The 576,716-nt window shown below is 38.1% G+C and overlaps 30 protein-coding genes and 1 non-coding gene across 76 annotated transcripts in view; 13 read left to right on the plus strand and 18 right to left on the minus strand.

Moving 5' to 3' along the window:
- Positions 1–2,126: 2,126 nt before the first annotated feature.
- On the plus strand, positions 2,127–58,185 carry LOC132147934 (trinucleotide repeat-containing gene 6A protein-like). Of its 9 annotated transcripts, none has more exons than XM_059557120.1 (24): positions 2,127–2,319; positions 25,154–25,201; positions 28,654–28,743; positions 37,803–38,120; positions 38,758–38,805; positions 41,138–43,684; positions 44,562–44,771; positions 44,914–45,062; positions 45,243–45,320; positions 45,449–45,500; positions 45,614–45,741; positions 46,729–46,881; positions 46,979–47,110; positions 48,053–48,190; positions 48,666–48,737; positions 48,828–49,266; positions 49,684–49,821; positions 49,959–50,120; positions 50,240–50,380; positions 50,901–51,008; positions 51,095–51,304; positions 51,409–51,476; positions 52,942–53,081; positions 53,719–58,185. In XM_059557120.1, the coding sequence occupies exons 5-24, from the start codon at positions 38,760–38,762 to the stop codon at positions 54,071–54,073; spliced, it is 5,466 nt and encodes a 1,821-aa protein (XP_059413103.1). In that variant the 5' UTR covers positions 2,127–2,319; positions 25,154–25,201; positions 28,654–28,743; positions 37,803–38,120; positions 38,758–38,759; the 3' UTR covers positions 54,074–58,185. The 9 variants fall into 9 exon arrangements, with proteins under 9 accessions (XP_059413103.1, XP_059413105.1, XP_059413102.1 ...); XM_059557119.1 differs by lacking the exon at positions 2,127–2,319 and adding an exon at positions 23,347–23,578 and having other exon boundaries at positions 25,154–25,205; XM_059557118.1 differs by lacking the exon at positions 2,127–2,319 and adding an exon at positions 23,347–23,578.
- Positions 58,186–58,887: 702 nt separating this feature from the next.
- Positions 58,888–61,363, minus strand: LOC132148185 (acyl carrier protein, mitochondrial-like). The gene is made up of 5 exons (XM_059557142.1): positions 61,157–61,363; positions 60,340–60,462; positions 59,340–59,427; positions 59,127–59,232; positions 58,888–59,030 (listed from the first exon to the last, which is right to left on the minus strand). The coding sequence occupies exons 1-4, from the start codon at positions 61,325–61,327 to the stop codon at positions 59,141–59,143; spliced, it is 474 nt and encodes a 157-aa protein (XP_059413125.1). The 5' UTR covers positions 61,328–61,363; the 3' UTR covers positions 58,888–59,030; positions 59,127–59,140.
- Positions 61,364–64,911: 3,548 nt separating this feature from the next.
- LOC132120169 (dynactin subunit 5-like) lies at positions 64,912–66,597 on the minus strand. The gene is made up of 6 exons (XM_059530043.1): positions 66,480–66,597; positions 66,159–66,227; positions 65,960–66,078; positions 65,752–65,863; positions 65,555–65,657; positions 64,912–65,415 (listed from the first exon to the last, which is right to left on the minus strand). Exons 1-6 carry the CDS (start codon positions 66,525–66,527, stop codon positions 65,318–65,320), a joined length of 549 nt encoding a protein of 182 aa, XP_059386026.1. The 5' UTR covers positions 66,528–66,597; the 3' UTR covers positions 64,912–65,317.
- Positions 66,598–80,485: 13,888 nt separating this feature from the next.
- LOC132147918 (guanine nucleotide-binding protein G(I)/G(S)/G(O) subunit gamma-13-like) lies at positions 80,486–86,889 on the minus strand. The gene is made up of 3 exons (XM_059557117.1): positions 86,271–86,889; positions 83,581–83,713; positions 80,486–81,711 (listed from the first exon to the last, which is right to left on the minus strand). Exons 2-3 carry the CDS (start codon positions 83,676–83,678, stop codon positions 81,606–81,608), a joined length of 204 nt encoding a protein of 67 aa, XP_059413100.1. The 5' UTR covers positions 83,679–83,713; positions 86,271–86,889; the 3' UTR covers positions 80,486–81,605.
- A 5,975-nt stretch (positions 86,890–92,864) lies between these two features.
- Positions 92,865–104,173, plus strand: LOC132148127 (E3 ubiquitin-protein ligase TRAF7-like). Its single transcript, XM_059557137.1, is given in 21 exon segments — positions 92,865–93,017; positions 94,655–94,780; positions 94,782–94,840; positions 95,169–95,254; positions 96,400–96,516; positions 96,641–96,733; positions 97,008–97,041; positions 97,816–97,999; positions 98,112–98,246; positions 98,343–98,560; positions 98,654–98,727; positions 98,823–98,871; positions 98,965–99,092; positions 99,186–99,268; positions 99,501–99,540; positions 99,634–99,750; positions 100,147–100,269; positions 101,518–101,637; positions 101,749–101,880; positions 101,964–102,083; positions 102,530–104,173. Coding segments are annotated over 21 exon segments (2,157 nt in total). The 5' UTR covers positions 92,865–92,913; the 3' UTR covers positions 102,545–104,173.
- Positions 104,174–106,837: 2,664 nt separating this feature from the next.
- LOC132148031 (caskin-1-like) lies at positions 106,838–222,411 on the minus strand. Of its 9 annotated transcripts, none has more exons than XM_059557129.1 (23): positions 222,300–222,411; positions 142,165–142,216; positions 131,845–131,942; positions 131,478–131,623; positions 130,302–130,397; positions 130,071–130,201; positions 122,774–122,882; positions 122,191–122,299; positions 121,977–122,071; positions 120,731–120,857; positions 119,095–119,325; positions 118,802–118,828; positions 116,682–116,774; positions 116,073–116,188; positions 114,134–114,233; positions 113,775–113,878; positions 112,460–112,570; positions 111,378–111,479; positions 111,160–111,298; positions 109,881–111,073; positions 108,983–109,778; positions 108,358–108,877; positions 106,838–107,487 (listed from the first exon to the last, which is right to left on the minus strand). In XM_059557129.1, exons 1-23 carry the CDS (start codon positions 222,397–222,399, stop codon positions 107,391–107,393), a joined length of 4,692 nt encoding a protein of 1,563 aa, XP_059413112.1. In that variant the 5' UTR covers positions 222,400–222,411; the 3' UTR covers positions 106,838–107,390. The 9 variants fall into 9 exon arrangements, with proteins under 9 accessions (XP_059413112.1, XP_059413117.1, XP_059413110.1 ...); XM_059557134.1 differs by having other exon boundaries at positions 109,031–109,778; positions 122,179–122,299; XM_059557127.1 differs by having other exon boundaries at positions 122,179–122,299.
- On the plus strand, positions 205,752–223,037 carry LOC132148169 (cytokine receptor-like factor 3). Its single transcript, XM_059557140.1, has 9 exons — positions 205,752–205,870; positions 208,866–208,994; positions 213,756–213,963; positions 217,443–217,530; positions 219,826–220,003; positions 220,089–220,311; positions 220,628–220,766; positions 221,011–221,123; positions 222,351–223,037. The coding sequence occupies exons 2-9, from the start codon at positions 208,878–208,880 to the stop codon at positions 222,617–222,619; spliced, it is 1,335 nt and encodes a 444-aa protein (XP_059413123.1). The 5' UTR covers positions 205,752–205,870; positions 208,866–208,877; the 3' UTR covers positions 222,620–223,037.
- A 1,804-nt stretch (positions 223,038–224,841) lies between these two features.
- On the minus strand, positions 224,842–236,413 carry suz12a (SUZ12 polycomb repressive complex 2 subunit a). 2 transcript variants are annotated; one of them, XM_059557138.1, is made up of 16 exons: positions 235,686–236,412; positions 234,873–234,919; positions 234,661–234,725; positions 234,380–234,448; positions 234,244–234,293; positions 234,062–234,147; positions 229,969–230,188; positions 229,761–229,863; positions 229,556–229,661; positions 229,267–229,447; positions 229,053–229,141; positions 228,601–228,744; positions 228,183–228,340; positions 227,605–227,803; positions 225,761–225,840; positions 224,842–225,550 (listed from the first exon to the last, which is right to left on the minus strand). In XM_059557138.1, the coding sequence occupies exons 1-16, from the start codon at positions 235,858–235,860 to the stop codon at positions 225,274–225,276; spliced, it is 2,049 nt and encodes a 682-aa protein (XP_059413121.1). In that variant the 5' UTR covers positions 235,861–236,412; the 3' UTR covers positions 224,842–225,273. The 2 variants fall into 2 exon arrangements, with proteins under 2 accessions (XP_059413121.1, XP_059413122.1); XM_059557139.1 differs by having other exon boundaries at positions 225,397–225,653; positions 235,686–236,413.
- Positions 236,414–238,366: 1,953 nt separating this feature from the next.
- On the plus strand, positions 238,367–238,438 carry trnat-cgu (transfer RNA threonine (anticodon CGU)). Its single transcript has one exon. It is a non-coding gene; the product is annotated as a tRNA-Thr (tRNA).
- A 23,368-nt stretch (positions 238,439–261,806) lies between these two features.
- Positions 261,807–300,399, minus strand: rab11fip4a (RAB11 family interacting protein 4 (class II) a). Of its 3 annotated transcripts, none has more exons than XM_059557143.1 (15): positions 300,151–300,399; positions 293,375–293,462; positions 290,697–290,782; positions 272,468–272,706; positions 271,789–271,956; positions 270,914–271,048; positions 269,282–269,317; positions 268,659–268,758; positions 268,364–268,467; positions 267,704–267,844; positions 267,506–267,587; positions 265,812–265,949; positions 265,574–265,729; positions 264,906–265,049; positions 261,807–264,475 (listed from the first exon to the last, which is right to left on the minus strand). In XM_059557143.1, the coding sequence occupies exons 1-15, from the start codon at positions 300,301–300,303 to the stop codon at positions 264,359–264,361; spliced, it is 1,887 nt and encodes a 628-aa protein (XP_059413126.1). In that variant the 5' UTR covers positions 300,304–300,399; the 3' UTR covers positions 261,807–264,358. The 3 variants fall into 3 exon arrangements, with proteins under 3 accessions (XP_059413126.1, XP_059413127.1, XP_059413128.1); XM_059557144.1 differs by having other exon boundaries at positions 272,489–272,706; positions 300,151–300,396; XM_059557145.1 differs by lacking the exons at positions 290,697–290,782; positions 293,375–293,462; positions 300,151–300,399 and adding an exon at positions 278,845–279,147.
- Positions 300,400–301,400: 1,001 nt separating this feature from the next.
- On the minus strand, positions 301,401–306,961 carry LOC132148238 (coilin-like). 7 transcript variants are annotated; one of them, XR_009434915.1, is made up of 8 exons: positions 306,640–306,961; positions 305,541–306,552; positions 305,077–305,166; positions 304,894–304,941; positions 304,748–304,817; positions 304,517–304,605; positions 301,723–301,843; positions 301,401–301,649 (listed from the first exon to the last, which is right to left on the minus strand). XR_009434915.1 is itself a non-coding variant. In XM_059557147.1 (7 exons), the coding sequence occupies exons 1-7, from the start codon at positions 306,903–306,905 to the stop codon at positions 301,784–301,786; spliced, it is 1,626 nt and encodes a 541-aa protein (XP_059413130.1). In that variant the 5' UTR covers positions 306,906–306,960; the 3' UTR covers positions 301,642–301,783. The 7 variants fall into 7 exon arrangements, 6 of the variants coding, with proteins under 6 accessions (XP_059413130.1, XP_059413129.1, XP_059413131.1 ...); XM_059557147.1 differs by having other exon boundaries at positions 301,642–301,843; positions 304,894–304,943; positions 305,088–305,166; positions 306,640–306,960; XM_059557146.1 differs by having other exon boundaries at positions 301,642–301,843; positions 306,640–306,960.
- A 46-nt stretch (positions 306,962–307,007) lies between these two features.
- Positions 307,008–311,825, plus strand: LOC132148309 (retinoid-inducible serine carboxypeptidase-like). The gene is made up of 13 exons (XM_059557153.1): positions 307,008–307,189; positions 307,828–307,967; positions 308,163–308,252; positions 308,464–308,619; positions 308,703–308,777; positions 309,227–309,299; positions 309,495–309,532; positions 310,020–310,148; positions 310,259–310,349; positions 310,435–310,548; positions 310,626–310,763; positions 311,199–311,362; positions 311,549–311,825. The coding sequence occupies exons 1-13, from the start codon at positions 307,123–307,125 to the stop codon at positions 311,609–311,611; spliced, it is 1,338 nt and encodes a 445-aa protein (XP_059413136.1). The 5' UTR covers positions 307,008–307,122; the 3' UTR covers positions 311,612–311,825.
- A 1,963-nt stretch (positions 311,826–313,788) lies between these two features.
- On the minus strand, positions 313,789–323,237 carry engase (endo-beta-N-acetylglucosaminidase). Of its 2 annotated transcripts, XM_059557154.1 has the most exons (14): positions 322,967–323,237; positions 322,359–322,435; positions 322,063–322,264; positions 321,831–321,979; positions 319,328–319,482; positions 319,101–319,249; positions 318,821–318,992; positions 318,462–318,565; positions 318,229–318,340; positions 317,482–317,666; positions 317,270–317,412; positions 317,073–317,172; positions 316,371–316,482; positions 313,789–314,247 (listed from the first exon to the last, which is right to left on the minus strand). In XM_059557154.1, exons 1-14 carry the CDS (start codon positions 323,074–323,076, stop codon positions 313,837–313,839), a joined length of 2,181 nt encoding a protein of 726 aa, XP_059413137.1. In that variant the 5' UTR covers positions 323,077–323,237; the 3' UTR covers positions 313,789–313,836. The 2 variants fall into 2 exon arrangements, with proteins under 2 accessions (XP_059413137.1, XP_059413138.1); XM_059557155.1 differs by lacking the exons at positions 322,359–322,435; positions 322,967–323,237 and having other exon boundaries at positions 321,831–321,968; positions 322,063–322,188.
- A 2,785-nt stretch (positions 323,238–326,022) lies between these two features.
- slc16a3a (solute carrier family 16 member 3a) lies at positions 326,023–330,189 on the plus strand. Its single transcript, XM_059530055.1, has 5 exons — positions 326,023–326,197; positions 327,247–327,483; positions 327,900–328,043; positions 328,127–328,915; positions 329,743–330,189. Exons 2-5 carry the CDS (start codon positions 327,261–327,263, stop codon positions 330,072–330,074), a joined length of 1,488 nt encoding a protein of 495 aa, XP_059386038.1. The 5' UTR covers positions 326,023–326,197; positions 327,247–327,260; the 3' UTR covers positions 330,075–330,189.
- A 2,511-nt stretch (positions 330,190–332,700) lies between these two features.
- LOC132148424 (casein kinase I-like) lies at positions 332,701–364,080 on the minus strand. 2 transcript variants are annotated; one of them, XM_059557164.1, is made up of 10 exons: positions 363,592–364,080; positions 347,618–347,728; positions 343,565–343,713; positions 343,009–343,237; positions 342,694–342,864; positions 342,175–342,323; positions 341,888–342,059; positions 341,141–341,253; positions 340,046–340,114; positions 332,701–334,748 (listed from the first exon to the last, which is right to left on the minus strand). In XM_059557164.1, the coding sequence occupies exons 1-9, from the start codon at positions 363,665–363,667 to the stop codon at positions 340,082–340,084; spliced, it is 1,203 nt and encodes a 400-aa protein (XP_059413147.1). In that variant the 5' UTR covers positions 363,668–364,080; the 3' UTR covers positions 332,701–334,748; positions 340,046–340,081. The 2 variants fall into 2 exon arrangements, with proteins under 2 accessions (XP_059413147.1, XP_059413145.1); XM_059557162.1 differs by lacking the exon at positions 340,046–340,114.
- A 140-nt stretch (positions 364,081–364,220) lies between these two features.
- Positions 364,221–374,946, plus strand: dus1l (dihydrouridine synthase 1-like (S. cerevisiae)). Of its 3 annotated transcripts, none has more exons than XM_059557161.1 (14): positions 364,221–364,238; positions 370,183–370,420; positions 370,498–370,606; positions 371,394–371,444; positions 371,526–371,638; positions 371,867–371,949; positions 372,033–372,136; positions 372,236–372,383; positions 372,506–372,602; positions 372,714–372,799; positions 373,001–373,167; positions 373,664–373,701; positions 373,860–373,935; positions 374,246–374,946. In XM_059557161.1, exons 2-14 carry the CDS (start codon positions 370,184–370,186, stop codon positions 374,365–374,367), a joined length of 1,431 nt encoding a protein of 476 aa, XP_059413144.1. In that variant the 5' UTR covers positions 364,221–364,238; position 370,183; the 3' UTR covers positions 374,368–374,946. The 3 variants fall into 3 exon arrangements, with proteins under 3 accessions (XP_059413144.1, XP_059413142.1, XP_059413143.1); XM_059557159.1 differs by lacking the exon at positions 364,221–364,238 and adding an exon at positions 369,402–369,553; XM_059557160.1 differs by lacking the exon at positions 364,221–364,238 and adding an exon at positions 369,476–369,553 and having other exon boundaries at positions 370,146–370,420.
- Positions 374,947–375,775: 829 nt separating this feature from the next.
- Positions 375,776–383,289, minus strand: LOC132148351 (COP9 signalosome complex subunit 1-like). 3 transcript variants are annotated; one of them, XM_059557156.1, is made up of 15 exons: positions 383,212–383,232; positions 381,957–382,217; positions 381,665–381,757; positions 380,594–380,775; positions 380,332–380,496; positions 380,098–380,233; positions 379,812–379,889; positions 379,660–379,720; positions 379,273–379,358; positions 379,069–379,163; positions 378,842–378,947; positions 378,643–378,723; positions 378,099–378,236; positions 377,696–377,830; positions 375,776–376,202 (listed from the first exon to the last, which is right to left on the minus strand). In XM_059557156.1, the coding sequence occupies exons 2-15, from the start codon at positions 382,014–382,016 to the stop codon at positions 376,128–376,130; spliced, it is 1,491 nt and encodes a 496-aa protein (XP_059413139.1). In that variant the 5' UTR covers positions 382,017–382,217; positions 383,212–383,232; the 3' UTR covers positions 375,776–376,127. The 3 variants fall into 3 exon arrangements, with proteins under 3 accessions (XP_059413139.1, XP_059413140.1, XP_059413141.1); XM_059557157.1 differs by lacking the exon at positions 381,957–382,217 and having other exon boundaries at positions 383,212–383,289; XM_059557158.1 differs by lacking the exon at positions 383,212–383,232 and having other exon boundaries at positions 381,847–381,978.
- Positions 383,290–384,632: 1,343 nt separating this feature from the next.
- rac3a (Rac family small GTPase 3a) lies at positions 384,633–389,761 on the minus strand. The gene is made up of 6 exons (XM_059557165.1): positions 389,602–389,761; positions 387,973–388,044; positions 387,773–387,890; positions 386,412–386,474; positions 386,146–386,305; positions 384,633–385,839 (listed from the first exon to the last, which is right to left on the minus strand). The coding sequence occupies exons 1-6, from the start codon at positions 389,634–389,636 to the stop codon at positions 385,709–385,711; spliced, it is 579 nt and encodes a 192-aa protein (XP_059413148.1). The 5' UTR covers positions 389,637–389,761; the 3' UTR covers positions 384,633–385,708.
- Positions 389,762–390,050: 289 nt separating this feature from the next.
- On the minus strand, positions 390,051–397,502 carry prkar1aa (protein kinase, cAMP-dependent, regulatory, type I, alpha (tissue specific extinguisher 1) a). Of its 2 annotated transcripts, none has more exons than XM_059557166.1 (11): positions 397,351–397,502; positions 395,570–395,749; positions 395,303–395,470; positions 394,878–394,969; positions 394,735–394,796; positions 394,607–394,653; positions 394,351–394,509; positions 394,212–394,272; positions 393,594–393,715; positions 393,324–393,405; positions 390,051–393,137 (listed from the first exon to the last, which is right to left on the minus strand). In XM_059557166.1, exons 2-11 carry the CDS (start codon positions 395,741–395,743, stop codon positions 392,965–392,967), a joined length of 1,140 nt encoding a protein of 379 aa, XP_059413149.1. In that variant the 5' UTR covers positions 395,744–395,749; positions 397,351–397,502; the 3' UTR covers positions 390,051–392,964. The 2 variants fall into 2 exon arrangements, with proteins under 2 accessions (XP_059413149.1, XP_059413154.1); XM_059557171.1 differs by having other exon boundaries at positions 395,570–395,752; positions 397,351–397,500.
- A 1,010-nt stretch (positions 397,503–398,512) lies between these two features.
- Positions 398,513–402,949, plus strand: LOC132148520 (actin-related protein 2/3 complex subunit 1A-like). The gene is made up of 10 exons (XM_059557213.1): positions 398,513–398,661; positions 399,089–399,169; positions 399,472–399,576; positions 400,466–400,688; positions 400,797–400,904; positions 400,986–401,192; positions 401,414–401,489; positions 402,013–402,206; positions 402,319–402,409; positions 402,530–402,949. Exons 2-10 carry the CDS (start codon positions 399,106–399,108, stop codon positions 402,533–402,535), a joined length of 1,074 nt encoding a protein of 357 aa, XP_059413196.1. The 5' UTR covers positions 398,513–398,661; positions 399,089–399,105; the 3' UTR covers positions 402,536–402,949.
- A 967-nt stretch (positions 402,950–403,916) lies between these two features.
- wipi1 (WD repeat domain, phosphoinositide interacting 1) lies at positions 403,917–414,776 on the plus strand. Of its 5 annotated transcripts, none has more exons than XM_059557187.1 (13): positions 403,917–404,271; positions 406,127–406,209; positions 407,571–407,737; positions 407,885–407,981; positions 408,083–408,180; positions 408,339–408,431; positions 409,212–409,282; positions 409,444–409,551; positions 409,647–409,835; positions 409,926–410,033; positions 411,228–411,358; positions 411,436–411,536; positions 414,180–414,776. In XM_059557187.1, the coding sequence occupies exons 1-13, from the start codon at positions 404,213–404,215 to the stop codon at positions 414,228–414,230; spliced, it is 1,356 nt and encodes a 451-aa protein (XP_059413170.1). In that variant the 5' UTR covers positions 403,917–404,212; the 3' UTR covers positions 414,231–414,776. The 5 variants fall into 5 exon arrangements, with proteins under 5 accessions (XP_059413170.1, XP_059413188.1, XP_059413181.1 ...); XM_059557205.1 differs by having other exon boundaries at positions 403,919–404,271; positions 407,568–407,737; positions 411,436–411,587; XM_059557198.1 differs by having other exon boundaries at positions 403,919–404,271; positions 409,671–409,835.
- Positions 414,777–419,613: 4,837 nt separating this feature from the next.
- On the plus strand, positions 419,614–429,908 carry slc16a6b (solute carrier family 16 member 6b). The gene is made up of 6 exons (XM_059557221.1): positions 419,614–419,929; positions 423,497–423,751; positions 424,926–425,069; positions 426,520–426,648; positions 427,097–427,969; positions 428,630–429,908. The coding sequence occupies exons 2-6, from the start codon at positions 423,514–423,516 to the stop codon at positions 428,884–428,886; spliced, it is 1,641 nt and encodes a 546-aa protein (XP_059413204.1). The 5' UTR covers positions 419,614–419,929; positions 423,497–423,513; the 3' UTR covers positions 428,887–429,908.
- Positions 429,909–432,703: 2,795 nt separating this feature from the next.
- On the minus strand, positions 432,704–470,019 carry LOC132148538 (guanine nucleotide-binding protein subunit alpha-13). Its single transcript, XM_059557233.1, has 4 exons — positions 469,620–470,019; positions 453,409–453,635; positions 440,387–440,437; positions 432,704–435,704 (listed from the first exon to the last, which is right to left on the minus strand). The coding sequence occupies exons 1-4, from the start codon at positions 469,900–469,902 to the stop codon at positions 435,132–435,134; spliced, it is 1,134 nt and encodes a 377-aa protein (XP_059413216.1). The 5' UTR covers positions 469,903–470,019; the 3' UTR covers positions 432,704–435,131.
- A 2,122-nt stretch (positions 470,020–472,141) lies between these two features.
- LOC132148573 (regulator of G-protein signaling 9-like) lies at positions 472,142–476,659 on the plus strand. Its single transcript, XM_059557268.1, has 8 exons — positions 472,142–472,582; positions 472,696–472,802; positions 472,886–472,937; positions 473,056–473,114; positions 473,403–473,479; positions 473,635–473,716; positions 473,805–473,874; positions 476,448–476,659. Exons 1-8 carry the CDS (start codon positions 472,507–472,509, stop codon positions 476,471–476,473), a joined length of 549 nt encoding a protein of 182 aa, XP_059413251.1. The 5' UTR covers positions 472,142–472,506; the 3' UTR covers positions 476,474–476,659.
- Positions 476,660–477,518: 859 nt separating this feature from the next.
- On the minus strand, positions 477,519–487,461 carry LOC132148550 (conserved oligomeric Golgi complex subunit 1-like). Of its 2 annotated transcripts, XM_059557250.1 has the most exons (15): positions 487,143–487,461; positions 486,105–486,349; positions 485,543–485,724; positions 485,238–485,405; positions 484,353–484,509; positions 484,070–484,280; positions 482,941–483,726; positions 482,613–482,759; positions 479,618–479,779; positions 479,361–479,485; positions 479,061–479,169; positions 478,771–478,880; positions 478,312–478,393; positions 478,091–478,117; positions 477,519–477,670 (listed from the first exon to the last, which is right to left on the minus strand). In XM_059557250.1, the coding sequence occupies exons 1-14, from the start codon at positions 487,449–487,451 to the stop codon at positions 478,091–478,093; spliced, it is 2,820 nt and encodes a 939-aa protein (XP_059413233.1). In that variant the 5' UTR covers positions 487,452–487,461; the 3' UTR covers positions 477,519–477,670. The 2 variants fall into 2 exon arrangements, with proteins under 2 accessions (XP_059413233.1, XP_059413225.1); XM_059557242.1 differs by lacking the exon at positions 478,091–478,117.
- On the plus strand, positions 487,447–489,947 carry LOC132148583 (small integral membrane protein 22-like). The gene is made up of 5 exons (XM_059557280.1): positions 487,447–487,589; positions 488,204–488,325; positions 488,768–488,913; positions 488,993–489,060; positions 489,172–489,947. Exons 3-5 carry the CDS (start codon positions 488,787–488,789, stop codon positions 489,217–489,219), a joined length of 243 nt encoding a protein of 80 aa, XP_059413263.1. The 5' UTR covers positions 487,447–487,589; positions 488,204–488,325; positions 488,768–488,786; the 3' UTR covers positions 489,220–489,947.
- A 105-nt stretch (positions 489,948–490,052) lies between these two features.
- rogdi (rogdi atypical leucine zipper) lies at positions 490,053–496,586 on the minus strand. The gene is made up of 11 exons (XM_059557258.1): positions 496,394–496,586; positions 495,754–495,825; positions 495,581–495,666; positions 495,368–495,422; positions 494,846–494,926; positions 494,578–494,673; positions 493,801–493,899; positions 493,610–493,723; positions 493,457–493,506; positions 493,228–493,354; positions 490,053–491,071 (listed from the first exon to the last, which is right to left on the minus strand). Exons 1-11 carry the CDS (start codon positions 496,469–496,471, stop codon positions 491,030–491,032), a joined length of 900 nt encoding a protein of 299 aa, XP_059413241.1. The 5' UTR covers positions 496,472–496,586; the 3' UTR covers positions 490,053–491,029.
- Positions 496,587–498,284: 1,698 nt separating this feature from the next.
- Positions 498,285–506,157, minus strand: glyr1 (glyoxylate reductase 1 homolog (Arabidopsis)). 7 transcript variants are annotated; one of them, XM_059557311.1, is made up of 16 exons: positions 506,048–506,157; positions 505,566–505,602; positions 505,189–505,268; positions 504,940–505,078; positions 504,364–504,474; positions 503,956–504,039; positions 503,624–503,677; positions 502,341–502,391; positions 502,158–502,231; positions 500,199–500,298; positions 499,994–500,104; positions 499,802–499,903; positions 499,561–499,723; positions 499,301–499,480; positions 498,837–498,961; positions 498,285–498,588 (listed from the first exon to the last, which is right to left on the minus strand). In XM_059557311.1, the coding sequence occupies exons 1-16, from the start codon at positions 506,083–506,085 to the stop codon at positions 498,514–498,516; spliced, it is 1,524 nt and encodes a 507-aa protein (XP_059413294.1). In that variant the 5' UTR covers positions 506,086–506,157; the 3' UTR covers positions 498,285–498,513. The 7 variants fall into 7 exon arrangements, with proteins under 7 accessions (XP_059413294.1, XP_059413281.1, XP_059413288.1 ...); XM_059557298.1 differs by having other exon boundaries at positions 500,187–500,298; XM_059557305.1 differs by having other exon boundaries at positions 499,301–499,483; positions 506,048–506,156.
- Positions 506,158–507,455: 1,298 nt separating this feature from the next.
- On the minus strand, positions 507,456–521,194 carry ppl (periplakin). The gene is made up of 22 exons (XM_059557339.1): positions 520,949–521,194; positions 518,504–518,603; positions 516,413–516,567; positions 516,139–516,259; positions 515,931–516,050; positions 515,775–515,816; positions 515,517–515,678; positions 515,200–515,307; positions 514,356–514,451; positions 514,144–514,266; positions 513,903–514,049; positions 513,441–513,592; positions 513,257–513,360; positions 513,012–513,169; positions 512,411–512,589; positions 512,180–512,318; positions 511,887–512,080; positions 511,303–511,453; positions 511,123–511,206; positions 510,914–511,030; positions 510,716–510,808; positions 507,456–510,614 (listed from the first exon to the last, which is right to left on the minus strand). The coding sequence occupies exons 1-22, from the start codon at positions 520,996–520,998 to the stop codon at positions 507,945–507,947; spliced, it is 5,265 nt and encodes a 1,754-aa protein (XP_059413322.1). The 5' UTR covers positions 520,999–521,194; the 3' UTR covers positions 507,456–507,944.
- An 8,498-nt stretch (positions 521,195–529,692) lies between these two features.
- si:dkeyp-72e1.9 (syntaxin-binding protein 4) lies at positions 529,693–572,670 on the plus strand. Of its 3 annotated transcripts, none has more exons than XM_059557354.1 (22): positions 529,693–529,932; positions 541,359–541,432; positions 544,748–544,843; positions 546,695–546,764; positions 546,896–546,970; positions 549,944–550,023; positions 552,199–552,319; positions 552,913–553,054; positions 556,090–556,196; positions 556,310–556,451; positions 556,591–556,663; positions 560,847–560,935; positions 564,984–565,080; positions 566,354–566,481; positions 566,831–566,923; positions 567,655–567,720; positions 568,299–568,487; positions 569,285–569,401; positions 569,742–569,791; positions 569,871–570,001; positions 570,174–570,231; positions 571,368–572,670. In XM_059557354.1, the coding sequence occupies exons 1-22, from the start codon at positions 529,868–529,870 to the stop codon at positions 571,429–571,431; spliced, it is 2,127 nt and encodes a 708-aa protein (XP_059413337.1). In that variant the 5' UTR covers positions 529,693–529,867; the 3' UTR covers positions 571,432–572,670. The 3 variants fall into 3 exon arrangements, with proteins under 3 accessions (XP_059413337.1, XP_059413331.1, XP_059413343.1); XM_059557348.1 differs by lacking the exon at positions 529,693–529,932 and adding an exon at positions 539,440–539,596; XM_059557360.1 differs by lacking the exon at positions 529,693–529,932 and adding an exon at positions 539,440–539,596 and having other exon boundaries at positions 552,202–552,319.
- A 596-nt stretch (positions 572,671–573,266) lies between these two features.
- rrn3 (RRN3 homolog, RNA polymerase I transcription factor) overlaps positions 573,267–576,716 on the minus strand; it is a 7,126-nt gene continuing 3,676 nt past the window's right edge. The window contains exons 12-18 of the mRNA XM_059557369.1: positions 576,682–576,716; positions 576,478–576,608; positions 576,060–576,244; positions 574,886–574,994; positions 574,644–574,796; positions 574,457–574,544; positions 573,267–574,241 (exon numbers count right to left, since the gene is read on the minus strand). The exon at positions 576,682–576,716 is cut by the window's right edge and continues 96 nt beyond it. Coding sequence (XP_059413352.1) covers positions 574,089–574,241; positions 574,457–574,544; positions 574,644–574,796; positions 574,886–574,994; positions 576,060–576,244; positions 576,478–576,608; positions 576,682–576,716 — 854 coding nt within the window. The 3' untranslated portion in view covers positions 573,267–574,088. The remainder of the gene's footprint in view (positions 574,242–574,456; positions 574,545–574,643; positions 574,797–574,885; positions 574,995–576,059; positions 576,245–576,477; positions 576,609–576,681) is intronic.

Consider the following 576,716-nt stretch of genomic DNA (forward strand, 5'->3'; position numbering starts at 1 on the left):
ACACTGTAGAATAGCATAGAATAGCATTGCTTTGACTGGCCATGTGGTACTAAATGAGTGCTGGATGGCAGTATTATCTTTTGCGCGTAGGTCAATACCAGGCCACAAAGCACTAATATGTATGCGGTTGTTTTAGTGTTATTGGAGCTGCTGCTGCTGCCTGCTTCTCTGTCTGTATCTGTGTCTGCAGTGGTGAGAGGCGCTGATTGCATCTCTCGTACGCCAGCACTGCTGCCTGGCCCCGCCTTTGACCAGAGCTGTGCACAGAATTTCAATGAGCTTTGTGAAGGAACGAGACGTTGTCTGCCTCACCATGTGTGTCTGCTTGGTTTCATAGCTGGTTCTGATGTTGAGCAAGCTTAACGTTCCACTGGTTTACTTTATTTCGCAAGGCAAACATCGACAGGATCTGTGATTGAAGGGACAGGCTTCCATTAGAGGGATTTAATGATACCTGATGAGAATAAATCACCTTTGATGCAAAATAAACTTTTATATTATAAGAAGTTTTAAATGTTTTAAAAATAACATTGTATTTTCCACCCCAGACTCTTTACCGTAATGCATAAGAATCTCATTCTAAAATAAATAAATGCATTCATACATATATATGTTGGTTATATGTTAGTGTAGTATCTAAGAAAAGTGAATATTTTGTAAGAAACTTTAGCTGATTTTACAATTCACCTCAAAAGGATATATTGCAAAAGGTACGGTTTGACATGATGTTTTTGTTGTTGTTTTTGGATGGGGAAATACAAATATTTCATGTAGTAGTATTTAAAATTGTAGAATTTAAATTTTAATACGATTTTGTAAATGTTTTGAAAAGAGTCTTATATTAACTCTAAACAAAAATGCAGTAAAATATTAATATTGTTAAATATTATTACAGTTTTAAAAGTTAATATATATTCTAATTCTAATATTCCAATTGGTAATATAATTTAAGATGTAATTTATTACTGTGATGTCAAAGCTGTATTTTCAGCATCATTACTCCAGTCTTCAGTGTCACATGGTTCCTTCAGAAATCATTATAATATGCTGATTTACTGCTCAATAAACATTTTGTATTATGATCAATGATGAAAACACTTCTTCTGCATAAAATTTTTTCGAATTCTTTTTAATCTTTGTTGAATAGAAACATGAACAGCATTTATTTGACAAAAATCTTTTGCAACATTATAAATGTATTTACTGTCACTTTTGATCCATTTAAATCATTCTTACTGAATATTATTCCTAACTTTTTTAATTAGGGAGTAGTTTAAGCCATTTTGAGCATGACATTTGCAAAAAAAATAAATAAAATAAAATAAATTATATATATATATAGTTTTACATTTAAATGTCAAAATTTTTCCTTTTCCTTTAACATAATTTATCATATGATATAATAATTGTTTACTATTTTACCAGTGAAATGTTCCTCTTTTGGCTGTTGATTTCCAGTGTCAGGCACATGGCACATCTTTCGACTGCAGATTGATGCCCATCAGTGAGTGCTGGGGAAGAGCAGAGGGTCAGAGCTGTTAGTTGGGTGCATAACAGTGTGGAAAAGTGCCTATGTGCGTTTACACAATAGAGGTTTTGAATAGCAGAGCAAGCTAGTACAGGGACAAGCGTGTCTGTTCGCAAGGTATCCAGTGCCTGTGTGACGCAGTGTAGAGTGCGTCTTGCAGCAGCTCAGGAGTGGCAAAAGGCCCTGCTGACTTAGCTGTTAACAAAGGCAAGCATTCAAATGAATTCGGCTCCATTCCAAGAAGAGGTTGGGTGTTGTGGTGGGGGGAGTTTGGCACAGCTGATAAATATTCATTGAAACTCAGAGGCATTTCTGCAGCATTCTTACTCTCTCACGCCAGGGTTCTTTTTCTGTCCGCAGCTCCTTTCATTCGCCCTCTTTCATTTTGATTTGCATGCGTGATGCCACCTGCACAGAGAGGCTGAAAGAATCGAATAGGAACCAGAAAACGGTGCCCCCTGGTGTTCCCCTATTTTCCCTCCCTCTCACGGTCTCCCTATATTCCCCAGGTACTCCTAGCCCGGGGAATCTAGGTTTGTCATGTGACCCTTTCCTTCACGTGACTGCGAGGATTTGCTGCTCGGCACCACATGTGATGTGTGAATCAAAAAGAGGAGAGAAAGACAAGGTTTAAAATAATAAAAGGAGCAAACCTGCTATTTCCCTGCCTGTCCCCCATTACCTGTCATCAGGCAGGTTGTTTAAGTGTAAGTGTCAGCTTGTGCATGCATTTGTCGCTGGAGCGGCGTCTGTGAACAGCCTGACTCTGATTATGTGCTGCAGACACTTGGGTAAGTTGCCTTACACTCGCATCTATTCATTTGTGCTTGTCCACAGTGAAGTCATTGTCATGCGTGGTGTGTATGCAGAGCCCCCATGTAAATATTGTTATGCTGTCATTGAAATCGAAAGCGTGGCACAGTAACAGCGGGTTTGCTGTTAGGCTCTGATGGCACGCTCTATCGCAGCCTCTTTTGAAATGGACAAAAAGCCCTTTTGTTTAACCTCGCAGGATTGTTCCTCTACTGTTTGGGGTTATTACATGTCTTGTTCATTGCGACTAATATTATAAAGATAATTTGCTTAGTTATGTTACTCATGATGTATTTTACTGTGTGTGGTTTAAACAGTCAGCTGAGGATCCACAGAAACAATAGACTGGGGTCGAGAATGTCCCGTTGTTTGGAGGCTGTAATGCAGTAAGTGGAGGGTTTGAGAGTTATTAGACCTAGTGGTTATTATCTCTGATGGGAGGTGGGTGGAGAACCATGTGCTTATTGGGTGATCATCCTCAGATTAAATTATACTGAGCTGTGTGAGTATGGCATGCATTCATTCTTGTGGATGCATTGTTATGAATGGTATTTATTTTTCTGGGAATTTTATCATCTGAGTTCATTTTACATTTGACAGTGAAAGTATATATAAAACATATTTATTTATTTTTATTTTTTTTAAGTCTCCTCTTATACTAACCAATGCTGCATTTATTTGACGGAAAATATATTAAAAAGGGTAAAATTGTGAAATATTATTACAACTAAAATAATAATTGTGTATTTGAATATATTTTAGAATGTAAGGTTTTTCTGTGATGCAAAACAGAGTTTTCAGCATCATTACTCCAGTGTCTCTCGATTTGTTCAGAAATCATTCTAATTTCTCAGTTCTGCTGTTTATATCAGCAGGGGATTATTATCATTATTATCATTATTGTCAATACTAAAAACAGTTGTGCTGCTTAATATTTTTTTGGGAACCATGATGCATTTTTTCAAGATTTGTTGATGAATAGAAAGTTTAAAAGAACAGCGTTTATTTGAAATAGAACTCTTTCCATTACTTTTAATGGAATGATACTTCCTTAAAAAAAATCTTACTGGCCTTAAACTTTTGAACTTTAGTGTGGTTTTAAATACCCAATTTTTTGTCGAAATAATGTAAATCAGTTTTTTAAAAGCAAAATACAAAACCACAGTAGTTAAAATTAATTACTTGCTGGCATGAACCCCGCATCTCAAACATATCTCTAGGCAATATTATTGTGTGAATAACAAGTAAACACATACACAGATGTGAACTCATTCATTCATCAAAATACATAAAAATAATAATAATTTGTCAGCTGAATTGACAAACAAGTTATAATTGGACTGCCGAATACAGGCGTCTGTTTCAAGTAAAGCATTAGGACGGCGAGTTTAATCCCCTGCTGATAAAACCAGCAGAACTGAGAGGCCAAAACGTCTCTTGCGATGTAGCTGTGCTTTGGCCTTCGTTCTTTGCTCTGATTGTTGTTGACAGTCAGTCAAACTGTTTCGTCTGTTTCAGCAAAAGCCCAAGCTAAGGAGCAGCCGCTTCCCTGTTGGCCATTACTGACTCAGGGAGGGAAAAAAATAGCTCTTTTATGCGTCATCCCAAGTGTTGAATTACTGTTGTTTAATTGCTTCAGTGTGGACAATCATGCAGAGGATTTTTTTGGAAGGTATCAAACAAACCGGGTCATCACTTTCTGTGTGTGTATGGGGTATTGAGGTGAGACTCCTTGTCAGTAACAAAGACTGAGGTCAGTAACAAAGAAGTAAATCACAGCACAGTGTCAGCACAGTTTTGTACCTGTGATGTGTTGCCAATTTATTATAAAGAAAATGTAATACTGAATTATTGAATCGCCAAACAAAACTTGCACTGAAGCTCCTTATCTAGGAATGAGAATAGACAAATGAATGGGCAATTTTGACTTGCCAGTAAGCAACCACTGAGAACAGAACTTGCGACCCTCTGATTGGTGGAATGTTCTGTACAGCATCATGGGTAATGTAGTTTTTTCACCACTACCTCCACTATTAAACGTGACTATTTTAACAATAAGTTGAATTAATGTGAACAGATTGGTTTAAAAGCCTCGTAGCTCGCAACAGGTCTGTCTTTAAAGGTTTATCAATTATCGTTATGAATTTCCCTCTGGGTTTTTACTTCCGGAACATTTCTGTTGTGCTCTATAAAATAAGACGACGCATTAGCTAACACTACATTAAAAAAGTAACCATACTTTAAAACTCTGTAATATTAAGTTAATACATAGCTATAAAACACAAACCAACACATCCCTACCTCTGGAAGGTAAGGTTTTTACAACCAGAGGCTGTGCAATGTTGTGGGATTTTGGAAAACTCATTGATTTTTACTGTTAGTGTCAAAATGTTGACCATTTCAAGATGGTGAGCACATCAACGTATATATATATATATATATATATATATATATATATATATATATATATATATATATATAAATAAATTATCAACAAATATTACATTTGACATGCTAATACATAGCATTTTATTCAAACCAGTGAAAGGAAATTTCCCAATCCTTTCTTTTTCTTGAGGGGGAAATCTTACCCTCAACCTGGGAACATTCAGTCATCAGTGAAACATTTTAATGAAATTCATTCATCCAGAGCACAGTCCTGTTTTCTATCTAATTTCTTTTGCAGTGATTGTTATGAATGTGCAGAATCCCCACTTGGACACATTGTGTATACAGTGCCGCCAAGACCTCAATATTCAAGCTATTTCCAGCGAAGCGATGATAGATTGTTTTTTTTTTTAAGTGCTGTCTTTGCTAGTGAGGATACCAACAGTGCAGTACTGTTCACACGGGTGCATATCTTGCCAAACCCAGTGTGTGAAGTCTGTTTTTAAAAGCTTGTATGGCACAGTTGTACTTAAACCACCTCGACTGATCCTCAGGTTTTCGAGACCAGGGTTCATCTAAACTCTGTGTACAGTAGGGCTTGGTACACCAGCACTTCACAGCATGCATCCTAAATGGACGCTTCTCTCAGAGACCTGTGTTTTTGTTTGGTGCCATAAAGGCAGCACTGAGCTTTTGTTCCATACAGAACATGAGCCGATCGCAGCTTGGCACACTCCCAGCTGCCTCCAACTCTAAATACAGAGAGGCCTTTCATCCCTGCTCCGAATCCTCCTTACAGCAGCCAAACGTTGCACAGAGCCACAGCCAAGTGCCATCACTCAGTCCACACTGTGATTAATGCACTCGGCAGACACAACAGCACCGCATCTGGAAACATCAGAAAGCCTGTTTTATTGTTCATGACTTACTCCGGACCCTATTTTTAAAACATTGCTATTAAGTGGCTGGTCGGGGCTGTTTTTAGATGAATGATCACTGCTGTGTTGGGTGGGTATTGCTTTTTCGGTCCATCTAACGGGTGGCATGTTTGGGGAAAATTTGGTCAAGTTTCCTGTGTGCCACCATTCTCAGCTAAACAAAAAGTGGCTAGTGTTTGTCCGCACACAAAAGCAGGAACAGACTCACTTTGGCCATTGTGCAGCGAGCTTGGTTCTTGAGAACACGGCCCTCACTTTCCCACAGAGAGGTTTGTGTTGTAACTTGAGAAAGAGGGAGAGCTCCTTCCATGACAACCATGACATCATCACAAACCAAACACTGTCTCAGTGCTGCACACATTCAGTTGGTGCCCGGCCTCAAGGAAATGAAGATTAAAGAAAATGACGCCAGGTCCTAAGTGCTGTTTAATTTGGACTGCAAACCTGGCCGACACCATTACTTGAGATTAAATGTGTAGGAGTTTGGCGCGGCCCTAAAAAGTGTTTGGTTGTCAATGCTTCACTTTAAAAACTGGATTAACATCTATTAAACAATTATTGAACCAACTGCAATTATTATTATTTATTATATCACAAACACACTTCAAAATAAGCTTGTTAGGTTTCTAAGGGTGGAACATTAGATGCATTAAAGTTTGAATGTTTTAGGGTCAGTGTAATGTTTAAAAATATTTAAATCATCAATTAAATTTCATACAATAGTCATTTATAATTTTACAAAATATTTCTATTTCATTTTATATATCAAAATGCTTTTCTCTTGAAATTCTGTTCATCAAATATTCCTGTAAAACATGTGTCATGGTATCACAACTGTTTTCAACATTGGTGATTCAACATTGATGATAATAAGAAATGTGACTTGAGCAGCAAATCAGCATATTAGCACTATTTCTGTAGGATCATGAAGACTGGAGTAATGATGCTGAAAAATTCAGCTTTATTATGACAGCAATAAAATTACACAGTTCAAGGAAACAAGTTTTTTGAAATTGTAATAATATTTCACAATGTTACTGTTTTTCTTTATTAAATAAATTCAGATTTGGAAAGCATAAGAGCCTTTAAAAAAAAAAAAAACTTGAAATAATCTTAACCGAAAACTTTTAAAAGGGAGATTGTCCCTTTTCTGGACATTGTCTTATCAATCATCTGCTCATCAGATAAATCAAAATCGATGATGCAATGTAAAAATAAAGAGCTACTGATTTATATGCATAACAAACATCAAAGTTGATTGTTAAAAAGTAACAATTTTATTTTTCAAATTTAAGTTATATCTAATAATGTTTCTTTGCATTGCATTTGATGCTACTTTATTTCTATATAAGTTTTTAATTGTCATTTGAGTGTCCAAATACTTTTCGGTTGTTTCACACATCCAGTGTTTATATTAGACTGTTTAGATGTTTCCCTCTGTGTATAATGTAACCATTAGAAATGGTCTGTGTGATTGTGTTGGCTCGTGTCTGAGTCATTAGTGAGAGGAAAACTGTTCGGTCATTGTTTACATTTTAGAGAGGCCACTTTTAGTATTGTAAAGAGGTTAGTATTAGAAAATCTGAATTAATGTGTGTACATTTTTTATGTCTACTTTATCCTGTCACAGTCCATTTTAATACTGTAGATTTTAAATACTGTACAAATTGTAGCTCTATTATGCTTTTAAATCATTAATAGCAGAGCCTCAACCAATGGTGAGAGTTTGGGGCCAGAACTATGTGTTTGTTTGACCGCCAGCAGGAGATGGGGAGTGTTTAGGGAAAACTGTTTTGTAGAACTTTTTACACTTCACCTGTAACCGCCCTTAACAGTTTGAATGTAACTTATTTGGCACATTGTTTAGGCATACAGTAATACTGTACTTCTGCTTCAACAAGATGAGTTATTAACTATGAATGTGTATGTTTTTGTTCATGTGCATTTGTCAGGTCAGGAGTGCTTAGGCAAAGGTTCGGTCAAGGTTAAAGGCCACTTTGTGCTCAGACAACAGAGCAGACTGGCAAGTGTGATGGGGTCAAAGGTGAGCTCATTAGCCTCAGATTAGTTGCGGTTTAGCAGAGCAGAGTTACAGGCAAGACATCAAAAAGCATCAAATTTAAAATATCACTCTTCTTTGCCTGATGTATTTTGGCCATGACTGTTTACAAGACAAGTATGATTAGTAGCAGCCATAAAAATAACAGTTTCTCTGTAGTTAATGTAAAATAATGATTTAATGATTTTTTTATTCAGCCATACTTTTTCCACCATATACAGAGTTATAAGCCATAAGCCAAAACAGCCAGATCTGAGATGAATCGCTTATTTAACTGAAGCAAAATAAAAGGCTTGAAAAATTCAGAAAAAGACAGAGTTACAAGACTGTAATAAAATTATTTTGTAAGGCAGTAACTAGGCCTACTCGTCCAATTATGGATTGTGTAAAGACTGAATTAACATACCATTATTTAACAACTTTAGAGCTCACTGTGTGTCTAGAAAGGTAAATATCTTATTGCTTAAAATCTGTTTCCGTGTAGAGAAAATGAATAAGAATAGGAGCCAATATTTTTTGCTGCACTAACAAAAGCATTAAAATGTTTGTTTTTGGAAATGGTAACAATTTTTTTTTAACATGTATTATCAAGATATTATTTTAAATACCTCGAAGTGGAGATGAATATGGTAATTAGTCAGTACTATGATATATATCAAATTTCATTCATATGGGTCAGTGACATTTGAAGTGTGCACTTTCTAAACTAAAGGTGTATGCATCCTTCCACGGCTATTTATGTTCTTTCAAGGGGAATTGGCTTTGGTGTCATTTCTGTGATTGAACTTTTTATGTATTGTAGCCCAAGTAAATGTTAATCTCAATATTCATGGGCAAACTCATGGTAAAATGGAAGCAGATACTCAATATTGTCAATTAGACCCTTTAAAGCACCTTCACCGGAAAATAACATGCATGAAATTGAATGTAATCAGACTTGGCATTTGTTATGGGATCCTTCTGTGTGCTTTTTATGAGGGCACAGTCCTCATGGGTCTCGTGCATGATATGGGTGTTATAATTTACTCATCTAGGGTTGAGGATGAGGTGAAGAAAGTGGAGAAGGGAGCGCATGCAGTGTGTGAGCGGATGAGGAGATGATGTATACGCCTGCGGCTGAGAAGAGAGAAAATGAAACTGGCATACAGATTTTTCCTCTACCTACAGCTGTGCACAACTAATTTAACCCAGTTACAATAATGAAATGAAGTAGCTAGCACTTCATAAAACCCAGAGCGGGACCTCAGCTGTAAACTGGCAAGAGAGCAGGGGCTTATTTTAATCAATGGTGATAATGCAGAACAACACTCACCACGGTTCTGGTTTACTTTGTGTGTGTGTGTGTGTGTGTGTGTGTGTGTGTGTGTGTGCGCGTGTGTGTGTGTGTGTGTGTTAGGTGGGGAGGTTTGGGGGTATGTCTAGACTGAATTATTCTCTAGAGAGTGAAGGAAGACTTGAAATAGGAGTGATATTTGACTTTGTGAATGTTAGCATCACCCACCAATTATTGGTTAAATGATGCTAATGCTAATGCTGCTGCTTCTGCTAGTGCAATGAATGCTTCTGTTTACTATAAAATTACACTTAAGGAGTCACAGCACACTATATACACTTTTCAGAAACTTCTGCATTTTATTGACCTTAGTTAGGTACAAGAAAGTCAGTTTTCTATATACTAATTTGCTAAATGCAGCGAGAGCACTTTGTTTTCTGGCTCTTCTAACCCACTTTCCTCAAAAGCATATTGACTGGCTTTAAACTCTAAGAGCTGTAATTTACATGTCAGACGATTGCTATGCAAAACTGTGTTATTTTTTGAAGATGATGTTGAGCGCGTGAAATCCTATGGTTGGTGCTAATTTAATTATCTCAGGAGTGTGGACAGTTGAGACAGTGGATCACAGCCCTTAAGTGCTTTTTGATTAATAGTCACTTATGGGGTTCTGGGCGTCAAACACGGCTCAGCATGTGAATTAGCATCTCAAAGGGAAGAGAGGCTGATGACATCCTATTGTGAGGGAAATTACTGAATTTCTGCAGACCTGTCCTTTTAAGTTTGACTCTTCACCGGGGTCCATTACAATAGAGAAATGCGGCACTGAGTGTCTCCTGTGTACTACGTTTGCATTAGATTTCACTGTACTCTGCTGGATGTATTGTTATATAAAAGGCTCCCACAGAATTGAAAGGTGTTGGTTTGTGAAGGTGTTTGCCGCTGGCTTGCTGTTGGGTGAATGACCTGGGCTTGTCTGCATCACTAGAATCACTGTAGACATTTATTTAAACTACACTTAAAAAAAATGTTTTTACAAAATTATTTTGGCAGCTGTGGTTGAAGAAAAAAAAAAGGAAAATACAGAAACACTGTACATTTACAGTGTAAAACTGTAATTTACCAACATGAAAATTTGAACGTAAACCAGTAAATTCTACAAGTGACTCTGCTACTAAAATCTGATATGTACCTTTAACATATACAACCACTATAATAATCCAGGTGGTAAAAACGAAAGCCACATGAAGAATCAATGTAGCTTTTCCACAAGCTGAAGTTTATACTAATACACAAAAGGTGTATAGATAGAGTCATTCACACAAACACAAAACACCATGGTAACATACATGACACTTAAATAATACAATAATCATTCATTAAACAATGGAAGATGTAACATAGAATGTGCATAACTTATAAAAAAAATTCTTAAGAAACTTTTTTTTTTAATTCTCAAAATACTTTCAGATGTGGAGTGTCACACAGGGAATTCTTGGAATATCGGTTCACATTTTTTGAATGTAAACTATACGTTGATTTGTTTTTGTTTTTTACTTCGAAAACTGTACAGTTAACATACTGTAAAAATTTCATACCATCACTTTTTAATAGTTTTTTTTTTCTGTAAAAATATTTGAAGCATAAAATTCAGCCTAAGCCAAAAATGTATATTTATTTATATACTATGATAGTATTTATTGATATTTTGAAGTATCTTTTGTGTTTTATATTTTTAATTAAAATTTTAATGTAGGTAGTTTTTTTTTTTTTTTTTTCAATTATGGCTTTAATGATTTTTTTTGTTTTTTAAAGCTTCAGCTTATTGGATTTCAGTTAGTTGCCAAGGCAACAAAGTTTTTCATAAGATGTTTACATTTTATATTATGTTGGCTTTGTATCAATTACAGAAAATCATTTAAGGGGATCGTTTACCCAAAAATGCTGTCATCATTTACTCTCACATTGTTCCAAACCTGTATGACTGACTTTCTTCTGCTGAACACAAAAGAACATATGTTGAGGAATGTGTTATTTGGACACCAGTGTCTTTAAAACATCTCGTTTGAATAAAGAAAGGACTCTAATGGAACTAAATAACAGAGAATAAATGACACAGTTTTCATTGTTGGGCGAATGATCCCTTTTAAATGGGCTTTGGGACGGTGACCGTTAATTTACTAGACCAATGCAGAATAAACCTCTTTTAACCTTTCTTTTGTTTGGACTCATGCATGCTTTAGCTGGGTGGTGCGGCTTTGCCATTGTCTTTCTGTTCAACCAGACCTCACATCAATCATAAGCAATTCAGGCCACATCATGGTCAGCTGCAGGGCACTGAGAGTGATTCAGCACACTGATGTGTCCAGGTTCGCTTTTCCCTTTAATCAGGAGAAAAGTCCTAGTTAAACAAGTTCAACTGGAAATGTGTCATCAACAACATATCATCCAGTACCACAGCTGTAGCCAAAAAAACAGCACTAGAGTTCAGAGTCTGACAGCACTAGAGTTCAAATGACTGCTAAATGGCTGCTTAGTTGGTCCATACTAGTGAAAGGATATGAGTGAGCCCCTTACCCAATGACTGACACCTGATGGAGATCCCATGTGGGGGGTAAAGGTTTTAAGGTAAATTATAAGGCTAATACTTAAATTAGACTCAGATTTAAAGCTGTGCCGTTTTCCATGTAATTGAAAAGTTATACACATGCCCTACCCATATATTTATTTACTAAATATATTTCTACATTTAATAATGTAGATTTTTAAAGACTTTTTTTGCTGTGTATTTTTACATGCACGCTATCATTTCTGTTACTGCTGCACTCCTTGTTCTTTTTAACTCAATGACTTTTCCCCATGGAGAAAAAGAATGTCCATATCCTTCTTTCGAAATCATTCGTCTGGCTTCTTTTTCCTGTTCAGTGTGATTAAATCAAACACTTCGTGCCAGAGCTCATATCAAGGGCTCCATCTAACAACACATAATTAGCCCTAGCTGTGGCCTCTCCATTGTCCAGGCAGCACGTGCGCACCCCACAGTGAGGATGGATTAGGGGAATATGTGCCAAATTAAAATCCCACTGAGGGGTCAGTCCTATTTGTTTTCCTTTTTTAAATCCAACCTAAGCCTTCTGAACACAATGCTTACAGCTCTGGCCAGGACAGATCACATGCAGCAATGGGGAGGTGTTTGGTTATAGCCTAATGTCCACTCAGACCTGTATACAGGTTCATATTACAGGTTGCACATACTGCAATATATGTTGATATGTATTATAACTTTTTCATCTTGTGTGTGTAACAGTTGAAAAAAAAACAGAAATATACACAATTGTTCAAATGTTTGGGTCGGTGAGTTTTTAAATGTTTTTGAAAGAAGTCTCTTATTGCTCACTGAGGCTGCATTTATATGATTTAAAAAAATACAGTAAAGCCGTGATATTGTGAAATATTACTTCATTTAAAAAAAAATGTTTTTTATTTGAAAATATAGGTTTTAAAGTGTAGTTTATTCCTGTTATGCAAAGCTGAATTTTCAGCATCATTACTCCAGTCTTCAGTGTCACATGATCTTTCAGAAATCATTATAATATACTGATTTACTGCCGAAGGAACATTTATTATTATTATCAATGATGAAAACAGTTGTGCTACTTAAACTTTCGTGTAAATATAAAGATAAAATAAATATCTTTATTTAAATGTAAATATCCGTACTATCACTTTTGATCAATTTAATGCATGTTTGCTTAGTATTAATTCATTTCTGAAAAAAATCTTACTTACCCCAAACATTAGAAACAGTGTCTATGTACAATAAATAATTAAGATAATAATGCATACAAAAGTAAATTGTTGTGATAAACTTTTTACTCAAACTGCTTCTTTTTTTTGGACAATATAATTTATTAATTTAAATAATAATAAAAAATATATATATATTAAAAGCTTTTTTGAGCCTCACTGTATGTGTTTGAAAAAATCAAATAGTTTCATTTAGTTTTGCCGTACGGTTGTGAGACATCCTGCAGTCCTTGTCATACAAGACAAATGAGCTCCATCCCACTGGTGTAAAATATGTTCCAGTGAGAGCTTTTTACACTGCATTGTAGCGTAGGCTCTGTAACTCCGTGTGTGTGTGTAGGAAAGTGTTATCCTCATCTATCACACATATTGTGTACTGTCACTCATAGTGCCTTCCTCCGTCAGTGAGGATTGCCCCAGCAGACGGCCAGAATCCTGAACATGATCAATCAGGCCAATCAAAACAAAATGAGTAACAGATAACCGAGAGGAAAAACAAACAAATGGAGAACAGACGGAAGAGGCTCCTTAAAGCGGTTTCATTATCACAGGCTTATTTACAGCCAAGTGGAGCAACACATTATGAATTACCATTTGCCTCTCTAATGTGCCGTATATTTTACTCTTTGTGGGCTATTATGACCCCCCCCCCCCATTCCTGAAAGAGGAGACCGTATTTGTCGAGGGGTAATTATGTAACGATTTGCTTTCATTTATTCAATCGCAATACATTCTCACTCATTTAAAATTAACCACAATGCATTGCTTCTGTAATTGCTTCAGTAGTTAAGTACACAGCAATTGCCTATTAAACAGAGTGAAGCTCCAAACAATCACACTTCAGGCCTCCGTTTCAGTGGTCTGCGTGTTAATACCAGGCGTAAATTAAATCTGTGTCGTCTGATGGCTTGTGATTCACCTGAGACAGATGTGACCGATGTAAACAGGCTAGACTTTTCCACCCGGGACAACGGCCCACCAAAGTCTATGGGGCCTCACTGATATTCACAAAATTACTGTTTTAATGTGTTTTTGATCAAACAAATGTAGCTCTGGTGAGCAAAAGAGCATAACATTTCTTTCAAAAACATTGTAAAATATGACCCAACCCCAGACATTTAAACAGTAGTGTGTTTATTACGTATAAATCTATTTGCAAATATGTATAAATAAATGCCTTTTTTTCCCAACAAACTGTAGACACAGGATTATGATATGTGACAGACAGCAAAGGGTACATGTGTTTTGACTGAAAAAGTAATCTCTTTTTAAACAATATTTAATATACTTTGAATTTAGATGTGTCGTGTTGTCTTTAAACTCTTAGCTGAGAATGGAGCATTTTCTAGATTTTAGACACAGGCCTTAATTCCTAATTGGCTGCTGATATACTGAAGGGACTTGACGGTTGACAGCCGTACTGCAGGCAGTGTCTGATTTTGTTTGGCTAGCTGGTTGAGAAAGTAAGCAGACAGAAAACAGTTTGTGATGCCCAGCAGGCTTCTTATCTGATTGTCTGCCTCCTGAGTCTTTGCTTGTACGTAAGCTTCAAATCTACAGCTGTGCCATTAATGACAAGCATTTCACTTGCACTTTAAAGCAGAAGTCTGTATAAACAGATATTTGATGTCTACTGCTTGACAGTTTGTTAGATGTCAGGTATTCCTGTTCCTGTGTGATCATTTGTAGGACATTAGATACATTAGTGCCCCTGCAAGTCGATTTAGTGACTTTGCATTATTGAAAACCTGATAGGGCCAGGAAATTAACTGGGAATCATTTTGATTGTGTACCCATGGTCAGGACAGGGAGGTGTGCAACCTTATCCCTCACATGAATAAATAATCTTCTTCTGTACGGCCTTATCTCTGCTCACTATGCCAATGCCCTGGAGAAAACACAGAGTGGAAATATCCCTGTTCTTTTTAGAGGTCTGGAGAGGAATCCAATGCTGTTTTTCCACTATGGGTTAAAACCTTTGTGTCTGAGGTTCATCTTGTTTTCCATTCTAGATGTTTCCAAGCCGCAGTCCTGTGCAGGCCCACACAGCTAATTCAAGTGGCCTTTAAAGTCGGCCTGAGCCAAAACGTACAATAAAACATCAATTTGCACAATTAAAACTAGGATGGTGGATAAATCATGATGTCCTAAAATCATATGAGACAGGATATTTAACTATATGCACTAAAATAATGCTTTGATTATTAATCATACTGTTTTTCTAGATAATAAAAGTATATATCATCACCAACTGATGTGCTGAAGAGGTTTCACAGACAAAAGGGATGAATGTCTTATAACCAGGGCATCTGCCAGCATCTTACCTGCAGGGTAATACATGGGATCTACTCATTATTAAGCTTGAGAGGTGAAGATGCTCATTACAGGACATTCACAGCCACCAAATCTCCCTGTGATCTGCTGTAAGTGAAGTATATTAGCATTTGGCATGTAATGAGTGAAGTTGTGCTACTGTTATTAGGAAACATCTGCTCTGGTGTGAGACTATTGTGTGCCTGTCTGGCCTCCTAATGCCACTACTGTACCCAGAGACTGAAGTCTCGGTGGGAGATCTACAAAAGGGTCAGATCTCTCCAAGCTGTTGATGTTAGTAGGCTCCCATTTCAGATACCTGACCTTAAGGATACCTGAGATACAAAATAAATGTCAAGTGGCAAGTTCTTAGATATCTGAATCAATAAATATATACATATATTTACATTTTTTAAATTTTTAAGTCTCTTGTATTCATTAAGGCTTCACTTATGTGCTCAAAAATACAGTAAAAAGTTAAACACTAAGATTAGATTCAACTTTATTGTCACTGCACATGTAAGGTACAAGGCAACAAAATGCAGTTAGCATCTAACCAGAAGTGCAATAAGCAGTAAGTACAGAATATACAAGGTCTATAATATGTACAATAACTATACAGATAAGTATTATGGACATAATTTACAGATTTTAAATACTATAAGCATGATATAACATGAACATACTATACAGATGGATTATGTAAAAGTGTATGTACACTATAGGCAGAACTATGAACATATGAACATAATTTACACTAGTGCAATGTACAGTAGAGTGCATAGAATAGTGGTACAATTTAAATTGTGGTACAATTTAAGCCATAATTCCAGTCTTCAGTGTCATGTGATCCTTCTTTTTTTAAATGAAATAAATGCCTTTATTCAGCAAATATGCATTAAATTGATCAATAATACTAAAAACATTTATAATGTTACAAAGGATTCTATTTCAAATAAATGCAGTTTTTTTACTTTCTGTTCATAGAATTGTGAAAAAAAGATCATGTTAATCTAATAAGACCAGTGTTTTTATTTTGAGAATTTCAGCCTCTCCTCTGACCAATTACATCACAACATTTTTTTTTAGTTTTAGCAAAGATGAATTCTTATTAAAAAATGTTAATTTGTACATAATAGCAAAGTTGTATACAATATATTAGCTATGTGGCTTGTACAGTATAGCTTGGATATGTTTTTGTTATAACAGCTGAATAAGGAAAAATGGGCAAACATCGTTACCCATGTGTTCCAGCTATTGTCACCTCGCTCCATGGCAAGCAGTTGCATCCAGATTTGAATAAAACCAATTTGTGCAGGACAATGAATATTTCAGTTCCTAACAGACAGCGTTAAAAGGAAATCTGCATGGAAAGATGATGGTCTCATGGCAATTTATTTCTGTAATACCAGCTTCCCCCTGCCTGCTATCACCCCCCACTTACTACCCATAGATTGGATCTGTGTGAATTGAATCGAGTTGGTCCGCTGAAATATGATGCATTACATCTCCTGTCTGCTCTGCTGTTGCCACGGCAACGGGCGTCACATTGGCTGGCCCAACTGCACACACGTTCTGCGGTAATGAGCACTTGGCAAGATGCCAGGGCAACATCCAACCAACCTCGGTTCCGGTTGTTTCATTTTCCAGCATTTACAGCTCATAATTCACAGATTCGCTCTGCATTTTTCACCGTGAAAGCATGCTCACATCAGGGTCCAGTGATGCACTCTCAAACATTCATTTTGTCTGTGCTAATTACCGTCATCACGTGCCACCCATGGCTCACTTTAGGATCAGTCAGCAGGGAAACATACCTGTCTTTATTTATTATTCCTGCAGTCAAACCCATTTTTGTACCCTTCATGATTGTAGGACCTCGAATCAGTTTAGACCTTTTCCCCAAAAATTACATTTCTGTCATCATCTCACTTTTTTTGGCCATAATAAAAGTCAGATGTAGTGCAGTGTTGTTTTGGACCCCACTGACTTTCACAGTAAAAAAATAAATAAATAAAACACAATCTGCAAATTATTTCCTTTTGTCATTTCAAACTCATTCTGCTTTGGAATTATCCCTTAAAGTATATGCATAGCATATGGTTTTATGTCTCTTTTTTTGACAGAGAAAACATACATATCCACATTTCTCAAATGAAAATCATGTTTACTTTTTACAGCCTGATGGTTTGAATCAAACTGCATCCAAATCAATAGTTAACTGTAGAGCTTGTTGGCTCCTCCTGGAATCCCAGTAATGTTAATGCTAATCAATTCAATTAACATGTCAAGAGGATCCTGTGCTGCTCCTCTCTACATGCCGGACAGTGTTTCTCATGGAAGCCTGCCCTGTGGTGAAGAGTCTTTTGTTATACTAAATAAAAACACATGGATGGCATTCAGGACCTGGGGCTGTGAGGAGACCCGTTTGGTACCTGACACCCTGCCAAGCTCCTGGCTCCGAATAATACACACACTCTACTGCACCGTTATGCAATAAAAGATTAAAAGAAGATACCGCCAAACACATTACTGAACATTTATCAGTGTTTAAAGTTGTTCTCCTGTAGAACTAAAGTAACCCCCTGCAACAATGGATGTATTTTATCTATAGAAACTTTTGAGACCGCAAACCTGTGCAGTAAAAATTATTGTAATATTTACAGAAAAAACCTGTATAAATGCTATAATAAATACCTTTGGTAAATTACCTGTACAGTAAAAATCTGTAAATGGTTTAAAATCAATTATTTGTAATTTTACTGTAAAATACAGACACATTTATAGTTTTTGAAAGTTAAAACTATGAGTTGCTAATTTACAGTGAAAAAAAAAACTGTAACAGACCATATAATTAGAATTGATGTAAATTATTTAGTTTCTTCTCATTGTTTCTTCATGTGTGTTGACCATCTGTATGTGAGTATAGGCCATATTTTACAGACAGGCCACATATAATTAACTCTGATAAATCATGTGGCTTTATATTTATACTGCTTTTATGGTGGTTATCAGTACATTTTAAAGTAGAAAGCAGATTGAGACTGAGATATGAACATTAAATCATGCAATAAAATATACACTGTACAATGTTTTTTTTCGAAAGGTGTGAATAAAACAAAGATTACTGAAGGATGTTTTACGAGAAAATACTATTTGTTACTATTTGCCTGCCTCAAAATTTCATGATTAAATCAGTGTTATTTAATGTTTCTTTGTCATTGTGAAATTTACCAGCAATTTAAAAAAAATAAAAATTATTACACCTTTTTTTCAGTTTACAGTTGTTGTAAAATGCACATGCACTAATATGCCATTTCCTGTTACCTTAAAAATTTCCGTCATATTTTTATGTCAAATTTCTGGTAACCACAGATGCTGTATTACTGCTATTTTTACATTTACCTTTTGGCTGCTATTTGTGTTCACTGTTCAGAGTCAAAAGAATTCAGGTGAAAGCGGCCGTTTTCTCTCTGTGTGTGAAGTGGCAAGATAAAGAAATGCTTTTAAAGTGGCCAGGTATCCTTCATGTGTGGTTGGTGATGAGAGCAGGCAGTTTTTTTCCCCGCCGGAAAGTATGATAGATGGCAATGGAAGATGAGCAGTCTGCTCATTAGAGCTGGCGTGAGGGCTGCAGACCTCTATCTGAAGAGCCCTGGGAGAGCAAGGCATCATTAGGGCACCCAATGAGCTCCACTCATCTCTCCAGTCATTGGCCAGGTATATTTCCTTCTTGTCAGTTCTTATCTTTGAATTGGAGCTGACATAGTAGATCTAGTAAGTCTCAAACTGATGTTTGGCAATAAGTCGTGAAAATCAGGTAAGCAGATTTTTTTCAAATAGTTTGTGGTTTATTTCAGTAAACATATGCAGTTTTGACAGTTAAAACAGTTCAACTAATGCTTTTGGTTAACATGCACTCGTCAGAAACATTCCAGCTAGTTGCTCTTGCAGTAAATGTTTACTCATTTTGGACTGGCATGAATTTTAAAGCTGTTTCCGGATGGTTTGTGGTGGTCTCTGCTGGTTTGGAGCTGGTCTGAAGACCTTCTCTGGGATACGAGGATCCAAAACACAAATACATGCAGGTGACCAGCTTTGCTGCTGGACAAAACATCTTTTATTTTGAAATGTTGTCACTTCTGGGTAGTCATATCACATGGGGAGGAGCAGGTATTTACCTGGCTCAACTTCCTTTGTAGTGGGATGGAGAAATGGAGTGAGTAGTTGGAATGTTCCCCTTCTATTGGCAGTTTTGTTTCTTGTTTTTTAGGCTGTACAATACCTTGTTCTTTCTGCATATTGTAGTCCATTCATCACTGACTACTGACTGCTGCTATAGGGGATAAAAACTATTCATGGACAGGGGAGTGGGGCTGTAACTTATAAGGGACCAGGTCAAAGTTTCTATTTACTGTAGTGGATTTGGTCATGGTGTGTGTTCATTTTAAGGCCTATTTTGTATCATTGGGAGAGGCCTTCTTTACCCCTGCTTACAGAAACACCCCCCAGTGAGACGGAACAATGTCGGCCACAATGGTGTCCATCTATGTTATGGATATGATTTGACCCAAGTCAGATCAGATTAGCAAATCTACAAAAGCAAAAAAGTCACCTTTAGGCATGGAAATTGTTTCCATGAAAGATGCTTCCTTGAATTTGAGGATTTTATTATTATGCTTCAGGGTTCCAGGCTTTACTTTTAGTTGAAGTGACGTGATCTTTGAAGTACATGTGACATTTATTTTTAAAATTCATACACTTCTGTACTTTTCTCCATACAGAAGAGTGAAAGCATAGTGTGTCTCGTCTAGAGGGCTTCACAAGTCTAAACTCACATTACACAGATAGGTGTGGATTATTGAGATGAGGGTGGGATGAGCACATGCAAATGAGTCTCATTTGGACCAGAGCAAAGTTTTTGACTGGAGCTGTAGCAGCTCTAGGTGAAAAAGCTTCCATCTAAAATATATACTACATGCATACATGAATGACAATAAGATCGCTCTTCCGAGCGTCATTTGCATCTTTATATTGCTTTTACGTGACTGGCTCTGAAACAAGTCAAGCTGTGAAGAAAGAGATCACCAGAAATAAATATGTGAAGGTTAAAGCGTGCAGCTCCAAAAATATATTTTGCAGTGTTAATCAAATCGGCAAGGTTTTTTATTTTTTATTATTTTAACATAGTCTTAGATGTTACTATATATGAGTTACCTTTCTCTGATAAAACATTTTAAAGTGAAATTCTAAGTTTTACCATGATATTGAAATCGGATTCCATTGCTGTCTGAATACTTGTATATGAATATAGTGCTATTTTATGCAATTTTTATACAAAATAGATAAAAATATTGTCTTTCAAAAGTTTGGGGTCAGTAAGATTTTTCTGAAAGAAATTAATCAGCAAGGATTCATTAAATTGAAAAATTACTTGGGGTAAAGGTAACGTTTTCTCATTTCTATTCATCAAAGAATCCTGAAAAAAAGAAGAAAGATTTCCACAGAAATATTAAGCAGCACAATTGTTTTCAATGTGGATAATAATAATAATAAGAATTGTTTCTTGAGCAGCAAATCAGCATATGAGAATAATTTCTGAAGGATCAAGTGACACTGAAGACTGGAGTAATGATGCTGAAAATATATTTGCCATTACACAAAAAAAAAACATTAACATACAGAACAGTTGTACATTTTTTTAAATAATATTTCATAATATTGCTATTTTTACTGCATTTTTTGTTCAGCAAATGCAGCCTTGGTGAGCATAAGAGACTTATTTTAAAAACATATGTAAACCAAGCTACATGAACGATCTACGTACATGACGCAGACTGTTTCCATAAACTAGCACAACACAGCAAAAAATGGACTCTTACTCTCAAGGTTGAACAGTGGATGAGGCAGTGGTGTATATTAACATTTATAAATGACAGGGCTCATGGCTGTGTGAAAATGATAAATGCCTTGCAGAATAGTGGTCTGATAGATAAATCGAGCCTGGAAGCAGCAGTGCAGGCTGACCTGCGAACGGTCGGACAGGTAATTGGTTGGATGCGGAGTGTAATTCAGCTCCGCCAAATCCCTTTCACAGCTGGCACCCTGTCTGAGAGAGTGACTCTTGGGGGATGGGTGAGAGACAGATAGAGATTGAATATAATGATGGGGTAGTGGAGGAATTGGGCGAGAGCAAATGAAAAATAGCGCCCTTGTTGTTGAGACTCTTGGTACATCTGGGGACCAGAGAATAATGAGGATTAGGGGGACAGAGGTAAAGATGAAAGAGGGGAAGGCAAATAACGCAAGTGACATGTCACGTCTGCATGAGCATATTTTTTTTAGCAAATTTTGCCAACTTGCAAGTTTTATTGATTGAAATGTAGTGTATATTTAGACCATTTTGAAATATAACACCAGCGCAACAGACCTCACTATAAAGTGAGTTTGAAAGCGAGTCTCTGAGAGCCAAAGCCAGCCGTGTATTTGTCATGCAAAGCTGTTCCCCTCCTCCTGCCCTGTCTGCCCGAGCACAATGCATCTGCCCGCGTTCCCAGGCTCCCCTTGCTCTCATCGGTCCGGGAGGGGGGAGAGCAGCCCACTGGCCTGACCAAACTGACCCCTGTCCTACTGCAGCTAGCTCACTCACAAGCAGCTGGCCCCGGACCTCCACTGATCATCAATATTCATGCCTCATACAAAATTCATTCTCTGTACCGCAGTTGCCGAGGCCTGAGCTGTTCCGAGCACCATACAAAGTTACTTTCTTATTTTAAGACATCTGTAATGATACGGACGAAATATGACTCACATAATAATTTGGAAAGACAATAAAAAGTTATCCTCGGTTTCAAAAGACATATAACCCTATTAAAGAGCTTTATATTTAGACAATGTAAAAGTGAATGATTTAATATTGTTTGAGATTGCAAAGGGCCTATTCTCCTGTGGTTTCATACAAGTGATTGTTGACATTGTTTTGTAACAACATCTTACTAAAATCTGTGCTGAACTCAATGGAATGTGGCTCTACCTGCTCGTGTATTTTTAGTATCCTACTTTTGTGCAATGATACTCAAATTAAAATGTTATGTAAAATCTCAGATCAAGTTTGGGTTGTTTTCTGTTTGAAAGTGGCTCAATCGGTGTGGTTCCTGCCTAGCGAGGCAGAATGAGCGCTTCGAACGGACAGCACAGCCGAGCCGTTTTCAACTGTGTGCCGCTGCTTTGTCTTCAAAGTGAAAACGCAGGCAAATTCCAGACTAAAAGCTGGTCTGTGTCTATATTGTTGTAGATTTATTTAGGTTTTGCACTTGGTTGGTGTTTTTGCCTTGTGCTGAAAGAGAATTTCGTAATGGTGAAGGTATTCACTGTAAACAAACAACTGAACAATGAGGAATCTGTTTTGTCTTGGTAGTTTCAGCTCAGTTTATTCACAGAAAAGTTCCTCAATACAACATATTCAGACAATAAGAACATCAAACTACTCATGTACAATGTATAATTTATGAAATGTTTTTTTTTTATATATGCCATCCATTAAAAACTTAATTGAAAGATGCATTCTGATAAACACATTTCATGAGTACATTAGATTTAATAGAGTGAAACTTTTTTTTTCTAAAAAGCTAATTCAGTATTTGACTTTTTGTTTGTGACACAACCAATTGCTTAAACATGGCCTGAATATTTACTTTTATTATATATTGTGATTATTTTTACCCCATTGTCCTTAAAATTTATGCTGGTTTCAGCATGACAATCTTATTTTCTTAAACTGTCTGTAAATGTTAAAATTCCCATCCGTTTGGATGAAATATTAATTGATGGCACTATTCCGGATTATTTGTCCATTCCTATTCGCTTGGTCTGTTTTTTTTCCATGTAATATAATAATTTTCACATTATAACCCAATTATTTTTTCCTCCAAACTTTTAATTGATATCGTTGGCAAAACACATCGAATATTAGTGAAACGGCAAAGCCACCAAGACGAGGCTCGGTTAACCGTCAGCTCTGGCTGCGTTTCAAAGCCGAGTTAGCTGCCTACCTAGACATCATTTTGGGTCTTTTAAATGAGTTAATCTCACGCGTCACTCATCATACCTGTTTTAGAACTTTACTTGTCAGTTCCTTTAGAATTCCCTACATGTCCAAAAATACCTCACGTGTCCGCGAAGCCCAAAAGTGCAGTCTAGCTAGACGGCTCACTTGTTTTTGAAACACGGCCTCGCTGTGGCCACCATTTTGGAGGCGAGTGTGTAGCTTTGGAGGAAGTGCTCTGAGAGCGGCGCTTGAGCTCTTCCTGCAGTTAGGGATGAATGCATCAACGCGAGAGAAGAAAATGGCGATCGAGCAGGACAAATGTTTCCCCTCTTAGACTCTGCAATTGTGTTGAATTTCTATAGCCTTATCATTTGCTTTCATTTCATCTCTGCTGCACTTTAAACTACAAGAGGTGAGTTTAGCGGTTTGTTCGTGTGAATGTTGGTGATCCATATAAAATATCTAGCAGCGTATCTGCGATATCTAAGCTAAACTCCGCACTGGATGAATGTTTTACTATGTTTGCATGATAGTCAAACAATGTGATTGTTTTATAAATAGTGTCTGCTCTCTGCATTATGTCTAGAAATCTAAATGCATCTTTGTGTAGTAACGTTACATTTCTTGAACACTGATCTCCTGCTTTCACATAATGGCATCGAAGTGACATTGCAGTCTAAGTGTGTCGTTACTAACACGTTTACAAATATAAAAGTAGACTTTATGAATGCACCGCTTTTAAACGCGAGGCTAAATTCTTTTTGGGACCGTTTCCTCTCGTGTATTTTGAAAATATGTTGATTTAATTTTAATTTTAATTGACTTTTCTCGACGTCGACACGCTTTCTGATTGCTACCAGCAGCATTTGATCCATAATAACTCAACCAAAATACAATTTGTGTCGCTGTCTGCTAAAGTGAGCGTTAATAAAATCGTGTTCGATTCGTTAAGCTGTTAAAAGACGCAGGCTTTAGTAGCCAGTTGGTTTGTTAGCACACTTAGCACGGCTCCTGAATTGCGCACATTCACGAACATTAGATTTAATAATTTGATAACCAGTTTCTTTCGTTATAAACGCTTTATCCGTTTTAATAACTTCGCGGAGTGCGGAGCGTTAAACGCTGTGTATTTATAATGTTCATTTCGTGTGTAACGTCGCGGTAACGTTAGCTTACACCGATGAAAAACGCCACAGAAAAAGCAGTTTCCTTCCCCCAGACCAGAGTAAAGAAAATAGCCGTCACGTAGTCGCTCTCTGAGAGAGTAGAAACATGTTTTGAGTGCGTTACGTTGTAATGTTTTGTAAGGGCAGGTCAAGGTTGCTGGTTTGCCCCGTTAGCAGCAGCTGAAGCCAGCGGTGGGGGGAGGAGGAGGGGTCGCTGCTCTCCGCCTTTAACCGACTAAATAAACTATATACCTCATGTTAAAGCGAGTCACAGGTTATATTTTTAAGAAGTATTTTTCTATATTAACCACTTTTTGCAAAGAATGAAGTCTGGTTGAAAATTATAGTCTGCTGCTTTGCTGTTCATGCCTGATTACTCTGTGATTTACAATTAGAAGTGTGTCCGTCCATCACTGTGTAAATATGGGCGAGAGTTGATTTTGGTTTCATGTTAGTGGTGTGAGATGTGATAGGATGTTTGTGGTTGCCATTGGGCATATCACACAAGTATGTGGCACTTGCATTAGCCTACTTGTGTAGTTGCTGTTTCACCAGTAATGAAACTGAGCATTTTAGAAAGGATATTAATTATTTTCCTAGACTGTAAGGTGCAAAAATTCTTGCCTTGTCATTGCACACTTCTGTGTTGTTCACACAATATGTAGCCATCTGTCCAAGAATTAAACTTTTAACCAGATCCATTTTGATTCTCTTAAATGTTTTTTTTGTAATAGCTATTGGTTTTGTCAACTCTTGTGTACTAGAGATGGAAAAGTCAATGTCAAATTCTTAATTTAAGATCTGTGTTTATTTCCTTGCAGAGAATTGGATGCTATTGCCACCAAAGACATTGAAGAGAAGCAACACAGGTGAGTAAGTGCGCTCTTCTCTCTGTAGTCATTTTCAGTTGTGTGGATGGAGCGCTTGCTTTTTCCGAAGCTTGCGTCCTTCTGGGCTTTTCCTATTCATGGCTACTCTGGGCAGCAACTAACAAAGCCGGGTCAAAGCAGCGGCTGCTGGTGTAAGCAAATGCAGTTCCGTTTGAATTAAAGGGGTTCCCAGTGCTGAGTAAGCTTTGCTGTTTTAAAATCTTCAACAAAAACAGTGTTTGTGTAGCGCTTTGTGACGCTACTGTATTGCAGTCATGAGTCACAAACCTTTGCCTCCACTGTTTATAGCTGCAGGAGATTGTTGTCATTTTAATATGTACCAGATAAAAACGTCTGATCTACATCTAGAATACTTTCAGTTTGATTTGTTTTTGTCTTGTTGTGATGCAGAGAAGCATCTGTATGTATATTGCTTAACCGGCATGCTTTTAACTCCAAGTTAATCATAGACAGCTTTTGAGTTTTTCTTATCAGGGAAATGAACATTGCCCCTGTATGGTCATAATCACGTCCGCACCTAACAGTGCCAGGGACTAGATCATAACACATTTGCTCTCACAGTTTGATCTCGTATTGTGTTGAATTTCTAGCATTTAAACCATTTTTTCTTATTCTTGTTTCTTGAAATATGATCACAGTGCTTTTCCTCTGTTGACGCATAATGAGAAAAGCCAAGTTTCGTCTGATCATATTAGTGACTCAGATCTAGGGTTGCACAATTTGGGGGGGAAAATCGAATCGCGATTTTTCTGATAAAGACTGCGTTAAAGTTACAGGTTTGCTGTATCTTATATCGACTATAATAAGTACCAGTAAATAGAATAATTACAAGATACAAAATAGGAAATTACTATTGTGAGATTTCACTGTAAAATAAGAAACCAAGTATTTTAGAATTATAGTTTACAGTACAACTGTAAAATTGTATTTCTTATGTTTATGGCTGTCTTAATTCAGTTTCAGGTGTTAGACCAATCAAGCTTTTGGTTTGGCGGAAAACTGCAAGGAGCTCCTAAAACTTCTCTTCTGTTGACAACTGCTGGTTTATGAATGTTTGTCATTTAGAGTTTGGAAAGATGCATTTATATCAAAGATGGTTTGCATGTTGTTCACAAATGCACGTTAGAAACGACCCAAAAGAGCACATTGCAGAGACAAGTGGAGCAGCAATTACTTTGAATCGAGCTGCTCTGAAACTCTGAAACCGCTGGATCATGAGCTGCTTGTGTGTAAATGAACACAGTGCCTCGCTTCACTCTGAAACCGTTCAGTTGCAGCCTGTGCTATGATTTGACAATCGCATTAAGCCGTATCATGTTTTCGGTTTAACTTTGATTAATTGTGCAGCCCTGGCCAGAGCAGTTATGTAGAATTATTTTTATGTAGATTTTTTTTTTTTTTTATAAATTTGTTTAAAATCTTGTAGTGAAATTTTGACTGGTCATCTTTCAGCTGTGCTTATGTTGGCGCTTCATAAACAGATGCCCCTGTCTTTGTGTTTGTGTATGGGAGGCTTCTGTTGTTGACATGGCCATCTGGTTAAACACTTTAAGGAGAAGAGGTTGTTCCTGGGGGAGGGGCAGGCCTGTGAGGCCCCAAGCTCAATCTTGATAGGCTGACTTTAGCCCCTGGAATTGGCTATATTCTATCTTCACGTCAGATTTTTGTTTAGCCCTCTCAGGTATTTGTGATGCTATGGGCTTTTATTTTATGAGCTTGAAGGAACCCCCAGTTGTTGAAACAGGAGTCAGTGTACTTCTCTCCCCCTACTGTTGGTAACTGCCCTTCTCACCAAGCTGCTCTATCAGTACGAGGGAAGTCTCCATTATTATTGCTCTCTCTTTGAGTCAGTTGTTTTAGCTGTCATGTTTGGTCAAGACTTTTGTGTGTGTGTGTGTGTGTGCCAGTAAACCCATGGCAATGTGAAATCAAAGTGCAGTTTATTTTCATAATGTGTATTTCTGATCTTATTGTGAATGATTCATTGGTGCCCATTATTCCAAATAGGGCTGTCGTGATATAAAATTTCCAATACATTAATATTGTGACCCAAATAATTCACAGTGACGATATTATCACTATAGAATTTTTTTAAATTAAATAATAATGCTATCAGTTAAATTCATCCATGACATTCGTTATTTTTTGGCCAATGAATCACACTCAAAATACATGTGTAGAGACGAGGATAGTGTTTGTAACCATAACTGTAAAAAAATAACTGATGATCGACTCTTCCTACAGACTGTGGTGTCTGAAACCCTGTATTTATGTACAAAGACTATTTTATCAGTCGTAACTTCAGAAGTAAGTGCCCACACTGGACAAAGATGAAACTGAGTTCATGTCACCCACCTGTGTTCCTGCAAATGGTCAAATGTAGTACCCTTTGAAAGGCTACATTTTGACTGTACACTTAAGCCCAAAGTATACTCCATTTTGTACTCGTATGTTAGTGTATACTCCATTTGATGTTGTGCACAAACTCAGTTGTCACGTGCTCTAGAAAGCTTCATCCATTTCCAGTGTCTGGTCTGTTTTTCCCTGTATGTTATGGCCGATAATATTGTGTTTACTGTTTTAAACCAAAGCTGAGCTATCTCAACCTCTCGCTCACAAGCACTTGTCAGTGTGAGCTTTTGTTGTTGCTACAGTCTCCACTATTTTATTGAATTTGTCACTTTAAATCCATTTTCTACTGTGAAACAACGGCCTGGGACAGTGTTGCCACCTTGTGGCTGATTACCGCAAAACAAATTCATTGCGTATGTGCAACCTGCACATACATGTAAAAAGAGAAATATACTTTACCCTAGTGTGTGCACAAAAAAAAGTATAACGTGAGGTAAACTGCGACGATAAAACAAAGTAAAACTAAACTTGCTGTCGGTGACAGTGCTTGCATACAGATTCGTGTTCGTGCTGATGCGGCGGGTATAAACTAGGCTCTACACTCCAAGTGCGGCGCAGTTTAAACAAGTAGCGCATTTTCGTTATGCTTTTAGTTTGCCGTTTGATGTTTCTCATATGCAACAAAAATGGCAGCGCTTGTGAGTTGAACAACGCCAGTGCAACCGTTCACAAAATTAAGTCACACAGGCAGAAAAATTTACTGTTGCTGAACTCATTAAGCTCACTTACTACATAAACATTGTGGATCTTACATAAATTAGCAAATCATTGTGCAGAACTAGTGTTGGTAGCCAGGGAAAAAGCTATTGCCGGTTTGACCCACAGAGATAGTTGTCTGTTTATAGAAGAGTAATTTCCCAGTGTAATCCGTTAAGGAGATTACCAGAAGCTTTCTCCCTTTAACTAAATGCGTTGCTGCATCATTTATTTGGAGATGTAGCTGTGGGTAACTGTTAGAGTCGCTAAAGATTAAGCCAAGTTATCAAATCTTATCTCCCATTTGATCCTTTCGTTTTCAGGGAAATCATTCGAAACACGGATGGAGAGTGGATGGAGGAAAGTTTAGAGCTCATTGGAATGACGATAAGGAAGAAGGGGCTGGTATAAAGGTAGGAATTATTGTCTGTTTGTGGGACTGAAAATGGCCAATAGCATTTTTAGTAGTTATTTCGGCCTCCGTGTATTGTCACTGCATGAACTACCGTGGCATGTTCATAAATGAAATTGCATTATCTGTGTTTACTTCTGATTAGGAAAGAATAGCAAAGCCATCTTATCTTAAGTGACCATACTTTGCCATTTATGCAGACCAAGGCAGATGGTAGAAACTTGTCAGTGGGTGTAGCATTTTTCCACCGAGTGATGTGGAAAGGCTGATAGCTCAGGTCTTTATCTCTTGACCTTGTCTTCGCACTCACAGTAGCTTAAGGCTAAACCCAGCGGTGTGACTGGCATTCGGTTCAGTGACTAAACTCTGTCCTTGGAAAAGAGTTTGAAGGGGTGTCTGTTAAATTTGATAAAACATATTGTCAAATTAAAATAATTTGTGGACAAAATGGAATTTAATCAAATAGGTTGCATTAAACCCTTTTTAAAAAGTTTCTTTGATAAGGGAAAAGACCTCAAAAGTATTGTGACGTAAATACTGCATTGGCTTCATTTGGTATCTGCTGCTCAGATATTCGCAAAGCGAATATCCAAGAATCATGTTTCCAGTACCCACCCCTCCCTGGTTACCCTGGGTGACTTTTTACTTATCTGTTTGCCCAGATGTCCTTATGTCGTCTTCATGATACTGAGGCATACTTAAGCAATAAATATGACTCTATCCTATTGGATGCTGTGTGCATAAAAATGTTTTGCTTCTTTTTATTTTGGCTAGATAATGAACATGCACTTACACTTGCATTTGTTCCTTAATCACTTCAGTTCATACAAATAAAATCAGCTGGAAACCAATTAGTCCTCATGTAAAATTTTGAAACACGTCCCAGTCTACCTTTAAGTTGTTCCTTTCACCTTTTTATTTCTAACAGCTTGGTCTATGAAAAGGGAAAAGTTTGTCATGGTCTTTTTTTATTTTTATTTTTTAATAATGAGTAAAACCTTAGGGTCATACAATGGAAAACCCTTGAAGAAATGATTTGTTGCATCTGTGTTTTGCGACAGGTTTAGTTTGTTGACTAAACCACCTAGCTGTTTTTTAGCAATGACCATACAGAATACAGACAAAATTCACTTGTGAGGAAGAGCCACTGGCAAAGGTGTTCTGCATTTTCTCAGAGGCTATAAAAACCACTTAAAAATACTATAGGGCCTTAGTGAGATAGTGCCTTGTCCTGTCGGCTTTAATAGTTATGACACATTAATATAGTATAGTATATTTAATAGTCTGACATATGACGCCAAATACGGACAGCCATTTCAAGTCGAGACCTGTTCGTGCATACTTGTAATTTTAAGACAAATTGCAGACCATATCACGTCTGCAAGTTCTTTCGGGAGTGTTGAAGAAAGTGTTTTTTATTGTTCCTTTTTTTTTTTTTTTTTTAATAACTTGACTCCACTTGCTTTACCTTGATGTTTGAACAAGCACAAACTACTAGGGGTGGGAATCTTTAGGCACTTCATGATCTGATTCAGATTCTGGGAGTCACGATCCAATTCCAAAACTAATCTTGAGCTACATTTTTTCCTAATTCTTCTTCTGTGAAAAAAACATCTTTATAACTTTACATTTTAACCAAATATGCCGTTTCTATGATTTTTGTTTATAGTTGGAATCACTGTATGTCACTGTAATCACTGTATCACTGTAAGTACTGCAGTCTTAAAAATAGGGGTGTGAATCTTCACTGGTTTCACGATTCATTTCAATTACCATTATCAACTATGTGCCACATTCTCAGTTTTCAGTATTACTGCACATGGCTACATTTTCATATAAATTGTCACATTTAATTTGTGCAAAAATAACAATCTTTTTTTTATTAAGCATACGGCGGGTGGAAGCACACACTGTCAAGCAATGCACACGTGTCTCTCAGCACAATTCTGTGCAATGAAGCCCGTCACATCTCTAGCGCGCACTTGTGCCATTTGCGGGGGAAAAAAAGAAGCTCATAATCTATTCCAATTTTAATAATAATAGTTGAAAAGACAATCGCAGAATATAATCGGATAATTTTTGTTCTCCCACTCCCTACGAACTACAGTACGTTTTATTTTTTTTTATTTTTTTCCTCTCTCATTTTTGTCATTTTTGCATTTCAGCTGTAAAGAAATTAATTAGTATATTTGGTTTTCCTGGAAAGATGCATTCAGATTAGGGGGGTGTGATATTGTCAAGAAAAATCGGGCCCCACGATTCAGCATGCATATGATTCGTGGATTAACTTAAGTATAACCATCATAGAGTGAAAGTTTAACATTTGCACGTTTTTTCTTGCCAATTTACACATCAAGAAATTTTAACTTGTGCACTGTTTTCTGTGTGCTCAACATAGAGAGACTGCGCATGAACACCGAATTCATTCTTCTTTCACATGCACACAAAGTTATGTTAAAATACCAGTTTTGGCAAGTATTCTAGTAAAAATAGTTGGTTAAGTGAAAGTGAACTGAGAAAGAAACCAGATGCGTGTCAGTATTAGGTCCGTGCATTTTTGCATGCATTCTGTGGAAGAACATTCTAACCGGAGCTACTTCTCCAAGTTTGTCTATGGCAATTCACGCAGGCATGTCTTACTCCGCAGCGCTTATGACCCGAACAGGCTACAACAGTCATAAAAAAATACACTTATTATAAATGTACCGTAGTGATTTGGGATAAGACAAGAGGCGGTCTGGAAGATGAATTTATGATGTACTCCCTCATTATATAAATTTTGCAAATTTTGAACACAGAAAAAGTTACATAGTGTTGCTTTAAAGAGACAGCAGCCAATAAATACCTGCTTCTGTCTGCTAGTCAAATAACACCACAGCTTCAACAAAGATTAAACTTTAACTTGTGCAGTGCGCACTATTGTTATTTTACACTTAATTATTATATTTCTGTACCGTAATACTTAGAGTGACTATAACTGTATTATGTTGTATTCTTCTTTGCTTGTAATTTGTGTAATTGTGGTTTGTTTTATTACTATATTAGTTAAGATAGAAGTTTTTGATGTGGTATAGAAGCACTAAAAGTAAGCTTTTAGTAAAGTTATTCATTTTTTTGCTGATCCAATCCATGACACAAAATCCATAATATGATCCGAACCGAGAGTTTTGTGATCAGTTGCACCACTAGTGTTCATATTTTTCTAATTTTGTAGTCACGCAGGCTTGCCATTTGAATGCACCACTGGTTATTGCAGTGCAACAGATCTGCAGGGTTGTCTTGCTTGTTGCAACGTGACCACCTGACTTCCTGACGGTTGTCATTCCACAACAAGCGCGTTAAAGTTGTCTGAACAGGAAGTTGCCCCTAAGAGAAAACAGACCTGTTGCATGGTTAAGTATTATTTCACACTTTTGTTTCCTTTTGAACTCCTTTGCCAAAATATTTAGGTAGAAAAAGTAGATTTTATAAAAGAGAGCCCCCAAAAAGCTCCCCCCTCACAGAGCCCCAGCTAAAGGCAGCAGGAGGAGCTGCCAGGAGTTTCAGCTCGAGCAGTAAAATGACACCATGCCGCTCCATTTTTTTTTTTCTCATGAAATGCGAAGGGAAGGAACAAAGCTGGATGTCTTTGAAGGCTTCTGGTAAACCTGGAGAGGAGGGGAAAAGAAAGCTGTGATCTAATCCTGTATTACTTGAAGGTAGAGGTTCAGCTTTTGTAATACACTACAAATGTTTTACTTGGTATCTTGAGTCCTTCTAGTCTCTTTCCTTTGTAAAAATTGTTGAATTTGTCAAATCTTCACAGCTGCTGTGATGTGGGATGAATAATTATCATACTCGTCATTTTGATAGCTGTGTTCTAGTCCTGATCGGGATTGTCTCTGTTCATGCACCTTGTGGTCTGTCCATTGAAATGTTTATTTCTTTTCTTTATCTTTTTTTTTACGTGAATCCGAATTGCTGCACTGTGAGGTCATTCCTAAAGAGGAAATTCCACAGTCAAAAAACAATGTCCATGAACCGAACTGCTGGATATTGCAAACAGTTGTGCTGAGGGTGCAGTGCATTAACGGTGTTATGAAGCTGAATGTGCAGTGGTGGACTGTAAAACTACTTGGTGACTTTCTGCTGTTTTTCAACCTGTATGCATGGAAAGACTTAATATAGAGAAACTGAAATCAGATGTGTTGCTTTTTTTTTTAATATGTATCTGCAAACTAGATTAATAATTTCAGTGAAGAACCAGAATGTGTCATGATAATATTGTGTTTCTGGGGGACATGTAACATTTTTGAAATAACTTGCAACACCATTTAAATATGAAGGCAGTCATCATTTGATATTACCATCTGATACTGTACCACTGCATCAAGTGGATGTAACAGTCCCATAATAAAATTTCAGTTTCAAAAGAGATTGTATTACATAGTCTTGACTGTAATGTAGTTGTGCAAATTTACTGTTAAAGAGAAAGTTCACCCAAAAATGGAAAAAGTTTGGTTACCCACATTCTCAATTGATACAGGTTTGGAACAAATTTGGGGCAAGTAAATGACACAATTAAAAAATGTATTTGTTGAAATACTTTTTACAGGTAATGTGTGTTGTTTGCCTGTACTTGGCAGTCCCCATTTTACTTCTGTAATATGAATAATTATAAAAGTTAAACAGATGTTAATTGTATTGCTCCTCAGGGAATTAATTGGATTGCGAAAGGTGGTCTCTTAACAGGTTGTTAGAGGGAAGGGGTTAAAATAGATGAAGGTTGGTGGTATCCACTATAAAGGTATATTGTTAAAAATGAATTAAAAATTGTAATGTAATTTTTTTTTCTGTAGTAATAACACCAACCTTTTTTGAACCTTTTTCATTATAAGGCCACATATATATATATATATATATATATAATGTGGCTTTTATAGACAATTACATGACATTTATGCAAAGAGTCAGTATTTGCAGTGGTGGCCCTTCTTTTTCAGGACCTCTGCAATAGGGATGGGACGATAACCGGTTTTATTGATAACCGTGATAAAATGTGCTGAAGGTTAGTAATATCGTTTAAAAATGAATTATCATTAAAACCGTGTTTGATTATCGCGTTTTAATAACTCACTATTAAATCATGTCCAGCCAGCAACAGTCTGACGCAAGCGCAGCGCACAATGTTTTTTTTGTTTTTTTTCGAGAAGGAATGGCGAAAGTCAGTGACTTTTCTATGCTTTTCTATGCTTCTACACTTTTCATTGTAAGGAAGGAAATGCCACAGAATTTAATCTTTCTTTAAATTAAGTGCATAGAGTTGCTTGTTTTATTAGTTGTTTGTTGATTATTAAATATAAAACTTGCTGAAATGTTTTCAGTGTGAGCATCAACTATTTTTGAACCCTTTCATCTCGTTTCAACAAAACCGTGATAATATTGATAATCGTGATAATTTTAGTCACTATAATCGTGATATTAAATTTTCATACCGTCCCATCCCTACTCTGCAATTCGACTGGGCATGCTCTCAATCAACTTCTGGGCCAAATCCTGACTGATAGCAACCCATTCTTTCATAATAACTTCTTGAAGTTTGTCAGAATTAGTGGGTTTTTGTATTTCCACCCGCCTCTTGAGGATTGACCACAAGTTCTCAATGGGATTAAGATCTGGGGAGTTTCCAGGCCATGGACCCAAAATTTCAACATTTTGGTCCCTGAGCCACCTAGTTATCACTTTTGCCTTATGGCACGGTGCTCCATCGTGCTGGAAAATGCATTGTTCTTCACCAAACTGTTGTTGGATTGTTGGAAGAAGTTGCTGTTGGAGGGTGTTTTGGTACCGTTCTTTATTCATGGCTGTGTTTTTGGGCAGAATTGTGAGTGAGCCCCATGCCTTGGATGAGAAGCAACCCCACACATGAATGGTGTCAGGATGCTTTACTGTTGGCATGACACAGGACTGATGGTAGCGCTCCCCTTTTCTTCTCCGGACAAGCCTTTTTCCAGATGCCCCAAACAATCGGAAAGGGGCTTCATCGGAGAAAATGACTTTGCCCCAGTCCTCAGCAGTCCATTCACTATAATTTCTGCAGAAGATCAATCTGTCCCTGATGTTTTTTTTGGAGAGAAGTGGCTTCTTTGCTGCCCTTCTTGACACCAGGCCATCTTCCAAAAGTCTTCGCCTCACTGTGCGTGCAGATGCGCTCACACCTGCCTGCTGCCATTCCTGAGCAAGCTCTGCACTGGTGGCACTCTGATCCCGCAGCTGAATCCTCTTTAGGAGACGATCCTGGCGCTTGCTGGACTTTCTTGGATGCCCTGAAGCCTTCTTTACAAGAATTGAACCTCTTTCCCTGAAGTTCTTGATGATCCTATAAATTGTTGATTTAGGTGCAATCTTAGTAGCCACAATATCCTTGCCTGTGAAGCCATTTTTATGCAACGCAATGATGGCTGCACGAGTTTCTTTGCAGGTCACCATGGTTAACAATGGAAGAACAATGATTTCAAGCATCACCCTCCTTTTAACATGTCAAGTCTGCCATTCTAACCCAATCAGCCTGACATAATGATCTCCAGCCTTGTGCTCGTCAACATTTTCACCTGAGTTAACAAGACGATTACTGAAATGATCTCAGCAGGTCCTTTAATGACAGCAATGAAATGCAGTGGAAAGGTTTTTTTGGGATTAAGTTAATTTCCATGGCAAAGAAGGACTATGCAATTCATCTGATCACTCTTCATAATATTCTGGAGTATATGCAAATTGCTATTATAAAAACTTAAGCAGCAACTTTTCCAATTTCCAATATTTATGTAATTCTCAAAACTTTTGGCCACGACTGTGTGTGTGTGTGTGTGTGTGTATATATATATATATATATATAAGTGTGGAAATTCCTCACTGAGTATATTGTTTTAGTGAGGCCAGAAGTTTTGACGCGTATCAACAATAGTTTACATGGACTATGACTCTCTTGAGATTAAGACTTGAGTTTTCACTGTTTTACAACCTACTATCTTAAGCAGGTTCTGATAATTGTGCAAGATTATATTAATAAACTGCTAGACTGTGACAACAACTGCCCTATTTGTGTGATGGCAGTCAAAAGTCTGTACTATGTTAGCAACATATGCTTCGAGTTTGCTTGAATAACTGAGGCAAATTTTTTACACTGTTCGTTTCATTTCATTCACGATCTAATTAATCTAATGATTATTAGAATGATTAATCAACTAATCATCGATTATTTTGCTGGTTAATCAGTAGACATTTACTCATCATTCAGCTTTTGGAATTAGTTAATAGTGAGTCTTATGTAATTACAAATGAAAGTCATATTATGTAATTACAATTAAACAATTTATAAAAATTTTAATTTGCCACACAAAATTAGATGGCAGAGAGACTCTTATTCACCATTTAATTAGCTATATGAATAAGTAGCTAAATGATACATAATTCTGCCTAGAATCTCCTTTGTCATATGGATAAGAAACAAAGGTTAAGTGATAAAACGTGTTATTTTTGGATAAACTATTTCATTCACAACAATCTCTCTTAAAACACCTTATAGGGTTATGGTAATCAAAACGGTCTTAACCATACTTTACTGGAGTAAGTTACTGAACTGCAGAGCTCGTGCAGATGCATTTTTAACTGCTGTCAGTTTTTAATGTTTATTTAGTTATTGAGAGGAAAGCGTGCAGTATATATTTACATATTCATCCATACGCTGCTCAGCAGCTTCAAGTTTGACTGCGTTTGCTCTGAGCTGAAGCGCTGTCTTTTCTTGAATTGCATCAGGAGAGCTGAATTACTTGCACTACAGTGCCACACTGGTCAAACCACATTATTACAGGCCACTTACATTAGGTCATATGAGATCAAATAACTACTCGACAACAAAAAGTCTACGTTGTCGATAATGTCAACGAATTGTTTCAACCCTACTATAGAAGGTCAATACCTTGTTCTTTTTTTAAACAAAATAACCTTATATTATTTATAGGAGTGGGTCATTTCAAAAAAATCTAACAGTTCGGTTCTCCACACACGGTTCAGCATGCGCTGGTGCCAAGGTTCAACTTAAATCTGACAAAGCATATTTAATATGGTTTGCTATAAATAACACATAAAACAAACGATACTATTTATGGATATGCATTCTGGCTTCCTAAACATTACAACAACAGCGATGAGGAAAAAATAAATAAATAAAAAAAGTGGACAAACAATTAATTCAATGCGAATGCTGTATGCTGGTATCTCTTTAAACTAAACTCATTTAAGCTTTGCCAGTTTAAACATTTAAGATCCAGAGTAGGGCTGGGCGATATATCTAACAATATGATCATGCCAGTCAGTAAATCCGGTTCCGAGATTACTGCTAAATCGCCATCACCTGCTTTTAAATGGAGAGGCATTTAATAGACAGAGTCGTAGATTTTAACTCCAATTTGCATATTGTGTACTGTGCATTTTACTGAGGACAGCTTCCACAACATAGAGTACAGTGCTAGTTTCACCAAAAAGCTTTTGTTGAAAGAGAGATCAAGGGGCGTGGCAGTACTAAAACACTGTCTAAACTGTTCGCCAATCACGCATTGGGACAGCTAACCAATCACAGCACATTTGGTGTTTCGGAAGGCGGGCCTTCATCTAACCCAGAACTAATTGGGCCGTTTGTGTCAGGCTAGGGAGAAAGGTACCTTAATAATGTAAATTATGTGGAAAAAAATTTTTAACCACCAAGCATGAGAGCATGTTCTAGTACACCCCCAAAACAAAATCAAGATTTTGTAAAGGAGCATAATAGGACCCGTTTAAAATTAGGTCAGGTTCTAATATGATTGAGCTTAATTGTTTTTCTTTTCTTTTCTTTTTTTTTCTTTTTTTTTAATTTTGGGATTTTTTTTTTTTTTTTTTTTCATATCCAGGTGTGGAAAAATTCCACAAAGAAAACTGACATGCACGGATTTTCGCATGTAGGGTACCAAATGTTATTATAGTAAGTGGTAATCCAGTAATGGGGAAAAATGTTTTGAATGCCTGTTTTTATTTTGATTTCAGTGCCAGAACATATCAAGTCCAGTTTCAGCCAGCCTCAGTCTGCCAATTAGAACAGCAGAACCCCCACTGTAACCTGCGCCATCAGCAATGCCAAGAGGGCCCCAGCCAGCGGCCAGCCCCAAGCCCTGCCTCGGTACCCGCTCTGTGAAGTTTCGCCGCGTCTCTGTCAGCACAAACAGAAACAGCTGTTGAAGTGTGGGCAATCTCTTACGTTCCTCGCTGCCACCCTGGGAACTCAAGTGCAGCTCAACTCTAGCCAGCCAGGAGAGCTTACGACTGAGAGGTCTGTCCTACACTGCGCCCAAAGCCACCTCTCAGGTACTGGTGCTCTGAGTAATGACCTTGTGGGTTACGGATCAGCCAGGTTTGCTGAGATCCATGATATGTATGGTTAAAGTTAGCCATTGCTGATAGGCAGAGGTGTTTCAGGCCTGTTAGGTAAACATACAAGCACAGATATGTGTGTTCGTGGAGTACTTATTTTTCCCCCCAAACTAAAAACCAAAATGTATCATCATTTTCTTTTTTAGTATTCAGGTCAATAAATTAACCATCATTTTTAGATTGTAAGCTTTGTCTGATTGACTGTTAGTTCTCCCATACATTTCCAATATACCGAAAATCATATTTTATGTCCCCAGTTGCTTTTTTAGTATACAATTCTGAAGTAATGTAATGAAAGTCTATATTTTTTTGCCAGTGTTTGCCATTTCAATATGGTCAAGCTAACGGAGTCAGTCATGTAAAAAGTAGCATGTCTTCTAATGATAGATCTTTATTTTGTTAACATTCGTTTTCATTTTGAGTTGAATTGAAATTCTTAGGTCATAGCTGTAGAAATAAGTGATTATGTTTGCTGCATGGTCTTAACATGTGGTGGTTTTATTGGTGTCGAGGCCTATTTTGTGGCTTCATGTAACTGTTTTTCCTCATTGTGTTGCTCTCTGTTTTGTAGGCATGGCTCCCATTCGGGATTCCGTCAGCCACTCCCCTAACCAAACAGGTGACTCATATTTTTTTTTCTTTTTTTTACCATGTGCTGTTTACCATTTTTGTTTAGTGTGTGTGTGTTAAGTTCAAAAGTTACATAAAGACCTGTAGCCTGTAAAACAAAGCCAGTGTTGGTTTTTACCCAGGTAAGTTAGCATTGAGTTTGAGCAATCTCTGAGTTTTTGGGCTCAAGAAGGTGGTTTGGTTTTGAGCGGTTTTTGTCACCATGGTAACTTGTGCTACACAGCTACCCTGCTCTGGAGCAGGTTTTATTCTGGGTTTGAGATCGCAAACCCAAACTGGACCAATCAATCTGATGCAATGAAGCCACTTCCCTGTATCTCTAGCTCCAAATTAAAGCGGTTAGAAGATTAGAGACTACTTATCTATTAATTATAATTGTTTATATAACATATTATATGAAGTGGCAATTTATTTTAAGCTTTGCATTTAAATTAAATAAAGATACATATAGATAAGCTTTAATATATCCAACCTTAAAAGTGGCTAAACTGTGTGAACTGTGTAAAAGTGATTTACCTTTTGAGCTCTGTGTGAAACTATATAAATTAAATTCAGTTGATTCCTTTGCGTGGTCATACATTTTCTTTCTGCTGCCTTCTCACGCACTCTCTAGAGTTAATCACAAACTCTGGTTCAAACTCTGAGTTGACAAAATGTTCATATCGAGCTTTGTGAGCCCGCTGTTCTGATCTAAACCAGGTTTGATTTGTTTGGTTTTGTCAACTCTAAACCTACTTCTGAATCTGAGTTTGTTCATCTTGCTTCATGCTACAAGCCACTGTTCAGCTGTTCATATTTAGGCAGATTGCAAGTTGTTGTCTATCTTTGTGGTGCATGCTTAATGGTGTCATTAAGTAATTTTGATTATCTAAATTTAACCAGTTGCTCTACAATGTCTTGCAAGAAATTTATCATAATGTCTTGGCATAGGTAGACTGACTTCTCCAGATTTTTTCAAATCCAGAGCAGAAGTGAAGCCAACTGGTAGAAAGTTCTCACTTTTCTGAATTAGTTTTACAATGGAAGTCAGCGGTTGTACACTTTGCCCATAACACGGTACAAGTCTACCTTTAGGGGTATTTCATCAAAGAATGAAAAGTCTGTAATCATTTACTGACATTCGTCATTCCAAACTTGTATGACTGACTTTCTTTACTGGAATGCAAAGAAAAAATATACTTTTTTTTCTGTCCATATAAAGGGAGACATAGGTATCCATGGTTGTTTTGGACACCATTGGTTTAAATTATATGGACAAAATATCTTTTGTGTTGAACAGAAGAAAGGGAGTTAATTTTGGAATGACGTGTTGACAGAATTTCCATTGTTCTATCCCCTTGGAGTCTACAAGTCTCTTCTTGGTTGACAACTGTTTTTATCTCCCCTGGACAGATGAAATACTAGATCGAAATGTAATGTAACTGTAATTTTCCTTTACCTCGGTGACCTTCAACAGAATCTCCCATTTTATTGAGTCACTCTTAAACAAACAGTGTACTTGAGACCAGCAGTGAGACTGTCTGTTTCTTTGTCTTCCCATTTCTCTTGGTAACACAGCCAAGGAGAAAGTCTCAGACTTGGCAAGAGAACAGTGCTCAAGGAAGCTTGGCAGCCATCTTGCAGAAAAACTAACATGAGCAGAAAATTTATTTCAAGGAACATTTCAGTTGCGTTATTGTATTGAGTTTTGTGCCGCCACACTTGCCACATCTACGTAAAATCAGTGAACTTGCAGAGACGCTTCAGACTTAGTGTTGCTGTAAGCAGTCGTCTGTATTTCCCTCCTCTATCCTGGCATGCAGCATGATCATGCTGCTGCTACAAAATGGTGGCAGATCTACTACTGTTTCAGTCTGGCTTAAGTGAGGCACCTCTCAGCAGGACAGAGACCGGGCCTATGGGCAGTTAGCCATTGTTGCATAATCCATGAATGGTCAAGTTATTACAAATTCTGGCCAAAGTCTGCCAAATGTTAATATTTCCAGGATATTTATGTACATTTGGCTTGTTTTAAAATGTTTTATTTGCACTGGGTGTTTTATATTTAATAATTGTTAAAGTACAAGGATACGGTGTAACCAAATCAGGATTGGGTAAGGGATTGTAATTTATATTTTTGTTTTATAAGTTCATATGTTTCAGTTCCTTAGTGTCTTATGTTACTGTTCAATCAAACTGACACACACATCCAAATTTAATTGTCATGATTTTTGTCTACGTTTCTGAATTTAGTCCAAAACAGACGCATTTTCAGTTTGTTTTTATTTATTTTCTCAACGTTTACCATCTGAACTGATTAGGCCTTTTATTTGTTTTCACAGGTTTGGAACATGCTGGTCTGGAGCCTCAGTATGAAAATTCACCATGGAGCTCTGGCTCACCTTGCAGCGACTCAAACAGCAACTGGGGAAAAGTTATTGTAGATAAGGGAACCTGGCCCTCCATCACTGGTAGTGACCCAGAATTAGCCTCAGAATGTATGGATGCTGACTCTGCCTCCAGCTCTGGGTCAGAAAAAAATCTTAGTATGATGGCCTCTGGGAGCACTGGTGGTGACAACAATGGCAACCGACAAGGTTCTCATTTCATGGTTGCAAATGGCAGCAATAATGTGGGTAATGGGAGTGTTAAGGGGCCTTGGAGTGTATCCAATGGCTCGATGCTAAGCACATGTCAAGGCTCTGGCGAGGGCCCCAGCAGCAAGCTGGCAGAAAGCAGCCATGGCAAAATAAATGCCTGGGGTACCCAAGGTTCCTCAACCAATTTAGGTATAAATCCAAGCACTTTGAACCCAAATGCCAACCATGGTGCCTGGCCCGTTCTTCAGAACACTGGGCCCAATCCCCATGGGCCTGTGGGGAACGGAAATGGTGGCACCAACACTCAACAAAGCACCATAGGTCAAACACCCAGCATGCAGAGTATCAACTCTAAGATGTCCTGGGGATGCCTGCAGGAAAATATGTCTGAAGCTGAAGTCAATGGTACAAACAAGGTTTCAAGTGGGCAGCCTCAAAATCTTAACACTGAATTTAATGGACCAAATAACACTACTAACATGATGACCTCTAGTTTACCAAACTCTACAGGTTCAATGCAGATGAATGAACAGCCCCCAGGGCACCGAGCTTGGCCTATGAGTACAGGGGGCTCCCCTCAGCTCCCTATATCTCCAGTCTCTAATGGCACTTCCATTTCTCAACAAGGCAACAGTGAGGGAATTAACAGCGGGTCTTATGGTACAGCATGGGGCATTCCGCCCAGCACTAATTACTCTGGAGACAAATGTCCCAACCCTAAAGGCCAAGCTGTGGGCGACACTGTGAATGCAACTCTAATGCAGTCTGGAGCCAATGGCTCCTCTGTGAGTGCTGCTTCTTTAAAGAATAATAATAATAACGGGATGGGCAGTTGTGGAGGAGGTTGGGACTCAGCGCCCGCTACCTCACAAAGTATTTCTTGGGGAGCAGGCAATGGTGTAGGCCCAGCTGGGATCCCTCGCCCCTGGGGGAGTGCCTCCTCCTCATCTTCTTCTTCCTCATCCTCTTCAAACACTGGCACTAAGGTCTCAAACGGGGAGTGGAACACTTTGCCCAGTAACAGTCAGCATTCCAATGATAGCACGAATGGGAGTAGGAAGGGAACAAATGGATGGAAGTCCTTGGAGGATGATGCTCTTGGTATAGGGAGCTCTGGTCAAGCATCACAAGGCAGCACATGGAACAAATCTACAGGCAGTGAAGGAAGTGGAGAGAGCTCAGGAGGTCGCAGTGAGAGGGATGGGCAATGTGGTGGTCACAGAAGGCGAGGTAATCAGCAGGGCATGATCAATGCAGCTCTCTCTAGAATTGACGTGGACCCCAGAGTGCTGTCCAACACGGGATGGGGACAAACTCCAGTCCAACAGAACACTGGGTGGGATGTTTCAAGCTCTGATAAAAAGACTGGAAATGGACAGACAGGATGGGGTAGCGCTCCCCCTCAGGCGTCTATCTCAGGTGGTTGGGGAAATGGACCCAGCACCAACAAAAGTAGCAATTCTTCAGTGTCTGGGTGGATGGAACCGAAACCTTCAGCTGGCTGGGAAGAAACCAAAGGCTCAGTTGGGCAAAGTGGATGGGAGGATGCCCCTTCTGTTACAATGAACAAGGGTGGTTCCTGGAATGGCACCAAGGATGAAAAGTCCTCCTCTTGGAATAATCCACCGAAGACAAAGCAAGGATGGGGTGGAGAAGGCCTGAAGGGCAACCATTGGGGAGAGCCCCATAAGTCTGGTTCAGGTGGCTGGGACAGTGACAGCGACCGCTCTGGATCGGGCTGGAGTGAGCCTGGGCGGTGTGGGACAAGCAACACCTGGGGAGGCAGCGGAGGCACCAACACTCATGACCAGAGTGGTCCAACCACAGGATGGGGAGAGCCACGCAAGACCAACAATCAAAACCAAACCTGGGGTGAGCCAATCAAATCAAGCCACTCCAACCCCACCTGGGGCGACAATACAAAACCGAACAACTCTTCAGAGTGGGGCAAGTCCCAAGATTCCAGCATGGGAACATTCAGGAGTGGGAGCAACTCTCAGACTGGAGCCCCTGGTCAAAACAAGCCTACAGGATGGCTGGGAGGCCCAATGCCTACTGCCTCCAAAGAAGAAGAATCCACTGGATGGGAAGATCCATCACCTGAATCCATCAGGCGTAGAATGGAAATTGATGATGGTACTTCAGCATGGGGAGATCCCAACAAATATAACTGCAGCAACGTAAATATGTGGAAGAAGAACAATGATGGAGAGCATGATGGCATGGCTGTTTCTCAGCCCCCTCAAGCCCAAAGCGCCATGGCTCCAAAAGAAAATAACTGCAGCTCAGGTGGGTGTCTTTCATTTTGGCAGTGCCTTGGCAATTATTACTCACCCATTATATTCATCTTTAGACATGCAGTCATCCCTTTGGAATTTCTCTGGATGTGCTTTTTCTTCCCACTTCTTTCCTCTAATACTAACAGCACTGACAAGCTCTGAATTTACGAGCAAGTGTTTGTGTCTATATATAAATGTGTTTATGCATTCCAGAGGAATGTATATACTTTGTAAAAGTGCAGCTTTTTCCATAAATTTTTAACTATTTACCAAACAGAAAATGTAAAGGTGCCTGTGCATATAGTGTTCCTACTTAATTTGGAATTGGCTGTGGATAAGCTGTGCTCAGGGAAAAATAGGCTTGGGTTACATTGTGGCCGATGGTGCAGTCATATGGCAGCAACTTGAGCAGCAGGGCACACATGAACAGGGCTATTTTTGAAGGAAGTATCCAGGGCATATGCTGGATGGTGAAAGTGCAAAAAGCTCAGTGGTTAAATGTAAGCTGATCCATCAGAAGGACTTCAGAGTAAACAAAGCTTACGTAAGCATGTTTATGCAAGGGTCGGATTTGGGTCATTGGAAAATTTGCAAGTACAGTCCAATACCATTTTGAAATTTATTTGTAAATATTAATTGCATTGTCTTTGTTAATAGATTTCAGATAAGTATGTTAAATCATTTTTAGATGCAAATTAGTTGTTGCATAGTTATTTTCCATTGAGCTCATGCATTACACTTTGACTCTTGTTTGCTTTGACAGATTTCAGTTTGCTTAGAAAATAGTAATATTCCTTTTCAATATGCCATTCTCTCATTTTTTGCATTCACTAGTTTTTGTGCAGAACAATATTGCATTTTATATACTGGTCTTTTTTTCATCACAGGGTGGGGAGAGCCATATGTTGGGCCACAAAAAATGGAGTCCTCTACCTGGGGTGAGCAGGCTGCTCCACCTGTCACTGTGGACAATGGCACTTCTGCTTGGGGAAAGCCTGTTGATACAGGTTCCAGCTGGGAAGAGTCTAGGAGGGAAAATTCAGGAGGCAGTGGCTGGAGCAACGCTACTATTGGACAGCAGTCACAGCACAAGTCTGGTACGTCCCATCTTGGGCCAAAGAACTTTCTTTGTTTTTTCTTTCTTTGACTTAATTTCTTCTTGTTTTGTTTGGCTTTTCCAATGTAAATTGTGTTTGATTTTTTTTTTCCTCCATTTTTAATTTGATTATGGCTTTTTAGGATCCAAACCTATGCAAGATAACTGGGGTGGAGAAGAGATGTCCAACTGGGAGGAGGAAGGGGAAGTAGAGATAGGCATGTGGAACAATAATCCATCACAAGAAGTGAACCAAACTGGAAGCTGGCCCTACAAGAAGATGACTCCAAAGGTAATAATTAAGATAAATAATTAAGAATTAAGACCTAATTTAGCCTGGCAGAACTATTTAACGTGTCATTCACTAAATTTACTGTTAAATCTAATAGTGAAGCCAAAATGATGTATATATTTTGCTTGCTTATTTACATTTAATCATTTAATCATTATTTTCTACCCTTCTTTCCATTAGCTGAACAAAGGACCCAACAAGCAAGATGATTCTCCATGGATGAATCAGTTTGTGAAACAGTTCAACAACATGTACCCTGTAAGGATCAAGTCTTGATTGCTATGTTTATGGGAAACCTGTTATACTAAGTATTATGTGTCCCCAAACCTTTATGGAGCATAAAGTTATTAGATGGCACTTTGACGCTTTTTTTTGTCATTTTACAGAGGGATTCCGCTGAAGACTCCCTGAAGAGCAATAAGATGGATATGTCTGGAGGTAGGTCACATTCGCATGCTCCTCCAGTACTGATATCGAGTAATGTGTTTTTTGCAGTCCATGAGTAGTAGCATGATTTTTTAAAATCTATTAATACTTCTCATCTTCTGCAGCAATGACAGACAAGCGCATTGATGTTGACAAGCATGTTCTTAATTTCGGAGAGTACGTGAAAAATCCTGCTTCACGCCACCAGATCCACAAAGACACTACTGTAGACCGTAATCCCTATATGGATAAGGTCAGTTATTTCCTATCCTCCTATATCAGTAACGGAGCCTTCATTTTGTCCAGTCTTGTATTCCTGCTTGTTCAGTACTTTAGCACCCTCTATGGGACGAGAATGCAACTGAAAGACCTCATGATATCAAATTTGAAGGCTTGTGGCTTCAAAACCAGCTGATCTCAACTTTTTTTTTTTTTTTTTTTACTCTGTCCCCCTTTGACCATAATGAATATATTTCCTCTGGGAAAATCTGCTATAATTAATATAGTTTTAAAAACACATTTTCTAATTTACAGAAACTAAGAGTGTCCATGGATTACAATTAGTAAATAACCGAATAATTCTTATTAAAATCTAATTTAATTATTCTTGAAGTTAAGATCTTCGAATTAAGTGTTAAGGAGGTGAAATAAATTGTATTACCATATTTTTAAGCTTATTTTGTCATCTTTTAAAAACATTTCAGTCCTCCTAAAGGGGGAACCATTGTAAATTTGCTGAGCCACCTACTGGGCACCATATCTATAACAACTGCATAAGACCATGTCTGTTAGATCCAAGGTTATATGTATTTGATGCTGACTTGTATTTTCAGAAGAATAACCAATATTTTCAACAAATCATGGTTTATGGCTCTAATATAACATTGGTTGTTAAAGATACATAGGTACAAGATATGTCCCAGCCTGAACTTCCTGTTTTATTAGGAAATGCTACAATTGATTTCATGGGGTATTTAGAAGCAACTCTTTCAGTAGTCATAGTCTTTCTTCTGATCCCAATTTTCCCATAGCCTCCCTAACTTAAAATTATAGAAAGCTCTCCAGTTGCTAAAACATGCCAAAGAGGATGCTAACATAGCCTTTCTCTCTCCTTTTCTGTGGCTGTTGATGTGCCTTTCTCTGGTGGCCTGGTGTTCCTTCTGGTCTTTGTCCAATTCCTCACTGCTGTTGTGCTCTGCGTCCTGCTCCTCTCTCTGCTTGGCCTGTGGTTGTGCTTCAGCTTTCACTGCCTGTATATGATAGCTCTGTAGCAGAAGAGTCGCAAAACTCACAGATCACTTCCATGCAGAATATCAGCTTTTCCCCAACAAATAGTGCACTGCCAAACCATTGCAACTTGCCTCACCATCCAAACTCTGCCTCTGTTAGGCAGGTGAGTTAGTGCATGCTGCTCCCTGTGTGCTGAAGGTGTGAATGCACTGAATTGTCAGATGCTTAATTTCAATGTGGGGTGTTGTGTTTCTCTTCAGAATGTAAACATGTATGGTGTGGGTAATGCAGCAGCACAAGGCCGGAATGCCCAGCAGCCTCCAGCACAACCTCTAAACTCCGCTCAGCCCAGTCTACGCAACCAAGTGCCTCCTCCACTACTTCCCTCTCAGGTAATGCCACCTGGGTTTTTTTATTCCCTGTTACCTGTAAGATGACGGTGTGTGGTGTGCAGGGTTCCCAAGGCCTTGGAAATATCAGGGAATTTCCAAAGTGTAACTCCATGCCTTTTTTTTTTTTTTCTGAGAAAATGTTTTATGTATATTTTAGAATGCAGTTTACAAAACTCCAGTGGCCTTAGACTAGTCTAACAAGTGAGGCTAGTCATCTTATTGTTTTTCTTTGTTAGTTACAGGAAAAAGTAGATTGTCCTGATTTGAAACCAAAAATGCTGATTACCCATTGACTAACTGCTTGTTGGTCAGACTAGTTCTAACTAGATCTGCAACACGTCCCAGGTTTGCTGTGTGTTACGAACTGAGTTTCTCCTGAAATTCTAAAAACACCGGATCATGAGCAGCTCACATGTAAAAACCCGGTGCCATATTTTATATCTATCATATCACAACCATATCACAATTTTTGTTTGTTTTATATTAATTTTGCACTCCTACTAAAAAAAAAAATAAATATAATAATTATGCATTTAACAGACGCTTTTATCCAAAGCGACTTGGTGCATTCAGGCTATCAATTTTTACCTATCATGTGTTCCCGGGGAATCGAACCCCCAACCTTGCACAATGCTCTACTAATTGAGCTAAAGGAACACTACTTAAAAGTATTAATGGTCTCACTGTTGCAGCTCCACTATTTAGCCACTAAGAAATATATATTATATTAAATGGATATTATATGGAATGAATATATTCAATTTTTTTTTATTATTAGATCAATATAATACTTGTATTTGAATACACACACTATATATAATATGTATAATCAATAAATACTCAATTTTAATATCTTTTTTTAATTAATTGATAAATTTGATGTCCTTTTTTAGAACAAGGTTCATAACAGCTCTGTACCGTTTTTTTGTTCTTTGTTCTCAGGTCCAGTCACCCCTGTTGAAGTACTCTCCCAATAATGGAGGTCTGAACCCTCTGTTTGGCCCACAGCAGGTGGCTATGCTGAACCAGCTGTCCCAGCTCAACCAGCTGTCTCAGCTTTCTCAGATTAATCAGTTACAGGTATTGATCATGTTGCTAGTATCAGCCTAGAAGTGATAAGTTACCGTATTTTTCTGACTATGTCGCACCGGAGTATAAGTTGCATCAGTCCAAAAATACGTCATGACGAGGAAAAAAACATATATAAGTCGCACTGGACTATAAGTCGCATTTATTTAGACCCAAGCACCAAGAGAAAACATTACCGTCCACAGCTGCGAGAGGACGCTCTCTGTTTTCAGGGAGAGGCTACAGGAGCACTGAGCAGCATAGAGCGCCCTCTCGCGGCTGTAGACGGTAATGTTTTCTCTTGGTTAAATTCTCTCGGTTCATGTCAAATTAATTTTGATAAATTAGTCGCACCTTACTATAATTTGCAGGACCAGCCAAACTATGAAAAAAAGTGTGACTTATAGTCCGGAAAATACGGTAACTCGTTCCCTGTCATACTTAAAACGTACACTTTTTTTTTTTTTTTTTTTTCTCCCCGTCCCAGCGTCTCCTTTTGCAGCAAAAAGCGCAAAGCCAGAGGGCCATGCCTGTTAACAGCCGCCAGCTACAGGAACAGGTTTGTGATCTCTTAGACCTGTTTATGTGTTCAGTTTCCTTCTGTCTTGGCCCGTTTGATGTGACATTTTCAATTTGTGATGACGTGTAGGGTCGTGGTCTGGGTCCGTCCCAGCAGATGATCCAGCCTCCCCGCCATCTCGATCCCTCCCTGATGAAGCAGCAGACTTCCCCTCAGCCACCCTCGCTGCACCAGCCCAGCCTCAAGTCCTATATGGAGAACTTCATGCCCCCCAATGTCTCCGACCTGCAGAAAGAACAAAGTTCCTTGAGCTCGTTCAGTAATTTCCCTTTAGGTGGGTGTCCTCCCCATCTTAATGTAGGCCATACTGACTCTTTGTTGCACCAAGCTGCCAAGCCCAACTCGATGTTTGCCTCTGACATGTCAGGCTATCAGCCAGCTGGCATTAGTCAAAGTCATAGCCTCCTAGCCCCACCGCTGAGCAATGGCCACATGGTGCCAGGCTCTCCCATCAACCCTCGGGTAGGAAAGAACTTCTGTCCTGACAGCAGCTATCTGCCAGCAAGAGGTGAATACAGTCTATCTATTTTGTTGTCCCCAGCAAAAGTACCTCTTGCATTTTGTATTTGAGGGAAAAGAAAACCATGCTATGTTTCTAAACCTTTTGAGTTCAGACCCTTATTATTTGATTGGAAGTCCAATGTTTGGCTGGCATACGTATGGTGCTTCTACCCATAATTTCTGCCGCTTGACAATAATCAGGTTGTTTTTCTTTCTTTTGTGCTTGTCTCCCCTTCCATATGTATTCCCATGTTTTATTGTGCACTCAGTAATTTTCTGTTGGTTGCATTGTTGCGACTGCCATAGTGGCATGGACATGTGACGCTGTCTCCAAAATAAATGATGTAGAAGTACTCTTTATCAAGTCTTTAATGAGAGAAAATAGTGCACTGATTAAATTATTTGTTTTTTTGTATTCCTCTAGGTTTGAACTCAAACTTGAATGTAAGCAACCTCGACATTGGCAGTGTTGGTTTTAAGGAGCCACAGTCCCGTCTGAAGAAGTGGACTGCCATGGACATTTCCGTTAACTCGCCACTTGATCAAAACCCCAGCAAATCTGGTAGGTTTCCTCAAACGAAATAATCACCAATATTTTTTCCATAATTATGCAGCCCTAATCTTATCTCAACAAAAAAAAAATTAATATACAGTTTTGAAGGTGTGCAAAACAGTCTGATGGATATGATTTTACTGTAGGTGCTATAACATCTGGCCTGAGGCTTGAAGACTCACCCTTTGGTCCATATGACTTCATCAATGCCAGTAACGCTCCCATCAGTCCTCCTGGCTCTGTGGGAGATGGCTGGCCCAGTCGTGCCAAATCACCTCATGGTTCCACCAATGTCAACTGGCCTCCAGGTTGGTCCCATTCGCTTCATATATGCTTTACTTGTTCCAATCAAATCTTGCATTGAAACTAACTATTACAGAGGAACTCTAAATGACATAAATGACACCGTGTCTTGTTTGTTTGGCAGAGTTCCGTCCTGGTGAGCCCTGGAAAGGATATCCAAACATTGATCCTGAAACTGACCCATTTGTCACTCCTGGCAGTGTGATTAATAATCTCTCCATTAATACAGTCCGGGATGTTGATCACCTCAGGGACAGGAACAATGGTAAGCAATGTTAAACTAGCTATATCAGTATACACTGCTGTTCAAAAGTGTTTTGTGTTGTTGTTGTGTTTTTTTCAGCAAGGATGCATCAGATTGACAAAATGAAAAGGCTTTTAAATAAAAAAATAAATGCTGTTCTTTTGAACTTTGTATTCATCTAATATTCCTATAAAAATATTGCTGTTTCCACAAAAAAAAAAAAAAAGCTCTTTTCAAATTTTTATTATAATTTTTATTATTATTATTGCTGTTGTGGACATCATCAGCATAGGATTGTGTGACATTCAGCTTTGCCATCACAGGATTAAATTACATTTTAAAATATATAAAAATAGACAAGTTACATTAAATGAATACATTTTCACAATATTATTATTATTACTATATTTTGTATTAAATAAATGCAGATGTTTTTCAGAGAAATCACAACAAAAATCTTCTGACCCCGGATGTTTAAATTGTAGTGTGATTTGTATGTATTAGTGTTTGCGTCAGTGACATTTTATTTCGGTTCTTCCAGGGCCATCCTCATCACTTAACACCACGCTGCCTTCAAATAGTGCCTGGACATCCATTCGTGCCTCCAACCACAATAGTTCCCTCAGCAGTACAGCACAAAGCACTTCAGGTTGGTGGGCAGTTATTTCGGCATACCCAGTCAGGCTTGTGATCCTCATACACCTTTAACTTTAACTTTTTTTTTTTTCACTGCAGCCAGAAACAGTGACTCCAAATGGTCTCCTGGAACAGTCACCAACACCTCTTTGGCTCATGAGCTGTGGAAGGTTCCTCTCCCCTCAAAAGGTATCTCTGCTCCGTCCCGCCCCCCGCCTGGCCTGACTGGCCAGAAACAGCCCTCTTCTTGGGACAACAACTCTCTGAGACTGGCAGGCTGGGGTAGCTCTGAATCCAGATTCAACTCTGGTTAGTCAATTATATTCCCTTTGACCTTCATAAACTCTATTAGTATTGTAAATGATGTTGCATTTAAAGAAACTAGAGAGACTTGAAATTATCATTTTCCACAGGTTCCAGCTGGGGTGACAGCAGCTCAGGGAGAACTAATTGGCTTGTTCTCAAAAATCTCACACCTCAGGTAAGATGCTCAATGATTTGGAATGTACTGACTCGTTTTAGCAGGTTAAGCATTCACACTGCCTGATTTCTGCAGCATTTTTAGCAGAAAACACATTGAAAATGCACTGTAAAAACTATTTATCACCGCACTGTTTTGCAATTTAGGGATTTATGAATTACATTTAATTAGAAATATACAATTTACACTTTTTTTTTCAATATAAGTTGGAAAGAAAAACAAAACTTGTTTTAAAGGGATAGTTCACCCAAAAATGAAAATTTTGTAATTAATGATTCACCTTCATGTTGTGCCAAACCTGTAAGACCTTCGTTCGTCTTCAGAACACAAATTAAGATATTTTTGATAAGAGCTGAGAGCTCTTTGACCCTCCATAGACAGCAACACAACTGACACATTCAAGGTCCAGAAAGGTAGTAAGGACATCGTTAAAATAGTCCATGTGACATCAGAGCTTAAGTTTATGAAGCTGTGAGAGTTTTTAATTCTCAATGGCCAACTATCAATAACCATTTTGTAATTAATGGGTGTTATTAAAGGAAGTGCTCCATTTAGAAACCTACGTATTGTTTTCTATATAAAGCTACAGCAGAATCATTTCTTGGGTAACAAGTCATTTCTGTGTAGGGCTGAAACGATTCCTCGAGTAACTCGATTACAAAAAATGATCGAGGCAAATTCCTCTGCCTCGAAGCCTCTTTTAATTTATTTTAAATTTCACGTCAGGTTCTTTCGCAATGATTTTTTTAATGTGACACAACGCGTTTACGTCACCCACAAAGCAGAAGGAGACACAAGCGCTGCGTCCGAAATCACATACTGCAAGGAGTCAGCAGTGTTTTGATTTGAGTGCGCGGGCAAACGTAAAGAGAACGTCGTGGCGTGTGTCCATTGCAAGATAGAGCTGGCATACCACAACTATGGCCCTATGATTTCCGTGATGAAGAAAACGTGATGGGAATCGTGGAATCCAGTCATAAAAATGGAATTTACAGTTTAATGCGGAATGGCACAGAATTGGCCAAATTTTGAATGAATTAATCAAAAATAGGTCATTGCACTTACATCAAATCACGATATGGACTAATATTTGTAAATATTAAGCAAGAACAGTCTATTTAAATATGAATCCTGCATGTTCTGCGTGTCTCTGTTAATGAATGGAGCAGAAGTGCGTCCTCCTTTTATCACACACTGAAGCGCGCGTGATGCTCTGATGATTTCAGCGTCTGCTGTCTCACTAAATAAGGACGTGAACACATGAACAACATCTCCAGAACTGCAGAAGTTAATTGTTCATTTTAAGAGACCCAGGAGTCTTATTTTCTCTTGCATAATTAATATTGCACTTTAATTAAGCAAAAACACATTTTATCCGATTACTCGATTAATCGATGGAATTTTTGGTAGAATACTCGATTACTAAAATATCCGATAGCTACAGCCCTATTTCTGTGTTTTACAGATTGATGGCTCCACCTTGCGAACTCTGTGCATGCAGCACGGTCCACTGATCACATTCCATCTGAACCTTCCCCATGGCAACGCTGTCGTCTGCTACAGCTCTAAGGAGGAGGCGGCAAAAGCTCAGAAGTCACTGCACATGTAAGTCCACCTTTTTTGTTGTTACCCAATGTGTGTAAAGAACAGAAATGTTAATACTAAAGCTAATAATTACTAAGCCATTTAGGAGGAAATTAGTATTCAGTCAACTATAAATAACTTGATCACTTCTGGAATAACTATATTTATCATAAGCATGATTGGTTTTAATGACAGTAAATATAATTTCCGGTAAATGTTTAATGTCATTTAAAGGTCTAAAAAAAAAAGCCCCCTAGTGTGCCCCAGCCCCGTTTGAGAACCAGTGCATTATGATGATACACATAATACAGTTTAATCATGTACTCCGATTCTTAGAATTCAAATATTCTGGATGCAGATTTTTAAATTAGCAGTTCTGTTTGGAATAATTCAATGTTCTATTAATATAATAGCATCCTTAGTGATTACTTTCAGGGTCTTGACTGGATCATTTCACACAAACAACGCTTTTTTCCCATTATAAACATCTGATAATGCTTGTTAAGTGAATGGTTTATCAGCCTGCTTTCTCCTTCGATCGAAACCCTGAAATAATGTGCAAAGCTTTTTTCAAGATTTCCGGAACCCTATTCTGAAGTTGACAAAAACTTGTGAGTGAGACACCATACTGATTAAAGGTTCTGCTCTTCCTCCTCAGGTGTGTTTTAGGGAACACTACTATTCTTGCAGAGTTTGCCAGTGAAGAGGAAATTAATCGTTTCTTTGCACAAGGTCAGTCAATGACTGCCTCTCCCAGCTGGCAGACGCTGGGCTCTTCTCAGAACCGGATCGGATCCATCGAGGGTTCTCACCCCTTCCCAAACCGCACTGATCCAAGTCACTGGAACGGCAGCGGAGACCTGCACGGCTCGTCTCTCTGGGGCGTTCCCAATTACTCCACGAGCCTGTGGGGCAGCCCCAGTGGTGGTGAGGGGGGGAGAATCAACAGTCCCTCCCCCATCAGCTCCTTCCTTCCTGTTGACCACCTGACGGGAGGTGGGGAGTCCATGTAGTGCATCTTTCACCTTCTGACTTAAAAAGAAAATGACAAAAAAAAAACATACAAACCCGTGACCTCAATGTGGAAATAGTTAATCATAATCATATGACCATATATATATATTATATAAGAAAAAAAAATCAAATGGCACTAGTTAGACTTTCTTCACTTACAAAAAAAAAAAAAAAAAAAACAATGCGGGGTCACCCTGTGGAAACAAGTTACGTTTTTTTTTCTGCACATATGTCCACTTTGTTTTAGCCCAAAACATATCAGTTTGAATACTTGAATTATGCAGGCCAATTCTATAATGTGAAAGGATGTATTTACACTTCCAGGTAGTGCTCTTCATACAGAAAAAAAGCTTCGGTTGAGCTCATCTGTTTATTCATCATGTTTATTTGAATTCCAATTCTTTTTGTTTTGTTTTTATTATTTGCATTTTGTTTGCTGACAATGGAGTTTGAGCTTTTTTAACTTTGCACTGAATGTGGTTTTTCTCAGTATAATCTGCAATATGGAGGGAGCCGACAGTTCCAGTGTAGTTGTTTACTCAAGGATGTTCTTAACGTGTGCGCTCTACTATGCCTTGATGTATGCCTACCTTATTGTAGTATTGTGGAGTTCGAGATCAAGATATAGATGCTGATTTAGGATTATTTGATGATATTACAGAAATAAGTATTGCACCAATTTTGTTTTAAAACTAAAGAATTTAGCTCTGCAGTCTAAAAAACTGTAGCCACAGCTGTGACTTGCAAACCCGACCTGCAAGCCAGGGGGAACAGCACTTTCAAAATAGGCTTTCAATATTGTTTTGGAGGCATCACATTGTGCCCTCTTGTTTACAAAACTTTTTGAGGGGGGAAAGTATGGTCATTCTTCCTTTTATTTTAAATGGAGAAAAAAAAATGCATAAAGAATTAAAAAAAAAATCTTACAAAAATTATAAAATAAAAAAAATACAACAAAAAAAAAATACAAAAAATAAAAACCTTAAAAAAAAAAAAAAAAAAAAAATCTTGAGGATGAAGACGAAGCTTTTAAACTCTGGGAATACTGATCAGTGTTTGGCCATGCCATTGGTTATTTTATCTATTCCTCTTGTCTGCTAAATAACCAGCATGGTTCTCAGGAAATCTAGCCAGTTTTCCCCCATAGAAACTCCTTGTAGGAAAATCCAACTTTTAGCACTGAAACTACTTATAGCTCTGTAAGTTTTTCTCTGCCAAATAACTGCTTTAAGCTGGAGACATTCTACATACTGCTTTTCGAATATGCTGTCTTTTTATTAATGAGTGGATATGGTTTGCTGAATCACTATCTAGTCCACCTTCCCTTTTTCCCACTTGAGTGGCTCAATGTTTTTCGCTTTGTGACTGTCGAAGTAACTGTCAAATGTCATAAGAAAAAGCAGAAATCTGTAACTATGCATACTGTAGCCAATGACTCGGCCTACAGAATCGCTTTTTCTTTGTCTGAAGTAATGTTTTATATGTTTCAGTAATTTGCATATACATTGAGAGATATATACACACATACACACACACACATTTTTCTTTCTTTTCTTTCCTCATCGCCAGAGCTGGTGTTAAAGAAAATCTTGTTTGTTATTTTAACAGTGCAAAAGTCGTCCACATTTCATTGCCTTGATTCAAATTGTGTCCGAAGATGCAACAAATCAAGTGGCTTTTAACTGTTTACAAATAGAAAATGATTGTAATGTGTACAGTTTGGTTGTTAATCTGAAGTTACTTACAATATTAATAAATCAATGTTTTGGCTGCTCATTACCATTTTATTTAGATTTTTTTTTCTTTTCTTTTTTTTTCCTCTCTCCCCTCCCCCCCCCCCTTCCTCAAAGCTGGTTTGTCATTGAAAATGGCTTGCCTCTGTACTTGTGGCCAAGGAAGGCTGGATTAGAGGTGAATGTAATCTATTGCTGGTAGTTTAAATAATGTGCGTAGATTTACAGACTTTTATCGTACAATATTTTAGGTGCACAATATATGAGACGCTTCAAGAGCGAGAGGGAGAGAGAGAGATGTCAGCATTAGGCTAAGCCATGGACCTTAATATGTGTTTAAGCTGTTTGTTTTCTCCATTTTTGTTTTATTTGAGAAGTAGAACTTGCGTGCGTGGTGTGTTAACTTATCCATATTTAATGACTCTTCATACAAAACCCTGAGTATTACCCTCACTTTATGGTTGCGTGCCAGTATTGAACCATTTTAAGTGACTGCTTTACCAAATATACTTCAAAGGATTTGTTTACTTAATTCCAGACCTGACTTATCTTTGTTTGTTGGACAAATTTTAAGTGGAACATTGGAGAGAAAACTACACAACAAAGGCCGAAAATGAGTTTTTGGAATTGCACTTGGTGTACATAATGAACTAGAAAAGCTTGTACTGTATTTGTGTTCTGGAGGCAGAGTGTAGCTTTTGGAGACTGGATGGCATGGACAGAGGACTTTGCCTTTTGTTTGTCTTTTTATTCTTCATGCACATTGACTAGACTCTTAAAGCGTGCATTTGTGCCTACGTGCTTGAGTGGTCCGCTCCATTCCTGCTCATCAGGAGCCCAAGTATTCTCCTCTTGTTTAGGGGGCGTGTAACTGCAGGTATTGCCGATGGGTTTGCCGTGACTTTGTTTACTCCCTCAATGTGGATCGCTCAATCTTTTGTGCTTTAGTTACATGTTTGTATGCGTCCGGGGTAGCGTTAGTCCTTTCTGGCAGTGCTACGCTGAGCTTTACCAATGGTTCTGAATGGGTTCTTCCCTGCCATCTTGGCAAACGTGCTATTTTACCCGTTCTTCATGGCTTTTTATTTTCGGAAGCGTAGGGAAAAGCCATTGGCACCCAGTTTATTTCCACTTTTAAATTTTTTATTCTTTTTTTGTCCCCCTCCTCTCTTTTCCTCTTAATTTTTGTTTCATGTATGTGCAGCTTTTTGGTGTTGGACAGAACTGTCATGCTGAGACATTTTGATAATTCACTGTCATGCCAAATTATCAAGCAGGGGGAGGAAAGGGATTTGTTCTTTTGTAAAAGCTGGACAATGTATATGCTTCAAATGTCACTTGCAAATTGGATGTTTTGAGGATATTCATGAGCAATGTACAATCCCCATTTTTATAGCCAGGTTGAACGTAGAGGAAATGAAAAAGTGACTTGGCCTGACATTCTACTTTTGTACTGAAAATGTCATTCTTTTCTGATTTATCCTGTGATCAAATATACCCTTGTCTTTTAAATGGTTCCTACTGTTGAACAGTGTGCTAAGGCAATTGACTTAAACTGTGAGTATTGCTGTCACGTCATTCTAAACCCGAAAAGCTTTAGTAAAACCAGCACAAGAAACGGATGAACGAGAGTTTAAATCGTTAACTTCCACCATGGGGAAATTCTAAGAGAGTCTATGCAGTGTAGGGTGAGGCTTCCATGTCTGTGTCTTCGCTTACTAAAATCCTGACCGCGGTAGCGGCGGGATTTAAAAATACGATTCCTGTAATGTGCCATGATTGAAATTTTCTTTAACTTTGTCACAAAAAATTGGCTAGTTGTAGCAAATGGAGGGTTGCATTAACATTTCCTTTTTCACAGCGCTTCTCACAGAACGGGCTGTGGAATAGCAAATTCTCAACTCCAACATTTCTTCTAGTGGTCTTTGCTCACATGTAACCTATATGCACACTGCTTTGGTAGACTGTTTGAAAATTAAGAGAAATAAACATCAATAAGATAACTTAAATGAGCAGGAAGTTCTTTTCAGCGTCTTCCTGGGTTCATCTTAGAATTTTAACTTGGGGAACTGCACTTTTTGAAGGACAATCCTTATTTGTATTGGTAACAATTGACACAAGGTTTAGTCTAGTAATACATGGTAGATACTCAAATGTGTAGTGATGAATGTTTCCTGTAATGCTGTTTTTCTTTTCTTTGTTGCTTGGTTTTCAATTTTAGTACCCTTAAGTGCATATGTAACGAGGTAGAGTAGATTTTAGGTCTTTTGTTGGCTGTACTTGTAGACTGATAATAACTGTTTGTAAAGTCCTGATCTTGATATTGGAATACAAAGCTGTATAACTTGGGTACAACCCGCAATAAAGCCTAACAGTGATATGGTGTGCAATGGTGTGTTTATTTATTTAAAGTACTTTAACTGCAAGTGCGATTGGAAATATAGTTCTTAAATTACCAACAATCTCATCACAAAATATTTACATGGAGTACATCCAACTAAAATTTGCGTCATATATAGAAATGTTTAAGAGTCTCATTTTGGTTACCATGAATGTTTTACCTACTGGTTCTTCTACATACAAAAACACAAACAGTGCTTTTAAAAGAGGTTTGAAATGTTAGTTTAAATGACAAAGACTCCAATCATACGGTGGCTATAAAAAGTTTTATTCTACATGAATGCGGGATCATTCAAATTGCTTCAGTTCAGTAATCCTGCCATTATTGGTCATTGCAGAATAATTAATGGGTGACATACTTTCAAATGTATTTTTCTAATGTTATTATAAACAATCTTGTGAGATGCCACATGCTAATGCCATAATTTAAGAGCAGTGAAATATTAAATGACCCATTACACCTTAAAAGCCGCAGTGTCATTTCTGTGCCAAATGAATTTCCCAAAAACACTTTTCAAATAGGTCTGAGTGTTTTCAGTTATGGAAAACCTAACTTGTGAAAAGATGTAGTACTCTGATGAGATTATTTCACAGCAGTGTTTGCACTGACCTTGAACTTAAGTTGCAGTAACACTCCCCATACACTAGAGGCTTCACTTGGGGCATGACAAACCAAAGAATTATAATTTAGTCTTGGCTTTATTTTCAGCTCAAGTTCCCAAGAGTTTATAGTGGCATTTTCATTAAACAAGGCAGTTAACTCCATAAGCAAGAGACAAGAAAGTGGTATGACAGAAACTGAGTCAGAGTCAATCCTCCATACCTGCAAAAAAAAAAAAATATATATATATAATAATCAACAAGCATGCAAAGGTTACCTACAATCTAAGCATTAGCTCAAAAGACAAGATGCACATACCATATAACTTGGTTCTATTCATACACATCTTTTTTATCTGCAATGAACTGTACGATCTCCGCAGGAGTCATAAGCTTCTCGGCCTCTGCATCTGGGATCTCAAATCCTGTGGATAGAACAATGTGTTTGAGCACCACAATTCAAATGAAATGTTTGGAAGGTATATCACACTTGTCAAATGCTTTAATGGTACAGGAACAAACCCATACTAACCAAACTCATCTTCCATAGCCATTATAATCTCCACCTGGTCCAAGCTATCCAGCCCCAGATCTTTCATGAAATGAGACGATGTTTGCAGCTTGAGAAGGGAAAAAGTATCAGCGATTGATGCTAGGAGTATGTTTTATACAATATCTCAAGGTAAACAAAGAAAATTAGACAAATGTCTAACTACAAAAACTATATTGGCTAACACTAAAAATACTTCTAAAGCATTTATTAATCTTAATTCATTTCAATTTAGACACTATGTGTGACCCTGGAGCATAAAACCAGTCTTAAGTCGCTGGGGTCTATTTGTAGCAATAGCTAAAAAAAAATAAAGTATGGGTAAAAATTATACATTTTTCCTTATATGCCAAAAACCATTAGTATATTAAGTAAAGATCATGTTCCATGAAGATATTTTGTACATTTTTCCTACTGTAAATATCTAAAAAAAAAAATTTTGATTAGTAATATGCATTGCTAAGAATTCATCTGGACAACTTTAAAGGTGATTTTCGCAGTATTTCTGATTTTTTTTGCACCCTCAGATTCCAGTTGTATATACATTGAGAGATATATACACAATAGTTGTATCTCGGCCAAATATTGTCCGATCCAAATAAGCAATACATCAATGGAAAGCTTATTTATTCAGCTTTCAGATTTTGTATAAATCTCAATTTCGAGAAGTAAGTAAATAAGAGGTTGTATCTGTTCATTTAATGGACCGGAGCGAACGTGAGCTAACAATGAACAGTTGTTCATAAATACTGTAATGAATGTAATGCTCATTGTTAGAGTTAATGCATTAATAACTATTTGAAAATTGTTGTAAAGTGTTACACCAAAGAAATGTATTGAAATATGGTGGATAGGCATGCAGTTTCCAGTTAACCGAAATTTCATATCACTGTCCTTCAAATTTCAGTATTTGGAGATTATCATATTCAAAAGGACCTATGTAATGTTACAGTACAGAGGGTAAGTATGAGGAGTCTCTCACCTTCTCTGGACTGATCTTGTCATACAGTTTAAGGACGTACATGACACGCTCTTCGATGTTCTGTAAAGTGAGGGGTGGAAGATCCCCATAGTGTCGACACTGATCAACAGACGGGCCTGAAATCTAAAGGCATTCAAACATTTACATGTGTTCACTTAGCAGGTGATTTATCCAAAATGACTTTCAGATGAGGAACACAAGCAATTCATCCCAGAGCCAACAATATTCACTGCAGTGCGCACAATACCAGCTTTATTAGAAGAAAGATAATTAGGTTAAAACATAAGCTCCACCAAATGAAGAGATAATACACCCAAAATTGTCTATTATTATTATTTTTCCCTCAGTAACAAACCACAGATGTTTGACAGAATGTTAGAGGCTGATATATTCGGTCACCGTTTCCTTCAGTCGCATCTTTTTTCATTCTGCCCAACATCTTTTGTGTTCCACAGAAGAACAAACAGGTTTGGAACGTCACGATGACAGAATTATTATTAAAGAGAACTATCACTTTAATAATAGCTATTAGCTGCAATAAATACGCAAGGAGCAGCAACCGCGAAGATACACACAGTCATAGTATGTAATGTATAAACTATTAAGTTAACTGATCAGCTATTTAAAGTATTGCACCGTTAAAACAGTAATAACTGATGTGGATGGTGTATGTTGTGAATGCACACTAAGTTACTTTAACTCTGTGTGGCTCGCAGCTGTCACGCACGAATAGATTTGTCGGAAAGACACAGGTAGGTCACGGAGTTATCCAGCACTAGTAGGCCCTAGACAAACACCCCCTCTGCAGAAAGCTCACCTGCACTAGTTGAGTCCACCTCGTCCGCTGGCTGCATGACAGGACAGAGAGCGGGCGCTGCTTTGGGACGAGGGGCGCGCACGCGGATCTGGTGAGCACGCTGCCATGATTTAACCTTGCAGCGGCGCGGGTGATGGAGCGCACACAGTATGCAAGCGCACGAGACGCCATGTCTGTAAATTTCTATCCCACAATTCACTGCGACAAACTGGACATAAGTTTGACATGCGCGTGCGCACTTTGTCAGGGCAAGTCCGGCTGTTTTCGGCGAGAGATTTGAAACACCCACTTCTTCTTTGTACTTTTTTATGCTTAAAACAATACACAAGTAATAACAAATAACAACAGAATACAAAAAAAAAACGGGGTCGAGCGTACTTCGCAGACTCAAACTGAGCTTGATGACGTAGATGTGACGTGAGCAAACTGTTAGAGTTGTGACGTTCGCGAAAGAACCGATTCTTTTGAACGGCTCATAAACATGAACGATGGGAGCCGAGTCGCGGCTGGAGGGGAGCCGTTCTTTCTGTCGTTCTTTTTTCCTATGCGTGTTTCACACAGATGCACACAAATGGGCTCCTCCGCGAGACAGAACAGTTATAGGGGGAGGGGCGCACCCAGCGCAGGCCAACCCTTTATAGCGTGATGATATTAGTTATTAGTTGTGCACGCATCCTTCAAGTCCTTCACATCCTGCGTGCCTCTGTCATTGGGTAGGAGCGTTGAAAAAAAATGTTTTCAAAAAGCTGTTTTGCACAGACATTCATTGCAGCCCACTTTGTTATTGTTCAATGACTTGAAGGGGCTGATGTTTGCAAAGTTTACAGTAGTGATAGTATGTAGACATTTACATTTTATTTATTCTAACTTTAAATATTTTTTGTTTTCTATCAAAATGTTCTTGTGTGGTAACAATGTTCTTGTGTGGAAGTGTTTGTAGTAAAAGCTGTTTTGCACATAAATTCATTGCAGCCGGCTTTGTTTTTGATGTTTATTCGTGAGTAGGTATTGTATGAATAACATAAGTCAACGTAGCTTTACACACACACACACACACACACACACACACACACACACACACACACACACTTTGTACTAAATGTAAATCCAAAATAGTGATGTCACTGTCTAAGCAGAGGGATTTGTGCAACCCTATGGAATATAGTCCACACATGACAAATGAGGTAATAATCAATATTTCAGAATAATTCAAACTCAGATATTGGTGTGTGATATCTGAGTTTTAATTATTTGACTACAAATCTCACCTCATCATTCTTCCCAGTGATTATTTCCAGGATAAACTGAGATGCCTCCAAGCTGGCTTCTTAAAACTGACTAAATATTTAACAGAGCCAAAAGAGCCGTCTTTTGAACAGCTCTTTGAAAGGAACGTATCGCGAAGATCCGAATCCCCTCAAAGAGCCATAAATCCCATCACTACAAACTGTCTGACAATTGTAAGTCTTCTAATCGCTGTGCCAAGAGAAATCTGAATCACCCACCGAATCTTGCCAACGTTGTTGAACAATTTCGTCCCGTTGTTTTTATGGACTCCCTAGTCTATGGGCTTCTCCCTTGACATTATGCGTCCACATCCCCTCGATTGCCTCATAGACAGTAAAGTATTGCCAATGAGCTTCTCCTTCTGTCCATACGGTAATTTATCTACTGTGCGACTATTTTTACAAAAACTGCTTCTACGGGGCCATAATGTAAGATAAAAGGTAATGGAGCCTTATATACATTTTCGTGTTTCGTTAGAAATAATTAATAGAGAAATGGAGTCTTTATACGCCTCAGATGTAAAGTTATTCGCTGTCAAATTGACGCAAAAATGAATGGGAGTCAATGGAATGCTAACAGCCGGTGGGGGTCCGCTAATCAATGGCGGCGCCCGGGGAAGCTTCAATAAAATATGAAACCCTGCCCCCATGTCAAATCAAGTCTATTTAATCTACGCTGATAACCAGAAACGAAAAGCAGTCAGTGTAATAACTTTTTGCACGACTGTTGAATAAAATGAGTGCGATCTAATGCTTCCTAGGAAAAGGTTTGCTCTGAACAGAGGAAAGATAAACAGAAAACGACTGGATGTAAATAATCCACCACCAGCATGCTGCACAACAACAGAGGTCAATTACAATACAAGTTCAGCGGTAACAAGACAAACAGAATGTGCCAACTGTGCCTTTAGTGGTCTGTCTTTATTAGTCATTATATATTACTTCAATGTGTTTCAAATACTGTCACAAAACGTCTTGATGTGCCACACAGAATAACACTGGTCTTGCTTTGCCCGAGAAGGGGAGCAGCATGGAGCCTGCGAGCCTGGACAACTTGTGTGTTTTGTACCACAGCGCAAACTATATAGTTGTCAACAAACACTGGGATATTCGTATTGACAGCAAGATGTGGTTTGAGAAACAGACTGTCCAGAGTCAGCTGAAGCATCGCTTCCCAGAGCTGGAAGATCCTGGCACCTACTACGGCTTCAGGTCTTTTTCTCTGGTTTTCTGTTACTCTGCTATGTGCTGAGACAAACAATAATTTAGAGAAGCATGTGCATCTTATCAGTAATTAATTCGTATGTATTCTGATATCCTGCAGGTTTTTGCCATCAACTGGATTGCTCTACCAGTGGTGCTTTGTGTGTAGCACTGAATAAGGCAGCAGCAGGGCATGCATACCGCTGTTTTAAGGACAGACTTGTTACCAAAGCTTATCTCGCTCTGGTACTGTCGCATTCAGACATTCATTGGATGTATAAAAGTTTTTCATAATAATATAGGCCATTTATGTTTCCTGTGCAGGTCCGTGGAACTGTGGCTGAGGAGAAAATAACCCTGGACTTTGCGATCGGCAAGAATACAACAGAGAGAAAAATCCATATGATGTGTGCTGAAGGAACAGATGGTCAGAATCTCTTTCGCTGTAAATATGAAAAAAAAAATGAAAATTTGCTGACAGTTTACTCACCCTCAGGGCATTTGGAAAATATTTGCATTACATTACTTGCTCACCAATTGATTATCTGCAGTGAATGGGTGCCGTCAGAATGAGAGTCCAAACAACTGATGAAAATGCCACAATAATCCACAAATAATCCACACAACTCCAGCCCATCAATTAATGTCTTGTGAAATGAAAAGCTCTGTGAAAAGCTTTGTAAGCAACAAATCAATTATTAAGGCAGTTTAACTTTAAAGACATTTGTAAGACATTTACTGTTGTTCAGCAGTTGTTCATTTGAATAGGAATTCACGTGATCAAGATTTTCAGCAGAGGATGAAAAATGTCTTCATGCAGATTCACCGTTTTGACCAACAGAAAGCTGCTTGATTTGAATGTGATCTTTGTGTGAGCTGTGCTTCATACGTTGCTTCACTATTAACAATAGACAGTAATCCTTTTTTGCCCACCAAAATTTCACTAATGTGACTGCACCTTACAAAAGGAGCGTGCTGTTAGGTTAAAGCCCCCAAAAAACCATTCAATATAGACATTTTTCTTTTAAAATAAAAAAAGCATTTAATTACATTACCTTCTGTACTTCATTTATACAAAGAGAAAATGTTTAGTGTTGCAGAAATGTTAAAGTTTAATAAATAAAGACCCTTCAGTCTAACAGCTAATCACTATGTGTTGCTATTTTTCTCAGCCATGCCAATAGGACTGCAATATACACTGACATTATATGAAACATTAACAGAAATCTAAAAATACTGACAAAAAAAAAAACCTGTTCCGTGTACAAGTCACTTATTTTATAATTTGATTTTCTATATTAACATTTGATTTTTACTGCAAGGGGATACAACTTTGAACACACTGATAGTGGTATTTCTTTGTTGTTCGATATTTACTACTGTAGCTTAGAGCTAGGGGTACACGATAAATATTGGCCGATAATTAAGCTGTGCAGCTTGTCATTTAACAATGGCTCTGTGTAGTAACAGCTGCTCTATGTGAAATCATGCACCTGATGGAATTTACCGCTGATCACAGAACTGGCTTTACTGACGAGATGCACATTAATTATCGGCCGATATTTATTGTGTACCCCTATTTAAAGCTAAAGAGATGATTGGGAATATTAGTCCACATTGGTTCCTTTGGTCCCAGAATGAAAGTGAGCAAGACCCAAACTAAAGGTCAGTCCTAGATCTGGCTGAGAGGGAGGAATTTCTGGTAGTAGCTCTTGGTAACGTCTATCATCAGTTCCTGTGTACATTCAGGGAGCTCTCCTGAAAATAGACCTGAAATACAGAACAGGAAAAAAAGCTTGGGCTCTGTTTATATTCACAGAGTGACATTAACTCAAAAAACACTTTATGTGCTACAAAAAATACAACACTTACAGTAAATCAATAAAATAATATATCTGAAGGTGCCAACCTGGACAGCCAGAGAATACTGTAAACGGAGGAACCACTGTCTCTGGAGGAAGGACAGTATTATCCAGTATCTTACAGCAGTCCTTCAAAACACAGCGCCGACCCTAAAAATAAAATAAACATGCATTGCAATTAAGCTACACCTGGTAAAAATGTTGGATAATGGGAGGATAGAGATTACAGTAAGGAGCTACTTACAATAACACAGTTCTTGCCAATGTGGACATATGATCCTATCTGTGCAGCGTTGACCACACAGTCCTCCTCGATGAACACATGATCCCCAATGTGCAAGGGGAAGAAAGCCACGCTGATGTACACAGAACAAGAAGAGTTCGATCATGCACACAGTATCAGAGAGAAAACAGATGTTTTTCCTTGAAACCAGACCAGCAGCACTGCTCACCCTTTGCTGAATTTCTTGAACGGAGGTCTGATCACACTGCGACTTTTAATGACACAGTGGCGCCCGACTCTGACATTAGCGAGATCTCCTCTGATGATACAGTCATTCATCACGATGGTCTGACAAACAGAGGCCATTTCACAGAGTTAACACACAGCTGGGGAACAGAACAAGACCAAACAAAGAAGAGAAAACTCACTTTTCCATTGAGAACTATGTTTTGACTGCCACAAAGAACCGACTGTCTGCTGACTTTGTTCCCTGATGCCTAGAGAAATCAAACGTGAACGTTTAATAAACATTTACTGACTAGGAAGTTATGACAAACTAACACTTGTGCTGGAGAATGATCTTTGTTTATAATACATGTCCTCATTTGTAAGTCGCTTTGGATAAAAGCGTCTGCCAAATGGTTTGCAGAGACATAGTAGTCGGCTCAGATCATTCTCAATTTATTAACGTTAACGTTACTTGCAGCCGCAGCCGACGGATATTATGGATTTTATAAACACAACGTTACCGTCTCGATGTATTCAGCCTTGTTGTATAATATTTCACACAGCTCCATCTCTGCAAAATTGTTGTTTTGCTGGCGAACCACTTCATACGACCAGCAGCTGTCAACCGCTCCCTCGCTATTTCCGCTTCCGGTTATACCAAAACATCACTTGTAAGAACATAGTACAAAATAACAAGGGCATTTTTTATATTATTTATACAATTGTATTATTTATATGATATAACTTCATTGCATATACACAAATATTTTAACGACAAAGGTCTATATAAAATATGTTTTATGTAATATGTCTCCGTTCATTTACCATTTTAGTTCATTTATCTTTTTTTTGTAATTGAATGTGAATTCGTTTTATGCTTCGGATTTGAATGTATTACGAATCAAATTTGATTTATGCTTGAATCTCGTGTTATTTTCTTTTTTTTAAAATGCAAAGTTGTGTAACCTGCTAAACCCTCTGTAACCGCGTGATGACGCTGCTGTGTCGTGTCACAGTTTGGTTTTAACTCCCGATGTCCCGCAGCACGGAGGCGGTACTATTTCAAAACGTGCTTCATTACTGTCTATGATTAATCCACTGAAGCTCTGAGCTCGTGGGCTCATATCTCCCCCACAATGCTGATCATGAGCTTTTTGTTCGTCTGTAAAAACAAGTTTATGTAGAAATAATGTTAAAGTTTACTATGCAGAAGTTAGTGCAGTATGCAAATTCCATAAAAACGAAAAATATGCGCCATAAATTATTATAGTAAGATATGGACTGTAAAACAAAGACTATAGAATACCTTTAAAGTGACTTTGTTGTGAATTTAGACTGCACTATAAACTTGCATTTTATTTTTGTCTTTTCCATTTCTAATGGTTGTTTTAATTTTTAGCACATTCTGTCCAGTTCAAGCACCTCTGCAGTATTTCTGTCAGCTCTGGAACAATACACAGCCCCCTCACCTTGTGCTCAAGCAAACGCATTGTTGTGTAAGACGGTCCTGTAATCCCTCGCTGACCACATCTGCCAGCTTGAAATTCTCTATTAGTTATACAATCCCACAGATCAGTTATCACAATATGATAGCTGAGGTCACTTTGACATTAGTTATTCAGTTGTATCCACAGCTATAGGCTACACTGTGAGCCCCTGCAACCAACATCCCTCCTCATGGTGCGTTGCCCTTCATGCATCTTTAACAGAAACAGTTAACTGTAAAATCTATTTTTATTGGACCAGGCAGAGAAATGTGTTGATGACTGGCTGCTGGCGTCTGTGTGGGGGGATATGTCTTGCCCCACTGAGCCTTTATCAATAGATTTACATCAGGAACACATATCCAGCATCTGAACTCAAGAAAATGTTTATATGCCTCCAAGCACTGAGGAGGTGCCCTTATCTCCTCGTATATCTGCTAAAGGGACTGTTTTGATGTTCACACAAGCAAGACTTCACTGGTTTCATCACCAAATGTGGTATTTTATTCTGTCTTGTTCTGAGATTACTGCCTCTACAGTGTTTGTCAGGGGTCTTCAAATAACATAAACTATTTTCATACTTTTCTGAATCATGCTTCTCTTAGCAGTGAAGTTCTCACCACTAGCTGAGCTAAAAATAGCACAGGGGTCACCGTGTCTAGAGAATGTGCTTTTATGTACTTTGTGTGTGTCTGTGTGTGTGTGTGTGTGTGTGTGTGTGTGTGTGTGTGTTAATGCACAGTATAAGACTTGTGGAGTCTTGCCATCATCGTATAGTCATCACTGCAGCCGCCAGGGTTTCACGAGGACTTTATATAATACATACAGCCTCCATGTCTGTGGGCGATGGCCATGCTATATCTATCTGTTGAGAAGAGCCAGTGGAGCCTAAGTCAGGACTGTATTGAGTGTGTCGAGATGATTTGTTCAGGCTGTGCTTAAAGAGTAAAGAAAACTGGAGGCACTGTTACCTTGTCTCTTGTCTCTCTGTCCTTTAATTGTTATATCTTTCTCTCCTGATTCAGAGTGTGTAGGTTTTTGTCTCTGTTGACTGGTTATGTAATGCTTCCTGTTTTGGGAAAATGCTATCCTAATGCCATCCTCCCTGCAACTGGATGATATTGAGTCATATACTTACTTTGGTATAATGGCCATTTGAAATAGATGGTGGGCAAGACGCGCTGTGTGCAGTAAATATACAAACAACACTGTTCACAAGTCAATAAGAGTTTTTTTAGAGCAAGTCTCCTATCACCAAAGCTGCATTTTGTCAAAATACAGTAACAATTATATTATTCTTATAATATTGTGAAATATTACAATTTAAAATCCCTGTTTTCTATGTAAATATATTACAAATATAATGCATTCCACTGTTGCAAAGCTGAATTTTCAGTCTTCAATGTCACATGATTCTTCAGAAATCATTCTAATATGCTGATTTCCTGCTTAAGGAACATTTATCATTATTATCAATGTTGAAAATAGTTGTGCTCTCTCTCTCTCTCTCTATTGATTTGAAATAGAAATCTTTTGAAACATTAGTAACATAATTTCTGTCACTTTTGACTAAATAAATGCATCATTGCTGACCCCAAACTTTAGAATGGTAGTATATAAACACGTTTAGCATTTGTAGAGTATTTAAAATGCATGTTTAATTTGATAGGTGTGATGTTGTTGTGTTCTTAATTTACATTTTTAAATGTCAACTGGCCATGTTTGAACAAGATTACACATTCTATTAATAGAGCACTGAGAAAATGACCCTGACATAAAAAGCACAGTTCTTTAATGATCAGTTACTTGAAATGAAATGTAACAACAACATGATTACATTCATGTTCTTCATCCAAAGCAATTAACAGCATCCAAATTACAAAAATATTCCCTTTAATAGCCTTGTTCACACATAATAAAAAATCAAGTAGTTGCCTTTTAGACCTTTTTAGCGTCACTCTATAGAACATCTGTGTCTTGATTAGCCGAGTCTGTTTTAGCATTCCTCTAATCTTTATATCTGACAACAAATAAATAAATGAATGATTAATCAGATTCAATCATGAGAAGATAAAACAGAGGGGACAATTATGTGAAATATGCTTTTGTGTCTGAAAAACAATGGACACTTTGAGGTTTCAGCAGCGCTGTGTGTCCTGTCCTTGCTTTGGTGCTCCACAGTGAGGTGACCTGATTTTGCAGGCTCTGAGGGAGAGAACTTTCTATGCGGAGGTTAAGACAGCCTGTCTGAGTCAGAACACATGTATAAGTAACCATCACACTTACCTTCCTTTTCCTGCTTTTCACATCAGTCTAAATGAAGATGTGTCCTCCTTTGAACTGAAAATATGAGAATGTTTTTTTCGTCTTTAACTATTGTACATGTTGTACTTTTACAGTTAATCTAGAACTGGGTATCTAGAACCATGAGTTCCAGAGGGCCGAGAGAAGGGGAATAAAATGGGAGAGAAAAGGTTATTTCTTAAAAAGATATATTTTAGAGATGTCAAAGTTAATACGTTAACTTCTGACATTAATGACATTTTTATATTATTAGTATTATTATTAGATTAATACATTACAGTATACATAAAAAGGACAAGCCATTATTTTTCAAACTAAATCTTCTATTATGAAATTATTTCTATTAATAATTGTAAATATATAATTATTATTATTATTATCCACAACAATGAATATTTTGCAGTATTTATTATTATTTATTATATGTTGTTGTTGTTATTATTATTGTTGTTCTGTTCATCTGTCTTTCATTTTATATATATATATATATATATAAATGTAGATACAGTTGTCTTTATGTTTGAGGTAGGGTGTCTCTCACAAGGGTATCATATTTGGGGGCTTTATGACATTTAAAGTTTGAAAACCCACAGTTAGTCCCGTTCTATCTGAGAAGTGCAGGCAATTTAGTATAATTCATGAAATATGGTGTCATAAAACGTAACCAAGAATTACATAGTTGTGTTATGCAAGCACTATAATCCATATTTCAGATTTGAGAGGTTATTTGCAGTAATGATGAAGTGCTTGATGCAGGTATTAGTCGTAACATAGAGTGATGTGCCCAAACAACGTTGCATAACACTTCAAATCAGCTCTACGTCTAATTCCATGTTACCCATATGTCACCTTGAGAGTGGCTTAGGTCAACAATCATGCACAGGTAATACACTTATAATAGTTTAACGATCAAACATACTTTATGCTTATGTTTACTTATGATGCCGTCAGTTCTGCATGTCTTTGACATAGGTCACCGCTGTCAGTCTGGGGATGTCCCTTGTAGGGCAGGCCTGATTTGGTGACATCTGGCTGGAGTGTCACATTGACAGCTGTGTCTTGGTGCCAAGCAGAGCGGCTAGTGACAGGTGGGTCCTGCCAAAGGGACGCATACAGGCACACACATCCAAGCAGTCTCTGGACAGCGGACACTTTCCTCCGTCTCTCTCTGACGGCAACCGGCACAATGCAGGGCTCTTTCCTCCAGGCCCGCTGTGAACAGCCAATCATGACCACAGACTGGGGTCTTCCTCTGATCATCGCTCTTCTGCTACTGGGGCTCCTCTATGCATTCCTCTACCTGCCTGCAATCACGCAAAGAGCTCTGCTGGAACAGGCCCTCGCCAACCAGACAGCCACCGAGGACTTCCTTCCTAAAGAGGACTGAGCAGAAGTCTGCATTCATCCACCTAGGACTGACACGGCTGTTTTTATGATGTCCTTCTATACAAGTAACCTGAACCTTAAAATTAGTGAAGCAGCGCGTTTCTCTTCTCGGCCCCAGCGTTTCTTTTAAGTTTTTGCTTTATGCACAAGACTAAGACTCCAAGAATAGATCCAGCTCTGGAGATGTGAATGGTGAATCATATTTTACCACAGTTGGAGGAGGACTGTGCAGCACTGAGATTTCTCGTCTCATAGGACAACCTTGTGTTTCCAGTCCAGCCCGAGGGAGAGGAATTAGTCATACAGAAGTCATCATTGCAGCTTATCATGTCAGCCAGAAAGAATCACTATGATATTAGAACTTGTAAAAAAAAAAAACCCTGCTTAATCAAACCAGCGCATCTAATCTATTCAGCTCGAGGAAGGTGGGTGCCTTTGGATGTAAACCAGTGAAGAAAATAAAAGAAAAATAGTAATTGTTGTAAATGTAACTGTAAAAGGAATGATTGCGATTGGCTGATCTGTAATTCTTTTGTCAAAACATTAAGACTTTTAAGAGATTAATGCATAATTTATAAGACGTACGGTTCTTTTAAGAGATTTGTGTGTGATTTATGTGCACTTTTAACACAAAATGTAGTTAAATTTCATACATAATATTCAACAAATTGCATGTAATGTCTTTGAAGCCTATGAACTTTGTAAATGATTCATATTCATGACAAGATCTTATTTATACAATATTTAAGCCAATAAAGTTCTGTATTGCTGTATGTCGTCAAATGATGTGCATGTTTATATCATTGCTAGAATGAGTTGCTTCATCTTTCATCATTAAATTGAATGTGGCTGCTAACTGTGATCTGTGGATATGTTCAGAGAACAGGACGATGGAGGGCAGACTTCTACTCTGTTGAAATCCTGCAGCCTCCACTGTGATGTAACAAAGCCAGCATATGTATGCATGTGTGTGTGAGTGTGAGTGTGTGTTTGTGTGTGTGTGTGTGTGTGTGTGTGTAGGTGAGGGAAAGAGACAGAGAAAATTATATAGAGCTGATATCATGACATTGTCAAACAGGAATAAGAAAAATACGATATTAGTGATTTTAGGACCCCTATTGATTTCAGTTATGTGCCATTAAAAGAATTTTAAAAACTATATACAAAAGAGAATTTTTAACCTAACCTAAATCTAAAAAATATTTTTATTTAAAATTATTAAACCAACACACTATCAGCTTAATAAATGGACACGAATAGGCTACTTGAGTTTCTTAGTAAATGGCCTCCATTAATTTGGCTATTTGGCTAAAAGTCTAAAGTGCTTAAAACATTATAGGAGCAAGGATTCAGAAGATTTCTAGGATCGTGGTGCTTTTGTTTAGTGAGGTAAGCTGTTTTAATCAACAGCCTTCAATAAAAAGGAGATCTATTTTGCTTTATTGTACTTGACGGGAGTGCCCCATCATCAGATTAGAGCGTAATCTCTCACTGTTTTACTGTCACTGGCAGTGGATGTGGGGTGTCCACTAATCTCACTTGTTTGTGCACACGGACATATATGTTCAGCAAATGCATAATTGCATGCTATGCGTTCGTGTGAACGAGCCTAACTAAAGGAACAGTTTTATCTGATACTTGACTAAATTAGTAGTTAAAAAAATGCTATGTAACTTATTATACTTTGATAAATTTCCTCACAGTCATAGCTCTGAAATGGACTTTAACAGCTACATGTACTATAAAAATGCCGCCTAACACCATTCACCCTAAAGTCATTGGTTCCCAGGTGTCTTGTGACCAAACGTCTTTGACCTCAGCCGCCATATTTGATTTTGGAGATACAGAAGAGGGGAATATTGTCATTAAACCACGATTCTAAATAAGGGGTTTTGTTTATAAATCTCTTTCTATATAACAATAGAAAGAGGTTTCCAATAAAGAAAACTCTTAGAATATTCACCATGGAAGTCTGGGTTTTGAATGTCATGAGGTAACAAATTGTGAACTATTTACTAAATACAAAACTCTCATTTTAAATGAATAAATGAAGTAGACCACTGTACAGTATGTGTTTACTGTAGCTAAGAGCAACAACCTCATACAACGTGGATGATTTATACAGATAATTTTATAAGGGTTAATACACAGTCATCCACGGCACCATTTCAACAGATATAATGCTTTTTGATCTGGGCTGGGGAGCTCTATTTGCTAAATGACTGTTAAATCTTCTCTGGTGATTTTAGGGGTGGGGGTTTTCAACTGAGGCTTATGCAGAAAAGATGCCCTAAATGTGTGTTCATGTGGGTTAATGCTCGAAGACAGAGCCATTAAAGTTTTACCATGACAGCAATGTTTTATTGAGCAGCTTTCTCTGGACTGGGAGAAGCCAGAAGTTGAGGCATAAATCTTGCGGCAAATGCAGACCTCCTTATTTATTTGTGTGAAAAATATGTTTTCTTTGACATGAGCTATCAAAACTCAGTGTGTTTATATACAAATGATTGGGCTAATTTATATATTATTTTATATTTTAGGATATTTTGTATACTAAAATATATAATGTTATGTTAAAATGGGTTTGTATTTTTACAATTAACTAAAAGCGAAATATTTCCATTTAAAATGACCCCACCCATTCTCAAAAAACAAAACAAATAAAAATAAAAAACAAATAAATAAATTGCCCTCATTATCTTTGAGAACCTTATTCTAAGATCAAATATTATTTTACGATGATCAGTGAATTGGAGCAATTGGAATTGGACAGGTGTAGGAGCAATCACTTAGCACAGAAACATTTTATATGTAGCCTAGGGGTGTGAGATGTTGACAAAATCTCTATATTTTCTGGGATTTTAACGAAAACGATAATCAGACAATATTTTGCTGAGTGTGCACTTCAGGACTGCCGTGGACAGCTGACTCTGTGTGGTGGTCAGTTCACAACAGTGACAGAAATGTATCTTTTCTAACAAGTTTAAAATTATTTTTACCAATTTCTTGGTAATTTCTTACATTAAATCAAAAAAGTCAGTTACAATAATAACACAGTTACCAAACAAATATTGTCATTATCAACAAAATTCATGAAGTGCAGAGGAAACACAGAAGCTGCATCTGAAGAGGAACTTAGATGTATTTACACACTGTTTAATGCGGGACATTAATGTATTTGACCTGCAGTTACAAATGCATACATAATGTTTCGATATTTGATATCTGAAACAATAAAAAAATATGTACTTTAACGTGAAATTAAAACTGTAAGCAGGTGGCAGCAAGTCACTGTTAATAAGTGAATCATTGCGACTGAATCAATTCATTTATACAGTTGATTCATTCTGTAACGAAACACTGTCATGCTTTTCGGAGACGCAAAACAGTGCTGTGGCTTTATTTGGAACCATTTTTGTTGGGCAACAAACAATAGGCAAAATGATGTCTAAAACTTAAGTCTCTTAATGTTAACTTATTCTTTTTATTGAACTGTTGTAAAAAATCAATATCACATTGTGATTTTTGCAGGGGGAAAAATTGGCACTCTTTGTGTGATATTGATCACTTATATGAAATGATATAAATATATACATTTTATGCCCCCATATCTTGAATTTTGGAAGCTATCTAAATGCATTTTATTATACTGAATGAAAAATAATCTAAATGAGCATTCAGTCTAGTGTTTAAGCACTCAACTTTTCTTAGAATTAGTGAAGTCCATAAACTGTATGATAAATTAATCTCTAACTTACGTACATCGTGTGTACAAAACTCTGAGGTTTCAGTGATGACTAATCTGAAAGCCTCTGATTGGTTACTGCATTCATAAGCTCAACAGGATCGTGTGTGATTGGTTATAATGAGCATCACTGTAAAATCGCCTAAATGTATAAGCAGGCCTAAATTTAATGCAGCAATCAAAACTTCATTTTAAGTATTAAAGTTTTATTGAAAAACCAGGGGACTCCCTAAGTATATATTTTTGGGTGTTATGGGGTTCCCTCAATGCTTATAGGAGGTCCAGGACCCCCCCACCCCTCAATTCGAACACTGTATGTCAACATCAATGTCTTTCTGAACATTTATGACTTTCTTAGACATTCACAATAGGCTTGCAGCAACACAAGGGCGAGTAAATGATACAGAATTTTCATTTTTGAATGAACTACCACTTTAAAATGTATTTGGTATTATAGCAAAAGTAAATATGATCTCTAATGACTCATAAAGATGTTGTTGGGCCTTCTTTGATGGTGCTGAAGGAACTCTATCTTACTGTGCATCATTCAATCTCTATGGCAGGGTTCCAGTTTCATAAAAGTGCTCCAGCATGTGCAACCTCGTGGGATCAAGCAAAGGATGCTACAAGAGGAGAAAGCGAACCGATTACATGATGGACCTACACTGCTCTCTACCAGGGACCTCCCTGACCCACCCTCCCCCATCCAGAAGCAAATGGAAAGAAGGTCTGGTTATTTCTGTGATGTCTGTCCATGAATTGTTAATGCCTTTGAATTGGCTGACTGCGCTTTGCTGAGCCTGAGCTGGTTAATTAGACCTAAGGGATGGAGCAAGAGAGAACAAAACTGACAAAGAGAAGTGTCATTATCTACAGTATGCACAGTAGATCTCACCAGGCTAGATGGGGAAAGAAATCTATGTGTCTGATGTTATAACTCTCAAGCAGTGTCAGAATGTAATTCTTTATTATACAGTGTTATACAGCCTTGTTTAGAGCATAAGAAACATAAAATATTCTACAGTCCCCAAACATTTGAATTGCAGCACTACTTTATATACAAATTTTGCTCCCATATTTAGAATTATGGGGGCCCCAGCTTGTGCATTTCGGATCCTGCTCTAATCTGATGGTTTGCGTATTTCTGTGTTTTGTCGGTTTTTGCACTGTGGGTGGCATCTTCTTAAGCATGCATTTAAAACGTTCCCACTAAATATTTTATTTCAGCTGTGCATTCAGACTGCACGGTATTTCCTCTTAGATTTATTATTAATAATCAACAACCATTTGTATGCTCTACTTCACTATGTTTTAAACCCAACTGCAAATTAATATGAATGTTTTAAAAGAATATCTTGCAAGAGAATAACACAGAATCAAAGAATGCAGTCTTATTATCTTGCCATAAACATCAGTGCACTGGCAAAGTTCCCGCTGTTGGGAGCACACAGGAGAGCGCTATAAAAGGAAGACTGTGCTCTTAAAGCATGTACCCTGTATTTCTTCTTTTGGAATATTTCTAGAATCTCTCTAGTCTTCTCTCGGTCCCCTTACGAAAGGAAAATATATTTACCAATATATTTCTTAAAATATATTGTGATATATTGTAATATATTATTTTCCATTTTTATTTTCTAATATATTATATATTTGAATACATTGAATAATATATTGATGATACATATATTATATTATATATTGCAAAATATACAAATGATTGCCGCTTTCAGTACATTGCAATATATTGGAAAAAATAAATATATATAAGAATATATGCCTAATATATTACATGATATTTTCCAATATACTGCAATATATTTTTGTTCCATAAGGGATCATCGTGTTGCCATGGAATTCCCTGAGTGCCGCTCCCTCTCCTTAAGTCACACAGTCAGTTAGAGTGAGTCAGTATTTTTCCACAGTAAGACATTCAGCATACAGCTGCCGTCAGTTTTAGCGGCCACACGGATGATGTGCACGGTTTGGAATGTCCCGTGGACTGTGCAACATACTTAAAATGTTGACCTTGGCAAAAAATATTCAAGAAGATGCATATTTTAGGTCCCTGTGAGTTCAGCACTTAATATTTCTGTTAACATTTGACGATTTTACCACTATCACAGCTGCTGATGATGTGAAATGTTGTGGATGACTTCGTCCCAGACCTATTCCCCATAAGGCACTGCTGCTTCTACACCACATGGTCTGCTAACAAAGCACCAGAGATTAAAGGGCTGTCAGCTCGGGGCTTTAATCTCCTAAAGTGGGACCGCTGGGGCACACAGGCACGTCACAGCACATACTTCCTGTCACTGCCTGTTGTCTGAAGGAGGGATGGCAGTGACAGCATTCATGCCTGACTTGGAAGGATGATGCTTTTTGCTTATTAACAAAAGACTCACACTGTTTTGAGAGATAGTAGGAGTGGCCACGTAACACAGAGTGGAATAAGAGGCGTTCAGTCCCTCTTGGGCAGTTCAGTCAGTTCGTTGTGCAAACACAGCAGGCCCACTGGGGTTAACTCAGCCATGTAATGACACCACAGTGGAATAATGGGCAGCCGTGCTCGAGTTTGTTTTTGCTTGCTTTGTAAAATGGCTGATTCTGAACTGCGAGGACATGAACCTCTGGCTCAGGTTCAGTGTACGATCAAACTGCCGTTCATTAGCAGCATTAGAACCATACATCTTCCTCTTAGAGCATGTTTGCACATGTGCCAAAAGTGGGCCAAAGATCACAATCCCAACACTCATTCAATTTACACTCAGCCGATTCCAATTAGCCCAGGGCACGGAAACAGAAGAGTATAGAGGGGAGAGGGAAAAATGGTCTCCAGTATCTTTGCACTGTCCTCATTTGAGGAAATGAAGCATGGCCTCGGCTTGACCCGTCTCTCTGGGCGCTCAGGCAAATGGAGTGAAGCGTGCAGGTGTTCGGCAGCGCTTAAATATATGTGTAGGTTGGCTATATAAGAGTGCACTGACAGAACTGGAACAGTTGCCTTTGGCAGGGTACAAGATCCACGTTGCAGTGACAGAAATGGCTCATAAATGGCCACACACTGCATTCGTGCACTCTACTTTACATAGGTTAAGTCTCAGGAAGCCTACTTGCTCATTGCTGTTGTCAATCTCTCAACCCCAATACCAGAATGAATGTTTCTTAAGAAGAGTCTTAAACTGAGTCCTACTCTTAAATAATCTACTCATGGAGCCCTGGAAATCAGGTTAATGAGAGATCAGTTGGGGTTACCTATAAGGCATACAGCAGATCAGAGACATTAAAGTCAATTTTTTTCTTACATTTATTTATTATTATTATTTTTTTTATTATTATTTGTCCTCTCCAATAATTAAAAAAGAATGAATATTTATAAAATGATTTGATTAAACCACTTATCTATGATGAACATTTTTACATTTTTTATGAATTTATATGGACTTGACATAGTACATATTTGCCTAATTCAGTGATATTGACTTCATCATGTTCTTAAGACAAGGTCATGCATGAGCTGAAAGGTTGGATTAGCACTGCCTTGTGGTTAAAAATAAAATTATATTCATAAATTTGACACTAAGTCTGTTTAAATGATCACAAACCCTGGTGACCACTATCCTCATTTGAACCGAGCCTATGTGATGTTAAAATACTGTCTGGAGCACACTTTTACACTCTGAGATTGTTTTCTTCTCACAACACATCTTTTTTAGATTCTCAAAGGAGAACAGCAAGAGTGTTTAGAGCAGCAAGTTGTTTTACAAGCCAGAACCCATCATTTATTCTCTCCTGTGATATGTCCATTCACGGTCTATATGCCCTTCTTAGCATAAATCCACATTTCAGATCCAGATATAAGGTTCAAATTCATGCATTTGCCGAATTTAGATTAAAGATGCATTAAGCTTTGCCATAATGCAGATTCACTGTCATTGTGTCAGAGTAGCACTTTACCTCAGATGTGTACATTTAAGCAGAGGATTGGTCAGTGTGATCCCATATGTATTTAGAAATGGAGATTTGTGGCAGGGCTGAGAGAGTGGATTATTTTGGGCAGATTAGAGTGTCATCTGCTGCGGGTTCAACCAGCGTAGAGAGCAATCATGTGAATGTGTGGCTAGGCAATGGGCATCAGGATTACCAATCTTAATCTTAGAGAGTGAGCCATTATCCACTGCATTAGTCTCATGTTCCCCAGAACCACTCATGGCATTTGTTTGGTGAAAGGGTGACTGCTGTACGGTCCGATACGCACAGGTCTACTAAGTGCATAAAGATGCATTGGCTTCGATTATAATGCCTGGTGGGGTTTCACTTGCAATGCACATAGAGGTCTGGACAGAGTGAAGTCAAAGTATGTAAAAAGAAGAGCTACATTCTTTCCCTTAGTGGGGAAAAAATGCAGATTCCCTTAGTTGGGAGAAAAAGACCCTCATGCGTAACCATTGTTTAGCTAAAAATGAGCTTGTAATGCTTTTTGCAGTGATTTGGGAATGCATATCAAAAGATGACAGACTGTGCTCATTGTGCTAGTGGTCTTGGTGTACCACAGCTGTGTTATGACTTACTTTTACAAATAGATACCAGATCTGTTAAAAGACAGCCATCTCTTTCATTAGGATGAAAAAAAAAGATTGTTTAGGATGAATTGTTTGTATTCCTCATTTGTAAGTTTCCTTTAATAAAAGCATCTACAAAATGTATAAATGTTAATGTAATATTTGTTATGAAAAGCCCCCAAATGAAGATCTTTTGACGACATTAGATTACATGTGATGAAAGCACTGAATAAACATAAAAAGTGTTTTTAGAAGTCCGTCTATTGTTTTTTTGCAGTCAACAGCACTCGTTCAATCGAATCTGTCAAGCGGTTCGAAACATTCTTGTTTATTGTCTGATATTTTGAAATGGTTGGTCTGTGTAAACATGCATCTGTTGTGCAGTCCTGCTGTTTTTCAGCATTTCAAGCCATGAGTGTTTTGTTTCTAAGACAAACCATTCAGTCGTCTAAAGCTTTTTTGCTTCCCTTATTCTTTAGCTTGCAAAAACATAAAGGTATTCTTTGAAGCTTTTTTGGCTCTTACAGTAAGAAAAACCCTTACTGTGAACTTTAGGTACAGCGGTACAGAACCCTGCACATGGCTGCTTGCAGAAAAACAGATATTGTGGCCATAAATGAAGAATTTGTTCCCACAACTTATTCATTTGCGGCCATGTTTTATTAATTTGTTCCCTCATTTTGGTTAAACTGTGGCCATGTTGTAGTAATTTGTTACTGGTTTTAATCATGGCACGATTTAACTAAAATGAGGGAACAGATTAGCACAAACTGGTGATTTTTTTTATATATATATTTTTTTTTATTAATTAATGAGAACAAACTCTAAATTTATGGCAGCAATAATGTTTTTATTTTCCTTGCATGTCATGTGCAGGGCTCCATAATGGGGTGAAGGGACTTGATTAATTATTGTTTTCTTTTTTATCAGAATTTATTATTGTATAAGTACATTCTAAAACTAATGTGTTATATTGTTACTGTAATCAGTAACTGTTATTTTGCCAAACCCATGACACACACCCAATTGAAACACACAAATGACATAAAGCCTGTCTAAAAATCCTCTACTTTATTCAATAAGATGTTTTGTAAAACATTCAATAAAAAAATGTAATAGCTTATTGCTTTTTTATTAAACTAGTACTTGATCTTATGCATATTTTCTCAAAGCATTCTCATAAGTAACACACCTCTTGATAATTAGACAGGTTTCTACTGTTTGAATATATAAAAACATGAACAAATCAAAAGTCATAAATTAACCCCACATCCTTGCCATGAGTGCAGATTGAGCTATTAATCTAAGAAAAAAAGAAGCCTTGGCCAGTGCACAACCTCTCCGTTTGCATATCCATTCAATGTTTAAGGGTGCTGATGGTTTACTTGTCCCTCACAACACACATACATTCTTTTTAAGGAAATTGTGTACAAGGCAGTATTCGATGGTGACCTGGCAAGATGCAATTTTTTTTTTATCCTTTAGCTTTCAAGGAAGGAAGGGTGCAGTTGAACAACAGCAGGTCCATTGTAGATTCTAAAGCAGTCAGCGCCGACAGCTTCGGTAGTGAATCAAACCATAAATAAATAAATTAATGCTCATAAATAAGTTAATAAATTAAAATGATCTGTACATGTTTAAAAATGGTCTGTAAGTGAGAGTGCTGAGTGTGGTGTAAATAGTGCACGGGCCTGCAGGAGAACTGAACATGCTGCATAACAGAGGGAAACTCACAGATTTGCTGCCTTTGCCTTTTTGAGCCATTCTTTTGCCATTTCATTTCGCCTCTGTCATGCGGTATGTTGTCTAACAGGCCTTTTCTGGCATTTCCATGTCGACACTACATGCTTGAACTCAAGATCAAGCATGCAAGCAGCGGCGACAACACTAAAGCCGAATAGGCAAGAGAAATTCCACTAACTGCATATATTGATGGTTATAAATATCATAGTTACGCATGTCAAAGTGTCAAATTCTGCAAGTGACTATATAGAGCTAATGTGTGTGTTAGTGTGTTTTTTAGTTGTGCAGTGGATGCTAAACTGCTGTACATTCATGGTGAGGGAATGAAACAGAAAGAGCAAGCGCCGTGTGATCCTGTCAGGCTGGTGGAGGCTCAGACGGAGAGCTGGGGCGACCGCTGCTGCTGCTGCTGCTGCTGCTTCTCTTTTATAGAAGCACACACTTGCCCTTCTCCACCCATGGATTGTTCTTCATCAGCTCAGGATTCAGGAAAGGGTCCTCAGGCACACACTCCTCGATCCACTTCACCAGGCTGAGGAGAGGAAGAAAGACACAATGATAACTGCGTAATCTATTTAAAGTAACAAACATTGCATTTGAGTACTATTTAGAAGTGAATAGAGCAGAGATTTGCTCTGAATGTGTGTCACTTTGAACATGGATGCTGAGTGTTAAGGAATCAGGGCCATGCAAGATCGCACCCATGTTGAACAAATGATAAATGAGGGTGATAATCACATAACTTCTTTGCTGAAGCACCATCCATCACGGGCGATTAATAGAAATGGTGTGTCAAAGATGAGAGTGATATTCTTAGACTCCATCCAAACCCAGATGCAATTAAGTCATCATGACCCAACATTATGTCTCCACAAGTGCTTATTCAGCTAAACTGCACAATAACACTGAAAGAACCAGTATGCTGGAGTAAACTGGGCTGTGCACTACTGGCCGGTAAAAGGTCATTTCTAAAAGAGAAATTACTATTGTGAATATTTCAGGAAGAGAGCCCTGGGACGCAGGGAAATGAGATGTCACTGTAATGTGACAGTGGAGGGTGTGACTAAGAGCCATGCTTGTTCTCAAATTGAAGAGTAAAGCACCAGAGATCTTAGAGCATTAGCTTTGTCCTGAACAATCACCAAGAGGACCTGGCCTCTGGGCAGCCTAATTTGTGACACGAGGTGAACCTGAAAATTCAGAAATAACTGCAGTGAGTTCATGGTGGCATAAGGGTTATTCAATCAGGAAACAGATCCACTGACAAAACTGATTACACTCCACAACAGGATTTATGAGGTATGGTGAGTGGATAAGTTAGGCCAAAAGCAATTTTTGTATTTTTTTTTTTTTTGCATATTAGACAACTATTTACCAAATTAATAAACAGAGAGACAATAAATACTAATTCAAGCTATTTTATTATTATTATATTAATTATTTACCTGTATTACTTATATTCACCTCCAGTACTTACATTATCTTAAAGCTACAGCTAAAAATAGTCTGTTACAATAAAAAAAAAAAAGTGGCACAGACAACATAACAATATTAATATATATTGTTTAGGTTTTATGTTGACCATATACAGTACACTACCATTCAAATTTGACAGTAAAGACAATTCACATTACAAAAAGATCTCCAATAAATGCTGTTCTTTTTAATTGTTATTTTTTTAATCCATTGCGGTTTCCAAAACATATATCAAGCAACTGTTTCATATATCAAGCAGCCATTCAGCCATAATAAAATTATTTCTGAAGGATCGTGTGACACTGAAGACTGAAATAATGACGGCCGAATATTCAGATTTGCCATCGTAAGAATAAATTAAATTTTTAAATGTATAAAATAGAACATTTCAATTCTATTTTAAATTCTAATTCTGTTTCACAATTTTTTTACATTTTAAACAAATAAATGCAGCTTTGCACTGTAGTTTATACTGAAATATTACTGAAATATTGCACTTTTAAAGTGCAATTTTTTTTAAAAATCACAAAATTGCTCCGATTACCTATAGTCTTAATTAGCATTAGTATGCTAAAAGAGAGAGGTCACAGATCAATATGATAAATTAACATATAGAACTAATATATTGCCAAAACAACCACTGTATAGTTTAGAAGTCATCATTACAAAACATCGACTGGTCAATGCCATTTTGACCAATTACAATCAAGTATTTGTGTAATAAAAGGACAGAATACATGGGTGACGTTCTAATGACTTGCTGTTAGGTTTCTCTGTACGAGATTATGTGACGAAAAGCAACAAAAATAGAAGGAGGGTAGAAGAAGTCATTATCTTCTCTGTTGTGATGTGGGGCGACAGCGTAAAATATATGGGTTGGAACAGAGACTATCACAGTGTGAAGAACAAAAGAGCGCACACTCACTCTGTCACTGTCTTTGAGGATTTCTCCCGTTTGAAGGCCAGCTGGTACTTGAGGCTTTCTACCTCCTTCTTCATCTGGGGCAAGTCCATCTCATCCATGACTGTGGCTTGATGTGGAGCTGATCAAACTAAACCTAAACAAGAAAGAAGACTGTTTTTGCACATTGTGTCCTAAAACAGATGCTCGTACTTAAATTGCTTTAGTGGATCTTTTACATGACTCAGTGATTCTTTCAATAGCCACCCAAAGGAGTTTTTAGACAGGTGAATGTGCAGACTCAAAATGTAAATGTAACATACAAATGTAGCTGATTTTGCATTAATCGATGAGGATTGCAATTAATAATCTTGCTAAATCAGCACCTCACGCTATTTGTATGTATAAGGATTTTTGAATGTGATTTGTATGTAAAAGGATTTATGAATGTGATTGGTTTGTATAAGGATTTATGGATGTGATTTTTATGTATAAGGATTTATGGATGTGATTTGTATGTATAAGGACTTATGAATGTGATTTGTATGTAAAAGGATTTATGAATGTGATTGGTATGTATAAGGATTTATGAATGTGATTGGTATGTATAAGGATTTATGGATGTGATTTGTATGTATAAGGACTTATGAATGTGATTTGTATGTAAAAGGATTTATGAATGTGATTGGTATGTATAAGGATTTATGGATGTGATTTTTATGTATATGGATTCATGAATGTGACTTGTATGTATAAGGATTTATGAATGTGATTTGTATTCCCATGCTGAACTCTTTGCATATGTTCCATGATAGGAAAATAAACAACGAAACCACTTTTTGTAATGTTTATTCAGTTGCTACCATGATCATTTATTTTGGGCTTTTCCAGCAATTATTGGTATACTTGATGCATTTTTTATTTAGCATTTGATTCATTAATTACATTGTTCTTTTTTTATTTGACTGCTCTTGTTTTTTTTATTTCACAAAGGTGAAAGTGTATGGTTATTACTTTAAAGGGCTGTTTCCATCTATTCTATATATTAAAAATATGTTTTATTTAATGCAGTCTAATGTCATAAGGCTAATTCATGCTAATTTTTTGTTAAATAGATGTCACCACAGCTTAGATTACCGGACAAAACATTTCAACACTGAATATACTGCAACCGCAGATATTCTGTTTTCTCCCCTCCATATTTTGTTCTGGGATGTACTGTGCATGAATGTATGGCTTTCAAATAAATAAAGATTTCAGTAATTAGATGCTTGTCTAATGCTTCCTTCTCTCTTAGCAGCAGTTAAGGGGATATCAGAGTTTGAGTCTTGAGAGTTTTGGGTGTTGAGAGGAGTCCAGCTTTAGGGCATGTGTGAGCCAGAGAGCAGAGACAGTTCAGCATGCAGATGTTCTGCTGCCTCTCTACATCCGTCCCATAAAGGCTTTTAAGCGCTTCCCAGCAACACCAGCCAGACACTGGAGCCTTGCACTCTAAAAGCTCTGATTTCACTATCTGGGACTAAACACACTCAGAGCAGCTGGGAGATTGGGCTTTTTTTTTTTCAAATCAACGTGATGCTCAGAAATGGTTGGGGGACAAAGATGTTTCACAAACTGTAAAACTTCTCACTTCTTTCAAACCATCCATAAATACACCATTCATTCGGCGATAATCAAGAAATACTTTTTAAATGTGACATTGTGCACCAATACAATGGTAGCAGAAATCAGTTATTGCCAGGAGGTAAATACACTGATTTCAGTGCTTCACTGATGCCCTATACAAAAACACAATCAATAGTGTCCCAGAATATACACCAGTTTACCGCAAGCCATAAACCTCTTTTTTTCCACTCACCCATTAGTCACAAACCAAATATTATTGATGCATCAAATCTTAGATGAAATGAATGAATGATACTATTCATCAGGTTCATAATGTTCATAATATTATGTGTATTCATCAGTACAGTGTGACATTTTAGATGGAGGACCAGGATGAACTTCCCAAGCCAAGTTCTTCATGTAGGTCGATCAGTGATGTAGGTCATCACCACATTGCATCTAACTAGCAAGGATTCAATTTCAGCTTAATTTTTTACAAATTATTCAAAATGTAACAATTACTAAACTATAAAGCACTTATGATACATGTAGCCTATGTTGTGTCCTAACTGATAAACTGGTGTGGAAAGAACTAAAGAAGAAGAAAAATCATATCTGACAATAAATGTGATACCACAATTTCTGTAGCTACATGATCATCTGATGAAGACCAGCATGACTTGCTGTATCTCAGTTACCTCCAATGGGTTTATTTAGGTTTCCCAGAGCAGATAAAACTATTAGGAAGCTATATTGCAGACTGAGGCTGGATTGTAGGCTTCTTAATGTCCCCCTTCCTGTAAATATAGGCTACATTTAAATAACCCAATGATTTTATTTTATTTATCCAAACAGAGGGACGGATAAAAGCAGGACGCAGAAAATCGAAGTTTTACGTAACACCGGCAAAATCGCTGGCAGACACAGCGGTGATGGAGGGAGTGGAAAAACAATATGAAAATGCAAAAAAGAAAAAAAAAAAAAAGAATGCATGGAAATCGTTAACTAACATTTCACGCTAACATGTTAAGTTATGTCAACTGTCATCAAGAGTCAATCACGGAAAAGATGAGATCGATAGGCTATGAATTGACATTTGTGTCGCTTACCTCGGTGATGTATCTTTGGGTAAAACCCGAAGCCCGTCTTTGGTGCAGCCTGTTCTTATCTATGGGAAATGTCCTCAGCTTAATCAAAAACACATACGCTTGTGTCTAACTGACGAATAACGACGGACGACTGTGTATCCGATGCAGACAGCCGCAGGACTGGACGGGGAGACGGAAGCAGCGGCAGAGACGGCTGAAGCGATGCTGAAGAAGTTGCGCTGCTGGCAGTGCTTACAGCCGAGTTAAGTGTTCAGCCACTGCTGGGCCGATGTAGAGGAGGTGCTGGGGTAAATCTGCCTGGGAGGGGGGAATCAGAGGGCGGTTATATGCTGTTGATGTGTTGAAGTCTAAATGCCTCTTCTAATGTTAGAGACAAAGGGACGCCCGATATCCCGTTGCCTATTTGCTAGAATTCTCACTGCAGTGTTTAGATTTCCCCGACGCATTTGCTTCTACTGGTACGTTTAGTCCACTATCTGTGCCCAAATATGGACAGATTGGGCTCCAATTTGAGATTAAGCGTTTTTAAGTAAGCATTACATTTTTCCTCTGTGCAATTTATTTATGTCCTGGTAGCCTACTTAATTAAATAACAAAGCAAATATGCTTTTCGGAAAAGCTTATCGCACGAATCTCTTGCTTAAAAAACAGTTCTGTAAACAAGAAGAAAATCGTCCAGTTGTTTGTTTCTTTTCTCTCCGCCAGATAAAATAGTTCCAGTCAAAACATCAAGCTTTGCTTGTTGCCAAGCAACACCTAGTCTGAAAGGCGGACTAGAACGGTGTGTATTTTGACCATTGCTCTATATAATGATATATGATATAGATCGGTGAATTTGACGCGGATTCGCCCAGCTTTTCCTGCTCAAAGCGTTCTGTAATCCGCTCCGGGGTTTTAATGTCGCGCGAAACAGCGCTTGCTCCAAACCGTCCTGGAGCGATAAGAAATGCTGAAAATAATAGACTTTCAAAAGCTTCTGGCTGTGGTCAAGATCATTGAAGGAATACAAACAGTGAACTTACTAAATATGAACAATGTTGGAATGCCACTTATTAAACACATTTACATTTACACTACCAAGGCATTAGCTAGTGTCGGCCCAGATCCGGGCCACATTTGGCCCATGTGAAATCCATGTGGGCCAGATGATCTTGGTCAACATTTTTTGATAGCCTACACTTATATGAAATATATATATACAGTACAGACCAAAAGTTTGGACACACCTTCTCATTCAAAGAGTTTTCTTTATTTTCATGTATATGAAAATTGTAGAGTCACACTGAAGGCATCAATGGCTATTTGACCAAGAAGGAGAGTGATGGGGTGCTGCGCCAGATGACCTGGCCTCCACAGTCACCGGACCTGAACCCAATCGAGATGGTTTAGGGTGAGCTGGACCGCAGACAGAAGGCAAAAGGGCCAACAAGTGCTAAGCATCTCTCGGGGAACTCCTTCAAGACTGTTGGAAGTCCATTTCACCTCTTGAAGCTCATCAAGAGAATGCAAAGAGTGTGCAAAGCAGTAATCAAAGCAAAAGGTGGCTACTTTGAAGAACCTAGAATATGACATATTTTCAGTTGTTTCACACTTTTTTGTTATGTATATAATTCCACATGTGTTAATTCATAGTTTTGATGCCTTCAGTGTGAATCTACAATTTTCATAGTCATGAAAATAAAGAAAACTCTTTGAATGAGAAGGTGTGTCCAAACTTTTGGTCTGTACTGTATATATATATATATATATATATATATATATATATATATATATATATATATATATATATATATATATATATATATATATATATATTTATTTATTTATTTATATATTTATTTAGACTTGTGCCAGTATTCGGTAATGTGATTTATCATGGTAATCAATATGCACGATATTGTTATCGTGGGCACTTCTAATTACCGCAAATAATTATATTACAAATTAATCTGAATTTGCATTTTAAAAATACTATTCCCATCAACTGGTCAAAATGCACAACGCTGTTTGCTGCTTGAAAGGCTCTGTGTGCTCTGATGTAAACAAGCACATAAGAGAAGCACATGGAGGAACACGTGAGAGACGCGCTGAATGAAAGCACATTCACTCTCTGACAGCAGATGGCGCTAAACTGCAGAAAATGTCCTAATTCTGGAATCCCCTTAAATAAACCAGCTGGACTACTTTCTGAAACATATTTAAATAATTTTAAATAGCTATTCAGATTTGTGTATTTGCTATGATGTTCATCACAGTGCTAAATACTTAAGTATTAAAACTTAATAGGTTTTTTTAATCTGGACTAGAATGTGCCATAGGTATAGTTTGAAAATGTTTAGATTTTTTATTGTTAATTCACACTTTACATCAGGGCTTCATTTTTAACATTAGTTAATACATTTTACAAATGGCCACTCTACTTTAATGGCAAGAATAAGACTGATAGGATTGTTTTATTGGCTTTTGGATCTTTGGACAAGTGAACACAACTTTTATGAATTTTGAAGCTGAAATACAGTCGGCAGAAGTGAAAAAGTTAAATGCAGGCTTTAAAACTACACCACTGTCGCATGACCTCATCGTCAGCATTGCTTATAAACACAATGAGGCAGAGTTTTCATGTTTGGTCTGTTTAATGTCCCCAACAATGTATTCCCATTGTGCCACAGTGACCGCTTTTTTCAAGACAAGCAAAACAAATAAATAGGTGTATAAGTGATGTAGGTGTATAAGTGATGTATACAATATGTAGTAGAATAAAATGTGAAAATTACTTGATCTTGTGTAAACCAGAGATCTTATTTCAGGCATTTAACAAAAAACCCATTCACTTAAGTACAATGAAACCGGAATATTTGACCTACAAAAATATATCATCCCTACAGCTCTCTATGATTATTCATATTGGAGAGCTGGTGAACGGATTTTGAGGGAAATTGTATATATAGGCCTACATCATTTGCCCACATGTCTCACGTCATATCCGTACATGCAAGAAAAGTATGCCTCTGGCTCGTGAACAGTGTGAAGCTGAAGGTTTGTTGTCACAAGTTCAGCAAATGAGAAAAATTGGCCATGGAACATTACAAAATAAGGAATCACCAGTTTAAAAAACAGAACAAGAAAATGGTATTTATTTGACAATCCTCTCTGATAAGATGTCCTTGTCCTATATCCATTTGTACATTGGTGCATCCAACCTCATGTATCCAAGCGCAGCAGAGCCACAACTAAAATAATGTTCTTCTGTAAAACACTTGCAGTTTTATATTATATTTATATAACTGCTAGGGCCAAACATTACACTGTAAACGATTGAGACTATGTGTTGTTTAATACTGTTCATTTATGTGAAACAGAAACATAACATATTTGAGCTATAGTTTGTTTGAATAATGTTGCAAATGTTTTTGCACTCAATTTGACATAAACCTGAAATCACTTACAAACGGCTCACATGGAGATTTAAAAAGTTTGCCTGTTGGCTAATACAAGGGCATCTGTCATCTGCTCATCTCAAAGCAGCACTCATGTCAGTCTTGTGATATCACACCCAAGAGCAACATCAGGAGGTGTAAGAAGAGGAGAGCTGCCTGCGGGACAGCAGGAGCAGCAGATCAGTTGAGCCCCCCTTTGTTAGACCACTGTCACCATGCAATGCATTTTTGGCTAATGCTAAAAAAAAAAGGATTTCTTGGTGAAAGTCAGGCAAAAACATTGGCAACCAATGGCTGTTTCATAAAAACGCAGCAAGAAAAACAGGCTACAGAATCCATCTAAAATGAGAACTGCTTGTATCACTACAAAATCTTGTCAATAACGTGAAGATGGAGAACAAAGTGAAACCAAAGTAAACCACAACTAAAATACTATAGACAAAACATGTGATAAATATAATTTAAAGTAGTAATACCATATGCTAAATATAGGCTTGATAAGATTAATGGTGTACCAGATTGTACAAACGCACAATTCTGGAGGGATTAAATCATATTCTGAGAGTTGATTGCAAACCTCCAGTATAATCTGTATCAGATCACAGTACTAGAACACCAAACGTATTATCAAATGTCATGACCAAACCATGAGAAGAGGTATTTTTATCCAAACTGACTGCTTTTTAAGTGTATTCAATACATTTTATCAGTATTATTTAACATTGCTGCATTTAGACAATGCATTAACCAGTTTGAATTAGCTTTTTCCGATATTTGTCTTTCACAAACAGAAACAGACTAATAGCTACTGACCAGTTCTCCCTTCAGCCATTTACTTCCTAACTTTAGCACATCCTATTTTTATTCCATCCACCATTTATTACATGGCATACGGGCACAATGAAGCACTGCTCTGAATACACTTAATGGATCCAGAATGAAGAACATCCTGCAATGGTTTGCCAATGGGGTCAAGCTTTTGATGGGTCTGCTGGCTATTCTTTGGCTTAAAAGTACAAAGGGTAACCTAAGTGGCAGGTAGGACAACAGTTCATAGAGGCAGTGATGCTTCATTAAAGAGAATTTACACAGATACCCTTTAATAGCCTGGGACCACATTCTGAAGATAAAGACATGTTCCATGTGTCCTAAATTGATGGGTGTCCATGAGAAACTGCCATTAGTGCTTTAACACAAAGAGCAAATGCAAGGGGCCGTAAGCTACTCTAATGGAGGTTGCAGCTGAAAGGAATCAAGACCGTAGCAGTCCAATACATGTTATATTCACAACATTTCTGCATTTATTCTGGACCTTAAGTGGTTTACCTGTGGCTCTGAGAGCAGCATAATGCATCTCCAGCCAGGTGAATGCAGGTCAAATCACAAATCTCTGCTCAAATGTGCATGACAATAAAAGTGCCAAAATATCATTATCATTTTATACATTTCAATGGATACAATTATACATTACTAATTCCCACAATACTACAATACAATATGTAACAGAAACATTTAGAGAGTACTGCACATGAAGAAATATTTCACTGAAATATCTATAAATATATGTCAGAATTTAAAGTAAGAATTTGCTGGAAATTCAAGATTTAGATTAGTTTGTTTCTTCATTACATCATTTGCTCCCCAATGGATCCTCTGCAGTGAATGGGTGGCTTTAGAATGAGAGTCCAAAGCTGATAAATCCAGCATTAACTTTAAACCATCATTTCTGGCCACAACACAAGTATATAATCCATAATTAAGCTTCTTCCAGTAAAAAAAAAGTTCATCCCTTGTTGTTCTCTCACATCAAAAACCAAGGAACTGTTTTTGCTTCATACCTATTTCAGTTCAATTCAATTCAAGTTTATCTGTATAGCGCTTTCCACGATGCAAAAAAATAAAAAATAAAAGTTTCTACGTTATATTTAGTAATAGCTTATCAGTGGTGACCATATCAAGTTGATGTCCATTATGGCAGAAATGTACAGTAAGAATCAAGTTGTTAGTTAATGTCATGTAATGCAAAATTTGGTTGTTTATGTTGTTTCGGGGTTGGCATCCTCTGATGTCTTCTGGGGGGGTTGGCATGATCTCTTCTCAGGTGTTTGGTCTTTGTAAGGGCTGGATTCAAGGTAAAAGAGAAAAATTAGGGTAGCTGCTGTTCCAACTTAGCAAAAAATAATGCACTCAACCCAAGCAAAAGAATGAAAATGTGCATTTGATCAGATGTAACTGCATAAGGTTATGAGATACGTTATGTGAATGCTTGGCTGATGTGTCCTTAATCTAGATTTAAACAGACAGAGTGTGTTTGAACCCCGAACATTATCAGTAAGGCTATTCCAGAGTTTGGGATCCAAATGTAATGAAGCTCTAAGTAAGGGAAAGGAGGAAATGTGTGGCTAAGTATTGTGTCCCATACTTGGAATTTGTGCTCTGCATTTAACCCATCCAAGTGCACACACACAGCAGTGAGAAGTGAACAAACATGCACACACTGTGAACACACACTCAGAGCAGTGGGGAGCCAATGCTGTGGTGCCTGGGGAGCAGTTGGGGGATCGGTGTCTTGCTCAAGGGTTTCACCTCAGTTGTGGTTTGAGGGTGGAGAGAGCGCTGGTAACAGGAAGAGGGATGGATTGTAGCGTGACAGAAGATTAGATATGCAGGAGCTCAACTATTTAGGGCCATAAAAGTAAGTAGTAATATTTGATACTGATACATAACTTAATAAGTAGCCAGTGCAGACAATGTAAAATTGGGGTAATATTATCATATTTTCTTGACCTGGCAAGTACTCTGCAACAGCTGCATTTTGGACTACCTGTAGCTTGTTTATAGAAGATGCTGGACAACCACCTAGAAGTGCATTACAATAGTTCAGTCTAGAGGTCATGAATGTATGAACTAGCTTTTCTGCATCAGAAACAGGTAGCATATTTTGTAACTTGGCAATGTTTCTAAGATGGAAGAATGCTGTTTTTGTAACATGGGAAATTTGATTTTCAAAAGACATGTTGCTGTTTCATATAACACCCAGATTTTTGACTGTAGAGGAAGTAACAGTACATCCGTCTGACTTTTTCACTGGAGTAAGCAATATTATGGATAGAAGACTTGTACTTTAGCTGGAAGCAACAGTTTTAAGTAAATAGCGTCTTGATGGGTTTTTTTTCTTGCATACACACAGCTTTTTGCTAAACAAGATGTTAATTGATGGTCTGGAGTTGTGTGGATTATTTGTGGATTGTTTTATCAGCAGTTTGGACTCTCATTCTGATGGCTCCCACTCACCACGGAGGAGCCCCTGGTGAGCAAGTTATGGAATGAAAAACTAAACAACATCTTGGATAGGCTAAGTGGGGGGGAATTGGGGTTTTAATCAACATCTAGAGACAACAGCATAAATTAAAGGTGGCACTCAAGATATTATTGTCTAAATTATAGTGATACACCTATATTTGCTGTCAGACTTTACTGATCTGCTGAGTTAATGTGAATTACAGGGGAGTTTAATTCATGTCCAGACCATGTCCAGCATCTGAGCAAACAGCACCCTCTTCCGTTTAACTAATTAACTCAATATGGTGGAATTAGAAATGTAAATAGAAATGTAGGTACAGAATAGTCTGACAAACATTCAAGAATATGAATCAGTGTTTTGAACAAACCTTTCAAGGATTATGAATCATTCTCGTTCACTTCCATGCACTGGCTCATATTTTCCTTCTTGGAGCCTCTACTTTAAAGCTGGTGCTTGCTTTGGTGGTCTCACTCATTTAAAGGCATACAGAAAGAAGAGTGAACTTTTAATAAGACTTGCACGATTCAGCGAATCGAGTCCAATCACTCATTTATAACACAAAATATTCTTGCAGGCACATTTGTTACTGGCCCAACGGTGCAACCTGCACGATTCAAAAGATCCGACTGACAAAAATGAATCAAAATTCCCACCACTAATGTAAACATTTGACTCTCACACTGATCTGAAAAATTACCCAGTAAAAAAATGGTTCAACAATATTGGTCTCATCATCTTGAAAACTGAACAGTCCTCGACCGATTCCGGGAACTTGTTGTTTCAGTTCCCGACAGTGAGGCGTATTTGCTGTATCCGCACTTCATTACCCACAATCCTCTGGCATATGCGTCTGGGGTGTGTGAGAAAGAGACATCTGCAGACTTTGATTTAGCTCCAATGGTGAGAATCTACCTTGTTTGGCTAAATAGGCATGCGAGATGTATTTTATGTCTTTTGTAGCTAACCTAGAGGTCTATCTCGCTACATTTCGTTAAGCTAAATCTGGTGTTTTATTAAAGCTGTTCGACAAACCAACTTCGTCAGCTAGCCAACATAGCTAGCCAGCTCACTCCAGACACGCGAATCACTAGTACACGGTCAAACCGATCTGTGTGTTTGTCTTTTAGCATGTTATACCGTTTGAACATAATGCGCTAAACACGTTTTAATATCCGTTTTATCTACTGCTTTATATGACAATTTCCACATTTTAGCAATCATCCGCGAACAAAATCTTGGCTGTGGCTCAAAACGCTGCGTACTTTAACAGCATGTTTATTTGTAGAGTAGTGCTGCGTTTGAACACTTTGAATCTCACCAGTTGTGAGACATAAGGAAAGCTAAAGCATTAATCTTGTGTGAGTTGTGATTTTCTGTGTTGTCAGTGTTTATTCAGACACATGAAACGTTTTGATTTGTTTTGACGGTCATGGACTAATTTTTTTAAGATTTTAGGTTATAGGTTACATTTGATAAGAATGTCAAAATGATAGTGCATTGGGTTCTGTAGCAAGTCAGAATTTCTTACACCATTTTTCATTACATTGTTGTACTAGTTTATTTTAAACAGTCCTGTGGTTTGAAATCTTTCTATCTATCTATAAATGTCTGAGATGTGACTTTTTCCCCTCTTTTTTCTACAGGCTGCAGCAGGTATTTTCTACAGGGCTTGGCAGTATTTTGAGCTGTAGTAAAGAATTGCGCTTCAGTAGTTTCTCTGGAGCGTCTGTGTTAGGTGCCACTATCACCGAACCCTCACCCGTCATCAGCATCCAGAATGGAAGCTAGTTTTGCATCCACGTTTCCAGCAGTTCCTCAAGTAGCAAAAGGTCAGTATTATCTGTTGGGCTACTTCGAGTCAGATAAGAAGCTGGGAAATGGCCATTAAAAACTCAAATATGGCACAGAAATTACATTATAAATGGTCCTTATGAGCCCTTATGATACAGCAGTTTTAAAATTCCTACAAAATAAAGATTATCAAATATTTAACATGTACATTTTGAGTGTTGTACCTCTATGAAAACCACTATGAAAGAAATTGCTGGTGTTAAAAATGACCTGGATCAGCATTGATTGTACAGAAGTCCTTTTGACTGTTTGCCTAGCAACTGGGTTCAATCATTTGTTTGTAACTGCTCTTTCATTTCATTTCAGCAGAAACCAATTACAAACAGCACCGCAGAACCCCTTCCACCTCCAGCACTCTGACCTACTCCCCTCGAGACGACGACGATGGCATGGTAATCACGACACCGTCCCTTTTCAGAACAGCCAATCACATTTACATATAGAGGAATGGAAATCAAACGCCTCAGAGTTTTGTCGTTGAAGTACATAATAGCAATCTTTTGGAGTAGCTTATTTGCTCTTTGGGCAGTTCTTAGCTTTTTGATAAATTACTTTGCTGTTTTTGGTTTTCTGATTGTTTTTAGCACTGAGTGTTTATGAGAGTGTCAAACCATACTGTTTTTATTTTTTTATATGTATTTGCCACACAGCCACGGCATGAATATTTACAAAGACGTAGACTGTTCTTGTGGCTCTTAATGCCTGGCTAGGTGCAAAATTTTATCTTTATAATCAGATTTGATTTTCACCAAATTTATGTAAATCAGAAGACCGTTATCAGAAGGTGTTTTCCTCTAGTCGATTATTTTGGACATTCACAGGAAATCCCATATGTGAGATGAGCTGAGGTAGTTGAATCAGAATACTGTTGATTTTGGTTACTGAGATGACATGCTTTCCTGATTACAGCGAGCTCAAAGGTATTTTTATAGGATGGGGTTTGTCTAGGAGGGAGTGTGTCTGATTCAGTGTTTTTTTTGTGATGCTCAATGGGGTATTCCAGAAAGCACAATTACCTAATCATATAAACCAGCTTAATTACAGAAACCCAGAACTCTTGATCCAGACCTTTCTGAAATGTAGTTATAAGTTAAAAAGCGCAGCCGAGAGAAAGTTCAGACTTAGAGAATGTTCATGGTGAACACACACACAAAAAACACTTGTGGAAGTTTATTTTATTTATTAATAAAATAAATTATAGTACAATTAAATAAACATTGTTATATTAGTGCTCTAAAATGAAAAACAATATATAACTGTAATTTAATATTGTGTGGAATCTGTCACTGAAGACTCATCAGTGCACTGAATTCTTCTGAAGTAAACTAACCCTGAAACATAGACTGCTTTGGAGAAGCTTACAGCTTACAGAATAAGTTGCTATGTCTGCTTGCATATCCTGAAAGTTGAGGTTATCTGTTTACTTGTACTTAAACTTACCCGGTATGTCACCTAATTGCTTTCTGGAATACCCCCAGATGACATTTAAATGACCTTTTAAAAAGTGTTTCGATGCAAACTTTCTCTGTCCCTGCAGCCGCCCATTAGTACCCCTCGTCGCTCTGACTCTGCCATCTCGATTCGCTCTCTGCACTCCGAGTCCAACATGTCGCTGCGCTCCACCTTTTCCCTGCACGAGGAAGAGGAAGACACGGTGAGTGTCAGCAGTCTTCTGTTTCCTATTCAGGTGTTGATCTAGTGTAGTGACGCAAAAGACTGACAGACCTACACATGTGTCCAGCGCGAGATTGACTTTCTCTCTCTGGTTTACTTCCCAGGAGCCACAGGTGTTTGCGGAGCAGCCCTCCATTAAGCTTTGTTGCCAGCTGTGCTGCAGCGTGTTCAAGGACCCCGTCATCACCACCTGCGGAGTGAGTCAGCCAGCCGTCCCCTCACCTCTCCCTCAGGATAGGGCTGCCCGTCATGATCTGGTTTTAGTTCATGTATTGATTTCCTGTCAGCTTGGGCCGTGAACAGCACGCCTCATTGACCTGTTTCCTAAGGCACTGTCAGGCTGTTGGACACCACAGTACAAGTGTCTGTTGAGAGATGAATTACATTTAAAATAGCTGAGTAGATGAAAATGTAAATGCAGCTTTTATTCGCTCTGATTGTGCTCCCTTTTCTCTTCCTTTTTCACTTCAGCACACATTCTGCAGGCGATGTGCCTTGACCTCAGGTAAGGAGAGCATTTTTTTACTCTAAACATTTGTCTTGCTTTCACCTTTCCCATGATGACCAGTTCTGCCAGTAGTGAGGAAGAACTTTTTGGATGCACTGGCCAAAAAAAAAGAGAAAACACTAAAAAAAGAACATGAATTTGACTAACTGCATTATACTTTTGGTCAAAGATTCTTTCACGATGTTGTTGTGAATTCTTCTGGGATCATGGAGTGAAAATCTGATATGATCTGATATCCACTGCACAAGACATCTGTTGTCACTCATCTATCAAAAGTGGAAAACTTACCATCTAGAACTGCATGTGGCCACACATGTATAATAAAATTATATATATTAAATCATTCATATTAAATTTTTGGAGGTTAATCATTTTAAATTCACAGAGAAAAATACAATCGTTAATTAAAAAAATAATGTTCAAGAAATGCTTAAAAGGTTGTTTTAAATGTGTGGGTTTTTTTTTAATAAATTTGCGAAGTTATCAAATCTGTCTTTCGCTTTGCCTGCTGTTATAGTGTGTAGAGTATAGATTTTTGTAAAAAAAAAAAAAAAAATGTGAGCTTAAATGTGAATGAAAATGAGTTTTTTTTTTTTTTGCTCGGCATTGACATAAGAGGCTCAAAGTTAATTTTGGTCCAAGTGCAGGTCTCTAGCTCAGTTCCTCTTTCATTTCCTCTTCCTGCTGAATCTTTAATCTCATGCCCTTGGTCTGAGTGAGGTTTTCGACATACAGTAGTATTTGTTTTGCCAATAACCTGTGTTTCTACAGAGAAATGCCCCGTGGACAATTCCAAGCTCACAGTGGTCGTGAATAACATAGCGGTGGCTGAGCAAATCGGAGAGCTGTTCATCCACTGCAAGTACGGCTGTCGGCCAGCTGCCTCGGGCAAACCCGGTGCCTTTGAGGTTGACCCACTTGGCTGTCCTTTCACCATCAAGCTTAGCACCAGGAAGTGAGTACACCGGTTCACTGGAATTCACAATATCAGCGTTTAATTTCTATTGTTGCGACATAGTCATGAGTCATGCAGAGGGAGTGTAATGACTTAGGATTGTGTGTGACAGAGATCATGAAGTAAGCTGTGACTACAGACCTGTTCGCTGTCCCAACAACCCCAACTGCCCTCCATTGCTCACCATGAACCTGGAGGCCCATCTGAAAGAGTGTGAACACATTAAGTGCCCTCACTCTAAATATGGGTATGGACGTTTAAAAAAGCGAACAATCTTTTCTCTCAGTTCCATAGATAAGGAAATAAAACAGCCTTGAACTGATCTCTTCTGACTTTTCTCCAGTTGCACCTTCATTGGGAATCAGGACACGTATGAGACGCACCTGGAGGTGTGTAAGTTTGAGGGGCTGAAGGAGTTTCTCCAGCAGACGGATGACAGATTCCATGAGATGCAGCTGACACTGGCGCAGAAGGACCAGGACATCTCGTTCCTGCGCTCCATGCTGGGCAAACTCTCTGAGAAACTAGACCAGCTGGAGAAGAACTTGGAACTCAAGTTCGGTGAGGAAACTAACTCTTAATTACTTGCCGTTTTTAGGCCAAAACATGCACGGATGTTGATTTTGTTGGGCTTTTCTTGTGCTAATATGGCAGATGTGCTGGATGAGAACCAGAGTAAGCTCAGTGAAGATCTGATGGAGTTCAGACGAGATGCTTCCATGCTGAATGTTTGTCTATTTTCACTCTAGTTTTCACCAAATTAAGATGTACAACTGTGGTGATTTAGTATTAAGAGCCTTCTAACCCATCCCTCCTTTTGCAGGATGAACTGTCTCACATCAATGCCAGGCTCAATATGGGTATACTGGGCTGTGAGTGTCTCTTCCTTTCCTCTTCCTCTTCCAGCTTTCTGTGAGGATAATGAGATGCTATGTCATTGTCTGACTGTATGAAATGTTTTGCAGCCTACGACCCCCAGCAGATCTTCAAATGCAAGGGTACTTTTGTGGGTCACCAGGGTCCGGTGTGGTGTTTGTGTGTCTACTCTACTGGTGATCTCCTCTTCAGTGGGTCATCAGATAAGTCCATCAAGGTAATTTAACCTGCCATCAGCTTTCTGTCACTTTGGTTTATGTGTATCCCTCTTCATTTGTATAAAATGCCTGTACTTCTCTACTCCACATAGGTTTGGGACACATGCACCACATATAAGTGCCAGAAGACCCTTGAGGGCCATGATGGCATAGTGTTAGCTTTGTGCATTCAGGGGTAAGCATTTTGAGGGCTTTGAACTGACATAATAAAATATTGTTATAAATATGAGTAATGTCACAAATAAATGTTTAAGTGTTTATTAATTTTCCAGGTTTATCAAAAAATTACACAAACTGTAAACATAGAATAAAAAATACATAAATGGACGGATTGACAGTGGAAGGGATTGTGAACGTAAAATGGGTTGCAGATGTCGTTTCATGTTCTTTTCTCCTTTCTGTTGCAGGAACAAGCTTTACAGTGGCTCAGCTGACTGCACCATTATTGTGAGTGTTCCCGAAATGCATTTTTCAGAGGAATCAAACTGTTCATGACATGGCCAGTGTGGATCTAATGCGGACGTGCTTGTTCTCCTATAGGTCTGGGATATTCAGACCCTGCAGAAAGTGAACACCATCCGGGCACACGACAACCCCGTGTGCACTCTGGTGTCCTCACACAACATGCTATTCAGCGGCTCTCTCAAAGCCATTAAGGTCAGTGGCGTCTGTTGAAGAGACGATGTGCGTGTCTACAGACACAAGCGCAGTCAAGCAGCTAAGATTGAGCTTTATTCTGCCCCGTTTGCTGATGTGTATGTTAGCTGTGTAGGTGATGTGGAGGGTGCGATCCGTGCACCAGCAGAGAATAGAAAAGCACAGATTTAAGTTACTGAGGCACGAGTGGCGCAGAATTAGATCCACTTGGCTCTGAGAGTCCGTCTGACGAGCACATGATGAGCTCGTATCACCATGGCGATGTGTGGGAGGAATGAGGGAGTGGAGGCTTATAAGTAGAATGAGCTCATCTCTCAGGGACTTTCCAGTTTACCAATTCTGAGTGTTCTTCAAGTGATTGGACATGTTTCTCTGTTGTTCTCTCTCCCTCTGTAGGTGTGGGACATTGTGGGCACAGAGCTGAAGCTAAAGAAGGAACTAACTGGCTTGAATCACTGGGTTCGAGCTCTGGTGGCTTCTCAGAATCACCTGTACAGCGGGTCTTATCAAACCATAAAGGTTAGAAGTGCTAGACTTTGAACTGCTTCAGGAATGCCCAGATTTCATCATGAAGAACCATATACATATTGATGGTCAGCTTTGTCATCCAGTCATGCTCATAAGTTTACAAATCCCTTTTCTCACAAGTTTACATTCTCCTTGGAGCATCCTAAAATTAAGGTGTATAGCGTAAGGTATTCTGTGATTCTGTCCTAGTTTTTACAAGGCCATGTTTCAAGAGTTTCAGATTTGAAGCTGTTCTCATTCGTTCCTTTACTGTTCAGTCTCCCTTGTAATAAGAGAGCAGTTCTCGGAGTTGTTTGTAAAAGCAGATAAGACAGAACAAAGCTGCTTGCTTTCTCAAGTTGCCTAATTAAGACTCCAGAGATCTCTGACAGGAAGCTGACCTCAGACTGCCACAAACGCTCACAGAGAGAGCATAAATAAAACGAAACGCTCATCCATCACTATAGCATGCAACAGTGACCACTGCTTTATTAGAAAACTACAGTATGTGGACTAATTCTCATTCATTGCTTCCATAGTGATTAAAAAACAAATAATAGAGAGTTAAAGTAATGAACCAAACTAACTCTGATTAATCACATTACAACCTTTAATTTGAACATATTTTATTCAAAATTAAGGAAAAAAAGGTTAAAAAACAAAAGTGTTGACAGATGGAAATGAGCTACACAAAAGCCCACAAAAGCATTGGGAATGACATAATAAAAATAATGTGCAATATAAACTATTAACTTATAGTCATTGATCATGAATACAGAATACAAAATATATTGTTGAATATTGAATTCTATACAAATATTCAAGTTTTAAATTGAGAGTGTAGGGAGACTGACTTGATTACATCACGTTCCAGTTTTTTTTGACCTCTTCTCATTTCATTTTCATGGAATTGAAGACACTTCTCTAATTGGTTGATCCCAGTAGAATCTCTTTACAGGGTTGTGAATTGTGCTTCTCCACCAGTAATTTGACTATTGATTTTTCATAGATGGATACATTTATTTATATATATATATATATATATATATATATATATATATATATATAGTGTGCCAATGTGCACTTGCCAATGTGCATTTAATGCGGACATGTGCTAGTTCTCCTACAGGTTTGGGTTATTAATATCCTGTATATATTTATTTATTTATTTATTTTTTGTGGACACATTCTTTTAATGTCTCCTGTAGAACCTGTCTAGTGTCACTAAATGAAATGGATTTTTGTGGATTTTTCCCTCAGATCTGGGACATCCGTTCTCTGGAGTGTGTCCATGTGCTCCAGACCTCTGGAGGCAGTGTGTACTCTATTGCGGTCACCAATCATCATATAGTTTGTGGCACCTATGAGAACCTCATTCATGTAAGTAGTATTAATCTGCAGAGCTTTAAGTGCAAGGGTAATGACCATGGAAACCTGAAAAGGTCAGGACATTGTTAAAATTGTGATTTCTCCTCTTTCCCCGTGAATAAGGTTTGGGACATTGAGTCCAAAGAGCAGGTGCGGACACTGACGGGCCATGTGGGCACAGTGTATGCCCTGGCCGTCATCTCAACCCCCGATCAGACCAAAGTGTTTAGTGCCTCCTATGATCGCTCCCTCAGGGTAAGGACAAGGCTCGGGTTTGTGGTATGTAATCTGGGGATTTGTGCCAGCTCTTTTGGGCACTGATTGTTGTACCTGTGCAGGTGTGGAGCATGGACAACATGATCTGCACTCAGACTCTGCTGCGGCACCAGGGCAGCGTGACGGCGCTCGCTGTGTCCAGAGGAAGACTCTTCTCTGGAGCTGTAGACAGCACTGTAAAGGTCAGAGTTCGGGACACTGCTTTCAAACTGTAGCTTGCCAAGATATGGGCTACCTTTCTATACTTCAAATTATCTACGCAACCGTTCAAACGTTTCTGGTCGGTAAAACTGAGGTCGCATTTTCTTTTAACATGAGAAAAATTTCAGACGATAATTTTAGACTGTGTGTAGTCTTCAGCGTCACATGATCCTCCAGAAATCACTCTAATATGCTGATTGGCTGCTTAAGAAGCATTTCTTAACATCAATGTTGGAAACAGCTGCTTAATATTTTTGTAAAAAAATATAAATACAAATTATTTGAATAGAAAGTTCAAAAGAAGAGCATTCATTTAAAACAAGATCATGTACACCGTTCCTTGAACCCGTTTTCTACTGGAATCAGATCTTTCACGCTGTATGAGCTCTATCTATAAATTTATCAATTTATTGTTTTCTCTTCTCAGGTGTGGACGTGCTAAACATGACTGCTAATCATTATTAGTCGTCAACATGTTGACTAATGTGTCTCAATCTCCTGGAACTCAGAAACCACGTGGACTCTGACGCACACATTTATAGTATGAATATTATTCAAGAAAACATTACAACATGCATTGGACCGGAAATGTTTTTATTCTGTACGCTATGGACTTGGGCGTCTGTTCCATGTGAATTTTGCAGTAAACTGTTAGACGCCTTGCTTCATGCGCTGGATGGATGTTGCTCGTTTGCTTTCCTCTTACCAGACACCTCTTGACAACAAACAGAACCTCCCAGCGGACAGCCAACATTCGTCATAAACATGACAACTCTGTATTTTATACACCCACAATCGTTTCCTATGAAAGTATGATTTAGATTTGGTAAGACTTCCAGTCTAAGGTCAAGTTCCCTGCAGTCCATGGAAAAGTTGCTGCGTCAGTGGCCTCAGCGATGACTGTTGAACTTTGACCTTCATGAGTTGCAGTCTCACGACTGAGTGAGTGCCTAAGCTTCAGTCTGACACCAGTGGAGATGCATGGAGCAACCATCATCCCCGGGCTGAATGAAGACCTACACTACACCAACTTGGGCCTGAAACAGCAGAGCATTGTTTTGGACAACACAGTACCCATGTTTTTATCTCCGATTTGACAGTGCCAACTGAGCGTCCAGAATGGCTCAGATATTTTCTAACTGCCTGTTGATCCGATGTGAAATCTTTGTATGACTCTATCTATAATGACCGACTCATCCATCATGCTTTTGTGTAAATAATGCAGTGTTTCCATACCAAAGGTGCAACTGCTTCATGAGTGCTTCCATGTTTGCCGTGGAAGCCAGATTTTGACCATGCAAATCTAGTAAGTGTTTTATAATGTACTTCATGCTAGTTACTAAACAATTTTAGTAACAGTAATTAATTTGAATGGTGTAAAGCACTTAATTCATTATCACTGAGCATCCCAGCATCACTTTCAAGAAGTAATGAGTTTAATGGAGGGAAAGGGAACACTGTGTTGCATTAATGTCAAGTTGAGTTCCCCTCTCAGCTTAAACATGGAAAAAAATCATCAAAAATTAGTCATCTTGTACTCATTTTCATGTCGTCCCAAACCTGTATGACTTTTTTCTTCTGTGGAATGTATTATTTTTTTATGAATGTATTTTTCTCCATACAATGCAAGCTGTGGTAACCAAATTTGTTCCAAACTTTTGTGTTCATTGTGAGGGTGGATGAAATGACAGAACTTTTCGTTTTTGGGTGAACTGTAAATTTAACCGGAAGTTTTCTAGTTAATGGTCAATGCTAATCTAAGACAAAAGGCATAAAAACGGCTGCTGTTTTGTATATCAGAGTGGCATAGAGCTACTCAGTCCAGCTCTGCACATTTAGGACAAGATTTCAGCAGTGGTTTTTTCCCCTTAAGCTGAGAGAGGATATGAGCTTGAGATTCGTTTGCAACTCAAACAGTTACTTGTATAAAATACATAAACTTTTAATGCTTGTATTAAGTGAGCTTGATTAATCAACCTTCACATAATGTGTTGACTCCCTCTAGTGTCCTTAATGCATTTTGAGTTGAAAAAATAAATCTGTGAAGGGCTGTGTGGCCCTTTGGTACAAACTTATTTTTTGAGGAGTGCCTAGTATTTTATGTTAACTAATGAGACACTATGGTGTTGAGCAGTTTTCAGTAATTGGATTGCTGTGAGAGGGTTTGTATATAATGTTTATTTAGAGCAGGTGGCTGTTGATGCAGTCACTGCAAGCACGCCACTGTTCCCAATGCCAGTCACAGCAGGTCTCATACAAGTCAATGGCAGAACATCAACACAATATACAGCCTGCACACACGGAGCAGTGCAGATTTCATTTTTTCTTTTTTTTTCTTTCTCTCTTTTTTTAATGTCTGCAAATAGGATGGAATTGAAAACAGCTTTCATTATTAAATAACATCTTGCACCAACAATAAGTTTGACTTCAGTGTTTTCAGAATTTCCTTATTTGTCATTGTTTTTTTCTCCCTCTGGTATTAAAAAAGACGAAAGAAAACAAACAAACATGACAATAAGAAACTGATGGAATGAGAACTTTAAAGTGGAGAAAATAAGTTTTTAAAAAAGGATGAAAATTCACAGTGACAAACATCCAGCTATATATACAGAAGAAGGGGGACAGGGCTGTAACAACTCAATTAACACTGGATCGACACCCAGTCCTTTGAAGCGATAGGCACAATAAAGCTTTTATAAAAGCCGTTCCCATGCCAGACATCTGTGCTCTGTCCACAGAGCAGACCGCATCAAAAAGAGATATAATTCTGAACATCTGGTGGACAAAGACCAGCCAAAAATCCTCTACACATTGTTTAAACATGAAAAACAAAATGAAAAGAACTAAAGCAAGGCACGTACATGTTTTTAAAAAAACATAACATTTGCATAATATACAACACATTTCATCTGAAGACATGGCAGTCAAAAAACTTATCACAAAAAGCTACCTTAAAAAAGAAAACTGGAGTTCTAAAAAAAATGACCATTTGCAGTTCATTTAAAACATTTCGAGCCAAGAAGATACTTTGATCTCAAATATTTGCAGTTTCATCAACTAACCCCCTTGATGCTGCATCATTAAATACTTGCTGAAAACATCTATAATAATCTCTGTTCATAACTTAAATATTACAAATATTCTTCTGAGAACCAGGGAAGGGGTTAAGTATATATGGAGCTACAAGTGTGTAAAGCATTGTGGGATTACGCAACTACTTTTCTTGCTTGTGTCCCCTTCCTTTGGGCCTTTCTTTAATTACATTTAAGATCATTTGGATACTGTGACGATTCTAATAATGAGCAGGCGGATTGTCATGGCAACAAAGATGGTTTAAGATAATGACTGTGAGTTTGCTGGCAATGAGATAATTTCATTCAGAGGCTTGCAAGAGGTTCATTTGTTACCGGTGCGGTCATAACAGCTAACTGCGCTCTCACTGTAAATGAGAGAGCATGGCATCTGGATACATCTCATGTCCACAGACACCAAACTGTAAAAGCATCACTCAGTCTACCCTCAATGTGTCCATATAAAGTGAATATTCTTAACCTAGATACTGCTGTTTTTCAGAATAAGTTATGGACCAAGGCTTAACTGCATCTTGGACTGGTGCTCTTATTTTGGTCATTAAGGACATGTTTGTCTGGATGATATCGGGGGAATGCAAAACAAAGCAGGCACACCATGGTACATTCACACCCTTACACAGCCGCTGAGCGATGTGCTGAGATTAGACTGCATGCATGCTTCCAATAGAACTACACCTGTCCAAACTCATAGACCCTTCCTCGGGTAGGTGGACATACTGAGCATCAAGCCACATTAACATTTGCAAAATCCTTGTTAGTTCACTGTCAGTCTTTACATGCATGCTTCTTTTAGATTCCTGATTTATGCAAATCACACACACACACACACACACACTTGCAATGTCCTCACTTTGTGCTTCCTGACGTCCCACCTTTTGCAAGCCGTCGACCTTCAATGGAATCTTTTACTTTGTTCTCGCTTGTGTTTCTGAGGTCACTCATATAGTCAGTCAACCTAATCCTATTAGATGCATGATCCTGGTCTCATTTTGAACAATTCATCATTGCACTTTATTAATACTAACCAATAGCTATTCTGGTATCCAGTGCCTACCTTCATCACCCAGTCAACTGTAAAAAAAAAAAATTCCTTGCATATCCTGAAAATGCATCACATTATGGAATTAAACTGAGAATTCATGTCGACTTCAAGGCCTTAACTGTTTATCACCTTGCAGCAGATGACTGAAGCATGGAGATGTCCAAGGATGAGGTAACTCCTCACCAAATCAGAGCACACAGGGTAACGCCTCCCACTTGGACACCGGACCTTTCTCAGTTTGAACCAGTTTGCTTGTGTGTGTCAGAAGCACTGAGGTCACCTCTCATGTTAAGGCACACAGGACACTGCACATGATGAGGGCAGGAGGAGAAAGAGGGCAAGTGAAGGAGGGAGGCTGTGCAGGAATGTATGAGTTCACACAAGTAGAACGTGAGTGGAAACATAAATGGTCACAGCAGCACAGAGCGGGAGCCCAGAGCAAGCACAGAGCAGGGGGTGAAACAGACACTTCACTATATTTAACACAGCCCACAACACTCTTCAGCAGAGCACAGCCAAACATACAGGATGTTTAAGCCAGACTTATTATTATTAATCTTTTTTTTTTTTTTACTTCAATATAGTCGTAGAAAAATCCACATATCTTTCATCAAAGTTTATAGATTTCTTAATGTTTCAACACTTTATGTACCATTGAACAAATAAAAACATAAAATATTTATATTTATTTATATATATATATATATATATAACTGTACTAATGCATGACTCTCACTATGAGATTTTTTTCTTTATAGATACAAACTTTCCTCATGCTTACAATATACACATACCATACTATTATTTCATATACAGATATTATTGTTTTCGTATTATTTTACTACTCATTGCTCATGGCAGAGATATTTCATGGACAGAGAGTTGAGCTTCATGTATTAAAACCCAACTTCTGCTCTCTACCCTCTGCTCTGTCTTTGATGTTTAAAGCCCTGGATGGCCTTCTGCCCAGTCCTGAGGTACATCAGCTCGGGTTTGTGCAAACCAACTCGGAGGGAGAGAGGAGAGATGGACGAGGGGTGAGAGGAGCCAGGGATGAGGATCAGGAAGGGATAGGTGGGTTTGTTGTTGGTCATTGTGCCCTTGTGCTCTCCCGGGGCCCTGAGGTTGTGCCACAGAGACACAGGCTGTGCTCTTCACTCCAGCATGGCATCCAGCTGGTCGGCCAGGTCATCGAACATGCTGCCGATGTCGTCTAGGATGCTCACTGTGCTCTTGTTTTCCGCCAATGAGCTGTGAATCAAAACATACACACAAACAGTTACATATAATTTAGGAATTTTAAAAAATGGGTCTGCAAGTGACACCATCAGATTTCTTTGGTCAACACATCTCCAGTGGTGAATTTAAGAAAAAAAGTTTTGCTCTAAATTCTAAAATTTGGCCTGCTAACATGTTATAGCCAGTTTTGAAAATGAAAAATATTTAAATTACTATAGCATTGTAATATTATCACTCACTGTACACTAAAAGTGTTTCAAGTAGGTAAGTCCCAATCAGGTTTTTTGTGCCCCAGTACCGGGTCATTGAATGTTGAGTATCTGCTGATACAGAGTCCCAATCCAATACTAGTATTTTACTAGTGCTTTGGGCACATTTCAAGTGAATTAAAGTTATTAAAATCAATCCAATGTACACATGGATGTGCAAAGAGTTTGGAGCGTTTTGTTACTAAAGTGCACATCAAAATGCTAAACATGGAAGATCTTCGAATGTGTGTGATGCATTGGAACAGACCTCATTGTTTTCTCGCAAATCACACGCACATTTGGGCATCTTCTTTTTATTTTAATTGAGGTTGGCAAACCTACCACAAGGTGCACATCGCCACCTACTGCACAAAACCGGCATGACAGCTGACATAAAATAAGGATCGGCCTCAGCATAGCAGATAACGATCAGTTAAAAAATGCTTAATCGGCCCAATCATCTTTGAGATCAACTCGGGACATTCCTACTATGAAGTCTTTGCTTCTAAATAACCACAGATGCAGCCTCAAAATTGGCGACTTGATTTGAAGGACTTAAGACTGGAAAAAATGAAATTAAATGGTAACATTCCTACATCAATGTCACTGATTTTTTTTTGCATGTTTCACTCACTCTTTTTGCCCATCCTCCTTGATCTTCTCTTCAACTGCCTGCAGGGCTGCAGCCAGTGAGGCACTGGTCTCCTCTATCTTCTGGTGCACAGCATCTGCTGTCACTACCCCTGCGATAAACGCGGATCCAGCTGAACTGTCCATGGACACCCCACTGATTGAGGAGCGAGGGGGCTTCACAGGTGGTGGTGTAGGGATGGGGGTTGGGGGACCTGATGTCTGGGGAGTTTGGGGTGTCTGTGGGGTTTGGGGTGTTTGAGGTGTCTGGGGAGTGTGAGGAGATTGCGGTGTGTGTGGGGTCTTCGCACTCAAAGCTGGTGGGGTTGTAGCCTTGACAGGGTGGTTGTTCTGGGCAGAAGCTGTGCTGGCCATTCTGGTGACAGTCTGCTTGGCTGGAGAGGGTGTGGGAGTGGGATTAGGTGTCACATTTAAAGACTGTAGAACATTTTTGGATGGTTTGGGAGCTGTGGGAGGAGGTGTAGGTTTCGCTGAAATTGGAGGAGGTACTTTCTTTCCTTCAACTGTAAATAGAACAAAAAAGAGATAGGGAGAGAGATGGGAAAAGAGACTGAGCGGATTTTGATGCAACAAGGTTTAAATGCTACAGGGTTTTACTGAATACTCACATAATTGTGTAAAGACAGGGCAAGAGAAAGGGCCGCACTGTGTAGTACCTGGGCTGCCAGGTGCCCCAGTTGGTCCAGGAAATGGGGCTTTCTTGATGATGGCAGCCGGTGGTCCTTGCTTCTTCATGTGCTGGGCCAGAACAGGTTTGGGGGACACCGGAGGTTTGACGGACTTGCGCGGGGCACTCTCAGTAACATGGCCTTCCAGGTCTGCACTGTCCCGACGAGGCGAGTTCTCAGGATGCTCCTGTGGCCTGGGCTGCTCCGAAACAGTCACCTCTGACACAGGGCGCCTTTTGATGGTGCCGGTTCCATTCTCATATGGTAGAGGCATCTGCCCATCCTGGAGTTCTTCTGTATCTTTATCTTTGTTCTTGGGGCGGCGCTTAACTGTATTTGACTCTGTGAGTAGGAACTTGGTGCCATTTGGTTGTTGCCTGGTGCTCTGGACCGTCCTTTTCAGCGAGGCTGTGGCATTGACACGTGAAGGGTCCTCCTGGGGGAAAAAGTATGACATTTCTAGTCCCTCCTCAGTCTCATCTTTGCCCTGTCTAGGTCTTTGTTTGATAGTGAGGTTTCCATCCTCAGCAAATGGAAGGTTCTCTGCTGAGCTCCCACTAGAGCTTGGCTGGGTTTCATTGCGTTGTCTATCCTGGACTGGCTCTGGCTCTGGCTGTGGTCCTCGCTTAGCAGCTGCTACTAACTCAGTGACCGGCCCACTAATTGTCCTGCGACGGTTCACTACTTCTCCATCCAGACCAATGGCATCACGCTGCTTTCCTCCTGTAGTACCCACCTGAAGAGAAACAATCTTGTTTTACTGAACTAGATATTGCCAAAATACATTCTATGGTAAACACTAAGCATCATCTCAAAGACACAATGACAACCACCTTACCTGCAGATAGTGACCTACAGACTTCTGTAAAGCGAGACCCTTGGGACCCCCACCAATGGAGGACATTTCCAACATGGCTGCAATGCTCCTTACACTACCGGCACTGCCCGTGTCTACAGTGCCACCCAGGTCACTTGCACGTCTTTGTGGTTGGTAGGGGACCAGAAGAGGTCCACTACTTGTCTCCTTGGGCACTTCTGTCAGATTACTACTAGAGCTTGTGATGGCTGAACTACAGCGTTTGGGGGGAGGTGGAGGAGGACCCTTCTTTTTCTGTCTGAGTGCAAAGGACTGGCTTCTGTTGACATTTTTGTCTGCTTGCCCTTTCATTGAGTTACTGCGTCCCACCCGGTTCTGTACTGTGGCATACTTTCCTCCTGAATCTGGCACATTTAGCTCGTCTCGCTCCTGTTCACCATCAGACACAGCATAGCGATTCAGGCTGTGGGCACGTTTCTTAGGCAGACCATATTCATCGCAAGCTTCGTCGCCTTCTGGAGGCAGACACAGGAGTGGAACTGAGACAGCAGGTCCTTGAAGTGCAGCTTCCTTAGTTTCCACAGGCTGGGATGCTGGGTGTGGATGGGACCTTTGAGTGGGGGATTGGGGGTGAGCACGAGGTGTCATGGGCTTTTCGGTCTGCTGATGCAGCTGAGAGCTAGGTTTTTGTTTACTTGGTGGGTTGCTCTCCGTCTGTGAAGTGGGAGGCTTTGCTTTGGTGGGCGTTTGTGGTGGAGTATAGGGCGGTCCTTTACCTTGGGGATAAGACTGATTCGGTTTCGGCTGTGCCGATGAGACACTTCTCTGGCCCCCCTGGCTGCTCTGGCGCATAGTACGTGCCTCCTTTTTGGGTGGTCCACTAGGCTCTTCTGTGTCTCGGCTCTTGTTCATACTGTTCTCATGCAGACTGCGGGCTCTGTGTTGTGCTCCCAAGTTGCTGTTTGTTCTCATTTCTGCGCCATTCTGCACATCAGCAGGGTGTGTCAGAGCAGCCTGTAACTCCCCGCTCAGGTCACTGTCCTGGAACGTGGTCATTTTAGGGGACATACACTCTCCGCTGTCGTGGGGTGGGCTCTCAATAGCCATCACCTCCTGAGTAACTGGAGACTTTTTACGCAATGTGTTGCGACCGTCAGAGGCCTTCTGGATCTCTGCCAGCTTCTTCACTGCAAGCATAAGCTTCTTCTGGTGTCCTAGGTAAATTTGAATAGAGAAAGAGTAAACCACTATGGTCAAGCAGTGTGGAAAGAACAGAAGTTTGTGTGTGTGTCTATCTTACCAAGTTTTGTAATGCCAATCTCCTGAAGGTCCTCCCACGTGATGTCAGTGATAAAGTCAATGTTCTCGTATCCATTTTTGACTAAAACTTGGTGATACTGACTCAACCCAATCATAGCTAACCACTCTCCAAGACTCGCCTGTAGATTAAATTACAAATTATAAAAAATAAACATCTGGATGTTTGAATGTGTGTGTGTGGTTGTGTGTTAAACTCACTGGTTTTTGGTCAGGCAGCCACTCATTAACAGTGATCTTATTGATCTCTGAGGTTATCTTCTTTCGATGTCCTGGTTTGGTTACTCCAATAGCTGTTAAATCCTGAAAATATATATAGGAGCCCCTAAACAAGCCAATCACATTTCAGCACCCTAAAATTTACATACACACTAAACCAAGTGGCATATATTCTGTGCATATGAACATTTACACAAAAACATTATACGCAACATTACATATACACATATAAGATAAAACACTTAAAATCAGACACATCAAACACTCTTATTGCCAAAAGGTGCCAGAATGATAGAAGCAGATGCAAAATAAAATAAAAAAAGGAAATGGAAAATAAAAATTAAACAATACCAGGAACAAGTGAGGAAAAGAAGCCTTTTCAGAGTACCCCAAACATATTTATATAATTGATCATGTCCTCAGTGAACAGAACACCCCTGTTAATTTTGATTTCAGCAATGACACATAAATCTTGTGGAGTCAGTGGTTTAATGTAATTAAGTGAGGGTAGATGAGCTTGCTTTCAGGAATTCCAATTGCTCAAAGATTAATTTCAGGTTTTGTAATGATTTTGACTTAGTAACAGATTTACACTCCATAATATTAATGAAATGACCATTAATAATACTACTACAAAATATATGTTTATGAGATGTTTAAATTGCCTTTGATTTTAATCATATATACAAAAATACATACAGTAGCTCACAACGACATGTACATAAATCACAACATATGGTTAAATTATGTAATTCAACAAAATACCAGCCTAACATTGTAGGAAAAGACAAACATATTTCACAACCAATACTGGGTGGCACTGTCTGGGGGGATTTTCTGGGTGAGATTTTCCGACTTGCTATGGACAAAATTCGAACTCTCACAAAACCTGTGTGCTTCAGACACATTGTAAGCAATTTTATTTGGAAATTTGAGGATAATTTGTTGGTTGATTCGCTTCTTTTCTGTGCTTTGAGTGGGTCTGTTAGTGTTACATTTAGGGTAGAGGGGAGTGATGTGAACAGTTCAAGGTGGCTTAAGGGGGTGGGGGGGACAAATCTTACCTCTGGGGTCATTCGGCTAATGGTAGGAATGTCATAGCCAGCGCTGATGAAGTTTGTAGCGTAGACCTGCAGCTGAAATTCACTCAGCCATTCGATAACAGCCTCTGAGCTCTAGAAAAGAAGATAGGTGGCAGTCTATCACTGTTTGGGTCCTGTGGCGGAAAATGGACCAGACCCCAGGCCAACAAACTGAAAACATTAGTCCCACTGACCAATGTCTCAACTCCACTAAACTTTATTAGTTCATAAATAATTAAAACTTGCCCCGACTTCTGTTTGGTATTATACTGTAATTAAAATTATTGCCCTTGGTCCAGGTACCTGCTCTGGCATCAAAAGCCAAAGCTTTAGCAAATAAGGGCTCTTATGAACCAAATGGTTCATTTAAAAAATGAACTGCTTTGGAATGCCATTTCCCTGAAAGTAGGAGGATGTGCTGTAACTCTGTGTAGGAGAGGCAAAAACGGATGTGGGCAGCAAAGAAAATAGGGCTGTTTTGAACAGATGGCCCTCAGTCCTGTTGGTCCAGCATGGAGCAGCTCTACTCAGCAGCTCCAAAGTCCCACTGAGAAAGATATAACGGCCAAATTTCTCTGTTATATGACTCTAAACAGTGTAATTTCTGATTTCAGCTAATTATAAAAATGAAATCAAAAGTAGCGAGTGTCAAATATGCATTACCAGTTTGCAACATACAAGCTCATTCATGGGATAAAAGGATAATAACACCTAGACAGTGTGATATTAATATTGTGTTGATACACCTTTCTCGAAAATATCAGCGTTACAGTCTCATATCCTCTACACTCACAAGTCTCAGTGTGGACAGTCTAAATCTTGAATATGTGCCATTACCACATCACCTCTAAAATACACTCCACATTCAAATCAAAAGTCTACATTGTTGGGTAATCTCTGAAAAGAAATCAAAGGGTGAAAATTAATGAAAATAAGGCAAAAAATTGGAATGGACTTCAAAATGTAGCAAAAAAATTGAAATGAATGATCAGAAAAGATCAGAGTGAAAGGAATCGGTCAATATTAGACAGTAGTATCAGACAGAGCGGCTGACAGAAACCTGAAGCTGAGGACAGCATGCAAGGAAGCCTGTGGAGAAGCCAACTCACCGTGTCCTGACGACAACCGAGAGCACGTAATACCGATGATGCCAGCTGTGAGAGAAAGTGCTGGGAAAGCATCCTGGATGCGCAGATGCCAGTGCAAGCATGCGTATGTGTGCGTGAGCAAGTGTTTGCTTGTCTGAGGGAAAGGTAAGGGGACAGTGTGATTCAAGCGGGAGTAGGAGTCTCCTTACCTTCCCCTCGGGCAGCACCTCCCCTTTCCTCTGGGACACCGCCTCCCCATACGGCTGCTCGTGAAGTGGACAGCTTGACAAACTCTGACTGCGTGAGGAGGGTCCTAGAAGAAACATGAGATCATTCATACACATTGGAGCAGTGCTATGGCACAAACCAATCCCTTTTGTGTTTTCTGACCAACTACTCCTCTTAGCCAATCAGAATTTTGCGATGCTTACACCCACAGCTATCAGTGCAACCATCTGGCACAGAAAAAGCAGCCAATTTGTGAAAAAACTGATAAAACATTTTGGATGGAGAGACTTTGTGACAAGAGATTCTCGTGTGACTTCTTCTCAAAAGAGTTCCCACTAACCCTTGTTGCTGGCCATGTGAGAGGGGTGCTCCAAAGACTTGGTCTGCTCCAGCAGGTGTTCTTTAGCTTTGGCAGACTGGGACAAAACCGTTGCCAGAAGCTACAGAATAAACAAAGCTCATCAGATCAAGAAATAACATGAAAATATCAATGCATATCTATGCCAGTTGGACTTCAAGTTCACCTCCCTTGTGTTCAGCTTTGAAGAATAAAGGTTTGCAAGAACGAGTAAGTGTAAAATGTCCCTTTGGAAAATTTAAGGTCAAACCAGCTTCTCATGGTAGCAGGTTGAAGCTTATCACAATCAGGGTAAAGCTGGTTGGAGGTCAACCTGGCAGACCATCTTGATCAATCTGGTTGATAGTAACATTTGATATTGTTGGTTTTACATAGGTTATAGCTGGTTTAAGCTGGTCATTTATAGTGATTAGCTGGTCCAAGTGGGTTTAGTTAGACTGAGAACTTGTAGGGTCAAGGCTGACCTTGTAAACCATCTTGAGCCTCTTTATCATCATAACTGTGTTGTGGACTCTGCTATTTTTTAATATTGAGAACTATTTTTAAAGTCATATCTTTATAATTATCGTTCTTTGTGTGAACATACAGGGCTTAAGCATATAGGGAACAAAAATAACAACCTGCAGTAAACAGTAAAACTGCACTACAAACCAATTTGTTGATAATTACGATAATACATTGTAATACATTGATAATATATGCTGCTTTAATACAACAAGCAGCATATCGATGTATTATTTTGTACAGCTAAAAATAATTGGATGCAGATAAGACCGGAAGCCAGACCCATAAAATTAACAAATGGCCGAGTCTACTCTTAAAATAAAATGGATATTTCTAAACACGTACACAATGACCACTTTGCGTTTTCTTCTTTGCGCAAGAATGACGATGATCGCTACTTTCCGGCATACACCACTCTTATCAAGTAAGGGTACTGTTTGTGGTGGAAATGCAAGCCAGTTTAGAGTGTACCATCCCAAATTGTACTGTACCATACTGTTCTGCTCAGAGATTAGGGCTGGGAGACCAGCTTCTAATGTTTTCTAGCTTGTTGGAGCTCATTATTTATGATTATTTAGGACAGTGGTTCTCAACCCTTTCATCTGATGCACTCAGTTGAGTTCATAGAGCGCTCACCTAACAAGCTGATTATCTGAATTAGGGGTGTTAAATAAGGAAGACTAAATGTGCAAAGCAGTGTGTCCCCAAGACTGGAGTTGAGAACCATTGATCTAGGTCATTGGCTGAGTTGGTTCAATTGACCCTTCGCAAAACCCATCTTCCTTAGTCACTGTTGCTATGTCTGAGAAGCAAAGTTGCTCTTAAGCCACATACCATGTTTTTCAATCAGCAAAAAATACATAACAGAGCAAAGAGAAAACTGAAAACACGCCGACAGACAAGACAAAGCAGGTTACTTCTGGAATTAAACAAGGTCTCAGCTTTAAAAAATATATATATTTATTAAGAAATTCAAACAATAAATACCATTTTGTTGCTCTTAAATGTCTCATGATAGATCACTGTAGCACCTCAAGATGCCAAATTCAAGATAGTCAGATCGCCTGTCAGTCAAGGTCTTTGCTAAGGGTCAATTCCAAAACTCAATTGAACTGGGGTACGTTTCCCAAAAGCAACTATGGTCACAAGTTCCACCATTACCAATAGAGTTCAGTGGAACTTAAAACCATAGTTAGCTAACAATGCTTTTGGGAAACACACCCCTGGCTGATGTGTTTGTTCACATTAGCACAATCTGACCTGTTTTTCTCAGTTCTTGGAGATTGTTCTATTGCCAGTATTACTAGATATGAGGCACTATTTAAACCATTTAAACCAGCAATATATTAATAAGTTCTTTCAGGCATCTTCTCAAACAACATTGGAGTTGAGTCACTTTGCATGTCAAATAGCTTACCTTGACACCCTCTGCCTGTGCATGAAGGATACTGCTGCTGCCCGCGCTCTGTCCACTACCAGAGGATCGGGCACTGGCCACACTGCCTGAACTGCCCACACTGCTGCGGTCTCCACCTGGAACAACAAGCCCCCAGCAAACACACACACACACACACACACACACAAACACAGTCAGCCCAGTCGGACCACACCTCCCCGAATCCCTCCAATGGCACCATTATGAACTTCCCCTCTGCAATGCACTGATCTGACACACGGAATGACAGAGACTAACATGACAATGGTGACCAAAGACAAGGTGACTGACTGACAAATGACATGTTAACAAAGTCACTAATACAAACAAACTCAGGCCCATGCTGCCTTCACTGAAAATGCAGTTTGATGGATTATCTGTACGTGTGTTCTCAAAGGAAACGACTTAACGGATGCTGCTCTAACAGAACGAATGAGAGCCTTTCAATGCGCCTACACGCCTGCAGGTGAGGAGGTTTCTGAGGTCAGACATACAGCAGCTGCACCGGGAGCGTGGCAAGGCAGGGGGAATTATGAGAGAAGAAGAAGAGGAGGGAGGAGGAGGAGGAAGAGGGGGCAGCCCTACTGTTACCTGCCATAGGCTTGCGCAGAACCCAGATCTCCTCGCTGCTGCCGCCGGCTGGGGTGGGTGAGCCATGTGGACTGGACTCTGAGCCGCGAGAACCTTTAACACAGAAACCATCATTAACTGTGCCCTGGCTTGGCCACCTGCCTGGGATCAGAGGTTTTCTGGACAGGTCAGGCAAGAGGATGGCTAAACTATGTCTAAACTATGTCGCTTTAGCAGTCTGGTTGACTGCAAGCCTCTCTCTCCCTTTTTAAAAACACAAACATAAGGCAAGCACGCATATATATATACGAGCCTGTCCTCCAACAAAAAACGACCATATGGGTCGTTTGTGCAAGTATTTATTATGACCTATATTTACGTTTTAAAGTTAAGCGCCCTCTAGCGGGCGTAAAAATAATGACAGTATCGCGTTGCGTCTGTCGTCATTAATTAACGTATAACGTCATTACCAATCAAAACGCACGTTTATTTAAATGCAATGTGTGGGCGTTTTACACCGATCTCACAGTATTTCCTACATATTTTACTAGGTGGCTTATTCGTTCGAATGACCACACCTAACCCCACCCCTAAACCTAACCCTCACAGAAATCATGCTAAATTATGATTTATTGAGCATATACATTTTCGTGCACATCCGTTCCCTGGGATCGAACCCATGATAGCATGATTACATATCAAGGTATAATGCAATAATCTACTAACTGAGCTACACAAAACGCAAACCAGAGGGCAAATAAAAGAGTACAAAACAGAGCGATAGGGGCGCTCTTTTGCCGATAGGGGCGCAATTGTAGTATACGCTCTGATGGGTCGTATTTCAGGGATTTGGACAAATGACCTATACAAGCGTATTGGTTGGAGGACAGGTTGATATATACTGTATATCTAACACAAATATAAATGAACAGTTATATACAGAGGTACATGAAACATGTACTGTATATGTGTGTATATACATATATATATGCCTTGATTTACACATACACATAGGTATGACATATATAATATGTACATGATTATATATGGAAATAGGTATAAAAACAAAAGGTGTAGCAGTGCATTACAAGAGCATAGTTCATTAGGATTCTAAAGACATCAAACCACAAATGTACAATAATGTGTTCATATACAAATAAATACAATAACATCTTACAGTAGTTGTCTCTAATCAAAGGAAAGTCTCACCAGGCTTTTTAAAAAAATATTGTTAAAGGGAAAGTTCACCTAAAAATGTCAACTCTGCCATCGTTTATTCACCCTCATGTCTTTTTTGTGAACTCAAAATAAGACTTTTTTTATTTTATGTTTATTTTATGAAAATTTTATGTTTATGTCCATACAAAATGCACCATTTAACAGAATCTTCTTTTGTGTTTCGAAGAAAATAAAGTAATTTAGGTTTGAAACGACATGAGGGTGAATAATGATGCCGATCTTCATTTTGGGGTGAACTATCCCTTTAGGGTTTGTTTCAAAATTACCAGGCCCAGACAGAATGTGCAGATTTGTTTCACCATTTTAAAGGGAAGAATCAGTGTAATTTTTCATAATGGATTTAAACATGGTGTTAAAGGCAACTGAAAGTACAAAACTCATTGGTAGCTGAAAGTATATGCAGATTGGCTGCGGCCACCGTTCAGATTCTGAGGGCACTGATTCTACATGAGCCTGATGATTACTGATCACTTACAACTAAAACAGACACAAACATATTCCAATTTACAATGACCCAGAGTCCATAAGAATATCAACATGTTCCATACCATTATCAAAGTTTGGTTTGATACACAATCGCTAAAAGGATCAGAGTTAGTATATGAAGTGACAGATCAGTTCAGTTGAGACAAGGGAGAGATGAAACAGACAGATGTTGATTGACGGCACACACACAGACTGATGTTGTGCAGGTATGGAGAGGTGAGAGGACGGCTGTGCACGTGTCACGTGTAAAAGAGAGAACGAGTGAAGGGGGCAGTGGAGCATATCCCAGGTGTGGTCATCACAGAGAGGGAAAATGTAGCACCAAGTTCAGGGAGATTTAGGAGTAAAAGAGGAGAGATAACAGCTTCAACAAAGAGAGGCCGTGAACCTCTTTTGTGCTGGTTAAAAGAACTTACTAGGCAAATCTTGGTCATTCTTGGCCTCTAAAAAAAAAAAATCAACAACCAAAATAATGTCAGAAAATAAAATTCAAATCAAATGTAAATAAGGAAAAATTCAGAAAAATAATTTATTAATTCAGAAAACTTTAAGGAATTATTGGAGCTAATTGGTTATTGTTCGTGGTCAGACTATTCAAATGAGAACTACTGTAATTTAACACATTCCTTAAAGCTTTGTGAATAATAGTAATAATTATTATAAATAATATTAATAATAATACAGTGGAGACAGATTAGGGGATCTGTACCTTGTCCACTGTGCGGCTCTCCTGAGGTGTTTGGGGACCTGTTATAGCCAAAGGAAGTGAAAAGTGGCAGATGGGAATGTGGTGGCGGAGGTGGAGGCGGCGGCAGGATATGAATCTCATGATACGAGTCCCCATTCACCATGGCAACGGCGGGCGACACAGGGCCGCACACCGGCGCACAGAGCTGTATCTTTTGATACTGTTGGGTACAAGTGACTGTACTCCATGAACCTAGATACAACAACACAGCAACCACCACCACCACAACAAACAAAACAATTACACATAAGAGAGGGGAAGGAAATTAACTCAACGCAAAGATCACGAAATGCAAAACCATAAGAGACAAATCAAAAGGAAAAAAACTCTTGCTTTATATTTAGAGCTATTCAGTGTGAATGGAGTGAAATGCATGTAACTATATCATCTTCAAGGTGTCTATAGAAATTTTATGTGCGTACACTTAAAATATACATAAATATATATATTTGAAATAGAAGCGATGTGTGGAAATGCAAGGTAGGTGAATGAATTGGAAATGAGCTGGTGCTTTGAGTGAAATGAAAGTGCCTGAGGAGAAACAGAGTGATCTTCTCAAATGAGAGGTTTAGTATGCAGTATGCACTACTCCTTTTCAGTAAGTCTGTGTGTGGGTGGCCGTGCGAGTGTGCAATTTGGCCATTTATGTCCACTGTGAGCACAGCGGGACTTAGTAGAGGGCTTGTTGGAGATGAGATGCTCCTTTCACTAATTACATAAATATAACAGAAATTACATCAGTTGCAGCAATTTCAGTATTTCAGTAAATAAGGGACTATAAAAAAAAGGACCTGAAATATTCTAAAGCACAAAAAGCGGGGCCAAAAAACATGGAATGTGAGGAAGAGACCGAGCAGCAAATGTAGACACAGACATGGATACTTAATGAAGCATGAGACACAAAGAACACATAAGATTAGTCCCCTGCTCTCATTCCCAAACAAGGCCATGGACCGGACATAAACCCTCTGGATGGAAAGAGAAAAGTCTTCTGATGCCCAAAGATTATTTCTATAAGTGATAAGCGAAAACATCTTTAGGGTCAGGTTTAATGGGTCTTCTCTTCTCTTCTGTTCTCTTCTCTTCTCTGCTCTTCTCTTCTCTTCTTTTCTCTTCTCTAATACTATCAGCCTCAAAATCAGGTTCTCTAGCATGGATAAAGAGGTACTTATTGGCCAATGTGAACTAAGAAGATCTAGATGCCCACCATTACATACAATTGTTTATTAAATTCCAGTTGACCAGCAGAGGGAGCGCTCCAATGAGTTCTGCTGTTCTGTCTGTGTTTGGATGGAGACCTAGCTACTATTTGAGGCACTATTATCAGCAGATTCCTTTCAGACTGCATAAAATGCTGTATGAACTGAACAATAGGAGATCAGAAAAGAGCTAAAGCTGCTCCACATTTGCCCTGTTTTTTGTTGCCATAAAAGCAGATGGCCCTGTCTGGCTCTCAATCCAGTGCACATGAGCAGCATGAACAGCTGGCTGTAAACAGAATCAGGGACATGTGGGTTTATCAGCATTACTCGTGCATCTGTGAGTGCGTGAGGTCTCAGTAAGAGGCAGCACTGACCCGCCTGTTGTCCTCTCTTACCTGCAGTCCCAGGCCTCTTACTGATCACTTCCACCAAGCTGGAGGGGAAGTAGCCCACTCTGTCATTTCCTGTGCGGTTATCATGGATGCAGCCCTTCCACCTCCCATCTGAATGTTGCTCCAGAACCTATATAAGTAATGAATCGTCTTCATTCAATCTACATCACCTTGAATACTTTGTAATGCCAAAATAAAGTGCAAACTTAAAATCAGGATCTTGATCTTCAGAGTTAACTGCATTTCAAATCTTATGTTTGTGTGTATGTAGATGTAGAATGTAAAGTAGAAATTTCAAATGTCATTTTTATGTTTCTTTTTTATCGTAGACGATATGTTCAAAAGTTTAGGTTTGCAGAAATTTCAATGATACGGTGGTTTCCCTCAGATTTGGTCTGTCAAAAATAGTTAAAACAGAAGTATTGTGGAATTTTTTTTTCACAACTGAGATGAGATCCCCCTCTCCCCCCAATTTTTTTAAATGTCATTTTTTTCCTGTGATGCAAAGTTGAATTTTCAGCTTCATTACTCCAGTCTTCAGTGTCACACAAACCCTCAGAAATTATTCTAATATGCTGATTTGCTGCTCAAGAAACATCTCTTATTATTATCTTATCTATTATTTCTCATTATTATCTCATTAGTATTTATTATTTCCTGGAATTGACTTTCACTTTTTTTTGGCATTTGTTAGGCATTTTTCAAACCGTATGAAAAATAAACAGATACTTAACTAAACAGGCCTAGAATAAAATAAACAAATGAACATAAATGTCCATAAATAATAATCATTTTAAAAATGTCCATTTTAAATGTGTGTAAAACATTTTTCATAGGCATTTGGAGCAATTTTGTGACTTTTCTGACTTCTGACCTTTGTCCTGAGCCCTTGAAAACTTCTGAACTTGAAGTGAAGCTTTGAAATTAGACCAGTCTGAAATATCATATTACAGAGCAAGAAGAGATCATACAGTAAGGTGCTGAACGTACTTATCTAAATTATTTGTGAAAGTCTGGGGGAAACACAGTCAACAGCACCCTCTGTTGATAAGTTCAGAAAGTACACTGAACTATCTACGATTATTTCAAAGGATTCATTTGGATTTTTGGAGACATTCAATGTGAATTTTTAACATCTACATATTTAACACATTTTGAATTTCAATAATGCATGATAGTAAAACAAACTGACATCAAACTAGCTTCAGATATTCATAATTTGTTTTAGAGCATGTCTTATGAATATTACCGTGATAACATCTCCAGCCTTTATATTAAGGCTAGTCAGGTCGTAATTGTTACAGTAGTCCTTCAGTGCCCTGACCTGCAAGGCTGCTGAGGCATCTGCATTGAGATAAACAGATATAAATGCCATAAGCTACTACACATAACATATGAACATATATAAATATATAAACACCAACACGTATAAATAAGTGACATATATTTACCCCTTTTCTTACCTCGCAGCATCTGCTTGATCTCTCGGCTGGCCTGTGTGGCAGTGAACTGGTAGACGATGTCCAGCGCTGTCTGGCTGTATGTGTTTCTCACTGTTGCATTGATGCCACTCTGTATGGTGAAAGTTAAAGCAATATTTGATCATGTCTGGGATCATTATGACTTACCCGGGAGATATGAAACATAAAAGCTTGATCTTTTTATTTCTTATTTATATAACAGGTTGAATGAGAAAACAGACCAGACTAGTCTGCTCTGTCTGGCCACTTCCAACCAATTCACTAATTAAAATAATTCCACCTAACAGCCCAAATCTGAGGGAAACCACTATATCATTGAAACTGCTAGCCTGAACCTAAATGGGCAGACTGTTTGCTAGCAAAGTTGGTTTACGACATACATGCACACCTAAGTAGGCTATAACAGTAAGTTATGCTCTTAATACTGTCAATGCTATCACAAACAGTATGGGTTGATCAGTCTGTCAGCTAATGAAATGTTGGTGCTTTTTCTCACTTATAAATTATTGGTTTGATTGTATTTGTGGCGCCTCAGGGATCAATAATAGTTTCTCTGTCTACTTACATCCAGCAGGAGGCGCACCACATCGGTCTTCCCACACAGTGCCGCCTCATGCAGGGCAGTGCCCGCTTTGGTCTGCCTGTTGATGTCGATACCGGCCTGGATCAGCAATCTATTAAGAGAGGACACGATTACGAACTAGTTTACTCAACCACGGAAAAGCGCTGTGATCAAACTGACAGAATTCACGCCTATATCTTCATTTTCAATTAAACTTATTGTCCTCAAGTGATCATCATCCTGATTTTTTTTGCAATATTATCCAAATGGCTTTGCTATATATTATTCTGCTTATTATACAACTACTCACTAAATAAATAAACATACATTAATTTTTAAAGTTACTGAATTGCTTTTTTTATGTGTGGAAAAAAATAAATGTAAAAAGAGAGTGTATGAGACGAGTTTGGGGGCTAAGTAGAGCTTAGTGTCATTATATACCACATCTGAACAATAATAATCAAGTATTCAAGAGAGACATGTAATAAGATGTGTAGAGTAAGACGGGGTAAGATGCCAGTCTTATTTCCCATCATGATCATATGCTACCTTTCAAAAGTGTAGGATCAGTAAGATTTTAAATGTTTTTAAAGAAGTCTCTTATCAAGGGTGTGTTTATTTGATCAAAAATGCATATTTTAGATTAATAAAAAGTTAAAAAGAACAGCATTTAATAAAAATAAAAAGTTTTTATAACAATAGACCAGAGGTGGGTAGTAACGAGTTACATTTACTTCGTTACATTTACTTGAGTAATTTTTTGGGGTAACGAATACTTTTCGGAGTATATTTAAAGATGGGTACTTTATACTCTTACTTGAGTAAATTTTTTGGGGGAAATCTGTACTTTTACTTCGTTACTGTGGGCGACGCTCCTCTCGTTACTTTATCTTAATGCAATAAATGTTATAATGCTTCAGTTTGATCCAAACGCGCCGTCTACTTTTCTCTGGGCAATGAGCGATGCCCATTCGCGAATGATTCATTCTTTTGAGTCAATTCTGTTCAAAGGCTTCATCAAACCAATTGGTAAACGAGTGAATTGGTTCATGAATCAGTTTGAATGAGTCGTTCAGTTCCCTGCCGCACGCGTTGAGCGTCTGAAGTGGTTCACTCGGAGTTGTAACGTTTAAGAACAGAAAGAGCGTTGAAAACGTGGCTGGAACTGCACTGAATTGAAATCTGCAAAGGCTATTATTTGCTAGCGATGGAGATCCTTATGAGATGAACACCGCGTGTGCTGTCTACTGTTTAACAGGTAATAACTTGGGCTACATTCGATTACAGTACACGATACCACTGTGACATTAGTTTGTTGTACGTGTGTGGCTTATAACAGAGGGGAGTCAAGTTGAATGCAGCTTCCAAAAGACAAAAAATAGCCGATTAAGATTGTATTAATTTTAATACAATCACACTGGTGCAAGTACGTTCAGCGAGTCATATTATCAGCTGCTAAATTCAGATCTGTGATTGCTTGCTGGCGCTGAGCCAGAGATAGATGCGTTTATACAGCGCTGCGCATTATAACAAATCACACATGATTCTTTTGAGCTTATTAAAGCATTGGCCAATCAGAGGCGTTCAGATGAGTCATCGCTAAAATGCCGGTGCTTCCTTCACTCGCTCACTGACTGAATAGGCCTACCTCTTTCTGGCGAATTCTCTCGCAGGAACAACAAAGTGCAGATGTGTGTACGAATCTTTAATTAAGATATTGATTTCACAGTGTTAACAGTTTCAGTGATTTTAATGGGAGTTTCTGAGAGTGATTGAAATCTAGACTGTCAGTGAAAATTATCTTTAATAATGTAAATGTTATTTGCTCTCTTTCTGAACAATGAAAGATTAGTAGCAATATTTATATCACATTAACTTTCAATGTTAAATTCACATTTAAAATAAAGTCAGTCGTATTAAAAATATGTTATGGCATGACACCTATATCTGTTACTTAAGTAAACAGACAGGGTTTTATAATAAATTACATAAATTGGAGTAAAGGCTGATGAAATATATACATTTATACACGCACACATACATTACATACATTTTATCTATATATCTAAATAAAAATAGGCTCAGTATATATGACCCAAAGTAACTAGTAACTAACTACTTGAGTAGATTTTTTATCCGATACTCTTTTACTCTTACTCAAGTAACTATTCAAGACTAGTACTTTTACTTTTACTTGAGTAAATATTTCTAGAAGTACTTTTACTTGAGTACAGTTTTTGGGTACTCTACCCACCTCTGCAATAGACACAACCGTTCAAAAGTCAGAGGTGTGTACTTTTTTTTTAACTTTTGACTTTTTATTAAAATAGGGAAAAAAGTTTCCAAAAAATAGATAAAAATTATGCAGCACAAATGTTATTTTAAATTATAGTAATATTATATAATATTACTGGTTTTACTGTAATTTCAGTCAAATAAATGCATCCTTATTGAGCATAAGATACTACTTAAAAAACAAAAAAACATAACAAATCTTACTGATCCAAAACTTTGTGCATAAACATAATTTTATCTCAACACATTTAATAAATGGATACATGGTTCTTAATTGTGTATTTTCATCAGAATATCAACAGAATGGCCATAGTAGGGCCAGAAAATTGTGAAACAATTTAATTTGAATTCATAGTGTTGTTCTATTAAAAATACGAGCAATAAAATATGTACTTATTCAAATACCAGTATATAAGTCATAGTAAAATCTTCCTTTCAGCTGAATCTCTGTTACTGGGATTCAGCTTTTTCTATTATTCAGTTATTCAACAAAATTGTCAAAACACAATTTTAAATAGAATAGTTGATTTAGTGTTTTACATTAATGTATTATGAATTAACAATAATTACAACAAAAGTCATTTATTCTGTAAAAGTTTACCTGGGGTTGGGGGTGTTTCTGTTTCTATTTATTTCCTTTGATAACACACTGGCTGATGCATCATCATCCTGTACATGCTAGACTTTTTTAAAATTATGTTACATTACGTAAAAGTAAATAAGTCTTCCCCATCTTACCCTTCTATTGTATATTAAACTGCAAAATTGTCCCAAAATCCCCAATCAGCCTCCTGAAGATTGAACAGCCTCTATTAGATAGAGCACGACTTTCTGACACTAAAGTAAATTCAATCTACTGCAGCAGGACATCAGCAAACACAGGTGGACTGAGTCATGGCTACAGAGAAGAGGATGGGAAACAGGGTGAGAGAACTTGGCCCTGGCGCTGCATCAGACACCTCTCCTATAATTAGCTGCCAAAATGAGTCATTTTAGCTACACATAATGCCCTCTCATGCTCGACCTCCCTTGGAAAATGCAGCAGATTAAATAACATATTGACTGGTCAGGTGTGCACACACTGTGTGCTGAGCTGTCATTGAACATCAGCCCACAAAAATGGTTTCTGCTAGTGGCCAATTGGCCACATTAATCTGTGTTAATTAAAGGTTTGAGAGCAATAACACACGTACATGACACTGAGTTTAGAAGACAGCATTTTAATATGAAGGTAACAGCTTTGGTTAGAGGTGCCATGATCCATTTCTTTCACAGATACGAACAACAAATGAAGCCACCAAGGTTAAAAGCTCAAAAACAGATCACTGAGCAGTCCAATTCAGAATGCAAGATGATATAAAGAAAATTTTAATTCGTATTTATTTATATTAGTATAGTATATTCATAATACTATTTTTTTAGATGCTGCAGGAAAGATATACTCAGCAGTCAATGTTTTTGCATGTTATAGCATGTTTATTTTGAAGAGATAGAAGCTTTCTTTTAATTGTGCACAACATTCAGCACTCAAGTGAACAACATGTCCCTGGATAACTCATAACTCAGTTCATTGCTCGTCTTTTGAAGTTTGATTCCCTTATGGCAATTATGACTATCGTCATGAGTATTTGGGCTTAACTGTGGATTGCTCACATCTTCACACTGCATGGTTTTTAGATATAATACAGTTATACTGATTTGATGCTGAAGTTTGAGTTTCTTTTTTTAGATCAAACCTTGTGTTCAGGTTTGGCTACTGATGAAAAATAAAGCAATGCTAGTTAGTGGTTATTAATTGCATCTATAGGCCCTAAGACATATAAAGGCTCTTGTGAATGAAATGATTAAATTTTGATATTTTGATTTACCCTAGTAGTGTTTGGATATTATTAATGCAGCATTTAGCTGATTCTGGGTGTCATTGTGTGCAAGAAGTGTTATTTTAGTATCATTGAGACTCTATAATAGTTTTTATAATTTTATAATTTATAATTTTGAATTAGTTTTTATTTTATTATTTTGTTTTCATTTGAAATTGAATTGAAGTTTTGTAATTTTGTTGTGTGCTTTATTAGAATTATTTTTAATTATGGCAATACAGATTTTTTTATTTTATTTTTTTATTTCAGTTTCAGTTTTTTAGTACATAAAAGTTGAATTAAATAAAAACGAGAAATGTTTTCTTGGCAGCTAGTTGAAATATATATATTTTTTTGGTTCATTTAATTATTTTAAGCACATATCAAAAAGTTTTATGGTTTACGTTTTAATTAACTACAAGAACTCTCTATAGGTACGCCAAGGTTAAACAAAATAAATCCCAACCTAAAGTGACATTTACACCAAGCCAGCCCTTGACCTAAAAAGAGTTTGACACCCCTGCACTAGAATATACACTGACAAACAGTCACATGCTGACATCTGTATTGACACCTAGTATTGATCCTTATTGGCAACTGCACTGATAGTCCTGTTAACTACAGGGCTTGAGACTGAGCCTATACATGCATCATCATAATCATAACCAGAGGGTTTAAATAAAAAAAGCACACAATACATAATACAATTTGTTCTATACATATATCAATCAGATAAGGAACATTTGGGTGTACTGTATGATGCAGTGATTCATGTGTCAGCCTGATTGTTTTCCAATAAAATGTATGACATGCAGTGCAGCATTAGGATGGTACAAAGGCAGCACAGTGCAGAACACCTCTGATCTTCCTCTCATCTCTGTCTGATAATGAAGGAGGTCTGGCTCTGGCTGTCACAATGATGGATGGCAGTGTGTTGTATTAGGGAATGGATGGGGCCTGGCAAACCCAGAGGAATATATCTGAGGACGTGCACACTCAACCCTGCTCATGCTAGCAATGGAAAGATGGAAAGATGCCCTTCATCACAAGCAGGTGCAGCTGTCTGCACACAGATACAGCAGGTGATGCTGAGGACATGGCTTGTCCAGTGTTTCGCTTGAACTTTTACGTCGATGCACAAAATGCACGGCTGAGCTGAGATTTGGAGCGATAGATTTCTCATCCAATGTAAATAGTTGCATGAGGACCCCTGGGCATTCGTATAATAATGCAATGGGAAGTCACATGATAATTGACTTACAGTTCATCAAAGAGTTTCTTTAATAAGCTGATTTCTAAGCTCCAGGCCATTTCTGAGAATACTCAGATCTCATCACACACACACACACACACACACACACACACACACACACACACACACACAAAGATCAATGACTCAATCAAAATGGGCGAGTGTGGAAATGAAAAAAAAAAAAAATTCTAAAAAAATTATAATAATAAAATAAAATAAATCTGTATAAATCCCTGTAAATCCCACCTTCTGTGCACCATAATTGATTAATTATGAACAAAGTCTGCATGCTATTGATAAAACTACTTTTCAGTTATTACCTTAAGCAAGTATAAAAACAAAAACAAGAAAAAAAACAAGAAAAAGCCAAAATCCAGACATTTTAGGCAATTCAGAAATCCTGGCCAGGACATGACCTGGAAAAAGAGATCACCCTTCCAAACAACGGATAATTTTGTGCAATTATCTGAAAACAATTGGATTTGTGATTCTGTTTGGTGCCAGTAGAGCAGAAACGGCTTTGTTGAACATGACGTGACATATGGATATTTCAATACATGTTACGTGACTGACTGTTTCACCTTCTCTCTCATGAGTGGCAGTAAATCCAGCACTTCTGACCTGCACACGCCGCCTGCATCATCATCACATGCTCATTGGCTGCTCATTAACATCACGGAGAGCGCGTCTGTGTGCAGAGTCTCACTTCATCGAGCACATGGATCCATTAACACTCAAACACACACAGCGGGGCCCAGCGTCACTCACACCAATGGCTCATAAAGTCAGCTTGATTTAATACGATGTAGGCTTTTGCCTTCCCCCTGTACATTTCCATCCTAGAGCTCCAGTCCATGCTGCAATGTTTGATTATGTTTATGACCACGAATAGAACAACTTTCTTAGCTCGTAAAATAAAAAAGTGCTGGTTCAGTTAAAATGCAGAGCGATTCAAGGAACAACGTAAATTTTGTTAAATCAACATGAAGCATGGCAGCTGGTTTGAGCCGATTTAAGCTGGTCCAAGTAACCTCCTCCAGCTCAGGACCACCTTAAACCAGCTCAAACCAGCTGACAGGCTTCAAAACATACCTAACCAGCATATGCTGTTTTTTTCAACAGAATCCCTTGGTGTTGATGCCACGGAGAGACTATGGATTGTTTCTTATGCCGTGCTGCTGTGCACTCTGAATCAGGCTTAGATATGACAGGAAATATATTTCCTTTCGCACAAACAACAGGTTTACAGATGTGTTACGAGAGATTCCTACGTGTGATGCATCATAGCTGTAATATATGTGCTGCCAATCCTGCCAGCAGCTCATAAAAAGCATGCACTAATAAAAAACATGCCCTGTTTATGTTAAAATAATTTTAGTATGTACATGTACAGTAATTTATACATTCTACATTTAAATTTTTAACAATTCTAGTTAACCTTAGTAAATGTATTCTGAACAGACACGAATAAATGAAATGCTGAATATTTGTTATTATCATTATAAGTAGTAGTAGTAGTACTATTAATAAGCAATAAATTAAGTGAAAAATAATTTATTGAACTATGTTACTTAAAAATGAACCCAGATTCATAAGCAATGTGAAAATATTTTGCTTATTGTTTATTTATGACACATAAGTAATGAAAGTGAAACCTTATTGTAAAGTGTCCAACCTCATTGCAAAGTTTTCTTATCTCGAGAGGTTTTAGTGGCTTGAAAAAGTGGCCATTTTTTTATTTTCAGTGGCTGGTAAACAGAAGTGTAACATCGACCCAGCACAGGCAGTCTGAGATCTGAAAAAGCGCACTAGAGGAGTGACTTCTATTTTTAGCAAAGCATTGGAGCCATGCATCCTGTCTTTCCATCAGAGTCTCGGGGCTCTGAACGCTCACCTGATGATGTCAATGTGTCCGTTCTTGGCAGCGAGATGCAGCGGGCTGGTGCCGTTGGGATCAGTCGAGTCTCCGGGCTTGGGCTCCAACAGAGCTGCACACATGTTACTGCTCAGTAGCAGCTGGACCACCTGCAGAGCAAACATACACACACACAAAAGCCAATTAGTGACAGGAAAATGATGTAGTAGTAATTTGACAGTGACCAAAAAAAAGCAGTATGTGACTCACCCCAACCCGGCCGAATTCACAAGCCAGGTCCAGAGGGGTCTTCCCAGCATTGTCCACTATGCATGGGTTCGACTGGTGCTGCAGAAGCATCTCAGACTGTGAACAGGTAACCAGCAGTTAGTTCTTTTCTTAGGATTTTTGTTTTATTACTAAAATATCGGTTACAAGCTCAAATCATCTTATACTGCATACACATATTCCATTATAGTAGAATAGAACAAATATTTACATTTAATATTTTATATACATATATACAACTTATTTCAACTTAATTTATTTGTATCTCTCAACAGTGTATCTATTGGCCAATATTGAAAATATTCCTTTCGAAGCACATTTACGTGTTGTCACCTTTGCAAGAATTATTCAATCTCACAATGTTTTATTGTTACATTTATTCATTTATGAATTATTTTTCTTATTTAATGATTTTAGACATTATAGTATACAATTTTGGTCACACTTTTTTCACTACGTATTTTGCTTCACTAAACTCTTAATTACAGCTTATTAATAGTTAGGAAGGTAAATGTTAAGTTTATGTATTAATTAGAGATTTAGATTATGGTCATGCAGAATATGTGCTTTATAAGTACTAAAAAATAGAAAATATGTTAATAACATATGCTAATAAGCAAGTAGTTAATAGTGAGAATCGGTCCCTATATTAAAATATTACCACAATTTTAATATGTCATAACATAAAAAAATGAATGACAGCTTCTGGCATGTTGATCAAAATGTTATTTTTGTGCATCCCTATTATATACGCATAATTTCAGAGATGGATGATGGATTCACAAGACTATCAGGACTGTCTGTAAACAGTGCCACGCTTCCCAGCTCTTCAGTGCCACACAAAACAATGACAAATTTATATCTCATGTTTAAACATTTAAATAAAAACAAAAGTCTTTAAAAGAGAAAATAAGAACCATAGTATCTACTGAAGCTGCTTCTTCACTAGGAGCTAGAAACTCTGACAGAGAGGAGGAAAAGTGTCTGCCTTGTGCATTTCATCAAATGCATGTGTGTGGGATGATCTTGCTTCAAAGCATTTACTCGTCAGGTTCTGGTACCAAGTTGTTAGTATTCATAACCGCATGCCGAATCTTTTATAATACACCAGTGCTCATATGGAGTCTTTGAAGAACAGTGGGCATGGTGTGCACTCACTACGTCATAGTGTCCGTGCTGAGCAGCCAGGTGCAGGGGGATCTGACCCTCATCAGACTGACCGTTCACTGAGGAGCCGGACTTCAGTAGCAATTTCATGGGCTCCGACTTTCCCTGCCACGCTGCATAATGCAGAGGCCGCATCCCTGGAACACGAAAGGAAAGACTTTTAATATTACAGCAATGCAAAAATATAAAAAATACCCATTAGACAAAAAGATACATTTAGAGTTAAGCTTGTATCATGTTGTGTTGATGTGAGATTCAAAGCTATACTGTCAATTTTTTTTCTTTTTTTTATCTGTGAGCCAAAACAGGTCAAACATATAATTTAAGTTAACATTTTACACCGATGTGCATCTGGTACCTTTCTGGTCCCTGATGTCCACTATGGCCTGAGACTCCAGCAGAAGTGATATAACCTCCACATTTCCATTGAGAGCTGCATGGTGCAGTGGTGAAAATCTGTGAATAACACACATAAAAAATAACATAAACCGGATGTCAGAATGCCAATCCCTGTATTGGATGTGAATTGAGGTATCAAACAATGCACAACTTTAATTTAATTTGGATTTGAATGCAAGCAAGTAGAATTAAAATGGAATGAATATATATATATATATATATATAGCTTTTAGTAATAAATCTTATTTTTCAGTATGAGGTTAACAAAGCGTGTGTGTGTGTGTGTGTGTGTGTGTGTGTGTGTGTGTGTGTGTGTTCACAGCAATATGTACAATATACATATCAATATATAGATAGATAGACAGACCGATAGATAAAAGATGTTAATGTCTCTTGCTCTCCTGCCTCTCTTCAGCTAGACCACATCAACTGCTTTACAAAGGACTTGGCAGACAATACTGTCAACCACATACAATTGAACTCCAAGAACATTCATTAACTTAGAACTGCAAGTTTGACGTTAATACGAGGAGCCTGTGTTTGAGCTATAGCCTAATTCATCAGTGTGCATGTGCCAATGTGTGTATGTTTATGAAATTAATAAATTGAATCAGTATGATGTTATCAAACTTGATTTGTGTGTGTACACTTGTTTTTGTGACATATCAGGACACAACTCTGTATAATGACATGGGTATGACACGGGTATTACAAGGAAAGGGTGACTTATGAGGACATAACCCATGTCCCCTGAAGGAGTGGATGCCGAGTTGCCATATCCTTCATACTGATATTAATTATATTATTACAGGATTTCTTGTTTGACTGTTAATCAAGTTATGGCAAGAGGGAAATGTGTAACCTTATGTGCGTTTATGAGATATTAAAGAATCCTGTTCTACCCTGTATTTCTTTTCCTCAAGATTAATGTCCACATATTATGTGTGTGTATCCAACCGTAATGAGAAGACACTCGCCAGTGCTAGAAAGCCTTGAATTTTAGATAAGTTATCTGTGTATGTGTGTTAGTATCTGTCTTTACAGGGAGAAGCTCAGACAGTCCCTGGACAAACGATCAACTGCCAGTGTCCAGCGTATCAGATATACGTCTTTGGAGAATTTATCTAGGTTTTGGAACCAATCAGAATTTTGTTGACTTATGTATTATTAGTAATTAATTAGTATCCTCTGTCAGGGTATAACTGTGGTTGATTTTGAGTTGTATGGGGGCGGCCTACGAACTCCGTCGAGAGTATTGAAGCTGACTTCTGCTGATGAAACTGCAAACTATTTTCTTCAAGTAAAATTATCATTATTAATTGAACTCATCTCTGACTCCTGGTCTTCATTGCGACATATCTGGCCCTTGGGTTTTAACTGTAAATTCCCCTACACCCCATTTTTCAAAACGTTTATAAATCATACAGAATGAGTTTTTTTGAGAAAGTAAAATGCACAAAGTTTCCTGTGAGGGTTAGGTTTAGGTGTGGGGTTGGTGTAGGGCCATAGAATATACCGTTTCTACAGTATAAAAACCATTACGCCTATGGGATGTCCCCACTTTTCACAAAAACAAACATGTGTGTGTGTGTGTGTGTGTGTATTAATTGTATAAAAATGCACACACACATACATAAAAGCATATATTTAATATGTTTATTTTTTTGTATGAATCAGTATGAAAAAGTGGTATGTTTATTCCTGGCATTTATTCTGGTCTGATTCATGCACACAGCATGCACCTTAGGTGTTTGAAATCAAGTATAATCATTTAAACATACATTGCATTTTTTGGACTATATGAAAATGAGAAAATAAATAATTGTACAAACTTAATTTAATTTAATTATTTATTTAATTAATATATTGAGCATTTTTGTTAATGGTATTGGACAAATACTTATACAACACATACACTTAAATATAAATTTATAAATATTAAATATGTAAATATTATAAAACAAATACTCTAAACAACTGGGAGACATTTGTTTGGTTATTTTACATAGAAATATGTCAACTATAATAACACATCTCAGGTGTAAGTAAATAAATTAGTAAAATGAAAAAGGGAATTTCAGCAAAATTCAGACACAATGCTCTCAAATTCAAGTTTTCAGCAGTTTCATTCAAACAACCCACATACATACAATATAGACTAAACACTGACTGTTAAAATCTCAAAGATTTTTTTTATATACTGTATGTTTATCTGCATCATTAACGCCCTATAGTATTTTCCCACAATGCATTATGCTACAGCATGTCCAGAGTGCAGACGGTTCTTCAAAGTGGAGCAGACAAAAAGCCCTCATTGGCTTTTCTCTCTGTGATTGGTGTATGAAATATGCTGTAACCATGGCTAGGGTTGTGAGGCTGTCAGTGTAACCCTCGGAGTGTGGTGGCTCAGAGCAGAATACTAAACTCACAGGAGCTCTGTCTGACCCATCTCTCCCTCTCTCACTGGCACTATCATGCAGGTCTGCACTGTGCCTCTGCAGCAGAGCATGCTGGGGGATGGGCCAGAAAACCCCACTCTCCCCACATACATTCACCACAAGACATACAATATTCATTGTCCTCTTCACTCTGTGGCACTATCTCTATTAGTAGGCCAGAAACAGTGAGCCTTGTCTCTTCATATATGCATGTATGTCTTTCTTTCTCGTGAGGTGAACCCATATACACACGCTGTCTGACCTACTTTTCTTAATGAGGGTACTAAGCCCTAGTAAGCCCAAGGCGTTCCCTCCAAAAGAAGCAAATCGGGACTGCTCCATTCACTAGCAGCATGTCTGATGAGATTTTATTTACCACCAACGTCATCATTATCATTATCAGCATCATAATGAGAGACAGTAAATCATTTTTAAAAAATCATTACAAGTGAACTGGAACATAAAATGTAATTTTGTGTATGTTTTTGCTTTGGTGATTTATAAGAGAGATAGAAAATGTTAAAACATTACTGTGAAAAAATAAAAATAATAACATTTATTTTAAATACATTTATTTTGTACTAGGTATTACTACAAATACATTTGCACATTTTTGTGCTTAACAAAAATAGCCTGCAATTGACCCTTGGCAGGGAGTTTGATTGACAGGTGATCTGACCAATCATAATGCCAAACCTGTCATTTTTGTCTGGCCATCAAACCAGACTTGAACTTGAGAAATAGTGTGTACTAACATCCTTCCACATTTGAAACGAGATACTTTTCTTACATTTAAAGACTGATATTATTCAACGATCATACAATCCTCATCGATAATGACAATAAATCACATTTTAGACTTACTATTAAGAAATGTGCATTGTGCACAAGTACTACAAATAAAGTTTAATCATTTTTAAAAGTGTTGTGCGATATGTCAGTAAATATGTTCACAGATTTAAACTATAATTAGTATGAAATAAATGTATTTTTAAATATATACAGTATTACTTTTTTATTAGGGTATATATATTTTTTTCAATCAATATTTTTCAAATTTGGATCCCAATTTACATACTATTTGATTTTGACTCATAATAGAGACTTAAACATATTACTCATACAGTAAATGTAATCTGATATTAACAGAACAATTGTGTCCTCAAGGCACAAGTTAGCAAATATAACAACTAGTTTTGATTATTCGTAACCAGCAGATCTTTGAAACTACAAGCGCAGAAGACTGTATTATTGACCCCCGCATTTCACTGTTAATTTAAAAGGTGTTTGTTCACATGGAATAAACTGCTACTCATCCATCAGTGAGCTCACACACATCTCACTTCTGGCAGCCGCATCAGTTGGATCATGGCTAATAATCCTATAGCTCAACTGGCTCCTCTGCCTTTTAAACATTTATCTCCAACAAAATGCCATCAAACAAGACAATCCTCTGAGTCAGTGCTGGCAATATCCGTTTCTGAAATATCTCAGCTCTACTTTTTCTCAGTTGTTCTTTCTCCATAACATTTTTTTTTTTTTTTTGAAGGCCGGTTTCATATAGTTTTATTAAAGCCGGAGGCAGCAAAATGATAGGCTCTTCCTTGCGCATAAATCAAAATCCCACAAGTGCTCCCATTTAAGGGAATGATCTCCGATTAGAAAGAACATTAAGCCTCTTATGAGAACACTTTAGATTTATTATCACAAGATGTCTGTTATCTCTACTACCGAAGAGAGCAGGGGCGCTACATGGATGTCATAATGTGCGTATGACATACCTGCAAAATGTTATTTTCTCAATTTGGTGATGGGAAAATTGCTGTTACTGTGTGTTGCTTAGCGACATGCAAAGATTGATGCTTTGCCAACAAAGAATAGTTATAAAAGGAATCATATAAAAATAAAATAATAATAATATATATATATATATATATATATATATATATATATATATATATATATATATATATATATATATATATATATATATATATATATATATACATACAGTATATATATTGACAAATAAAGCAGGGTCCTGTGATCTTACTATACACTACCATTGAAACGTTTGGGTTGGTAAGATAAAAAAAAAAAAGTTTATGGTGAACAAGTTTTTTATGTTCACCAAGGATGCATTCATTTGATTAAATATATAGAAAAAATGGTTATATTGTAAAATACTATTTAAAAGGATTATTTTCTATTGTTATTCATTTAAAATGTAATTTATTCCTGTGATGGCACAGCTGTATTTTCAGCATCATTTCTCCAGTCTTCAGTGTCACATGATCCTCCAGAAATCATACTAATATGCTGATTTGCTGCTGAAGAAACATTTCTTATTTATACAGTTGCTTTCTATATTTTTTGGTAACAGTCATATATTTAATAGGATTCTTTGAGGAATAGAAAATAATAAATGTAATGTAATTCAACCAGTTTTATCATCCAAAAACAGTATGACTGCAGATATATAATGCATACCTGAAATTTAGTCAAATTATATACCAGAACTCTTGCTCATATATATATAAAAAAATCTTTAAATTAATGCCACTTTTAAAAAGTGACTTTTATGGTTTCAAAGCAAGTCACATTGTGGCTTTCACTTAATTTTTTTTTTCTGTTATATTGATTGGCAGCAATAACAGGAACCCTTAGTATATTAAAAGTCTAAAGATGACGAATTGCATGGAAGAAAGTGCAGGGTTGCAGTTCAAGAAATGAAAACTCCTAATTAGCTGATTGGGTTTAGACATAACAATTAAGGCTTTATTAATGCTCACTGAGCGTGGTAATGAATTCAGTAAAAGAACAGCTTCATTAATCCTGCCACTGAGTCGTAGCTGCCCAAGCTGTGTGTTTTGAAGACATCCGCAGGTTTATAGATTAGCTCGTTTTTGATCCTCAAAATAAAGTCATTATATTGATTCTCAGCATTACACACATTGAGCATTATCTGGTGAGCTAAAGCAGCATGTTAAATTAGAGAACTGCTGCTCATTTCATGTGGTAGAGACATCATAATGACATAATAATGAACTTGTTTTTTTTTTTTTAATCTTTTAAGTGAACAAACCATTCTCATTCACTTTTGTACAATGACTCTTATTTCTTTTTCACTGAAGTCTATCATTACAAATTTACATGTACATCAAAGCTAACATGTAGCGGCTGTGTCAGGATTTACTCAGTGTCTTCTTACTCAGCTTAGGACTCGGCTTCTTACCTGAAAATGAGATGTTGAGGCTGAGAGAATTATTGACTGCTTCAAGAGCAAGATTTGATTTTTTTAGGGGGCTGGCAGCTATATTAATCTTAGATTTTTATGTGGGCTGAATTGAAAAACAGAAGATGAAGCCTCTACAAACAGAGTCTATCAACCCTATGTTTATCCGGTCATGGAAGAACAGACTTTGAGTCCACCTGGAAGCAATGGACAAACAGGGTTGGTATGATCCACAGTCAGTTTGAAAGCTGTTATGGTATGTGATCGAGACAATCACACAGAGATGTAAGAGATGACAAAGTAAGATTATCCTGATGAACACAGCCTCACAGTAGATGGCAGTCATGTAGCAATGTTCCTCGAGCTCGTTTCAGATACAGCTTATCTCAGAATCCACTGATAGCCTCCTGTTTTGCTGTGGCTCTGCTGGGCCTCAACCCTGACCGCAGTGAGAGTGTGTGTTTGTGTGGCTGTCAGTGCCAGTGACCTTCACACTGAGACACATTGCCTTCACAAATCTGTCTAGAACATTGTCACAACAAGCCTTTAAATCAGAGCTTAGTGTGCGCCCCATCTAAAGCGTCTTTGTTTTTATTGTTCCCGCAGATGACTACCGGAACATTCTACCACACAATCCTCCTATCAGCATCAAGCACCTGACACTCCTCACGCCGTGCTCCTGCTGCTTCTTTCACGCACCTATGATCCTGAAGCATCACAAAAGCAGTATGAAGTGTTACTGTTCTACTATTCTTAAAACCTCTTCTTCTAAGAATGGTACCTCAAATCATGCAACTTATAGACAAGAGATGTGTGGTTTCTTTTGTTTAGTTTCTTTAATGCAATTATTTTTTTTAAGAGACTACCGTATTTTCCGGACTATAAGTCGCACTTTTTTTCATAGTTTGGCTGGTCCTGCGACTTATAGCCAGGTGCGACTTATTTCTCAAAATTAATTTGAGATGAACCAAGAGAAATGAACCAAGAGAAAATATTACCGTCTATAGCCGCCAGATGGCACTCTATACTGCGCATTGCTCCTGTAGGCTACCACTGAGCAGCATAGAGCGCCCTCTCGCGGCTGTAGAGGGTAATGTTTTCTCTTGGTTCTTGGTTCTAAATAAATGCGACTTATAGTCCAGTGCGACTTATATATGTTTTTTTCCTCATCATGACGTATTTTTGGACTGATGCGACTTATACTCAGGTATGACTTATAGTCCGAAAAATACGGTAATAACTTAGTTTCTTAGCAATGCTGGAACAGGTATTATGAACACTAAGCTATGGTTAACACTGTGTCCTGACCAGATGTGACACTACACTGTGACATGCAATGAAAGGTGTATTTTTTTTTCTTCTTCACGTTAATCAGCATTTTTGTCCTAACCAGCATCGAGTGACAGGAGATTCTATTTTGGAAACGGTTTCTATTTCTGCAATGTTGAGGTTTCAACAATATACATGCTATGACGATGATCTCAGGTACTTTAAGTGATTTAAGTAAGGGATAATGTACATCCAGCCGGTTGTTATCTCAGAATAAACCCGACCGTGTGATCAGGACCCCGACGCGAAGTGGAGGGGGGCTTGTATCAGCCTGAAGGGATTTATTCTGAGATTACAACCGGCTGGATGTACATTATCCTGCTTATTACATGGCTACTTGCTACATGTTTTCCTAATGAATATTGTTCAGTTGCTTTGACGCAATGTATTTTGTTTAAAGCGCTATATAAATAAAGGTGACATAAGTAAATATTTAGACGCAAAATATTGATTTGAGACAGCAGTTGCGAGCAAGCGGCAAATTCAAACTAGACAGACATTTAAGGGAAACGGTGCAGTCAAACCACTTATTACACAATATTTCACCACAGAAATAATTAAGTCAATAAAAGAATTATGTTTTAAAACCTTACCAGTTTGTTAGTTCTCTTATAATCCATTACAGTGTACAAAACAATCGTAGCAAAATTTCAGCAGCTGGGTTTGTATGAAACGAGAGCGAGTCCGCGATACCAGGATGACATAATTAAAATAATTGTACACTGACTGCTGTTACCTGGATGAGCCAGTGTTATTAGCTTTTACTGGATGCCATGTTGGTCAAGTCAAGTCAAGTCACCTTTATTATACAAAAATTGTAATTCAGCGATCCATTCATAAAGACAGTTGCTTGCTTCGTTTCTAAATGAATCAGCATTCTGAACATACCATTTAATAAACAAATGAATAAAATAATCACTAATGAAGACAGGGACTTCCCACCACCTACTGGTGGTTTAAGAGTCATATTTATTTATCCATGATAGGACTAAATCAGTCAAGGTACCACCACAAAAATACACCCAGACAATGTTTTTATTTATACAAAAAAATTGTCAGTATCGCACACTCCTAAAAGATAATGTTGGTCGTTCAGATCACCATCGTTCATGAAAGTCAACTATTCCCAAGCTTAGTATTTGTATGGCACTCTTACAAAATGAAATGACCGAGAATCAGTTTACATCTTTGGTTTGACTAGGTTCATTAATATTGCTGAATCCCTATTTTTTATTCCATTGTTTTTTTCTTTTTTTTTTAAGCAACATCAACAGAAATAGCTGACCATGCAGCACAAGAAACATTTATGCTTCAGTCCAGGTGTCTGTCTGCTCTGTGCCAAACCACAAACCACCGTTTGCATTATATCTCAACACAGAGTCTTCTTTTCAGCTCTTCTTTACTCAAGAAAAACTCCAGTAGAGTGCATGATTCACAACCAATATGTACAGTACGCACGTCCTGATTTTGCTGAGTTAGATGTGTTCCTAGGTCAACATATTTTGTTGACCCTGGAACAACATTTTACTCCAAAAATATATTCTTGACCATATCCTTACACCTAAACCTAACCTTAACCATGAGTAATCCCTAAAATCAGAGGAAATAATAGATGAATTACACTGATGTACAAGCACCAAACAGTGATCTTAAGCGTAAACTTCACAAAATCTATAAACTGGTTCTTCAAATCTGATTGGTTAATCACAATGTTGTTCCAGGGACAACAAAGATATTGTCCCAGGAACATGTCTCACTTGGTAAAATCAGGTTCTGTTGTACAGTACACCACTAGAACATCCGGATACAGGATATTTGGAACAAAGCAGCTCTATGACGCTAGTACAAATAACACACTGCCACAAATAACACAATCTCTGCCTCTGAAACACGCTGGATAGAGCTGAACAAACATCAAGGGGCAGCTGAAAGAGTTATTCAATGTGGCAGAAACAATTTAGATGAGAGCAAATATGTCATTATAATCTAGCTATGTCGAACAGCAATCGACATACAATTATACTGTGCAATGTACAATGTACAGTCCCAAAAAGCATTTGGACAGTCAAGACACATTTTAAAACGTATACTATAGATTTGTGTTATTTACCGCTTTTGCCATCTGTGGTTTAAACATAAAATAGTAATAGAGTTTTATTTTTCAATGCTTACAGACCTTTTCTGCCAAATTTCATCGAACAGCTCTGAATAAAAAACATTCTAGACTTAATATACAGCAAGAACCTGGCTTTGAATGCATTAGTATTTTGTTTATTACTAACTAAAATTATCATGCCAAAAAGCTGTTCTACTTCAAATGAAAAAAAGAGTGCTGTCAAACACGCAATTAATCGCATCCAAAATAAATGTTTTTGTGTACATAATATATGTATGTGTGCTGTTTATTTATTATGCATATATAAATACACACACATACAGTATATATTTTGACAATATTTACATATATATATATTTACACACACACACACACACACACACACACATACATACATACATATATATATATATATATATACACATTTATATTATTACACTTCATATTATAAATAAATATATTTAATATATAAACAACATATTTTTCTTAAATATATACATGCATGTGTTTGTTTTCATATACGGTATACATAATAAATATACACATTATAAATATACACATTACACACTCATATATTATATAAACAAAAAGTTTTATTTTGGATGTGATTAAATGCAGTTTGACAGCACTAAAACATAGTAGTATGTTTCTTTAACATTTGACAACCAAAAAAGGTTCAAATTCTTTTGTCTCAATTTTGAGCATGCTCCTTTTCAATTATAAATGTAATAAAACACTTTTTATGTTTTGCTTAAAAATGTGTCTGTGATACATTTATTTACAAAAATGCCACATTTTTAACCACTGTATAATAATTAAGCACTGATTAAGTTTAAATTAAAGAGCAGTTATGGATTGATATGGTTATTTAATGTGTATGGACTTGTGTATGGATTAACTGGTTCTCACCATGAATATAGCCCTAGATGCTGGATTGGAGTTAAGAAAGAAATTAACAAACAATAATGTATATGGAGGCTAGTTCGATAAACAAAAAAAGAGAGTGACTGGGAAAGAGACTTGGATAAAAGTTTTTCTAAACCAACAAGCACACATGAACTCTAGCAGATCCCGAGGATATTTGGCAGTCAAACAGGAACGATCATGTTTACAAGAGACTGCCACATGGAGCCATATAAAGTCCTTATATGTCCCACTCACCCATCAGTGTCCTGGAAATTGACGTTCACCTTCTTGGCAGAGCCCAGCAACTCTAAAGAAAGAAGAGAGGGAAAGAAGGATGAGTATGATTAAAAAGCAACAGTACACTGTGGGAGTAAGGACATTTCACAGCATGTTATATGATAGTTGGGTTTTATATACAGTTTATATAGCAAAAAGTACAATTTCAACAAATAAGTGTTGGAGGCCAGTGCATTTGATTTAGGGCTTGACTTTCCCATTTGCATTGGAAATTTCTCTATTTTAGGACTGTAACTTTTAGTATGCACTAGAATACTGAGTGTGTACAAGAGCTACATGACCAGCAGTGATAATTACACACTCTGAAACTGAAACTCTGCACTGCCCTCCAACTTCCAAATGGAGATTGAATAATGATCATTTCTGGTGCATAATCAATGATTGAAAATGTATTATTTTACATAAACATTGCATAATCTTCATAGTTTGGACATGCTAATTAGAAAGGAAGAACAACAGGATGATCATTCTTCTCAACTGTGTGGGCCAGAACTATTGTTCAGCAGTGACAGTTACACATGCATCCTTGTCACACGCAAAAAAAAGAAAAAAAAAAAGAAAAAAAACCTTAGCATTCATATGGAGCTGCATGGATGGCAAAGTGTCTTGTTTCCCAACAGACACAGGGGAGAACGCATTCTCTGTCTCTAGGGGCTGTTCAATGCATCACTTCCCCTAGCAGGAGCACAGCCATAAATGAGAGACTGGAGAACTGAATACTGGTGTTGCATTTTCTTCCACCCATAAATCACTCATGCTTCACTCACAGCACCACTAGGGGATGAAGATGCAGGTTTAAAGGAAGAGTTCGGCAACCTCGTTCCTTGGTGCACATAAGCAGTATCTATCTGACTGAATCAGACACAAATAAAAGCCCCATTTGTCTCATATTCTGATCTAGTTTGGGACACCTAATGATTATGTCTGTGTGACAAAAGAATTTAAACTATATATATATATATATATATATATATATATATATATATACTGTATATATATAGAAACCTAGTAGATAGAAGCAAGTGTTAGAGGTTCAAGTGTAATAGGAAGAGATGTGTCTTTAGTCATTTCTTGAAGATGCCTAAAAACTCAGCTGTCATCAGCACAGCAGTGATATAAAAAGCCATTTTTATGTATGGCAAAACATAGTAATGTCATGTAGATAGAAAAGAGAAGTGGTCCAGGAAATGAGCCCTGAGGCACCCCAGTAGTGAGACGCAGCAATTTAGACAACTGACCCCAAGAAGATACCTTGAAGGACCTATCTGAGAGGTAAAACTAGAACCACTGGAGAGTGGAATTGCCCTTTGCCAAAAGGGTTGACAGGAGGATCTGGTGGTTAACCGTGTCAAAAGCAGCAGACAGATCCTGCAAGAGAAGTACTTTATCTAATTACTTATTGATTAATTTCTAAATAATTGGTTAAATAAATAAAAATAAATACAATTAAATATCAAATTCTGGCCAATATAACACTTTTGGCAAAAGCACTCTGATCACAACTTTCACAGATTCCAGTATGAGGTTGATTTTCAAATAGTACTATTTTTCCAAAATACTCATCACACCAACTATGGATCAGCCAGTGGCATGCATCTAAGGCAGGATCTGTTTGATCAAACAAATAGACAGGAGGAATGTTCAAGAAACTTTTTTTGAACCATGAAAAAAAGAAATTATACGCTTCAGCTTTAAGTACCTCACTGGCCTGTTTTCATCCAACAGCCAGCAGAGCGTCTGTTTATCCAAACATAGAGCTTCTGGCTTTGGCATGTTTAAGATTTCACCAATTTAACTGGTCTGTAGGTGATAAAACCTTTAACACCTGGTAAACGGGCTTCTACGGGGCCTATAATATCAACGGTGGAATTTGGAAGCGAATCAGAATATGCCATATGAGGTCTGTATTCCAGCTGGAATGGAGCTGCTTGCAGCGATCTACATCAGTCAGCCTTAATACAGGGCTGTTTTGAGCAGCTGCTGCTCAATGTGACAGAGAACATCTGTGTGTCTTTTTCTGCTCTGTCGTTAACTCTTTCACCTCTCACCTCTCTGGCCTGATGTTTGCAAACAGAGCACAGTCAGAAATGATATTAAATAAAACATAGGCATGGAGAAAATGGCCGACTTGGTTTATAGGGAAACAAATGAGTGCTTCTATTTCAAGATGCAAAGGTTAAAGAGGAACATTTCAATCTATAGTGAGCTGCTGCTTTTGTGCTCTAACTCTCTGATGGTCTGTTTGTAATCCTTTTGGCCTTTGGAATCAGACCTGCATATGAAAGGTACTGTATATTAGAACTGACCCTAATGTGAAAAGTGCAGGGGTATAGATTCTATATAGAATAGAGACTATTTTCATATCTTTTATCAATTATTCAGTTGTTTACATCAATAGGACAGCCTATTATTGATGTCTAGTTCGGTTTTAAATTGTGGTAAATTGTGATTTACTTTACTTTGAGTGAATAATATACAGTATAAACAAAATGTTTTTTTAATGTTTTTGAAAGTAGCACAAGGCTGCATTTATTTGATCAACACTGCAGTTAAACAGTAATATTCTAAAATACTATTACAATTTAAAAGAAATATTTTCTATTTTAATATTCTTTAAACTATTTATTTTTTTCTGTGATGGCAAAGCTGCATTTTCAGCAGCCATTATTCCAGTCTTCAGTGTCACTTCATGATTCTTCAGAAATCATTATAATATGCTGATTTGCTGTTCAATAAACATTTATTATTATTATTAGTAAGGCTGAATAAGAAGCAGTTTATATTTGTCGATATGTGCAATTATTTGAAACAAATGTTATGTAAGATTATAAATCTCTACTGTCATTTTTGTAAATTGAATGTACCCTTGCTGAATACAAGTAGGCTATTTTTACTATCCCAAACTTTTAAATGTATAGTAATGTATAGTATCTAGAAACAGATCTGGATAAAATAGTTAACCTCACTAAATGACCAGTTTGTTATCTTATCTGATGTCTAGCCAATTAGTTGACCACTCATTAAGCAGCACATTTTGTGATTTTATGACACATCAAGAGGCTACTAGAACAGAATATTTGAGTATAGGACCATCCACCATCTATGGTACTCATCCCAGGTACAGCATCACCTGACAGCAACCCTACCACATATATTTACTGATATATGACGATAAGCAAGATTGAGACTGATGGGTTATTGACTCTTGATCATCCTCTATTAATAAAGAACTGAAAAGTAAAACAATTACTTTATACAATAAACATCAGTCTTAGCTTCGATGCACATAATAAATGAGTACATGTAAACTCTGCCCAACTTCTCCTAAAAATATTTTGTAGATGCATCACTCAGATCTTTTTATAGTGCCCACAGTTAACCCGCTGGATAGTGTGGAAAAATATGGGTCAGCAAAATCTGGTCTTCAAAACTGAAAAAAAAGACATCACACTGACACGCTCTGAGCACAGAACTGGGTTGCTTAGTTGTACGAAAATATTTAGAGGTACAAATATGAGCCTGGAGATGTTCGCTCTGGGGACAAGAGGAGGAGTTTAGTCTCTTGGTAAAAATTAATGAGACTGCAACAAATAAGGCCTGTATAACAAAAACAAAAGTAAATATAGCTGCAAGCAGCAATAACGGGGCCATGCACTTCAGAAGCAAGCTTCAGATGAACGGCAGGAATGAGTAATTAAAACCGTTTTAAGATTATTTTAGGCAAAATGGCTTGGAAACAATAAACACAACAACTAGTAATAGGATTTATTGGCTTATCACGTGTAACCAATAGGTGGCGCTGTTACCAAATTAGTGTGGAATGGTCAGTGTGAGGTGACAATGACACATACAATGTTTGGTGCAAAAATGTCAAAGCTTTGCTGAGATACAGCCTCAAATGCATTTTGGCATCCTTCCAGCATATTTGTTGATGCGCTAAATGAGAACCGTTTCGTATATCGACACAAAATCCATTTCCTTCAGTTGTCTCAGTCTGAAGATGATATGATTCGATTTTGGTGAAAATAGGACAAACGGTCTAGGAGTAGTTCGAAAAAGTAGGTTTTGTCTGAAAATCAAGATGGCGGACAGGAAGTTCAGCCAAATAAGGAAAACTTCATATCTATGTTCTCGGCTTGACCCAAGGAATCTATTAAGACCAGCAGCATTTCAATAGCCAGATTTATTCAAAAGTGATTAGCCTTTATGTAAATTGAGTTATAACTTTTGACCACTATGTGGCGCTGTTTCGAAATATTTTTTGTAACTTCAGGGGATGGTGTTGTTGGCACATTCTGAGTTTCGTAATATTACACCAATGCATTTGTTAAGTATAGCATTTTATTTCACAAAACTGTATTGAAGTCAATGGGAATTTCATGTTTTGTTCTATTATAGCGCCACCAAGAGGCTCAGTCCCACCATTTTTTTTATGTGTCATCAGAGTGAGCCCATACATATGTGTGTCAATTTTGGTGAAAATATCTCAATTCACTTCAGAGTTATAGACATTTATATGAAAAAAACACGTAAACAATGACTGACGCTTGACTTTGATTGAATTTTACTACCCCTTACTATCAATATTTTCGCATTTGGGCATTGGTGTATAGCTATCGACCTATGTTTCCGAACTTCTGACGGTGGTTTCGTCTCGATCAGACAAGCGGTTTCGAAGATATAACCAAATGGTTTTTAAGCGCTAAATCACAACGCTACACAAACCGTAAGGCGAAACCTAGCATGTTTGGTATCTTAGGACTCGGTAAGGATTCAGGAGTCTAATTTGATGAGTCTCGTGAAAATAAGTCGACCACAACCAAAGTTATAAGCATTTAAAAAAAGAAGATCACCACTAGGTGGCGCTGTTTTGAAACTTCTTACGCTCCTTCAGGACATTGTGCTGATGACCCATACCATGTTTCGTAACAATCCGTTGATGCGTTCTTAAAATACAGCATTTTAGCACAAAATTCTAAATGGCCGACAGTCAAAATGGCCGAAATGGTAAAATTGGATATCAGTCGACTTGGCATATTGCCCTGAATCTAACAAGACCAATTTTATGATTTCTGGACAAACTGTTTAGAAGTTATAAGCAAAAATAGCAATTTCGTATCCGAAATTGCTCCGGACCAGTAGGTGGCGCTGCGCTGAAACGCAGCATGTAGCCTCAGGTCATGCTTGTTATGACATGTACCAAGTTTGGTCTGAATACGATAAATCGTTGCAGAGATATAGCCTTACGACTGTTTTTGTAAGCGCTACGTAAAATTTGTTCGAGCCCTTATTGAAAACAGTTTGACGAATCAATATGAATTCCATAACTTTTGGTCAGCACTGACTGAAAATTATCTGGTTAAATTTTCCTGTAAATCGGACAAACCGTCTAGGACGAGTTCGAAAAAGTAGGTTTTTCAAAAACTTCAAAATGGCGGCCATATTTCTATGACAAAAAATGACTTCATAGGGTGCAATCGAATCGGCATGAGCTCAGAAATCAGAGGAAAAAAGAATTTTGTTGATTGGCCTTACGGTTACAAAATTGTGAAACTTTGGACAGTTGGTGGCGCTAGAGGGAATGTCTTAGACACACCAAAATTGGTGTAATCAATGTTGGCACTGTCCTCTATCAGAATGTCAAACCATTACAACTTTCCCGCAATTGGTTCTATGGGCTGCCATACACAAGCAAAATTTACTCCCTTTTGTCCGAGGAGAAATCTAACGTGCCTGAGATGTCTCCTTTTAGAAGACTATTGTTGCTTTGTGCTAAAACATTGGGGTGGATAAAAGAGACTGATGTTCTAATGGAAAATCAAAGACCTGACTGCAGGACTATAGAGACAGCAGCAAGGGGAGAAACAGTGAATGCTGCCCAGCCATGATTGATCCTGCATAGCCGTTCCCAGACAGAAGAATGTTATGAGAAGTAGTGGAAAAGGTTCTTTGTGACTCATCTCGCTCTCTGTCTGCAGGCTGTCCAAAGTGGGACAAGTGTTGAGCACTTGGTGATAAACAAAAAAAGACAGGGTGAGGGATCATTTTTGAAGGCTCTGGGCATTCATCTGTTGTTCACAGGCTTTGTAGAGACATGCAGTTGGAGTGGCAATGGGTCACAAGCATTGAGAGGTCTGGATGCCAGATGAAGCACAGCAAGGAAATGTGTTATAACAAGAAAGCATCTTCTAGATCTGCAGCTGTCTTGAATCTGCAATGGACAATGAAAATTGCTGAAAAACATCTTTAAATGGCTTAAGCTTCAAAAAAGTATTGTGTTTAAGTTGCCAAATATCTACTCAGCTTTCTCCATAGTACTGTATCATTTTCTTTCAGTAGTATTTGATGAATGGAAAGACCAGAAGAACATTTATTCTAATTACTGCATAAGTGTATTTACTGTCACTTTTGGTTAATTTAATGCATCCTTGCTGAATAGAAGTATGAAAAATACTAACCTCAATAGTTTAAACGATACTGTAAAAGCCAGAAGGGGATTCTGGGGTCTTTGGCTTCAAAAAGTTTTAAAACCCCTAGTATGTGCAGGGGGGCTAATTTTATTTCAAATTGAACCAATAGGATTAACTAAGGCTTAAATCTGACAGACCATGTTTACAAACAAAAGCTCAGTACGCACGACCCATACACTGTGACAGATTGTGTGTACGGTAGCCATGGGCATGAGGAAACTGTGAAACATCTTGAAGAACTTTAGCAAAGTGACTCACAGCTGGGTCTCATTAATAAATATTGTGTATGTAGAAAAATGGATTTCAAAGACTGCCATTTTTTAAGCACAATTCAGGACTTACAATAATGCTAGCTAGACTGAACCACATGAAAAATAATTTGATGTTACAATAAATTAAATTGTAAGGCAATATTTTACAACGCTTGGGACGCTTGCCTAAAAAAGGCAAACAAGTACCAAAAAGAAATTGCAATGGTCTTTGGACAAGGTATTACTGTACATCATGACCCCAATTTCCATATGATACCATCATTGAGTCACGGTACTTTCTGTAAAGTAAATCAGGTTAAAAAGGAATATGCTCAACCAAGAATAGCTTATATGCTAAGTGTTTAGGTGATACATTTTTCATGCGTTATTTTTCTACATTTTAAATGTATACCAATTATAGTTGCACAAGCAATCGAAATAAAACAGAAATCATGATAGTGTATTTCAGCCTTTAGTGTAATTATCAAATCACTAAGGCTATTTTTAAATGAATTCAAAATATTGGATAGCATTTTTCAGTAATTGTTATTATTATTTGCATTCAGTACATTCACACTTTAAACAAACAAACACACAAACACAATTTGATTTCTCCCAAAATCATACAGCCCTACCGACAAAATATAAAAATATACAAAATAAAATATACAAAAGTTCCATTATTGCTCTTTTGACAGCTTTATTTAGCATATTTACTAGCCACTAAACAGAAAACAGCCGTTGTTGTTGTTAACCAATGGTTTGGGCTCAGAATCCTCTCTCATATATGGATACAAAACAGCAGTCAATTTCTGAAATCCATTGGCTGGTTAGAAAGAGGCCTAATTTTATAAGTATAAACAAAACAAAAGCATTTAAAAAACCTAAGTGAGAATAAGTTGCCTAATGCCAAAGAGGCTGATTATAAAGCTGCATTTGAATTGGCTTGCCAGCATTGATTGATGTCTCTGTGGTTGAGGAAAAATGACCTACTGGGAAGGCAAACAATAGTAAAACTAAACTTCGCAACAACCCTCTTTCATATTCCATTTCACATCCAAATCATAGTTTTATCCACCATTTACATCATTGAGCATCGAAGTTCATTCCTCGGTGTCAAGCTCTCTGCTGATTGTAGTAGCAGCAGGAAAATGCCCACAACTCCAGAGCCGTTACTTTGGGGCTTTCCCAGAATGCACACAATGAGACCCCTTCATCCGCTCTGACTGCCGAGGTCTGTGCTTCACGCTACACCGCACACATAAGCACTCTAATAAAGACATTTCTGCTTCCAGCGTGAGCTACACGACACACATCTTTACATGCAGGGCACCACGGTGCGAACACAACACATTCCCCTGTTCATTCATAAGGAAGACAGAGTGATTGAGAAAGGCAGAAGGGAAAGTGTCCTGTGAGAGTCACTCTCCCTACAATCCAATCAACCAAATGCTGACAGCAGATCAAACATATCAGAAACAGGCCAGAGAAACACAGACTCCAGCCCAGGGAGGGAATGGCTCCAAGTACCTTGGGAGCAGTTCCTGTTTCATTCTCGTGAACTGGCCTGATTGTGATCACCCTTAACCGCCATTTCAAACAGAATTGGTGCGAAACCAAACCTCATATCAGAGCTTGGTGCCGGCAGGGCTGGCAGGTGGCTAATAGTAGCGTTTGAGCCTCCATGGCTTTGGCAGCGCTAATGGAAAGTGATTAGTTATAAGCTTGGCCCCGTTCCTTTGCTTTGCCTCTTCTCTTGGCTAGTGGTTGGTGGGGCGGCTCTTCCATGGACTGAATTGCTCCCCAACCAGCTGCTCCATCTTTGCTCCACTATTTCCCAGTGTCCCAATCACTCCATCTACAGGTTTGTTTAATCAAACTTTTACACCGCTTTTAGTCCAAAGAACCCCAAAAACAAAGTAAAAGGGGGACTTTAGAGTATGTATGGTGTGTTTTATCCAAGTACATGGGAGGTTTTGTAATTACATCCCAATCCAGTTTAACCAAGTGGTCAAAGTTTAGCAGGTCAACATGTCCTTGTAAGCCCTTGCTGTTAGTTGCTGTAACTAAACAATTTGACTTCAAAAGAGAATTCAAAGATTGTAGTTTATTCTCATAATACACAGTGACCCCAAAATGTATTTAGACACTTAATCCACAATAAAAAATACATATATACAGTACAGACCAAAAGTTTGGACACACCTTCTCATTCAAAGAGTTTTCTTTATTTTCATGACTATGAAAATTGTAGATTCACACTGAAGCCATCAAAACTATGAATTAACACATGTGGAATTATATATATAACCAAAAAGTGTGAAACAACTGAAAATATGTCATATTCTAGGTTCTTCAAAGTAGCCACCTTTTGCTTTGATTACTGCTTTGCACACTCTTGGCATTCTCTTGATGAGCTTCAAGAGGTAGTCACCTGAAATGGTCTTCCAACAGTCTTGAAGGAGTTCCCCGAGAGATGCTTAGCACTTGTTGGCCCTTTTGCCTTCACTCAGCGGTCCAGCTCACCCCTAAACCATCTCGATTGGGTTCAGGTCCGGTGACTGTGGAGGCCAGGTCATCTGGCGCAGCACCTCATCACTCTCCTTCTTGGTCAAATAGCCCTTGATGCCTTCAGTGTGACTCTACAATTTTCATAGTCATGAAAATAAAGAAAACTCTTTGAATGAGAAGGTGTGTCCAAACTTTTGGTCTGTACTGTATATAATAAATTGTATATATATATATTTACGAAAATATTGAGCAGCCCAAACTTTTTTCAACTTGGATAATAATAAGAAATACTTTTCAATCTAAATATTTTACAAACTTTAAGTATTTTGGAGTTGGATTTCTGCAATATGAATTTTTGTTTAGTTTAATTCTACATCCATATCAGCTACAAATACTTTATTGTATTGTAGTAGATGTGTTACAAGTGGACAATTTTTATGGAGGACTCTTAAAAGCATAAGATGAAGCTGAACTTTTTAATTGTCTCTAATCTATACTTCTGCTCTGTTTTTCTTTCTCAAATTTCTCTTTCTCTCTTTAAACTTGTGCTGTCACTGTATTATCGGGGGAGTTGAAGGGAGTTTTGTTTTGGGTTATTTTGATTCAGAAGTGCATAACCTCAAGACCTGTGCTGTGGTCCAAACAAAGAGCAAAACATTTTGTCTCAGATAGAGGACGTGAATGATAAAACATGAGCATGTCTACAGCGCTTTGCCTCTCAGTGGTGGAGCACAGCTTGCCTGCTCTGTAGCAGTAAGCAGCTTTTGATCCAGTTTGACCCCATTATTTCCTGCTTCCTGAACTTCCTGTGGAGCCATTTCCCTTCCAGGTAAAACAGAAGAGACCATCTGCTGCTCTTCCCATGGGGTTATTCCGGGATCTCCCCTTCCTGTAACCCACACACAAGTTTTGTATCAAGCTTCCATCAAATCCACAATCGTTTTGTTCTTGACTTAAAGCACAAAGAGAAGCCACTGGGTGTATAAAGGTTTCAAGACACAGTTTTATGTAAAAGTACAGCAATATTTTAGGCAAATCAGCTCTCTTCTCGTGTCTTTTGTAGAGCTGTAAAGGTGTTGCTAAGCAACAAGCATCATCTACCTCTTCCTACACATGTGCACAAAAATTAGTGCAGCGCACCCACACAATCCCTTCAACACTCTTACTTTCAACACACACAAACACACTCACAAAACAGGACAGATTAAAACACGTTCTGAAAAAAAAAAAAAACTTCTTACATACCCACCTATTTTTCTGTCCCTGTGGCACAAGTTAACACAAAACCAAACAAACCCTCCAAGCAGTCCTCTTAATGGCATGTTAGCATGCATGCAGGTTTATTTCTCAAGTACCATCGGCTGAGAACTGCGTCTCCTCAAGGGACCCACAGGTGAGTCTGCCTCTCCTCGTACACTGATAGCTAATCTATTTCCCACAGCACTGCTGCCACGGCTAGAAGGAGCCTCATTGATCATTCCCAAATTACAGAGGCTGCATACCCAGCATGCATCAGCTCTATCCTGCTGAGATCCAGTGCTCTATCTCTGCATAAGAATTGTGTGGGTTTGCCATAGAGGCAACAGACAGATTTCTGTGTAGGCTTGCACTACATGATGAATGTTTACTCCATTAAAGAAAAACTGTGGCGTGCGTAGTACATTTAGCAAAAAATTGCAACAATCTCGTTAAAGAAGGCCTCAGAGGAGCGTGTTCAACATAGCAGCCTCGGTTAACATACACATATCCCTGATGAAAGAAACAACGGGTTTTCTGATAGCTGGTTTAGCTCAGGGTTCCTCAAATCTTGCACTGGAGGTCCAATGCACTGCATAGTTTAGATCCAACCCTGATCAAAGTCACCTGCCTGTGATTTTCTAATGATCCCAAAGACATTGATTGGTATTAGTTAGCATGCTCAGGTGTGTTTGATTAGGGTAAAAACTAAACTTTGCAGGATAGTGGATCTAGAGGTCCAGATTTGAGGATCCCTGGTTTAACTGGTCTCCCAGCCTAGTCTAATTGGCTTAGCTTATCTCTGAGTCTGGCCTAACTGGTGCAGGCTAGTTTAACTGGTCTCCCAGCCTAGTTTAATTGGTTTAGCTATTAACTCTTTTTGCTGGGCCTAGTTGGTGTATGTAGATTTAAATGGTTTCCAATCTCAACCTATCTGGTGTAACTGGTATTCCAGCATAACCAAAATTTGGTTTCCTGGTTTAATTGGTCTACCAGTCTGGCCTAACTAAGGCTACGTTCACACTGCAGGGCTTAATGCTCAATTCCGATTTTTTGAAAAAATTAGATTTTTTTGCAAGGCCGTTCAGATTTCCAATTAAATGCGACCTTTTGTGAACTCCTGTGTGAACGTGAAATGACCCAGAAGTGATCCGCATGCGCACAAGAGTACTCAACGGCCAACGACGTCACTCGTTGTTTGCGGAAGTAGCTAAACATGGATGTCAACAACAGTGTAGTCAACAGCGGAGCTCGTTTAGCAATATTAAAGTTATTTAAGCAGCATCGTCCACCATGGTTGTTGTTTATCTTCTCATTCCCGCCTACTTCAATGCAGAATTATGACGTTTGTAGCGTATCAATGACATACGGGTCGGTTACATGTGACCTGGCCGTTCAGATGGAGGTCGCATTTCAAAAGATCGGATACGTATCGGATTTAGGACCACATACCCAAGTGGCCTGGGTCGCATTTGAAAAGATCGGATCTGTGTCGTTCAGACTGTCATGAAAAGATCAGATACAGGTCGCATAGGGGCAAAAAAATCGGAATTGGGTCGTTTCAGCCTGCAGTGTGAACGTAGCCTAATGTATGCTGATTTAACTTGTCTTTCATATTGTCCCAATATGCTGGTTTAGCTGGTCGGCCAACTGGTTTCCCACCTGATCATGAAGTTCCCAAAACTCCTCTAAAACTAGAATGTACCCAGTTTGGCCAGGCTGGGAGTCCAGCTTACCATATTAGGTTACTTAAAGCAGGTTTTTTTTTTCCAGCAGAAATAACAACCACTTGAGGCCTAAAATTGCAGAGTCCATCTGGGGATATTGTCCCAAAATGACTGCAATATCAAATGACTGGCAGAGACTTTAAAGCAAAGTTATTAAGCATTATATATCTAATTCTGACAGCATGTGGCACATATATTCATGGCAAACATACATGGACTCAACACATCATTGCATTGCATGCACAAGCACAAATCTTCTTAACAATCATACTACCCTTAAGACCAAAATGTTTTAAAGAACATCTTTTAGATGACAACTAGACACTTCACTTCTGTCATGCTGTTCCACATACTAGTCCCAGTGTTGTGTCAGAGGACATGAGATTCGCTCAGTGGATGGCAAACAACAGTGCCAGTATCTTAGGTTCACAGAGAAAATGATAAATAGTCAGAAGAGAGGAGTGAGGGTACATTTTAGATTGTGAGCTGCAGCCAGAGAGACGGTATTAAAGACTCACACAGAGACTGTATTGTTCTACGGCACAGCAGCGGAAGCCAGGAAGAGCTCAGTAACACTGCCAGTGTGAATTCATTTACTATAAATACAGCCTAGAGTACCAAAACGGACCCAGACCGTCTCTTCATTATTCTCAATTTAGAGGCAACAAAAACTTTTAATAAAGTAAAACAACTTGCATCAATCAGCAAGAGTTTCACTCTCTATGAATGCTCAAATAGAACTCAAAGAAACTTTCAGCCAGAGAGAATTCGTTTTTTCAGTAACAATGGGGAAACAAATTAAACTTTACTTGAGTCCCTGCTCAGACATCTGCAAAATGCACATCTTTTATTACATATATCTTCTGTTCTGTAGCCACGTACAAAATAACGATAATTAAAGATTAATGTATAATCTCATGCCACAATAATACTGGGCACACATCACACTGGACTTATTTCTTCAGTTGCATCAGCATATGAACTGCACTCACACACTCAAATCAAATGCCCTCTATGTTTTGTAAGCTAATCTCCCCAATAATAGCTGTAAAATTAGCATTTTATAATGCTGATCACCTGGTGGAACTAAGCTGAACTTCAGAAGGCAAACAAACTGTTGTCTCCTGCAGGTCACAGATAAAAACGAGGGCAGCTCTCAGACCGGAATGCGTGAAAACTGCCCAGAGTCTGACCAAACCTCCCCTGTCATTACATACATAGATGTTGACTGAACTTTAGGGCTCCATGGAGCGGGAATGAGTGTTGTTTACAGTAAAGGTTAGTGGTACTTTAAAGTGGTCTCCGGGATCTTTGCAGTTTGTCCCTGATTAAAATGCTCTAATTAAAGTGAGGATGGCACAGACGAGTCTGCACAGGCCTGTCTCCAGATTAATGAAAACAGTCTGTGACAGGCCCCAGGCCTAGCAAACAGCCGTTTTCCTCATTTAATTAACAACTTCCTCTATCACTTCCTCTCTATGATAGCCTCCAGAAACACATCTCAACATCCTAATCCACATCTGGGCATCCAACTGTTGTTCTTCACTAGCTTTAGCCTTATTTTTAATTTCTTTTGACACATTTGACCCTCTGCAGACCGCATGCACAGTAGGGGTGCGCCATATCATACCATTCACGATAACACTGGTATAACATTTTTACATGATAAAAAAAAAAAGTGTAATTTTGCAATATCAATGATATAGTGACACAATGGGCCCTATAATACATCCTGCACAATGCGACGCAAGGCGCAGGGCAAGTGTGTTTGCTAGTTTCCGTCTGGCGCTGTTCGCATATTCCCGTCCAGCTCCAAGTCATTTAATTAGCATATGCATTTGCGCCCATGGACGTGCTGATCTAAAAAAAAAATGTGTGTTCAGGCACATTGCTGGTGCAATGCTATTTTAAGGAGCTGAAAATAGACTGCACCATAGACCAACTCAAACCTGGTCTAATGACATCTGGCAACATCTGGCAATGTTTTTTCTTTGTTATTTAAAGAGCGTGTTAGTATAGGCGACTGAAGATCAACACCAAGTCGAGCCACATAACGAACGAAAAATTGACTCATTCTTGAGTCAAGAACCGTTTCTGTCAGACTCGTCCGATTCTAGAACGGAGGAGCTGATGATACGCGCATGTGTGATTCAGCGTGAAACAGACTGACACACAGCGCATCTGAACCGAACTGATTCTTTTGTTGATTGATTCTGAACTGATTCTGTGCTAATGTTATGAGCGCGGGTAAACCGAAGGCTTGTATCAAGGGCAATCATCGTCAATGACGCCATTACGTCGAGCCCAAAAGAAAAATTTGTGGATTAATGCTTATTGGAGACACGAACCATTTTAAATGATTCAGTTCGATTTGGTGAACTGGCTCAAGAAGATCCGGTTACATCGAGTGATTTGTTTGCGAACCGGATATCACTGCAGTGAACGCACTCACAACAGACACGGAAGAGAAGACAATGATGAATAAAGTCGTAGTTGTTGCTATTTTTGGACCAAAATGTATTTTCGATGCTTCAACAAATTCTAACTGACCCTCTGATGTCACATGGACTACTTTGAAGATGTTTTTATTACCTTTCTGGACATGGACAGTAGACCGTACACACACTTTCAATGGAGGGACAGAAAGTTCATCTCCTGCACCTGTTCACCTTCCAATCATCCAATCACCAGCACCTGTTCACCATCATCCCATCAATTGCCCAGCACTATAAAGACACACTCCTCAGTCACCTTCACTGTCAGATCTCATACCTGCATTGACTCCTCTAAAACTCATCCCTTGTGTTTACCTTCTCTCCAGTCATCCTCCTTCTCCAAGTGGCTCCAGCAATCCTCCTGTGCAAGGATCTTCCATCACTCACCATCACCGAGGTGTGTGCTCACTCCCAGCAACTCTGGTCACCCCATCTGGCAAGAATACATCCTGATCTCAATCCTCTCTCATCCTCCATCCACTTGCTACTCTCCCTCTTTCAATTGCTTACCGGTTTCAATAAATCCTGTATACCTCTCAACTCCTGCCTCCAGTCCGCATATGTTACAAACGGAGGTCTTACGGGTTTGGAACGACATGAGGGTGAACTAACCCTTTAAGCTTTCTACAATGAATGACTTTACACAGAAAAACTTAAAAATATGGAGGGAAAATGTGCAGATTTTGTTGGCATTTGATAACCGATACATTGGATTGGACTTCATTCCTCATTATCTTTTTTTCATGTAAAAGCAGAAATATTTTAAACATACGCTTCTGCCAGCAAAGAATTTGAAATGTAGTTTTTAGCATGAGTAGCTCACTGATCTTTATTCATATACAATAGGTAGACAAATGAAAGTGAACACTGCTGCATGCACAGTTATGATGTCAGCTTTTCACTAAAATTAATAGTGATAACTGCATTATTGTACACTCTGAGACAACAGTTTCTCAAAACTTTCTTAGCGTGACTATATCTTCTGCAGCTAAAGAAACGCCTCTATGGAGGTACTCTTGGTATTACCTGTCTTACTGTAAACTACAAACTGATTAATATTTACTCAGGCACACCAAAGACGCCATGCTTGGACCTCCATTACATAGGGTCCACTCATATCCCTGTATTATACTGTACCAACAGCATTATTGCTGCACTAGAGACAGGTTGATGTCTCTGGTAGAGACAATGTTAATGCAAAGTTCTTGCTCTAGCAGCTACAAAGATAATCGAGTAACACTGGCCTCCAGTATGTGGATAATGTTGGCAGTATACATGTCTTGTGTATGTCCCTGCAAATGGCCATATTGCAGTGTAAAGCAGGCATGTGGTTGAACATTACTCATAAATAAGAATACTATTCATTTCTGACTGCACAATGTTGTCTGTAATATTATACATACATATATAATTTTTTCGCATATACATTCATTTTCTGTGTCATCAGTGCTATTACAACCTTATTAAAACGAATCACCTTTGACTAAACATATCTTTTAAATCATGATATTATAGGAAAATAATGTATCTTTGGAATTGTTAATGTGATATGCTGCACAAAAGAATACTACATCTGATCAGGAAAGAAGTCTGAGCTTGATCTTCAAGTTTCTGAAATTAAACTCTCCTGGACTAACATCTGTTTTTAGTCAGCAAATGCAACTCAGCATTTTTTTTTCTAATTTAAGCTGGAAACAATGTCATTAAAAGGAACTTAATAACACAAACCAATAGTTTTCTTGGGAAATGACAACCTTCTGCCACATGTGGAAACGTTTCCTCACATAAAGACTGCAGATGACAGTAGACACAGCTGACAGGAAAGCTAGACAAAGCATGTAACAATGAAACACAACGTAGGGCCTTTTAGCGCCCAGGCTTGTAACCAGTTTCTCTCCATGTTTAATGCATTAGTTTACTAATTAATTAACACAACTTGTTAAAATGTTAATCAGACCCTTTATTAGAGATGGTAAAGAGGCTACTATTATTTAGATAGCAAACAAGCTGACATTGTATCCAGTTGTACAAAGACCATTTAAATACAGTGCAAGAGCCCATCATATTTGTACATGTCCGTATGCTCCAGATTAGGGATAAATAAATACATGTATGCATTTATCAGACACTTTTATCCAAAGCGATTTACAGTGCATTTCAAGCTATACATTTTTTTACCTAGGTTTTTTACCTAACATGTGTTCCCTGGGAATCGAACCCACAACCTTTTTGCACTGCTAACGCAATGGTCTACACTGAGCCATAGGAACAGGATGCAACGATACAATTTTTTCAGATCCGAAACAATACAATCCAGAAAATTCTGAGTATCGGCCGATTTGATCCAATCTGATACCCGTGTAGAATTTCTATACTTCTCTGTGTTGACCTTATCGTCACTCTTTTGTATGTTAAACACAACTTTATTTTTATTAAAAATTAACTAATGAAAAAATATCTAATCATAATATTTGTCAAAAATACTATTTTAAACTAGGTTAGTGGATAATTTAACAGCAAAAGTTATTCTAGGAAAAATCATGAGTGCACAATATTATCAAATCTAAACATTTAGTGAAATAAAATAACATTATTTAGTGGGGAACAGGTGTAGGAGTAAATCTGGTGAAAAATGCCCATTGATGTAAAATACATTATTGAAAACAAGTAAATGTATTTATATATAAATATAAACTATAAAATTAAAAGACATTTATTTTAAATGTATAGCACAGAAATGATGGCAGCAATGTATGAGACAGGGGAGTCCTACAGTATCTATCTGCTGCCTCCATTACTGTCCTATACATTAGATTATTTATAGCCTTGTAGGACAGAACAAGAAATGCTATAAATAATCTTTCATTGCGCAAAAGTATTATACAATACGAAATCTCCAATACAGAGCGGCACAAAGTGCTCATGCGCATCCAGTGCGCAGAACGATGCGCTTGAAGCAACACCGAGTCACAGCGTGCAGCTCCGCATAGAGAAGTTCAAAGCACTAGAGATATTGATGCGTAGTTTATTAAATCTGTGAGATCTGTGAGTTTTAAATTTCAGTTACTGTGCACTCTTGGAGAGAGTTTCATCGTCTTGACTGTCGTAACCAAACGTGACACGCAGTTTGAACGCTGAAAAGATGACAGACATCCGCAACAGAGAGAAGAGTTTATGTGAACTTAAATTTAACGACTTATTAATCTTTACGTCACATTAAACTATGGAACAGCTTCAGAACACTTGGACTTAGACTTTATGGTGCTTTATATTGTTTTTGTGCTTTCGTGAGGCTTAACAATAACACAGAACAATAACACAATAGTATATCGGATTTGGAACGGTCTCATCTGACCGATACCTGATCCGTCAGAAAATGTCAGTATCGGAGCCGATACTGACCTGAGTAGGCAGGTTAGCAGCAGGTGGATAATGTGCATGGCCTGATTGAACTCCAAAGGGTCCTATTCATTTTCCTTGCTGTGAGAAAATGATTAGCATGTGAATGAGAAAAGCCAAAAGCCTTACTCGACAGCTCCGAAGTCTAGGTGGGCCCTAGGCTTGTCTGTCAAGCTAACTTCTGCCATATTGTTTGTATTGTGGTTTGCCCCTCAGAGAAAACATCCCATAAGCATCTGCTGCCCCGCGCCCCCCAGAGAGTCAGGGTCTCTTTGGGTCAATGCCCCCACTACAAGACACATTTCAGTGATTCTAAAGCTCCTGACAACATGAATCTGCATTTAAATACATGTGTGCCACAAGTTTTGTCAAATCTATGGAGATCTACACTCTTTTAAATAAAGCTTCTTTATTGGCATCTATGGTTCCATGGAACCTTTCCAGTGGACAAAAGATTCTATTTAGTGGCAAAAAGGTTCTTTAGATTATTCAAAAGTTCTTCACACTAAAGATGCAGTCACATTAGTGACAAAAATTGTATAATAAAAAAATAATTTTGTCAAGTGTAGTGATGTATGAGGCACTGCTTACACAAAAGTCACCTTAAATCCTAATCATAGAGAAATTACTGGATTTCAGCCACAAATATTCACTGATTGAAGGTTAATGGGTTCACATCTTAAGAAAAAAGTTAATTTTAAGAAATGTTCACTGAAAGGTTCTTCAGTGAGAATAGCATGGTATTTCCATGGCACCACTGCAAAACTCCCATTTTGCAACCTTAAATTTTAAGTGTACAGTACACTCTTTATTAAACTACATTTGCTTTTATGTAATGATGGGAAAAAAATAAAACACAAATGTTACTGTTCAGTTGTGTGCAAGCCATGAAATCTGACCCCATCCTTGCAAAATGCCCAGTTCTGATCAAACCTCGTATAAATTATGCATGTTTTTTGGGAGTGCATGTGCAGTGTTTATGAACATACAGTAAGCCTGTACGAGGCTAGCTTGTTTGTGAATTAGCCACCAAATGTTATCTTTATGTTTGAACTCTTTATGTTACTGAGGGATGCAGTCTCCATGGTTACAAAACAGCTCTATGGATATGAATCTTAGAAATGAACCAATATGATGGTGTGATTTTACATCAATCATCCATATGTCAATCACACATCTCTCCTTCTTGTTTATCTAAAAGACTAACTTAACCTCTTCTGACCCTTCCTGAAATTTTTGGTAAAATGGTGCTGAAAAGGGTCATATGATTTTGCTAAAAAGAACATTATTTTGTCTATTTGATGTAATGAAATGTGTTTATGCGGTTTAGGGTTAAAAAAACACACGATTTTGCATCCAGTGGGGACATAAATACTGATTATAATGACTTACATTGTTTTTTTGTGTGTTGCGTTGTGTATCGCGCTGTGTAAACATAAAACCATGTCTGCATTTGTGATGGGAGAAATGACAAACAACAAACACTACTCTACACTGCTCAGTTTGAATTATCAGTAGAAATCTTTTAAATATGAAAACGTACTTACAGACTGCAAGTCAGAACCGTCGGGATTGTAGTCTATTCTCCTAGGTTTAGGAAACAGTCCTCCATAAAATAGGCTGCACAAATCTGAATACTTGGACCGCACTGTTCTGGAACGGTGTTGTAAATACAACTTAAACACTGATTTCTAGTCATGTCCTCTTTTGGAAGACCAAACAAAGTAGTTTTGCTTTCAAAACACACAGCGTCTATATGACATGACGCCTGCGGCAACAATAAAGTTAAGCCTTCTTTCTTTGGGTGAACATTTGGGCAGTGTTATGCAAATATTTCCACATAGTGACGTAGACATGTGGGGGCGTGTTTAAAAGAGGTGTTTTAGAAGGACATGGACCAATCTAAACTTTTATAAAGAGTATCTCTTTGGGTTTGAGACTTTAGTCTTTGCAAATTTAGGGATCTTATCTATTCACAAACTGCTTGTAACACTCCAAAGAGAAAGGAAAACTTGAAATCGCATCATATGACTCCTTTAACAAAATGAAAGATCTTATGCATGGATGTTAAATGGAAGAACATGGCTTCTCCTTGACCTTGTCATATTGCTTCGAGCTACTCTATGATAGCTCTAGGAGTATAGAGTTTCTCTTCTCCAGTGACAAGTCTTCTTAAAAGCCTACATGTCTTTCTCCATGATCTCTGTCACATGTAAACTTTACAAATCCTCTGCCGACAAGTAGAGGAAACTGGCAGGTTTAGTGAAGACATGAGTTTAATACCATCCCTGGTGACTCTGCCTGTATGAAACCTGAAATTCAAAATAGCTTTATCATAACAGGATAAGAAAAACTGTAAATGGAGTGCAGAAAATAACAGAGGCTTTCAGACAGCAGCGGGAGATAATGCCAATGTTTCCTCTCCTCTCAGACATCACTGAGCTAAAGAAACTAAAGAAAACAACCTGGCCTGATCTGAAGCGAGCCCTGCCTCAGCTAATGTACTGTAACTATCAGAGAGGAACTCAACTAGATATGTACAAATGACACGTGTACAATAATCACATTAGAAATCTTCACATGTCCTCAGCCAATAACAATGTTTTGCTGCTAGATTTTGCTGATCCTGCCAAGAGCCGTATAAATCTTGTCTCCTAGCAACTAGGTTTCAGTGTCGTGGTTATCATGTATAGGCTTGTTGTACTACTATGTTATTAGTAGTTCACCCAAAACATACTGCTTATATGCTTCCCTTTCAAATGAGCTACAACAAACTACAAGCAACAGATACCATTGGTTCTTGTGTCTCGTGACCAAATTTCCAACGTTTGAATTAATAGCTGCAGTGAAGAGGAATAAATAATTGCACATTAATCAGTGAATAACAGATAGGAGTCAATCAGTATTTAACAGATTAATTTTTGGTTTTTACTGATGAGGCAATGATTATTTTCATGGTATGGCAAAAAAAACAGGTAATCAGTACTTAGTATACTACAAAAATTGTATACCATTTTGCCTAGTTAATTAAAAATAAAACAAAACTAAAGTCAATCATTTTAAATGCTAAAGGTGAATTTAGGCATGACAACAATATAATGTACTGTGTGAAAAATGGATATTCATTTTGAGATTAGCAAAAGATTACATTTAACAGTGTTATTTTTTATGCGTCTGGTGCTGCTGATGCTGGAGCCAGCTTTCTGACGTAAAACATCCGTATCTCTCTTTGGTCACTGTCTGTATATTCTGGTTCTTCATATTTGAAGTCTTGGTTCAAATAAGACTTGAATGTGGTAATTACACTGCTGTCTATGCAAGGTCAGAAAGCTCTCAGATTTCATAAAAAATATCTTCATTTGTGTTTAGAAGATAAACGAAGGTCTAACGGGGAACAACATTTGGAACGACATGAGAGTGAGCAATTAAGGACAGAATTTTCATTTTAATTGTGAACTATCCCTTTGAGTTGGCATTAGACGATGGCAAATTAATATAATATAATATAATATAATATAATATAATATAATATAATATAATATAATATAATATAATATAATATAATATAATATAATATAATATAATATAATATAATATATAAATGTTCTAAATCTAAAAATGCAGGAAATGAGCACAATTAAAACAGCCAATATTCTACAATAATAATTAGCTAAAATATGTCTACTATTGGCTGAAAACGAATATAATACAGATATACTGTGCATCTAAATTCTCCATCTTTGTTTCAGGGGGAAAACAAAAAAACTAAATATGGGTTTGGATTCACATGAGAGTGAGTAAATAATGACAGAATTGAATTTTTCCATGTACAAACTATAGTCACATTGGTTCTGATAGCCTTGTGGACCAGAGGACCTTTACCAATCCTCTCTTTCTCCCACTTCACTTCCTGTCATCTCTGATCTGTCCTATCATAATAAAGGCAAAAATGCCACTAATAAATCTTCAATTCTTAAAAATGTTGTTCACAAAAGATATTTGGTCCATCTACAGTACTTCCAGATGAAAGGCTATATGAAACTTTGCACTGAAATGAAAATAGAATCAATATAATCTATCCATCAGTGACAATTACATCATTCTCCGTCCACAGCACAAAAATCCTCAGTTAAAAGATCTCAATCAGAACCTTGGACATTGGAACTCCCACAGAGAGAACAAGTGGAATGAAGAGGTTTAAAACAGTGAATCATCCAAAAAAACACTTCAGAAAGAATTGAGCATCATCTATTCATGCTCAATTCTTTCTGAAGGTTTTTTTTGTGGGGGGGGGGGGTGATTCACACTATTAAACCTATTCAAAATGCCATGAAAGAAGGAATGATGTAATACAACAAAGAAAAGCTACACTTTCAATATGTGTAGTCATACATACAGTGGTGTCACAAGCACTCTACTGAGGTCAGAAGGTCAATGTGTGGCCTCAAAAGAACTGGAATACTATTCGGCCTGTCTTTGCCCTCTTGTCACTCTCTCTAATAGGGTATGGGAGTCTTTTGTCATTTTTGATGCCCATGAAAGAAGTGGGGAGGTGAGAAGGGACAGCAGGACCACTGCCAGCACAAAATATCTTCAGTGTGCTCAGACTCACCCACCGCCTCATCCATCAGACAATCTTCTCACACCATAAAAAAAGAGACTTTCATATTACACAAAGTAATTCTCTAGGCAATCAGATTGTTTAGAGAGAGACAGTGACATGCTGCTGGAAATCACATATAAAACTCAACTGTTATGGTAAACATCAGGGGTTTTTAATCTGCAAGTGCATGCTAAAAAAAAAATGACAATAAAAAGGAATTGATTTTACAATATATGTTTTCAGGACTGTCAAGTTAATGTGTTGTATCCAATATTGTTTTAATATATTTGGAAAAATATATTCATAGTGAAGAGTGCTTCACCAATAAACCTGAATATTGGATGGAGAAAAATATGCACTGACAACTTCATACAAAGTAAATATTTCCCATGTATTTTAATAACTGGATTTAGTAGTAATATAAAAGTTCATAATATCACACTTAATATGTTGTTCACACAGTAAAAATAGCTGCCTTCACATATTCTGGTCATTATATCTGGGGGTTAATGGCACAAAAACAATTACACTTTTGTGTTGCCTTTGCAGTTTATAGACTCCTTTACATTTAGCTTGTCAGAAAAGTGCCTCACAAACCAACTAAAACAATGCAATAAATGTGAACAGGTAATATCTATAAACAGGTGAATTTCTCCACATATTTTAATTCCTATTTGTACTGTACTCTGTTCTTTTGATATTGAGAATATAATGCAATAAGAATTTTTGTGAATTTTAGAGTTGTTATTTTGCAATAAGAATTTCATGCTTATCCCGCAAGTGTTTTCAAATCACTGAAGCTGGAATCACTCAGAATAGAATTGGAATAGAGTGTATGACTCAGATGTTTATACATGCTCACAGACTTTCTCAGACTGAAGCAGAGGTTCCACGCTCTGGTGACAGATTTGATTAGAGCCACTTAAACAGGCCCAAATAACACACAGACCCATTAACACACACTCCAACACACACACATGCACAAAGACACATTATCGGTTGATAAGAGGCCATCAGTCTGAGAGGTTTTTATGTGCTACTTCATACACATGACATTCTTGGAAATATGCAAATACTGCCATTGTGAGTTTTAAAAATCTCAAGAAATGCAGAGTCATTCGTAGTAGCTTGTCAGTCACAGGCACTGCACGCAGCCCCCCAAATTACTACACCAGATCTTATTACTGCTGAATTAAGACTGGCTTAGAAACAGTGATCCAGCAGTTCTCCGGCTCCACTGAAGGTCTCTAAGACTTCAGATCAAGGAGTGAAGAACTGAAGCACAAACGATTGTTATGTCACATGGATCAGGGGCGATGGAGCTCCTGTCAATCAAACACAAGACGCCATGTGAGCACAAGCATCATTTGTGGTGAGAATATGCTTTTTGTCAGTGCTATTATTGTCTCGGGCACTTTATAAAACAGTTTGAGGCAGGGTTGTACAGTATCTAATACAGACAAATCCAATGTCCAGCTGTTATGCAATGTGTGCGTTATACTGAATGGTCATCCAGTGGTGGAATGTATGTGCATATTTAATACTTTGAGCAGTCATGAAGTTATCAATTGCAAAAAGCATCAACAGCAATATGTTCTCTTCAGAACACATGTCTCAGAAATGCAAATGTTATCCATTTAGGCCACCTGTCCACTAAAACGTTTTTCCCCGCTTCTGTTTTTGTTGTTCTCAATGGGAGCGACGCGTTTTTCAAAATGCCAGGTGCGTGCCGAGCGCTGAGCATTTTTTGCGCTGAGTGCTGAGTGTTCAACCATTTTTTCTCACGCCAAGAGTTGAAGAATGTAAAACTTTGGATAAAATGTTGCGCTCATCACTGTTACGTTCTAGTCAGCTAACCAATCAGAGTGCAGGAGGAGCGGGGCAAATTCCACATCGATCAACTGTCACAACTGACATTTTGTCAAAGCAAGGACCAGAGCAAGTACTCTACATTAGGGCTGAAACGATTCCTTGAATAACTCGAGTAACTCGATTACAAAAAATGATCGAGGCAAATTCTTGTGCCTTGAAGCTTCTTTTAATTTATTTTAATTGTAAAATTAATTTTAAAATTGTAATTTATAAATAATTTTTTTTATGTGACAACGCGCTTACGTCCGAAATCGCATACTGCAAGGAGTCAGCAGTGTTTTAATTTGAGTGCGCGGGCAAACGTAAAGAGAATGACGTGGTGTGTGTCCATTGCAAGATATAGCTGGCATACCACAAATAGGGCCCTATGATTTCCGCGATGCAGAAAACGTGGAGGGAATCGCGGGAATCCAGTCATAAAAATGGAATTTACAGTTTAATGCGGAATGGCACGGAATTTTCCAAATTTTGAATGAATTAATCAAATATAGGTCCTTGCACTTACATCAAATCACGATATGGACTAATATCTGTAAATATTAAGCTGGAACAGTCTGTTTAAATATGAATCCTGCATGTTCGGCGTGCCTCTGTTAATGAATGGCGCAGAAGCACGTCTCCGTTTATTAACACATACTGAAGTGCGCGTGATGCTCTGGTGATTTCTCACTAAATAAGGACGTGAACACATGAACAACATCTCCAGAACTGCTCTGACAGTCACTTCATGAGCATTTGACCGTTTGATTTGAGTAAAACTAGCGTCACATCACATACACAGAACTGTAAAGGTACGTCAACCCGTCAAAATAAAAGTCCTGTATTACTATTGTTCAGCAGAATGTACATAGCCAACTACTAAAAAAAAAATAATAATAAAACATTATTTTTTTAAAAGTTTAATCACACAACATTTCTTCCATGTTTTATTTTTAATAGTAAATCCCCTTTGTTTACCAAAAAGTTAAGTTTGCTTAATTTTCAATAATTAAAAGATAAATTAAATTAATGTTTTGTGTGTTTAATGTGCATCTCAGAAAATGCTGTATTTAAAACCCCAACTGAATGGCACTTAAATGCGCTTAATTCATTTGTCAACTTTATTGTCATTGTTCACAGTACAAGTACAGACAGAGAAATAATGGGGAATAATTAAATGTTTATTTTTGATGTATGCATTGCATTCTATGCATTTAAAAAGTAAAAATATTTTTTTTTTCTAAAAAAGGAAACTTAGTTGTTCATTTTAAGAGACCCAGGAGTCTTATTTTCTCTTGCATAATTAATATTGCACTTTAATTAAGCAAAAACACATTTTATCCGATTACTTGATTAATCGATGGAATTTTGGTAGAATACTCGATTACTAAAATATTCGATAGCTACAGCCCTACTCTACATTGTGTCAACATTTTGGTTAGAAACAAATTATCTACCAAATCAGATACAAGTAACAGTTTAGTGGATATTCCATATCATAGCAACCAAAGCGTGTCAACTGAAAAAACGTTGCGCCACAAAATGCGCTCTCAAGCGCTCGCAGCTGGCCGTTTTCAGCTGGCTTATAACACTTCGGTGGACACAGGGCACAGGACCTTAAGTGAAATCAAACAACCTTGTCTCAGATGACCACCAGGACAAGACCACAGGAAACAGATGATTCTTCTGCACAATCTGACTGCAGCTTGGAATTGAACTACTGGTTTCGTCTGGTGAGAGGAGTATTGGCCCCCCCAACTGAGCCTGGTTTCTCCCAAGGTTTTTTTTCTCCATTCTGTCACCGATGGAGTTTCGGTTTGCACATGATTGCAAATAAATGCACAGACACTATTTAACTGAACAGAGATGACATCACTGAATTCAATGATGAACTGCCTTTAACTATCATTTTTGCATTATTGACACACTGTTTTCCTAATGAATGTTGTTCAGTTGCTTTGACGCAATGTATTTTGTTTAAAGCGCTATATAAATAAAGGTGACTTGACTTGACAACAAAATGCTAATGGTTTCCCACTCCTGATATACATCCGCTGATACACTTTACTAAAACAAAGTTATATTAGGGCTAGGGCTTAGACTAGTCGGCGCTGTCGGAAACAATCGACTACTCAAGCATGCATTAAACATAATGCATGCAAAGATTTTGCAAGTACGACGTGAATTTTAGGATTACAATATTGCGTGTAGCTGTTACTTTCTATGACTTTATTTATGTTGCATGTAAAATTAAAACATATAATGTAATAATTAGGGTTGTGCCCAAAGCCGAATACCTTATTCAGAATGGCACGGATAATGGCTTTAAAAAAGAATAATGGACAAGGAATAATTGTATACATTGAATTAATTCAGTCGTGTTCAAATGATCACTAAATGTATGTCATGACATCTCTGCTTGCATGTTAAATATATTTTTAGAAATTAATAATTATTTTAGTTTAACATGTCATACTTGTTCAGTGATAACTATGAAAAAAAAGTCATAACGTTCTTATCAAGTGACTGTAACGACGTTCCACCTGGTTTTATCCAAATGCAGATACAAATAATTTTGTGACTGATACAGATACAAATACAGAATATAAATACTGGCTGTTACATGAACATTTTAATATGTAATGTCATAATTATTATTTTACATGTGTAATTTTTGCAATAGGCTATGAATTAATAAGCGTTTATTGATAAGAACTATTTAATGTCTTTTCATTTACAGTAGCATGAACCACGAGTAGTTGAGTAACTCGAGTATCTTTTAAACAAGAAATTGACTAATTAGACAGAAATCAGTAGTCGTACAACGCCTAATTAGGGAAGATTGGAATCCTATTTACTTTAGGTGAAAAATGCACAGCCAATGTGTTTATTAATTGAATAAAAAAACCGGCAGACCAACAGCTAGGAATGAAGTAAAAAAAAAATATTTGTATTATTTTTATAATTTACATTATTATTATCAAATACACTACCTTTCAGTTTGGTGTCAGTACGTTTTTTTGTTTTTTTTTGTTTTTTTATAAATTAATACTTCAAAATTTTACTTTTGGTAAAAAATACTAAATTGGTTAAAACAGACAGTAAATACATTTAAAATAAAATTATAATTGTTAAAATTTATAACAAATAATTGTGGAATTTTTTTATTTTCTATTCACAGTTTTCACTGCACTTGATGTCTTCTCGTTTGTGTTTCCACAGCATGAAGATAAGTTTCTACAAATTTATGAATGAACCACTCATTTTAAATACAGAGCTTTTTTCATAACACAAAATCCTAAAGATGCACACCTTTTTATACAGACTTCATCATCTGATCAATGCACTTCATATGCTATTTTTTATCAACACAATAAAAGAACATGCTAAATTATTTCAGCATGTCTTAATTAATATTCATGAGCTAATCCCCTCCCCCATTTCATGACGTCACAACCAGCATTCTTTAAAAAAAAGCGATGCTCTTGCTCATGTGTGAGAGATGCTGTGATCTCTAAACCTTAAAATACTTCATTTTATTTAACCAGTCAATAGGGATTTGAAGATCAGTTTTGGTAGCTACTATTTTTATGTACTTTTTTGTTATAGAAATGCATGATGAAAGATTTCAAAGCTCCTTTTTTCTCTATAATGAAGTCCACAATATAACCACAGACATTTATTAAGAAGGTATACGGTAAATTCTCTCCATGTTTACTTAAAACACGCCTCAACAACCCAATGCAACAGCTTATGAACATCTGCACGATCTTCACTTTGTCAATATTCATCTGAAGACACACAATGGTGCACGTTCTGAAAGAACAAACTTGCGCAAGGCCTCCTTTGAATTCATGCCGCTGTTTCAGGGCTGTCTTCAGCGTATCCCTATAAATAGCTGAGACGCTCTACGCACATCTGATGACTAACCGTAGCCTCCAGTCAAACACAGGCCAATGGATATGTCAACTGTGTCAACAATCAAGAGCGCAACTCCTTATATGCTTTAGTGAAGTATCACTATGTGCCAAAGCTTAACATCACTGTCTCAAATAACACAGTCTTGTATACAAGAGCCATGCTCGAATTCCAACAACAGACTGCTTTCCCATTCAAAGTAAACATCAACCTCATCTATCTCAATTTGTACCACAGGCGGAGGAGCTTTGCTATGTGTGGACCAAGAGCTTAGCAAAGAGATGTGATCGCATATTGCACAAACGTGCAGTGCCCCTGCTACTGCAGTAAACAGCAGACTGTGTGTGGCATAGTATTAGGAGGAAAACATTGCAAACATCACAAGATCAACTATTTAAGCAAAACACCACAGAAAGCTCTCCAAAGCCAAGGCATAACTGCCATTAAGCAATTTAGTGGCCACCCAATGGCTATAATAGCATGGAATAAAAGTATCTATTCTTCTTGATGTGTGTTGGGTTTCACCGTGGTTTTGTTATTGTTCTTCTTGGCTCGTGATAGACTAAAAGGCTTGCCAGCTCTCACAGACATATCACAAGCTTCAAAGAGTTTGCAGTCTTTGAAGGTAGAGAGGACACTGGTTGTGAAAGGCCACTGCAGGTGGGGTTCTATAGGGCTGAGGGTCTCCATTTCTCTGGGTCATTCATGGATTCAGCCATAGTGTAATGAGAATAAACACAGCAAACTTTGGATTATATTGCTATATTATTCGTCTGATTCTCCTCCAGGCAAAGCAAATAGAGAGGGTGAAAGGAATAGAGACAAAAGGAGGGCTCATGTCTTCTCACAGTAGAGGTCATCCTCCAAACAACAGAGGAATGTGGTTTGAACACACTGTCTGGGTAAATGTCAGGCCTGAAATACGGGACATAAATATTTACCGGAGCATTTCTGTGTCTTATATTTTATTCATTTGACAAGCGACTGAAGAAATACACCACTCGTGTTCTTCACATACAGCAAAAGTGCTCTGATTTAAAACCATTTAAAGTTTCACTAGGCGTTCAACTTCTTTCTGAAATCTTGTCCACTCACATGAGTTGAGTCGAGTCATTTCGGTAGGCTATTAAAAGCTGCACATGTAGCGAGTCGCCTCATGGTGGCCGATCACAATCATAATCACACGTGACAAGACACAAAATACATCATTCGCTAGTGGCATCAATAGCCAGGAAATTTATATTAGCATGATGCTACATTCACATCACAAGGTGTCAGTATAGGAGTAAACTGTAAACAAAAACACTGAAAGTTAAAAATCTTCAAACACCCAATTTAAAGTTCAAGAGTTTGTGTGCCCATATACTCTTAGGGTAAGTGGTAAACAGATTTGGCTTGCTGTCTGCTATAGAGGGGCTCAGATAGGATATTCTACTCGAAATTACGTTTAATAACTTCACTTACAGACAGTATCAGTATTTTTTCCCTTCGGGCCCACTATGGATGCATTTATGCATTTGTTATAAAACAATAATATTGTAAAATGTTTTTACAATTTAAACAACTTTTCTATTTGAATATATATTAAAATGTAATTAATTTCTGTGATGTCAAAGCTGAATTTTCAGCATCAACGGACAATTACTGTACTCTTCAGTGTACATATGGTCTTTTAGAAATTATTCTAGAATGCTGATTTGCTGCTCAAAAATATCATTGTTAAAAACCATCGTGCCGTTTAATATTTTTTAATAAATGTAAACATTTATGTCTTAAATGTCATAATGTCTTTATTTACTGTCACTTCTGATCAATTTAACATGCCCTTGCTGAAAACTTGCTGAAAATTATTTGTGCCCAAAAAAAAAAAACTAATAAAAATGTTTTACTGACTGCAAACTTTTGAATGATTGTGTATTAATATAGAATTTGAAATGACATTTTCAAAATGTGCAATATACAAAATAGTGACTCATTTATTATAAAAGAAGAAGCTAAATACTTAAAATGCTCAAAAATAAACAAGCAAATGATTGCCATCTAAAAAATCTTTAACAATATTGTAATTTTGCCCGAAATTGTATGGCAATTGTATGGAAATAATGAACCATGTGACTAACAATATATATTTTAAGGCAGTTTACTTCAGAAATATTATGTGTGGCACCCTGGGCATAGATAAACACACAAAATAAGAATTTTATCATACACAGTGTGGCCTTGTGTAACAAATGAAAAAAGTTAAGGTTCTTTGTTTAGCTGTGACCTCTGAGGGCACAAACAGCGTCCTAAACAAACTCACCCGATAAAGCAGCAAAAGCCAAAGGCTATCTTTTCAATAGTAAAGTATTTTTCTTAACCAATCACTATAAAAATAGGAAATTTTGTTGATGACTTGGTTTCTATTTCTGCTGTGTGTCACTGAAACTGCCAAATTCACATTACTGCATATGAAAGTCAATTATGTTGACTGACTGTTCTTGTTTCACGTTCAGTGTGGACAGACAAATTACTTCAAGCTGGATGCATCTCCCTGTCGCATCTCGCCTGGCTAAAACGCACTGTAATGAGGGCAGATAAAGTGCACATTAGCATAGTATGTGTCAACAGTGTTACTACTGGATAAGACGTGTGGGCAACCATCTTAAACACCCTTGGCCTTATTTATTTTTTATTATTTTTGTCGATTTTAAATAAAACCTTCATCTTTTCCTTTAGAGGATAATTTTCTCTTGGTCCAATTAAACATGGTGAGTCCTGCTGAGAGATAACCTGTAACTCTTACATACTGCATCTGCTTTCTGGATCCTGTGAGGTGATTCTGCTGTGCTTTGATGGAGATGATGCAATTAAATTAGCCCAAGTTTGCAGCACTGCCAGAGCCTGGCCATAAATACAGCTCTGCGTCTGTCCTGCAGGGTTCGTTATTGATGTGTAAGCAAGAGTCAGGACTATTCTGAAAAGAGAAAAACTGATGCTTCTACACAAAATGCAAAAACAGAGAAACCGCAAAGTTGATGCATGTAAGCACCTCCTGCCCTGGCAGTGGCGGCTGTCTTGCTATTTTTTCTCCCGATTTCAATATCTCTCTCTCAGCATGTGGGACATCCAGGTCACACAGAGCCTGTGGTTTTGAAGAAATTTCCTCATCATTGTAAAGGCCAGTTCTGACAGTAAAAGCCTGCACTCTGCTCTCTTACACTGAACACCCTGCAGTAATGAGCCAAGAGCCTGTGACACAGAGAACGATGAGACAGACAACACACTTCCATGAACTCCACAGTCTCTAAAGCTCTCGAAGCCTCATTCACCTGCTAATTGTGTACAAGTTGTGTACTTATGTAGGTTGAAACCCTCGTTTTAATGTTTATGAATCTGGGATATTAAATAAGTTTAATTAACAAAACATTTAATAAAATTTTTATAATACGTAAATAAAAGCAAGTACATATATTACATTTACTCTAACTACTTCCAATAAAATATTCACTACCATTCAAAAGATCAGGGTTGGTAAGGTCTTTTAAATGTTTGGAAAGAAGCATCTTATTCTCATTTATTCACATATACATGCATTCTACTGCAATTTTTTTTAAATAATAATAATAATAATAATAATATTATATATATATATATATAATATTATTATTATTATTATTAAAATATATATTATATTATATTATATTATATTATATTATATTATATTATATTATATTATATTATATTATTGCAGTTTAAAATAAGTTTTCAATTTGAATATATAATAACACACTATTTATTCCTGTGATAGTTAAACTGAATTTTCAGTAGTCATTACTCCAGATACAGTGTCACACGATCCTTCAGAAATGTTTTGGTACTCGATAGGGCTGCACGATATTGGGAAAAAATTACATTGTGATATTTTATTTTTCTGCAATATATATTGCGATATGAAATCTAATCTACTTTTTTTTCAAACAAAAATGGGGTGAGCACACTTAAATTCTCATTTTAAATGATTTAAACATCAGAGTATTATTTAAATTACAGTAAATTATTTGTTTTACTTTAGGATATGGTTTGAATTGTTAACATATTAACTAACATGAACTTACCATGAGCAATACTTTTGTTACTATATTTATTAATCTTTGTTTATCTTAGTTTATAAAAACACAGCTGTTCATTGTTTGGTAATGTTACTTCACAGTGCATTAACTATTTTAACAAATACTGTACAACTTTTGATTTCAACAATGAAGGCTATAGCCTAAATGTTGAAATTAACAATGTTGTAGAAGTGAAGTTTAGTAATAGTAAATGTTAAATATGTAGTTAAATAGTTTAATAAATAGAACATTATTGTAAAGTGTTACAGATTTTTTCTATACACCAATTCAGACGTCTCGTGAGTTCAGTGTTGGATAGGTCAGTTGTTAAAACCATTCATTAAATTGAATCAGTTCAAAGGAATCATTAGTTCGCGAATCAGACGTGTACAGCACGTATTGTGTAATTATCTCGGCAGTTTAGGATATCGCAAAAGATTTGACAACACAGAAAACATTTCATCACTGGATAGTTTTTTTTTTTCTTTTTTTTTTGACACCATCGTGTAAATTGATTTTGATTAATATGCACGAGGGAGAGAGAGCAAGACTGCGCTCGTGTTGCTTGAAGACGGTGAAGGTGAGCGTGCGGCCGGGGCTCTCTCTCTCTCTCTCTTTCTCTCATATATGTGACAATCGCGGATTCGTACATCGCGATATCGATGCATAAACGACACATCGTGCAGCCCTAGTACTCGAGAAAGATTCCTTTGAAAACAGTTGTGCTGCTTAATATTTTAGTGGAAACTGTGATTGTCACAGTGTCTGGGTTGTGTTCCCTGGGTTTCCACTAGATGTCTCCCTTTTCCACGGTGTCTGTCACTTTATGAACCTTCTGTTCCCTTATTTGGTCACCTTCCTCCTTGTTTGGGTTAATTGATTAGTCCCCACCTGTCTCCAGTTCCCTCATTACCTTCTGTGTATTTATACCCGGTCTGTCTGAGTATGTGTCACGGAGTCCTTGTCTAATGTCTTGTCATTCCGTAGTCTTGATCCTGCCTTGTGTTTTGTCTGTTCTTGTTTATTTGGATTTTCTGGTTTTGACCCTGCCTGGACTGTTTACCCTTTTGGATTGCCCCTTAATAAATATCTTACCTGCACTTGGATCTCTCCGTGTTTCTTGTATCACCGAACGTGACAGAAGGACTCCGTCAACACGAGATCCAGCGGTATGTCGAGTGATGTTTCTTCCCCAGCCACCGAGCGGGAGAGAAGCAATCGGTTTGAGGTAACCCGCCTGGTCGTGTTTCGCGGGACCAGGGGAGGTCGCCGAGGAGGGAGTGGGCGAGAGGAGACTCAGCATCGCTCTCCACCATGGCCCCCCTTCGACTCAGGGCTCATGTGGGAGGGACCAGAGCCGCCGTCTCACCATGGCGGATGGAAAAGGCCAGCACCACAGTACAAGATGGCCGCCAGCTCAGCGCCACAGCACAAGATGGCCACCAACCCCGCACCATGAGGCAAGAGGGAAGCCAGCCTCACACCACAGTACAAGATGGCCGCCAGCTCAGCGCCACAGCACAAGATGGCCGCCAACCCAGCGCCACGAGGCAATATGGACGCCAGCACAGCGCCTCAGCACAAAGTGGTCACCTATCCAGTGCCACGATGCAGGATGGCCGCCAGCTCCGCGCCAATGCCCAAGATGGCCGCTGACTCATTCTTGGAGTATTTCTCCATGCTGTCAAAGATCCAAGAAATGCCCAAGACCGTTCACGTCACGGCTGCTGAGCCAGCGCCAAGACCCAGGATGGCCGCCAATCCAGCGCCACAGCACAAGATGGCTGCCAGTCCAGTGCCACAGTGCAAGATGGCCACTCACCCAGCGCCAATGCCCAAGTTGGCCACCAGTCCAGAGTCATGGCCCAAGATGGCTGCTTGCCCAACACCGCTGCACAGGATGACAGTCACACCTGACCCTCCAGAGTCGAGTCAAGTTCCTGTTGACTCTCCAGAATCGAGTCAGGTTCCAGTGGACTCTCCAGAGTCCAGTCAGGTTCCGGTTGACCCTCCAGAGTCCAGTCAGATTCCGGTTGACCTTCCAGAGTCGAGACAGGTGCCCGTGGACTTTCCAGAGTCGAGTCAGGGGTTCGTGGACCCTCCAGAGTCAGGGCTAGTCACCGATGACCCTCCAGAGTCAGGGCTAGTCACCGATGACCCTCCAGAGTCAGGGCTAGTCACCGATGACCCTCCAGAGTCAGGGCTAGTCACCGATGACCCTCCAGAGTCAGGGCCAGTCACCGATGACCCTCCAGAGTCAGGGCCAGTCACCGCTGACCTTCCAGAGTCAGGGCCAGTCACAGATGACTTTCCAGAGTCAGGGCCAGTCACCGCTGACCTTCCAGAGTCAGGGCCAGTCACCGCTGACCTTCCAGAGTCAGGGCCAGTCACCGCTGACCTTCCAGAGTCAGGGCCAGTCACCGCTGACCTTCCAGAGTCAGGGCCAGTCACCGCTGACCTTCCAGAGTCAGGGCTAGTCATCGCTGACCTTCCAGAGTCAGGGCTAGTCACTGTGAACCCTCCAGAGTCAGGACTAGTTACCGTTGACCTTCCAGAGTCAAGTCAAGTCACCGGTGATCCTCAGGGACAGAGTCAAGTCACCGGTGATCCTCAGGGACAGAGTCAAGTCACCGGTGATCTTCAAGAACAAAGGCAAATCACCATTGATCTTCATGAAAAAGTGCAAGTCACCAATGATCTCCATGAACAAGTGCAAGTCACCAATGATCTCCATGAACAAGTGCAAGTCACCAATGATCTTAAGGAGCAGAGTCAGGCCACCAATGATCTTCAGGAGCAGAGTCAAGTCAGCATTGATCTTCTGGAGTCCAGTCCTAACACCATGGAACTACTGGAGCCTCTCCTCGTCTCAGCTGGATTACCAGAGTCTCTTCACGCCTCTGGGGAACTTCCAAAGCCTCGTCACATCTCGGCTGACCGACCAGAGTCTTTCCTCGCCTCTGCGGAACTCCCAGAAGGTCCGACTGATCCTGTTGTGGCCACGGAGGCTACTCTTAACTTGTTCAGATTCTTTGTTTCAGACTTGCCCAACCAGACTCGTCCTCCTGTTGACCCGACCACACGGTTATGGTGGTCTTCTGCTCCACCCTGGGGGACTCCGGCCTCCACCACACAGACGTGGTGGTCTTCTGCTCCACCCTGGGGTACTCCGGTCTCCACCACACGGACGTGGTGGTCTTCCGCTCCGCCCTGGAGGACTCTGGCCTCGACCACTAGGACGTGGTAGTCTTCTGCTCTGCCCTGGGGGGCTTCATGTTGTTTGTTGTTTTTTGTTTTTGTGTTCACTCCTGTCCCTGTTCCTCTCTGTTAGTCTGGCCCTCCGTCCCTCCCCCTGAGCCTCCACCTGTCCGCCTCCCTCCTGGTCTGTTTTATGTCTGTCTGGGAGCCGCTCCGTAGAGGGGGGGGTACTGTCACAGTGTCTGGGTTGTGTTCCCTGGGTTTCCACTAGATGTCTCCCTTTTCCTCGGTGTCTGTCACTTTATGAACCTTCTGTTCCCTTATTTGGTCACCTTCCTCCTTGTTTGGGTTAATTGATTAGTCCCCACCTGTCTCCAGTTCCGGTCTGTCTGAGTATGTGTCACGGAGTCCTTGTCTAATGTCTTGTCATTCCGTAGTCTTGATCCTGCCTTGTGTTTTGTCTGTTCTTGTTTATTTGGATTTTCTGGTTTTGACCCTGCCTGGACTGTTTACCCTTTTGGATTGCCCCTTAATAAATATCTTACCTGCACTTGGATCTCTCCGTGTTTCTTGTATCACCGAACGTGACAGTGATATATGTATATATATTTTTTTATTATTATTTGATCAATAGAAAGTTCAAAATACGGCACTGAAATAGAATATATCACAACACTATAAATGTCTGTCTTTGTCACTTTTAAGCAATTTAATGTGTCCCGGCTTAATATTAAGTATAACATATTTATACTATATAAAGAATTCATTGCATTACTTCACTATCGTATTACTTTTTTACGAAAATTATATGAATTCTACATTGTTAACTAAACATATCAACTGTGCCATTTGGTCAAGTTCTGAAAACATTTTCATAAATAATCTTTTGGAAATACTGTTGTTCCCATCATTTCACATATACTAGGTGGTTGGGCACATGAAATATTCCCAGGGATACCCTGCACCTCCTCTGTGTCCTGGTCATTCCAGTTCGGGCTAAAGTGGTTCTCCGTGCCTCTTTATCTCTCTAACATGGGGAATTCAGTGTTTAGTGTTAAGTGTGCCTTAAAATCATACCGTCCCCCACAAGCCAGACTACTTAAACATCCATTCTAAACAAACCACCACTCTCCAATCTCATCCACAATTACCACCACAGTGACAAGACAAATAAAGTGGGGTTTAAGAATGATGGACACAAACAAGCATGGGATGGTGGGCAATGTAAACAAAACTCTTCACACGAAACAGTCTGCCAGCTCTCACCAGCACACAAAAACAGCCGGGGCAAGGCCGAGGCAGGCTGCACATCTCCGCTAGTAAACAGCCTCCAGACTCAGTCTTTATTCACTGCAATTACCAATGACATCTTACTGCACAACATATCACAGAGCTGAAGATAAAAACAACATCGCCGCAGGAGCCCACCCTTTCATTCTGAGTCTCTATATAAACTGATTCAAAGCATGATACTGCCATTTTATAAACACACTACCCTACATGTAATTGCATCCATATGTTCAAAAGCTGGCATTTTCTTGAGAAAAACAAATGATTTCGCAGTAAACAATCCAGAATGTAGACCAAGAGGAAAGTTAAAGTAATGCATTTAATGGTTTAGGATTTCTGCCCAGGAATGTCATAGAGAACTAATGAAAGTATGCAGGATGTCACATTCAGAGCATCTACAGACAGAGGCTTAATACTACTATACTACACTGTCAAGTCAATAGTCTTACGACTCTTACAATTTCTGCCACGAGACTGCATCCACCATTCAAATGTTTTTAAAATAACTGCATGCATTTATTCAGCAAGGGTGCATTAAACTGATCAAAAGTGAGAGTAAAGACATTTATAATACATTACAACAAAATTTTACAGTTTCCACAAAATTTAAATTATTATACCAACTAAACCATTTCTTTTTAAATAAATGCTGTTCTTTTGAACTATATGTTTCTTGAGCATCAAATCAGCATATTAGAATGATTTCTGAAGGATCATGTGAGAATGAAGACTGAAGTAATGAAGTGATTTGTCAACACGGGAATAAATGACATTTGAAATTATATTAAAATAGAAAAAAACTATTTTTCAAAAAGACTAAATGGCAAAGCAGTGCTAGCCCGACAGCTGTTTTCAGGTATAAATGTAATAGATGCCAAAAGCTATTCCTTTCAGTTAAAATGTACTTCAAAGGACTTTCAAAACAACTTTCAAAGAACAAAAGGTTCAAAAGCAACTCCAACATGGCAGTCTGGATTAATATGTCTGGAAATGTATTAATACTACACACATGCATACTTAAAACATATCAACAAGCATAATTAATAATTAAACAGTAAGTTCTGCATTGTATACTATATAAAAGTATAAGAATTCAGAATTTGGCAAGAGAGGAGATGATACAAAAAAAAAAAACCAGACAGACACAGAAAGGTCAAAACAGATTGAGAGTAAACAAGACAAAGATATGCCAGTGACCTAGGATTTGCACATCCCATCATGGTCACTCCAAGATTTACGAAAGCACAGCCTTGATTTGTCCCACACACTCAGTAAGCTTTATCAACAGCTTTGTAGCCCTGAATCCTTAAGGCCTGTTTCCATGGAGCTATTGCCAAAATATCATCATATTTTAGTTTGTGTACAGGCACATTTAATTGTAACTTAGTTAAAAAATATTGTATCATAGTCCTATGTCTATTCTTTGCACAGTTCACACAACAACTATAAAAAATGCTGGGTCAAATGAGGCTGTATTGCTTATTTCATAGATCTATTACCCACCAGCAAATTACAGCCTCTCCTGTATCATTAATGCTATCCTAATTAAAATCACAACTTCAAATTACGGAGACCCGTGTGTGTGCGCGCATATGCAAGTGCACACAAGTACTCTGTTTTTGCAGCAAAAGATTTATCTAAGCTTATAATTCATAGTCAAGTTCTAGAGATAATTAACCATGCTTTATTATATGTATTGGGAATAAGCAATATTTCACTGCATTTTCTGAATAACAATGACTGACTTCTCATTGATTCAGCATCAGTCAGACAGAGTAACTACAAAAGATGTTACGTCTTTCATGACTTGGAGTGAGGGAACGGAGTCTTCATGTTGTATTACAACTTAAAATTAGTTTAAATTGATATTTCTTTACTTAAAGGGATAGGTAACCCAAAAATCTAAATTCTGTCATTTACTCACCCTCATGTTTTCAAAATATCTTCGTTTGTGTTCCACAGAATAAAGAAAGTCAAGTTTGGAATGACATGATGGTGAGTAATTAATGACAGAATAGTCATTTTTTGGGTGAACTATCCCTATAAAATCATTCTGAACTGCACGCAGGACTCTTTCTGAATCTAGTGCTACTTGTTGTGCTTCGCTGAAAAGCATGTCAGCAGGATTTGGCTTATTATGTGCAATCCCTTAGAATTATTTCAAAATACTGACACTCATTTTCCATTACAGAGCGTTTGACAAATGTCCGCGAGGAGCCAACACCACAGGGTCACCCCGAGCAGAACACATCCAGCAGAAATCATAAATTCCATTAGTTGACAAGATATATAGACATTCAAACCTTATCCAAGTTATTGTCATAATGAAAGCATCCTCTTTGTTTTGGAAACATTTTCTGAGAGTACACAGATCTAGGGACAGGACACTGTCAACCCATCCAGTTCCAAAAAGAAAGCATTTTTTGAATGCATACAATGAAAAAGTCCTCTCTGTAATGCCAGCTGTTCACTTTTTGAGATTAGTCATCTTAATTGCACTCAGACTTTATGGGCCAAATCTACAAGTCTTAAGTCTACAAATGTTAGGGACTGCCTGGGTAAAAATGAAATCATTGAACACAAAGTGCTTTTTCCATGTGCCAGAAACCAAACTACTTCCTGTCTATGATAGGGCTTCTTGCATTGTGCTACACAGGATAGGGGGTCAGGACTACTCAAGCCCACTCCCATTTTCCAAAAGTGTAGTTAGCCAGTGAAAATAAAATCGGGCCAATGTCTGTATTGGAGGAAATGGTATATTGGACTGAGATTAAGTCTGTGGTCTTGCAGGATGGATACTGAGAGAGGAGGCTGAGCCTGTGGAGTAGCAGTAATGAGGGCTCTGTGGTTTAAGGACTGGCAGGATAGATTAAGACCACTCATCCATGTAATGAAGTGCTTTAATGCTGCATCAGCAGACACTCAAACCCAGCTGATTAATCGTTGTCTGGAACGACTATAGAACATCTTATCCTCAGGACGTCAATGGTTAAAAATCTAGCAAACTGTGGGGAAATCTGTCGATCAGTCAATCATAGACAACCTACCGTTTTTTAAACTTAAAATCTAAATGTACAATATGATAATACAAATAATCACTTAACAAAAATGTATATAAATAAATAGAACAAAAAAAATGTCAATTTAATACTACTATTTACTAATACAAATTCTATATTATGAATAAATAGCTATATTTTTATTTGTGATTACTAATTAACTGATAAATATATATATATAATTTGTCTACTTTTTTCTGGTCCAAAAAACAAACAAACAAAAACAATGTAGAGTGTACATAACATATATATACATAATAATATTGTACATAATAATATATATATCAACATAAACTATAGTATATAAAAATAAAACAAAATGGATTTCACCAGTGGTGTTGTGACCAACTGTCCAGAGATAAACATTTGTGAGTCAAGTTAAAGGCTAGTAAAAGGACAGCCTTCTGTTATCTTCCATTCTCCAGTGGACTCTCTGCAGCACAGTCTCTCCCATCCACTGCATAGACCTTGTCAAACTCCTGAAGTGCCTCCACTTAAGCTTAACATTGCACTTTAGCTAGCAGCTGGAGCTGTGCTCTAAGATAGTGCACACTGATAGCTGGATGTTGATAAGGAGCTTGCAGTACATTGCTAATATATTCAGTAAATTTCTCATATATTCATGCAGCGCTATCAGTGTGGCTTCTCATCTATCCAAACAAGGGCACTGACAATGAAACTGACTCTTGGCTGAAACTGGAAGTGCAAGCTGCCACAATAGCCCATTTTTGTAAGTAATCACCATGGATATAGTTCTCAGGGTGGGGTGAACAGACATACAATGAGATAATCAGAGTCAAAAGACACAACAAAATATGAATGAGCTTGGGAATATAGTATTTCAATTGTTAGCTGTGAAGCTTCGTTAATAATTGCAATGCCAGCAGTCGGCTCAATTTTACATTCGGTTTCCCATGGATTTGTTTGTGTGTCTATCTAACACTTACTTGTTATATTCCTGATTTGTACTTTTAAAGGGACATTTCACCATAAAATGAAATTTGTGTCATTATCTACCCTAATCTCTGTCCGCATTTGATGACTTTCTGATAACCGTTTAATATTCGGACCAATTGTCACAATAGTTGCTTATTAGCATGCCTATTATAAACATATTCACTGTGTATTATTACTTAATAAAGCACATATTCTGCATGACCATATTCTACATCCCTAATCCTTAACAACTACCTTACTGATTATTAGGAGTTTTTTTTAGGTAAAGGTTGTAGTTAATGGTTTGCTAATGATGAGAATTGGACCTTAAAATAAAGTGCGACTGACTTTCTTATGTATGACAGATAAGTTGGGACATTTTGTAAAATGCAATAAAATCAAGAATCTGTGATTTGTTAATTCTCTTTAACTTTTATTTAAATGACAAAAGTACAAAGAAAAGATTTCCAAAGTTTTCACTGACCAGTGTAAATGTATTTTGTAAATATGAAGAAATTTTGTTTTTGATGGCTGCATCACTCTCCAAAAAAGTTGGGACAGAGGCAAAATAAAAGTGAAAAGGTTATAGAATATCCACGTTATACTGTTTTGAAACCGTTCACAGTAAACAGGTGAAATGGTATTAGGTCAAGGTATCATGTTTGGGTATAAAAGGAGCATCTCGGTCTTTGCATGCAAAGCTGGATCATGGCTCATCACTTTGTGCCAAATTACACGAGAGAAGTGACAAACAAATCAAAAATCACATTTGCAGTGCAAAATTGCAAAGAATTTAGGCATCTCACCAACTACCATACATAATATTGTGAAAAGATTCAGGGAATCCAGAGAAATCACAGTACATGTAGGGCAAGGCAGGAAAATTTTCTTGACCTTTGAGCCCTCAGATGGCACTGGCAAGAAACCCTCATGCTGCGGTGTTAAATATAGCCACATGGGCTCAGGAGTTCTTCAGCAAACTACTGTCACAGAACACAGTCTGCTGCTGCATCAAGAAATGCAACTTGAATATGTGTTACTCTAGGAGAAAGCCATACATCAATTATATGCTTGATGCTGCCTGGTTCTCTGGGCCAGAGCTCATCTCAGATAGTCAAAAAGTCAAGTGAAAATGTGTGCTGTGCTCAGATGAGTCCACATTTCAACTTGTTTCTGGGAAAAAATGGCTTTCAAGATCTCAGTCCCAAAGACCAAAGGGACCATCCAGATTTTCATTAGCAACAGAAGCAAAGCAAAGGTCTGTCATGATATAGGGTGTATACACAGCATGGGTGACTTCAATATGTGAGAAGGTACTATTGATATGGAGGCACATAGTGGGATTGTACAGAGACATACGCTGCCATCAAGAGGATGACTTTCATAAGAAGTCTATGGTTATTAGATCAAGACAATGCCCTCTCATTCTGCATGTGCAATAGCAGCGTGGTATCGTAGAGACAGAGTGAATGTGTTAGACCGGCCTACCTGCAGACCAGATCTGACTCGTATTGAAAATGTATGACCAGTAATGAAAAGGAGAATCAGACAATGACGATCACAGACTGTTTGAAGACTTGCGAGACTGGACAAACATTTTGCTTGCAAAACTAACGATTCTTATCTTCAGTTCCCAAACAATGAAACATTGTAATTAAAAGGAAGGTTGATGTGACACAGTGTTAAACGTGCCTCAGTCCCAACTTTTTTGGAGAGTGATGCAGCCATCAAAATCAAACTTTGTTCCTATTTACAAAATACATTTATACTGCTGAGTGAAAACTTTGGAAATCTTTTTTTGTGCATTGTTAATGAAATTAAAGTATAACATTAATATTTCAACTTGATTTATCAACAATGAACTTTATGCAAATGAGCAGTGGAAGTGTGTCACAATAAATACGGTGATTATAATAGCAGTGCAGATACAGTTAGATACTGTATCATGGTATGGAGCATGAATACCTACTACAAACCAATAGCACAATGACTAGATATTTAATTAGTGTAAACAGGCTTCAGTTGTCAAATAGCAAATGTAGACAGTCTCCATGATACTCTTTTTAACCTTCAACATCAGACAACACAAACAATTTCATCTTCATGCGAACATCCTGTTGATTGTTCTCATTAAAGCATCTACAAGCCCTTTATTTATTGTAGAAACAATGACAGCTGAATAACTCTACAATAAAGTTTCATTAGATCCATTTTTACAGTAAAGTTTTTACTAAGGTCTGTGCATAGCGAGTTAGGACAAAAAAGGTTGAATGAAAATAAAAAAGGAAAATTTGACTATTTTAATAACATTAATTGCCTTTTCAAGCCATGTGGACTCCTCAAATGGAAAAGCTTGGGAAAATGTGTTTTTATCCCATCTGCTTGAGTGATGTGATACATGACATCATCAGGAATCCATTAGAAAATTCATTATCACTAAAAGAGAATAGGCAAAGAAAACAGTTCAGAGTTGAAACCTTTGCCATGCGCGTGACTAATTTAACACAAAGTGCGAGTTATGATTTATTAAAAGCGGGGCTGAGTGGAGAGAATTAATTCACAGACTGGATTGGATTGAAATAACTTGGAGCTACACTGGGAGGAAGATTAATGTCACGAGGGGGAGAAACATCCATTTCCTCAACAGACTGAGTCCGTGCCTGAGACAAATGCCTGACTCCACTCGCCCCCTCTGGGAAAGTGTGATCTGATGAGCGGCAAGAGGTTTATTGAATAGGAAAAAAAATCATAAAAATGAAACAATCCTACAGTTGGGAGACAGGAAAGCACGGACGACACTAGGAAAATGTGTGGGAAGCTATTTTGACAGTATGTCTGAAATTCTGTCAGAAAAATATTTTGTTCCCTGAACAGGCCCACCTGTTCTGAACCTTCAAAGCAGCACAACCTAATATTCGGTGCATCTCCTATAATGCAATATGGCAAACCCATCTTCACTACTTTTTCTTTTGCAAAGCAGATGCACAAAGTCAATTTAGACATCACGTTATACTGTGAATATATATATGAAGAAGTCTCTTATGTATATAATAGTACTACAATTTAAAATAACTCTTCCATTTGACTACATATGACATGGTACCAATTGATCATGCATCACTATATTGTGCAAATTTCCTCCTCAATTATAATAGCTGCTACACGCCTGTGAACACATATCAAGCCAGATCGCCTCATGCACACTCCAGACAGAAACTTTAATCATGCCTTAGGCCGTAAGGATCAGATGGATTCAGGTTTCCTGGATATGTGATCTGCTCATCTGTTGTAGCCCAAGCAGACTCTAGTTCCAGCAGACAGAGACATCTGCACTCTTTCTCAGCAGGCGGCCACAATTCTCCTCACACCTGCCTGTCGGTCAGCTCACCCCAGTCCAACATCTGGATGTGAAGATCCGCAATATCAATCAGGATTCTTTATTAGCATTATGACAAATGACTGCTACAGTGCCTTCATTAGAAACGTATACAACTAAGAAGGTTTAGCAGAAATGTTGTTACTGAGGTAACTGAATGGAATATATTTCAGAGTGTATCAGGATATTTTATATGAAAAAATAAGAAGGTACTTGAAGGACTGGATTGTTAAAAAAAAGTGTTAAAATTGTCATTAAAAAAACCCTAAACATTACACCACTGCAAAGTATTCATAACCATGTGAGCTGTAGTGCATTTAAAGTTGCATTTATTTAATTTCTCAAAATTCAGTTTCAATGATCATTTCCGGTTTTCAGGTGATATTCTTTAGCACTGCGGCATATAAGAAATGACAAAACACACGGTCCACTTTCCAGCCTCTCTCTCTGTCAGCCCACCTCCACTATACCCACGACTTCACTGTGTGAGGTTACATAACAGCTGTAAGTCTTCATCTCCTGTTTCTTCTCACAACTCTCAAAACTGTACAAGGGCGTTTTTTTGACCATTTAGACTATCAATTAGTTGATTTTGTTATGTATGAATACTATGGGTTTATCATCAAAACAACATAATTATACACTTAAGGCTATTATAATGAAATGTAAACAGATTTAATGTGCACCGTGCTGGGGAGTCTGATCAAAGTGATAGTGATAAGCACATTTATACATACCAGACTAGTGCAGGAGCATGCTGGGAGGAATCAGCAACAGTTAATGTGTTTAAGAATTCTGTCGCCCCCTCTACCTTCAGGATTATGTGGGTCAGGTCCCCAGATTAAGGTCATGTGCTGTAAATGCTCCAGGGGACCAAGGCAAAAACAGGACAATGGGTGGCTGACATTCTCTCATTGAACTATTGCTGTATTACAAATACTGAGATAACTGATACCTGATCACTTTTCACAACAACTACAACTTTTTAAATCTGGTGTGGCAGAACTACATTTATAATGTATATATTTATAAGAGAACAGTGAAGATATATTAAAGCAATAATTAATGCACCATGAAATAGCAAATAAAAATTAAAAACAATTAACAATACATTTAAAGCATTTATTAATCCTGTTTAATGTTCATTTCAACATATACTAATGCATTTGAAATAATATCAATTAACACTGATGCATTATGAAGGAACATGAATTAAAGAACAACAGAAAGTTAACATTAACCTGGATAAATAAATGCTGAAAAAAGTTGTTTATTGTTAGTTTATGATATTTAATGCATATAAACTGTATGAAAACTGTAAGAATTGTATGAAAACTATACTCAATTAGGTAACACTGTAATTCAATGTTATTGAATTGAGCCTCACTGTAAAATGATAAAGAGAACATTTTACATGCTAATTAGCAGTTATTAATCAAATAAACTGTTAATGATTTGCTTTTGAAAACGTATTTTGAATATCATACTATATAAAATATTCAATTATACTATAAAAGAATTTAAAAAATAAGAAACTAAGAAACCGCTTTGTGGTTGTCAAATGTTGCTTCAACTCAAAGGCAACTAAATAAATATCAATTTTGGAAGTAAATTACCCGTTACTTAGACTAATATTTTATATCTAATATAAAATTCATAAACATATAGCTTGAATATGAACAAATTAGGAATATTTTTATAATAATGTTATAATAATATGTGATTGTCTTTCTGAACCAATACCAAAAACATTCACTACAAAAACAAAACTTTCACACTTAACCAGTTGTTTCACTACTCCTGAACTGACCCAAATGCCTTCATATTGTTTAATTTTAAAATTAGAATTTCATTTCATTATTAGTTTTCAAGAAAGAAAAGAGAAAACATCATGGAGGATCACTGCAAATTAATATTTTGATGCTTTGAGTGAATTCAGATTTTGTTATATAATCTTTGAATATGTAATAATCATGTTGTGTCATGTCAACCACCCACATTACATTTACACTTGTCCTGGACGGTCACACATACAGTATGTCAGATATCTCCATGGATATCCACTACAGCGGATTTCCAACCACCTGACAAACCCGTTGAGCTCTGCGCTTATAAATATGCAGAAAAAAAACATCCTCCAACCACATCCTACCAATTTCAACAGTATCATTACTTCGGTGAGCTGAGAGTCATCCATCAATCTAGCACTTCAACCCAACCGCATTCATTTTCTCACCAGATTTGTTTCACTCCAAAACGCCAGAATCAAGCCGGCTTAGGAAAGCAGAATGAGCGAGGCCTACAACCATCTGAGTTTTTTCTCCTTAGGGACCCCATATGTTTCGACTGCTAAAATAGCTCGGCTCTAATTGCTGCTGGGATATGTGAACAGGTTGTAGAGGTGGAGAAGAGATAACCCATCCCGTCATGCCTTCATCAGTATGTTGAGTCACGCTCTGCAATGTTTCACTCGCTTCATTCTAATGAAACTATCAGCAATTTACTGCAATGAGATATACTATATTCCAGATGCTCTTTCTGTAGGCTTCTGCAGCGAATGCTTGTGGAAAAGGTGGAGAATGTGCTGAATACATGGAAAAATGCTGTGCAGATATCGTCTGGAAACACTCTTTCAAATTCACGCTCCCTCTGGGCTCATATACACACTAACACCTCCGTATACAGACCACAATACTGCAGATTAATGGACAAAAAAAAAAACAAAAAAAAAACAGGTTCACCCCCATTGAGAAACAAATGCCTCGACGTGAGACATCTGCACGAGAGTCAGAGTAACTGATGGCTTTCTGCAGTCTTATTTCTGCTTCCCTTGCTTTCCCTCCCAGCACTCTTTCCTCTTTTCTTTCTCTCTCTCTGCGACTCACTTAAAGCCATCTGCACTGTAACTCAATCATCACACTAAGCAGTGGAAGTAATGATTACAGGGCTCCACGCCACCTTCTTAATATTGACGGGCAGTGACTGCAAATATGAGCTTGGGCAGCAGCTTCGTTTCAGTTTTTGGGGGATGTTTTATGATGTTTTCTGAACTCCCATCATCATACTGCCAATATTTTGCAAGATGCATGCATACTAACATACAATGTGGCAATAATGTACAAAAATATTGAGTACAGAAGTATGCACTACCAAATAACATTTGACAACAGCATACAAACCTCACAATTAAACAATTTCAGATTTAAACATTACTGAGCATTACAACCAAAAAAACAACAACAACAACAAATACAAAATAAACCTGCAAATGCAACTGCATTATTCATTAATGACACAATGCATGATGGGAACCTGAGCACCAGCACAGGAAACCAAACCATTAGAATTCATCTTTAAATGTGTTACTAGGAAATGAAAGATTACTTCCATACACAGATAATAACTGTAATTCTACAGCACAATGCTGCTACATTATTTTCTGCTTCTGTTCATCATGAGTTCATTTGTAATTTGTAATTAAATTAAATGCTGGCTTAATGTAAATGTACTAGCACCAGCCAGGAATACACTCTAAATGAATACTAAAATGTTTACAAATGTATAAAGGAACCACTATCTGCCATCTTCTGTAAATGTTTCAATGTTTAAGAATCATGTGCATCTCCAGATATATTTTGGTAAAACCAAAATGTTCTCAAAGCCAAAAGGTCCAGCTACCAGCCGCTTGGTTGTTCAAAGCTACATTCATTATTATCTTGAATGAAAAAGCTATGGTTTTTATCATCATTGGATTTTTTGTACAAAACAAAAGCAGGTACAGTATTTCAGTCAATTGACCAAAACTTTGATACAGAGCCCAGACAGCATCCAGCACAACCAATCACTGTCAAGCAGGAGACTGCAGTTACTGTGACTGGAACTAATTGGCTTCTGGGTAGCTTTGTGTTTCCAATACTGTGGTGGAGCTTTACCGAGCTTAAAGCCACCCGACACTTTTACAAAGACGTATTACTCTCGGTTTAAAGAAGCTGATTGTTTTTGTGTGAAATTTATAATACTTGTCTGTAAAACTCTACTTCATTTCATAAACATATGAACTCCACACAGATTTATTAAAGAGCAGCTCTCAAAACACCTGTATTCTTCATAATATAAGTGTAAGGACTTACAATAACAAATCATGACCTGAAACGACCGACTATAAAAGACATAGTACTCCAAGATTATATCACAGTCAGTGTTTTTCCCACAGAGCAGCCTCACACACATTCAGTGCCAAAAAGCTGTCATAGTTTACAGCATAAATCTGTGTGTTGCTTCAGTGGCATGAAGCCAAGTGATGGAGCTCACTGGCAGCTCGTTTCTCTTTCTGCTATTGTGAAAGTGCAGTGATGTGGATGCACCTCATGCTCGTTCACCCCATCATTACAGGGGGCAGTGTTTAGCCGAGCAGGAGTGTGCTGCTGCCACACTGGAGCACAGGCAAGGGGGGGAAAGGAGACGAGTGCCGAGACAGAGCCTGGTACTTAGAGGAGCGTCGTGACGGCCGTGGCTCTCTTCCTTGAGCCCCCAGGGTTCTTCTAATCCGAACACGCTCTGCGCAGACAGGCATGTAAGACAAAGAAATCTCAGTCGAGCTGTTGTGTGAGATGCTGTTGATAATGTCACAGATGCGGTGGAGGAGATAGAGAGCAGGCCAGCACAATGCATTCTGAGATGCAGCCACCTCAGTTTGTGGTGTTCAAAGCAGAACTTCAATGAGATACTCAATCCAGGTGGGCATATAAATGTTCACGCTCGCTTTTCAACTGAAAATATGAAACTTTCAAGCAAATCAGGGTCTCACTGGGGAATTCTTTTTTTCTCAACTACAAAAATATTTCATGTTTACCAGACAGCTGTGTCTAGGACTTTCTGCCTCCTGAAAGACATTAATTTCCAGAACATGCTCATTGATGTTCACATAAAGCTCATGCACAATGAGCACTGAAAACATCAGAATAATTTGCACATTGCAAATCAAGTGAATAACTGGGGGGGGGGGGGGGGGGGGGATTCAGAATTATTCAAAATTCACTGATAAACGTGAATTCAAGCAGATGTGATGCTCATCAGGATCGGATGTGTTCCATAATCACATTGGGAACCTCTCTCCTGCTGAAAAGACCAGCTCAGTCAAGTAATGAATTTCCTTACTGGTCTGGACCACCGAAACCAAGACGTGCACCAAAATGACTGACCTTGATGGTTAAGCTAGTTAAGAAACTTGATGAGGACATCAGCACCCAAAACACAACATATTTTGCTATCTCCAAACTGCTTGGGTGACATCTAAACAGCTCTTGCCATAATTAAAGGTAAGTGTTTGCCTTCTCATCTGAAAGTGATCCAACTACTCACGATCTCTCTTGCCACTATCAGCCATAACAACATGGCAAGCAATAACGTACATTTTTATTATTATTTTTTTTTTTTTAAATCAAGCAAAACCTACTTGCTTTCCCAGGTTTGGGCCTCTGCAGGATCTTCTGCACCGTCATCAGGTCCTCAGTCTTCACCGCTTGCAGTAATTCCTGATCTTTTCCCATCGTTATTTATTTTACACCCAAAGCATCCTCTGAATGTGTGTAGTGTTGCCCGGAGAGCTCCTCTGCGGATCCTCCCTCTTGCGATGGAGCTGCAGGGCGCGATGATGATGATGCACAGTGGCGGAAGGGAGCTGGAATACTATAGAGCTGGTGCAGCTGGATCCTGCGAATCACAGATGCTCGTGTTCCGGTGTCTAGAGGGGAATTTAAGCACCACGGTGACGGACTTGCGATTAATGTATCGATGATGGATCGGATTTTCAGTCGGTGTAGCGATGGCCAAAACTGAACAGTCTATTCTAGAAAGTCATCATCAGATAATTCAGCTCCAGTCACGTTTTGTTGGCGTGAGCGGATCTGATGCGATGCAGTCGAAAATGCAAAATCATTGATTATTTAAAATTCCCAAGAGCGGGTTTTCCTGGGATCCGTGAGGCGGTGCTGGAGGCGCATCAGTCGGCGGTGCCATCGCTCCGTAGGTCTCGCACCGTTTTTTTCTGTGCTGCCATGGGTCTTCGCAAGGAGCGTGCAATGTGCATTTCCCCAGCCTCGGATTGGGTGGACATTGCTGTGGTAAATGGCTCCGTTTCATCCAGAGGGCGGTCCCAAATTGTAGGAACTCCCCCCTATTCCACTGCTGACAACCACATGCGTGTATGCACTGCTGTACGTATCACAACACATGCTGATGAAATCTACCTTGTCCTCAAGCTCTGGGGCGTGTCTAGAGCATTTTCACTGGGGGGGGGGGGGCATGCTGGGGCACTGCCTCCATATGGGGTGGCCGCCAGTGACCAAAAAAAAAAAAAAAGCTAAATACTACAGTATATTAGCCTACGTAAATCCTATTGATTTTATTATTTTTTTAACTTGTTACTTGTAAACAAATTCAGTAATAAAGCACATTTTTGATTAATGTATTTTTTGTCATCCCTGTATATATCCATTAAGTTACATTTGAGAATAAATTATTGTTTTCTTTTTTTCTTTAAAAGAAACTCCCTATATCTTTACTTCTTTTCATGGCTTGGCACAGCTCTCTTCCCTGCCTTCAATCTCAATCTCAAAAAAAAAAAAAAAAAAATCTAATTGTGAATGAAATGCACAGAATGCATCCATGTCATTTCACGTGTAAATGACTAAGTTAGGAATGACAATTTGACTGAATTTGAATTTGATTATTTGATCTGACTTACTCTCATGCATTAACAAGTAACGTGTCACCAGACAATTATTATTATGGAACATTCTGTGCATATTGTCATTTGGTGCAATCTTGCTATGTGGTCACTGTCACAAAATAAACTTATACAAAATATGCAAATCACCATGACTGTTTATTGTTTGATAGCGCCCAGCGTATTTTACTTTAATTGTGTGTTATTAAGAGTTGACTGAATTCGATTGAAATCAACCAACGCGAGCAGAGCCTGACGGGGTAAAAACATTGATCTGAGGAAACCATACAAACATAAACCATACATAAAGGTTACCTACCATCTCTTTTTTTGGTGTCTTGTGATGTGTCGTTCTTGAACTAGGGAAGAACCAGTCGTCTCTCGACGGCGACATAACTTTGAATTTTTTTTTTTTTTACAGTGGATTCTAATCTTCAAAAATTACCTTGTTGTATGATTTATGTCTTTTGAGTTCACCCTTCAGATTATACTATAGAACTGTAGTGTTACTTGTTTAGGATTCAAAATGTTATTTGCTTTTAATTTATGTCACTATGTCCTTTTTTTAGCAAGCATCTTATACATATATTAGACCAATTTGTCAAGTCTGCCTAGGAAAAGCAATTATTATACCAGCAAACTCAAAATTGGATTAAAAATTAAACTAGGCTATAAATACTTGGATTATTATATTATTATATAGCCTATTGTTTATTTACTGATAGACATTTAAAAATACAAATTAATCAATATTTTATTTATAACAAGGTTTTATTTATTTATAAAATAATAACACACCACAGATTCTGAAGAAACAGTAACAAAAACAGTGACAGAAATGTGAGAAATAGCGTATGGGGCTGTCACGTGATTAAGGAATGATCTGAACCTCCTGAAGACTTGTCAGACAAGAGGTGAGTTAATCACAGACTGAAGACCCAGGTAAATAATTAATTAATCTTTTCTGTATCTTTATAGCATTTTAGTTTTGTGTTGTTTGTAGTGTGATCAACGTTTACGTAAGAACTGTGTTGGGGAAGTAACACGTAACATTTTAATTACATTTTGCTAAAATGAACGAAATGACTCGAAAAAGATTTGTTCATTTTGCTGAATGCGACTCAAAAGTCAGAGTCGGTAAAATGATCCGACTAGTGTCGACTTCCCACACTTGATAAAGTAAAAGTCCAAGTCCGCGACGAGCGTTGTTTGACGACGCTGCACTTCTTTGAATCGCGAACTTCAGTAGAGTCTATAAAATGATTGGCCATAAAATGAACCAATCACAAGACATCTTATAGGGGGGGCACCTAGGGTGGCCAATCGAATTTCAGGGGGGGGGGGCGGTGCCCCCCCTGACCACCACGTAGACCCGCCCCTGCTCTAGCTGGCACTAGAAACTTTGTAACGATCTTGTTTTGTAAATTACATGACGTGCCATAAGTGGATTACACCAGGGCAAAAACATAACTCTGAGCACTATATGGAACCCGTTTAACTTAGTCTTTGAGACGAACTAGTAAGATATAAGTAGTTTTATGCTACAAGTAATTATTTTGAATTTATAAATAATCCAGTAGTCACTAGTAGCCTGTAATGAAGATCTATAGAACTTACATTTAAATGAGAGAAAGCCAGAACTTGTTTAGTTTGGAGGTCCTAACGCTTCTGAACTGTAAAATTTAGGTGAGCTGACTCCTTTTTGTAAACCTGTGGTCAAAAATCTAGGGGTATTATTTGAAAATACCCTCATATTCGATAAACACATAAATGCAGTCATTAAATCTATTATTATTATTTTGTGACGCTAACAATGGAGGACAGGAGGCAGATGCAAGTAAAGGTAGTTTATTGACAGAAGTATGATGGATGAATGCTGGTGAGTGACGCAGGAACCACGATGGCAGCACAGACAGGTGGGTAGGTGGTTGGAGTGCGTTGGTAGCGATGGCGGTGATGGTAGATCGGTGATCGGCGGTGATAATCCGTGAATGACTGTGAATATCCGATGAAGACTGAAGCAGGACACAGAGCAAAGACAGGAACACAGGAGCACGAACAGACATCGACACGAGGACCTCAAACAACGATCTGACAAACAGGAGACGAAAGACAGGGCGTTAAATAGGCGGTGGAATGAGATGCACCTGCCGCTGATCAGGCGATCAGTGGCAACACCCACAAGAACCAATCAACATGACATAACATGACTACAGCTGGAGACGGTGCATTCGCGAACCGTGACAGTACCCCTCCTCCTAAGGACGCCTCCTGGCGTCCCCAGAATCTCTTACCTGTCGATTGTAATCATCGATAAGGGAGTGATCCAGGATGTCCCTAGCAGGTACCCAACTTCTCTCCTCCGGACCGTAACCCTCCCAGTCCACCAAGTACTGAAATCCGCGTCCCCTCCTTCTAGAGTCCAGAATACGATTTACCAAATAGGTGGTCTCCCCATCTACGAGACGCGGCGGGGGAGGGACCGGGGTAGGCGGATTAATGGGAGAATGAAATACGGGCTTGATTTTGGACACATGAAAAGCGGGATGAATTCTCCTGTACGTAGGAGGGAGTTTAAGGCAGACTGCCACCGGACTAATGATCTTGGTGACAGTAAACGGGCCAATAAATTTGGGAGCCAACTTATTAGATACGGACCGGAGAGGAATATTTTTGTTTGAAAGCCACACCTTTTGACCCACGACGTATACGGGAGGCCTAGACCGGTGGCGATCGGCCTTGGCCTTGGTGCGCGCCCCCACTTGGAGTAGAGTCTCACGGGCTCTGGTCCAAGTGCGGTGGCACCTCTGGACGAAGGCGTGAGCGGAGGGGACCGCAACTTCGGATTCCATACTAGGAAAAATAGGTGGCTGGTAACCTACACTACACTCAAAAGGAGATAGGCCCGTAGCTGATACTGGTAAGGTATTGTGGGCGTACTCCACCATAGACAATTGTTGGCTCCAGGAGGAAGGATTCTTGGAGACCAAACATCGCAACACCCTTTCCAAATCTTGGTTGGCTCTCTCGGTTTGACCATTGCTCTGGGGGTGAAACCCTGAGGACAGACTTACAGTCGCTCCCAGTAGTCTACAGAATTCTTGCCAAAATTTAGCCACAAATTGGGGTCCCCTGTCGGAAACCACATCTATCGGGAGGCCATGTAAACGAAAGATGTGGTCTACGACAGTCAACGCTGTCTCCTTGGCTGAAGGTAATTTGGGCAAGGGAATAAAGTGGGCTGCCTTCGAGAACCGGTCCACCACGGTTAAAACTACCGTGTTGCCCTGGGAGGGCGGGAGGGCGGTAATAAAATCTAGAGCGATGTGGGACCAAGGTCTCGAAGGAACCGGCAGCGGTTGGAGTAACCCATCAGGGGGCCGATTGGAAGTCTTACCAGTGGCACAAACCGAGCAAGCCAAAACAAAACTGTGAATGTCGCGAGCCATAAGTGGCCACCAGAATCGTTGCTTGACTAAAAATCTAGTACGGTTAACCCCTGGATGGCAAGCTACATTCGAGCAATGTCCCCACTGGATAACGTTGGACCTTAATCCCTCCGGCACAAATAAACGGTTCGGTGGACACCCGGGCGGAGGCGTTACCCCTTCTAAGGCCGTTCTGACCTTCGATTCGATCTCCCATGTGAGAGTGGAGACCACTAATGTCTCAGGAAAAATACACTCGGGAGTGGACGGGCGTTCGGAATGGTCAAAAATACGCGACAAAGAATCGGGTTTGATATTCTTGGAACCCGGGCGGTACGAGATAGTAAAGTCAAAACTTCCGAAAAAAAGTGCCCACCGAGCCTGCCTGGAGTTCAACCTCTTGGCGGTGCTAATGTACTCTAAATTCTTGTGGTCAGTCCATACTATAAAGGGAACCCCCGATCCCTCTAACCAGTGACGCCATTCCTCCAATGCCATCTTGACTGCCAACAATTCTCGGTTACCAATATCGGAATTTCGTTCTGCCAGAGATAAACGATATGAGAAATACGCGCAAGGGTGGACCTTGTCGTCTAAGGGAGAACGTTGCGATAACACCGCTCCTACCCCCACCTCTGATGCGTCGACCTCCACCACGAACTGACGTGTAGGGTCAGGGGTAATCAGAATAGGGGCTGAAATGAAACGGCTCTTCAGTTTAGCGAACACAGCCTGAGCTGTGTCCGACCACCTGAACGCAGTTCTGGCGGAGGTCAAGGCGGTCAGAGGTGCGGCTAGTTGGCTGAAGTTGAGAATAAAACGCCGGTAGAAGTTAGCGAACCCCAGAAACCTCTGTAGGGCCTTACGGGAATCTGGGCTTGGCCATTCTACCACAGCCTTAACCTTCTCGGGATCCATGCGTATTCCCTCAGTCGACACGATATACCCCAAAAATGGAATTGACTGTGCATGAAATTCGCATTTCTCCGCCTTGACAAAAAGCCCATTCTCTAGCAACCTCTGAAGCACTCGTTGGACGTGCTGCACATGTTCCTGGAGAGAAGAGGAAAAAATCAATATGTCGTCCAGGTAGACATAAATGAACTGATCGATCATATCTCGCAGCACGTCGTTGACGAGTGCCTGGAAGACCGCTGGGGAGTTGGAGAGCCCAAAGGGCATAACCAAGTATTCAAAGTGCCCTCTGGGGGTGTTAAAAGCGGTCTTCCATTCATCCCCCTCCCTGATCCGAACCAAATGATACGCATTGCGTAAGTCCAGTTTTGTGAAAATTGACGCTCCCTGCAACCTCTCGAAGGCCGAAGACATCAACGGCAAAGGATAAGTATTCTTTACCGTGATGTTGTTCAGTCCCCGGTAATCAATACAAGGTCGCAGAGATCCGTCCTTCTTTCCCACAAAAAAGAACCCCGCCCCCGCAGGAGAAGAGGAAGGGCGGATGAATTTGGAAGCTAGAGAATCAGAAATATATTTCTCCATAGCCTCCCTCTCTGGAACAGAAAGTGAATAGAGTTTGCCCTTAGGCGGAGACTTACCTGATAGTAAATCTATGGCACAGTCGTAAGGACGATGCGGAGGAAGAGAAGCAGCCCGAGACTTACTGAACACTTCCTTCAGATGGAGGTACTCAGCGGGCACGTTAGACAAATCCACCGCCTCCTCCTGCAACACAGACACAGACACAGACGGACAGGCAGACACTAGACAAGACTCATGACACCTTTTACACCAAGACAAAACGGAGTTAGAGAGCCAGTCAATGCTAGGGTTGTGGAGGAGGAGCCAAGGGTGTCCGAGGACAATGGGTGCCAGGGGAGAGTCAAGGATGTGAAAAGAGATGGTTTCGGAGTGATTGCCAGAGGTGATGAGTGTAATGTCTTCAGTGATGTATGATATGGTGGGAAGTTGCTGACCAGTGAGGGCGTGAACCGTGATGTGGTGCGGAAGAGGTCTGAGGGGGATGTGGAGCTTGTGGGCTAATGTGCTGTCCATGAAGTTACCTTCTGCCCCGGAATCCAGTAGTGCCTGACAGTGATGTGTCTGTGCTGACCACCGCAGCCATACCGGGAGGAGCGTGGAAGATGATGGTGATGATGATGATGATGATGAGGTCTTCTCGGCGGAGATCCCACCCGATAGTAGCCTCATACGTACTACTGGGCCTGGCCTTTTACCGGACAGGCGTGGGCTTGATGTCCGGCTCCCCCGCAGTAAAGGCAAAGGCCCAGGGACCTCCGCCTCTCCTTCTCCTCCCGGGAAAGCCGAGCTTGCCCTACCTGCATGGGCTCGTGATCGTAGACGGGGCTGGCCACGTCCCCGCCGCTGAACCGCACGTCTGCCGGTCCCCTGGATGGGGTGTTGAGTAGCCCCCTCCTCTCCATCCGTGCCAGACGTGCGTCGACCCGAAGGGCCAGCTCAATGAGTCCATTGAACGACGGGGGAAGGTCCAGGGCGTAGATCTCCCTCTGGACGCGGTCAGCCAGCCCATGCAGGAACATGTCCCACTGCGCCTCCTCGTTCCAATGGCACTCCGCCGCCAGGGTCCGGAACTCGATGGAGTAGTCCGAGACGGATCTCTCGTGCTGGCGCAACTCCGCCAGCCTCCTGGCCGCCTCCCGTCCTGCGGCGGCCCGATCAAAGACCCGTCTCATCTCGGCGGAGAGGGCCTGGAACGAGGCGCAGCATGGGTCCTGGTTCTCCCACACAGCTGTTCCCCACAATGCCGCCCTCCCAGAGAGCAGGGTCAGGACGAACGCCACCTTGGCCCTCTCAGTGGCGAACGTTCTAGGCTGGAGGGCAAAATGCATATCACAACGGTTAAGGAAAGCTCTACAATAATCGGGTTCACCTGAGTAAGCCTCCGGAATCGGGAGGCGTGGTTCCGGCTGGGAGGGGGCCTCCGATGGTGCTGGTGGAACAGGCGGTGTGAGTGGCGCAGTGGGAGCTCGTAATAGCTGGAACTGTTGGGTGAGCTCGGACACCTGCGTCACTAAAGCCTGAACCGCGCGACCAGTGTCGTTAAGAGTCCGCTCCTGGGAGTCCATCCTCCGAACACTGGCGCTGAGGAAAGCTTCGAGAGAGGAGGGTTGATTACTCGCTGCCTCCATGTTGGTCAGATCGTTCTGTGACGCTAACAATGGAGGACAGGAGGCAGATGCAAGTAAAGGTAGTTTATTGACAGAAGTATGATGGATGAATGCTGGTGAGTGACGCAGGAACCACGATGGCAGCACAGACAGGTGGGTAGGTGGTTGGAGTGCGTTGGTAGCGATGGCGGTGATGGTAGATCGGTGATCGGCGGTGATAATCCGTGAATGACTGTGAATATCCGATGAAGACTGAAGCAGGACACAGAGCAAAGACAGGAACACAGGAGCACGAACAGACATCGACACGAGGACCTCAAACAACGATCTGACAAACAGGAGACGAAAGACAGGGCGTTAAATAGGCGGTGGAATGAGATGCACCTGCCGCTGATCAGGCGATCAGTGGCAACACCCACAAGAACCAATCAACATGACATAACATGACTACAGCTGGAGACGGTGCATTCGCGAACCGTGACATATTTTGTATTATTATTGCAATTCATTACATGTGGGTGTTTGTCAAATAACTCTAAATTGTTTGCAATCACAACAGAATGCTGCTGTCTTTTGACAGGGACTCGCTAGTGGGATATTATTTCTCCTATTCTGTCCTCTCTAGACTGGTTACAGGATTGACCTTAAGCTCCTAGTTTTTATAGAAGTCTTTGAATGGGTTAGCCCCCTTTTACTTGTCCTAACTCCTACAAGTACACAAACCTGCTAGGTCTATCTTCTGACTAGTGGTGGGCATAGATTAATTTTTTTAGATTAATCTCACTGTGATCTTGAAATTAATCTAGATTAAAATGGTTTATTCGAATTCTGCCGAAGGCATTCAGAATATGTGTGTTACCCAAATAAAATTGACAGACAGTAAGTCTTTGAGAAGGGGTTTATCAAGCTAGGTGGTGCATCAGAGAAGGGGCTCATCTCCTGTTTCCAAAATGCATCACAAAGTGCTTGAAAAAGCTGTAAACTAATTCCACATTGCACAAGGTGCAAACAACCTTACGCCTGTTTCACACATACTCTGTCTGCAGTGCGTATGCATTGCATATTTTTTTACGCACCCATGTTAACAGATTCCAGTTGCATTCCAGGAGCGTTGCGTCTGCAGCAGTGCAGCGATCGTTTACGTACCGAGTAGCGAACTGCAAACGTGTCCTGTGTGAAAGCACATCGAGAAAGCACACGGACTGCATACGCACTGCAGACGGAGTATGTGTGAAACAGGCGTGAGCAGGGCCGTAGCTGGGGTCAGCGGGGACCTGGTGAAGGTTGTACCAGTGGGCCCTGAAATTGTTTAATTTGTATGTTCGTTTATTTTTATTTATTTGTGCTATTTACACAATGTTTAAGTTTTTTTCAAGTTTGTAGGTGTCAAGGTACAGAAACCAAATAATTAAATGTAAAATAGCACTGGATAGTCTTCAATGTAAAAATTAAATATACAATCAAACCTACATTTATTCAGACACCTTCAACATTTCTCACATTATTACAGTTTTGCTATATATATCCAAAATTATATCTGGTGCCTGAATAATTTTTGGTTTGACTGTTAAAACTACAAATGAATTCAGTCAAGAGCAGTGAGTGATTTTCATTAACATTACAGCAGCCATCAGCTATATTAGGCGCGGTCACTTTAAGAGACGATGAACGCATCTAATATAATACACATCCCATTTTTTTCCTCAACTGTTTACTTTCACTTAAGAAATAACTGACAGTTTTTTCGAGCATAATTTCCAAGGTGGATATTTTGACATATTTTGTATGTATTTGTCGGCACAAGAGCAAAAGTAAGCAAATTCGATTTTGAAGTGTTTTGAGATGCCTTTCTCTGCGTGAGCCCTGAACACCAGAACACCGCGAGTAGCCTACTGAATTGGGATCTTTCACATCTTTTTGTTTGTTCAAACTGCGATTTGTATTTGTTCGTTCAGGTGCAGGAGGGTCTTCGAGGAGAACTTTAATGTTTAAATCGACAAGCGGTAAGGCTTAAAACACGTGAAAAAGATAAGCTTTCGTGACTATGCGCAGCAGTGGCCCGTCAACTGTCCTGAGCATCTTTTTAGGCTGGCCTCAGTCAGTCGGTTATATAAAATATCAAGGTGAAAGTCATCATAGCTTGCTTAGTATAGACCCAGCTCCCAACCCAACTTTGAGAATAGATTAACGGCGTTATTTTTTATCGCCCGATGAGAGTCTCACGTTAACGCAGCACGTTAACGCCGATAACGGCCCACCACTACTTCTGACCAATATATTTAAATTGTTCAGAGGACAAGGTACAAGCGAAGGGGTGATGATCGGGCCTTTGCGATGGTGGCTCCAAAAAGATGGAACAGTCTTTCTTCCCACATTAGAGTTGCTCCTACTCTAAAGATTTTTAAAAAGACGTCTGAAGGCTCATTTTTTTATGTTTAGCTTTTGAGACTGCAGTGTGTTGAGGCAATGGTTTCCACTTGTATTGTCTTTGACGTTTTATCTGGTACAGCCTACTGCTGTTTTCTGTTTGTGGAATCATTTTTATTATTGTAAAGCTCTTTGGTCAACGTTTTGTTGCAAATTGTCACTAACAAATATTAACAAAATGTCACTATAAAATAGCCATTTACTAGTTGGCATAACGCACATAAATCACATAAGAAATGTTACTAACAACAACTGATAGTTGTTAGTGATTAGTTTATAGTCTCTTCTGGATTAAGTATCTGAGTTATGAGCAATTTAGTTAATAATAAAATATAAACATTTATTTGACATTATAGGATTAATCACTTGATTAATGTAATAAAACAAACAACAAAAAAATAGTACCATAAAATACATACTAGTTAGTCTAAATTAATTTAGCCAATTTATCTCCATGGATATTGGAAAGTAAATTTCCAAGAGTAAGATTAAGCATTTCAGACTTGCACTGTCTACTATGTTATGATTAATATATTTTTTTTGGGGGGGGGGGGGGGGGGGGGGGTCTGCTTTTCTTAGAAGTTAAAAAGATCATAATATAACACTTGCGGGTTTGTTTTTCTTACCTCTCAAATCCAGCAAATGCTGTCAGTTCTTCAGTGTGAAGGAGCCTGAATTCTTTGATTCTTTGAATACTTTGATTTGTAATCAAAGTAGTGTACAAAAATGGCTGCATGAAGCCTACAAAACAAAACTGTTCCCTGAATGCCTGCATAGTTATTGTCTTAACTACATGGGGTTTCTTTCAGAGTCTTATATCCAAGTCAAAGCACAGAGACCCTGTTTCAGAGCAGAATCCAGTCATGACTGTCGTGTTGTATTCACAGCTACCTAACACTAAATTTACCACCTCAGAAAAAAAAAAATTGAGATTTTTTTTTTAAATATCTTATTTTTTGTTTCACGAAATCAAAAGTCATATATGTGATGTGGGAGTAAATGTTGACAATTGAACTATCCCTTTGTCATTTTACAGTATAAAAACACTTTAAATTTCAAATGATGACATACTAATGACTAATTTGCCCTAATCATCACCATCATTAATACATGCACATCCTTCACCCAGACATTACTGACCCTGTGCAACATTTTTTTTTTTTTTTTTTTTTTTTTTTTTTTTTTTTTTTTTTTTTTTTTTGTTGTTGATTTTTTTTTTTTTTTTTTTTTTTTTTTTTTTTTTATTGAAATACAATAATAACAAAACATATTACATACAAGAGTACACATAACCATACATGTCCATATATGTCAGGGGTAGAGAATAAAAAAAAATAAAAAATAACAATAAAAATAAAATAAAAAAAAAAATAAAAAAATTAGAAAGGCTTTTTACAAAAAAAGCTTGTACTTGTCAAACAGCTGTGTAGTTTTCATAGCTTTCAGGTTTTTACTTTTGGATATAGTTTCTAAATATATCTTAACATCAATTTTAAAATGTTCAAAATTTGGTATCTTTCCACTCCATTTGACCTTATGAATATAGTAACGGGAAATTATAACAATTAAATCAAATATAAACAAAAGATTTTTATCACCCTCAAATGAAAAACATCTTAACATAACATCAATTTCTTCAAAGTTAACAAGAATCCTAACTTTACTTTGCAAGTAATTACTAAGTTCCTTCCAAAACATTTGGGTCTTGGGACACTCCCAAAATAAATGCTTAATAGTCTCAGGGGTAATTTTACAAAAAGCACAAATAAACCCTGTGCAACATATTGTACAACATCTGACTGTGATCCAGCGCCATCCAGTGTTACATAATAGAAAATCAGTTATAAGAAGCCATATGACATTTGCAGACCTCTAGTGTCTACTGCGCCCATTACATTATTATTATTTTTTTTCAGAGAAAGCAGTGAATGGGTGGAGACAGGCCTCTTGTTGCTACCACCCTTTCTAAAGACACCGTATTAAATTCAAATGAAACGTGACGATATCATATTTAATGTGATCTCACATTTCTGACAGTTCTGAAAGCCTTAAGGAGTCAAACGATTTTTGTTTTTTTGCAAATTCGATTTTTATTATATATTTATTATATTAAAAAAAGACTTTGAGCGATGAATGCCTATAATCTTGTGCAATAAATATTCCAATGCATAATAAATAGTTAAACTCTAAAATATGTTTTCTCACAGTCAGCTTTGCGAGAGGAAATATTTAGGAGCAATATCCCAGCATCATGCACTGTTAGTCATGTAGGCTTTAAGTGAAATGCACTGGAGTGGCATTTTACATTTGTCTAAAGAATAAATATGATGTTCATGTCACTTCATAACTGGTACAGGGTATTTGGCTTGCTGTATGCAGAGGAGACGCTCAAGGATGAGGCTCAACTCAAGCTCCAATTTACTCCATATGAGACTACTAAATGGATGAAGATATACTGTATATAGGGCAGAATATCTTAAAGGAGTGAGGATGGAGGAGACATGCCAGAAGGACTGTTGCTAAAGTGAGGCAAGCAGCAGCTTATATCTAAAGGTTGATTAGAATATTAGATAAGCAGCTTCTTATGAACCCTATAAGAATTTAATTTAGAAGCAAAAACACTGTAATAAAATGGCTTTGCATTTATACAAGTACTTTGGCATTGCAGAGTTATTTCAAGCTTTACCATGCATTTAATGAGTCATCACATAACATTGTATGGGTATGAATAATTAGCTTTCATTGCCCGCACAAAGCAGCCACCAAACCTCTGGTACTACAAAACTGTTCAACAATTAATATATTTAACACCAGCACAGTAAATGCATAACCTGATTGTAGCCAACCAACTTTACTCTAACATTAAACAGCCGCTGAAAACCCCACATGAATTAATAATAATTACATATTCACATAAACTACATGCAAACCATTTCGACTTACTCTCTTTTCACGTCAGCAAGATCATTTATCACAAGATTCCAAATATTATATATTATTAATTTAATAGGCTATATTAAATAAAGAAAATATAAAAGTCATATTTAAACATATTTTTAAAATGGTAGTTTTGCGTAATATAGCAGCCTATATTTTTCATGAGAAATAAATAACTGAGCACTATAATCTCTGTAGTCTCTCATATTCACAGTGAGTTTTGTATTCCGCATTGTGACAACGTTGGTTATAAATGTTCGTTCTGAAAGTCTTGGGATTTGATACTGTTCACGATCAATAAACACCTCTGTAAGTAAGTAACAGCTCTTATTTTGAGAGCAACTCAAAGTTACTTTCACTCGTTTGACGCCAAAGGACCTCTAGACTGATGCCCGCATTCACTTTGGGTTTTTAACAAAAGATAGGGCGGGGTTAAGTGAGGCTCAATCATCTGATTGGCTAGAACTGACAGAAGACAGGAGGAAAACAGAGCAATGCGGCATCTGATTGGATGACAGGTTTGTATCACAATGAAAATACGTGCCTCGATCTCTTTACTGTTGCCAGGGCGTCAATGGCGGAACTCCGCGGCAGAAGTTAATATGACACAAGACAGGATCGTATAAGGTAACACAGCAAAAGTCGCTCAATAATAGCTCAAGGTTTCGTTACAGTTTATTTTTCAGTGCTACGTGAAGAGATGCTGTCTTTCCGTGAGCAGGTTTATGGGTGAAGCGGTTTGAAGAGCTTACTGTAAAACTGTCTGAGTTAAAGTGATGAGTGTTGGTGTGGCAATCCTCACAGAAGAGCCCCACGAACTGCTGCTTTTTGAGTTGAAAATAATTGCAACACGCTTTAGATGTTGTTATATATATATATATATATATATATATATATATATATATATATATATATAAAACTGATATTGATATTTAATATTGAAATATTTGCACTGCTCTTCTCTCATTTCTACTGTTTTGGGCATGTATAAACATGTTGAGTGTGCAAAGATGCATCAGTATGGCCCACAGAGAATTACTGCACTTTACATAACTGTTCTGTAATGCTTTGATTGGACCAAAAGAGGTATACATGTTTTTTATGCTAGACCATAACTGTAAAGCTGATGGGCAGCAGAATGCAAAATACCTCTGATAGTTTATAAACACTTTTTTTTTTTAAATGCATCTTATGTATTTCATCTTGATAGAAGTGCCATTTAAACCATGGTCCTTTTCAGTGAACGGTCTCAGATTGTGAAGTAGGACACATGATCCTCAGATCAGAGACGTCTCACACTGGAATTCCCAGCATTGTCTTTTGACAACAGATTTTTTGTTTTGTTTTTTGCCTTTGGATCTAGGTCATTCGTGTCCCTCTGACTGTTAGTTAGCCAGTCCTCTGCTGTTCTCATTGATGAATTCACTTCTGGGAAAGGTTTCTGGAAGAGCAATAGATAATGTAATTGCTTGCCTTAATGCTCTTTGCCTAGATTACAAACCCCAGTCTGGATGATATCCCTGCTGTTAAATCAGAGGATTAGACTATGATTTTGGAGAACCCCTCCCTTTGTATAATTGTATAAATTGTATAAATATGTCCCTGTTGCAAGTTGCAACTCATAACATTTTTTAGGCATTGATCATAAGGTAGATGATTGTGGAAAACAACAGGCTTGTTGGTGCACGTCCCATTGTGATATTTAGGTTTCTCTCTCTCACACAGGTGAATAGATGAAAGGGTGTTTTTGAGAATTAAGCACAGGTTCGTTCTCTGCTCCGGTGCACTAAGGTCAGCATCTTTGTGTTAAACAAAAGTAAACTGAATAGCTTGCTGCCAATCCACCTGTTCTGTATTTGTGTTCACTTACACACACAAACAAATAGGCAGCTGTTCTCCTGCACAATAACACCAGTGTTACACAGGCACAGAACTGGAGTTGGAGTTTTAGTTCAGGGTAGTGTCTATGAGTAAGTTCAGTCATGCTTGTGAATTTAAGCCACATGGGCACATATAAGGAAAGTGCATTTGCTTTTACTTCATCTTCAGCGGAAGTGGTTTCATTGTTAGCATCTAGCCTTAAAACAGATCCACTGATCACTAAAGACATGACAGCTGTTTATTAACATAATACTTTTTAATGCAAATATGTTTTTGCTTAAAGACCCAGATTTTACATCAAGTGGTGACCCAATATAGCAGATTTATTTATTGTACAAGAGTAAACCAAAAAAAGTTAACTTATTAATATTGGCATGAGTTGCAAAATGATTAGCCGAGTTTGCTAAATCAGGAAATTAACCTCTTAAATGCAAAAACAACAGCAGAAATGAGATTTGCCAGCCTAAATGCCTATTCAGACCAAGAATAACAACTATAACAAATTATATATGTTAGCATCCACAACAAAGCGTGAAAAACACGTTGTGTTTTTTAAAAGCGTGTGCTGCAGTTATGACGTCTGCTCAAGCTTCTGATTCATTAGATGGAAAAATCATTCAAAATGTAAAAAAAGAAAAAAAAAGGTGGGTGGGGTGATACCTTTTCAAGTACCTTCTTTAAGTTGCCAGCATCAACCCTTTAGGTACAAATGTGTACCTTTTGAAAAGGTACTCCCCCAGTGACAGCTTTTGTACCTTTTCTGAAAACATATGTTTTATCATTATTCACAATATAATTATAATTGTGTTACAGTTGTGGCTAGTTATTGTCCTTGGTGTGACAGAGCAAAAACTAGGTACAATAATTTTAAATAATTATTAGCCATATTTGCAAGAAACAGTTGAATTTGCACCAAAATACCATAAAGTTTGTTTGGACACACAGCCTTTCGATTTTAACATGGAAAGGCTATGTTTTCAATATTATTTTATAATTATGTTTGCGTAGTTGCATTTTAATATTGACTTTTAGCATTAGTTTTGTTCCGTGTTGTTCTATAATCATAGATCTGTGTATTAGAATGGATGAGTGTATGATTTTTGTGTTGTTCGCACATTTGTTATCTAATCCTGAGCCGGCACAAAGACAGCAGGCACAGCAGTTTGTCGAGTGTCACACAGATTGATATCATCCTATCAAAAACCATGGCTCACAATGTTGTGCTGCTCTATGACTCACTGATTCAATTTAGTAGTGTGAGTTTATAGCACACGCATCTCATCGGATCTTGTGATTCATTTCCATGACTCCTGTGATTTTGCACTGCTGCTACAGTTGACATGGATGTGGTTTCTCAAGGTTATAGTTTCTGAGCCTTTTAGTCATAACAATACTCGACTGCATCATCCTCTTCAACAGATAAGGCTGTGAAGGTGCTGTTATGATTCAAAACACGCTTCCTCACATCCACATGACATGGAAAACGATGGCCTGATGGTTTCAGAAAGTGGCTGTTGAATTTTTTATGAGCATGAAGAACAGACAGCCTGTTTTTTGGCCTGTGTGGAATTTCATACTCTGGTTATTATTATTTTAGCTTTGTTAAGCGTGACATTTTCTGAAATGGGCGTGTTTTGGTTTCAGCCTTTTCTCTCGAATGTTTTCTAATCCCAAAGTCAAAGTTATCTCTATCAGTGGAAATGTTTTCCTGCACTTTACCTTGATATTTGTGCTTTTGCAGAGGTCAGCAAGGATGTCAATAGAGGCAGAGGCGTTGCTGCAGGAGGCGAAGGAGAGCATTGAAGCAGCCCAAAACTACAGGAGTGAGCTACAACAGAGACTGCACGGACTCAGTCAGGCACGCAAACAGGTACGGCCCTGACTCTCTGCACTGCTGCCAGAAGAATAAAAAAGTTTCCAACAACAAGCAATGGGTCAGTCCTCACCGAAACTGCTGTGCAACATGCGAAGAAAGCAGTCGAATTCACCACAGAATCAATAACATCTCTATGAAATCTTGTGAGAAGCATTCAAATTCAGCGAAGAATTGTTAAAGCTGATATCAGAACAAGGAAAAACATTGTTCAATAAACACAAATCTCCACCATTCACCATAGATTTAACAGTAAACTACAGGGACAACTTGTGGCACAAATGGTCTAATGTTTTCAAGTGATTTTAAATGCTTCACACATTATTTTATAATCACACAACTTTTCCCAGCACTTCAGTGCTTTAAGTATTACAGAATTTGAAAGTTATTTTTAATGTGACGATATTTGTTCATCTTTAATAGGTTTCCCACATGTAAAAAACTAAACGTTTTATAATGTAGGAAAGCAAACACTTATTTAAAAATAAAAAAAATATTAAATGACCACTAGTCGATGGCTGCAGAGCAGCACTTATAGGCCATTTCCACTCCCTAATATAGCCTATATATTTTTGTATTCATTAAATTATATTTAGACATTATGAATGACAGTAATAAAAGTAAATTGTATCAGATGTAATATATTTATTTATTACATGTGTAAGACGTCTGCTTAAGATCTGGGAATCATCTGCTGTGTACTCTGATAAACGTCTCAGAAGCAGTTTTACATGAATTCTAATAAATGTCTATTTGACATCTGACAGGAAACATCTTAGAGACGTACTGCAGATGAACAAGCACTCTTAAAAATACATCTTGCATATGTGAATGCAGACATAAGATGTCTCCGCGACCTACAGTGGTTTTCCAAGTCCGAAACGTCATAACAGTGTTAGAAGAATGTTGTCTGTGGTATATTTTCACTGCAAAACAATAAAAGATGTCGCAAATTTCATCGCAAATTTTGAAAGAAGCCACAGCAAAATCAGTCATTTTGATCGCAAAAATCACAAACAAATTGTGAAATCCTGGAGGGACTGATATATGCATAACAAATATACACAGCACACACATATATTATATTATATAAAAAAAAACTTTTATTTGGGATGCAATTAATCATTGCCCAGCACTAGTTTTAACAATAACAACACTAAAATAAAACAAAAATACATTGTGAAATGTATTAAATACAATAAAAGATGTCTATTTATATAAATGAAATATTACATCCATCCATCCATTCAGTTCTGAACGGCATGTAACCCTGACAGGAATAGAAATAGAAGTAGCTGAAAATAATCCCATCTTATCTCTTTTGCTTAACCCTTGTCTCAGTCCTGTCCGGCTACGATAAAAACAGATTTACTTGGAAGAGATTGCCGTTTTCTCTTTATCTCATCCCGTCTGGTTAGGACACATTGTTCCAGTCAAGCCAAACCCGTGGAGACAGTGATGAAAATGCTATTGATCTCACCCAGCATGCACTGTTGTCTAAAATAATACAGCAACATCATCAAACACTCTGTAAAAAATGGCAGAAACATTTCAGCTTCACAAAGGTAGTGGTTCCCTACACGGTAACTAAATAAAGTGACATGTGGGTGTTTTTGAGAGAGCGTGGGTAAATGATACTCCTGCTGTCTCGTCTGTGCCAGAAAGCCTGCTGGTCAGCACAGAAGGGCTGATTCATGCCACACGTCTCCCGGGGTGGCTGTAGGATGTAAAGCCGGCCTGCTGCTCGCTGTTATCTTCAGAATTGGCTTCTGGCATCTTACCCAACTTCCTCCTCCTCCCCCCAACTCCCAGAATGCCTCATTGAGAGCGTGAACAAGGCTGTAATTTCCTGTTCTTCATATGAGACAGTCAACTCAGAGAATGGTGAAGCTCTCGCTTCTCACATCCTGCTCAGGACACAGAATTAAACCAGACTTTTGGGATCATTGACTAGTGATTGTATGACAGGCCCGGGTACTGTGATTAACCTCACAGCGTGTGCAGCTGTCTGAGGGAGATCCCATATGTGCGTCCCATCTGATATGATCATATCGCATGCTCCGTTATTCACAGCAGGGACACAACATTTGTGGTCAAACTAGATTTTTCTTCTGCGTGCGTAGAACTACTACCAGCCTCCAGCTGAAGGGGCTCAAATGTGTTGAGTTTTTAAATCTATTAAAAGAACTGAAGCTTCCTGGTCAGTGGTTGAGTTTGATGGCGTTTCTTTCACATGAGCTGTTTCTAGTCTACTTCCCCTTTAAATGTGACTCTAGGTCTCAGCCACAGAGGCTTCCATAAAACCTACAATTGGCCACTGTCTCCCAAAGCCTGTCACCCATTTGCCAGAACATGGGAAATACATAATATGGTGTGTTTGATCTAAATAATTTAATATAATATAATTAACACACATACACACAAACATCTGAAGTGGATCAAAACCTTTCATCAAAGTTGTCCTAAAACCTAAAGCCAAAATGTATAGGACAACTTTGATTAACTTTTTTGATCGACTTCAAATGTTGACTACTATATATTTTTCTTTTGTCTTGTGTGCAGGTGAAAAAAAACACATTATAATATATAATTTGATATACTATATAAATATATTAGTATATATATTAGGTTTTGAATATTTTTTTGAATTTGCTATGCAGTAAACACGTATGATTTTGGGTTAGGTAAATGGCTGTTGACTTAATTTTCCAAACTCAGAACAGGCTTAAGAATATGATTTTGAACCATATTACACTAAACAAAGAATTACAAGAATATTATTCTACTTTGACCCAGGTATCAATATATATGGCCAAGTCATGTGTGTGAGTGTGCATCTGACATTCTACATTTGCTCTACAGAGTTCTGTAGGTCTGTACTGACTTCAGCTTTTCCCAGAGACCCAGGACTTTGGGGCTAAGTCTAAACATCCTGTGATGGGGAAGTCATGGCCTAGTGGTTAGAGAGGTTGACTACTAACCCTGGGGTTGTGGGTTCGAGTCTCGGGCTGGCAATAACATGACTTAGGTCCCATTGAGCAAGGCACCGAATCCCCAACTGCTCCCCGGGCGCCGCAGCATAAATGGCTGCCCACTGCTCCAGGTGTGTGTTCACGTGTGTGTGTGTTCACTGCTGTGTGTGTGCACTTCGGATGGGTTAAATGCAGAGCACGAATTCTGAGTATGGGTCACCATACTTGGCTGAATGTCACGTCACTTTCACACTTTTTTTTTCACTTTCATGGGGAGTCAGCACTTATATTCCTTCTCACAAAAACCCAAATCAACAGAGCCCTGAGATCATGCCTCCACCCTCCACATAAACCTGGCAGCACATTGTCACGAATGGCAATATTTAGGCAGAGGATTGTGTCCTGGCTCGAGATGTTCAGATTTATCTTGATAAGACTTCAGCCTATGAGGAATGATGCACATCTCTGGACAGAAGCATTTCCTGCATCAGTTGCAAACAAAGTGAAAGCCGGAACTTTCCACTAATGTTGATTAATAATACTGTCTCTTTTGGGTTTCATCCATTTATCCTGCACCACTTTATCTGTGTTATTTTAGACTCTCTTCCCACTTCCTGGACGACAGGGTTTTATCTCTACCTACACACACTGTGACGGCAGTCTGTCGAGTTCCATGGTGCAAATTGTCAACACGTTTGCACTGCGCTCTGTTGTGTGTGTTTCTGTCAACATGTTTTTGCCTGTGGCTGCATTGCGTTTCACTAATTATAAGGGAATGAGATCTTCCTTGTTCCAGAAATATGACTCACGAGCGTAATTTTGCCTTTAACATCTCCTTTTATGCCAGTGTGAAGAGTGCTTGTGTGTGATAGTTCACTAGGTTTTAAGCTATAGTGTACTGGGCAATAATTCAGCTGAAGCATGTATCAATGAACATACAAAAGTTTTTTGATAGATGGCTTGTAAGAGCCCAAGCTAACCTTATTTTGCAAGCGCAAGTTTCATGCTCACAAGAGGAACTCTTTTTTTTTTTTAACACTGAAAACCGCCAGACTTCCTGTCACTCTTGGCTCCATTTTGCTGAAGGTGAAGTAGTTATTCTGAAAGATGCATCAAGAAAATTGAAATGTGCCATTGACTTCACCACTTCCGCTTTCAGACCTACACTTCTTACACAATACAAGACAGTGGCACATTTGTGTGACTTACTTTTTCAGCTAACATGGGATCATGGGATCAGTTAGTACTTTCACTCTTCAAGAACGCATTTAATTGATCAAAATGAACAATAATGTTATAAAGTATTACTGTTTTAAATAAATGCTGTTCTTTTGAACTGTCTATTCATTTAGAAATCCTAATATTTTTACAAAAATATTAAGCGGCACATCTGTTTTTAACATTGATAATAATAAGAAATGTTTCTTGAGCAGCAAATCAGCATATTAGCATGATTTCTGAAGAATCATGTGACACTGAAGACTGCAGTAATGACTGCTGAAAATACACACTTTCATTTACTGTAATTTAACAACTATAGATCATTTTTTATGTGCTACAATGGTGCACCCTCATCAGCATGCCGAGTAAAATACCAGTTTTGAAATTACAGGCCATTACTGACCACATCTATCAATCAATGTAATTCAAACACATGTACTTTTAATTCAAACACATCCCACTTTACAAGGGAAACATTTTCCTGAACTGTCCTCAGAAGCTCAATGCATTGGAGACAATTGTACATAAATGTTGTGTGTGTGTGTGTGTGTGTGTGTGTTTTCAGGTGCGCGGCAGTGCCAGTCAGACGGGTGAGGCTCTGCAGCGGCACTTTCAGGAGCTACAGACGGCAGTGAGTCGACTGCTGACCGAGAGGCTGAGTGCTCTGCTGCAAGAGGTGGACAGCATCGAGCTGGACAGTGTCAGTCCCTTAGATGACTGTCAGAAGCTCATTGAGCATGGAGTCAGCACAGCTGATGAGCTGCTTCGAGAGGGTGAGTCTGTCAGATCAATGGAAGGGTGACTGGCCAGTCATTGCTAGGGCTACAGTTATACTTCAGCTACAGTCATACTAATCTGATTACATAGAAGTAAAAAAATGATGTAAAGCTATCATTTCTTATGAGAAGGTATTAATCAGATCAGAAAATTAGATTTAGCCTTGTGCAAGACAAGGATCCGCTATGTCAGCTTGTAGGACTATGTCAGTGGTACGATAAATAGTCGAATAGCAGCAATTTAATTATCTGAATGTATCTATCAAACTGTCTGAAACTGTGGCTATTCAAGGCTCAGCGATAAAGATAGCTTAAAGGGATAGTTCACCCAAAAATATTTAAAAAATTCATTAATTACTCACCCTCATGTCAGTACCATGACACATGCGTGAGAAGAGAAGAAATTGTTGAATAAAGTTTTCTTTGTGCACCAAAAGGATTCTCATATCTTCATAATATTATGGTTGAACCACTGATGTCACATGGATTATTTTAATGATGTTTTCACTTACTTTCTGGGCCTTGAACATGTTAATTACATTTCTGTCTATGCAGGGCCAGAAAGCTTTCTGATTTCATCAAAAATGTCTTAATTTGTGTTCTGAAGATGAACGAAGGTCTTATGAGTTTGGAACGACATGAGGGCGAGTAATTAATGACAGAAATTTCTTTTTTGGGTGAACTATCCCAATGCTCAGAGCCAGTGTAAAATAGTTTAAGTCAATATTTATTTTTTATTTGATTTAATTGGATTTAATACATTTATGTCTGTAAAAATTAATTCATACAAATATTTTATAAAAAATATACATACACACAGTGCCCTCCATAAGTATTGGAACAGTAAAGACAAAATGTTTCTGTTTGCTGTGGAGTCAAGAAATCTGTAAATATGATAAAAAGATGAATATGAGACAAAACTACAGAATGTCACATTTTATTACTGGGTGATTCAACACAAAGATGTTTTACCAGCTAAGAAGATGGGCACTTTTAGAGTTTCATCTCCCTGTCTGATGTGAGCAGAAGTATTGGAACAGTTGCCTCACAGGTCTTTCTAAGTGTTTCTTCAGATATTAAAAGCAGGGAATGTGTCTTTTCAGTTATATCCATTGCTTCTGCATTCAAATCTTAGATTTGATGATGACACACACACCCCAGAATGAAGCAGAGGAAGCCGACTCTGAAAGAAAAGCAAGCTATTTGGATGCTAAAGGAAAAGAGGAAGTCAATTAGAACTATAGGAAAAACAAAGGGCATGGAGAAAGCCAGAGTTTGGAAACTACTGGCGAGATCAGCAAACAACAACGACCTGACCGGCTGAGAAAAACAACAGTAGCTGATGACTGAAAAATCATTAAAGCTGTGAAAATGAACCCTAAAATACATGTCTGTAAAATCACCAAGAACCTCCAGAAAGTTGGGGTGATGCTCTTTTAATCTACAGTCCGCAGGAGAATTTGACACAGAATTACAGAAGCTACAGCAAGATGCAAACCTCTGATCGTCACCAAAAATAGAAAGGCAAGATTCTTCACAAATATGAGCCAGTAGAGTTTTGGAACTGAGTTGATGGCCGATGAGACAGAGATTAACCTTTATCTAAGTGACTTGAAAGCAAAAGCGTGGAGAAAAAAGGGAACTGCAAATGATTCTAAGCATACAAGCTCATCTGTGAAGCTTGGTGGAGGTGGAGTCATGGCATGGGCATGCATGGCTGTCTCTAGAACAGGACCTCTTCATTTTAATGATGACTTAATGTATGATGGCAGTAGCAGAATGAATTTTGAAGGGTAAAAAAAAATAATCTTGGCTACCAATATTCAAGAAAATGCCAACAAACTCATTAGAAAGCACTTCATCATTATTAATGGATCAGGACAATGACCCAAAACACCCTGCCAGTTCAGTCAAGGACTTTATCAGGGCAAAGAAATGTAAAGTCTTAGACTGCCCAAATCAATCTCCAGATTTTAAACCGATTGAACATTAATTTCATCATCTGAAGAGGAGACTAAGGGTGTACTCACACTATGCACGGTTGCCATGAACCCGGGCCCAAGTACGATTGTCCCCCCTCCCCACTCCCCCTCTGGCCTGCACTCACATAGGGTTTCAGCATTCGTGCCGGAGTACGCTTACGTCATTATGGTGCGACGGTTTCAGGATAAACAGGAAGAGCGGCGCTCTCTGAACACAATGGAGTCTATCGCTCTGTTTTCTTTGTGGATAATTTTGTGTCGTTTGGTCCACGGTGGTAAACAGCCCTCTCACAGCCTGTTGTTAAACAGATGTGTCGCCTTAGTGGCGCGAAAATTTTCACGTAATCGTGCTGCTCGTATGAGGAGGTTTGCAAGGTACCAGCTGAAGTGCAGCAAGGACTTTGCAACTTTGACGTCATGCGTCCTGTTCCGTGCTCCAGCACGGTTAGCGCCCACACTGCATGCGAACCGCGCCCGAGTCCAACTGAACCGTGCTCTGGCCCACCTCTTCCAAGCGGGCCAGGGCCGGCTAATCGAGCTGCGCCCTGGCACGGTTCGGAGCACTCACACTAGTCAAACGAACCGCGATTTGGTGGTCAAACGCACTCGGGCACGGTTCAAACTGGCTAGTGTGAGTACACCCTAAAGACAGAAACTCCCCAAAACAAGCAACAGTTGGAATTTGCTGCATTAAAGGCTGTTGAAAAGCATTTCAAAGCATAAGACCAAGAGTCTGCTGATGTCTACGGGTTGCAGACTCAGCTCTGATTGCATGGAAGGGGTCTGCAACTAAATATTAGCTTTTAACCTTTTACAGCTGCCTTAAATTCAACTGCTCCAATACTTATCCTCGCAACAAACAGTGGGATGAACTCAAAGTGCTGTCCTATTTATTTGGTAAAACATGTATGTAATGTGACATTCTGTAGTTTTGTCGCATATTCATCTTTTAATCATATTTGCAAATGTCTTGAGTCCACAGCAGAGAATGCAATTTTGCCTTAACTGTTCCAATACTTATGGAGGGCACTAGATCTATCTATCTATATCTATATATATATATATATATATATATATATCTATATCTATATCTATATATATATATCTATATATATATATATATATATATATATATCTATATATATATATATATCTATATATATATATATAGATATATATATATATATAATTAAGTTTTTGCTGTAATTTCATTGAAAGTATTAACAGGGCAAGTACAAATGTGAACCTACTGGCTCATATGGACCAGCAGGAAAAAAAAATCTTGTTGTTGAGACCTGGTATTTGGATAATTGTCAGCTATTAAATTGTTGTCTGATTAAATGTTTAAGTGTTTAACAGTTAAACACAAACATTGCTAAAACCATACAACAGCTGGAATTTCCTCTAGAGCTCGTTTGATTATATTTGCTACAGTTTGATTTTTACTGCCCCTAACATTCAGTTATAAATATAATAATATGACTGTCTCTTCAGGGGAGGCTGCCATCCGCTGTGGCATAAATGAGAAGGAGGACAAGCTGGGCAGCTTCACTAAGAAAGCCCTACAGATCCAGTTGGACAGGTGAGGAGCACACAGACTCATTCACTTAAACCTCGGCTGGGCCAGTGAACGGAGACTCTCAATTCATGTCTAGAAACACTGAATACATGGAGATTCAGAGCTTGAGAACACAGAAAGCAAAGCCTTCTTTTCCTGAAGTTCAGAAGACATTACTCACATAATTACTAAAGCACTCATTTAAAAAAATCATGTCACCTAACCTTTACTAATGCCTGTTTTTATGAATCACGTTTTGTGACACATCTGCTCAAAGTTTAACGGAGAGATGGCAGCCGTACCAGCAGGGGTGTGCTGAATCATTCAAGCTTAGCTTTATAAAACCATGCTGTCTTAGCTATGATTCATTTTACATGATTAAAATGTACCCCGGGATCAGGTTTTAACATGCCTACAATCATTACAGCAATAATTGTAGCATTGTGGATGCCATTTAAATAATAACTTGTGTGTTTTAGAATAAACACTTTTGAAATATAAAATTTGAAAGTGTTTTAGAATGATCCTTCTGATCTTTAATTCTCATTTTGTCAATTAAGCCTCATTATAAGAGACCAATTACAACAGAAAATAATAATGTCTCCTCCCTCAGTTTGTGAAAAAGACAGAAACGTGTTCACGGTAACATACTTAAAAAAACACTGCAGTTTTTTCATCTACTGTTTAAATGCTCAAGCTCTTTAAAGTCAGGTGGATTCTGATTAGCTGTCATTGCTTTTATAGTTTGTCGTATTCCCTCTTCACACAGAATTAGTATTGTCCTTGGTGTAAACAGGCCTTAGGCTGATGATACACGGGGCAACTTTTTGAGCAATGTTGCAGAGCAACTTTGGGTTTGTTACCCATTCTCAGTGGGAAAATGCCCACGCAACATTGCTCACAAAAAAAATAAGGCTCAAAAAGTTGCCCCGTGTATCATCAGCCTTAAACTCTCCTTTAAGTCTAAAGTAGGATCTTTGTGTTTGGATAGTTTTAAACCTTAATGTGTTATCATGAGACTAGTGTGATGCCTTGCATGCTGACTTTGTCTGCAAAAGAAAAAAATTATATTCAGATTTGTTTTAATAATTTTTACAATACCTTTTGCATATTATCCACATAAGAAGAGCACAAAGGAACTTGACAACTCTGTAAAGAACTATTAAATGGAGCAAATCATGAACAAGTTGGTTGAAATCAGTAAGTTGTTTAATTTGAATTCATAGCTTTGGGAAAATACACGCTACACATTTTTGGTTTTAAACTCCATGGCAATTATACATAAAATGGCCAATAATAAAATATTTTAAGAATAATAGAGCTTTGCGCTTGACATGCAGGAGAAAAAAAGTGAGATTTGAGTGAATTTTAAGTGAATAGATAATTTAATTGGGTTTTATTTTGAGTTGGGAATGAGTTTTACACACATTCTCCAAAGCTTGCAGCATTGCACGGAATCATTTTAACGCAGACAGGAAATAGTACAAATTATTATTTCGTGCACACAATTTACTCAAAATGAGAGAACAAATTAGTAAATTGAATAGATGTAGCAGTATTATCAATATCATGGTATCGCGATATGATATATGATATGATATATCGCAAAAAGTGTAGTTTTTAATATATATATATATATATATATATATATATATATATATATATAAACACACTTCTTATTCTAACATAAAAGGTCTTTAAAGTTGTGTTTTGGTACAGTATGCTTTGGCACAGAATCTTTCAAACGAGCTAAAACTGAAAACACAATATGGCTTAATCCCTTCATTAAGTATTCACTGCGTGTTTCAATGAGAAGCGCGCACTTTGTTCAGGCGATCAGTTTTCTTGATTCAATGTTTTCCGCACCTTATAATGGCTCCGTTCAAAGTGAATGCAGTGAAATCGTTTATTGCATGTGCTGTGAGTACAGGTTTGTGAACGCAGTGGCAAACAGTTGTTTTATTTTCATGGAAGATAATTACAGCATTTCACTTTAAAATTTACATTTTCTTAATTTGTCTCTTTTTTTATTATTTATATCACTATAAATATCATACCATGGACTTCATATCAAGATATTGTATCGTGAGATTATGATATCGTTACATTTCCTAGTACATTGTGTGCACGATTTACCTTTTTTTACCCCTGTATGTCATGTGCGGGGCGCCGTAAAAAAAATTTGTCAGCATGTTTTGTGCTACTTTATTCAAACTTAGTTACTTGATGTGCCTTGTTTTAACCTTACAGGAAAATTTGCCTAAGATTTATGTCTAATCATGAACAGATACAGTAGATGTATAAACATGTTGTCATCAGTCTGCCCGAGGTGCCTGCGCTGGTGGACGTGCCGTGTCTGTCTGCGCAGCTGGACGACTCTTTGCTGCATATGTTCCGTACACACGTGGCTCGGCACGGCAGCGTGGCCTCTCATCCGCCCGTCCAGATTGAGGAGCTGGTGGAAAGACCGGGTGGTGTGCTGGTGCGCTGGTGCAAGGTGAGTCTGGCCTCCCCTGTTCAAGGCCATCAGACTTTTTCAGCGCCACATGACCCTCTTGGTAATGCCTTCTGTTTGCGTGTAGGTGGATGATGACTTCTCCCCGCAGGATTACCGGTTGCAGTACCGTCGTGGTAACTCTTCTCAGTATGAGGACACGTACATTGGAAAAGACACCGAGTTCCTGGTGCTCCAGCTTGACCCGCACATTGACCACCTGTTTCGTGTGTGTGCCAGAGGAGAGGGCCGAACCGAATGGAGCCCGTGGAGCATCCCGCAGACCGGCTACACCACACTCGCACCCCACGGTACAGACACTACGAAACCTAGCTTTCTCTAACGTTATACTGGGTGTCTTAAAGGGATCGTTCACCCAAAAATGAAAATTCTGTCATTTACTCACCCTCAAGTAGTAGTTTTGGAAGTCAGTGGGGACCAGCTACTCTTTGGTTACCCACATTCTTCAAAGTATCTTCTTTTATGTTCAACAGAAGAATGAAATTCATACAGGTTTGGAACTACTTGAGGGTAAATGAGGTACAGATTTCTGTGGAAATCCCTCATAAAGCACCTCCACGGAATGGGAGAGTGTTTCATGAATGTTGTTTAATTGTGTGTTGACAGAATGGCTTCCAGGCGTGGATGGTTACATTTTAAGCAGTAGGAAGAACATCGCCATGCGCAATGACTCATCGCCTGGTCACGGGGGTGTTCTGTACTCCAACTCCCCCTCGTACTTCTGTGGCCAGACCCTCACCTTCAAGTACATCAGCGTTTGATTCTTCCACATGATCTCATAGCAAATCAAATGTGGGCTATATGAAAGTGGGATGCTATAAATAGGCTAAGATCATATCACACATATAGCAATTAATTATTTAAAAAAACAACAACGGAGAGATGCAGAATCATTGCAAATAAAATTGTTACAGTAACAAATATCAGCAGGCTTATCGTATGTCTTACTCATTGCGTGTCTGATTTTTGGCTCTCTCGTTTGTTTGCAGGATCACAGCTGCTGGACAGACAGATAAGCGTGACAGTTTGGGTGTGTGTGCGGACAGCAGAACTGCCACAGACTCACTGCAGAGGGATCAGGCGGTCTGCATTTCCACTAATGGTATGAACAGGACAATAAACTTCAACTTACATAATATTTATACACCTTTTCAAGATGTTCAGTGTATACATTATTCTTCAAAAGTTTGAGGTAGGTTAGCATTTTTTAATATTTTTGAAAAAGTCTTCTGCTCACCAAGGTTGCATTTATTGGACCAAAAATGTGTGCAGCGCACTGACATGTAACGCCATTGCGCTACGGGTGTCCCGAGTTCGAATCCCAGCTCAATCCCATCCCCCCTTTCTATCCCACTTCACTTCCTGTCATCTTTATACTGTCCTATAGTAATAAAAGGCAAAACACCAAAATAAAATCTTTTAAAATGTATACAGAATTTTTTTGGTGGAAAATTTCAGTAAATTTTTTAGGATTCTTTGGGGAAAAGAAATGCCAAAAGAACAGCATTTTTTTAATAGGAATCTTTTCTAACATTACAAATGATTTTGTCACATTTCACAAAATGTAGTTGCCAACATAAAAGTATTTATTTCTAGAAAAAAAACTTTGAACAGTTGATATTTGTGCCTAAATGGCTTGAAGTATTTTTCTTTGAGATGGGGGAGCATCATTTTGATTTAAAAAAATTTTAATTAAAGAAAAAAGTATAGTAAAATTCTTTAAATAATCAAGGATTAAATTCCACACTGTGTTCCTGTAGCTCAAGTGGTAGAGCATTGAGCTATGAAGCGCAAGGATGGGGGTTCGATTCCCCGGGAACACGATAGGTAAAAATTGATAGCCTGAATGCACTGTGAATGCACTGTAAGTCGCTTTGGATAAAAGTGTCTGCTAAATTCATTAATTTAATTTAATTTAACTTAATGAACACAAGCTAATATATATATATATATATATATATATATATATATATATATATATATATATATATATATGCATACAGTATGCATGTATGCTATGTTTAATCAGTTTAAAAAAAGCATAAAAAATATTATGTAGGGATTAGTGTTTATTGCTAAAACAATTAAATAAACATGAGCATTATGAGCATTCTCATTTATGAGATTTATGACTCAAATGAATCGTTTAAGTTATCATTTTAAAATGATTCACTGAAATGTATAGTTTAAGCTTATTAAAAGAAATGAACAGACTAACCCCTTTGGCCATTGTAGTTTAAATCATTAAAAGTGTGTTTTTGAGGCACTGCTTACTCACCGACTGCAGCAAACATTAGTGTCAATTCAACATGTGCTCTCCATTTTCCAGGTGCCGTGTTTGTGAATGGAAAGGAGATGACCAACCAGCTTCCAGCCATCACTGTTGGCTCTTCTGTGACCTTTGACATGGAAGTAGTCAACCTCTTTCCTGTGAGCAACAATAACAACCCCAGCGATGGTGGCAACTTCAAGCTGAGGGTGACGATTGGCTCAGGGAACAGGGAAGTGGTGTTTGATTGGCTGCTGGATCAGGTGGTGGACAGCCTTTTCTTTGGCTGCTCCTTCACGCACCCTGGATGGAAAGTGCTGGTGTTTTGATTGTTGCATGATGAAAGATGATCAGTCTGATGGAATCCAAGACCTCAAGTTTTATTTAAATGTTATCAAACATCCCAAGTGCTTACAGTGTTCAGAAGTCACTTTTACCCTTTTTCTTATTATCAGCACCACGTATCGCTGCATTAGACTTTGTTCTGAGGTATGATGCCAACCACTACTCTTTGACCTCATTACAGATGGACAGGTGTTGTGGTATTTGCATAACAGTAAATATTTGCAAAAGAGACTGTTACGTGTTGCAAAGCATGCTGGTCTGGTTTACCACAGAAAATAATCTACTGTGAAGTATTCAGAGATCAAAGGCACTCAAAAAATAAAAAAATTCCCGCTTTATAAATAACGACAAAGGTGAATTTTTTACGCTCAGACAATCTTTTCTGCTTTTGAGTTTTCTCAAGTCAGAAGTGGAGAATGTATCCTTAGAACTTGTAGTCTGTTTAAACAGCTGAATGTCGTTAGATTTGGGGGACAGTAACTTTTAGAGATGGCATATAACAACTAGTATTTCACTTGTTTGCCTGGTACTCAGTGTTCTCATTTAGAAAGTACTGTTTTTGATTTTCACATCACAGGGTGGTGTTTTCAGCAAAATAATACTGATCAGTAGACACCAATGTTTCCACAGAAATGTGATCATTCGCACTAAGCTTAAGTGTTTTGCCATTTTATGATGATTTTTCACATTTTTACATATATACCTGTCTTACTGAACCACTTCATGTTTTCATCAGTTGGCTTACCTTACAGTAATGTTTAGAATGCATTGGCTGGAGATTTCAGAGGAAAAACATAAAATGAGAGAACAAGCACCCAACTTGCATGTTCGGAAGATAAAACATCATTTACAAGGTACTATGTAATTCCTCACTGCAGAAGAGAATATTTCAACTCTATGCAGATAAACCCATTAAAGATCTGATCTATACTATATTTATAAAACTGTGACTGTTTAATGTATATTTACCTTATTTTGTCTGTGCCTTTGCAATAAAGCTGTAAGAATACAACTCAACATTTGCGATTTAATAAACTGTTTGGAACATAAAAAAAAAAATATCTCGATTTCTTTCTTTTTTATGTTTACTCAAAAGAAAAACATTAAAGATAATCATCAACTTGTGAGGTATCAATTGTAAAACAAAAATCTTTATTTTAAATAAAGAGCAACCTCAAGCACAATTCAGAAACTCAAGCAGGTTTCATAATGTTCTTATTCAAGATATAAGTATCTTTTTTGACATTACTTTACATCAGTAATCCACATCCTGTGTAATCATTGCTGTATTGAGTGTTACACAAAAAATTGCAATTACACAATGGCTTCAGCCAGTTAAGTAATTGATCTCCAATATTCACCAAAAACATTTTCCAACCCAGTGCACAGTTGTAGAGAAATAAAGCAGTAATGATTCACAAACAGATCCCTTTAAAATTTTAAAACCGATGCATACAACAACAACAACAAAAAACAACTATAAAGACTTACATTTCTGATTTGAAACCAACTAGACAAACATTATAGCCATTTCACTTTGGTCTAAAATAATATTCCTTCTGGAATGCAGTCCCCTTCAGCAAAAACATCATGTAATATCACTAAACCTATGTACAACGTTACAACAGGTTTCCTCAGAAACACCTGAAAAATCAAACAAATGGCCATCGAGAAGGACAAGTGGAATCGAGATAAATTGATGGACATCAGAGCAGATGCACTGTGATAAACTGGACACAGTTTGAAATTATTCAAACAAGAATAAATGAAACCTTTCCACACTGATTTAGACCAAAAGTTCAAACCCTGCTTAGAGTCCATGTATTTATGGAGAGTCCATGTATTTATGGAGAGTCCATGTATTTATGGGTAAGGCAAGTGTAAACATTTCTGCAATCCACCGGTTGTAGTACCCTGTACCTGTATGTTTGTGTAGCAAGGTCAGTAAAATTAAGGCTCTGAAAAACTTGATAAACTCTGCAGTGGACGCAGACGGCCTGCAGCACTGATGCTCGTTCTTCAATCCAAGATTCCAAAGAAAAAACAGGGTTTTTTTTTAATTGAAGACTTCAAGTGTGGTGCAACATTAAAGTGGATACTAAGCCACCATGAAGCAAGCAAGAAAGAAAGAAAAACTTGGGATGGCACAAACTGAAATGCTGACCCCCCCCAAAAAAGAGAAATGAAACCATACTCAAGCCAAATAAACGTTTTCAGAACGAGTTTATCAACCCCTGTGAAAAATATGCAGTAAAAGCTAGTTTTTGTAGGAGCCATATCCATCCACTGATTTTCAAAATATATTAAAAAGAAAATCTTCACAGTCCTTTTAAAAACAGGCACCTAAAACAAGTTTAACTAGAGCTACTGAGTTGTGCGGAAAGAGAAAAATCTGACCTGCTTGTACAGTCCATCATAAAGACTAATGGCATTTTCAAGTAATTTGAACCTAGTAAAGAGTTGCTTTGAACTCTGATGACATCAGGCCAAAATCATGATCTGCAGAGTATGTGGCCATCCAACCACATAACCCGCTTCTAATATCAACATCAACTTGAACCCTGTCAGCGAGCAGAATTTGGTGGCTCTCGGATGCCTGCTGACACTCCGTTCAACACAAGAGTGTGAGGAGGAGGTTTCAGTGATTCTGGGTGCCGACTAAACTTGATACACTGGCATCACCATCGCAGCTGGATCCACCATCAGCATCGTCTTTGGATTGCTCCTGGCCGTCTTTTTGCGGTTTCAGGTGAGCCATGGCCTTATCTATGGTCGCTGTATTTACTAAACCGAAGTCGTGCATGCTGACCAGATGGAGCAGAATATTCCGGCAAAGATTCTTCTTGATGATGGTGGTGCTGTGCTGCTCCACAAACAACAAGCAGGCCTGATTCATTTGGTTGTCAGCTATGAATCTGCATGGAAAGAAAGCAGCGAATTACTGGCAGAAATGTGATCAAGCTCTGAGAGATAAACTCACGTAAAATGTAAGTTGATACGAGGAGAGTATCCAGGCCACTGTAATATATAGAACAAGGATTGCGTTTAATAGGAGAGGTTTGATTCAAAACAACACACTTTTAACAGAAAGGACCGGGGTGAAGTGGAAGTGAAAAATAACATACCCATGTTTCATTACATGCAGGTTCCACAATTTCATGACCTCTTTCTCTCCCTCGTTGACATCCGTGAATTCATCGATTTGCTAAGGGATAGTGAAGATAAAGTCACTTAAAATAGTAAATGCTAAACAAAACGTGTTTGCAATTTCAGATTTAGAGGGTGCTATAAACTATGGATGCACCGAAATGAAGATTCTGGATGCACTTGGCCAAAAACAAACTGAAACCGAAAATGCTTTGTAATAATTATTTATTATTTTATTGAATAGTATAAAGTAATTTTGTAAGACTTTTTAATTTAACTTAAATTTTAATTATACTAACTTTTAAAAACAAGCCAATAAAATAACACTTTTACTGAAAATAACAAAATTGGACAGAAAATTTATTAAATATCAATATACTTGTATTTAGTTCTATGCAACAGAATGAGATTTAAGTTTTTTAACTAATTATCAAAATAATATATAGCTCTACAAAGCTGTTATTATCAGATCATGCGAGCAGAGCACAGTGGGATGCAGATCTGTGGATGAGAGGGTAGCCTCATTTTACCAGTGTTGCCCAGTACAGCATGTTACATCACAGTAGTGCTACTGCAAACAGCAACAAGAAACAGAATACATAGAAATTTCCTGTCTGCGCATTATTTGAGCCATCTTTGCTTTTCCGGTGAGTGGCAGATGAGCAGAATGCACAATTCATAGAACGTAATATTGAGTGGCGCTTCACACCATGCAGTGACTGCGGCTAGAGGAAAGTGAAACCTGTGCACGCCGCACCATATTTATATTTTTTTTTTCTGCTGATCATTTTTGGTGGCCAAAAAATCAGTGCATCCCTACTATAAACCTACAGTCACTGAACAACTAAGCAATTATGCAGATAAAAATCAACCCTTTATACTTTAACAATAATTTAATACAACTTAATGCCAGATTTGCAGTAACATCCCTCCTCAGAGGCGATTTAAACATGTAGTGTCAGTGGAAGCATATCATATTCAATCTCACACAGACTAAAACCCGGCTCACACTGTGCGATTCTGACCACAATTTGGTCGTCTGAGACCAATTTTGAAAATCCTAAAAGATTCCTATAATCCCAAGATAAAATCTGTAGTCTTTGATTGTTGGTTTAACGTTCACCGCCAGCCGATTAATGGCCGTTGCGATCCAATTTTACCTCTGACGTCAGAAGATTTGGCGCACATTCCTGCAGTGTGACTTCTCCTACGACGAACATTAAACGGTCTTAGTTTTTCCTAGACAAGCCATGATCAGAATTAGTGCTAGAGATTTCGTCTAACAGCATTAACTCCGCTTTCTTCCTCCGCTCACAGAATTCATGATATGTTGCCTTTGCCATGATAAACACCAGTTGCGCAGCGGTCTTCACTTAGGTATTTAGTGCTGCTTGCAATATTCTTCTTAAAAACACCAGTATTGCCGCCATTCATATACTTTTAATGATAGCCAACATTACAGCTCCACATGCCATGCAGCTCGCAGTCACTGAACGTGTATAAGTTGATAATGTAGAACTCTTGACAAGTTTTTACACGTCTTGACTGTCGTACAGTCTGACATTAATGACAACTGAGATTCCACAGTGTGACATGATCATCATGTTTGTACAGTCTGACAAGTACAATCCAAAAGGAATTAAAAAAACAACAACAAAAAACAACAACTCACAGTGTGAGCCCAGCTTGAGTCATAAATGGCACACCATCTGTCTTGAGTTTTGATGTGCCATCTAGAGTCAATCTGACCTAGTAAATGCTACTCTGAATCTTCAGTGTTAACAGAACCAAATGTTTTATGATCTTATGACTGCTTCCTCACCATAACGGTCTTCTCTCTGAGCCATGCTGGGTCCCTCTCGTCCTCACTGTCCACATCCATTTCCTGTGGTCTAAGTGGTGTGCAGCTGTCGCTGTGGAAGTACAGGCGGTTGTGGCCGCTGATGTATGTCCGCTGCTGCTCCTGTTCTCCATCCTCTGGCTCCAGGAACTCGGAGAGGCTGGGCTTTGAGCGCTTGGGCCTGAGAAAACCAAACATTGCGTTTTAACACCAGATGCAAAGAAATGCATTCAGGGTCTGTGATAGGCCCGGGTGGCATGATGGCATGTACTGTAGAAATGTTTATGGACTTTAAACTTTGAAAGGTAGTCAGTGTGGAATTCAACTGATATGGGGTAAAAGGAGCACATATTTATCAATTTACAACTCACCTCAAACACAGGCCATCCATTGATATTTATAATGCACTACTGTTTTGAGTTTTATTTTTAACTTCGAGAGAGAGAGAGAGAGACCCCCCCACCAAAAAAAAAAAACCACCGTTGACCTTTTTACTCAGATGAAACCATTTTTGAATTTAGATACTTTCAGTCTTTCTTTCACTTTCAACCCACACAGACCTGCAGACAAGAAAGTGTGTAACTGCAGTCCTCTTCACTGGGCCATTGCGGCTGAAGGCAAAGCCAGGCTGGCAGTGGATGTCTTGAGGGTTGCCCACATAAGAGCCATCATAGCAATCATTAATTGACACATCTATCCTGGCTCCTTTAGGATGAGGCTGTGTGAGATAAAAATGACTTCATCACTATAAATATTTCTACCAAACACGGACTGTATTTAAGCTGCTCTGCAAGTAGTCTGTCAGAACACTAATATTTAGTCATTTTTCCAAAGGTTATTAATTTATAACCTAGCTCAACTAAAAGGCATCCACAGATTGATTCCCACAAAAGTGTAAACACTGTTGCATTACACTTATTATGACTAGGTAATCCATGTGGTCTGGTGACAGTTTCATAACCTTGAAATATTTCTTACCACGTAGTTGAAGATGAAGCGGCTGTGGGAGAGCTTGAGGTGCTTGAGGAGGCTGTAGAGCTTACGGCAGTTCAATGTGCACCAGGGACAGTGCAGGTCATCTCTGGCCTCTGTCTGCTGCCGTGCGTTATTGTTATACAGGAACTACAAAACAAGGGGATGACACAAGAGACCATTACTACACAGCAGCCCACCATACGAGACCAACAATGGGTCAGAGCAAAATGTCAAGGCAGAACTTATGGACTCCAGTGCTCTCATTGCGATACGAGGATCTTCTAGTATTAAAAACTTGTGTGTCATCCTGGAATGACCAATTCTACAGCGGGTATAAACAATCGGTTCCCATCGGTTAGAAAATTGATAGAAAATTCCTTTTCCAACACTGGGACTAATTTCATGGAGTTTATTCATTGTATATAGATCCCACTCTGTCATTTGTTATTACTCACCTGATAATAAACACGTAGTTTCTGACGAGGTTCAACATGAGTTTGTTCTCTTCTTACTGGTAGATCAGAACCAATTGATTCATTTACAGCTGCAATCAATAAAAGTCATTGTTAAGGCCATTATCCTCAGTACTGCACACAAATTATTATGCTTTAAAGAACAAAAAGTTAGTGTTCTTCACTTGTAATCACTAACCAGCGCTTTTGTTCTTACCTACTGCCTGTAGCGGCTTCACATTGCATGGCTTGCTGCTGTCTACTGTGCTGGACTCAGAATTGCGTGTGGCAAGCGGTTTGGCCACTGGTGCCGTTCCCTTGTCAGCTGTGTCATTGGTCCATCGCAAAATGAACTTCAGCGTGGGTCCCTGAGAAAAGGTCTCGAAGGGTGGAAGCCACTGAAACACAGGGTAAAGATCCTAAATAAAAGTCCAAAAACTACTTAACGACACCCAAACATCTTGAATAGCCATATGCAGACTAAAATAACAATGCCTACAACTGACCTTTCCATCTAGTATGGTTTCCCACGTTGCCCTTTTCTTGCCTACAGGACTCTCCTCTATCTCCTGCATGGAGACTTCATACTCGCCATCTAAAAGCTGGAGGCGTCTGTTGAAAGAACACAAAAATTAATGGTCTTAAACCAGCCAAGCAAACAAAAAGCAACTAAACAATACAAGAACAAGCAATGTAACATAGAATATTTACCTATTTTTATCAAAAACTGTCATTTGCGCAACGAATGTAGTTTCTCCATCATCCTGATTAGAGCAGTATCTCTTCTTCCTGTTAGACAGCTCTTCCATAACATCTGAGAAGAAAATCAATTCTTGGTAAAAAGGCCTCATCAAAATGTGAAACTCGCTTTGAGGTGCAAGACTATCATAAGCTATTTTAAAATATCTGAAGCTCATACTGGTATCTCTGGTGGTCATGCCGTTGTGCTCTCTCCCTCCTGGACGAGACACTCTGAACAGAAGGGAGTAGGACTTCACCATGTGGCTGTTACTGGGTTCAAACTCTTGGCTGGGCACGATCAGTGTGGGGAAAGCTCCATGCTTGGTCTGGCTGCTGTCTGGGTTCAGAGGCACCTGCTTTTTACCTGTAGGCACTTGCTTCACTGGACAACTTACATCCTAGAAAAACAGAAAAAAAAACAGGAGTTCAAAGCACCTTAGAAGCCATATATACACAGGTTCATCTCAATTAATTACAGGTCCTTCTCAAAAAATTAGCATATTGTGATAAAGTTCATTATTTTCCATAATGTAATGATAAAAATTAAACTTTCATATATTTTAGATTCATTGCACACCAACTGAAATATTTCAGGTCATTTATTGTTTTAATACTGATGATTGTGGCATACAGCTCATGAAAACCCAAAATTCCTGTCTCAAAAAATTAGCATATTTCATCCGACCAATAAAAGAAAAGTGTTTTTAATACAAAAAAAAAAAGTCAACCTTCAAATAATTATGTTCAGTTATGCACTCAATACTTGGTCGGGAATCCTTTTGCAGAAATGACTGCTTCAATGCGGCGTGGCATGGAGGCAATCAGCCTGTGGCACTGCTGAGGTGTTATGGAGGCCCAGGATGCTTCGATAGCGGCCTTAAGCTCATCCAGAGTGTTGGGTCTTGCGTCTCTCAACTTTCTCTTCACAATATCCCACAGATTCTTTATGGGGTTCAGGTCAGGAGAGTTGGCAGGCCAATTGAGCACAGTAATACCATGGTCAGTAAACCATTTACCAGTGGTTTTGGCACTGTGAGCAGGTGCCAGGTCGTGCTGAAAAATGAAATCATCTCCATAAAGCTTTTCAGCAGATGGAAGCATGAAGTGCTCCAAAATCTCCTGATAACTAGCTGCATTGACCCTGCCCTTGATAAAACACAGTGGACAAACACCAGCAGCTGACATGCCACCCCAGACCATCACTGACTGTGGGTACTTGACACTGGACTTCAGGCATTTTGGCATTTCCTTCTCCCCAGTCTTCCTCCAGACTCTGGCACCTTGATTTCTGAATGACATGCAAAACTTGTCCAAAAGTCCAGTGCTGCTTCTCTGTAGCCCAGCTCAGGCGCTTCTGCCGCTGTTTCTGGTTCAAAAGTGGCTTGACCTGGGGAATGCGGCACCTGTAGCCGATTTCCTGCACACGCCTGTGCACGGTGGCTCTGGATGTTTCTACTCCAGACTCAGTCCACTGCTTCCGCAGGTCCCCCAAGGTCTGGAATCGGTCCTTCTCCACAATCTTCCTCAGGGTCCGGTAAACTCTTCTCGTTGTGCAGTGTTTTTTGCCACACTTTTTCCTTCCCACAGACTTCCCACTGAGGTGCCTTGATACAGCACTCTGGGAACAGCCTGTTCGGTCAGAAATTTCTTTCTGTGTCTTACCCTCTCGCTTGAGGGTGTCAATGATGGCCTTCTGGTCAGCAGTCTTACCCATGATTGCGGTTTTGAGTAATGAACCAGGCTGGGAATTTTTAAAAGCCTCAGGAATCTTTTGCAGGTGTTTAGGGTTAATTAGTTGATTCAGATGATTAGGTTAATAGCTCGTTTAGAGAACCTTTTCATGATATGCTAATTTTTTGAGATAGGAATTTTGGGTTTTCATGAGCTGTATGCCAAAATCATCAGTATTAAAACAATAAAAGACCCGAAATATTTCAGTTGGTGTGCAATGAATCTAAAATATATGAAAGTTTCATTTTTATCATTACATTATGGAAGATAATGAACTATCACAATATGCTAATTTTTTGAGAAGGACCTGTAGAATGTCTTGGAAAAGTTAATTTCAGTCATTTGTATTTCAGTAATTCAATTCAAATTGTGAAACTCGTGTATTAAATAAATTCAATGCACACAGACTGAAGTAGTTAAAGTCTTTGGTTCTTTTAATTGTTAAGATTTTAGCTCACATTTAACAAAAACCCACCAATTCATCTCAACCAATTAATATACTCAATAAGACCAATAATAAAAAAAGAAGCATTTTTAGTTAATTGTTGGCCTTCTGGAAAGTATGTTCATTTACTGTACATGTACTCAATACTTGGTAGGGGCTCCTTTTGCTTTAATTACTGCCTCAATTTGGCGTGGCATGGAGTTGATCAGTCTGTGGTACTAATGAAGTGGTATAGAAGCCCAGGTTTCTTTGACAGTGGCCTTCAGCTCATCTAAATTTTTTGGTCTCTTGTTTCTCATTTTCCTCTCGACAATAGCCCATAGATTCTCTCTGGGGTTCAGGTCTGTTGTGTTTGCTGGCCAGTCAAGCACACAAACACCATGATCATCTTTTGGCAGTGTGGACAGGTGCCAAATCCTGCTGGAAAATGAAATCTGCAACTTCAAAAAGCTGGTCAGCAGAAGGAAACATGAAGTGCTCCAAAATTTCTTGGTAAATGGGTGCAAAAAACACAATGGACCAACACCGGCAGATGACATGGCACCCCAAATCATCACAGACTGTGGAAACTTAACACTGGACTGAGCTATAAGCTATGAGCTTCTCCACCCTTCATCCAAACTCTAGGACCTTGGTTTCCAAATGAAATACAAAACTTGCTCTCATCTGAAAAGAGGACTTTGGACCAATGAGCAACAGTCCAGTTCTTCTTCTCCTTAGCCCAAGTAAGACGCCTCTGACGTTGTCTGTGTTTCAGCAAATTCCTCAACATGTCTGTGTGTGGTGGCTCTTGATGCCTTGACCCCAGCCTCAGTCCATTCCTTGTGAAGTTCACTCAAATTCTTGAATCGATTTTGCTTGACTATCCTCATAAGGCTGTGGTTCTCTCAATTGGTTGTACATCTTTTTCTTCCACACTTTTTCCTTCCACTCAACTTTCTGTTAACATGCTTTGATACAGCACTCTGTGAACAGCCAGCTCCTTTGGCAATGAATGTTTGTTGCTTACCCTCCTTGTGAAGGGAGTCAATGATTGTCTTCTGGACAACTGTCAGATCAGCAGTCTTCCCCATGATTGTGTAGCCCAGTGAACCAAACTGGGAAACCATTTTGAAGGCTCAGGAAAGCTTTGCAGGTGTTTTGATCTGATTAGCTGATTGGCATGTCACCATATTATAATTTATTGAGACAGTAAATAGGTGGGTTTTTGTTAAATGTGAGCCAAAATCGTCACAATTAAAAGAACCAAAGACTTAAACTACTTCAGTCTGTGTGCAATGAATTTAATACGATTTCACAATTTGAGCTGTATTACTGAAATAAATGAACTTTTCCACGACATTCTAATTTGAGATGCACCTGTATATTGTAGTGTACTACTAAAAGTTGACTGATGTTTACAAATTGAACATTTTAATCCCTTAAATTAGTGAAATTTCAGTAAATTTGGGGGCAAAACAGGTCAACTGTCAACAGCGCAGAGCTTCAAACCAAGCAGCGTCAGTGTGGTGAATGTGTGTGATCAACTTAAATCCACTGCAAAATCTATGTGGGGAAATCTCTCACCCTCACACAAAATTCCAGTTTGCATGGCTTCCTATTGACATGAGTGGATTTTGCCCATGAACAGTATATGTGACTGCACCTTTTCTATTCTGGGACCAAATTGGTGGCTGAATTGGTGAAATCAAATGCTCTTAACACGGACATGTCAACACACGACTCAAAACTGTTCTTGTCAAGCGATTTCATTGAGTTTTTAGATGTGCAAGTTGGCAAGCATAAACACCAATTAAAAATTAACCTACAGTACAGACAGATATTGCCACATGTACTGTATCAAGAAAAGGACAAGGTTTTTTGATTGAGGAAGCTTGTTTTGTGTAGTGAGAAAGGTCAATGTAAGGCTGATGATACACAGGGCAACTTTTTTAGCAATGTTGCTGTCAACGGGCAACCAGGTTAGACACAGGACCGATCTAAAACATCCAGATAGAAATGTATAATATATTCTCAATAGTAAAGTGCTCAAGCAAAATTGCTCAAAACATTGCCTGAGATATTTTCGCTATAAATTTTTAGGACAAAGTTTTACCTTTCTCTTCTTGTGGCAGACCTTGACAAGTAGCACTTCCACAGACACTGAGTTTTCTTCATTCTCTGAGTTCTGCAGTGGCTTCTCTGATTAATTGAACAATAAATCAGAATCACCAATTGATCACAGCACATTAATTGTCTACGCTAATAAGAGTGTACATAAACCTAATGTTAGCTTACCAGTTTTATGAAAGAATCCAGTAAAAGTGAGCTGCAGGTTTGATGCCATGCTGCAAGACAAAACTGGAGTTAAAACTTCTGCAATCATGTTCAAAAAATGAGCGAGCGAAATAAATCTAGATCAAGAACATCTTACTTGTGAGATTCCTGATCCACTTTCGACTTCTCTACTTTGAATAGCAGGTCATTCACGCTGAAGCATTTTCTAAAATAACGATGCCAACAAACATTCTGGTAAATCACTGAGATCTGAAACTCATTAAATTTATCTAACTACAACTGAGGTACATAAGTCAGTTGCAGTGCATTTGTCAACATGCAAGTTTTCTCACTATGAGGCCTGCACAAGGAAATGGAAGGTGTGGCTTTTTGACAAACAAAAGAAATTAACACATTAGGTGCATGCAATCGTTTTACCTTTTTGAATTTATTCTTGAGTTTCTGTGGGACATATATGTAAGAGATCGGTGCAGGAAGATTGGCTAAAAGAACAGGGGAAAAAAATAAAAGATCAACCAGTCAAGTCTATTGTTATGACAGCCATGTACAGTTAGCTCGACAGGTTTCCAGAAAAGTTTAAGTCTAAATGAAAATGGCATGTCATTTCGTCATGACCATGGACTACTCACTGCCATAAGATTCCTTGTGCGAAGAAATCGGTATATTTGAGTTGGTTCTGTGAACAGAAATGCAGAGGTATCATGTAAGTTACACAGATGTTAAATAAAATTAAATTTATGCATTTAGCAGACGCTTTTATCCAAAGCGACTTACAGTGCATTCAGGCTATCAATTTTTACCTATCATGTGTTCCCAGGGAATCAAACCCCCAACCTATCATGTGTTCCCAGGGAATCGAACCCCCAACCTTACGCTTGGTAGCGCATTGAGCTACAGGAACACTGATGTTGCCAGACTTAAGACTCATGCCACGTAAATAACCACAGAAACTACCAGCCAGCATCTACAAAATTAACCCTATTTTTGGACAAATGTCACTCTTACACAAGAATCAAGGTGGTAGTTTGGTGAGTCTTAGCTAGTGTAGAGAAACGGCAAGTGTGGTTTTTTAAGGGTTTTGTGTTCATGACTGTTGCCCATTGCTCTTTTACTACAATAAGTACCCAATGTCATTTTAAAATGCATAAAAGCACCGTAAAGCACGTGCCATCTCCTGATGCACGTGTCTAATTTTCATATAGGATGTGGCCTAGACAACTAAACCGTGTCTCAATCCCTCTATTGTGAACAAACCATGACATAAACAACTTTTAACGTGAATTATCTGGCTTATTAAAGCATTTAGCGAACTAACGTTACTGGACACAATTTCCCGTTGTTTAGTCCTCAAGCTGAGACTATGGGTGGTAAAGCAATCGGATACTTTTAAGTATGTCCTAAAAATATATGTATTTATACAGCTGGATTTACAAGCGACTTACTCTCGAAGGCTTGCAGGAAGAGTTCGTGGTCGGCTTGGACCTGCTCCATCTTGGGTCGCTTGACTGAAGTCATCACAACACCAGACGATACGTGCGCTCCTCCATTAGCCGCTTTGCTAGAGCCGCTGTTGGCATAAAAACCGTTGCCACCAGATCCGTGCTTTTGTGGAGCCATCCTAAAATAGTGTTAGCGGTCGAATGAGTCGTTTGAGACGGAGCTCCAGTGGATTCAGCCGAGTCCTGGGCCCAAACAAAGGGAGAACAGCCGAGACCGGTTCGCCCCCTCAACAAAGTAACAGTTAACATAAACGCGCCGGCACTTCAGTTTGTTTCACAGACCGGATAGAATTCGCGAATACACAGATTTAACGTTAAGTGAAGACGTGGAAAGAACGCAACGTCGTCTCATTTGCGTCGCGAACTCTTATCGGATCATGTGTAATGTGGATTCCTGAGCGCTTGACTACAAGAAGAAAAAAAACACCGCGGCAGAAAGTATGCGTGAAGATTAGCGGTCCGTTTACGAGAATATCGCCGCTGTTTATTTATTAAGATTAAATAAACAGAAGCGTTGTGCCCTATGAGAATCACTCCCAGGTCGAAAGTGCTGTAAAAATTACCCGCCCTCCGTCTTGAATGTATTCCACACAGCCAAGGTCTCTAGAAGGCAAGCCCGCAACCATTAGCCGAAAAAGCGTAACGGCTAAAGCTAACACTTCCGGTCTGGCAGTACGTGGGAAAGGAGACCAGAGCCCGTTTTTTTTTTTCAATGATGTCAGTGGAGGAGAGGCTTCACTACACTGAATAAACAGCTTATTTTAAGAGGAAACGGCTTATTATTTTATGAATCCATTAGCCCAGACGTTATTGTTTGAGTAACTTGTCGAAAGTTGCAAAAGTAGCCAAATAAAATGTACAAATAGCTAAATTAGTTGCTAGGTGCTTTTGGAAGAAAAAGTTGCTAGGGTGACGTTAGTCTGAAAAGTTGCTAAATTTAGCAACAAAATTGTTAAGTTGGCAATACTGCCTGGAGCATACAGACCCTATCATCTCCGTATGGTAAAACAAGCTCTGACAGATGATGAAACCTCGAGTTTGGACATTGCAGTCAAATATGGTAGAGAGTCACTTATTATTTTTTCTTGGGAAATGTTTTTTTTTTTTCTTTTTTAATAGACATTGTGGCGAGAGAAAAAAAACTCAGGGTGTGGTAAATAAATGCTGAGCCCCTAGCTGTATTACATATTTATCTGTAGACATATGCCTACTATTTAAGTTGTTTTTGAAAATGTTATCAGAAGCTTTGTTTGTTGATTGTCATTATTTTAAATCAGATAGTTGTAGTTTGTTTTGGGCCTATCGTTATATTATTATTGTTTATTTATTTTAATATTACCTAAATGTTTTTTTTTTAAATTCAGTTCACTTTGATAAACGTCCATATCTTTTCATTCGTGGCTGAATCAAATAAGTGGAACAATCATGCATTGCTTTAAAAAATTATATTGAAACGCTTTCCTTTTTAATCTGATCAAACGTTTAACTCAGTTGTGTGGCCTGACATAGACTATCTTTTGAAATTTCAAGATTCAAGAGATTCAAGATTTTTAGTAGTCAGCATGTGACCAGAAGTGAAATGTGAGTCAGGTATGCTCCATGCACAGTGCAATTAAAGAATAGCCTACTAACACAAGAAAAAAATTATATAGGCTAAATATGGTATGGAAAAAGTAAGATAAAAAAAAAATAAGAATTCAATAAAATGCTTATATAAAGTAAAATGTGCAGGACAGTATACTGTAGACTTAATGAATATTAAGATGAGCAGGGACTTGCAAGAGAATAATGTGCAAACAGGTTGTACAGGGTATTTACAACAAAAAAAAGTAAATAAATAAAAATGACAAACTGCTGTGTGCAAGTGACAACGTCAGTATATTAAGTATCTTATCTACTGTTAATGACTTACATTTCACATTTTACATTTACATTACACCCGACTTATATTTCACTGCTGCTCTCCATATAACCATGAATGTGTCAAATAAAAATCTTGAATTAAGTGAAGTCATCTAGAAATTTGACAATAGGCTTGTCAAACCAAATCCATTATCGAAACCAAACATATTACCATTATAATAAATAATATCATGATATTTTCTTCACCGTGAAAGGTCAAGAACATTTTGGGAATCTACAAAACTAGATTTTATTTGTATTATTTATTTATTACATCATGTCCGTCTAACGTTACAATTGACGTATATTTGACGCGTAGTTCAAATAGACCGATGTGTCGGGATATTAGTGAAATACTATCGAGAAATAACATTACTGGTGCCTCGTCGCGTACTTTAAAAAGTACCAATGGCACGGGTTTTGCGAACGTTTGTTGTGTCATGTGGGAGATGCATTTGTTGTACTTTTAATCTGATTAGTTGTAGGCTTTTGATTTGAATGTCTACACATCCGGGAAACCTTTGGACTAATGTCTACCGGATGTTTCCAGTTTAGCAGAGGGAACAAAAATACCTGGCGCGCTTGATCGCTTCTATGATGTGTTTAAAAAAGAGGCATGGAGTCGCGCGACAGAATTAATAAACCAAACATTTCAATCATTAAATCGAGATTTTTTTGCGACATTACACCAAATAAAGCAACTTCCGGCATCTCGGCCGTCAGGCGCGGTGGCCAAGTGGTAAGGCGTCGGTCTCGTAAACCGAAGATCGCGGGTTCGAACCCCGTCCGTGCCTCGATTAATACAACATACATGGTTTTACAGAAACGTCTTTACATAAACAAACGAAAGCGCATCCAAATACTGTTTCTTTTCATATATTATTATTACACGAGCAGGTTTCATTTTATCAGGAGAAAACCTATAGCCAGAGCACAGACTTGAATCCAAATGTTTATATGTACCTATAACCTGAACACTGCAGTCTGTCTATACATGCACTCTGTGTAAGTTTGAAATGCCGGACTGAATACTATGAATAATGTACAAACACACATCACATCCTCATGAATATAGGCAGAAATGTTTGGAGTTAAGCAGCAGTTGTCCTCATCATAGACCGTGTTCACAGATGGATCCAAAGCAGATAATTGGGTATCAGCTGCAGCAATAACTGGAGACCAATGTCTTGTGGTCTCCTTGTGTCTATCCTCACAGCTGAAGCTCGTGCTCTACTAGGCTTACGGTCTTTAGAAAATGGACAAGAGAAACATATTTTAATTTCACCCACTCATGTAAAATACTTGTGCATTCAGGACTTGAAAATGTAAAGATTGATCATATTATATAAGATTTTAGCCAAAATAAGAGTCACTTCGGTATTTTCTTCTGCTGGGTTCCAGGTCATATGGGTTTTTTCCTGGCAATGAGAAAACGGACATCACTGCAAAAGAAGCGCTCAACATGAATATCGCAGAGTGTCAAATTCCTTTCTGTGATGTCAAACATGTGATAAACTTTTATATAATATATAACATAACGCTATATGCCATACATCCTAGTGTAAGAAAAATATTTTTTACAAGTTTTAAACCTAGGTAGGCCTATTAAGTTGTTTTTACAAGGTGTCTTTTAGGTCATACAGGACTTACACATAGATATTTATTAAAAGGTGAAGAACCACCATCACGTCTCACTTGCCAAATAAAAATGACTGTGAAGCATATTTTATTAGATTGTAGGCCTACTGTTTTTAATGTAATTAGACAAGGGTTTATTCAGTGGTGTGTTTAACTGATTTATTTTAAAATGCGTCACCTTTAATGTATTTTAGATCTTTTGTCTCGTGTAGATTTGAAATGAAAATAGATGCTGACATGTCCGTTAAAAAATAATGAATGAATAAAAAGTTTGTTATTTTAGTATTGCTTTATTGAGAAGAGCAAAGTTGGGAAAGTTTAAAAAATATATGTAAATCGGTGTGTGTAATGTTGTATCACGCATGTATCCACAAGATGCCGCTCGCGCTCCAAATTAAATAATATCTGGACTCTACAACGGCTACAGTGCGCAGCTAATAATGCATGACAGTGAGGATTCTACGACTCAACATTATAAAACCGAAAAGGTTCAAATCAAACAACACAACTGCTTTTGTTCTGTGTGACTTTAATATGTTTGCCACACTAAAGAAATCAATTGGATGTCTCTCGACAGCACGCAGACATTTCCCATTTAAGATATAAATGCGCACCCAGCAATAAACTTTCTAGCTGCTGTGCCCTAAACCAAAGACAAGTAGGTGAGTGTGACACATTCATAAATGCATGTGCTACCTAGAATGCCATTTTGGGGAGGGCCTGCGTGAGGACTGCGCGTGAGCTGAGCTCCACGCGCTGCTGCTGCTGCGGCTGTCTCATGGCACGCGACTGTGTGCAGAATCCAGGTAAATCCTTTAAGACGGTGACGGTCATCACTACCCTCCCGACGAGTGAACTTGAATAGATTTTGGCGCACGCAAGAGAAGAATAAACTCGCATATCTTCTCAGAAGAAACTTGCACGCAGGCTTCAGCGAAGACTGCATCTTTATTTCATTCCTGTGACAACAATCGGAACCAGAATTGGACCACAAACTTTCCTACAATCAAAACAGAGGACGTAAATCAAATACAAGCTGGGTTGATACACCTCTCAAACAATGGACGTCAAGCAGAGGTAAATTAATCTATTGTTGCTAGTTGTTGATAAGAAAATAAATCAATATGTGCTTCTACATAGATTTTTTTTTAGGGTAGCCTAATTTTTTATATATGTTGTTTGGCTTAAAGTTTTAATATGTAGGAATGAAACAGACCAAATAAAGTATATTAAAGTACAATTTAGTGAAATCATGTAGTTTTAGCCTAGGGTTATTCATTATAAAGAAAACATAACAATGGATGTATAATAAAAGACATTAGTGTGTTAGAGGTTGGGTCTTTACGGGCAAGGTGAGTAGTTAAATTTACTCTCAACTGGCCTACAAAGTCCCAGTTTCTGGCTCATGTAATCATCCTACTTATTCCTGTCTGAATGGATATATCATAATACGCACATAAATAATAATAAGAAAAAATATTCAGCTGCTCTGTAAGTGGGAAACATTAGAATGAGAAAGAACTCAGTTGTAAGCTTTGCTTATAAGTAATGGAATACTAATTGCAATACAGTATTTTAAATAATTTTGTAAAATAATTATCCAAAGTAGTTTGCTCAAGGCGTTCTCTAAAGGATTCTCTATGCAATATCCCACTTTTAGTAGAAGTTAAGATCATATATTTAAAAAATGCGGCTGATTTCTGACTGAGCACATAGTTATCTATTTTAGTGTGATTTGTTGAACTTAAACACTTAGGCCTATCAAGCTGGATTTAGAATTTAGTATTTCCTATCATTTCACAAACATTTCGGTAGCTCATGACTGTAATATTGAAAGTACCCTCACGCTGTGTAATGGGCATGTTTGTAGTGCGTGTATAAACACAGAAATACCAATCCGAATAGGAAAGAATCCCGCTCCAAAATGCACTGAACTCATTCACCCCTCTCAGCTACCCACTTAAATCCCAAAGCAAACCCGTCTTTTTATAAGGGCAATTTATAAACCCCTGGCATGAGGGGAAGATGGAGGCTAAAATTCCCCTCACTCTCTTCCTAATTTAAACTTTTCACTTGTTGGACGGCTGACAAACAGGGTCTCGCTCGTTCCCAGTCGTCAGAAGCAAGGAAGTGATACAGCAGCCCCATGCCTGTGCTTCCTCAGGGGAGGGAACGGGTGTCCAGCTCTCACCAACAAACAGCCGCCGGACTGAAAGCCGGCTCCGTGCTGTTGAAATGTGAGTCTAGGAAGAGGACAGAAAAGGCAGCAAGAAAAATGAGGGACTTTTAGGGGCAGCTGTGTTTTATTAACCCAGTCATAATGCCCCTAAAAATCCTTATTGCTCTTGCAATTTTCAGCGTCCCTGCATGGACAGACATGAACGAGCAGGGCATGCACACTCTAATCTAACAGAAGACATACAGAGAATAAGAAAGCCTTCTTGTGAAAGGCTTTTCAGACCCTCCTTTTTAAATGCAGTTTCCTAATTTAGCTATTTAGATTTGTGGTCTTTGCGACACAGTCAAAGAATTGTCAAAAGATCTTGTGTAACTTAATGCAAAACACACTATATGTGATTTATGTTAATAAAGCGGTTGAGTTAATACAGCCTTTCCTTTCATTAATGCAATGTACATTTCCCCTTTCAAACCAGCTCTTTTTAAAGACGTGACTTCATTCTGCTATGAATCGGATTGTTTTTTGTCACGTCCACTAGTCAATGTAAGCCTTGTGAACACAGAATGAAGTTCCCCTGCTTGAGGTTATGTCTTTTCAGAGTTGGTCAGGAGACCTCCGAGACAAAGTTGTGTCAGTTTGAGCTCATTCATTCTCCCAAAACTTTCGAGTAAGTCGTCCAGTTCTTCTGGACATGATTGTATTACCCTGTAGGTGTTCTTAGATTGAGCTTGGCCAGTCAGAACAAAACCTGAACCTGCTTCATGATCACAGCAGATTCTCTCCCTTATTATAATGCAACATGGATATCACACTGAGAAACTCAATAAACGGTCTGTATCGTCCTGCATTTTGGTGAAGGGCAGGTAATAGCCTGCACAGAGGCTGAGAGAAAAAGTGACTCAGCTCGGAGTCGATGCATGCTCTTTGAGATCGCCTGCTGTCCCACACATCTCTGTTGCACTTCGCTACTATCACAGCACGCTGGAAATGGTGCGTTTCCCTCCGGCCAGGACCTCCCTGTGCAAAAATAAGCCACAGAGAAAGGCATGGCTATTAAAGACTATGAAAGATATTAAAGCAATATTTCAGACACTTTACATATTGAACTATATACTGTGTACAACATACATTATCTACTCTACTGTTCAAGAGTTTGGGCTCACTACTTTTTTAAAAATTAACTTAATACTTTTTTCAGCAAGGAAACAATAGCTTGATCAAAAGTGATGAAAGCATTTCTAAATTACAAAAGATTTCTATTTTAAAAATGCCGTTCTTTTGAACTTTCTATTCATCAAAAAATCTTAAAAACAAGATTTCAAGAACATTAAGCGGCACAACTGTTTTTTTATCATTGATGATAATAATAATAAGTGTTTCTTGAGCTGCACATGAGCATATTAAAAAATAAATTCTGAAGGATCATGACACACCAAAGACTGATGGCTGCTGAGAATTCAGTGTTGTCATCAAAGGAATACATTTTAAAATATTCAAATAATAAAAAAGTAATTATATTTCCCAATATTGCTGTTTTACTGTATATTTGATCAAATAAATACAGCCTTGGTGAGCATGAGAGACGTCTTTCATAAACATCCTGCCAATAACAAACTTTTGAAAGACAGTTTAACATTTTGCTCATTCAACTGGCTGGCTTTATGTCTGTCAATTAATGTAAAATGTTAAGCAAATTAATTGCACAATATGCTGATAAATTACCAGCTACCAATATTTGATGAGAAAGAAAAAAAACAATAGATAATTCAGTAAATTTGCATTTTTTTGTAGAAGACAAGTAAAGCACTAAATGAGATTACAAAAATTGGCTTTGAATTCTGTATATTGTCTATTCATATCACTACATAGCATAAGTTCACAGCAACTCATTTGTTCAGTTGTTTGTTTATATGCGCAGGCAGACTGTTATGCCATGTCTCGCTCCATTAGTGCTGTAAGCAAAAGAAAAAGAAACAACTAATACAAAAAAAAATCATTGGTATATAAAAAGAAATTATACAGCTCTAGAGGGAATCAAAGATAACAAACATTTGAATAGCAGCGTGCAAACAGAACTGGTTTTGACATTTTGGAGAGATACTGGGAGGGTATCCCTGAATTTTAGGGCAGTGATGCTGAAGTTACTATACTGCCAATGGAGGACAATGGAAGCATTATGGGCTGCAGAGTTCAGGACAAATTAACTATTAAAACAGTTTAAAGAGTAAGAGGTTACAAGAGAGTTACAGTAATCTAGGTGCAAGGTCGTCAAAGCATGCTTAACAATTTTGGTAACTTTGAAGCATAAGTAAAGGGCAAAAGGTTTGATTGTGCAGATGAGAAAACTCGATGAGGTGCTTGATATGGGCTTTAAATCAAAATGACAAATCAAAAATCACACCCAGGTTACTTAGAGTATGTGAAGTCTTCATGTGAACATCACAGATATGTAGTATTTCGGTTGTGTCATTGTTTAATTAGAAAATAAATAAAAGCCATCCACACGTTTGTATTGAAGCTGATGTGGTATCACACATTACCTCTGTGACTGTAGTACGTGACATTGATCAAGCTCACATGAGTATGTCTTCATAAGTGACATGCTTGTGGTTTTATGATGCACCTAAACCCAGATTTCACACACACACACACACACACTCTCACTTTTTACAAACAAACACACATAATGACGACGAGTGAAAACTTGTTGCGTGATCCCAAATGCTCATGAATAGCGTGTGTGTGTGTGTGTGTTTGTGATTCAGCAGCTGCGTGTTGTTGAGGAGTGAAGAGGCAGTGGTCTGTGACTGGGTGGAGAAGAGTACTAGAAGGTGGTGAGAAATGAAAGGTGACACAGATCTGGTGACTCAGCACAGACACACCTCCAAAGCCACACGGACTCACAGTCACAGTGAGGAATTTGTTTATCTGTAAACCGTTAGATATTAATGCTTTACAGTTTGTTCACTTCCGTTCATAGCCAGATTTATTGCATTCGTTTAGTTCTATCATGACAACTCTCTGAAGATTTTAGTGTGGTAATGAATATGACAATGTTTATGTATTTGGTCTCTGTGGAACAGATCTCCTACTCTTCTGCTGCTGCTGTTAGTTATTGCTGTTGTTGTAGATTATTGCTGCTGCTGCAAAGCAAGTACTGGAACTTGCTTCTGCCAATACAAATGCCGATAGGGTGCTGTGAGTATTTAAGACATACTGCTGCTTCACAAGTAGCATATATTACCTGTAGCAGATCTATATATGTGGAGCTGTGAGTGCAACATGAGCCAATCAGCTTGTGCCAAGTATTTTATGTGATGTGCTATATATAGACTGAGAGAGAAATATAAGTGTTATTATCGTTCATTAAAACAAAAACCATTAAAACATTTTCGTTGCTTGAAATAAAATAAACTTTAACTGAAAAAAATTCAGTTATTTTATGTCAGCTAGTTGCCACATAAAATTGATCATTTTAATTTAGTAAGAAGTACTAAAATAAAATGAATATATAAAAACGTATAGAAATTAAATAGACATATTTTTAAAATACGAAAACTAATAAAAAATTTAATAATTACCAAAACTTTAAAATTTAAGTGATTCAAAATATTAACAAAAACTAGTATAATATATCGATAATACAAAAATAGCTCTGAACAATAAACAGTTGAAATATATAACATGTAAAACATATAACAATTATTTTTCTCTACTTTTGACTGGTTTTCTTGTTATTTAATGAAAAATGATTGCTTCTGTGGTCCTCATTTGTAAGTTGCTTTGGATAAAAGTGTCTGCTAAATCACTATATATATATATATATATATCCCCAAAAATGTCTACACTAATCTTTTCCATAACAAAAAGTTTGTGATCAATGCTTGTCATGTTCATTAAAATTGTACAAAAATTATTTACCTAGTGCAATCTTTAGCATTTTAATCACAAAATGCAATTGTTTTAGACAAAAGTCTTATGCATATAGGAGAAACCAGTAAGTTGTTTAAAAAGTGGTGGGTATTTTTCTGGCCTTTGGTCATGTCTTATCTTGCCTAGAGCACAGTGTGAGCCAGGACCGCAAAAATAGGTGCATGACGATCCTGACTTAAAGAGCAGCCAGTATTTTGTTTCTGGTGCCTGCTACAGACACAGAATGATGTTTTCTTCTTTCTCCGCAGCAGGAAGAGGCCTCAGGCCTGTAGGCATCATCCAGCTCCAACTGAATAAACTACATAAAAGCCCAAACCACAATCAAAGCACTTCTTTTCAGTTTTGCATTTACATAATGTAGTAGTTTCACCCGGGTGTAACTGTCAAATTGTTGGCTCTATATATATATTTATATACTGTGCTCATGTGTGCAGTTGTATAGATACATATTCAAGCATTATTAATGCTAAACAAATGTAACCAAGATACACAGTCTCTACTAAGCCTCTGCTGGATGAAATAAGGAGAGGGAATGCCAGAATAAATCATACACCTCATGATTAAAATGATTCGCAAACATGCCCTGTGGTCTTTTAGACCTCCGCCAAAACTTTCTGCGAACAGTGAAAGATTTGCCAGGAGAACTGAAAGATCCTGTCAAATATAAAACAAGATGAGTAGAGGTAAAGAAATCTGCTTTTGTTCAAGTGAAAAATGAGAGAGGCAGCAGTGCCAAGATCGAAAAAGAGAAAGCAGCAGAAAGATACCACAGAAAATGAAATGTGAAAGAACAGACATTATATAAATATATATACACGATTATACAGTGCTGTAGTGAACACGATATAAATGACACGTTCAGAAGTACCCAGCCAGCGGTCTGCAGCCTTGTGGTGTGCTCTACCACCAAATTTATTTTTAGTTTGAGGCAAACAATTTTCTTTGCATGTCTGTCAGGGGGGGGGGTGTTTAAAGAAACAGACAAAACATCTTTTATTCAAATTACATTTGCTTTATGTGGACACAATCTGTCATCTAGCATGAATATGTCCTTTGATACCTGGACTCTGCTTTCAAATTATTTCCTGTTCGGCAAGCAAATAGAGAAGCTTGTCAAAGACTGTCTGGCCAGTCAAACATATCGACCACAGGTCAGATAAAAACGTTAAGATGAAATCAAATCAGTTTAGGAAGTTTTGAAAATGAATGTGCGGTTGAATTTATGCACAAATTGGACTTCTTGTTTATAAAAGGGAAACAAATTTGATAGAAAACTTTATTTATGAAATGTATTGTCTAATTCCATAGCATGATTTTCTTTTACAGGCTTTTTAGCAACGGCTCAATTGATCAAAAATGGACAGCACAACGTCCTGACAACTGGGCATTTTCAAATAAACTAATGTGGTTGTAACAATTTAAATGATATGCAATATGAGCAGTCATAACTGACTGTGTAGTAAAGTCTATTGTCAATCCAAATGGGCAGCCAAAAGCCTTTTAATATCCCAGACAGGATTAGCCAAATATAAATTCCTTTTGTCAGTTTTATAAGACAGATCCTTTTCTTAAAAGATGTCATTTCAGTCATTTTAAATTCCAATGATTTAACTTATTTAATTACAGTATTAAATAATATTAATCATTATTTTTATTCTGTAAAGCGTTTTTTTTTTTGTAAAGTGAAAACCACTAATAATATTTTTTTTAATTGTATAGGTTATGAAAAATTATTACAATAAAATGAAATGTTAGTTGATCATCGGCTTTTATTCATAATAGGTACAAATTAGTGTCACTTGATAGTTTATATTAGAAACCTAAAGGAGGTCAATAAAAAAGTTAAAATTGTGATTAAAAGATTTATGAAAGTTAATGCCTGTAAGTCAAATATCTTGGTCATTTCTTTACTAAAACAGTGCCACAATTCAAGATAAAGCAATTTTAAATGTCAAGTCAAGTGTTTTAAATTTTCTGCAAGTAAATGGTAATTATAATTACATAAAAGACAGGGCATAATCTCAGTTTGCTGATATCCCTTGGATTTCCTGAGACAATTGCATGCATAAATATTTATTTCAGAATCAGCTAATTCTAACAGACACATGCTTTACATTTATTTAATCTGAGGCAGATGTTTTATTATTAACATCTATGATGAGAATAGGAATGTTATTCTGTCTGCTGAGAAGTCTGTTTGGGTTTGGACTTTATTTTATTGTATGTGTTTTCATTTGTGTTTTAATAACAAACAAAAAAACTATATATTTATGTAACAAAAATGTTTACTCCATTGCAATGAATGCCAAATGCCGAACAATGTGCATTTTCACAACTTGAATCAGTGCCAGAAAGGTTTAACTTGCAAAGACATTTTAAAAATACAGAGATCATGTTTATCATGTCCACAATGCTTTAACCAAGTATAAATCAAGTTTTCTTGCCAAAACCATGCTTTTCCACATTTGGCACAGAATTACTGTTCCATGTAGTTCACCCAGCATTTCAGTGTACACAACTGACAGCTTAAAAACTAGAGGAGCAAAATAAAGGGGCGTTTACCCTTCCTTAACATCATATTTAATGAGTCTAGCCTCGTTGTAAACAGTATTTGTCTGAAAATAAAAAATAAATCTAAAATGCCTCTCGAGCATGTACAGCAAGAGCTCTTAGTTTTGCTAGACACAAAGTCCATTTGTTTGCATTTGTGAGCCATGGGCCAGAGGACATTGGAGTGTTTGCTTATGGTGACACTGAGTATTATCATCAACATAATGAACTAGACTGTTTTAAAAGCCTTTTTGGTTCACAAAAAGCATTAATTTTGCGATCACTGTGTATAGCATGTCACAAACGTGTTTTATTTACACATCTGTGGTAAATATCATTTTCAAACTTTAAATAATGTTTATATAAACAAATACCAAACAAAATGATGATAATGCTACACATTACCTCAATATTACCTCAATAATAAACATTTTAAAAGAACAAATAAGAACAAATAAATAATGTAATTTATAGCATTTGATAAAAAAAAAACATGTGACTGTTAGTTAACAATCCTGAAGCTAAAAACAATGGCTATTTGCTCCACCAGAGCTGTCTAGTGAAAAGTGTTGATTAATTTTTGGCAAATGTGGTTGTAGACTGTAACCAATTATCCAACTGAAAGGCAGGATCCAACCTTAAATAACCCTAAGAAACAAAACGCACTTTTTCTTGCACAGGCTGGATCAGTGAATTAACCACTGCCTTGACCCACTTGTGCTGAATGCTCTTTGAATGAGTCCATCAGGGGAGTTGACATCTTTGTTGCAGGAAGATAAAGAGGGGCATCAGTGCCCAAATTTAGCCCATTGTGGGCCAGGCCAGCTAGACTGGTAGAAATTGATGCTAAATGAGAGTTACAGACCACACAGCACATCTACAGAGAAAGGACAACTACTTTTACTAATTTTATGACTGCTCAAATATATATATATATATATATATATATATATATATATATATATATATATATATATATTATAAATAAATATATAATTGATTTACTTATTTTTCAGAAGTAATTACTCCATCCTTCAGAAATAATTCCAATATGCTGATTTGCTCCTCAAGAAACATTTTATATCATCAGCGTTGAAAACTGTTGTGCTGCTTAATAGTTTTGTGGAAACTGTAATACATTTTTTGATGATTCTTTGATGACTAGAGAGTTCAGGAGAACGTCTCTTTGGAATAGAAACTTTTGTAACATTATGAATGTCTTTACTGTCACATTTGATCAATTTAATGTGTCTTTGTCAAATAAAAGCGGTCCAATTCTCACTATTGACAAGCCAGTAACTATGTGATTTTCCTCAATAAACTTCTAATGTGCTTTTTATAAATAGTTTAGGTACCATCAGATAGGATTAGGGATGTAAAATGTGATCAGAATATGTGCTTTATAAGTACTAATAAACAGTTAATATGTTAATAATAGGCATGCTAATAAACAATGAGAATTGGTCTCTATACTGAAGTGTTACCTTATTTTTATTAAATGTTGTTTACATTTAAATGTAACTTACATTTACCTTTATATCCCCTTTAGTGAAGATGTTTTCAGCCTTGGGTCCCAGAAGATAATCCAGGACATCAGTGGACAGAAAAATATATTTTAATTACCACTTTCTTACTATTAACTCAGTTGTACCTAATTATCTTCTACACATTATTTAATGCAGCAATGTTAGTTAATGTTTTAATGAAAGATATTTAAAAGTCCTAACATTCTCACCTAAAAATGAAAATTCTGTCATCAGTTACTCCGCTTCATGTCCGTCCATCCCTGAATGATTTTCTGTCTTCTTCACATCCCAAAAGAACATATTTTGGAGAATGTTTTAACGCTTTTGAATCCATATAATTAAAGTAACTGAGGTCCAAAACAACACTGGACTCCACTTACATTCATTGTACAGAAGAAGAAAAAATCATGCTCCACAGAAGTAAGGTTTAAAACGACATGAGGGAGAGCAAATGATGACAGAATGTATTTATTTATTTGTTTGTTTGTTTTAACTATCCCTCTAATAGAGACAGAGGATGTTTTTGATGAAGAGGGTGGCTTAATATAGCCAGGTATTCTCAGCATGTCTCACCTCTCTCCAACAGCCCAGTGATTTGACCCTCAGGATTAACGAGTCAGTGTTTATGACAGAGGCCCACACACACATTATCCTGATGTGAAACTCAACCCGTGACTCTCCATTGGAAATTAACATCAGCATTCGAAGTGGACATGTGCTGTCAGATACCAAAATTGTGATGACCGTCATTAGCAGTTAGTTAATTTGCAATTTCAAACCGGGTCTGTTTTGTAATAGATGCTAAATAAAGCCTAATGTATACATCAGCAGTTATGCAGTCAGTTTACTTCTATTTAAAGTTCTAATTTTCTAAATATGTGATGGACTCACTGCTAAGGTGTGAGTTTCCTGACACTAGCCTAATATAAGACACAGATGAGCAGATGCTTCTGCCAGGGCAAGACAACACATAGAAATGCACAAATGGCTTTTTAAGTGCCATGCCCTGCACTTACTACCACGTCGGTTTTCTGACAATCCATCACCGACGTGCGAGCCAAGGGCTAAATGAAAACCAAATATGCCATACCTGCAGAAAGCTGAGCCAGCTAACACATGGGTGTCAGTTTGCTCATGTCGTGTAGGAGCATTTTATGAGGTGATGTAAATGGGATACAGAAGTAGCTCCTTCTTCTGCACGCTTCATCTCGGGGTGTGTCATCCTTTAGGCCTCCTGAACCTGCGCTGGGGTCAGAAACAGGAGAACCAGATAGATTATCCAGACCAGATACAAGCTGTTCACACACACCGAGACACAGAATGCACTTTAAAGGTCACACATCCTGTGGATTCATGTAATGGATCATATAAAACATATACCAGATGTTAATTTCCACTCAGAAATGTTTCCTATTTCTCTCTCGATTGTGTGTCTGTAATGTTAAAGATAATAATAGAAGTATTTCTGGTATTCATTTTAACTCCAGCCCTCACACCCACACGAGGACAACAAGTCACATGCTTTCTCATTGGTACCAGAAGCAACAAGTCAAACAGTCAGGATATAGACTTTCAGTGTAAACTCACATTGGATTTGATCAGTCTTATAAATTTAAATAAAAGTGAATCTTTGACGCTGCATCTTTCATTCTGTCTTCTTTTTTTCAGATGGAGCTGACTTCATAAATCGTCAAGATGACAGTTAGTTTTTATCATATGCTGATTGTATATCATGATGATTTTATAGGAGACATAGTTCTAATACACAGAACTATATTTCAAATGTGAGGTTGTCCAGAAACACATACTTTTTGATCCATGGCAGGAGTTTTTAAACCGTTTGATGTCAAAGACCCCCAAGTATGATACCACAGTGAGAGACTCTCTTCCAAACTATACAGTACAAAAAGTTCAGTAAAGAGTCAGTAAATGTTTCTTATTTAGACATAAGGCTTTAATTTTATAGCAATTATGAATTCAAAAATATTTTGAAAAATATTTGTTTTATATAAAAAAAAATGGTGCAGTGTGTTTTCTTTACAGTAAATTGTAACTTTTTTTTTTTTTTTACATTTTGATACTTTAATATCTTGATATTATTCCACTTCTGCAATAATCTGCAGATTGTCTTCTTTAAAAAGAGTCCAACCTTAGGTCTGTATTCCAAAGCGGCCATGGGTTATAACGATTTAAGTTTGAATAGTGCACTTTCACATCTATATTCAAAAATTGGGGGTGGCACTTAAAGGGTTAAACAAATATAGATTGGTGAGCAAAAGAGATTTCTTAAAGAATAAAATCAAAAATAAAATAAAATAAAAATCTTACCAACTCTAAACATTTGCATCTGTTGACATGTATACAGACCCATTAATACTGTGTAAAAATAACTGCATTCAAGCTAAAAATTTTTTTTTTAATAATATCTGGTTAATATTTACTTTGTTTTTTTTGTCCACTATTAGAATAATGCAAGATCTTACAAACAAGGGTTGTCAATATGGTTGTCTGAATGAAACAGTATAATGTCAACATAATGCAATTGATCTTTTTTTCTTTTTCTTTTTTTTTATGTGCACACTCCGATTCCCCTGATGCCATTTTGAAAACTTCAGACCTGTAAGATTAATTTTGTGGTAAAACAACTTTCAGGTTCTCAATCCAAAAATCTTACATACTCACCTAATGTGCATACATTTTATTTGGAAAGAAGATGCACATAAACTACAATGGAATGCATTGACCAAATAACTTCCTAATGCATATAAAAAGTTATGTAACTTTGCCTTAACAAGGCATGTGACAGTAATATCAGTGTATAGCATCTCACGTGTTGCTCTAGTCATTCTGAAATACTTGAGCCAAAGCCTGTAAAAATGATCACATTGCATGGAAATATTTCAAATGATCACAAATTATGTTTGCAATATTCCTGCCATTTGGAATAACTATAAACATGGTGTTTGGTGAACAGTAGGCCAAGTGCTGGAGTCGCTTTGTCACTCACTAAGCCACAGTAAGACGAGGGTAAAACGCAGGGGCGGCAGGGCAAACACAGATGCATATGTACACCAGCCATATAACATCATCAATACCTCGGTTTCAAGGCGTAGGACTCAAAAAAAGGCAGTATTAAATTATCAGAATGAAAGGGAAAAAACAAGCAGTTGCGTTTAGACTTCTAGCACCGGGACCTTATCAACATTGAATATATGTGCTTGAAATCCAGGCGTTTTGATTTAGACCGTTTCCTGTCTTTAGTGCAGCACTTGGCCCAATGCATTAGGCCCAAGAGAAGCATTTCTACAGGCCACCATGCATTAATGAAGCCATCCTGGCCCTGCTTTAAAGAGAGACCGTTAATACACTGTTAAGACTACATTCCAGGGATGATTTAAGGAGGACGGCGAGACTGCGCTCTGGAGGAAAGGTTTTTATGGATTGAGGAGTCATGTAGGGAGAGGGCCAGGTCTCTCCAAAAGTGTTTCAAACAGAGAGGAACAGGCATCTGGGTAAGCAGTACAAGGGCCACGAGGAGTAGAAGTTTTCAGTTTTTCATCTAATATTTGTTTTGTATTTTATTACAGCATAATTTTAATTAACAAAAACTATTTTAATAGTTTTAGTTAATAATAACAACACTGCTTTGTACCCTTTTGTACACAGTAAAGGACTGATGCTGTCCTGACGGTGAGACGTGCACAAGCATGAGGGAGAACGAAACACACCCTTACACTCAGTTTCACCCTTTTAGAGGAGATCACGATGTACATTCTAATTATTTACATCCTCATCTAGTGTGTATTATAGAGACGGAGAACAGGCTGATTTATAGAGACATGATGCTTTGAGAGGTCAGGCCTGAGGCATAAATCTGAAGCGATATCAACAACAAAAGACAAAAACTAATCATGCTTCCATGTGTGACAGAGATAAATCCCAACTCTAATATCTCGAGTAAAACCAGGTAAAACTTAGAGGAAGTTCTGCTGAAGGCAAGCGAGTCTGATGACTGCCAAGATGTTCATTCCCACACCTCTCACCTAAACCTGACATTGTTTTAAAAAAAATTAAATAAACAAGAAGGTAAAATTAAGTAGCTCACTTACTTATATTAGCAGTTTCTATTTCTGTAATTGTATCATTGTGTAAAAAAATAGTTCCAAACTAAGTAAAAAGTAGAAAAAACTAGAAGCGAAGCGTCTCAAAGCAACTCACAGCTTGCGTAATGGAATGAATCCGTGTGTTCTCGATTCGAATCGATTCACTAAAAGATTCAATGACTCACTCAAATCAACTGCCGTTCAAGTGGAACCAGAAAGGCAGATGGGAAAACAGGATGTTTTTTTATGCCTCCTGTTAAGAAGGGATATAATTGAAAGCTATATTATAAAACATAAAAAAATAGAATATAGAAAAATAGAATATCATAATAACAAATTATCAAAAAATCTGATTGGATTATGTCTTAAAGGGTTACTCCACCCCAAAATGAAAATTTTGTCATTAATCACTTACCCCCATGTCGTTCCAAACCCGTAAAAGCTTCGTTCGTCTTCATAACACAATTTAAGATATTTTGCTTGAAAACAGGGAGACTTGTGACTGTCATTATTTTCGATTTCTTGTCGTACAAAAAGTATTCTCGTCGCTTTATAACGTTACGGTTGAACAACTGATGGCAGATGGACTATTCCGACAATGTTTCCATTCTGGACCTTGACAGTGTAATTTACTACGGGACAGTCACAAGCCTCCCGGTTTTCATCCAAAACATCCTAAATTGTGTTCCGAAGACGAACAAAGCTTTTACTGCTTTGAAACGACATGGGGGTAAGTGATTAATGACAAAATTTTCATTTTGGGGTGGAGTATCCCTATAATATCAGCTGCATGTTTGAACTACTTCTGTGCTGATATAGGATAGCTACTCAGAACAACTCGCACGTTTGTGTGATGTTGCCTAATTTAAATAGTTTGTTTATAGTTGTACTTTAAACACTTTTATGTTGTTCAAAGGCTGTAGATGTCATTAAAATAGTATTACAAGCGATATAAGAAACTGGATGTGTTACCATTGGTGGTTGCACACAGACAAAGAACTCGTGTGGTAAATCCGTAGCCTAGCCAGTAACAGACAATGGCCTTAAATCACGATGATGAAACACTCAGGCAATGCACAGCTCAGAGCCAATGTTAACATTGGACTTATGTAGTTAAGCCTGTGTCTGCAGGTTTCACTGTCAGACAAATATCCATATTACCCTGACCCAAAACTGAGTCCCATCTATAGCTATTAGTGAGCTTAATGAGACCTCCTCACTCACAATAATACATGCAGTAACACAACAGGGCACGAACCTACACAACAAATATTAAGATGACTAATATGTAATAGACGTTTTCGCCAGTGTCTCAAAATAGCATCATTAGCATATTGGGGTCATGTAGTTTTGAAATCCATGATTAATGTCTTGGACATCTCTAGTACGATGAAGGCAGAGGCTTCGCACCTTTCCAACAACCTGCTCTTCAACCTGTCATACGGCCAGCACAGGAGACATAGAGGGAGAGATGTTTACTCGATGGTGTCCTGGTGCTGACCACCAGAAGATACAACAAGAGCACTTGAGCCAGACAGAAGGATGGGCTGGGTGTGGGAGCGTACAATAAAGATGATGAGAACATCAGGTCTGACTCATTTCCTCATATTCATGAGGATCACCAACACCACTAAGTGAAATGTCCTATTGTGTACACCAGTATCAGCCACAGCTTTCCCAGTGAGACAGAGGTTAAAGTCTAGCTCAATCCCAAATTTTAGTAATAAACAAAAAAGATATCCTCTCCCCATCATGTATGTCATTTCTACAAAGCATGTTTTTCTAATGTTATATTTGGTAACATTTAGTATAGGGACCAATTCTCAGTATTAATAGTTGCTTATTAGCATACCTTATTAGCATAATGGCTGTTTATAAGTACTTATAAAGCATTTTTGCATGATCATATTCTACATCCCTAATCCTACCCAATACCTAAACTTAACAACTACCTTACTTACTATTAATAAACAGCAAATTAGGTGTTTATTGAGTGTGACCTTGAAATCATGCAAAATCTTTCTTTTCTTTTTCGCTTTGCACAGTTTCCTTCATGGAAGAATGCATTCTGAGATTTTCAGGGATTTTCAGGAAGCAGCTCAAATCTAGAGTCAACAGTCTGTTAACAATGACATTCTTCTTCCTTTCAAGACTGCAGGCCACAGCAGTTTCTCAGCGCTTCCAAACATTTGCTCTTCTCATACCAAACTCATACCTGAAATACACATGTGATGACTGCTTTCTGCGGTCACAAACATAGGCCACTGCGAGCCCTGTTACCAAGCCAGTTCAAATTACCACGAGCTTCAAATGTGGTATTTTAAGTCCTACATTGAGTGTGGTCTGTAAAATGACTTTCAATTAGTTAGCCAACATTTGTTATAGCAGTTTTTAGAGGAATCTTTAAAGTGTGAAACTGATTTCTCTTTGCAGCTTGAGAAAATGCCATTTTGATGAATGGAACTGCTCTCTCAAAGTATCGTAATCCTCTTCGGTTTCCATCTGCACCTGCATAAGGTTTCTCCAGGCACACTGTCTAGTGAGCATGACTGAATTTGCTATGCATATTAATCTGATTAAATACTTCAGATTGAATAGACAGCTTGGGGTCATTACATGTGCCAAAAGAGATTCAAGAGACACTTAGACGTGAAGACACGCTGGTATGTCATTACCCAAGCATCAGTGCCATGATCTCAGGAGACGTCCAGAACCTTGTGATCTTCTCATGCTTGGTGGCCAGAGATGAGCTAGATGAACAAGAATGCCAGGACTATAACACGACCCACATGGCTCCACTCCTAGCTTGGCACTCTCTCCAGGCAGGACCGGCACAGTTGCCAAATCTGCTCCCCATTGGTGGGTTTGGCAAAGCCAGAACCTAGAAAATTTCTCAACACTGCAATCTGTTTTTCCATCAGTTACACAGAACCTGAAATGCCAAGCTGGAATCTGTTTCTGCTCTGCGTTTAGACTGACAAACAGATTATTGCCAAATGACATTCCAGTACGATGCACTAAAAACACTGCAGCGGGACTGCTTTAGACTCTCGTTGGCTAGTGCTTTTTAGCATGAGCTTTCCATAAGCCATTGTCTCACATTAGTCCCCAATGTGCTGGGCAGACAGACCAGGGCAGAATTTCCCTACTTTAAACAACACGTTTCTATGAGTCATTATATGGGAAAGAGACTGCTGGAGGCATGCCTGGACCGATCGGAGTTCCCCTTTACAGCACACACACACACACACACACACACATAGACACACTGAGTCACACACTCCAAGATCTCCAAAAGTTGTATTTTTTTCTTTACAAAGTGTCATTTGGGATCCAATGTCCCACTAAATTTGTCTTTATCTCTTCTGTAGCCCATTGCTATTCAAAATGCTGTTCTTAATGCAGACCTCAATGACTTCTGTCAAGTAATATTGTAATTAACACCATAGGACCGTAAAGCTTCCATATGTTCCATTATGAAGAGACTACCGTACATAAAGTCCCTTGGTGCTGTGTCATTCATACTGCATTGCAGGCCAAGAAAAGCCAAACTACTTAAAGGGACAGTTCAGCCCAAAAATAAACATTCAATCTTCATTTACTCACCCTCATGTCATTCCAACCACAAATGCATTTCTCTTTTTTGTTTCTGCAGAACAATCAAGACAAATTATTTTAGGGATGTTTGGGCCTAAACAACATTAGACCCCATTAGCTTTTATTGTATCATTGAATGGACCCTGTTTTGGGGCTCATTGTGTCCTATATCTACATAAAAAAAAAATAATAATAATATATATATATATATATAAACTTTGCTAGATTTATGATATTAATACATTTGGAAACTAGTCATCACAGATTGTGAAAAGGATCCATTGAGATATTTGTTTCATTTTCCTCAGCAGGTTTGGAACGTCGGGTGGATGAATAAATTATGACAAAATTTGCATCCCTGGACGAACTGTCCCTTTAAAAAGAAGAGTGAGAGAGCATACAAAGTGTTTTACACAGCAAACTGACACTATCCATGTGGCCTATCCAGTAACACTTATATAGTATAGTATAGAGACCAGTTGTCACTTATAGCATACTGGCTTTTTAAAGCACATATTTTGCATGACCACATCCCTAATCTTACCCAATACCGGAATTTAACAACTGAATTTAGTATTAAGTAAGTAGTATTAAGTCTTAAAAAATTATAATTAGGTAAGACTACTTTTATAATACTTTTCTGATAACACTTAAGTATAGACACCATACCGATTCTCACTATCAACTTTCTTATTAGAATGTCTATTATTAGCATGTTGACTATTTATTAGTACTTATAAAGCACATATTCTGCATGACCATATTCTACATCCCTAATCCTAATACCTCAACTATTAGTAAGCAGCAAATTAGGTGTTTGTTGAGGCTAAAGTCATAGTTAATGGTTCATTAATAGCCAGAATTGGAACTTAGAATAAATTGTGACCAAGTACTCTAACTGACTTTTAAAGCAAGATGGCCAGTGATTTTTTTTCATTCAATAGGCTCTTACATATGATGGAATTATCTTAAAGTGAATCTTTTGTCCTCCTATCAGTCTGACTACGTGGGAGGCCTTCAGATTTTTGCCTAAGAGTAAAACCTCACTAAAAATTTTAAAACTTTAATTTCCCTCGAAAGACCTGAGTGAAGATGGCCCGCTGGACGTGTGGGAGATCGGTGATCTTTTTATGGCCAGAGGGCAGACTTCACGCAGAGAGCAGCAATTAACAAGCAGGTAATCGATTTTCTGGCGAGGAGATTTGTGAGTCTCTTAAAAGCACCCTGTGAGAAAAGCACTTAGCATGGACAACAGGGACTTAAAGGGATAGTTCACCCCTCATGTTGTTCAAAAACTGACAAAACATTCATTCATTAATTCATTTGGAGAAGAAGACGTAGAATGAAAGTCATACTGGTTTGGATCAGAGTTATTATCGTTAACTGAAACTATCCCTCCCAGACTCCCTGCCGAAAAACAAAACCATTAAAATCAGCCTAAGCTGCTTGGCTGGTTTAAGCTGGTCTTCCAGCCTGGCTATTATTATATTTATGGAGTTAAAAAACTCAAACTTGTTTTATTTCTCACAAAATGTCTAATTTTTTTTGTTTATTTCCATGTACTAAAATAACACAAAAAAAATGAAACAGATTTTTAAATAGTAGTAAAAAACAAGTAAAAACAAAAAGTAATCCGTCAAAAAATATAAAACTAATGTAAAACATAACACTATACGGACTGACATGTGGGTGATGTAAATTATGACATTTTTTTTTTTGGTGATCTGTCCCTTTAAAGCTACGTATTAGAATTAAAAACCCATTCACCGCCTATATAGAAAAGTAGGAAACAAACAGCTTGTTACTGACAAAACAAAACAGAAAAAAAAATCGGACTAATCTGATCTTGGATCATTTTCTAGAGTCTAAACAGATCTTATCTGATCTTACGGAGCTGATTAACGTTCCACACTAACATGCTTTATGAGTGTTGGATCAGGTCAGTACTGTTTATCTATTCCAGCAGACTATAAAGTGACTCTCAGCTGTGATTCAAAGTCTCTGGCTAAAGTCCAAGATGGGCCCATCCTAAACGGAGATCCGAGAAAAGCCTGAAAGTGGGACAGACCCCTGCACGTTGGGTTGCTCACTTACGTCCTCCCTGCTCTTGTGAGAAGGAGGTCATTCACACCTTGCAGTGCTCAATCATGAGGAGCAGCCGTGCCTGGTCCAAATAAAGCGCTACATTCCCCGAGCAGAGAGGTAATGTAGCACACAACCTGACAGGCGAGTAGAGACTCTGAGGTCTGCTGTGGGAGTGAAACAGCTGTGGGCTACAGCAACAGACAGCCCATTTAAAACATATATGGCTAATAGCTTGAAGTCAACTTCAAAAGTGACCCTATTTACTTCTGAAAAGTATGCTCATTGTGAGCATTTTATTGTTGCATGCTCTTGCAAAGAAAAAATGGTCATAATCTTTTATAAAAAATAAATAAATAAAAATTCTGCTGAGATCACTTTGGACCACACAGGCTAATGTTAAACAATAGTCAAAACGCTATTTTCACAAATAACTACTCAGTTTGGCTCAGTTCTGAAAATAACGCCTAAGATTCAATAAATTATTAAAGTATAAAAGGCTCCCTTTTTGTAATATTCAGTTCACTCTCAAATATAAAGAGACATAGTTTCAGCAAGGATGCATTAATTTGATCAATAGAGACAGCAAATTCACTGTAAGTTACAAAAGATTCCTATATTTTTATTCATCAAAGAATCCTGTAAAAAATGATCATGGTTTCCACAAAAATATTAAGCAGCACAACTGTTTTCATCATTGATAATAACTAGCAATTACGTGGTTTTACCCTCTCTTGGCAACAACACATCATCTTCTAGCTAAGCAACCATCTCAGTCCTCTCTTTCTAAATATATCCCTTTAAAACCCCCAAAACCTGAGACAAGAGGTGTTTAGTGAATACCGAGGACAGGGTCTGGGAGGCTTTTTGTTTGGACAGCTGTGATAAAACACATGCAAGTCATTCTTGAAGAGCACATTCTTGTTGGATATGTCTAATGAGAATTGTGCAGGAGGTGACTGGCTTATCAGAGCCTCAGCAATGTCAAGAATGAGGATATTGTTTAAATACAAATACTTTATGCTGGGAATGCCAAGTGAAGCGCAGATATCATGAGACTTGCACATCTTTAGGCTACATGTGAGTTTATTATGTGACTATTATGTGTTCCAATTAAAGGCACATGATAGCTCTGAGGGTCTGTGGGATAAACACACATTGAGATGTTGGAATACAACATTGCCGCCTCTAACTAAAAAAAAAGAAAAGAAAAAATACCAATGGCAACTGAAGCTAATCTTCGTTTGTTGATGGACTTATTAGTTGAGTTGTTGTGAAAATGTCTCTGTTTCAGTCATAGAAAAAAAATCACCTCGGTTCATTGGTTTCAATTCAACAGTAGGTTAAAATGTTTAGAAAACTCCGTAGCACCCCCTGGTGGATTATTCAAGAGGACGTTAAAAGAATGCTCGTGTGAACTAGATTCAATAAACGTGCTATACTGTAAATGACTTAAGTCATAAACGATCTCTAATCAATAATATTTTGTTTACATTTCATGTAATCGCCTATTAGAAATTCCTGCGTTGTGAAGGAAAGCGGAAAGATCTGCAGATGAGAACAACCAGACATCCTTGTCATTCCCAGAATTTGTGTAACTTTCCCACCTGAACTGAACTACTTATTCACTTATTTTAGGGAAGTTATAGTTAAATCACATGTAAATCAGTGGCAGTGCCGTTTCTGGCTAAATAAAGATGATATTGTGGTTGGTCATAGGCCTATTTTTTTTATATCTGCAGACTTCACAGCACCTTGAGAAATCCAAATTTAGGGTGGTTTTAGAATGGTACATTGTCACAAACTACTGTTACATCTCATAGGCAGAATAAGTGCCACTTGAAGATTATGAGGGATAAGAAAATATAAAATTCTTGCTTTTCAAATAGGATTCAGCTATAGTGTCAAAAATGAAGATTCCAAATTGAAATATTTGTAGTGATGTAATAGAACTACTACTTTTGATTCTCCAAAGAACCTTTCAGTGAACAGCAAACTTAAAAGAACCGTTGTGTGTTACGATCATTAAGAGCTAAAGAAACCTTTTTACCACTTTAAGGAAACTTTTGTGCAATGGACAGGTTCATTGGATATTAAAGGTTCTATCATTGCCACAAAATAAACTATTTTCAAGAGTGTAGTGTAGTGTACTAATTCCTTTTGATCACTTTGAATAGATTTGACACAAATCCATCCTGTTATAAAATACTAAATCGTTTTTTATATTTCATTAATTGCTCCAAGAGTCACCATCGTTAAAAATGAAAGATTTTAAGATTTTCATAATTGTTGATTTTCCATTACATAAAAATATAAATTGTTGTAAATCCATAAAATTGCTAAAAATAATCCATAAAATTGTTAAAAAAATATATATATCCTTAATGCCACCTCCTGAAGCTGAGAACCACCTCCTGTGATGATGCAGGCTTTGTCCACTAGATGAAGACAAAGTTACACTTTGTGCATGCTGAAGCAATAAAGTTGTTTCCAAATTAAAATCGATCTATTCATGTGTTAAAAACTGATGGAGAAGACAAAGAATTCAATACTCTTGTCATTTTAAACCATGCCAAAACAAGTCATTTATTGTACATTTCAAATTTGTCTTAACTCTTGAGGCTTTTAAACTATTATTGAATTTTCTGAAAGCTTTTTCATTTGTCCTTTTCTACTCGCGTAAATATAAATGAGTAATAGTAATCTAGTTACATACCCACACACTGGACAAAAGAAAGGTCCATCTTTGTCTATAACAACAAAAAAGGCATAAACAACAAAAACCATTTTGTTTTGTAAACCATGACCCACAGAAAAATGTCAAACTGTGTTACGTCTAACCTGTAACAGTGGACACAGACACAGCACAACACTTCAAATGTGCAAAAATAACATTGTTGCTGTGCATGGGTCAGGGTTTGGTCATCCAGATGTTAAACAGAAATTATATGAAACATTAAGGTTTTGATATATGTGTTCCTTCAGAACTAACGTCTCCAAATCAAATTTCCTTTCTTTAGATTGATAATGAAGAACTAGTCTTGTCTGTGACATCAGCACTGATGAGCAAGGTGTGATGTCATTTCAGCAGTTACAAATTATTTATACATTACTTAGTTGCTTGTCATTTCTCATAAAACTGTATAAAAGACAGCCTTTCTTTTATTCATTAAGGTTGATGAGTGGCACATCAATACAAATATTAACTAGTTTCTGTACAACATTTACAATGAGTGAAAAATGCTACAACACAAAGAGAACAGAAAGATATAAAAGTTCCTCTAGAACCGATCAGATTAATAGTTATTGAAACAACCAAAACATTAACTGTTACATTCCAAATAAAGGGCAGAAACAGAAAGAGATTAAGACCATGCAAGGAAACAGATTCAGTATAATTTGTGCAACAAAGCAAAACTAGTTTGTGACAATCGAGCATGTTGTAGTATTGGCTCTTTTCCCAAACTACACAAGAATTGAAAACACTGATTCACATAGTAGTTGACTAGCTAAATCTGGAAAGTGGTAATATGGGAATACAGAATACTGTGGCATGGCGATACATTCATGAGATGTACAGTTCAAGCACTTTTATTAAATGTGCAGCTTCTTTTACCCATGGCTCTGATGTACAATATCGTCCAAGTGACCAAGACCAAAAAAACAATTAAGTATAATATCAGTAAGATTCACTATTTTTGAAAGAAGTCTTTTTTTTTTCTCACCAAGGCTGCATTTATTTTGATTAACAATACAGTCTTCAGTGTGACGTGATCCTTCAGAGATCCTTCTAATATGCTGATTTTCTTCTCAAGTAACATTTCTTAATATTTGGAGGATTCTTCATTAATGGTTTAAAAAGCAGAATTGATTTAAATCAAACTCACTTGTAACATTATAAATGTCTTTACTGTCACTATTGATCAATATAATGCATCTATGCTGAATACATTTGTTTAAAATAAATCTTACTGACCTCAAACTTTTTAACGGATATATATATATATATAAAGCTTATATATATAAACATTGCATATGTTTGAATTTAGACATTGCATTGTTCTAGTACAGACACTGACCATGATCTAAATGTTTAAAGCAGACTGTATTATGACCATCATTTGGGGGGCTTTTATAGTTCTTGTTCAACAAGAAGACATAATTATATCATAATCATTTACCTCTCATTCATTATTTATAACATCCATCTCTTCCTTAACCTTCAGCGGACCATTTCATCCAAACATCTAAGAAAAATAAACCTTTCTTTTTTGACATTTTCAATATAGTTGTCTTTCTATACGTATACTATATTGTATAACTGTGTCGTCTGTACTCACTTAGTTCACTTGTGCTTCTCTACAGAAAGGAAGCTGATGGTCAGCACATACCCGTTAGTTAGTTAGTTAGTTAGTTAGTTAGTTAGTTAGTTAGTTAGAAGCTGTAAGATCATTTCAGCCAGACTAAAAGCATCAGCCATGAACAGCAGTGTATCTTGGGATGGACTGGCATTATTTTATTATTGTTTCAACAGCAGACCACAATCTATGTTGGCAGAGAACATTCAAAAGAAGTCCCCTTATCTGCTGGTTATTACATTATGTCTTCCTGTTGCCCTGTCCATTGATTAAAACTTCATAGACAAACAGCACTTTATAAAGAAATTCTTGAGGGTTGATTAAATGCTTAAATGATATTAACAAACCCCACATGCCATAGGGTGCATGTAAAGCTCTCCTACATGGTGTGATCGTGTGATATTTAATATAATTCTACTTGTTTTGTTCATGTGTAGAATACAACACTGAGTTGTACATACTCAGAGGTAGTGTGTATATAACTGAGAGTGAAAAGTACACTTCTACTCTAGTTTCTAGTTTCATCACATGTTTTTGTCAGTTCTACAGCCTAAACGCACAGCGTGATGACATGAATAGTGACGGAGACCGTGACCCATGTGTGAGACGGAGCACATGAGAAACATGATCTTTTGCTCTGTAAATACATGATGACTTGGTGTAAGGGGGCAGACGCGGTGCATTTCACACCCCGGCCTGAAGGGGGAGCTCTCTGCCCAGTGTGAGTCCTCTATCCGCTCTCTGGAGCCTAATGCTTGATCTCTAAAATGGAGGGGTTGTGGTCGAGGATAGCCAGGATGATCTTGTCCATGTACTGCCTTAAACGGAAGTTGATCTCCTCTTGTTCTTTCAAAGCTTCTACCAGCTGGAAAGATGGAGAGATTGACCAAATGAGAGACAGACTTTTATTTAAAGCTAAAGGACGTTTTCTAAGTCCCTCTAGATTCGAACATCTTCTAATGCTCTTAATGTAAATGCAAGATGCCAACAAAACATAAACACACATATTACATACAGAATCATTCAGTAGTCAATTATAGGCTACCTAAAGCAGTAATTCTTTTAATAAAAACTTTTATTATTTTAATAAAACTTGCCTGTCAAAGTCGGTACTATATAACTAGAAATAGGGCTGTGGCTTCACTTTTGGCAGTAAGGTAGTAAAACGACAATACCCAAAGTATAATGCACAGGGGGAGGGGACTAATATGCAGTCCCTCAACGGGACCAGGCATAGCTACTTAACGAGGTTCAGTATTCTTTATGTCTCTGTACACTGTGAATGTTGTTCTCACCTCATCTCTGGAGGCATTGTCTATCTCTGCTGCCAGTGACTGGGCCTTGGTGTGACATGCGAACAGGTTTTTGGCCTCGTAAAGGCTGAGGCTGAGAATCTGTCCGTTCAGATCATCGTTCTGGTCTCTGAGTTTATGGTTTTCCTGTGAGAAGTTTAAACACATCAGTGTGCAAATCATACTGAATGCAAGGAGGTAAACAGTACATGTACATAATATCTAGCAGTGGTTCTCGCTAGGGGGCCTCAGCACACTTCCAAGCGAGCCACAAAACGGCTTGACTTGATTTAAAATAAGCTCAAATCAAGGTATGCTTTAATCAGCTCTAATTTTTCTTAGGAACCAGCATTCCCATGGCCTTGAAAAAACAGCTTATAAGGGAATTTTAAAAGTGTGATTTCCAGACCTGGAAAAGTCAGAAATGTCTTCTAATTATCTAAGATTTTTTTTTCCCTCAAATGTCTGTTTGTGATTTGAAACATCTAATCTGATAATTACAAAAGACTGGAATTATGTTAATTCACTGGTCATAAAAAGTGTGAACCCTGATATATATGAAGTTGTTGAAATGGCTAGAATTGTGGAATGTATTGTATTGAATGCAATTAATTATAATTATTTTATTTATAAATATGTAATGTTTATTGTATTAAATCTTTGCACTGTACCTGCTTAAGCCGTTTTACTTCATGCTCCAGTTCGATCTCTCGAGTCTTGGCGTTGTACTCGGACAGTCCTGCGGCGCTGCGTCCACGGCCGGGCTTCTCAGTCTCCAGTTTGAAGAGCTGCAGGTGCTCCAGTTCACGCCGCAGGTCCTCGATCAGCTACATGCACATGTGAATTGTGTGAGAGGTCTGGAGATTTATGTTTATGTGTATAATTGTGATTAAAATGACACTGTGCTACCTCCTGCATGGCCTCTCGCTCCTTCTGAAACTCATGTCTGTTCTGCCAAAGTTTATCCATCATTTTCCTGTACAGATCCATCTCATCCTTCAAACGCAGGCTTGTGTCTTCCAGTTTATCTGTCATACGCTGCTTCTCCTGTGCACAAATATACATAGTGAGTGACTAAAATCTCTACCATGAAATGGGGAATCTATCAACCACTATAAGGATGTAGTTATTCTGTCTAAAATCCTTCTTGTCTCTACAGCAAGACATTACTGATTTCAAATAAACCCATACCCACATATTTCTCAACATCATCTCATAAATGACTGCTAATTAAATTTGTAAAAACTAACATCAATTTTTTTTTTTGAGAACCGTTTACTTTTGCTTAGAACAAAACCAACTAATATATAAATCACTTGATTACATCTGAATGCTCAGTCTTGTGCCACTGATATATCTGTTAGAACAATTCTCTCATCATCTACTCACCCAGGTCATCTCAAATGTATATTGACTTTTTTATAATTATTATTTATTTCTGAGTGTAGGGATTTAAAGTGTGTTTTTTAAATGTGTATTTTATGGACTCTCAGAGATGGATTATTTTTCTAAAAATATTCATTTGTGTTCCACAGGAGAAAGACTAAAGACATCTAGGATGGGATGAAGATGAGTAAATGGTAAATTATTTTTTGGTGGAGTGCCAATTTAAGGCATTGTAGATATAACAGTAATATTTCTTGAAAAGCTGCTTTGAAACAATGTTTATTATAAAAACACTATACCAATAAAAATGACTTAATACATTTTTTTTTAATCCCTTTAAGACAAGTCAGTTCACTTGGCAGCCAGTTTGGACCCCAATGCAGCTGTTTTTTTTTGTTTGTTTTTTTAGGTAAGCAATAGGCTTACAAGTAAGACTCTCAGTCTCATCCACTTGAAAAATCTTTGAAAACCTTGTGTCAACATTGTATTTAATGTTTCCCTGCATTTCCTATCAACAATAAAATTTAAATTGAAAGGTTAAAAAAAAATGCATTTTCAGCCTAGTCCACTAGAGGACCTTTACTATTTTTTAGCTAAATCAGACAATGACCTAGTTTCGTAGCTTTATGGAAAGGCTACAGCGTCGAAAGTCATGCAGTTGCTCGACAATGCTTCACTCCGTCTCAGAGATCAAAGCCTCACAGGCTCTGCGTCTAAATACAGGGCTGCTAATGTCATGCAGGCAGGAGCTTTCACACTCATTACACTAGCGAATGCAGGCAGTATGAGAGAGTGTGCTGTTAACACTCACAAGCTCCAGGGATTTCACTGCCTGCTTCAGTGCACTCTCAGAAAAAAAGGTACAAAAGCTGTCATTTAAAAAGCTGTCAAGCATTTCAAACGGTACACTTTTGTACCTTTTAGATATTAATATATATACTTTAGGTACTAATATGTCCCCTTTAAGTTACCAATATGGACTCTTTAGGTATAAAGGTGTGTCTTTTAAAAAGACAACTTCTGAACCTTTTTTCTGAGAGTCTAAAGTCAGAAGTAATAGTGTGTAAATGGGTGCATTAACGTGTGTCAGTGAGACTATATTGCTATATTTTCATTGTTAAACAAACCATGTGATGCATCGCCTGATGTGTGATGTGGGTTGTGGTGATGGTCAAACGAGTTCTACTCAAGAGCTTGAGATTTGATGCATATCTGACCTGGTCCAGTTTCTCAGTTTGAGACTTGAGTCTGCACACATTCACTTTCATCTCTGCATTCTCCTCTTCTAGCTGCTGGACCCTGTGGGGAGAAATCATCCATTATAAAGTAGTATGCCACATGCTGCCCTTCTAAAAAGTTCTTGAAACCTCCACATGCTTCATATACATGTTTTTGTGAGTTTCCTGATTAGGTACCTGTTGCTAAGCATTTCAATCTCAGTACTCTTGTCTCTCTCCATCTTACTGTAGGCCTCTCTGTGTCTCTTCAGCTCCTCCTCTAAACCTTGCTCCGCACGCGTCTCCTGATCTTTGATCTGCTCCTCCAGCTCATGTACCCTGATGGGAAAACATGTACAAACACACATACTGTATATCCAAGAAAGCATGTATGTGACAAAGGATTAATAGAGCATAAACATTAATACTGTGAAATATAATTACAATTTAAAAATAACTAATGAATTAAATGGAATGTATTCCTGTGATGCAAAGCTGAATTTTTAGCAGCCATTAATGCAGTCTTCAGTGTCACATGAATATGCTGATTTGCTACTCAAGAAACATTTATTAATAATAATATTATTTTTAATGTTGAAAACAGTTGTGTTGTGTTATCAAGACAGCATTTTATTATTTCTTTTGTAACATTCTAAATGTCTTTACTGTAATTCTAGATCAACTTAATTGATTATCGCTGAATAAAAGTATGAATTTCTTTTCAAAAAAGTCTTATGACCCCAAACTTTTGAATGGTAGTAGAATTACTAATAAATAATAAATCAGCCATGTACATAATTACATTAGATTGATCACTATACTGTAGTGTGTCTGTAACTAATAGTCAGCTCTCTTTACCTGTGAACTAGTTGTGTGTTTTCCTGTTTAAGTTTGGACTTCAAATCTCCATTAGCCAGACTGTCGTTCTCAAGCTCTGTTATCTTCTTTTCCAAATAACTCACCTGCAGTAGAAATACAGAAGAGCTAAATATTATAATAATTTCTTATAGACAACATTCTCCGAATCATATTCACAGTAAAAAAACAATATTGCAGTGGCCTTAAAACGTATATCCAAAGCATTTTTATTTTGTGCATTAAGCCTAAGCAATTTATAGGGTCTTCAGTGACAATATTATTATGCTTCCAGGACCTTCTCGGTGATGTCAATGTCACAGGAGTCGATGCTGTCTCTGAAAAGGTCCTCTGTGCTGCCCTGACTGCTGCTGAAGTTACTGTGGTGGAAGAGCTGTCTGTGGGACACACAGAGAAACTGAAGTTACTGATCATTCTTCTCTCTGAACAGTTAGTGACTTACGCTGCATCAGAAATCAAATACTGATGTACTATATAGTGGACAAAACAAACATGCAAAAAAAAAAAATATTCAAATTCATAGCAGTAAAAAAAAAAAAAAAAACGAAACGCAACAAGTAGCCTGATGACTTCTACTGAGAATTCTGGAGTGTGCATTTGATGGACAGTTTACTATCCCATGAGGCCATGGGAGAGGATTTATGAATGGCAGTGGAGTGGAGGTCATGAGACAGGATGGAGGCTGTAGTATGTCCAAATTTAATTCATAAAAATATTAATAGTATATATATGCTATATAGAACATCCTTTTTTACCATGAAAAATTAAGTTCAGATTCAAAAGTAGCACCTACTCAGTATGTGATTTCAGACACACTGATAGTCAGGCAATGGGTTTTAATCCAGCGCTTTGTAATCTCATATTCTACAGATCGTGTGAAAATAAAGACAAGAGACTTACCGACCAAATGCTGTACTGGAAATTTTCCTGTTTGGGCTGTAAAAAGAAACGGAAAGAAATCCCTGTATTAGAAAAAAAAAGTTCATAAAAAAATTATAAAATACCATGCTGTTCAAATCCAGTTTAAAAGACAGACAGACAGACAGACAGAGAGACAGACAGACAGACAGACAGATAGATAGATTTTTTGAGCCTAATTACTAATTCACTACTGCTCCAAGTGGCCAAGATCATGTGCTGCAGTCAGTTTGTCCTAGGTCATGAGATTACACTGATAATCAGACAGCTCTGGAGGACCTCAGTAAAAATAGAATACCTGCACTCTTATTATAAACCTGTGTTTATGTAACTGTGTGACCCACTGTGTGACCCACGTCACTCTTTAAAGGCCTCCTCTCATTACATCCCACAGGTCTGAACTCAAACAGCTCGCTGAAAATACAAGTCAGCTCTCCTGTCCTCATATCTAATCCAACCCAGCTATCACAGCACTGACGAAACACATTTAAGAAAAACAACAACAACAACAAAGCCAGACAATCTGCAAACCAAGGGAGATGAGGACAAATACACTCACTGCATTCACACACAAGCCCTCAAAGGGCAGGTACACATAGTTCTTCACTGCGGCGGTGTAACCCAGTACCTTTGTGATTCTTCATAGACATAAACAGAGAAGTAGCTCCAGCTACAATGTTCTTCCGCAAGACGCAAGAAGTTATGTTTATTAACCGCTAGAGCGTCAAAAGTTACCGACTGCAGCTTTAAGATGGAGGAAGGAGCAAGTTAAAGTAAATAAATACATGTAGGCCTATATCTTAATCAACACTCGATAACAAAAAACATACACATAAAAATATTTGGGTGTAACCAAAAATGGTTTATTTTGCAAAATATTTGTGTATGTTTATGCTTACAGAGTGCTGCAGGAGTGAGCACATGATTAAAGTTTTTTTTAATGGATTTTGTTTAAATGTTGGAAATAAGGTCCGCGGTAAACAGAAGCTCAAGATATTTTCACGTTTTATTCTACAACATAAAATACACCAATAACAATGTGATTTATACAATTTTTGTTCTGAAGTTTTTATGTGTCTTGAAAAAAAGGCTGTTGCTAACATGTAGCTAAATGGGACTTTTGGGTGACATTAAACATCAGCATGCCAAACAGGAAAACTCATCTTCGCACTAATCTGAATGTATTGTGTTCAAACCTTTACTCTTGCAAACTAACTCCAGCCTTCCAACTTGAGTTTAAAATAAGACTCAGAGTGTTTTCAAAAGCTTAGTGATGGTGACTTAATGAATAACCTTTAACTTCTACCGACAGTATTTAGGCTTCAAAATCATAAAAGCTTTGTTATTTTATCTTGATGGACAAAATGTACATGTACAAGAATCTTTTTTTTGGTCCAACCAACTTTTGTTGGTCGCAGAGATTATTTTCTGCATAATCGAAGAGCCAATGGAAAAATCTGACTGGCTTTTTGTTCAGGGAACCAGTGTAATGCTATAGTGTTATACTTCTATATTGAATAACAAAAATACTGTACATCATCCCTGTAGCTCTCCATTAAAGTAACATGCTATTATCTTAGCAACATGCTCAACTCACACTCTGTCGTCTCTTACCTGTTAGCTTTGAGGTTCTTGAGTCTGGCCTCTAAGTCATTGAGCAGGTTGACTTTCTTGCAGCACTGAGAGCAGTAAACATCCAGAAGCTCGCTGTTGTACAGGTGCCTGATCTTCTGAGGGGTCTGACCCGCACTGCAAACACCATCAAGTGTTGATCAACACTGGCAGTAGAAGCATTCAGATTGTACTTGCTCACTTCATTTAATAATATGAAATGGCAAGATATTTCATATTTTTCATAGTTGGAAAAGAATGTATATTCTATATATGTTATTGATTTCATGATAGGATTATCCTTGATTCAATCAGAATCACACAGAGCAAATGAGAACAGCTAACCATACAAAACTCCCACTGTATGCCAAAAGCGTTTCATAATTATAGTCTGTTGTGATTTTATGTTTAACAATTGATTGAGTTGATTAATTGCTGTCAAAAGCATTAATGCAACAGAGTGTATTTGTGTCAGAATTATAACTACTATGCAGTAATAATAGTCTTAGTAAATATTATGAAAATATATCTCTGTCATAATCCAAAAATATGAAATTAAATTCTGAAATTGTGCAAACATTTTATTTTGACCAGAAAGAACATTTTAAGCACATGCAAGTTATCATTGACATAATGCACTTTTTTATTTTTACTTTATTTTTTTGTGCTTATGTCTGGGGTAAGGATGTGCTTAATTGCCATGAAAATAATAATTAAGCAAAATGTAATTTCTTTTTTTATTTTTACTTGTTTTTGCTTCACCTTTTCATGTTTGGTTTTATGCTATTCCCCCTTATTCATCCATGCAATCAAATGAAACATACAGAACAACCCCATATGTCAGGATTTGATGTGAGAGGTGTGCTAAATTCAGTTACCTGGAGGGCAGAGAGGAGCCCAAGTCAGAGAAACCATTGGTGCGCGTGTCATCATCAGGGATGGGGCTGCTGGGAGTGAAGTCCACATCTTCTCCCTCTCCATAGTCCTCAAACTGCTCCTCCACTGAGATCACTGAAGCGGCTGCTGACGACACCATCTGACCACAGCTGAACCCAAACCCACACCTCTCACTTTAACTCTTACAGTTCATTCATTTGATTAAATGTAGTGCTTTCAACTGATTAATCACGATTAATCAGATCCAAAATAAAAGTTTTGTTGACATAATATATGTATGTATACTGTGTATATATATTATGTACATATAAATACACACGCATGTATATATTTCAGAAAAATATGTTATGTTTATGTGTTAAATATATTTATCTATAATATAAATTATATGAATATAAACTGATATTAAATATTTTCAAAAAACACACTGTATGTGTGTGTATTTATATAAACAATAAATATACACAGTACACATACATATATTATGCAACAAAAACTTTTAGTTTCTATGCAATTAATTGCTTGACAGCAATAATTAAATGTAATTTTTTTAAATTAATTAATGAAACAATTATTAAATTCATTTTTTAGCTAAACTTCTGACAACATATATTTGGCTTCTTAAGCTCAAATAATGCTAAAACAGCAACAACAGAAAACCTAATCATTAATGATGCTGACTTGTTTCCACGCAGAAAGAGTCCTCCCAGTCCTCCTCCTTTCTCATCATGACGTCCTCCTTCAGAAGATTCGGACCCTGTCCCGCTGTCTCCTGCACTGTCCATGTCTGCCTCCTGCACGTCCCGTCTGCCCATTGCTTCCTCATCAGAATACAGCTGGCACTCTGGATACGGCCGCGTGCACACAATGATCGGGGGTCCCAGACGCCCCTCCCCATGCTGCAAACAGATATCATGCAAAAGCTGTTGAATAAAGTCATATTGCTAAAAAATCCAAATGTAACATCAAAACTAGACCAGATTACTCTCTGACTCACTATGTGGTCTCTTCACACACACAACTTGGTGAGGTGACATGAGAACTTAAGAAGACCTTTCTCAGAGGGACACAAAAGATAATGGGTCAAAGGTTATGGAAACTTTGCTCATTAACCCCATAAGACACAACGGACGCCAAGAGAGGACAAAGGTAGGTCATAACGGTGAACTCGTGTGACTAACGAATAGTGAGTGTAAAGAGAAGAAAAGGACGAGGATTTAGATTGCATGGCAGAGACATAGTAAAAGGCAGAGACATGGCAGAGAAATAGTGCTCTCAAAGTGAAATAATATTTAAATAATCTCCATTTTACACCACCATTTCTCTGCTCACTCTCACAAGGTTTGACTGTTTGTTTTTTTTTGTTTGCATCCATTCTGTCCTACAACAGCTGCAGTTCAAAATATTAATTTAGTTATTAAATTTCATGTCACATCTCAATGGCAGGAGGACAATGGGAATCAGCTGATGTTGCCCAGTGGCTCATTGTTATTTGCACAGACAGAGCAGAATAATTATCACTATAAGAGATTGTTAAAATGCCATTCAATTTATGATATTTTGTCCTAATTTAACGTAATGCTTATGTGTAAACAAACACTCAAATGGACTTATAGGCTCCCTAAAGAACAGCTTTAGATCTTATAATCTTATAAGAGATCTTTACTGCTCTCTATATTACTACTGCTTGATTAGCACAGGAATGTAAGAGTCAGCTGTTCTACTCTCCTTTGATCCCTTACTCTTTATGCTAAGCCTTTACCATATTTTTCCCTCTTCCTCAATTTTTCTTTGCTCAATAATATACAGTACAGCGGATTTAAAAATATATATTTTTCCTTCAATCGCAAACTCAGCCTTTTTCTAAAGCATTTGGTTCATATCTGAGTGTATCTCAGTGAGTGCAGCAGTGTTTCTGAAGTGACCCCTCTCAAATTCACACCTCAGCGAGTCCGTTTCCTTCCTTTGTAGGTCACACATGAAAATGAAAACGACTTTAAAATAGATTGATGAAATAGTATTTTCTTCTAAAACATCTACTCAATATTTATTACAACTTATGCTGATTAAGGAAATCTGCAGTGTAGAACCAACATGTCTCGCATATAGCCAACCAAACTAGCAATTTAGCAATATTAACTTGCTATTAATATAAACTATATATATATATACAGTCTTTAAACTAGTCCTTTGCATTTATTAAAAAGGCCTGGAGGAAAAAAGCTTCTAGTCTGTCCGGTCTGATCTGAGATTACGCCTACGAAAAGGAAATCTAACGGTCAGCTTCAGGATTGAACATCATAGGTCTAGTCGCAAATCTGAGTAAAACTTTGATTCTTCCCACATGGCTGGATCTTTGGAGATAAGAGCGGAGAAGCAGATTACTGATGACCGAAATCTGCATAGTCTTAATGTGAAGCTTTGACAGCAAAATAGAGGTCCTCCCTGCTGAGCAGCGACTGATGAATGCAGCCCTATCAGATACCCTCCGACTGCAGTAATGTAAGAGGAGATGCAGGGGTCTCCTGCAGTGAGAGCCCAGATAAATGAACTAGAAACTAAGACCCATTTTGGTTCAAACCGACCTGAATCTGCCAGCTCCCCTTAGACAGCACTGTCTGGAATGCCTAGACTTAACATTCATTATTTAGCCTCTTCTACTGACAGACTGCTTTTAATGTTAGGCATGCATTCATACACAAACATTCATACCATTTTATAAACCAAGAAACATAATACTTAATAGAGTTATATGTATTTCACTGATGAAAGCAGTTAAAAAAACTGTGACTATAATTTCACTCAACTCTGTGTATATGGTGTAGTGACTTGATTTTATGTGGCTGATTAACTTACGATTCATATTACCGACACATTTTCTTTAAAATAAATAGCCTTTGAAGGGAAGCTTCACTTTAATGCAGTTGTTCTAAGTTAGACTTTTACTGTTCAAAACTACAGGTATCAGAATAGTATTTTCATGTTACAACTGAGAATCAAAGCAGGGCCAGTTTGCAGATTTTGCTGTCTGCAGATTTTTAAGGTTAACACGATGGACTAATACTGTCATGCTGCAGTACTGCTGATCCACCTGTACCTCCAGCATTTCATGCAATATTGCTGAGTACAGACTAAGTTGCATCAAAATAAATCTGGGATGCTAAGAGCTAAAATACACCCACCAGTGTGTCCACAGTGCTTACAGTGGGCTGATTTGGAGGGATGATCATCATTAAAAGCCAGTGATTCTGTTCTGGAATATGTAGCCAGGTATTGATTCAAACACATTTATGTCATTACTGACCGAAAGCAATACAAAATGGTCAGAAAGTACACTACCATTTCAAAGTATGGGGTCAGTTAGTTTTTTAAGGAATAATTGATTTTATTCAGCAAGGATGCATTTCATTGATTAAAAGTATATATATATATACATTGATAATAATAAAGAAATGTTTCATGAGCAGAAAATCTACATATTGGAATGATTTTGTATTAAACGCTTATGACCTGGCTGCTGAAAATTTAGCTTTGCCATCACAATAAATTACATTTTAGAATATATTCCAATAGAAATCCTATAATAATATATTCACAATCACAACATTATGGTTTTCTGTATTTTTGCATCAAATACATGCAGCCTCGCTAAGCATAAGATACTTTTTTTCAAAAGCATAAAAGCAATCCAACCCCAGATTTTTGAATGGTAATGGACTAAACGTGATTAATGCGACACTATTTCTTTGTCTCGGAGCATGCCTGGAAACATTAAAATGCACAACATGTCCCAAAGCACTCAGATCTATAAATAATACAGAAGTTTTGTCTGTGAAGTCTAGGAGAAGATGTGTGATGGTGGAATGCACCTAGATATCTCACTCATATACATTATTAGATTATTTTCCTCAGTGAAAGCAGTGCAAATATATTTATTTTTTCTGCTCATGTTTAGATGCGGTTTATTTTTTCTCTGCAAATCTGGAGACGATCAGCACTTCTTTACAGATCTGCCACCTTAAGATGACAGCAACCCACACAAACAAACAAACAAACACAACACTCAATCAGTTCTGGCTAGCGTCCAAAGTGCACCATCATATTCACAGCCTTTCAAGTGCAGCTCACAAGAAATGTCAAGTGTGCACATGAACATGACAGAAAAGCCTCTCAAAGACAACAGCGATCCCTACCAGTACCACACACAGTAGCTGCTGTTTTTAGGGATTTCTCAGGTAACAACCCACTTCAAACACACATTTTGGACCACCTGATTCACTGCCTCAAAACAATATGTACTAAGAGTTGAAACCCTGTATCTTGAAATAGCTTTACCTTTAACATTACTGTTTTTGCTAAATGCTAGTTTTGGCTAGTGACCCTAATGAACCTGTGAACTAGCTAGCTAAGATGAAAACAACAGAAACATGCTAGTGACTGACATTCAAGCTGGGTGCTCATTTTTGTATCAACTCCGTTTGGCTGGTTTTGATTGAGATCTCAGTGGAAATGCAGCTGGATAGCTGGCCATCTCACTGCCTACACAATCAGCAGACAAAGGGCAGAGTGGATTTAGCAGGAGCCATGAGTCATAATCCAGCTCTCAGGGCTCTAAAACTGTCGGCCGCCCTTCCCTGGACGGTATCAAAGCGAAACACCTTTGAACTCTTTATTGACCTTGAAAACGGTAACCCAGCAAACACAGAGAAAGGTCATCCAGAGCCGCAATAACACAATCAATACTGCAGGGGCATTTGGCTTAGCAAATTACCGTATTATTATTTAAGAGCATGTGTAGGCATCCCTTTGAAAGCAAGACATGTTGAGACAAGTGGAAATTTGGTTCTCAATTTATTTGCTCTAACATCCAGGCACAATCATAGAAGTGTACCACTGACTTCAAAAGGTCGGTCACCAAATGTTCATCCACTCCTCTCCCTTGGCAGAGCAACAGTCTGGATGCACCACATTATTGAGTTTCCAAACTGCTATTAACCTCTTGTCCCAACTATAACACTGAATTATATCTTTTGCTGGGCTTTGCATTATGACTTCTATGAAATGGTAGTACAGATAGTGCCCTTGGTCCTGCACAGATTCTCTGCTGCCCATGCAATAATCAGGCCTGATACAGCATTTCATAACAGATGGATATCTAAAGCTGTCAGACCAGCTGATAAATGACTAATCTTAAATGCAGTAGACAAGAGAACTGGATTGACTTATGTACAGTACCTATTTATACCGCATCAGCTTATACTGTTTAAGAGTGGATGACATTAAACCAAGCAAAAGTTAGAATAAAAATGATAAAACTCCAGAAAAAATGCTCACTATAGCTTTATTTTACTTCTTATTGAGCAAGGACACATTAAACTGATCAAAAGAGACATTTAGAATTTTACAAAAGAATTTCGTAATAAATAGTATTTTAAATAAATTAAGTTCTTTTTAACATTCTATTCATTTAATGATACTGCAAAAAAAAAGTGCCACGGTTTCCACAAAAAATATTAAGTAGAACAACAGTTTTCCACATTAATGATAATAATAAGAAAAGCTTCTTAATCATCAGATCAGCACATTAGAATGATTTCTGAAGGATCATGTGACACTAAAGACTGGAAGCTGCTGAACATCTAGCTTTGTCATCAGAGGCATAAATGACATTTTAAAATATTTTCAAATAGTTAATTTAGACTGTACCAATATTTCAGAATAATAATGAGAGTTATAAAAACCTAGACAGAGCTTGTGCTGACATCCAATACACTAATGCATTATATGATACAATTATGCTTAATTTAAGACATTTTATTATTTTAAATATGTATGACAACTTTGAGAGATAAAAACAATGTTATTTCAACCACACATATGCTGTGTTTAGAGCAGACTCATGACTAACTGTCCTCCGCAGTGAGGGAACAGGGCTTTGTATTGACTAAACTTTGTCTACAAAGAACATTTATCAGCATATAGCTGACAAGCTCTCAGCAGTAAAACTTAAGAAGCCATTAACATTTTGGCAAAACAAACCACGAGAGAAACCGGGGAAGGAATTTTAATAGACGTCTAACCCTATTGTTTCTTGACCTTTCTAAATTGTCCCCTGCCAGTGGAATAACATTACTGCAACATTAAGAAACACACACATTCATACAAACACAATATAGATGCGGTACTGCCAGCAGGTAGTCATTAACACATCGAAGAGTCTTCCCAAACCACCCCAGTCCACTCAAACTCCCCTTTCATGTTCACACAGTCCCTTCTAACTATCAGCCATATTCAAAACTCCACAGTTCCTCCCCTTCCACAACCCCCAACCCCACAACAACTCCCAGCACACACCATTAGCCCTGTTCCCAAGAGACACAGAATTAACTGTTTAAGTTTACAACAGAAATCAACCAGGCTGCTAGTTTTTCTACACCATTAGTCTCATTTGAGGTGCAAAGCTTGGGATTTTCTCCAAGAACAGATATTTTCACCAGTCTGGCATTTAAGAAATAAAGTAAGAGGAAAACAGAAACAATGGGGTCACCAACGGTTGTTGGGTAGACGAAAGCAGACATGAACACACACGCACTGCCAAAAAACCCATCAACACACAGTCCAAACACACACGGTCTGATTAGCATTTCAATAGCATGACCCCTCTCCCCTCAAACAGATCACCACACAATCCAGCCTGGCTCTCATTCATTCATTCAACTTGGCATTCAAGGGCAGGTGTAGCGTTTGGGAAACACACAGGCTGGGTGTGAATTCCTCCACAATCAGAGCCTTACAATATAAACTTACAATATAAAAATATATATATATATTTCATTGAGTTCCATCTCTCTAAAGTGCCACTGGGAGTCAAGGAGATCTACAAGAGATTCTCAGCATCAATGTTGGGAGAAGATGAACATTTGCGCTGAATGATTATTACAGAGGAAAGAGGATGAGAGGAAGAGCAGGAACAATGGACTTTGCTTTGGCTGCAGATAACGTTCACACATGCGAGTTTTCTCATCTCATCCTCTTACCCCGCCACTCAATAATGAAGATCCATCTCCTCCATCCTCTTCACCCGTGCCGGTTAAGCCCTCAACGGCTAAGGATGCCCAAGACTTGCTGTCCCCGTCTCGCTCCAGGATCCCCACCCTCACCACAGTCCAACAGGTGAAATATCAGAGTCCAGTCCTGTCAGATTTCAGTGGCTTCAGGTATCCCCGCCTACATCCACCGCTGCTCCAAACCGGCTCAGTCCTCCTCACACATGCACACACACTCGCTCCAACCTACAGCAACCGATCATGCGGCCGGCCACACACGGACAGAGACGCCTGCGATCTGGCAACAGTTGTTGGGCTTTTGGCCACTCCTCCCAGCAAATCACCTCCCTTACTCCGGCCTGTCACATTCCCTCCCTCTCTCTGCCTCGTTCTCTAGGTTGTTGCTAGGAAACTATTCAGCTAAGCCGCCCCACAGCCGTGAGTGTGCTCCCTCGCAACACACACAGCTATCTTAAGCCTAACCTCAGCTGTGCTGGATAATACACACAATTATGTATAATTGGCCTTCTCCTCGTTTAAATACCATGACAAATAATGCAAATAGGTAAATAAGATACAGAGAAATCAAAGTATCAATAGGCGGTCAATCATGGCCTGAAAAAAATAAAACAGGCAGTTTTTTTTATAATCAAAATGAAAACAACATTCTAGTATTATGCCCTATTTAAACCATAAGCCAAGCATATGTCTTTGATAATCCCTCACACAGATGCCAAAATGTTTATTGGCTCAACAAAATACTATAATAATGTATTAATTTGCTGCAAACAGAAATAACAAATAACAAATGTTCTCTGAAACAGATATCTGTGAATCTGGCAACATTTTATTATGCTGGTTGTTACATGACGGCAGTTCAGAAATTAAATATATGGCAAGTGGCTGTAAAGGGTTAAAGCTCTATTGCTTTTGAAAATTTTGCGCCACCTACACTGAACCCTACCCTAAACAGATAATGTTAAAACATAATTGTTGTAGCAACTATGCCATTTCAGCTCACTTTGTAAGCTCTTTCATCATAACATGGGACTCCTTAGTGCAGTGCTATACCAGGAGAGCTACTGAGCAAGTTTATTATATCAGAAAAGCTATACATATGGAGCTGGATATGTCATGTCAACACCAAAATATATTCGTTTACAAATCATGTTAAATGTGTTTTGAGGTGTAAGCACAGTATTCTGTAAGGAACCAGCTGAAAATATGTTTTTATTAATCAATAATTTATTGTTGGCATTTGTCACTAATGTTCTTTTTTGCTATAAATGCTCTAAATTGTATTTATAGGTAAGTTTTTGGAGTTTTCCTAAAATTTAAGTAGAGCCGTGTTTTTCGTTATGTTGTTATGTTGTTATGGTGTTATGTTGGATTTTCTTCTCCAAAGCCCTTCAGACAGACTTCAAAATGTGCAAATACATAAAATATTTATCCTGATCACTTTTAAGTGGGTTTAACAGTAAAAAAAATTGTGTTAGGGTTATTTCAACAATGAAATTGCTAATTCTGACATCATTTATTCCTCTCAATGTCATTCCAAACCTGTATGACTTTCTTTCTTCCATGGTACATAAAACATTTTGAAGAATGCTGGCAACCAAACAGTTTGGTGATCATTCGTTTATCAAACACTGAAACATTTATCAAAATATCTAGAAGAAGTAAAGTCATGCAGGTTTAAAGCAACATGAGAGTGAGTGCATGATTACATTTTTGGGTGAACCGTCCCTTTAAGCATACTGTAGCATTATTTAACATTAACAAGAAGTCTGCAAATAATTGAATAAAAAAAATGAACTAGAGTTCAATTTAATAACTAGAGTGGTCTTATGACTGATTTATTGAATATCTTAAGAGCTTCCTTAATTAACACTCCTCATAAATCCACAGCAATGAGCTCTCGCTCGAGGCAAAGACGGATGAAATAAAAATCGAATCACTGGTGAACATTTAGACATGTACATTCACACTTCCACAGCTGCAAGTGTGAAGCCTAACATATGCTGTGCTCTGCATATACGTGTAGTCTGAGAGTCATGTTTATGCAGGTGTGTGAGAGAGAGGGAGAGAACTAAAGAAAGAGCAATCCTCATCTGTTTCCTCCTTTCCACTGTGTATCAGTGATGCCCCACTTTTCCCATAATTCCCATGAGCTCAGTGCAGCAGCAGCAGCAGCAGCAGCGGGGGTTAGTTTCAGTCCAGACACATGCTCTTCTCTCTCTGTCAGAGCTATGGACACCTCTTCAAACCATCTTAAAATACATGACACATTATCTCTGTGATGCAGGCAAACAGATACAGTCTGAGCTTTAGTTGAGAAGATGGAAGAAAGAGAGCGACGGAGAGAGGGAGGGTGGAAATGCGAGAGAGGATGCTGTTAGATCAGGAGGGAGCTGGCTGCAGATGAATAGATGTTCACACAGCTCTCTCACCAACTGCTACTCGGCTCCTGATGCTGTTTATACAGCCAAAGCCATTCTGTTTCAGACATGTTTTACTCAGATTGCAGGTTTTAAAAATACTGTGTAATAAAAGACAGCTGTTATTTCAGTAAGGTGTGGTTGCTCTCCACCTGCTTCCTGTTGTCGTGTCTCAAAGGAAAATAAACAAATGCATATTTTTTTTTCACAGATGCTATTTGAACATGAAAAATAATGTTAGACAATTTTTACAAGCAGTCAGAGTTTTAGAAGAAAATGTGAGTGGTGCTTGACTATGGGTATCCAGGGTGGTTCTCAAATAAAACCACCATAGCTGCATCCTCCAAAGGTCGCATTTTTCAGCTGCATACGTCATTAATTAATGATAATTAAACAATATATTGCAGAGTGTGTTTTTGTGCTGGTACAGGCCTGTTATGGACAAATAAACATGACACTATAACCGCCAGTAGGTGTCTTAATGAGTGATTCATTTAATCATTTAATTCAATCGATTTGTTGAAAATGGGTGATTTATTTAGAAATGAAGCAAGTGACTCCCCAATTTTCATACTATCCATCCTAAATAGTATGTGAGATTAAAATGTGTCCCAAAGCATAGTATGTCGAAAAGAGTATGCCAAAAGTTTCTGTATGGTCTATTATTTCAGGTAGCTTTTTGAAGTGTTGATCTAATGGCTAATATTGCCCACAATCCATTGTGCTTTGGCAAAGGATTCAGTTCAAAACTACAAACACATGGTGGATGTGTGCGACTGACAGTTAAGTAGAGAGGTTTAGATAAAGCGGTTTGAGTTACTAATAATCAGCATTTAACCTGATAAAAAATATATTTATTTAATTTAATCTGTATTATATTTCATCTGCAGCAACAATGTAAACTTTCATAAATATCTGTTTGGCCATTAACTTCTAAATTATTCATTCAGGAACGAAACACTGCAGTATTGCTGTGAGACACACAAGTGGTCTGCTCTAACTTAGTTTAAATTATTTTATTGGCGAAACAGAAAAAAAAATGTAACTCATTCAATATAAATTTCTTGTTTTTAAACTGTTGTATAAAATCAATACAACATTTAGCAATCTTGAATTGTAGGGGCATTCTAACTGCATTCTAATAGGCTTTTGGACTCTCAAGAGACATTTTGCTTGTTTTTTGCGAAGTCAGTGTCATAATAATGTCAGCTTACACATCATTAAAACAACAATTACGATGTTACTGTAGACGATAAATAACGCACACCCCTATTAAGATGTTCTGAGGGTTTTTATACATCTGCTATGTGGTTTCTTGGGTGTACGGAGTGATTTTAGACACCTGTTGTCTGGATGCTAGTATGTTGTAGGTACAGTATTGGCCAGAGTCAGACTGTGTGGCTGCTATGGTGTACCGAGTGATTTTTAAATGTCTCAGATTGTTCTGGGGGGTTTCCAGCACATTCTGTATTTGCCAACATGTTCTATCTGGTTGCTAAATTGGTTTGAATTGAGATTTTGAGGTGCTAGGATGTTCTGGATGCTAGGGTTGAATTGCTATAAGTGGTTGCTTACTTCATAGAATTTGTATGCTTAGCACTAAGGATTTGTTCAGTTTTATAGCAATAGTAATGCTTGCGATGAGCCAAATGCCAGAGGGAATCAGACAACACACACATACTGGATAACATCAAATTATCAATGAGTTGAACAAAAACAAAAAAAATAAAAATGTCAACAGCCCTAAAGCTTAAGATGCTCAATCGAAGCTTAAAATGTTCTTGCAGCTATAGTGTAACAGAGTGGATTAGAAAATGAATAGATGAAGTGAGAGACAGCAAGAGTAAGAAGCAGGCAGAAGAGCAGGAGGGAACACAGTGAGCCCAGGCTTGGCAGTTTGGGCACAGTGTGCATACAAATGACTGTATTCCTCTATAATCTAAAAGCAGAGGTCTGAACTGGTGGATTGCAGTGTATAAATGGGTCACAGGTCTGTTCTGATAGGCTCACAGACAGCAAAACAAAGTTAAATGTAACTAACCATGTAATCGTGCATTGAAACTACACAACGTATAAGAAGAAAACAACCCAGACTACACTAGATATGAGTTAATTTGCAATGCAGAATGGTTTGGAATTTTAGTTTTTAATTGGACTAAGCTGGTTTGCTGGTCTTAACTTGCACCCAGCCTAGTCAAAATGGTTTTAAAGGGGTTTTGGGGACATCTGCACCCTGCTAAACCAGATAAACAACTTGGCAACTTTTTGTTGGGAGGCAATCCTAAACGTGCCCCCCGATCTACTGTACATAAAGGTGTACTCACACTAGGCATGGTTGTTTCGCAATTTTTTTTAAAACAACAACTACATCACCTCGTCTTGTGGTTAAAGTGGTGCCTATTTGCAGTATATGTAGGCATTTGAAGCATATTGTATAAACAAAAGAGTGAAATAAGCAAGTAGGCTATTTGACCGAAATTCCAGAATCGTATCAAGCTGATTATCTAGTGCGGTGAATGTTTAGGGTTATCAACCAATGGAATAGTACATTTTATTCTTTCCAACAACAAATCCCTTGAATGCAACGAGCTTGTTAAATAAAATAACTTCATAAGTGTGAAATGTGAAGTTTCCGATAGCGTGAGAAGGTAGTAGAGAAGTGCTCTCGCTCAGCACAATGGAGTGCATCGTTTTGTTAACTTTGTGGTTTATTATTATTTTGAGCCTATGAGATGCGGTGACACACAGCCCTCTCATATATTGCAGATCTATCGCTTTTGCCACTTAGAAAATTTCACGCAATCGCACTGCACGTATCAGAAGTTCTGAACTCTGGCGCGGTTCAAAACGCCTAGTCTGAGTACAACCTAAATGTGTCTCTGTTCACGCAAATCATTCATGATCCAGCTTCACCTTCAAGTGAGTATAAGGTTTTTTAATGAATCTTTGCAAATCACCTTCCCTAATAATGTGCTATAGTTAGCAAGTTCCGCGGCTAGAGTTTACAGTCTCATGAGAACAGCTTGTCACCCCATGGAAGACAGGGGAGGGGTCAGCAGATCATTATCATTTAAAGGGACATGCACTGAAACAGCTTGCTGAGAACAGAGCTGTTTTTGACAAGGTAAAAAAAGGTTGTTTTACACTACCATTGAGAAATTTAACCAAAGTATGTTATAGACTTTTCATGAAGACCCTAAAAGAATGATATCAACTTGTGGAAAATGAGCATCTGATGAGCACTTTAATACAATTCAGTGTTTAACTATAAGAACCAGTGTGTTTTAATTGTAACTAAAAAATAAAACTATTAAAAATTATTTTGAAAAAAATGTAATTTTGCCTTTACAAACAATTAAAATAGGTTTAATTACTAAAATTACTGAAACCAAAATAAAACCAAATTAAAGTTACATTAAAATATTACAAATAAAATTTTTTTTAAAGAAAACTGAAAATATAAAAATAAAAATAAACGCTAATTCCAAATATTAATAAATATTATAATAGTTTCTGAAAATTACAAAAATAACATTGTAAGGACATTTTTGTTTACAGTTTAGAACAAATGTGGTAGTGTATTAGGTCTTTAAAATCCTGGTCCTGAAGAAAACCTAGTTTTTGAGCCACTGGATAAATCAAGGCAAACAAGTCTCTTCAGACAGCTAAAGACATACACAAACAATGTAGCTCAATGCCCTTGGTGCTCATTTGTTTTATATTAAATTGTGAGGCTGGCCATGTCTTTATCTGGCAATAGTACACCACTGTGAATACAAAACAGAAGTGCTCAAAACAATGACTACATTTTAAATCTGCTGCAAAGTGACAAAGTGCACAAAAGTAATACTCAAGTAGGCTATATTACTATGAAAACAGACCAATTCCTGCTGTGCTCTGGGTTCTAAGCAACACACTGACATTTTATCTAATGGTAGCAATGTCAGGCAACCTCAAGCTCACACTGGGTGTGACAGTCGGCTTCTTGTGGTGTGATGCCATTTTTTATTTACACAGTTGTGACAGTGCATACACTCAGAACAGGGCTGCTCACACCAGCCCAGACAGAGAGAGGAGAGGAGACAACATGATAAACACGGCCCTATGGTGTGTTGAAAGCTTGATGGCAGTGAGTGACTCAGCGGGTAGTAGTACTGCACAGCATCCCCCAAAAATGGGTTGCCTTTATAATCTGACCCTGGATCAAATGACAAGGTCAATAACTTTTAGATTTCCTTTCATTTGGCACACACATGACATGCAACATCTGTCTGCACAGGCAGTACTGACAGACTACATCTCTTTTTTTATTTGCCAACACTTTTATATTTTAATATCAAACTAGTTTCATCGCGTTGTTCCATAACTTTCCTCTCTGGAAAATGAACGTTGACTTTCACTGTATGGATAAAAAACAAAGAGACATATTTCAAAATATCTTCTTTTGTGTTCCACAGAAAAAAGTAAGTAGCTTTGGAACAACATGAGGGTCATTTTGATTTTTGGATGAACTATCCCTTTAAGTCCTGCCAATTAATACACTGATAAATGCAAGATCACAATGACAAACATATTTTTTAAAACCCATTAAAAATCAATTATGGCTACTGTTCTTACACAATAAATCTCCTCATCCTTCTTCCATCCTTTAGGCTCACAGGTAACAGGCACTGGCCTGTGAAATTCAATGTCACATCGAGCAGAGTTGCAGTGCTCCTGATGAAGCGAGCGCTGCGATGCATGAAAGCCACGGGCTTTACTCGCACCGAAACATCTTCATCACACACTGTCTCTGTGCATCTCATTTCAACATGCGTCTGTGCTTGAAATACCAACAGCTTCAATCTCCACCTGCTTAAGCACCAATCTGCTTCATAGTATCATCTGTATTCATTCTACTCTGAGCAGATACAGGTACTTTATGAGATAATCCATTATTCGAAATCTCCTGAGTTGGTGCGACCTGAGATACAGACAATAGAACAAAACTGATGAATGCTCCACAGAGACAGATGCTGCTCTCTGCTCTCTATACCACTGAACCCTTCAATCTCTCATTCTCAATGACAGCCAAGGACATTCAGTCTTGACTTTCCCAATCACCAGCAGTAAAGTCTCTTCCCCTCAGATTCAACTTGGTCTAACCAAGTATTCACCTTCCTTTACAGTAATATAAAACGACAAGACATTGTGTACAGACACTGATGTTACAGGCAGAAAGCTGAGACTACAAGACAATAAGAAAAGAAAAGAAAATGTAGCCTACTCTCTATTCCTTAGATGTCAACAACAAAAGAGATGATTGATATCTTTAGTAAAATGAGCTCACAAGGGACGACCACCTCAACACATGCTCTCTCTGTGGTTATCCATCAGTGTAATCAATGTGACAGGCTCATTAGTGCTCTGACTCAACGATCATTCAGCAGCAGTCACTCAGAAGAAACATCTCTGTGTTCAAACTCAATCACGAGTGATCTGTACCCAACACTACATACACATACACGCACATACTATAGAAACTCAACTATAGAAGCACTTTTGTCTCAGATTGTGTTTTTCTTTCTTTTCACTAAAACATAGCACCTTTGGTATAATTAATACTGTAACAAATGTATTGGTCATTGTTAGTTAATGGATTATATGCATTAAATATAGTTAACAAATGGAAACTTATTGTAAAGTGTTATAATTTCAATATCTATTGTGTGAAAATTACATAAACGTACAAATTACGACTGTGACTTATTTTGCGATGTAATTTTCACCACAAACAACACTTTTTCCAGTAATACTTTTATCAAACGTTAGTGTACTTGGTTACCACAGAGAAAAGTATGAGTATGTTTGTGTCAGTGGAGGATATCGTATTCACATAAGTAGCATTAACAGACCAAGTAAGCCATTAACTGCTCTCAAGCAGGTCCTGTACATGAGAGGTAATATGCTTGGTCAATCTGATCAGCTGTCTGAAACCATAATCTCTAAAACATGCTGTGTGTGCACAATGATCTACACAACTGTTAAGACATTGATGTGTTCGTATGACAGTGACTCTTTGTGAAAGAAATCACACTACACTGCTGTGATCAGAAAGCCTTGCAATGACTGTGCTACCTGACCAGTGAAGAGACAGATATTACAGACACAATATCAGCAAATGGCAGCTTAATTGCATCTTAGTTTAGTTACAATAGCCTATATTTCTATGAAACACACGCTATGTTCTGTGATGGAAATATTAGGGTCATTCACAGATATTCTCTCTTATAGTGTCTTGTTAACAGTAAGAGAAAATTAACATGTCAATAGTTTTTGTTTTTGGAAAAAGAGAGGGAGGGAAAGAAGGGGAGGGAGAGAAAGAAAGGTGCTCTGCAGAAGATCAATGCAGCGCTTCAGTCCAGTGTTCATTTGAAGTGCTAATAGAAGAGCTTGCAGCAGAGCACAGAAAGAGCAATGCAGATGTCATTTGCACATCCTCGCAGGACAGCAGTCCCACACTTTAAAACTAAATAAACAACCAAAAAAAAAATTATAATAAAACTGTACAGCAGGAGGTACCCTTGAAATATTCCTAATACCTGCACCACCCTTTTGCGGTTTGAGTGAAACACATAACATTTCCTGTAACTACTGGAAAGTGCTGGATTTTCCAGAAAGCAAATGATCAGGTATAAACGACACTAAATGTAATAATTTACTACAACATTCTGCTCATGCTGTGAACTGATCAAACATGGCTTGTTTTAGCAGCACATTTAGCTATAACTCTTTTCTCTTCCAGGTTTTTTTATATGAGAGCAGTGTGTCTTCAAATAAATGGCAATATGGTTATGAAGCTCATTATTATATTCCTAATGTTAATGAATGTGTCTTTATCATACTGTAGAGGAGGCTTGTTCACTACTGCTGCTGCTGCTGCAGTGTTTAATATTCACAAGAACCAGCTTTACTCAGAAATGTACTGTCTGATTGATAAAATGCTTAAAATTGTCCATTCATTACTCTAATGATTAATGAGCTATTTTAGATTACAACCGATGGTGCATAATACAAGTGACATTAGATCAGTATGTTAATACATCTGCATAATGCCATTTCTGAGATTAACAACTAAACTAATCTGTTTTCTTTCCAAACACTGCCACCTAGTGATGATGAAACACTGTTGCAATTACCTGTTTTATAGGGTAAAACCTTGTGCTTACCAAATGATGTTAACTGTATTGAGGAAATGAAAACGTTTTCAAAACTAAGCGTTGCTACCAAATAAAAAATGCTGTTCATTAAAAAGAGCAAGAAACGTTTTATATCAAAGTCCAGCAAAAAACACCTTACAGCTAGTAAAGATGGATTCTGTCATTAATCACTCAGCCTCATGTCATTCAAAACCCATAAGACCTTCGTTAATCTTCAGAACACAAATTTAGATTTTTTTTAATGAAATCTGAGAGCTCTCTGACCCTCCATAGACAGCAGTGACCTCATAGCCAATATACATGCATCAGATTTTGATATCAAAAGGTCTTTAAAAGCTCTAATAAAAACAGTGTGTGATTAATCACATAATAATACATCTAAATGTCTTGGTGTACAGTAAGTGTCTATGGATGTCAGGATTGCCCTCTACTCTGGCTGTTTGACTGACAGCTCCATTGAGTCTTATATATACAGCATGTTGACAGCAGCCATTAAAAGGTCTGGTGTCAGGTTATGTTTTACAAGGCTTCAACTGTAACTCAAGCACTAGCCTGTGAAACAGTGGCAGTATTGATTGCTGTGTATATGTGAGTGAAAGCTGACATGTTGGGGATGCATTTTGCCTCCACTTATTACTCTCATCTATCAAGTTCACATAAGCCAGGCACTGAATCTGTATGGACGAAAAGAAGGTCGTTTCTTGTTATATCAGAGAACAATACATGCCTCTTCCATTAAGTGTCCTAATGCGTCTAGACACACTGCCAACAGAAGTGCTTATAGTTTCTGGCTTGCTGTTGGGTTTTAACTGCCTCCATATGGTGCAAATGAACACAATAAGAACAAGCAGGAGTGCATGTCCCCTAGTAAAGTGAAACAAAACATGTACAAACAAATATATTAGCCCAGTTCAAGCAAACCATAACCACTTCAGTGCTAAATTACATGATAGTTATTTTCACAAACAGGGCAAAATTCGGTAAAACACAAAAACATTTTCTTCTATATTATTGATGCTATTTCCGCTGGAAAAGCATTTCTCTGTGCTAACACATACACCAAACTTTTCAAGTATTTAGTCATCTCTCGACAACTTCTAGAGTTCTAAAATCTTATTTCACAGTAATGATATATCTCATGATAAAGTTATTTTTGCATTAAATAACATCTTTATGATATACAATTTTTTGATACCATAGAAATTTCACAATTCTTGTTTTCAGTGTCAATATCACAAAAGACTAGTCTAAATAAAAATAAAAACAGAAATAAGAAAAAACAAAGACAAGTAAACAGTCAGTGATTAAAAAAAAAAAAGAGTAAAAAATTAATTACAAGCAACAGGACAAAAAAAAACGACAGTAGGACTCATTAAGAATTTATTATAATTTTTTATCATGTTATCATGTTTGATTTTGTTAGTTAGCTGTATCATGTAGTTATTTTTTTACCTAATCAAAATAAGATTTGATTTGAGGCTGAAGTTTGAAGTTTGATTGAAATTCAATGCAATGCACAATAAAAAAAATTGAAAATTATTAAGAACGAATTTATCTGATGTTTTAAATGAACTCCTCAAATAAATAAGAAATGCTACATACATAACATGCTGTTACACATGTGCCTCTGCTGTGTGCTTTCACTTAAGACCTTAATTGTTGTGTTTACAAGGATACTTGCAAAGATAGACAAATGTGTGTAACCATTCAAGGCCTATACAGCGGCAAAAATAACTGTTTAATACTCCCTGACTCTATGAGCACGTCTTCACATGTGTATGCCTCTCTAACAGCACTCAAAAACATTCTCTCAGAAAGCATGTGCATATAGCACAATGAGTTAGTTCTCTTTCGCTGCTGATTGCTTTAAAGGCCTAAATCATCTCATTTAAACAGCAATGCTTAAAACATGCAAACGCTTAGTTATCATGACCACATAGTACAGCAACAGCATGTGAGCGTGTAACTGCAATAGAGACGATAGTTCTAGTAGCTCAGAGATCCTCATTATTATTGTCAATGGCCATTAATTAAATGGGATGCAATTAGGTGCATGTACACAATGGTAAACAAGCAGTCTGTTCAGCTGAGCGGACTTAATGTCTTGGGCTTTTTGGGGAGGGGTCAACAATATAATTAGACACTTCATGTGGTTAAGTAAAGACAACAGCATCAACTAGCCAGACACATTTAGAAATCTGCCCACCTGATAGTAGTAGCCATTGTCCGTCTGGTATGGTTGTGCACTGATGTTGGGGGTCCCAAGTGCTGATTTCAGGATCTCCTCACAGCCTGAATCATAAAAAAAATATATATATTAGTCCTGTCAAGACATGACTCATAAACAAGAAAGAGATGATGCCCAGGTTTTACCACAAATTTCATGACTACGGTGCAAATAAATAAATATGTAGACATGAAATATGGATTTGAGTTGCCTGTATATTTTAAAAAATGATCTGTCTATTATTAAAAATAGTTAATAGACCTAAAACAAGATGGCTATAGATTAAGTTTGCATCACCACTCCTACATTAGATTAGAAGGATTTTAATGTATCTATCTATTTTTCATTAGAGAAAAAATGCTTCTCAGAAATACACTGACTAATTCAAGAAATGCGTCTTTCTCACTTAGACACTATATGGCTATTGTACTGTATGTATAAATCAGCTTCTGTCACTTTAGATTTCATTCCTCTCTTTGATGACATCATGTGTTTTCTCAAACCAGGCATGAATTATTAATCTAAACCCCCTGTAAAATTTACAGAATCTCTGCTCTACTTATGAGCTTTAGAAAAAAAACCCTGTCAAGGTTTACCAAATTTTGATAAAACTAAATTTTAGCACTAGATATAATGTTGAAAAGAAGAACTGTTCTCTTAAATATATGGCTAAATTGTCTCAAACACACAAACCCATCTGCAGAAATACAACAAGCTAAGTAAAATGTCATGAATAAATAACAAACTGAGAGGCACAGCAAAGGGCAGCTCTGGCCTCGAATCCATTTATAGTCACATAACACAAAATGTAGTGAAGGCTCAGTGCTCTGTGTGACATCTCAAGTGGGCCACAGCTCGCCTTGGCTCCGGGAATGTCTTGAATGGGAACATACTGTGGGCAATACATAAATATATAAAGCCGTGCACAATATGCCTGTTATAGAAGAGCAAATATAGACCAATGACCAAACTATACTAACAATCCTGCACCACACACAACAACGCTTTCTCCTCTGGGACCCTTAAAAGTACAAACATATGCTTTGGCTTTGTAGAATTGCTGTGCATGCCGGGGATCAGGGATTGGGGGATTCATTAGGGAAAGAGTGAGTGGGAAGACCACTGGGGCTCATTAAACACAGGACACTGGGGGACAAAGTCTCTGGGCCTGGAGCCCAGTTGGCCTGCCTGTGTCTCCCTCTTCAGCCACTTCCAAAGAGCGCTGGCACACAGACGTCCTACCCGGGTCCCCGTGCCCGCTGGCAGATCTCTGCTGCATTAGCTTGCCAAGCAACGTGAGTGTCCCTGGCTGACAAATGTAACCCTGTTTACTGCACTTTTAATGACAGTGAAATAGGGACGAGCTAGACAAGGCAATAAGTGTCACAAAACAGCTATAAATAATGTGAAATTAGATTGCTGAACCATGATTACGTAGTAACTTTGTCTACCTAAGAAAACCTCACAGTGATGCTTGACACTATAATCAGGAATAACATGCCCCCGTCTTTTAACCGGGAAGCACTACCCACACTAACAAGTGAATTACTATGCTGTCGTTAAACGGGAAAATGTTTCAGTCTGATAAATGGTTCATTAAAGGCACACCCAGAGATGCTCGTAATTTGTTGTTCAAATGTGGTTATTTTCAATCAGGGAGATCAGCGGTGAAGAAGAGATCTCTAATCAGATTCTGCTCACCAAGGCTATTCATTATCCATTGCATTTCTAGATTTTCACCAGACTCACAAGTCAATGCAGAAGGCTTTGGGTTCTTCTGATTAATTGTTTAGTAAAATAAAGTGATAGTCTGGAGATAAAATTGCACAAATGTCTGGAATGATGTACAACATGCTCTTTTTAATTCAGGGACATCTTGTCTGTCTAAAAGAACATGCTGTCTAGCAACTAAGCTTTAATCTCTGGAGAGCCCTTCACTTTGTGCTGAACCTAACAGCTGTGTGTGACAGAACAGAAGAGATGAACATTTAGAACATTAAAGGAAGGTTTATATATAAAAATACATTTCATAATCAGTATTTCTGTCATGCTAAAATAAGACACATTCACCTGATAAGCAAATTTGTATTTTAGTTTTTTCTACTAAACTAATAATAAATATGCAAATTCATTTTTTAAACCATTTCTATTATTTTTTTTTTTTTTAATTCACAGCCAAAAAATAAAATATTTATTTGAAGTACTACCAAAGATTTTAGGTTTATATTTGCACATTCATGATTCTCTAATGTTGGTTAGTGATCAAATGACATGCAGTTAAACAAAAGATTTTGTTTGTTTGTATTTTTAAATTATTTTAATTTTAGATTTTCATGATTTTATTAATTATTAGCTTATCATCATCTCATGCACCAACTGCAGTTCTGTCACGAATCCCAGTTTGTGATACCCGAGGTAAGGTATACACAATACATTTAATTTTCAATAAAGTACATTTTTGATAAAAAATAAATAAATAAATACCATAATACGACAATATTTTTGTCATGTAGCTATGTTTTTTACTGTATGTTTGCAGTCATATTTCAGAGATTTTTTACCCTTATGTTCTTAGAATCCCTTTCATCTAATGCAAACAGATTCATCAGTGGTATTTATGGGCATGAAATACTGTTGTAGGAGAACCGTCCTCTTACCTTTGATTGCAAACACTCCATGACAGAAATCTTTGAAGTTAATTCTGCCATGAGCGTTGGGATCCAGGTACTTGGCAAACTTCTTCACCTGAAAAATAAGGACAGTTGTGAGAACCGTAACCACAAAGTCACCTTGATGATGAGGACGATCACATGTTCAGTATGGTACCTTACTATAAATAAATGAGAGGATGTGCGTATTATCAGTGGTCAGCTTCACCTCCCACAGATGAAGCACTGGTACAGCTGCTGTCAGGACGTGTCGGCGCTGTCAGCAAGTCTTTGTGATGGACAGCTGTCCAGGTGAAAAAGACTGATCCCGACATACTGCTGACATGTGACAAGACTCTCTTACTCAAGACGATTTGCCTTGGTCAAGCGTAGCTGTATCTGTTAACAGTAAATACTGCATTGCTCACAGGCTACTATATCATGACTTGATAGTTTCAAACTTTCCCTAAACAAAAAATAGACCATTGTTAAATCAATCAAATGAAATGGAATAGCATAGCTCAGATAATAAATGGTCTTGGAAGAATGTAATGAGATTTCTAAGTCTTTTTCATGGTAAATGGTAAATGGACTGCATTTATATAGCGCTTTCAACAGACCACATGGCCATCCAAAGCGCTTTACAATTTGCCTCACATTCACCCATTCACACACACATTCACACACCGACTGTGGTGTCAGCCATTCAAGGCGCCATCCAGCTCGTCGGGAGCAGGTGGGGTTAGGTGTCTTGCTCAAGGACACCTCGACACTTGGTCAAGTGGAGCCGGGGATCGAACCACCAACCTTCCGGTTTGTAGACAACCTACATGAACCACTGAGCCACTGCCGCTCCATCTCCATCTCCATTGGATCTTACACACAGCTATAAGAAACAATTATTAAGTAATTAAGGAGACCTCATTAGTCATTTTTCTTTCCTGTGGGAGGGCTGCCAGACATGTTTATGAGAGTTTATGAGAAAACATTCCATGGTAACACAGAAGCCATCGAAACTGATTCCCACTTCACACACGGCTCCTTGACGTCACTCCCTTCTAAATATATTCTCCTCCAAGAAGAGAAGAAGTGTTCTTGACAAACGCTCAGTCTTGCAGCCCTCTGCTCAACCTGCTAGAGTGATTCACCACACTGCCACAGAAATAGAGGCATTTCTAGCAATAGCAATAGGATGGAGAGCTGAAGCACAGCAGTCATGGAAGCAGGTGATGCATCTCTGTGATGGTGCATGCACACACCAAGAGGAACACACGTGGACTAAATAAATCACTTGGCCCAAATGTCTCTTCTAGCTCAGCCCAGACAGAGAAGGAAAAAGATTCAGAGAAATATAACATGTACACTACCATTTGGGGTCATTAGTGTTTTTGTTTTATGTATACTTTTATTCAGCCAGCCAAAAGTGGCATTTATAAGGTTACAAAATGTTTCTATTTTGAAAGAAATGAAAGAAATAGATTTTCACAATTGTTTTCAATATTGATATTACATTTTTCTTCAGCAGCAAATCATATTGTATATTTGGAATGAATTCCTGAAGATCATGTGAAACTGAAGACTGGAGTAATGATGCTTAAAATTCATCTTTTAAATATATTATATTTTTTAAATATATTAAAGAATTAGAATACTGTTATTTTGAATTACAATAATATGTGATAATATTACTGTTTTTACTGTATTTTTGATCCATAAGTTCAGTCTTGGTGAGCATAAGGGACTTTCTTAAAAACTTAAAAATCTTACCGACCCTAAACTTTTGCATGTTAGTGTAAACAGTATAGATACACATACAAATATTAAAAAGCTTAAAACCTGTGGCCCGTTTCATAAAACAAGTTTCCAAATAAACCAGGTTTATTTCTGTTAGTCTGACTTATTTAACTAAAATAAACCTGGCTTATTTGGTAAACGTGTTTTATGAAACAGGCCCCTGGTTACATAGACTGTTTATAATATCATCTGCATATCAGAGTTATATAAAAAAATGTCCTGGCTCTTCCCAGCGGCAGTGAATCAGCTGGAACGGCACTCTCTCATGTGGAAGCGGAAGCTAGAGATTATGGTTTATAAAGTTTAAATATGTATATTTTTCCTACAAAAAAGGAATTATTAACCCCTTGGAGCCATGTGGAGCACTTTTTATGATGGATGGATGCACTTTATTGGACTTCTATTGAACTGTTAAATATCAACAGCCATTCACTGCCATTATAAAGCTTGGAAGGAGCAAAGACATTTTTTTATATAATTGTATTCGTCTGAGAGAAGAAAGTCATATGTATTGAGAGTGAGTAAATCATTGGGTAATTTTCTTTTTTAAGTCTCTTTATTGGTCATACAGGTTTGAACGTTGAGTAACCAGTGACAGAATTTACCCTTTCAGTCGAAATGTTCATTTACTTTAGAGCAGTTGTGTTCAGTTTACATAACTACAAACTGGTGAGATCAGCATAAATAAAAAATTCACACCACGCCCAGAATATCTGCAGGCTGATTCTAAACTCTTTGTTTCTGTGAACTCACTGATCAAGCAATAGTCTTTCATCAGTCTTCATCCTCACAGTCAGTCAGCATTTGTGATGCATTATGCAACATTTTGGTTGCCAGTTTTGCATTCTGTTTTACGTTTGAGCCTAGAAAGGTTGAATAACATCTGTGAAGATTAAATTAAAGCTTGGTCTTGTCACTGTGTTTTCCGTCATGATCCCTGTCAAGCAGTGCTGTTGTCAATGAGTGTTGAATCAAGGGCTCAATGTTAGCAAGCACTCTTCAAGGCCACCCCAGTGCAGCCTGTGGGAGGGGATGGAGAGCACAGCACACATGTTCACCACACGTTCTGCACTGAACCATCCTCGTGCTCTTCACGCATACCAATCACAGCAACCTCATCATTAGGAAACAGACTGGAAGAGGAGATGGAGAAGGGGAGGGGGGAGACGAGGGGGAGGAAGAAGGAATGATGCTGAAGACTAGATGGAGGATGAAGAAAAAAATTAGCTGGGAGAGGAAAAGGAAAGGGTATGAGATAACAGCAAATATAAATGGAAGAAGGGATGGGTATAAGGTGATGACATTAAGAGAAATGTAAATAATGGAGTAGAGAAAAGAATTGGAGGAGGCATTGACGAGAAGCTAGGAGACAGTCTTCACAAACATTCAAGCTGCTATCATGAACTGCTCCTCACAACTGTGAGTCAGAATCTGTGACTAGCACCACGCAGAGAGACCAGTCATCTCTGACTGCACCTCCTGCTGTTACATCACTTCCTTCTGCACAAAGCACTCAGCTGTAGCACTGTAACTGGTACAACCTGGCACCAAAACAATGATAAATACTACTTTATAGCCATTTTGTTCATTGCACTTTTTACAGGATTATTATTACTATTTTTCCATATTCAGTTAGATTAAATTGTGATATAATTCAGCTAAGACATATATACAAAAATGCACTAGCATTCAGCAATAGCATTATTCTTTTTTTTAAGATAGTAAACCCCCTAAAATAAAGATTTCTATTTAAAATAAAATAAAACAATTAAAATGCTTTTCTTTTTAACCTCCTATTCAAAATCCTGAAAAAAAAACTATTTCATGGTTTCTACAAAAATATTAAGCAGCACAACTGCTTTCAACATTGATAACAATAAGAAGAAATAAGAATTGTTTCTTGAGCAGTAATGCTGCATATAAGAAGGATTTTCAAAGGATCATGTGACTGAAGACTGGAGAAATGATGCCAAAAAATCAGCTTTAGCATCACAGGAATAAATTACATTTTAAAATACAGTATATTAAAATAGAAAACATTAATTTTAAATGTTAAATATATTTCATAATATTACTGTTTTTACTTTATGTTTTGATCAAATAAATGTAGCCCAGATGAGCGTAAGATAATTCACATTTTTTTAAATCTTATAGACCCCAAACTTTAGAATAATACGAAAATATAATAAAAAAAACTGAAACTGAAAGCCCATCCCCAAACATTCAGTATCTAAAATCCATTATTTGCCATCTCTGGTGTACACTAGGTTTAGTGTGTATCTTACCAACCCCAAACATAAGTGTATATTAATAACAGAAAAAATAAACATACCCAATAAAAATAAAGAACCTACAAAAACAACTAAATCGTGATGTATATAACATATAAAATATTTACAAAATGTTTAAAACATCATATATAATGTAAAAACACAGTTCCACATTATAATGCACAAGTCATTGAGAGGTGATCACATACAGCTAAACACTGTGCGTTTGTCCTATGCAGCAGTAATTATTTGTATTTTGGTTTTAATCTGTATTTAAGGTTTAGAAAGACAAAGAGTCCTTCCTCTTTGTGCCCACTATAAATCAGATAAAATCACCCATTTGTCACCACTGCTGACTCCTGCTTACTTCTCACCATGTTTAGCAAGATAAACAGCCCCACGGCCTGACTCGGTATAAAAACATTCTGTAACAACTCAGTGGGCTGGCATGGGATTCATTTTTGAAATCAAATGAGATAATCTTAATAATCCAGGCCATGCACAACATCAAGGTTTCCTGAAAAAGATGTAGGCAAACTGAGGCAGGTTGCTCATTTCGTTTTCATTACTGCTTTCATTACTTCGTTTCCACTGAGACTATAGAGACTCGTTTTAAATGTCAAAGAGCCTTGAGGCACCTCAATTCATTATGGATTAAATTGAATGTGTAAAGGAAGCCAATTAAACATCTTAATCAGCTGAACAAAAAAGCAAACGTCAACCAAGAACGGCTGCACATGGTTGAGCAGCACACAATGCAAAAAAAAAAAGACTATAATTTGTGTCAAGTAGAGAAAATACTAATGTATTACCAAAATCTCCAGCCAATCTCAAAATGACCCTGATAAATCTAGATATCTTTCTTAAAGTCTGTGTACACTTCAGATCCAATCACTACCTGCACTAACTTAAACACCACCCTGCTTTAACTGTAAGGAAAGGCCTCTTCAGCATCCTCAGAGTGTTAAACTTCAATTGCCATGTGACAGCAAAGGAAATTAGCATTTTTATAGCCGTAATTTCTGCTGTTTGTATGGTGCCTTCATATCAGCCTAATGACATGAGAAAGCACATTCTGGGGTTCGTCTTCTCCTGAGTGATTCTTATTAAAAAGAAAACATAAAAAAGGCCTCCTGACAAACACAGTGTGGCCCAGTTGGGCAGAAGAAGAATAGTCGTCTCTGTAAATGAGAAAAAGATCATGAGGATTAGCCAAAGCACCTGTGTTTCCTGTCATTATGATGTTTGTTTTGGTCACGCTCTAATTACAGGCAGATCTCTGGAGCAGACAAGCTGATCTGACAGATCAACTCAAAGATCACTGCAAGAGGGGAACGCAATCACACGCTTTATTGTAGCATTAAATAAATCCTTATGGGAGTCAATCGTGTTTTCATTATGTTGCCACTTTTAATTGATTTATTAATAAATGTAGTAGAACTGTGTTATTGAGAAAGTCCACAGACACATGCTATATTTTGATGTCAGAGAGCTGATCGCAACTGAATGCAATAAAAGACACAAACTCAACTGATATTCAGCAGGAGCAGAACTTACACAGGGCAGCGGATATTGACTAGTCACTCTGAGGAGAGATGCTGTCCATTAGACAGATTTCTATACAAAAGCATTCATTGGCAGCCCATCAGGAAGCACAAACTGAACACAAACTACACAGCCAAACCACCGGAGCTAGGAAAGCAAGGTCAAGATCTACAGGAAATCCAGTACTTCTCACTGCTTGAGACAAGAACTGTTCTAGAATGATAGAATACATGACATTATGATTTAAAAATAAAATGAAATTAAATTTCATATTTTGATTAACAAACTAAAATGGGAAGTGAGGAATGGGGGGTGGGAGGCTGGGTTTACCAAACATGTATTATTTGACAGGCTGGAATTTTGCAACATAACAAAACTAGGTTACATTTTCCATGAAATATTTTTTTGAATACTTGAAATAATAAACTGTATAATAATTCTTAATGTTTTGCATGTCCTGTACAGGGAGTCAACTATCCATTCTCAAATTTTCTCATTTAAATGCCCAATGGCCTAGTGCAATTAATATTGTGAAATAGCCTATTCTTGATATAAAAATACATTGTATGGGTCAAAATTATATTTTATTTTATGCTAAAAATCATTATATTAAAGTTAATATCATGTTACATTAAGATATTTTGTAAATGTCCTACCATAAATATATAATTTTTGATTAGTAATATGCATGGATAAGATTAAGAACTTCATCTGAACAACTTTAAAGGTTTTTTTTTTTTGCACCCTCAGATTCCAGATTTTCAGTTTCTTGGCCACATATTGTCTAATCCTAACAAACCATACATTTATGGAAAGCTTATTTATTCCGCTATATCATATGCATTCATATATACATATGAACGGTTGAATCTGCAAGTGATGCTTGATGACATCACAGTTGATGAAGGAGAGTGAGGAGACAGTTGTCTTGGTTACTTGGCGGAAGTGCAATTATTAAACTGCTAAGAGCCTAAATAAACCATAAACCTATAGCACCAGTCTGGCACCAATTACAGAAAATAAGATATGTGGATAAACCAACCTGTTTGCACAAATTTGGAGAAAGCGTTTTAATTGAACCCAGAGACTGTAAGTAGGGTGCAAAAGTGCTCCGCAATTTTAAAAGCCACACATTCCGAAACGAGGTAGTGAATATATAAATAGAGAGGTTCTTACTTCATCTCCCTGGCCGAACTGTAGACCGAGGTCCACGAAGTGCTCAACACGAATATATCCGTCTGCGTCCTCGTCGCACACGTCGAACACTTCTTTGAGCTTTTTCAGGAAACCCAGCAGCTGCTCTTGGTCGGGGAAGACACTGCCGTCCATCCTTGTGAAGAGGCGCTGTATTAGAGAGGCTGGGCAGCTGCGAGCGAGCTCTCCATCATCTCAGCCTCGCAGCATCGCTTCAGTCCGGCTGGAGGAGAGCCTCGGCGCAGCGGAGGAGGAGGCTTTGACGTCGCGTGTGACGCGCACGCCTTTAGCTCGCTTGGATTGGTTCACGCAACTGACATAAGTGTCAACGAAACTCGGATGGGATTGAATTAAGAGAGAACTGATCACCAATTAAAGAGGTTTCAAAACAAAAGATACGATACATTATCGGCTTTATCCGTTCATGTTCTCTTGCTCAGGGTGTCAGCACCACTGAATGGATATCAGTTCATACATCTGTTCAGAATAATATTCTTACTTCTAATCACTACCAATGTTGGGAAGTTTACACCCCCCTTTCGGAATCTGCAAAATGTTAACAATTTTACCAAAATAAGAGGGATCATACAAAATGCATGTTATTGTTTATTTAGTATTGACCTGAATATTTAACAAAAACTATATTTACATGTAGTCCAGAAGAGAAAATAATAGCTGAATGTATAAAAATGAGCCCATTCAAAGGTTTACATACTCTTGATTCTTAATACGGTGTTGTTTTGTTTAGTGATAGTTGTTCATGAGTCCCTTGTTTGTCCTGAATAGTTAAACTGCCCGCTGTTCTTCAGATAAATACTTCAGGTCCAACAAATTGGTTTTCCAGCATTTTTGTGCACAAACATCGATTGTATGATTTTGAGATCCATCTTGTCCACTGAAGACAACTGAGGGACTCATATGAATCCATTACAGAAGATTGAAAAGCTCACTGATGCTCCAGAAGGAAACACAATGCCTTAAGAGCCGGGGGGAAACATGTAACTATCTTCTGTAGCCTCTGAAGGGCAGTATTAAAAAAAAAATAGAGGAACCTTTTCAAGCATATACATGTCTAACATGTTCACTTATTTTTGCACAGTGTAACAATACCATATAGGGAAAAAATTATTACGAACAATACACACATGCTTTAGTCTCAGTTTTGTTGCTTGCTTTTGTGATGACACTACTTTTTATTTTCATTCATCTAAAGACATGAATTGTATATAGTCTTTTTTACTTTCAACTTTATTTTTAAACCGAACAAATTAACACACTAAATTTCCTTCTCAAAAGCAACAATTAGAATATTATTTACACTAAGTGCAAATTGTGACAGGTGAGACTGACAAAGAATTAAGCAATTCGTATTAAAACCTAAACCTATGTAAAAACAGCCTAGGCCAACATTGTTGGCTATTTGCACTCACTGTATAAACACACACTCATAATAAATCACCTCTACTACCATCTAAAAAAAACTATTTATTTAACTGACATTGAGAATAAAATTTAAAGTTAATACAATATAGAAATAAGCTGTTTCAACAAAACAGCATTAAAATAAAAGGTTGTCCGAGTAGGTCTGGCTCAGTTAACATGTTTTGTATGACCATCATCCAACATTCTCCACAATGAGCCGGGGCTCCAGAAGAGAATCCCAGCGCTCAGTCAGCTGCAGGAAAGACATCAAAGAAACGCTTGTTTTAGCCTGCCACAGCATACACTTGTACAAAGAATTGCCCTTATTCACTTCAACAATTAAAAGGGATAATCAGAAAGCAACATTTGTTTGGGATTGGGGGATGGGGTTACAATCCAAACTACAAAAGAGGGTTTAGAGCTTTGCCAAACTGTGCTCGCAGCAGCACTGTCAGGACACTGCATGTGTTCAACACAAAGCATATACACATTTATATTCCTTTGAAACTTGTGTCAAATGCACTTCACCAGCAAGTGTTGTAATTATGATCCGTAATCTGAATTTAAAATATAATATAAATCTGAGAAATAATTAGTCATGGTGCTAATTAGCCCAAAACACTCTTCTTACTACAAGCAATTTTTTTCCATACGACTACGACTGCTGATATCTGAAACATCTCCCTATCAATAATGTTGGGATGCACCAATAGCATTTTTTGGGCCGATACCGATTTTAACAAAACATAATGGCTGATTCCGATACCGATATTTTTCACTTCTTCACTTATTTGAAATTTTTCAAATCATGTTTTAAATCAGCAAAGTTCAAAAACACCTATATCAAATTATACTAACAGTTGTACTGCTGCCTCATCAGATCATTTCTAATGAACATGGACTGGATCCATTTAACATTCAGCAGGCCTACATAAATACAACAGAACAAAAATACTTATTAAATAAACAGTGCTTTTTAGGTAGGTTTTAACAGTTTTCAGGTACAGAAATAAAGTAAAAACATGTAAAATAACACTTCACTGTATAAATTAAATACATGTTAATCCATCTTTATTGAAAAAGGCCCGGTTTCACAAACAGGGTTTAGCGTAAGCCAGGACTAGACTTTAGTTAAATTAAGTTATTTAAGAAACTTTTTACAAAAATGTCGTAGAAGAAATGCAACATTTACAAAAAAAGCAACTTTTATAAAAATGTCAAAGAACAACGACACTGACATTTTCAGATATGTCAGGGCAAGATATTTTCAGTTGAGACAGCTCAAACGTGCATTTTAGTCTGGGACTAGCTAAAGTCTTGTCTGTGAAACCAGGGGTTTATTATGATTAATCTTATAATTTCTTTTCTCATAGTTTTTGTACGTTTAAATATGTATGAGATCTCCTTTACTAAGGCGGGACTCTTATTTTGATGGGTTTTCTAGTCTACGGAGGTATATGGGATAGGAAAGCAGGCAGTTTGTCAGTTTATTAAGCACCCCCTGAAATGGAGATCTGTATATTTTCGTTTACTGTTAGTTGTAATAAGTGTTTTGTGTAATTGGCTGCATGTTGATGATAAAATGCAACTGAGAGAGAGTTTAATGAGCACTTTTCGTGCTTTTTTTTGTTAAGCTTTTATGGAGATTCTTTTTTTTTTTTTTAGTGAAAAAGGATGCAAAAAACTTAAAACATCAGTAAAGTTTTGGTCATCATTCAGATGAGGTTCGCTACACTTATGAAAGTTACAAAAGTTATTTAGTCAAGAATAGTGTGCGATTTTGTGTCTTTTTATTTTTTATTTTATTAGCATTAAAGTGCAGACAGCAGCGCTAGGATTATGCAACAGACATTATACATATCAGTGCCTTTACACAGTTCATTAATAAATCATTGGTTTGTTTATCGGCCTTTTTCCTTATATAGCCGATATGCCGACGGTTGTTAATTGAGGAAAAATCTTCAGATAATCGGTGCATCCCTACAATAAAGTTAATAACAAAATGTAATTTTGTAAGTGTATGTGTTTTATATAACTCATATTATACACATATTCATTTAATGATAAGTACAATGGCCTTTGTTTAGTAGGACCCCTGAACAGTTCATATGTATTTCCAATCCACTGTAAAACCGTTTTAATAAGTAGATAGATCTGTCCCTGAATTCTGATTGGTCAATTCAATGTTGCAGACATTCTAAAAACCCATATGATTTGGGAGTGAACTTGACGTGGGTATTATGTAAGATTTATAAGTATATTCAAAAATGAAAATGGACAAAAAAAAAAAAGAAAGTTCATCCCTGTTGTCCTTTTAAAGCAAAAAAAATGTTTTTGCTTGAAAACCATGCTTTATCTATGCAAATGTCTCTCCTTTTTCAGAAGAGACTATCATTTCACTTAGTGGTTTCCAATCCTGGTCCTGGAGAACCCCCAACACTGCACATTTTAGATGTCTCCTTATTCAAACACACCTGATTCAACTCATCAGTGAAGACTCCAAGACCTCAAATGTGTGCGTCAGATAAGAGAGACACCATAAACGTGCAGTGTTGGGGGTTCTCCCGGACCAGGATTGGGAACCACTGCTTTCACTGGAGACACAATATTATAGAACTCATATTTTAACCTGAGGAAGCAGTTTGAAGTTGAAAGTGTCTTAATGATGGATTTGTTTCTCACTAACACACAGCTTGTTGCTTCAGAAAAAGATTAATTGATGGACTGGAATTGTGTGGATTATTGTGACGTTTTTATCAGCTGTTTAGACTCTCATTCTGACGGTACCCATTCACTACAGAAGATCCATTAGTGAGTTATTGATGTAATGCTAAATTTTCTTCAAATCGGTTTCATGGAATGAAGAAACAAACATCTACATCTTTAATGACTTCGATGCTTATTTCTTTAAGAGAACGTTCTGTACCTGTGATCCATGTGTGACAGCATACTCCACTCTCTCAGATCCATCAGGGTTCTGATATACCAGGTCAAACTTGCCCGGTTCAGCTGAAGCTATAATAATAAAATATTATTAGCCATAATAAAATAAAGTATTGCTGCAGAAGGAAGATTGTGTAATATAGCAGCTGCAAACCTCAAGGCTTTAAATTAATAGAACTGAAACAGTGGCAAACAATTTTTTCTTGGGCGATACCTTGAGGTTGAGAAAGAAGTTCAAGCTCCATCACTTCTGTTTGAGGATTGAATGCAATAATCTTCGCTTCCTAAATAACAACAGCAAACTGTTAATTTACATTACACACAACACAATTTGCATTAAAGAAGTGTATAATGGCCTACTTTATAATCAGACACCTCTGGTGTGTAGTTCTCAGTCAGCTCCAAAAGCTTTAAGACAAGAGAGAACCATGAAAAACACAAAGACAACTTACACGTGGACACTGAATCTAGAAAGAACTATCAAGGCATAAAAAAAAAAAACACTGAAGTATATCTATTATCATATATCATATCACATTGTACCTTAAAGGCGATTTTTTGGCCCACTGCAGGGGGAGCTGCCAGCAAGGGTAAAGCAGTGTAGTCCCGTCTGGGAGCTATTTCAGGTGGATTCTACAAGAACACAAAAAATTACCTGTACGGTGATTAATATGTAAATAATAAATGAATATAATCATGTACTTATAATTTAGAATATCTATTATTAATACATAGAAATGACTTAAAAAAAATAAATAAAAAACTAATACAAATTCGCTGAAAACGTTACTATATTATACTTTTAAGAAAATGTTACTAAGAAAATCAATTTTTTTGAGTAATCAAAAAAACACTGATTATCATTACATAATGACCTGATAAGCAAACAAATACCTTTTGAACGATTAGGTTATTGTGGCATCCATAATTGTAATCGCGATTAGAAATTTTATGAATTGTGCAGCCCTAGTAACAGTATCTTCTTCTTATCTTCACTTTCAACTCACCTGCACAATAAAACTTTCATTAGTTAGAGAATCGTTCTTTTTCTGCCGCTCGCCATTTTCATAATTGAAATGAAAGTCTTGTTTCCACGGTGTTCCCTTGGCCCTACCAAAACCTCCTCTCCCACTGCCTCGGCTTGCTCCTCGACCTCTGCCTCTCTCCTGACCTCTTGTGTTTCCTCGGTCTCTGTTTGCTGCTTCACTAACACCAGGGCTCAACCCAACAATGTTCAATCCCATTCCTTGAAGGTTTGGTTTCTTAATCACCAGATCTATTTCACTGGCCTCAGAGTCTGAGCTCTCTGCCTTATCCTGAGGCTTATTAGACACAGAAGACGAGACTGACTGAGCTGTAGCTGAGGAGGGCAGAGTTGCTACTTCTGATTTCTTCGCTATGGTTCTGGCTTGGCTGGGTGATGACGATGAGGAAGAGGAATCTGTGGAGCTCTCTCTGCGTTGTGGAGTCTGTAGTGGAAGTTTTGAGGTTGTGCTAGATAGTTTAGGTGTAACCAGAAGCCACTGTACAGAAACATTGCTTTTGGATTTCTCGGTGTCATCCGAAGAAGATGTGCTTTCTTTCTGTGACTTTTTGGCAGCGCCATTCTGCTTGGGTTTAGGTTTTGGTGGAGGGGTTTTATAGTGAGACTCATCCTCACTGCTGTCCGAAGAACTTGACATTGGTTGCCGAGTCTTGGCATACGTTTTTTTGTCACTCGTAAGGACAGCAGGAATGCCTTTCCTGTTGTTTTTAGTAGAAGACTGGGTTTGAGTCTTCTTTTGAAGGGTGGCATGTTTGGTGGCTGACTCTTCTACCTCTTTCTTCTTTTTCTTCTTCTCATCCTCTGCTGGTGCAGAGCCATTGATTTGTGCATCTTCATGTTTCTTTTTTTTACTTAAACCTTCGTTGATCTGCGTTTCATCCTCTCTTCCTCTTTTCTTGGTCTTTGAGTTTTGAGCTTCAGGGTTCTGGTAAACTTCTTCTCCATTGATGTAAACAGCACTGGATGCCTTCACCCTGTCAATAAACATGATAAATACTTATACAAAGGTCATTTAAACTAGCATAAAAGTTCGCCATATAATTACATAATACAGTTCTTACCTTATGCTATCATTATCACGTACAATATAAATACTTTCTGTGGGAGGCAGGTAGCAATCCTCTATATACAAGTCTAAAATAGTCCTACGGCTGTAGCCAAACTTTTCCTTTATGATGCTGGAAAGATCTGCGACAACTCGGCATTTGTTTAAGTTCACCAGCAACCAACACATCCGACACTCAGGTGTCGCGGGAGGAGGATAATCAAAGTATAATCTAACCCTGACAGAATTGAGACTGGAGGTGGCCATGCCCGAGCAGTGCATTGAATGAGGATGATGGAGGCGCTCACTGTTTTAAACACACACTCTGCTGCTCTCTCTTGGTGTGGAAGAGAATAACTACAGTTTACTTCCATGTTCGTCAGCTGACTGAAGTCATATGATACTGTTCCTCACACCACAGTGTCCAAAGGACTGGGTTTGGTGGTGGTGGGTCCGAAAACAGCCCATGCGGCAGACTGTTTGAGAGAGACTGAGATCGATGATAATGGCGCGCTCGTGGATGGACATGCTGGCTGTGCTGCTGCTTGCTGTGAGCTTTTACAAAGGTATGGAATATATCTAAGTTATAGCCTGCTGAATGTTACCCCTTTGGAAATTTGTAAGGATTGTGTGTATCTTTTCAGGGACAGTCATACTTTTTGTGGTTACTGGTAGTAAGGAGTGGAACTGCAACATGAGGAGATGTACTGAAATGTTTTGTAACTTTAGATACAAAGTGAAAGCGAAAGATAATGTCCGTTTTTTTTCCTTTGCATCATGTTATACGCACATCTGTGAACTGAGAATCGAGTTAAAATAATAAAGAAACCGAATGATTTCTGTCAGTTTAGGTTCTGTCGAGGGTTTTCGAATTCGAACATGCGTTCACGTTATTAGAACGATGACTCGTATGAGTCGGTTCTTTTTAATGAATCAGATACAATAAGTCGTTTTAATTGGCTTTAATTTAATGACTGGCTATTATATTATTAACAGTGTCAAATGTAATTTAATAATGCCTATGTTAGAACAAATTATATAACATTGACATTAAAACGTATTTGGAAACATATGAAAGCAAAAACTTGCAAACTGTATGCAAATGAGGCACAGGATCAAATGAGGATTCAAAACAAGAATCGTTTTGTGCAATCTTCAGACTTCAGTTAATATAATGTGACTTCTGTTGTTCTTGTTATCACAGGAAGTTGTGTTCCAGTTGAAACCAAAGAGTCATGGGGATATGTGGATGTCCGTGAGGGAGCTCATATGTTCTGGTGGCTCTATTACGGCAATAGCTCCAGTGCCAGTTATAAAGATCTACCTCTGGTTATGTGGCTTCAGGTTTGTCACTCATCTGCCCAGTGTGACCCGTCATATATCTTCTCCACATCCTTCTTCAGATCATATCTCTTTGGAAGCTTCCTTCAGTCCCCATTCACATAGCATAGCTGTTATACCTTTTCTGTTTTTCCAGCTGGATTTTCCCTCTCTTTTCTGTATTACATCTAAGGTTGCTCATGCTCCTGTTTATTTTAGGGAGGTCCTGGCGGATCTAGCTGTGGTTTTGGCAATTTTGAGGAAATTGGACCTCTTGACAGAGACCTTAAGCCGAGAGAAACCTCTTGGGTATGTAAAGATATGTTTTCTAGACTTCCATATCCGTAGTATTGATTGAGGAGTTTATTTTGAGAAATACAGAATATATTATTGCCTCTTTGATTTTCATTGTTTCTTTATATATAACTTTTTTTAAATATATAGACATTATATTCAATTTTTAAAACAAAAGGAATTTGTGAATAATGTATTTTTCACCTACAAATACATGTCTATGCAGGTGTGTGCTGCCAGTGTGTTATTTGTGGATAACCCAGTGGGCACAGGATACAGTTACACAGACACTGAAGATGCCCTCACCAAGGACGTTGCAATGGTTGCATCAGACATGATGGTCCTCCTCAAGAGCTTTTTCTCTCAACAGACAGAGTTTCAAGTAAGCAAAACAAAAATACCCATCATACTGAGCTTAATATGTTTTCAACATTTGACATGGGATCTCACTTTTCTCCCCAACAGAGTATTCCCTTCTACATATTTTCTGAGTCTTATGGAGGCAAAATGGCAGCAGCTATTTCCCTCGAACTCACAAAGGTACTGAAATTATTGTTCTCCCTTTAGGCTTCATGAGAGGTCTTTTTGTAGCAACACACACAAGACCAAAAAGGCCACATGCTTGCTGATTTCATCTAGCGTGGAAGAGTCACAATAGTTCCTACTTCTGCAAAAGTAAATCTGGCATCAGTTTAAAATACTAGTTTTTCCCCCGGTTTTACAAACAAGGCTTAAGCATAGCCCTAGACTAAAATGTAAGTCTGAGCTGTTTCGACTGATCTTAAAATATATTAGGGCCTTTGTTTTATCTCAAAAAGTACACAAGTAATGTTTTGTATATTTTTTGTTTATAAAACTTAAATTTACTAATTTAACTATGGCCTAATCCTGGTTTAGTCTAAGCCCTGTTTGTGAAACTGGGCCTTTATCTGTTAGATTAATCTAGTTTAATTTAATCTGCACTGAATCTTTATTTCCTCTCTCTTTAGGCTGTTCAAGCTGGTTCAATCAAATGCAACTTTGCTGGGGTGGCTTTGGGAGATTCCTGGATCTCTCCTGTAGGTCTGTAAAAAGCTTGTCAAATTTAGCCTGGTTGTGTACAGCTATGTGTCTCTTTATTGGGTTATCATATCTTGGTTTACTAGTCATTATGCATATTCATCATGTATAGTCCTGACTCACATGACAGCAAAAACCAGGTGTAATGTATTACAATACAGCACTCAGCACATCCGATTGCTTTTTCTCTCTGTGCAGATTCAGTCATGACATGGGGTCCTTATCTTTACAGCACAGTGAGTCATTCATCATAACACCTCTGTCTCTCCAAAGAGATTAAGCATGATTGCATTAGCCTGATTAAAACAATACACTACCATTCAAAAGTTTCTGATTAGTGTGGTCCAAAATTCAGTAAAATATTAATACAACAGCTTTCCATCTAAATACATTTTAAAATATAATTAATTCCTGTGATGCAAAGCTGAATTTCCAGCATCATTACTCCAGTCTTCAGTGTTCTTATATGTTGATTTGCTGCTCAAGAAACATTTCTTATCATCAATGTTAAAAACAGTTGTGCTGCTTATAGCTTAAAACATTAAAAAAACAAAATAAAAAAATGCATCCTTGCTGAATTTCAAATGCACAAACCTTTGAATGATGGTGTATAATCAATTTAGTGCATGAAATTTATGCGATGGTGTCCTGACACTTCAGATGCATGTTGATCAGAGGGTTTAATGCTGCTGCTGATGTGTGTCTCTGTGCTGTGGTTTATAGTCTCTGTTGGATGACAATGGACTGGACGAGGTGACTAATGCAGCAAAGGCAGTGCTGGAGGCAGTGAGACAGGGCCAGTACCAAAAAGCCACAGACTTGTGGTCCATCACTGAGAATGTAGTGGAACAAGTGAGTCGAGCACCAGGAGCTTAAGATTAAATTCACGTAGAGGTCTTAATGCATCGTTTAATTCAAGAAATTAGATATAATGCATGCTTCATTCAGTGATTTTGTTACAGAACACAAATGGTGTGAACTTCTATAACATCCTCACACAAAACTCAGATGAGATGGTGAAGACCAGTTCAGATCAAACCAATGGATTCCTCTGTGAGAAGCTTAGCATGCACAAATTCAAACTTTCTTTGTGACATAAATGGATGTGTTTGGTCACCGTTTTGTCTTGTTTTTACAGCCTCGCTGAAGCGTCGCCACATTCGCCCTTTGCACCGTCAGTCCCTTTCAGAGTTGATGAATGGGCCAATCAGACAGAAGCTTGGTGACATACCAAAGAATGTCACATGGGGAGGTCATTATTCTTTTTATGATTTACAGAGGTAATTGTGTAACACTGTGTGTCTTACAAGTGTTCTCCTGTTTCTTCAGGACAAGCTGAAGCAGTGTTTGAAAGCATGGCAGGAGATTTCATGAAGCCTGTGGTGGACATTGTAGATCAGCTTTTGTCTGCTGGAGTCAATGTTACCATCTACAATGGCCAGCTGGATCTCATAGTGGACACAATGGGTGAGGACATCAACCATTAGGAAACATTTCAGAATGGCAACTCTCGACCAACACATTTTAGACTATAGTGCTTGGGCCATTTACACTTGATAGTTGTGTGTGTCCAAACTAATATGTCCCAGACAGCAGACAAAATCTACTTGCTGTACACTGATTTATAAACTCATGAAACCAGAGACCATCCTTTCCATTAAATCTGATCTCAAGTGGTCATAATGCAGTGCTTGGTGTAATTGGTAATGTGCCACAGCTGACCGCTTGTGATCAGATTACCCAAGTCAGATGTTAATAGATGGTGTGTGTAAGTCAGTAAGCTTTTTTTATAATCCACTTTACCCATCAGTTTGATATTTAGGAAGACCATTATTAATGGGTGTTGTCAGGATAGTGTTTTTGCAGTGCAGTGATAACTGATTTGAGTTTATTTGTGAGCAGGTCAGGAGTTGTGGGTGAAACAGCTGAAATGGGATGGACTCCAATACTTCAACAAAATGAAATGGACGGCACTGGAGGACCCACAAACACAGAGCCAAACTGGAGCTTTCTATAAGACCTACAAGAACTTTGCCTTCTACTGGATCCTCAAAGCTGGGCATATGGTACACAGTTTTATTTTTTGCTCTTAATTGTTCAGTATCGTTATATTCTGGTAGTTTTAGCATGGTCTAATTGCAGAAGCTATGGTGGTTTGGCTTCATTTTTCTGAAGGGAAAATACATTACTCAGTATTTATTTTTAGATTTCATGAGTGTTTGTGACCATCTCTATCCATTACATCATCACAGATCCCATCTGACCAGGGGCCAATGGCTCTGCGGATGTTGAAGATGGTGACTCAGCACGAGTGATGGATCTCATTCAGATACAAACTGAAATGGCTTGCAAACTACTTTTAGACAATCAACACAAACATTTTTACCAAAATCTGACACTTTTTTTTTTTAACCTTTTTGTTGAGATTGAGATTATCTAATCAGTTTTTTTTCAATGTCTGTGTCTTGTAAAATTTGTAAATTTGAATGCTTGCAAACAATAAAGTCATAATTTTTTATACAGTTTAAATTGTTGCCTGAAAACTTAATTTGCTAAGAGAGAACTAACTTTTTTTTGTACTTTTCATCAAACAACATGACAAGAGAACAAACTTGAAAGTTGTTTAACATTCCCATTTATTTGTCGAGAAGGAGGAAAACTAGGATCATCTCCTTTCTTTTCACACAACTGCATAAACAAGGACTTTCGTTAAATTAAAATTTGCTGCCTCTTCAATTAAGTTTTCAGTTATTTATGAAATACGGAATACATATTTTGCACCAACACATCACACATTTGGGTCAAAATCACTATAAAGTGCCTTTGGTGTCCTCATCAGAAACACTCAGTCATCATGAACATAATACAATATAATGCAATTCTGAAATATGAAAATTTACCAAACATTTGCACACACAACTACAGACTCTTGAAATTTATTTTTCTCATTTTATACCGTTTCTTTGATTAGATGTATGTGACTTTGGCATGTCCCTCACGCAGCTCATCTAACTTCACTGAGTGTAAAAAGTGGTTAAATAACACAATATTGAAATTATTTTTCAATGTTCTTTTTTCCCTCAGCCAGTTGTTAATAAAACATGTCAGATTTTTCATTTATATTCTATTTTCATAATAATAAGCATTTTGAACGTGTCTCTGATTGCTGTCCACCCTGTCATGATGTTGTAAATGCCCCTTTAAGAAACCCTCTGATCTACAGGTACGCAGTGAAATCTCCACATCCATTTTACCTTTCTTTACTGGAGGTTAAAACATCTGCTGCAAGTACACCAAGTATCTACACTTACATTTCCTCATTTTCATCATATTATGTTTGAAGCTGCATGTTGTCAAGCTTTACATGTCCACCCTGTCAGAGTAAAATATTAATTTGCATAAAAGTTTTTCAGAAATTCCAAAATATACATTTTAGGCAGTACATATTCAGCTTCAACAATGAAACACTGCTGACTGAAGGTACACCGTGTGTTTATTAAATGCTAACCAAAAATGTCCACCCTGTCACAAAGCCTTCCATGACGGGGACATGTGCATCGTTTTTGCCAAATTCTGATAATGTTTTAATAAAGGCTATTGATTTAACATCTTAAATTGGAGTGATTAATTATGGGGGGGGGAAGGGTAAATTGATAAATGCATTTAATGCACCCCAGCCCAGAACTGTATGCTATCTTCCACTGCATGCAGTTGCTTAGTGATGAACATGATGGAAGGCACTGTGATGTAGCCTATTAGAATGTGCCTAAAATTCAAAAGTGCCATTTTCCTGAATATCTGCTCGATTGCGAATGTGATATTGCATTTATACAACAGTTCAATGAACGAAAACTAAAAAATATCTGTAAATAATAATAATCTTTTAAACACAATACTGTCAATATTGTCTGTTTTTGTTCTATTTCTCCAAAGAAAATTCTTCCACAAAATCCAGAGTGGAAATGTTGTGCAACACCAAGCCGTGTTTCGTTACTGAATTAATCTGGCTTTTTAACTAATCTAGCAAGTGGCTTTAGTTTCATATTTAGAGTATCATTTCATTTTTTATTACATTCAGAATTTAATATTACATTTTTATTCATTAATACTTAAAACCCATTAATCTCATAGCGTTATTTATGCAATTCTAAGTGCAGTGTATACAGTCTGTGGAAATTAATATTAATATTTTATATATAATGATTTAATTTGATTTGGGAACAGCCCAATATTGTCTTACTATTCCAATTTAAATCATTGATTAAAATGTAAGAATTTGACAAAATATCATGCATACCTGCATGAATATACTCTACTTTAAATTTGTCCATGACAGAGTGGACATATTTTGTAGTTTACTCGAAACTGCAGTCATTTTATAAAAAGTGCAGGAGCATGACCAATATGCATTTTTATAACAGCCTACAGTCTCCTTAATAAAATAAAAACAATTAGTATTTCTATTTTGGAAATTGTTAAGTCTCAAAGGCAGTTTATAGTGATGTTGACCCATTTATTAAGGCACTTGATCAATCAGGTTTCAGACTGAAGGGTTGCGTGAGGAGCTGGCGCTGTAGCTGAGTGTGCGGCGGCCCCACTGGGCCTCAGGCACTCTGAATCCCTCTCTGCTCACGGGCTCCACCACCAGCTCTATGAGACCCGGCGCCGCAGGCACCTCCAGCTCCACCACACGGTACAGGGTAGAGTAAGACCTGCCAATCAGAGTCAGTGGACCAGGGGGAATGCGAGGGTCAGGACCACGGAGATGCCTCCAGTGAATCCGGAAATGGCGGACCTGCTGGATGGGGTATTGCCAGCGTAATGTGGCATTCAGAAGTACCTTGAGTGTGTGTCCGTCTCCATTCGAAGTAGCTGTGTGCCACACCACATCATTCACACAGATGCCTTCAACAGACTGGAGGGGTGCTTGAAGACTCTCTGCATCCAACAGCTGTGCAAAAAAAACAGAAACGGATCATTTAGCTACTCCCAACTTTATATGTGCATTATCATCAATTAGGGGGTCAGATTAAAAATAATGAATACTTTTTTTTTCAGCAAGGTTGCATTGCTCAAAGGTGACAGTAAAAACTAATTGTAATAACATTTCACATTATTGCCATTTTACTGTATTTTTGATCAAATAAATACAGCCTACAGTAGGTAGGTGAGCATAAGAGACTTCTTTCACAGACATAAAAACATCTTACAGACCCCAACATTTTTTTATGGTAGTGTACTATGTCAAGTCAGGATGTCAATTTGTAGGACAACCTGGAAGGCGATTATGCAACTTACTGTATATTTTTAAAGAAATTTCTATATTCACATTTGATATACAGTGCCTATAAGTGCTCCTACTCCTTCATTTTTTTTCACATTTTGCTATGTTGTTGCCTGATGTTAAACTGCTTTAAATTCCTTTTTTCCACATCAATCTACACTCGATACACCATAATGACAAAACAAAAAACAGGTTTTTAAACATCTTTGCAAATTTATTAAAAATAAAAAACTTTAATAATTCCTAAATTCCATTACTAGTAATCATACCCTTATCTCAGACAGTTAAACATGTATCTTGGGAGCTTTCATATTGCTTGTAGATGTTACTACACTTCGAGTGAAGTTAACCTGTGGCGAATTCAATTGAATGGGTATGATTTTTGGAAAGGCGCACACATCTCAATAAAAGGGTTAACAACTGAAAATGCATATCAGAGCAAAAACCAAGGTCAAAAGAACTGCCTGTAGAGCTCAGAAACAGGTTTGTGTCAAGCCACACATCTGGGAAATCTCAGAAAAACATTCTGCTTCACTGAAGGTTCACAGAAGCATGCAGTCTCTGTTACCCTTAATGGAAGAAGTTTGAAACAACCAGGACTCTTCCTAGAGCTGGCCTCAGGGTCAGACTGAGCAACTAATGGACAAGGGCTTTGGTTAGTGTGGTGACCAAGAAGCTGACGGTTACTCTAGTTGAGCTCCATGATCACATGTGGAGATAGGAGAAGCCTACAGAAGGACAAACATCACTCCAATACTCCGCCGTTCTAGTCTTTATGGCGGTGTGGCCAGACTCAATCCTCACCTCAATGAAGACACATGAAAACACACTTGGAATTTGCAAAAAAAAAAAAAAAAAAAAAAAAGCACCTAAAGGACCATCAGACTCTGTGAAACAAGATTCTCTGGTCTGATGAACCTGATGAAACCAGCTCTGCACATCACCTGCACAGTACCATCCCAAAAGTAAAGTGTGCTTGCAGCAGCCTCGTGCTGTGGGGCTGTTTTTCAGTGACAGGGACTGAGGTACTCGTCAGAGTTGAAGAAAAGATGATGCACCAAAATACTGAGATTGAGCCTTACTGAAAACCCAGACCAGAGCATTCAGAACCTCAGACTGGGCAGAAGGAACATCTTCCAACAGGACAATGACCCTAAACACACAGCAAGAGTGGCTTTCAGACAACTCTGTGAATGTCCTTGAGTGGCCCAGCCAGACCTGAAAATGTGTGTCTGCCCCCATCCAACCTGACAGAGCTTGAGAGGTGGAGAGATGAGGAGGAGAACAGCTGATAATTGCCAAATTCTGATGTGCAAAGCTTTTAATATTATACCCAACAGGATTTGACACTGTAAAGGTGCTTCAGCTAAATATTTAGCTATGCAATGTACTTATTTCAGTTATTTTATTTTTTTATATATTTATGAAGTTGTGACAATTCAGTTTTTGCTTTGTTATTATGGTTGTATGGAGTGTAGAGTAATGTGGGGGGGGGGGGGGGGGGTCATTCAAAGCAGTTTAACATGCTGCAATATAACCAAATGTAGGGGTATGAATACTTTTTATAGGCACTGTATTAAAGTTTGTTAATATTGCTATATTGCTTTCAAACAAAACAGAAAAGTTAATGTATTAAATGTGTGCTGCTCATTCCCATATTTTTACATTTTGTATTGTCTGTCCATTTTTAAAAATACCAATTTAATAGCACTATTAGAAGTAGTCTTTAGTAAAACAATTTCTCATACATTCATACAAAAAGACATTTGTAATGTACAGGTGTATCTCACCATAATCTCTCCAATCCTGCAGTTAAAGGAAACATCTTCATCGCCTTCATCTCGGGAAACACGAATACAAACATCTCGCAATGAGCAGCCAACCATTTTCAACAGGAAACACCTATGCATAGAACCGCATCCAGTTTGATTAGAGAAGGTATTACATATGTCTGATATGCCCAAAAACATTTCAACATGAGCAGGGGTCAGGGGTCAGCAACCTATGGCATGCAAGCCTTTGAATAATCATTAGCTTGTGAACAATAGCGAATAGTTGAACATGAATTCTGACCTAAATTTCCAGGTAATTGTTCCTCATTGTCACACTGCCTGTTTTAACAGCTTTAAATACTATTTACACTGTGAGATGCACTAGTCAGGAGGGGCACACCGCTCCAACAAAACATCTGCGCCACAACTCTGCATACATGCTAAGTGTAGAGCTAGGCAACGGGAAGTTAAGTCTGTTTCACTTCAGTCATGCTGCACGACTGCATAGATGTATTTGTTGCTCTTAGCATTCAGGAATGAGAAATTTAAAAAAAAAAATCTAACTTTGTATGACGGCATACAAATCAAATAAATTGAGTTTGTGCTCACGTTAACATGGATTGCCAGGTTTCAACCTTGAAATCTGCTAATTTTTTTAGTAACGTATAGGGACCTTTAAAAATGCTTATATATCATAAACATAATTTTTTAGACTCTCACCTGGCTGTCCAGCCATCCAAAGTCCACCGGCCACAATTCTGTGCAAACTGCTCAACCAACTGGTTGTCCGCCTCTAATGCATCTGGAAAGACACTGCTAGCTAAAGACACAGCAGATTAGATACACATTTTTATATGTGACAGCTTCAGACTGAGACTCGAAGAAATCTAAAGAACAAGGCCTGCAAGACCACTCACATGCGATTTCTTCCGTCCCACTGAATGTGCACAGAGGACCATCTATCGTTTTGAGCTCCAGGGATATCTTCACCCCCACTTGTGGCTTGTAGACAAAAGAAACAAATGTCTTGGGGGCCAAGGGAATGTGGAGAGAAAATATCCTACAAAGGGGCAGAAAGAAGGTGTTTTGTCTAAGATTTTTTGAACAGTGTAAACAAAACCTCCAGTACCTTGCACAGACTTCAGAAAGTCCCGATGGAATCATGCCCTCCACCATCAGAGAGCTGCCTCCGATCCAAGCGTCCTCTGAGCAGCCACGGGTTCTCAGCCAGCCGCCATTGGCCATGCTCTCAGAGAGATACAGAGGCTGGATCTCCTGAGCATGCAGATTAAACCAGCTTCTCTTCATCTCCACCTACATCAAACCAAAAACACACAAGAAATGACCAGGGATGCATCAATATTTGAAAATGGCCGATAAGTAAATTCAATACTAGTTTGTCTAAATGAATTCAAAATAAAACACTAAAAACTCAAATTGATTGTCTTAAATGCAAGTGAATTTAGGCATTATGAATTACAGTATGAGAATGTATTTTCATTCTAAAAATTACATTTAACATGACATTTTTAAAGTTTTCAACTTTATGGGTGGATGAAGGAAACGGTGATCTAAATGTAAAAATAGACATGAACAATTAAATATCCAATGTAGATTGATACAGATACATTAAATCATCTATAACTGTAGCTGGAACTGGAACACTATTAGACTATTAGAACACTAGATGAATATTAGACAAATCAAAATAAGCCATAACTTAGACTGCTTGCTTCGGAGGGTCTAAAAATAACGTAAAAATACTTCACATCTTTAGAAACCATGAATACATTTTATTTCATTGGGATCTTACAGTTTGTTAGCGAATTGTTCAAACTGAACAAGATGAGTCAGACAGGTGTTAAAGCGAGCGTACCTGTCCCCTCCAGTACATGCTCTTCCCAAAGCCCTGACAGAATGAGGAGATGAATGGAAGACTGGACGAGGGCCGGTGGATATAAACAAAATCAGACAACAAATTCCAAAATCTGAAATGAGTGATTAGAAAACACATTGGTGACTAGGACGTTTGCTTGGGTGTGTGTGCTTACAAACACTTTCCATCACAAAACAGTGAGCAAAATATGAGCAGTCCGAGTGGGAGCTTACTTATCCTGGTTCTGGCGGAAATCTGCCTTTTCATGGCATTCATACACCCACCCAGGAGCAAATATGGCTGTTGAAAACTCATACTTCCGAATCAGCTCCAGAGCCTAATAAGAAAACAAAAAGAGGCTTGTAGTCAGTCAAAAACCAATGAGATACTGCAGATAAATACTTTTAAACTGTTTTTATTCAGCAAGGATTTATTAAATGAATCAAAAGTGACAGTAAAGACATTTATAATTTAACTTTTTAATTTTAATTTTTAAGATTTTTGTTTCAAATAAATGGATTGGAACTTTCCCAGAGTTCCAAATGGTAGTGTTCACATATTGAAATTATTCTCTAACTAAACCTTCACTAACCTTATTGGTCTCAAATTTCCCCCCGACCACGTTCCCTCTCGCAAACACATCAACACCAACATAGATGTCAGCAAAGCGGCCCTGTGCCCCAGAGTAGGACTTCATCCACTCCAGACTCTGCTCTGTCCAGTTGTAGTTAGTGAATATTCCATCGCAGGCATCAAAAAACATTCTGATAGGAGGACAAAAGGAAGCTGATGACATAAGTTGCACAATATCTACCGCATAAATCTCACAGACCTGATCTGCCCCTCTATAATGCCTCAAGACCATCACTTGCCTGTTGTCGTCATTGAGCTCATTCTGCCACTTGAGCGAGCCGTTTTTCAGCACGCTGTCGTACCAGATCACCACACTGCCTGGAACGCGCTCATGCATCTGGTCTGTGAGGTAGCGCAGAAAAGGGCCAGTGTTTTTCACCGCAGACTCCTGAGGAGAGAGTGAAATTTGGGGTAATTTACCACACATTATATCCTTTATATAATCAGATATGTCCTGGTTACTCACACTCAGCCCATTTTCTATGTTAATGAGCCAGCCGTCAAAGCCGTAGCAGTGGGAAATCTGAACCAACTTATCAGCAGCTGCGCGGTAACTCTCCTCATCTGCAAGGAAGGCCTCGCATATCTTCTCTCCATCTGTCCACTCTGTGATGAATGTGCCTTAGAGGGGAACAGGACTACTTTAATACATCAATTCTGGTTTCACTTGTGTGTAGAAGTGCTGAGGTTGATTACCGGAATGTAACAAACCTGATTCCAAATAAGTTGGGACACTGTTCAAATTGTGAGTAAAAAAGGAATGGAATAATTTACAAATCTCATAAACTTATATTTTATTCACAATAGAATATAGATAACATATGAAATGTTGAAAGTGAGACATTTTGAAATCTCATGCCAAATATTGGCTCATTTTGGATTTCATGAGAGCTACACATTCCTAAAAAAGTAGGGACAGGTAGCAATAAGAGGACGGAAAAGTTGGAACAGCTGGAGGACCAATTTGCAACTTATAAGGTCAATTGGGAACATGATTGGGTATAAAAAGAGCCTCTCAGAGTGGCAGTGTCTCTCAGAAGTCAAGATGGGCAGAGGGTCACCAATTCCCCTAATGCTGCGGCGAAAAATAGTGGAGCAATATCAGAAAGGAGTTTCTCAGAGAAAAATTGCAAAGAGTTATACAGTGCATAATATCATTCAAAGATTCAGAGAATCTGGAACAATCTCGGTGCGTAAGGGTCAAGGCCGGAAAACCATACTGGATGCCCGTGATCTTCGGGCCCTTAGACAGCACTGCATCACATACAGGAATGCTACTGTAATGGAAATCACAACATGGGCTCAGGGATACTTCCAGAAAACATTGTCGGTGAACACAATCCACCGTGCTATTCGCCGTTGCCGGCTAAAACTCTATAGGTCAAAAAAGAAGCCATATCTAAACATGATCCAGAAGCGCAGGCATTTTCTCTGGGCCAAGGCTCATTTAAAATGGACTGTGGCAGAGTGGAAAACTGTTCTGTGGTCAGACGAATCAAAATTTTAAGTTCTTTTTGGAAAACTGGGACGCCATGTCATCCAGACTAAAGAGGACAAGGACAACCCAAGTTGTTATCAGCGCTCAGTTCAGAAGTCTGCATCTCTGATGGTTGCATGAGTGCGTCTGGCATGGGCAGCTTATGGGCAACTTATTTTTCCCTTAAAATGATACATTTTCTCAGTTTAAACATCTGATGTGTCATCTATGTTGTATTATTAATAAAATATTGAAATTTGAAACTTCCAAATCATTGCATTCAGTTTTTATTCGCAATTTGTACAGTGTCCCAACTTTTTTGGAATTGGGTTTGTAAACCAAAAATTATGAATAATTATTCATGCACTCGCATGTCACTGCAGACATATAGTTTTTTCCCTTGGAGCACAAAAGCAGAAATGTTGTGGTATGCCCGAGGTGCTCTTTTCCATGCCATTACACAGAGAACACTAGCTGTCAACCTACAACTATAAATTTATATTTATAGTGTCTATATGACTTGTGTGCTATATTATGACTCTTCAAAAGGCTCTTTGTATAAAGCAGGCTGAAATTTGAATCACTATATATATTTTTTTCCATAAAGGACCTTTCACAAGCTCAAGGTCATATGGCTTCAGAACACTTTTAATATAGAAAGCAATTTATATGGATTATGTTTATGATGCTGTTTTGTCCTGATAGGAACTTGGACGTCAAGCTGTTTATTGTATGGAAAAGAGCAGCTTGGACACTCTGCTAAATTTCTCCTTTTGTGTTTCAAAGAAAAAAGAACAAACATGGTTTGGAACAATATCAGGTTGAGGTAATGTTGACAAAAAAAAATTGGGGGGGGGGGGGGGGGGGTGAATTACCCGTGTGAAAAAGAAATCAGCACAATTATATTGAATGAACCCTTGTAGCGTACCTATGTAGATTAATCTCATCCAAAATAAAAGGTTTTGTGTACATAATGTGTGTGAACTGTATATATTTATTATGCTCTTTTAAGAAAAAAAATTCACTTTGTAACAATGTCAGTAAGTCTTTCTTTAATTTGTTTGTCATTTAAAGTACACTTAACTTGATGTGTTAACCATGCACTTTAGTATGTTGGATATGTTATTCAGTACTACATTTCAAACTAATTTAATCTGAAATGTACCAAATTTGCATTTCATCATTACAAATATATTATATTTAAAATATATAAAATATTTTAAAATATATTTAAAAACAATATATAAACATTTAAACAGAAATAATATATTACATGAATGATACTTAAAATCCTACTTAAGCATATAGTATAAATTTAAACTATAATAGTGTTTCATTTAAATGGCAATTAATATGCATTTTAATGTCAGGAAAAAAATTACCTTCAGTTTGCACTTTTATAATATAGAGTATTTCTGTGCTAAAGCATACTTCTTTCTTACAAGGATCTTCTTTTTACAGCAAGTCCTTAAAATCCCACCAAGAGCCTCACCTATAGAGAGCACTCCATGCTTATGTGCTGCGTTCGTCCAAACCGCAGGAGGAATGGTGACCATCTGATGACTGAAGTAGTTGAAGATGTCAATATACTCCCAGTGATAGAAGGCATATGGCATCTCCACCTGTGCACCTTGAATGAACCTCAGCAGAGAAGACAGGACCATGAAAATAACTAATGAAACTGCCATAACACGCTTGAAAATCAGTTAACCTCTGAGTTGTACCTGTCCTCCAGGTAGCCACCCATCATGTCATGGGACACCAACGTGCGTCTAGGGCAGCTGTGCAGTGGAGGATACCTTCTAGCCAAAGGCACAGTGGCCACATTAAAAGGACTTGCTTCATTGCGTTTCCAAGATAATAATTCATCAAGAGACTTCAGACTGCAGCTGATGGGCTCAGTCGTGTCAGGATCATAGTGGACTGCTGTTAGATCACACACAAAAATACTTTTAAAGAGCCAGTAATCTTTAAAAAAAAAAAAAAAAAAAGATTAAGATGCAGAATTTATTATCCGTACCTGGCAAACTAGATGGCTCGTAAGTTATGACTTCATGAACACTTTGATCACTTGGCTGACTGAGGCAAGACTCAGAGCTGAATAAACAAGCATTACATTAAACATTTGTGACCCTGGAGCACAAAACCAGTCAGAAGTATCACGGGTAACGTTATATTTGTAGCAATAGCCAACAATACATTGTATGGGTCAAAATTATCGATTTTCTTTCATGCCAAAAAATCATTAGTAAAATAAGTAAAGATCATATTCCATTAAGATATTTTGTACATTTCCTGCCGTAAATATATCAAAACTTATCTTTTGATTAGTAATATGCATTGCTAAGGACTTCATTTGAACAACTTTAAATGCGATTTTCTCAGTATTTTGATTTGAACGTTAGTTCAAATATTGTCTACTGTCCTACCAAACTATACATCAATGGAAAGCGTATTTATTCAGCTTCAATGCAATGTTTAAATCTCGATTTCGATAGAAAATTTACCCTTGTGAGTGGTTTTGTGGTCCAGGGTCACATTTAAGTTGTAAGGGTAATAAAAGAGTAAAGCTACATAGCATGTAGATACGCTTATGAAAATGTATCAGTCAAAGCCAAGTTAACTCACCTGTTCTCTTTAATTTTACCAATCTTACTTGTACTACTGCTTGTAGTTTCTTCACTTTTTCGTTTGCGGGATGCCATGTTATCTTTCTCTTCTGTAGAAACACTTTCCATTTACAAATGTCAACGGATAGCAAGTTTCCAGATAAAACAGTAATTTCTAGCAGCCGTGAGACTTTCTTTCCGTTTTAGAAACAGAAAGTACGAGCAGCTTCCGCCTGTGCGCTGATTGGCTGAAAGAGCAGCAGGACGTCATCCTGCATGACGGTGTTGCTATAAAGCTTCACTAGAGGGCAGTAGAGTAGACCTACTGGCAACCATAGACTGTACAAAAACAACAGAGGCGACAGGTCATTGCTTTACCCGGATGGGATATTATGAAATTAAACTGCTCGTTTTAAAATGTATTTCAAAACGTATTTCATGTTTATCTTAAGCACTCGTGAAAATGTATTTGGTCAGATGCTGTGAAACATCAAGCCATCTTACAGGGTCACCATATTTTAGTTTTCCAAAAAGAGGACAGTGGGTGCGGGCGGGTACCGGCGGGGGAGGGGGATGGGGTGTGGTTGGTTGGTGATTAAAGTAATGGCGAAAGAGCCCATGAGTAGCGCAATCGCAAATATCAAAACTCTAAACATGTCATTTCCATTCCTAATATGCATATTTTACAGTCACTGTAGTGCATGTTTATCATAAACACATCTAAAAAGCTTCCTACCATGGCCGTCCTTCAAAAAACATAACATCTGTTTATCACAGTAAAATGCAAAATGTTTCAAAGCATTTCAGTCAAATGTAATTTATGCAACACTTCAAACCTTTAACCCATGGGGGGAATCAAGCCATGGCAACAGATTAAAAGTAGCCCAATTCCATTAAAATAAAACATACTTGACAACTTAAGAAAAACATACAATCCGCCACGAGCTACAGGAGTCAGATTTGACTAATCATGGGTTAAGAGGAGAGATGACTGACAGACCGTGATGGAGGATTTGCTGCTCAACAGATCCTGAGCTCAGTGACAAATATCTGATCTTTCTTTACACAGAGCCCATGTGATCACAAAATCCAAAGTGAAAGAAAACAGCAAGCACTCTTTCAAAAGAGATTATATTCTCTGCATATTGATAGCGGCCTGCTGATGCACGAAACTTGTGTGCAATACTATTTGCATGTTTGAGAGAGTGGGCGGGACTGCACAGTCTTCTTCAGGGGGTCTTATACAAAAAAACACACTATAAATGGGAGCTCTAGAAAGCAAATCTGAAACCCGGATACTTTGGGCGATTTAGAAATCCCAGCATGATGCATTTTTGTGGTCCAAAAAGAGGACAACCTAACTAGAGGTTTGCCATTTTGTAATGTTCCATGGACAATTTATCTCATTTGTTGTAACAACAAACCTTCAACTTCACTCTGTTCACAACCAGAGCCATACTTTTCTTGCATGTACAAATATGACGTGAGAGCCAGTTACCCACATTATTAATGTACTATGATTTTGGACACTGGGTGAGCCCTGGTGAACAGTGAGTATGTGGCTTCACTATGATTTTCTGCAGGATTATTTAGTGGTAGTGTTATGTGATGCATCCAGTTTCTAGCTAGAAAAAGTATTCAAATAACCAAATCTGAATTAGATAGTAGTTTAAATAGGCCACATCAGTTCATAAATAATTCACACTCTTTTGTCCTTTTTGTCTCATTTAGAATGCCTAAACACTTCTCATATGATCGTCCACTTGCTGCTGGCACAGTGATTCTCTTCTCTTTTTCTTCTTTCAGTAGTCATGAAAGCCTGCAGTCTGAAAGCAGAAGGGATACTATAGGTGCCATATGGAAATCTTGAAGTTTCATTTTCACAGTGAGATGCAGACTTTAATGTAGCCTAGTAAAAATTAATTTTCACTCACAGCTTCAAGAGCACAGATGACATTTGCGTGCATTGTTTTTCAAGTATTCTGGTATACATAAATCAATGATAGTGAAACCAATATCACTACCAATCTAATGTTTTGGTGACACATCGAATGCATATACACTTACATTAAATATACAACCATATATTTACTTGAGGTCAACTTACAAGCATTCAAACAGAGAAACGAACCACATCTAGATTAGCTAATTTACAGGAACTCAACTTGAACGTGTCGAGTCACCCCCATCATTTCCTGTCATTCTTTTCCTTTTTCCCTCTGCATATTGTTATGCTTCTATAATAAGCCATTGAGTCTTTTTACAATGATTCAAGAAAACCATTATATATTAAACATATTTATCCAGAAAAAATTTCAGTTTAAATTCAGATGGAATAGGCCTATGCGAAATACGCATTGAACAGCTTTTCATGGTTTGCTGGAGCCAGTCTGTGTGTTGGGCTTAATGTATTCATGAGCCACATTAGATCTGTGTGTTTGTGATTGAATGATTGTTTTACACCACAGAGCAGATCAATCCTCTAATGTCCCACAGGTTTTTACAGAGGCCAGTCCGGTTCATGCAGAATGGTTCAAAACAAACTGCAATGTTCTGCATTGTAAAGCTACAGTGGAGCTGACCAGACCAGAAATGCTCTTTTCTAACAATAAAATTAAAGAACAAGAAAAATACATGTACGGACGGACATGTCCAATTGAGCCATGTCTGATTTTTCAAACAATCAACTATGTCTTTAGTTAACATGAATTTGACTCTGCATATGACTTCTTCAATTATTATGAAATGGCTATACGTGTTCCGGTTGCGTTAACAGCACAAAAGGTCATGGGTTCGATTCCCATGGAACACACATACTGGTAAATAAGAAAATGTTTAGCCTGAATGCACTGTAAGTTGCTTTGGATAAAAGCATCTGCTAAATGCATACATGTTAAATATGCATGGTAAGCTTCTCCAGAAACTCATGCACACTTTCATAGTTATATTTGAAATAACATTAGAGTTTCCTCTCACAAAACTATTTCCTGTTCTGCAACAATATTTCATAACTAACTGAACATCAGAACTGACCAGGTTATTTTTACACAGTTGCACAGAAAGGAAAACTGACGTCACGTGCACGCTTAGGTGAACATGTAAACACGAGGAGAGCCGCAGACTTTAGGACCCAGTCCACAGAGTCAGCCAGTCGGCTTTCTTAGTTTTTTACAATGCGTCTGTAATGTCATACGTGCTACTAGAAGACCGAAGAACTTAAATCTGAAGGTGGCAGAGCATCATACTTTTAGTAAGTACCATTTACAGTTAGTTTCATATCCCGGAAGCTTATTAAGGCAATTAGAGGATTTTGGTAAACATGCTGTAATGCCAAAATGACGTTAATTAGCTTCTCCAGAAGAAGATCTTGGGACTAAGTTTAAATATCAATTTGATGTAATGAAGTTGAGTTGATGTAGTTTCTACTAGCTATAAATTTTAATCTGCACGTTGTTTAGTAATAATTGAAATTATTTGCACAAAGAGCCTCTAATCACAAAAAAAGCTCTTAGACGTAACCACCGTAAATGATAAATGATACAGAGGCTATTTATGAACTTGAACAAACAGCCGGTATTAAAATAACACTAGGTGCAGTTTAATATAGGCAGGGTTAGCTTGGATAGTCGATTAGAGATGAATGGGGAATTTTAACAGTATGTGCAGATATGTGCATTTCCCCAAAATTGGCAATTTTCTTCACAAAATGTACTATGGTAAACAGCTTCAATTTACCAAATGTAACTATTAGTAAAGCTGTGAAAATGTGGCATTAGCTATAACGTTACAATAAACAAATACATTTATTAATACAGTAATTGAATAAATAAATAAAGCATGAACTGTAAATATAAAAAAAAATACAGACTCTTAAATCTGTATATTTTAACAAGGGAGTATAAACTAGAAAACATTCTCTTTTCACATACTTTATCACTGTATTTAAGACGATCATAAAATGTGATAAAAGTCATAACACTCTCTCTAAATTCTTTCACAAAAAAATCCTGTTTTGGGACCATTAACATTTATTGCATAGTGACATTATTTTCATTACAGTGAAGCACATCATTGTGAATTTGGTGTGCAAATATAACCTGGGCATTTTATTAACCGCTTTGTGAGACCCATACAACTAAAATATTATATTACAACTGCCATGGTTGCCCTCGAACTCGATTTCCTTGTCATTTGACTAAATGTGATTCCTTAAGGTCCTGAAGGCATCACAAATCACAATAGACTTGCATACTACAACTTCTATTCCCCTGAGAACATGAGTGTCTCATGTCTCCACAGAGCAGTAGAGCATCATGGGTGAAGTGGCTGTGGATGATGGCACTAGTGAAGTGAAGGCCCCTGATGGTGGCTGGGGTTGGGCCGTGCTCTTCGGTTGCTTCGTCATCACAGGTTTCTCCTATGCTTTTCCCAAGGCTGTCAGTGTTTTCTTCGAGGAGCTGATAAGAGAGTTTGATGTGGGCTACAGTGACACAGCCTGGATCTCCTCCATCCTGTTGGCTATGCTTTATGGCAGTGGTATGTTCACCACTGCCTTTAACTGAGAATTAAGTGTTTACAGTTGTCCTTTTTGCATTATTGACACACTGTTTTCCAATTTAATACTGTAAAGCTGCTTTGACACAATCTGTATTGTTAAAAGTGCCACATAAATAAAGGTTACTTGACCACCAAAGTAGTAGTAGTTCACCCAAAAATAAACATTGTGTCATCGTTGTTCCAAATTTGTATTTCTTTCTTTCTTGTTCATGGGAACAGAACGTCTGAACTGTTTTTGTCCATGTAACAAACGTCGATAGGGTCTAAAGAAGCACTTGAGTAGACAATGACTGAATGTTCATTTTTGAGTAACAATCCCGTTGATGTCTTCTAATTAGTTAAAACTGGATTCAAATAGTTCAGAAAGAATATATGCATTTAATTACTCTTTGCAGGTCCTTTATGCAGCATTTTAGTGAATCAATTTGGATGCCGTCCAGTGATGTTGGTGGGTGGCCTCTTTGCATCGTTGGGAATGGTCTTGGCATCATTTGCCACAAGCATCATTCACATATACTTGTGTACAGGAGTCATTACAGGTACCTTAGCCATCATTTAGTCTTTTCATTTAGGACTGCTGTCGTTCCAGGGACATGTAAACATTTCTATCTTCTGATTCCAGGTCTTGGAATGGCTCTGAACTTTCAGCCGTCACTCATTATGTTAAATCAATATTTCAGTGAGAAGCGGCCGCTGGCTAACGGCCTGGCCGCTGCTGGGAGTCCAGTGGCTCTGTGCTGTCTGTCCCCTTTGGGGCAGGTCCTTCAGTATGAATATGGCTGGAGAGGGGGCTTCCTCATCTTGGGAGGGATCCTTCTGAACTTCTGTGCCTGTGGGGCTTTAATGAAGCCTTTGGCCCCGCCAAAGACCTCAGCGACCCCTGGGATTGAAAACACACCAGATGATGGTAACAAGAAAGCAAAGCCCAAGCCCAAGCTGCTGGACTTCAGTGTTTTCGGAGACCTGGGCTTTGTCATTTATACAGTCGCTGCCTCCATTATGGTGCTCGGTTTGTTTGTGCCTCCAGTGTTTGTGGTGAGCTATGCCAAAGAGTTGGGAAATGAAGATACAAAATCCGCCCTCCTGCTTACCATTATGGGTTTCACTGACATTTTCGCACGACCCACATGTGGCTACATCGCTGGACTCCAGTGGGTTCGCCCTCGATGCGTTTACCTCTTCAGTATCGCTCTCATACTCAATGGCACCACAGATCTGGTGGGCTCCCTGTCTAAAGACTACACCTCCCTGGTGGTGTTCTGCATCTTCATTGGCATCTCTTATGGCATGGTGGGAGCCTTGCAGTTCGAGGTTCTCATGACTATTGTGGGTACAGAGAAGTTCTCAAGCGCCATTGGTTTGGTTCTCCTGCTTGAAGCTACTGCTGTGCTGATTGGGCCTCCATCTGCTGGTGAGTGTTTACATTTTATTTTAAACTAAAATTATTTATACTGTAGGTTAGCTTCCTCTTAAACTAAACTAGGATGATAAATATAGAATCTTATATGTTGCTTCATATGTGAACTTAGATTTTGAATGGTCTGACTGCCCAAGAACATTAAAATAACATGGCTGTGGGGATCTACTTGTAGGACAAGCACAATAATGCATAACACAATGCATATTCTGCTACAGATGTCACATAAATTGACAAACATTGTTGTAACTGAATGTGTTAATCCAGTAATTACAAAATATGTTAACACTTTAATCTTATGACAGACCATTTTTTCAGGCCATAATTTCTATTTTAAAATAAATGAATTGATCAATCAATATATATGCACTAAAATACGATCAAGGATGTTTTCAACTGATTAAAAGTGTCAGTAAAGAAAAATTTGTAATGTTACAAAAATGTTTTTTACTTTCTATTCATCAAATAATCCTGACAAAAAACATGATCAGAGTTTCCACTAAAATATTAAGCAGCACAACTGTTTTCAACCTTGATAATAATAAGAAATGTTTCTTGAGCAGCAAATCAGTATATTAGAATGATTTCTGGAGGATCATGTGACACTGAAGTAAAGGTTGCTGAAAATTCATCTTTGTGCAATAAATCAGAACATTCAGGCAACCCACGAACTAGTCAAATATATTATGTATGTTGATGCAGTTATGTATGTATTAGAGTAAATATTTTACATATCCCTCGTTAATAAACCTTGCTACACTTTCTGTGATCTATTGAGAATGTTTGAACGTTGTTGAAATCCTTGTTCTCACTTTGTAAAGGTCATCTTTTGGACTCCACTAAGAAGTACATGTTTGTTTTCCTGCTGGCTGGGGTTGAGGTTGTGGTGTCAGCTTTAGTGCTGGCCATATGCAACTTACTGTTCATAAAGAAGAAGCCTGAGGCACCAGAGACTGCAACAAAAAATGGAGAGACAGTGCAGGAAAAGAATCACTCCAGTACATCACCTATAGAGGAGTCCCACAAGGCCGATGGAAACTCAGAAAAGAAAGCTGAGGATATTATAAAGGATCCAAAGGAAGTGGAAACAGTTCTTAAAGATAAAGATGAGCAGAATAAGAACATCACCTGTAGTCCAGACACCAAACTCTGATGGACATTTCTGCTTAAGAAGAGGCTGAAAGACAGAAATAAGAGGAGATTGAGGAGAACTGCAGTGTCGATATGTCACTGTGTAGTCCGGTGTGATCTCCTAATGAATATTTGATTAATAATAGAGACCTAAACTGCACTTATACTGTTCAAAATCACATTTGCACAGAGAGATTAAGACAGGCCACTCTTAATATGTCTAACTCAAAAACACAGACACGTCTTTGACTTAAACAAACGTTACTAAGGTTAAAGGTGCTGCAAGTGATTTTTGTCATGTAATTGTATGCAGATAATGATCCTACTCACTGAAATCACTGCCCTGAGATATCTCAGCGATCTCTGTGACAGTCCTAATCAGTGTTGAGGGGTAACGCATTAACATGAGTTATGCAATCAGATTACTTTTTATAGTAACTAGTAAAGTATTTAATGCATTACTTTTACATTTACAAGAAAATATCTGAGTTACTTTTTTGAATAAGTAATGCAAGTTACTTTGTTTTCCTGTTTATTCTCTGATATCCCGTGTCAAGAGAAATTAGGAGCGAGGTGCAGTGGCACGTCCTTCAGCCTGAGGCTTATGCTTTTCTCTTTTTCTCTGTTGTTTACAGTTGTTAAAGATATCTTTTTTGGTTGTTTATTTTTATTTTATTTTTTTTATCAAAAATAAATAAGAAAGCCCAGCTCAGGTGACAAAAGTAACACTCAATAAGTTACTTTTTATTGGAGTAACGCAACATTGTAACGCATTACTTTTAAAAGTACATTTTCCCAACACTGGTCCTTGCATCTATAAACAGTAAAAGGAAAATTGGCTCTAGACACTTTTAAGCCAATCACAACTCATTTTAAGCACTTTGCACCCCTCAATCAAATTGCATGTTTACAACAGCCATTTGGGTGTTCGATTTTGACACCACCAAATGCCTTGAAAGGAAAATAAATAAATAGATTTTTATCGCTGGAGGAAATTGAGAACTTTTAAGATCGAGATGCTGATTTTTTTTTATTTTTTTTTATTGCTTGTTCATCTTGGTTATGCCAAAATGGCAGATATGTAGAAAGGGGAGGCATGTCTAAAGTCATAAAGAAAAGTTTATGCAGCTATCACAGGAACTGAAAGTCTGAGCACACTAAGGTCTGATCAAATGCATAGATATCAGCAGAGACATGAGATATCTACAGTGTTTCCGCTTCTCTCATAAAATGCACCTTCTGTTCAAACACTTCTGTAATAGTGTGTGTCCTATTTACAGAGCTCATACACTATGTAAAATGCTCTGTTTTGTGCGTTGTGCGCAGTGTGGCCCAATGTCTTTAGCAGACTTCTGATAATGCCATGGTCAGTACGGTTATATTCTTCGGTATTATTCCTGATAGACAGCACAGTTGTCTCATTTTTAGTTTAGTTTAGTTACTACAGTAAAATGTATTAAAATAGTGCCATCTATCATTTATTAAGTGAACTGCAGCTGCTCTCATTCCCTCCAAAAATAAAAAAAGGTTTCGTCATTTGCTCACCCTTTATCGGTCCAAACTCACGAAGCCTTAAGCGTTCATCTCTGTAACACATTGATTTGCAATGAAACCAGATTTCTGTCCCTCAATTTAAAGCCAATTCCACATGAACTTAAACGCTTTAAAACGTTTAGACAAACTTTGTGCACTGATAATATGTATGTGAATTAAAGCCTGAAATAAATTTCTATCATAAGATATCGTGCATCTTCAGAAAACTTAACCCACTTGATTAACACTTTTACAAAGTAGCCTCTTTATGACCAAAGTTAAAAATGGAACATACTTTTAAATCGGTCAGGTTTCATTAAAGTGTGACCCTGGACAACAAAAGCAATCTTGCCAACTAATCTTACTATAATTTTTAACTATACAATGGATTTTGGCTATTGCTACATGTCTGCGATCCGCCGTAAAGCAACGACGCGTCCAGGCTTCAGGCGCAGACAGAAGACACGCAAACGCACTCAGGACAGTTTGGACATTGTGTGAATCTGAGGGAAAAAAACACCTATATAAATACGGTTCAGTTTCTTGGACATACTGATTGTTTTGTGTCTTTACACATCAATGTATCGCCACAAGCTGTAGGCTTTAATTTAGTTTTGATTGGTTTTTTTTACTTTCAAAGCCTCGATTTCCATTCACTTACAGTTGAAAATTTTCGTTTGTGTTCTACTGAAGAAAGAGTCACTTACACCTTGGATGCCCTGGGGGTAAGCGAATAAACATCAAATTTTCATTTTTGGGAGAACCATCCCTTTAACTTAATTTTTGACTGGAATGAAAACAAGGCTGAGGGTAGTAAGCTACAATCCAGTCTGTTCGACGGACTCCTCACATCCATTATTCATCTGACGAAACATTTCAGAGGAGGAAAGTTACAGCAGAAAAACTTTATAAAAGAGATTTTAAAGTTAATTATTTAGGACCTTTATACAGTGCACGCCATGCCTCACGCAATATGGCGTCTAACCAACCCAATTAAGAAATAAAAGCCTTATGCATTTGGAACGACGAAGTAATTGATAGAATTTAGAATTTTTGGATGAACTAGGCCCATGTCTTTAAGAAACATCTTTTACACGCTGAAAGGGAAAAAAACATTTACTTACAAGTACTTATTAATTTATTTACACATTTTAAAATACACAAATACAGTGGCAATACAAATGAGGAAAGAAATCTTCCAGGGAAGGAAGATTTCCATATTTCCACCTGATACAGCACAGTGTGATGCAGAAGGACTGGCCAAACAGTCGTGTGTAGAATGAACCAGAAAATGAAATTGAGAAATCCATAATAGCTCGATCCCCGACAAAGTGTACTTGTGCCTACATTTAAACAACACCAGTACTGGAGCGGCTGTTTCTGTGAGACCACCAGTGGAGAGAAAGAATTACTAACTTATCAAATCTAGAATGGAACAAATCCCTTGGACCTCTCTAAGCACTAGCCTTTTCCCCATACTAACGATACACACACACACACACACACACACACACAGACAGACAGAGGCTATGAAAAATGGTACATTGCCATCACTAGAAACATCCTATATACATGACAACAGAATTGAAGAGTTCCACCACTAGCCAACCCCCCACCCCCGCCCCACCCCACCCCATCCCACGACTACAGAAAAAGCCCACGCTCTACTATGCTGAGTGATACGGACAGGCAGCTCGCCCTCCACGTCCTGTGACTTATAGCACCAGTAAGTCAAGGAACCACACTTCTGAAACAAGGGAAAGGTAGTACTGGTAATACTCAGTAAATAAAGCTAAAGAAAATAAAAACCTTGCATCTCAATTGTTAAAAGTGTCAGTCAAAAGAAAATCAAAAACAAATCTTCCATGGCTTAAATGATGGCTGGTGTATTCTCAATGAGACAAGCTGGGCTCAGGACATCCTTTTCCAAATCCAAAAACACAAATGTTAAAAGAAAACATGCCCGCTTGTCTCAACATATGCCCCAAGTTATTCATATCTATACCCTCGGGTCAGAAAAAAAGAAGCCCTTTTCACATTATTCGGCTTCCTACTTTAAATGTCTGTCAAGAGTCTTGACCCAACCACGTGTGCCTGCGATACTGTAAAAGCTTAGTTCAGTGGGGTAAAAAGAAACAAACATCAACATTAATAACAACAACTCTACAATACAGGCATTTCACAGCTTTTGAGAAACCAAAGAAAAGCATAAGGGAATGCAATAAAATCAATGAGTTGATAAAGAGGGCCAGGTTGATTGGTGCAACAAAAACAAAAAAATCAATTGGTTATACTGTGGGTACGACTACTTGAACCTTTGCTGTATGCTTCTCTGCCTGGCCTTCCACATAATAAACTACAATAAAATGACATAAAAAGGACACTGCCTTCATCCTGCCACATGAACAAACAGGCTTTCAAACTTTATTTAATTCTGCACATTTCATTAAGCTTAACGCTGTTAAACTAACAAAAAGAAAAAAAGATTCACCTGCAAAAGACTGTAGCCAGTGTGAAATCAATTTAATCTCGGTTATACATAAACAAAAAGACAAAAATAAAAGATTACGGTATGCAAAATGTCAATGGCTATCAGTACAGCTGCATTCCAAGCTGTGTAAAAGTAATTTTTTGCAACAGGAGAGGGTGCATCACGCTATGAGAGCCACTGTACATGGCTTCAGCCAAGACGCTCTGGTTTGTGAAGAGGCCCTTGGACGGCAGGACGGCCCTCTCCCCCTGGTTTGTGTCAGAGGGCCGAAGGCAGCATTGGTGGAGAATCACACCCCGCCCAACCCCATCCCGTCCCTCCCATCTCGCCAGCGATTATCTGGCAAAAAGTGATGTTAACAAGCACAAATGTTGTGCCCATGTGTCTGGAGTAGTGTAGGTAAGGAAATGTGTGTGTGGTGTGTGTGGAAAAAAGAAAAGAAAACCAAAATCTGTCCATCTCTGGAGTTTGCGTGACTCAAGTGTGTTTAATTGCATTGAGAGGAAGGAGGAAATGAAGTCTCGTTTGCTGAGGTTGATTTCACATGGTTAGAGGCTGCTGGAGAAGTCCTAGTGCAGATCAGGGTCGTGGTTGGTCTGCTCTTGAGGCGTGTGGAGGGTCTCATCGAGGTACGGCAGACTGCAGGCCACTTGGGGTGACACGAGAAAGAGCCTGGCGTGGGGAGGAGAGACAGACACATTAGTTTCTGAATGCTACATGATATAAATGCAAACTGTTGCTGAGAGCATCTCAGTAGTTTCCTGAGTGTTTTTAAAAGGCCAATTCACACTGCACTGATAGACAGACTAACGGTCCCTGCACACGGAGTCTGAAATTCTCATCCGAAACTTTCACGTGTTAAAAACAAAAACAAAAAAAAAAGACCTCAGTGTCGAAAATGTTACACATTGCTTCTGAAACTTTCGTCCGTCATCATAATTAAATTTTCGGTGTTTTTCGCATCCGTAGCAAGCATTTTGAGAGGTGTTTTTACAAAGGTGTGCAAGGTCTCGGTGCATAACAAATTTTTTTAGGTTGACTCAGTGTCCAAGGAATGTGACTTAACAGACATTCCAAGACACAACAAACACAGAATCAACATGTTTAATCGGCGAAAACAAGTGCTGACCCATGTCAGAACACATGATCAGACAAAACCTAATGAATGTGTCTTGTTGCCGTTTGTTAGTGCACTGTGAATTGGCTTTAACAGTGCAATTTTAGTTTGGCTACGTTCAAGCAGTCAGTATCTTGGAGTGATAACTGCTAGGCGTGACTCTTTAAAAAGATGAAATGCAGGAGCGAATTAGATACAGATTTCTTTACAGATATCACCAAATTCTATTGCTTCACAAATGCTTGCATAACACCTGTAACCTCAGCAACAAATAATGATCACAAATAAACACGTATTGAATTTCAATCGCATATACTACGGTTTAAAAATATGGGGTGTGACTATTTTATTTATTTTTTTTATAAAAGAATTTAAGGTATCAAAAAAGCATCAAAAACACACAAAAAACTGAATACTGTTAAAAATTGTTACATTTTTAAATTAAATACTGTTAAATATTTTGTTAAACATTAAGCATCTTAATGACCCTAGACTTTTAATTGTACTTCATGTCAATAATGTGACAACTGTCAACTTGTTTAAATGGTTCTATTCATATAACATATCAATATGCTCTCTTATTTCACTACTGATTAATGAATATTTATGATCGTCCATATTTTAGACTGGTTACAGCATGTCAGTTTTTTTTAAACGAACTGTGATTAATGAATCGTATTTAACACTCCAAACAGGACTGACAACCATATTATTCTGCTGTGTGAACATAGCCATTGTTCCTCTATTCCCATGAATCAGCTCAGTTTGACTGTGTCATGGAAATACCAATGAAAAAAGTATATATGTCTCTAAGTCTCAGGTGATCCAGCCACAGGCAGACAGCACTCAAAACATGTAAACAGGGAAAGAAACACTTTGTGATCCGATCACTGCAAGCACATTACAAGGTGGTCGCAAACATGTGACCTCATTGCATATGTGAACACAAATTCATCTTAATGTAATCGCAAACTCAAAGGACCACCTATTTACGAGTCAGTCAGCCACGGGACTAAAAGACATTTTTTATGTACAACTTCAAAGTGAATCCACAGTGCATTTATATAAACATGCACAAGTGTTTTGGCTCAAACAAAACAGATCATAATACCAGGTATAAACAGTCAATTCAGTTCTCAGAATCACTATTTTCAGATTCATGATGTCATTCCATAAGGTAAGTCATTAGCAGCCTGGATCAACTTCTCTGAAGTATACACTTCTTACTAGTAATGCACCAAAAGGGTTTTTTTTTTTATTTGTGTTTTTTTTTTTTTTTTACAACAAAACACTGACAACAAAATAGTTTCAGTTGAGCTGAAAACGAAAAATTATGTTTATTTAATAATCAATTCATCAACCAACCAATCAAGTTTAATAATTTACTTTTTAATAATTGTATTTTTTCTTATAAAAACTGAGTTACATAAACATTTGAACTGAACATCCAGCAGATTTTATATCAACTTTGAAATGAAATAATTGTGACTATTCCAATTCTGTGTTTAAATACAAACATTTAAATTGTGGCTGTAATAACTTTTTTTTATTACAGATTTATTCAAAAATATGTTAAGATAGAAAAAATCCTTATATGCAATATACTGCATATTATTAGCATAATGAATATTGTGATTTTTTGGGTTTTAGCTAACTAATGAGCTATGGATATGAAATGGCTTTCCTGATGTAAATAAAAGCTGTTTTTATTTTTATTTTTTCACAGTTGATTGAGCAATTAAAATTAAACGACTGAAAAGACTGAAACAGAAAAAACACTTTTGTCCAAATATTTTTTGTGCATTACTAGTTCTTACAGGGTGGTAACTCTTTGTGCCTGCATGCTTTGAGTCCTAAATATTTTAGGTGGTCCTGGGGCTGTCCTCTGAGCTCCCCCATGGCCTGCCACAGCAGAGGGCATATGGCATGAGGGGGGGAACAAGGGTTATTACACCAAACACAAAGGGGAGGAAAAACCAAAACAATGCATGCTGTATTATTTGTTTCCACTCAGGAACACAAATGGCGGGTTATTTCAAGATTGGAGGAGGGGCGCCAGCTAATGTCTTGCACTTTCCGATGCACAATAAAATCTGAGGTGATTAATTACTAGGTGGGGATGCATTTTTCATGATCCTCCATCAAAGGCAAGGCAGTGCTGGGGGGCCCACGAGGACTCTAGGGCCAATCATGTGACGGCTGCTCTCAGAAGGGAGGGGGTGAATCCATCTCTGACATTACAGAGGGAACAAAAGAGCTGCAGAGGTGAGCCGTTCAGCAAATCAGAGACTACCAGTAAACACAATTCATTCAGGGCAGAAACAATAGTAATGGAACTTAATGGAGGTTTTCTGTAAACTGAGGCCATAAGCAGCAGGTTTACACTTAAACTACTAAAAGCAAAAAGGCTTGTAAGTGTAAAGCTGCATTGATTATGGTTGCGCAGCAGCACAAAGCGGGTGATCACACTGCATGCCAAGAGAGATCCAAAACCAAGCACTGGGGGTTAAAAGATTGAGACAGAAAGAGACATCCACACCCAGGAAACTAGAGGTTATGGATACATCACAAAGTAGAGTGTAGAAACACACACTCACAAGCAGAGGGCAATGCACCGCACACAATCAAGAGCACTCTGCTGCACGGCATTTGGGCTTCCTCTCTGCTTCAGCGACTGATTTTGAATTAGCTCTCCAACACTAGATTAAACTTACCAATTATTGGGTTCTCTAAATACATGTAAGAGTACACAGTGATTGTGTGTAGGCTGCTAGGACAGTTGTGACAGATGGTCTGGATGGCATACGTGACATGGGAGCACTACTTTTTTTTGCACTAAATGAATGCAGAGTGGGCGTTGTGTTTACAACTCTTGATCTGATCAAACCTAAGCACTGGGATATGGAGATATGTAAGCCAGAAATTCACATGACTAAAAGGAATAGCATAAATTGCATCCTCAAACCCATCAAGGGTTGAAATTATGCTTTAAACTGTTTTTATAGCAGGGAAATATTTCTGGAGACTGATGCTTTAGCACAATTTTGAGTAAAAAATAAACAAAAGCCCAACCGTCAGCTTAGAGGATAACAGTACTATACTGTCCATCTATGAGTAACGCATCGCATCATCTGGTGTTATGAATTACTTTGTGCATAGATTAAAAATACCATCCGAGTCATTAGAGTGGAGCGTGAGGCCATAAACTGCTAACCAGGATGAAGCCGGAATAAAGTACGCAAGTATCCCGTGCTATGAATACTGGTGGTTTTGGTATAGCCTTGTATACAAATATTTTCCCATTCATTTTCTCCATAGATAAAAAATTTAAAAAAAAGTCTTCACTTAGGAGCCACAATACAAACCGTTTAGCCAGCTTTGAGATTAATCTGTAGGAAGGGTGTAACGATACACATATTCGTACAAAAAAAAAAAAAATTCCGACACGAGTGTTCTGGTTCAGCATGCATGTGTACCAAAAAATGCAGTGTTGTTTTTACCACTGCACGTGTGGAAAGTGTGTGTGTGTGTGTGTGTGTGTGTGGAACATAATCGAAACTGAGTTTCCCCCCAGGATAGGAAAGTACCAGTTATATCAATAAATTCTGACACTGTGAACACATCTCAAATATAACGCATAATAACAGTGATCTGCAGTGAGCTTATGCAAGTTGTCCAAAACACAAAACATGCTTATATTAACTGCTTCAAACTATCTCAACATGTGACTTCAAAAACAATTTATGTAAGGAACTTAATGTGTGTACCTTGACACCCGTAATCTTCAATACAAACTCGGATTTGAAGAATAAATGCTTATATGAAAAATGAAAATTCAGTCATTACCTCATGTAGTTCCAAACCCAAATTAAGGTATTTTTGATGAAATTAAAGAGCTTTCTGACCCTGCATAGACAGCAATGCAATTGACATGTTCAAGTCCCAGAAAGGTAGTAAGGACTTCAAAATTAAAGTTAAAATAGTCCATGTGACAGTGGTTCAACCTTAAAATTATGAAGCTACAGATATACATTTTGTGCAGAAAGAAAACAAAAATAATGATTTTATTCAACAATTTCTTCCATGTCAGTAGAGTCACAAGAGTCCGTGGTACTTAGATAGCTGTCTATGGAGGGTCAGAAAGCACTCAGATTTCATAAAAAAATTTTAATTTGTGTTCTGAAGATGAAGGAAGGTCTTACGGGGTTTGGAACGACATGAGGGTGAGTAATTAATGACAGAATTTTCATTTTTTGGTGAACTAACCCTTTAATATAAGCAAACTACAATCTCAGGAAAGACTACCAAAAAAAAAAAAATTGCTTTTACACTATAGCACCACCGAGTCAGGAATGGTTGAAAGCAAAATATTTTGAAGCCATTTAGACTGATTGGAAGGCAATGAAGTTGGTGTCTTACTTTCACTGAAGAAACTGCTTTTCTACAGAAACTAGTTTCAGACAGACTGCTGGGCACTTATCTTCAACAATGTTTGCATAACATTCTTTTAGAGAACCTCAGAGCTGATTGTAGATTTATGTTTCTCTAATGGAGAAGATGAATGGTTTTTACATCTGGAGCCCAACTGTTGCACTCTGTTTGAATAACACCATATTGCTTTTCAATTGAACACTTCAAGAGCCTTTGCTAAACATCTGACTGCTTTATCTGAATTACAGTTAGTAAGAAGAATGAAGTTGTGAAGTCTCTTCATTCTGTGTGGTGAGTGATGTGCTGCGTAACAGCCGTACAGCAGTGATGTGGGACAGGAAGTCTATTAATCAAATGAAGGGTAGTGGAGGTAGTCCAGGTATTCAAAATAAATAAAAAAAGACACCCAGCTGACACTCACCCAATGCTGTCTCTCATACCAGAACATGGCGAGCATCTACTTGCCGTGTTGATCATAGGGAATGCTATTCTGAAGTGGGTGGGTGGGTGGAGGGGGAAACATTTATTTGTGGTGAAAAACAACAACAACAATGTGGTAAACACCTCAAAAATGCAGATATGAACAGAAGCGTTAAAAGCAAATATTAAAATCACCAGAGACTCTCTGGACAGAATTATGAAGAAGCATTCCAGGAATGTGGCAAGTTCTGAAAAGAACTCTAAGCAAATAAGATCCAAAATATGTGGCAGTGGTTACACAATACATGGCTCAACAATAAGGATAGCTGAAAAGCAGGAAAAGGCTGAAAGCAACAGAGAGAGAGTGATTTGAGCTAGTCTTAAAAGAGACATTTACATAGGCTTTAAAAAACAAACTGTTTTGCACCACATTCCATCATTTTCCAGCAAAAACGCTTTTTTAGGTTTGTTTAATGCTTTTTATCAGTAAAAATGTGTTGCATGTATAACTGGAAAAATCATTAAAAAAAACTTAATTGGATTAAGAGGGGGAAAACTCTTATTGTTGAGTCCAACAAGATTAATAATTATTTTTAAAAAATCATTCTATTCTAATAGAAACATGTCTGTTTCCTAATAGGTTATTTACCAGGGTAAAACAACCAGTTTATTAACTTTTTTGAACATTTATTCACATACTGTCAATTTCACCAATGCACACATTTAAAGATCAGCTATACAGCATGTGTAAACCAAAAACACCTCTGAGAGCAGAGTGCTTGTATAATGGCATGCTAAAAGCTCTGTAGACCGTGACATCGGCTCCATAACATGCCAGACCACAGCAGACACAAGCTCCATCGAAACACTCTTTCAGGGCCATCACTTTCTATCATCATTTCCTGTGTCTCTCTGCTGGAAAACAACTGTGGAGGAGTTTGTTTATAAAGGCTTTCTAACCAACGTGATCTATTTTGTGGTCAGACTTGACTGGAAATAAAGAACTAAGAGCAGTGGAGCTGGGGCCACAGACTAACAATGCTGCCAAACACACAGGCAACAGTGGTATGAGTATTTCATGTCATAACGTTGGTACCTGTGATGTGGACATGCGTGAGGTGTCCTGTCGACCAGTTAGATCAGAGGAGGAAATGTTGACAGGGGCTCCACGGTGCAATCTCATACTGACCTTCCTGTCTCGCTCCATTCCTGGCAAAAAGACAAAGGAAGGAAGACACGTGTCATCGAAAGCATGGAAAATGAAAAAAAAAAAGGACACTGACACCACACATTGGGTTGTGTCCACCTAAACAAAAGTCCTTCAGTTTTCCAACGTCTGAACCACAAAGTTAATAAACCAAACTGGAAAAACTGCATTGAGCTGTGGGCCCCACAGAGAATAAACATTATTTGAATAATACTGGGACTCCAGTAGAGGTGACATCTGGTGGGTTTATGAGTCTTTGCGCTCAACTCTTTGGGGACATACACTTCAAGACCAGTGCAGGGTCACTGTTAAAGTGTCTTTCTTGTAGAAATATCTGTGTGAACCTCTGCCCTTTGACAAAGCAAACGCTAGTAAATTTAAGTCATGTCTAGCAAACATCCTGCTGAGCATAGTAGCTTGCAACCCTTTAACCACTTCCTGTCACCTAAGATGACAACAAATGGCAGGAAATAAAGAAGCTGATGAATACAAATCTTGATCTGAAGCAGTGGAGAGAAAGAAAACCCTTGTCTATCTTGCAAATCAAAATAATCCTTATGCAAAAACAAAAAAAGTTCTTCAGATGTTTACTTGAGTTAAAAAACAAGCACCTACAGGCAGCAGTGGAAGTCTTACCCGTGTGTGAGGTTGGCGTGAGGGGTGTGGGAGGTGCTACCTCTTGGGTTCCTCTGGGTCTACCTGAGCTGGAAGGCATCATGCCACGGGCCGCAGGATTCCGCCCATGTCGCAGTCTTTCCTCTCGATCCCTCCGCTCTCTTTCAGGATCCTCTGCCGCTCTGTTTGCACCCTGAACAGCACAACACATTAGAAATGGAGCATGAAGACTTTAATAGACACAATAAAAACCAACAACAATTTAAGAAATACAGCATCCATGCAAAGACAACCCGTGTGTCACTCACAAATTTGAGCATATTCCAGTCAAACACATAGTCGTATGAAAAGCCTTGTCTGTGGAATAGGTTCCTGAAGAGCTGTCTCAGGTAAGAGTAGTCGGGCTTGTCGTCAAAGCGAAGGGAGCGGCAAAAGTTGAGGTATGTGGCAAACTCCGCTGGAATCAAACAAAAGGCACATGCAATGAAATTAAGTTTTGTGGCTTTTAGTCATTTTGGTCATATTTAAAGTCATCAACACAACTGTTCAAAAGTTTGGAGTTGGTAAGAGTTTTTTGATGGTTTTAAAAGAAGTCTCATATGCTCACTAAGGCTGCATTTATTTGATCAAAAAAGCAATATTGAAGTATTATAATTATAAAAGAAATAGTATAGATAACTGATATATTTGATTGAATGGTCCAATCAAATGCTCTCTTCTACCACCTGCCTCTAACTAGTAAGCAGCTTATGGTCCATTGGTGTGATATGATATAACTTAAGCCTATTGGCTACTTAAAAATGCCTTCTTTATAAGCAGAAGCTTACATGGGTATCCTTTACACAGGACTTCAATAGGAGTGGACATCTTCTTCTCGCTGATTCGCTCATACTTCTGTCTCTTTGTGGCAGCCTTCAGACCCTGCCATGGCAGAGAGCCCAGGTTGAAGTACATGAGCACATAGCCAAGAGACTCCAAGTCATCTCGTCTGGATTGCTCTGTGAAAGAACACACAGACGACAAACACTGTTATGTCATTTCGATGGCCAGACTATAAGACGTGAAGTGACTTAATCGTAAATGTTAGGGTGATGACAGGTCAGGTCTGAAAGTACTGGAGGTTTTAATATATGTCAGCATACCTATGCCCAAGTGGGTGTTGATGGAAGCGTAGCGAGCAGTGCCAGTCAAGTTTTTGTTCTCTCGATAAGGGATGTGCTGGTGGGTGCGAGCATCTCTGTACTTCTTGGCCAGGCCAAAGTCAATGATGTAAACAAGGTTGCCCTTCTTCCCCAGGCCCATAAGGAAGTTGTCGGGCTTGACATCTCTGTGGATGAAGTTCTTGGAGTGTATGTACTCGATACGGCTGATCTGAGGACAGGTTCAGCAGGTCGAATGACTGAATGAGAAACTATGTGTGTATGTAAACCTAACACACCAGTCCAAATAAAGTAATGAGGGCTTGATAACCACTGAACAAGCAGTCCTTTCACATTATGCCTCCTTTCACAATGCCTCTTGGCACTTAAAAATCAATCAAACACAAGTGAAAAAGAACAAACAAAACAGCTAAAAGGATGACAGTAAAGCTTATCATTTCACCAGAACACCACATTATCCCATTTTGGGTTTCCTATAATAATAAACAGGTAGGGTGGAGAGGACAAAGGTTACAGTGATCATGTCTACAAGCCTTACCATCTGGTCAGCCAGCAGAAGAACAGTCTTTAGGCTGAACTTGCGAGAACAGAAGTTAAAGAGATCCTCCAAACTGGGTCCCAGCAGCTCCATTACCATCACATTGTAATCTCCCTCTGCTCCACACCATTTGATTGTTGGGATACCGACTGTAAGAGAAACAATTACCATTAGTACAGATGACTTTTTCTTGTAAAAAGGCAATTCGGATTTTATGAAGGAAATGTTTGCCAACCAAAAGGATCTTGAAAATTTTAATTACAGAATAGAGAAGAAAGTCTGACTAATACGTATTTGTATCTTTGAAGGACTGACTGACAGAAACTGAAGGTGAGCTATAACATAATAGGTGGGGGGTTGGGAGCCCGTTTGTTTCAGTAGGGCAGTGATGTGATAAAATCCAAGCAGACCTTCATCTTAAATAAACCAGCAGTCCTGGTTGGTCACCCTCAGAAAGGGCTCGAACTCATCAGCCATAAACCATAAACCATCTCTAGGATGACCTTGAAAGTGAAAGGCCGTCAGGGAAAGACAGCTGATACCCAATTAGATCACTTCAAGGGCTTTTTCCTGCCCCCTCTTACCATTCAGCCACATGTGAACCAGGAAAGGCAGCTGTCACAACAATATAATGTAATGTGAATTTGTACTGATACAATGGATGTTAAATAATACACATAATCCTCCACAAAGAAGACTCTTTTATGTGATACAATTACAGCTACCAGCTTCAATAAAATGCTCATTTATATTGGTAATGTGCAAATAAAAACCAAACTAAGTTCTATTGAATAATGCATTGTTTCTCACTTTGAAATTTTAAATGAGATGGTAAGAATACATTTTTTTTATGTTATTTTACAAAAATATTGCATTAAATTACAGTAAAACCTGTTAACCGGTTAAAGTTACCATACACAATATAAAAATGTAAATGGTTTAACATGCCATAATTTAACTGTACAATATGGTTTTGGCAGGCAAGTACTACAAATTACTGTAATAATGTAGAAAAAAGTTTTGGTTCTCCTTATTTTGAGTGATGTATATTAGCACGTTTACATTTACTGTTAATGATTATTGTATTTTTTTTATGTGTGGTGCGTTACACTGTGTTTGATCTTTGTGTGTTTGAATATTCAGTTCTGGCCATGTTTTATTGACAGGCCACTTATGATTAACCGATTACTCATGTGGCTTTCTATTTCCCCACCCATCATGGTGGTTATCAGTACCCTTTATGCCACATAGCAGATTTCAGTAATTTAAATATCTTGAAATTAAAGTTTTATGCACATTTTTGAAATCACTTGAGGTGGATTTTGACTTATGACAAATACATTCTTCCAAGCACATCAAAAAAGCAATGTGACTCTGCGCTACGGGACGGTAAATCCTGACTAACCAGTGGACCGATCTTGTTCCACAGCATATAAAATGTTGATAAAGTCATTCTGAAATGTCCAAGCAAAGTTTGTCAAAGTATTTCTGTATTGCAGAATTGCCTCACAGAACAGTTAAACGACTGCGTTCCCAAACAGCAGCATCCACCGCCGAAAGCATTGACCGCATTTATTGTGTTTTTGTCTGCTCATTTTGAGCTGCAAGTAATGTATTATATATGATAATTATTATATTCAGTAACTTCTCCTACTTTTCTTAGTGATGTGCAGTGCCAGTTTATCAGGAAGAGGAGATTGTTATCTTTGAATCGTTGGATGGAAACAGTGCTTGCTATTTGCGATATTCCAATTTTGCACATAAGTTAAATTCGCAACTTTGGATGGAAGCCCGGCTAATGTCACAGTTTTGTTTTTTTACAGTAAATTCCTGGCATCCACACCTGCCCTTTTCACCCACTGTAAATGTATTGTCATATTTTACAGTATAAAGACAGTTTTCAACCAGGATTCTTTAACGCCACTCTTTTAGTCAAGCCTAAGCTTTTTTTAGCAATATTTCAGGGATTATCAAGGAGAGGAAGAGACAGAGGATTCAGCAGAGTTCTGGTAAGGTCACAGATCTCTCGGCAGCTGCTGTCGTGTCTACGGCCATGTGCACCCTGAGCCTGGCCGATGCCTCCAACAACACAGAGCTTTTGCTGTTCAGCACTTTCCAGAAAACATCCTCCAGGTCAGCTATTCCTGCGCAAACTCAGGAGGTTAAATATATCTCCTGGTCTGAGCTTTCCAGCACGCCTTTCCATTCTCACATCAGGAAAACTCTAACACGGTCTGTATTAATCAGAATTAAAATAGAAAAATGTCAAGCCTTGTGCTTCTCCATGTATGGACTCGAAAAAGACCACAACTGTGCTGCTAAAACATGCAGAAATAATAACATACAAAAAGAAATAGCATAAAATGATCCCTTCCTACATACAACATGCATGCACATATACATGCAGGTACCCGCACCTTTCTCGATATAAAGTTATCAGTGCGTATGCCTGTTCATGCTGTGCTAAATAAGGTTGCGAGTGGTGCAAGAAACCCAGTTAGGAGATGGAATGTACAGGGCTGGCCCCTCCCCCCCAAACCCACTCCCCTCCGCACGCACCATCTGGCCCGGGGTCCATGTGATCATAGAGAGCACAAGCGCTGAGAGGGAGGCTCACTCACAATGTCGGTCTGTCAAGGCAAGGATGCCATCACAACGTTTGGCTGCCATGGAGCAAACGTCATGCATGCTCGGTCATGCTGGGAGAGAGCGGACAGACTAGAGCGTGTTTTAAAGTGAATGCCACAGACGACACACTTTTGCTGCTGGGATCATAAAACACCCCAGACAGGACTGTCATACATCATGACATGGGGCCGATGGGGGGACGCATCCTTCAGGCACCTCATGTATATTCATAAACCATCACCATACATTACAACAGAACCAAAATTACAACAAAAACCTGATTACAGGACAATAACAACGCTGAGGATACAATTTGCCTACATCCTTCACCTCCACGTAAGGCCAATGAGAAGACGATTCATGGTGGTGGTGACAGATCGCTGTGAGTAGTTTGAGATCTGATAATGCCACTCTCATTGGAGAAGGATGTGTTGACTCACTGACTGATGAAGCGAGGGGAACGGGTCACGATTGGTGTGCCGCCCACTGTTGCTACAGTATTCTGTAACACACTCCAAGAAACTGGGATCCTGTGAACTACACCTTACCTCCAGAGGACCCTCTTACTCAAAATTACTCAGGAGCTCATCAAAAGTACAACATTAAGCCAACATAAAATGGTCATAATTTACAGAGGCTTTTAGAGGCTAATATCACTAACCAGGGATCAACAAGAAGAACATCCAGTAGTTCCCGTTTTAAATTTCCACTGGCCCCAGCACAAAATAACCCATATTTATCTACACTATAATGTTCAAAGGTTTTGAGTTAGTAAGATTTTTTTGGGGTAATATATAAAATACATTATATTAAATTTTCAAATAAATACAGCTGTTTTGAACTTTCTCTGCTGGAAAGAACAGTACCAGGTTTCCACAAATTATTAAGCAGCACAGCTGTATTCAAGGCTTATAAGAAGAAAAATCGAGCACCAAATCAGCATATTATAATGATTCCCGAAGGATGTGTGACACTGAAGACTGGAGTAATGGCTGCTGATAATTCAACTTTGCTGGCAGAGGAATAACTAACATTTTAAAATATAGAACTCAAAAATAGAAGTTTATTTATATTTAACAAAATACCAACCCCAAACCTTTGAATGGCTGTGTGTATTTTTATATTTCTATAATGTTAAGCTCTGCTTTTAACATTTCACAATACGATTAAAAAATGGTACGCTATTAAACAGCCTTCCAATACCTAGCAATATTCAGTTTAAATATTTAAAATTTAAACCCCCCCCCAAAAAAAAACTAATAATATAAATATCAATTTAACACCCAACTGTTCATATTAAATACAGTAAATATTATACAGGCTCTTATGTATGTGACAGCTGTGTGATGTGTGTACGTGTGACTCATGGTTCTGTGTTAATGGAGAAGCCGTTAGGATAGAGACCACAAGGAGCTATTGACTGACCGCCTCCTTGCATCATCTTGTAGATCTTGCTCTCGATGTGCAGCTGTGGGTGCTTCGTTTTCACACATTCTAGCTTGATGGCTACTTCTTCCCCCACGGAGATGTCTGTGCCTGGAAAATCAGAAAAGAGTGGAGACAAAATCAGTAAAAATCTATATATAACCAAAAGAAAAAAGCGAAAAATGGATAGTGGGTGGAGAAACAACCAAATTACTTGATATGTCTAAAGTAGGTAGCTTTAACCAAAAAAAATCTGCTCACGTACCCGTGACGTATAATACACGCATACACGAGCATTAGAACAATAAATCCACTCAACTAGAGAGGCTTTGCAGTGTCTAAATACGCTTTAGCTTCCAGTGCATTATGAGTCATTGGGACACAATTAATATAACTAAAAAATAATGAATTTGCAGGCCTACTAAAAAATAAAATTCCACATATCTAAGGTTGACTCACGCATGCAGCTTTCCAGCATGAGGGAGTGGGCACAATTATCTACACGGACTGCTATACCTCCTTTCCGGCCCACCATCTGCCTCACCTCCACATCCTGAGCAGAGGATGCTGAAAATCATCTACAGTCATCTTCTGTAACAGACTCCCAGTGAAACATAAGGAGAACGACAAGACTGTGGCATTCCCAAGAACTAGGCTATGCATGTGTGTTATGCCTGAGGGATGTGACATGAAAGACAGGATGAATGAGCAGGTTTAAAAAAACAAAAAAAAACAATAGCGGTTAAACGGATCGTAGTTGATCTGTACGGACCAAGCCCCACGGTTCAGCACGCATGTGATCCATGGATTAATTGCAAAATTTAACCAAAATAGAGTGTAAGTTTTTCACTTGTTCGTATTTACACAAGCAAGCGAATTTTAAACAATTCCAGAGATAAAAGGTGAGAGGAAACTTGATTCATTGCTCGAGTGCTGTTCTCTACACGCACAACTACACGCAGACGGCATGCAAATACCGAACTGAATCCTCCTCTGAATCCTCTGAACACAAACATAAACAAAATTCTGACAAAATACCCATCTCGACAATCATTAAGGTAAACGCAGTCAGTTGTCTCTCAAATGAACGAAAACAGCTGAGAAAGAAATCTGATGTGATGTGTATCATTATATCAGATCTGTGCATCAGCTCTTAAAGGGACAGCAGCCTATAAATACTGCTGCTGTCATTAATGGTCATCAAACAACAAAACAGCTGTGATAAAAATCTATATTTAATTTATACAGTGAACACTGCAGTGTTATTTTCCCTAATTATTAAATTTCTGTACTTGAATACTACCAACCTTATTTTATCTGTAACATATTGTGTTGTATTTATCAATGCTTGTAATTTGTGTTTTTTTTTTTACTGGCTTTTCTTGTCTCTTTAATCATGTTCAAATGTCCTTAGTTAATCTAGTAGTATTTGCTGTGGTATCAAAGAAGTACTTCACTTTAAGTTAGGGCTGTACAATTATGGCCTAAAATCAAAACCTCGATTAATTGAACATTTTGCCTCGATTACGATTATTGAACGATTATTTTGTTTCCGTTTTGTTTTTTTGTCCTCATAGTTAACTGACAAGGTTTGTACTGTAAATATGATTGACTATCAGCAGTTATTTTATCTATGTTCGTAACATTTCTTACTAGGCTTGGGTATTGTTTGAATTTTATCGATTCCGATTCTTATCGATTCCTAGCTTCGATTCCAACATGAGCAAAAATAAGCAGCCTACAAAACACTGCAAGAGGAATTTTGCCTGTGATTAAAAAAAAAAAATAACATAGCAAAAACAACTAGATTTATATAAATTTCAAATATTAAAGTGTTAAAGACAAGTAATAAGATAGGTCAGTAATAAGAAAGGAACAAACAAATTAGCAATATCATAAATACAACTAAACTAAATTTCAGGTACAGAAACTGTAATTAAAACTTTAAAAACAGTGCATAGTTTTCTTTTTATAAATAAAATAAAGATTAATCAAGTTATTAAATATATTCAGTCAAGATCAGTGAATGATTTTCTTTTGTTCTTTGATTAACATTAATGACAGGCAGCGCGTTTATTAGGCTGTTGTCTCTAAGCAAAAATACTGCACGTGTGTTTTCTTTCTCATCTGTTTATGTTCACATAAGACAAAAACGGCTGTGTTTATGATGATATACTGATGTAGTTTTCTGTATCGTAGTTTCGACTCAGAACAACCTTTTCTACAGTTAAAATACACAGAACAGTCCGAGAACGGACACAAACCGGGAACCCACAGCGCAACCGCTGCTCTCTGTGCACGCGCTTGTGCTTCATGTGCGCTGCACACAAACATGCTATAATAAGTTTTGAGATTCTAAGCTACTTTAGTGATAAATCACAGGACAGCGCTGACAACTAGTTTCTGTGTTCCTCTGTGCGCGTGATATTCATAGCTACTGTTTATATGAGTGTTCGTGCCACAATGCAGCTGCGCGAACATGGTAGCTCCATATAAGAATACACATCCGTTCATCTAATTGCTTGAATGTCCAAACCATAAAACAAATACAACTGACAAAGTTTAGTGAACACACAAGGCTCTCCGCTCACACCGCTTTGCTTTTATGCCACTAACTGGAGAGCAGAGTCATGTGGCTACACACGCGCTAGTATGCTTTTAAGGTGGAAGTGTTAACAGGATTAAAAAACCGAAATAACCGAAATGGGAAAATTACGTCGGTTAGAGGTTATGAATTTCGGTTTTGATTATATTTCGATTAATCGTCCAGCCCTACTTTAAATAATAAATGGGAAGCAAGTTAAATTGAACTTTTTCTTTTCTTGCTGTAGTTAGCTGTGAAGCCATTATGCCGGACATAAACTGGCATTAGCTTATTTGAAAGGGTGGTGGTGGGTATAACATCAACATGTTTGATGACAAATCTCACTGTAAAATGCCCCTCCACAATAGACAAGAGTGAATATGACATGTAATACTCAACTCCAAAGTGACTTCCAGTAATATGAATCATATAGTAACATTTATCAGAATTGTAAGAACAACTGCTGTGTCACACAGCAATTAACTGTTAACACATTTTGGTACCAAGAAAAAAAAAAAAAGTAAAGCAAGCATATCACAGGATACAAGAAACCAGAATACATGCAGAAACTACAACTAACAACTTTTCAAGTGTGAAAACACAGTGCAAGTAAAAGCAAATACCGCACACACAAGAGATCCTGTTGGTGCCTGTGCCAGGACGTTTCCCTAGAACTCGTTTAGTAAATATGGTTTAAATGTTGGATGCGCAAGCGGTTTATTTTTACAGGTCAAACAAGTGCTATACCAGGACCATGCCGCTGTGGACCTGGATCCGGTACACTCCTTTTGAAACTCATGTATACATTTCCAGCCACTGCGCTTCCTGAATTACCATGATCTATTTCCATTTTAAAAAGACACTCTAAGAGGCACAAGCAGTACCAGCTTCATAGGACACACTCTACAAAGCCATCACCTGTCATGGCTTGTGGAAATAGGCAAGCAAGCTAAACAGGCCAACTGCTTAGATGGGCCCAAACGATACGACACTGGTGATTGTGACCCTTTTCAATCACAGCTGTAGTGGTTTTCCCACAGTCCCTAACTCCTTAAACCCATCCTGGGAGTACTGCGCATGAAGAGTGGTATAACAATCAATAATTGTCAATTAGGGCTCCCCTCGACTAAAGATTTTTCTGGTCGACTAGACGTAATTCATTTTAAGTATTAGTTGACAAATTGCACATTTATTAATAAACATTTAAATCATAATGAGACTTTAATTGCCTACATAGCCTATAAGTGCTCAAGTAAATATATAAAGCCTGCCACAGCACACTACAGAAGTAATGATTATGAATGTGTCATGAAAATGAGGCTGTAAGGAGGCAGTAAGAAAGCTGCAAATAACATTTTCATTATTTACTGACACACTATGGTGCTTTCTTTGTTTTCGGTTTAAGAGATTAATTCAGCGACACTGACTCGTAATCTCCGCAGTAGTGGATGCGCCTTGTATGCATGTTTCATACGCATTACATCATCTGAGAATATTTGTGTTCCATTTGAATTGGTTTATTTTAAAGTAGACATTTCGCTCTCTATAGATGATTTTCTATCTTTAAGTATGCATGGAGATTCGCGCTCAAGTTCACAGAGACCAAGAAGGCAGATAGCGCATCCTGTTTGCTTTCATTATTTTACAAAAGCACAATGTTTTGTTGTTATTGTGAATGCACACAAGTAAACGCAGAATTTTTATAGATTCAAGAGATGTATTATTTGTATCTGTATGACCAAAAATCTTAGGAGAATTTTAGGAGTGAGTGCGCCAGCGCCTCCATCTGTTACGTAGTGAGCACTAACGTTCAGCTTCAACATTAAATTGAGCAACCATGTAAAGTCATATTTCAGATGATACGCCATATTTAAGCTCAATGAACAATATGGGAGCATTTGGATGTCCTGTCCGATATACTGTATTACCATAGACTGGCCGTTAACGATCTGTCCACCACGGAATGCGTGACTTCGCCTGTGGAATTTTTATCTTTTTGCCCTGCGACTAAAAGGGTTGGATATCGATTGGGTTTTTTACGATACGGGTGCCATATTGATACTTTTAAAATGGTACCAGTGCCTAAATGGTGCCTGAACAGATACTTACATTAAAGAACATTAAAAATATTTTAACTAAATCCATAGTTTCCGGGTTTCTTTGAGCATCTTGGAGATACGACCACAATTCTTCTTGATTTTGGATTCTGGATTTAGTTTGTCTCGGTTTCTTTGTGTAATCACAGACAGATTTGATTAGGGTGAGATCAGATACACGTGGAGCACTGGCTGTTGTCTGACTGCTTGTGCTTTAAAAAAATCTATACAAAATTTAAGGAGACTGACTCTGAGGCGATCGTGAATGTGTACAGTTTATGGAGCTAAATGCTATAGACCCTCTAAAAAAGCCTAGCGATGCCCATGCTTCTTGTGTATATTGAGGACCGTGACAAATATTTCAATCGAGGCACCAAAATGAGGCACTGAAATCTGCATTCTGATTCGGTTCATACTGGTTCTATAGGTAACAACCCTAGTAACTAAACAACTAAAAAATTTTTGGTTGACCAAGCCTCTTCTGGTCAGTCGACTATTAGGGGGCAGCCCTAAATACTATAGCTCTTCAACACTGCTCCTGAAAATAAAATGAACTGGCCAAAGCTGCTAAATGCATGAGCTGGCCAACACAATTAGCTTAATGAAGCTACACATTACAGATGATCAAATATACATGATGGGTCAATAAAATGCATGAATGAGCAACAGCTCTCACAGACGGAAAGCTAAAAAGAGGCACACTATCAAAAGTATTAATGTACCGCAAGTCTGCTACTTTGATACATAGGACATCCTTAATACAAAACTGTGGGAGAACAGATTGTGCTGCTTTTGCAAATGTACAGTACGTGAGAATTCTTCTGTTCTCATGAAATCTACTGTAAGAGAATAGAGTTATACTTCTGCCTTATTTGACTATAGAAAGATTTTGGTAAACCAACAGCTTGTTGGGACCAAAAATAATACTTTCAAGTTCTCCTTTTTTTTTTGGAAGCGTACAACTAAATGGTTGACAAAATAGGTGTCAACCTAAAAGCTTTGATTCTGGGCGTTACAATGCATTTAGGCAACCTGTGTTTTGTTATGAAATTATGCAACATGATCATAATCATCATGACAGGAATCAGTGAAAATTCATTTGGTAGACATTCTCACCTAAAAGAACACAAGCATGTCTGTTTCAGTTGCAAAACAATAGCGAGGATCTGTATGCAAAAAAACACTCAAACACATACGTTTTTTTTTTTTTTGTATCTTTGTATCTATCCTTACATTCAATAAGAGCTAGACAACATGGCAAGACATGGGAAAAGAAAAAGACAAATGATCCTGATGAAAAAAAAAACATTTAACATGTTGATCTTGAAACAACCCTCACAGAACAACATGATATGCTGACTTGGCTAACAACACTGTCTTCCTGTTTCTGTGTCTGTTTAGATTAGGTTAGGTCTTGCCCAAATATACCATAACAAACATTTAAAACATTTGTGAAGCTGCCCTAAAACTGAAACAGTGACAGATCTTTGCTTTCATAATATGACACAGAGTGTAACGGATTATCAGAAATTAAAGTAAAGCAGGGACTTGGTTCAATGCATAGGTTAACGATTAGATTTTGGGCATTACACTCATATGATTGCTAGTTTGCGATTAATTTTTGTAGGGGTGGAGCTAAATGATTAGAGAAGTCCTGCATAAGTCACCAGACAGAAATCTGTTACTTCACTGGAGGATCGAGTTATAACATATTGATTAAAAATCATGACAAGAATATGCATAGATGAATCACTTACAATAAGATCAATAACAAGCATTTAGAAAATACAAGGTGAATTTTTATTTCATTTAAATTTTAACAATGACAACAATTAAAAAGGTTTTATCAACCCTAGTATATTGTTTACATCACCAGACCACAAATAAGTCAAGGCATCACAAGTTTCCTAAAGAAGTACATTGCCACAATTCTTCATGTAACCTCAAACATTCAACAACTCCACTTATTGGGTTAGTTCACCAAAAAAAGAAAATTTGCTGTTTATCTGTTTACCCCCAGGGAATCCAAGATGTAGGTGACTTTGTAACTTCGGAAGAACACAAACGAAGATTTTTTAACTCAAACCGTTGCAGTCTTATAATCGCAGTCAATGGGCTCCACAGTTTTGAGAGTTAAAAAAAACAAACAGACAAAACCAAATTAAACCATGCGCTTGTGACAATACACTGAGGTCTTAAGATATAAAACGATCGCTCTGTGCAAGAAACTGAACAGTATTTGTATATATGTATATGTATATATATATGCATTGATATATGTATATATGTATTGAAGTTGATGCCACATTAGTAGGGCTGGACGATTATGGCCTTAAGTCAAAACCTCGATTAATTGAACATTTTACCTCGATTAGGATTAATGAATGATTATTTTGTTTCTCTTTTGTTTTTTTGCCCTCATAGTTCACTTACAAGGTTTGTACTGTAAACAGGGCAATAGTTGGGGTTTGCGGGGTCCCGGTTCAGGTTGTACCAGTTGGACCTGTTTGAAAGTGTTTAATTTGTATGTTCGTTCTGTTTATTTGTTTATCAACATGCCCGCCACGTCCCAGAATGCAATGCGGCGCCCAAGCCCTATAAGGCGCGGTCACTTTAAGAGACAATGAATGCATCCAATATAATACACATACGATTTTTTTCTCAACGGTTTACTTTAACCTAAGAAATAACTGACAGTTTTTTTCGAACATACTATCAAAGACGGGTATTTTCACATATTCTTTTATGTATTTGTCGGTACAAGAGCAAAAACAGACAAATTCGGTGTTCAAGTGTTTTGAGATGCCTCTCTCTGTGTGAGCCCTGAACACCGCGGTGCTGAAGTGGGCTCTTACACATCCTTTTCTGTTTGTTTAAACTGCGATTTGTTTTTGTTCGTTGAGGTGCAGGAGGAACTTACAGGAGAAATAAGAGCTCGGTTCAGTGTTGCTGTCTGTGAGACGCGGCGCTCTCTCTCTCCGCGTGCACACCGAGCACAGCGCGCGAGCAACCAGCTACTCAGTTCAGCTTTTCCGCGTCTTGTGTTTGAATGCTTTAAAGTCTTTTGAATGTTTGAATGGTCACATTTGCAAGTGGCAAGGCTGAATAACACGTGAAAATGATACGCATTCATGTCGACACGCAGCAGCGTTCTGTCAACTGTCCGGAGCGTCTTTTTAGACTGGCCTCAGCCAGACGGTTGAGATCGACTATTAAAGGTGGGATATTTTTTCCTATTGAAAGAACGATCATCGCTCACTATCACCAGTTATTTTATCTATGTTCGTAACATTTCTTACATATTATTGCTCGGTTTAAGAGATAAATAAATATTAAAGGTAAACAGTACCAGTACGAGTGATTGCGTGTGTGAATTAGTCATACCGTCTCCATATTACTGTGAAGCTGGGGGTTGTAAATAGCCTAGTCCTTCAAACGTAGAAAAATATGCTATAATAAGTTTTGACATTCTAAGATACTTTAGTGATAAATCACAGGACAGCGCTGACAACTGTGTTTCTCTGTGCGCGCAATCTTCACAGCTATGAGTTTTCATGCCACAATGCAGCTGCGCGAACACGGTAGCTCGATATAATACACATCAGATCGTCCAAACCATAAAACAAATACAACTGACAGAGTTTAGTGAAGACTCAAGGCTCACCGCACGCGCGCCATCACTATGTGTTGAACCGGCGTTCACCTCCGTGTTTTGCTTTTATGCCACTAACTGGCAGTATCATGTGGCTACACACGCTTTTAAGGGGGAAGTATTAACAGGAAATAACCGACATGGGAAAATTACGTCGGTTAGAGGTTCTAAATTTCGGTTTCGATTACTTTTCAATTAATCATCCAGCCCTACACATTAGTGTCTGTTTCTATGTGCCAGGGTTATCTACTAACATACATCTATGTCTACTATGCCAGAGCAAGTACACGCATCACACGCAGGATGTTGTGAACACGCTCAGGACAGCTGGACATTGTGGTAGAACAGTAGGGCTGGGCGATATATCGAATATTAGCGATACTATCGGAATAATTTTGACGACGATGTACAATTTGAATATATCGGGAATATCGAATATTTCAAATTCAAGCATACTTTCCCAAAAGAACGCGCTGAATGTCCAAAAAAGGAACCTGTAACTGCTGACTGCTCTACGCCCCTCTACTACGAGAGCTGTAATGATAGCGGTTGCCAGATAGTTTAGAGTTTAAATCTCCCAATCAGAGCTCCACTGTTACAAGGATACATTTTCTTCCCGGTGTTTGCTTATTTTAAGCAATCTGGCAACCATGCGCACGTGCTCACTCCTCATTGAGCACTCGGAAGAGCCGCCGACGATAATCTGAAAACACTAACAAGCTGGAATTGAGCGATCTAATGAAAGCGTCGTTCAGCCGGTCTGTGTTCTGTCGTGAGATCTCAACTGTATTGTTTGCATTTGTGATTCCAAAATAAATGCACTTACTCGACCGCTGATGTTTGAATAGAGAAACATAGGCTATGGCCATTTGGAATTACTATTGGGGAATTTCACTGATATGTTTACCAGTTTCCATAATATAGACAGAGAGAATGCAAAAGTCTTTGATATTCATTTATATATATATTTATATATAAGAAATAGCTATGTGCTTCAGCAACTAGCTCCCCATCCAAGAGGGTTTTTAGTGTCAGTAGGAACATAGTTTCATGCCACAGAGCTTCTCTTAAAACCACAGACAGTTGACAGACTTGTGTTCTTAGCTTAAAAACTTGTTAAAAAATTAAAATAAAATACTTATCCCGGTTGCATAGTTTAAATTGTGAATTGCATGCACTAAAAAGTTGACAGAATGCACTTTCTGTAACTGTTACTTAATTTGCACTGCTTCAGTTACATATAGGCCTACATTAGGGCTGGGACAACGCGTCGAGGTCATCGATGACGTCAACGCAAAAAATACGTCGACGCAAAATATGCGCATCGATTCGTCGACCTGTTTTTATTTCTCTAAAAAACTTTTGCAAAACGTTTACCTTATGTGCGCTGAATATACACGATGGCCGGATCAACATTCTGTCCAACGTTATATAACCAATCCAGGGGTTTTTCTGCATTGATCTTTTTTTTTGGCGGCTGTCAAAGCCTTATTTGATCGGTGAGTGATCTGTGCTGCGCCTGACAGGACGCGTACGAGAGAGAGCCCCGGCTGTGTGCGCGCAATCACAGTCTTCAAACAACACGAGCGCTTCTTGCTCTCTCTCTCCGTCGTGCATATTAATCAAAATCATTAAACACGATAGAAAAAGTGCGAAACACCCAAGTTTCACGTGCGCTCGCGCATTCACAATCTTCAAACTATACGAGCGCTGTCTTGCTTGCTCTCTCTCTCTCTCTCTCCCTCCCTCCTGCATATTAACCAAAATCATTAGACACGATAGAAAAAGGGGGACGCCAAAGTTTCACGTGGAGCATTCGGTGATTTTTTTTTCTACATGACAGGCTGCTGGCTCCCACTGTTAATTTTTATTTTTTGGAAAATCACTCTCTGTATTAGCTTAAAGCCCTAAAGTTTACATTGGTTACTGCATTCTTTCAATTGCTCTAAACAAGTATTTTGAGTGAACTTTTTTATTGAATGCTAGACATCAAGTTGTTGTTATTTTCATCTGAAAGAATAACTTTTTTTCAGTAAGCTAGGCCCTATGTGTTCAGTAAGCTTGTTTCAGTAAGCTATGTGTTTAAGGCTTCAAGGCTTCAAGGTTTTATTGAATGCTATCTCTATACAAGTGCAAAGTAATGCATTCTTAGTCAGTCTTTTATTTTGTAATTTTAAGAGCAATAAACATATATTGCAATGTTAAGGAATTCATGTTTTTTTCATTCAGATATGTAAATCAACATGTATAAATTGTTAGTAGTCAATTAATTGGGAGATAATCAAAATCGAATCGGTCTGTAAAAATTAATCGTTAGATTAATCGATGCATCGAAAAAATAATCGCTAGATTAATCGTTTAAAAAATAATCGTTTATCCCAGCCCTAGCCTACATGTATTCATTAATAAAAAGCAGTAAGTGATCTCTTGGTCTAGATTTTTTAACTGCTTAAATTAGCTGTTTAATCTAAATGTTTTTTTTTTTTTTTTAAATTAGGGTTTAATTTGGTTTTGTCTGTGTATGTTTTTTTAGCTTTCAAGCCTGTGGAGGCTATTGACTGCCATTATAAGTCTGATAGACTGCAACGGTTTGAGTTTAAAATCTCTGTTTGTGTCTACTGAAGAAGCAACGTCACCTACATCTTGGATGCCCTGGGGGTAAGCAGATTTTTGGGCAAACTATTTCTTCAAAATCTGATCAAATCCCTGTACGGCCGGAAATTGGAATATTTTAAAAGGTTCCTGCCAGGATTTACTGCTGTTTGTCAGTGTGCACAGCTACTCTCATCAGCCACATTTCCATTTAATTGAACCAAGTCCATTGTTGGGGATGGTGAGATTTTCCCATCACACACGAGTGAGACCAGGCTGCAGAGCTCCAATTTTCCTGCCTTTTTTAGCCTCGCATTATGAGTGCATTCACAGGAAAAGAGAAACAGCGACACATCAGATACATTAGAGGCATATTAATATAATGAACATGAGCAAAGCCTAGACAACTGATCAGGCTTATCACAACAAGTCCTGGCTAAGCCCATGCAAACAAACAAGGTTCCATTCAACCATTTTCCATATTAACCAAATCCAAGTCACTTGTTTTATTTGTCACAGTCAAGACTAAGGTGGATGGTACATTTTATATTGTGCATTTCTCTGTAAAATATCTCCCCTTGATCGTTTGGCATTTCATGCCTCTATGAATGTGTTACACCACCACTACTGGTGAATATCAAAGACTGCAAAGATATGTACAGTGGAATTTGATTTGCCTGGGCACATTCAGCAGAGAGAATGTTCTTCTTCCCTTATACTGACAGCACAGGGAACATGTTCAGACACATTCACTCAATACATCAGTAAACACTACAGTGGCCCATCCTTAACACAGCTGTCTACTTGCACATGGTTCAACAGCGAATGACACAAATGACTTTAACGCCCTTGGTTACTTTTCATTCACTGCTGCATATCAATCATGGTTTTGGACTCTTTAGTCTTCTCTTTTCATCTGCTTGAATATCTGGTTCCTTCATAACACTCTCTCTCATTTTTTCCCCTTTAAGATAAAAGTGCAATACTTTCCTGGGGAAGCCTTCCATGATGTAAGCTTGTAGATCAATAAATGTCAGTCGTCACCCCAACTGCAGGCAGCTGGCATATTTCTCAACCCCCACCCCACACACCAGGCCCAGGGCCCTCCAGAGGGATTGAGGGTTTGGCCTGAGCCTGTCTGGAGAACAAATTGGTTGCACAAATCTCATTCATGTGCATATGCTCAAATTCATTTTGCATGACCACAAGCTTGTTGGTTTGTGCAGTGCAGAGACAGATGGATACTTGTGTTGCAATGTTGAGATTCAATTCATTAGTGAGAGATCTGCTAAATAAGCATCTCTGGTAAATGAGAGAGCAGCATGTTAAAGCAGTGTGGGTCTAATACCTGTTCAGCAACACAGACTACGTTTACAAGCTGTTAAAATTCGGGTTATGGTCGGGTTAAGGTCACTATTCGGGTTTCTGAAACATTCGGGATAACCCGTTTACATGCGTGAGCAGAGAGAGTTACTCCTGTATGCATGTAATGTGTAATCAGTCGCCAATATCCCGATGTAAACGGCGAAGCACGGTTAGCGTCTGGACGTACGGACAACAAGACGCAATATGCGTCATTTCCGATTCTTCTTCCTGTATCCAAAGACAACAACAACAACAGCAGCAGCAGCAGCAGCAGCAGGTGGATAATGAATAGTTTGGGGCAGATAGCGATAGTCTTGTAAATCTCGGTACTTTCTGCCGTCAATAAAAGACATTATGTTCATGGTTTTCACCACACTAATAAAGAAATTGGTCTCCTCCTCGCTCCAAAGGTGTGGTGCTGTGCTGCGTCTCCCCATGTTAACCTCGACTTGTTTACTTCCGCTATACTGCACGCTGGTTTTTTTTTTATGCGCCGTCTCTACTCAAAAGACCAAGATTCCTTGCGAATAGAACATGTGCAGAACACACATTTTGATGGGGATATGCCGAAACGCGTTTACAAGACCAAATATTCGGGTTAGAAAAGGGGTACCCCAGGTATAATATCCCGGTTTTTAAAAACCGGGATATGAGCATATCCGGGTTTTTGCCGGTGTTTACATGGCCGTGCGCGACCGGGTTATTGCTAATATTCCGGTTTTGAACGGGTTATTGGCTGCATGTAAATGTAGTCACAGTAAGAAGAGATTTATGACAACACTGGGTGTTAAACAACAATCAAAGAGCATGTGGACAAAGTGTTCTACAGTGTGGAAAACCTAGTAACAAATTTGAACCAATTCCAACAAGTCAATTAGTTTTATGCTATGCCCGATAACCGACAAATGGCTGATATTATTATTCTATACTATTTTGTCTAAATAAGCAAAAAATAAAACTAAAATTACAAATCAATCATTGAAATGCATACAATATTAGACGACAGCAAAGCTAATCTAAGGCTAAATCCACACGAAGTCAGAGTCTTCTCTATCCTAAATTTTTTTTTCTCGTCTCAAGAAATATCTGCATCCACACGAAACAAAACTGACACAAAATGATGTAGTATACATGCCAGACCAGTGTGGCGCTCTAATTCTGCCACAGAAATGCACTGAAAATGGAGAAAATGACTTGGACTGTGGCCATGAACCTTGCACGCATTATACAAACAAACATGGAACAATACATTTATTAATCTGTGTTAATGTTATTTAATGAAAAGACAATCGTTCAGTGTTTGTTCATGTTTTTGTTTGTTATGTGTTGTAGCGGTGTCTTACTAGGGGCAAGATGTGGACTGATGAAATCATTTTTACAGAAAATATACAGATTCACTGTCCGCACAAAAACAGACTGTACTGTTATTGTGAATTATTACTACATTTTAAAATTCATTTTATAAATATAATTTAAAACATAATTTATACCTGTGATATCAAAGCTGAATTTTCAGCATCATTACCCCAGTCTTCAGTGTGACATGATCCTTCAGAAATCATTATAATGTGCTGATTTACTGCTCAAAAAAACATTTCTTATTGTCATCAGTGTTGAAGTTGTGCTGCTTAATTATTATTCTTTCTTTTTTTAATCTAGATTTTTTTTTGTATTCTTTAAAAAATATTGTTTAAAAAAGGCGTTTATTTGACTTTTTGTAATATTATAAACATCAGTCAGACATCACCAACCCTTAACTTTTGAATGGTATATTTTGAATAGTGTAATGCTCAATTCCCATATTTACACAAATAAATATTCAAAAAAGAATATTTCGATACAGTTCCAAAAAGCGATATAGAAGTTGTTGTTTACTGAAGACAGTGGAAAAACATTGTGGCACTGAGCCACTAAAAACACTCTGAACTGCATGATTTAACAAGCCACAAAACATGTTTTCATGAGAGCTCTGCGAGTAGCTATTTCCCCATCTCTGGTTCACACAGGCAGGCTGATGTTGTACTTTTTAAGAGGCTCGGTAAAGAGACCATGTGTTGTTGATCAGGTCAGTCTGGCCTCCATCAGCCGCAGCTGGAGTTTGTCAGGCTCTGCCTCCTCAGGTGTCAGGATATTGGGAGTCTTTGCATAAGCCCCTCGTGAGTACCATTACCAGTACACCAGCTGAATCACCACTGTTGCATAACAACATTTAGGCACTTGGATTTTATGTTGACCATTAATTCCACAGCGACGTGTATAAGATGTGTAACCTAACTCTAAAGTGCACTGATTGTGCCATCCTGCCACACAAAAATCCTTCTTCCTACTTGGTTCGCAAACTTCAATGGACTTTTGCAAAAAAACAATAGGCAAAAAAATAATAGGCAACTTAACCATTCAGATTTAGGATCTTGCTTTGGAACTAGTGGTTGTTTTTTAAGCTGTTTCTGGAGAGTAGTACAGAGAGGAGGCGTGGAGCATTTCTCCACCAAAGTACTGCAGAGAACATTTCTTAATCAACAACTCTGGCCAGCGATGAGATCATTGCACACAACTCCAACTGCAAAACGAAAACCAAGGAGTTTAGCAAGAGCACAAAGCCCATCAAACCACAAGACACCATATGCATCCCATATTGCAATGCAAAAACTTTGCATCACAATCCAATCCACAATGGTTGGCGCAGGAGGCTTCAAAAGAAACTAAGCACAGAACCATATATATAATAACTTTATTGTGTTAAGCAACTATTATGTCACCAGTTCTTTTCACAAGACCATGTGGAAGTTAAGTTGAAACTTGCACGCGAAGGGAACTTGCCAACTTGTTCAAGTTGAGCATAACAGACCTTTCATAGAGGTTCTTATAATTAAAGATCTCTAATAACATGTAGAAACAATTTAGAAGTTGCATACAGCGTGCGATACCAACGCTATCTGTTTACTTGTGAAAAACTATTTTCAACTTCCTCTTCTGTCAGACCTGACAAATCAGTGAGATAACAAAAATACCGTACACATACAGTGTGGCAGGAGGGGGGTGGGGGTTGTGGCAAGTTGACTTACACCTTGATATCGAAAATATTAGATGTTTAAGACACAAAACACTTTTTTTTGGCAGGATATACCAGGACATTGCCATTACAATAACACCTTTCAAATGTGAGACTCCTACAGCACACATATATTAAACCAATTATGAACATAATGACACATGATTACTGACAGTTCAGCAAACTAAAATGTACAACAGTGTCTTTAGAAAAGGTCAAGCTGAATTACGATCTGGGACTTACAGTTTCTTCTATGTTTGTTTAATAGTAAATGTAACATATATACAGCAGTTTTGTAGGTTCTTGACAATATAATTTCTAATACTGTCTGGTCAATAAAGCATAACCGGTTAGGCCGGAACGCCTGTTTCTGTATTTTCACTCAAGAAAAGCCTCATATCACGTAATATTCGTAACAATATTTATTTACATAGAAACACGGGACTAATGCCAGTTAACTGTCGTGTTAAACCAGCTCTTAAACTAGCGCTGGTTAGTGGGGGGTTTCTACACTGAATCGGACTCTCGAGAGCAGCTGACTGAGGGTCACTGGGAAGCCATTTGAGGTTTCAAAACAAAATATGGTGAGCACCGTTATCAAACTGACAGATGACCAACTGAACAACGACTTACCCAAATAAATGTCACCAAAGGATCCAGAGCCAATTTTCCGTCCCAGTCTGTATCGGCTTCCTACTCGCAGCTCCATGATAAACGGATAAATAACAAAGCTAGCGACGAAGCTAGCTTCAACGGGAGTCGTTTAAAATGATATATGCTCGGCGTGTTTAATAAAAGCAGCGAAACCCCGTTCTTTGTTGTCCGTCTGTTCTTCCGTCTCTTCCAGCCAGATTCCCCCTTACACAGCCTGCTAGCTTGCTAACTCCCTTCCCAGCAGCTACCCAGTTTTCACCAGTCGTTTTCTAACATTCCGAATCGGGGAATGTCAAAATATTAGGCTTAATAAAAAGAATAAAGTGTGAACTTTATGCTCTAGTAAATTTCACCCTGAAAATAGTCTGTTTAAGAAAGGATGAAGGCGGATTTTGAGAGCGACTCCCTCCTGATCCCGCTGTCCCTGGACCTACCATCGACTCTCTGTGTATCTACAACAGACGCAGCGATCCAGCCGGTCGCCGTGACGTCACGTCCCCTAGCAACAGCGGGCCGCTGGAAAATCTCAGGGTTGAGACAACAAACCGTCTGCTGCGATCGTGCGAGATTCAGAGACATCCGTAACCGTAAACCTCCATTAATGTGTGAAGACTGTTTATTTACAAGTTAGTGAAGTGTTTTATTAGCTATGTTCCCACTGATAAACCCGGACAATGCACGGGGATGTAAATTATTGTGTTTAAATAAACATGTAGGCTACGTGACCCTGCTGGACCACAAAACCAGTCGTAAGGGTCCGTTTTGTTGCGCATCTGAAAGCTGAATAAATAAGCTTTATATACTTATTTATTTCCATCGGTGTGTGGTTTGTTAAGATAGGAAAATATTTAACTTGGATACAAATATTTGAAAACATGGAATATGAGGGTGAAAAAAAGTCTAAATATTGAGAAAAATGCCTTTAAAGTTGTCCAAATGAAGTCCTTAGCAATGGAAATTACTAATCAAAAATTAAGTTTTGATATATTTATGCTAGTAAATCTTCATGGAACATTATCTTTACTTTATATCCTAATGATTTTTGGCATAAAATAAAAAGTTGATAATTTTGACCCATGCAATGTATTGTTGGCTATTGCTAGAAATATAACCGTGATACTTCTGACTGGTTTTGTGCTCCAGGGTCACAAATATGTAGGTCAGCTAAATAAGTCATTGCAGAATAAGATTTATTGTTTGTCTATTGTAGTCTATTTAGTTCAACAGTGAAATGACCAAGTGTACATCTGTGGGTGTTCACTGGGTGTGTTCGTGATGATGTGTCAGGAAGATAACTTGCAAAACCAGTTTGTGAAGTCGAAACTTATGTTAAACACATAGCTGACATATTTTCAACCTTTATGTAATCAAATGGAAATAGATTTAAGATGAAGATAATAGTTGCACAGTAGTTTCTGGAAAGAATTGTAAAATAAGCCCAATGTTGATTGGGTTTAGAGGGGTTTATATCCTTTGTTTATTTATTACAGTAGACTTGCCTATGAGCACGTGCATTATTAAAAAAGCCATTTCTAATCATCTAAAATTCACTTGAGTTGCACAAGCAAAGCATTTGATTTGCAAAGATTATTCTGAAAGTTATGGAGAGAGTTGTCCAAGGCCATAGACTAAAACATTAGTAATAACATTTATTATCAAAGAAAGCATGCAATCTGAATATATTCACAACATTACTTGATTATTTACAGTAAATTAGCACCTAAAAAGGTAACAATAACATAAAGCAGAATATTTACAACCCGAATTCCGGAAAAGTTGGGACGTTTTTTAAATTTGAATAAAATGAAAACTAAAAGACTTTCAAATCACATGAGCCAATATTTTATTCACAATAGAACATAGATAACATAGCAAATGTTTAAACTGAGAAAGTTTACAATTTTATGCACAAAATGAGCTCATTTCAATTTTGATTTCTGCTACAGGTCTCAAAATAGTTGGGACGGGGCATGTTTACCATGGTGTAGCATCTCCTTTTCTTTTCAAAACAGTTTTAAAGACGTCTGGGCATTGAGGCTATGAGTTGCTGGAGTTTTGCTGTTGGAATTTGGTCCCATTCTTGCCTTATATAGATTTCCAGCTGCTGAAGAGTTCGTGGTCGTCTTTGACGTATTTTTCGTTTAATGATGCGCCAAATGTTCTCTATAGGTGAAAGATCTGGACTGCAGGCAGGCCAGGTTAGCACCCGGACTCTTCTACGACGAAGCCATGCTGTTGTTATAGCTGCAGTATGTGGTTTTGCATTGTCCTGCTGAAATAAACAAGGCCTTCCCTGAAATAGACGTTGTTTGGAGGGAAGCATATGTTGCTCTAAAACCTTTATATACCTTTCAGCATTCACAGAGCCTTCCAAAACATGCAAGCTGCCCATACCGTATGCACTTATGCACCCCCATACCATCAGAGATGCTGGCTTTTGAACTGAACGCTGATAACATGCTGGAAGGTCTCCCTCCTCTTTAGCCCGGAGGACACGGCGTCCGTGATTTCCAACAAGAATGTCAAATTTGGACTCGTCTGACCATAAAACACTATTCCACTTTGAAATAGTCCATTTTAAATGAGCCTTGGCCCACAGGACACGACGGCGCTTCTGGACCATGTTCACATATGGCTTCCTTTTTGCATGATAGAGCTTTAGTTGGCATCTGCTGATGGCACGGCGGATTGTGTTTACCGACAGTGGTTTCTGAAAGTATTCCTGGGCCCATTTAGTAATGTCATTGACACAATCATGCCGATGAGTGATGCAGTGTCGTCTGAGAGCCCGAAGACCACGGGCATCCAATAAAGGTCTCCGGCCTTGTCCCTTACGCACAGAGATTTCTTCAGTTTCTCTGAATCTTTTGATGATGTTATGCACTGTAGATGATGAGATTTGCAAAGCCTTTGCAATTTGACGTTGAGGAACATTGTTTTTAAAGTTTTCCACAATTTTTTTACGCAGTCTTTCACAGATTGGAGAGCCTCTGCCCATCTTTACTTCTGAGAGACTCTGCTTCTCTAAGACAAAGCTTTTATAGCTAATCATGTTACAGACCTGATATCAATTAACTTAATTAATCACTAGATGTTCTCCCAGCTGAATCTTTTCAAAACTGCTTGCTTTTTTAGCCATTTGTTGCCCCCGTGCCAACTTTTTTGAGACCTGTAGCAGGCATTAAATTTTAAATGAGCTAATTAAGTGGATAAAAGTGTAAAGTTTCTCAGTTTAAACATTTGCTATGTGATCTATGTTCTATTGTGAATAAAATATTGGCTCATGTGATTTGAAATTCCTTTAGTTTTCATTTTATTAAAATTTAAAAAACGTCCCAACTTTTCCGGAATTCGGGTTGTATTCAATATGAAGCCTATGAGGAAGTGGAAAGAGACAATGATCATGGGAACTTATGCAGATAATGACTGATTGGTGCACATTTGTGCCTGCTGATCTAAGAACAATTTTTAATGCAATTGCATGTATTTAAATTACAGATACTACTTAATAGCCTTTTTAAAGTTCAAATGTAAGCTTCATTTAATTCATTTTTAATGAAGTCATGTTTAAAGATGCAGCTGTACAGTGTTACATGATTCAGTAAACTCTCCTAATGTTTTAAGTGAAAGAACTATATACTTATTACCAAAACAAATATTAACACATAAGAAAATGTTTCTTTGCATGTATGTTTTGGAGAACAACTCTTGAGCCCTTTTTCTGAAACATGGTCATTTTAATCTGATAACACCCGCAGAAGATGATGTTGTATTTAGTGGAGCATGATTGGTCCAAGCAGAGGCAATGGTCGAGGCTGTATAGGTGAGAGTCACGTGACTGAATTACTCAGCTTTCCGTTGCATGTGCTCGGTCACGTTGAGAGCAATGCGCCAGGAAAGTGTGTGAACGCCCACTCTAACAGCCACAGCAGATTTCCACAGCTCTAGCATCAACACACTGTATTAGTGCAGCGATAAACAACACAATTCTGGCTTAACTGGTACTTTCTGTGAAGTGTTTTCACTAGTGCTCTGTCAACACAAATGTCCTGAAACAATTGCATGCATTGATTCTATTAATAATAAAGAGAAGTGTCAAGAAAACATACCACAGGCATTCTACATCTATGGGCAAGCTTGAAAAAAACACATCTCAAAGTGCTTCTTAATGCAATGATGTATTCAATCAATTTGATTTATTTAACAATACATGGTTTAATTATATTTAAAAAAAAAAGATCTGAAAACTGTATATTAAAAAAATGAAGTACATTTAAAAAATAAAAAAATGATTGAACATTGCTGAACATTGTCATTTTATAATATTTCATGTATTTTAGAATTACTTTTGCTTTATTCTTTTATTAGTTAATGAACGTGTACAACTGGGACCTTCAATTTTAGTTCATGTTTTTCACAAATAAACCTCGATTGTGACTGAAGCAGTCAACATCATCACCCAACATTGTTTCTTTTGCAACAATTTCATTCCTCCCTACTTATGCAAAAGTGTTTGTTGTCATACTACAGGTGTTCAGGACAGTGAGTAGATACTGCTTATTACTTATAGTGTGTGTGTGTGTTGTTCAGTTACATCCCACTATATTTGGACACAATGTCCCACAAAGATGGCAATATACAAAATTCTTGTATCTTAAAATACCAGCAGCATTTGTGAGGGGTGGGGTTAGGGTAAGGGGATGGAAAATACAGTTTGCACAGTATTAACCCCAATAGGACTATGAACTGTCCCCTTAAAACATGGAAACCAAACTTGTGTGCGTCTTGTGTCTGTGTATATATTTGCTTTTACTTTTGTTTGTTTACTGAAACAATGTGGTAGATCTACTTGTCGTTGTCTTGTTGTCTTATTTATCTTCTTAAGTCATCTAAACATCCTGTATCTTTTTAATAACTAATAGTGAATTCATGGTAAGTAACAACAACAACAACAATGACATCTAAAAAGTAAACTAAACAGAGGACAGAAAATGGCTTATAAAGAAAAAGACTGATTGCCTACAAAATGATTCGGTCAACACTGACATCTAGTGGTCAATTATAGAATAGATGTAAATGTATTATTTCACCTAATCTGTAAATAGTCTATAGAGTCTATATGAGACCCTGGACCACAAAACCAATCATACGGTCAATTTCTCAAAAAATAGATATATACTCCACTTTCCATTGATTTATGGTTTCTTAGGATAGGACACTATATAGCCCAGATACAACTATTTGATAATCAAAATACTGAGAAAAATCACCTTTAAAGTTATCCAAATTAAGTTCTTAGCAATGCATAATACTAATCAAAAATTGTGTTTTGAAATGTACAAAATATCATCATGGAACACGATCTTTACTTAATATCCTAATGATTTTTGGAATAAAAGCAAAATCGATCATTTTAACCCATTTGATTTGAATATATATATATATATATATATATATATATATATATATATATATATATATATATATATATATATATATATATATATAATCTTTTTTTTTTTTTTTTGGCTAAAGCGACTTACACTGCATTCCGGCTACAACAAACACACACATATATACACTAGTATGTGTGTTCCCTGTGAATCGAACCCACAACCTTTTGCTAACGCAATGCTCTACCACTGAGCCACAGGAATACCTTTCCTGCGACAAACACGCGTGTTGCGTATATACGAACACGATCACATACAAACAACAGAGCTATACATTCTAAAGATGACATGACTGATTTTTACATTTTAACAAAACCATAATGTCCAACCCACGTCCAAGCGGTATGATATATCTATATATCTTGTCATAATCCCCGGAATACATCAGTAGGTTTATCGTTTCCTCACGGATGTATTTGACCGCGGCACACACAAACACTTCATGTGCCGCTAGAGCTGCTGTGTGTGGCTGGATCTCACGCTACTGTGTAAGTATTTTACTCTCGATACAGTCTGTTTTAAAAGAATGACAGCTAATGGCATCTCACAGTGAAGCTCTGTCAATGTGTTTGTCTTTCACACGTTATTTCTTCAGATATGTAACACAAATCAATCCGTGGTCTCAGACTCTTAGTTTCTTTTGCTATGAAACACCGTTTCAAAATGTTTAGTGGTAAACGACAAATCCAGATTACTCCTCATAACACTAATGTTAATGTTAATGTTAATGTTAGAGCATACAGTTAAGATAGGTGCTATGCTTGGTTATAGAATATTGTCCATTTCTCGTAGTCATTGTGATTTCGTCAGAACCGGGTAGATTATATATTAATTGTAACTCGTTACTTATTTCAAAGACTTTCTAAGTGTATATAAGAGGTAGGGTTTTTTATTTTAGAAAGATGAAAAAGAGGAGAGAGAATCTATAAATTATGAATACATTTTTGCTATTGTGTAAATAATATTTAAACGTGTAATCCATAAAAAGTAACTAGTCTGATTACGAGTATTTTGAAATGTAATTGAATCTAATCTTAGTTTGTGGATTCTGGTTAGGTGATCCAGATTACATGTAATCAGTTACTACCCAGCTCTGGATTTCATCTTGTGCATGCAGCATGGCTAAACCCCGTGGGTTCGAGTTCTGGAGGGGCACTCTGAAGGGTGCGCGCTATGTGGTGGCACCCATGGTGGAGCAGAGCGAGCTGGCCTGGAGGCTCCTGAGCCGCAGACACGGCGCAGAGCTCTGCTATACTCCCATGCTGCACGCACAGGTGTTCGTCAGGGATGCCAACTACCGCCGAGAGAACCTGTACAGCGAGCTCAACCAGGAGGACCGACCCCTCATCGCACAGGTGGGCTCCATCCTGTTTGAAGCCCCTTGAGGTGACAGAGAGGACTGTGTGAGTTATTCACTGGTGTCTCCTTACAGTTCTGTGCCAATGATCCAGAGGTGTTCATCCAGGCCGCTCTACTTGCCCAGGATTACTGTGATGCCATCGATCTGAATTTGGGTTGTCCTCAGATGATTGCGAAAAGAGGTACTAAGCTCAGCTGACACTTCATTTCTGTTGTATGTGAGAGATAAACCACCATTCATGAGACTTTTTTTTTTTGCAGCAAGGATGCAGTAAATTAGAAAAAAATGTGAGCGTAATGGCAATGTTGCAAAAGATTTCATTACTAAAAAAAAGCATTACTATACCAACAAATATATTACCAGCACAACTGATTTCAACGCTGATCATTAGAAATCTTTTTTAAGCATCAAATCAGCATATTAGAATGATTTCTGAAGGATCATGTGACATTGAAGACTGGAGTAATGATAAAATAAAAAGGAATAAATTATATTTAAAATGTAATAATATATCTAAAAAATATATTGCAATTATTTTAAATTTGTTATAACATTTAACAGTATCCCAGGTAAAACACAAAGTACACTTCCATAATGTTCTTAAAGTGCTCTATTTTCACGCACTAATTTTGTACTTAATATACTAAACATTGTTCTTTTGTACCTCTTAAGATAATCTACAGTAAGTGTATTTTGGGACACAAAATCAGTGCGCAGAAATACAGCACTTAAGGTATATTATGGAAGTGCACGTTTTTTTCACCCTTGGTTACTGTTTTAACTGTATTTTTGATCTTATAAATACACCCTTGGTGAGCATAAGAGACTTCTTTGAAAAACGTTTGAAAAAATCTCAACATGAAGTTTGATTCTAAAAATACTTGCTTCATTCGTTCACTGAAATCTCACATTTTAGCGAAATGCGTCCCTGTTTCCCCATTATGGCTGATTTATAAATTCTCTCCTAGGCCATTATGGTGTGTTTCTTCAAGATGAGTGGGACCTTCTTGAGAAAATGAGTAAGTTGTCTTATTTTAGCAGCTCAGTGCAGATGTGATCCATGTAGAGAATGAGTCTCATTCAGGTGCCGTCATTTACAGTTAAACTGGCCGATGAAAAGCTCTCTGTGCCCATAACTTGCAAGATCCGGGTCTTCCCAGAGATTGAGAAAACCGTGAAGTATGCCAAAATGCTGGAAAAGGCTGGATGCCAGGTAAAGTGTTTCCCTTGCGTATTATATAGCAGATACTTTTATCTAAAGTGCACATGGAGCGACCTGGGAGCCCTTGAGAGAGAGTGAGCCTTACGTCTCTCCAACCTGGAATTGATCTGTAAATGTTTGTTATACCAGCTGTAACCACTACAGTACCTCAAATATCAGTCTAATGCGATTCATATAATCTTGAACCAGCTGCTGATTTAAAAAAAAATAAATTTCTAGCTCCTCACAGTTCATGGGAGAACTAAAGATCAAAAGGGGGCTTTGACTGGGATTGCAAGTTGGAAGCACATCAAAGCTGTACGGTAAGAGAGGCAGCACTTGCTTCTGCTGCTGACTGTTCTCAGGGTTTTGTACTGATGGTGTGCCTTTTACTGTATTTGTGTAGGGAGGCTGTAAACATTCCCATTTTCGCCAATGGGAACATCCAGCACCTGAGCGATGTTCAGCGATGCATGGAGGAGACTGGAGTACAAGGGGTCATGAGTGCAGGTAACACATACAAAGACAAGGTTCATAAACATGCTTGGACAGAAAGACTCCCACTTCCTAATGCAGTAATAGAACAATATGAACTCCTTACATTTACAGAAGGGAATCTGCACAATCCTGCTCTGTTCGAAGGCCGTAGTCCACCTGTGTGGGAGATGGCTGAGGAGTACCTGGAGGTTGTTGAGAAGCACCCACCCTGCAGTCTGTCTTGTGTCCGTGCTCACGTCTTCAAACTGTGGCACCACACGTCAGTTCCTTCACATTTGATGCTTGCTGCTTGAGATTTTAGTCACTTAATGAATGGAGAGAGTTCAAAAGTGATTGACTGGTGAATTGTATAATAAGTATTTAATTTTTTTATTACAACAGCTTACAGATACATCAAGATCTGAGGGAGGAGCTGGCCAAAGCGAAAAACATCGCTGGGATTGCAGAGATCAACAGACAGCTGAAACAACGTTGCCAGGTAAAGAAACTTTGTTGATTTTCATACTAGTCATCATAGTCCAAATTTATTCAGACAGAAATGTTTCTAAAGCTTATGAGAGAGTTACATTTTCTTACTTTACTGTTACAGGAGGAGATGGCTAAAGATGAATCCGAATGGACTCGGACTGGACTTCCCTTCCCTCACTGGATCTGTCAACCCTACGTCAGACCACCGTGAGGACACGTTTTCTGATTGTGTGAATGTGAAGAAACCATCACAATTATAGTATTTCTGTGCTCTCAGCAAAACGGTATAATATCAGTCATAGTCTTTGACAAAGCCAGGGTTCAGAGAAATCATTTCTGTCCATGATAGACATAAACTTGTTTGAATATAACATATGAACATGATTGTGAAGCGGGTATATTTTGCAGGCCTAAGGATCCAAACACTGAAAATGGGCAGAGAGCCACAGAAACCAAAGCTGTGAGTGTAAAGAGGACGCTGGAGGACAGCGAGGGACCCAACGACTCGCTCTCCAAGAACAAGCAGAAGAAGCAAGCCCGCAACCCCCACAAGAACTTCTGTCCAGAGCTGAAACGTGAGGACAAATCTTTTCCCAATATTACCCAGAGCCCACTGACCTGATGGGGCCTTTAAGTGAGATCGATGACACTGCACATTATTGTCACCTTCAAATAATAAAATAGGAAAAAGGATATGAAATGATGAAAAAAAATGTTTATTAGACATGCACTACCATTCAGAAGTTTGGGTCAGTAAGGTTTATTTTAATCAGTGTTTATATCAGATTTTCTGATTAAGAAACATTTCTTTCTATCCATGTTGGGAACAGTTGCTGTTTAATATTTTTGTGGAAACTTAGAAAAACATTCTGGACACTAAAATAGAAATCATTTGTAACACTATAAACATCTTTACTGTCACTTTTGATCAATTTAATGTGTCCTTTCTGAATAATAAATAATGTTATTTTCTATTTTACTTTTAAATGGTAGTATATTATCATTAAGATATTGGCTAACGTATATTGATTAAGGTCAATAACATTGCCTTTGCATCCTTGTTTTCTGCAGCAAAATACATCAAGTGCGAGCAATGTGGAAACCCTAAAGTACGATTCTTGATTCTTTTCTTTCATCTGATGATTTTAATAATGTTAAAATGTACTCATTTTTTAAATGTTTACAGAACCATTTTTTGCGCTTTTTAAAAATCTTAATTTCACAGATGTACACAAAGTAAATAAATTTTACTCCACACCCTCAACAGGGGAATAAATGTGTGTTCAGCTTGTGCCGTGGCTGCTGCAAGAGGAAGGCTTTCAAGGAAGTGGCTGATTGTCCTGGTTAGTACTGTACATCAAGCAGCTGCTTCACTCTGACTTGATCAGGAAGACAAATAGCTTCACAAGGGAACGAGATTGTTTAGTGATTTGATACTGTAAGGAATGAGGCATTAGAATTTTATTTGCTAAAATATTTTATCAGTGTGTACTGAGCCTAAGAGGAAGTTACATTAACTTCTCAGAATGTTTAAATGAAAACAGTATTCTGATTTAATCTCCTTACCAGCAGCATGTATCTGAATGTAACTTGTAACGTCCTATCATTTCTATAAGACTAACTGTTTGCTCTCTGTTCATTGTTGTGTTACAGGCCATGGATTGAGATTCAAAACCAAGGCTTTAAAACAGTCTAACTCTGATCCAGGTGATGGGCTGATGAATGGGAATCCCAACACTCAGACAGTTTCCACTGCGGCCCATGATCCACTGTAAAGCAGACTGTGTAGTGTATGTGGACAACAGTCACGTCTGAAAACACATAGAACTGGTTTACCACTAACTTAACATTGCTGCACTGAATTAGTGAATTAGATTCACAAGACTGCATTTGTGGCCAAACCTGGTTTTTCACTGTTGACGTGTGACTTGGATCCATATGACACCAAATGAACTAAACGTGCAAAGAAACAGAAAAGGAAAGATGAGTGCTACTCTTACTTACACTAGATCATCTGTAGAGTCATTCTTTTCTGTAACAAAGTACCACTTTCTGGACTGCTGTCGGGTGAATAGTTCCATAGTCTTAATAATTGAAGATCGTTTATTAGAGTAGCATATTTTGATAATTGCTGGGCACGTGGTATATGAAGCAGCCGCTCTGAATGCACAATCCTGTACTGCTCACCTAAGATAGAGGAGCTGGACTTTTATTTCGAGACGTTCGGTGGAAAACACCAACGGACAGCTTCTCTCAAACTGTATTTTTTACTGTATTTATTGTCTTCCAAAATGAGAAATTGGGCATAGTTGTATGTTGCAACCACAGACAAACATCTTTGACTTTTACTGCATTTTTACCTTTTTTGTTTGTTTTTGGAAGATGTATATAAATTGTTTTAATCTGAGACCTCTACTTACTTTCCTGTGCGGTTATGATCATATGATTGTTTCACACACACACATACTGACATTTATTGTACACAGTACACACTACAAAGATTCCTGACCCAGTGATGTGAGATTCAGATGCCTTACACTATAAATTCTATTATTGTACTGCCTTTGATCCTCATTCTTTTAGTGTTTCAAAAAAGTATGCAGTTCCAATACAACTTTGGTTCAACAATGACATTTTCTTTTCATTATAGGCCAAAATGTTATTTTTTCACACATTACTTTAAAGCATCAGGACTAAACGCAGTGCCTTAGTCTTAAGACGTGGGACAGTTGCTCAGAAACACCCTTGAATGAGTCCCTAAATGTAAATGTGTGTACTGATCCGTGACTGTTCTGTGTGGAGGTTTAGTTTTTTTCCCGTCGGTTCCTTGGGCTTAGTTTTGTTCAAACATTTTAGAAATTTTGCTCAAATAAATTTTGAAGTGATAAAAGTTGCCTTTCTCCTTTTCTAATAATCTGACCAAAAAACTGAACCGTTTTTAAACGTTTCTAGGTATCATTTATTCAAGGCCATAAAAGCAAATAAAATCTACCTTCATTGAAGGTCACCGAGCAGCTGATGATGATTCACTGGAGTAACAATCTTACTTAAACAGCAGAACACAACACAACAGAGAAATAACTAAATGTTATGAAACAGAGATAACGCTGCAGTTGTTGAAAGTGTTCAAATCAGTCTAATTGCATTTCCGACTGCAGCATCAGAAACACAGAGAAAGAAGCATCTTTTTGAATGTATGTTTATTTTAAAAGCATGTTTTGTGATGAGGTTTCTCAATGTGTAATCAAGGTTTGTCACAAGATACAGAGGAAAGTGCATCCTTTACAAAGAACAACAGGCCGGTACAGCTTAAGTGCCGCATTTCTCTTTTTATCTTTTTTTTTTCCTTTTCATTTGAGCAACAGGGTGTGCTTGTCTTTAATACAGACAGCAGATATCTTCTTCCCAACTTAAATAAAGTCTTTAGATTGTGATTTTTCTCTCTTCAGCAGGGAAATATTTGATTTCTAACCGGGGGCCTAAGATGCGGCAGTGGCCCCGTGTACTTTCCCAGGAGAGGCATCTGGTCGGGTCTTCACATGTTGGTGCTCATTCGTGTTTGGCTGTTGGCAGGTGTGAGCTCCCCTTGACTGCCTTCTCTTGGAGGGGACTGGGAAAGCAATGAAAGGGATCAGTGAGAAGCATCATGTAGAGCGGGAAAAACAGATTGAGAGGGAAAGGCATGCTGGTGTTGGTGAAGAATGACAGAGATGAAGAGATGAAGGGTATACTTATAGCTCTTTCTCAGGGAACTGAAGCTCACAAGATCTCAGAGCTTACGTTTTTTTCCAAATATATTAAAGCAACCTGAATCTAGTTGATTGCATACATGCAATAAGCTAGTGGATGGATTTAATACAAAATTCCAGGTTCAATACAAATTAAGCTCAATCGACAGCTTTTGTGGCATAATGTTAGTTACAAAAAAAGACTAAATAGAGAAAAATAATGCACAATTTGAGGTTCTGGAGAGGCACTTACAATGGAAGCAAATGGGGCTAATCAATAGCTTATTTTTAAAAGCACTGACATTCATTCTTCTATAAACATTTGTTTATTAAGTTGTTCTCTTGATATTTATAGTCATTTTAGGGTTTAAGCCAAGCTGTCTTTGCAACAATTGTAAAATTGTATATACACTACCATTCAAACATTTAGGGTGAGTATTTTAATGTTTTAAAAGTCGTCTGCATTTATTTGATCAAAAATACTGTAAAAATAGTAAGTGTCAAACATTATTACAACTTCACTGTTTCAAATGTTAACATTTATTTGCCATATCAGGAACATCGGCTATATTCATGGCAACATTAACAGTATCATATCAGTACATCATTTACAATACATTTTTTATATATTTTATTTAATAATTTATTCCTCTAACGTCAACGCTGAATTTTCAGCATCTTTACCCCAGTCTTCAGTGTCACATGATCCTTCAGAAATCCTTCTTATTTACTGATTTGCTTCTCAAGGAACATTTCTTCTTATTAATCAATGTTGAACACAGTTGTGTGACATTTTACATTTAAGTGGAAACATTGATCATTTTTTTCAAGATTCTCTGGTGGACAGAAAGTTCAAAAGAACAGCATATTCTTCTTACTAAACCCACATTATTTTTTTAGCAAATGTAATTTTACAGACACATATACTGTAGTCTACTTCTTTTGGTTACACTGCTAAAACAGCAAGTACTTGAACATTTTTCGGATTGGCCTCGTTCATTTCTATTGCAAGTGCCTCACTGTGACCCAAATTAATTTTATTATTTTTATTTTATTTTTTTTAAATGAGAGAAGTGCTGTCAATTGAGATTAGCCTCAAATGAACTGAGAACATTAATTTAACATTCACTTAGTACAACAAAGCTCACATGCAGTTTGCTTATAAGTGCAGTTACACACCTAAGGCAACTTTACATGAGTGTGAAGAACACAGCTTCATCTCACAGCATCCTCAGATGTGTTACTGCTTTAATAAATGCAATGCTTTGACTGGGACTCAGAAATAGAGAGGGGCTCTGAGAAACTCATGCTGATGGTCAGGTGATGGTGAGGTGAAGAGCAGAGTGAGGACACGTTACCCTGGGGACCCTGTTACCTTGACGTGAATCTGATTACGAAGCACAGCTGCCCGCAGGATCATGGCTTTCGCTCGTCTCTGGAACTCTTTGCCCATCTGTAGAGACTTCTCAAAGGTTGTGCTTCTCTGATCCACGTCCCTGGCATACAGGATCTACAAACACAGTTTTCAATTCACAGGTGAAATTCAAGATTTAATTCAAAATCATTGTGTTTCTAGAACAGTCCCTTGTTTCAGGCAAAAAGGTGATATGGCATGTTTTATTCAAGGTAAGCTGCTTAATGAAAAAGCGAGAGAAAAGTGGATTTGAAATATAATTCAGTCAATGCTGAAAGGTACTGATACAAAATGTATTTTAGCTTAACAACAAGAATAGGGAACATTTCCAGAAAAAGAAGTGTCAGGGTGACAAATGAGAGACCTTGCTGTGGGAGTCGATCCGGCCATTGATCAGGCCCTCCAGGATCAGCTGGGTCAGTTCATCCTCCAGAGCTGCCACTGTGGTATTAAAGGACACGGCCATTTTGTTCATGTCTGCTGACACATAGGGGCTAAAGTACTGCCCGTGGGAAATACAAGACAAGGTTAATCAATCGGTCATGAAAGTGCGACTATGTTAATACTTTAGGAGTCAATATTATATTATGGCCATTACACTTTTAACTTTACCTCGCATTCCATATCAATATAATTATGTCAAGCAGGGCTCAAAAACACGGACGACCTGATGTTCACTGATCATGTGCATGTGTTAATATGGCTTGAACATATTGAACACTGCTTTTGTGAAATCTACTGATTTAAAGGGATAGTTCACCCAAAAATGAAGATTCTGTCATCATTTACTCATCCAGCTATCGTTTTTGAATGAACTGTTCCATTTAAGGAATCCGATTAAGAAGTCAAAGTTCGGCAACTACCGTAAATGAAATTCATAGACCTAAAGCATATATCGCTTTACATACCTGTATGAGGGCTCTGTTCCTGATTTGTGTGTACAGTGCTCTAACATGAGGGGCCAGATACATGTCTAGGAGGAGATTATCCTATAATACATCAAATAAAACACTTATGAATCACAGCATCCAAACAAAAATGACAACAGAAAGAATCAGTGTTTGCTAAATCAAAATCTAGCAACTCGGCACGCATCAATAAACTCACCTTCATTTCATCCAGCATTTTCAGACAAGATGCATACTTTGACTCGTAAAACTTGAAGATAATATCACGGACTTGTGGTTCCAACTCTAAAAATAATTTAAAGGAGCTAAAAACAAAAACAAAGGGCGAGTAAAATTAAATTAATGAGGTGTAATCCACATGTAACCAGTAGCAATCTACCTCTTGTGTTAATTTGAACACCTAGTTTGAAGGTGCGAAAAGTTCACCTGCTTGAGATGACATTTCGCTGCAGTTCCTGTCTGTCAAATGTAGCCAGGGCACACAGGCCCCCGTACACTGCTACATTACTGGGGGAAAGTAGCTAGAGAGCAAACAGAGCATCTCATCACACACTGTGTCTTATTCATCTTCAGCGGTATTATTAGAAATATCTGGTGTGGCATTAGAACAAAGCTGAAAATGACACCAACCTCAGGGAAGTCGCAGTGGTCAAAGGAGGCCTGCAGGAAGCACTTGGCAGCCGGTTTATACTTTCTTGAGGCAAGTTCTGCCAATCCTATCGTCACGAGAGAGATGATAATATCAAAGCACAAGAAAGGTCAAAACCATTTTTTACATGACTTACTGTACAAGTCTCAGGAATTGACTAAAAATGTGACTACAATACAAATTCCTCATGAAATAAATACACACACACACACACACACACACATATATATATATATATATATATATATATATATATATTATTTAAATTGTTAATAGATTATGTATACATATTATAAATAGACTAAAATAATGATATATATATATATATATATATATATATATATTTGAAATACAAATGAAGCACTTGCCTGCAGCACATTTCAGTTTGGTTAGAACAGCTTGGTTTTGACTATCTCTCTCTCCTCGTTGCTAGATTGCAGAGATAAACAAAAATAATTGCAGATTCATTCTCTTTTGAAATTTCTCAGCGTAGTAAACCAGAATGAAAGGATGCTCCTACCTCTGCTATCTCTGGAGTGGATTCAGCCTTGCTGACGTAGCTAAGTACATGGGACCAGTTTTGGAGGTAAACGCTAACCTATAAAATATTAAGGTTGTTTGGATCAGTTGTTAAGAGACTGCTTGAATTTTTAAGCTTTCTGCACCAAAAAGATTCAGAACCGTGAAACAGGAAATTCTGATATATGCTAATTTAAGCTTTAAGCAATAATAAAAAAAAGAAAACTATGCTCTTTCATGAATATTGTATCATCAGTTGATGGTCAGGGAAGACAAAAAGCCCATACCTTGATTACATTAAGACACATGTTGATGACATGCTTGGCGCTAGTGCAGTAGTCTCTGGCTCGGGAGTAGCATTTCAGGGCATTGCTGAGGTCACCACAGTCCAGATAGTGATCTCCAAGGTCATCATGACCCCTCCTGAACACATGCAGATGAAAAAAAATAAAATGCAAATTGTAAAAGCAGGCACAGCATCACAGACAATAACAAATGACAGACATTCAGTCTGGCCTTACCTTATGCTTTCTTTGATGGAGTTTCCCTTATAGTTCTTGAGGTCAGTATCCAGCTTCTCCAGTTTGAGCAGGGCTTTTTTCCTGGTGGATTCTGCCCAGGCTGTGTCGAGAGGAGGGGGTTCAACTGCCCCCTCCGGTACCGCATCTGGGACACCTTGCACATCCCTGTGTTGACAAATATTTTAAAGTACAAATTCAAAGTCATGCAAGAATTATTTCCATGAGGAAAGCATGTTTGGTTGTAGAAAAGAAATGAACTTGCCTTGTGGCTTCAGTGAGTTTGCGATGGATTTCTTCGTAGACATCAACATTAAAGGTTCTTTGGACAAAGGACAGGGCCATCTTCAGTGCTTCCACTCGTAGCTGGGGGCAGTGGTCTGCGATAAACTGCAGCCTCTCGATCCTCATCAGCCCACTGTAACTGGAGGCATACTGCTCTAGATCCTGTGCAAAAATGAAGTCAGCTCTCAGGTCATCAAAGTCCCCAAAAATGTTGTGTTTCACAGTATATCAGCGCTACATTGATGGTCAAACAATATGACAGATGCCCAATTTATACACTTAAATTAAATGAGCATTAGATAAAGGCAATGCTGAAGCAGTGTTGTTACGGTTTAAACAAAAACTATTAAAATAGTTTTGTTGATTGTAATAAAGCTGAAATAAAGTATATGGTACATTTACATTGAAAAACAACAAACAAAAAATTTACAACGATATGTTGCCTTGGATGCAAAATACAAGTACTATAAATTACTAAAACTTTAATTTAAAAAAAAAAAGTGGAAATATCTCAAATAAAAACTACTACTAAACTAAAAATAAAAATAGAAATCACAAAAGCACATAAAATCACTAAAACTTAAACTAACATTAAAATTAAATGTGAAAGTATAAAAAAAACAAAAAATTTAAAATATTAATACATGCTATAACAATAAATAAACAATATTAAATAACACTGAGGTAAATACAAATTACATTAATAATTTAATATCAAATGCACAATGAAAATATTTTGTACTTTAAACTATAATGCCGTGATCCCTAAATCCCCCAAATGTAGCATTTAAAATTTTATGTTTATATATATATATATATCAAATTATTACAATATAGAATTTTAACATCAGCCATTTACTGGTTATCAGACAGAATCTGTACCAAAAAAAAGTACAACTTTTTCTGTGATTCTGAAAATGATCAAAACAACAAGAGAGTTTGGATGCTGCACGATATTTTGTTAAAAATTATTCCAAATTTAGAAGCTACTGATTTATTATAGCGAACGGCTTCAGGAAGAGTGTACACAGTTGTATAGATTGATACATACCAATGTGGGGTTTTCCACAACATAGTTGGAATCAGGCGCATTCTGCTGGTCTTCCTGAGGGTCAGCATCTATCTGCATGGGCTCTACAGACCCCTGTCAACACACGAGACACCACATTTATCACTCCGCACTGGAGGAATGTGTTCAGGTGTAGCTTGACATCGAAGAACCAACATCCTTACCGCCAGAACAAATCTTGTGTGGAAAGAAAAACATAACACCACTACACTGAGCGACAGCTCCAAGGCTTTCAGATGGCCTCACATCCTATCTGCCTTCATTGTGCGGTTACCTCCAGTGAGTATGATGAGGAGCTTGAGCTGTGCACAATAAATCCAGTAGTAAAATCCATCAACAGATCAGACACGCTGCTTTGACTGCTGAAGTTCAGCTCTACCCATGAGGACGAGGCTGATCTGACTGGCAAAATGACGCTTTCCCTGAGCCTGTCCTGAACCTGCCCTTCAGCATCCTGTGGACCTGACCAAAAACACACCTGCAAGAAGCCGGACGCTTATCAAATCACACTGGGGCGGACAAAAACTAGACAAAGCTGTTGAAATGAACACATAAAGATAAACCAAACCAACTGAAGATTGTGAGGGTTTAAAGAAATTCATTAGATGAAAAAGTGGCAGCAACAAGTACACACTGGCTTCTAGAATGCAACATTTTGACGCAGATTTATAACGGCAAAAGACAACAAAATTGGATCTTACTAGTCAAAAATTTTTGTTTTGTTTGAAACCGCATTAGTCCACCAATCCTGAATAAACGGTTACCACACAAACTTTTTATAGACTACATAACACTGCATTAAATGACCTGGTCTGTCCTTTCAATGTTAACTACATTTAAAGAACACAAATGACAGCCTAATATAACTGAATCTAGCTACGGTTTCTAAATTTGAAATACTGCTCAATAAAATATGAGCAGCTCCGCGGTGTTTAGTCATTTTAGTCCAGAAAACCTGATCAGGTTTAAATTGAAATATTGCTCTATATTCTCCTCTGCAAAAAACCTAACGAGCAGCCTACATAGACAGTATTTAATGGCCTCATATGAAGCTGTAGGACACTTAGGCGAAGCATAGGATGCGTTCTAGCGAGGCACAATCACAAAACACATAGTTTCAAGCACACTGGCTAACTGATACAATACAGGCAGCTTGCTAACGAGAGAGCTTGCTACATACACTTAGCCGGCTAAAGAAAGTTTCTCCCCCAGTGTTTCAAAAACAACCGCGAGAAAACCTACTGGACCAGTTTGGGTGTAAACCAAAGCAGCTCTGTTGGATGTATTGACTGTCTAAACTGCACTGGTCCCGCTCCTCGGGCGGATAGAGGCGCGCTGTCGCTAAACAGGTCGCGTCCCGAGGGCCGCTGTGACTGACGAGCTCCTGCTAGACGAGCTAACACATCTCAACGGCTGCGACGGGGGAGGGATCGACACTGGAAACTGAAGCGCTTCGACTCGCACCGCGGCTTCTAGCTGCTCTCGTGTTGTGGAAGGAGACGGAAAAGCATTTAAATGCGCTAATTTACCTGAAAGTTAAAGACCTGCACGGGTAGTGGCATCTCCTCCTCCTCTGCAGAAACAGAGCACACAAACACATCCGGGGCATGAGAATAGTGATGGGTCGTTCGCGAATGAGCCGACTCTAAGAGCCGGCTCTTGTAGGTGAATAACGGGAGCTGGCTCTCATATCTGAAGAGCCGACTCTATTTAAAAAAATATAGCCTATAGAAATTAAATCATTATGTAATAATGAAATAATGGATGCATTTTATTTTATTTAAAATAATTGACTAATTCAAAGAAAAAAATTATTATATAGGCCTAATGGCGCACATGTTCATTTCGACTGTCTGATCAGCCTCACATTCTGTTCCCGTCAATCATACACGAGGTTTCAACCAATTATACGGCATGAGGGAGGGGCCGAGCCATCAAGCGCGCGCACAGTGTCAAACTCGGAAAAGAAAAAAAAATCACACATAAAGCCGGTTCTACGCACAACCTACACCGGCATATGCGAACTGTGCACCCAACTGTGAAGCTAGCGAAGCTTCGAGAAACTAGCGGTCCCGCTAGTGATGTTGTATTTGTTTTGTAATTTTGTTGTTTCTATACATTAAAAAGTTGTCATTTAAATGCAAATGTTTAATAGTATTCTTTTTTCATAACAAATCAATACATTTTTAAAGAAATTGTGAGACATCGTGAGTATGATTTCATTTAATAATTTAATTAGAATTTTTTCAACACCTATCATAGTCAAAACATTATTGTTTTTAAAGAGCCGTTTGTGAGCCAAAAGAGCCGGCTCTTTTCAGTGAGCTGAGTTAAATGAGTCGGCTCACGAAAAAGAGCCGAAATGCCCATCACCTACATGAGAGTGCGCGTGGTCGACGTCTTGCAACGCGGAGACGTCACTGCACACGCATGTCAAAAAAAAAAAAAAAAAAAAAAAAAAAAAATATATATATATATATATATATATATATATATATATATATATATATATATATTATTTTTGATGTGTTTTTGTAAAGTAAATTTTGTCGATATAATACTCTAATGACCAATTTACTATTTAAAATACTTAAAATATTTACTATTTAGATTTTTACTTTGATTTTTAGTGAACATTATAATAGTTACTAATTATAATAATAGCATATGGAACCAAAAAATAAATATATATAAATTCCTGCATTTTAATTTTATAGATAATAACAGTGAGACTTCAATATTATTATTATATTATTTATTTATGTATTACCACTGAACAAGGTAATGTCCCTAGTTTGCATGTCAGAAATCTGGTCACCTTAGTTTGAGTGTTAGTCAGGTCTAGTTATGTACTAAGGGATACTGTACACTGAAGAGTTTATTTTGAGATAATGATCTCACACTTGTACTGATTTATTTTTGTCAAGAACTTAAACTGCGACTGAGATGATTTACTGTATGTGCTAGTGATTTAATTTTCAGTCATTAGTTCAATAAAAACAAAAATGCCTAATGTTAATGCATACTAACAAAAACATACATGCTCAAATGGCACATGTTTTTTAATCTCATTAAAATTGAAATATTAATAATTAAAAGGTAAAATAACATTTCAAATAATCATCTGAACACTTACAACTGTTAAAACATTTTGTTAGCCCAGCACAAAAATCATTAATGGCACATTTAATTTCATCGTGTTTGAAACCTATCAAAATATATAGGAAAATGTTAAGCAAAAAAAAAATACATCTAAACTAAATGGACCATCTAGACAAAATGGTTTTCATTGTAAGTTGCAGAATGAGGTCCATTACAGACAATTGTGTTGCAATAACAGCTTATTTTATATAGTATTATTTCTATTTATAGTATCACATAATAGTACTTTATAGACAAACTAATATTTCAGTGTGTAATATTTCTATCATTATTTTACAAATTATCACATACAGTAGTCACATTAAAACACAGGTACAGTATGAAATGTTTAACAGGCGATAAAAGCTGAAAATAAAATGCTTAAAAATGCATTTACCGTCACCCCTCAGGTGAGAGCATTTAACTATGGCCACACATTTAAGTCGCAAAATATCTTATGTACATAATCTTCTGACACATTCACAGATCCCAAAAGGGAAAATTATGTGCAGATAAAATATGAATAGTCAAGATTTCCACACAATAAGCTCTGAAAAATTTAACATTTGTTGCAACATGGCAAAGAACCTTGCTATGCCTGTTCTTCAGTAAATAATTATTCATCCTGATGCCATGGCCTTATGTCATTCTCTTCCAATAAATGTTCACATTAAACCAACAATTTAAGGCAAAGGTTAATAAAAACAAAGCAAATTTGGCATATTTACATTGATATATCAGTTATACCAGACAGGCCAAGGAAATGCATGTCTCTGCAGTGTGTCAGCTCACAAGCTGGATTTATCTGTTGATAACAGCAGAGCTGAAGAGCAAGAGCCCACAGTTTACATGGCATATCAATCAAAAAAATGAGTCGCGTGTTCCTCAGAATACAGTACACTTCTTGCCCCTTTTCTTTACAGGTGGAGGACATAAAACAGCACGGATGGCCTCATCAAACACAGTTTTTAAACCCCGTTGAGTAAGAGCAGAGCATTCCAGATACTTCACAGCACCTGCAAAGCCAAAGATTTCAATGAGCCAACTATACATGATACAGTTCCCCGTGGCAATACCATAACACCATTATAGCACATTGAAAAAGTACTTACATTTTTTTTTTGTAAACAAAGACTAAGTACATTTGATACATATATATTTTTACACTTTCTTGTTTAATTAATTGCACTAGTCATTTCTTAGTAATAGTTTGTAAAATGTTTTTTATGAAAACTGTATCTACACCAGTTTTGTTTTCAGTGTAGGTTTGTTAAAAAAAAAAAAAGGAAATAAACCATATACATATAAAAAACTGTTCTTACCAATCTCTCTAGCCATAGCAAGCCCTTGCGGATAAGTGATGGGAGCTAGTTTCTTATCCCGCAGACGTTCAATCGTGTCTTTGTCATCTCGCAGATCAAGTTTAGTGCCCACAAGTATGATGGGGGTGTTTGGACAATGATGGCGAACCTCAGGGTACCACTACAAAGAGAAACCTGGTTAACACAAGGCACCCTAATACACTGTGGATCTTGTTGAGGAATCAAAATGCTCAAGAGCTATTTCTTATTTTTCAGTGGATACTAACCTTTGCTCTTATATTCTCAAAAGAAGCAGGGCTCACCAGTGAGAAGCAAATTAAAAACACATCCTGTAGAAAGCAAAGGAGACTCTTTGTTAAAATCAATGCCATCAATTATTCATTTCTGATTACACTGCATTATATAATGCTGAGGTTGGAGGAAAACAGAATTATCATTTTTGAAAACTTTTTATAACCTTTTTAAATCATTTATCATTTAAAGAAAGCACAGTACTGCTCAAATGTTTGGAGTCTGTGCGATGTATTATTAATGCACTAAAAGAAGGTCTTTATGCTCACCAAGGCTGTATTTATTTAATCAAAAAATACAGTACAAACTGTTATATTGAGATATGTTATTACAACTTAAAAAAACTGTTTCTATTTTCATATCTTTTAAAATGTAATGTATTCCTGTAATGGCAAAGTTGAATTTGTTTTGTGGAAACAATGATTCTTTGATGAATAATAAGTTAAGAACAGCATTTCTTTGAAATAAAAATGCTCTGTAACATCAAACACTGCAAAATTGATTTGATGCAAGATGCATTTACTTGACAATTAAAAGGTTTAAGATATTAAGTATCGTTAAAAAAAAAAATCTCAAATGTTTGTTAGTCTTTGTTTAAAACAATCAAAAATATCTGCCAATGGGGTAAGAAAAATAATCTTAATTCAAAGGCTAGACAAGTTTTTTTTTCTGCCCCATTGGCAGATATTTTTGCTTGTTTTAAGGACAAAATTTGTATATATATATATATATATATATATATTTTTTTTTTTTTTTTTTTTACAGAAAACAAAACATATCTTAAGATATCTTAAGTCATTTTACTTGTACAGTAAATTCACCTTGATTCAAGAATTTTTAGAAATTTATACTAGAAAACAAGACAAAAATACTAAGTAGGAGAATAAATATGTTTACATATATATATATATGTCAATTTTGATCAGTTTAATGTGCTGAATAAAAGTATTTAAAAAATCTGACCCAAAACCTTTGAATGGTAATGTACATTGTCATTTTCATAACAAAAGGAAGAGGAAAGTTGGAGGGATTCAAATTTGTAAAAAACATTGTATAAATATTGGAACAAGTAAATAATTCAGTTGGATGCATGCACAAATCCCTGCTCAGTGCTCAAAAGATATAAGATCCAACTACAGACAAAACTAGTCTCTGTATCAAAATGTATTACTGGTAATAAAGAACAGACTATGCATGAGTCATTCCAAAAATTATAATTAATGAAGTCTAGAAATGAGTAAAAAAAATAAATAAAAAAATAAACACTGTCAAAATTGTAAAAAGGAAAAGTTTTCAACTTCGGATTACATAGCCAATCACAGAGATATTTACGCACTGTTTGGGGATAGGAGAGTGGTCTAAGGCGGTCATAGTCTTCTTGTCCTGCTGTATCCCAGAGGCCTAAGTTAACAGGTTTACCATCAACCATAACATTGGCAGAGTAGTTGTCAAATCTGAGGGTCAGAACATTTCAGAACTGTGAACACGCATGGGTAGCAGAATAATTCCCGTTTCAAAGTATCAAACTGTACTCACACTGTGGGAATATACTCTCCTGGGAAGGCATTAGTGGTATAGCTGATGAGCAGGCATGTCTTACCCACGGCACTGAAATACAAAAGACGCTAAGTGGTGAGTGTGACTGCAGTACTGAGGACCGAGGACTGCACATACAAGGCATATCAAGGAAACAATTGTAGAAAGGCCTGTAGTTAGTCATTCAGCCATTACATTCACTCTTGGGTTCGATGGCACGCTGGCAGCCACTAATTCACAGTCCTGTTGTCAAATGAACTGCCCCGCCGAATGAGGAGTGAATACAGGGTGACAGCTTCTTGTCATGAAAAACACACTCTGCATGCACTTACACAGAAAAGGGGGGAAAGAGCATAGACAGGAAATGCAGCGGCTGGGTGAAAAGTGATAAAAAAAAATAGGAAAAGAAGACTAAGAGTGAGAAAGTCTGATAATAAAAGGGGCAAAAAAAAAAATAATTAGTAAGCAGGCAAAAATAGCAAGTAAGTTCGAGGGCTTAGAAACCTGAATTTGTATTCCTGTCATTAGATCAGTAGGCTGTGAGTTTCATATTGAAAATGACAGAAAGCGTGTACCATGAGACAGGGGCTAAATGGTTACAATGAAACAGCAAATATTAATTCTCCATGGTCTAAAAGAAACTATGAATAAAGCACATACATTTAACTAATACCATCAAATAAGTACAAATCACACCAGTAGAGATAATAAACGGTTTGGCCTATATGCTTTCTGCTTGACATGTATTTTAAGCTAAAACAGTACTAGTATCATTATTGTTAAAATTGTTTAGTAGGCACATATTGCATTCTACTGTTGTAGTCTAATAATTATCTAGTGATTATATATATATATATATATATATATATATATATATATATATATATATATATATATATAAAGATGAATAGTGGTTGCTAATACTTTAATGTTAAAAATAACCGGTATTGGCAATGAAATGATCATAAAAACAAATGATAGTTGATATCTACCAAGTGCAATGCAATTACAACGCAACTATTTGTTTCATACGATGTTTATCATCGCTGGGAAAAATACTGTAGTAAGAATTTAGGATGGAATTATGCGGATTTTATGATGCGCTCTGATAAAAAAATAAAAATAAAAAAAAAGAATTATGAAAAGGTCAACGATAAAGTTCAGGTCATTTCCACCGGAGCTCTATGATGTAACGTAGGTGTGAAAACATGACATCATTACAGAGCCATTCCACCGTACACGCGCATCTCATTTCTGCACCGCGCGAGTTGCCTGTAATGTTTGCATGTTTACATGTGTCATCACTGCCACAATACTTTAAAGCGAAATCGATTCTATGCACAACTGTAAACTAGCATATATTTAACAAAACAGCCATCACTGAACAGAGCCTATGCTCATTACAATCAAATGTTAAACCATAATATTAACAACTGCGGTGTTTCGGAGAAAAACACGGTAATATTAAAAAATGTGTAATATTGTTAAAACCCTCAATTTTGTCTCAGCAGATATGAACAAAAGCACGATCCCCACTCCCCAGCTACTTCTCGCAACAATTGCTTTCCCCCAAAAGAAAACCTCAGTACAAAAATAAGAAATTTTAGTGTTTATTCTTCAACATCTTACCCGTCGCCGACAACGACACACTTAATGGCTTGCATTTGCAGTGCACGAGTAGTATCCGAGGAGCGAGGAATCTGAAGAAATAGCCTGAAATGTGATGTTAAGGTGCCTGTGGGCTGCTACGACTGCTGATCAGTGTTCAGCTGCAGTAGCAGCACTATTGGGGGGGGGGGGGGGGGGTGATATTTCCGGAAAAAGACGAACACAAGGTTCGTACACTTTCGGAGATCTCGTGAGTCTCTCTTCTTCTCTCACACCACACCGGGGGTGGATAATATGAAGAGTCCTTAAGTAACAAATACAAGTAATTAATATTGGTCTGTACATAAATATAAAATTACACTGTAACAAGTAACTTGTTAAAAGCATGTATTACAGGACGCAAGGAGTATTAATATTGGAAGCCTTGAGAGAAATGTTCTACAGTACAGGAAACACAAGACACTTACATATTCAAGAATTAATCATTTTATTGCTTGACCTGCCATTGGGACAATCTATACCAAAAGATTTACAACTGGAGCACATCCAATGAAATCAAACCATACACAGTTATAGAAAAAGAATAATAGAAAAATGGTCCTCTTACATTTTACAACTCTCTGTGCTGATGGCTAATCAAACTGAAGAATGGGTGAACAGGAGTCTCTAAGCCTACAAGCAAATATATCAGTTCCTCTGTATATACTAGAACACAACTTTACTGAAAACCTCAGAAGAAAACACCATCGGCAGTCACAAACAGGGAATGAAAAGCAAACTTAAAAAAAAGGTTGGGGGGGGGGGATACAAGCTCACTTCTAGTGTATCAGTGAATGTTCTTCAAGAAACAGGGCCTGAATTGTTAATAAATCATAATAAAAGCAAGCAGAAAATTGAGTTAGCGGTGGAACAAATCACTTAATTTATTCATAAAAGGGAGCGAATTACAAGAAAGTTTAAATGATGCATTCTACAGAAAACAGGGAAAGACTTATCATTCATTTGATCAATTCTGCACTGCCAAATGAAGTTAAATTAACAAAGCAATGCATATATGAGCAATAACAAGTACACCATATAGCAATTTTATGCCTAACAAATGGTGTCACAGTTTACATTAAGGGCTATATAAATTACTTCAACATGTTTATTTATTCAACCCCACCATAAGGCATAAACCACTCAGTGAAAAGACAGCAGAACGGTTAATCAAAGGCTACTCATCACATATCATTAAGGGTGCAGATTGTGTCTTTAAAGCTGCAGCCCCAAGATTTGACTGATTCTGAAATTATAATCCAGTCTAAAGGGGCGGAATCGGTGAATGAGCATCTTTTCCCAGAAGACTGCAGTAAAGGTCTTACATCAAGCGTCAGAGAGTTAAAAGAAAACGATTCCTCCGTGTGGTCAGTCGGACAAAGTCAAACGTTGAAGATAAAAACACAAAATCTAGGTCAGTTCACTTGCACCTTTCTTTAATTAACATAGCGATTTTGGGACAGTTCAGTTAAATAAACTCTTAATTCCTGGAGCTTCAAGTCTAAATAAATGACACTGCTAAGGGTATCTGTATATACCGATGAAAAAAAATATATTGTAGTTTACAGATAATACAGGTAACAAGCTGACATTATGAATAGATTTGGGAGGGGAAAAAACTACAAGGACATTTCTGTTGGCTATGCATTATGAAAGTAAAGAAATAAGGCACTTCTCAAAGCCTAAATTAGCTTGAGTCTGCAGTATAAAGGAGCTGGACAGCTGTGTAACTACATAACACAAGATGTGTGGGAAACAAAAATACACAAATTTAAAATTCACATCAACTGTTTTCAAATAATACAAGAATATCTCTGTGTGACAATTAAAATCTACCTTCAGCAACAGTTAACACTATTGTACCCCCCAGTAAAATCGGACAACACAACTCAGAGAACCCTAAGAACAATATCTGAGAAGAGATTAAGATGGTGGCAGTAGTGGATCGCACATCTATATATGATGATCCGAACCCCATGACCTCAACACAAGCGGTAAATACTGGCCCTGTTTTAAGACTGTGATTTAACTAAGGAGTTTATTCTTAATCTCAATCAAAAAAGGACACTGATCATTTGAAAACTACTTTTCTTAGTCCTGCTCTGTTAAAAAAAAAGAAAGAAAGAAGGGGGTGGGTGGGGGGCATTTGAGATTTCAAAACAGTTCACATAAACATCACATGGGATCTTCACTTGGCTGAAGAGGTCACCAAGTGGTCACTTCCTGTCGAGGAGGATCCTCACATACTCTGTCAGATTTCATTAACCATTACATTTCTGTAACTCTTCTTAACAATTCATCAAAACCAAACATTTGTACTTTTTTCTGTACTTAAACACAATGTTGAACACAAGATAACATCACCTTTTTGTGGGGGAAACAAACAAAGAAAAGCATTTGCAGCAGGTGGCAATTCAGAAGGGAGAAAATGCGAAACAAAATCTAACTTTAAAAGGAGATTTGTCTAATGTTGGTGTTCTGCATAAGAGTCCAGTGCAAGCCTGTATGTACTGTAGCATGAAGGATGAAGGGAGAACAAAACATCCAACAGAAAATGAAAAAGTCCAATGAAATGGGATCACATGCCACAATGAAAAACAGCAGGCGCATATAAAGTGTGTGTATAATATATATATATATATATATATATATATATATATATACACACACACACACGTATCTATAGATATCAAACTGTGCAAAAAAATATGGTTGTGGTCATTTACTTCTAATATATAATAATTTACATACACTATATATGTGCAGCAATAACAATAAAAGAGCAAAGCTAATCACCATGATAAACATGGTGACATTTTAACTTCAGTACCTCCAGTAAAACAATATAACACACATGGATTTATGCCTTTGGCTTCCCTATACTCAAATGCTTGAAATGAGCGAGGGGAAACAGATTCTGAAACCCGATGCCTCAATTAAGATACATCATCAGACACTGAATAGATAGACTACATGACTGTTAACCCTGCCACTGGTTTCCTTCATTCCATTCGAAACACTGTTATACAGAAACGTCAAGCAATTTGGAGGAGAGAGACAATCCCGACAGACTTTGTTAGTTCAACATGTTCACATGACAGGCATATGTGGCACAATGACTGGCTCATTTCTCAGGCAAAACTAACAATCAGCCTTATGGTAAATCTATGATGGATACGAACGCGACAGGGTACAGCACGAATCAAACAAACAGATAGCGAGAGAGAGAGAACACTGAAGTCAATGGGCACCTGGGTGTTGGAAAATGCATAAAGAAAAGTAAGAAAATAAAGCGGATTTGCATTGGTGGACCCTGCAATAGAGGAGGAAAGAGCCTAGAGCGCCTCAGACGGACAGAGACACAAAGCTGTTGTACTGCTGAATGTTTCGCTTCAGGATATCTGAGCAGGGACCAAGCACGCGTTCGAACCGTGGACGGTCCAGTTTTACGCACTTCAGCGGGCCGCGAGCAACCACAGTGGCAGCACGAGGCCGGTTCATGAGGAGAGCGATCTCACCTGTTGAAACACATACGGAGGGAATTCAGAAAAGAGCCATAGAGAAACAAACACACACATTAACGTTTACTTACGGACACTCATCATGGACTCAATATGGAATTACATTAGCAAAGGGATTTCTGGGATACGGTTAAATATACGCGGCATGACTAATTTCACAGAATGTAAAGAAAACACAATTACCAAAGTAGTCAGATGGAGCAAGTCTTCCAACCTCTACAAATTCCTCATTCTCCGACCGTCTCTGCAGGACTGCTGCTGAACCCTGAGAACACAAGTCAGAATCAATACATCTGTTCTTCCAGGACGCCTCTCTGAGGTTTTAGGACTACACTTTCAGTTTCACCATCATCGAAGAAGTATATAAAACCATATGACTCTAACTAACACAAAAACTTGTTGGAGATGCGGATGAGTAGATTTGAATGAATGGATTTTTACAAGGAAAGCTACCTCAAGAATAATGAAAAATTCATCTCCTGGTTGACCCTGCACAACAATCTTCTGGCCATCTTCAAACTGGACCGTCTCGAGGGCATCAGCAACTGTCAACCGTTCCCATTTATCCAGAGACTCTGCGCAAATAATGTTAGCATGTTATCACCACAAAAGGCAAACCAATACCATATTTTCCGGACTATAAGTCGCACTTTCTTTCATAGTTTGGCTGGTCCTGCGACTTATAGTCAGGTGCGACTTATTTATCAAAATTAATTTGACATGAACCAAGAGAAAACATTACCATCTACAGCAGCGAGAGGGTGCTCTAATGCTGCTGAGTGCTCCTGTAGTCTACACTGAACACATATAGCGCCCTCTCGCGGCTGGAGACGGTAATGTTTTCTCTTGGTTCTAAATAAATGCGACATATAGTCCAGTGCGACTTATATATGTTTTTTTTCCTCATCATGACGTATTTTTGGACTGATGCGACTTATACTCAGGTGCGACTTATAGTCCGAAAAATATGGTACACACACACACACACACACACACACAACCTCCAAATATACATTACAATAAAAGAACATAAAAAATAAAAATTTATGCCAGACGAAACATCAAACTCACCCAAAATGGAGACCTTGCTAAGGAATTCCTCATACATTTTTCTCTTTCTCAGAGTACTTCCCTAAGCACGGACAGTAAACAAGACAAATCAGTTTAATTTTAAAAAATGAAGAACTAATCAGTGAAGTCGTATACCAACCATGAGTATTCTCCTGTAGCTGTCTCGGTCGATCCCCCACAGCTTGACGTTGGTCTTTGCTCGGACAGTGGCTGCTCTGGGAGTCCCATAGATCAAAGCCAGCTCCCCAAAACTGCCACCCTCTCCAATACTGGTCACCCACTCATTGTTGACGTACACCTTTCATAAAACAACAGCACTTTCAAATATATCCATCAATATATCACATTTATGCATTATTATATTACATCCTGATTCATCGCTACACTGCACTTACATCCATTTCACCTTGGTCAATAACATAAAAATTGTCCCCCTCATCCCCTGAAATGAGAAATACCATACAGAAATCAATTTATTTGTCCTATTTTTACACATTCAGCTTCTGCTAAAAAGAAGCCTTACCTTGTTGAATCACGGTCTCTCCTGCAATGTAAGTGACTGAGAACATGGCGTCAAATATGTCACTGTGAAGAGTAAAATAAGTCCAATAAATGACAACAGACCGTATAGTTACACTGAATATTTCAATCGACAAAATGTGTCACCTTCTTTCATTGTCGTCAAGATGAGCAAAGAGAACATTCTTTTCAATCGCTTTAGCAAGAGCAGCCATAGTTTTATAATCTTTAGGAATGACCTGTGAAAAACAGCAAATATAGTAATGGTATATTAATACAATAACTATAGTAATTACATATAGTAATTACAATAACTATGTAATAACTAGGTACTAACCCTGAACCTACCCCTAAACCTAACCCTACCCCATGTAGTTACCTTGTATTACCAGAACTTTCTTAGATAAATACACTATAAGTACATGTTAGTACACGTACTGTAAAATAAAGCGCAACCGCTATTTTCTTACTAAATAGCAATTGTACTGTTGTAATGTAGAATTCAGCACAACATTATTTGTGTGGTAGAAAAATTCTAAAAGAATGATTTATAAACACAAATGAAAAGTTACCTTTCTGACATAAGACGCTGCGTCTTCCTCGGTGTAGACCTCTGCACTGATGGCACCTCGGCGCCGTCGGCCTTTGACCACAGGGTTCATGGGAGGAGAAACCTCATCTTCACGGGAATCTGAGCGAGAGCTGGACTTCTGCTGGCTGACCAATTGTTTAGCTTCCTCCTGCGACACATAAACAACAATTGAGGCACTGGAACTTAAGAGTATTTCTAAAGAACACCGAGTCTAAGAACATGCGGTTTCCCGTGAAAAATGACTGACCTTCTCAAGCCTCTCGAAGTACTCTCTGAGGAAAGCCATGGGTCTTTCAGGCCTGTTAGTGCACAGATGCACAATGCAGTCCTTCAGCAGCTGCTGGATGTTGTGCTTCTGCACGTAGCGCTCACACTCCCGCAAGCTCCTCTCTTCTTCACTGCTCGTACTGCTGGACGCCATAGTGACCTGCTGACCCGACACATGCACTTCATGAAACCCAACCAATCCTTCTTCATGAGCCAAAAACATCATTAGACCAATTATTTGCATTGAAATGTGAAGATATGACAATCATCATGCCTTCTAAACTGTAACGCCACAAAGTTTTTCACAAATTTTTACTGTAAAGTCTGCTTGAATCTGAAGTTTCAAGCAACTTTGTGATGTATTTCTAAATGAAATGAGATCCTGAGGGCGGGGCCATCTCAAGCTGGCAGTAGACTGACAGCTGAAGGCGAGCGGATGCTCTGTTCATGCGTCACACAGACGTTATCCGAGAAGGAACATCATTCCAGAGGAGAAGCAAATTCTCATATGTTGAATACAACTATGAAGACAAACCATTCTTTTTATGTGGATTAACATGCACTTAGATGAACTGTTCACCACAAGACTTGCGTGCTGAGTAAACATGTGGACTTTAAATTCAAAAACAAACTGAGATACTACAAAATATTTTGTACTATTCTGAATTTTGCAGACGAAACTGTTATGGAAATCATTTAATTAGGCATAGAATATATTTGTGTTAGTTATGAGGAAAAAATACTCTATTATATTTACACTTCAGTGGTTTCTCATACACACACACACCCGTGTATGATCATGTGTAGATGTTCTTGTGGTTAAAATCACTTCCTACATTTATACACATATAAATTACACCCCTTACCATGTTTTTCAGAGTTAAGAGCTTCCCAGACATGTTGACCAATGAACTTGTCCAGTCCATCTGCCTTTACAAGATACGGACTAAAAACTATTTTGAAAAGTGAATTTTCCAACGGATTCAAATGCTAAATTAACAAAATAAATAGAAATGTTTCCATTACACAAATATCAATATCTTTTTAATACGTTTTTTTCCATTTCTATTACTAAATTAAATGAAACTTTGCACATCCATGACTGTGGAAACCTTCTGGTGAAAAGAAAAACACATGATCTCGTGATTATATCTTAATGAAAACAAAGTACCAATGATAAATAAAAAAAACCGTAGACAGTGTGGCTGCAACCAAATACAACATTAAACAATTTCAAATAATAAGTTGTCAAACCGCAACAAGTACAACAATGTCTCCTATATCTCTAATAAATCCGTAGGTGATTAAGCTAATAAGCACAGAAAATTCTCTCAAGTAACATATTATTTTTTTTTAATCAGTGTTGTATTTTGACAGTCATACCGTGGCCCCTAGTTCCTGTCGGGGCCCCTGAGCTCATCAAATTCACAGTTCGCATCCCCACAGGCGTTTCTCAAGTCAACGCTAATCGGTCATGTGAACATAACATTATTTTAATTCGAAAGAAGCATGACATTGCAAACACAAGCTGCTAGGCACGTGTGTGAACGTCAAGCAGCGTGACCCTGCAGCTTCGTGCAGCTCGGTGTTTTCTGTGAGCGGTTTTGTCAAGCAGCAAATACGCCATCTTGCAAACTAACGTTACATTCAAACAACAGCGGAAGCCGACCGCGTTACACGAACCTCTCTAAGAAGCCGTCAGCCCACGCATCGACATCAACAACTGTCACGGCGAAGACTTCTGCTATTAAAGATTCATACCTGAGTCGCTTAGATGAGTCTATGTACGTGTTTAACTCCGTTTACACGGGCTTTCTCACAGTCCTCGGATGGACGGCTGCCTCACCGGAAATGGTTATGACCAATCACAACACAACGATTGACGTCAATGCCCGTTACTCCTGACAACCTTAAAGGGCAAGGGCTTGTTTTTGTACTGAGAGGAGATCGAGGTTCTCAGACTGAGCTCATTTATTACATTCTGACTCACATGATGTGCTACATGTGCTAAGTGTTTAGACTATATTTTGCGGTCCCCCATGCCGTGACATTGCATTTCAGAAAGAACGGAATTTATTTTCCATGTGTTTAAAGCTAAGAGCCTGTGTGATTTGGATCTATTGAAGCTGAAAAGGTTAAGTCTGTACATAAACCCAAGCCTAGTGTTGTCCTTATTCAACCAGGGTCATAAACACCACTGAAATTGCGTTCTTTACTACAACAAAACTAATACTTCACCAGTAACACCAACTCTCAGGTTTTATGGCGCATTGATTACACTGATCACTATTACTATATAGATCAGTAATTTCTAAACACTTGTATAACCACAGTTTTACTACAAATACCATGGTTTAACTATAGCAATATACTATATTTTTTTGGTTTTATTTTGTTGTAAAACCATGGTTAATTTCCTTAAATTCAGCACATACATTTATTTATTTATTCGAAAAAGATACGTCTACTCATACTGACGTACAAAGGATAATGAAATACTATAATACAAGAAGAAAAAACTATTTGAAGATAAAACACAACAGAAGAGGTGAAGTGTAATTTAAAAGGATGAAAATACTGCCACCATTTATTTTCCCTCATGTCGTCCCAAAGATGCATGACTTTCTTTCTTCTGTGAAACGCAACATTGAAGAATTTTGGCCAAACCAAATCGACTTCCATTGCATGGGAAACAAAGACAATTCTCAAGACATCTTCTTGTATGTTCCACGGAAGAAAGAAGACAACACAGCTTTGGAACGACATTATGGTGAGTAAATGATGATGGAAAGTTCATTTTTGAGGGAACTGTCCATTTAAGTGAACAAAATAATTTATCTATTTTTAAATTATAACCCATTATCATAAGACCAAACAGGCCAGGTGCCTATATCAGGATATGAAGACACACCCCTCTTATCTCCTCCCTGCTGCCTCTGAAGCCTTTCTTACGACTGCTCAGCCTCATTCGTGTCGACTGCCCAGAGTCCACGAACATAGCCTTCCAAAAGCTCTCCAGCACAAGGATATAGGGATATATCACTATCTAGCAAAAGAGAGGAAGAGATAAAGGTGAGGGCATAGTTAATTTTCCATAGTCAGGAAGAGTTGTTGTTTGTTGTACAAATCTGCAATCACTGCTCAGTCATACCAATGTACTGTAAATTACCTATATCCTAATAAGAACTGGATAGAGAAGAATGCCTCTTGTAGAACTGAACACTGTTAACATGTTAGCAAAAATTATTTAATTCACTTGTAATTATGGAAATGTTGTGTTTTGGTAATTATTCCATATCTTGGAATAAAATGTGACTGTGGTAATAATGTACCATGTGAATGAAACCGGCTCACCAAGGAGAAATTATACCATTTAGAAAAATGACAATCAATGATATCTGGGCGGAGAACTGCAAGCTTACAACACTCTGTCTTCCTTTTTTAGTCACATTCATTTTCATGATTGCATGCTCTTCCTAACATCTGCGGTGCATTCCAGGGTCTCCCTGTTGAAACATGTCCCTCTATAGCTTTGGATTGGAGCCTCTGTCCTGTCATGCCTGGAACAAAGACCGGACACGTAAGAGAAAACTAGTTGAGCTACATTTCAATATAAATTACATCCCCAGTGTTGCTGCCTGCAGTTCCATTTTCATCCATTATAATCTACTCAGAGGAATATCAGATTGTCTTGGGAGAAAAGATGCACTTCTTCATATGAATCATCAGTTTGCTATGAACTTATTGGAAAATTGCTGCTTTATACATGGGGTTTGTCTGCAAGAAATTCCAATAGAAACTATTTTTAAAGACCGTTTTTCAGATTTGTTTTATGTGCATAAAACTTTAAAATAATAATATTATATCTTTTTTTATTATTAGAAATTGCAGTAAGTCCCAACAGCAACGTTGTGTACATATACCAAAAGCAAGGAAAGGAATGGACTAAGGTTCATGAACTGACAGAACACAGTGGGCGAATCACAGGTAAGACAAAAGAGAATAGCTGCCACATTAGTCATTAACTCAAAGATACTGTGAGACTGACCCATAAAACAAACATTATCTCAGTGCACCAATCAAAGGCATTACCTAAACCACTGTAAACAGTGCAAGTCTACAACTGAGTTTTATAATAGCTGGAACTTAGTTGCAATGAAAGAAGTAGTGACAGACATTTCTTCTGTATTGTGACATACATCCGAATGAAAAAGGTTCGATCCACCATTATTGATTGGATGAAGGCATATCTGAATGCAAGCATGCAGATGTATGGAAAGGGAGGGGTTTATTGTTGAGAGACATTTTGATAAAAAATTACAAGGCCAAAACAAATGTAAAACTTATGCATGGATGAATAGGTCACAAAGAGATTAATTTTGATTTCATCGCAAATTTTGATAAGATTTAAATTTTCCATTTACTAAGACTGCACAATAGGGGTTTTGCGCAATAAATTTCCGTACTCTGTCAAACATGTGTTGTCACTTCCAGTTCAGGTCGTTTATTTTATTCAAGATGCCTTCAAATGATACACCAAAGATGAGTATAGCAAACATCCAACACTCGCAGCCTGATATCTAAAAACTTTTTCTTCTTCTTTCACTAACTAACATTCAGATATCAAAATTAATAAAACACCAACAATAAAACAACTAGCTAGGTCAGCTGACTACTTCATCCATCCAAAGATATTGTCATCAGTTCCTTCTTCTGTTAACAATTTCTCCAACAGTCGGATGTGTTAAGACCTGTTTTCTAGTTTTTTCATGTAGCGTGTGATATACTGTATACCCCAATTTATAGCACATATAGATTTTGATAATAGTAATAATAATAATAATAAAACATCTTTAACAACTGAATTCATTTTTAGGGATTGATTGGGCCCCAGAGTCCAACCGTATAGTGACATGTGCCTCAGATAGGAATGCCTATGTATGGACCCTTAAGGATGGGGTTTGGAAGCCGACGTTGGTGCTGGTTCGCATTAATCGAGCTGCCACGTGTGTCAAGTGGTCACCTCTTGAGAACAAGTTTGCTCTTGGAAGTGGGGCTAAACTTATTTCAGTGTGCTACTTTGAAAAAGAGAATGACTGGTGAGACCTGCTTTTAAAAGATTTTTCACTAGCTGAGAGAGACGTTACTAAACATATGTATTATCTCATCTATAGCCACATCTCTTGTGTTCCTGATTGACTCTATAGGTGGCTGAGTAAGCACATCAAGAAACCCATTAACTCTACCGTTCTGAGTCTAGACTGGCATCCCAATAACGTACTGCTGGCAGCTGGCTCAGCTGACTTGAACTGCAGGTTTGAACAATCAGACTACTTTCGCACCATGCTGCTTTGCAAACCATTTTATTGGTAACATATATCTTTTTATTGGTATAGAATTTTTTCTGCATATATCAAGGACATTGAGGACAAGCCTGGACCAACACCCTGGGGATCCAAAATGCCCTTTGGAGAGGTGCTTCTGGAGTATAAAGAGTGTGGTGGCTGGGTGCACAGTGTCTGTTTCTCTCCATCTGGTGATGCTCTGGCCTGGGTTAGCCACAACAGCGCCATCAGTGTAGCAGATGCCACACAGGGAAAAAAGTAATACAAACATTTACAAATAACAATTAGCTTTGTAGAGCTCCATTACTTTATATATTTAGTAAGTAAATCAAACTAAAATAATTAAATATCAATTATCCTTGATTTCCATGCTTCCATAAAAACCACTGGAGTCTGCTGCCTGAAATGAATAACATGAACAGTATGACCTTTACCAGTCACTTTTATACTGCCTACATATGAATTTTTGTGCATTGCAGGGTTACTCAGCTGATAACAGGACATCTTCCATTGCTGAGCGTGCTGTATGTCAGTGAGGCTGAGATTGTAGCTGCGGTAAGGAATTTTCCATCACTTACCATTTCATACTAAGCCATAAAATGATTGGTCTCCATGGTTTATCTTAAAAAAAAATTAAATGGGTTAAGATAAATCATTGTAGTGTTAAAATGTTTTCAGTGAGTTCAAATAAATGCAAAATATAAAAGAGTTTAATAATCTTTGGTGATAACTGAGTAAACATGACTAATTTGCATAAATGGAAAGGGTGTAAAAAGTGGAAAACGTTGGTCAAAAACATTCATTTTCTAACACAAAATAATTAACAACAGTTAAAAGCCAGAGAAAAAAGATGGGTTTCGAGCTTGGCTGTAAACTCAGTCAGTGTACCATCCACAACTTTCAGATGGCATATTTACATTTGACCTCAACTGTCATGGAATCAAGCACACATATAATACATGAAGGTATCTCAGTTGACAGGATGTGACATGATCATTGGATTCGGATGTGCCATAGTGCCTTATACCTGTTTAATATTAACACCTTTTTGTGCATATGTCTATGGTGGGGATTTTAGGGCCACAACTGTTGTCCTTATCAGTTCTCATACAAGGGTCCTGGATGCTTGGAGTTTGTGATGAAAGTGGACATTCCCAAGCAAAGCTCCAAGGGCAACATGTCTGCCATGCAGCATTTCCGTAATCTGGACAAAAAAGCAACTACTGAGGAGGAAGAAACTGGGTTGGGCAGTCTGCACCAGAACAGCATCACGTAATATAAGGCTTGACGTCTGCAAGCATAGTCTATTTAAGCACCTTTTGTATTTTGCTCACATTTAGGATAAATTGCATTGCAGTTTGCTAAGGCTTTGTTTCTACTGTAGTCAGCTATGTATTCTGGAAGGGCCGAAAGCCAAGGTGCAGAAATTCAGCAGTGTGGGCTTAGATGGTGCCATGGTTGTCTGGGATTTTAAGGTATTGTATTGTCATGAAACAATATTTTGATGGTGCTGTTTAACAATAGATTGTCTAAGCAGTCACCTAATGACATATTCTAAAAGTATTAAATGTTTTCCTCTTTAATTTGATCTTTAGCACTGAAACACCATGGGATCTGGAAAGAGCAGAAAACAATAATAATCGGGGACCATCTTTTTAAGTTTGTTTTCTCAGACCCTTTTTATCCTTCACTACAAAAGTTACTCTTTAAAGTGATTAAAGCCTGTTGATTTTATTACGATGTGCTGTGGTGGGATGGCTGATCCCAAATGTGTGGTACGCAATAGTTTTTGTCATGCAGTATTAATTCACCTTAACAGGGAATGTTTGAAAGAAGTTGAAAAAAGTCTGAAAAAAGCAAATGTCTATTAAGCACCAAAAAGAGAATTAACCTTGTATGCAATGACTATCATAAATGGATATTTTCTACTCCAAATGTGCTGCTAATATAATAAAAATCTGTGCTTTTTTTCTTTCTAGATTTGATAAAACAAAGCAACAAATGATTATTAAAAACATTGTGGGATTTCGTTTGTTTTTTCATTGTTAGATGCAAATAAATATGAGTGAGACATTAGAGCTTTAAACCGATGTGGTGAGAAGAGAGTTTACCAGCAGAAATATGAATAAAATGTTAAGGAATTACTTGAGTATTTTACAATTACACATTTATTTTTTTTACATTTTTAATAAAAAGCATTAAAATTATGAAAAAATATATGATTATTAATATGTATATCTTAATATTAATTAATATTTTAAAAGCTACATAATTACTGCAATAAACTGAACTGGAATGCATGACATTTCAATAAACAATTTTAATTAAATGTCATCAGAAAACGTTCAAGCTTAATATATGTGATCCTGGTTCACAAGAACAATCATAAGGGTCAATTTCTTGAAATTGAGATTTATACATATACATAAATAAGCTTTCCATTGATGTATGGTTTGTTAGCATAGGATATTATTAACTGGCCGAGATACAACTAACTTTAAATCTGGAATCTGAAGAAAATACTGAGAAAAATCGCCTTTAAAGTTGTCCAAATAAAGTTCTTAGCAATGCATAGGCCTATTACTAATCCAAAAATTTTGGCATAAAAGAAAAAACCGTGCAACTTGGTTTTGTAGTCCAGGGTCACATTATCATGCCAGGCCAGAGTATCATGGCATTATAAGAATCACCGATTCGGTTCAAAACTAGTCCGTGAACTGTTCAAAAGAAGCGATTCGCGGAAATGAGTCCGACTTCCTTAGACTAATAAGCATTGCGGAAAAGAGGAAAAGGCTGTGAATGACTCTGTCATAAGTGTATTCGTGGAAATTTTGATGTGTTTAAATTCTCTGAATAATATAATTTTGCATTCCCAAACCACGCCCCCTTTCTGCTTAATTTCGCACTTACAGCCAATCAGCGTCTGCCTTAGTTGACTCGCCCAATCAGAGCTCAGCCAGACGACAACACGGCGCATTCTCTTCCACCACTAGTGTGTGATCTTGATGTGACGCAACAACGATCAGCTGGTTTTGTTTTGCTTCATTCTCTGTGCTCCGCTTGAAGTCGTAAATGTACAAAAAACTAGAGTTTTAATTCATTAATGTGAGGCGGAAGAACAGTCGAAGCGTTGGAGTGTATTCGTCTTCCACTATACTCGGACTATCCAGTTTTTCCTCAGTAGGTCTCCGCTTTGGCACTATCTTTCCGAGCGGTCCAGCCGATCCCAGGCCTCCGATCCAGGGCGGAGGGAGGGAAGGAGGTCGCTGGGACTCGGGATGGAGACCGGAGATGTTGGGCCGGGGCTGTGCTGCGCCTCCTTCAACCAGGACTCCACGTAAGCGCCTCACATCTGCACACCAGTCTTGCATCATCTGCAGAGGAGGATATTAACCGCGATAAACCCTGCTAGAGGGAATGTCACCACTGCTTAAAGGATTGACCACAGTTTATTGTCTGTTTTGAGTATTATCCATAAAAAGCTCATCACTATGTTATAACGGTGTTTTGCATTGATGGGGAGTAGGCAGAAGTGCTTTAGATGTGATAAACTAACACACAAAACACTACAAAATCCACTCATATTATTTATAGAGTGGATATGAGTCTTGTTACTAATTTACACCGCAAAGGTGTCACATAAGCTCTTCCGAAGTGGCTTTTAGTTGTCTTTACATCGACTGTTTAAAGGTGGCGTCAAATAAGTGCTGTCAAACGATTAATCGTGATTAATCGCATCCAAAATAAAATATTTAGTTTACATAATATACTGTATGTGTGTGTACTTTTTAAATTTGTTATGTATGAATAAATACACAAACATGCAACTATTTTTTACATGAATATAAACATATTTAATATATAATTAGGCTATATTACATATATTTCTTAAATATGTACATGCATGTGTATGTATTTATATGTACATACAAATACAGAGTTCATATACATTATGTAAACAAAAATATTTTTTTTGGATGCGATTAATTGTTTGACAGCACTAGAAATTACAACTTTGGTATTAGGGGCTGAGGTGGCTGGAGACAGGCATAATTTATGCTCTATTGTGTCTTTACTCTCTATTTTGAGCAGGTATAGAGCTTGGCTGTGTCAAGACACCTTTATCCTTAATTTTCACAAAGGAGAAACTGAATGTTTGAGTTGCCTTTTTACTCACAAGTAGAACTGAATTTGCATGATTGTGTCTTATTGATCAGTCCACAGTCTCCTGACAAACTGACCCACTTGTGTCCTCTTTTCTAGCGGTTGATCACACTGGTTTCTTGTCTTAAAAAGTCAAGCACAGCAAATTCAACACAAAACATGATACTGAGAGTCAGGTGATCTGACACATTGCTTATTTGAGATTGACGTCAGCTGTGTCTCTTGGGGCAAAACACATTTGTATTAGAAAAATCAGAATCTTGTTATTTTATATACAGCGTGTTAGTCATAGCGGTAATTACCAACACAAGTCAGACACAGTCATTTGAAGTCCTGCTCTAAACACAAGGTTTTGTTTTGGGTTTCAGCAGTGTGGTCAGTGATAGTGGAGACATACCTACGTTCTCCAACAAAAGTAGGAAAGGACATGCTAAGCACAGGATCTGACATGAACAGCTTTGTCTAGGAATGAGGAGCCTGCCAAACAGATGTGGACCTTATTTCCATAACAAAATAGATCCATGCAACAGACCTAAACTATCCTGTTTACAGAAAGGCCAAATAATTACAATCAAACTTTGTTGAGGTTAACACAAACTGTTTCTAACTTGCGTCAGGACCGCTGTTGTATTATTATTATTATTATATGTTTTATTTGCTAACTGAGACTTGTTATAGCACTTATATATCATTGCTCTTTTGTTGTTTTTGATTGCTTCCATTGTCCTCATTTGTAAGTCGCTTTGGATAAAAGCATCTGCTAAATGTCTAAATGTAAATGTACTAGGATTTTAAAGAAACTTTACTTGCTACTTAAATATTAGGCAACAGTGTCTGTGTTAGCCATTACAGTACATCTGTGTGTTACTTCATTATGTGTTGCTTCAGCCTAGTGACTCGTTACCTAAAAAAAAAAAAAAAAAAATATATATATATATATATATATATTATAAGCTGCATATGCACAAGTGAACTAGATACAGAAGTGTACAGAGTTGATACAGCATCAGATCTTATTGTTTCTGCAGGTCTTTGGCTGTGGGCACCAAAACTGGATACAGGCTATTCTCTGTGACCTCGGTGGACAAACTGGACTGCATTCATGAGAGCAGTGAGACATTCTCCCATTCTTTTTTAAATTTAAATGTGATATAATGGGCATGTATGGTTGTCTACCAAACTACCATGCAATAGGTGGAACCAACACGTGCCGTAAAATATAGTCATCATCATATATGGGTGTAGCCTCTTTTTTACAAGTCACTTACCAAATAAACTGAAAATGCCATCTCATTTCCTTTGTATTGTGTTGAGAAAGAAATGAAAAGAAATTTGACTTTGGTTGAGAGAGTTGTCTCTCAAGGCATGTATGTGATCTGTGGTTGTGCTGTCAGTAAGTGTGTTGTGATAAACTCGCCCTAGAAGTCATAAAGTTATCCTCTGTGTTTTAATGGAGTCAAAATAGCCTGCTGATTCATTTGACCTGATGGCAACACCCTTATGTGTTTGAGATTGTATCTGCAGTCCACAACAGTCATTCAAATATTTCTGGCTGGTAAAAAGCTGAAGGCAGAGCAACGGCCTGTCTTGCTAATGTATGCAAAATAAAAGGTATGCTTGCAAAGTCATAGGGTTAAAATATGGTAATAGTAAATAAAGAGTCTGAATTACAAAAAAAAAAACAGAGAAAAAACACACACAAAAAAACATTTTGAAGTTAGATACAAAAATTAAAAAATGACCACACCCTCAACCTCGAACCTGTATGTTTCTATTACTTCAAAAATAATATTGACACTCATTATTAAAGGTACATAATGACTTAATCAATGATGTGCATGACCGATAATGACAGAATTTTTGTAGATGTTGCTACCTCCTTAAATGTTGCTTTTGTCTCCATTTCTCTCATCTGAAGGAGTTTGGACTCCATTCCACTGTCACTTTTGACTCGATTACTCTGGGTTTGAAAGACACATCAGCAGCATTATGGATTTGACTGCACGGGCACTATCAGATGAGAACAAAACTTGAACTGGATTGAGCCGGATAATGACAGTGTTATCTTTATAGCGCTGCTTTACATCTTAATCAAACTTGGTTCATAATGGATGGATTTTGCAACACTGACACTGTTATTAAACTGAATTTAATTAAAATCCAACAGTCTTGAGCTGAAGATTGACACTATTGACTTTGCCAGAATTACATCTAGTTAATGAACTTTACACATTGTCTTGTTCGAAGCAGAATTAGTCTCATATTTAAAGACGTTTGCATACGTTTATCAATATTTGCATTATTTACCTGTTTCTCACTGTGAAGCAATCTGTATTGTGTAAAGCACTATATAAATCAAGTTGACTGGACTTGACTTTCTAAATGACCACAGAGTGCCTGTACATGAACTGCATGTGTTTAGATGTGGCTTGTTTACTTGAATGTGTCCTTTTGTCTGCTCCCCTTCAGCAGAAACTCCAGACGTGTATATCGTGGAAAGGCTTTTCTCCAGCAGCCTGGTTGTGGTGGTGAGTCAGTCCGTGCCACGTCGCATGAATGTCTACCACTTCAAAAAGGGCACAGAGATCTGCAACTACAGCTACTCGAACAACATTCTTGCAGTGCGTCTAAACAGACAGGTAAACACAACTCAGTTGTGCTGCAGCAAAACACCTGCCAGTTATTAAAAATGCAGCTCCTGGATGAGATGAAGGTTTGTCTCTGCTCTTTAATAGTTTAGCTTAAACATGTGGAAATGAGCATGTTTGGTTTGTTTTTCGTGGCAGAGACTGGTTGTCTGTCTGGAGGAATCCATTTATATCCACAATATAAAAGACATGAAACTCCTGAAGACCCTTCTTAACACACCATCCAACCCATCAGGTAAGTGAACTGAAAAATCTAGAATTATCATTGATATTTTATAAATCGATTTCAAATATTCAGATATGAATCTGTACACTGTACACCATGTGCTTCTGTAGGTCTCTGTGCTCTCTCCATCAACCATTCCAACTCTTTCCTGGCATATCCAGGAAGTGACACCATCGGAGAAATTATTGTCTATGATGCCAACAATCTGGTAAAAATATTGTCCTAGAACCAGTTTTGCAGCTCATTTTGGCAGTTCTTTTTGGTTCAGTTAGTTGCTATACGTGAGATAAAATGCCTAGTTTTAGTCCTGATGCACCATGTGAATCTTGTTCTTTGTTGTATGTTTGTGTCTCTTCTTTTACCCAGAGCACTGTGACCATGATTCCAGCTCATGACAGTCCACTGGCCGCCGTCACCTTCAGCGCTTCTGGCACCAAACTGGCCAGTGCTTCTGAAAGGGTGAAGAGCCACTGTTTATTTAGAAACACAGCCCAGTGAACCACACAACTAGTCATGTTTCAGCCTAAATCCAAAGGAAAGAAAACTGTGGCTTTAATACTTTAAGGGTTTTTTGAATTCAGATAAGCACATCCCAAACTGCCATTAACATACTGCAAAAAAAAAAAAAGAGAGAGAGAAAAAGAGAGAAATAATTCAGTGTTATACAAAAAATAAATATGACGTAAATTGCAAAGTTTATTTAATGATAGGATTTGTTATAGAACTTTTATGCTGATTTAAATACAAAGAAAACAATTTTATAATAATATTTTGTTATAATTATAATAATTGTTTATTTGACTTTTTTTCATGTACTATAATAAAAATGGTCTCTCGGTGTCCACAAAAAAATTCAGAGGGCCCATGACCTCTCCGGTTGTTCTTGACTTATTGGATAAGAATTAAGGTTAAAGAATTAAAAAAATATTTTTTACTCAAAATTTCTACCCAATAGAATATTTTAAAGATTGTATTAATTAAATATAATATAATATTCAAATATATAAACATCTCAATGGAGTATCCCGGTCTAGTAACCATAAAAAAAAGGGTGAATTAAAATATTAAATCAAGTGAACATATCCAGACAAATAACAAGGTTGGGAATTTGTAGCAAAAGTGCTAAATTGCTAAATAAAACAGGCTTCAGTATGCAAAATATAACTTTAATATAATAATTGTTTATTTTTTTGGTGAAATCAAACACTGATATTTTTTTTTCTTCTTTTCTGTTTTTAGGGCACAGTGATTCGCGTCTTCTCCATTCCAGAGGGACTGCGCTTGTTTGAGTTCCGGCGCGGGATGAAAAGGTAAGGTGCTGATGATTCAGAGCTCACAGTGAACCGTGAGGACACTTTGATCATACAGAAGGAGAAAACGAGACTTGGAGGCATTTGTGTGAACTGTGGTATGTTTGAGTCTTTTTTTTTTTTTCACATTTTTGACCTTTTGTGTGTCTGTGTCACCAAAGGTATGTCAACATCAGCTCCCTTTCCTTCAGCCCAGATGCTCAGTTCCTCTGTGCCTCAAGCAATACAGAGACGGTGCACATTTTCAAGCTTGAACAGCACAGCCCAAGGTACTGAAAATGCTCTTTGCTCTCACTTCGTTTAATATCAACTGAACAAATGAGTCAGAACGTCTGCTTTTACTGACATATCTTAACTTTATCAGTGTTTGTGTTTGTCTCTCTCGCAGTGGGGAGGAGGAAGCTCCCTCTTGGTCAGCATATGTAGGTAAGATGTTCACAGCAGCCAGTAGCTACCTCCCAGCACAGGTGTCAGGCATGATGAGTCAAGACCGAGCCTTTGCCACCGTCCGGCTCCAGATGGCCGGTCAGAAGAATGCCTGCGCCCTGGCAATGTGAGTCCTGCACTCATTACTCAGCAATCTACAAACTTGTATTTACTGAGAAAAAAAAACCTAATTCAAGAGTTTCACCTGACCAATCAGAATCCAGAAGCTTCCACGTCTGCTTGTGGCCTCCTCTGATGGGCAGCTATTCATCTATAACATTGATCCTCAAGATGGGGGTGAATGCACTCTGGTGCAGAAGCACAGGTGAGGCATCATCGCTCTTTTAACTGGAAAATGAGTCTAATTTCAAAGTAAAACTGGACAAGTTTAAAGACTGAATCTTGTTCAAAAAATAATTTAGAGTAGATCACTGATTGTTTCACTTGTTGTTGTTTTGTTTTTTAGTTTGCATTTTACATCTGTAAGCCAGTGGGTGAGGACTAGTGTGTGTATTTTGTCTGTTAAGAGTGAGTCATCCAGACTCTCATGTACTTCATTGAAAAGTATGACCAAAGCAATTTGTATACTCCAGCATAAATGTTTAAGTGTTGTCCCTCACAAACAACCAGTTTTGTTATTAACTAAAACTAAAACTAAAAAAAAAAATATATATATATATATTTGTCAATTAAAATAAAGCTGGGATAGTTCACCCAAAAGTGACCATTCGTTCATCATTTAGTACTCACCCACAAGTTATTTCAAACCTGTCTGAGTTTCTTTTTTTTTTTTTTCTGTTGAACTCAAAAAAGCTATTTTTAAGATTGGTCCCCACTGACTTCCATACAATAGAAAAATATACTACGGATGTCAATGGAGATTTTTTTTTTTTTTTTAAGTATCTTTTTAAGTACATTTTTGTTCAACAGAAGAAATACATTTAAACTGAGTTTAAACAACTTGAGGGTGAGTAAATGATGACAGAGTTTTCATTTTTGGGTGAACTATCCCTTTCAATAAAGTATAAATATTGGATGAAAAACACAAAATACTAAAACAAAACTTGCCGTGTCAACTAAAAGTATTAAAATTAGTCAAACTAAATCTATTTTAAAGATAAATGAACACTAAAAAAACCTTATAAAAAGATAATAAAAAAGACAAATGCAAATAAAATTACTTTAAAATAAAATGTTGACTTTTAGTGTGACCACACTATGCTTTGAAAAAAGCTTTTGTCCTATGTGAACTTGCGCATTGTTTTTCGCATTATTGCTGTGAATAAGATTGTCTCAGATGTCACATGAGCGAATGACATGTCCACTCTCATTCATGCATCATAGGTCTCTTTGTAGTAGATAGCAACTTCATTTTAAAGCACACTAGTTTCATAATTCACTTTGGGCTATGACTGTTTGCAATTTATAATGTAGAACACAACATAAATGTCTATTTCAGTAGTACAGGCCACATAACCTTATTTTGTTAAAACTTACCAATATCGCCTTTAACCCCCAGGTTGTTTGGCTCAGATAAGGACTGGGAGGAGACTGAGAAATCCGAACTCACAGAGCCACCACAAGCATGCCAGTCCTATGCTGCCACCGTGGCCATCCCCACCTCTGGACCCGTCACAGCCACTCTCACAGGTACCACAGCACACTCAAACACACATCCTTTTACATTTGAGCTCTTTCTCATGATCGCCCAACTGTGTTCGTCTCAGGCTACTCAGAGGATGGCGGAGCTAAGAAGGGTGAGGTGATTCCCGAGCACGAGTTTGCAGCAGGGCCTGTGTGTCTGGACGACGAAACTGAATTTCCTCCCGTGAGCATTCGCTAACCTCCCCACGTCTAAGCGGCGGTGGTGCATTCCAGTGTACGGGCTTGTCTTGTCCCTCTGTCCACAAGCACTCAAACTAAGTGTGATTTATTATCTTTAATCAAACCAACACCAGCCTGTTCAGGTCTGATGACAGAAAGTAGTTCATATGCATAATGCATTTTACCAGGACCAAATGTTGCAGTTTAATCACGTCAGAAGAGGAATATGTTGTCTATTACACAACATAAAAGACAAAAATCACTCCAAACATTACTCCTCTGATGTATGAAATAATGAAGTATATATTTCAGTGGTATTATTATGTATTTAGACTGAAATAATGCTACATTCATATAAGTTCTGAGTGAATACTGACAAAGTGGGTCACTTAAAGCTTAATCATTATTACTAAAAATCAAAAGATTATATAACTGGTATGTCATGACATACACTACTATCAATAGTTTGGGGGAAGTAAAAAAAATTTTTTTTAAGATAATATTTTTATTCAGCAAGGATGCATTAACTTGATCAAAAGACATTTGTAATGTTACAAAAACATTTTTTTTTTCAAATAAATGCTGTTCTTTTGAACTATTCATCAAATAATCCTGAAATAAATATGAAACAGCACAACTGTTAATAAGATAATTATAAGAATTGTTTCCTGAGGAGCAAATCAGCATATTAAAATGATTTCTGAAGGATCATGTGACTCTCAAGACTGGAATAATGAATGCTCAAAATTCAGTTTTGACATCACAGGAATACATTGCATTTTAAAATATATTCAAATAGAAAAGTTATTGTAAACTGTTATAATATTTCACAATATTACTGTTTTACATGTATAAATAAATAAATGCAGCCTTGGTGAAAGTAAGAGACTTCTTTCAAAAGCAATACAAATCTGCATATGCATTGGATTATATTTAACGGCAATGGAAAGTCATTAAAAAGTGTTCCACATGATCTGTATTCATCTTAGATGTTGAAAAACATTTTCTGACACTAAACCTGCTGTTGCTGTTGTAGTCTTAGGATGTTTCTGATCTTATATACATAGACATGAGCACAAGTTAGATGACTAATTTGTTTGTTTGTGCACAGACAGGACAATGAACAATGCATAAGTTATTTGTCTTTCACATTCTGTTTGGCCTTCTCGATGCAGTAAATGCTGGGTTCATTCATCACCATTGCTACATAAGATAACTATGAGAGCTCTTTTTCTGTTTTAGTCTAAATGGCATGATCTCAAACACATTTTTGTCTATGCACACACACAACATACAGGAGTATTTCAGCTTAAACATGCTACATCTGAACAAATCTTAATTGTTTAATCACATTTTAACAACGAAATAAACATTTTACAATGCAAACCATCTCAAGATCAAGAGGAGAAACTAGAAATGATGCTTTATATTGATGCAGTGCTCGCTTAACTCCACATGGCGGAGCACTTATTGTTGTCCAGCAGGCCTAGTTAATGCTAACACTTCCTTACTCGTTTTGATAAAGCTGATGTGATAGTTTTTCAGAGTTTTAGACGCTTAGAGGGATAGTTCACCCAAAAATAAAAATTTGCTGAAAATGAACGCACCTCTGTCCATCCAAACAGATTCTGAGAAATTTTGCATTATATTACTAGTTCACCAATAGATTCTCTGCAGTGAATGGGTGCCGTCAGAATGAGTGTCCAAACAGGTGATAAAAACACCACAATAGGCCACAAGTAATCCAAAAGGCTCCAGTCAATCAATTAATGTCTTATGGCGCAAAAATAAAAAAAGGCGTGTTTGTAAGAAACAAATCCATCATTAAAATTTCAACTTTAGATTGTTGCTTCTGGCCAAATTAGTCCATGATCCATAATTATGGTTCCTCCAGTGAAAAAGTCCATCTCTTATTGTCATCTCACATCAAAATCCACCAACATATTTGCTTAGAACTGTTTTCACTAGTAAATGGTGCTTGATCTGTGCATATTTCTCTCCTGATTCAGACTTTTCATTGGAGAATTTTACAAAACATTGCACAATAATATTCACAGTATTACGAACAGAGGACTCTTATTTTAGACGAAAGCAGTGGTTTAAAGTTAAAAACGTCTTGATGGATTAGTTTATTACAAACACGCTGGTTTTCACTTCATAAGACATTAATTGATGGACTGGAGTCCTTGTTGTGATGCTTTTATCAGCCGTCTGGACTCTCATTCTGACGGCACCCATTCACTGCAGAGGATCCCCTGGTGATCAAGTGATGTAAAGCTAAATATCTCAAAATCTGTTCTGATGAAGAAACAAACTAATCTACATCTCGGATGGCCTGAGGATGAGTAAATTCTCAGCAACTTTTCGTTTTTGGGTGAACAACTATTCCTTTAAACGAAGGAGCTCAGGACTCTGATGTCAGACGGATTTGATCATTTATAGGATGTCAGTTTGGACTAGCATACTCAGATGCCATTGCTATTTTGTTTATATAGTTTCCAAGTGTCATTGTGGTGTATTAAAATGTCATTGTGGCTAACTAATACAGCTCGGACATGTTCTCAGCTAGCTCCTGTTGAGATCTGTATCTGTCTATAACACACCCGTGGCCGAGGGAACAATAAAGCTCTGTTCTGTTATCCGGTAGATAAATTGGTGCCGTGACGGATCTGGGCGAGGCAAGGGGAGACGACCGTGAGAGGGTAGAGAACAGGTGGAGGCTACAACTGTCACAGGAGGATCCTCAGTGCATGAGCAAGGACAAACAAATTAAAAAAAAAACTAACTTCAGGGTGCTAAATTATTAAAGGAACGGTTGAAATGCTAATATCTTAAATTGAGTTGATCAGGGATTTGGGTCGTTGTCACTCAGACCCCTGAAGGGTGTGTTATAAATGAGGTGCATGACTGAAATATAACCACATATTGTTCTAGTTATGTAACACATTGCATTAATTCAGTTGTAATACTGTAGCATTTTATTCTTTTAATTTATAACACCATCATCATATTGAATCATAAGAGAAGAGGAATTACTTTTTTATATATGTGTTTTGCTGTATTGATACTTAATATGTTTACATGTTGCCATCCTGAATACTAATACAACGGGATGTTTTGTATGTATGTGCCTATGATATTACTTGTAAGAGTGCAGAGTATTTTGCTGGATCGCTCAAGACCAAAAGATAAAAAAAAGAGAAATTATGTAGGAAATCTATTAGGAATGAAATTATGCAAAACACCTCCTGTCTCCTGTCTTTTCTTCATCGGATTTGAATAGACACTTTCAGTCTAACGTTCTTTTTTTTACCACTTGTATTCCTCAAGGACACTTTAATTTGATCAAAAATGACACTTAAAACAATAATAATGTCACAAAAAAAACATTTATATTTCAAGTAAATGCTGATTTTGGACTTTCTATTCATCTGAATATCACATATCACTGTTTCCAAAAAAAAAAAAAAAAAAAAAAATATATATATATATATATATATATATATATATATGGTCAATAGCATACTATAAAATTATATGGGATATGTGGCTTGTACAAATATAAGATAATTAAAACCAGATTATTCCCGATGACAGAACGTGAACAAGATAACCTTAGAAATGATTATTATTTTTTTTTTTTCATGTGAACATGAGCACTGTAGTGCTGTGAAGAGTCAGCTGTGCTACACTGATCATTATTTGTTTTGAAAGGCATAGGAACATGTTGAGCTTTGGGCATTATCCAGTCAAAACAACTTTGTTGATCCCACAGAGCTTTGTCTTCATCTTCTGGGATCATTTCCATGGGAGATTTCATGAATTATTCTCTGCCCTTTCTGTACATGCTAATTATTGTAAAAGGACATTAAAGCCACTAATGATATCCAATGAGATTTGCATTTATGAGTTTAAATGCATTTTATACACAGTCTGAAATAATCTACGCTTCTCTCACAGCAATGAGCAATAAATCATTCTGTTCAAAGTCAATGCATCTTAATGCTCAACAACATATGCAGCAAAGCAGTATGTAAAACATAATACCGCCCCTTAAGTATACTGTTATGTATCATTTCAATTAAGAAAAATATTACAGTTTACAACAAAGAAAGTATACGTGCTGGTTAAAATGTTTTGCCTTCAACAGAATGGAAACAGATTCTAAGACTGGCTCATTTAGAATAAATAAAATAGCAATAGCACTACAATGAACATGCTTTAGCGTGATGTTGTTTTTCAATACACATCTGGAGGAGAAACAAGAAACATAGAGTCACTAATACCTGAAAAGGTGCCTTTAATATCTTGTACCTGTTGAAGCCCCTGTAACAAAAATGCAGATTCTCATAATGGTATATTGATGATAATATTTGACCTATAAAAGTGCTAAAATTAACACACACTACAGTTTTAGGCATTCCTATCCTTATGTATTTGCATAAGGACATTTGAATATCAAAAAATGGCCCTGGTGTGTGTGATAAATGTCCAAGCTGTCCAAGCTGTCCAAGGTAACAAACAATATTCCACTGCAATCCGACTGATGTCTTGTGCTTATATATTACAGAGCAGGGTTGGGCATACACACAGATGCCTGTGATACATCTTCTGGAAGTTACTGAAATGATAATCATAACACTTTAACAGTAACTCCCAAGTTTCTTTACAAGGACATTTTAAATCCATTACCAATCTACCCATTATTGATGAATCTGTGACCTTGTTTGCTGGGGTCTGAGGCTACACAGTGCTATAATTTAACCAGACATTGTAAGTCAGCATATAATGATCTTATGAACTCTTGGTATGGTGAACTCTAGTGTGTTAAAGCATATTATGATGATAATAATTAATCTCGCTAAGGTTTCAGTGAGTAACAATCTTAGGAAAATACATAGAAATAGAAAAATGCAACATAAGCACAAATACGTGGAGCCTCAAGGGGTTAATTTACGTACTACATTCTACTTGAGTGTTTCTCAAACAGGAGTTAATAAGACTTGACTTGATCTAATGCCAGAGGGACCATAATTTCCATAATTTGATTATGACATATGTTTCCTTAAAGAGCAAGATAGGATAATTGATGACGTGGCTGAATATTGGACAAGTCAACTGATGTGACTATGACTACTCATAAAAAACTTTGAGATACACCCCATTAATCTGTGGCAACTGTAGATAAGAAACCAGATATAAACAGTGCTGCTTTGTTTTGTGTGCTGAGTGCAACACAAGCACTCTCCATCTAATAATTGTGAGATACAATGACGCAAGACATTCTTAGATAACAGTTAGCTGGTTACTTATTAATGACAGGTTCTCTTTTAAGGCCACCTCGAAAGATAAATGCGTAATCTGCCCACTGGCAAAGAAGAACCATTTAGAAGACCTTGGGGATTCAAAAGAGAATTGAACTTTTTAGCTGTAAGCAAGCAGAAATGAAAAGAGTTTTGAAAATAAAAGAAACGTTATGATGTAAAATGAGAAAGAAATGTTTCAGATTCTGCACTATTTCTAAGTCGCTATTCAAATCACTAATCAAATTAAATTTGTGAATTATTTGTAGCCTATACCATGTGTTCTTCCATCGAAGCTCAAGTTGCTCATTGGATCATCTCAATCACGCTAGAGAACATAATTATCAGATTTTACACAAATTTGCCGATTTGAAGGAAAAATGGGACTTTCTGGAATTTTTCAATTATCCGTTTACTTCAAATGTTGTGCTGATAATATCAATTTTAATGCAAAAAATATGTGTATTTTATTGGATGCAAATCGTAAAATAAAACCACACTGAGCGTGTCACTGAACTTTTCATCTCTCTCTCAAGAAAACAAAACAAAAATAAAACCTAAAGCAGTATAAAAAAGCAGTAAGCTTGTTTTAACTGCGGGTAGTAGCTTTTCAAATAGTTTTGTGGGTTACCCTGCAAACATGTTGTTGCTGGGCCAATGCTGTTTTTTTGCGGGCACAGTGGGCTAGGGCCACCCCAGACCAAACCCAGACAGGCCCGGTGCAGGCTTGCCCAGGGGAGGCCCACAGCTTTGGGCTCGCCGCAGGCTCTCTGTGAGCAGCCTACACTGACTGCCCACATTAATCCAGTGATGGCCCAGTTTTGGCCAGACATGAGCCTGTTAGTAAGAATTTTGTTGGGAGTTTTTTTCCTTACCACTAGGGGTGCTTGGGTGTTTTAGGTTTCTTTAAGTAAAGCCATGTGGTGGAGAGTTAGCAATAGCAAGCAGCAGTAGCCAACGTGGCTTACCTGCTGAACACATTGTGCTGTGTCCTGGTTGGGAAATGTGTCAAATCAAGCCCAGTATACACAAGTTTTTTTTTTTTTTAAGTGTAGCTTGCTGATGTTTTTTTTTGCAGAGATGGTACATGTATGTATGGCCTAAATTTGGATTGATGCTAAGAGTTTAATACATGTATTTGTATGCATTTTAGAAGGTCTCTTTATTGGTGAGGATACCACATCATGGTCCAGTTTAATATGGATCTAAAGTTATTTTCTACTATTTTTGATTGTTCCTGGTTAGGAAGAGTCTGGTGTTTGAGAGCGTGTGATTTCATTATAAGAGGTTGGATTATTCATTTGCCATCAGCCGTCTTTAGCTATGGACAGTGTTTGGTCACTGATGGACTACAGATAAGACTTTCGCACACATTAACTTTCACATGACGAAATCCTACAATCTTACATTTCTTTCTTTTTTCTTTTTTTGGCAATATTTAGGTATGTAGCTGTATTAACCTGAATTGAATGTTTTCTATTTTGTATTTAATAAATCCATTGATTTGAAATCCCTTTGACTACTGTACATTAGTTATGTGGCGTCTGCATCCATTTCAGATGTATAATAACTGTTTCCCCAAAGACCTAAGTTATAGTAGCTATAGTAGTAATGTTATAGATCAAGGGTGCTTCCTGTTCCTGGAGATCTACCTTGAGTTCAGTTCCAGCTCTGATTAAACAAACCTGTCTGTAATAATCAAGTGCTCCTTCAGATCCTATTAAGTTGGTTCAGTTGTGTTTGATCAGGACCAGGTTGGGCACTCCTGTTGTAGATTAATAGTGTGGGCTAAGTGTCAGTCTGCTAGGGGCCCTTAGGATAGTAAAGACCCAGTACAGTTGTGTTTGCAGGGTACAGACACAGCTATTCATGAATTAGGAAAGCAAGGTTTGCACACCTAAGAGTTTTGTTGAAAGGAATTCTTCGAAAGGTGTTACTAAATGTTGATTTTCACTCTGTAATTACAAGGTATCACTAAATGTGAGTTGAGTCTTTATGAGTCACCTCGTGCTGGACAGAACTGGAATAAACCAGTTTTACCCAGCTGGCTCACGACAGAGACACTGCAGTGATCCTCACAAGATGTTTCACTTTGGTGTGTACAAAATGACTGCTATTTGATAACTAAACTATTCATGAAATACGTGTTTTCCACAGAACACAGAAGGCTAGTCGCGGTTAAATCTAATTCAGTTCATTAGAATATGATAAGCTTATTTGCGAAAACAGATAACAGATTTTTAATTAATTTTCATAAATAATATTTTTCATTGTGTTATCATGTTTGTATTGTGTTAGCTGTATTTTTATTTATTATTATTATTATTATTATTATTATTATTAATCAGAACAACCCAACTGCCGTTTGATTGATAATAATTGGAATGCAGTAGATGCAATTTCAGCCTTCAGAGTTCAGATGCAAAAGCCTCTAAGTGTCATCTGAAAATTCATCTAAAATTTGGATTTTTATTAAGCTCCTATGCATAGGTTGAGTCATTTTACTTTAATGGCAATGTGCAGGTCCTTTTCCAGGCTATTAAAGTGAAATAACTGAACATAAATATAGAAACCTGATAAAAATCCTAATTTTAGATTAAAATTACAGATGGCACTTAGAGGCTTTTGCATCTGAAATCTGAAAGATTTATCTGTTTTTGAGTTAAAACGATTCGTGTGATTTTTTTCCCCCTGTGTAAACTGTACAGTATGTCTGTGTAAACACGGACAGGTGAGATTTGAGCTCAGTTCCCAGCGCGCTCCCGACTCTCTGGTATACTGCTGTCGCGTACGCGCGCCTGAAGACCGGCTTCAGCCGGTATAAAATCTGCCAAGCTTAAGAAAGAAGAAACAGACCGAGAGCTGTTAGATAGTACTTGATGCAATTATAATTTCAGTGTTTCTGAATTGCTAATGAAGTTGCACATAAGCTAGAATCGTTATATTTGAGCGGAGTGATTGTGACTCTTTCCCCTGATGCTCAGAGCGATGTTCTCCACTGAACACTTCAGCTGACGAGCCGGCTAACGTTAGCTCGCGTGCGCTTTGTTGTCTTTCAAAATTCCGAGTTCTCCTCAGTTTCTTCAACGTCTCGGTAAGTTAAAACGATTTACACTTAAACTATATTGAGGCATTAAGATTATTTATATATATATATATACATATATATATATATATATAATGTAAAAAAATTACGGGGTAGGTATGTAGGTATGTGATTAAGTTTACTCTTTGGAGTAATCTGAGTATTTTCACAGACAGTATTGCGTGTAATTGAGCACGATGTCCTGCTGCACTGCGTCTGAGGACAGAGATGCCTGATAAAGTTATTATACCGCTTATGATATGATAGTCAGCTGGGTCATTTTACGACTTATAATAGTGCCTAGTATTTGTGTCTAAATAGTTAAAACAGTCCACGTCTTGAGAAGTTTATTAGTGTATATAGACACTAGCTTTATTATTTTATACATTACAATATATATTAATGTGTATGCAACTATACATTAAGAGTTCCATTTGAAATTTTCTGCTAAAGTGAGCATTTTTCTCAGGCTTCTTCCTAAGTGTAAGTTCAGTAATTTCAGTGTAATGGCAATAAATACGTTATTTTTATTGCCATTAAAGTGAAATGACTAAACATGAACATAGGCAAAGGCTGTAGAATACATCTCGGTTACGTGTGTGAATCCTTGGTTCCCTGAATAGGGAACAGGGTGCTGCGATGACGTCATCGCTTTGGAAACACCTCCAGTGTGACAAATGTCTGAAGCCCTTATACCATCATGCCGATTTATTGGCCAATAGCCCTTAGCACCGCCCCGAGCATACGTACGTATGCTCATATATGCGTGCTGTGTGCTATTTCATCAGATTTTACACTATGACGAAGGAAGCGATATCGAAAGTAAGGAATGGCCAGCATCACAGCATCTCGTTCCCTATCCACACAAGTTGAACTTGATGAAAGTGCTAGGAGAGGACTAACCTGCCACAACACTGACATCTCCCATCAAAAGCTCTTAAAAGAGAGCCTGAGAAGAAGCCATTGCTCTCGTTAAACGAGCACGCACCTTAGAGGCAAAGTCACACCACGCACCTCATAGGCTAAAGATGTAGTACTATCTGACCCCGCATAGCAAGGGAGAAGAACTCCAACCAATTGCTGAGAGCGAACAGTGTCAAAGCAGCCTTAGGATATACTAGGCCTAAGAAGGAGTAAGACTTAACCAACCTTTGCGAAAAGTCCACACAAGAGGAGCTGACAGAGCCTGCAGATCCTCATTCCTCTAACAGAGAAAAGATGATTTCAAAGTTATCTGACAGACTTAAAAGGCTCAAATGGATGGCCTGCCAGGCCTTCTAACCGAAATAAGTTCCAAAAAGGATCTGTGCTGGGTGGAAAGGCCTAAGCTATATCGTCCCTGCATAAATGGGAAACCAGAGGGTGACATCCCTCTGAAACACCTCTATGGGTAATGCCCAGCAGATATGGCAGCCACATAAACCTGTGGCAGGTCCCTACAGGGTAATGGACTGGTTCCAGATTGTGTCCGCTTAAGGGCATATAGCGCCATGTACGAGTGGGCCAAAACGGTACCACCAAAAACAGATGTTCACTCTGACCAACCTTACTCTAAACAGAATCGTTTGGAAGCAAACAGGTAGATGGGAAGGCATAAGACTGGTCCTGGGCCATTCTTGGCTAGAGCGTCCACACCCAGAGGCGACGGAGGAGACAAGGAAACCAGAGTGGGCAATGCACATACTCGAAGCAAACAATCCACTTCTGCTCGGCCGAACATCTGCCATATGAGACTCGACCACCTGAGAGTGCAATCTCCATTCTCCAGCCTTCAACTTAGCCTCAAGAGTAAGTCCACTCCTCAGTTCAGGTTACCTGGGACATGAACTGCTCTGATCGACAGGAACCTGGTCTGAGTCCAAAGAAGAACACGTCTCACCAACTTGATAGGGGGCGAGAGCGTAATCCTCTCTGACCAATGTATGAGACCACAACATGGCTGTGGTCTCATACAGTCCTTGACCTAATGTAAAAGCCACTCAATTGGTGTTCAAGGCCAGTTCAATGGAATAATAATGTATTGGCAAGCTTCATTCAAAAGGCAAACCTGAGGAACTTCCTGTGTCTCTTGACGATCTGGATGCAGAAGTATGCACCCTTAGACTGATGGTCACAAACCAATCTCCGGTTCAGATAGAGACAGGATGAACATCTGTGTCTGCATCTTGACATTGCTTACTCCAAGCACAAAGTTAGGTGAAGTAAATCCAATCAACCCAAATAAGCTGGATGGTATAACCATACGACAGCCTGATCCTCCCTCATGAGGCCCCGAGACAACTGAGTTGCGGGAAAAACCTCTGAAACAGGAATTGATACTAAATCAGGCTTGCCAGTACCAACCACAGAGTGGGGACTTGGATTTCAACATAGGCCCTGCACCAATGGCTTTAGGGCTATCCTCTCCATCTTCAAAGCTAAAGCATGGAGAACTTTAAATCAGTCCAAAACGCAATATGCGGCAGAAGCTCTTCCACTTATTTGATTCAGCTCAATGCAGCAGCGTAGCTGAAAGAAATAGTAATTAGTCGGGCAAACTAATGCTTGGTAGCTCTAAGCGCCAAAAACCATAGTGCACAACTTACCATCCTAACATCAGTGCCTCTCATGTTATTTAATAAATTTGAGAAAACACTTGATCCAGGGAGGTAGTAGAGCAAAAGGGTTTTTATATTGATAAGCTCGTCCCTTAACCCATAGTTTATATCTACAGCTTGTGTCGCCTGCGAGCTCAAGAGCCAGGGGCTGCTGTAGAGTATGCATCATCCAATCCACAGCCGAAAGAATCGATTACCAGCTTCCGGAGCGGGAATCAGATTTGACTAACCACCTGACTCACGAGGCGCTCTTCTGCTGAGCGTGCACGGTCCGGGGAAGAGAGTGAGAGAAAAAGGGGGATTAATTACATTATCTCACTCTCTGAACACTCCGGCTCATGGCCGTCACCCAAGCGTCGGGCTCATGCGGTGCCTCGGAAACCGCAGAACTAGAACAGTGGGGGTTGAACGAACATCTCTCCTTCCTCAGAAAGAGAGCGAGCCCAGAGTGCAACTTACTTATTTTCAAACAAAGATAATAACGAATACAACAATAGATAATGGCTGCTAATTTTTTATTGGTAAAAATTAAAAAAACAATTGTCATTTGGAAGTGTGTAGGCCTTCTTGCATTATTATGCTGTAACATTATGATTATACTGTATATTCAGTGGCATAAAATGGTCTTTAAAATGACAATAATATCACTTATTCCGATTATTGCTGGGGCAATATATCGCTCAACAAAGAATTGTTATTGTGAGAGGCCTATGTGTGTGTGTGAAAGTTAGAAAGTGTTGCTTGGCTCTGGCACTCCCTTTTTTCTATGATATCCTAGCAGTGGTTACATAAGTGTTTTATGCAAACTTAGTTTTAGCACCTTGAAAGGTAAAATAATCCAACAGACAGCCGATTAAAGACATGAGCGGCTTGCAAACAAACCCCGCTGTTGAGTTGACAAGGGCACACCATCAAAGCCGCTGCGGAAATTATATCATTCCTAAAACGGTCTTTACTGTAACTTTGCTTACATTTACAGAAACGCCAGTGTGCATCATGACAGGAATAATGTCTGCCCTGAAGGGCTGCACAAACCCCAATGTGTACGACGAGGTGCCAGACGGAGGCTGGGGTTGGCTGGTGGCTGCTGCCTTCTTCTTTGTGGAGGTTTTCACCTATGGCATCATCAAGATTTTTGGGATCTTCCTCCAGGACCTCATGACAGACTTTAATGAAACCAACAGCAGAGTGTCTTGGGTCGTCTCCATCTGTGTCTTTGTCATGGCCTTCACAGGTAATTCAGTCTAGACTGTTTAAAGATACAATACGATAGTACTAGGTGTACCTCACCGTGTTTACACAAAACAAATGGTGTTTAAACAAGAGAAAAATACTGTATGGTACAGCAGAAAGATTTAAGAATGTTGTCTGGTGAATGTCTTTATGGGTTACTTCACTTTTGCAAACCTAAATCCATTTTTAATTACTGGCTTTTGCTTTTCCTATCATAGAGGCATCTGTAAAAGCCATTGTATGCTATTTTTAAGTTTGCTCCATCATTATCAATGCAGGTTTTAATCTACAGTGACCGCAACTACACCAAACACACAACTCAGTTTTAGTTCAGGGAAGTTGAGGGGAAAAATAGGTCATTATAAAAAGACCGGGCATATCCCAAAAGGCGGGGCGGGTGCAAAGTATAAAATAAAGAAACAAGCTGTGTCATCAGATATGTCTTTTCCATGTAATTCTCTCAAGCCTCAAAGGTGTAGTTGAACCAATAAAAGTGACATTTCTGCCTTAATTTTCTCACCCTCACGTCATTTCACAAGAGGATATTTTGAGAAACATCTTTTTTGGTCCATTCAGTCAAAGTCAATGGACACCAAAAATTGTTTGGTTACCAACTTTCTTCAGAATATCTTCTTTTTAATGTTTCACAAATGAAATAATGGTGAGAGCTGGGTCAACTATCCCTTTAAATAATGCACAAAAAGATACTGAGTTCTTTCGGTGTGAACCTGTCAAACTGATTCTGTCTCCCAAGCTCATCTTTTCATATTGGCTTTTGTTCAGAGAGGCAAGCAATGCCCCATTTAGTGCATGTGCTGAACTGTGCTGTGTAAGGACTGCCGGCTGACTGGAGATTCACTCACTTTACCCAGTGACCATTACATGACTCAGTGGATGGATTCACATTTTTCCAGCTAAGAGGGCTTCAAAGGATCATACGTGTTCAAACAGCAGCAGTCATTTAGATGTCTCAGATTGAAAGTGACTAGTCCAAGCAAAACTTGCTAGTGATTCTGTCTTCATGCTTTTGCTGGAAAAATGAACCCACCATTAATAGATAGTTTAGGATAGTTGTGAGAAGGAAGTGCATGTATTCACTGTGTTTGTAACTGAATTTGAGCTGTGAGACTGAGTGTTATTGGAAGTGTTTATGATTGGCACCTTCTTTCCCACAGCTCCTCTCTCCACGCTGATGAGTAACCGTTTTGGCTATCGGCCTGTTGTCATGCTCGGTGGACTCCTGATCAGCCTGGGTACAATTACAACAGCCCTTACTAACTCCATCATTGAGATGTACATTACCATGGGAATGGTTGCAGGTAAATCCAGCTCGAGTGTGGGTTTATATTTGTGATGCATGTTTCGTCCCGTATAATCATATAACCAAATATGTTCGGTAAATGATTTTTTTTTTTTTTTTTGCAAGCGCAGTGTGTAACTGAAAACATTTTTCCTCAGGGTGGTGTGGCATGATATTGTGAAAACTGATTAATATTTAGTTTTTATATTAAAGATGGAACAGATTTTCTTTACATAGCATTTGCAAAGTGACAATCTTCAATTTTGTGTAAAACTGTTCTTAGAATCTTAGAATAAGAATCTTAGAATCTGGTTAAAGTTCTATTTTAGAAAAACTGCTGTTCTTTCTATTCATCAAAAGAACTTAAGCACCTCAGCTATTTTCAACATTTATAATAAAAAGAAATGTTTGTTGAGCAGCAAATCATCTTATTTGAATGATTTCTGAAGGATCATGTGACACTAGAGAGTAATTACTGCTTAAAATGTAGCTTTTCATCACAGGCCTAAATTACATTTTAAAATGTATACGGATAAAAAACATTTGTTTTTTAAATTTGTAATAATATTTCACAATATTGCTGTTTTACATTATTTTTGATCAAATAAATGCAGCCTTGGTAAGCAAAAGAGACTTCTTTCAAAACAGTTATAAATCTTACTAAGCTCAAACTTATGAAAGGTAGAATATTTTCGGTCATATAAATAATAGTCATGACTTCTGTCATTTCCTATGTTTATTTTATTTTTTGTTTCATTACTTGAATATTTTCCCTAGTAAGAATGATGTTCTCGTCTAAAGACAGAGAGGGAATTCAAGCAGTGCTGTGACTGGTGTATGATTGTCAGCATCACTAATCCTGATTCTTGACAGCTTTAGTAACACACACCCTTCTATAACAAGATGAACGTATCATAGTGTTTTCATGTGTTGACATACAGCTGTCAGATATTACACAGACACTAATTTGTTAAAATATATCGCATAATGTACATTCTAAATACTTTAATATAACCTTAAGATTTAATTTTGATTAAATAATGTATTCACACTCAAGCCATCTAATCCACATACGGAGAATCCCTTTTTCATTTATTGTTAAAGAAATGATTTTAAAAAAATGTATAAATGCTCTCAATTGCTCAGTTTTGAATTGACTCTCAGTGTGACCACATAATCATTTTGTTTTTCAGATTTCTCAAAAGATGCACTGCTAGCTTTCCCCAAATATCAAAACACTCCCTCCCCACCATCATTAGTTGATCCTAACCTCGCCGATCTTTGTTTCTCCTTGTCTCTTTCTTGTCTCTTTTAAATACAGTTTTCTTTCAGCCCCTTGTCCAGTTTATGTTACGGAAGAGAGCGGCCTGGTTCTTGGTGTGCTTTGAGCCCGGCCCCTCAGACTGACCTGAGCCCCTTGTGTTGAAGGGACCAGTGGCTGTCATCTCCCTCTTTGCATTTATTTACAGGCCTGGGCTACTGTCTTACCTTCCTGCCTACAGTTACTATCTTGTCGCAGTACTTCAGCAAGCGCCGTTCCCTCGTCACATCCATAGCCTCCACAGGAGAATGCTTCTCCCTGCTAGCACTTGCACCAGGTATGATCATTAAAGCTGTGCAATCTGGATAGTTCACGCCAAATGGAAATTGCATAATTTACTCACCCTCAAGTCATTCATTCTTTTGCAATGCATAGCACAAAACATACTTTGAAAAATGTTCCATCTGTTTTTATCCGAAACCGTATTGAACCCCATTGACTTTCATTGAAACAAAACCACTGGGACATTTAAAAAATATATATCTTCTTTTGAGCTCCACAGATCATACAGGTTTGAAACAACATGTGGCTGATCACATGATTTATTATCTTTTAACACCCAGGCAGACTTGTTTTGAATGTTATATATTAGCTAATCATGTAAAGTTTCTTTGGAAGTCATAGCGCTAAAAGACTATTATTTTTCACAGGAAGCCTATTGTTTTTTCAGACATGTTGTAAAACTGGTCTTTCCGTAATTCTTTTCATTTGAATTCACGTTGCAGCTATGAATGTGCTGAAGGAGCAGATCGGCTGGCGTAACTGCTTGATCGTGATTGGGGTTATGCAGGCCTCAATTATTGTCTGTGGGGCTCTGCTAAAGCCAATAGTCATTAAACCCAAACCCAAACCCACCACCCCAGAGGGCTCGACATCCCCCCTTAAAGAACCCGAATCCAAATATGACCTGGAGAATGAATTCACACGGACCTCTCTCGGCTCTGTGGACTCAGGTGTCCAGTCCGTCACTTCTTCCCAGATCAACCTGTCCGAGGGCCAGGAATCTACAGAACAGGAGAAAAAAGCACTTAAGGAAAAGGAGGAAGAAGAAAACAAGCAACCAATGCTGCCTGAGACCCCAATCAAACAGGAACTAGAAGATTCGAGTGCCTCTAGGCCCAAGTTGTTGGACTTCTCTGTGCTCAGAGACGCCAGTTTCAACTGCTACGCACTGTTTGGCCTGTTCGCCACTCTGGGCTTCTTCGCTCCGCAGCTCTACGTCATTGAGCTGAGCGTGAGTCGAGGAGTGTCACGTGACCGCGCCACCTACATGCTCTCGGCCATGGCCGTGGCTGAGATTCTAGGTCGTCTGTCCATGGGTTGGGTGCTCAATCGCAGGCCCATCCGCAAAATCTACATCCTGCTGATTTGCACGGTGCTGCTGTGTCCGGTGCTGGTCGCCTTCACCTTTGTCACTGAGTTCTGGGGCCTCATGTCCTGCTCCTGTTTCTATGGCTTCCTGCTGGGCACCGTGGCCTCCAGTCACATCCCAATGCTGGCTGAAGATGACGTGATCGGCATTCAGAGAATGTCATCGGCTGTTGGCGTCTATGTCTGTATCCAGAGCTTTGCAGGACTGGCCGGTCCACCTTTAGGAGGTAAAAGCAGCCTCTGTAAACTAATGCGGTTACAAGCCACTTTGAACACCTCAGCAGAGGAACCGGCTACAACAGGGGTTTTTAAAAAGACATTCAAAAATGTTGTGAAGGACCTCTTTAATAAAATACAAAAGCAGCTGTGCATCTTAATGCATAAAAAGCCATTTATATTGTGTGAGAAAAATTAAAAAAATCCCACAAACAAATATTATTCAATTATATTTTATTTACGTATATAATTCATATTATTATGAGAAAAATATTCAATTTAAAAAACTATCAAACATCATCAAATTTGATTAAATTATTACCTTTTATAATTACATGTTAATTAGACAACAAATTACATTTGTTACATCGTCAGTGTGCTGCTAATGTGAAATGTAAAACATTTTAGACCAGTCTTTAGAATGTATGAGAATGTAAACAAAAAAAAATCTCGTTATATTTCATTAATATCTTAAGTTCATCTTAACTTTGATAGCACTAAAAATTTATTTTGCAAGCTTGTTTTCTTTCAAATGTGACCCCCATGAATCTGGACTCTGATTTGAAATACACTTGCAAACCATTCATACTTCTTCCTCCAGAAATAGTTATAAACCTATAAATTTGCCTCCCAAAGATTTATAGAGGTCATCTTGTGTTTTTTTGTTTCAGGTTTTCTGGTAGACAGGACTGACAATTACGGATCAGCCTTTTACTCCTGCACAGCTGGAATGGGAGTCGGGGCTCTGTTTCTTGGACTGGTGCGTCCAGCCAAAACTGGCCTTTGCCTTTGGAGGAAGAGAAATGACCAGCAAACAACAGACGGAGACTCCAGCTCACAGGGTAGTGATAAAGGCCCTGCTGACTTTGTAGAAATGGACATGGAGATCGACAACAGTCCTGCAAAGAGCAAACCTTGGCCAGTGTGAATACTGCCTCGCCTCGCCTCAAGAGTAAACACACTCATCCTTCACTTGAATCATCATCCCAAAGGCTGCCATACACAAACCCTGTGCAAACAGGTTAAAAAATATAACTTTACATCAATTAAAGAAGAGTTTGATCACTCTTCATTGCACTTTTTTGCTGACCACCTAATCATAATCCCCCAAAAACGTTTACATTCCTTGTGTCTATTTATTGAAAAGAATCAAGTTTTGAGGTTTCTTTCCGGTCATAGTGTGCACCGCGTACTAGTCTCTACAGATAAACACACTTTTAGAGAGGACAAGAATTAAACCCATTAAGCATTCAGTGCTATTCCTTTCATTTACCAAAGTCTTAGTGTGAAATGCAACTTTGCTCTTTATTTCATTATTATATTGTGAACAAACCATCATACTACTTTGACCACTTCTGGCTTTAACATCTAAAAAGAAACCTCAGGCTGTTTTGCTGCTTACAGTAAGGCCATGATGCATATGTATATTATGTTAGGTTGCATTCAGAGTTGAAGGTGAGACAGGTACAGAGCCGTCTTGTGTTTCAGGTTTATATGTCATTTGCTTGTCTATAGATAACGGGTCTGTGTTCAATGGTTTAATATTTAACTAGTATTGCTATTGCAAATGGAAACTAAGATGGCAACATCTCAGCTTAGATACTAATGTGGCTCTGATGATAAAGCAGGACTTGGACCACTCGGTCTTCCATAAAGAGTAAGTAACCCATCGTCAGTCAGAACTGAATGAAGGATTACTTATGCTGACCCAACAATTCCTGCTCAGACATGTAGAAACACCTTCAAGAGTTTTTTATGAAAAATTGTGGCTATAGAATGTCATGTTATCGCTGTAAGTTGAAGTGCACCATCTGTGCCTTGTCAAATAATTCTGCAGAATTATGAAGAGCGTTTTACTTGAAACGGGAAGCTTAAAGTGGCCGTTCACATAGAATGCATTCTTTCATTTTAAAACAAGATACGCGCTACAAAGTGTATTTTTAAAATGTCAAAGATGCCGGTCTATTGCACGTTCACTTAAAAAAAACGTCGACCAATGGAAAAGAATGTGTAAACCGAGAGTCTGAAATTCTGTTCGATTAACACGGTCTCCACTTCTTTAAAAACAACTGTATGTGAGTTTTTTTTAAACCTTTAAAATATCAGTTTTAAGATGATTCTGAAGGTACACTGACTTTTAATAAGGCAAATGTCTTCTGTGCACCCCCACACCTCCTCCCAAACATCTGTTCTGAGTGTCTGTATGTTTGGTGCACAGGTACGAAATTCTGCAAAAAGGGCTGAACAGCAAGGGCAGCAACAAATACACGTGGTATTACTACAGTGATATGTGCACAATAGTGAATTGCTCTCAGCTGTAGGGGGTTCCAAAATCGCAATTAAAAAAAAAAAACTAAAACGACAGTTGCTTTATTTTTTTTTTAAGTAATGCACATCAATGATCTATAGGTCCGTAAAAAGTAGCGCAATGGAACATGTTCTGTGAGAACCAGTCCTGAAAATAATAGACTGAATGAGCATCTTGACTAGTATTTTTTTATGTGTAATTCACTACACAAATGACAGAAGAATGGGTAATTTGATGGAGAGAAATGACAGTATATGAGTACTAGAGTTAGTTTAAAGGGGTCATATGACGTTGCTAAAAAGAACATTATTTTTTTTGTATTTGGTGTATTGAAAAAAAAAAATACCCACATCATTTTCCACATTCTGTATATTATTAATACTCCTCTATGCCCCGCCTTCTGAAACGCGTAGATTTTTACAAAGCTTATTGTTCTGAAAAGTGAGGTGTGCTCGGATTGGCCAGCTATACAGTACGTTATGATTGGCCGAATACTTCAAGCATGTGATGGAAATGTTATGCCCTTCACCATACTGTGATGACGTGTCCCAGTCAGAACACCGGCATGACAAGACTATAACAGAACCCATGACAAACAAGGCATTTGTTGCATCCAGTGGGGATATAATTACTGATTATAATGACTTATACTCTTTTACGCATTGCGTTGCATCACACCACGTAAACATAAAACCATGTCTGCATTTGTGATTGGAGAAACAACAAACAACAAGCCCTACTCTACACTGCTCAAAACTCACATTTGAATCATCAGGGGCAAATTCTTTAAATATGTAAATGTACTTACAGACAGCAAGTCAGAACAGCCAGCATGGTGGTCTACTCTGCCAGGATCAGGAAACACCCCTCCATAAAATGTGCTGCACACATCTGAATACCTGGATTGCAGTGTTCTGAACAGTGTTGTAAATACAACTTAACCACTGATTTATAGTCGTATCCTCTTTTGGAAGACCAAACTAAGTATTTTCATTTTCACAATGAGACACAGCGTCTCCACAACATGACGGCGGTGGCAACAATACTACAGCAAGAATCAAAGTCACACCTTTCTTTGCGTCAACATTTGGGCAGTGTTATGCAAATCTTCCCACACAGTGACGTAGACGTGGGGGTGAGTTTGAAAGAGGTGTTTTAGAAGGACGTGGATGAGTCTGAACTTTATAAAGAATTTGGATTTGAGACTTTAGTCTTTGCAACATTACAGATCTTATTTATGGACCAAGAGCTTGTAACGCTCCAAAGAGAAAGGAAAATTTTAAATCTGATCATATGACCCCTTTAAAATGAAAAAAAGAATGAAATGCATTCTAGCACCATGTACTGAAGGAGTCTGTAGGTAAAACCCATTAAAGCACTTACCTAATGACTTGAAACCTTATGTACCTCTTATGTACTGTAAACTCTTTTAATTTGTCATACATGCATTTAAATACAGCGTGTTTGGGTTTTGTACTTTTGATGAGAAGACATTTGGTGTGTCCTTTTTAATTTTTTTAATGTAATGCAGACTTCTGACTGAGGTCCTGCACTTCTGTTCTGAATAATGCAATTACAGTACATGTTCAATGTAGAATAAAAGCAGTGATTTTTATAACCAAATCCTGTCAACCTTGGTCATCATTTGATACTACACAGGGTCATCCTCATTGGGGAACATCACACAAGCAGATCATATTGTAGTGGCCTATAATATGAAGTAGTCACATGATCACGTTGCTGTGCTGCAGCAGTGTCCCTCTGCAGAAGAGAAGCACAGCTCATGCTGCTGCAGTGACTGTGACCTCACTCTGTGGAGACAGCAGTCTGGTGACTTAGAAGTGTGAAGTTCCCGAAAATGCCTCTCCTTTGTGCACATTATTTTTTGCTGAATCATCCATGACACTAAATTATAATTATGAATCACAGTTGTTCACACAGTTCCTTAAATAACATTTTAGTTTTAATATAAATCAAGCATAGTTTATAAAACTCTTTTTAAGAACAGTATTTTGTCATCTATATTACAGTTGAGCAATTCAGAAATTAATGTTTCAATGTTTAAGCATATTAGCAACAGTTTGGACAGGACCCTCTTCTATTCTGACATGACAATGCCTCGGTGTATGAGGCAAGCTTCAAAAAGAAATGATTGATTCGGTCAGTGTGGAAGCCAAGTTAAAATGCCATGAAGTTAAAAGGATATAAAAAAATGAATAATGCATCGTTTTAAAAGATTATTTTGAATCTTTTAATGTTGTCATAAAAATGAGAAAAATGGGATAAATTTGGTGTAACACTACAGCCTAGTGTTCACAAAAACGGAATTGGGCTTTCACTGATTCGTTTAAGAAATATTTGTTGAAATTAAACAAGTTGCAGAATTGCTTATAGTTATTACAAAAAAACAAAAAAAACAAAACAAAAACAATGATAGTTTTTGCAAAATGATTTTATTGGGTCAATGATGAAGAATGAGAAGCATAGATCAGACTGTACAATGAAAGCAGGCAGGTCTATATTCTGTACTGAGCACAAGAGTCGTGAAATCTTTAGTATGAATTATTTTTATATGAGGACTCAAAGCATCCACATTAATCAAATTTTAAAACCCTATGTACAAAAAAAAAAAAAGACAAGAAATGTCTGAGGCATCAAACTGGAGGCACTAGGAATTCTTCTTTGAGGCAGGCATAATTATTAACAATCAAACTTGATTATCTGGGCAAAACCAAAAACAGTGAATCAGCCATCTCTGATCAGAATCACCTTTCGTAATAAGGCTACAGTGAGAAAGACTCCATCCTTAACAATACTTACGGAAGAGCGGAAAAATATGAACGTGAATGGCTTATTAAAGCCAACAGAACTACGGCAAAAAACCTCACACCTCGGCAGTGTACAGAGGAGGAATACAGCTTAAGTAGTGTATCTACCTGCAGCATTGCCCTTCCTTTAAACATGTCAACCGTTAGGAGTGATGCTCATTCTGACACTTCTCTCACAGCTACACCACACAGTGACATCTTTTGCACAAGCACTTGGGTTTGTCCTCAAGGCTCTCAGATGCAGGAAGTCTTGGACTCGGAAGCGTCCTCAGCTATTCCTTTGCTTCATTAAGGTCTTCAAGCTCAAAGGCAGATAATACAACTTTTAAGACTCGGCATGCTAAAACTAGGCAGCAAATACTAAAGGCTGATACTCAGTATTTCAGCATCACCATAGGATGCTGAAGTTCACTTAAATCAGTCAACATCTTGTGCTTGGAACGGTCGGAGTTCGTAATGAGAAATACTAATACGGATACCACGTCTTTACTAATATTGGACACCAAGACGACAACAAAAGCTCCGCAATGCCTGGTTTCCTGGCATTTGGGGGGCAATGAATGGCACTAGAAAACACAGGACATTGTCAGTGGAGAGTGAAGACGTAATACTTGCTTTTCACGAGCATCCTGGGACTTCAGCCAGGGGCGTAAGGCAGAATTTGACACCAGACAAAGAGTCCTCTGCCGCCAGGCTGAGCTGCAGCCATCTGAATGCATAGACGACAAATACAGGCACCATTCAGCCAAAAGCACTACAAGAACAACCCTGAATGGGGCGAACTGCGGGCGAGGAGTCAGTATCTCTGGTATTATGGCTGCACAGTAGCAAAAAAACAGCTATACATTTCAGTGTAGGTTACATATCCGGTAGAAAAGAGTGGGTGAGGAGAGTGAGGTACTATTTACATAAAATACTCACTACAACAGTAGTATTCAGGGCAGACATGGCACTAAACAAAGTAGCTATACACATCTGTTGAGGGAACGAGGTTAAGATCTATCCCTTTTGAGAAAATTTGTTCGAATTATTGGTACCTTACACACGTGGCACTTGTAAATGCATGCGCTTTTTGTTAGTGGGGTCTGACCGAGAAGCCAGTTTAGTTTGATTGTGGACCAAAAAAAGATTCAAAAGAAAGCAAATAAATTAACGAGAAACCGTTTTTGGTTCCCTGATGGATGAAGTTGTTCTTCCAGACTCTAGCTAGGGCAGAGCGGAGGATGTCGCCTGCAGGCCAGCAAGGAAATGTGATTTCCAGCCACCGATGGAGAGCTACAATTACTGGATGTTCCTGAAAGCGAACAGTTGCGCTTAAGTGGTCTACATTCAACCCTGAGTTTATGCTGTATGCATTCTGCATCTATCAGCTCGCCTAGCGTGGCTAACCACAGTGTATGTTCAGTTTATCAAGTGGTACGGTCATAAGCGTTATCCATCAGCAGAGGAAAATCAGAGTGTAAACCTCTGAAACATAACTTAAGTTTATCGGTAAATATATTCATAGAGCTATATATAAAAAAGAAAATTCTAAAATTTGTACAATCGATTAGAAATCAACAAGTTAAAAACAATGAGGGGGAATTAAGGCCAGGCAGGCGTCGACAGAAAGGCTCAGAACATAGTTCCTGTTAAAAGGTTAAAACAGCATTTGCATCTCATCTTGCAATTTGGTCAGTAATAAAAGGCTCAAAGGTAACAGATCAAAGAACAGTGCAAGGATATCTCATCCCGCTTCTCTCCTCTTTTGGAGGGAGGAGCGCATTGCGTTTGGCACCTCCGGTGAGAGGGTGACGCGTGCAGCTTCTCTTGGCAGGACGAGTGCGAGTGGCCAGACCCACTCTCTTCTGGAAGCGCACTCTTTAAGAGAGTCCCGTGCTCTTTGACAGACCGCAAGGCTAGGCCGCCGCCTTCGCATAAAAGCACGTCAGAGCTATTCAGAAAGGTTACTGTGTGGAGTACAAACATTGGAGTCAGTTTCTTCTGAGCAGAAGAGGGTTATTTCGGAGAGATCTGAAGGTTACGGCTGGACCAGCATCACTGCAGCATGAGTTGTTTGAGGTTGTCGTGCAAGATGGTGTCCTTGACGTCGCGAAAGACCAGGCGAATGTTCTCCGTGTTAATGGCAGTGGTGAAGTGGTGGTAGAGGGGCTTCTGCTGCTGGTCTCTGCGCTTGTTCCGGAAACAATCCACCAGGAACTTCTGCACATCCTCCAGGTTGTGCGGCTCCCCTGTGTACTCGGGGAAGTAGTCCTTGATGGCCACCATTTTGACCTTCTCCTCCAGCAAGTCTGTCTTGTTGAGGAAGAGGATGATGGACACGTTGCTGAAGACGCGGTTGTTGACGATGGTCTCGAAGATGTTGAGCGACTCCATGAGGCGGTTGGTCAGCCGGTCTTCCATCAGCACCTGGTCGAACTCGCTGGACGAGACGAGGAAGAGGATCGAGGTGACGCTGTCGAAGCACTCGAACCACCTGCGGCGCTCCGACCGCTGGCCACCCACGTCCACCATCTTGAAGGGAACGTTCTTGATCTCAAAGTCATACTCGTAAATGCCCTTGGTGGGCTTACGTGCCAGCAGGATGTCTTGCTGTGTTGGTAGATAGTCCTGCAGAGAGAGAGAGAGAGAGACAAGAGAGGCCGTCAAACACTTAGAAGAGAAAACTGAAGATTCAGAGCAACATTTGACAGGAAGGAACATCTATTTTTGTTAGCTCCAAGAACAGGCCAGTGAACTGGTCGTAAAGAACGACTCGTGCTGGAATGAGATTTGCATGTGGTGGTTATATGATATGATATTAAATTAAATCATGTGGCAGTAGTTTGCATACCACATACACAATAAAGAGCCCTTAACGGTTTGAATACACTACACAAACATCTTTTAAAATCTAGGCATCATACACTTATCCTACATGTTCATTTATACCCATTGTTAATGGTTACAGAAAAAACGTGGGAAATTTCTCTCAGGCTTTTGGAACCCATTGTCTGATTTCACGGTTTTCCATAGAGAGAGAGAGAGAGAGAGAGAGAGAGAGAATACTGTGAAAATAAATGAGTAGAACATAAAACTCAAACTGAGGACAGAACGGGGGGGCGGGGGAGGGGTCAACTATGACGGCCAGCTCATGGCTCATTCTCCACATTGCTGGCATACCAGAGATGGAGGCTGGGGGTTAAAGCATTAGCAAAAAGGTGTATCTGAATCGAAGCACTGGCCAATAAGAATGTACGGGCAAATGCACTCCAAATTAATTAGATGAAACTCTACACTAAAGCAAATACAAGACGTATCAAGTAGTGTTGGGCGATATGGTCATTTTTCAAATCGTCATATCGTCAGCCCGTGAGATCGACGATACACAATATTATCGAGCATGGGTGGAGCAAGAGAGACTCTTTGTTCTTGCATAGCATAACTATTTGGTGTTTTAAACCGCGCAGGTGCGAGAGAGAGAGCCTATGGAGTCACCAATAATAATAAAAAAAAAATTACTTTCAAACATACTGACTGATTTAACTAACGTTAAATATAAAAATACTGTATTTAAAACAGCTAGTTCATACATAGTCGGACGCAACTGTCATATCACACGTCCGCATCTGCGCAGGGTTATCAGTCTACATGTTCTGCAAAATCAGTCAACGGTGAAAATCAATAGCAGATTTCATTTAAAGTCCAACAGTTAAACACTAATATTGGGCATAAACGAACATTTAAATATAAAGTATTTAAAACAGGTAAGTTGATATATTTGTAGTAAAGTTGAATTGAACTGATGCATCAGTCATACATGACGAGTCTGACGCACCGCCACAGAAACAAGAATGAGATGCAGTCTAACATAACTGTGGCATTAAACTCAGTTAGTGAGGGCTCGTTTAATATATTGCACATACAGTATATAGGCCATTTAGGCTACTTGTTAAAGTGCAATGAAATACCTTATATCTGCAGACGATGTACGTCTGTTTGTGGATGGAGACTTTGTAACGGCCAAAACTATGTATTTTGCATGCATCACATTATAGTGCGGTGTGCATGAAAATAATAACAAGGCGGCAGATTGAACTTATTATCCATAGTGGTTCTCTCGTCATCACCACATAGTGTGTTTTATAAGTTAAGTGATCAGTCTTTAAGAAAAGGACTACGTGAGAACCATGCACTATGGATGATAAATTCGCTCTGCCGCCTTGTTAATTATTTTGTCTTTACTTTATTTGTGACACCAAGAAAGAGTTAATCTCTCATGTATGATAAGAGCGCGTTGCCGTATACCAGCCATTAAATGTGTGGGACACCAACTTGTCGTTTTCTATCTCTTTCATTTCATGGATTTAACGAATTATCAGAGTCAAAGCCTTACAACTTCACCGACCACATGCTCTAATCCTCCTGCGCGTGCGAGGTGTGTGTGTGAAATGCGGGCAGTGAAATTAAGTGAAATAGCTGGGCAGTTTAAAAGCCGAATTATAATAAGCAGCCTAATAAAAATAAAAATAATAGTTATTATTATAATCTAATACATTAATAGGAAAATGAGCCTAATATAGTCTTGATTATCGACAGAGAATTCTGCTTATGTCGATATCTCTGACGATCGCCGATACACGATACTATCGTCTATCGGCACAACCCTAGTATCAATTTGATAAGAGAACAGTGCTCAGTGCTAGCACATAAGACCTGAAATAGATTTCTGAAACTCCATTCAGGATGATGTCAAAGACACCAGCCTTGAATGGACGAGACCTTCATCATGGACCCATCATCATGGAAACTGTTTTATGTGTGTTTTTTCAAAATGCATGTATTTTTACACCAAAAAATTATTGAGTAACTATTGCTAAAGTTTTTAATTTCGAATCAACTTTCATCAGTTTACTGAAGTACAAGAGAAAATTATTTTGTTTATTAATTAATCAGTCGCATATAAAGATGAATTGCTATTTCCATTAAAACCTTAAGATTGAACCTCATATTCAGTTCTGTGACCAAACACACACACATCTCTCTCTGACACATGCTCTGCATTTGCCTGTATTTTGTCACATGCCTGAGGTAACCCTTCTTCCTCATCTCCTCCCATATTTATGAGTCTGGGCTGCTGAGGTCTGTCTGACACCCACACTACATCCATCCAATAAGGATGAACATAAGCTGAAAAAAACAAACACATACTTTCCAACAGAGTCAAGTGGCTATTTGCCTCTCTGAACACACTCTGAAGCATGCACTCTTTCCTCTTCCTGTTTGTCGATGGCGTGAGTGCAGAAGTGGGTCTACATTGCTGTGATGTGGCTGAGTGAAGGGTAGCCACTTGGCTCAAGAAGAAAAAGGGGGAGGGGGGGGGGGGGGCAAGTCTGAGGCGTGCCACCGTAGCAGAGCACATTCAACACTGCTTCCTCTTTATCAGAACAAAGTCAGAGCGACAGTCACGGGAACTGAGACCGTGCGACAGAGTGACGTCAAGGAGCGTAATACAGAAAGTGAGATATGTGTGGAAAAAATTGAACTTTCCTTTTGGTCTCTCTTCCAGATGTGGCATCAGTGATTTGAACAGGATGACTGAGCGTGCCTGCTTTCATAGGACGTGACTTCAAAACAGGTTATCTGATTCTTTGTCGTAAAGCAGAGCTGCCTGGAGTCAAAGCGGAGATACAAATCATCACATTTACTGCAGTCAGCAGCGTATAGAAAGAGCACAAAACCGCAAACATCCGTTTAGTACTGAGAGAGAACATGAGCGGCAGGCGGCAAGTCACATGACGCAAAGGGAACTGCACTGACGCCTCGTGCATCAGTCCGACACTGGTGCTGTGACAGCTGCAAGTCTCAAAACTAATCGCTCAACACACTCCACATATAACACGCCAAGGAAGTGGGAACAAATATGGAGCATAAACAGAGGAAATCTAAATAACTAGGGATCACAAAAAAGTGCTGGAACTTAATAAAATGACAATTTTTCTGAAAATGTACTACTGAAATGGGACCGGGGAAACTTTATTTCTAACTGGTGGTGAGTGTTAGTTGTTAAAAAAGCATATGGTATTTATTACCATTCCTCATCTGCGTGAACACACGGATCATCTGAATGAGTAAGACAACCCTCATGAGCAGATGAGGAGCTGTCATATGGTCATCCTTAATCACACAGCCTCATGAAAACGACACTCAAAGACTTCAAGACTCCTATATCTTACACTTTAAAACTGGTGAACGGTTATGTGAAAAAGGTGCTCTAGAAAGCATTATGGGAAAGGGTTGACACACGTGACCCTTTGATGTCAGCAGAGCTAGTTTCACTTCTCGGTCTATGCTGGCTGGTGAACAGGGCAACCCTGTCACGCCCCACAGCACTGCGAGGGAACAAACAGACAGGCATTCATCAGTCTCACATTCAGTCTTTTCTTCATCCAATCCTGAACGGAATCATATTTGCTGTATAAAGTGATTCATCTCATGCTGCTTTGACTCAGTGAATATAAAAAACGCTTTCGGGATGCTATCTGTCTCAGTTATGTACTTACTAGTCTTTAAGTGAATCAGTCTCCTGTATGCATGTATAAACTGAGATTTTTATTTTATTATGAATTTAAAGGAGTTGTTCACTCAAAAATTAAAACCCATAACACAAAGTATTTTGAGAAATGTCTCAGAAATGCTTTATTTGTTTGTGTCCATACACAATGGAAGTCAATGGGCTTAAATTGCTGATGTTTTTAAAAATATCCACAGAAGACACGAACAGATGTGGAATGACATGAATGTGAGTAAATGATGAGAGAAAGTTAATTTTTGGGGGAACTTTCCCTTTAAAATCATAGGTAAAAGTACAGCAAGTTTCCTAACCTTCTATTCTAAAAACTACTAGGTGATACCAAGATAAAGAAGATTTGTCATGGAGGTCAATCTCCATCTCATCAGTTTCCAGGCCTACATGGTATGTGTGCCCACAAATCTTCACAGAACTGAAACGTTGCCATTTATAAAGATGAAAGCGTCTTTGTTTCTTGCACACTTTGGATAATTTGTAAGTGCTTTCCACTTGCAGTAAGAATCAGTTCCATTAACACATCACATTTAAAGACATTCTGCAGAATTAACTCTAAAATCAGTGTTCAAAACAGAGAAAAAAAAAAGTGATGACAAAAAGTATTTAGAAGGTAAAAGCATCCACATTAAATTAACATTGCTATTAAGCATAAATATTACATCTAGAAAGAACATGTGAGGTGAGAAACCTCAGACAGAATGATGACAGACAGTCACATGCTTACCGGTGTTCCGAGTTTGTCCAAGTTATCCAGGAAATATTTCACTGATTCACCCTGTGAGGATGAAAAGAACAGAGAGATTCAGTCACGTTATCAAAGCAGTGAGAACTGACAATAAAAACAGCTGAGCACAAACTAGACATAGTTTAGAAGATTAACAATATTCCTTTCTTCACACTTAATGTATTTGGATTTATACACACAAAAGTATGCTATTTGGCGCTTGTGACAAAAAGGTTGTTCTCAAATGAACCTGTCAATTTGCGAACATGTAAACTGTGCAGACATAAGCACTAGAGTTGTGACGGAGAGGAAATTTTCCCACCGGTTAATCAACGTGTGACAACACCAGTAGGCCATCACCACGGGGGTGGGGCGTTCCCGCTTTTCCTCTCTTTTAAATAGCTTGTAAAAGTGGCGTGCACATTTTGCTTTCACTTTCAAATAGCGGCAATTCTGCGAAAAAGCAATTGTTCGTTTTTAGTTTGTTTGAATTTTCCCTCTTTTTCTCACTTTTAAATAGCTTGAAAGCGCCATGTGCATTTTACTTCCACTTTTGAATTAGCGGCAGTTCAGCGTCAATTGTTTGAATACAACAACAAAATAAAACGTTAAACACACTTTTGCCTATTTATAAAACAGAACATTTATTAACAAAACAAATTAAAATACACCATGCTATAGGGCAGGCTATGGCCAATATAAAATAACAAATAACTTGCATAAAGTTTAAATAGGTATACAAAACTGGAAACAGGCTAAATAGACATGTATAGTATTTAAAGTTTTTTAGCAAAATGAGTAAGAAAGCTTGGAGGCATGGCATACACCTTGATGTCAAATATAATAAATAAATGACAAAGTTTAAATAAAGTAAAAATCAGCAAACAATATGGAACCAATTAAATAAGCAAATATTTTTTTTTAAATCCCAAATCACCTTAGTGATTAGTGTCAGTCAGCTCTCCTCACTGGAGGAATGAAATCTGATCTGTGATCGCGTTCAGTATTTAATTGTAGTGTTACTTACTGTTACTATAAAAAAATCAAACCGACGGTGGGGGTTGGTGCTGCTGTGGGCAAGTGACGTGCTTAACAGTCAACACCATCTATCGTGGCAAGCCTAATAAGCACTCAATCTAATGAGAGCCTCATTCAACAAGAGAACACATGGACATGACTCATGAAAAACCCTCTCACAGGATGTCAGTAGTTACAAGCATACTGGCATCTGTTGTTTACTCCTGTAAGGGGAAATTCTGTAGTGTTATTGGTTGTCTGCATCAGTTTATAGTGGTGACTGTACTAGTGCTATACTAGCACCACCTCCTGCTTCAGCCATGAATTCGTGACAGCAGGTCTCAGTGTGGCACGCCACCAGCAAACAGAGGACACTAGAAATTGGACAAACAAGAATTAGGAAGAACACACACGGGGGGCTCTGGTTTGGAAAATGAAAATCTTGAGTAACAGAAACAAGCTGCCCAGGAAACAGAAAACAGGCCTTGTGTTAATGTTCCGTGACACTCAGATGTATAACGGACCAATTAGCCTCTTGAAATTTCAACAGTCTGTCATGCTGGCAGGACAGTTCTGTTCTGCTTCCTTCACGATGCTCATCTTTCTCAGTGCATGGTGGCACTGTAAAGCAGCGGTTCTCAATTCCAGTCGTCGCGACCCCCTGCTCTGCACATTTTGCATGTCTCTTTGTAAACACAACCTGATTTGGATAATCAGCTCATCAGAAGTGAGCTCCACGCATGCACTGTATAAAAACTGTACTCCCTGAGCAGGGAATATCTGTTGAAGTTTACATCACTTCTGAACATTCTTTCATTCTTTCTGGATTTGAACTGAGCAACGTTTTCACACACGGACAAGTTTGACATCATATACCTCAGTAAATAAATACAATTTAAATTCACGTCTCGCACACTTCAATGCACTTTGAATGTAACATATACATTCGCTTTGCACAGGAATCATGGTGGAATATCCTGTGATGTCCACTTCGCAGGGCACTTGTGTTCGAATAGAACAAACGTCTGAAGCCATAAGAGAGACATACAAAATGTGCAGAGCAGGGGGCGTGAAGACTGGAATTGAGAACAGCTGCTGTAAAGCGAAGCTCTGTGGGAACAGTCAGATAAAAAAAGTCTTCCTCATGGCCTACAAGAAATACCCTTTCAAACCATTACAGCATCTATTTGCATCTTGGGGTTAACTGAGGTCTATAAGAGGTACATGCAGGTCTTTCAAGGTGACTGTCAGTAGAGAGGGGATTATGTCATAAGAAAACCCCTGTTAACCCTCCCCCAGCTGGGCATGAAGCCACAGCCACACGATGCTGTTCATCTTCAATAAAGGGTGTGGGCACAGGAACAACAAGGTCAGGGGAGGCCAGGATATCAGTTTCTGAGCAACTCTAAAAAGGAAGTCCTGTTAACTCAGCAACAACTGAAGCTAATTCCTGAAGCTAACGCCTGCTTTTGAACACAAATCTCTTCATAAAAATGTAAAAACCAAATCATCTGAATACCATAATGCAAACACAGGGCAAATGCTGTAAATACATTTGTTTAGGCTTGGTACTTTTAATTGCTTTTTATAATGCGATAGTATTCCCGGGCCTCAGATTTACAGGACTGCAAGAGTGTCATCGTTTTAAATCACAGCTCAACATTCCTTCACGGATCACGCAATTCTTCTTTCAGATCCTAGTAATCTCAAGGCCTTTCCATACTAAACGTGAAAAGCTAAACGAATATTGGACGTGATGATGTGCTAAAATAAAACCACAGATTTGGAGCAGTGAGTGTTACTACAATAAATCCATGGTAAATGATGGCGATGTGTATAGATGGAAAGCCTTCTGACTGTCTCATTGCACACACGGTGTCTCCTGATTGGCTTTAAACTGGTTTAAATCACAGAGTCATTCAGAGTTCATCGCTGAATTAAAGTACCGGATCTCTTAGAAGCAGGACAAAAATATAAACAGAACTCTTTAATGCTTTCCTATCTGTCCCTATATGGGGTGGGCAGAGCACAGAAACAAGTGTTTGGGAAAACAGGAGAGAGCCCACTTGGGTGGCTGCTCCTATCAAAATATCTCTTCTGGTGACTTGAAACTGCAGAGATCATGATTCCTGTGGGGACCGCAGCAGAGATGTACAGCACTTTCATTTTAAAAAGCAGCATGACCATCTAAATCGAACAGGCAGTCGGCATTTTGAAACTGTGCGTCTCCCTAGTATTACCTAAATCAGATTAAGCCTTCAGTTAGTGGGGTTAAAATTACCCTCACGGACTCGCACAGACTGTAAGAAAACCTTGTAATGATTCACCAAACAGAATTTGACAGTTATAAACAATGTGCTGGCTTTTTAGCGCAAAGCAGACGTCAAAAAGACAAACAAAAGAAGACCGATGACAGTGCTGCTTTTCAGGGGTAGTGAGGGCAGCACAGCGAGGAATAAGGCAGTGGATTAGAATTACGCAATGCCTAGAAATAAAAGGGAGGGGTGGAGTGAGCAGGAGCCAGAAGCGAAGGGATCTTGGCTGCAGGGATCTAGAACAAATTTTGTTTTGTTGCTTGTCGGGTGCATACCATATCCCTAGAGGCTGGAGTTGATAATGATTTGTACTCGACACACGTGGTTTGTGGATTACAGGGCACAAAAGTGTTTTTTGTTGTCTTCACTCACACAGTGAGTCTGAAGTCTGAAGCAAATCACCAGAGCCAAGGAAAGAGGTCTTCTTGGAAAGTATGGAAACTGTTGTTGCTGTATGGTAACAGACAAATTTGCCTTTGACCAGCACAAATGGAGATTCCTGAGATAGGTGAAGAGAAGACCTAGCCGGTTATCAGCTCCAGAAATCTGGGCTGCAGTAAAGCGGCTCAGTGTCGTGTTGTTTCTTGTCCTCAACAGCATGCATCCACTGCTCTGCTTAAGTCCCTGCTTGCCCATGCTGATAGGATTACTAGAAATGGGCAAAGACGACCTTTATCCCTCAGCAAAAAAGCAAACTATCTGTGCATGACACCAGTGATGGCTGAAAAAAAAACCACATTATAACTCAAACACAGGAAAATATAGTGTTACATATGTTCTAAAGAGAATTCAATAACAGTCATGAAGCTGCCTTGGGAAGTCACGGTCATGTCATTTTGGCTGACAGTTGCTTTACAAAGAGTTATCAACTGACAATTAAAATGTCAGTTTTATTCATGTCATTCACAGTGAATTTTTAAATGAAGTGAAAATAACCAATTTGCACTTGCAATGCATGTTAAATTGTTAAGCGTCAATGTGGCACGAAGTACTACAGCACCAGAGACTTAATGTGACTCATGTAGCACGCATGATTGTGATCATGTGATTTATAAACACCACAGCCCTAATTCCTCCTCATCAATTTTCCTCAGGAATGTTGGGAAAACATATGAAAGCTGTTTCTGCAATCTCTCTTTCTCTGTAATCTTTACAAATCATAATAGTAAGAGTCAGTTACAAGTGCTTTGGTGAAATCAACATACAAATGTGGAAGTAATGCACTAGGAACTGAGAGCGTTTAGAGAAGTCTGAAGTTGCTAAGATGGCACTTGCTTATGTAAAGTCCTAATGAGGAATCATTTGAGATTTATTGGGGAAAATCATAAATTACCTAACCAAACTGATAAACTACCTAAATAAAAAAATAGGAATAGCAATTGTTTACCTAGGTTTGATAAGTTCTCAGAAACAGACGATGAAGAATGCACAGGCCTGAACACAACCGTTATGTGGTTTACACATCCTCCTAGATATACACACACTATCTTGGCAAGCCAATTTGTGAAACTTTCAGTTGGGGTCTCTAAAAGTATTTTTGTCCACCACAAGACTTCTGTCAACTGCCAAAAGTCCTACAGACTCTGTGGTGCAAAGCAGGTGACTGTGGCCTAAAGTGCCGTTTGTTAAAAACAATAATAACTAGCATTAAGCTGTAGTTTAAGACACTCTCTTAATACATTTCTAATGCCATCAAAAGTTAATAATTTTCAATGCCTGCAAAACACAATTTCTGCTCAACAACTGTTAAAATCCTAGGGATGCACGATCATGATTTTTCATGGCAGATTCCGATACCGATTTCTGATTTTTTTTAATCTTTAAGCAACAAACAAGAAAGAAGGAAAGTGTGCATAAACAAGATTTTTATTTGGTATTTAATAGGCCAAACTGGCTTTTGGCTATTGAAAACAATAACCGTAACTATCTGAAATTAACGGCAGTAACTGCACAGTAAGTAGCCTACATTCAATACAAACATAGATGTTACAGACATCAGCATTTGTTTTTAAATTGGGTTGAAACTACATAGAACTGGCCTTAAATTAAAAGATTAACTGTAACCATGTGAAATTAAAGGCAATAACTGCATAGTTTTACAGTCCAAACACCACAATCAACACACATTCAGCATCAGCATTCAGAATTTTAGTTTTTAAATTTGGTTTTAAATTTAAAACAAGGTCTTTACCAGTGAGACTAAATAAAAGTATGCTATATAAATTAGGGCTGTAGCAATCGAATATTTTAGTAATCGAGTACTCTACCAAAAATTCCATCGATTAATCGAGTAATTGGATAAAATGTGTTTTTGCTTAAAGTGCAATATTAATTATGCAAGAGAAAATAAGACGCCTGGGTCTCTTAAAATTAACAACTAAGTTTCCTTTTTAAAAAATTTTTTTTTTTATTTTGTTAAATGCATAGAATGCAATGCATACATCAAAAAATAAACATTTAATTATTACCCATTATTTCTCTGTCTGTACTTGTAATGTGAACAATGATAATAAAGTTGACAGATGAATTAAGCGCATTTAAGTGCCATTCAGTTGGGGTTTTAAATAAAGCATTTTCTGAGATGCACATTAAACACATAAAACATTAATTTAATTTATCTTTTAATTATTGAAAATTAACTTAACTTTTTGGTAAACAAAGGGGATTTACTATTAAAAATAAAACATGGAAGAAATGTTGTGTGATTAAACCATAAAAAATATAATGCTCTGGAGTTGTTGTTCATGTGTTCACGTCCTTATTTAGTGAGCTGAAATCACCACGAGCATCACGCGCGCTTCGGTGTGTGATAAAAGGAAGACGCGCTTCTGCTCCATTCATTAACAGAGACACGCAGAACATACAGGATTCATATTTAAATAGACTATTCCGGCTTAATATTTACAGATGTTAGTCCATATCGTGATTTTATGTAAGTGCAATGACCTATTTTTGATTAATTCATTCGAAATTTGGCAATTTCCATGCCATTCCGCGTTAAACTGTAAATTCCATTTATATGACTGGATTCCGCGATTCCCTCATCGCGGAAATCATAGGGCCATAGTTGTGGTATGCCAGCTCTATCTTGCAATGGACACACGCCACGACGTTCTCTTTACGTTGTCCCGCCCCATCAAATCAAAACACTGCTGACTCCTTGCAGTATGTGATTTCGGACGCAGAGCTTGTGTATCCTTCCACTTTGTGGGTGACGTAAACGCGTTGTGTCACAGTAAAAAAAATCATTGCGAAAGAACCTGACGTGAGATTTAAAATAAATTAAAAGAGGCTTCGAGGCAGAGGAATTTGCCTCGATCATTTTTTGTAATCGAATTACTCGAGGAATCGTTTCAGCCCTAATATAAATATTATTCCAAAATGTTAAAATCAAATAATGTTGGTGCGAATAAAACAAAGATGCAAAGTGTTTCGTTCATCCAATTAAAAAAAAAAAAATTAAGGTAATGATTCACATCTATATTTTTTTACTTGAGCCAATGAAAAATAAATAACTATTGTCTCAAGTTAAAAAATATAGATGTGAACCATTACCCTAATTTTTTTTCATTGGATGAATGAAACACTTTTTCAGTGTGCTACAGCAGGTGATTTTAAAATCAAATTCAGTCGATACAATTTTAAGGTAAAATAAAAATAATCATCCTTTACTTCTGGCTTTTCAAACATGTATGCAAGTTCTACTTTACAAAAAAAAAAAAAAATCAGCTTTGTCAAGGTTATCGCCGCCTTCACACTGGCGGTGCAAATCAGCTCCAATACGGCTACGAAACGACCGGAAGTCATTCATTTCCTATGGAGATTCACAGACCGCATGCGAATGGCTACGAACTGGGTCCAAACGAGTGCGGTGCGAAAAAATTCGTGTCCGTTGGTCATCCGGATGCGTTCAAAAAATTTAACTTTTGCGAAAGGCTACGGATGGTTCCTATCCGACAATTCCAGCGGAAGTTGGTGTTGCTATGGTACTGATAAACAAACCTGAATTCTTACCTTTTAATAAAATAAATAATGATTTTATAACGATGAGTTGTCGTCATTTTTTTATTTTCATGATTTTCTAACATTATAATTCAATTAAAGGCGCACATTCACAAAAGAGCTGCGTCTTTTTAAAGATGCCTTCGTGCGGCTCGTGCAGAACCCCGCTCAGCGAAGGAGATCGTCACATCATCTGCGTCTCCTGTCTGGGTGAAGACCATGCAGCGCTCGCGCTCGCTGATGGCGGATGCCCTCATTGCGAGTTGATGCCTATGGTGACTCTAAGGACTCGCCTGGCATCCTTCTCGAAGCCTGCATCATCCGCTGCGCCGCAGCGCCGTAAGAAGCGCCGCTCGCAGCGCCGCTCGCAGCGCCTACCAGAACCGCCTCCAGCTCGGCCGAGCTCGCCGGTTCCCTCCGCTTCGCCGGTCTCCCCTGCATCGCTTCCCGATGCTCAGCGTCCGCTGCTTGCCGACGCGTCATCGGAGGAAGTGGATCTCAGGCCCGCGTCGGAGGAAGAAGACACGTGCTCTCTGCTTGCTTCGGGCAGTAAGGGTTGGGCGAGCTCCGTGGATCTCGCGCCCGCTGCTCAGAGGCCCAGCAGACGGGGGGATATCGATAAGGAGCTGATGCGTGTACTCTCGTTGGCCGCGGCAAGCCTCGGCCTCGAGTGGTCTGCACCAGCGCCCCCTTCACGTTCCCGGCTGGATGGTAGCTATCTTCCAGATGAGCGCTCTTCCTCAAGCTCAAAACACGCCCCTTTTCTTCTTGAGCTTCACGAAGAAGTGGCGAAGGCTTGGGACGCTCCATTCTCGGCGAGAATCCGCTCATCTGTTTCGTCAGCATTCTCCACACTGGACGGTGCTAAGAACAGAGGCTACCTGTCACTTCCGCCGGTGGAACAGGCTATAGCAGCGCACCTTTGCCCGCCCTCTGCTGGACGGCGGACTAAGGCGGCGTTGCCATCCAAAGCCTGCCGCATGACGTCATCGCTGCTTGCATGGATATTCTCTGCTGCTGGGCAGGCTGCGTCTGCGTTACACACCATGGCGACGCTACAGATTTTCCAGGGCGATCTTCTCCGCAAGCTGGATGAGATGGGACCTGAAGCGATCTGTCTCGCGGATCTGAGGAGTGCTTCGGATCTCTCCCTCCGCGCTACTAAGTCCGCTGCACAGGCCATGGGACGGGTTATGGCTTCCGCTACGGTGGCTGAGAGGCATTTGTGGCTGACGCTTTCTGACATCAAGGAGTCTGAGCGCGCTGCGTTTCTTGACGCTCCGCTAACTCCTGCCGGCCTCTTTGGATCTTCCGTCAACGCAGCTCTGGACCCCGCTCTCGCTCTTCGAGCCGTCGCCCCGCATCCGCGGGAGCCGCGGCAGAGGATTGTGGTGAAGCCAGAAGCCCCGAAAGCATCCTAGCACTGCTGGGAAAGCGCCGGTGTTCGAGTTCCGCTGCGGCCGAGCTCTCACCCAAGCGCGCCGCTGTTGCAGTTCCAAGAGTTGTGACTGCCTCAGTGTCTTCTGCAATGCGCAAGCCTGCACGAATGCCCGCTTGCCTGCACACAAAAGCCGTTATGACGGCTACCCAGATGTTTCACAAAAAGAGTGTTTTTTCTGGTGTTCCGGCCACGGCCGATGGTGCTATAAATGTTGTGACGATGCCCACTCCTCAGTGCCCATCTCCACATGTAAGCACAGCCCTACACACAGGGCCTGCGCCCATAATGTCGACTCAAGTCGGTCGCGCACACTACATAGTAAACGTGCCCACCCCTCAGTGCCCACAATTACTATGTCACACGCGTCATGTGGTTTCTGTCAAAACGAAACCCGTGCACGCTTGTCCGGCCACGGCCGATGGTGCTTTAAATGCAGTGACGATGCCCACTACCCAGTGCCCATCCCCGCATGTAAGCACAGCCCTGCACACAGGGCTAGCGCACATAAGATCGACACAGATCGGTCGAGCGCGCCGCATAGTAAACGTGCCCACTTCCCAGTGCCCACATACACTATGTCACTTACGGCGCGGGGCTTCTGTAAAAATGAGCCCCGTGCACGTACATTCTGCACAGGCAGACGGCGAGTTGAAAGTGGTAAAAGTGCACACATGCAGCCCACGGTTACTCGCAGATATATCGAGTCCCACGGGACCCGCTCAGCCTCCCTCCAGTCGGTTAAGCGCCGGAACGGGGTCGAGGATGAGCGATCTGCCCGCTGTGATCAGCGCGCTCCCCGCCTCAGATGCGCAGCACACTCAAGCGCCGCCGTTGCCCAGTCAACAGAGCGCGTGTCGCATCCAGCCCTTAGCCATTCATGCAGATGCATGGTCAGCGCTTCCAGGGGTTTCGGATTGGGTGCTAGGCATTATAAAGAGAGGCTACTCGCTACAGTTTTCACGACACCCACCGCACTTTTCAGCGCGCGTCGAAACTACGGTCAAAACAGAAGTAGCACACATACTTCGGGCCGAAATATCAAAACTGTTGAGAATCACCTTGAGAAGCTCGGCCTCAGTGTCAATTGGGCGAAGAATTCGCTGAACCCCAGTCAGACGATCCTGTTTCTGGGTATAGTTCTGAACTCGTGTTCCATGACGGCGCGACTGTCACCACAGCGCACGATGGGCATTCAGCGCGCAGCGAGTTCTTTCCGCTGCGGCGCGACTGTGTCGCTCAAACACTGTCAAAAGATGCTGGGTCTCATGGCCTCAGCATCTCCGGTTCTGCGGCTGGGCCTGCTCCACATGCGCCCCCTGCAGTTCTGGCTGAAGGCTCGGGTGCCGCGCAGAGCGTGGGCGTCTGGCCGGCTGCATTTCAAGGTCGATCAGAGCTGTGTTGCGGCTCTAGCACCTTGGACAGCGAACGGCTGGTACTGATCAGGTGTAAGCCTGGGAACTTCCCCGAGTGTGAAAATGGTGTCGACGGACACCTCCACTTCAGGATGGGGAAAACGGGAAAAGCTCCATCATATCAACTGCCTGGAAATGCTGGCAGTGGAGAATGCGCTGACGCGCTTTTGTCCCCATATCAAGGATCACCACGTCGTAGTCCGTTCGGACAACATGTCCGTGGTGTCCTACATAAATCGCCAGGGTGGTCTCGGGTCCCGAAACCTGTGCAGGCTGAGGGAACGCCTCCTGATTTGGGCTCAACGCAACGTGCGCTCGCTGAGAGCAGTGCATGTGCCAGGACTGCAGAATCTGGGTCCAGACAGGCTGTCCAGAGGCAATGTCCCTACGGGCGAATGGTCTCTACACCCGCAAACAGTCCGGCTGTTGTGGGAGAGATTTGGCATGGCGGAGGTGGACCTCTTTGCGTCCCACGAAAACGCTCACTGCCCTGCGTTCTTTTCCAAGAATGAAAGCGCGCTGTCACGGAAATGGCCGTGCTGCCCGCTTTATGCGTTCCCTCCTGTGTCCCTCCTTCCGCAGGTGATAGAACGGGTGAGAGAAACGAGATGTTCAATACTGCTTGTGGCACCTCTTTGGAAGAACCAACCATGGTTCCCAGATTTGATGCAATTAGCAGATGTCGCCCCGTGGCCGGTACCGTTGAGGAGAGATCTCCTCTCGCAGGCCAAGGGCTCGATTTGGCACCCTCAACCGGAGTTGTGGTCCCTCCATGTATGGGCACTCAACGGTTACCCGCTGATCTCGCAGTGGGAGTGCTAAATACCATCACTCAGGCTAGAGCTCCGTCGACACCACGTCTGTATGCCTCGAAGTGGTCGGTGTTCTCCAGCTGGTGCACAGCTCGAGGTTATTCACCTCTTAGTTGTGAGGTGACGGAGGTCCTCTCCTTCCTACAGGAAATGTTGGATAAGGGCAGATCCCCATCCACGCTCAAAGTTTATGTGGCGGCCATCGCGGCGTTTTCTGAAACGGCGTCCGGTCAGTCAATAGGAAGGAACGATTTAGTCATCCGGTTCCTCAGAGGAGCTAGGAGGCTGAATCCTCCCAGACCTCCGTCAGTCCCTATGTGGGACCTCGCGGCGGTTTTGGAAGCCTTGAAGGGTCCCACTTTTGAGCCTATCCAATCGGTTAGCCTTCAGCATCTGTCGTTCAAGACAGTATTCTTGTTGGCTCTCGCTTCTGTGAAGCGTGTGGGTGATTTGCACGCGCTCTCGGTGAGCCAGTCGTGCTTGGAGTTTGGGCCCAATGACTCAAGGGTCATACTCAAACCTAGGCACGGTTATGTGCCGAAATCCCTCAACACACCGTTTCGGGCTCAGGTTATTGCCCTGTCTGCCCTGCCGGTGTCAGGGGAGGATGGAGACTCGAGTCTTCTTTGCCCTGTCAGGGTTTTAAGAGCTTATGTGTCTCGCTCTGCTGCTTTTCGGCAGACGGAGCAGCTATTTGTCTCGTTCGGTGGACGTTCCAAGGGAATGGCTGTTTCGAGACAGACTCTATCCAGATGGATAGTTGACGCCATAGCGTTAGCTTAAGCTTCCAGGGGCCTTCAGTGCCCGTTGGGCGTCAGAGCACACTCCACAAGAGGCGTCGCCTCGTCGTGGGCGTGGTCTACTGGGATCTCCTTGCAGGATATATGTATGGCGGCGGGTTGGGCCTCGCCGTCTACATTTATCAGGTTCTATAACATGGAGGTTCCCGCCTTGCAAGCAAGGCTGCTGTCGGTATAGAAGAGTCAGGGCCCTGAGGGGAATTCTGAGTTCATGAGCGCTATGCGCTGCCGGCTGTTATATGGGCAGTATTGCGTAAGACCCGCATTGCCACATTGGTCAGGCCTTGCCTCGGCTGTGTGATGTCATATTGCCGCATCTACGGATGCTGCTAGATATGGGACGGAGGGCTTTCCCCCTTTTCTGTCTTGGACTCTCTGTGAGTCCCTCAGGTGACTGTGCACTGTAAATCCTGGGCGTTGCTTCAGGTTTGTTCGATAGGCTGTGCAGTTGCCGCAGAACAAGCCAATGAGCGAACGAGCCGTCTCGCCTATGGCTGTGTACTGCTGCAAATGCGCTTTACAAAAATACAAAATTAAGGATAATTTTTTGCTTCAGTATTTTGTGAAAAGAGACTTTTCCCGTAGCGTCTTAGCTAAGACGCAGTACTCGTTCGCTCTTCTAGAGAGAACCGAGGTTACGTTTAGTAACAGAGTACGTTTTCAACTGCCAGTGTGAAGGCAGCGTAAGTCTGTTTCGTTTCTCATCCAACTCGTGAGAAGTTGAGCTGAACATCCCTTCACTGTCTCCGCGTGTGCAGGGCACGGACAGGTACAGTACGCTCGTGCAGCTTCAGTGAGCAGGAAAGGCTCTTATTTTGTGTTGCAGTACAACAACAGCTGATCGCCTTCTGCTATCTGTGCCTCAAACGTGTAGCTCTGCACTTCCAGTGCTGATCGGCTGACCATGTCCTGCGCACAGATTTCAAAATACTTCCACACAAATGACATGATAGCGAAAGATTACAATGTAGTCTGTGCACACGGGCGCACTTCCGGAAAAATCGGCAGAAAAAAAAGACCAAAAACCGTCCGATTGAGTATTTTGAGTAAAAAATACTGTTCCTATTTATGGCCGGTCAACCGGTGCATCCCTATAAAATCGCACAGCATGCGAAAAAATAAATAAATAAATTGATTTGACTAAAAAAAGCATCACATTACAGAAGTGAAATTAATTAGAACTTCCAGTCATCTTTACAGAGAAATACATTTGGGAAACTCACCAGTTGAAACTCCCTGCGTCGGTCATACGCGTTCTGTATGCCGGTGTCAGCCCAGAGGGCACGGATTGAAGGCATGTACTGCAGGAACACTTTGGTCTCCATCAACCCTTGTGACACCATGGCTGAGCGTGTGTCAACAGCCATCATGATGTCTCCATGTGACTGGTTTGAAGGGTCTCCCCATGGGATATGGAGCTTTTCTCTGGCATCCACAAGCACTCGAACACCTGTGATGAAACCAGGAGGAACATAATGTAAATATTTATATATGTTGTGTACACAAAATAGATCTGCACGATTCTGGATAAAATGAGAATCATGATTCTCCCACGTTTCTGAACAAAAAAAAATAAAGTGTGACATTATTGCTGCAGACCATTTAAATTGTTTAATTTAAATTTTTTTTAATTAAAAATTTAATTTAATTTAAAATATACATAATAATTTTTTTTTTTTAAATTATGAAAAAGTGGTTTGATTGAATGATCCAATGCATCACGTTGTGTGTGTGTGTGTGTGTGTGTGTGTGTATGTGCTGGAGGGGGGGGGGGGGGGGGGGTCACATCACAGTTGAGTCAGCTTCTTAATCTTGGCTTGTGTACAGCAAATACATACGAGCGTCATCACTGTCACATGACTATTATTTTGTGAATAACAACAACACAAAAAGGACATTTTATCACAGCTTTATCATTTATCTATATTGTGACAAATGACAAGTGGTCGGTATGAAGGTAAGCATTACAATTGTGCAGCGTGCTAGTAAGGCTTATGGTTTTGCTAGGAGATATATATAGTTACACCCACACATACATAACAGAACATCTCAGGACACAAATGAAATGCAGAGCTTTTTAATAACTCCACACAGCTACACAGAAACTTTCCATTGCATTTAAAGGAACAACAGCAGCAGGTGAACTAAAAGACAGTTCCAGTGTAGATGTGTGCAGTGTTTCCCACAGAATTAGATTCTATTTGCGGTGGTTGGTGTTTTTTTTGGGGGGGGGGGGGATTGGGGGGGTTAAGTTAAATATATATATATATATATATATATATATATATATATATATATATATATATATATATATATATTTGTATGTATATATCATAAATATATCATTTTTTGTGACAAGTACACATTTCCATTGCCAACACTTAGTGTCAGATACTAATTGCTTCATTGCTATGCCATTGCTACACTTTCTATGCTATGACTGCTCCACAGACTTCTTGTTGCAAATTTTGCTCACACACACACACACAAACCTGGACCTGGAGATGGACACACACTAGGGCTGCACGATATTGGGAAAAAATTACATTGCGATATTTTATTTTTCTGCGATATATATTGCGATATTTTTTCTTACAAACAAAAATGGGGTGAGCACACTTACATTCTCATTTTAAATGATTTAAACATCGACACCATCGCGTCAATTGATTAATATGCGGGAGGGAGAGAGAGCAAGACAGCGCTCCTGTTGTTTGAAGACGGCTCGCTCTCTCTCTGTCTCTCTCTCGCACGCGCTCTCTCTCTGTCTCTCTCTCGCGCGCGCTCTCTCTCTGTCTCTCTCTCGCGCGCGCTCTCTCTCTCCGTCTCTCGCGCGCGCTCTCTCTCTCCGTCTCTCGCGCGCGCTCTCTCTCTCCGTCTCTCGCGCGCGCTCTCTCTCTCTCTCCGTCTCTCGCGCGCGCTCTCTCTCTCTCTCTCCGTCTCTCGCGCGCGCTCTCTCTCTCTCCGTCTCTCGCGCGCGCTCTCTCTCTCTCTCCGTCTCTCGCGCGCGCTCTCTCTCTCTCCGTCTCTCTCTCCGTCTCTCTCGCGCGCTCTCTCTCTCCCTGTCTCTCTCGCGCGCTCTCTCTCTCCCTGTCTCTCTCGCGCGCTCTCTCTCTCTCCCTCCGTCTCTCTCGCGCGCTCTCTCTCTCTCCCTCCGTCTCTCTCGCGCGCTCTCTCTCTCTCCCTCCGTCTCTCTCGCGCGCTCTCTCTCTCTCCCTCCGTCTCTCGCGCGCGCGCGCTCTCTCTGTCTCTCCCTCCGTCTCTCGCGCGCGCGCGCTCTCTCTGTCTCTCCCTCCGTCTCTCGCGCGCGCGCGCTCTCTGTCTCTTTCTCGCGCGCGCTCTCTGTCTCTCTCGCGCACGCGCGCGCGCTCTCTGTCTCTCTCTCGCGCGCGCGCGCTCTCTGTCTCTCTCTCGCGCGCGCGCGCGCTCTCTGTCTCTCTCTCGCGCGCGCGCGCGCTCTCTGTCTCTCTCGCGCGCGCGCTCTCTGTCTCTCTCTCGCGCGCGCTCTCTGTCTCTCTCGCGCGCGCTCTCTGTCTCCCTCGCGCGCGCTCTCTGTCTCCCTCGCGCGCGCTCTCTGTCTCCCTCGCGCGCGCTCTCTGTCTCCCTCGCGCGCGCTCTCTGTCTCCCTCGCGCGCGCTCTCTGTCTCCCTCGCGCGCGCTCTCTGTCTCCCTCGCGCGCGCTCTCTGTCTCCCTCGCGCGCGCTCTCTGTCTCCCTCGCGCGCGCTCTCTGTCTCCCTCGCGCGCGCTCTCTGTCTCCCTCGCGCGCGCTCTCTGTCTCTCTCGCGCGCGCTCTCTCTGTCTCTCTCGCGCGCGCTCTCTCTGTCTCTCTCACGCGCGCGTGCTCTCTCTCCCTCTCTGTCTCTCTCACGCGCGCGCGCGCTCTCTCTCCCTCTCTGTCTCTCTCACGCGCTCTCTCTCCCTCTCTGTCTCTCTCTCACGCGCGCACGCTCTCTCTCCCTCTCTGTCTCTCTCGCGTGCTCGCTCTCTCTGTGTCTCTCTCGCGCGCGCTCTCTCTGTCTCTCTCGCGCGCGCTCTCTCTGTCTCTCTCGCGCGCGCTCTCTCTGTCTCTCTCACGCGCGCGTGCTCTCTCTCCCTCTCTGTCTCTCTCACGCGCGCGCGCTCTCTCTCCCTCTCTGTCTCTCTCACGCGCGCGCGCTCTCTCTCCCTCTCTGTCTCTCTCTCACGCGCGCACGCTCTCTCTCCCTCTCTGTCTCTCTCGCGTGCTCGCTCTCTCTGTGTCTCTCTCACGCGCGCGCGCTCTCTCTCCCTCTCTGTCTCTCTCACGCGCGCGCGCTCTCTCTCCCTCTCTGTCTCTCTCTCACGCGCGCACGCTCTCTCTCCCTCTCTGTCTCTCTCGCGTGCTCGCTCTCTCTGTGTCTCTCTCGCGCTCTCTCTCTCTCTGCCCTGTTAAACTTGCATGTGTTTTTCAGTCCTGTCAATGAAAAAACTTTCACTCTATGATGGTTAAGCTGTGCAATTAATCTGCGAATCACATTCGTCAAGGGCCGGGGAGCAGCTGGCCCGTACAGTTAATGAATAACAGATCAACTACGACAGCCTACATCGCACATCCTGCGATGTGACTATCGAGGATTCGTACATCGCGATATCGATGCTTAAACGACACATCGTGCAGCCCTAACACACACACACTCAAACTCACAAACTTACTGACACACTCAAACACAGGCTCACACACTCAAACATTCAAAAAGACTCACACACACACTCACAGACTCAGACACACACAGGCTCACACACACACCAAACTGGACCTGGAGGTGGACACACACAGACTCTGACACACACACACAAACCTGGAGATTGAGGTGGACAAAAACCAACACACACCAACCTGAACCTGGAGATAATAATAATATAATGTCTAGTCTGGTGGCTGTGATATATATAAACCTACCAACGTCCGTTGCCATGATTTTTGGAGTGACTGGTCGCGAGAGGGAAAAAATGACGTTTAGTCGCATAACACCGGTTAATGGAAATGCCGTCATTTCGCAATAGTTGTTTATCGATATTTTAAAAAAAAAACACTAAAGTTTTGCGCGAATCTGTAATGGATCACGACAGCGCTTAGACTAACTTCTCAGAGTTATGTTGAGCAACAGTGTTCATTACTAACCATTCAACTCCGGATTGATTCTGGAATTTTCGCTGGGGTAATAAGCATTAAGCATTGTCCTCTAACTAACGCATGCTCATGTTTTGATTCAGATCGTGTTCGAAGAGGAGGGGCTAGTCGTGCGTGCCTCCGTTGTCAGTTTGTGAGAGGGAGGGAGCAAGCAGCGCGCAGCTCTACAATAAAATACAATTGTACCCATATTAAATAGTTTTAAAATCTGAATCAATCCGTGGCGGTCAGCGTTGATATTGTGGCGGGCCGCCACAAATTAATGAATGTATGGGAAACCCTGGTGTGTATTAGAGGTCGACCGATATATCGGTCGGCTGATATATCGGGCCGATATTTGTCATTTTTTAAATATATCGGCATCGGCCGATATCCGTGTTTAGTAGCGCCGATTTAAAGTCAGGCACGTCGGCGGGCAGCCCCGTGTAATTGGTGCGGTGGAAAGTGCTGCTGCTGCCACTGCATGTGAAGCACCCCAAGCCAAAACTTTTGGAAAATTCAATACCAGTCCTGGGAGATAAAGGTAGTCAGAGAATTTCACTCTGTAAATGGGGTGGAGAAGTTGGCAGCTCTAACAAACACTGCAGCGTGACGTTACCAAAGTAAACTGTCTCTGACGTTACTCCGCCCCGCTCACAGACAGTAGCGTGCTCGGAGAGACAGTTGTGCTGGAGCTGCTCAGAACGGTGAATCACATTTGTTCGGAAGCATGGTTTGATGCAGACAATAACCAGTTTTCCATCCAACTCATTTGTATTTAGGGATGTCAATATTCGATAATTTCCATGATCGATCGTCGTTTAAATTATTGATCAATTAATTACTTTAATGCTGCAAAATGCGTCTGCAGCGGTATTATTATTATGTGCAAAAGCCACTTGGAAAAAAAGCTTTCTCACCCGAATTAAAGTGGTTTTAGTCTGAATAAAATGCTAGTAGCAGGACTGTAAAATGAATAGATGTGATTATGATCATTTGATAAAATGAAGAGAGCGCGCCATACGTTGGAGATCATTTTACTTTGTTGACTGTTTCTCGTCAAGGAGACCGCTGAATGCGCCTCTTTAAATGGTTTTGTGATGCTCGTTGTTGTATTTTAAAATGCATCTGCAATGTTTTCAAATGACACACTATAGTAGTGGTGCAACGGATCATCATTTATCAATATCTTCGGTTCGGCACACACTTGACCCCCGGATTGATTTATGAAAAATCTATACAAAAACTGGCAACGCAGGGCTAGCGAGACTCACATTTATCACATTTAAGATATCAAGCCAGATAAATAGCATACATTGCATAGCAAAAAAAAAAAAAAAAAGGTAAAGTTCAAAGTGAGATTTATTTGACATGTTATCATTTATTTATTATCATTTTACATTTAATAAGAATACTTTAAAGAATACGATACAATAAGTTAAGATGATTATTTTTAGAAACAAGACAATAAAGATAAATAAATCCCCTAATAACGATTACATATAATCTTTCACACTGAGTAAAAACTTTCCTTATTTAATAAAGCAGCCTATCTGACTCAAAGTGACATGATTATTTCACAAATAATGATTATTTTTTGTGCAAACTCTGCCTCAAGCGTTTCGGTTATGTGCTGATAATGCATTGTCATTTACACCTTTGTCGAATCCATCCCTTAAAACCTCTAAATACTTTCGCAGAGACCACTATCACATCTCGGGTACATTTAAATTGGGCTTTTATGTGGTGAAATGCTTTCTGATTGTGATACATGTACATGTGCATATTCACAGTCTATGCTGCTCACTAAGGTTAGCTTGCTGTCTCTCTCGCCTCAGAAAGTCCCTCGCTAACTGAGCTTTCATCATCAGCACGTGCCGAAATGACTCGTGTGTCTACATTTGACTGAACATGCATTCAGTGCAATAAACTTCAAAATCCATTCTACATACATGAAATAAATGTGATTTCTGCAGCACCCACAATACATGCCCATAAATCTCACATACCTAGGTATAGGAGTCGCAAATCTGACTTTAATTTATGCTCAATTTATAAGTGCAGAAATTTCAGTGAATCTCAGTTGCACAGATTGTCCCCTGAGCCTCGGAAGACCAAAGGAGCAATCATGTGTCCTACGAAAGACATGAATCACCAGAATAGCTTCAGTCGAGTCCTCAAATGCTATCTGTCCGCTTCTGTGACGCAGTACAGCAACATCATGAAAGATAAAAAGATCAACATTTTACTGATGTACTGGCAAGTCCTGAGCATCAAGCATACACCACTCCTGGGCGAGGGTTTGTGTATCAATAGTGAAAACAGTGGTGACGTTGGTCTCTGGTTTTGTATACTCAGATTATCGTTGTAGGAGAGTCCCATTGTGAGCTGGTTTTCACACATGGCTTTTTTTTTCAAAAACTGGAATCCCAAGCAGTCACCGTAGAAATAACCAGCTAAACCAGTTTCCACTTGTAGCTCTGTCTCACAATGACAGACAAAGAGCACAAGCTCTTTTGACCTTTCAGATATTGCCTTTGGTGGATTTAGTGGAAAACACAAAGTTCTTGGTAACTAAGATTAGAGAATGAAATTATGAGTTACTTTGCGGTTATCTTCCATTCTGCATAAAAACAAACAATTGGACTATTTCATCCCAGATTTAAATGGGCTGCTTATTCTAAACCATTTGTTCACCAATATAGCTCATAAAGCATTTGATTTATGGAGGACTTCACACAAGACTCCTCATCCTTCTGGAGCTCACGTGCAGCTATCAGCCCGTTCTGGGGTCCTTTCACAGGATAAGTCCTTAATTGTTCTCACCACACATTCCTGGCATTAGGTGACGGCAGGTCAGGAGTATTTAACTGAGAGCCATTTAAGAGGTCAGAAATGTCCAAGCAGAAGTCTATTACTGCAGCACAAGACTGCATGTAAAAAGAGCAGTCTCTATTATACGCACATCCTAAAGCATAATCAATAACAGTAGTCCATAGATGCACATTATCGAAAAGCAAATAGCCATTCAGTCTAAAATACTCACGCACTATATACAGTGCCGTGTCTATCCTGTGCCTACAGAGTTGAGAGCATGATCAGCCTTTACAATTTCATCCCTAAATTGAATTACACAGCAACCCAGCTTCCCATGGCATGTCAAGGCCAAACAAATGAGACAATGACTATATATTACACATACTAATATGTACATATGTATGATGAAAAACATATGCATATATGGGTAGCTATTGTGCATATCAGGGATAAAAAAATTAGCACACGCCACCAGCCAAATGCGGTTGATTTTGTGTTGTGGCGGGTAAACTCGCTTCACCTACCGGCCACCTTGGCGGGTAAATAAAAATAGCATAATATCATCCGAAGCAGCTCAGTGGAGAAAGGCGGTGTAAACTGGGCTCGAAACAACGGCGTTGTTCCCAATAGTGTTTGCAGCTGAAGTTAGTGCCGCCGGCGGAGTGATATATTTGTTGGTTATTTACAGTACGTTTTATAGCACGCGCTCATGATATACAAGATCGCGTGAAGAGTTACATTTGTTATCGCGCACAAGTTTCCCCATACTGTCACATCTCAGTCAGACCCCGGTAAGTTCATTTTCCTCCAGCATTCTACAACATTTTAGATTATATGGACAGTTTGTGTTTATCTTATCGTTTATAACGGCATAAGCAAACTAACAAACAGTATTATCGGTCGCGTGTCTAATAACTGCTGTCCGGGGGATGCATTTTATTTCCAGGCTTCAAGTACTTTTTCAGAATTTAGCTCTGTGGCTAGTAAGTCAACCCTCTACATTATGAGTAAATCACTCGCATATGCGTCTAAATCTTCCTTCTGGCTACTAAATTATTTACATTACATTTACATTTATTCACTTAGCTGACGCTTTTATCCAAAGCGACTTACAATTGCCACATATTTCAGAGGTCGCACACCTCTGGAGCAACTAGGGGTTAAGTGTCTTGCTCAGGGACACATTGGTGTCTCACAGTGGATTCGAACCCGGGTCTCTCACACCAAAGACATGTGTCTTATCCACTGCGCTAGCACCACCCCCCAGAACGCAATTTACACAATGATATACAAATTTACACAATGATATACAAATTATGTCTAATATTAGCCAATGGCTAATAAATTCTCAAATTTTACTCGCCAGTGTGTTAGTTGTAGGCTAAGTTTAGCACAGATATTTTCACTCACGAACATTCAGCTGTCTCTCCGTCAGACGATCTGTGCCTTTTTTTCCCTCAATGGATCCGCAACGCACCTGTGTTTAATGTACCGTGAACTCTAGTGTTAAGACGCACAAATCACCGTCGCTTTCTCTCACACTCACATAGAGAAAGAGAGAGGGGGTTGACGTGCTACATATAAACAATATTATTTGTTATATTTTCCTGTCAAAATAACGGCGTTCCTATGGAAGTCTTCAGCTTTTAAGAACAGCCGGGTTTTCCGGTAGTGTGTGGAGTTAATGTGCAAACGGCAATCTCATTGGCTGGCACTCACCTATTATCGTCCCTGTTTTGATTTCAGCAAATCAGTTCGAGCGAACACACAAAACCTGATTAATATTCATGAATCCCACAGCTCATTAATCCTTGGTGTGTTTTATAGTTTTTATTAGTAGGAATCGTATTATTATTATCTTATCAGGAGTTTTGTAAGTTTTTTTTCCCCCCAATTTTTTTTTTTGAGAAACACTGAATGAAAGATCTGGCATGACGAGACGCGTAAAAAAACGATGTATTAAAAACATTGTGTGTTCGTTTGTCGATGGTGTAAAAGTTTGCGAGCCAAGATTTCTTTCAGTGATACAGTGTTGAACAGGGGACTTTTCCCCATGTGTTCCCTGAACCGCAAAATAAAAATAAAAAATACACTTACACATACAAATACTGGTGAATCCTTTCCTTTGGAATTAAATACAACATTATTAAAGCGTACGAAAACAGTGCAGTGTATCATCTGGTTGGGCTACGGAGTTGAGAGAATGAGCTTCTTCAGCAAGAGTCGGCTGTTTCAAAACCTAGTAAGCTGCCTAGATAGACAGCATTTTTGAACATCACATGCCGTTACACATTGTCGGTTAAAAACAAGAAAGTGGCTGGTAAAAACATTGAGTGGCTGGTAGATTTTGAAATCCACCAGCCACAGTGGCCGGTGGACAAAAAAGTTAATTTCCATCCCTGAAATGAAAATCATATCAAGAATTTTGGCTCAAATGTATATCCATGTGAAAAAGTGTCTTAGGGTCCTGTAATTGGTCTCTACAACTTCTACACATTTTTTTCACCACTGTTAATATATTTTTTTTGTTGCCTTCATTCTTTTATTTTATTTTAATAGGTGTGATATTTATAAAAAAATAAATAAAAAAAAATTCACACTTAGCCTTTTGGAAGCCAAAAGGATGCAATTTTGTTTTTTTTTTAAATGCAAACTATAGTATGTTACAACACTGGACATGTCTATTCTTGTCAACTAACCATAGGGCTGAACGATATGACCAAAATGTATTATCACAATATTTCTTAATTTCGGTCGATACAACATAATTCTGATAACTATTTGAACACTGTTTATCTGAAAAAGAAATATTTTATAACATTATAAATGCCTTTATCATCAATTGTTATCTTTTTGATCGTTCTATTCAATCAAAGAATCCTAAAAAAAAAAAAAAACTCTAAAACTGTTTTAAATATCGTTATATTTATTGTTATATAGTGTTCCTGTAGCTCAATTGGTAGAGCATTTCTGAAGGATCATGCAACACTGAAGACTGGGGTAATGATGCTGAAAATGTACCTATGTTCACAGGAATAAATAACATTTTAAAATGTATTCAAATAGAAGGTAATTTTAAATAGTAAAAATATTTCAAAATATTTTTTTTGCTGTACTTTGGATCAAATAATTGCAGCCTTAGTGAGCAGAAGAGAATTAAAAAAAAAAAAAAGACTGGTAGTGTAGGCTGATTATTCATATAGTTTTAAACAAATGTGCTTCAGCCAGTATAAAGAGTATGAAAAGTGCTGCAGTAAACAAGAGATTTGAACAACAACTAAAACTGGAAATGTTGCGGGAGACAGGCTTATTGAAAATGCAAATTAATTCTCTGCCAGCAGGAGGCGCTTTTAGAGTGATAAAACTAGCGGTTTCCCTGTAATTCAATGCTACTTTATCAGATCAAATTAAAAAGACATCGAACCTTTTTCTGAAGACAGTTGGTTTTCACTTCAGAGATACATTCATATAAAACACCCACGCATTTTGATTTTGAAATGTGCCGTGTTTATTCAACACAGTCAAACGCCACAAATAAATCAATGTGTGGGACACACTGGTACTGAATATCAAAATATCGGAAATGTGTTAAAAAAAACATATCAGCATTATTGAAAAAATATATATATTGTGGTACATACTAATATTGAATTATTGTCCAAATAAAAGACAGAAACCCTTGCGATCTACAGTACCACACTCCATTGTGCAGGAAACTGAAAGTGCAGAGATGCTCAAAAGCACAACCCCTTTGACACATCCCACATCTGTTGTGAAGTGGTGTGTCCATGTGACTGTGGCTCTGAGGGTGTCCTCATTATATACATGTACATGCACTTTCACCTTAAAACTGACTACATCTAACAATATGCGTCTTTAAATCTTTACCATAACTGCAGATGTTAATGGGATGTTTGGGAGATGAGATCTGACATCAGCGAGACATAATTTTACATCAAATTCTATAAACAACAGCAGAACGCAACACATGCATGCTGGCCTAAACTATTTAGGATTATAAACAGAATCATGCCTGAGGTTAGAAAAGATAAACAACGAGCTACAGCTTGGAAGAGAAACCAAAGAAGGCAGGATTTCATCCATACTGTCCAACAAACTCATGAGATAAACTACACAGACACACAGCTGGTGTTTCAGTCTGGTTAAACAACGCAGATGCTCAGGATCGTTATTCTGTTCTCAAGTTAAATCATTTAGAAATGTGAAGTAAAGGGGTGTAACGGTACGTGTATTCGTACCGGACCGTTTCGGTACAGGGCTTTCGGTACGGTGCACGTGTGTACCGAATGACCAAATGCACTATTTTGTATTCGGAACAAAGATACATTTTCGTGTTTCCAAACGAACATATTAAGTGACGGAAGTCTCGGCGTTCAGCGCAAATCCCGCCCTGCAGCTGATTCTAACCTCTCTTTCACACCGCAAGCGTGAGCGGCGCGCGAGCAGCGCGTATTTTTTCCGCCGTCCATGTTAATCAATGAGTGCATTCACACCGGGACCAGGAGCAGCGCGTGAGCGTCAAGCAGGAGCGTCGCGTGAACAGCAGTGCAGCAGGGGTTTCGGCGTCCGGTCTATTTTTGCTGTGCTGCTCACGCTCAATTAAAGTGAAAGCACACTTTTGATTGACAATAAATGTGATTTAACACAAAAGTGCTAAAATGCACAGAAAAAGCATGTCAAGAGTGTTAACAAAAATGCCAATGTCTATTGTTTTCACAATTATGCCAGAAAAGAAAATTAAGTATAACAAATATGTATTTACCCATTTAAACTTTTTAATTAATCGTTTTGGGTGAAAGTATGGTGTATTGTTATAAAAACAAATGTTGAAAGAATTATACCCATTGTTTGAAAAGGTTATACTGTCTGCCGAACACGCTTTTCAGCCGCTGCTGTGATGCTGTACTTATACGCTCCCAGTGTGAATACTCACGAGAGTCTGCTACTGTAGGTGACATAGAGGGAGGCCGCCGACAGACCAGGATCTTGTCTTCACAACAACAATATCTATACTTCATGTTGAGCATAAATATAAAGCCTACTGATAAAGGACACCGTCAACAGTATTGACGGCAAAATAGACTGTGTTTGACAGGTGCAATATGCCAGTGTGTCACCGGCCTAAGGTTTTCAAAAGGCATCACACGAGTGTGAACATCACTACAACTAGGAAAAAAAACGATTGTAATTCAAACGCAGCTCCCGTCGTCATTTAAACAGACCTTTGCTCTTAATTCCGATCGGTCCAACGCAATAACGAAATCTGAGCAGGTCTAAAAACTGAAACTGTTCATGCTGCACTTTACACTTTGGAAAAGTTATATATATTTTTTAAATATGAGCAGGCCTACAAGCTGGGATTGGCAGTGCTGCACTGTAATCATAGTTATTTATTTATATTTTTCATTATATTTTATTATATGATATTGGTTTGAGACAGAGTATTTTTAGTGGAGAACTTTGCAGCAGTATTTTATTTCTTATTCTTTTTTTTATTTTATATATATATTTTATTAAAAAGTATTTACAAAAATTGTAAAATTGTTAAAAAAAAGTTTCTAGTAATAAACAACCTGCAGTTTAATGTTTGCATTTCTTTCCCTTACTGTACCGAAAATGAACCGAACCGTAACTTTAAAACCGAGGTACGTACCGAACCGTGATTTTTGCGTACACCCCTAGTGTAGTACATTAAATGAACCTGGCTATCTAAAGGTACTTAATTAGAGGTATTATAATGGTGACAACTACAACCTTTCATAAGTACTTCTTGTCTACTTCACGCTCTATCAAAGTGCATTAGAAGTAGTGCACATCTGCCCTCAGGCATTTCTATACCAAAGAGAAAATATACCAAGTCTGGGTAAAAGCTTTATATTGATTCTTTTGGACTACTATGCTAAAGTTTGGGGTCGGTAAGATTTTTCAAAAAAGAAATGAATTCTTTTATTCAGCCAGCAAGCATTAAATAGCTCAAAATTGATAGAAAAAAAAACTTCTTAAAAATTGTATTGTGGTTTCCACTAGGGCTGCAACTAACGATTATTTTGATAATCGATTAATCTGTCGATTATTTTTATGATTAATCGATTTATGTACTTATATTTTAGTTTTTTTCATTTTTTCCCCAAGTAAATTATTAATAAATGGTCTTTATCATACAGCATAGATTTAAGAGATTTTAACCATTTTGCACTGTCATATCCTCATCAAAAATATACCTGGAGTTGTTTTATTGTGTTAGTAATTCTTTTGTTGAACTCTTCTGCAATCAGAACACTGACCCATACTCTAGCAAATTTCACAAGGAGATTTCAAATAATGTTTTCACCATGGCAGTCCTTAGAGCTCCTAAAGTAGTTTAACATCCTGAACAAAGCTTATTAAGGAATCTTTCAGAACATATTTTCACGAAGAATAAGGATAAAACAATAAAATTGCAGTGCATTGTATTTTATTATTTACTGGGAAACAGCTTTATAGCTTTTGCTGTGAAATTGTAAACAATCCTTCAAAAAAAGTGCCAATGGCATGAAACCGGAATGGAACTCACAATTTAAAGTAAAATCCATCAGAAGGTTGTCCAGAAAAAAAAATAGGACACACACAAAAAACCTGCTGTGTGAAAAAGAGCATTTCAAATATCTACATTTACCTCTCTCATTCAGTCATAATTAGGCTGCACGACTGAATTTTGAACTGGTAAATGACAAACTGATCACAGAACATGTTTGTAAAGCTTTAAATGTTAACTGTTAAAAAGCAATGTTATCAGCTTTTACGACTAAACATTTGCAAACAACATTGTACTGGAGAATCTGCACAAATGAAAGTCTTAGGGGCCGTTCACATATCGCGCCTAAAACGCGTCTGAAACCCTTCTTTCCAAAGCGCTCGCGCAGAAGCGCCCCTGAGGCGTCTGCCTTTGCTAAGCAACCTCCTTGCTCTCTCCTTGAAGACGCGGAAATTTCAGCAAAGGATAAATGGATTTGCAGCTCAAAAAAATCGCTTGCAGTAGCTCTGCTACTAAATTTATTTCAAAGTGGAAATCCATATACAACTATGATCAGCTGTTCCTTTCATCTTGACTGAGCTTTTAACGTTGTTACGGGAAAGGATGAAGCTGATTGGTTAGTTCTTGTCACATGACCCGCGGTGCGGTTGCGGCATTCTGAAAAGTTTAAATGTTTTTAACTCGATGCGGTGCGGTGTTGGAAATAACGAACTTGAGCGTACAAAAGACGCGATATGTGAACGTCCCCTTAAACAGTGCAGTAGTGCAGAGTTTACAGGTTACTCTTCTTTTTTAAAGGCTCAATGTAAAGTACTCCCACATCACGCTGAATGCTGCAGACATAGACATCATATGATGTCTATGGCTGCAGAGACGCTGTTCGGGAAGCACGTGACATAAAACAAGGCCAGCTATTGGCTATTCGCTACTTCTCCTGTTGTACTGGCTGAGTAAAACCTCCGGTGGCTCATTACTGCCACACTTTGGTCACCGCAGATTTGAAATATGCACGAAATGAGCCGCTTACGGCAAATAAAAGTTATTTAGCAACGAATCGATGACTAAATTAGTTGACAACTATTTTAATAATCGATTTTAATCGATTCGTTGTTTCAGCTCTAGTTTCCACAAAAATATTAAGCATGCAGCAGAACTTTTTTCAACATTGATAAGAAGAAATCCTTCCTGCGCACCAAATCAGCTAAATAAAATTATTTCTGAAGAATCATGCGACACTGAAGACTGGAGTAACGGCTGCTGAAAATTCAGCTTTGCATCACAGGAATAAATCACATTCAAATATATAACTCAAGTTTTGTTTTTGCTGTACTTGTTTTTTTTTTTCATCAAATGAGCTAACTGCAGCCTGGGGCGAGCATAATAGACTTCTTTCAAAAAAATGAAAGAAAATCTCACAAATCCCAAATTTTTGACCAAACCAACCTGTCAAACAGTGAGAAACCATTCTGCTTCAAACACAACATATTCACAGGTACACGAGCGGAAGCTGGAGCGAAACATGAGAAAGCATGCTACTGATTGTTAAAGTGCTTTTTCTCGGTCTCCAGGCATTATAAGGAGAAAATTTCCTTTTTTTTGTAATGCTTTAGGATTAGATCCAAGCAGCCATTTGACTAAATGCTTCCTGTTTTAAGTTGAGCTAGGGAACGATACCATGTTAACCATGCCACAGACGAGTATCCATGAGATCACAGCCGAACCATCTGTCATCATGGTGCCTCCGTAAATGATGACCGGTGTGACATATTAATCTCATACAGGAAATCTCAAATCTTTTCATAGCAATAGACACTGGAAATCCCCAGCCCAGCCGAGGCGGCCTCAACGGGGAGCCCCGTATTAAATAAGGTGGGTAATGATCATTTATCAGATCCCCTTTTGAAAGGCAAAAACTGAGATGATGGAAACCCGACATTAACTCCTAAGAGAGAGAAAAAAAACAAGACACACTCGCCTTAAACTCTTAACTCAAATATGACGAAATTGAGGATTGTTTGACAAGTTCAGCTCTTTCCAAGTTGTCTGAACACTATGGTTTGTTTCCTAAGCAGGTGTTAGTGCCACTGTAAACCCATCATGTGCTTGTAGTCCAAGACCTCTGGGACTCCACCCATTTCACAGATGCCCAGACACGTCTTTTACTAACAAGACATATATTTTTGAAAATCCCCCTTTCATATAAAATGTAAAAAATGCCACAATGAGGCCAATGAATACGGGTTTGTAGGCTTTGAATATGAGTTGGGTGAGTGGTGTGCCCTCGGTACACACCAGTCTCTTTGTTATTTATGAGACAGGCTCAGCATACCAACAAACAAGAGAGCGCTGATTTACAATTTAAGGCCAGCTTTTCAGACTGGACTGATTTATTTGACATAATCCAGTTTCGGTTAGACAAAACATTAACACACGAGGAGAGATTTAGCAGCTCTTTAAACAGCCCCGAGATTCTGGTAAAAAGTCAAAATTAGGGTAATTACGAGTTTACAATTTCAGAAACCAACATTTATATATAAACAAGAATGTAAGTAGTAGTTTGAGTTCAGGTGAATCTGGGGAGTCGTGCTCTTCACGAAGCCGTTACAAACTCGAGCGCTAACGTTCATTTCTGAAGAAATTCAAACTCGAGTCTAGTCTTAACCAGACCTTTGAAAAATCACGACAACGAGAGAAATCACAGTTTTAGTGAGGCGACAGGCGAGGAAAAACTATTTAGACCGATATCAAGTCCTTCGCGGAGGTCTTTGTTCAAGATCGCGACGCTGAAAAGTTGAGAGAATAACATGGGCGTTTCTCTTGGGCAGGTTACAGCGCAACTTCAGCTAACGCCTCACTTCGTTAGCCTCTCATCACCGCTGAGCCCGTTAAAAGTCAAGTTTGGAGCCCACATGGCACTCTGTATAGATGTGTGGATGAGAGACGCGCCTCCTACCTTTCATCACATTACTGTAAATGGTGCCTCTAAACTCTTCTTTGGCCCGCTGGTCGAAGTCCTGGCCGTGTATGATGCGCATCTGCTTGAGGAAAGTGGACTTGCCGCTTTCGCCGGCGCCGAGCAGAAGGATCTTGACTAACCGTTTCACATAGGTTTTGTCTTTCAAAAGACCTCGGTCTATTTCTTTAGATATCCTCAGTTGTTCCGCCTCGCTGCTGTTGAGAAGACAGTTTGGAAAACAAACGGATAGAAAGGACCGGGACGGCAGGAAATCCGCCATCTTTGTGCAACTTCATCGATACAGTGGGGAGTGAAACTGCGCGCGCCGCTGGGCTAGAGGCGGGCGGGGCGCGTTACCATAACAGTGGCGCGCGCAGTGCTCGAGAAGTTTTGCGCGGGCTCGAACATCGAGATGTACGGTGCAAATATTCAGCCCCACGAGATGTCCGCTACTAAAAGTGCTCTCAGTATATTTTGCCTTCTAAATTAAAACTTTTACAAAAACTAATTTATCCCTGCACAGTCAGAAAAATCTACTTTTTATGGAACAGTTTGTTGGACTTTTAAACTAAATATTTTTTAAAAAGTATGTATGTGTTTAAAGTTCTTGTCGTGGTCGACCGATATTGTTTTTTTGACAGACGATGCCGATATCTTAGGGAGCAGGGTGGCCAAATTATTCCAATTAAAATTCAAGAAATTGTAAATTATTTGACAATGATAAATGTGTAAAATAAACATACTTTAAATTATAGCCTACTTGATTCTTTAATCCTATTACAGTATTTTTTCACAAATATAAAAAAATAAAATAACAAATAGGGATATTAAAAATATATATAAATAAAAAGGAAGTAAACTCTGTAACCTGTAGGGCTCTCTGTAATCTGGGAAGTTTGTGTGCATTGGGAATTATATTTTTATTGGACAAACACATTGGAAAATGTCAAATATTGGCCAATATATCAGCCTTGGCAATATATCGGTCGACTCTTATTTGATCAGGCTTTATCACATAATATGATATAATGAGAATATGAAGCTCACATTTGATGAATGAAAAACACACATTTTAATTAAAGGTCCAAAGTGAGCAAAAATAAACAATTTTGGTGCAGCTGTTTAAATGGTCAAAAATTAAGATTATATAATTTTATGTTTTAATGAAGTTATATTAACACTATAGCAGGCTATTGGGTAAAACATGCATATATCAATTGTCACTGTATATATAATAATATGCTATGTAAGTTATTTTTGTAAGTTGCTCTTTAAATGCTTAGGTTTTGTGTTAAGAGCTCTGTATTTTGTAACATATAATGCAATTTAGTACAAAGTTGATTAAGACACGTACAAATAAATGTTCCTCAAAAAAGTCTGGTGAATTATTTGATAAATTGTAACAAAATATTTAATTAAAAAAATGCTTTGATCCAGTAAATGTTCATCTTGGAATATTAATACCAATATAAGAGTTATTATCAAAGTCATTATATTTTATAGCAAAAAGACCATGAGCTGAAGGAGGAGCATTTTGAGTTCTACTATAAAACCTTTTATTCGCTTAAAGAAGTATGAACTATCAATCAGAGGGCAGACTGCATGTAGATGATTGTGTGCAACAGGTTTTCAGCAGTGTTGAATTTTTTTTTATAATTTACAGGCCTCTGAAATTCATGCATCATACATGATTCAGTAGCATTTTTGAGAAATATCATCACATTAGATGATAACTAGATGTACCAGTCTTCTAAAATTAGACTATTTTATTCTATTTGGAGCAGGTTATATGTTCTTGGGGATTGCCATGTTGACATCCCAAACTGGAATGCACCTGTACATACAATGCATCTGCTTTCTGTTTCTGAAAGATCACATTCAGCCCATCTGAGTCAATCTTGCCCAGCTGAGGAACTTCTTATTGGCCTTTAATCAGGCTGTAACTGAAACGGCAATTTCTGGTGATGGTGGAAAAACATGGTAGATAAAATGAATTGAAGCAGTCCTCCAGTTAGTTCCCCATGGGAAGCAGTGTCGAGAGACAGTACTGCTCTCTCTGTCTGTCGCCGCCTGTCGGTGTTTGAGAGCAGTGACGCTAGAGAACAGTTTTTGGTTTTTGGCCTTAACATTTTTTTTTACGGACTACAAAATGAATATAAGATCGGACCGAGACCATGGACAACGTTATCAGTCACGGATGTCCTGCCTTAAAAGGTAAGTCCATTCTTAAGGCAAAGTAATTACTATTGAACATTACTGCACAATTAACAATTTTATATATATATATATATATATATATATATATATATATATATATATATATATATATATATATATATATATATATCTTGGAGAGATCTTGGAGTCATTGAAAAGATTCGCTCTAAAAGAGCTTTCTGATTCTAAGCCTCATGCAACATCTGACAGCCTTAAGACTTTCATGTCTTACTCTTAAGTTCAAAGGGCTTGCATGTTGCCAGAGTACACGAGTGTCAAACTCATTTTAGGGCTGAAGTAATTGGTACCTGTTACACATATTCAGTTTATTTGTTAAACCTTGGTGAAGCCATGCAGAGCCAGTGTAACGCAAATAATTAATGGCAAAAACTTGAAAATCAATTGGTGCAATTATGCAAATATATGACAGCTGTGAAAATAAAAACAAAGTTTTAATTTAATTGTATTGTATAGTATTGTATTGTCACTTTTTTCTCAGGCCATTCTGTTGCTATCCCTTTGACACCCCTGGCATACCACAACAACATAACAATTTTTTAAAATATTTTTTTTGTAATTGAATTTTATTTTTAAACTGCATGCACATCATGGTAATTGTCAGTTGCTAAGCACACACTTTTCTTTCTTTGCTGTTTTTGCAGTTCCCATGACATTGTCTGTTTGTCTGACAGGTCAGGATATTGTTGCATGGATCACAAAAAATATGAACATGGACAATGATGGTAATTGTGAAAATATATCGTTTTGAATAAATAATGGTCTGGAAACAAATATCCTGTAAATATGTTGGAATATATTACCCAGCACAATAATGTCCTTGAATGCCATTTGACAGAGGCTCAATCATTTAGCACAATGTTAGTGGCCTTCAGGTATGTCTACCTTCTGCAGGACCACAGAAAGCTTGGCCTCAGACCAGACGGCAGTTTGTACCGCTTTCAGGTAAATGTGTCAGTAGACCTTGTATCTATAAAAATGTTTTTAATAGAGGTGCACAGTACAGGTGATGTTTCCCTTCTGTCTAGACCCTCTATTTCTGGCCTGTGCAGAAATGGAAGGCTGAGGACACTGATTATGGTGTTTAATCTTTTGTATATGAAAAAAAATTGAGAAGTTGCTTCAAATAGGCCTTTCATTTACCCATGTACCCATTTTTGTCACCATCCCCTAATAAAGATGTTTTCTGTTACTAAAGCAATCTATCTGGCAATGAGAAACATTCGAAAAAAGGGAGTGCTTGATGCTTATGAGCAGGTAGGTAAAATATTAATTTGAATACTCATTTAGTTATTATTTAGAATCAGCTTGACTGTAAGAAAGTGGAAGGATTTAAGCAGATGAAATGATGGAGATGTCTAGCATACGTTGCTAGAGAGAAGTCACTAGATTAAAAATTACAGGCTCAACTTTAATTCAAAAATCATAACATAACATATTAATGGATGAATCGTTCACAATAAGATGCATTTAGATAATAGCTAGTTTGTATTTCAATTTCATGCTGACTTTAATATCATAATGCTGTAACACTGATGTTAACAGGAGGAATACAACAAACTTCACAAATGGATGAACCACAAATGGGAATTTATTGTGATGCAAGCTAAAGAGCAGTACCAGTGAGTTTCTCTCCTCGACTGCTTTCTTTACAAACATGCATGGTTACTTTTTCAGTCTCTGTCATATATATTTGTGTAATTTGGTTTGTCCCTTTTCTTCCTTTTCTTTTCTTTTATTGGCACTTACTTTAAGGTATTGTGTTCTGTCTTTCAAGTGCCGGGAAGACATGCCAGAAGGCAGACAGAGTTGTGTTTGACTGTCAGGAAAGAGCCTACTGGATTGTCCACAGGCCTCCAGTAAGTAATTGGCAGAAGCTGCTAGATTACAGTTGCACTGAAGACACTTTAAGGAGGATGTATTTTCTTTTCTCTAAACTGTCCCTAGCCACAAACTCACAGTGCTATGGATTACGGCCTGGATCGTCACATTGATCCTAATGTGGAGGAGGTAACTGGTAAGTGTACATGTGACCCCTTAATATCTATTAAGCCAAAGTCACCAGACTCACTCTTCTGGAGTATTACTCAAGATTGATCTCGCTTGCTGATTCTATTTTAAAGTGTCAGTGTTAACAGTCATTAAAGCTATTATGGAGATAATGGGATAGTTCACCCAAAAATGAAGATTATGTCATCATTTATGTTGTTACAAATCTGTGTAACATTATTTCTTCTGTGGAACACAAAAGAAGATGTTTTAAGCAAAGATGAGAACCAAACACCATTGACAATTGACTGAAACCTATTTCAAATCATCTACTTTTGTGTTTCACAGAAGAAAAAAAGCCATACAGTTTTGAGACAACATGAGGGTGAGTAAATTATGACATTGTTTTCTAGATGACCTATCCCTTTAAATGCTGTCACATGTTACTATGGGTGGGACTTGGGGCAGTCAGAAGTCTGGGGTCAGTGAGATTTTGACATTTAATGTTAATATTTTGTGAAAAAATAAAATAAAAAGGGTACAGTAAATACATGTACTGTATAATGCTACAAAAAAACTTTTCTTAAATAGATACTTTTCTTTTGAACTTTCTCCACAAAAAACTGTTTTCGATATTGATGATAATAAGAAATGTTTTTGGGGCACGAAATCAGAATGATTAGGATCATGTGCCTCTTGAAAATTCAGTGCTAGGCCCCTTATTACAGTATTTACTGTATTTTTGATCAAATATATGCAGCATTGGTGGTGAGCAATGAAAACCTATATTTTTTTAAAATCTTATTGACCTCAATTGGCCTATTGTATCTCATAAAAATTGAATATTCCATTTTGAGCTTGATTAGTTTGATTCATTTTGAGTATAAATACTGGGTACCTCTTGGGCTAGTTTAGAACATGCAACCACAATTATGGGGAAGACTACTAACTTGACAATTGTCCAGAAGACAATCATCAACACCCTCCACAAGGAGGGTAAGCCACAGAAGGTCATTGCTGAAAGGGCTGGCTGTTCACAGAGTGCTGTATCAAAATATATTCACAGAAAATTGATTCAAAGAAAAAAGTGTGGTAGGAAAAGGTGCACAAGCAACAGGGATGACCACAGCCTGGGGAAGATTTTCAGGAAAAGCTGATTCAAACACTTGGGAGAGCTTCAGAAGGAGTGGACTGAAGCCGGAGTCAGCTCACTCAGACGTCTTCAGGAAATGGACTACAGCTGTCACGTTTCTAGAACCAAGTACTCCTGAACCAGAAAAAACATCATAAGTATTTAATCTGGGGTAAGGAGAAAAATAACTGGACTGTTGCTCAGTGGCCCACAGTCTTCTTTTCGAATGAAAGTAAATTTAGCATTTAATTTGAAAATCAAGGTCTGGAGTCTGAAGGAAGACTGGAGAGGCACAGAATCCAAGCTGCTTGAAGTCCAGTGTGAAGTTTCTGAAGTCGGTGATGATTTGGGGAGCTGTGACGTCTGTTGGTGTTGTGTTTTATCAAGTCCAAAGTCAATGCAGCCAGCTACCAGGAGATTTTGGAGCTCTTTATGCTTCCATCTGATGATAAGCTTTATGGAGATGCTGATTTCATTTTCCAGCAGGACTTTAGCACCTGCAAACAGTGCCAAAACCACTTCCAAGTGGTTTGCTGAATATGATATCACTGCGCTTGATTGGCCAGCCAACTCACCTGACCTGAACCTCAAAGAGAATCTATGGGGTACTGTGAAGAGCTGAAGGCCACTATCAAAGTAGCTTGGGCTTCAGTAACACCTCAGCAGTGCCACAGGATGATGGCCTTCATGCCACGCCGCATTGAAGCAGTAATTCCTGCAAAAGAAGCCCCAACCAAGTATTGAGTGCGTAATTAAACCTGCTTTGGAGATATTGAACAATTCTGTTTTGTAAAACGTTTTTTTTATTGATCTTTTATAACATAAATTTTTTTTTGAGATACTGCATTTTTACATTTTCCTAAGTTGTAAGTCATTACCATCAGAATTAAAAAAAAAAAAAAAAACTCTTGAAATAATGCACATCTTCATGCTGATAAAAAAGGTATGATCATATTTCCGCCCGTTGTTGTGTCTGTAATTTGAACTCTGCCATGTGTGTTTTTTGGTTAATAAGGATGCACACCAGACATTTTTAAACTCAATATTTCTTATTTAGGATACACTCTATCGCTACCTGAAGTCACCAGTTTACAAGGAAATATAGAAAAAAGCCATTTCACCAGCACCACACGATTTCTTGTAAGTACATTTTTTTTGTATATGCACGTTGACCGATAATTCATCCTCTCTTGTACAATGCAATTTAGTCTTACAAGAAAATACTATTTTAATTTTTCCTACTTCCAACATTTCTTGTTTAATAAAGTGTTACTAACCATAATTGCTCTAGCAGATTTTAATGTAAAAGTTTTATTTACCAAAGTATTGTCTGTGTACTTGCACATTTTGTTGATATTGCTACAGAGTGTCTTTAGTGCAATTTCTACACAGCTCACTTCAGAAATATAAAACACGTGTCACCAAACCAACGGTATTTTGCTATAAAAAGGCTTGCTCTCCCCCCTCAGTGAGGCCCACCTGCAGCAAAACATGAGGAACCGCAGGCCCAGCATCAGCCCCATCATCACCTGTCAGAAGCAGCAGGAAGAGAAAGCAAAAGCAGCAGCCGCAGCTGGACCCGTAGACATTAAAAAACTGATGGCCAGCAAACTAGATCGCAAATAGAAAGCTGGAGACAGAAATATACATGCTGCGAATGATTTACAGATCCATTACAAGGTCTCATGCATAATTGCTAACAAATCTATATAAATAACAGTTAAACTATGTACAAATGACTCCCAAACAGCTATTTCCAATCATTTGTATTGCTACATAATGATGTATTTTTTTTGTTTACTAAATACTGTTTTTTTCAGATCACACTTGTTCCCATGCAATGATTCTGTTCATCCAACACAAAGACGGAGTTTCTTTCGATCTCTGTTAACCTGTGTAGCAATTTCCCCATGATAGTGTTAAGATGTTTTGTATGGGTGCTATAGTCATGGTGAATACCTGTATGTCTTCTGTAAAGCAGTAAAGACAGCATGTTTATTGGTTCAGTGCTGTGTGTTCATAATATTGGCTGCAGTGTTGAAGAAGCTTCTTGGAAAATCATCTAATCTTTCATTCATTTAAATCAGTTTAAATGACATATCTACAGTCGAAAAGTCATTGTGTTCAAATTTCTAAACTTTAACTTTAATGATTTCTCAGATACAAAAAAATTTAACTGAATATACACAAACTCCTAATTAGGGTAACTAATGAGGATATCATGATAAAATATACATTTACGCCAAGATGTAGTTTTTCAAAGAAAAATATAGACCTAAATTGTTTGAGATTCACTCAATTATAATTTTAATTAGAATAAAATAATTAAAATGCCACAAAATATTATGTGCTTGATAAATACAAAGTTGTAATTTTTATTTAATTTTCCCCGTTTATTAATGTGGTTTGCATTGCAATTTCTCTTTATATCATGTGATTTTGTGAGAATAGGCAATACAGGACACGGTTTTAACATTTCAAAATGTATTTTAAATATTATTTTACATAGTGTTGTATGCGGTTAAAAAAAAAATCCCAACTTGTTAATAAAAGTTTATTTGGCCATGCCAGAAAGCCAGCCTAATTTAAAGAGAGAAGGGGCTGTGGATTCCTCTTCTTGATTGGCTAACTGCCTGAAGAGATTTCCTGGGCGGAAACTGTCTTGTGGAGCAGAAGCAGAGGAGGGAGCCACCTAAAATAAAATAAAAAAACTAATGTAAATTGCCTTAAAAACTGATTTGCATTTCATAATGTTGAGACACAGAACTTTCAAGTTTTTCAAGACAGCAAGAGCCAAAAAGTGTCGCCACAAGCAAACGTTTTAGCAGTTTTGAGGGCCAGTGGAGAAATCTGTAACTACATGATGCTCATTTGCTTATAATACATAAGTATTAAGCTCAAGATGAACCGTTGTGATTGATGATGCTGAAACTGCTCAACAGCCTTGACCCTCAAGTTGCTCAATATTCATAATGTATTAGTTGAATCTGAGTGCTGCTATGCCATGTGTTGCATTCACAAAGATGCGACCAAAGTGATTAAAGTGCAAAAAAAAAAATGCACTGCAAGCTCACAGCAAAAACTGGACCAGCACCACACAATATCACATCACCTATCGCCTTGAGATCCAGTAGCTCTTCTGCTTGGGAGCATTGGTAGAAAGTGACTCATTTGCATACCCATGAGAACATAAAACACCAACTCTTTTTTAAAAAAATTTTTTATAAACATTATAATGGTTTACTATTACAGTGGCTCATTCTTTTACTCTTTTTAAAGCATGCCAGCAGAATTATCAGAGTACTGTACACACCAAATGCTTAAGCAACCTACCAGTGGTCTAGTGAGATCTGCTCCATGTGTGGCTAAATTATTCTTCCGAGAGTTCGTCATACTCAGTGGCAGCAAACCAAACCTTGAGGAGGGAATTTTATAAATAAAATCCAACACATAACATAAACATAATATAATGAACTAAAATATAAATGAAATCATTACATTTAGTGAAAATAATGCAGTAATTAATAATGCATTTTTATTTAATTTAACATTTTAAAAATACTCATTTTTAAAAGATATATTTGTATAATTCTATTTTGCATTTATTTTAAATTGAACATAAAATTAATATCAGTAAAATGCGCTATTAAGAGTTCATGATGTCCGACTCCAAATATATTTTTATTGTCTTGTACAACAATGAAACACACAGCATGACAGCAATAAACTAGCTATAAATACACAGCAATGAGTTAAACGGTGTGAAGTGTAAGATAAGAGCTTTATACTGACCGGATCTGGCTGCTTGCCAAAGGAAGGATGTTGTATGGTTCCTGAGAGTTGATATTGTTGGTCCTCGAGGTAAACTGCTTCTCCGTGCCAGTCAACAATCCTAAAAGCACCTAGAAACAACATGAGACATTAGCTTTAATAGTTTTGTTAAGGAGTGTAAAACACTGTTAAAGGCAGCAATCACCACGCCAACCTAAATCACATGACAAAATGTAAACTGAATGAGCCAACTAAACAGTTTAATGTTTCATTCAAACAGGGTTAGCAGGAGAAAAACGGTCCGTGCTTACAGAGCTCCTTTGTGAGAGTCGGTTGAGGTTACTGTTCAGATGTGGAGTGAAAACGTCAAGGTCAAACGGATCAATGTGACTTTCCAGCGAGTCGCAGACCTGCTGGATCCTTTAACAAACAACAAGAATTTAAGGAAAAGTGTAAAGAGGTCTGCTGCTTAGGAAAGAGCTATGTAATCGCTTGTGCTTTGTTTTGAAGCTGGAAGTTCAAGTCACGCTATGCTTGTGTTTTCATGACCAATCATTGCTGTCACTTCCTACTGAGGACTTGTGGCCATCCCTAGCTTATGAACGGGTTACCTTGGGTCTTGCTGAGAGCGGGAACTCCTGCCCTCTTCAAGGCGGGACCCTAGAGTGACACTGATATAGCGAAGGTCAAACAGCAGCTGCAAAGCTCTGATCTGGGTCATGGGGAGGCCTGCATCCTAGAGTGGAGAGAGAGAGAGAGAGAGAGGAAAGAAGGACAGGAGACAAACTAAATTCGGTTTTATAGATTTATTCCATTATTATAGTGGCTAAGCAGGAGTGGACATGTATAAAAAAAGTGTTTGTCTCACCTTGCTGTGTGTTTTCTGAGTGTGTTTTTCATACTCACTCACCACCTGATCTAGACAACCCCGCAAGAGGTCCAGGAGAGTGACCTTTGGTAATGCGTGACCTCCGACCCGATTGACCTCAAGGCACAGATGAAAGAGTAACGACTGAACATACCATGATGGCTGTAGGGAGAAAGAAATTAAAAGACTCTTTATCATTTGAATAGCAACATCCTTTCAGTTTAAAGGTCCCGTTTTTCGCTTTTATTTGAAGCTTTAATTGTGTTTACAGTGTGCAATATAACATGTGTTTATGTTTTGCGTGTAACAAAACAGTATTTTTCACACAATTAACTTATCTGTATACCGCTGTTTTCACTGTCATAAAAACGGGCTGATGACTTCCTTGTTCTATGAAGTCCCTCCTTCAGAAATACGGGACGAGTTGTGATTGTGCCAGCGGTTCCTGTGTTGTGATTCGACACCAGCTGAGCACATGCTGCCCTCCTGGAAAAGCGATTGGACTAGTTTTGAGAAGCAAGTGGGCAGGAGCATGTGCTGGAGATGTACTTATAATCACAGGAGCGTTTTTACTGACGAGATGCGCATGAAAATCGCATTAGTTTTTTTGCACAGCCCTAACATCTAGTTAACAAAGCAGCGTTGCCCTTTGTGTAATAAGTTACAGAAACTGTTAAACGCACCAACTTAAATAATAAAATACACTTACCGGTAGTGGTCCATAAACAATGCCTTCTCCAGACAAAGAGGGAACTGCTCCATCTTTCAGGAATAATCTTAGTGCGAATATGGCATTAAACTGATAGAGATTGAGGAAGCTGTCCTCAGCAAAATGTGCTGCACATAGTTTTACATTATATAATTTTCGGGAACCGATTTAAGCATAAATTGTAACCATTGATCTCTAAGTACAGCGTCCCTGGGAAGCCCTAACAAAGATGACTGGACTCCGAGATGAAAATAACAGCGTTTTAACGACATGGCGACAAACACAAACGCAGCTCTTCCTCTTCTCCGTCGGAGCGCAACAAGACCATGCTTTTTGTGAATTCATGTGGGCGGAGGATAGTCAAAAAACTGTTTTAGTGACGTCATTACTGCAGGAACTAGAGGGTTGTAGTCCAAACGGGTCATTTTTTGTAGGCAAATTCTGTTAAATAAAATATCTCGCTTGGCATTGAACTTTGAGCTTTAGAATTTTACAGATATTATTTATACTCTAACAACAACATAACACACTAACTAAAGTTTAAAACATGGGATCACGAAGAACGGGACCTTTAATAAAACACTTTGCAAAGCTTTTCAAAACAGGTGGCCACACGGGGGTGCTAGGGAGGCCGCAAAACATAATTACATTTTGTTCATATTAAAGGGATAGTTCACCCAAAAATACAGAGAAGAATTTGTTGAAATTATAATTTTTGTTTTCTTTGCACACAATTTTTTTTCAGTTTCGTAACATTACAATTGAACCACTGATGTCACATGGACCATTTTAATAATGTCATAACTACCTCTCTGGGTCTTGAATGTGTCAGTAACATCACTGTCTATGGAGGGTCAGAAAGCTCTCGGATTTTATCAAAAAATATCATAATTTGTGTTCTGAAGATGAACAAAGGTCTTACAGGTTTGGAACGACATGAGGGTGAGTAATTAATGAAAGAATTTTAATTTGATAAAATACTATAAAATATCTATTTTAAATTGTAGTCATATTTCACAATATTACAGTTTTTATTGTATTTTTGATTAGAGAAATACAGCCTTGGTGAGCAGAAGAGACACCTTTCAACAACATTTAAAAAATCTTATGGATTCCAAACTTCTGAAAGCTGCTGTAGCATATTAGTTTATCTTCTGTAAACGGATCATTATAGATGAAAATACATAACTCACTTAATTTCTTTAAAGGAAGGTGGTCCCTAAAAAAATGTATAATGATATTTAAAAAATTGTAGAAAGTTTGGAAACACAATATGCAATAAGGTATAAGAAATTAAGAGGCTCACGTTAAAGGCAGGGTAGGTAATAAATGTATAAACAACTTTCTTCCAAATTTGTTTAAACTTTCTATATATATCAATGCATAATTAAAATGTAAGTACTCTGATAAAAAGAGTATAAAAATCGAGTGACTCTAGACCGTTTAATCTGTATTAAACACAGCTCATTATTTCCATTTCGGGACGAAACATAGGATTGGCTTAGGCGACTGTCACTCTCTCGCAACCACGGCAACCACCCTTTTGCCACACATGACCTGCCCACTTGTTCGCGCACGTTTGATTTGAGGAATTCAACAGGCACGGATCCTAGGAATACCAAAACAATGGCAGAGAAACAGCAAGCAAAATTCACAGTACCGGCCTATGCAGTTAGTGAAGGCAAACCAGGCAAAAAAAGGAAGACAGTAACAGTACAAGAAAAGGCAATGAACAAAAAGCCTTTGGATAAACAAAGAAATAAAACACGAGTTAATATCGGCATGGCTTTCCAGCGATGGCGAGAACTGAGGGAACTCAAGGGGCTGAAAAGTGACTCCTTGATGGCTTTATTTCTGCTGGACAGGTAAATCTTTCTTTTTGTATTTTGATCATACATATTTTTTTCATGAAGCATGTGTCATTAGCACACGTAGCTGCGTAATATAGCTAACATAACATTACTTAGCGAGCCGTAGTAGAGGCTTTGGAAGGAGCCCAGAAGGGAGGGGGTGGAGTGAATGGAAATAATGAGCTGTCTTTAAAACAGTCGTGAGAGGTCTACAGACACTCGATTTTTATACTTTCTTTTTCAGAGTACTTAAATTTTAATTATGTATTGATATATAAATAAAGTTTAAACAAATTTGGAAAAAAATATACATTTTTTTATACATTTTTTTACCTACCCTGACTTTAAGTCTAATTAATGTATTTAATATATAAATAATATTTGATATATATATTAACTTATAAAATAATAATAAAAGGAATAATGTAGCCGTTACCTGCACAGGGAGGCGTATTTTTGACATTATATTGTTTCCTGACTCGGTCTCTTCCTGTATTTCAAGCTCTTCAAAATTTGTGGCGGTACTCAGGATGGATCCAGCAGTTCCCGTGTGAAGAGGCGTAGCAAAGCTCCCCACAAGTGCCTGAAATGCATTTCTATTTATTTTCATTTTTATGCAGAATATAAGCCTTAATAAGCTACCCTAATATATGTTCTCTGCATAAAAACATCCACACTGGTCATTTCCTGTATGGTTTTCCTGTTCTCAGAATGCATTGTTAGCACCTGCAGCTCTTCCACAAACAGTGTGTTCTTCATCTTACCCTGGTGAGTGCTGAGCTCCAGATACCATAGGCCACCATGCTGCAGGACAGAAGCTCCTCGTTCAGACAGCTCCACTTAGCCTGTGCTGGGCTGACATCCGCTGCCTTGGCTGTGTTGCCTTTGCCTAACTTCTTGCCCTGTCGTGGAGTGCATCTGCTCACGGGATCCAAGCCCCCTTGTTTCCCCAGAATGCACTGTTTCAGACTAGGACACAATTCCCCCATTGACTGGCATAGCCTGGCCATAAAGAGCACCGAATTTAACTGGTTGGGGTTGTTGGTCTTAGCTTGGGCGTTAGCGAGCTCAGCATGCACGCTAGAAAGGATGTCCCTGACACATACCAAGCAGTGCTCTCTAAGAGTGTCCTCCACCGCTCCAGCATCCATATAGCGGTTAATAGAGGAGTTAGTGGTGACTGGGACCATCTCTGAAAGCTCCTTGCCATTTTTTTCAGAAGGCAAGTAGTGCTGCAGATCATCTAATTTGGCTTTGAGCTTGGAGTCCAGCGAGGAGCAGAAGGTCTGAACGCAGGGGGTGAGGGCCTGGGTCTTCATGGACAGACCGCTCTTCTGCTGCGGGGTGCGCTGGGCAACACTCACCCAGGCTGTGTCGCTGAGCAGGTCACCTTGAGTCTCAGACCACAGGAAAGCTGCAACGTCACTCTCGTACTGCGCCCCGCGGCTGAAGCTCCAGGCTGTGGCTTGACCCTGCAGATCCCGCAGATCTGAAGACAAGAGCTGTCTGGAGCTGCTGGAGATCCCTTCTGTGCCCTCCTGAGTGATCGCCTAGAGGGTAAACAAGTATTTCCATCCAATTAGCTAAAAAATGCACAAAATGATCATCTAGAACACATTTATGATCATCAAAACAATGTTCTAATAATAAGAACAACAGTGTTCCAACAGTATTTTTTTTGTACAGTCAGTATATCATGTATATAGTCAGATGCTATACCCTAATTACAGGTGGCCAAAAGAGACGCGTTTAAACCACATATTACATCCAGGTGTGAATGGCAATCTGTCTAGCCTGATTACTTGTGATGGGATCACAAGTGTGTGTTAATATCAGTCCAGCGCTAACACATTTTATCAGACTAGTTAAACTAGTTAAATTGTTAACGAGTACCTGAAGTCGCTGCAGGAAGAGCTGATGCAGAAGGTCATCCCACAAGGCCAGAGGTCGCTTGAGGAGGGACTGACACACAGTGCTCCAGTGCTGACTGATGGACTCGCTGCTGAGCAGTTCCCACACTGCATCCCGAATCGCAGCCAGACCCTTCAGACTCTTCACAAAGACCAGAAGGCTGCTGACCCCGCTGCGCATATCCTCCTTACAGCTATTGAAAGACAAATGAGCGTTAAAAACAATTTATGAGAAATGTTAATTAACATGTGTATGAGGGACATACGTATCAATCCACTGCTGCAGCGTGTCTCTGAGCTGCTCCCTCTGTATCGGCTGCGCTAGCGTCCGAAGAGCAGGCTGGAAGTTCATCACTGAAGGGGGAAGGTATTTAAACCAGCTTCCTGTTCTCATCTCCTTGTCCAGAAATTTCTTCTCTTTCCCTGGATTTCACAGAAAATCACTTTTTTTTTTTTAGGCAAGCTAGTTCAAACTTGATTCTTAATACTGTGTTGTTACCTGAATGATCCACAGTGTGTTTGTTTTTATGTTTAGTGACAGTTGTTCATGAGCCCCTTGTTTGTCCTCAACAGTTAAACTGCCCACTGTTCTTCAGAAAGATCCTTCAGCTCCCACAAATTCTTTGGATTTCCAGGATTTTTGTGTATTTGAAGCCTTTCCAACGATGACTGTATGATTTTGAGATCCATCTTTTCACACTGAGGACAACTGAGGGACTCGTGAACAGCAGTCAGCACAGCTGTTCAGGACAAGCAAGGGACTCATGAACAACTATCACTAAACAAAACAACGCAGCTGGGGATCATTCAGGTAACAACATCTATTAAGCACCAAGTGTATGTAAACCTTTGAGAAGGGCCATTTTTATAAATCCTGAAAAATCACTGAAGCGGCCTACACTGCCAAATGAAGCGGTCACATCATGTTTGTATTCAGATGTTTATGGTGAGAGAATTTGTGAGCTGATCTAAAGACCTCTGATTGTCCATTGCATTTATTGCACCAGCCAGAAACATGTGTGTATCTCGAATTTGGGGGCATTTTTGTTCCTTTTGTTGGCATTTTTGCCCCAAGCTTTAATTTCAAACTCTGGTGGCCCCTTACACCAATGTTTGAGCATCACAACGTGAATGAGAAACTGGTAACTCACCAGATGTGTTGGAGGTCACATTCTCCAAGGTGGTGAAAAGAAGGCCACATCCCAAACCGGTATCAGACACTTGGCCCTCCGGAGGCACATAAAACACAGCGTATGCCTGGTACAGAGTGGTGACCAGCAGCTCCACCAGAGAACAGACCTGTGCTTTCACACCAGCACCTAACAGAGGCACAGCACCACATCCCAATCAACAACAACCACATGCAAATGTAACTATTTATCCTAAGAAACTAAGAACTAATGAGAGTAAAGCTTCTATAAGCTGAAAGGTTCTAAATATTATTAAGGTTATTCACCATGCTGGGGCTGATTGAGTAGTTGCTGAATGGATACTTTCCTAGCCAGCAGGAAATCAGCAAGCGCCTGGCGAGGGGAGCTGTCTTCCAGCAGCATGCTGGAGACCAGTGCTTCACCGATCGCTTGATCAGACACAGCCCTGCCGTGCAGCACAGACTTACTCTCCAGCAAGATGGTAGACCTACAGAACAAAGACAACTAGCTTTTAGTCAGAGAAAAAACTAGTACAGGTAGATAGTACAGGCGATAATGCCAATACTGTCATCGTTTACTCACCATCATGTTATTCTAATCCTGTAAGACTGTGATTAATCTTTGAAAAACATATTAAGATGTTTTTAATGAAACCTGATCCAAAAGGTCCAAAAAGGTTAAAGCACTGTAAAACAAATCTTACAAATATATTAAAAATGTATTAATCATATTAAAAATATCAATGAATCTTCATGTGTGTTGAAGACTAACCGAAGTCTTATAACTTTGGAACGACATCAGGATGAGTAAATGTTGACAGACTTGTCATTTTTGGTTTTCTTTGTTGAGTGTAATTCTATAATGTACCTGAAATGACCAGCAGCTGCTACCTGGCGCATCAGGATGGGGAAGCGAGAGAGGACGGGGCTGAACTGATGCCCTCCTCCCTCCAGGTGAAGCTGGCTGTGAAGGTGACAGCACAGCAGGTAGAGCTGCGTGGCCTGCAGGTACTGCGACGACTCCAGCGCGCTCCACACACGTTCAGGGATTTCCAGGAGGAGCTTTATCTGGGATGCCATTGTGTAGAATCTCTCCTGCGACTGTTTCTTACCCTGCCAGCAACAAAAAACAAGGATATCAATCTCATGAGTAACTAACAATGTTGGGGTTTAATGTATAATGATTAGGGCTGCAAAAAGTAAATTTCAGAAACTTCCCAGGATTTTTTATTTTTTTTATATTCCATGGATTTTTTTGGAAATTTAATGGGAATTTTCCACCCCTTTGCAACCCTAATAATGATAGAAACTGGTTACCAATAAATACTCGAGGCACTGATTACAATATATACACAAAAGCTGATGAAGCTGTTAAGAAATTAATATATAATGTATTATATAATATAAAATCTACATATGTAAATGAAAATATATTTATCAAATACATAAACTGAGATACTGCATATGATACATTTGCGCGCGCGCGCGCGCGCGCGAGAGAGAGAGAGAGAGAGAGAGAGAGAGAGAGAGAGAGAGAGAGAGAGAGAGAGAGAGAGAGAGAGAGAGAGAGAGAGAATTTGTCAATAGTGTAAAACATCATTTTTGACAGTGGTGGTAATTCAGTATAATGGAGCTGCAGTTTCATCCAGTAGTCTTGATTCAATCTTTCAAGTAAGTGAGTCTTATATTTGCCAATGTTTAAAACATGATTTAATGACATATTTTATTTTTACCATATTGAGCGAGGAGAAAATGAAAGAAACAAGCTGCACTCATACAGGCGAGAATCTCTGGCTACACTGGATAAATTAAGTCAGAGTTAAAGCATGTATAAACTTTATTATTATGATTGGGGCAGGCTGTTGGTGTTGGTGTCCCAGCCAGGACTCCAGAAGGAGAGCTTTACCTCCGCTCTGCCGCTGGACTGAGAGGCTTGTTTGGCCTGTTTCAGTTGGTGGCAGTAGCGGTACATGTCCTGGATGGACTGAACCACACTCTCCGAGCACTGTCTCATCTCACCGATCGTGTCAGCGGCATCGATCAAATCCCGGTACCGTTCACCGACCATCTGTCGAAGTTCCTCCTTCTTCTGCTCGATCTCTCCGCGCACTTCCCTCTCGATAGCGCGGATCTCCTCCGTACTGTAGCGGTCAAATAAAACCGTGGGGTCTTTAATCTCCGAGACCCGGACAGACTGGGCCGGTACCATAGCCATCTCTTTAAAACCGAGCAGATAACTGCTTGTCTAAAACCCGGAAGCACGAACAGCTCTCCTTCCACGTAAACAACGGGTCAGAGGTCATTCCTCACACATTAAATGAAGCGTGACAGCGACCCCTTTAGTGGAAGTTTGGTACTGGACCCTCCATCACAATAATAGCTTTCTTTCTTTCTTTCTTTCTTTCTTTCTTTCTTTCTTGTTGTTGATTGTGTCAGGTGTATCAGTATTTTCTTTTATGCCAAAAATCACTAGGCTGTTTAGTAAAGATAATATTCCATGAAGATATTTTGTAAATTTCCTACCATAAATATATCAACGTTTAATTAGTAATATGCATTGCTAAGAACTTCATTTGGGCATCTAATTAAAGGCGATTTTCACATTAGTAGATTTTTTTTTTTGCACCCTCGGATTCCAGATTTTCTAATAGTTTGACTCACCCTAACAATTCATATACATCAATGGGAAACTTATTTATTCAGCTATCAGATGATGCGATATAAATCTAAATTTTAAAACATTGTCCCTTGTGACTGGTTTTGTTGTCCAGGGTCACATATTTTTCAATTCTGTTTATGTTTACCATACCTGTGTTTCCTGAATCTGAATTCATCGCGAAATCATCAAGAAATTATGTACTGAATTAAATCCATGCTGCACTTTACACCATGTCAGCTGTTTTGATATTGAGTAGGGTGTATTCTCCATGGTTAATATTTTGTCAACAGCACATACTTTATGACTAGATTCCTGTAGTTTTTGTGTAATCATCGCACTTCCGCAAAACGATCTCAGCGGCTGAACAGCCTTCAAGAGCAGCACAGCGACAGGTGTACACACTAACCCGGAAACACCACCAAAACAACAGGTGAGAGATCGAGAAGTCTTCTCACAGATACATTAGGACAGTTTCGGAAATAGAAAATAAGCCATATTATTAAAAATAGTATGTGTTTATATACGATTAGTCTACATGAGGATGGAGTTCTTTGGTTTTCTTTGAAGCACGCAATTTCTCCCCTGTAATATCTGGTTTGTTTATTCAAAATGTATATCATTTTTCTGTAGTTTAGAATATAGTTTATACCCTAGGATTCTCGTGGTGGTTTATTATCACTTGGTTAGCCTACTTTCAGTTCTTTTCGTAGAAAACTAGAAAGAACAACTTCCTGTTCCTTCGGGATGTCATTAGAGTGTGTGTTGAAGAGGTTGGATTCGTTTATGGGCATCAGGCTTTTTATTTGTTTTCTTAACTTCGATTTTAGAATATTCGTGAACAGCGTGTATTTATAAAAGATCCCTCCATTCAGGAATCTTCTTGTGTAAGTCATGGATAAGAACATTCAACAGGATTTTGAGAACCAGTTCAATGATGTGGTCTCAAGACTACAATCAAAGAACATGTTTCAGTCGGACTGGGACATTGCCTCGTTTGCGGTTTTCTTCATCTTTATAGGTAAGGTAGAATTATACAAAAAAGAAACGAAGAAATGTAATTAAGAATCATTAAGGTGATATAAATTAAATGTCCATAGGCATGGTGCTGTTGCTGGTCATCTTGGTTCTCATCCGCTGCTGTTGTTGCTGCTGCTGTGATGAGAAGGTCAGAATAATGCTACTGGTGTAAACTCACAGATAACTATCTATAGATCCACGAGACCATTAACTGTCATGAGACTTGTGGTGACTTACAGCAAGTGTTTCCATGTTACAGCCAAGAAGACAGAAGGTGGGCATCGACAATATGGCAATGGAGCCGTGATCTTCCACAAACGACAGGCACCATTACATCTACTTAGTTCATCAGTTATGCCACCTAATCATTATTTATACGTGAACAAGTAAAATAATGGAGGAAGGAGAAATATATTCTAGGTAGATGCTTCCTTATAGGGATGATAAATGCAAAAACCTTTCCCTACTGTGTAAAAATGCTGTTAATATTTACCTAGGAAATCACATGATTTAAATGGCATTGTCCATTACCAGATCCACTTCATCAGAGATTTTATATAGACGCATGCTCAACAGGTTTTGAAGACATTGGTTACTTAGAAACACTTTATTGAAGCAATAGCAACTTTCCTGGATGGAACCAGTGCAAATGTCCTCTATTGAAATGAACTTGTTTTTAGCCATTCTTTGAACAGTATGTTTAATCTGTTGATCTGGAATTTAGCTGTTAAAACTGGTCTTCCCTGATGCCACTAACCTGCAATCTCTTCCTTTAAGTGTTTTTAGTGGATTTCTTTCAAATGCTTGACTTTTAATTCTCAAATTTATATAATACTGTACCTACACACTATAGAAGATTTAAAACATTGAGAGAAAAAAAAGGTTAAAATGTCAATGAGACTTGTGAAAACTCTTACCATAGAAAAACGAGTATCAATATTTGTTTAACTTTTTATAATGTACCACATTGTTTGTATAACTTTTAGACTTTGTAAACAAAAAATAAATAAAATGCATACCTTTAAATGAACAGCATATAGCAAATAAAATGTACCTTTGCCTATATATTTTATTTAGACATAAGCACTGGATAATTTATTCAGTGTAAATGATACGGGAGAAGAGCAAAAGTAAAGTTCATAATGTTGATAGTATGTTTATTGCACAAAATATTCCACATTAAGCATGAAATGTACATGACAATAGCTTAGGTTTTACTTAAATGTGAATCAATAATCAAATTAACATGCATGAAATCAATAAGGACACAAATCAAGTGCATTTAACATGAAATAAATAAAAATGTAACCATAGATAAACAAGACTGACAAAGTAAATGAAGCACAGAGAAACCTTTCAGTAATGATCACAAACCCTGAACAGCATCTGAACTAATGCTCGGCATGATATTCCTTTTTCTGTCATGGAATGCTGAACGCTGCTCCCTAATCAGCCAGCTTCAGGAATGTGTGTAAGTTTAATGGAATATGTTCACTGTTATCCATCATTTAGTGTTTATATAGTCATACCAGTTGAGTCACAATCGCAAATACACTACTGGTCATTTATGCACATTCGAAAGCATATGATAATGATCACAATGCTTGTACTTTTCTGCATTGATGATAGTCCCTGGAATCAGATAATGTTCAAGTGTTACAACCCCTGGACTAAAAGGCAAAAACACTGGTCAAATGAGTTTGAAGAGGTCTCTCAACAAATCAACTGGAGCATTGTGTATTATTAGCACTTCCTTGCTAAAGCCTAAACACACAAAGATGAGGTTAACTTCGATATGGGCAAGATTACTGACAAACAGTCAACACTGACAATGACAAATACTGCAGAAACACAAAAACATGTCACTGAATAACTTCATCTGAAGAGACTGTCGTTTCAAATGAATAAATTCAGCTTGTACACTACATACACAGCACACTCTACTTCTGCTGCAGAACACTTACTGAACAATAAAGCACACTAAATGAATAAATACATGGTCATATAGTCACAATAGATTATTTCAGGGAGCTTGTTCATGGAATTCCTTGTACCTAGTGCATAATAATTTAATCAGATTTATTATCGCTGACTGTAGAGCTTTGGTCAGTTATAGCTTAAAAAGGTCTGTAGTTCCAGAAACTAGAGAAGACAGAAATCTGCAAATAAAAGGAAAGAAATGAACATGTGAATTGATCATCTGTTTAGATCTGCTCCCAGTGTCAAAGTTTTGCTTTGTGTTTTGATATTTGAATTAGTCTACAGGACGATCATTAACAACAATTGGTGAGTTCTCTGTGTTCTGATCCACATTTTACACTACAGTTCAATGTTTGGGTTAGCATACAAGCATGGTTTTTAAAGAATGGAGTAATAGCTGCTCAAAATTCTGCTCTGCCATCAAATAAATTACATTTATAATAAATATATAGTATACAATAATCAGAGGTGGGTAGTAACGAGTTACATTTACTTCGTTACATTTACTTGAGTAATTTTTTGGGGTAACGAATACTTTTCGGAGTATATTTAAAGATGGGTACTTTATACTCTTACTTGAGTAAATTTTTGGGGAAAAATCTATACTTTTACTTCGTTACTGTGGGCGACGCTCCTCTCGTTACTTTATCTTAATGCAATAAATGTTATAAATGCTTCAGTTTGATCCAAACGCGCCGTCTACTTTTCTCTGGGCAATGAGCGATGCCCATTCGCGAATGATTCATTCTTTTGAGTCAATTCTGTTCAAAGGCTTGATCAAACCAATTGGCAAACGAGTGAATTGGTTCATGAATCAGTTTGAATGAGTCGTTCAGTTCCCTGCCGCACGCGTTGAGCGTCTGAAGTGGTTCACTCGGAGTTGTAACGTTTAAGAACAGAAAGAGCGTTGAAAACGTGGCTGGAACTGCACTGAATTGAAATCTGCAAAGGTTATTATTTGCTAGCGATGGAGATCCTTATTAGATGAACACCGCGTGTGCTGTCTACTGTTTAACAGGTAATAACTTGGACTACATTCGATTACAGTACACGATACCACTGTGACATTAGTTTGTTGTACGTGTTTGGCTTATAACAGAGGGGAGTCAAGTTGAATGCAGCTTCCAAAAGACAAAAAATAGCCGATTAAGATTTTATTAATTTTAATACAATCACACTGGTGCAAGTACGTTCAGCGAGTCATATTATCAGCTGCTAAATTCAGATCTGTGATTGCTTGCTGGCGCTGAGCCAGAGATAGATGCGTTTATACAGCGCTGCGCATTATAACAAATCACACATGATTCTTTTGAGCTTATTAAAGCATTGGCCAATCAGAGGCGTTCAGATGAGTCATCGCTAAAATGCCGGTGCTTCCTTCACTCGCTCACTGACTGAATAGGCCTACCTCTTTCTGGCGAATTCTCTCGCAGGAACAACAAAGTGCAGATGTGTGTACGAATCTTTAATTAAGATATTGATTTCACAGTGTTAACAGTTTCAGTGATTTTAATGGGAGTTTCTGAGAGTGATTGAAATCTAGACTGTCAGTGAAAATTATCTTTAATAATGTAAATGTTATTTGCTCTCTTTCTGAACAATGAAAGATTAGTAGCAATATTTATATCACATTAACTTTCAATGTTAAATTCACATTTAATATAAAGTCAGTCGTATTAAAAATATGTTATGGCATGACACCTATATCTGTTACTTAAGTAAACAGACAGGGTTTTATAATAAATTACATAAATTGGAGTAAAGGCTGATGAAATATATACATTTATACACGCACACATACATTACATACATTTTATCTATATATCTAAATAAAAATAGGCTCAGTATATATGAGCCAAAGTAACTAGTAACTAACTACTCGAGTAGATTTTTTATCCGATACTCTTTTACTCTTACTCAAGTAACTATTCAAGACTAGTACTTTTACTTTTACTTGAGTAAATATTTCTAGAAGTACTTTTACTTTTACTTGAGTACAGTTATTGGGTACTCTACCCACCTCTGACAATAATATATATTATTGTATTTTTGGTCAAATAGATGCAGCCTTGGTATAAGAGTCTAAGATACTTTTTCAAATTTGAAAAAAATCTTAGCAACCACAAACATTTAAATAGTTGTGAATGTTTGACTTTAATTTTACATTCACTGTTCTAGGTTGAATAATAAAAAAAAATAATTAACATATCATCGGACATACTTTAAAGAAATCTCTGCAAATCATTGTCAGCAATCCAAGTAATTCAATTAATCAAAATCAATTATTTTTTTAGGTATTAGAATATCAAGGTAATTAATCTTTGGCCACACCCACCTTATCTTTGAGCTGCTGACAGAGCTGCAGGGAAATGGTGAAAAACACCAGCGTGTCATTCAGCCACGGCACAACACACTCCACCTTATGGACATGGCTCACCTCGAACTTGGTGTTATTGTATTCGCTTAAAGACAAAAATCAAATGTGCCAAAAACCCATTATGAAACTGTAGGAGACTGACTGGTGGTGTTGCAGCATGAAAACAGGAAACGTGAGGAGCACTTACAACATTGCTCCAGGATTATGCAGCACTGAGCTTCCTGCAGATTTGAAGTTCTGACAAAAAACAAAAAAGTGCATTTTAAAACACGCATGCATTCTTGTTAAGAATAACTGTAAAAAAGGTTGTTTTATTCTTCCAGTGCCAATGGCTTGATACCTTAGTAGTGTTAGGCTGCAGTACATGTAGTTGATACACTGTCAAACACAGTTTACTGAGATTGATATAGAAGTTCACCATCACGTCACCAGGCATTGGAGGCGTGAACATTTTCTAGAAAGAACAGGAGATATATTCACAAGAGCACATGGAGAATCCACATTACGATGAAGTGATGATCCCAGACTAACCACTAGACCACTGGCTGCGAGCTCAGGAAGCGTCATGCTGGCCGGGGTCGTCAGTCTGTTTCTGGCTCGGCTCAACTGAAGCATTACTGCATCCATCAGCTGAAACACCAGAGGCATGCCACTAAGAGCAATCTCACTTCACATACAGTACCAGTGAAAATGTTGCCTGTAAGGAAAGTGTTACTACTCCTGAGTAACCTGTAGCCCACAACATCTTTAAATATACTCATGGAGAGCTCAATTCTGCACATATACACACACACACACAAAGAAAACCTGGGGCCAAACATAAGAAGGTTATAGAAAGACTTGAAGCTTGAAGAATTTGGATTACTGAAAAGAATATTCGTAAAAATCATTCCAAGTAACCTTTTATAGTGAAGTTATCTTTTCTGTTGGACTCGACAGTCATATATGGACCTTGTTTTTTTTTTTTTTAATTTAGTTTTAAAATTACAACAATCTTTGGTAGCATTTAGCATGTTCACACACACACACACACAGGACACAAGAAAGATGGAGCACATTAAAAAAAAAAAAATGTCTGAGAGCAGACAGTAATGAGAATGGTAATCTGCAGGCAGCACAAAAAGACAGCCGCTTTCTAAAAAAAAAAGAAGAAATGTTCCTAAGTAAATATGAGAATTGATTAAGAATGTACTTGTGTACAAAGAAGGTATGTACTTGTTTTCAGAAGTTTGCTATATTATTTTTTCAGAAGCTTCTTTGTGAATCTGGCCCCTGTACATCAACTTGAAATGTTTGTGAAATACAAACCTTATTGACTTCAGCCCCAGTTTTGAAGGTGTAGCTCTCGTCACGGCTGCTTAATAACAGCAGGGCCTGATTCACATGGTTTCGGGCATCCTGAATCTGAGGAGGGGTAAGATGCATTTAACAGCGCTTTTTATAATAAATCAGACCCCCCCAAAAATATTATGTTGAAATAAGGCATTTTTTAATTGGTTTGGTATATTCATTAATTTTTTTTAAGAGAGAGAGAGAGAGAGAGAGAGAGTGTGAGTGAGAGAGAAATAAACATTACCTGCTGCAGTTTCCACTGTTTATCATCACGGAACGCAAAATGCATGACTTGACTGCTTTTAGCGACTTTAATATTAATATCCTGCAAAAAAAAAAAAATATACAAATTTATCTTTCCATTTTATGTAGAATCTAATAACAGCGAAAGTAAACAATGAGCTCAGATAAACTGCACTGCAAAGAGTCATTGCACTTCCAGTGGATGAGATAAAGACGATTTTGTTAAATACAAGCTGCGTCCCAAATGACACACTATACACTTAATCAATCAGTGTATTGTTTTTTTTTATCTCCGTTATTTAAGTGCATTATCCAGACATTTAAAGTGCACTTGTTCCTTTTGGGAATTTTCAATGTGAACACCGAACAAAACATCATAGGATTGTGCACAAGTACGTGATTTGGGATGCACCTATAGACTTTTATACATTTTTAAAAAGTCCAGTTGAAATACCAGAAGCAAAGCAGTGCCATTCGCACTGAAAGCTGACTTTATTTTCATGATGTTGTGAAACATACTCACAGCCTGAGTCAAAGCTTCTCCTTGTAGTGTCAAAACCCCTTTCACCTGGTCCATCCTAAATCAGATGCAAATAAAACAAGATTTAAAAGTATTTCTATACATCTTCAGCACTGTACACGTTCCCATCAAACTGTAATAACAGAAAACATACATTACTGTATACTTTAAATCTAAAATGTTCCAAACAGAAGAGTTTCATTTCACGGCTCTTACGTTGAGCTGCCCAGAATGAAGTTCTCTTGTTTCAGTTGTCCTTCACAGAGACCTGGAGATGGCACTGAAAAACGCCTTGATGCCTCCTTCGGTGGAAGCAGACAAATAACATTATTAATGCACTTTTTTGTATAATAATACAGAATGATTGTGTAGTGAGAGTCTAAAGATACCTTCAGAATGTCTTGCAGCTGTTTTAGCACCGCATGGACCTCTTCTTTCAGCAGCCAATTAAATTCCTCTTCCTAATGCACACAAAAGTTGCACAAATTGCGCTTAAAAAATACATTTCGTCAAAAATGTGTTGACACGCATCATGACTTCATCATTCTGCCTAATGTTTTATTTTGAGTTCCATAGAAGAAAGGGAAGTCTGAAAGCCGCAGACAGGACAGTCACTCTTCATCACTTTCACTCTCATTTATTTCAATCCAGCGGAAGTCAGTGCCGCCTTTATTTTAAACAAAATAACAAGCCAACAACATAAAGGTGCGTAAATTCTAACCCTTTTTTATTTATATCCAGTTAAATCTGAATTAAATCGCTCGTTGTCGTGCAGAAACAGCAGTCAGTATCAGACCTCAGTAACACATCAACATCGGTGGTAAAACTGAACAGAGCGATGATGATAAAGACAAATCACAGTCACGATTGTTTAACCATCTACACTGGGATGAATTTAGACGTTGTCCCAGCAGCTGCTCTGCGTGGAAAAGCAATAGGAGCGCACCTGATATCTACATCTGAATACGATTTGTTTATAATCAAATCATTCGTCTGTGCAGCAGTGTACTGCAGAGATCAGTCTCTCACCAGCACAGTCCTCTCGGCTTGACTCGCGGCCGTCATCTTCACTAGTTCAGACAGAGCAGAGCGCTCCGCTCCGAGCATCACAATTCAACAAAACTGTGCTAAATCTGATGAAAATGACCCGAGCAGTCCCCTACTTAGTGACTCGTAAACAGTAAGGTTTGATATACGCCTCCTTATTCAGAACTTCCGGTTTGTGTAACCTTGAAATCTTCCGGCTTCGAAAGGACAAGATTAATTTTTTCGTTTATTTTTATTTTTTAACGACGCCAAACTCTATTTGAAAATGTATTTCTATTAATATAAATATGTAAATTTTATTAGTATTGCTTTGAGCTTTATTTTTTAGTATTTCATATAAATGTTGCGTTTTTAAATGTTGTATGCATTTGTAATTTTATCAAATTTCTTTATTTTGAAAATATTTTTTCAAAAAGTTTTATCTCTGGATATGTTTTTAGTTATTTTAATACTTCAATTGATTGCTTCTGTTGTCCTTATTTGTAAGTCTCTTTGGATAAAAGCATCTGTTAAATGACTAAATAAATAATATCATAGCGCTTTCATGTCATGTATGCACTAAGAATGGATATTAGGATAATAAAAAAAAACAGCTGGACACTCGGTTTGTTTATTCAGAGGGATCAGTTGATCGCACAAACAAAGAAAGTAAATAAATTTCACATTTACATGAAATTATAAATAACTCCAACTATAACACCAATACTTTCCTTGCACAACTGGAATCAAATCGTCAGTATGTCATTACCACCCGCAAAAATCAAACCATTTACAGCAAATAAACCCATTTGCTAAGACAAAAGAACAGTCTACAATATTAAGACAACAGATGATTAATAAATTCAGTAGAGTCAAAATGAAAGCATGTTATTCCATGTATTCAAATAACCCAACCCTTTGATGGGGATATTTACAAGGGTCCTTAGTAACTCGCAAAATTCTCTCATCCATAACAAAGCACTTCAAAGTCCTGTTTTTTTCTTTTTCTTGCAGAACGCTTTATAGAAAATAAATCACCCTGTATTTGTTCAGAGTTAAAAAAAAAAAAAAAAGGCCAAATTATATGCCACTAAATTTATGGCTTGTAATATCATTTAAAATTAACAAATGCAATCATAATTTAGGGATAAAATGCAGCTTAACGTTAGCGTGATCTTTTATAAATCATAATGGCAATTCAAAAAAAAAAAAAAAAAAACAGATCCCTCTGCCAGCTGACTTGGTCAAAACATGACGCATCCGATTTAAAAGAAATGGCCAAATAAAGCAACTTAAAATGTCTTCAAATTATTATATATTTTTTTCACAACAGCTTAAAGACTTAAATGATGTGAAACCAATCTGTCTGTAAAATAATCAAGCTGGAAATCAGAAACACTCATTGCAGAGGTGATAGCCAAGACTCAATAATGGAAAACTTCGGGATGCTCTTCAGCATTAACTTCATTGTAAATGATAAATCATTTGAGGATCTTCTGTGTGATCATTACAAAACCAAATGTAAAAAAATAAATAAAAAATACTGCATTTCTGAAAAGGCCATAAAAAAAAAAAATACTAGTGGACAGGTGATCTCCAAAACTGAGAAGGAAAAAAAAAAATAAAATGTACGGCCAAATTTCACCAAAATAAATACATCTATCTTATATGGGTATTAAGGCAATGCAGTGGCTTTTTCTTTGTCGTGCTCCTTAAGCCTGTTTGTGATCAAGAGTTCATACTTCACAGATTTCTGAACATCGAAAATTACAATGTGGGAATTCATTTGTAAAGTTACGAATGATAAATAAAACCCCTAGCATCTTCCAACAACACTGCATCGTATGCAGTAGCCTTAAGGAAAAGTGGATATAATACACTGCACATTCTATCATAAAATAATCACTCGAGGGGAGTTTAATAACCTCCCACAGAGTAGACGTGCAGCTATATTACAGTCAGTGCAATGCTCAGATCAGGCTGCTAAAGAGATCCCATTAAACATGGGAAAACATATCACTGGTGCCCAACAGAATTCATCAGCAGAGGAGAGAAAGACAGAGGGAGAGGAAGAAAGAAGCAGGCGAGGTTTGTGGTCCAGGACGTAGAGCACATCGACAGGATTAGTGAATATAAGCTCTGTAGACTGCAGACATGTCATTGTCCGACTGGTCCAATGCTTTTGCTCTCTTGTATACCTGCAGAAGTACGAAATAATGCATTACTTCAAACGGAAGCATACGCCAAAATTACATACAATTCACAAAACGGGAAAATGACTATCAAATATCCATATACTACAATTAAATATGTATATTACCATTTCAGTTCAGTTATGTGGTTTACTTTACTATTAAACTGCATTACAGAATCTGAAATACATACATTAGTTGCTCAATCAACAAAGTAACAATTGTGGCCAATCAGTTACCAAATGTGTCTTTACCTCATTCGCAGCAGCTGCCATTGGTGTTGGATGATTAACCGAATCTCCCATTGAAATGGCTAACCTCAGATCTTTCTGAATGTGTTTCAGGTAGTAATCAGGTTTGAAGTTGCCCTGCAAGATATCTGAGAAGAAACACATCAAATGTTAAATAAACTCAAGTCTAGTGTCATTTTAGTAGATCCAAAGGTTACGCTGTCATGCTGCGTTGCCTCTAGTTTCTAATAGTCACCAGTTTCCATTTAAGTTTTGCAATGTTCCTTGTGCAATAAATGAAAATTTGTGCAATAAATGACTAAATAGGCATTTGGGTGGACACCGTTTGACATTGGAGACCAAAGGTTATGATGTCTAACCAGCACCATGTAACAGAAAATGTTTAAATGGCAGGAAGATTCAAAGGCAAACTCAAATCTACCAACACTTCTTATCAGTATCTTAAAAATGTTAACAAGAAAACTTACTCTGGCATTTCTGGTCCACAAACGTGCTTGCCATTTGTCCATGGCAAAGAATATCCAAGAATGTTTGCTGTGACTGTCCCGTGGCCTGCGCCAAGGTCAATCCCTCTGCGATGGTCGCCATGAAACTGCCTTGAACCATGTTAAGGATCAGCATCATTCTGGCAGCATTTCCTGCTTCCCCTGCTTTGATGGAAAAGACAAAGTTAATATGTCTTGGAAACATCTACCTCGTACACAGCGCGAATGAAAGGCTGTAGTACCTATGAAGAAAGACGTCTTCCCCATTGCCTGGAAGCAGCTGCTACAGTCTTCATAAACACTGCGGTCTCCTGCAGCAACAATGACCAGCATACCATCATTGGAAAGCTGCTGGCTGCCCGAAACCGGAGCTTCTAGGAATCTGCCGCCTCTGGATGTGATGACCTACAGATTCAAATGAACCTTAGTAACGGACTTCCCCTGGTAACGTCATGAAAGTCCCGTCTGGATGATGATGGTTACCTGTGCGAGCTCCATGATGGTTTCTGGATCAACGGTTGACATCTCTACGTAACATTTGCCTGGTCTGATTCCCTGCAGGACTCCGCTAGGACCTAACACAAGCTGAACGGACGGAATACTGTACATGTAAACCCAAGAAAGAGAAGCTTGACAGATTGAAGAAAAAGAGCCATTTACAAAACATTGACCTACATCTCTGGCAGCTTTTGGGTCTGATACACAGGAAAATGTGATATCGCACATGGACACAACTTCTGCTGGTGTTCGTCCTAATCTGGCACCTTCTTGGATGAACAAATCACACTGGAAAAATGAAAAAAAAAAAAGGTTAAAAACAAACCATTCACTCACTACTGTAACGTCAGAAGCAACCATATTTAAACACTTTTGATTGTACCTTTTCTGCGGTGCGATTCCAAACAGTCACAACATGCCCCATCTTCAACAAATTAGAAACCACACCACTTCCCATCAGTCCAAGTCCAAGGAACCCTATCCTGTTGTGAAAACAAGTATTGTCAGCATACCGTTTTAAGTGAATGGTTTAATAAACATTAGTCATGCAGTATTTGTTTTGATTTTTTTTTTAAATAATAAGAATCATTTGTTTGTGAATCAAACATAAAAAAAAACATTTGCAATATTGCCTGTCGATTCATGTACACTTTTTTTTCTCTCTTCATCTGTGAGGACGTGACCTAGCAATCTGCCAGGACCTTGCTCCAAAGTTTGGCTACATTTGCAATCAGAAGCTAAAAAAGCTAAGTATAATATCTGTGATAGCTTAACATGTTGCAAGAGAGGTGTCACCACCAACATGACGAAGCTCTTTCATTTAATAGATCGTTAAAGATTGCAAACACAATCCAAACACCAACGTTATTCTATTCCTAAATTACAATGACTTGTCCGATTTGTCCTTTGACGCGTGTGTGATCAATGTTGTGCTCACTTGGTTCGTTCATGCAGGGTACGATCACATCAGTATGATTTGAACCTTTGAATTTGCATTCGAGCTGCCGTTGAACTAAAGAGAGCAGCGGTCATCTGTCTTTTCAGCCAAACAGTGTCATTCCTTCAAAAATTCAAATCACAGAAGTACTGGGATAAAAGTTTAGAGATCAGATATAAACTGTGTGTCTGAGGTGTATGGTTGTGGTTCAAATAAAAGCCGATTCATCCAGTAATGAAACAAAGTACATCTTGAGTGAGTCATTTAATCATTAATTCATAAATTACATGTGGTTTTGTTTACAGGGTATACACAGGAATCATGGAGTTAGATTTAATACATTTTAAGACTCCTTTGCAAACATTGAGACCTCATCGCCACTCCAAGTTTTAATCTCTTACATCAGCGACACTAACTTAAATTTACATTATATTGATTGTGAGATAGCACAACTAAATAGACTAACTTTGTGATAACTCATCAATACTACATAATTCAGAAGGGGGGGGGACCAAGCACAAGGTAATTGAGAGACTAAACAACGCAACCCAAGAAACAAGAATTAAAACAATAAACAAGTCAACTGACAAAACTTATTGAGGAGGGAAAATAAAGCTCTCCGAGCTAACGGGGCAATGAGCTCACACACAGGATATTAAAAAAATGTATTTGTCACTTCAACTTATAACTTTCTGCAAACCATAGCTTTTTTTTTTAATGACAAACATCTGACTGGTCAGACAGTCCATCTGTGATTACGGAGCGTTTGATTTGATTTAGACTTGACAGTGTCTGTAATACCGCACCTGATCATGGAAGGTAAAATAATGATCACAACTATTACAACATTTTAACTGTGCATGCCCAAGCTAGCAACAACAACAACAAAAAAACTGCCATAAGTACCACAATTACCATGTATTTATGTAGCCTGTTGATTTTTGTTCATGGTATCATCAGCTCCAATAATTGGTTTGCAAAAAAGACACAGGATAAATGTTTGATATCAGTATTTAATTGCATTGGAACTGAAAAGAATCTGAATTGGGATTGATAAAATTAAACTCTACCCAAGCCTAGTAGTGCACTTGTTTTTCTGAATACAGCCAAACAAACACAGCGGCATCTACAGGACAGGAAGCAATGTACGAATGCAAATGCAGACTATAATAATAATAATAATACTACAATAACAACAAAAACCCTTCCCTGGGATCACGGAAAAAAAACAAAATTGAAAAAAATATATACATGTCAATATTAGATTAAATATGTATTAAATTGGAAATGTTGTATCAAACTAAAATTATATTCCAGATTTGTAATCTCAGAACCTCAATGTGGTCTCAGACATTTGGAGCGCCACTTTTTCTGACCACTGAAAACATGATTGTTCCTGATTACCTTTTGTCTGTAGGTGTGATGCTGCCGTTGATGGCTGTGCTGTCTGCTGCTTGAATAGATGTTGATCTTGTGTCCTTTTCAAGAAGAAAACAGACAATTATTAAAATGACCAAGCAATGCGGGCTGGCTAATTAGTAGGAAAATGAAGAAACCACGAGCTGTGTATTCCTAGACGGTGCTCACCTCCTCGATTATCTTTAAGCGTTTGGTGATGGGCTCCATTGATGAAGCTGGCTGTAAGGAAAATGGAGATTTCCTTGTCAACCAAAGTCAATTCAGCAGATTCATTTTAGATTGTCTAGAAACAGCAAACAGTTTTGCACTCAAAGGATCCTAGACACACATTTATTGAAAACACCAAGTCCAGAGCCAGGGGAGGAAAACCTCGAACTTTAGAGATCGAACTTTAAGATCAATTCGTTTCTGACTGTGGTGCTTTAAAGCAAAAGGACAAGCAAGAAGGAAATGTTCCTCCGAAGAGGAAGTGCCAAGAGGAAAGGAAGAGTCATTTAAACAGTTTGTTGGTATAACTGGCACATGAACAGAAGCACAAGAGTATTCTGGCTGGGCGTCTTTGCTGGCTGAAAACAAGCTTTTCCGATACAGTTTTTTCCTCCAATCCAATCAATTATTCAGACACACTAGCATGTAACAAACTGTGCAACCATAGTCAGAGTTCAAAATGTACTTTTTTGCCTCATCTATGGACATAAATATTTTTACTGAGTGTTTATTTATAATATTTTTGACCATAGTTTGCAGCTCACAAGTGCTGTGGCATAAAAACTATTTCCTTTTGCTTTCTGACAGTATTGCTCTGTCTCTCAAGTCTCTAATACCCGCAAAAGGCTGCATTTATCTGTGCAAAAATATACTGTGCATTATACTTTATTACAATAAAAAACCTGATTATAATATATCTTAAAGTATCATTTATTCCTGTGCTGTATTTTCAGCAGTCATTACCCCAGTCTTCAGTGCCACATGATCTTCCTGAAATAAATCTAATGTGCTGATTTGCTGCTTGGGAAACATTTTTATTATCATAAATGTTGAAAACAGTTGTTGCTGCTTAATATTTAATAACCATGCAACTATTTTCAGGATTCTTTGTTGAACAGAAAGATCAAAATATAAAAGAAAATAAGAAATGGCCACAGCCGAGACAAAAAACTTGAGCAAAACCATAGCCAATAATAGTTTTTAAACTGCAAAGTGGAGTACATGTCAGCTACCAATCTCAGAGGATCAACCAATAAGCTTGACGTTTTCGGTTTCCCTTACACAAAAAAAATCAGTACAACTGCCATGCTGCAGATTCGGACAACTAGCATCGCCAGAAGCAGTTTGGGGGAGGATATTATTCAGAAATTATTAGAACAGCCATTGTGTGCAATGTGCAAGAGATAGGGGCAAAGTTACACTAACTAGAAAATCATTCAGCATCCCAGCAAAAGTCTCCTTACCTTCTCAGACTGGCTGAGCAGAAAGTGATGAAAATGTGGGTCATCCTTTACTGGCTATAATGGAAGAGAGTTAAATTGGAAACTATTCTCCAAAGAGACTTACTGACCTGATAGTCATTTCATCTGCAACTAATTACAGTGACATGGTGAGAGGTGTGATTACATAGTGAAGGACAAAAAGTACAGTAAAGGACACCAGCCGTGCAGCTGCTATAAGTCACAGCTGTAACTGCACCAAAATCAGCCAGTGGGTACGTCTTACTGATACCTAAAAAAACAGCATATGTGCAGATCCCATAAATGTGCAGAGGCAAACTGTGAATGTAACCTACACTGCTCTCCCATTTGAATCCTGATACTGTTCCTGCGACCAGCCGTCGTACAGAGGATGGCTCTGGGTCAGAATCAGTCTGTTCCTTAAGGGAAAGAGAGACACATTCACCATGTGTACAGAATGGCTTCATCTCATCAAACAAAGCCCTACAATAGCTGCATCTAAACCCAGTCAAAATATGGCACTGGTCATACTGCAAAAATGGCACCAGTCTCAATGAATGGGTGGGTTGCACTTGGCAGATCCACCTCTAAAACATACAATTGTAACCTGACTCCACAGCAGGTGCAACAGCCGATGGCCTTAGCAAAGGATTTTGATGAAGCTGACAAAAACGTGTGTGGTTATGACCTAACCCTTCCCCTCCACAATGGTATTTAATGGTAAAGCAATATTTTCCATTTACCTTGTCCGACGAGCCACCCTTGAAGGCATCTTCATCATCTTCTTCAATGATCTTCATTGGTTTAGCTGCTTTACGCCCTTTATCTGACTTGCTTTTGTCATCGGAGTGTGCCTGCAAAACAAGGTTAACACAACATGAGGAATTATTTCTGAAATACTACCTGGTGAATTTCGAAGAACCTGTTTGGGTGTCAATAATAAGTGGCAACATAAAAGAGAGGTGTAAGTGGAGCCCAGAGATTTATATGGAATTTACCATTCAATAAAAAATAGTTTGACCAACATTTGTCTCAAAATATCCTGCTGAAAGTGAGATTAAACATAATAACATATGTGGAAACAACAGTTTGCTGACTTTGTGATATAATTTTAAACTCTGGCATTGTGAGCAATGCATGTCCGATCGTTAAAATCTGATCACAAGGAAACATAAATGCAGATTACAATCAATTAACAAAATTATAACCCTTTAGGTCATTTTCCGATTCCTCATAATCTGCATAACGCAAGGTCATTTTGTACATGTCAAAGAAAATCCAAGGTGGAAACAAGACCACAAGTTTGTGAAGATATTAACCTGATCTTTCCCTTTGGCCTTCTTTAGGTACTCCTCTACTGCATCAACAGCCTGCTGGAAGCGCTTGCCTTTGTTGATCTTGATCATCTCCTCTTTGTGAGGATGGTAAGGCTTCAGCTGCTCTACCTTTATCCAGGCGCTGAAAGGGCAACGCATATCAAAAGTCAACATCTGCTTGGTTTACACTCTCAAATCCTATGCAAACAAGAGGAAGTGGTGGTAAAAGACTACGACTGTCTCTGTACTCACTGATCTTCAGTTCCAAAAAACTTGACAAAGAAACATTTTTTGCCTCTTGGCTTTTTCAGATCCTTCGGAGGACTGACGACCTGAAAACACGAGGGTTAGAGATCAGTAAATGTGACAAACCAACACTACATCCAAATGAGTCGACTGATACAGTAGCGGTCTCTCAAACTCACACAACACAGAAAACCTTTCTGGACTTGTTTTAACGTTTAATTTGAAGCATTCTTGCTTTGTTTTGATCGAAAGCAACCAAAAACGCTTTCTAGATAGCTAAGTTAGCTCGCTAGGTTTAGAAAACATCCGGCGACTGCGACCTCTAACGTTAGATGCAAGAGCCTCAGAAAAACAACTCAATCGTACACATGAAAAGATCTTACCTTGCCTGGCCAAGGTGGATAGCGTCCAAGCTTACCCCTGAAACATAAATTGAGACGACAGTTTAGTATTTTAAATCAAACGTTACACGATTGAGCGTGTATTAACTGAAAGATCAAGCTAGCTAGTGTAACGTTATAGCAAAACCCGTTTCGACCCCATCAGCAAACTGTACCGAAGCTTGTATTAAACTCACTGTTTATATAATTACACACCTAAACTTTAGCTGAAACCCTCATTTAGTGCTAAACACACTTAACAAAGCGGATTAACCTCAAAAAGCATATAAAGTAATCGTTAGCTTGTGTGCTAAGCCTGCTGCTCAGTATTTGGTTTGACGACACATAAACTGGGCCATATACAAGATTTTTAATAAAACATTTTATTGCATCCACGACGAAATGCCTTTCGCGTGCACGAAAGAGAATTTAACATTTTGACGCAAAATTAAATCGTGTAAAGTTGATTTTTTTTTTTATCTTACCAAACCAGATCCCCGATCCTTAGATGCACAGTCGCCATCTTAAACTGTTGGTGAGAAACGTCGCACTGAATGCAGGGAATAAACACACCCACTACACTTCACCCATCTACCCCTGCGAGGAAGCGACGCGACAAAACCAGTACGATCTCGTCGCGTTGACAAATGGAGGCTGTAACGTCGTTGTAGTTTCGCTCGTCGCTCGCTAGCACTGACCTGCTTCATGTATTTTTAAACAGCAGGTTCTGGAGAAGTTATACAGAGTTTAAGTTTCTCCTGTGAATTCAGAGAATACCAGCTCGGAGAGAAATATGAATTTACATATTTCTTCACACTAAACAAATAAATAAAGGTTATTCTTTGTCTATTTGAAATTTTGGATAACGCTTGGGACCAAATTTATCACGTGATGCTTGGTGAAACGTGAAAACAGTATGTTAATATCATTTGTAAACACATTTTACAATTTTATGTAACAATTTAAATTATGTAAAAAGTGTGAAATGATGTGATGCAAAAATGTATTTGGGAGAAAACGTTAGAAAAATAAAACAGGACATTTTATTCTAAATATGTATAAAAATGTAATTTCCAACACTAAACCCAATACATAATATTTAAGATGTCATGGAAACAGTGTTGGATAAGTTACTCTAAAAAAGTAATTAAAAAAATTACTAATTACATCTTCAACAGTGTAATTAGAATACTGTACAAATCACTCTCTCCAAAAAGTATTTAATTACTTATTACTTTCTAAATCAGTTACTGAATGATACAAGGATAGACATGAAACGCTTCTTTTAATTCTTCCAAATAAATAATAGATAACTAGGCTACATAAATTATTCTGGTCACACTTTAGATTTGTGTCCAATTCTCACTATTAACAATTAACTATAAATTAACTATACTTTAGTCTCAGTATACTCCTTACAACTGCTTTTCAATACTTATTAAGTAGTTGTTGACAATTAAGTTTAAGAATTGGGTGATTAAGGATTTATATTAAGGTCTTGCAGAATAAGACATTAATATGTGCTTTTTAAGTAATAATAAACAGCCAATATCCCAGTAATATTCATGCTAATACCCAACTAGTTAATAGTGAGAATTGGAAACTAAAGTGTTACCAATATTCTTACTAACTCACCAAAGTATTTAAAGTGAGAAGCATACATAAAAAGCATGTATTGGTTAGACTTTGATGTTAAATCCACTGTTGTATTGTATTGTATATAAATCTTTTACAGCCTTATAGTTCAATTACATAAGAAATAACTGCAATTTAATTACAGAAAAATAAGAGTAATACCTTACTTTGCTTTCAATAGTTCAATTAGAGTAACTAATTACTTCATGTAACTAGTTGCACTCAACACTGCATGGAAATGACACTGTTAACTAAAAGTGATTGCAAAGACAGCTTGAGCTTTTATTACTTCATGATAAAGACAAAGGGAAATAACACAGTTTTATCTTCATTTCATTTTCTCTTTATCTTAAATCAAACATAGAAGTAGAATAATCTGACACAAGTAAAAAGTGCATAAAGAGAGACAGATGGGTCCATAACTTTATCATTAAGGCACACATTTTTTATGCATATATTAGATCGGATTCCAGTAAAACTGAACTAGATTTCATTAAAACATTCTCAAACATGTCTCGTCTGCTTATCTTCAATGAAGATTCATAGGTAGAGCGATAGAAACATTAACCCAAATTTAGCACCATAACCAAAGCAACACCATCTTGCATTGATATAAGAATGCATTTAAAAACAAATACATACTGTATTGAGAAAGTGAATCTAAAATGAGATTTCAACTGCAGTTTAGGAACACAAACAGCACATTTACGTAAGCTGTATTTGATGTTGTTTTTCTGCTAAATGGATCTATATGACTCTGCCTGACAGCATGAGACCGAACTCCTGGATGCTGATCTCCTTGTTCTGATATTGTTGCAGCTGACGGTTTGTGATGTTTCCAGCCCTCAGAGCGTCTTCAATGGCAAACTTCTTGCCCGATTTTCTGTCATGAAGAACGGAGGACTCGCCATTCGGACCCTTGACTGTGATCTCCTCCCAGTCGCATTCTTGACCCTGAAGGTTGACAAACATTTTCCAGTCGATCAGACCGAGCTTGTAAGCCTCCTCAGGCTTCATCTCCTTTCCGGTGTCTGGATCGATGACGACAATAGAGCGGCGGAGGTGACTTTCTCGCTGCTCCCTCTTCACTCTCATTGCAGACAGACTCTTCTGAAGCTTTTCGATTTCTTGGTCTTTCTCCGTTCGGATGCGCTTGAGTTCAGAGAGTTCTCTTTGCAAGGATTCCAATCGAATTTCCAGGTTCCTGCTGCTTTCCACCGGAGAAGTCTCAGTGATATGTCTGGTTTCTTTTGTCGTGATCTCGATCTCAGATTGAAGCTTCCTTATTTCGTTCTGTAGGCGCTGGTTCTCCTGCTGTAACCTGTTGCTTTCGTCACGAATGTAGTTGAGTTCTTTGGATGATTTTGTATTGGTGAACTCCACCTCCGAAAGCTTCGAGTTTAGGCTGATGATCTGTTGGTCCAGCTCACGACGGCGCTTTTCCTCTTCTTCAAGGCTTTTCTTTAGGGTTATAATTTCCATTTCGGCCTCCGGGTCTCGTTCGACTTGAATTTTTTCAGTTCGCACAACTTTTTCACGCACTTCCGTTCTCTCGAGTATCTCCTGCTTTTGCAACAAGACATTATACTCCTTCTCCAAGAGCATACGCTTGTGCCTCTCCTCTTCAACCTGAAGACGTAGGATAGAGTGCTCTTTTTCTTGTTGAGGGTCCTGCTGGAGAACAACCTTTTGCTTTACTGTAACCTTTTCTCGGTTTTCCTTGTCCCTGATCTCTAGTTCATTGAGCCGCACTCTCAGCCTCTGGATTTCAAGCTCAGCTTCTCTGCGGGCTCTGCGTTCACGTTCCAGCTCCTCAAGCTGAATGTCCAATTCAGCTTTTTGATGCTGCAATCTGATCAGCTCCTCTTTCAAGATCTCTCTCTGTCTCTGCTCATTGTTGATATTTTGAGAGAAGTTGTCACATTCAGACTTCAAGACTGGATCCTGCTCCATCTTCACTACTTCTTGCTGGACAATCTTCTCCCTCACCTGTGACAAGTCGATCTTCTTAATCCTGATCCTTTCTTCATTGGAGGCCCTTTCGCTTTCCAGGTCCAAACGCTTCCTCTGTTCCTCAGCCAGTTTCCGCTTGAGACTCTCAATCTCCTCCTTGGTTTTAGGATCTTCTCTGTATTGCAGGATCTCATTCACAACCTCTTTGGTCTGAATTTGAGGCTGGGTGTCTTTCCATCTTTGGATCTCATCTTTGAGTTGGAGGATCTCCATCTCGAACTTCTCTGTTTGGTGGGTTTTGTCCACAATTTCGTTCCTGAGTTTCTCCAGTTCTCTTTCAGTTTCCGGGTCAATCTTGTACTTGATAACCTCTTTGATGATCTCCTTGTATTCAATTTGTGGGCCTCTGTTTCTTAGCACTATCAGCTCATCCTGGAAGCTCTTCATCTGGAGCTCTGAATCTCTGCATCTTCTCTGCTGCTCCACCAGGTCAAGTCGAAGATTTGCCACCTCCGCTTCCGCCTTCGGATCAGGTCGAACAATTTCACGCACCTTCTCCTGAATGATGACCCTCGACTTCTCTTCCTCCAGGCTGGTAATCTTGCGATGAATGTCTGTTTTCTCTCTCAGCAAAGAGCTGCGCTTGCTTTTTTCATCTTCATATTGTCTCCTCAGGTTCTCCACCTCTCTCTCCAAAGCAAGATCTTTCTCAACTTTCAGTACTTCTTTGATGGAGATCTTTTCCTCAGCCATTGCCTTTTCCTTTTCAAGACGCCTTAGTTTCTCCTGCAGGAATCGAAGCTCATCCTCGAGTTCCTTTCGGCTGTTAATTTCTTTTTGTTTCCTGTCAAGCAATAGTCTGTACTCGCTTTCAAGCTGAGGGTCATTCTGAACCTTAATGACTTCTTCCTCCCTGATGATTTCCTGCTCCCTACTTTTCTCCTCTGCAAGAATAGTCACTTGCTTTTGAATCTGAATGATTTCATTCTCTCTGACCATCTTCATCCTCTTGACTTCCTCTAGCTCTTCTCTCAGTCTCCTGAGTTCTTCCTCCTGTCCCCTGTCCCTCTCAATGCGGAGCACCTCCTTGACTGTATACTGCTGAGCTCCCTCTTTCATTTCGGTCTCAATCCCACGCAGCTTTACACGGAGGGTGTCCAACTCGCTCTCTAAGACACGAGTGGTCCTGCTTTCTTCTAAGAGCTTCTGCTGAACCCGGTGATATTCTTCATCAAGTTGAGGGTCATGCACCTGCTTGATGAGCTCTTTCTTGACGATTGTGTCCTGTGGTTTCTGGCCCTCTAGTAAATAGATGTCACTCTGGACACTCTGGATTTCTTTTTCCAGTTGATCTCTCCGCTGAATTTCTTCCTGAAGCTGTTTTCTGATTCTCCAAGGCTCTTCTCCTGGGGCTGAGGATCTCACGGTCTGGACATTTTGCTGGATTACTGTAACTTCTGGTTGCTGTAAAGAATTGCAAAAATAATCGATGTGGTAAAAAGCCAAGCAATGTTTATGCCATACTATGGTTAATTTTATGTATGGTGTGTGTTAGTGTGTTTTACCTGGTTAAGAAGGCTTTGAGCAAACTCCAGGTTCTGCAGTCTCTGCTTGTTCACAGCATTCGCTTCAGTGAATTTGGACTCAATTGCAGATTCCTTTAAAACACAACAATCGTGTTTATACTTTACCAGTCACAAAAACTGTCATTAAAAGGCATTACTTGATCCAGGAAACTGTTTACTAGTTAAAAAAACATTCACCTCTCTCTTCACTTTCAAGGCAGGAGATTCAAGTCTGCTCCTTTTGTATGTCTGAGGAACCAAGCCATCTTCAAGGTCAAGGATGGATTTAAACCGCTCAGCTTCATATTCATAGTCCTGAAAGCCACAACACAAAGGAGTTCATGTGGCTTTGCATAAAAATGATAGTAGGTTAATGCTTTGCAAGTAATACACTGTGGTTTTTGTACCTTGACTGCTTGCTGATAAAGCTGTGCATTTCTAGACACATTGTTCAGGTCTGATTCCTTTCTCGCGATGTCAGAGAGCAGATTCTGTAAGAACAGATTCAAACATAATTTTGTTAAATAAATGTAATTTGTTGTATTATAATGGAATTATCGTAATGAGAGAAGTGGTTAAACTCTTACCCTTTGATTTTTCAGTTTGTCATCAATCTGTCTAATGTCATCAGTTTCACGTGGCTCATAGTTTGGTAGTCGAGAAAGCCAGCTATTAAGGTTGTCATACTCATTGTTGTAGTTGGCATAAGCGGTTTTGGCTTTTTGCAGACATTGTGATCTGTAAAATGAGAACATTTAAAATAATTAAAGATGCTGATTTTTTTGTGGTAAAATACACTTTCTGTAGGACCTATGCTATAGAAAGAAGAATGTATCTGTATAAAATAAACAAGGATAGCACTTTACAATAAGGGTCAATGCATGAACATTTTGTACATTAGATTTCACAATCATTAATTTACAGTGCACAATAGCAAATCTATAAAGAAAACAAATTAATAAATGCTCTTCTCGACACATAATTAAATAAAACATTAAACCTTACATGAAGTGCAACCATACACATTAATAGTGAAATCAATTAGGTTGCAATAGAAATAATATAATCACAACACACAGTAAACTAAATAAGATGAAGCCGTGGGATCAAATTCTTTAGTAATTTTTAAGTACATTTCCATTTTAAATAACTCAAAATAATATGAACTCACCTTGCTTCAACCTGTCTGTTCAGGTTGTCAAAGCGCTTGGTGAGTTTCTGAACATCAGCCTCTTGCCTCTCAATATCAGGGCAGTGTTCTTGCACTTTGTTAGCCATGTTGTTGCAGCTGGCCTTGGCATCTCTCAGGTTCTGCTCATTCTCTGTTATAGTAGATCTTTTGCTCCGCAGCTCAGATGCAATATCCTGGAGACAGGAGTAAGAGACATGAGTGCATAGTATACTTAAAAAAAAAAAAAAAAAAAAAAAAAAAAAAAATTACATGGCATGGATTACTAAACTTACCGCCAACTCACGCTGGGTCTTCTCCAGTGAGGTGGGGTTGGATGGGGCAACCTCCTCTCTTGCCAGTTTGTTTTCATAAGAGGACAGCAGAGCTTTGCCATTCTGCAGAGAATTCTCCAGCCGATAAGAGTTCTGCAGTCTACAAAAGTGCAATTTTTAGGCTCACAATTCAAGCTTTCAATTAATAAGACATGCTTGATCTCCACTGTAAAAAAAGAAAGTAATACTTACTTGTCCTCAGAACATTTCAGCAGCAAATCAACTTTATTGTATTTTTTGTTTGTCTCATCCACCTTGGAGTAGAGCTGTGGTGCACTTGCACATTTGGGAGAGGATCGGAGAAAACTCTCAGCTTCCTGTACTTTCGCAGACTTTTCTGGCTCTATCTTCCGAACAGCAGTAGAAATATCCTGTGAAGAAAATACTGGATCAAGGTTTAAGGTCAAAACAATAATTTCCACTGAAAAATAAGGATCAGAAAAAATGCTTTTGTGTTTAAGTTTCAGATTCCCATTTACTTTTTAAACATTTAAATATATCACTTTGCTGATAAATGCAATAAAATGTATGTGCGGTTTCATAATTTTCACCTTTTATCGGGTTTGAACATGCCAAGACTCTCTAATGCACAGATAAGTTTCAACCTAACGTGATCCTCTTAAAAACGGTGTTACAAAACAGTAACTGACAAGCAACATACAGAGACGGAAATATCTGCTAAAACTTTATTTAATAAACATTATTACAATGAAACCCATTATATAATGTAATAACATGCTGATGCATGATGTGCAATATGAAAGTCATACTCAAAAAGCACCAAACTTTGTACCTTTATGTCCTGTAGCCTGTCAGCGCTGTCTTGCACGGGACGTGTCTGCTCCAGTGGGGGGCGCACACGAGAGTAAATGGCCTTCTCCTGCTTATCCAGATCACTGACCACTTTATCCAGTCCTGCCATTAGTTGACGGCATTGCTGCTCTTGTTTATCTAAGGTTCGAGAAATTACTAAACTGAGTGTTTTACTCTCTTTTGGAGAGCTCTGCATCTAAATGTGTTATTACATGAGAGACAAACCTTGACCTCCTGTACTCTCCTTCTTCACCTCTGCCAGTCGTGCCTGTAGTGCAGATTTGCTGCTGGCAACTTTCTGTTTGATACCTTTGTGCTGATTTATTAGACTGTAAAAGATGTTTTCAGATTAGACACATCTGTGAGTGTATGCATTATAAATTGCATATACAGATCAGGGAATACCCACTTATCAGCAACGGCCACAGCCTCAGGGTCGGTCGGTGGGATTATGAAGCACACTGCTGGAACACTCATGGTGCGGCCATTTGCGTCCTTCACGTCCCACTTTGACCCATTGTTCCTGAGCAGGGTGTACCGCTCCCCTCGCATAATTGAACCCTGTGTCATACAAAATGAGCAAAGTAAGCTCTGTTTCAGCTTGATATTGCAGCACAAATTCTTAAAATAAATCTGAAATCCGTACAAAATCCCCTGCACACGTCTCCAGAGGTTTATACGAGATGAATCGTTTGGGTGAAGGTCTTCTTAAGGATTTAAATACATTAGATGGGGGAATCCAAAACACGAGCGGAGACCGGGTGTAATGTTTTTCTGTGCTTACTCATGATAATAGCTGATGTTTCACTGACTGGTATTAGTGGAGCTCTAAGCCGCATGCATGAAGTGAGCAAGAGCTCAAACTCCGTACCTCATTAGTCTCGTATTCACACAGAGCCTCGATAGGGAGCAGTTTCTGAGGAGTCTCCCTGCGGTACTTCAGAGGGAGAACCTGCAGGCTGCGCGTCTGGAGAGCTTTCAGCCGCTCGTCGAAACGGTCCATGGCCTTTGCCTGATCCTGTCAATACAAACACAGACAGCCTTAGATAGCAGAGACACCTTTTAGTTCAGAAAGTCAGTAAAATATAGCAATATTAGAACCATGTATTTACATTCAGGTCAGCAATCAGGCCCTCCATCTGGTACATGTCTTTAAACTCAGGGTTATACTTCTGGTTGATCTCGGTTTCCAGGCGCTTCAACAAATCGCTGGTGTCTCTTGCATCCTTGTGGAACTGGAAAAATAAAAAGAATGCAACTGACCAAGTCTGACAGCAAACGTGAGGAAATACCGAATAGGAAATGAAGCAAAATGCGAACTGACTTTGTGATAATCATCCATGTTCTTGAGGTGGTTCTCTTCACAGATGAGCAGGTTGAGGTATTCCTTCCAATCCGCATGTACAGCATCCATGTGTGCCTAAACACAAGACTGGTTTTAGAATAATCATATACAGCAATGCCACTGGGATAGTAAATGTAGGATAATGTACAAGTGCACGTTTTTTTTATTAGTTATGTGCACTGAAGTTATATTTGAAGTTATTTGGTTTATTTACAATCAATGCAACGTATTGTTACATAATGTGTGCTAGCCTGATGGTGTTTGGTTTTTATATCTTGTTATTATGCTGTGGTTTTTATTACTTTATTGGATTTTTCTACAAGTTAAAATTCTGCAAGACTACCCCAATTAACAAAACCCCAAACGATAACATAAATTAAAAGGTACAATAAAATACCTTCATAATAATACATTAAAACGCAAATACATTAAATATAAATAAAATCGACTGGCAAAAAGTCTTGACTGCAGAGTCAGCCAGTGCATTATCCAACTGGGACATCACACCTTATGAATCTAACTAAGAACCTCTTTAATCCACGTATCGATTATGGTGGTTATTTTAGAGTATGAAGCAGATTTTTGTGCTTCAAATAGATTTGTCATATGCTGTTTGCCTTAGCTATGCTCAGAGAAAATGTGAAAACTCATTTTAGATCAAAGTTTTTTGGTGTTTCAGTGTTGCCATAAATACTGCATACTACACTAAAGTGCAGCACAGTTATGCACCGTAAAAAGACATCCCATGATGCCTGTGGCAACCAACAACCACTGCTAGTTTTTGACTGCACTTTTCTTTTTTTAGCAAATGGCTTGTAGTTACCCCAATGACATTTTTTCCTGGATGGTTCTGCTCAATAAGTTCCTCTCCATCCTCATTCAGCTGGGTGATGCTTTTCTCCTTAGCCTCCAGACACTTGCTAATGAAGTTCTGATGAAGTTTTCAAGCACAAAGCAGCATGTTAAAAATATATAGATTCGTTGTTTGCATTTCAATGCTATAATCATATCGCTTGTAGGAGGTTTGAATCATGAAAGCACATTTAAAATATAGCACATCAGTACAACTTAATGTCTTAGAACCACCTAGAATTACGACTTATTTATTCATTACCTATGATTAAAGAGGTGTTCATTTACCTCGTACTGCCTCTTGCGGGCAGGGTAGTCCAGGTTGTTGTCGCTCCAGTCATATGTGGTTCGCTCGTCAGCTTGCTGCTCCATCCAGTAGAGCTCGCTGGTGCAGCGCTGCATGTAGTCCCTCAGACTGAGCAGGTTCTTCTGACGTGCAGAGGAGTTTGCCTGAGACAGACATGGTTAAATACAGTGTTTTGAGACACTAAAAACTAACCATTAAAACTTCAAGTTGAAAATTGAAAGCAGAAAATGAAGTCTCACCAGTAGTTTGTTGTACTTCTCCTGCTGGCCATCCGGACCATCCTGTTATACAAGTAAGCAGATGAGTCACAGATGTCATTCGCATGACTGTTCAAAAGAGTCAACTATACTTCTTTTTTTCAGCATTGCATTTAAAAAAAGGCAGTTAAAAAGTACCCGGTTTCCAGTGATGTAAGGAGCCAGTGCCTCGACTTCACTGTGGAAAATATTGTGCTCCTCCACTTCATTCTCGACGGTCAACAGATCTTGTCCATATCCTTTGTTGTTCACATTTGCCTGCATCAGAACACATTCGCACATGAAACGACTGCATTTAAAAGCATACATTCAAAAGAAGCATAGGGGGGTTTGTTTAGATACACACCAGTTTCTCATCAACTATCTTTCCCCAGTTGACGGTGGGAACCTTCTCTGATCGTGTGATGTGGTAAATGCGATCATGTTCCTCGCGGAGCTTCATCACACGCACTCGCAGCTGTCTCATACTTTTCCATTGAAGAGAAGAAATAAAATGAGTCATCCACAATCCCAGCAAAATTCACAGAAAAAAACCATTCCATGGCATAAAGCATGAGATGCTATTGGATATTTCAGTTTAAAGGTGCCTATGTAGACGGAGTTATAGTATTAATACTCACTCCTTCTCAATCATCTCAGCTTGAGGGTGCTGCAAACGAGAGGCTTGGGCTGCGTCTTCATCCAGACTATTCAGCAGCTCCAGGGAGTTCAGGATCCTCTTGTTGGTGTCCTCCTGGTACAGGGGCTGCTTGCTCTCATTGATCTTCCTGATATCCTAGAAACATCAATGAGCAACACAATTAAGGATAGTTATGTATCAATAATTAAGGAGGTGGTTCACTCAATATGTCATTCCAAACCTGTATGACTTTTTCATCGATCAAAAGAAGATATTTAGAAATCCGGCTTTTTCGACCTGAAAATGATGCTCTCGTAAATCATGCAAAAAAAAAAAAAACTGGGGGGGTTTCGGGGTGTAGGCGGTTGCGGTTGGTTAAAGTTTAACCAATCTATTGATCACTTTTGTCATGCTTTCATAACATTAACGTTAAACGATTCTGGGCTAACTTAGCAAAGTAACGCCATGTTGGTTATTGCTTACTTCTAGCTAGAAAGTTTAGCAGCTTCTACATGGCTCGAAATTGCCAACATTTTTGTCGCATATGCTCCTGAAATTTAATCTGTGTGACCTAAAAATATATTTGGGAGTAACGTTATATGTGCGGAGAATATGAGCATATCTGTCCACTAATGACTCGTCCGATTTGCGAACTAATGACTCCTTTGAACCGATTCACTTTAATGAATGCTTAAATCTGATCCGGGTCGAGTTTCCCGCTCGCAATTCCACGCGCTTTTCCCAAAAACTTTACTTGACATGAACGCGTTCTACGTGCTACTTAAGAGTCGCTGTCCATTCGCGAAATTCGTGCTGAAATATAACCTATGGAATCGTATTCTGAACGTTCAACCTAATATTCGTCTTCTGTTGTGAATTAGCAATCATAGAAGTCTATAATAAAGCACTGACAAAATGGCTTAACAAAAACACAAGAAAAGATACCTTTCAAAAATATAGAGGCAAATAAAGATGTTATTTTTAATAGATGTAAAGGACACCATAATAATAAGGAAAAACAAAACATCTGAGATGACAAGAAATGCCCAATAAATGGCTAGTTTTCGTGCACGTCAGCAGCAAGTTATTGACAGATTTTTTGGATTTCATCCCTATTTTGCCCAGTCTTTGAAGCATATTTCCCACATTACTCCTTTTATGATTTTTTTTGTTCAATCATTTAGTTTAGATGCGTATTTAAATTTTTCTTCCCTTTTTTAATTATTTAATTTATAAATTAATTTAAACAAAAAACAAGTACACATTCTTTTATTAATTTATTATTATACTATATAAATTATGTCACTGTGTGCATGTGGTGGTGGTGGGTGGGTAAGTGCACATTATAGTTTCCTGCTTTTTTGTCCTTTATTGATCACACCTATGACTATTGTTCAGCAGAATGTACATAGCCTACTACTAAAAAAAAAAAAAACACACTTTTTTTTTAAGGTTTAATCACACAACATTTCTTCCATGTTTTATTTTTATTAGTAAATCCCCTTTGTTTACCGAAAAGTTATGAAAATTTTCAATAATTAAAATATAAATTAATGTTTTATGTGTTTAATGTTTAATGTGCATCTCAGAAAATGCTTTATTTAAAAGCCCAACTGAATGGCACTTAAATGCACTTAATTCATCTGTCAACTTTATTATTATTGTTCACAGTACAAGTACAGACAGAGAAACAATGGGTAATAATTAAATGTTTATTTTTGATGTATGCATTGCATTCTATGCATTTAAAAAATTATTTTTTTTCTAAAAAAGGAAACTTAGTTGTTAATTTTAAGAGACCCAGGAGTCTTATTTTGTCTTGCATAATTAATATTGCACTTTAATTAAGCAAAAACACATTTTATCCGATTACTCGATTAATCAATGGAATTTTTGGTAGAATACTCGATTACTAAAATATTCGATAGCTACAGCCCTAACTGGTATACACTTTCTTCTATTTGACCCCAAATAGCCCTAATCTGGCATCTTTGAAGGGGTAACTGACATGCTTATTGGTGGAAAGACAGGAGGAGTGACTAACTCTCTGGCTTTGATTTGTAATCCCCAGAAAGAGTCGTTCTGTACTTACCCTGTTGAGATTCTGTTCCGTCTCAATGATGTTCTTCTCCACCTTATCTGCATTCTTCTGCAACTTGTCAATCAGGGTCGCCAAATCAGTGTCAGGTGGTCTACGGTGAAATAACAGAACTTTTTTTTATTTGTGGGAGAAGTTCAAGTAAGCCAGATATACACATTTTTCCCCAAAATACTGCTGCAAATGTAGATTTGTTATGTTGTATCTCAGGATCTAGGACTTAACACTTCACTTCTCGGTCATGCTGAGATGCTCTGAAAATAAATACCGGACTTGAAACACTTTCATTCCACATCATCTGGCACAGATTTCAGATATGTTAGGATAACCAAACTGCTAAACAACAAAAAAAAATTCTTTCAGCTGAACCGTATTGAAAAAATGCAGAAGCGGCGTTCAACATTACAACAGCCTTGCGTTGTTTTTAGTGCATTCTGCGAATTCTAGAGAAATGGCTTTTGACAGTGCATGGCAGACATGACTCAACTTGATCAGAAACAAATTGCACACCTTGGGTCGCATTTGCCTCAAAGACAAGGCATGTTATTTTAACATCCAAGAGTATGAATCATTGATAATGAGGTTCATGGCAGTTAAAAATATCTCACATGGAATAAAATGATAATTTCCTTGTCTTTATTTTAAGTTTTGTGTTCACTGTAGAACTGAGTTATGAGTGAGATATGTAAATTAGGCTGATAATTACAACAAGAAGGTGGCTTTAATGAGGGCGTTAGAAACAGGTCTAACTAGTAATACTAACATGTCACTAATACACATGCAAGAAAGAGATATATATATTTTATGTCCTCTATTCTGAATACATCTGCATGTGAAACCCATCAAAATGAATTGCAAAACACAGCTGGACTGTTAAAGCACGAGATTATGTAACCAGCGTTGTTGTTGTAATTTATTTAATCAAAAACAACTATTAAAGCAGCAAGACATACAAAAACAAAGCTGGAACTTTATATATGTAAAATTGCCAGATTTGTATAACATGGATGATGGGACAAGCAGCAACAGTTGAACTTCTGTCTAAAGAAAATTATTTAATCTGATTTGAGATGAAAAGCTGGGTGTGGCAAGTAATTATTTGATGCTCACTCCCCTTCCCTAGAGGAGTTCCCATATCCAAAATATACAAATGCAAAAACATAACAATAAAAAAGTGGATGTCCTAAGCATGGTATTAACTAGCCTAAGGTTTTTCCCTTTCTTAGCTTGCTGCAAACAAACTGCCCATTTCTCGCCTTGTTTCTGTCAAAAGATGACAGACAATTCAAAACTTGGCACATTTGACACCGAGTGACCCATTGTGCCTAGCGCAGTCAAACAACACCCGAGGATGACTTAAACAGAAAACTATGTGTTTAGAAAAACCTATTTTTTTTTGTACATCTGTAACCAATAAAATAATTTTGACTCAAACTGAAACCATACTCCTAGAGTAAAATCCTTCATAACTGCAGTGAACGACGCTGCACTGCTTTCACAATATCAGTGTCCGATATTGTATCCTACCGAAATGAAGCTCGAGGCCAGACTCATCAGAAGTCCATGCTTGCTTGAACTTGAACTTGTCACTCTGTTTACACTTCTCTCCTTAACCAATCAGCTTTCTTTAAACATTCCCTACACATTTTCACAGCCGGTTCTGATTCATATGTAACTTGAGAACTGTATACAATAGGAACAATAAAATGTTGGTTATTGTAAATTACTACTAATAATACATTATAAACATAACGCATTTAAATGACTGCTCCACATTCCTGTAATAGCTATGCCTTTCACAATTGCATGACTCAACTCTGCTCTGAATAACCAGTGGTCTTTGACCAAACAGTTTTCACAGCCCTGTCAGTCTCACCTTGGACTGTCTTGCCTGGACTTCTCAAATGGAGTGTGTCAGAACTAAAAGATCTGTCTGAAGGTTATCTAGTTGTTCATCACAAAGTGATGAGGGTCTAGATATAGTCAATGCAATCATTCAGCACATACACTCCCTCACTATAGACATGTATCCTAAGTAGAAACCTGATATAAAATGTTAACTTTTCTAAAAAAAAAAAAAAAAAAAAAAAAAAAAAAGTTTTAATTGTGAAGTGAGACCAACCCAGACGAGTCGCAGAAACCACGGAATATGTATCTCAGAGAAAAGTTATCCAACCTGTTACAGCGCCACACCCTTACTACAGTAACCTCAAGACAAGCAAGCATAAAACCGATATATCAGAAAGATAGAATTTAAAATAAAGGGGTAAATGGTGCAGCTTGGCTAGTGAAGCTACTACAATCCAAACGACAATGAAACGCGACCCTGTTTATACACGTAATGACTCCGGAACGACGCAGTTTAAAGAGCTCAGCGCTATATAAAAAAATAAAATAAATAGACATTGCACAGTGAGAATGTATCCAGCCACCACCGACCTTTTATCACTGATGGCCACGGTGGTCTTTCCGGTCTTCTTTCTAAACATGATGACAGCAGCGCAGTTTCTGCTAAGATGGCACGGGTTAGGATCCCACTCTGCTTCTGTGTGTCTGTCGTTTAACAACCTGACGCGTGTCCCAGGACAGGTACACCTCACATACAACGCCTACAATGACCGAAACAGCCACTACCCTCCCGACAACACGAGCTTTCGCTGTCCGTCAAGGTTAAGCCGTGCTTTTAACATCAAGCCCATTTAAAAGTGCGGGCTGGTGTCCGCCCCTTTCTGTGAGACATACCTGCAGCCTATCCTAACAGAGGCGGCGTCTCTTTTTCTTCTGTACACGTTTTGAGAAAGAGATTCAACAGGCTACAGTCAGAGCAAACTTTTATTAACGGTGGGCTGTTTCATTCACCAAAGTAAACAACAACATCAGCAGCAGCAGCCTTTTTTACTGTCATTATTTGGATGTAATGACACTATCATTGACACATAAATGTACATAACGATCAGTTACAATACACCTCGGTGTCTCATGACTTTTTAAATAGCATTCAAAAAGTCAAAAATGTTTGAGACCTATTCAGTATTATTATCTTGCATAAACATATAGCTATTGGAACACATCATTTAGAACATTTATTAAAATTCTGTTAATTTATTTGACAGCATGTAACAAGTGATCAAACTTTCTTTAATTTATAGGATATAAATCCATTACTATAATTATTATAATATTTATTTTCAAATTGTCTTTAATTTATTGGAAATTTAAGGTTGTCAGAAACTACAAACCAGCATTTGGTCTCTAACTTAAGCTATTTGAAAGTGAAAGTGACATTAAGCCAAGTATGGTGGCCCATACTCAGAATTCGTGCTCTGTATTTAACCCGTCCAAAGTGCACACACACACAGCAGTGAACACACACAAACCATGAACACACACCCGGAGCACAGGGCAGCCATTGGGGGTCCGGTGCCTTGCTCAAGGGCACCTCAGTCGTGGTATTGCCAGCCCGAGACTTGAACCCACAACCTTAGGAGTCAAACTGTCTAACCACTAGGCCACGACTTCCCACAAATACTTGACAATGTATGGCAGCACAGTACACATGTAGCATGTCTTACTTATTGAGTGTTTTTTTTTTTTTTTTGCGATAAAGCTCTGGATTGTTTCATTGATTCGTATTGATTCATTCTTCTCTCAAGCTGGAGGGTCAGCTCAGTAGAGAGTTTACACAACCAGTCTAGCCTTAGTTTGGGATGCAGCTACTACGCGAGACTCTGCCTAATGAAGAGTTTTAAAAGCAAGACCTTTATAGTGATTGCTGATGTTAAGCTTCCTGAGCAGTCTTCATTTTATAGCTGGTACATATCTTTAACAGTTTTAAAATATCGCAATTGTCTTGGAACAGGGCCTCACGCTCAGAGCAGCTAAGAAGTCACCAGGGGAGCATTTTTAATGCCAACAGAGGAAAAGCCATGAGAACCGGGTATTGTTGGATGGCTAGAACAATGAGTCATTGTGGGTGTGTGTGTGTGTGTTCCAGTGTCTGTTTTTGAATGGAAGCAGATGGAAATGCAAGAAATCCTGGTTTGGTGTTCAGTATCTCTCTTCCTATTCCATTATTTTACACCATGCCTTAGGCTTCACATATAAAAAATAAGCTCTTTCTTTCCAGGTCTATTTCAGCAGGTGTCAGATTAAGACTGCGATCCAACATAAACAAGCGTACATGAGTAAACAGCAGGTGTCAAATTATTTCAGTGGGTGCATTATTTGAAGTATTAGCATTAGCAGACTTAGCATTCATTTCAATTATCTGAATTACAGATAATCAAAGAATAATGGGATACAGGGTATAGCCTAGTGTCCTTAGGCAGTGATCATCCACACTGACCGCAAACCCAATTCAAATCAGAATATTTGAATATATTATGCTAATATTTACACTGATGTAACGTCATGAGTATGTCAGTCTCAGAGCTTCCAAGCTTCCAGCATTTTAAAAAATATAAAGTGCATATAAACATGCACAAGTGTTTTAATAATCTGCTTTGCCTATAGTACAGTGACAAAATATTTAATTGTAATTTTTTTTCTTTATAAGAAATGCATCTCTATGCATGAATATATTTGTCTGGCTTGGGGATCTTTATAGAATTAAAAAAAATTGCATACCCCTGCATCAGAATACAGTTTGCAAACTGCTAAAGTATTTCAGTAGCCTATTTACAGTTATGGGAAAAAGAGCTTCCATAATGCCTGAGACTGTTGAAGATGTGAAATTATAGTACTATCTTACTACTGCGATAATGAATATAGCCGGGCAGCAGTGTGATATCACTACTTTAAAGGAATGCCCAAAGATAAGCTACAGCTGTTGAGTACTTGTGTGAAATTGGTTAGAAGTGAACACAGTCCATTCCAAGGGCTTAAATATTAACGTTGTCATGTAGCCAGTCCAACACCTCCTAGAGTGATCAGATGCCTGTTATGTGTGAATGGACTTCATCTATCATTTACATTTAGATCTCCATCATTAGAGTCTATTTCAGTGGTGCAGAGTTTCTTCCATGCCAGATGTGCTTGTATGGACCATCTCTTCAACTGGTGTTGCCAAATTCTAGCTGTCACACACATGACAGTAAGTGAAAAGGGCAAGAAATGTATTTGTCATCACATTATATGCAAATAAATAGGTGTTTGCATGCGCTGCTGATAATGAATAATGCTCGATGTGAGTGGGTTTGGGACCAAGAATTTCTGAAACGGGTGAAAGGCCAGAATTCCCTTCCACACCCATACAGTGCAGGTGAGGAATGGAGTCGATTTGTGCTCCTGACATGTGGATCATTATGAGAACACAACTCAGTGGAGAGACCTGTGCGGCCAGATTTGGAGTACCGTAGTGAATTTATGTTGTTGTTTTTTTTTATCATTCCTCTGCCAGGATGGGCTTACTTTGGAACTCAACACACCCTACACAAAGTTGTAATGATGAGCTTGTGTGCAATCAGCCACCATGAAGTGAAGTTTTTAGTGGTGGGGGTACCAATGAAAGTTCATTCTCCTCCGGGGAACAGTCTTGTCTGTGATAACAGTGTAATATAGACTATGGGGTGTGTGCTTCATTCCTCTCAGTGCAAGGTGCATTATCCAAACATGGGTGGAGAGAGTATTTTAAACAGGTAGATGTGGGCTATCAACCAAAACAGACTGTCCTACTCGAAATGTTATGAACGAGGCATGCATTTGATTCCCTCAAATCTTCCATTAATAGACAAACTTATACAGTGTAACATTATTAATTCAGTAATTCAATATATATTACAGTATACATCGAAACCACTCACATCAATCTTCTAATTTCAAATGGGAGAGGAATGTCAGTTTTTCCGGGTGTGAAGATTTAAGGTTCAATGGCAGGAGTGTCAGCACTTTTGTTTTGTTCGAAACACAGCCACCAAAGGTGTGTCGCACAGTTTCTCTTAGCAATATGTGCCTAAAATAATGGACATAGAAACTGTAAAGTGCAAATATGCTAGCTATCCGCTATGGTATGTTAAGACATTGTTTGTGGCATCACAGCTTTTGTCTCTGTTGGGGATATGATTTAATCTTGAAGCCTTGCTTTGCACCTGTTTCTCTTGTAGATAAAAGTAACACAGACAGATTACTTATCCTCTCTGTCTTTACCCAGCATTTATACAAATTGGACTAGAATTGATCTCATCATTGTGTATTTGCTCTGAAAGACAGAGGTGATGTGCAATATGTATTTCAACCACACTTCCTATTTTTCTACATTTATTCACCTTTTTAAGTTTTTCCAGCAAAAGAAGTGCATTGTGGTACATGAAGCACCACTTACACAGAAGTCTCTTCAATGAAAGTTTGCTTTAAATACTTGAACCAGATGTGAAATCTGTGTGGGGAAATGTTACTTGAAAATCCTGTTCACGTGGATTCCTATTGGCAAGCAATGGCGAATGGCAATGGCGAATGGCAATGGTAAATGTCATCATATCATTAGTGTTTTGTTGCATAAAATGCAGTTTCAATGAGAGGCTGAGAAAGGTCATTACATGCACTTTAACAGTTACATTTAAGTCAAACTAAAACAATAATTTGTCACGTAAATGCTTTAGTCTGACTGATACTGTAACAATTGGATGATTCAGTTCATGACGTCAGACTAGATATGTGAGTGTAGCTCAACTTTGTCCAGTATGTACACACATAAATCTTATTGCAATTGGCCATTGTGTATTTGCTCTGAAAGACAGAAATGCAATGCAACATGCATTTAATCTTTGAAAGTCAATCACTTGGCAGAGAGATGATTATAACTGCAAATGGAAACATACTTAATTACTGACCCAGTGATAGCCATTTCCTAGTTTCCCACATTATTCACCTTAGAAAAATTTAGCCAGCAAAGAGGTCCATTGTCAGTAGTGTAGTGATGTGTGTGAAGCACCCAGTGATGGGGAGTAACTAGTTACATGTAATGGTGTTACATAATTTAATTACAAAATAAATGTAACTGTAATGTGTTACAGTTACTGAGAAAAAATGTATAAATTAGTTACTTATGAAAATGTTAATAATTTCAAAGGGGGATACATCTGAATATTTTCACACACATAAAAACATTTAATTGATTTGTTTCCCCCAAATTGTATTGACTGCTCTAAAATATAAGATACCAATATTTCAGGAGTTTAGGACACAGAAAAGGACACATGCTTATTTGATAACTGTTTTATTTCCTATTTTGGTTTATTCATATGCTTTATTTATTTATTTTTTTAAAGACTTAACTGTTTTTTCCTAAAGCCATTTGTTAGATGCCAGTGTTTCCTGTCATAACTATAAAGATTTGATTTCAAAAACAGTATCATAGCTATTAATCTATTTCTTTGGTATGATTATGATTGCATATCTGTATTTAACCTCAGAATGATCTAAAAGAGGTGCTAAAGTGTTAGTTTGTGGTGGCTGTGCTTCAAAATTAAACGATTCTCAACTTAATTCCAGTGATGAAGCATTTTGAAAGTCTGACGGTAATCCGTGTTGAATTCTACTATAAGGTTAACCCTATCTGGTTTTAAGTGTTTGAAAATGATTAACAGTTGAAAACATTCATTGGAAATTTAGAAAAGTATCAAAAAAGTAATCAAATGTAATCAGTTACATTCCTCTAATAAAGTAATTGAAATAGTTGCACTACTTATTACATTTTAAATAGGGTAACTTGTAATCTGTAACCTTTTACATTTCCAAAGTAACCTTGCAACACTGGGAGCACTCCTGAATCTTCCCTGAGACTGTGGACGAAGCAGGAAGCCAAGGCTCAGTGAGTTTGAAAACCCCCCAAAGACCCTCTTACATACAAAACTGCTGTGTTGCAGCAATCCTGATATGGCCCAGCCACAGTTCAGCCAACCGGACTGGCCATGGTCTCAAATCTCAACAGAACAATGATAATCAGCCACCGTTGGCTAATCACTCTATTTATCCCTTCAGAAACTGCTTTTTTTTGTCATCGTAGAATTTCATAAGCCTGGAAATCTGATTGGAAAATGTACAGCTGATGTTCAACACATATGCATAAAAGGGTTATGGAGTGGCATTGACATACAACCACACCCAGGTCAAGAATGAGACTGAAAAGGAACCTGCTCGGCTGGGTCAGACATTGCAGACGGTGCAGCTCCACCTACATTCTAGAACGGGGAAGGTCTGAGAAAACCTGCCTATCCTGCCTGGCCCCAGCCATTTATTTGAATTAAAGAGAGTCTTAAACGTGCTTTATAGAGAAATGTTTTTATTTGTGACTAATGCTGTGTTGAAAACATTACTTTAGGGAATCTGCTGTCAGAAGCTGTGATTCTTCTCTGCTTGCTTAATATAGAAAAGGAACATTGCTTTACTGATAAGGAGGAATGTTGACTGTAATGTACACTGACCTACTATAGGCTACTATCTGAAACATGCTGCCACACCCATCCTGTCACTCTTTCTGTCGCTTTACACCTCACATCATGATCTCATTCAAAGTATGTCAAGCGTTGTAGTTACCATAGCACTGAACTCAGTGAAGTGACTCTTTCTTAGGCAGGATGTCATGAACGCTTGCTCTCAACTTGAACACAGACCTGGAATGATGCACACTTGGAATAAAAGCAGAGTGTATACATAATGATTAAGTGCCAGTCATCTATAACATGTGACACACATTTTAATCAATGTGCAGAAGCATAAATGCATTGATGTCATGTCTCACTAAAGCAGCAATAGCCTAAATTTGCGCTTTTCTCACCAAACCTCACCGCCAGGGGGAGCAGCATCGAGTGGAAAGGGATTTCAGGTAGCCTGTCTAAATATTGTGCCATCATTTAGAATATAGACAAAATAGAAGACAAAATGTGTATGAAGATAGACAAGATACATTTAAGATACAACTATTGGTGATAATTATTAATCATATTCTGAGATAATTACAGACGGCCAGGCTAATTAGAATTTGACATGAAAGAACTGACTTGAATAAAATCTCTTTCACATAGTAAATATAAGTGCAACAAATTTGATCTTTTACGTTTTTTAACCGTGGTTAACTGGTGTTGACTTACTATTAGTCACATAAAGGCAGATACCCTCCTTGTAGTGTAAAGTTGCTATAGCCTACATGGTTAAAAAAATGCAAGAAAGGAAAGACCAATCAGAATTGAGATGTGAGAAAGAAGAGCAGGATTCTGTATGCAAATATTATGTTGGTTTGGAATGTTGAACATTATTTCAAGTGAAAGGGAGAATTGTATATATGTGACCATGCTCCACAAAACCAGTCATAAGGGTCTTTTTCTTCTTCTTTTTTTATTGATATGTATACAATAAATAAGCTTCCCCTTGATTGGTTTGTTAGGAATGGACAATATTTGACCGAGATACAACTATTTGAACATCTGGAATCTGAGGGTGCAAAATAAAGAATTAAATAAAATAAATCAATTATATATATAAAAAATTATATATATATATTAAATTAAAATATTGAGAGAATTGCCTTTAAAGTTGTCCAAATGAAGTTCTTAGCAATGCATATTACTAATCAAAAATTAAGTTTTTATATATTCACTGTATTAAATTTACAATATATCTTCATGGAACATGATCTTTACTTAATATCCTCTCTTATTCCGAGGTCACTGTAGCCACCAGATCCAGTCTGTATCCAGATCAGAGGGTCACTGCAGTCACCCGGATCCAGTACGTATCCAGACCAGATGCTGGATCAGCACCTAGAAAGGACCTCTACAGCCCTGAAAGACAGCGGAGACCAGGACAGAGCCCCAGATACAGATCCCCTGTAAAAACCTTGTCTCAGAGGAGCACCAGGACAAGACCACAGGAAACAGATGATTCTTCTGCACAATCTGACTTTGCTGCAGCCTGGAATTGAACTGCTGGTTTCGTCTGGTCAGAGGAAAACTGACCCCCAACTGAGCCTGGTTTCTCCCAAGGTTTTTTCTCCATTCTGTCACCGATGGAGTTTCGGTTCCTTGCAGCTGTCACCTCTGGCTTGCTTAGTTGGGGTCACTTCATTTACAGCGATATCGTTGACTTGATTGCAAATGATTGCACAGATGCTATTTAAACTGAACTGAGCTGAATGATGACATCACTAAATTAAACGATGAACTGCCTTTAACTGTCATTTTGCATTATTGACAAACTGCTTTCCTAATTAATGTTGTTCAGTTGCTTTGACACAATCTTTTTTGTTTAAAGCGCTATATAAATAAAGGTGACTTGACTTGACTAATGATTTCTGACATAAAAGAAAAATCGATAATTTTGACCCATACAATGTATTGTTGGCTACTGCTACAAATATACCTGTGCTACTTGTGACTGGTTTTATGCAGCAGGGTCACATATTATTAATCACATTTACAAAGGTCACCAAGCTTATTAACCGAAATGTTCTCAAAAAGTGAAATAATTGAGTATTAGAAGTTTGTCTATGCGTTATTTCAATTTTCCATGCTTCTTTACACTAGTTATACTAGTGTAGAAGTCCTGTCCTTTATTACGATTTTACATTAACTACAATAGACCTAACAATATATTTTTGACAAAGTGTGATTATCATGGTAAATGTGTGATTAAAGTAATTATAAACCATGACAGTTTATGCACTAAAAGAAGAAATGTAGACAGGTTTTGATTTAGCGTACAGTATGAGGCTATGGGGACAGATATAAACAAATGTCTATGTGAGGAAACTGGAAACTCTTCTGGTGTTTTGGCTGCAGTGCAGCAGTCCTCTTAGGACAGGTCAGAAGCGGCACTATTAATCTCAGTTACCTGAAGCTGAACGGTCACATGCTTCACCTCAGTCTAACTGCATACTTACATTTGTCTCTATATATTTATCCATGCCTCATTTTAGTTACCTATCTATCTCAGCAACAAGCTTATGTATGATGCCCTAAAATGCTCGCATGGTTTTTGAGAGGCAACCAGTGAATCTGATACTCACACATCTCGGTATATACAGACGTTGACAGTACCTAAGTCAAAGTAATGTGACCAGAGGGCCGTCGACAAGATGTAGATTTTGTCTAACAGACGGCCAGGTCAGCATGAAAACCACGTGTCGTACAGATTAGAAACGGGCACGGTTGAGTCTCTCTCTCTCTCTCTCTCTCTCTCTCTCTCTCCTGGCAGGTGCTGTATCATTGATTTAATGCTGAATGAGCGCTGACTCTTGAGCGAGGATGTGAACCACGAGCATCACATGAAACCGCGGTGATGTGTCTGGTGCTAATGTTTGGAGGCAGCGTTTAATTCCGTTTCCTGAGCAGACTATTTTTAACCTTAACGTTTCTGTTGGATGCGATGTCCTATCTGAACCCCCGGGGAAGAGAGCTCGAGCGTTTTGATGGACTTTCGCTCATTTACTGGTAAGAACTGAATATGTTTGTAGAGTTGTGCATGCCGTCTGTTTATTTTTCTTTGTCATTTCAGGCATTAAATGGACTTTATACTGTAAAATTCATATAAAGTCTCAAACTGATATGAGAATTTTTTTTGTGGCATTAGCAATTTTTAAGAAAGGATAAATGAAAGAAAGAGTCGCTTCAAAAACGAATACGTCAAGTTCACACGCAATCAAAGCTTCTAGTTATTCAGCCAAAAATCCTACACCTGACCAAAAAAAAAAAAAAAAAAAACATGTTGCGTTTATAAAGAGCACGTTTATATATATATATATATATATATATATATATATATATATATATATATATATATATATATATATATATATATATATATATATATATATATATGTGAAAAATATATATATTATATATATATATATATATATATATATATATATATATATATATATATATATATATATATATATATAGCCTATAGTAGGCTACTATATATAAATTTTTGCAAGCACCATGGATTTTTGATGGCGCAAGAACCCCAAATATGATGATTCCCCGCCCAAATAAAGGCATTGCCTAATTATATTTTCATAAAGACTTATACGTAGTCAAAACTCAAGTATTAAGCCTGATATAATATAGTCAATATTACTGTTTTCCAAAATTTAATAATTGTTAATATTTTATAATATTAAAGAAATTATTTAATATCTGGAGAATATTTAGGCTACTTTGTATATTTTCTACCCAGCATTAGAGTAATGTCAAATGTTTAAACCTTTGAAAAAGATGTGTTTACAAAGTACTTCAGACAGCTTTTCAAAGTAGGTTTTCAAATAGCTACTTAGTATTAAAATCGAGGCTGTTATATGAACAAAACAGTTTATAGAAATTAAAATTGATTTAACCTTATGATTTCAACCAGTATTTCGAAAGCACAAACAATAAATTCTGCTAATGTATTAAACATGTTTCATCAAAATCTTAAGTTTACAAAATAACTTTGACAGCCCCAATTTTTTTTTCTATCTCAAAATTTCTGTGGATGCCCAAGCACCCCTTTGCCCCCCCCCCCCCCCCCCCCTCAGTTATAAAATCCTAATTTTACACTCTAAGTTCAAAATGGCAGAGATTTTTCATTTGTTTACATCAAAAGGCATTACTCAAATGTATATAAGGTGTGCATTTAAGGTGAGTAAGGTGAACAGGCAATCTGTCACCTTCTGAAGGGTCTTAATATAGCTTAATAGATGGGACATTTATATTATAGCTTTAAAAGATAATAATAGCTACAGTGTGTGTACCTGAGAATGAATATGCCCGGTGACATGCTAAATTTAGATTTTGGCAACCAGGACTTGAATAGACTATTGGGAAGAGTAGGAGACTTAGAGAAGTGATGCTGTCCCATGACCTGAAGAGACAGTCTAAACATGCTGGATATTTACTCAGTATATACAAATGCACAAGTCTAGACAAAACCAAAAGATTTATCAGCACTGTGAGGTCTGTAGAGCTAGTTGTTTTTGAAAAAGAAAAAAAAAACTATTTCTAAATGTAACATTTTAACATCTTTTTAAATATAACAAAAACTGCATGATATTATAATGTTGTGCAATGTCTTGTGCGATTAAATCTGTCTTTTCATGTTAAAATCTGGTTCCAGTTTGCCTCAAGATGCTTAAGTTTCATTATGCATTTTTTTTTTGTCTTTTAATGTTGTAAAAATGAACATTTAATTTGTACTTCAACTTCAAAGTGTTGGAGAATCCTCACTTTTTATCACCTTCATTATCATTTTATGACATTAATATCAATAACTCAATATCAATAAGTTATTTAATCTATTAAAAAATAGAAAACTAAGGAAATGTGTATGATGCATGTACTTGAGAATATGTGTAGGAGTAACAGTATAAACGTGTGTGAAAGTCATTGATCTGATCATGGAGACGGTGTCTGTATCTCAGCATTGTGAGCGCTGTGTTCAAATGATACAAAATTACCTTAATCGCTTAAAAATACTGTTTGATTGACTCAAAGTAGTCAGTCATCTCTACAGCCAAACACACCTGTGATGCTTGTGCTGCAAATAGCATAACATATTAACATTTTTAAAGGTCACTTGACAAATAGTGACTTTATTTACCATTATTTTGACCTTTAATCAGTGCATATGGTTTTTCACAAACAGGGCATTGTTCTTCATTGCTGATATTGCACTTCGGCAAAAATGATTGCATTTCTATTGGCTCTGACTTTCTGATTTGAAACAAATATAAAGCAACTGTGAACAACATCATGCTTCCGGTTAGTGTTTTGTCCAGTTTTTGCAGAATGTAACTTGTACCCAATGTAAAGGTTTTGGACTTGTATTAAGTTTTTTAGGAAAGGGCTCTCTCTATCACAGGGGTGTCCAATCCAGTCTCACTCCTGGAGAGCTAGTGTCCTGCAGAGTTTAACTCCATCTCAGTTAAACACACCTGAACCAGCTAATCAAGGTCATTACGCGTATACTAGAAACCTCCAGGCGGATGTGTTCAGGCAAGTTGGAGCTAAACTCTGCATAAAGTAGCCCTTAAGGACCGAGTTTGGACACCCCTGCTCTACCATGAAGCTTCAGTTCTTGTGTTGAGTAGACTCAAAAGTAACATTTGTGTTGAATGCAACCTTTCTTTACCTTGATTATAGACCAGACACAGTCAGACACAAAATTATATGTTTTTTAAGACATTGTTTTCATACTGTTAACACTAATAAATCTTTATCTGCATGGTGCCTTTTTATTGATTTTTTCCCCCCATGTTTTTGGTAGGCACTAATATCAGTGAATCAACATCAGATTTTTGCTGACTTACCGGATTTTATTTATTTATTTATTATTATTATTTTTTAATCAGCCTTGTTAGTCATGGCATTGCCTAATAATGAGGTCTTGTCAACTGGTTTGTTGTGTCAGCTTTGTTGTGATTCATTGATTTCTCTACTTTTTGCAACACTGTTGTTAGAGATTCATTAAAAAAGGCTTTTTTTTCTTTTTTTAGTTGATCTGCCAGTAGAACAAATATTTAGTGTTAGTTGAGTGTATCTAATTACTTGGAAAAAGTACATTATTCTTACATTTCTAAACATATATTTATAATTATAGACCGATATTTAACATTCACAGTTTATACACCTTTATTGTTGTTAAAGAAGTTTGAATTTATTCATCTTTTTATTTTTGTCAGATAATTAAATTGCAGTCTCATTCTTTGGTAATATGAGGAAAACAATTCCAACAATCCCTTCATGATTGTTCATCCCATTCAGTCTTGTTTTATGCTGACAGCATCAAACGGGATTAAAAGTGGATGATATGTTGTGACATTTCCTTGGATGTGTTTCTGTTTGTTACCTACGGAGGGCAGTCATGGGCCCAGAATGCAGCAGCTAGTAAACAGGTCAGACTGGCCTGTCAGACTGTATCAGATTAACCCATTTCACCACACTCGGTGGTCCAGCATGGAAATTTGGCACCCGAGTAAAGTTGCCACCCTCGTTTCCCATTCTTCATTACTGCAATGGGTGGCACGTTTACTGAGCTTTGCCTTGATGAAAAACAAAAAGTGCGACTGGCCAAAAATTGACATATTGCGTCTCCGCTGTTATGATTTCTCAATGTGGACTGGATTATCCCATAATCTGATAACAACCCACTGTGCAGATTTGGTGATTAAAGTTCTGATGCAATGGGTAGTTGCCATGTCTGCTGGAAGGAAGAGGGACAGTATGCATGCGTGTATTGTGGTCCATGCTGTTTAGCTTGAATTAGTCAGAGAAACTAATAGATTTTTTACTTGCCTTTTCTGTGTTTTCAGGGAGTCTAAATTGTCTTATTAAATATATAATTTGATGTTTAAACTGTGCTTGAACAAATATTGCAAATATTGAGTTTTTTTTTTTTCAGACTAAAAATGTAGAACAATTTCAGAAAACTAAATAATAATTTATAAATATAACAAATTCGGATTTAATAACTACAATCTAAAATAAAGACTGATATTTAAAGTTATTAGCAAAGCTATGTATAAATTTAAAGAATATTTGTTTATTTATTTAAGTGTATTAGAAATTGGTAACATGTTTCTAATTCATTCAGAAATAGGCATGAATTCTGACCATGTTAATATTATGTATGTCTTTTGTTTTTTAAGGGCTCTAGAAAGTGTAAAATAGATTTATTTCTTTCAGTTCACAGCTCAGGATTTTGAGACTGTGTTCTTTTGATGCCATTAGTCAATCAGTGTTCTGATAAGTGGTCGACCGATATATATATATTTTTCAAATATCGGCATCAGCCGATAAGTTTTTCCGTTGTGTTTGAGGCAGGACTTTTATTTTGACTGCGCTGAGAGCGGCAGCGCCTGAGCACACAGTACTCACATCCCCATGCCCTACTCCCTTCAAAGGGTTAACCCTCCGGAGTGAGAGTTTTGAAGGGTGTAGGGGGCCAAACAACTGTTTCTTGAAGGGCCCTTTCTGTGTCATAATCACGGGCCCACACGGAGGCGCCTTCATCATGCAAAGAATCTGCGCAAAGGATCATGTGAGCCCGAAGTGTGCATCAGTTGTACCCTTCAAAATCTTTCCTTCTGAAGGCCCCTTTGAAGTGGCCAGTTTTGAGCACTTCGGTTTGGAACGACCCTTCAGTATGGCGGCCATGATTGTTTTCGATCCGAAGTACCTTTTGGAGGGCGATATACCCCTTTTGGAACACACTGTCCCTCTTGTTTACTGTTGTTGTTAACAGTTCTGTCTAATATGGAAAGAAGTCTATCTAATAATCAGGTAGAAGGGTTAAACAAAAAAAATTAATGTATACAGGAAGTATGTAATGATTACTTTCATATTATTAGTAAGCATGTACGCATTTATTTAATTTAAACAAATCTTTGAGTGACTAATGAACATTTTTAATTTCACAAACCTTGCAAACTTAGTTGAATCCAGCTGTGAGATCTTGTGTAGTGTGTATGTGTATCCAGCATGATCACGCTTTCTCTGTGTGGTGGTCAGTCCGTGTGAATTGAATGCTTTAAACTTTAAACTTGTGATTTCAAATTATGCTGCGCTTAATGCATTTGCCCACTTTCATATTCTTGTCATTTTCACTGTGTGCTGTGTGTAGTGCCCGGTTGGTTACAGTGTTAACTTCCTATTTAATTATATTTTTATAAAATATTTATTTATTCGTGAAAAATACTTTGTCATCTAAAGTATATTTATTTTACACATTTATCTTTTAATCCATTGTCAAAAGATTTCAAATTTATTAAATATTAATAATAATAATAATAACAATAAATTATACTGGCTTCATATCGGCTTTCCATTGCACAATGGATAATTACAGTATATTTGCTTACGGTCCCTGAAGTTCTGATCCATATAAAGAGACTGAAGATGGAGACAAACTTTTCTCCTAAGACATCCATTTCAGATAAGCCTAATATATACTAAAGTATTTCAACCACTATATAAAAATTCACTCAGTGCCAATAAATACATGATATAGATAGATGGCCCAAATAAATTCACATTCTCTGACTGCATAATGAGAAATAACATGGACAATCTGTCATGAATCATCATTCACAGGATTTACAGCTTCAGCGGTTTAAGAGGGTTGAAGGGCTGTTGGCTTCCTGAGATTCTTGAGTGGTGAGATATATGATACGTTGGAGCAAGAATTTATGAAATTTAGAGATACTGGTACAAATATTTATATATACACATTTAATAATTGATTTATTTAATAGTTCCCTTTATTCTAGGCTTCAATGAAAAAAATCTACAGCACAGTGTAAGTACTGCAACTTCAACATATAACATTATACTCATTTTTTTTCTTTGTTGAGCAGATTTGTTTTTATCAAACATGTTACAGGATGTTGCACTGCGCAGTAAAGCCAGTGTCTGAGTGAGTTTGTGTATCGGGGTGGTTGGAGGGTGAAGATTATGAAAAACATAAATGGAATACATATGTAAATATTTTGTGTCCTATGAGTAACTGATGATCTTAGCTTATTCTTTAGGTAGGATTTTTCAGAACGTTCTCCGGGACATTTGAATAGCTCATCTCAGACTGTCTTCTAGCACATAGTCTTATGCTAAGCCTTGCGGTGCTTAATATCAGCCAGAGCTTTATGTTCTGCCATTCTCAGGCCGATTCTTGAATAAAGAGCAGCTGTCTCCTGTATCTCAGAGGCTGCCCTCAAAGACTATTTATAGACTTGTAGTATCAGGCTTTATAAATAAATGTAGGCACAGTCACTTTTTAGAGCAAATGAGATGAAAAGTCCTGTACTTCGGTCATCACAGAACAACTCTTTCTCTGTGTCCCTTCAGGTTTAGGGTACAAAATACACAGAGTTCAACTGCTTTGCCTAAATCCCATAAATGAGTTAGCATTTTGAACTTCTGACTCTTTCGTCCTGAAGTGTTTTTTTTTTAATTATTTTTTTATGGGTTGTTGGTTAAATGCCGATATTAAGGAATGTGGTTAATGCAATTTCAAGATTTTATCTTTTTTTTTGGAACTATAGAAGTTGTCAGGGACATCACATGTCATCATGTCGAACAGGAAAACTCATCTACTTGTCCACTTTTTTTGGTTGTGTTTGTAATTGTGCTTCTGAAAACTACTGTACCTCAAACGTTCCAAGAGTTGTCGGAAACGTACTGGTGGTGACAGTGAAGTCATGTGACTATGGTGGAGTTCATTTATAACTTAACGTAAACTTTATATGTCTGCCAAGTTGTACATAGTCTTTAAAATTCATATATGTTGGGAAGATTATCTAGATGATAAAATGTATAAAAAGCCTAATATTCTATAAAAGCCAATGAAAAATACTCTAAACACTCTAAAGTTTTTTATTTAGGCAATCAGAGTGATCCTTCTTCCTGGTTGGCCTATAAAATTAGATAATTATGAATATAATGAATGAGAGATAGATGGATTCTGGAAATGCTTGGCACAGAAATTTTAAATTTAATTTGTTTCTAAGTTGTAAGGATGCATCACACATCATCGTTTTTCAGCTTTCATTGGTTACTTTCAGAGAAATGTACTGTTTCAGTCAAAATACTCCCTTATAGACCTTAGTCCGGATATTTAATTTTCCAGCTTTTCAAATAAATACAAAGCAGTGACAAATAGATATGATGTCATAATTGGATAGTTCACCCAAAAATTTTATTTTATTTTTTTTTTCAAAAATAAACTATCCTTGTAAGGTCCTGTCACCTTTTTTTTTTTTTTTTTTTTAAAGATGTACTTACAGCTATCCCTCAGAGTAAAATATTTAGAAAAATACTTCAGCAGTTAATACACACTGAAATGCTATTATCTACCAAAGCACTTTTCTTTTTTATGAATGAGGTGTCTGTGAAGAGGGGCGGTTGAGTTTGGGGGACCAAGGGTCTCGTGGACTGTGACCTGGCCCTGCACGTGGTTGATTGACAGGTTGTCCTAGCAGATTGCGGTGCACAAAAGTACACTGTCCAGTCATGGCTTGATATGTGAATGTGCTAATCACACTTGACATATTAACCTCATGAGAGGATTGACAGGAGAAATTTAAGGCAAGCCAGACAGAATGCTTTAAGTCATTGTAGTTTAGTGTGATCATTTTTGAAAATAAAGCTTATCATGGCCAGGTGTTTAAAAGCTAATCCTGAAATTACATCATTACAGCCTGTGAGTTTGGCACAAAAAAAGGCTTAGTCTGGTCGCTCTGTGACTATCACAGAGACGTGACAGATTGAGTACAGTAGTACATTATTTATATTGTTAAATAAGACATCTGATGAATTATTTTTTTCTCTTTGCCTGATAACATTATCCAAACTGTAGCATTCAGTTAACTGCAACACAAAGGACAGGCATAAAAAAACTAAAGCACACTTCTAAAGGCTGAAATACACTATATGACTTTTGCCCTGATTTCCTCCAATTTACAGTCTGGAGATGTTGCTAGTCGCCAAAAATCAGAGTCTGTCTGCAGATTTGAGTTTGTATTGTGTATGATGGTCATTTTTTAATTTCAGACTATAATCCCATCTGGTTGGAGGATATCAAACATGCTTGATACGTTCAGCTGATTTTAGAAACATGTATTGTTTTAATTTGTCATGCATCTCCTAACAACAAGGCACACGTTTCTGAGTGAGTTTGTTGTGAAAGTGAAGATTTTTGAAGTCTGGTAGTGCGTGATCCTCAGCTGTTTAGTGTATGATGGCCACTTTTTCCTTTGTGACTGTTTACAAAGTCGCAAATCTAGTGGTTTTTGGTACAACCTTGTGTGACTTGTTTTGGATTGTAGCTCAAGTTGCCGTTAAAAAGTGGTCTCTGAGTCCCAGGACATGTGTCGAGGTAAATGACATTGAGGAGTTACACAGTGACAATGCTTTTAAGGGAAAGTGTCATTCTGAGTCTAACTAGGCCACAAGCAACACTGTTTGTAGAGCACTAAATGACAATAATCTATTTTAACAGGTAGTCACTTCATTACATTATGAATGCAGTTAGTCATTTCAAAGAAGCCCACATAAAGACTATTTTATATTGTAAGAATACGAAACCCTGAGTATATTTGGCCAGTGTAATCCAGACATTGTGTAATTTTACCTCAAGGATGCGTGTATAAATCTGACTGCTGTACGAGAGGAAAGCACTCTAGCTTTGCATGCGGGATGACCATAGATAATAACACTTGCTAAAAATGGAAACAGTCGAGAGATTAAATATGTCTTTCTGAGTTGACAAGGATTTAGAGTTTTCTGCTTTTGCACAAATGTCGTTTCTCCCCAAAGCATCAGCGTTTCCTGTTTTTTCCCCATTTTTAATGACTACAGTAAAATAGCAACAGTGGCAACGTGATCCCATCATCAGGAAGTAAAGAAAAATCACAGCTGTCCTTCAGTATACTGTAAATTATGCTACACTTTTTGATTAGACTTTTTCCACATCTGTTGGTTTAACCAAGTAAGGTTGATTTAGTCATGTTCAGTTGCATCACATTTTCTTCACTAGAGTGTGAATGGGCTCCATCTGGATGTGTGTTCCAGTGATATTATTTTGTTTTGTAGATCCTGTGTCTTGTTTGCAGACTCAAGAGATCACAGAAGCTTGTCAGTTTTAATTCCCATGTCATGTTTGATCTGATGCAAAATACTTTTCAGTATTTCACAGTTCAGCCTGATGTAGGCTACCTGAAAGATCCCTTGGATTGAAATAGCTTAAAGTCAGCAACACTTTGTATATCACACCACCTTTAAGCCTTTACAGTTCTTTCATAAACGCAAATATTTGGCTTGCAGCTTGGGAAGCACCTGTTCCAGTCATTGTTAAACAATGGAAAAAATTATATCTTTCTAAAAAACACACTACCCCTCATTTCTGTTGCATAAGATTTAATCTGTGGGCAAAGTTGGCGATGTTTAGGATCATCTGTATTAGAGGGCTGTAGCAGTGAATCATGTGGCTCGCGCTGTGTCGGACCTCCGCGAGGCGCTGATCGCGAGAGGAATGGGCGGACGCTACACGCCGCTGGATGCGCAGAAATCTCTTCAAAATGCCTACATTTTCGGTCATGTACAAGGGAGCCGTCATGATTAGCAGGTAAAAACATTTGTTTGGTCATTTTGTGGTTTATCAGTTGATTCACGGCTCGTTTGTTTCCAGCTCATTAGCTCCAGTGAGCAATAAGCGCTTGAGCGGTCTTGAGAGAAGCGTCGACGTAACGCACGTCTTCACTTCGTCCGCTACTGTTTTGGGAGACTTTTGGGTACTTTGTGGTACCTGGGCTGTGCTCAGGTGTGTCACTAACAATGCGTGTTAGCAATATAAGTGGTGAGAGAATGGAAAACGTGAGTAAAATGTGTTGAACGACGGTTACTTCACCATTCGTTCTTAAACAAATTGCATTGATTGCAGTTAAAGCGTGTAAAAGTGCGAGTTTGATTTCATTGGTCCGCTATATGCTTTGAAGAATCCACAACACTATAAAGGATGTACTATTAATGTGCTCTAATCACCTGGGGATTATAATGTATTCGTGCGTACTCACTAAATCCATTCATACACATCTCGTGGAATTCATACAACTTTGCTATAGGCTTTATGCTTTTTGAACCAGAGGTTTTTAAACTTTCTGATGCCAAGAACCCACCTCAAAATGATGATCCATTTGCGAGGGACCCACTTTGTAAAGTGTAAAGGCTGCTGGATATTTTCATATACAAAGTGAGCTCTATATTAAGCATGATATTTAGGTCAACACGCATATTTTGCAAAATAGAATAATTGGCTTGTATAGCCTATGTCCATTTCTCTAAAAAACTAAATAACTTAAATATAGGTCTGGAAAATATTTACATTGTTTAAAAGTAATTGTATCTTAATGTTCAGTTAAATTCAGTAAAAAGAGGCTAATAAATATTCTTGAATGCATGTATAAAGATTTTAACTTTCTTATTAGAATAAAATAATCATGATTAGTCCCACATTGATAGTTCAACGTATGCCAGGGACTTTAACATATAACATATATATATATATATATATATATATATATATATATATATATATATATATATATATATATATATATATATACACACACACATTTTTTTTTTTTTTCATTTCCCACTGACCCCCTACTATTTTAAATGTCTATTTTAGAGGCTGCGCTGTGCTGGGGACAGTGGACACTCTCTGTTGCGTAACTCTTGTGAAGCATGTTTAGCTTGAATTGCAGCCTCAGAGGAAGTCTTAGGTTCAAACAGTCTGAAGTACAATTTCAAGGAGTCTGCAGGAAAGGCTGGAAGCATGTAATCTTTCTGGTGTAGTACAGGTTAGTCACTTAACAACAAAATGTCCAAAGAATTTAAGTGTCCTGATAAATTGCCTTCTAAAAAATAGGCCTCATTTCCACTGCCAAAGAGTAGAGTTTCTTTAATAAAAATCTTTATTTCACATGATTTAAGTAAAACGTAATTACTGTTATGTGACTGAGTTCTTAGAAATCAGAACCACAAACAGATTCTGAGTTCATGAGAAAGAGGAGCCTGTCCAAAGCAGGACATTCATGCTAAATAATTCATACTGATTCCCCACTGGAATGAACTGGTCTTGATACTAATAACAGTCCACAGGCACAGTGCGTACAGAAAATTTGCCCCCACATAAACTCACAGTGTATATATATTGTTTCAATGTTCAGAAATGAATTGAATCACCAACTTAAAATGTGACAGATTTTCAAGAGTTTGTTTCACAAAAAAAAGGTAGATTCTCTGAATCTAACAAGCCTTACTTCGTTGCTAAATTCAAACTTACTAAGTTTTCCATGTTTTAACATGGATGCTGCTTTTCTTCACAGGACACTGATGGGTCCGTATGGAGGAGATCGAGCAGTGCATTCTATGGAGTTTACAGACTGTGAGAATGGATTAGGTAAGTGCCTCTTAACGTATTCATTTCATTGTACATTTGTGCGTTTGTATAATTCTTCTTGTATCTTTAATCTTTGAGGACCACCTTGAAAATATTTATTTTGCTTGTGGATTGAGAATAAAAGGGTTACTAAGAATTATTGAAGACATAAGAAAGATATGGAGCAGCACATCTTTTAGCTGATTTTAATGAGGCCTATTGTACAGCATGCGTCTCTGATCTCTAATGGTAATGGAGAAGTGAAATAAAGTGTTCGGCGGAGTCTCCGAGAGAAGCGGTGGGATAGGTTTAGGGTTCGGTTGTCTTTCAAGTCTTGCGCTGTCATTGTTATATTTATTCCGCAGCCTGATCTCCCTCTTCACAATAGATCAAAAACATTATTTGAAGGCAGCTCTAAGCTCCTTAAACCTGTCCTTCTTATATCCTAACTTGCACAGTCAACAGTCCATTGTGTTATGAGATGATTCTGTTTCAGGAGACATTTCCATGAATACAGACTCAAGAAGTGAAGCTCTGAATAAAAACAGCACCGATAAATAAAATATTGTACAACACATATTTGCAGTGCTATCATGTACAGACTTAAGTGTGACACTGTCACAAGCATTCAAGGGTTTTTCCAGGACACAGTCCTTACTTTGCATTTATTTTTGAGTTATATGACATTTTTTTGAGTTTCAGTTTGGTAAAGAACACACTTTGTGGATAACCGGTTTGCAGTTCTTTTCATTATAGTGCTTCCAACGCTGAAGATTTATCTTAAAGTGAATCTATTAATATGCAATACCAGCTCAAAACTCAATTAGTGCCAATACATTGTCTGTCTATTAATAACAGATAAGCCTGAAGCAAAAAGAGGATATTTATTATTCCATGAGTGTGACTAAATCGTGTGACCAAAAGCGAATCTGAAGCATCTGTCCATCAAGGGAAGTGTCTTTTTAGCATGTTTCTGCTTCTGAACTGCCTGCTAATGAATCTTCCACAGGTATGGGTGTGAAAAATGCTCATCTCATTAAAGGCTTTCATGTTTTGGTGGAGTCTAAGCTCGTTCCTGTTGTTTCAACAACATTAATTTGCAGTTGCTCTCTCACACAAGGGATCTGCCATCCTTTCACACTGACATCTAGACAATGAGTTTATTCAATATAATAGTTTTTAGATGAACCCTAAGTTCATCAGTTTTCTTATTATATGTTATTGATCTTACGGTGAACAAATTAATCGAAAAGATTTATCTACCATCTAATATTTAATCAAAATATCATACTTGGGTCTTTGGATGACAAGTCTGATTTTTCTCTGTCAATGTATTTTGGGCGCCTCTGATCATTTTGCCTGTGAAATGGCAGGCGAGCGTGAGCTGAGAATGAACAGAGACTCACCCTGGTATTGTTCCAAACCTGTAAGACCTTCGTTCATCTTCAGAACATAAAATCTGAGAGCTTTCTGACTCTGCATAGACAGCAACACAACTACAGCGATCAAGGCACAGAAAGGTATATGTAACATTTTTTAAATAGTCCATGTGACATTAGTGGTTCAACTGTAATTTTACAAAGCTACGAGAATACTTGTGGTACTCGAGATGATGTTGTGAATGCCATTGCATTGAAAACATGAACACGCTGTTGCACCTCTAAGAACTTTTAAGGCTTGTTCTGTGGCGTTTATATAAGCCTTGTGATGGTTTGTTGTCACAGAGCTGTAACAACAGTTATGCTCACCAGGCCTCACAGTCTGAAGCGTCTATCATAGCAAATCAACACACACTGTTGTGAATAATTAAGCGAAGTGGCTTCTCATAGGAATAATGAATAATTGAATAGACACAGACGCGTCATCGATGTACTATAGTCCTTTGCCACATCACAAATTGTGGCGTCAAGACAATGTAGATTTTAAACCCAGAAGATGAACATAGCACAAAAAAGTTTAACATTACCAGTTTTCTCCAACAGTTAAAATGATCAGATCCTAACATCGTCTTCGATGATGTGCAACACAAACACCTCTGGTAAAATCTTAGAAAAAGTAGAAACAGATTCCTGTGTTTAACTCACTTTAGTAATCGATTCAGTGCAGCCCCTTGAAATCCCCCTCCAAAAAAAGCTAATTTCAGATAGGATGTAAATCTAACAACATATACCTGAAGCTCTGAAAGTCTTATGTGTGTAATACCTAAAACTAATACTCACCCGAGCCAGCTGTAAATCCTTACTTTAGGGAGACTCATTTGAAAATAAGCTGTTTAAGACCTCTATTATCAGACTTGAAATCAGACACAAATGAAGTCATTTACAGCAGCTGGAGTGCAGTATTTATCATATTTACATTAGGATTACTTTCCTTACCAAAGTGATAATCATGTACACTGCTGTTCAAAAGTTTGGGGTAAAGTAAAACAGTAATATTGTGAAATATTATTGCAATTTAAAATGAATGTTTTGCATTTTAATATAATTTAAAACACAATTTAATCTTGTGATGTCAAAGCTGAATGTTCAGCATTATTCCAATCTTCAGTGTCGTGTGATCCTTCAGAAATTCATCTAATATGCTGATTTGATGCTCAAGAAATGTTTCTTATCATCACTGTTGAAAACAGTTGTGCTGCTTAAATCTTTTGTGGAAACCTTGATATATTTTCTTCTGCATTTATTTATTTTTTATTAATAGAAGTTTCCAAAGAACATCATTTATTAGAAATATACCCTAAATGTTTCATAACATCATAAATGTTTTTACTGTCACTTTTGATCAATGGTATGCATCCTTGCTAAAAAAAATATTAATTTCTTTCTTTCTTTCTTCTTTTTTTTTTTTTAAATCATACTGACCCCCATTGTGAGTTTTTGAATGCAAGTGTATGCTACAATTTAAATTACACACAGTACAAAGTATATTAAATGTTGAATGTTTTTTAAACTATTGATTGAAATGGTTTTGGGTTTCTAAAAGGGAACAAATGAGAGTTAAAGCTTTCAGCAGGCAGCAGGAATCTATTGTTCATGGTAAAAAATAAGTCTGCTTTATCTCCTCTTGTTTTGTCAGAAAAAGGATGATTCACAGTCTGTTTAGTCAGAAAATAATAGTGTACATTACACATTCACCTTTGAGCTAATTTTCAGTGCATACTAGCAACGTAGTGGCATTTATTTGTCAATGAAAATGGCCATGCTGTCCTGTTTTAAAGAACCGCGGTATGATTTTTGTGTTTTGATTACATTTATGTGACTGAAAAATATCACCAACTAAACACAAGTATGTAAGAATATTTTACTTTGAGTAAAGCAAGCTTTGTCTCTTCCTAAGGAATCAAAGTGTTCGGTGGTGTTAAAGAACTAACAGGAGAAGAATATGGCGTTTATGTGAAGAGGATCTTACCTGGTGGCCTTGCTTCCAGTGATGGTAAGTTTTCTTTTTTAAATCACAGTTTGCCTGAACATTTATCCAGGTGGTCTCCAAATTTTTTTTTAAACAAAGCAGAATGTAGCTGGTGAAGCTATAGTCAACTTGAAATCTGCTCTGACCAGTGATTTAAATTAAATAGCTTTGATCCACATGATATTCAGCATGCTTTTACTAATAAACATAATGATTCAATCTTGTTATTATCAATGGAAGCATCTACTGTGGCATCTAGAAATAAGCTTTACATTTACACTGAAATCTGTTAAATGTGAAGTATAATAGCCACATAAATTGAACCTGAGAAATTTGAACATTCAGACGCAAAATTAGAAAAGAAACCGTGTCAGTGCAGCTGTTTACATTTCATGTGAAACAGATCGTCTGTCTCACTGCGTATATCTCTGCTTAAGTCTCTCACATGTGAAGCGTCATCCCTGTGCTTAATGTTAATGCCCCTGACGGACTGGAATTAGAGTCTGCTGCCCCGAGAACGGGGTGTATGGGAGCTTATATGTGCGCATGCGCTCTGAGATGGCCCCGCTCACACGCTCTCCATTCAGAGAAGTCAGCAAGCTTCCTGGCTGATTTCTCTGGTTTAGTGGAAAGACAAACCAAGCATGCTGGTATTTACCTGGCAGACCGATATTCTGAGGGAATCTAGACAGCTTTTCACAGTACCGATGCTCCAGGGGGACTGTAAAATCTGACACTGGAAAGGTAACATTTGGCTGAAGTGAGTAGGACATAGGTGACCCCTTTGAGACTTTAACAGCTTGTTCCTTTCCAGATTTGATTTGTTCTGACAAGATATCTCAGAAGTGATGGTAGAAGGGGTCAAGAAGATGACTTTACATTTGAGAGCAATGTTATTAATATGTCCTACAGCAATAAAAAAAAAGATTGAGGGCTGTATGTTGCCTCTTACAATTTGCTAAAACACTTAAGGAGTTGCCAAATTATGGCACTAAACATTTTGAACAGTAATGATGGCCTTAAACCAAAATGCAGTTTGGGAATCTATTCTGGGCTATTTACTTTTTATTTCTCATACAGAGCTGTTGATGCAATTTCCTTAGCATGAAAAACTTTTATTTTTAATTTTTTTAGGTTTTGAGAATTAGCTCTTTATGCTCTTAGTTCCTAAATGCCTTCATTTCTGACTCCTTCAAAGTGAAGTACATATTTAATGACTGCATATATTACCGTTCAACAGTTTGGGGTTGGTTTGATTTTTTTAAAAATGTTCTTGATAGAGACTTTTACATGCCCACCAAGGCTTCATTCAATTGATTAAAAGCATACAGTAAAACTGTAACAAATGTAAAATATTTTTAAAATAACCATTATCTATTTTAATATATTTTACAATGTTATGTTACCTGTGATGGAATAGCTTATTTTTTAGCAGCCATTACTGCAGTCTTCAGTGCCACATGATCCTTCAGAAATCATTATAATTTTTATTTATTATTATTTTCAATGTTGAAAACTGTTGTGCTGCTATATATTTTTGTTAGAACCATGATACATTTTTTTCAGAAAAGCAAAAATAAAACAATAAAAGAAAACAACAACACGAAACAGCATTTATTTGAAACAGAAATCTTTTGTGACTTTATAAGTGTCTTAACTACAACTTTTGATTAATTTAATGCATCCTTGCTGAATAAAAATATTAATTTATATTGAAAAAATCTTGAACCGTAGTCTGTATTTATATAGCAAAAAGTATTAAGAAAGATATCTAAAGAATACTGTATATTATGTAATATTAATATATTTGTCAATTAATTTCATGGGCTTTTAATGATGGTCTCTATGGTTTTTATTTTATTAATGTTTTATTAGGAAACCTGCAGCCTGGAGACCAAATCTTGGAAGTGAATGGTGAAAGCTTGATTGGCGTGACAAGTGAACGGTGCCTATACCTTGCTCTCTTATTTTTTTATCAATATATTCTTCTATTCTGCTTTACCTCTTTTAACTGAAACCCTGCAAAATTAGGCACTTTTAAAATACTTAATGTGTGATATTGTTGTTTGATTGCAGAGCGGTGGACATTCTTAGAGCAGCATCCTCAACCAATCATATGCGCCTTCTGATAGCCAGAGATGAGGAAGCCAGGTAAGCCACTGATCGATCCATTATAACAGATCACAAACTTCATTCACATTAAGAGCTTCCAAAGAAAAAACATTAAGCTATCAAACCTCATTGAGCACAGTAGCCACCGTTAAAAAGTTTGGGGTCAGTAAAAAAAAAATGTATTCAGCGAAGATGCCATTATGAGCAGAGCATCAACCTATTAGAATGATTTCTGAAGGATCATGGATCCTTTTTTTTAAATAGTGCTAAAGATTTTGCAAACCAAGCAAACCAAAGAATTGTTTGTTGCTGTTTTTTTTCCAGACTACTGCTAATAATCTCTTTCATTGCCAACCTGCCACAGTGACATTTACATTTGTCATCGCTTAAACACTCTCTTATCCACTGATATTAATCTATGGATATCTGACCTGAGTATCTTTCATTTGAATGTCCACCCCTTAGACAACATGTTCAATAATTCAATGAAGAATGAATAATTTTGTTCATAAACTAGATCTGAGCGAGTGTTGGCAGTGTATGTGAGTCTCTTGGTGTACTCTTCAAAGACAAGCTTTGGGCCCACAGGCTCCTTCCACTGTTCACTTCACTCACTAGAAAAACACTAAAATTGGAAAAACAGCATTCCTGCTTATCTAAAACTAGTTAAATTAGGTTTAAATGATATAAAGAAATGAGCAATCATTTTTTACGCACAAACATTTATAATCCCCCCCCCCATTTTTTCATGTAAATGTGAAATGAGTAATTTTTCCTATTTTATGGTAATACAGAAACAATTATAAGAAAGCCATTCACATGTTAATTTCTTGAAGAAACTATGTGATTCTAGACACATTATAAACAGAATTTTTCAACATTATAACAGCTTTACTGTCACTTTTGATCCATTTAATGCATCTTCGATGAATAAAAATATACATGTAATAAAGAAAACTGTACTGACCCTAAATATTATTATAATCAAACTTGATTATAATATTGTATCATGTAATTATGCTTGTAAATTTCTCCTACTTTACAGTTTGCTGTCACATAAACTGCTCACTTCATCCTTAAAAACACAGATCATTTAACAGTTAAATGTAATATTTAGCAAAATTCAAAACGAATGTCCATTTTTCATACTTTACCATATTTTTGGTATAAGTTGTAAATAAAACAAAAAAAAAATGTTTTACAAAAACCACCTGTTAATGCAGCTTCTAGTTCAAATGAGTGAGTAAGCTGCTAGAATACAAGGATATTATATATTACTGGGCCACTGTTGGCTTTAAGATTAACAGGTATTTATTCAGATTTTGGTACACATCAGACATATATTATGCAGAATCCCAGATGTGTTTACTGTGAGAGTCAGTGGCATGACCGCAGTGTACTTTTGACCTTTACATACGGACAGACTGGCAGCAGACGAAGGAAGTATGAATGAAGGAAGAGTGCATGGAGATACTGAGGGAGCAAGAGTAAGGGAGAATGAGAACAGACCCACAGTTTAAGCCATGATGAGATGAGTCCTTGCGTCTCGGTGCTTTAATCTGTGTTCTGTCCTTAACCAATGCGCACTGAGGGGATTACGCCACTGTCTCCATGCAAAGACCTCGCTGCCTTCACCCGCATATCAACAACCTGGAAGTCTTCGGGGACCGAAAGACTGAGCGCAGCATTTCTGGCCTTTTTGTTTGTGTGTATTTATGAGGAAACCGGTTTTGAATGTGCATGTATCCACGACGGTTTATTGAGAAAACGCTCAAGCCTTTTAGAGTCGGCTCCTTGCCATATGCATCACAACCTTGTCTGACCTCCCTCCTTTTAATCCGCACTGATAACCCATCCTGAGGATGAAGGAAAAGGAGGAAAGGGCTCCTATTGCATTGCTTCATGTACTTCGAATGCTGTCACTTTGAGTATGCCTAGATATTTTGGGCTTAGAATAAATATAAATCGGCTCTGGTATGGAAGATTGCAACGGGTCTACAGTAGGCTTGGATGTCCTTATATAGTCTTCTGAACCCACAGAGTCGCTTTGCATTGTAGTTAAAAGAAGCAAGGTCTGCTTAGATTTACATGTGTCTTTGGAGCTACTCAGGGACACCTGCATGTAGGTAAAGAGGCCAGTGGTTGAAGCTGTGCACCAGTGCGTAATGAACACATGTCCAGAAGTGAATACGGTTTGACTCCAGTGACAGGACATTTCTGTTGACCTATATTTGATACTCAAGAGGTGTCTAGGGGAAAATGGACTGAGATGGAGGGGAATATTTAAATAGACTGTAGATGCTGCCCAGCTCAACTAAAGGCAACTAAAGAGAACTCAGCATGTTTATTTTCACTCACTAGGCTGATGACCAAAATCTATTGGCATTGCTATATATTTCAGTAACAGTACAATGATTTGGCAGGACCAGTTGTTTCCAGCCTGCAAATTAACTACAAATATCTATAAATACAAATTCATAAATACATTCACTGGAAAACAGCTGGTCCTGTATGTTACATATATACTATTATTTATATATATATACACATACATATACACATATATACATACATACATATATATATATATATATATATATATATATATATATATATATATATATATATATATATATATATATATAATTTCCAGCTATTGTTTAAAATTATGATTTATTAAATTTTTTATTTTAGCATTTGCCATGTTTTTTTCCTTCTTGTAGTGATGTGGAATATTTTAATCACTGTAGAGAGCTGTATATCTGCTAAGAGCATATTTGGATTGTCTAGATAACATTCCCGAGTCCTTCACAAACGAATTAACTGACATGATATTATTTTGGGATAGTGCAAGCTGTTCTTACATAATCTGAGGGCAGTAAGAACTGTTATGTCATTTAGGTGTCTAAAGGTATTTGGGTTGTTTTGTATGATGTTATTGAAGGTTTTATTTTATTTTCCTTGGTTGGTTACATTGTGGTTATTGTTAATTCCTCTTCTGTCTTTGTGTAGGAGAGAATTTGCAGAGCTCCTTGAAAAATACGGCTCAAACAGCAGCACAGGATCTAACAGGAATTCACCTATTCAGCATAGTAGGTTTCCATTTTTCAGTAATTGATAGGTTTATAGTGCATGAAACATTACTATTTTTAATGTTTTTGAAAGAAGTTTCTTCTGCTCATCAAGCCTGCATTTATTTGATCAAAAATACAGAAAAAATTTAATATTGTGATATATTATTACAACTTAAAATAATTGTTTTTAAATTTATTATACTTTAAATTATCATTTATTTCTGTGATGCAAAGCTGAATTTTTAGGATCATTATCACATGATCCTTTAGAAATCATTCTAATATGATGATTCATTATCAAAGTTGGAAACAGTTCTGCTGCTTAAAATTTTTTCAGAACATGTGATACTTTTTTAGGAAACTTTGATGAATAAAAAGTAAAAAAAAAAAGACGCTATGTTTTTAAAATATAAATATTTTGTAATAACAATATAAACTACTGGTCAGTAATTTGGGGTCAGTCATTTTTTTTCTCTCTTTTTTAAATAAAATCAATACTTGTATTCAGCAAGGATGTGTTAAATTGATAAAAAGTGATAGTAAAGAAAATATATTATTACAATTTTTTTTTTTTAATAAATGCAGTTCTTTTTAACCTTTTATTCATCAAATATATTAGACAGCAGAACTGTTTCCAACACTCATAATAAATCAGAATATTAGAATGATTTCTAAATGATCATGTGATAGACTGGATGTTACATGTGACACTGAAGGCTGGAGTAATGATGCTGAAAATTCAGCTTTGCATCACAGGAATAAATTATTTTTTTTAAGTATATTCAAATAGAAAACTATTATTTTAAGTTGTAATAATATTTCACAATATTACTTTTTTTTCTGCATTTTTGATCAAATAAATGCAGGCTTGATGAGCAGAAGAAACTTCTTTCAAAAACATTAAAAATAGTAATGTTTCCAAACTTTTGGTCTGTACTGTACATATTTTAAAGGGATAGTATTGCCTTTTGTAAATGCATTAATTTATGTGCTCAGGTGTACTAGAATGTCTCTTTCCTCTTCCCTGACATAACAAAGGTTATGAAATGCTGATTTATGCAATATGATCCTCACAAATGGAGGAGGAGAAGGAGAAATTCACATCACATCTCTTCATCATCATCCTCTCTTTTTAACGTTCAAATGTTTACTCTTCCTCAAATATATTTGTAAAACAGCAGACATTCTAACTGTTTGTGTTTTCGAAAATCAGTCTTTTTTTGGACTCAAGTTAATTATAATTATAATGTTTAGGGGAGAAACAAATCAGCCCTTGAAAATGGCTTAAGACAGCGCATTTGTCCATTATGCAATTCTGAACATCTGTTCTTGCCGGAAGAAAAGACGCTCCACAGGAAAAGTATTTGGGAGCGGGGCGTGCGCTCATGCACTGGCTGCTCAGTCTGATCCCTTCTCTCCCCTCATTGTAGAATATTCTAATGATGTAACTCGCTTTAAGCACAGCAAAGAAAGTCTTTAATTTAAAAGTGCAAATGAGACAGTGCTTTGGTCAGAGGTCTTCCTCTGGACATTTTCTTTGACAAAACATAAAATAGTTCAGTTTGCAAACTTAAACTACGGTAATCACTTTTTATGAGCATGACAGCACACCTTTTTATGTACACTACTGTTTAAATGTTTGAATCATTCAAATAACTGTTTTCTATTTTCCATTAATATGTTATTTATTCCTATGATGGCAAAGCTGAAGAAATATTCAAGAAATATTCTGTATTATTATCAATGTTGAAAGCAGTCGTGCTGCTTCATATTTTTATGGAAACTGTGACAAACTTTTTTTCCAGGATTCTTTGATGAATAGCAAGTATTAAATAACAGCATTTATTTGAAATAGAAAAATACTGTAATCTTTGATCAATTTAATACATCCTCATGCTGAATAAAAGGGTGAATTTCTTTAAAGATAAATAAATGGATAAAAATCTTCATTTGAACTGTACCTTATAATAAGCAAAGTTCTGTATCTTTGTTTTTAGTTGGTTTGGATATACTCTCATTCTTTAGATACTAAAGCCGCTGTTATTGTTGAAATAGATGAATTGATGGGTTGTATCACTGGATCTTATAAAAGCTTTCAAAATAACTAACTACCTATGTCAGTGTTAATATCAGGCAATTTGTGATCATTCATTTTTCCACTCATGTCTCTATAAATCTTTTTTTGTGCTAAAGCAGGCAGATACTTGGACAGCACATCATCAGGGTCTTCATCCAGATCTCAAAGTCCTCTATTGCTCAGTCCTGCTGGCTCTCAGAGTAACTACAATACAGGACCCTTGCTACGCTCCCTAAGGTACTGGAAAACAATGATTTAGTTGTGTGAAGGTTACTTACTGAATTGTTTAAAGGAGCTATGTGGAGGTTTTTACTTAAAAAAAATCTTTAAGATAGAGTTTTCATTTGTACATGTATGAGCCAATCATGATGTAAAAAAAAAGAATGACACCTCGACTGTCCACCACGGTTGCCTCTATCAGCCTGTAGGCTCAATTGTGTGTGGAGGAGTCGGGCCTGAATTGGCGCGAAAATTCACAAAATGTGACGTCATGCGCGTTCTCGTCTACTTGGGCTTACAACCGTACGGCACGCCAGCCATTATAGTAAGCAGCGGCAATAGTGTTTTCAAATGGACTCTGCGGATGGAAAGAAGCGACCAGCCTCCAGCACAATTCAGACACCCACGGACACTCCTCGTAAGTAAAAAAAAAAGAGCGTGCGCACTGAGAACGAGCATGAGACTGGCTGCAGTTCCTCTAACGGCCACTGGTGTCAGTAACGGTTAGAAATTTCAGAACCTACGCAATGCTCCTTTAACTATTTAAGAATGAACTACCAACAGTTCATTCTAGTAATCTAAAGTTTGTGTGTGTGTGTGTTTGGTTTCAGTCACCCAGGTGAAGGGGTGATTCAGCTGATATCAATCGCTCGCTCCTGCAGTCTGGGTATTACAATCGGCGGTGGCTCCAACAGACCCGATGGCCCTGCAGTTTTCATCCAGGAAGTGCTGTCTGGAGGAGATTGTCATCGGGTGAGAGTGTGGGACTCTGTAATGAACTGTGTACACATGTTTCTATGCGCATAATCTGGCTGAACGCAGAAATCGTGATTCATCAGAAACTCACGTTGCGAAATTTCGAATCTATTTAGAGCCAGCTCCACAAAAATACAGTTAAACATACAGCTTGATCTAACACAAACTCTGGATCAAGAAGAAGAGAAAAACATTTATTGCAGTGGTTCTCAACCTTTTTGACTCCAAGGGCTCCACTGACCAAGATTTCCAACAATCTTTGATGGCCCAACGGCTTTTCCATGTTCATCTAAGCAGACCATGTTCATGATTTACTGGATAAGGATTAAGGATAAGAATTTAAAGAAAAGAAAAGAAAAATGCAATGTTGTAGATATTAATATAGATATATTTTAGCTATTAAGCTATTAGCTTACTTTGATACTTGTTTTTTCTTATTTAAGTCATCTCGAGCCCCCTTGGAAGCTAGCTGAGGCCCCCTTTTTGAGAACCAGTGGTAAATTGTGTTTTAACTGTTTAATTTTGAGAATAACAAGTGCTGAATGGCTGAGCAGGTGAGGTTGTGTGGACAGCTTGTGTATGGAGATGGTTTTTGTGCGTATTAAGCTAACTACTAATTGTAAGCATCATCATTTGTCTTTAAACTATGATAAAATGAGACCGAGAAAGAGAGTGTCACACAATTCGGAGAAAGTGTTTAGTCTGAGCTGGAGAAGAAACCTCCAAGAATATCCTCCCCCAAAGCAAGGATCGCTCAGCTTTTTTACACCTTACCATTAAGCTCTAACACATTTAGCCATCTTTATCGCAGAAGGGGTTCGGATTAAAGTGAGGATGACATCCTAGAATGTCAGAGTACTGCGTTATATAGTCTGAGCCAGTGCAAAGGTTTCCTCTTAAGCAGGTAGACATCTCCTGGAAACCGTCTAAGCAATTTATCCCCTGCTTTACATTGTCTTGAGTGTTTCCCCGATAGATAAAATAGGTAAAGGCTCTGCTGGGCTGTTCTGGGGGTGGGCGGTACTGTCACAGCAGACTGCAGAGGTCAGGTGTACAGAAGGCTGTCTAGGGCATCGCCCTCCCTGTGAAATATACAGCTCAGATTGGGGAGGGGAGCTGTAGCATTCACCTACAGGACTATTGTGCTGAAACACAGATATTCAATATCACTTTGATTTTCAGTGTCAGATTGTTGCCCATCTGTGACACCTATTATATAAGATCACATGAATGCCTGTCTTGAATCAATGATCACAACTTAAGAGTTATCTGAAAAAAACCCTGTTTTACTTGCATGCAAGTGGTTTCTCCAAAAACAAGAATCACTTTTATTGTTGCTCATAATTAGGACTGCAAAAATAGTTTTCTTAATATTTTTGTTTACAGTAAATTAGGTACATTCAAATTTTTTTGAATGAAATGATTATCTTTATTCAGCAAGGATGCTAGCCTGGTTAAAACCAGACCCTTTTCAGTTGAATCTGAGTTAGGGTCTGGCAAAGCCTATTAGACGTCTCGTTTCTAAAGGGGCGTCACCGACGGACCTCGTTCAAATGCCTCTGGGCGCAATTGGATAGACCTAAAACCAATCAGAGCGATGAAGGAGAAGACGTATGCAGAGCGAATCCAGTCGGTAAGACAGCGATAACATCTTTTTTAGATATGAAGGCTTCAAGTGTTGTTCTTTGCTCGGGTTTTAACGCAAAGTTAAAGTTTAAATCACTTAAAACAGACGCGATAGCAGTTTCGAACGAATGTTCCTCTGCAGCATCCATCTTTGTAATGTACAAAATCTGCTTTACCGTCGCTGCGCTGTCGTCATCGTGTAAACCCCGCCTCAACGTTTCTGATTGGTGCCGCGATTTCGGCAGCACAGAAACGAGCTAGATAGTCCTCTTTGCCAGACTATTCTGTAGAGAGAATTGAAATTCGCCGGAAGTAGTCTGGGTTTTCCCAGGCTACAAGGATGCATTATATTGATCAAAAGTGACAGAAGAGACATTTTGATTTATAAAAATATCAAGCAGCACAACGGTTAAAAATGTTAATAATAAGAAGCAATGTTTTATAAGCAGCCAATCAGCATATTAGAATGATTTCTGGAGAAACGTGTTACACTAAAGACTGGAGTAATGCTGCTGAAAATACAGCTTTGTAGCAACAAGAATACATTACATTTTAAAATATAATAAAATAAAAACTTTTTTTTAATTTAAAATATAATTAGCAATATTACTGTTTTGTTGTCAAATAAAAGCAACCTTGGTGAGCATGACAAAAAAAAAACCCTTCCTGAACCCAAAATTTTGAAGTAAAAGTAAAAGAATACAAAGATAAGGGAAATTTTGCAATAACTGTAATTATTTATATTTTTAAGCACATAACCAGTGTATCGTCAGATATCAAATATCAGTCTAAAATTTGTGAGACTAAAACAAACAAAAAACTTAAAATGTCTGTTTTAAAAGAAATGTATCTTTAACAAAATATCAGGTGGTCAGGTGGTAAAAGTTGTAGCTCTTAGAAAATTCCCAGTTTACAAGTTGTAATTATGAGTTCTACAAGGATGTGAACGATTTTTACAAGTTGGCATCTCATAATTCCAGTAAATACGACATGGCGTCAATGAACCTGAAGAAACGGCTCAAAATAAACATTACTTTAGTTGTGTTATAGATGCACCAACAGCAAAACTGATGATTTTTTTTGGCCAGTACCCATATGACTGCTTATATACAGTATTGTGCATCTCTAAACCCCCAATTTCTGGAAATGTTAGGCAGCGGATAGGATTCCCACGAATCAGAGACTTTTACCACACTTGTGTAGTTGTAGTGTCTCAGAGGGGATGGAGTTGCTGTAGTGGTGTCCTCTGTGACATGAGGTCACAGGTCTCGGGTCTCCACCTGAGTATACAGTGGCTTATGTTCCTGCTGATCCTGTTGGCACAGCTTTCTCAAACTCAATGTCTGCCACGAATTGTGACTGATCAGCAACATTTAGTAAGGATTTTCATTCCTTTGGCCTTATAGGATGGACGGCTCAGACCCGGAGATCAGCTTATCGCCATTAACAAGGAGTCATTGATAGGAGTCACGTATGAGGAGGCCAAAAGTGTGCTCAATAAAGTCAAATTCAGGTATTCACTCTGTTCAGTGTAGCTTTATGTGTTTTGATCAATGTTTAATCAGTATATTCGTACATCTTTCTTTTACATAATGTATGTTTTACCCCTGTTCTTTGCACTTGAAGTCAGGAACCAGTGGTGGATATTGCCTTCATCCCAGGAAAAGGACCTTTTTCCAGCAGCCCATCGTTGCATAATGGAGTTCAGAGGGGGGTTGGGAACGGATACAACTCCAGCCGGTTAAAGGTTCATGTACGATCTCCTGAGGTTAGTGTTTACTAGTATACAGATCATGTCACGTCTTTGGCATTTCAACAACAAGAGAGTCTTGTGGCTTACATAATGCACACACTTGTCATGGTCCTTCTGCTTCATAATGCAATGCTTCATAATTTTCTTCTTGTAGATGCGACGAGAGGAAACAGCTCCAGTACTTTCGTCCTCCCCGGATATCTGCCCTCCAGACATACAAGTTTCAGGTACGTCAGGACTCGTATATCTAACCCCCTTAACTCTATCTTAATAAGCTTTGCTGCTAGTTGCCACTCATTCTCAACACCCACATGAACAGTGCAGATTTTGTTATATATAAGTCTCCTATTTCCCTTTTGAAAGGTGTGCTCTAATTTCATAACCATTCGAAACAAGTGCATTTTATGCAAAGTAATCACAAGATCTTGTGCTCTTTGTGACTTTCTATCATACTACATTATTGTTTTATTGCAGTATATTTTTTTAATTTACAGAATTCAGCATTATTTAAAAAAAGATAAATTTACTTGTCAGAATTGAATAAACACAAAATTTTAGGGTTATAATTTTTTTAAAGAAATGAATACTTTTAATCACCTAGGATGCATTAAATTGAGTATCACAAATAACAGTAAATAATGATAATAATGATAATGTTACAAAATATTTCTTTTTCAAATAAATGAAAAAAAAAAACATTCTTTTCATCTAAGAATCCTGAAATAAACCCACAAAATGATTAAGAGGCACAACTGTCTTCAGCACTGATGATAACAAATGTTTTTTGAGCAGCAATTCACCATATTAGTATGATTTCTGAAGGATCATGTGACACTGAAGACTGGAGTAATGATGCTGAAAATACAGTTTTGCATCACAGGAATAAATTAATAAAAACAGGTACTGTAAATTTGAATAATATTTCAAAATATTGATCAAATAAATGCATTTTTTTATATTAACTTTTAATTTATTATAGATATTTTGCAGCAAATTTATTGTTATTGTGTTTGTAGAGTACATCCTTTAAAATCCTTCATGGTAACAGACTAAAAGGGAAAATACCAGTGGTGTTCAAGTGCAGGTTCATGAATACAGGAAGTAGCTGCTCTTTAGGTTACTGTACCTTGCCTCGGTGCAAGTAGCATCTAAAATTAACCAGTGCTAAGAGAAACGGGATTCTTGCAAAGCAATAATTTGTTTTCAGAGAGAAAGATTGGGGATTAGTCAGTAGCAGTGTTTGGATTTTAATCAACGGCTACTTGCAAAGTAATTTCTCGGTGCTGCGGGGGTCGGGCATGTATGTGAGATGTTTAAATGACACAATCAAATTCTAGAAGACGTACCACAAAAAGAGAGGAAGGCCTCTTTCGTGTAGAGTCAGATAGTGCCTTTTATCTCAATTCACAGCAGCTGGGTAGCTGTTTGGTACACATACTGTGTAATCCTTTCTTGGGGCACAAAATGGGATTGATAAACTGTTAAAGAAAGCATACAGAGAAAGCCACTTGTAAAGTGTGCTAGCTGTCTAAGGAGCGCACGACACAGGAGTAGTCCAATGAAGTCTTTTATTATAATTCACAAAGCAAACACAAGGAATCGAGGCGTTAGGAAAGCACAAAACATAGACCAAAATACAGATAATAGCAGACAGGGGACTAAGGAACAGACAGGGCTTATAAAACACAGGGACTAATGGGATAATTAACAACACAACAAGTGGGAACAATGAACTGATCAAGACTCAGGCAAGACAAAACACAACAGAAACGTGACGTGACACCACTTTAGTCCATTTTATGCATATTTGAAGCAGCAGTCAGAGTGGATGTTAACATGTCAAGTCACTTTTCCAGACACTGAAATCTTTCTATGCTGAAATAATGCCCAAAAAACAGTTCACCATTGTATTTCTTTATACAGAGTCCCCAAAAAGATTTCGATACTGAATTCACACTTAAAAGTGGCCGATTGTCATTCTAGTTTACTGTATTTGAATGTGTCATGTATTAGATTAACTGTATTAGAATAATAAAAAATGATATGCAGAATAAACAGTTACTGAAATTAACTATTTTGACAAAGTTATTTTTGTTTATGAAATTTCCCTAACATTTAAAAAATAAATATTGATTGATTTTAACAATATATAGATTTTATTATATTGATTTATCCCAATAAACTTTTTAAAATGTGAGCTGTCAACTAAAAACAGAATTCATCATGCAGAACATTAATAATTAATATTTAAAAAAATAGCAGTGGATAAAGTTTTTAAAAATCTAATTAATTAATATTAATATTTAATATGATGCATATTAATTATAAATACTAAACCCTCAAAATATATTACCTAAAAGCAATTATTATTACAATATTAAGTAAATGGACCTAAGTATATTAAAAGAAATGTAAAATGATATTATTGCTGGAATAAGATATTGGTTAAGAGACTATTTGTAACATTTGTAAATTGTTATTTAATGCAGTGACATTCAGAGATTTCAAGTCTGGCTTTAATGTCCATTGTCCAAACTTAGATGTGTACCATGCACCTGTCCATCAGGCTATCCCTGGCCCAGAGTTCAAGGTTAGTCTAGACCGGATGTAAGCATGCCCGGCTCGCCCTTGAACTCTGGATGGTGTTGTGTTTACTGGCATAGCGTGCTAATCATTTGTGACATCTATAAAGTGTATGGCGCTTACTTACCCATTTATCCAGACTAGCTGATTAAATCTCATAAGAATAAGGAAGCTCGGTTTTATCTGAATTAAATAGGTGCTGTAATCCTGCAAAAGCCCTTCTGGGTGTCCTTTTTAGAAAGGGAGACTAGATGCACTCAGACTCAGAGATCTGTATTGTAGAGGTATGGAGATTGTTGTAGAATTCTGCTCATCATTTTTTAACCTTATTTCAATTTCAACCCCTAAATGGTACTAATTGGTACTACCCCAGTTTTGTACCCTTATTTTTTTGAGAGTGTAGGTTAAACATGACACTATTAAACCTATGTTAATTTCTTATTTGTTGATTTTGAGCTTGGCCCTTGGATTTGAGAAGTTGGATCATATACTCACCCCATGACCCAAATGACATGAAAACTAAAAAATAACTTTTGAAGAATATATAGGCTTTTCCATGTAATAAAAGTGAATGGGGACTGGGGCTGTCAAGTGACAAAAAACACCATTAAAGCATTATAACAGTGGTCTATATAAATCATTTGCTATATTCCAAGTCTTCTGAAAACATATAATAGCTTTGTGTATGAAACAGACTGAAATCAATTTTTTTTAAATAGACTACAGAAATCATCATGACAAAATGCCATTCTAACTTCAGCCTAATTTTGCTGTATTTACTATGAGGACATAGGAATACAGCCCTTAAATGGACAGTTCCCCAGAAAATGAACATTTTGTCATCATGTTGTTCCAAACCTGTGTGAGTCTCTTTCTTACGTTGAACACTAAGAATATATTTGGAAGAATTTTGAAGCTGTTGGAAAGAAATACTGTGAATACTGATTGTTTACAAGCAATCTTCAAAAAAACTTCTTTTGTGTTCAACATAAGAAAGAGACAGGTTTGGAACAACATGAGGGTGAGTGAATGATGACAGAATTAAAAAAAAAGTTTTAGTGACCTATCCCTTTATAGATACTGTTAATGTAGCTACTCTTTTGTGATGTTGAAGCTTGACAGAGTCCCCATTCACTTTCATTATAAGGAAAACAGTAGGCAGAGTATTCTTCAGCAATTCACATTTTGTGTTTCATATAGAAGAAAAGGAATTTATAAAAAAAAAATTTGTACAGCATGAAGGCAAGTAAATTATTCAATTTTTATGTGTTTACCAACCCTGTAATGAGTTGCAATTCTGGTGCAACATTCATAGACGCACCATTAATCGGGATTGTTTTAGTTGTCCTGGATTGTGTACCATCAGTAGCACCTGTTAAATCCACTCCTCCTGGGCGAGCTCCTGCTGTGCGTGTTGGTCCTGAATTACCAGCATGGGACCGGTCTGAGTCTGCGTGAGTCTGACGTGTCTGAGCTCGAGCTGTCAATCATGAGCGTCAGAAGGCAGATAAATCCCCTGCAGTAGCATGTCCCCGGGGTGGGGGTGATCATTTCATAGCTCTTATAGCCAGCGTTGCTTAAAAATACACGCCACTGAAAGCACTGGTGTTAATACCTGACTTTCTCTATCGCTATCTCTTTCTCCACCCCTTGATTCAAATCCCTCACACAGTTTATAATCTTTATTGTATTAATATAATGCCCATTCGTTTGAGCTCCCAGACAATGAAAAAAACATTTAAGGCCTTACTAGCACTCACCACTAAATGCTCTAATGTGAGTGTAACTCTTTAAGTAGGTGAATTACTGTCCCACTTTCCCCCTCAGCCTCCACCGCGCAGAGACAAGCCACTGTTTCCAAACCCAAGATCTCACTGGACCCCCACATACGGCTCAAATCAGAGAAGCTCGATCTGGTAAGCCTGGTTCACACAAACAGTTTTGCATGTGTACAAAGAGCTATGCTTCATGAAATATTGTCAGCTGTCAGGTGCTGTGAATGGTAAGTGTACATTTGACTGATAATCAAGGACACGTCCTGCTGACTTGACTGGTAATATTTTCCCTGACCTCACACAAAAATGGCTACAAATAAGCAAAAATGTAATTTATTATGACAATGTTTCCTATACAATATTTCAATGGTAATGTGTTTTAGATGGTTGTAAGAATGCATTTTTTATTTCCCTCATCTGAACTTGAATGAGCAGCCTACTGTACAGTCAACAGTGCAGACATTTCAAAATAAGCGTCACAATGTTTTTCAAGCCTTTTTTCCTGGTCATTGTTGATATTTTGTGTATATAAACTGTATCTAATTTCATTTAATTTCCATTTCCTTAACTATTGTAGCTTCTGTCTGGGATTCCTCAATCACAGTACGGACAGACTAAGAACTTTTTTCAAAATATTAATTAATATATTTTTTTTACTAGCATCAGGTTTTTATAGTTAAAACTAAAACCATAAAATATTCCTCATTAATTGAACTAAAATAAATGTTAACTGAAATTATAAAGCAAATCTATAAAAAAGGAAATAAATATCTAAAATAAATATATTAAAAAAACTTATTTGATTTAGTTTATAAGCTTTATCTTAACTTGATGTACTAAAATAACCAAAACAGAAATAAAAAAAATAATAATGCATTGCAATTTAACTAAACCCTTTAGATTTTAGCCGACTAAAATTGTATGATATTTAGTAGACTAAAACTAGACTAAAATATGACTAAAACTAAATGGAATTTTCGTCAAAAGACTATAGCTGCATCCCAACTAATGCACTAAACACTATGCATTTATACACTATGTACTTATGCACTGTGTACTCAACCATGTAGTGTATGAATTATATAAGGTTATTTTGTCATTCATAAATGGAGTCTGATAGCCCCTCACCCTTTACTGAGTGCATGAAGCGTAAAACATTACACACTTTGTTATTTTGGTTAAGTGCATGACCTGGGTGTTTAAACTGCACTTTTTCTTTGTAATTTTCAGTGTGAACACACTACTCACAATATTTATACTAAAAAACTTCATAGATTAGTGCACAAGTATGCGATTTGGGACGCACCTTGACTAAACCTAAATCAAAATTTGATGCCAAATTTAACAGGTAGGAAGAAAAAAATATTATTAAGAATATTAAGAAACACTAAGAAATATTATGAATGGTCCCCATCCCAGAACCACTAGATAACATTACAAAATATGACTCATGTGACCTTAAAGAGATTTCATTTCTGTCATTAATGACTCACCCTCATGTGGTTCCTAACCCGTAAGACCTTCGTTCATCTTCAGAACACAAATCAAGATATTTTTGATGAAATCCGAGAGCTTTCTGACCCTCTGTAGACAACAAGGCAACTGATTGTTAAAATAGTCCATTTGACATCAGGGGTTCAACTTTAATTTTCTGAAGCTACGAGAATATTTTTTGTGCCCAAAGAAAGCAAAAACAGCAAAATAACAATGTTCTTGTTACCTTTCTGGGCCTTGAACGTATCAGTTGCCTTGCTGTCTATGAAGGGTCAGAAAGCTCTCGGATGTCATCAGAAGTATCTTAATTTGTGTTCTGAAGATGAACAAAGGTCTTACAGGTTTGGAACCACATGAGGGTGAGTCATTAATGACAGAAATTTCATTTTTAGGTTAACTATCCCTTTAACCTGGTGGCCCCCATTAGGCAACCAGCTAAAATAAATCAGTTTCTATGGTCTTCAACTCATATGAGTGGATTTTCTTTTTAACATTTAAGAATAAATTATTTAAAATAAATACTGTTAATTTGGTGAATTAATTAAATACTTTAATTATCTACATAGTTTATGATTGCAGTGGCATGTGCCAAGTGCTTTTTCCTGGGTTTTTAGTAATTGCAGGATTGGTCCCAGCAGTTCAGAAAACAAGGGGAATTTAAAGGGTTAATCCCCACTGAAATCTGAACCAGTGACTTCAAGAGGAGCCTGTGTCTCAGTGCAAAGTAACTGACAGAGCACTTATGCAGATAACCTATCATAACTATCATAGATCTCTGTCTCTGCTCTTTGTTATGGTGCAGTTGTTTAGCAGAGATTTAATTTAATCCTGCTGATCCCGAGGCTGACCCTAATCTACCGACCCATTAATAGGATTAGGTCTCAATGGACGAGAGCACTTAAATGTGGACTAAAGGCACAATGCACACAATATTAAGTGTTGCACGAACAGGTATTTGACATGAATACAAATTTTGATGCGACTTTATGCTGTTTACTCCTCTGTTTGTCTCATCTTTAAGTAGATGTTTTATCCGGAACAGGACAGTTTTCTTGCCATTGGTGTTTGTACCGTATATATTACTTTTGTGACAATATCAGATTGTAGCTTTGAACTTAATCTGATTAACCTTATTAACGTCTTTTGAAGTCTTATGGACCATAAGCCTGGATTTATCGTACACTACTGGCTTGACCTCTGTTACCACACTGCCCTCCTGTGTACATAGCAGTAACATTCGTTTCAAGCTTGCTTGGATGCTGTACAGTCGAAAAAGAATCACAGTCATCAGCCAGCTCTTAAAATATCTGTTTATTCACTAAACATTTCAGCATAATAGTTTATAGTTATATATTTTGTGTTTCTCGGTAACACTTTACTTGAAGGGGTGTGCATAAGACTGACATGACACCATCATAATCATGACATGACAGATATCATAAATGTGAAGGAGGTCTTATGCATGTTTATGACAACTGTCATTAAGTGTCATTCGCTCAATTATGACATTTTTAATGCAAATATGACATTGTTTGAGGTGTCTTTGTTATGACAACTTGACATAAACCAATACATCATAACCTGTCAGTGTTTTTGTAATTACAACTTGACATTACCAAAACAACATAAATTGTCATAAATATGTCATAAACATGACATAGCAGATTAACTATCAAACAAAAAAAAGGGATAGTTCACCAAAAAATGAAAATTCTGTCATCATTTACTCACCCTCAAGTTGTTTCAAACCTGTATGAATTTATTTTTTCTGCAGAACACAAAAGAAGATATTTTGAAAAATGTTGGTAACCAAACAGTTGATGGACCCCATTGACTTCCATAGTAGGAAAAAAAAATTCTATGGAAGTCAATGGGGTCCATCAACTGTTTGGTTACCGACATTTTTCAAAATATCTTCTTTTGTGTTCAGCAGAAAAAAGAAACTCATACAGGTTTGAAACAACTTGAGGGTGAGTAAATGAGAACAGAATTTTCATTTTTGGGCGATCTATCCCTTTAACAAACCACTAGCTTTATGGGTTAACATTACATTAAACTGTCATGTGATTGGTTTTGACATTGGCTGTCATGAGGCCATTATATCTGTGTCATGAATGTTTTTCTTGAACTCAACTACAGTGGTACAAATTTAATTTGTCATTAAAATGTTATAATGGCTTCATGACAGCCAATGTCAAAACCAACCACTTGACAGTTTAATGAAATGTTAACCTATAAAGCTAAGTGTTTGATAATTAATCTGCTATGTCATGTTTATGACATATTTATGACAGGTTGTATTGTCTTAGTAAAGTCAAGTTGTCATAACAAAGACATCTCAAACAATGCAATGTTTGCATTAAAAATGTCATAATTAAGCGAATGACACTTAATGACATTTGACATAAACATGCATAAAACCTCCTTCATATTCATGACATGTGTTATGTCATGATTATGATGGTGTCATGTCAGTCTTATGCACACCCCTTCAAGTAAAGTGTTACCTGTTTCTCTGCTCTGAGCAGTAAATTCAAAACAGCGTTGTAATAAATATATTAATAAAAAATGTAAATAAATAAAAATGAAATGTTGTTTTTTTTGGAATAGGAGAATGGCATTGCAGAATTTCAAAGGTGCAGGATGTGGTCGAGTAGGCCCTGAAGCACTATATTGACAGTTTGTTCATTTACAGGCTCTGTCGTACCTGGGTCTGGATGTAACGGATGAGAAGCAGCAGCAGCTCAGAGAGAGTCTCACTACAGACCCTCAGGGAACGGTATCGTATGGAGGTATAGACACATCCTTTACACCTTTATGGTGCACACAGCTACACCTTTATACTTTATACTAGATAAAGAAAATTATCACAATCATTTCGGTGTGGACTGCAAACTCTTTTTAGAAAATCACATATTTCAGTATTAAAAGGGAGTCTAAAATATGGGCCGTTTTGATCTGAAGTGCTATTTGTAATCATTTTCCCTTCTTTTTCAAATAACAAGCATGCACACACTTACATTATGTTTTTGCACTACCCCTGCAATAAAAGCACATCCTGTGCAAACATCCTTGAATGAGTGGGTTTTATATCATATTTAATTTAACTGCTTAGGTTTTGTTGATTGTTTTAACCAATTCAGTGGTTGACATTTTAAGATTTAAAGTTATGATTATGATTTGAAATACGAAATTAAAATTGAATATTGATATAAAATGAAGCTTTATCTGTGAATATGAAGATACATTTCTAAGTAAACTGTTTTCTATGACTACCACCAACATTTTCTTTTTTTTTTAACAAACCTAAATAAAACCGGTTGCATGACAGAGAAAAAAGCTTACTGCAGTTAAGCAAAAAAGGAAGTTGTAGTTTAGCATGGAAATGGGGCAGAATTTAACATTATTGAAATGACTGTAATACTAATCTCTCTAGCACTCATTGCTCGGATGCCAGTGATTACCGGTGCAGCTTGCGTGCCTAAGGTTCCCAACCTCTGAAATAACCACAGGAAATAATCACATTTTGACAGGGACGGAAATACCTATTCTGAAAAGGGAATCACAGTCCATATTTGGATATTGAGCTCGAGTTTACACTTTGAAACACTTAGAATGAGTTTTTAGAGACAGATTGTCTGTCAGGGGGGGGGGGAATATTTGGCTTCAGTACAAACTTAGACAGCTAAGTATATTTCCAGGCTGCTCACGACAGGGAGTTACGCTCCTCAGCAGGAAGATGCCACAGAGGCAAATCCTGATCAAAGTGCTTGCAGTGGAGCAAGAGTTCTGCCTGTTTTCTTGTACTTCAGCTGTGCAAACACTTAGAGCTAGGGCACCTGAACATAAATATTCCCTCTAGACGCTCTTTCTCATGGAATATTCTGGATAGATTCTGCTGAGTCACAGGTGAAGAGAATATATTGCACCCGTTTTCTGTGTAACAAGCAAATGTTGACCTCAAATCACATATGTTCAAATCAACATAGCAGTTCCGTACGTGCTTTTTATGTTTGTAGTGCTATTCTTGGCTATTTCTAACTACGCCTCTGTTTTCTTAATAAGACTTTGTGGAAGCCACTCGCAGCGTTTATCAGGAGAAGCTGGAGGAGGCGGGACTGGGGCAGGGTCCCTTCATGTTCTCCTATCAGGAAGCAGCTAGTTTGATGGACACCTCTGCCTTTCATTCTCCAGTAAGTAGACCCGCAGGATTTAGTAGTGACTTTGATTGGGGCTAAACTTCAGTGCAATCCTCAGAGCACCTCCTCACATTGAGACTTCACTTTCTCCTGAAGTTGAGCATGTCGGGAGATTTACTTTGCATTCTTAAAGGAGCTTTTCTGCGGCTCAGGAAAGTTATCAAAGCTGTCTTTTAAGCTCTTAAAGGCTTCAATTGTCAGAGCTTGCCTGTTCTGTACCCTGCGCCTTTGGATACGTCTCGCATCGATGTATGAGCCCTGAATTGGTCCTGGTTTTAATGTTCTTTTCAGATCTCAGAGGCAGGGTCACACACTTATGAAGGAGTGTCACTCTCTCTTTCAGACCCATGAGTCAGAGTGCAGCTACAGCAGCGAGGAACTCGAGGAGTTTCAGACTGAAGTCAAACAACTCCAGCTGCAAATGAAACAACTTAGGGTCAGTACTGAATAATCACTGGATTGTGTTGCGTCCTTCCTGCAGAATCCACAATGAACACTCATTAAGTTACTCGTAAGCGGACCTGTAACTCAGGAAATACAACATAATACATATTGTTTTATGTCAAATTAAAATGTAATTCTGACTGATTCAAAGACATACAAGAACTTAAGAAGCACAAGTTAAACTGATTATGCTTTTTTTTCTGGAAAGTTTTTCTTTCATACTTTTTTGTTTCAAGAAAATGAGAAACAAAATCACAGTGTGACAGGTGTGTTAAAGTTTAAAAAAAAAAAATATATATATATATATATATATATATATATATTTTCCACCATTGATATGGCAAAAAGTAATGAATAAGTAGAAGTAGTGACTTTTGTTGTATTGTGGTGTATATTGACTTAAATATCAAGTGAAATTGATTTTTTGAAAAATAAAAAATAAAATGCAGGATGGGAACTTGGATCTATTCATTGTATGTTGATTTAATAGCGTTAAGAGGAGTTTAGAGTTATAGATTATTGATGTTTAGTATGCATTTTAGATAAATGCATGGACGAATCATTCTATGAGATTAATATCATACATTTAGAAAAGAAAAAAATGCATTGCATGGTAATTTTAGGTTTGAACCCAGCTTGACTTTCGATTACATTTTGCGAGACAGTGCTGAACATCTGTGCAGAAAGTTTTTGTGACATGAACATTTATTGCAATGCTCTCAGGTTTTACTGAAAGACACAGAAGACAGCAAGAAGACTCTGGAGGAAGAACTGCAGAAGACGGCTGAGGTAAAGCCTGCAGCATCTCAAATAAACACGATTTGTTTGATATGTCTTAAATGCCTCAAAATATGCCATCCACATATTATTAGGCATGTGAGCTGTCTTAATACATCAGCACTTTGTGATGGCCATTTGACCTCACTATATTTGTGTATACCAAATATAAGCTATGAGCACATAAGCATCTGAAACATTTAAGGGCCAGATTCACGTTAGAGCGCAGCTCCATGAAAGCGCCATTGGGAGGGGAAGATTCTGTGGGTGATTTACTAACAATGCATATATTGAAGAACACAGACGCAACATCTCATTTCCATAATGACCAGCACAATCTACCAAGAGCTGCGCAAATTACATTACCTCCTGCTTTAAGACTTGATTTTTTGGGGTGTTAAATAATGGCACAAATACCAGTGAATTGACAAGCGCAAATCCACGATTTCCCACTGTGTGTTTTTAGTAAATCCTGACAGTAGTTTTTAAACGCCAAATGAGGGTTTGCGCAGGCACAGGCTGACAGTAAATCTGGCCCTAAGACTTTTCTCCACTCATCAGTCTTATTTCCATGTGTATGGATGAAACAGAAGGCCACAGCCACAGTGGAGGAGAATAAGTCTCTGAAGAGCAAGCTGCAGGTAGCAGAGGCTGTTCAGAGACAGACTAACAGTGCCGAGCAAGACTATGAGGAGGTCATTCAGCTCCTGGAGGCTGAAATCAAAGATCTGAAGAACCAGCTCGCCGGAAAGAAACAGAGAGGCCTGGAGGCTACCAAGGTAAATCTCTCTGTTTGATGAAAAACTATGTACCATATTTTTCGGACTATAAGTCGCACCTGAGTATAAGTCGCATCAGTCCAAAAATACGTCATGATGAGGAAAAACATATATAAGTCGCACTGGACTATAAGTCGCATTCATTTAGAACCAAGAACCAAGAGAAATAATTACCGTCTCCAGCCGCGAGATGTCTTCAGTGTAGACTACAGGAGCACTGAGCAGCATCTCTGGCAGTATAGAGCGCCCTCTCGCGGCTGTAGATGGGAATGTTTTCTCTTGGTTCATTTCTCTCGGTTCATGTCAAATTAATTTTGACCAGCCAAACTGTGAAAAAAAGTGCGACTTATAGTCCGGAAAAAACGGTATATTGTTTTTAAAAAGATTTACAAGATGACTGAAAACTTTTGTAGACTGAGTTGGCAGGTTGCTGTTATCCAGTGTAACACAGTCCTGTTTGTGATTAACAAGTTTTAAACAGTGCTGTTTTGGTATTTGTATAGTATTATGAATTTTGAATGATTTTTTTATTTATTTTACTTTTAGTAAATTTGTCATTTTTATTATTTTTATTTTATGTATTTAACTTTATTTAACCTTTAGTTTTAGCCATTTTAGTACTTGGAGTACTAAACTAATTTATTTCATTTCAGTTAGTTGCTAAAGCAACATTTCTAGTTTTTTACACTTTTTCGTCAAATAGTTATATTTCAGCTTCATTTCAGTGAATGAAAATGATTTTTAATCGTTTTAGTAAACTATAAATGGACTGGTTTTAAAGGTCTTTTTCTTCACAGGAGGATGTGATGGAGCTGACCCGGAGGCTCAGCATCATTGACAGCCAGTTAAGAAGATCTGAACTCACACGGAAACATCTGGAGATATCCAACAAGAAGCTCCTTGGCTTTGCACAGGTAAACACAAACAAACACATTTTTTGACTGAACCCTTTCGTTCACCCAGAAATGCAAACTAGGTTATCATTTACTCACTCATCTCATTCCAAACCTGTGTGACTTTGTTCTTCTGCTGAACACAAAAGAGGATTTTTTTGAAGAATTTTGTTAACCATACAGTTACATTGACTTCCAGTAATGTCCAACTGTGTCCAACCAATATTCCTCAAAAGATCTCCTTTTATGTTTAGCAGAAGAAACAAATTCATTCATGATTGGAACGATGTGACAGAATTAGCATTTTTGGGTGAACTATCCCTTTATTTGGTGCTTTAAAATTTGCGCTCTGTTTTTACAGAATGTCCACAAAGTTCTGACTAATACCAGCTTATTTGGGAATGAAAGTGGGTAAGTTTCTCAAGACAGACACAGAGCGTTGCAGTGTGTCTCCCGTCAGAGATCATGACTTAACTTCCTCATTCTTCAGGTGCGCACGGGCGTCTCCGGTGACCGACAGTCCCGACACACCCTCCCCGATCCCAGACCCCGCCTGCCAGCTCGCAGCTGAGGCCAAAGTCCTCGTAGATGGTGTCTGCTCACTTTGCACTGAGGATCACAGTGAGTGAGAAGTGTGAAGCCTCTCTCCTTTAGTCTGATTGTTTGAAGCCCCATCAGTCTGTTCGAGTGGAGTGTGAATTTCTGGACTTTTTACTGTAATGAAACCATTTGAACTTGTGTTTTCGCATCTGCGATGGCATGATTATTCACTAAATGTTTGGTTGTTTGGCAGCATTAGTGCAGTACGTAGAGGGAGACATTGTAAAGGCTGAAGAGGACTGTGATTCAGAGTGAGTGGCCGTTTTTGTTGTGTTATAAAGCTATCAGCATTTTTCCCTTCAGCTCCTGCTGTCAGCCGAGTTTAGCTCAGGCCAAATATTCATTTCACCGTCACAAAACCCTTCACTATAACTGCTAGCCTTGCAAAGTCTCTCCGTTATCCAGTTTGACAAGGAGTTTTGAGAAACACCAAAGCAGGGGTCACGTGGCCCATGTTTTAGACATGCAGAGTTTTAAATCATATTAATCATGCTCTTTTTGAAATGAGAATCAAGGGCAGTCTTGTTGTAGGGTCAATCCTAACAAGGGTGCATTTCAGAAGATCCTTCGAAGCAAAAACGGTTTTATTAGTCTTTATTAGTTTTACTAGTCTTTAATTATCATCCTGAAATTTTAACTGTATTATTGCTAAATAATTTATTTACTGAACATGCTCTATACATTTGTTTACTGGTATGTATGTATTTCTTAATGTATTGTAAAAATAATAAATCATTTAATGCATGAAGCATATTTTCTTGAACTATTTACTGATGAAATATATATATATGTATATATATATATATATTAAGTGTATTTCTTTCTTTGGAAAACACTGCATATTTATAAATATGCATATGTGTGTGTTTAAATAGTATTAAATTACTAAATATAATATAGTATTCATTAATTAAATAGTATATTTTAGAAAAAATAATAACATTTACATTTTTAGGAGCTTATTTCTTATTGAAATGATAAGTTTTATTATATGTTATTATTATTATATTAAGTTTGAATTATTAAAGTAACCATTTTTTTATATATTCAGAAATTTTCTTAATTTCAACTTTACCTGTTCTTAAAGTCTAACAGTTTTTGTTATTAATGAAAAAAAGGTACAACAGCTGTCCATTAGTGTCAGCCATAGTGTGTTTGTAATACTGACTCTGAATGACAGTGATGTTTTACCCCTTTTTAACTTCCGAAGCTCTCACTGTGGAAAGTGTGTACTCTTAAGGGAATATGGCAAATGCATATCACTTCTGAATGGAACACAAACATGCAAACATGCTTATGAGAATCTTCATGGTATTTACATCAGAAGATTAGACACTTGCACAATACCTCACCTAACCTGAAATAATTCTCTTTTTTTTCCCTCTAGCCTCGTTCAGTGGCCACAACCTCCAGTCCTCGGGCCTCCTGCAGTAGAGCGGAGAGGTCAGTAGGGCATCTGGGATGGACAGACAACCGGCTCATTCAGAACACCAAGGTCAAACTGCGACCATACTGTGGAGAATAAGAGACTGTGATGACTTGCAGTGTGGTTTGTACTCTTTCAAGCGGTTATCAGACGCCTGAGCTCTACTGATCAAACTCATACTCATTTTTTAAAGCAGTCCGTGTAGATATTTAACATGTAGCAGTACTGAGTGTCATTAAATAAAGGCAGAAACCAAAAGAGGGAATTATAATCTGAAACACAGATGTCACTGTTAACAGCAGAGGCGACTTTGAGATGCTCAAATGTGATTTCAACTGTGTCTTATAACACTTATAGCAGATGAAGCAGTTACCACACACAGTTAAGAAGATGATCTCATTTCCCCATTTCAACGACTGTAATGAAAACACATGTGGCTGTGCAGCTGACCTCTCTATTAGAGTTAGGTATATTATACAGTACATGTATTACTTTTTCACGTAGGGATCTCCGGGACAGTCCCCACTCTTCATCATTTGATATGATGCTTATTTGTATCTGTTCTGAGAAGTGCTATGATGTTTTCAAGATTTTATATTTTGGGTCCAAATCTTTTATTATTCAGAGACACGTAGACACGCTCGCTTCCAAGTGTGTGCGCGGTTGCCGTCATAAACCTTGTAAATCTCGCCGTCGAACCCTTCGATGTCCTCTTCATGTCTTTGCCGATCATGTCATGTCTACGCTGGGACGCATTTGCGGTGCAGGTCAGTCCAATGTCACCCAGCATCCACTGCTTTACGATCAGTTATGGTCTGTTAAGTGCTTTGGGGCGATCCTTCGTGGTTGGTTTTGTTGACGGACGTTGATTGCTCCATCTCGGCGTCTTTGGGACTATACTGATTGTTCTAGGGGGGATTTTTCTTGTCATGGTACTGGTGTCGAGTAATAGGAGTCATATTGCAGTGTTTCAGCTGAACAATGCACACGGTTCGGGTTACTGTTTTCATAAGCACACTGTATTCGACTGTTTTGTCTTGCTTTATAGGATCTACAGTCACTCTTATATCAACGTGTAATAAGCTGGTGTCATTCATTTCCTGAGGACAGAGGTGTACGGTTGTGCAGATGGTTTGTTGATATTAATAACAGCAACATGCTTTGCAAATGCTGACATGTAGTCCTGTGATTTAACTAGATTGCATCATATGTGTGGCCTAAATATCTTTCTTTTAATGTTTTTATTAAAGTCGGAACAAATCAAGTGTGATGTGGTTTTTGTTTTCGTATTTTATGCAGTGGAATTCAGTACAACAGTGCCTAGATTTAACACAGACTAGAGGATTTGTCTGTCATTTTCAGATCCACTATGCTCGTGCTTCCGTGTCTGCAGGAACAGCAGTGCGTGTGCCATTGTTGAGCCAAAGCCGGCGCATGGTACAAGATCTGAAACATTTATTTGGGTACCAAGGGTTGCATGCTGACAGTTTTAATGCTTATGTAATCTGCAACAGCTTGCATGAACTTTTTTATTTGGTTATATATGACTATGCACATCTGTACAGTTTCTATTATTATTTGACCTTCCAGTTACCTTTTTAGGGTAACATGCATAGTCATAGGTTCATCACTTTGTTAGTACATATGTATACACATACATACATACACATCATTTAAAAGTTTCTAAAAAGTTATTTAAAAAAAAATTTTTTTAACTTCGGTCTCTAATTCTGATTCAAAAGCTTCATTTGTTGATCAAAAATACAGAGTGATAACATTAACAGCATGAAATATCATTTTTACTTGAATATCACTTATTTACTAACAAACATACAATGTAGAAATTTAAGGCGAGGACCGTTTTGTTAATCTGCAATTAAACTTGTTTTATAATAATTACTGTAATTATAATTTAAATGTTACATTTCTGGTGGAAGAAAAGAAACATTTTAAGAGTAACATCTTTTATTAAGTCAACAATTAGATCATATTTTCCACATTGTAATAGAAGAGTTAGACCATTTTATTACTTCATGTTAATTTGAAAAGTTGAATTCAACACTGTAGCGCAAAAGTACAAAGGTTTGATATTTGTACAGAATAAGCCAAGGATAACAACAGTTAAAATTTCAACAAAAAACACAGAAAACCATCTTTAAATGAAGGTATTCACTGCATGTCAATTTTCTACAGAATATTTTGTGCAAACAGACACTGGCTTAGTCAGAGCTCAAACTCATAACATGGGAAGTGACACCTGAAACACACCACCAGCCAATTCTAATCGTTTCAGAATGAACTGAAAAAAAATTATATATATATATATAAACAACTCAAGTTTACTCTGAGAACACAGTGATTATTTCATTAAAACTGTCACTACATCTGTGCTGACAGTTTGTCCTGAAAACAGAAAATACATCAGACTGTCCACTTGTGAAGCCACCAATGTTTCTTTCATTTTACTATTAATATAGCACAAGTGTGCAATAAACACATTTGTATTTTATGATGCAGTCTTAAAGTGAAGTAGAGGGTTTAGTAAACCTACTGCCAAACACGGGGTCAGTAATGCTGGTGTGTGAAGGGCTCCAGTCAGATCTGTGCTAACACAAGCACAAGCAGTCCTTGAGCGCCCCCTCCTGATGTGATCTGTGACCAGCTGAGTACTACAGCAGTGGATCAGAAAGGCCGCTGCAGGAAGGAGAACGGGGGCGAGCCAACGCTCCGCGGACTGTGAAGATGGGAGTCATAAGAGCCCGGAGTCATGCCCACTACCAAATCACCCTGAGGAGTTTCTCCATGCAGAAAGTCATCTTCCTCCTCCATAGACCCCTGTGAGAAAAGATCAGTGTTATTGGATATTCTCTGAAGAGGCTAAACTACTGACATGAGCCAAAAAGAGTTCGTTTTTCTTATGATGGCTTAAAAAAAAAAAAGTATATGGCCACTGAAAATTGCCTGATTGTGCAGACAAAATTAAACTCAAAAAGAACAAAAATATTTGAAATATTGAAATCGTCATTGAAGCCACTGTGAATGTGTATCACCGTTATCACTTGCTTCTTGGGCACATCTATCATACAATCAGACGGCTCCTCCCACACCTGATAGATTGGCTCAATGAGTTTTCCAGAGCTGTTGTACAAAAAAAAAATAATAATAATAAGACAAATGATTTTTAGTGAACTAGCATTCCACGGCTGAGTTTGAAAGGAATGAGCATGAATGTGTTACCTTTTCAGGAGATACGGATCAAAAGGGAAGAAGGTATCCAGAGGGTTTGTGTTAGTGGACACCGAGTTTCCGCCAGTTGAACAGCTCACCACTGGCAACACGTTCCGGTTGTTTCGCTCAATGATGGTGTAACAGAAGACGAGCTGGTACTTCCTGCCAACAGATGGGTGGAATTTCCCTCATTTGTCATGCTTTTATTTCATGCAGTTCGGTAAGCCGATGATCGATGTCTTGTGCTGTACCTGGTGATGGCTGCAAAAATGTTGGTGACAGCAGGTAGACAGACCCTCAGCGGGTTGAGCTGGCACATCACTATACGCTCCAGATTCAAGCCCTGAAGGTACGCCAACCCTACAGAAGGGTCGAGGACAAATGACACAGAAAACGAGAAGTCTGGTTTGGAACGCATTCTTGTCAAATGCTTTTGTATTTATGTTAGTTTTCAGTCAATTAAAAGGTAAAATAATAGTTTTATGACAAAATTATTTTTTTTAACCATTATGAATTATTAATTGAAGGCATCTTTGTTTAATTGTACATTTAAATACTGAGTAATATTTGTAATATGTACTACTACAGTGTTAAGTTTATGATTAAAGGTTTCGTTTAGGGTTAGTTTCATGTAATTATGCATAATTTACTGTAATTACTATAGTAAGTACATGTAACGTGTAACAAGGACACTAAAATAAAGAGTTAATATTAGTGCTGTCAAACCCTGAATCACATAAATGTATAAATAATCGCATAAATAAATGCATAAATGTAAATACATTTATATATGATGTAATTTATATGAATATAAATATACACACGTAAATATTTTCTAAATATATGCTCTATGTGTGTGTCTTTATATATACATAATAAATATACACAGTACACACACATATGTAAACAAAAACTTATTTTGGATGCAATGAATTGTTTGAAAGCAGTAATTAATATTAATTTTAATTAAAAAATATAAATTAAAATGTTGTTGTGGCATCACACAACATTTTACACCCTGAACTGACCTTTTCTTGCTGTAAAAAGAATGAACGTTTTTTTTCTTTTGTGCATGCTGGTTGGAGTCAGACCACCCACTTTTTTATATATATTAAGCAGTGAATCATTTTTGTTAAAATACTTTTTCTAAGAAATATTTATAAAACATGCCAAACTAAAGTTTATTATTATTATTATTGTTATTTATGACCCCCAAAATACTTGAATGAAATAGAAATTCAGTAATTAAATTCAAATTCATAAGTGGTCACTGTTTGCATGATTACTTTAAAAAAATTAGAAGATCAGGGCAAAACAACTGTGTAACTGACCCAGACTTGAAACAAACGAAAAAGGTTTCAGCATTTCAAATGATTTTGACACCTGTGCTTGACGTATAAACAGGTCAATTCCCCATGTACTGACCTTTCTTCATATTGCCCTCCAGAATGGCATTGTGTTTGAAGATGAGTGTGTAAAACACAGCCTGGCAAGCTGTATAAAAAGGGCCGTGCAGATTGACGTCACAGAATGCTTTGGATCCAGCGTCCTGACTGTCAATGTAAAGGTGCAACCAGGGAACCAACAGGTCCAGACAGGCCTTGACTGTCCTGTGGAAGAGAGGAAACTCTACAGCACCAGTTTTGACATCTAGGTTTCAAACGATGTGTGACAAACAGAGGTATCTGCGTCCAGTCAACCCTTTTTCTTTTCCAGACAACAACAAAGAGACATTAATGTTTAATTACTTAATCGTGGTCACAAACCACTGCCAGGAAAGATGATTAAATATTGAACTCTGTTGCATTAGATAGAATAAAACTGCATGATAAAGGTCACATACGATACTGGCAAAAACTTGGCTCTTGCCAAGAAGCTGCCCATGTATCCAGCAGCGGCTTGTCTCAGGACGGGGGGCTGGTTGGGGGCTTGTAACATCTTCCATAAGTGATCCAAAAAAGCTTCAGCCAAGCCCTAAACAAAGAGATTAGAGTTAGCCTTAGTTTTTGTTTGTTTCTTTGAGAATGAGTGAGAGTTGGGAACCCACCAGGCGGAAGCTGCACAGGTAGAACATGTAGTACT

The sequence above is a fragment of the Carassius carassius genome, chromosome 1 (assembly GCF_963082965.1).
Source record: "Carassius carassius chromosome 1, fCarCar2.1, whole genome shotgun sequence".
In the NCBI taxonomy this organism is placed as follows: Eukaryota; Metazoa; Chordata; class Actinopteri; order Cypriniformes; family Cyprinidae; genus Carassius; species Carassius carassius.

Bases quoted from the DNA above. Each gene is read 5' to 3' on its own strand.
- LOC132148520 (XM_059557213.1), top strand. From the start codon at position 399,106: ATGTCCCTCTATAGCTTTGGATTGGAGCCTCTGTCCTGTCATGCCTGG. The intron at 399,170-399,471 runs GTAAGAGAAAAC...TTTTATTATTAG, and splicing joins CTGGAACAAAGACCGGACAC to AAATTGCAGTAAGTCCCAAC. The intron at 400,689-400,796 runs GTGAGACCTGCT...TTGACTCTATAG, and splicing joins TTTGAAAAAGAGAATGACTG to GTGGCTGAGTAAGCACATCA.
- LOC132147918 (XM_059557117.1), bottom strand. From the start codon at position 83,678: ATGGATGAGATGGACTTGCCCCAGATGAAGAAGGAGGTAGAAAGCCTC. The intron at 81,712-83,580 runs GTGAGTGTGCGC...TCCTCTCCTCAG, and splicing joins TCCTCAAAGACAGTGACAGA to CCTGGTGAAGTGGATCGAGG.
- LOC132148185 (XM_059557142.1), bottom strand. From the start codon at position 61,327: ATGGCGTCTCGTGCGCTTGCATACTGTGTGCGCTCCATCACCCGCGCC. The intron at 60,463-61,156 runs GTGAGCTTTCTG...GAATGCCTTTAG, and splicing joins GGTGGACTCAACTAGTGCAG to ATTTCAGGCCCGTCTGTTGA. The intron at 59,428-60,339 runs GTGAGAGACTCC...TCCCTTCTCAAG, and splicing joins ACAAGATCAGTCCAGAGAAG to CTGCAAACATCGTCTCATTT.
- wipi1 (XM_059557181.1), top strand. From the start codon at position 404,213: ATGGAGACCGGAGATGTTGGGCCGGGGCTGTGCTGCGCCTCCTTCAAC. The intron at 409,283-409,443 runs GTAAGGTGCTGA...GTGTCACCAAAG, and splicing joins TTCCGGCGCGGGATGAAAAG to GTATGTCAACATCAGCTCCC. The intron at 409,836-409,925 runs GTGAGTCCTGCA...CTGACCAATCAG, and splicing joins AATGCCTGCGCCCTGGCAAT to AATCCAGAAGCTTCCACGTC.
- LOC132148238 (XM_059557146.1), bottom strand. From the start codon at position 306,905: ATGCACTGCTCGGGCATGGCCACCTCCAGTCTCAATTCTGTCAGGGTT. The intron at 306,553-306,639 runs GTAAGAACTGTA...GTTTATTGACAG, and splicing joins CGTGATAATGATAGCATAAG to GGTGAAGGCATCCAGTGCTG. The intron at 304,942-305,076 runs GTACAATGTGAT...CTTGTCTTAAAG, and splicing joins GCCAAAAAATCGCCTTTAAG to CTTTTGGAGCTGACTGAGAA.
- si:dkeyp-72e1.9 (XM_059557348.1), top strand. From the start codon at position 539,529: ATGCGCAGAAATCTCTTCAAAATGCCTACATTTTCGGTCATGTACAAG. The intron at 566,482-566,830 runs GTAAGTAGACCC...TCTCTCTTTCAG, and splicing joins CCTCTGCCTTTCATTCTCCA to ACCCATGAGTCAGAGTGCAG. The intron at 570,002-570,173 runs GTGAGTGAGAAG...GTTGTTTGGCAG, and splicing joins ACTTTGCACTGAGGATCACA to CATTAGTGCAGTACGTAGAG.
- LOC132148573 (XM_059557268.1), top strand. From the start codon at position 472,507: ATGACATTGTCTGTTTGTCTGACAGGTCAGGATATTGTTGCATGGATC. The intron at 473,480-473,634 runs GTGAGTTTCTCT...CTGTCTTTCAAG, and splicing joins CAAGCTAAAGAGCAGTACCA to TGCCGGGAAGACATGCCAGA. The intron at 473,875-476,447 runs GTAAGTGTACAT...CTCCCCCCTCAG, and splicing joins TAATGTGGAGGAGGTAACTG to TGAGGCCCACCTGCAGCAAA.
- LOC132148538 (XM_059557233.1), bottom strand. From the start codon at position 469,902: ATGGCGGATTTCCTGCCGTCCCGGTCCTTTCTATCCGTTTGTTTTCCA. The intron at 453,636-469,619 runs GTAGGAGGCGCG...GTTTCATCACAG, and splicing joins TTACAGTAATGTGATGAAAG to GTGTTCGAGTGCTTGTGGAT. The intron at 435,705-440,386 runs GTAAGCATGTGA...CTCTCTCTGCAG, and splicing joins TGGACAAACTCGGAACACCG to GACTATCTACCAACACAGCA.
- LOC132148309 (XM_059557153.1), top strand. From the start codon at position 307,123: ATGATAATGGCGCGCTCGTGGATGGACATGCTGGCTGTGCTGCTGCTT. The intron at 308,620-308,702 runs GTAAGCAAAACA...TCTCCCCAACAG, and splicing joins CTCAACAGACAGAGTTTCAA to AGTATTCCCTTCTACATATT. The intron at 309,300-309,494 runs GTCTGTAAAAAG...CTCTCTGTGCAG, and splicing joins TTCCTGGATCTCTCCTGTAG to ATTCAGTCATGACATGGGGT.
- LOC132148351 (XM_059557156.1), bottom strand. From the start codon at position 382,016: ATGGATTTTACTACTGGATTTATTGTGCACAGCTCAAGCTCCTCATCA. The intron at 378,948-379,068 runs GTGAACTTTTCG...TTTTGTTTTTAG, and splicing joins CGAAATGTCATCTCAAGCAG to CTCCTTTAAATTATTTTTAG. The intron at 376,203-377,695 runs GTAACAGGGTCC...TTGCTTTCCCAG, and splicing joins GTAATCAGATTCACGTCAAG to TCCCCTCCAAGAGAAGGCAG.
- prkar1aa (XM_059557166.1), bottom strand. From the start codon at position 395,743: ATGGCGTCCAGCAGTACGAGCAGTGAAGAAGAGAGGAGCTTGCGGGAG. The intron at 394,970-395,302 runs GTAACTTTTCAT...TGTTTTTCACAG, and splicing joins CAGCGTCTTATGTCAGAAAG to GTCATTCCTAAAGATTATAA. The intron at 393,406-393,593 runs GTAGCTTTCCTT...TTGTGTTCTCAG, and splicing joins AATTTTTCATTATTCTTGAG to GGTTCAGCAGCAGTCCTGCA.
- LOC132147934 (XM_059557120.1), top strand. From the start codon at position 38,760: ATGGCTCCCATTCGGGATTCCGTCAGCCACTCCCCTAACCAAACAG. The intron at 45,742-46,728 runs GTCAGTTATTTC...GTTGTGCTTCAG, and splicing joins GTAATCCCTATATGGATAAG to CTTTCACTGCCTGTATATGA. The intron at 49,267-49,683 runs GTGAATACAGTC...GTATTCCTCTAG, and splicing joins CAGCTATCTGCCAGCAAGAG to GTTTGAACTCAAACTTGAAT.
- rab11fip4a (XM_059557143.1), bottom strand. From the start codon at position 300,303: ATGGACGGCAGTGTCTTCCCCGACCAAGAGCAGCTGCTGGGTTTCCTG. The intron at 267,845-268,363 runs GTAAAGAGAGCT...TTTTCCCATCAG, and splicing joins AACACACAACTAGTTCACAG to GGTACATGAGCTGGAGGAGC. The intron at 264,476-264,905 runs GTGAGAACAACA...CCATCTTTCCAG, and splicing joins ACAATGCCTCCAGAGATGAG to CTGGTAGAAGCTTTGAAAGA.
- LOC132148031 (XM_059557127.1), bottom strand. From the start codon at position 222,399: ATGGCTGGAAGCTGGTTGGTCATCTCCTTTCCATTCACAAACACGGCA. The intron at 130,398-131,477 runs GTGAGTGCACAC...ACCTGTTCACAG, and splicing joins AGCACGGACACTATGACGTA to TCTGAGATGCTTCTGCAGCA. The intron at 108,878-108,982 runs GTGAGTATTCAG...TTCTATTTACAG, and splicing joins CCCTGTCTTTACACAATTAT to TTGAAGGAAAGAAAGTACCT.
- slc16a3a (XM_059530055.1), top strand. From the start codon at position 327,261: ATGGGTGAAGTGGCTGTGGATGATGGCACTAGTGAAGTGAAGGCCCCT. The intron at 328,044-328,126 runs GTACCTTAGCCA...TTCTGATTCCAG, and splicing joins GTGTACAGGAGTCATTACAG to GTCTTGGAATGGCTCTGAAC. The intron at 328,916-329,742 runs GTGAGTGTTTAC...CACTTTGTAAAG, and splicing joins GATTGGGCCTCCATCTGCTG to GTCATCTTTTGGACTCCACT.
- LOC132148424 (XM_059557162.1), bottom strand. From the start codon at position 363,667: ATGGAGCTGCGAGTAGGAAGCCGATACAGACTGGGACGGAAAATTGGC. The intron at 347,729-363,591 runs GTAAGTCGTTGT...CTGATTTTCCAG, and splicing joins CTTTGGTGACATTTATTTGG to GCACAGACATCTCCGTGGGG. The intron at 342,060-342,174 runs GTGAGTGACACA...TGTGCTGTTCAG, and splicing joins ACTGGAATATGCTCAAATTT to GGTGCAAACAGAGCGGCAGA.
- glyr1 (XM_059557290.1), bottom strand. From the start codon at position 506,085: ATGGCGACTGTGCATCTAAGGATCGGGGATCTGGTTTG. The intron at 504,040-504,363 runs GTAAATGGAAAA...CTTTCCCTTAAG, and splicing joins AGGGTGGCTCGTCGGACAAG to GAACAGACTGATTCTGACCC. The intron at 502,392-503,623 runs GTAAGGAGACTT...TTTTCCTTACAG, and splicing joins TGCTCAGCCAGTCTGAGAAG to CCAGCTTCATCAATGGAGCC.
- engase (XM_059557154.1), bottom strand. From the start codon at position 323,076: ATGGAAAGTGTTTCTACAGAAGAGAAAGATAACATGGCATCCCGCAAA. The intron at 318,993-319,100 runs GCAAGTGATGGT...TCCTCCTATCAG, and splicing joins GAGCTCAATGACGACAACAG to AATGTTTTTTGATGCCTGCG. The intron at 318,341-318,461 runs GTAAGCTCCCAC...CACTCATTTCAG, and splicing joins TTCCGCCAGAACCAGGATAA to ATTTTGGAATTTGTTGTCTG.
- slc16a6b (XM_059557221.1), top strand. From the start codon at position 423,514: ATGACAGGAATAATGTCTGCCCTGAAGGGCTGCACAAACCCCAATGTG. The intron at 425,070-426,519 runs GTAAATCCAGCT...ATTTATTTACAG, and splicing joins TACCATGGGAATGGTTGCAG to GCCTGGGCTACTGTCTTACC. The intron at 426,649-427,096 runs GTATGATCATTA...TTCACGTTGCAG, and splicing joins CCTGCTAGCACTTGCACCAG to CTATGAATGTGCTGAAGGAG.
- rac3a (XM_059557165.1), bottom strand. From the start codon at position 389,636: ATGCAAGCCATTAAGTGTGTCGTTGTCGGCGACGG. The intron at 387,891-387,972 runs GTGAGTACAGTT...TCTGACCCTCAG, and splicing joins GGAGAGTATATTCCCACAGT to ATTTGACAACTACTCTGCCA. The intron at 386,306-386,411 runs GTTAGTATCCAC...TTCTCTTTGTAG, and splicing joins TTGAGAATATAAGAGCAAAG to TGGTACCCTGAGGTTCGCCA.
- LOC132148169 (XM_059557140.1), top strand. From the start codon at position 208,878: ATGTCAATAGAGGCAGAGGCGTTGCTGCAGGAGGCGAAGGAGAGCATT. The intron at 220,312-220,627 runs GTACAGACACTA...GTGTGTTGACAG, and splicing joins CACCACACTCGCACCCCACG to AATGGCTTCCAGGCGTGGAT. The intron at 220,767-221,010 runs GTACATCAGCGT...GTTTGTTTGCAG, and splicing joins GGCCAGACCCTCACCTTCAA to GATCACAGCTGCTGGACAGA.
- rogdi (XM_059557258.1), bottom strand. From the start codon at position 496,471: ATGCTCGGAGCGGAGCGCTCTGCTCTGTCTGAACTAGTGAAGATGACG. The intron at 495,826-496,393 runs GTGAGAGACTGA...TGTGTGCATTAG, and splicing joins AAGCCGAGAGGACTGTGCTG to GAAGAGGAATTTAATTGGCT. The intron at 491,072-493,227 runs GTGGGTGTGGCC...TTTTATTTGCAG, and splicing joins GTCAGCAGCTCAAAGATAAG to ATTTCTGTCTTCTCTAGTTT.
- LOC132148550 (XM_059557242.1), bottom strand. From the start codon at position 487,451: ATGGCTATGGTACCGGCCCAGTCTGTCCGGGTCTCGGAGATTAAAGAC. The intron at 483,727-484,069 runs GTACTCGTTAAC...TTTACCCTCTAG, and splicing joins TCTTCCTGCAGCGACTTCAG to GCGATCACTCAGGAGGGCAC. The intron at 479,486-479,617 runs GTGAGACAAACA...TCTCCACTCTAG, and splicing joins CTCAGAAAACACACAGCAAG to GATGCAGGCCTCCCCATGAC.
- LOC132148583 (XM_059557280.1), top strand. From the start codon at position 488,787: ATGGATAAGAACATTCAACAGGATTTTGAGAACCAGTTCAATGATGTG. The intron at 488,914-488,992 runs GTAAGGTAGAAT...AAATGTCCATAG, and splicing joins GGTTTTCTTCATCTTTATAG to GCATGGTGCTGTTGCTGGTC. The intron at 489,061-489,171 runs GTCAGAATAATG...TCCATGTTACAG, and splicing joins GCTGCTGCTGTGATGAGAAG to CCAAGAAGACAGAAGGTGGG.
- LOC132120169 (XM_059530043.1), bottom strand. From the start codon at position 66,527: ATGGAGCTGTGTGAAATATTATACAACAAGGCTGAATACATCGAGACG. The intron at 66,228-66,479 runs GTAACGTTGTGT...TGATTTCTCTAG, and splicing joins AGGCTGAATACATCGAGACG to GCATCAGGGAACAAAGTCAG. The intron at 65,864-65,959 runs GTGAGCAGTGCT...TGTGTACATCAG, and splicing joins TTCAAGAAATTCAGCAAAGG to CGTGGCTTTCTTCCCCTTGC.
- dus1l (XM_059557161.1), top strand. From the start codon at position 370,184: ATGGCTAAACCCCGTGGGTTCGAGTTCTGGAGGGGCACTCTGAAGGGT. The intron at 372,137-372,235 runs GTAACACATACA...TTACATTTACAG, and splicing joins ACAAGGGGTCATGAGTGCAG to AAGGGAATCTGCACAATCCT. The intron at 373,168-373,663 runs GTGAGGACAAAT...TGTTTTCTGCAG, and splicing joins CTTCTGTCCAGAGCTGAAAC to CAAAATACATCAAGTGCGAG.
- ppl (XM_059557339.1), bottom strand. From the start codon at position 520,998: ATGTTTAGAAAGAAGACCGGAAAGACCACCGTGGCCATCAGTGATAAA. The intron at 516,260-516,412 runs GTGAGTATTAAT...TCAATGGAAAAG, and splicing joins GCTGAGATGATTGAGAAGGA to TATGAGACAGCTGCGAGTGC. The intron at 513,361-513,440 runs GTGGGTATTCCC...CATCTTTTACAG, and splicing joins GCTGTGGCCGTTGCTGATAA to TCTAATAAATCAGCACAAAG.
- suz12a (XM_059557138.1), bottom strand. From the start codon at position 235,860: ATGGCTCCACAAAAGCACGGATCTGGTGGCAACGGTTTTTATGCCAAC. The intron at 234,920-235,685 runs GTAAGTCGCTTG...TTCTGTTCACAG, and splicing joins CTTCCTGCAAGCCTTCGAGA to AACCAACTCAAATATACCGA. The intron at 234,148-234,243 runs GTAAGCTAACAT...TCAATTAATCAG, and splicing joins TGGATTCTTTCATAAAACTG to AGAAGCCACTGCAGAACTCA.